Genomic DNA, 576716 nt, shown 5'->3' with positions numbered 1-576716 from the left:
TGGTGAACACTGGATATATCTATTGGGAAGATACTTATCTTCCCTGATATAATTATGAATGGGGTAGCATTTTGAGACTATGAATATCCTGTTTCACAATCACCTTCCATCCAGTGAGTGGTTTTAGCATCCATTGACAATGTTTGCCTGAATCAGTCATAATATGCAGAGCAGCAAAATATTCTTTTCAAGTCCTGTCATTTCTTTTACATTTATAGTTTGGCATTTTCTCACTCTCTCTCTCTCTCTTTTTAGGTATCATTAAGGACTCCTGGATTTTTATTACTTTTTAGTCACATTGTTATCCATTATTACTGTTTAAAGATTTATTTTATTTTATTTTATTTTTAATTTTATTTATTTGACAGTCAGAGATCACAAGTAGGCAGAGAGGTAGGCGGAGAGAGGGGGGAAGCAGGCTCCTCACTGAGCAGAGAGCCCAATGTGGGGCTCAATCCCAGGACCCTGAGATCATGACTGGAACCGAAGGCAGTGGCTTAACCCACTGTGCCACCCAGGCACCCCTAAAGATTTATTTATTCTAGAGAAAGAGAGAGATAGACAGAAACAGAAAGTAGTGCAAGTGAGAGGAGGTGAAGAGGGTGAGGGTGAGAGAGAAGCAGACTCCACACTGAGCCCAGAGCCTGACATGGGACTCTAGCTTACAACCCTGAAATCATGACCTGAGCCAAATCAAGAGTCAGATGCTTAATCAACTAAGCCATCGAAGGGCCCCTACATTATTGTTATTTTTACTTTATACACTCATTTTTTCCTAAATCTGATCTCTAGGAGCCCCTACAAGCTGACTCCTATGAATGATATGTCACTAGGTTAATAGAAAATATTAAATGACATATTAAAAGACATACAAATGGCTATCAGACACATGAAAAAATGTTCATCATCACTAGCCATCAGGGAGATTCAAATTAAAACTACATTGAGATATCACCTTACACCAGTTAGAATGGCCAAAATTAGCAAGACAGGAAACAACATGTGTTGGAGAGGATGTGGAGAAAGAGGAACCCTCTTACACTGTTGGTGGGAATGCAAGTTGGTGCAGCCTCTTTGGAGAACAGTGTGGAGATTCCTCAAGAAATTAAAAATAGAACTTCCTTATGACCCTGCCATTGCACTCCTGGGTATTTACCCCAAAGATAAAGGTGTAGTAAAAAGAAGGGCCATCTGTACCCTAATGTTTATAGCAGCAATGGCAATGGTCACCAAACTGTGGAAAGAACCAAGATGCCCTTCAATGGACGAATGGATAAGGAAGATGTGGTGCATATACACTATGGAGTATTATGCCTCCATCAGAAAGGACGAATACCCAACTTTTGTAGCAACATAGACGGGACTGGAAGAGATTATGCTGAGTGAAATAAGTCAAGCAGAGAGAGTCAATTATCATATGGTTTCACTTATTTGTGGAGCATAACAAAAAACATGGAGGACATGGCGAGTTAGAGCAAAGGGATTTGGGGTAAATTGGAAGGGGAGGTGAATCATGAGAGACTATGGACTCTGAAAAACAATCTGAGGGGTTTGAAGTGGCGGGGGGGTGAGAGGTCAGGGTACCAGGTGGTGGGTATTATAGAGGGCACGGATTGCATGGAGCACTGGATGTGGTGAAAAAATAATGATAGTGTTATGCTGAAAATAAATAAATTTTAAAAAAAGAAAATTTTAAATGGCTATAAAAATAAATGAAAGATTGGTATATATACACAATGGAATACTATGCAGCCATCAAAAGAAATGAAATCTTGCCATTTGCGACAACGTGGATGGAACTAGAGGGTATCATGCTTAACGAAATAAGTCAAGCGTAGAAAGACAACTATCATATGATCTCCCTGATATGAGGAAGTGGTGATGCAACATGGGGGGTTAAGGGGGTAGGAGAAGAATAAATGAAACAAGATGGGATTGGGAGGGAGACAAACCATAAGTGACTCTTAACCTCACAAAATAAACTGAGGGTTGCTGGGGGGAAGGGGGTTGGGAGAAGGGGGGTGGGGTTATGGACACTGGGGAGGGTATGTGCTATGGTGAGTGCTGTGAAGTGTGTAAACCTGGAGATTCACAGACCTATACCCCGGGGATAAAAATATATTATATGTTTATAAAAAATAAAAAAATAAATGAAAATACAGAAATCTATGTACATTATTATGAGAAAAGAACACTGAAAAGGGAGTCTAAATGCTTCTAGATTAAGAAAGAAAGAAAAATAAATCAATGAACAAGAAACCAAATTTTCCATCAAATAATGGGAAATAGACATTTTATCAATAGTATTTGAGGAAAGTTTCTAAGGGAAAGATGATTTGCACTCAAATTCTTTATCTATCCAACTATGAATAAAATATAAAGGAAAAAATAGATATTCAGCACCCAAGATTCAAAAAATTTTTCCTGAAAACACCTTTTTTCAAGAAGCTCTATGGGGTCACATGCCAGCACAATTATAGAGGAAGCCAAAAAGAAAGAAGACGAGATCTGAGAAACAATAGCTCCAATGCTGCAAAGACAAGAAATATCACCATGTCTCTTGTGCCTCCAGCAGGGAGGGCAGTGTTGTCCAGCATGGAGCTGGGAGCTAGAGGCTTCCCATGGGCAGAAATCTAGGGAAAGGGAATGTATCAGTCAGCTGGGGCTGCCCTAACAAAATGCCACAGACTTCGTTCCTTAACCTAAATTTCTTTTCTCATGCTCTGGAGTCTAGATAAACTCGATCAAGCTGCCAGCAAATTTGGCTTCTGGTGAGGGCACCCTTTATGACTTGCAGATAATTGCCTTTTTACTGTAGACCTCATATGGCCTCTTCTCTGTGGGTGCCTGGAGAGAGAAATCTCTATATCTCTTCCTCTTCTTATAAGGAATAATGGCCCCACCCTTATGATCTAATTTAAAGTTCATTACCTCCTTATAGGCCTTATCTCAAAATACATCACATTGGAAGTTAGGGCTTCAATAAATGATTTTGGACGGGGGGGGGGGGGACACACACAATTTAGCCCAGAATAGAGAGATTTTTAAGATTTGATCCTCTCTGAGCAAGGTTTTAATAATAATAACCAACTAAAAATATTAAGAGTATCATGCATGCCAGATACTGAACTAATAGCTATATAAACATTAACGCACTCGTTCCTATGAAGTCAGTGACTACTGTCATTACTATATTCATTTTACAAATAAGTGAGAAATAAAAAGTTAAACAAATAGCCCAAAGTTACATAGGTAATATCTGGTAAAGCTGAAAGTTTAACCCAGTCATCTTGATTCCTGTGTGCTCTTAATGCTGTTATACTGAACGACCTCTCAAACCTATCAGAATGTAGTAAAGGCAGATAATACAAAATCAATTAGAAAATCCTCCCAAAAGAAAGCTTCCCCCCAAAACGTAATAATAATACATTTTCTAGTTCCACAGTGAATAACATGTATACGATCATCATAATAAAAATACTGTTTATGGAATTTCAAATTTTGGAGTGAAGTGATAGACATAACATGGAAGGCTTAAATATGTTTATAGAACAGGGTATAAATTTGATCACCCTTGGCAATTTAAAAGCAGCATACAGAGCACAGATGGTGAGATATGGAAGGTTTAGATCAGTTTAAGAGAAAGACAGGGATGTTAATAATGTCATCTTGGACTGGAATGTCCAGAGAGAATTTCTAATCCTGATGGAATGGGAAATAAAGATATGATCATTGTTAAAGAGTTGAATCATGTCTCCCCTCACCACCCTCAGGACCTTAGAATGTGACCTTATTTGGAGGTAGGGTTTTTACAGAGATAATTAAATTAAAATGAGACCATTGGGGTGGGCCTAATCCAATATGACCAGTGTCCTTATAAAAAGGGGTTATTTCAACTCAAAGACAGATATGCATAGAAGGAAGATAATGTGAAAAACACAGGGAGAAGAAGGCCATCTCTAAGCCGAAGAGTCATGCCTGGAACAGACCTTTTTTTCACAGTCTTCAGGAGGAACCAGCCCTGCCAACATCCTGGTTTTGGACTTCTAATCTCTAGAACTCCAGGCAATATATTGCTGTTGCTTAAGTCAGACAGTTTGTAGTACTTTGCTATGGCAGTCCTAGTAAATTAATGCAACTATACTGCTTAAAATTATACAATCATCCAACCGAGACTGGGAATAATTCCATCCCTACACTGGGGAAAGGAAGGAGGAGAGAGTGCTTCACACTCACTCATCCTTTTTCTCAAAGCAAAAAGCAAAGAGCAAACTTCTAAAATTGATAAAGAAGCAGCATTAAACACATATATAGAAATGGGAGTAACTTTCTCAGTTATCAGAAACAGACTCTTAATTTGCTTTGGAGACAGAACTGGGGATGGGAAAGAATGGGGCAGGGTATGGTTGCTTTTCATCAAAAGTCTTTCTACATGAAAATCATGGCATGCATTCTTTAATTTTTTAAAACAAATAAAAAACAATAGTCATTTCAGGGTCTTAGGTCATTTTAAGCTCTTTAACATGGACAGTGAGTATTATGATGGAATGTTTTAGATATAGTGAATCATAGTAAACAGAACTAAACCCGAGCTCATAATAGGGTGGAGCTCTAGGGGCCGAATAGAATAAAATAATCTTGAGAGACGTGCATTGGTCTTAGATGTAGTATTCTATAAGGTAAGGTGACATAAGGAGCCAACTTCATTTTATCCCATTCTACAATTTAATCATACATAATTCAACATCCCACCCACAGTAAGAGTGCGGCTTGAAGGATTAATGGGGTCAGTGTTCAGAGATTAATGGAACCATGTCAAAAGGACACAGGAATTGGCTGGCAGGGGCTCTCACTGGCCAAATGGAGGAATAGATGAGCATCAAAAAGAATGACAGTGATGGATTACAACACACGAAATTTTTAAAAATCCATGAGTCCATTGTTATAATCAGAAAGAGAGAGGGTAGAGAGAGAAAGGGAGAAGAATGTTTTTCTTTACAAAAGAATATGAAAAGGCCTGTCTTGCTCTTTCACAGGAAGACTCAGTATTTATAAAGATGTCAACTCTGCAAATCATTATTTTAATCTATGAAAAGAATGGGATTCAATACAAATAGCTATGTGAATTCATAACGGATTTAGGAACATGGTAGTGAGGTTTATTGAGAAAACTAAGCTGATAAGAATAACTTGAAGAAATCCAAAAAGTGAGAGAGTAAGGCGGTACCTGGTACTAGTCTTCATTGAAATGAATCAGAAAGCTACAGAAATTAGAATTTAGATTTTCTTTAAGATTTTGTTTATTTATTTGAGAGAGAGAGAGAGAGACGGTGAAAGAGAGAGCAGGAGCAGAGGGAGAGGCAGGCTTCCCACTGAGCAGGGAGCCTGGTGTGGGGCTTGATCCCAGGACCCTGACATCATGACCCAGGCCGAAAGCAGAAGCTTAACCCACTGAGCCACCCAGGCGCCCCATAAAATTTAGATATTTTTACAAGAATACACAGAGCAATCAGCAAAACAGAATTGAATATAGAAGCACAGCTGGGACTTTATATGTTTAAATTTGTATTTAAAATCAGTTGGAAAAAAATAGAATGGTAAGGGGAGCTGGGACAATGTCTAGCTATTTAAGATTTTAAAAAGGAGAAAAGGAAGTTATATTCCATACCTTATTTGTCATTTCCAAATAAGCTCCAAGTCATTCTAAGATTTAAAAGTTTAAAAAGTAAGAAAATAAATCATAAAAATAATGGAATAAAGTATCAGTACAAATTTCAAAAGCAGGAGTAGAGAAATTTACTGACCATTTTTTGCAAGTAATAGGCAATAACTGGTCAACTGAAGCAATAAGACCTGCGAAAACCTAGAATCACTGGTGTAAGCTAAAGAAAAGGGTTTGGAAAATGAACAAGAGCAAAGAAAGAGCCGGCAGACGAAGCACAGCCTCATTCACTCTACGTAATCAGTCTACTTGATCACCATGGCCACCACCCTGAATCTCACCATGCTGCAGGCACAGAGCATGGCCACCCCCATGGGCATCCCTGCCACAAGGGCTCTGGACAAAAATGTTACTAAGGCCGCTGCTTCCCCAGATTTATGCGTTTTGTTCACTGGAGTCTGATGCAAAATCCTGGGCCAATGGCTCAAATTAACTGAACCTATATTAAGGTGATGCCTTGAGGATAGCTTCATAGGTCATTTTCAACTTCAGTTCCCCTCCTAAACCCAACTTGCAACTTTCCATAAAGGAGACACCCTTGTGAAAAGCCAAAACCCCAGGGCGGTGGGGGGAAGCTGAGCGCCCCACCCCCACTACCAATGTAGAAAAGGACTGCATTAGAAGGGTAAGAGGACCCATTTCATGTTGATTCTGCTGCGGATGAGAAATGAAAGCAATTCATCCTCTGAGGCAGCACTCACCCAGGAGGCTGATAGGAGCCTGGCTAAGTGCCAGAAGGTGATTAACATGCCCTGTGCCAAAGGTGAAAATCAAATGCCTTCTGAGCTATGCAAGAGGGACTATGAAATACAGGCACCTGCAAAATACAACACAGGTCTGAGAGAGCTGGGAATCGAACAGTGAGTGGACTGATTCCAGACTGGAAAAAACAGGATCTTGAAACTGAATTTTTCCAGGAAATTATGTCCCCTCAGTGTTTTATTGCCGCGTTAGAATAGGTGTAAACAAATGGAGATCTGTAAGCTAATTGAAAATCATATTGCTCAACACTTCTCTGACTTGTGAAGACTGTGATCCTGACACTTCTTCTCCATCCCATTTGGCCCTTTTATTCTTGCTTCTCCCTGGAGTCGTGGCCATCTTCCTTCCTGTAAACAGGGCATGATCTTGTTTCACCTCGTGTCTCTATTACCATGCCTTACCTAGAGTTTTTTCCTAGGATGTATCTTCTGAGTGCATAGATAACACTATGCAACATAGTGCATATGTGCAACATAACAAGGCCAAAGTCCTTCTCCATGTACGCATATTCGTACAAGAGTTGACTCAAAGGTAGGGAATCAAGTCTCCACTCACTGCCAGGACTGATTTGGCTAGTTGAGCTGACCTGAGAGGATTTTGTCTCTCTTCCTCACTATTTATACACTGGAAAGCTGCTCTTCACTTAAAAAAAAAAAAAAAAAAAAGACTCCTCAGTTGAAGAAGTATTCCTCAATTGAGGATGTGAGTGAATTCATTCCCCTAGAATTTCTAAAATCATTAGATTTTTAAAGCAAGTATAACTTGGAATTAGAGTAAGTCTTTTACATAAAGTTTGATTAAATCAACACCTCATTAGTTGTTGCAAATCTTATCAATGTGATTATGAAATACCTAAAGTGTTAGTTATGATGACCATAAATGAATGCCTTCTCTGTAATCTGTTGAATCAAACTCATGTCCTCATGATTCACCAGCCAGATGACAATTGCTGTAAGCCAAATTTTGCTTTGGCCTTGATAAGAGATAATTATAATTTAGTAAAAACATCTGATAATTTAAACAAGCTGAACACCAAGGCAAACACATGAGACCCTAGTGCATGGTCCTTTTTTCCAAAACATCAGATTGAGAAGATGATAAATATTAGAGGATACAATACAAAATACTTTATCATGTAGCTTACAGATGTGTATCACATAACCCACATTTACAAACAGCCCACAGAAAACCTTTTCTATGTCCTGCATTATTAAGAGAGCTTTCAAAAAATACTTTTAGAATACATTAGAAACAGAAGAATTCTAAACAGAGTCCAAATACCAATAGATTCCAGCTGCTTTATTTTGATGGCTAATATATCAGTGGTAGTAAGTTCCAACGGTTACAGCAGGATTCTGAATTCCGACTTGGGTTATATGCCAAGTCATTCCTTTGATCTGGAGTGTCATCTGGGGCAAGTCACTCACCTCTCATGGGTTTCATTATTATTTAAAGATTTCTGATGTTTACTAGCATCTTGATGATGTTAGAACTACAAGGAAGTCTTTCACAGTCCTGGAGAGGAGCCCTTCCCCTGCTTTGTGTATTGGCTCTTTCTCATACAACTTTTATTGGACACCATGTTTAATGAATGCTGGGTTGTTAGAACAGGAAGAGGTTTTGGAGATAAGAAAGTCCAGGACAGTCATGTTACAGACTACAGAATTCTTCTAGTAAAAGAAAGAAGTGAAGTGAAAAGATTAAGTATGCTAGAGGCAGGGAGCCTAAAGAAGAAACCAGGTTCCCTAACTCTTTCCAATATATCCCCATGCATCTCTGAATTGGCAGAGAGTGTATATTAAGATTGGAATAGAGTTATAAGCTGCCCACTCCCTTCATATGCCTGGTAGAGTAGTTGACTTAGAGCCAACTGGTCAGCTCAATCAGGTGAAATAAAATCTGTATCTACTACATGGTTATCTTGGAATCCTAGACAATCATTTAAGCTCACTGAATTTAAGTGCCCTCCTTTACAAAGTAGTTATGACAGTGCTTAATTCACATAAATACGGTGAAATGAGTTCATGCATATTAGAAGATTCACTGAAATATGACAGGAGGGGAGAAAGAATTCATGCCATTATTTTTTTTTCTCTTTCTCTCTTTGTAACCCACCATCCCTTCCTGCCTCTAAACACTTTTCTCTGTTTTTCCCAAATCCTCTTGTCAGTAAGGCTCCAAAAGGTTGCACTGACATAGAATTTTCTTTCATGACTACCTCCACTCTCTCTCCTTGTTAGTTCGACGGAGGTGTTCATTGAAAGTTGGCAATTGAGCGCCGGGGAAGTAAGGTCAGTATTTGAGAAAAACGGTTCCAAAAAGATCATGAAACAGGTGTGAATCAGGAGCCAGAGTATGCCCCAAAGATTCCTGGACAGATGGAATGATGAACTCAAGGAGCAGCAGGACAAGAGAGTTACTGGCAAGGTCATCTGCTTGAATCCCAGAGAAAGAGAGCTCACTGCAAGTGCAGCTGACCTCCATTTAAAGGGGCAAGATCAAAGTAGAGTAAACTGAAAGACCTTTGAAGGTCAGAACTCCGTGTACCTTATTAACCTTGCCCACTGTATGTATTCACGAAGGTGAACTGCACAAAATGTAAAGACTGCTTAATACACTGGATTTGCAAGAACCCTGTTTCCTTTTTCTCTACCCCTTCATCCACTCCTTCAACAAACATTCATTATGATGTGCCAGCATATAATTTGAAGGACTAAAAGTGACGCGGAAAAAACAGACAACAGAGATCCCTTTCTTCCTAACCTTATTTTTAATGTATTAATTCCATTTTTTTTCCTAATCTTTTTATGCATGCCTTGAATTGCCAGAAAAGATGATCTTGTGGTTGCTGGTGGACATGCCCTGCTGGCATACGTATGAGGATAGGATTCCAAGTTGGGGGGTACAATGAAAACCACAAAATCCAGGGATGTGGAAACCAGCTGTTACGATAAGGCCTAAGATGACACAGGACAAATCCAGCCTGATTCTGACCATTCAGAGGTATAGTTTCCCAGACTCCCTGTTGACTGGGTGGCATATCACTGGAATTATACTTTGGGAGCCTCTGGGAACAAATGGGTAAAAACAAAACAAAACAAAACAAAACAGGACATTCTTCCAGAAGCTAATGTGTACCCACGTAGCTGAAGACTTAGACAACTATGGCCCCCCTTTTTTTTTTCTTTTAAAGACCATTTTTTTACTGCAGCTCATGTCTTAGCTCTCAACTGAGTGGAAGGACCTCCTCTCGTGTTCACTCTACTGCATGGATCTTCTCTGGAAAGTGTAACTTCAGCTCCTATTCCTGAGGAAGTCTTCCTCCTGGATCATTCTGCTCTATAGTGATCCCATGCTCACCTAAACTCCTACAACACTTATTTAGTTTATGTGTCTTAAGTGACAATAGCTAATGTTTTTGAGTGCCTACTATGAGCGGCTGCATTTTGTATTCCATACACCTCACCTTCTCTAATTTTCAAAACACCACGACTATGAAGCTGACACCGTTTTCACCCTCACTTTACAGATTAGGAAGCTCCACAGCCCATATGCTGTCGCTAAGTATACGCTGCACTGCCTTTCACTAAAAGAAAATTTAAGAAAAACCCTACTGACCTGCAGGCCAAATACTCATAGTCTTAATAATGCAGACAATTGCTTTCCAGTTTGGATATGCTTTTTTGTTTTCTCTTTATATACAGGCAGACCATTAAATTCCCACATGCTACACTTAGCTGTGCAGAGAAAAAGTATTTTTATTTCATAGAACTGTGCTGATTTCTTTCAGTAGTCCCCAGCCCACTGAACAATAAAAAATTTAGTCTTGCCACTGTGTAGTATTTCAATGTCCTCTGGCTAATGTGTGTCTCTCTTTCAGTCTTTTCCCCGGTCCTCTCCAAATGATGTCTGGCTTGTGCAGGAGGTAGGGTAAAGGTTATATGTGGTAGGGAGTGATAGGCAGAACTAGATCTTGCTCCCACTGACCTTCTCTGGATCCCTTCTGAAGGGTATTGTGCAGCTGCTGGTCTAGCTTGTTCTCTGGGATGGTGAGCACTGGGAGGTAACTGGTCGGGACTGGCCTTTGAGATCTTTTCTGGTGGCCACTGATGGATTCCGTGGTCCTGGCCAATTGATTGTCCACTTGCAAATTCTTAGAAGTGGAAACTTCTTTGTTCTTAACCTAGGCTCTTACTGGTCTGCAGTCTATAGTTCTCTGCACCTTCTCACCAGGGAGTCAGTAAATTCTAAGTTCCATGACTTCTCTGCATAGGCCAGAAAGAAATCAGTAGCACTGTCTCAGGCTCGGAGGCAACCACTTCCTGCCACCAACTCTGAATTAGTTCCTGTTCCATATTGTACATGGCCATTAGGGGCTTCTCCTGGGGGCATTATTTAATTGTTAGACTTTTCTGCCCTTCCTCTGGCTTTCTTCTTACATGATGTCCAAGAAAAGGGTTGAATTTTCCCCATCTTGCCTCTAGTCTGACAGGGACTTTTCCTACTCTTAATTATAGACAGGGTACTGACAGAGAAAAATACTCAGGAACACAAACTGGGAGACATTTTAAATGCAAAATTGAAATCATACTACTGCGCATGCGATCTCTAACATTCATTTGGCATCTATTATAATGGATTATACTTTTTGGAATTCACTGAGCACATAATCTGGACATGAATTTATTAGATGGGATTTGTCAAAAGATTTTATTATTCAGAATCCAAGATAAGGAGTGTTTGGGGCTTTTCATTTAGTTCTTTTAACTTGATCCCTAAAATTCATATCAGCAATGTTAACTCAACATGAAAAAAAATGAAACAAAGAGCTGATCATGATATTTAGATGTGATCCTTAATTTTAAAATATAGGCTTGGATAGCTTTTAAAAAGAAAAGTGACAGGGAAGGGATAGAGGAGCTGATTGCCTATAACCCAAGTAACTATTCCCTGACCAAAAAACATATATAATTTCCAAACAATGTCTTGAGGCAGTTATCTAGTCTAATGTGAAAGAAGATTGCCAAAAGGAAAATATGAGTAGAAAATAAGGGAATTCTGTTCCTCTCATATGAGATTTCTGATGGAAAGCACAAAGAATCCAACTGTTATGATTTAGAGATGTTGCTACAAATAGGCTCTGGCCAGGCATAAGTGTCAGTGGTGATGTATAGCATCTGACCACTACCAATGAGATATATCAAATAATGGAAGGTTACCAAGGAAGTTTCCTGTCTCTGTAGGCCAATATAAAACTTGAACTCTGTTAAACTTTTTTCTAAAAACAAAACATTTATAAAGGTCCTTCATGATACTCCACAAGCTTTGGTTAGCTATTAATATCAAATATAATTTTGCTCAAAATAAATGCCCTTATTCTTAAGTCTAATGGTTCCACCTGTGATCTGCCAGGACCCTCTCAACCTTAAAACCACACTCTCTTTCAGGAATTCTTCATGTTCAGCCCCACTATTTGCTGAGGAGGTACATGGAGGTATTTGTGAACATCTAGTAAGTTAATTTGACCTTTGAGGGGATACTGAATAGTAACTGTTCTAAATGCTGCATTCAGTGGCAATTGGTCATTAGCAGCAGTTGGCTATATTGGAAACTCATCTTCAGTTGAGCTTTCATCAGGAAAATTCACAAAAGCCTTTTTTTGCTTTAGAAGCTGTCAGATAAAGAAGGGGATCAGAAAGTTAGAGAAATGTTTCCCCTTCTTCTGAAACTGAAGGAAGATTCAAAAGTGTCAAGTCAGTGCAGAGAGAAAATAATCAAGGAATATGTTTTAAACAAGGATTCCATTCAAAACCTACCTATTGATTAATGCTTTGTGGTTGTTCTTCATTATTTCCTTAGTTCATTTTAAATTATTGGATTAATCCAAGACAGGAATAAAAATGTTGATTTCAATTGGACTAGACTGAAAATTGATATGGTTCATCTACAATATTCCTTCTTTTACTTTCCAGAAAATTCTCCCTTTAAGCAACGATTCTTTTTTCTTGCTTTTTCCCCCATTTTTAAATGGAATCATATGGTAAGTTGGGTGGAGCACATTCAACTTTGTTCTTTATCTTTAAGGTTTTTTTGCCTATGTAGATCCTTTGGAATTATATAAAATTTTAAAAATCAATATATTAATTTCTACAAGGGCTGCTGAAATTTTTTTTGGAATTATGTTGAATCAAACTGACACTGTTGCAATATTTAGCTCTTCATTAATTTCTCTCAGTAATATTTTATCATTTCCAGTGTAAAAATGTAACATCTCTCATTGTATTTTTCCTAGAATCTGATTTTTTTTTTGCTATAGTAAATATTTTTGTATCCAAACTTTCATTTTCTAGTTGGTTATTGATGATATATAGAAACACCTGTTTTCTATTGAACTTGTAGCCTAGAACCTTGTGAACTTCACTTATTATAGTGTTTTGTTAGAGAATTACTTTTGACAATTTCATACATAAACAACTATGTAGTCTGCAAATAAATACAATTTTATTTCATCCTCTTTAATTTCTCTACCTATTATCTATTTTCTTTATTAAACTGGCTTATACCACTAGCCCAATCCTAACACAACCAGTGAAAGTAGAAACATTTGACTTGTTCAAGATTTTAGGGAAAAACATTTTCAGTATTTCCATATTAAGTGTGATACTATCTGTGGGTTTTATAGGTACACCTTATCAGCAAGGATGTTCCCATGTATTTACACTGTACTGGGAATTTTTCATCATAAATGGGTGTTATAATTTATCAAATATCTTTTGCATTTATTAAACTGAACATTTATCCTCATTTATTCTGGTGTGTGTGGGAGTATGTGTGTATTGTGATTTGAACCAAATGATGTGGGAATGTTAAAAAGAAGTATCTTGCAAAAAAACAAAACAACAAAAAAATCATTCATGGATGGATTAAATTTCACTTGTTCATAAAGCAGTATCCTTTTTATATGTTGCTGGATTTTTAAGGGATTTTTACATCTATGATCATAGACCTGTAATGTTCTTTTCTTATATATTCTACTTGGGTTTTAGTGTCAGAGTTATTTTGGTCTCACAGATAAAAAGTATTTCCATTTCTATCTCTGAAAATGTTTATTTTTTATTTTTTTTTCTTTAAATGGTAGTAGAGACTTCCCTAACAAGGTTACCTGGACCTGGAAAAGAGATTCAGTGAATGATTTGTTCTTCTGACATATAACTCTGTTTAAAGTTCCCATTAATTTTAGTGTTAGATTGATAAAACGTGTCCAAAGAGTTTTCTCATTTAACCCAAGCATTGAAGTTATTGTCGTGAAGTTGTTCATAATCACTCATTATCCTTTAAAACTCTGGATCATCTATAATCGTTCTTCCATTCTACAAAATGGTATTTATATAATTTCTCATTCTCTCCCCCTCTTTCTCTTGATCACTTTTACGGAAGGTTTATCAATACTATTCATCTTTTCAAAGACTCAGCTTTGGTTTTTATTTTTTCTATTCTTGTTTTTAATTTTCTCTATTGTTCATCTCTATTTTTATTTAAGCATAATGTTTTTTGCTCTTATTATTTTCTTCTTTCTACTTATTTGCATTAATTTCTTCTTTCTACTTATTTGCATTTATTTTCTTCTTTCTACTTATTTGCATTTAACTTGTTTTTTTTCTAGACCCTTGAAGTAGAAGCACAGGTCACTGATTTTGGATTTATAGTCTTTTCTAATATATGTACTTAAAGTTACAAGCTTTTTACCAAGCACTGATTTAACCATATGCAACAAATTATAAAATGTTGTGTTTTCATTATCATCTTTCTAAAATTGTTTTTCTAATTCTTCTTAAGATTTCCTCTTTGACCCATGGATTATTTAGAAGTGTGGTTTTTAATTTCCAAGTATTTGGAACTTTATATTTCTTTTCTTGTTGCTGATTTTTAATTTAACTTCATTGGTCCCAGAATACATTTCTGCATGTTTCAATTCTTTGATATTTGAGATCTGCTTTTTGACCCAGCATAAGTTGACTTTGGTGAATGTTCCATGAGTGACTGAAAAGACTGTGGATTCTGGATGTCAAGTATTCTACTAATGTCAATTAGGTCAACTTGGCTAAAATTGTTATTTGACCAAGATTTTCTTGCCTGCCTATTATTGAGTTTTGAGTGTTTAAAGTAGGACTGTGAATTTGCATATTTCTTCTTTAGTTCTACCAAATATTGATTTATTTATTATAAAAATGTGTGGTTAGATTCATACAGGCTTAGAATGCTTGTATTTTTTTAATGTATTTTTCCCTTTTGTCATTATGGAAGTTACTTTTTATGACAGTATTGCTTATTCAAAGTCTATTTTGCCTAATACTAAAAAGACTTTCTTATGATTAGTGCTTCCATGGTTTATCTTTTTCCATAATTTACCTTTAATGTGAATGTCTTTACATATAAAATGTTCCTGTTATAAAGAGCATATTTCTGGGTATTTTAAAATCCACCCCCCAAATCTATGCCTTCTAATTGGAGTGCTTGTTCATTTACATTCCATGTGTTCTTCACCTTACAGTGCATTTATTCATTATCTTTCACACTTATTCTCAGTTTCTTTCTTCTTCCAACCCCTTTGATATAAAGATTAGTCATGTATTTGTTTGTATTATTGGTTTTCTTTGCTTTATTGGTTGCGCTAATTTTAATGAGTTTTCTACAAATTGCAGTATGCATCTTACATTATCACATTCTACCCAAATTATAACACCTGTGTATTATTTAAGACCTTCAGAACAGTATCTTTTCCTTGACTCCCTTCATTCTTTCTGCCAGCACTGTCCTATATTTTATTTCTATACCTTTTTAAAACTCCACAGCACTTTATTATTTTACCTTTAAACCATCAGTGGTCTATTTTATTTTTCTTTTTTTTTAAGATTTTATTTATTTATTTGACAGGCAGAGATCACAAGCAAGCAGAGAAGCAGATAGAGAGGGGGGGGAGGCAGGCTTCCCGCTGAGCAGAGAGCCCGATGTGGGGCTCGATCCCAGGACTCCAAGATCATGACCTGGGCTGAAGGCAGAGGCTTTAACCCACCGAGCCACCCAGGCGCCCCAATTTTAAAAGTTTAACTATTTACCAACATATTCACCATTTCTGGAGCTCTTCATTTCTTCCTGGAGATCTAGGTTTTCTTCTGATGCTATATACTTTTATTCTAGTTAGCTTCCTTTAGCATTTCTTGTAATGCACATCTCCTGGTAAGAAATTGTTTTGTTTTGTTTTGTTTTGTTTTAGTGTGAAAATGTTTCTATTTTACTTACCTTCACTGGATGAAGAATTATGGGCTAACGATTTTTTTCTATGTACTGTTTTCTGACTTCCATTGTTTCCTGTCAGAAGCCAGCTAACATTCTTATTGTAGTTTATCTAGATAGGATGTCACTTCCTATTGTAGATTATTTTATGATTTTTCTCTTTTTCTTCATTTTTTAGGAGTTTTGCTTTGATGTGGCTAGTTGTTGTCTTTCTATACTTATTCTGACTTTCTGACCTGTCTCTAAGTTTCTGTTTTTCCTTTCTGCTGTCCAGAATCATATTAAATTCTAATAAATTCTTCCTTTCATAGATTTTAATTTTCAGTTATTGACTTTCCACTTGTTTGAATATTAAAGTTTCTATTTCTCTGCTAAAATTATCTTTCTATGCATTCATATTATCCATCTTTCCTATAAATGTTTTAACTACTTCATAATAATTATTTTTAAAGTCATTATCTGTTTATTCCAAAATCAAGATAATCCACAAACCTGCCCCGGTTGATTGGCTTTTGTCTTGATTATGTGTAAATCTTATAATTTTTTTAATTTATTCATATACTTTGTATAAAGGAAGAGTAGAGACTAAAGCAGATAATATATTTTTGTTTTGTTTTGTTTTTCGCAATGAGAATTCACACTCTTCTCTGCCAGACAGCAAGGGTGAAGGCTGATCATCTAGATGTCATCATGAGCCACAACTTTAATTCATTTTAGTTTATATCTGGTTTTAAATGAGATTATACACATCTCTCTTTGCCTTATAGCCCAACTCCTGATTTCTCTGCATTGTCTATAGATGGGCTCCTTTCTTTAATTCTATCAGAGTTTGAGCTAGGAGGAGATGGATTACTTTCAATCCACCTCTAGATTAAATACCAGTCTTGTATGTGATGCAAGATCTCCTTTTCAGTGTTCCCCAAAATGCATATGTTTATCTCATAACCCCTGGTACCTCAAAATGTAACTGTATTTGGAAGAAAGTTTTAAAGATATAGTTAAATTAAAATGAGCTCTTCAGGTGGGTCTTAATCCAATCTGACTGGTGTCTTGTAAGGAAAAATTGGGACATAGAGAGGGAAATGCATCAGAACTGCATGCAGAGAAAGGAAAGTCATGACAAGACACAGCAAAAAAGTGGTACCTGAAAGGCAATGAGAAAAGCCTCAGAAGAAATTAAACCTGCAGATACCTTGATCTTGAACCTTCAGTCTTCTGAACTGTGAGAAACAAAACTCCTGTTGTTCAAGCCACTCAATCTATGGTATTTATAATGGCAGCCCTAGATAACCTAGATAGTATACTAACCAAAAGTAAAAACTATCCTACTTCATTTCAATCCTAAACCATAGGAATTCTCTAATAAAAAGTTCAAGAGCGTTTAAATTAAAAAAAAAAAAAAAAAAACAACCTCTGAAATCCATAATTATCCTTTGACCAGGAAGGGAAACTAATGCCTATTTTTCTCCTGAGAAGATAAAGTCTGTTGGTGATGATAACATGTTAATGAGAATAAGCTTTTAGCCCAGACAGGGTGGCCCCAAGGCTGGGTGAAATAGCCAAAATCATCTTTTAATCACAGGGAGTATGATTTATGCTGGCTTCAGAGCCAAGAACGTAAGAGCATAGTCCTCTTGGAAATGAAAATACTAGTTATAGGCCAACAGGGATTGAGTGTGGCTTTATACTTTCTACCATTGTTTACATGAACTAAGGACGAAATGTGTTTGTTCGGTATAAGTCAGAGCTGTCCTACAGTTATAATTCAGTCATGCAAATAAAATTATATGTTATCTAATGTGTGACCAGTCCTGTTTCATAATTTCTGCTACAATCGTAACTTGTTTTAAAAGATTTTATTTTATTTATTTTTATAATTATTTTCAAAGTTTGAAGGAAAGGAAATCTATCTAGATTCTTCTGTAAGTAGTCAGGAGATAATACTTGGATACCTCAATTCAGTTACAGATGGTGTAAGAAAACACCATCCAAAAAATTATATTATTTAGCTTAAGAGGGCCAAGGTTGCTTTTTTGTTTTTGTTTTTGTTTTTGTTTTTAAAAAGGCTTAAATTTTTGTAACCTAAATAGGACTTTGAGGTTTAATTTTGATTTACCTATCAAGAAATTCCTTTCATACTGAAACTTACATCCCCTTTTGGTATCCAGTGTTTTAAGATTCAAGTAATATATAGTATCAATATAAAGTTTAAAATATATCTACCTTTAATGTTTGTATTCCTGCATTTTGACCACTTATCTTACTAAAAAGAAGGGGGGAAAAGTCTTCATTATTTTGCCTTTTACCCATACCAAATAGTCAATGAAGACTCACTAATTTATTCAGTTAAATGAATGCTTTTGTTTTTAAGTGGCTTACTCTACTGTTTTCTCTCCAGTTTTAAGGACATGGCTTCAACTACATAACAAGGGATTTGTTTCCACTGTTGGGGAACATATCCCACTACCAGGTATCGTGTGGAACTTATACTGCACAGTAAAATTTCACTTCCTTCTATCCAGGACAATTTCAAGGTATCGTGGAATTAACACAAACTGGAGACTCATAAACCTAAGTTTCAATCACCCCCTTATCCTGCACCAGCTAAAAAAGACCTCAAGTAAGCTACTTTACTTCTCTGAATTTGTTTCCCCACTTTTAAGAGGGAAATGGCAATATTTACAAGGTTGTTTGACATTCTCCATGATGATCAGCACATAGTTTTTACCCCATAAACATATTCTCTTCCTAATTCCTTACAACCTGGAGATCAGCCAGCTACATGACCGTTTGGCCTTTTTTTATGTTCTTAATCCATTTTTAAATTACTTAGATTGAAACAATTCTCATGGGTCTTTGAGAACTAAGTCAACACACACATGCCAACTTAGACCTGCACCTCCAGGTATAGAATACAATTTGTCCTCCAAAACTACAACAACATCAACAGCAACATTTTTATTTTTTTCCTGAAATAAACTTCTCTCTTAGGTTAGGCATCTGTTTACTCTCTCTTTTTAATGTATACAACATTGATTTTCACCATAAAAAGGTGAAATGTTAGACCCTTGAAGAGATAAAGACATAGGATAGGATTATAATAAGGCATCACCAAGAAACTGATCTCAAAGTAATATAAGACATGGTGTCACTGCTCTGAAGATAGCACTTCTTATGGCAATTTGAAGCCAGGAAACTTAGCAGGATGAGGCTTCTCCAGAGAGAGAGAGAAAAACGTAATAGATTAATATTTAGCTCCAAGAGACAGAAGACAAGGAAAGCTTGACAATTACACTCCCTGCTCATAAATTACATCTAGAACAACTGCAGATATCATTGTGCACAAAATCCAATAATGATGAAAGCTTCAGCTTGGATTTCCCTATTAAATAATATGTTAAATATACATATATTCTTACTTTTATTATTTCTATTATCAGTCAATATCAAACTTAAAGAAAAATGGAAGTATAATGCAAAGATTTTTTTCCCCTGAATTATGAAGAAAAAAGTTGCTGACCTGATGTCAATCACTTTCAAATACTTACGTATGTATTTCCTACAAACTAGGATACTCTGTTGTATTATGACAATACCGCCATCAAAATCAGGAAATTAATACCAGTAAAACGTAATCCTGATTCACGTTTGACCACTTATTCTGTTAAAGTAACTTATAACAAATGGATCCAGTCCAGATCCAGTAATAGTTTTACATTTAGTTGCCACATATTTACAATAGTTTCTCAGTTTTACCTTTATTTTCATGTTCTTGGCACTCTTCAAGATTACAGGATAGTTATTTTGTAGAACAGTGTTCAATTTCACTTTATTAGATTCTCAACTGATATTAGATTCAGAGTATTAGAAAAATGACATGGTGTTTTCTTATTGCATCTGGTTTCTGCTTGTTCCATTACCGATGCTGGCCATGCAAATATTTTTGCTCCCTAAATTCTCATTACAGTAACAATGCCCTAAATCTTAAGGTACAAAGGCGGGAGAACAAATTAAAGACAATGGCAACAACTGGAAGCTTGGAAACCATCATGCATGTGGTATCTGATTTGACAGACCCAAGGAATGAATAATGGTGAGCTGAGATAGAATAATTCTTGAAAAGAAGATGAATAGACTCACTAGGACTCCTGGGACTGGGTTGAAGAGTGAGGACTGAGATGAGGAGAATTAGTGAGAACCTCTTCAGAGTTAGTCAGACCCTACCTCATCCCCCATGAGTACACACACTCACACATCTTCCTTTCTACACTTTCAACAAAACCTGGAAGTTTGTTTTGGAGAGAAAGTAAAACTGAGAGACTTGTTGGGGGTTCCAAGTACAGTGTAGAGCACAGTTTTCAGAAAGGAAAAAAACAGAAGAATGAAGAAGTGGATTCCATAATGAATATCTAATGCTGAAATCCTTGGCCCTTCATCTTCACTGGGCTCTGGTATATTTGGCAGACAAACCCTTATCTTTCGTGTAGGAATCTGACCATCCCCACAGATGGTTTACTGGGATCCCCTTCCGGGAAATCTAAAGTAGATAAATGCTATCACAGAGTCAACTTTTCAGTTTGCTATTTAATCATAAGCAGACAACCTTTGCCACTGGATAAAAAGAAAACAAAACAGAGAAGAAACCTGAAGGAAACTGGCATTATCTATGGTGAAGAAAACATAGTAAAAGGTATTTATGAACATATACAGAGCAGTAAGAGAAGAGATTACATTACATTCATGAAACAAGAATAGGATGCTGTAAAATAGGACATCTAGAAAACTCTGAATGATTCTTAAAAATTAAAACATGACAAGAAATTTTTTAAGCCACCTATTTTAAAAAGTCTACAAAATATGTTGAGAAACTCTCCCAGAAAGCAAAGCAGGGAAGGGGGCGCAGAAAGGTGGACATAGAACAGATAGAAAATTAGAGGAGCAATCCAAGATACCAAATATCTGAGAAATAGGTGTTCTAGAAAGAAAGAACCCAAAAAGTTAAAGGGCAAATATACCAATTAAAAATTTAAGAACATTTATAATGGGATTTGAAAAGCCAGTTGGAAATGAGACAGCATGATCAAATGAAATTTATCCACATAAAAGAACACAGTTGTGAAATTTCAGGTTGGCAGGGACAGATAGTTCTATGATCTTCTAGAGAAGAAAACAAAAAATCAAGTTATACAAAGGATCAGGAACTCAAAAACCATTCTCAGTAGTAATGAAAGAACAAGACAATAGAACAAGGCTTTTACAGTATCAAAAAAAAATTAATCCCAATTTCATATTTTATCTTTGAGCTATCTACCACCTGCCAGAGTAGATTAAAAGATATTTTCTTAATTCAAGTTCTCAAAAATTTACCTCCAATGCCCCCTTTCTAAAGGAGCTATTGGTTTCTATCTTAAGAATGGAGCAGACCAATAAAAGAGATGATGGGAGATTGAGAACAGAGGAGGGAAAAAATGAGTGCCCTCAAGGTAAACATGGAGGGAATTCTTAAGGAAACAACTATGACCCTGAAATTGACATCACTGGTGCAGTGTGAGGCGGGAATTAAGTACGGCAGCTCTGTGTCCTCTGCAGGGATGCCACCTTTCCCGATGGGACTCCTGGAGAATGAGCTCTACCACAAGTTAGTGAACCAAGGAAAGGAAAGGTATGACATTTAGAAAACAGATGGTCCAACTCCAGATTAGTAAATTCCAAGGACCATAGCTCAGAGAAGTAACCTGACAGCAATGTACAACAGACCTGGGGCAAAACAGCCTGGAGATGACAGTGAAGTGTCCAGGTTCTCCAGGAGATCCTGCGATTCATGAAAAAAGAAAAGTCTGAAAGATTCATTGATATCATTGACCACATGGAATGGAACTATTAGAAGGTTGGAAGAATTGTTGTTAATACAGAGATAGCATACTAAATGAAAAACAAAACAAAGCAAAAACAACAACAAAAGCAACAATTTAAATTTTAAGAGAAACAGAAAGAAGGAAAAACACCATAATTCACTACAATGCTCAACTGTGAATAATATTTGCAAAGACATAAAAGAAACACTGAATATCCATTTAACTAAAAATTAAGATATAATTCTATTAGAGAAGCAGGGGGATGGCCGTGGAAAAGAGCTAAACCCTCATCTAACATAAGAAGTAAGCAATATGAGACTCACATGTGCAAATGATCTAAAATACATATATTTGTAAATTTCAGGAAAAGAAACTAGAAGAGAGGGTCTTGAAGTGAGGAATGAGAAAAAGAATTGCTTCTGATATCCAGGAGTTAGTGGGTGTGATGTTGTCTAATTGAATGTAGCTTCCCATAACATCAATGTCAGATAAAGTTGTTGGTGCCCATGGGGGATCAAGACAAAAAAAAAAAAAAAAAAAAAAGACTCCCCTCCATAATCAATCTTAACCATAGACAGAACATGAGGCCTGGAGAATATGGGTGGCTGGTACTTCTTTACAATTACAGCTTTAGCCTCACTGTAGGCATCCCTTCTTCAAGAAAAAAAATCATTAAGATAGGAAATTATAAAATTGCCCCTGCTTGTAACAGCAACCAATCCAGAACAAAGACCCAACTTCCTTAAACTTTTCCTCAAATCACCTAACAATTTCAAATGCTATGGGTTTTACTAATCCCCCTTCACAGAGACTTACCACAGTTCTCCATGGTGTGTGGTCTCTCTCCATGCAAGAAATAATAAGCCACCTCCTTCAACCATAGGTGTGTTTCTGGTGGCCTTTGGCTGGAGGGAATTTATTTGCAGGAAGCATGGGGAGGGAAACCATTGGGTTTTGCCAACATTGTTTTAGTTACCTTTGGGACATGTTGATATATATATACACATATCATTATGATAAAATACAAAATAACTTTAAAAAATTAATTTTTAGAAAACGTATTATATATAATGTACCATAGTAGGAAAGTGTATGTACACTCTGACTCATTTGGGGTTTTTCCCATCATTGTTTTAAGAGGTGTCATCTTAAGGAGCAAGTCCAATAACTTGCAGTGAATGCAGAAAATAAATGGAACAATAACATTCCCCCTCTGGTCCATGAAAGGTAATAGTTTCAGGGCTGGGTGTAGTCAGCAGCAACAGGAAGGGGTTAACTTGCAGAACTGAAACTAAATCCCTTTCTCTTGTTTTACTTTGCAAAAGACCAAATGTTAAGGGGAAAGAATAAATGAGTAGAATTATTCTGCAAAATTTGGATTGCTGCTCAAAATAATCTCTTGCACATATTTATTCATTAGCGACCCATGAAAATAAAGTACTCACTTTAAAAGCCTAATCTAAAACGTCAAGCATTGGATGCACAAAAATGGATACATTTTAAAAATCTAGTATGTGGCAATTTGGTTGATGTCAAAATCAAACTTGTTTCTAAAAATCAATCTACTTCTGTGGCTAATCCTAATGGTTTCTTTTAATTACAGATTCTGATTCCTGGATGTAATTAAAATAGCCAATAACATTTTAGCTGCCATTAAACCCTGTCTTAAATTACGGAGGGGAAATGGAGCCACCCATCAACATAATCACTATCCAAATAATTCCTTAAAAGGCTTTGCAATACAGAGGCCCATGAGTCAAATAGAAAGTCACAATTTTAGGGTCTGCCAGGATGTCATAAACAGATTTGGGGGGAAGGGAGGATTTCAAACATCGATTTCAATCATCCCATTTTAATAACTTTCAACATATTGTCAGTCCTGTTTTATTTATACTCCCACCCACTTCCCTACCTCCCCAGAGTATTTAGAAGCAATTTTGAGACACAGTATCATTTCATCTGTAAATACTTAAGAAACCACCTATGAAAAGATATGAGCACTTTTTTTTAGCATAAATACAGTATCATTTTTTTTTGCACCTGAAATTACTGCCAATAAACCCATAACTTCCTCAAGTACCCAGTGAATGTTCAAATTTTTCCCAAATAGCTCATAAATATTGTCTCATAAATGTTTATACAGTTCACATTTTTCAACTGGGATCCAAAAATTTCCACATATGGCATTTGGTTGATATATCTCAGAAGTCCCTTCAGTTATCATCAGTTTTCTTTTTCCTGCTCTCATTACTATTTTTAAGAAATATTTATATGTCTTATAGAACTACTATATTCTGGATGTCTGGATTTTAGTGTTAGAATCCACGTGGTGTTTTTTTTACCCACCATGTCCTCGCCTCAAACCACCCCACCCCCCGCCAGCCTCTCTTAAATGTTAACTTTGATCAGTGGGGGTGCCTGGGTGGCTCAGTGGGTTAATCATTAGAGTCTTGATTTTTGATTTTGACTCAGGTCATGATCCCAGGGTCCTGGGATCGAGTCCTGCATCGAGCTCCCTGCTCAGCTAGGAGCCTGCCTCTCCCTTTCCCTTTCCCTACTGTTCTGCCTACTTGTGCTCTCTCTCTATCAAAAAAATAAATAAAATCTTTAAAGAAAAAAGAGATCGATCAATGGGTTCAGGTATTATCAGCTTGATTCATCCACTATAAAGATTTCCATCCACTTTTTACCTAATGATTTGGGCAGCCACTCACGGTCATTATCTATAGACATCCATTATTGCATTAGGGGGAGCAAAATGGTTATATCCTAATTCCATTTTTCTGCAATTATCAGATAGAACAATTCTTATAGCCAACACTGTTCCTTTTACTAATTCCATTTATTTTTCAGTTTTCTAAGAGAGTGTGATTATACACTGTCTCTAAAGGTTGTATAGGAAGTTTTTTTTTTTATGTTTTTATAGACTCATGCACATTTTAACATAGGTATTGTATTCCAAACTCTTAAGGTTGTATTTATTTACTTACCTACTTATTTTTATTGAACTATAATGACATATATGCTATATCAGCTTCATTTACAGAACACACTGATTCGCTATTTATAAATATTGCAAAATATTCAGTATATCTAGTTAATATCTATTTCCATGTATAGTACATTTCCCCCCCTCTAGTGAGAAGTTTTAACATCTTGCCTTTATTTATGATGACCAAATATTTCTGTATTTTGCCAGGGAGAACTCTTTCAGGGTTGGCTCCCAATGACTCCTGACACAACCCAGAATCTTTAGCCGTATCCCTTTCATCTGGTATGGAGGAATACTCCTGGCTCATTTTGTCCATTTCATTTCTTAGACCTGAAATCAGTCATTCTCCAAGGTGCTCATATTTCCTCTCGAGAGACAGATGCTTAGAGATCATAACCCAGGTTCTACAGGGTGTTCATTGTTACAGATTGATCATTGTTTCTATGCTTTTGTTTAGTAAACAGAGATAAAGAAAAAAATCATGAGACTACATAAATTCATACTGTTATTTACAATTCACATTTAGGATGAATTCGTTTTTACTTTATTTCTTTGATCTTTTAATATGTTTCTTTTCTCTTATACTGAAAATCTTGGTTTCTAAAGATACTAGCATATTTACTTATTTACTTTGTTGTGTGTATGTGTGTGTTGTATGTGTGTGTGTGTTTCAGATTGTATTCAGGGTAATGTGTTTTAGAAATATTCATATTTACCTATTGAAATATGTTTAAAGATCTGATATATTAGATAACTCAAATACATAATATTAAAAAAAATCTCATTTTATAGAGATTCCAGAAAAGAAGAAACTTCATTTCACAGAAAAGTCATTCAGTAAGAATTTTTTCGTTCAATGAGAAAACATGAAGAGAAAAATCTCAAACTAGATGAAAAAGACAGTCAAACCTCTCCATATCTCAAGCTGGATGACCAACTGATGATCCCTTTCCATATTAAAGTGAGAAAGACTAGGTTAGGATAGTTCACAGTGGAGTTGTTTTAATTTGTTTTGTTCTGTTGTTGTTTTCCACTGTCTTGACAAAGAAGGTAAATGAAGTGGTGAGGGACTATGCTCAGTGATGTCTGAAAATTTCTGAATTAGGGATAGTAGAATGAGTTAGCTAAATAGAAAGAAATAGAAAAGAACCTTGTGACTGGAGAATGAGTGATGGCAGTAACATCTAGGACACAACAGTATTAACACAGAACAAAGGATGGTGAAAGGAAAGGTATTGAAGCTAATGAGGTCATAGAAATGAGAATCTGGGTTTGGGTTAGATCATCTGTGTTTATCTCTAGGGTGGGGTATGACCTGTGTTTACCTCTAATTTGGGACATGATCAGTTTAGGAGTAACTTGATGAAGATATAGGAATGCATTATTCGAATTTCTACTTCAGCAGCCTACATCCTATAAACATTTGTTCCTAGTTCACATCATATCACACAGTAGAGTGCATGATACCTTGGGGAAGGACTGATTCACAATAAAAAGGAGACAATCAAAGACTAGAGTTAACTTGATTCTCTGCATCCTCTTTGTAATGGCTAAATAATACTGAGTGTCGTGATTATACTACCATATAGACAACACATTCCTTCTTAAGAGACTATTTGGTTTGCTTTCAGTCTTCACTGTTATAAAAATTCTGAAATAGGGACGCCTGGGTGGCTCAGTTGGTTAAGCAACTGCCTTCAGCTCAGGTCATAATCCTGGAGTCCCAGGATCGAGTCCCGCATCGGGCTCCCTGCTCAGCAGGGATTCTGCTTCTCTCTCTGACCCTCCCCCTTCTCAAGCTCTCTCTCATTCTCATTCTCATTCTCTCTCTCTCAAATAAATAAAATCTTAAAATAAAGGGAAAAAAAATTCTGAAATAAACACTTGTACATAAGTTTTCACAGTTACTCAATGAAGATTAATTCTTAGATACAGAAATGATGGGTCAAAAGTTATGGATCTTCAAAGGCATATTAACCTAGTTGATACACATAATTGGAGAATGTAATTTTATTGCCAAAATATCATTGAAAATGCTATTTGATTTTATATGTCAAGTCATTAATAAAGATGATCAGTGGGAGAAGGCCAGAGAAACAAATTTTATCCATATAAATACTGAAGAATCTGCATTTAGGAAACCAAGAAAAATAAATATATCATGGACTTTTTCCATATTCATGGATTTTTTTCAGGGTTTTGTGTGTCTGTTCTTCATAGAACCTGACTTTTCTGATTTTTAAAAATTTAATTTGTTATATAGACTAATTCATGGGACTCTACTAAGTGGCCAGTTTATGTCTCCAGAATCTTGGAAATTCACGAAGAAGCACAGAAATCAGCCTTTGGCTGCCCTTTCTTTCCTGATAATGTGGAGCCAAGATAGGAAAAAGATAATACCAAGCATACTGTGTCAAACTCACAGTAGCTAACTGATTCCTAAAACAACAACAACAAAAACATCACGGAAAACCCTCAGTCTAGTTTTTATTGTTTTTCCTATTTTACCATTTGTTTTTTGTTTTGTTTTTTTACTATTTAATCCTACTCAGCGTTCTTCAATTTCACTTCATTGTTCCAGTTTCCAAACCTGAAAAAAGCAAACAAGATTTAACTGGAAAATCAATGACATTCAACTGTAATATTAAGTTGACATCTAACAAAATTATCAGAACTGTAGTGTTTCCTATTGAGGAGGAACAATTCCAACCATCCATACAAAAGCAGGAGAATTAGCTTCTGTTTATATCTTTCATTAGGCATGTTCCCTTCTTCCAGACTGACAGCACACAAAGGGAAAGACAGAAATCTGATCATGCAGATGAGAACAGCGGAGTGCTTCTTAAACATATTAACCAAGCCATGGAATTTCCGTGGTCAAAGTCAGACATGGTCCCCAGAGAAGCCATTGCTAGTTGCCATTTTGACTGAAGAGAGTTCTGAAGTCAGTGTCAATGCATGCTGTTTGAAATTTGGGGTTTTGTTTGTTTCTTTTTTATTTGTTTGTTTTTAAATTTCTTAACTGGTTTGCTATTTTTGCTGTTGTCCCAGGTGGCTTTGCCTTCTCCTGTGGAACTTTCTTGAGTAGAGTCTCATTAGACAACATTTCTTCTAATTAGATTTCTTGGCTGTTAGAGATTATTATGCTCGAAAACCCACATTCCTTCCTCCCTCTTTCCTCTTCCGTTACTTCTATCCTGCTCTTGTGTTTTTATTTATGCAAGATGCAAGCCAGATGTTATATTAATAAAAGAGCTGATTTTCCTCAAGGAGCCATTCATCAGCATAGAAGTATTCTGTAGACCATGTTGCAATTTCTGGGAATTCTTTAAATTCTTTCCTCACTTTTTTTTTTTCATTTTAAGTAATGAATTTTGGAAGATACACTGAAAAGCAATATAACTCTAAGTTTAGAATTACTTCTGTTTACTATGAATGTTAATGTACATTAGGAACTTTTACAATTTAAATTTAAAGAAGGAATTAAAAACAAGGACTATATCTAACTATTAATGTAGTAGCATATCATAACTGATGTGTGCAAAGTTTTTGAAAATTTTATTAAAATGGGGAAAGTTGTTTTATTAAAACAATGAAATATCTTACACAATGAAGTTCAGATTCTGTGTGGTTTAAGTTGTAAACTTTCAAACATACAAAATTAGATGATTTTTTCATTTCTGCCCCCAAAGCTCTTTTATAGAATGTATGATATTAAAACCAAGAAATGAAGAATTTCTTATATTCTTCAAATTCATCTTCAAAGCCCAAAAAGATAAAGTAAAAAAAAAAAAAAAGAAACCACAGTTAAATTAATTATGATTCTAAAAATAATCTCTTACAGCAGACACAAGATCCTTAAACTACCAAACATCCCAGTAACACTCAATAAAAGCTTTGGAAGTATTTTTTCGGTGCTCAGAAAACTTAGTTCTGAGTCTTCCCTTCCTGCTGGTTTTGGTTCTGTAGCTTATATTAACTGACTAGACAAAGGAGATACCCTGAAGTCCAAAACCACATGGGCAAGAGTTGAACCTGGGGACTAATGCAGTATTTCTCCCTTTCACCAGGTTGCCTACACCCTCAGAGCCTGTGCCTATAACTTATAAGTTGAAGCACCCCCTTGATTTTTATTTACAGTATATTTTACAATCCAAATGTATGGGTGCCTCAGCAACTATTACCAGCTCCCCTGGCACTGTAGAAACAGGTAAGACTCATTCTTGATTTCACTAACCCAGTTCTAGTAGTAGCTATCTGCCATTAAAAATCAAGTCCTCACAGTCTCAAGAGCTACCAGAATTATTTTCTTATATCTGGCTGTACTGACAGCCATACCATTATCTTTCAGTCATCCTTAAAAACCCCAGTTTCAACCTCATGATGATCCTTTTTTACATACTTTTACTTCCCAAGACTCCACACTCTCTGACATTCTTCCTAACTCACTGACTGCTCTTCTTCCTTGGTCTCCTTGGCTGATTTCTCTTCATTTGCCTGACCTCTTATTGTCGGAGTCGTTCAAGGTTCAAGCCTTGGATGTCTTCCCTAACTACATTACTTTTCTCCAGGCCCATATGCCATCTTTACTTGCTGACTCTGGAGGGAACTGCATACTTGTATCTCCAACTGGCCATTCCACATCACCATGCCAATGTCTAGAGCTTTTTTGATAACATGATCTAAATGCCGCCTGATTGCTCATATACTGCTCGCCTCTCCCCGAATGCCACCTCAGTCGAATCTATGACTACCTCCCTTGCACCTTTACACTAGACTCCTAACAAATCTCCCTGAGGCTCCATTTCCCTCCCTTGACACTATAGTCAAAGATCAAGCATATCACTCATTAATCATCTTCCAATAGCTTCCCAGTTCACTCAGAATGAAGCCCAATACATATCCCCTGACCAAGAAGACCTGACCCCATTCTCTGACCTGAGCTCCTACCACCTTGCCCCTCATGTCACTTCAGTCACACTGACCTCCCTGCCAGAGTCTCTTCCACCCCAACGGCTGTATGCAGGCTTCTTTCTGTCTGAAGTGCTCTTCTACCAATTTCTAGGCAGCTTCAGTCTTATCACCATACTTTCCTACTTTATTTTCTCCAACACATGTATTGCCATGTGGTATATGAGATGTTTAACTCATTTATTTTGTTTGATGTCTACTACCCCACCCCCCACGACTAAAATTGAAACTCCAAAGGGCACTTTGTTGGTCAGTGGTGTTTCTGTGTTCCCTAAAACAGTACCTGCCAATAGAGGGCTTTCTCAATAACTATGTGTTGACTGGATGAATTTTAATAGCCCTGAATATAGCCATTCAGCCTTTCGGCAAACAGGTAACGGTAGCTTACAGCACTCCTGGCTGTGCATTCAATGCTATAGTGGACAAAGATAATGAATAAGAGCTTCAAATAAGTTATAATTTATTTGGGCAGTTTGAGATACTTCTGTGTGGAACCTAAGCAACCTGATGTAACACAGAAAGATGATAAATGAAAAAATACACAAAATTGCTTAAGTCACTGTCATCTTTTGAGACAGGACATTTTTTTTTAAAGCAAATTCCAGGTCTATTCATTTGTCAGGAATAATTTCACATGTCAATATTCAAACATCCAAATATTCATTTATTCAAATATTTATTCAAAAACCAGTTACTTTCATAAGAAACAGTCGCTACCTGAAAGACAGAGGCCCTAATTGTGAATGAGCAGGGCCAGATCTCTTGCATTTTCAGATCTGATCATGATTTACTTGAACTTTGATTTGACTAATGATGGAAAACAGGGAAGTTTTTAATAAACAAACTGTGGAATAACCAAACAATTGAACACTAATAAGTAATAAAAAGGACAAACTCTTGATGAATGCAACAATTCGGATGGGTCTCAAACTTGTTATATTAAGTGGAAAAAAACAAACAAACAAACACAAAAACGGAGGCACCTGGGTGCCTCAGTCAGTTTAGTGTTCAACTTTTGATTTTTGGCTCAGGTCATGCTCTCAGGGTCATGAGATGGAGCCCTGCCTGGCTCCATGCTCCGTGGGAAGTCGGCTTGAGATTTACTTTTTCCCTGTCCCTCTCTCCCTCCCTCTACTCATGTGTGCATTTTCTCTCTCTCTCTCTCTCAAAAAATAAATAAATCTTAAAAAAATAAAATCAAATCAAACACAAAAGTGAATGGTATAATTCCATTTATGTAAATTCTAGAAAATTCAAATGAACTCTTAGGGCCAGAAAGCAGATCAGTCATTACCTGAGACAGGAATGGAGGAAAGGATAAATTGCAAAAGGGTCCAAGGAAAATTTTGAGAGTGATGGAAATATTTGCTATCTTCACTGCAGTGGTGTTCTGAGGGCGTCTACATCCACCAATACTCATCAAGCTGTACTCTCTATGTGCAGTTTCCTTTACACCTCAAGAAAGTTGCAATAAAATAAAAAGATACGTCATGAAATTGAAAAAAAAATTTTTTTTGGAACCTCACCTCACCCCCAGAAAAAGCACTGGGTAAAGCACCTAGTATAGTATTTGGTATGTAATGGGCTGAAAACATCATTGTAAAAAAATATACATTTGTAAATAATAATTAGCTGTTATGTAACATAACAACATCATTTGTTAATTTAATTAAATCAACAGAAAATCCCTACGAGGGAAATTTTTTTAATTAGCAGCCACAGAAAAAAATACTATGGCATGTGTCATGGGTATTGTAGGTTAGGACTGAGAAAAGTCACCGACACCACCCAGTCGGTGACTTGCAGAACAGGCTTCAACACGTGCAGTCTGACTTCAGATGTGTGTGTTTATCCCCTACGGCACACCACGGAAGAAAGAAGGAAAGAAGGAATTCAGAGAAGAGAGACTTCACTTGTGCTTGGTAGTCAGAGAAGTCTTTATAAAAAGATAGGATTTGGGGGGCGCCTGGGTGGCTCAGTGAGTTAAAGCCTCTGCCTTCGGCTCAGGTCATGATCTCAGGATCCTGGGATCACGCCCCGCATCGGGCTCTCTGCTCAGTGAGGAGCCTGCTTCCCTTCCTCTCTCTCTGACTGCCTCTCTGCCTACTTGGGATCGCTATCTGTCAAAGAAATAAATAAAATCTTTAAAAAAAAAAAAAAGATAGGATTTTTTCTAAGCTTTGAAAGGTAGGGAAGCTTTGGAAAAAGAGGAGGGGGAAAAGTGCATCTCAGACAAGACTGACACAGCCAGGCATTTTGGGGCCTAGGAAGGTATTTGTCTAGTCTTTGGTGACATTCTTTACAGGGTGAGTTAGATCAAAACCCACTGACATTTTATCTTATAAATATTGCATGCAGGATATAAATAGCTGGGTGAGTGGGGGAAAAGGACAAGGGGAAGTGGTTTCTCCCCTGGCAGAGGTCCTATGACAGGAAAGGAGCAGAATATGGAACAAGAGCTGACTATTTAATGATTAATAAGGCAATCCTTTTATTTAATGTATTATATGACTGAGAAAAGGGGAGCTGACGAGGCTCAGCTGCTCACAGTGACAGGGAAAAAGAAATATTTCTCTCACAGGGTCATCGCCAATATCAAAATCGGTTGCCAGAATTACTAATTAGTAACAACAAAAATATTCCTCTTGTGATTTGACCATGGTGGTAAAGGCAGTTTTGGCCAGACATCCAGGAGAACAGAAAAGCAGCACATAGATTCACATCTGAAGAAATGAAGAGATATCCCTCATACCAGAGAACAAGATATGAGGAAGGGACAGCCAGATGAGGTGAAGGTCACAGCGGGTTTCTGAAAGAGGCCAAGAGGGAATCAAATCAAATGCAGATCATAAGAAAGCTTACAGGGCAAAAGCAACCACTGTCTGCTTAGCAGAATGACGGTAGGAGAGCAGGCTTGTGGTGGAGGTTTTCTGAACCCAGACTGATACAGAGGATGAAAGAAGAGTGAGATACAGCCTGCTTGAGCAGTCGGCAGTGGGAACGCAATGGGAGACATGCTCGGCTTTATCAACACCCCTATTGCTGCCACCTTTGTGGTTGGGCAAGTTCACGCTCACCTACAACCATGTGTCACAGAGAATTTCTGCCAGCCAAAAACATGTCTCTAGCCCTTATTTCCATGAACCTCCTGAAAACAGCAGGTCCTGGAGGAATTTAACTAATTCAAATATGTGCAGTCATCAAAAATGACCCACCTCAAAAGATATCCAGGCTCTTTACTCAAAGGAAAAGCAATAGGAAATAACTAGTAAATTCTATATTACATGAGAATGGCAAGACTTAAAATCATGACAATTATATCACCGCGAGCTATCAAACCTAAAATAAGTGAATTTCGTGAACGAAATAGTGCCCTAAAGTCAGAGTTTCAAGAGGACACAGAAGACACAGAGAGACATCTAGGAAACAAAGTTCAGCAGAAGCAGCAGAGGAAAATAAACACCACTGAACACCTGGCAAAGAACTTCGTGACATGGGTTCTGAAAAGCAACCATCAAAATGGAATGGGAGTGGACAAAGTCAAAAATAAAAGAGAAAAATTATAGTTATCAAAATAATGTAAAAATATGCTCACAAATGGCAATTTGGTGTCCTTAATGAAGACAACTATAATCCTAAAATATTTTTAAAAGATATCTAAGGGTAATATTCCAAAAAATTGTAGAAATTACCAAAATAAATCTGCATCTATAAGAATTCAAATATGTAGAACACATTTTGGGGTTCATCAAGGCTAAGTGATCAAGCTGCCACCACTAAGAAGAAAAATATCACTCTGACTTGAAACTTCTCCACAGCAATATGAAATCAGACAAGGCAGTGATCAGCATTCGCAAAGTCTTCAAAGAACTCTATACCTGTTCAACCCATCATTCAAGCATAAAAGCAACAAACCACAGGCCTACCTCAGAGATATTACGGTTTCCATTCAAGACCACAACAATAAAGTGAATATCACAACAAAATGAGTCAAATTTTGTTTTTTGGTTCTTTTGTTTTTTTGGTTTGTTTTTGTTTTTTGGTTTTGTTTTTGGTTTTTCAGTGCACATATAAGTTGTATTTACACTATACTGGAGTCTATTAATAATGCAATAGCATTGTGTTTTAAAAAACCCAGTATAGGGGCGCCTGGGAGGCTCAGTGGGTTAAAGCCTCTGCCTTCGGCTCAGGTCATGATCCCAGGGTTCTGGGATAGAGCCCCGCATCGAGCTCTCTGCTCAGCGGGGAGCCTGCTTCCTCCTCTCTCTCTCTGCCTGCCTCTTCGCCTACTTGTGATTTCTGTCTGTCAAATAAATAAATAAAATCTTAAAAAAAAAAACAGTACACACCTTAATTAAAAAATACTTTATTGCTATAAAATATTAACCATCCTCTGAGCTCTCTACAAACCCTTTCTGCTGGTGGAGGGTCTTGTCCAGGTGTTGATGGCTGATGATGATGAGCATGGTGGTTGCCAAAGGGTAGAGTGAGACTGGCCATTTCTTCAAATAAGACAATACAGTTTGCCTCATCAATGGACTCTTCCTTTCATGAAAGAAAGGAAGCATGTGACACTGTTTGTGAGCATTTCACTCATGGATCTTCTTTCAAAATTGGAGTCAGCCCTCTCCAACCCCGCCACTGCTTTCTCCACTACATTTCTGTCATATTCTCAATGCTTTGTCATCCTTTCAACAAACTTCACAATGTCTTCACCAGGAGAAGAGTCAATCTCAAGAAACCACTTCAGCAACAATTAATCTGCTAAAATTTTATTATGAGACATCAGCAGTTCAAATATAATAATAATGGAAAAGTTTGAAGTATTTTAAGAATTACCAAAATGTGAAACAAAGCCATAAAGACAACTGCAAGTGCTGTTGGAAAAATGGTACCAATAGATTTGCTGGACACAGGGTTGCCACAAACCTTCCATTTGTAAGAAGTACAATAAAGCAAAGCACAAAAAGGTACACCTGCACTATGTTTCAGACATAAACAAGAAATATGGTTTTCGAGTCTCTCATAAAGAAACTGAGGGACCATCTTCAACCACCTAAAAGATAAACAGAAATGTTATTAAAACCACTTAACCTTGAACAAGACTAAAGTAAAATAAATGTAAGTACTATGATTAATGATAAAATAATAATGAAAAGGTAATATTTATTATTTACTAAGTACCGGGCAGTGTTCGACAGCCACATAAAATTTCTGTGAGGTAGGGAATGTAACTTATTATTATTTGTTATTATTGTCAATTATGTCACTTAAGTTCTGTTTGTATATATAAGTAGGCTTATATGTATTTACGTATGAATGTATGTATATATACACCCTCAGAGCTTTGAGCTTATGTAACAGTATAGAACACAGTTTTCTTCTACTTAGATAATGTAAAAGTAACATATTTAAAAAGACTTAGAGAAGACAGTGAGAGAAGTTGCTGATATCCTCATCTTAACTATAGAGGAAAGAAATGATTTTAAATTGATAAATAAACTAATATCATTATGATTCTGGTTAAAGGTATAAAGGAAATCACTAAGATAAAGAATATAATTTACTAGACTCAATCAGCTGAGGAAAAATGGAGAATAATCAGATATATAATTATTCCAATGATTATATAAAATAAAACTACATGAAATAACATTAAAGAGAATAAATGAAATAGAAATGGTATTTTAAGACAAAGTAATATATTGATTATAACTATGCAGAATGCTTATATATACATAGTAAAGATAAATTATTAAGAATAGTAAAAGTGGTTTAACAATAAAAAGAAATAGTTATTCTTATGACTGATTATAATAGGTTACTTTTATTTTAATTATGAAAATTATTACAAAAACAAAAACTCTCCAAATTATCAGAAGAAATACATGTACATGAAAAAAAAGAAAAAAAGAAATACATGTACATGAACCAAATCACAGACCACACACACCACATAGAGTGATATAAGAACTAAAAATGCAATTGAAATGGAACACATAGAATAAAATGTATTTCTATGAAAAAATAAGTTGGTAATATAGATGTAAGATGGTTAAACTCATATCTCACATATCTAAGTAAATAAAACATCTGATTGAATCATAAAATTAAACTATTTTATCTACAAAAAGAATCAGTGTTATATTCAATACTATGTTATACACAACAAGCATACAAATCATAAAACAAAACAAAATTACAAAAAAAAATATTGAAGAAAAAAGGTCTTCAAAATAATTCCTGGAAATGCAAGGCCAAAGAAAACAAGAGTAATAATTATCATAACCAAACAAAGTTTGGTTTGTTTGGTTTTAAGAGACTCTTAATCTCACAAAACAAACTGAGGGTTGTTGGGGTGGGTGGTAGGGAGAGGGTGGTTGGATTATGACATTGGGAGGGTATGTGCTATGCTGAGTGCTGTGAAGTGAGTAAACCTGGCAATTCACAGACCTGTACCCCTGGGGCTAATAATACATTATATGTTAATAATAATAATAATAATAATAATAATAATAATAATAATAAAATGCAAACAATTTTTAAAAAATAAAGGGAATTAATGAATTAAAGAATATTTCAGAGCCATAAAGGTTACATTCCATAAATACATCTAATAGTCATGATTATCTAGCAACCAAATAACATATACAGTTGACAATTGAACAACATGAGGATTGGGGTGCTGATTCCCCACACAGTCAAAAATCCACATACAACTTTTGACTCAAAAACGTAGCTACCAACATCCTACAGTTGATCAGAAGCCATGATAAAAATCATAAGGAAAAGAAAATACATTTACAGTGTTGTTTTTACAAAAAAAAAGAAAAAAATCCATGTATAAGTGGACCCACACAGTTCAAACCTGATTTTGTAATCAAACTTCAGAAACAAAGAGGATAAAAAATACAGAGTAAAGGGAAGTTTTAGTTATCCCTTCTGTTTAAAGAAAGACTGATCACGGGAGAAAGATAAACAAAGATATAGGAGTTATAAATGCAAGTTAATCATGTACATCAAGCTAATATGCATTTTAAGAACTATATTTCACAATTAGAGACTACAGGTATTTTTCAAGAACCCTTGAAACATTCAAACTATCTTAGGGCATAAAGAAAACTTCAATCAATACTGAATTATAAACATAATTATTTTTAAAAGTTGTCACATAAAGTCATAAAATTATAACTTCATATAAAAACTAGAGGAAAAAACTTAACTGTCTGAACTTTAAAAAAAAATACTTAATTCTTAGGTCAAAAACTAAAAACTGAATTTCAGTATACTTAGAAAACAAAAATAATAAAATTATCCGGAGGAAAAGATAAAAGGAGCATCCAGATGCAAAAATATACATAAAGAAATCAAGATTCATTCAGGCTGACCAATACAGACATGAAATACAAGCAGAAAGAAAAGCAGATATGGGGAAGTAATGATGAGCTGAGATTGTTCCATGTGGAATCCTACCAAGCCCTAATTAAGCAGTAATTACAGTGCTCCTTAAATTATTAGAGAGCAGTGGTCTATAGAATTTTTCTGTAAAGGGCCAGAGAGTACGTGTCTTTGCTTTGTGGGTGATATCCATTCTCTGTGGCATCTACACACCTCTGTCCACAGAGTGAAAATAGCCAGAGAAAATATATGAATGAATGAGTGTTGTTAGTTGTGTTCCAATAAAACTTTATAAAGTCAGTCAGTTGGCAGTGGTTTGTCAACCCCTCCTGTAGAATATAGAGCAAAAAATCTTTCAAATTATTTTTATACAAGTAATAGAACATTGACAACAAAACACAATGAACCATAACAATAATATTAGCTCTTTCTCATGAAGGTCTGCAAAAATTCTCAACAGAATATTAGTAAATGAGGTTCAGAAGCAAATTAAGAGTATAATAATATAAAATAATTTACTGGTCTTCTTTATTCTATTAATGTGTAATTAGTATTAAGAATATATTAACATAATTTACTGTATTAATAGTTCAAAAGCTAAAATTTCAACTTCCATTATTTATGAGAAAAAACTTTTAAACATAGCAATAGAAGGATAAGGCTTTAATATGTCTTTATCAAACAGCCTGAATTATACTAAATGAGAAACAGTGGAAAATTTCTTCCTAAACACTAGGATGATGGCTATCAGTTGAAAAAGAAAGGAGGTATAAAAATTGGAAAAGATGAGGATACAGGTATCATTGTTTACAGATGATATGATCATTTACTCAGAAAACTCAATTAGAAAACCATTGCAAGTAATTTTTAAAGATCAGTAAAATGGCTATGTCTATATTTATGTATCTGTAAGGTATATATATTATATATTATATACAATTCATATTATATATATATCAACCTCACTCTTCTATTTCATTGATTCTTGTTATTCTTTTTATTTTTTTCCTTCTATTCTGAGCTTACTTTTCTTTCCTTTTTTTAGCTTCTTGAGTATAACTTTACATTAGTAATTTTAGGCTTTTCTCATTTTCTAAAGTAAACATTTCAAACTCTAAATTTCCCTCTAACTACATCTATAAATCCCTTTTTATATTGTGTTTTTGTTATCATTCAATTCAAAATATTTTATTTTCTCATGAAATATCTTCCTCAACACATGGTCTTTATAGATGTGTGCCACATAATTTCAAATACTGAGGCTTTATAGATCTCACTGTTAACTGGTTTTTACTCTGTAATCTGTCCATCTTTCAAATTTTATGGAGACTTCTTTTATAACTCTGGATATGGTCCATCTTGATGAATGTACTATGTGTCTTTGAAACGAATGCTTTGGGTATTCTGCTAGAAAAATATCAGCTGGATTGTTTTTGATTAATAGGATTGTTAAGATTGTTTATGCTCTTACTGATGTTTTGTCTAGCTTTTCTACCAATTACAATTACTGAGAGAGAGGCATTAAAATCTCCAACTATAATGATAGATTTGTACATAAAAACAGAAAAATTTGATTTTGTTTATTTTCATTCTCTTAATATTTACTTCACAAATGTTGAAACTCTACTGTTAGACACATACGCATTCATGATGATCATAGACTGCTGATGACTTACCATTTTCAGTATAAAATATCTCATTTTCGGGATGCCTGGGTGGCTCAGTGGGTTAAGCCACTGCCTTCGGCTCAGGTCATGATCTCAGGGTCCTGGGATCGAGTCCCACATCGGGCTCTCTGCTCAGCGGGGAGCCTGCTTCCCCCTCTCTCTCTGCCTGCCTCTCTGCCTACTTGTGATCTCTGTCTGTCAAATAAATAAATAAAATCTTAAAAAAAAAAAAAAAAGTTAAAATATCTCATTTTCTTTGAAAAAAAGTAAAGGCAGTAAGTCTACTTTATCCAGAATTAATAAAGACATTCCAGATTCCTATTATTAGCATTTGCAGGTGTATCTTTTTTGCCTATTTACAGTCTGTTTCTTGATAAAGCATGCTTCTTGTGGACCACATATAGTTGCTGCATGTTTTTTTTTTTTTTTTAAAGATTTTATTTATTTATTTGACAGAGAGAGCTCACAGTAGACAGAGAGGCAGGCAGAGAGAGAGAGAGAAGCAGGCTCCCTGCTGAGCAGAGATCCCGATGCGGGACTCGATCCCAGGATCCTGAGATCATGACCTGAGCCGAAGGCAGCGGCTTAACCCACTGAGCCACCCAGGCGCCCAGTTGCTGCATGTTTTAAAAAAAAAAATTCAGTTTGACAATCTCTGTTTTTTAACTGAAGTGTTTAGTTCATTTGCATTTCATGTTATTGTTGAAATAATTGGATAAAGGTCTTTTTGCTATTTTGCTATTTTTTCTGTTTGTCTTATCTGAACCTCCTTTTTGTTCTCTGTCTTCTGTCTTCTTTTGGCTTAACTGAATCTTAGACTTCTGTTTAAATGTGTTTATTAGATTTTGTACATTATTTTAGTGGTTAATTGAGGAATTATATTTTTCCTAAATTTTTGCAATCCATTTACAGTTACTATCACAACATGTCAAATGAAATGTATGTATCCTACGCATATACAGTTCCATATATATCCTGATCCTTTATGCTGTATGTAGTTGTCAGATATATTACATTTATATATGTTAAATATTCCAAAAACAATCCAAATTTTTTTCTTTTAAAGAGCCATTGGGGGAAAAAAAAGAAAAAGTAAAAAGAGCCATTTAATTTTAAATAATTTTTAAAAGGTTTTATTTATTTATTTGACACAGAGAGTGACAGAGGAAACAAAATAGGGGGACTGGGAGAGGCAGAACCAGACTCCCCACTGAGCAGGGAGCCCGATGTGGGGTTCGATCCCAGGACTCTGGGATCATGACCTGAGATGAAGGCAGACACTTAATGACTGACCCACCCAGGCTCCCTGGATTTTAAAAAAATTAAGAGAAAAATAGTTTTAAAAATATGTATGCATATATTTATCATTTCTGGTGCTTTTCACTCCTTCCTGAAGATATGTGCTATCATTTCTCTCTAGCTGAAAGAACTTCCTTTAGCATTCTTTATAAAGCAGGCAATAAATTCTACCTAAAAAATGTCTCTATTATACCTTAATTCATGAAGGACATTTTTTGCTGCATATATTATTCTAAATTGACAGTTTTATTTTTTTCCTTTTAGCGTTTAAGAGATGTCTTCCCACTGACTTCTACGCCCATTATTGCTATAGGAACAATAATTCTTACCATTTTGTACCATTGTTTCCTTATATGGAATGTGTGGTTTTCTCTGCTTGCTTTTCACATTGATTTTCTCTTTATTTCTGCTTTTCAAAATTTGGAATAAAATGTGTCTAGATGTGATTTTCTTTGTACTAATTCTGCCACATTTAGGATGTGATTCATGTAACTTTGTTCTTCAGCAAATCTTGGAAAATTTCAGGTATTATTTCTTCAATTGATTTTTGCTCCATTCTCCCTCTCTTTCCTCTCCTTTTTGGAGGTAAGTTCACGTTGATGTCATTTTGATTCCTCCACAAAAGCAGATCACATTATGGAATTAGATAGTCAAAGTGGTTTACTGGGGGAAAATGCCTGTGAAGAATGAAGGGGAGAAGGAAGTCTACTCAAAAGTATCCTTGGAAGTCTACTGAAAACAACAAAAACAAGAAGACCGGTGCTTGGGGAAATAGCTGGGTTTCTAGAAGGCACAAGAGGAAGGGAAACCTTTCACTGCATACTGCTTTGTGTCTTTAGAATGTCGTGCCATCTCATGTATTATGTCACCTGTTACCTATTGAAAATATTAACTAAATCCTCTTTATAAAATAATGTGTATTTAGTGTTTCATGCAAGACATGGTTTATCACAATCCTGTTTGTAGTGGAAGTGTTCATGCAAAGAGAAAATGGCCAGTTGTTTACACATAGGCAAAAAGGGAAGGCTTGGAGCAAATGACTGTTAACATCATTCTTAACTGCTCCCCACACTGAAACCCAGTAGCACGCAGCCAAACACAGAGCACAGGCTAGAGTAGACAGTAGGTAAACACTGCCCAGATGCCAGAAAGTTCTGTGAAGTTGGGCACATGAACTCCCTTAACCCCTAGGTTGACATCTTGGGTTTTCCTTTTTCTCTTTGTACTCATCTTCTGCCTTTCTTTGTCTCTATAATATTCATTTAAATGTCATTTCCTACGTTGTAAACTTCAAATTGTTTTTGAGTAAAAGATACAATGCTTATAGTTAGCATATGCAAACACGGATTTCTAAATGCCTATTTACCACAGTATCTCCATAAAATGGAGCAAGAGAAATGTGTTGCTCTCACCAGGCATCAACATTGAGGCGGTCCATTCAACTTGATGAAATCGCTCACCTATTAATAGTCTGTAATTTGCTATTTCTACCAGAGCATTTTGTTTGTTTCCAGTGTTTGTGAAGTAGTAAATCCCTTCGTTTCCCTGAATGTGAACTAAGCTAAACGATCCACCAGTGTGCTCCTTAAAGTTTAATTTGGAAATGATAATCGCCTTCTAAAACCATCACAAAATAACAAGATCCTGCCTTAATGCAAAGGCTGAAACGTAATGAAAGATTTGTGGTACTATTTGTGAATTGCTTGAGCATCTGCTGCCAGCCTGAGTCTCATGCATTCACAGACTGCTGAATTATGTCTTCGTAGGCACCGAGAAAGCACGCCAAACATTTTTTACGTGGGGGAGATTAAACCTTGTTTGTGAGCTCTGCTGTGAGTGAGACTGAGCTCAGTACTTGTTTATGGCCCCTGAGATTGTTCACCAAGCCTGCAATGTATCAAATAATTATATGGTAGACGTGGAAGGTGGAATGACGTTGTGTGTGCCTTGGGCTCAAGTCTATTACAACTTCTTTTAAACTGCCCTATCAACATCTGCTAATTGTAGCATATATCTCCATGACAGAAAGGAAGCTCATCTTTCATTTACATTGTACTTTTTTTTCCAAAGCCTAAAGATAGAAATTCTGCCCAGACTCATAATGAATACCCATCCCCTTGGAATAATGACTGAGAAACCCATGGATCTCCGCTTTTCTCTCTCTTCATTAAAAGGGAGTCTTGTCATTCAACTAAATTGAATTTGTCTTTCATTTTCCATGGATGAGTTTACTTTATATCTCAAACACGTCTGAGTTTTTGCCGATCTGGCTACTCAAGGCAGCACTGTGGTTTTGTCAACCAAGAGAAAGCTTTGGAATCAGTCTGGGACAGACTTATTATATGTGGAGATTTATAATTTTCACATTGTCTTTACCCTCCTTCCTGACCACCAGGACACTTATTCCCAGACCCATTCAGACTCTGGATCATCTACATACATCATTCCCTACCTGTTAAAATTTGCCTTGTTTCTCGCTTTCTCAGGTTTGCTATATACCAGCAACTCATTTCAAGCTGGACAAGGCTAGAGAAGTGAACAGCTTCTGGACAATAGCAATAACTACAGAAAGGGCTAGGACTTGCTTTTTAGCAGCACGAGTATGGCAACCAGTTATGCATTAGAATTATTGTATTCTGAAGATGGAAAAGACCTGAGCGATTGCGTAATTTCCATAGTTTAGGAGATGGGTGCTCCAAGAGGCAACTGCATGTTACAGAGCTAGTTCATTAAGGAGCTAGAACCACGGAGTGTGTGGGTGGTATAGTCGGATAAGCAACTAATTCTTGATTTTGGCTCAGGGTATAATCTCAAGGTCATGAGATCAAGCTCTGTGGAGAGCCATCCAGCAGATGCAAGGAGTCACGTAGACGAAAATGCCTGAAGATTGTGGAAGTGAGAATGATTGGCTAGGTAGGGTATGGGTGCGCTCGTGGCTGATACATGAACAGCACCAGGAGCCAAGAGAGAAACATTATTACTGCTTGAGAACAATAGAGCCCTATGTGGTTACATAAGGGTCCACAAGGACACTGCGTGCACGGCGTTATGATTGGCCAAATAGGGGGGCGAGTATGGGTGAACTTTGTGCATAAAGATTGCTGAAAGTGCTTGGTTTGCTGCTGCAGCCACCATTAATAAAAGAAGCTTGCCACTCACCTCGTCTGCGGGTCGTTCTTGCGGGCCGAGAGCGACAAAGCTCCACAGTAGCTCTTGCTCAGTGCGGAACCTGTTTTAACTCTCTCCTTCTCCCTCTGCCTCTCCTCCTTGCTCATATTCTCTGTCTCTAAAATAAATAAATTCTTAGGGGAAAAAAAGAAAAGAAAAAAAGAACTGGAACTAGAACTCAGGTCTCCTTTTTTTCTAAACTAATATGCCGACCTCAAATCTTCAACAGCTTTGAAACTTTGAAATGCAAGATAATCCAGAAGAGAATCATAGCTATTGGAGTCTCTTGCATATATTTATCAGATAAAAAAAGCACAGGAGAGTAAGAGAAAATATATCTATGCCAATATCTATAATCTATATAAATTTCTACAACAGAATGATAGAAGGTATCTCTCAGATAATGAAGAACATTGGCCACGGAGCATAAGGTAAAAATTGCCATGTGTCTTCTTGTGGGAGAAGAGAACTGGTAGGAAGTAGAGCCCTTCTCCAGTGTGGTGAGTTCCATAAAATATTTACATTGTGGATCATCCTCTTACATTTTAATCAGGTAAAATTGGGTAAAAACACAAACATGTTTGTGGCAAAAGAGTTTGTTGCTTTCTCTAAGTTTCAACATTAGGTGTTCATTCAACTCTGTGAAATCTTTTACCTATAATAGTCTGAGATGTGCATTTTTACAAGGGTATACTAGAGGAGGAAATGTCACAAAATGTCTAGCTGTCTTGTAAGGACAGCAAAAAAGTGTCAGTTGGAGAACACAGACTTTAGCATTAAATAGACCTGATTTAGATTCCCAGTTGCACCAGTTACTAACTAAACCATCTTTAGATTTACCTTTTCTAGGTGTCAGTTTCATCATGGTGAAAAGGTCATCATAGTAAAAACCATCCTGAAAATGAAAGCACTTCACTCTATGCCAACTCATTGTAAACCCTTAGTGAATACAACACGTTACAACCAAAGGGAAGGTAGGGATGGAGACAGGCTATTCCAGCTTTGTTTTGGCGATAAGCACTGTTGGAGAAAAGAAGTTTTAAATAGAGTTTGTATAAGAAAGGACAAAGCGGGGGGGGGGGGGGCTCTAGAATGCCATATTTAAGGTTAACAATGGATGAGTCACTTCCAAAGTCACCCTGAGTGCTCTCTTCCTAAGCTCCAGTCATTTAACATGGTTTCTCCTCAGTGCTTTCCCCACAACTGTCCTGACTCCCTGAAATGACTTCCATCCCGACTCTCTTGGTAAGGTTAGATGTCCACCCTCCATTCATTCTCCCATATGTCTCTGTGGCAACACTCACCAATTTATAGTGTTATTTTCTGTTTCCCTGGCCATCTTGTCAGTGAACTGAGCTCTTTAAGAGAACAGACTATAACAATTATAGATATTTTAATGTTATTCATTTTCTTCATTCCTAGGACTTAGAAGAATGCCCAACATATAATAGTTGTCCAAACAGCATTTAATGAATAAATTGAAACCATTCTGCTGATGTCTTACTCCAGGGCAAAGAGCTGTTCAGTTTGCTTTTGAATGGGTGACCAAACATCGGGTATTCTTAGCCTCTGTTGTTTTGTTTTGTTTTCCAACAAGCTTGCCTCCTTTCCCCCAAAAAAATAAAAGAAAAAAATGGATGGTCACTTCTTTTCACTTAGGTATGAGCAAGTGTATTCTAAGAAACAGCCCTTTGCAGTATATATATTATCAAAGAAAAAAAGAGATTTGGTGCCCAACCATTTTCAAGGATTAATTTTACTCAGTTTCCAGAATTCACTTGTTTGCCTAGGTTAACTGTGCATTATATAATATTACTACAGCAATGTCAAATTTCTTGGATATAATAATGTCCTTCATCTTCCAATACACTCATAGCCATAGGAGTCTCTTCCTAGAAACTTCTTTACTATCTTTGAGTAAGTTCCTTGTCTACCTCAGGATTCAATGTTCTTAGCTATAAAATGGAGATAATAGTTGGACCTACTTTATAGGAAGGCTTTAAGGAATAAATGAGTGATACAAGTAAGACATTCAAACAACACCTTTTAACAATGAACTATTAATAAAAGTCAAATATTATACTTATATTAAAATATTTTACAATAATTTAGGGGATTTTAGAGTTACAAGCAAATAGATAACAAATTTGTAAGTATATGACTCTTGTAGTATTGGAAAATTCCTCTAAGAACTGAAGAAATTTGCTTTAAAAATAACATTGTATATAGTGTATTGACGACATTTCCTCATGTTCTTTGAGTGATGTATCAGCAAGTGCACTCTCTAAATTAAGATTGTGACTATATCCATCTTCCTGTCGCCTAATACCTTACTCTTTCTGTCCTTCTCCTATCTTTTATTTTTTCTCTTCTTAAATTCCCGCCACACATACTCTGTCAGAATTGAAATCCCATTTGATCAAGAACATAATAAAATGCTTCAGTCTGAGACTCCTACATGCTGTACTTGATGAAACATCCCTCTCCCTTCCGCTCTCCCTCTGGTTTCTCCACCTCTCCCACCCCATAGTGGAATTGTTCCCTGATCCGCAGCTGCCACCTTGACAAACACTGAAAGTCAGAGCCTAGCATGTAGACCTAGAATTTGCTATTTATTCTTCCATCTCAGCAGGGTGCTTCCTGTTGCCAAGGATTTCCCACTTTGAAATGTAAGATGAAATAGACACCTGCAGGATTCTCTCACCACCAGCCCCTCATCCTGGTGAAGAGCCTGAATAGGGCAGCGGAAAAGGCTTAAGGGTTGATAGGGGAAAAATATTCAGTGCTAGAAACAACTCCTGAAGTGAATGCCAAGATGATTGTTTTGTTCAAAGGGCAGTCCTGTCTGCAGGAGAAAGCAAGGAGACCTAGTTCTTCTAAGGGGCGGGGGGTGGGGGGGGAGAAGATTTTACTTTGGGATCCTTTTTTTTCTTTCTTCCTTTTTTTCTTTTTTTCCAGTTTATTTGGCCAGGTCACATTCTTCCATTTTTTATTTTATTTTTTTTTCCTGAGAGATCCTGTTGACTTAGGATGACAAGACATTAAGTATACAATTTGAGGTTCAAGTTGGTACAGAAATGAAATTCAGGTTTTCACAGGATCCAACCTCAGAATCATATGACTTTTCACTTAAAGTTTTCTGAGATGGTAACCATCTGCTTCACCTTTAGAACTTCAATCCCTTTCTTTTTTGTTCATTTCTTTTTCTTTTTCTTTCTTTCTTTTTTTTTTTTTTTTCGATTGAGCCACTCAGTGGCTTGTATATTTTTTTAATTATTTTTTTATTATGGCATTTATGTTTGTCACTATACAGTACATCATTAATTTTTGATGTACTATTCTAAGATTCATTGTTTACATATAACACCCAGTGCTCTAGGCAATACGTGCCCTCCTTAATACCCATCAGGGGGCTAACCCATTCCCCACCGCCCTCCCTTCTAAAAACTTCAGTTTGTTTCTTGGACGTCAGTCCCTTTCAGACCCCGCCACAACTGGTCTTGATTTGTGCCCTGAAGTTTGCAATCAGGGGACCAGAGTGCGTTCTTTTATTTTAGCACAGGGAAATTTTTCTCCAGGCTCAGCAACAGGTAGGAAATGCACCAAATGACATCAAAACATAGCATATTATGCCACAAGCATTACTAAGGCAGACCATCTATCCACCAAGAAAGTTGTTGTTATACCATAGTTTTGCCTCAAGAACTGAAAAATATTTCCCAAGGGAATGTGTTTTGTCATGTATAACACCAGCAGTCTCCTCAAAGATATCATGCACTTGTTAACCTCATTTCCTTCCATCCCTGTGTTTTCCCATGCCTTCATTTCTGGCGGTTTTTTCACACCTGTTACAGAATACAAAAACAGAAATATTCTGCACCCACTCGGTTCAGAAGGCAGGCAAGAGAGAAAGGACACCAGCATGAGGCACATACAATTTTATTCATTTTTTTTTTCATTCAGCAAATGTTTATGGAGGGTCTACTATGCCAAGTGTGGTCACAGGGACTGGTTTATAACAAAGGAAAAAAAAACAGACAGAATTCCTGCTTTATGAAATATCTATTCATCAGCAGAGGGAAACCAACAATAAACAAATGAATACACATAAACACCAGATTTTAGATTATAGATTATCACTGACAATAACAAGCCCTCTGAAGAAAATAAGACAGAGTTCTGCGAGTTACTGGAGGAAGGAGAGGAACTTTCAGTTGGGATAATTTCCTACTGAGATGATGTGTAGCTGAGACATGAAGGTTAAGAAGAAGCCAAATGTGCAAGATCTGGGAACAAAGTGTTCCCAGTGGAAAGGACAGGGAGTGAAAAGGTCTGAGGAAAGAAAGATCTTGGCCACCGTATCTGGAGCAGAGCCAGCAAGGGGGAGTGGTGTGGGAAGAATTCTGAGAGGTAGCCAGGGGCCAAATTGCAGAGCCCAAAGGAAGAATATGGCTATAACTTTTTCTGTTTGTGAAAGGGTAAGCAGAAAATCTAGCATGGGGAGGTGATGGGGGGGGGGCGGACGTAACAGTCTAAAGGCTCGTAAAGGCTGTGCAACCAAAGGGAAAATGAGGTCATCAGATACAACTCCCACTTTGAATTTATCTCTAAAAATAGGACATTGCCACCTTGAGCAAAGTCATTTTGCAAACCCTCCCTCCGAGAGACAAAATGCCAGCCTCTCTAGGCATTAGTGTACTAGAAAGACAGTATCCTACAATACTGTTTGAAAATAATATGTTCACTGTAGTTATAATGAGCACAAAGAACACAAACACACATGTCCAGAGCAAAGACTGGAAGAGAATGTGCAAAATAAAATATTTCATTTAGATGGTATGATAAGGAAATATTTGGTTTTCTTCATTATTGTTGACTTTTAGCGTATGAAAACACACATTTGCAGCTAGGAATAAAAGCTTTCAACACATAAATAATAAAAAGTAACTTTGTTTTCATTTATTTTTATTTATTTCATTTGATCCAGGTAAAAGCGCTGTGAGATATGATTGTTTGTAATTTGAATAAATAGGTTATAGTGTTATGGAAGTCTAAGAGATTTCATGGAAGGAGGCAGGTTTAAATGAAAATCCAGATATCCTTCAGTCAATTGAGTTCTCGAAATAGTCGGTAAGTGTTAGATACTATTACAAAGATTCTCAGTATAAACCAGTTACAAGGAAATAGCACATAAGATCTCTGCTTTATGAATTTTGAGTTCAACTTGTTTTTCATCTGAATTATGTTCCATAGGAGATAAGTTGTTCCCTAAATAATTAAGCACTTACATCTTTAATGTGGTTTTGCAATCTGGCCTAATGAAGTGACAGAGAGAATGGACAAAGTGTCATATGGCCTATGGATACGAAAATTTCCCCAGTGATCTTCTGTCCTTCTGTCATAACTGTTCCAAATTGTTTATCAAGTTGTGTGTTTTCTATACCAGACTTTGGAACTCTGAATATGCTTAGATATTTTCAGAAATATTTTTATCAAGAGTATAGGACGTCTTCAGGGACATAAATCTTTGTATAATGATTTCTTAGATATGACATCAAAAAGATAAGCAACAAAAGGAACAATAGATAAATTGGACTTCACTAAAATTAAATTTTTTGTATACTTCAAAGGACATAATTTCCAAAGTAAAAAGACTGGGAGAAAAGATCTGCAAATCATGCCAACCAGTATAGAACTTAATCTGGAATATGTGATGTACTCTTGTAGCTCAAAAACAGGAAGAAAAATGACCCTATTTAAAAATGAGCAGAGTCCGGATAGATACTTCTCTGAAGAAGGTATACAGATGGCCAATAGCCACATGAAAATATTCTTAACATTACTGACCATCAAGGAAATTAAAATCAAAACCACAAGATGCCTCTTTACACTCATTAGGTGACCACAGTGAAAAAGACAAACAATAACAAATATTGTCAAGGATGTGGAGAATCCGGAACCCCCAAACACTGCTGGTGGGAATGGGAAATGAAGCAGCCTCTTTGGAAATAGTCTGGTAGATCCTTAAAAAGTTAAGCATAGAGTTATGGTATGGTTTAGCAATTTTAATCCTAGATATCTAAGAGGAAATAAAACAAACACATCCAAAAAAACACGTACATGAATGCTCATATCAATATTGTTCATAATAACCAAACAAAAAAAACAATCCTAATGGCCATCAATGAATGAATTTATAAATAAAATGTGATACATCTGTATAATTGAATATATTGTTTGGCAATAAAAAAGAATGAAATGCTGATTCATGCTACAATATGCATACACCTTGAAAAATCATGCTAAATGAAAGAAGACGGTTACAAGAGACCACATATTGTGTGATGCCATTTATATAAAATACCTACAACAAATCCATAGATACCAAAACCAGATTATTCATTGCCTAGGAATGGGATGGGGGCATGTGAAGGCAAAAGGGAAATGACTGCTAATGGGTATGAATTTTCTTTGTGGGATGATGACATACTCTAAAATTGAGTGTGGTGGTGGTTATACAACTCTGTGAATATATTTAAAACCAATGAATTTACATTTTCCAAGGGTGAATTATATGATTATGTGGTATATGAATTATATCTCAATAAAACTGTTTTTTTTTTAATTAAAGGTTCTTAACAGAGGTTATTGCAGTATATGATTTCTACCTCTGCACATTTCCTCCCCAAATGGAAGAATTCCACATACTAAGAAAGAAAAGTTCAAGTAATAAGATTAGAATTAACTGATACCTCATTGAACTCATATGCTGCTAAGTAAGCCCTCAGCATGGATGTGGACTCTAAAGGAGGCAAAAATTAAGTAATTTTCCAAAATATACAATGGTGTCCAAAATGAAATTTACTCTTGTTGTATATTAACTCAATTACTGTATTTATGAAGGCTTTAGAATTATTGCTTCAGAAGGCACCCAGGTAATCACCTAGTCCAAACTCCACATTGTAAAATAAAGAAACAGAGGCCCAGAAAAGTTAAACATTGTGCCCCCAGGTCACAGAATAAATGATAGACTGAGCAAGGAACAAAAGCTAGATCTCCTGAATTCCACTCTAGTAGAAAGACAATTAGAGAAACTATTTCTTTAACATATAAGGATCTTAAATAACAGGTCCAACCATTCTTTTAAAAAGAAAAAAAAGAAAGTATTTCTTCCTTAAAGTAGTGATTTATCTTAATGACAAACACTAGATTTAGCACATAGAATCTATTAAATTTAGTACACAATATTAAAAGAAGAGCAAGAATTTCTTTCTACAGGGAGTGGTCAAGAATGTTGTCCTGGTGAATTCTGGCATATGGGATTAAAGCCAAGAACAAAACCTTCTGTCTCCATATATGTGTAAAACCCATATTTTGTCATCTGTTTTCTAAGGGAAAAGACATGGATTTTGATAATTCCTAGGGACGGTTCTTTTATGTCTTGAGCCAATCAACATTGTGATCCTTTCATGTTCTGTTATACCTTCCATCCCCAGGTTCACAGGAAACCTCAGGACAGCATTAATATCAATGAAGCCAGGGGCAGGAAAGGTACAAAGAAAAAAAGATGTTGATGAAGAAGAAAATTGCTCTTTTGCTTACTTTGTTGTTGGGCTACGGGCTGAGAAATAGTGATCATGGATGAGCTTCCAGGTTGTCTTGTCTCCAACGTTCTAGATCATTAATTAAAGTAGGGACCAGCATCACTTTGAAGATGTCAACTCACCTCATTCCAGACCATTCAAAATCTACATTTTCACAGGATTCTCAGATGGTGGGTATGCACATTAAAATTTGAAAGTTGTTTCTCTGGAGCACTGTGCAGGGGTCTGCATCTTGGGGATTATGCTGTCAAGGAGACTTAAACAACTGGATAGCACCTCTACATTTTTTTTTAGGATCTCTCATTTCTGGTTTCACAAGAAAGTCATTCACCTGGCTCCAAACAGAAAAGAAGTTGTGCCAGTAGTAAGATGTTAAATCAGCTTCCTTAGGAACTCAACTTCCAGTCCCAAGTTAATTTTCCAGTTTCTCCCTTTCTATGTCGACCTTTAAATGGCCCTAATGAGTTCCTACAGCATCTCTATGAATGCCTTTTCACCACATTTCTGTGCTTTCATCCATGTAAAATAAGGAGGTTCTCCTTTCTCAGAAATTAATGTCATATCTCCAGTCAAGCTCTTCATTTTCACAAGTTCAAACTAATTATGGCTGCAGATGGTACCACTAAATAAAGTTCACTATTGTGGACACTTAATCAAATCAGTATTCCTGACCGAAATGTCTGTCTTGTGGTAGAAACCTGTTGCTGTGGGTTAGCTGAGATTTTAAAGTTATGTTGAGGAGGCTCTTTATCCTACTTTTACTCCAAGGCAAAGATTGCTATGGAAACTTATGTGCAGGCTTAGAAATATCTCATTAGGGTTTCTTTTGTATAAATAGTAAAGAAAATGCTGGCACCGCATTAGCATTTAAATACTGCACAGCTTGTGCAGAGAAGCAAAGAGAAGAATGGATAAAATCACATCCAAGTTCAGCTGACCAGTCATTGGATGCTCACTTTCCCCATCCACAGTTAATCTAGAACTCTTCTTCCAACCATGAAGTGGCCTTGTGATAATCTCTTTACCTCCCAGCATCTCCCCCAGAAGGTAAGTGGCTCAGAGAATGGGGGAAAGAAATGAATAACAAAACAAAATAAAACCAGCTACAGGGGTACCTTGGTGGTTCACTCAGTTGAGCATCTGACTCTTGGTTTTGGCTCAGATCATGATCATATGGGTTGTGAGATTGAGCCCCAAGTGGGACTCTGTGCTCAGTGGTGAGTCTGCTTCAAGATTATCTCCCTCTTCCCCTCCTCCCCTCTCAAATAAATAAAGAAATCTTAAAAACAAAAATAAAAACAAAACAAAACAATCAGTTACAGTTCTTTGTGAAGGAGTGCATTTCTGAGTAATGTTTTACTGTAAAGGTTAAAATCAAGGGCTAAAATGTTTCTTTGGGTGGTCACAGATTCTCAATTGTTCTTTCTTTCCTCTCATTATCCACCTAGATAATAAACATCTGTGTTCGATGGCTTAAAGAAATTAGCATCAATGGCACTGAATTGTAACATATTTCAGGGAAAGACACTAAAAACTTGGTTTTAGCATTATATTTTAGTGCCTTGTGATGAACCCAGAGAGAAGGGAAACTCTGCACCAGTTAGCAGCTCTGTGTGAGAAAAGAAAATGTCCGAAGTTTTCAGTATAGTCAACAAAGACAGAATTTCCAGATTCAGAATTTACTAGTTTTTTCAGGCCCTTATTTTCAATGGAATGGATTTAGATGACCTGAAAGATAGGTGGTAATTTATAGCTCAGATGGGGCCCACCTCTAGCCAATATAAAGATCCCTACTATGAGCAATGACTAAATGTGTTCTTCGTCTCACTTAAGTGACTCACCTTTGGTGTCATTTTTGTCAGAGCCACATTCATCCACTATGCTCTCCCCAAGAGTTCCAAACCTCTAGCGGTGCCCTTAGACATTCTTACACTCCAAAGGATGGCCATGAGCCTGCAAGAGATGTGAATGTGGTAAATCCAAGCAGTTTTTATTTTATTCCTATTTATCTTCTTGTTTTCTCCCTAGTAGTTAACTAGAAAAACCAGTGTTGTGCACCACAGAGTCTGTATGGAGAATTAATTCTATCTCATTTATTGAGATATTAACTTATTTGAGACTTAATTAATTTACTGATATTTAATTGAAAATTAATTCTCATAGTTATTGAGAATTAATTTTATCTCAATAAATGAGATACATACAGTGTATGAGACTCTCTTTACTGAGAATAAAGCACACTGACTTCTACTTCCATCTCTAGCACTTTTTCATTAGTTGAATTTTTAGAAAGCACTCATTTTGGGGGGCTTCAATTTCCTGTTCTGAAATATGGTGCCAAGCATTGTGATACAAGGAGTTCTGCCAACATTTGAAGACAGATACTCCATCAGGTTTCTGGACATATCTGCCCCTGGTATCAGCTCTGGTCATAGCACCAAAACTCTATGTATTTACACTATGATATAAAATAACTATTATGTTTATGTAAAATATTTACCATGTTATTTCATGTGCAATGGTTGTTCCCATATGTCAGATGCTGTACATGTATTTCATTTTAAGTGAGCCTACAATTTCTGTGCCTTCAGTAGACTATGCAGGTAGTTTGTCTTTAATCGTGGACCTAAGTTTGAAAAACAGAAATGGACTGACTTTCACTTATGTTCATACAGAAGAATAAAATGTTTGTTGTACAACAAAGATTATAAACCCACACAGAGAAGTATCTACCTCACATCTTATCTTGATCTCCTTTCCCTCCCTACCTCTGCCTCCATCTCTGTCTCTATAAACTCTATCTCTCACTAAACTTCTTTGGAACATGCAGATCATGCTTTCCATCTACATGTTTCTTTTTCTGATGAAAAGTCTACCTGGAAAATCAATCTTTAAGAATGTAGAAAACACTTAGGTAGAAGCATTTTTCACTGCTATTAAACTGGTCCCAAGAAAAAGCCTTGACAAGAATTATAATTACTGGGGCATCTGGGTGGCTCAGTGGGTTAAGGCCTCTGCCTTCAGCTCAGGTCATGATCCCGGGGTCCTGGGATCGAGCCCCACATCGTGCTGTCTGCTCAGCAGGGAGCCTGCTTCCCCCTCTCTCTCTGCCTGCCTCCCTGCCAACTTGTGATCTCTGACTGTTAAATAAATAAATAAATAAAATCTTAAAAAAAAAGAATTATAATTACCAACATTTTCCATTTAACTTGAGATGTATCTCCTACCTGCCTGAATATAACGAGATTACTGATCATTTATAATTGAGTTGAAACTCTTAATTTTTCTGAGAATATTGTTTTTGTTTTCCGAGCTTCACTAACTGACCAGTTCCTGAATGTTAATTACCAAGATGAGATGATTAGGTTTAACACACATGCCTGTAGACACACATCTGGACACAGACATATACAGCAAAGGTTTCAACTTAAAAGAACACTGGAACAATATCAGAAAAGCAGTATTTTCATGGATAGGTATTACAGAATGAATCATGTACCACCCCCCCCCACACACAAAATTCGTATGTTGAAACCCTAACCCCCAATGTGACTGTATTTTGTCTTTTAAAGAGTTAATTAGGATTAAGAGAGATCATAAAGGTGGTGTCTTAATCCAATTTGACCAGTGCCTTTATAGAAGAGGAAGAGATACCATTGATATGTATGGACGGTCTTTCTTCTGTAAGGACACAATGGAAAAAACAGCCACCTACAAGCTAAGGAGAGAAGCTGTAGGAGAAACCAACCCTGCCAGCAGCTTAATCTTGAACTTCCAGACCCCAGAACTATAAGAAAAATAATTTCTGTGGTTTTAGCCTCACAGTCTGGGGTATTTTGTTATGGCAGCCCTAGCAGACTAATACAATAGGTTAGGATCAACATGGAGTAGACAGAAGTGGAAATGGGGAGTCCTTCATTCTGGTATAGACTCAGGGAAAAACTGTTTTGTGACCTTAAGCAAATTTCATGTACATATCAAAAATTTACAAAATAGGTTAAGAAAACTCTGGTATTTTTGCTCTTATGTTGCTTTGTCCAAAAGTAATCATAATGATAATAAGAAGGAACATTTGTCTGAAGCACTCTATGAACATGACATTTTTCTATCAGTGCACTGGGACACAAGGATGCTGAAACCAGCATCTTCTTCAGCAGTCCCAGGCTCCAAGGGAAAAGTTGTGTGCTGATCATCAGGATGCTCTAAGCATATTGAAGAAAGTAGAATGCCCATTGCTCTGATTCTATCAGCTCTGCAAGATCTGTTTACATTGTGTTAGAATCTCTGCAGATTTACAATGACACATTATTTACATGATTTTAGTTCTTCCTTTCAAGATGTCTAATCATCTACCCTTCAAAGAATACCCAAAGAGTCTGAATGTTGTCATGTCATGATTTTAAATCTCCTAAGTTCTCACCTATACACACATACATACTCGCTCACATTGTGTAAACATACTTTTGTGTTATATATTTTGAAAAAATAGCCTAAACCTATTCATATCATTAATAGCTGATATTTTATATACTGGAATTTTGTCAAGCAATTTACATGCATCATCAGCTTTCAGTTTTTGTTTTTTCAATTTTCCTGACAGTGCCATGAGGCAGGGAGTATCAACTTCATTTTAAGTAAGAAAAAACAATTCTTAACTAAAACAATCCAAGGGAAATTAAGCCAGCAAAGGCAGAGCAAGAACCTGAACCCAGACAGTCTACTTCCAAAGCATGCATGGCCTAATATATTATGCAATTCTGCTTCTCTGGAAAACTCCTAATTTCTGTGCTAAACCACTTGCAGTTAATATGTAGAAACAAACTTTCAACAACAATAAAACTATGAAACAATAAATTCCATTCCAAAAGTTATCTCTTCCAAAAGAATGTTTAAGCTTTTCCAAGCTTTGACAGTTATCAGTTAAGGCTCTAACAGAAGTTCACACGTAGTTCTTTCTACATCCTCTGTGTGCAAAACCAAGCTCGTTTTGCTCTTATTTTCAACAAAACCTCAAGCTGACAGTTGCATTTAGCACTTCATCCCCATCCAAATAATGTAGGTCTTGCTGGAACTTCTAGTGAAACCAGGTCCAGATCTTGCCATGGGAAACAGAAATCACCCTTCTTTATTCAGCCCTATGAACAACCAGCCAAGACCATGTTTGGGGTAAAACTGACCCCTGAAAAATTATATTACCTTAGCCCCATTGTCCTTGATTTCTTTTTAAAGTAACACTCGAGCAATACTTTAAAAATCAAACGGTATTGAGGCACCTGGGGAGTTCAGTCAGTTAAGTGTACAATTCTTGATTTTAGCTCAGGTCATAATCCCAGGGTTGTGAGATCAAGCCCCGTGTCGGGCTCTGTGCTGAGCCTAGAGCCTGCTTAAGATTCTCTTTTTTCAGGGTTCCTGGGTGGCTCAGTTGTTAAAGCATTTGCTTTTGGCTCAGGTTATGGTCCCAGGGTCTTGGGATTAAGCCCTGCTTTGGGATCCTTGCTCAGTGGGGATCCTGCTTCTCCCTCTCCCACTCCTTCTGCTTGTGTTCCCTCTCTTGCTGTGTCTTTCCCTGTCAAACAAATAAATAAAAACTTTAGAAGAAAACAAAAAAGATTCTATTTTTCCCTCTGTTCCTCCCCCACTCCTCCCCTCTATAAAAAAAACAAACAAAAAAAATCAAATAGTATTAAAAGGCTTATAAGGTAAATAGTAGTATCTTATCATACATCATTTTATTCTTACTTTGCACTCTAAGGAAATCAATCATACATGGCATCTAGCAATCTCTTCTAAATAACATTTTCATATTCTTAATAATTCCTTAATATTTTTACTATAAGATGTTATGTAGGATTTTCTGTTGTTAAGTCATCATCATCATTACCATAACCATTTAAGGCCAAGAGCAATGTTTTCCACAGTCACCTCTCCTATCCTATATGGTTCAGGCTAGAGCTTGCCATCACTTGAGATGTGGAAATCAGAAATGTACCAGAATTCATTACCCTGGGGAGGTAGAGTGCTCAGATGTGTGTGCAGACATGAGCTGCACACTGGCTTCCTCATGTGTTTATAAAAGTTTTCAGGGATCACATGATTGCTTCAGACAGATCTTGTCACAGCACCCACCATCCTTCTTTAGTTGCCCCATAAATTTTGTTACCAGCTTTACTGCTGGTTGTTCTCCTCTCCGGGGAGGGCAATTCAGCTCTCCCAAAAGTACCACAACTTCCTGATTCTACATAAACTTTTATGTCCAGAATTCAGAGAGTTGTTTCAGCTTCCCTGACCAAACCCAGACTGATAACAGTTCTTAGTAATGAAGTTGACTTCAGAGAAATAAAGCCTTAAGGTTGAGAATCTAGATGGGGTTCTCTGATATGGCTAGATTCAAAAGTAAAAGTAATATTGACCCACATCCAATGGCAAATGGGAAATCCTATGATGTGCCAAGGCAAAACAATAGCTAAACTATCACTTCTAGTCACCTAAAATGAAGTGCCTATTAGAAGATATGTCTTTGAAAGATAGAACAGCTAACTCTGTAGACTACTAGAGTAGTACTTAAGTCTGAGGTCGGTTGATTGCTTCTGAGCCAACCAGCAAATGGAGAATTAAGAAAGCATGAGCTCAGGGCTGGAAATTTTCAGGCTGAGCTTCAGAGAAAAAAAAACCCACAGCTCTTCTGTGATTTCTTTGAACAGATTCCTTACCTCCATAGCCTTAAGGTCAAGATTTCTAAACAGCAAACTAAAAATATGATCCTACCATTGAATAAATTAAATTTAGAATCTGCTGGCATCTGTGTATTGAGGGTAGGGCTTTGATTAGAAAGGAATGAGATTTTGAAAATTAGTTTGAGATACATGTAGGTGAAGGACCTGAGCCCATAAATCCACCATTCCACCCTTGCTGATGGGTGCAGCCCTTTCTTTCTTGGCCAAGAGCACTAGCCTTCTTGTCTTAAGTGTTTGTACTAAATTATCAATTATCTTGATGTAGCTGACTGGCAGGGAAAATAACAATCCTTCTCAAGACTGACTCTTACCACCACAAATTGCTTCTGGGCTTAATGAGACTCAAATCCCAAAAAGCTCTAGCAGGACAAGAACAATGTAGGAGCTCATACACATAAAAATAATTTAAAATTTTGCTAATGTATATTGGGAATAATGTGGATAATATGTATGGGAATGGGCCCTAAAGATGATGGGCTATAGTGAAAAAAAAATGAAAATAATGGATGGGGCTGAATTTATTGATATGTTGCACAATCCAGATAGTCTAAATTCAGTGATATAGTTTGAGTGGCAGAGAGTGTCTCCAACAGTTTTCTTGAATACAGCAGTGGCCGGTACTAAAAGAAGTTGTAATGTTATAAATTTCTTGATATACTCTGTCTAGAGGAAAAGATTCCTAAGGCTTTAGCAAGATATCTAAATGCTTAGGGGAATAAGACCATTGGGCTGATATTATTACCTACCTACTCACACTTAACCAGGAGATACCCCATTACTGGAGATTTGAGAAATATATTTATGAGAGGAGCACCAGAATCCATGAATCCATGAAAAGCTTTTTAGTGGATTGGTGTCATTAAGCTAGGAGATATTGCTACAAAAATGATATTTCTGAATCTCATGGGATTGATAGCATTCTAGAATGGCAGAAGCCAAGTTATGTGACTTAAGATGGGCCTGGTTCAATGGGTAGCAGGACTAAAGCAGCAATCCAAAGAGTTTGACTTGCAAAATTACTGGTGTTGCCTCTAGGACTGAAATATATGGGCAGTGTGCTGAAATCTTACTTGACTTCTACAAGTGATGAACTCTTAAGTCTTGTGAAGAGAAAACTGATTTGATTCACCACAAGAGAATCAAGATGCCTTAGCATATTTCTGGACATGGCCCAGTTCACTGACTCAGAGTCCACCGAATGAAAGCCTGGCTTCCCTTAAAGAAATCTTCTGATAAAATGCCAAAAATATATACTGCATATTTTCTTATTAGCCTTCTCCAATGGGACCTTGAATCACTTAACAGGGAAGTAAATTGAATAAAAGCAAATACTCAGAATTCCGGGGGATTACTCGACACTGACTTAACTGAGTAGACTTAATTACTAGACTTAACTGATGATAATTCTTAGGGACTCAAACAAGATTAAAGTCCATCAGTCAGAGTCGGGGCTATGAACTTCAGGTGATTAATGGACTTTGCCTTTGATCTAGCTCACAATGGGTCTCTTGGGTTGCTAAATCCACTGTACGATTGTTTTTTCAGTCTTGGAAAACATAACTGGAAAAGATACACTCAGCAACTGGCAGAATCCCCATATTGTTTTCCTGCCCTACAGTGTGAGGGCTATTGTAGTAGAAAAAGCCAAGTGGTTGCCTCTAGAACTGCCTCTGCCTGTCAAAATAGTGAATCAAAATCAATACTGCCTTTCTGGAAGTATTGCAGAGATCCCAACCACATCCCCATTCAATTACTCTACTTAGCATCTGTGCAAAGAGATGGCTCTTGAGGAATAAAATGGATTATTTTAAGTTTAATTTGGTGGCGGCTTAAACTGAAGATGATGTTCTGGATGCAGTTACTTAGCTGGAGCCAATCAACCCGGTTTCTACCACCAGAACACAGCTGTCAGTGCACAGCTATAGTGCCTTTTCCCTATCTATCTATTAACAGAAATAGCTTGCTTTCACCTGACAAAGACATCAATGCCCTTTCACTGAACTGCTTTGGGGATACATCAAATCTATACTCCTCTGTTATAACTTAGTCCAGAGAAACCTTCATCATCTCACGCTCCACAAGACATTATGCTGATCCATCACACTGATGATGGCATGTTGACTGAACGGGTAAAGAGGAAGTAAAATCATCTTGGCAAAACACCCACATGTCAGAGAATAGAAATAAATCCCAAATCTGAGCAGCCTGCTACCTCAGTGGAATCTCTGGGGCTTAAGAAAGCCGAAGCAAATTTAAACATATCCCCCAGAGTGAAGGGCAAGTTGTTGCATCAAGGCCCTTCTTCCACTACGTAAGGAGCACAGGGCCTGGAAGTTCTGTCTGAGTTCTGGAGGGAACATATACGTATATATGTTGAGTAAGAAGCAAATCATTTATCAAATATTCTGTAAGGCTGCCAGTTTAGAATGTCTGAGTGGGGCCCAGAGCAGAAGTTGTCTCTGGAACAGGTCCCTACAATTGTGCAAGCTGCTCTGCCATTTGTACCATATGACCCAGCAGATGTAACAGTCCTTGCAATACATATGGCAGATAGGGACGTTCCAGTCTTTTCAATCAGTGCCTTTTAATTCCTTTACTTTCCTTTTAGTGGACTCTTTGAGGGCCAGGGAAGAGAACATGTGTCCAGTCTGTCCTGTGTGAGTATGACTTCCTACCATAGCGTTTTAGAAGAGATGATCTTGTGAGATTTCAGGGTTAAGTAATAAAATGCATTTATCTATATTTATTTTTACAGTTCTTATAACCTTCTATAACAAATATTTGATGACTTCGACAGTTCAAAATCAGGCAGTGGATTCAGTGCTAATTCAACCGCCTACAACTGTGCTTGTGACAAGTGCAATACTTGCTACCTTTTCTAAGTGGAACTCTACTGGCTTAACTCAAATTTTGGAACCTGAGTAGAGTTGGTCTCAGGTTTGACCTATAAGGTCTGCTATTTCTTTATTATAGGACCTTGGAGAAATCACTTGAATTCTCTGTAAACCTCAAGTTTCTCTAAGTGGAGTACTCATCATTGCAAAGGTGACTTGAGAATTACTATAAGATAATGCACAGGAAACTTTCTTTACATACTAGGCCCTCAAGTTGGTAAAATTTAGGGGGCTTGTGGAATAAATGGGAAATGGCCAACAGAACCATTGAGATGGTGCCTAAGAGAGAAATTCTTAGATGGCTACCTCCACCTCCTGGAAAATACTTAATAGAGACCTAGGATGTGCAAAGTGCTCTATTAGTTACTATTAATTCTTTGAATGAGAACATTAGCAGTAACAAGCGATCCAGCAATAATCCCCAGATGACACACAATGGGAAACCAAATAAGAACAAGGACTCAACCCTTCTTGGCATACAAATAACTACAGCTAACAGTGGTGGATGCTGAAAAGGGAGATGTGTTTTGGAATCAAAATTTCAGAAGCCTGCCAACAAATGGAATTTTATTTTTTGAAAATGAAATATTAAATATTCACCAAAAAAATCTCTCGGCTCTGATACTGTACTTAAAGAGAACAAAAAAATTCACTGCCAAATTTGATATTACAGAAGAAGTTGTAGGAAAGGCTCATGAACATATTTTTGGCAAATTTCAAAACTTTTCTAAAGTGGAAAATGAAAGAAGGCTAATCCATTAAAATCTATTGTTAGAAAAAACAGCTGCTGACAATTTGATAAATTATTCATCCAAGAGTTTCAATAATCTAAAACAACTTCTCCCACATATGTTGACAGGGGAAGAACTATCTAGCAACAATGATGAAACAGAATAATTTTAGGATATTTCTTAAATTATTATAAAACCTGTTTGTCATCTAAAGACTTGTTTGCTTTTAATTTTAAACTAAAATTTCTGACAAGGACTTGATGTAACTTAAAAAAATTTGTTATACACAAAAATAATATTTTAGCAGTAAATTAGAATTTAACATATATCACAGTGATTTTTTTTTTTTTGTAGCAGAAATAGAAAATCTAGAAGACAAAACAGAATGTGATTATGACATTGTCTCAACCAAGGTTTTGGTAAAAAGAAAATGCAGAGACAATGGACACAGAAAGTAGGGTTTCCTGCAAGGAGGGACATCCTGTCAGCTGCTTCAGGGATTCCCTCAGCTGCAGAAAGACACTGGGCCCCAGGCATACCCTTTGCACTGGCTCAGGGCCAATGGCTGACTCATTAAAAGGGGTCAGAAAGGCTAGGCCATTTCACCCCAATATGGGACAACTCTGAGAGGTCTGTTAACCTCAAAGCTCTCTGCTGGAGATTGGCTGAGGTTACCATAGGGTATATGTATGTATATATATACATATATATATGTATATATATATCCTAACTCAGCTCTCCCTGGGTCCAATCCTACTTATCCGCCAATCCAACTAATAAACATCCTTTACGTTAAATTCCATATCAAAATCTGCTTCCCAAGCAAAAAATCTGCAACAAGGAGCAAATAGCAGAAGTTAAAAAATCAACTTTCCATGATTCATTCATTGACTCAACAAGCACTAATTGGATGCCAATTATACAGCAAATTGAACTGTGAGTGTTTGCAAGGATTGAAATGGAGTCCCTACCCCAAACACCTCACAACCCAATGAGGAAGACTGTGAACTGCACCGGGAAACTGTGACTCACAATAAAATAAGTGCTGAAAAGTCCATATGAAAAAACCTCCAAAGAAGCTGAAGTACATGTAGAAAGACCCCCCTAAAGACCTCTAAAGAATGGATGGAACTCAAGAACATTACACTGAGTGAGAGAAGCCTAACGCAAAAGACGGTGGTATATATGATCCATTTATATGAAATGTCTAGAAAAGGCAAATCTCCAAAACCAGAGTAGATTAGTGGTTGCCTGGGACTGGAGGTAGAAATAGGAAATGATTGTAAATAGGATCTGGGGTGTTTCAGGGATGACAGATATGTTCGAAAATTGATTATAATGATGTTTGCACAAGTGTATATATTTACTAAAATTCATTAAATTGTTCACTTCAAGTGGGTGCATTTTATTGTATATAATTTACAATTCAATAAAGTTGTTAATAAAGATCTTTGACATTCTTTTTCTTCAACACTGTGCAAGAAGTCAGATGACTGACAATTTCTTAGTGCCCTCACCCTAGTCCTCAAAATTACTGGAAGAAAAGCATATTTCTTCCAAAGAACGATCTGATATAGTCATGATCTGGGTCATCTAACAAGAAAAATTGCAAGAATTACAAACTAAATCTGAAAAGTCCTTTTGCCTCAAAACTGAGCATGTAATTTACAGACAGCTAATTCTCAATTAGCAGAAAAGACAGCTTTAACATGGTCCAAACATAAAAATGGTCATGCTGTCTTGCTAGATTAGTTCTTCAACAGAGAGTGTTGTTTGTTCATTAATCTCAGCTCCATTTCTTTCAGCATCTCATTTAAGACCGAGCTGTACAAAGAATCCATTCTCTCCATGAGGAAGTTTTAAATGAGAAAATTAAACCTGAAGTATTAATTCATCCTACTAGTAATTATTCAGGATGGCCTCTGTGCTCATCATTTTAATCCAATGATAGCTCAAAGAGAAAGAGCATCCCTATATATTTAGCTGTCAGACATTTTGTTATCAGATTTGCAAATAACTTCAGGGACATGAGGACATATTTCAACTCATCAGAAAAGAAGTGTTGGTAATATTACCTAGAATGTGGTTTTATCTGATACTCTCTCTTTCTCTCCTGCTCTCTCATAAATAACACTTGACAGACGACCACTGTTATAGGAATTTTTGCTGAACTCGTACTATATGGGAGGTGATGTCACTTAATACAGAACAGTTAAAATGATATCTCTGACTTTAAGAAATTTTCAATTTAATGACTCAATTTTTAACCCAAATACTCCTAGAGAATGCATGCATAATAGATCAATTTATAATGTATGTCCTTTGGACAGGGATAACTGATTTTTCATGTTATTGTATTCTTAGGAAAATTCCAAGTTGTATGTATCTATGGATATCTTTTATTAAAAAAGTATTTTGATTTTGTTGTGTATTGACATCATCATTAACAAAATTGGACATCTGTTAGATTTTTCATTTTTCAAGGGGATTTAATGACATTCTGCACAAGGCATTATTGTTTAAGTGCACTTTTCAGATGAAGAAACTGAGGCTTTAGGAATTAGTCTCATCCAATGACTCTTGTTCTCTTCACTATTACATATGCTCCCTGACATCCTCACTCTCAGTTGATGACATGAAAAATTTAAGCAATCATTTAAGCAATTGGGAAAGAATGTTAACAGATTCCACTACCACAGTGGATGCTTTTCAGCATCTGTACTCATGAACTCACCATCCTTGTGTTATTAGACATGAACTAAGTACCCATACACTACCCAACTCAAATCTCTCCACTCATGCATTCCATTTCATCCCCCCCGTCATCCCAAGAGCACTTTCCTAGAAATCAATCCTTCACTTTTCTGTGGTGTCCATGCTCTCTTTGCTACTGGAAAATTCCAATGGCATACAAACATGGTACCATTTTCCCATCATTAAGGAAGAAATATTTCAATCTAACTTCTCTTTCGATCTATTGCCCTTCGACCTGCCCCCTTACACAGCAAAACTCCTATAGATGTTCATATACTTAAGTCTGATTTCTTTACACTATTTCCCTCTGAAACTGACCCCAAAAGGCTTTTATCTGCACAACTCCACAAAGTTATTTTCACCAAGGTCAACAATGACTTTTTGTTGCTTAATCAACAACTGATTCTTAGTTCACATCCTATTTGACATTTTACACAATTGATAAACAATCTTCAAAGCACTTTATTTACTACCTCACTGACCATTCCTTCTAGGTTCCCTTTGCCCCGATCCTTCCTGACAGAGTCTTCCAGGGTTTGGAGTGTTCTCTGAACTCACTCTTTGGTGGTTATTTGGGCCCCAGTTCTCATTTTCAAGCTACTCTTTCATACTCTGCTTTTGATACTGGACTTGGGATTCTGCAAACCACAGTCCACCTCTGTAGGTGGCCCCAGTTAACTTCTGCCAATAGGGGACACATCAGGTCAATCAGAAGACTAGAAAAGGAATGACATTGAATGACAATGACTCATCACCCTAAGACACCTGATTCTAGTGGAAGCACTTTGTCCGGGTTGGTAGGGTCCGAACCCACCCCCCCCCACATGTCACCAGAATCAGTCCTCTCTGAAATACCAGGCAAATGATGTCACATCCTTGGAGGTCTTAGTCCCATGGCCTGTGTTCCATTCCTTCACATTTTATTAATCCCTACTTCTTCCTTTTGTTTCCCCAGCCAAGGAATGGTAACTGCTTCTGGAAGTAGGGTCTTCTTGCTGCCTTTTCATGTCTGTCTCCAACACTTAGTTAACATCTTAATATTTCATCTTCCAGTTCAGACACTTGATATGGCTTCTGGTTCCTGATTAGATCCTAGCCGAAAAAGTGATCTGATCTAATCTGGTTACATAGTTTGGGGTTCTGCCTTTATGCTGATGGTTTCCAGCCCTTTCTTCTAAACTCTGGACTTGTATCAGGTTGAATGATACAAAATTGCCATTTTTATAGTCATACAGGGTGAACTATCAGCAACTGCATATGATTCGATGCTAATAGAAAACAAATAGGCACTCAGATGTAACAATTCCCTACCAGAATTCCACCCCACCAACTTTTTTAACTCCCCCATCTCAGTGTGATGGTGCATTAATATCTTTCTGTTGCTCAGGCCAGATACCTCAAAGTCTTCCTTGACTCCTCTCTTTGCCTATACCCTGAATTCAATTTGTAAGTAAGTATCATACCATTGGCCCTTCTCTCAAAATATATACAAAATCTTGTCATTTACCACCGTCTCCACCACTAGTCCAGACCGAGTCACTGTCAATTCCCATCTTGATTGTTTTGATAACCTCCTAACTAGTCTTCCTATGCCTACTCCCATAGCTCTTCTCTTCAAAGCAGTCTGAAAAATCATTTTAAATTAAGCATGCTACTCTGCTCAAACACGACATTACTTTGACTTTACTTGGAACAAAAGGTCCTCCACTAGTGGTCTCCCAGATATGACATGGATTCTGGTTTTACAAGTTTTTATGGTGGAATTAGTGGATGTTCTTCCTTGATAGATCTGCCTGGATAATCTCCTCACTTCTTTCAAGACTTCGTGAACTCACATTCTCAAGGGGGCTTACAGTAACCACTCTAATTAAAATTGCAACCACCCTACACCTTGGCATCCCATGCCCTCTTACTTTGCTCAATTTTTTAGCTTATTTGCTTGTTTATCTTTCTCCTTGCAACTAATACTTCCAAATATACCATATATTTATTTTACTCAGGACAAACTGGACTGTAGTACAAATAAAGTCAAAAGTATCGAAGAGCCAAACACAGTAAGTTTTGCCATGCATAAAACAACCCAAAGCAGTATTCCTAGTAAACAGCTTCTTTTTTTTTTTAATTTAGGATTGGCTTCTTCCATTTTGTGACTCCATCATCCATTAGAGACATGTGATTGTATTGTCAATAGAAGATAAAATAGAGAAGGATATAGAGGTCCATATGAGTCTTGGCCAGGAAAGGGCACACATTCCTTCCTATCACACTGGTGAGAACTAAGTCATATGCTCACACCTCATTGCTAAAGGCACCTGAGGAACACAACCTAGCTGTGTGTCCACAAAAGGGGAAATGAAATTCCAGCGAATAGCTAAAATCTCTGTCGTGATAGCTAGCTAATTTCTTAAGTGTATTGTGCAACATTTTTTCCCTTAATAAAAGGGAATCTCCATGCAGGTGGGAGATTTTGTAGCTTTTGTTCATTGATTTATCCCATGACCTGGATTACTGCCTGACACAAAGTAGTCATTTAAAAATACTTGCACAATAAATGAATGAACACCAGATGTTTTGTTGGATAGAATATAAAGAGAAAAGATTATCCATAAATTTGAAAAATTTGTTCTCTTTTTAAGGGGACAAAACATTCTTATAAGTATACAACTACAAATATGAAAAGCATAAGTTGACAAGTGGTAACGGGGCACATTGTGTACATAAGTGTTGAGAGAATTCACAGCCAAGGGAAAAGTCCAACTTTGGTTTAGGTCAGAAAACGAGTGTTGGATTTGGTTTCGATTAGCTGAAAAATATAAATGCTATCTTGTGGTTTTCAAATTGCTCCGAGGAACTCTAGGGCTCTTTGGAGCTATTTTATAAGTTCTCAAAAATAACACAATATTTCTATAAAAATTTATTTTAAAAGCTTCTCTTTTGAGTGATTCTTATGCAGGGAATAGTGTTAAATAATTTTTATACATCATCTAATCCTTAAAACAATCCCATAAAATTATTTTATTTATTTCCATTTTAACAAAGAATTAAAAAGACATTTGATTTCAACAATTAAATTTCTGCAATTTGGGGCGCCTGGGTGGCTGAGTTGGTTAAGTGTCTGCCTTAGGCTCAGATCATGATCTTAGCGTCCTGGGATGGAACCACACATGTCCTGTTGGGTTCACTGCTCAGCAGAGAGTCTGTTTCTCCCTCTTTTTCTGCCCCTCCCTTCTCCCCCAATCCCAAACTTACCTGCTCTCTCTCTCCCCATCTCAAATAAATAAGTAAAATCTTTCAAATTAAAAAAAAAATTTCTGGGACACCTGGGTGACTCAGTGGGTTAAAGCCTCTGCCTTCAGCTCAGGTCATGATCCCAGGGTCCTGAGATTGAGCCCCACATCGAGCTCTCTGTCAGCAGGGAGCCTGCTTCCCCCTCTCTCTCTGCCTGCCTCTGCCTGCTTGTAATCTCTGTCTGTCAAATTAAAAAAAAAAAAAAATCTAAAAAAATTTTTTTCTGTAATTTTTCTCGATGGAGATTTCTAGGGAGTTGTTGCTAGATACCTCTTTCTTTTGTTGCTATTGTAAATTACATCTTTTTGTACTTTAGTTACATTTTTAATTTAGCTACATAGCTAAAGAGTATATATGCATTCTTCATATGTATGCCAATCTTGTATCCAGAAATCTTCTATCCCAGGTTACGTATTATATTAATTTGGCAATATATTATCTAATATTTTTCATGCAGATGATAATGTGGCCAAAAAATGTATATGTAACATTTTTGTCTCTTTCTAGCCAATCTTTACATTTTGTTTCAAGTTTTTTTTTTTTTTCCCATTTCATTTCAAGTACCTGTTGAGGCTATTTGTGTCAAATAATTAAAATATTAAAATGTTTAATATAAGTGAGAAGAGCTGGCTAGTATGCTTAATTAGTTGCTAAATATAAAAGAACATTTTTTAAGATATTTCAGGTTTTGGAGGATTGACTTTATCATGTTAATTTCCTTTCCCTTTCTCATTTTTTTAAAGTGGTTTTTATTGCTATTGCTTTCACTGGGAACTGACTGTTGAATTTCATCCATTGTTTTTACTGTAACTATTGAATTGATTTCACATTTTCCCTTTTATGTGTCAACACCGCAGGCTGCACCCGAGCCATTATTCCAGGTCTGCCTTACTAAGAAAAAATTGATTTTGTTCAAGTATATGGAGGTTATGTAGTTCATGGGCTGGATGGCTCTGTAGTGCCTAGGGTGAATTTTGATTAGTCTAAACAAACTATAGTAATTCCATTATCTCTCTCCGTGGTTGGTTTAAATGTGGATGAGTGACATGACCCTGGCCAATGACATATAAAGTATATTCTGTTTGGCAGACTGGGAGAAGGACAGGGCAGGGAACCATTCTTTTTTAAAATGTTGCATTTCTACTACCATCTTGCAACCAGGCAGGGAATCACCCACACAGTGAACATTGTAGAGAGAAAGATGCATGGGCCCTGGTTCCTTGATAACACAGTGGTGCCCTGGAAATAACCCTGAACCACCCCATCTCTGGGCTTCTAGCTTTATAGAATAATTCATGCTCCTTTTTTATGGCTCCTGTCTTACATGAAGTCGAAGGCATCTTAACACGTGGTGAGCTACCTTTGTATGTTTCCTGTTAAACCCTTTTTGGATCCCAGGACACACCCTATCTGATCCTGATGTGTTTCATTTATTTTAAATCTTTCAGGATTCAGGTTTGGTCAAATTTCATTTTGACATGTGAATCTACATTCAGTAGTGAGATAACCTTATGATTTTTCTTTTCACCATGTCAATGTCCAAAGTCAGGATAACGTCATAAAATGAGATGGAAAAATTTCTCACTTGTTTTATTTTTTGGAGAAGTTGGTGTCAAATTTGAATTGCTTGTTCCTGGAACATTTGCCATAAACCAAGTTAACTGTGTGGGGCTTCTGTTCCTTTTGTTTGTTATGTTAGTTTATGCCTGTATTTGTGTGTATGCATTTTGCAGATGGGGGGGGTAGGTACTGCTTTGACTGTTTTGACTACTAACTGAAAGTTTCAAAAAGATGTATCTATTTATTTTAGAGAAAGAAAGCACAGGAGCGGGGGTGTGGGCAGTGAGGGAAGAAAAGGGAGAGAGGAAGCAGACAACCTCCTGAGCAGGGAGTCCCACTCAGGACCTGGAGATCAGGACCAGAGCTGAAATCAAGAGCCAAAATTAAAAGTCAGATGCTTAGCCAACTAAGCCAGACAGACACCTTACCAATAGGATTTTTAAAGGGTTATGAGATAATTAGATTTTCTATGTTCTCCTAGATCATTTGTGGAAATACATGTCTTGATTTTTTTTTATCTTTTCATCTTCTTTTATTGGTTAAAATCTTTAAGAAAATGATGAATAACAAAGATAACCAAAGTCACTTTCATCTCCTTGATTCTAACGGGAATGCTTCTGAGTTCCAACATTCAACACAATGTTCGTTGTTTTAGGTAAATGACAACTGTTTTCAGTAAGTGTCATTCTATCAACTTTTGTTAAGAGATTCTTTTCACTTGGGAATTAATTTAGAATTTGTTTAGATTGCTCTGTTCTAGGCACTAGAGATGCAAATGCTAACTCATTTGAGAAAAGTTGTCTACTCTTTGTTGCCTTTGAGTGTGACAATTTTACCTATTTCCATTTTCCTAGTAGATTCTGACTTTTTTTTTCCCCTCAGGCAACATTTTATTTTATTTTTTTTAAATTTTTTCAATTTATTTATTTTCAGAAAAACAGTATTTATTATTTTTTCACCACACCCAGTGCTCCATGCAATCCGTGCCCTCTATAATACCCACCACCTGGTACCCCAACCTCCCACCGCCCCGCCACTTCAAACCCCTCAGATTGTTTTTCAGAGTCTACATCATTTGTGGTAATACATGTCTTGATTTTTTAAAGAAAATTATTGATTCCTTCCAAATTTCAAATGTGTTAGTATAGAATGATTTACTATATCCTTATAATATTACAGTGCTTCTATATTACCTCTAGTAATGCCCCTTACATTCCTAATATTTTTCCTGACCTCTTTCCCAGATCAATCTTAGCAGATATTTGTGTATTTCATTCATATTTGTAATGCATTTGCTTCGAGCTTTGTTGATCCTTTCTATTGTTTCTTCACTGTTATTTCATTAATATTTGCTCTTATTTGTATGATGACTTGTTTCCTTTTTCCATAGCTTTGCTTTGTTATTTTTTGACTTGGATTTATCTATCATTAATTTTTAGTCTTCTTTTCAAAAACATAAATTGGAGACTACATATGTGTGCCTGCACGGCACCTTCACTGTGTCCCCCTTGATCTGCTAAGCAATGTTTATACTCACATTCATTTCCAAGTATTTTCCACTTTCCATAGTGATCTCTACCTTGAATAACAAATAATTTACAAGTTCAATTTGTTGTTGTTGTTAATATTGGAATATTGTTGTTAATATACAGTCAGGATTTGGACCCAGGTTTTCTGGCCTAGAGTCTGTGACCTTAACCAGCAGATACCCTTCCTCTTTACCATCCTGGATTCGTATTTCCTCTTTGTCTATAGAATGTGGAACCATTCTTTTCTTTCCTTGAGACCAGATTTGCCCATATTTTATGGTTTACCAAAAATTTACGCCATACTTTCATATATGTGTGGTAAGAGACAGGTTTCTGTTAACTCAGTCACTGTATGGCAGAAACTAGAACTTTCTCCCAACTTATATTTCACATGCCAACTCTTTTATGGCTAGTAAAACCTAGTATAATTCTAGGTGATCAAATATTGACATTCTTTGATGCTATTGTCTTGAGATAAATTGGGTGGACTCGATGAAAATCTAGTGGGAAACCTGAAGACACTGAATATTCTATGATTTCCTTTTTATTTAGTTCCCTTGGAACTAAATAAAATTCCCTTGGAATTTAGGTTAGTTTTTTGTAGGATGATGTTCATATCTGCTTACCCTAGGATGGTTGAAAGTCAAAAAAGAAGGATGACCCAGGTAAGTGTGGGTAGGCTTGATGCCAATTTTTCAGGTCAAATAGAAAGTATTAGATCCACTAGCTTTTAAAAAATATCCATAAAATCGATTTCAGATGAACATTCTTTTCCTCCAGGAAATTAAAAACACATCCACAAACCATCTCATTTCCCTTCAGAATTTCTCTTGTAAGCAAACACTGCAAGGACTTTACTTTTCCCAGTATTTCTAGGGAATCTGAAGCTCAGAAGCCCATTCCCTGATGAAGAATCCAGGGTGCTATTTGAAATATAGCTTAATGTACAGGAAATATCACTCCAATATTGGATTTTCTTTATGAAACAAGACATTCTTTAGAAATGCATATGTAAAGAGGCTGCGTATTTTAGGATCAAAACTTGAGCCTCCTTTGGGTTTTATTCCTTCTTCAAATAAGATGCAGATTTAAAGCAAGGCTAGAAAAATGTTGTCACATTCTTTCATCCCAGTCTGCATCATATCTTGATATAAGTCATTTTAAATGACATTGTTGGTAGCCACACAGACAGAATGTAGAATGGTTGGATAGATATTTTTTCTTTAAAATTGTTTTCTTCCATTTTTACTGTGAAAACGATACCGTCTTCAGCAATAAAGAGAAGCAATCTCTTAGAGAAAGTGAAGTAATGGCTTAAAATCATTTTTAGCAGAGTAAAACCTCATTTATTTGGCCTATAAATAATTAGAGAATTTGATGAATAGACAGTGTTCAGCCTGGTGTTTCTTATTCCCTATAGATCAGGAATAATTAACCTAAGTGACTGTAACATGCAAACCATATGTGAGGATAATATTTTAAATCTGTTGGAAAGCACATTACTTTCAAATGTTTAATATGTAAATAATCAATACTCTAATTGTTAATAAGTCTATCTATTCAAAATGTATTCTTTCAGAACAATAGTAGTCTGGATTCGATTTAGTGGCTGTATCTAGAAGCAAATAATCGAGAATGTGTTGAAATAGATTATCCTTCGGATGTTAGAAATGTAAACCAACTCCAAGATTGTAAGCTTACATTGTATTAACAGACATTTACCATATACCTGCACCTCAGTTTCTGTGAGAAATGGCCGTTCACTAATTTCTTGTTATAACTCAAGAACTCTCCGTAGGGAAGCTAAAGAAAGCCTAGGCCCTTACCCATGATCTTTCTCTAGCTTCTCCCACTATCTGCTTGACGTAGAATTCAATATCAATACCTAATTAGATCGGTCAAGTCGGTGCATTGCAAACACATTATTTCTGCCTTCCTGCATCAAAAAGACTCTTAAGTGTTGCATAAAAAATCAAACCATCATTTTCTCTATTACTTTAAGGACGTGGTCCTGAAAAATCAATCTATATTACTAAAGGCTTTACACACATTTCTCTTTTAATTACCTCTGGAAGGTGTAAGTACCCTTAAAAATGATCTAAATGCTTTGCTCAGAGTGTGTGTGCCCGCTACATCTCATCCTACTTCTTTTTGGCAGGGATCTTTGGATTTTCAATAGAATCTCACATAAAGAACAGTTTTAAAATATGAACCATTTGCAGGCTTTTCAAAGGATTTTACAAGCTACAGATTTTGTGGGCTTTGGGGGTGATATTTTATGATATAAGAAAATAGCAGAGCTTTTCATGCGAGGATAGTATTTGGACACATGGCTGGTGCCAGGTGGTACAGAATAAATAAAACAAGGCTGTTGACAAGAAAGATTATTATAACTCAAATTTTGCACTGGTGGAACCGCCATAGGTTCCATGGTAGGTTTAGTCTCCTCGGTAACATTGCTAATGTCCATATTTCAGTCAAAATGAATAATATCTCTGTATCCTCAACCACTCTTGCAGGGATTACAGAAGAAACAGTTACTGGCTACATTTAGTGATCTGCTTCGCTGACTCATTAGGAAGCCCTTTATAAGACCTCCATGGGGACCAACACACCCTTTGTCTTCTATTCATCCGCATTCTATTTATCTGCTTGAGATTTTTGAAATGAAGTAACTGATGTGGCTTTGGAATATAGGTGAGGTTTGGTGAGATGGGATCTGGAGCCATCGACCAAGAAAGAATTCTTGAGACATCCTTGGTGTGAAATGGTGGTTTATTAAGCACGGGGACAAGACTCAGGAGCAGAAATGCTGCCCCGGGGTCTTGAGGAGTGGCTGATTATATACTTGGGAGTTGGGGGAAGTAAGGTAAAGGGAGGTTTGAAAGAACTTTTATATGCTAAAGAGGACTGACCTACAAGATACTTATAAGATACCAGAGGTCCTACCGTTGTCAAGTTAAGGTTGTTTTCCCCTCTAACAAGATATTAACATTAAGATAGTTGGGAGATTCCTGGAAGAATGTCTCACACATCCCACCCAGGAGTGGGGGGTGGAGGGATTCACAGGGTATCACCCTGTGCTTTGTCTTCAGCAGCCTTCTGCTCCCTCATCATAACTATAGCCTGGTCTTCATAAATCTTTCCCCTCTTAAGATACCCTTCTCTGTTTCTTATTTCTGTAGGGTTTACATTTTCATAGCTAAGGAAGAATCTGATAAGACTTGTGTCGCTCCATCATGGGTATTGCAAAATAAGTAAAAAAATAAAACCCAACTTGACTTATTCATCTAGCCAATGTGAAGGCTGCAATTTTCTTGCAAGTGTCTATCCAGTGTCTGGACTGGATTGATTTCATGTGGCATTTTTAGCATAACAATAGTCACAGGTAGATTCAGTTATATACCTGTGGAAGAAACAAGAAATAAAAACATCTTATGTTCATTGTATTGTAACACAGAGAGTCAGTATTTTCTGTGTGACCTCAGCTGAATCTGATAGTTTCTCTAATTCTTTTTCTTACAATGACTCCCCTGTCTCTCACTCATTCCTGAACATGCCCCTGACTCAGGGACAATGCACCTTCTCCCCACAGCATCCAATGTCCATCACACAGAGAGCCCCTTGCTCCCCATGCTTTGTTTTGTTTTTTCAGTCTCTGTTCAGATCTCACCTAGCCTGTCTAAAATAGCACCTCTCACTGTTTCCCATATTCTGAATTATTATTTTTCTCGTAACATTATACACTTACTTGGATTGCCTGTTTCCTTCACTAAAACACAGCTCCCATGGGACATGGATTTGCTGTATTCATTGCTGGAACACCACCCCTGCGTTGGGTAAATATTTGTGGAATAAATGAATGAAAGGCTAATAGATGGAGGGACGAATGAATGGGAAGAGTGTCGTGGGAGAGGGGAGGGTAAATTCACGGAAGCCTGCAGAAGTCAAACCAGACAGGCTGCACACCCTGGGTTAAGGAATTTGACCTTGATCTCCAAAAAAGGAGGGAAGCAATCTCCAAGGGTTGCTGTGAAGATTAAGTAGCAGAGGGGAAACAATTTAGCCCAGAATCAAAAACATCTTTACTCAATGCATGTCAATTACCATGTATTATTAACGAATGACCCAAGGAATCTATTGTACAATGGGATCACTATTCAGGTGTTTGTAGAAGATGCCACTTCCCTTCCCAGAACCTTAGAGTTTACATAAGAAAATAGAACATGAAATCCTCAGGTCAGTTACCATTCACAACCATTATCTATATTCAGCCTCTTAGACCAGCTAATTGGAATGATGGCCTTTATAAAATCTGACCTTCAGGGTGCCTAAAACCTCATATGTTTGGGTCAATTAAAAGAAGATTTTTGACATGAACAGATTGTCACTTTATTCTCTTTTCCTTGATAAGCCAGAGTCTAGTAGGTTAAGTGACTGTTTCCAGTGGCCTGTCATGCTTGGCTCATTGACTAAGTGCCAGGCACTGTGTTAAGCATTTATAAATGGTATTTGATCAATGAACATAATCCTCACAAAGACCATATGAGGTCAGCACTGGTTTTATCTCCACGATATAAATGAGTAACCAGAGGACCAGAAGTCTCAATGAAACAATTTGTGCAAAGTGCCGCCATTGGCCACAGTAAGTGGCAGAACCAAGCTTCAAAGGCAGACGGACAGGTTCTCACGCCAGCTCCCTTGAGCCCTCTATCATCCTGCTTTTTTCTCAGAGGAAAAATGAGGATCAGAGAAGGTAAGCAAATCGTGGAAACCCACAGCAGTGAAGAGATTCAGCCTGGACTCAAGCCTGAGTATGCAACACCGAAGCCCCTGGTACCAAATTGCCTCCTGACTACTCCTTGTTCTTTATCAATCTCTAACAGTTTAGATACACGGGCAATCCCTCCCCATTTTGATATAAGTCAAGATGTATTCCAGAGTTGCATTCAGTGAGAAGTGGTCTACAGATGGCCTCAGGGGTCAGAAAGATTACAGATAAACTTTTGATTTGTAAAATCTAGCAAGATTTCCCGTTTTCATCTCCTTTCACAGGATATAATGTTTGCACATGCATTTGCAAGTAATTAGGCTTATTGGTTCTTCTTAAAGCGGCATTTCTGCCTTGAATATGATAATTGCAATTAATCCTCAGCACTTTCGTCTTAAACGGGGCCAATAGAGCACAAAAGAAGAGAAGAAAATGCCAATGCTGGGTGACAGAAACTATTATTCAAGTAATTTTTTTTTTACTTCCGAAATGAGAAAATTTGAACCTGAGAGACTTATTCAAATGAGCTATGTAACAGCATTTCTGACTTAAGAATCTGGGACGGGATGTTCATTTGGAACTTATCTGGTAAAAAAAAAAAAAAGGAGAAATAGCAAGGATCCAATTTCTCCAAGAAATTACTTAATGTGAGAATCGGCTCAAAAACATGATAATTGTGGTTCTCTCTTTTCAAGCCAACAGAAATGGCTTATAATCTTAGTATCAGCTTCCCAAACACATGTGTTTTCAGCTTGCTTTACCAAGACCCATCTGGTCCTTATTGCTATAAGGTATATCCAGTCGCTACTGTTAAGCATCTTGGAGTTAGGAAAGGTAGAAAAATTATAAACTCAGAGAAAGAATGTAACTTTCTAAGTCCCATCAAAGCTTGTGAAGCCATCATCAAACCAAGCCAACCCCTCAGCATTTCCCAGCCATACGCTAATAATTAGGAATGAGGTCTCTCTTCACAAACAACTGCCATTACCTCATCCTTGTCCTAAATAGAACACTGTCTCTTCCTTTGATGAGAATAGTGCCAAGTATCTTAGTCCAGCAGATAACATTGTCTTTTCACTCTATCAGTTGAGATAACTCTCATTAAAAAGGGTCTACTTCAGATTCACAAAACTTTAACAAATAGAGCTGCCATTGAACCACAAAGCCAAGACGCCATTTTATTATATATTGAGCAAGGGAAACACTTTTATCAAGAGTAGTCAAACCACTCAAAGTTTCAGTTCTCTCCCTTACGATCCTCAATGTTCTGGGAGCCTTATAGCTGCAGAATGTGGAGGCATCTTCATGTGTGTAAGTTCATGCTTTACTTTTTTGCGAACAGATCTCTCCACACTCTGAAAAAGAGGAATGCAGGCAAGAAGTTGGGCTCTAATTTTTCTTTTTTGGAAAAATCTGGAATTTGGTACTGTTCTTAAGGAACGGGCATTCCATCAGCCCTAATTACTCTTGGAAATGATTCTGTTGGAATTCATTGGTAATTCAATACAGAATTTCTCTCCAGACCACCAGTTCAGAATTGGCCCCAATGAGAAAGTATTCTGAGTTATTATCAGATGGCGTCTGCCTGCCAGAATGAGAGGTTAGAAGAATTGACCATTCTCCATGTAGGGGTGCAGGGCCATGTAAGTCAAATGTTGTTAGTATCAACGCTTCATCACTCACCCCACCCCTCCACCTCCTACTGCCGTCAGCAGCACGAAAGCCAAGAAATTGGTTGAGATGAAGACTAAATCATTATTTTTGTTCCATGTGTGGTCCTATCTTTCAGAGATATGTTCAAGTCCAAGAGAACTAGTGTTAACAGTTATCATTGATATGTAAGTCCCAAGAATTTACTTCTGCCAAGCCAGTGTGTTGCTATATGCAAGATCAGATGCTTAGGTCTCTAGATTTTCAGAGAATCTAAAACTGAAAAAGTTTGCAGTGCCACCCACACACCTATCAATCAAAATGAAAGCAGACATAACCATGAAACAAGTATAGGAAACATAGCAAAATACACAACTGAAAACCTTTTAATAAAGTACCTACTTCCAAATATTTTTCTAATTTATAGAGGACTCCTGCTTTGCTGATGCCCCAAAAATGTGCATAGGCTGCATGTTGAACATCACAAGTGAAGATATAAAGCTCAGCATATTGAAAACATTTTGAATTTGGAGGACAGATACCTGTGCTCAAGGTTTGACTATCAGTCAGGAGATAGGGACCTTGGGCAAGCTGGTGAAATTTTTGGCACTTCCATTTTCCCATCCCTAAACCACTGATAATAATTACCCTTTGAGTTGTTGGGAGTGTGATGTGAACTGCCATAAGGCACATACCATAAATGGTATGATACCATTTACAAAGAGAATATATAATAAATACATGGTGTCTTGGCTTTGTGGTTCAGTGGTGGCTATATTTGTCAAAGTTTTGACAAATGGTATAGTACCACTTAAAAATGTTAGGTCTTAACATTTTAGTTAGAATTTATGTTGTTCTCTGTATCATATTTTGCAAAAATGTAGAGATTTCTTTCTGGGTTTTTTTTTCCAGCTTGTTTAAATACAAGTTTATAAAATTTCAAATAGTGCTCAGTCATTTTATCAGTAAATTTTTGTCAAATTCATTTTAATATGTAATCATATTCAATTTAATATGTAATATGTAATTTTAATATGTAATATTATCAATTAATGTATATCAATTTAATATATGTTCTTACTAATGATAAATACTGAGAGCTAGCCATGTGCCAGGAAGTATTCTCACTTCATTACTTGTAATAACTGATGTTACTCTAATAACAACCCTACAAGGTAGGTATTATTATCATACCCATTATTTTTAATAGAGAAAACCAAGATTCAGGGGTGAATCTAGGATTTTACAGGATTATACAGCTAGTGAGTGGCAGAGCTGGAATTTGAACTCAAACTATTTGCTTTAGAATGTATATTGATTACTCAATTTTACTGACTTCCCATAAGATATGATTTTTAAGAAAAAAGAGGGATATAACTTTAATGTTTTCATTCATTTGCTCAATCTTGCATTATGCTGAGCAAACACAGCCACGCTGCTGTCTCTGCTGGGAAGTACATATAAGAAATAAAGAAAACAGATGAGAAAAAACCAAAGAGATATGTGCTACTAGGAGAATGAATCCAATGATACAGCAGAGAGTGATTAGTTGGGGAAGATGTCTTCAAGAAAATGATATTTGAAACAAGGTTGAAACATCAAGAATAAGTCCACTATGTGACATTATGGGTATTCCAGTTAGACCCGCACAGCCAAGAACTTGATTTGGGATTTAGCCTGGGAAATAATTCCCAATGTAGGTAGAAGTAGGTTCGTGCTATAGATTAAGTATTTGTATCCCCCCACAATTCTTATGTTGAAAATGTGATCCCCAGTGTGATGACACTCTGGGGTGGGGCCTTTGGAAGGTGAACAGGGCATGAGATCTCATGAACAAGTTTCTAGAGAGTTCTGTCCTTCTTCCACACATGAGGTTACATTGAGAAGATGCTGTCAGTGAGGTAGCTGACCTTCGCCAGACACTAAATCTGACATCCTCCAGAAATGTGAGAGAGAAATTCCTGTAGTTCATAAGCCACATTTATGGCATTTTGTTTCAGCAGCCTGCATGGACTAAGACAGTAGGTAAAAGAGAAGAGTAGGGGAGATAAGGAAGAAGCATTTTAAGGAATGAAAAGACGGTCAGTATGATTGAAGAGCAAGGATGAGAAGAAGCTACAAGGTCAAGCTGAGGCACACAGGCAAGGAAGGCCATGGTTAGCACCAAAGAACATTGACAGACAAAATAATGTTTACTGCAATTGGGTGACATAACCAGGTATGTCTGACATGTTTTGAAAACTTAACTCTGTCTGCAAGACAGGTAAGCAAGTGGAAATCATGAGAATAAGAGAAAATATAGTCAGGGACTATATTGCAAACAGCACAGGCAGGAGATGGTTGCCTGGGTTCCTTGACTAGGGCGCTGGTGATGGATATAGTGAAATGTGGGTGGGTTTAAGTTATATTTTGGATGTAAAATTGATGGAACTTGGCAGGAATGAAAAAGAAGGAGGTATGAAGGCTGACTTCTAGTTTCTAGTTTCTAGTTTTTCTTACAGAATGAATATATCATTCTCCAAATGCACTAAATTTGGTTCAAAAATCATGAGTTTTACTGTGGACCTTTGAAATCAAGAACTGTATACTAATGAAGGACAAAAACTAAAATATCTAGTAATAGTTCAATTAATATTTATTGAAAATGATTAAAATAATTTCTTCTTCATTTGTCTGACCATGTATACCTAGTAACCTCATACACACAACCAAAATTTTGACACTGGAAATGGTATGGACTGAATGTTTATGTCCCCTTCATATAATTCATATGTTGAAGACTTAAGCCCAAACATGATGATATTTGGAGGTGGGGACTTTGGGGGATAATTAAGGTTAAATAAGTTCATGAAGTTGGGGTCCTCATGATGGAATTAGTGCATCATAAGAAAAAATACCAGAGTTCATGCTCTCTTTTCTCTCCCTCTCTGCACACACACAAACATGAGGTCAGATGAGAGTGCACAAGCATGATATGATGATGGCTGTCTACAAACCAAGGGAAGAGACCTCAGAATAAAACCTCTCTTTCAGGCACCTTGATCTTGGTCTTCCAGCACCCAGAATCTTAAGAAACAAATTTTTGTTGTTTAAACCACCCTGTTTATGGTATTTTGTTATGTTAGTCCAAGCTGACTAAGACATGAAGCTTACTGGTAAAGCAGGATTTAATAAATTGAGAAATTCCAGATGCAATTTCAGTTCTGATTCATCCCCAGATGATGTTATTAGAGATCTCATCTGAAACCTCGTGGAAGGATCTTTATAACCTCTGAACATGGTAATAGTCCCAGCCCATTCCTACCTCCTTTCAACTATTAATCTTTACTTCTGGAAATGTCTCAGAACAAACTTAGTCTGTGAGACGGGAGACAGAGAAAGGATGAATATTTACCTCAATAAATTAATCTTGTTTATCCAGAAAAAATCTAGTTTACCTGTAAAATATAGCCTGATGTCCATTACTGTCTAGAGAATCAGTTGATCAGATTAATTATCTGCCTCCTCCTAGCCCTATCTACTGGTTAGAGATTACCCAATTGAACAAGAAAATCTAATAGAAAAGCAGTCAGCAAACTCTTTCTGTATAGAACCAGATGGTAAATATCTACAGCTTTGCAGGCCAAATGGTCCCTGTTGTTAAAGAGTGAAATTAGCCATAGACCATACGGGAATGGGCATTGGTGTGTTGCGATACAACTTGACTTACAAAAGGAGGCAGCAGCCAGATTTGGCCCACAGGTTACAGTCTGCTGTCCTCTTTACTAGAACATTACTTCAGTCACATATTATGTTGTCAGATAATTTCACAATTACCTCATACATATCGTACATAGGGCAACAGCTGAAATCACATATGTCCTGCAATTATTACAGGATATAACCTATATATGTAAATATATGCTGTCTGTGAATATCATCCCCAGAGAATTGTTTGTCATTCTCCTGGTAAAAGTCCCCCAATCTGCTTTGGGAAATCACTCCTTCCCATTACATGGATTCTGGTATAGTTCCCATAGTTTGACTTCCAATACTACAGTGGCCTACATAACCTAATCAAGGTATTGCAATTCTACCCGTAGGAAAAAAAATAAATAAATAAGATCAATGACAAGACCAAGCTACAAAACTTTGATTATGTATGCATACTGAGAGCAATAACTTTGTTCTTCTTCTAAAATGGGAGGCCAGGGGCACCTGGGTGGCTCAGTGGGTTAAAGCCTCTGCTGTCGACTCAGGTCATGATCTCAGGGTCCTGGGATTAAGCCCCACATTGGGCTCTCTGCTGAGCAGGGAGCCTGCTTCCCCCCTCTCTCTGCCTGTCTCTCTGCCTACTTGTGATCTCTGTCAAATAAATAAATAAAATCTTAAAATCAAATAAAATAAAATGGGAGGCCACAAAAATTATGTAACTTGGGATTCTTCAGAATCATCTTCCAAGGTTACATGAATGAAGTCATCTGTAGTATCAGCAAATGAGATCAACGAAATAAAAGAACAGGAAGAACGTTCAACACAGCGATGACAGAATCTGAAGCCCAAGATCAAGCCATCAGTTACAAAAACAATAAACTTCTCTTTTTAATCTAGTTGAAGGTGAATGTCTAATACTTGTAAACAAAGGAGTTTGGAACAGTAAAATTTCACTGCAGATATAATAAAATCCCAATGAAATCAGACAATTTCAAAAAGTAAGACATACCATTATCATAATTAGGCTGATGGTTGATTCGATTAAGGAGGAAATAAGGAGCAATTTGAGGCATAAAGCTTGTCAGAAAAATTAAAGAATGCCAGGCTACTAGGAAGAAGTTTCAGTATGTCATGACATCACATCTGAATTAATATTTTAAAAGTGCAGAATACTTCACAGACACAATGAATCATAGGCAAATGTATCATCCCCTAGTGTAGCAGAACTCCATGGACAGTCCGAGAATGAAGGCTTTTGAACGATTTGGGAAGTACACAAAAAGTAAAGAGAAACCATAGTGCAAATACATTTCAAGATTACAGAATGGTCCTCAGATATCAAAGACTTAAATGGAGCCTGATTAGCTTTATTGACATGTCTAAAAACAGAATGTTTTAAACAGTGGGAGTATAAAATGAGCCATGGAGGCAGGGTAAATGAGAGTTGCAAGGGGAAACACTGCCAGCTTCCACTCAAGCACAGCACAAGGAGAAGGAGGATTTAATCTCATATTTTCTATTTTCTAGTCCTTTTGGCAAGCATTGCTAATATTGGGATGCTGACAAGGAATTCTAACCTAATGGACAGTACAAAACCACTGCTATTATGAGCCGAGAAGATGAGGTAAAGCCTCATTGTACATTCAGCTCATCTAGTTCATTCCATCCAATCACACATTTTTGTTTTTGTTTTTTTCCAGCTTACTAAGGAGACTTTAAGTTATGCCCTAAATTGCTGGGAGAAAGACTTTGCCAACAATAACAAAAAAATCTTCTGATCGTTACTGTTTTTGAGTATTCCAATTCCAGTGACAGTGATTTCTCATCATAAATTCAGACTTCTCATTTTATGTATCAATCAAATGGGTTTGGCTAATGGCTAATGTAAGTCTACCCTTGGAAAATGAAACTCTTCTCCATCAGCCCAGCAAGTTTAGTCTGTGAGCCTCTGGAAGGGCTGTAAAGCATGGTGAATCCTCTGAGTCAATAAGCATCTTCTTTCCACAGTCCCGGGTCTTTGCCTGAGAGGGAGCCTGCCTAGACCAGGTAGAAACTTTCCCAACACAAACACACAGAGCTCTGCGTCTATTCCTGTGTCTCTTGGCTCTGGCCTCTGAGATCTTAGTTCCAACGCTCTGGGTCATCTGTCTTTGCCTTGAAAAATAGCCTGTACTTGAAGGGAGTGTTTTTCTCCTCCTATTTCCTGCCTGTGGAAGTACAAGTGTCAAACACCTCTTTCATTCTGTATTCTCTATTTCTTTTAGCTTAAGTCGGTGATATTTCTGCCAGTATAATTTCTTTAAAACTTTTTGGGGTTTTTATTAATTGTTTTTGTTCCACTCCATTCAAAAAAGTTAACATCCATAAATCTCTTTGAGATAGCCAGAGCCCCTCATGAGGCTGCTATGAGATAAGGTCCTTAGACTCTTAAAAGCCCCATTGTTTAACAGACAGAGTACGTGAGGTATAACCTTTAGATGTTTAGAGGGTCTTTGCCCATTTAAAAGGACCACCAAGGCACCATCTTTTGTCTTTTTTACAGTTTACAAAGGTATCACAATTTTACCATTGGTTTCATCTTTACCCTGAAACTACATTTTCCTGACAGTGCTCTGGATTTGATATTTTCCCCAAGGTCTTTCTTACTTTGAGAATCTTTTGCCATCTGGAGAGGCTATGAATGAGAATCAATTAAGTTTTCCAACTCACAAAGTCACGGTTTCTCTGTATTTCTACTAAATTTTGCTCAAAAACTAAGCATCTCCTTTTTTATCTCATCTTTCTCTGTTTCTCTTTCTTATAATGAATGACTAAAAGAAGCAAGTTGGCACTTTGACTATTCTGCTTGAAATTTTCATTAGGAAACCCACCAACTCATTAGGCTTATTTTCTGTTTTCTACATCACCACACGTGACTGTGTCATCAAACTTTTTCACAATCTCCCATAATAATATTTTTACTGACTTTCCAGCCTTCACCCATAGCCTCCTTAAAGACATTTAAACTTTTCCTAACAGAAGCTTCAAAACACTTCCATTTTCCACTTGTACATTAATCATAAAGACAATGACACATAGTTTAAATTTTTGGTAGAGGAATACCATGCTCCTGGTATCAAATTCTATTATAATGATCTATTGCTATATTAAAACTACCCATAAAACCTTGTGTCATTAAGTAACAACCACTTAATAGACTCATGAATTGTGTGGGTCAGGGATGTAGGAAGAGCACAACAAGGATGGTTCTTCACTTCTCATGCCCTTTGGGCCACAGCTGAGAATATTCAATTGGCTTGGAGCGACTTAAACAGCAAGGCAGAGAAATCATTTGGAGACCACTTTAATTGTATGTCTGATACCTACACAGGGGTGAGGTTGAGCCCAGTTGGGACTATTTACTGAATACCTGTGCATGGTTTCTTTATGGAGCTGGAGCTTCTTACAACTTAGAAGCTAGATTTCAAGAGGAAGCATTGGGAAAGGAGACATTTCAAGAGACCTAGACAGAAGCTCTAAGATTTTTCTGACCGAATCTTCGAGGTCATGCAGTCTTAACTCCCACCACATCTTATTTTCCATTTTAATCTTAGCTCTTATGTATTTTATTGATTTTTAAATGTATTATTATTATTACTTTATAAATGGATTCAAAGTAAGGATCTGAGTCCAGCCCTGTTTCAAGGGGAGAGAAACCAGAATCCACCCACTAATGTGAAAGTAGGAAGGCCACGTCACCAAAGAGGTCAGATGGAGATATTATTTGACCATCTTTGGAAATACATCATAGGCTATTGAATTAAACTACTGAACAGGAGAAAATATGAGAAAAATAAAAGCCATAAGCTATGAAGAGAAGAAAAGCTACAATAGAAACTAAAAGAATAAAGCTAAGTATTTTTAGAGACTCACATTCCCTATGTCTTGCCACAATTTTTCATCTTTAGAGACTAGAAGACAATAACGTCTAGGGTCACCATAGAATAATATTCAACATTCTATATCCCACAACACTCGGCAAATTTAGCCTTCAGCAAGTGATAAAGGAATATACATTGAGCTGAAGTAGAACAACCTCTGTTTTCTTTCCTGCTGCTGGAGTGATAAAAGGAGGCTGGTTTGTCCTTCATTCAAATGGTGTGTCACACTTTTTAAGACCCAAGTAAGATCAGGCTGAAGTTGTTGGGAAATAGGAAAATAAAGGTGTTTGATCAGTTGTGGGTCTGGTCAAGATCCTGTGGAATAAAAACAAAACTGTGTCGGGGATTAGGGAAGTGCTGAGGATGATCATCCATCATGACAACAACCAGATCACAAATTATGTGACACATTAACACTTTGGTTTAACATTGCCCAAAGTGGGAGCTCCTGGGTGGTACAGTTAGTTAGGAGTCCTATTCTTGATTTCTCCTCAGGTCATAATCTCAGACTCATTGAGACACCTAGGAAACCGACTTAGTGTAAGTCACACCATTTTTATAAAAAGCGGGCATTTCATAACACAGTCATTACTATGCCTGTGTTATTGCAACCTTAACAAAAAAACTGCAAAATACTCCAGACATAACAATTTCAGAAAATGTATCCCTACCCTAAATATCTGCTTAACCTAGCATTTTTGCTTCTGTACTATGCTTGGCAATTTTTAGAAATTGACAACAGAATGTGGTTTATGCCTTTATAAGCCTACGCCTGAGCTCATTTGGGGCTGCGAGATTTTGGAGTGCATGAGCCCCCTTGCAGCCATTACCTTCTTCATAAAGACTCCTCAATTTGGCCTACTGAATGTGGTGTCCATCTGTATAACTCGCTGCTCTAGATTTAACCTTATGAGATTTAACCACATCAGTCTCTCTGCTCAGCAGAGTCTGCTTGAGGATTGATTCTCCCTCCTCTTCTATTTCTCTCCATAACTCCCAAAATAAATAAATAAATCTAAAAAACAAAAAACAAAAAACATTGCCTAAAGTGTCTTATTGTTTGATGCTTATTTATTTATTTGACAGATCACAAGTAGGCAGAGAGGCAGGCAGAGAGAGAGAGAGGAGGAAGCAGGCTCCCTGCTGAGCAGAGAGCCTGATGTGGGGCTCGATCCCAGGATCCTGGAATCATGACCTGAGCCGAAGGCAGAGGCCTTAACCCACTGAGCCACCCAGATGCCCCTTGTTTGATGCTTTTAAACTTTTAAGAACGGATAGCAATTGAATGCAGTGGAGAGGCAAAGGAATTCTAAGATGAGAGAACTTTGTTTGCCTAAATGTGACTTTTGTAATTGTAGTACATCTTTAATTACTCAATTGTTCTCTCAAGTTTCCCAACTTGATGTTTCCATTGAACACAAATGATAAAAACTGGGTTATGCTATAGAGATCAAATGATTTCTCTCAATCTAGAGCCACATTATATCTGAGGAAGAAAGCTTAACCTTTCTTTCAGTCTTCACATTTTGTGCTTAGTAACTGGCTAATGTCTGACTTCAAACTCATGGGACTCACTCTTAGGCCCATGTGGTCAGACCTTCTTATCAGTAACTCTTTTCTTTGCTAGTTATCTTCCAAGATAGTTCTCACTCTATTCTTTATACTGAGAAGCTGATGATGATGATCAGAGGAAAGCACAGGTGAATGAGAACTTGGCCATTGAAATTGGAGATATGTTTTGCCTTTTGTGGATGTTTGTTTCTGTAACAAGAGTCCCAAAGTCCTTGTTGGCCACAATACTCTGTTTCTTTTTCCATGGAGCCTTACATCTTTGAGATTACAATTGGATTCTTGTTTGATCCTGATGCCAAATCTGAAATCTTTACAAAAGAGCCATGCAAAGTATGCTAGATAGATAAGTTAGCTGAGTTCAGAAGTTCAAGCAGCACATAAACATGACTATGCCAAAGAAGATGGTTAAAAAATATAGTACCCCCAAAAGCTATTTTCTCATAAATGTGTATAGTAGATCAAAAGCATTGCTACCAATAAACTAGTTGTAAATAATCTATTCTCCCCCTAATGAAGGAAGGAAGTGTTTTGCTTCTAACAGCATCAAATAATCATCAAAAATTTTATTAAGGAGATGATTATTACTTCCATCAGTTATTCATCAGTATTTTTAGAATGCACGTGCTCCCGTGTGAACACCAGTGTTCTTTAGAGTAGGTGCACATGGAAAAAGGAAAGAAGAAATTGCTGATCCCTGTAGCTGCTATAAAGGTCACAGCACTGGCTGCATGTGATACTAGGTCTGTAAAGCCATGTGGATATAGATATGGGCTGGTGAACAGCATTTTTTTCCAAGTCCCACTATCAATAGCTGGTTTATGAGTGCTGCCCTCCGCAATTCCACCTCTATTTTTCCCGAACCAAAAAATAGTCTTGAATGAATGTTTTAATTACATATATTTTCCCAAGGATAGGCCTTGGGAGACCAAGGGTAGAAGTGGAGGAATCTGCAGGGACCTGATGGAAAATCCAGGAGATAAGATAGAATCAATAAGCTTTGCTCATGCATTTTATGTACGCATCAGAGAAAGAGGAACCGAGGATGACTCCAAAGCTTTTAGTCTTGGCAAATAGCAGGATGGAAGTACCAGCAACGGTGCAAGGAGCGACAAGGATAGGACAGGTGTGAGGGAGACAGAAACCAGGAATTGAGTTGAGGGCATGCTGAGTTCCATAAGCTCATTAACAACCAAGTGTGGGTAGACTGACATCCAGTAAATTTGGGTCTTACTGTATTTTCTCCTTTCAGAGTTGCCTCAGTGCCCAGAAATCATAGTTCAAAATATCTAACAATACTTAAATTTCTTCAGGAATAAGGAAACAATCTACTTAGATTGCACTCTTATTGCTAAACAAAAGCACTGGGTAATTCTAAGCAATAGAAATGTCATAATGATGACATTGGTACTTCAAGAATAATAACCATGACTTTGAAAGCATGTGCTGAGTGTATTGCACAGACATCATGTTGAATTCAACAGCTCCTCAAGAAAGTATTAAGATGCAGAAAATAAGGGGTGCCTGGGTGGCTCAGTGGGTTAAAGCCTCTGCCTTCAGCTCAGGTCATGATCCCAGGGTCCTGGGATCGAACGTTGGACTCTGCTCTGCAGGGAGCCTGCTACCTTTCCTCTCTCTCCACCTGCCTACCTCTCTGCCTACTTGTGATCTCTGCCTGTCAAATAAATAAATAAATAAATCTTTTTTTTTAAAAAAATGCAGAAAATAAGTTACTAATCTTATCTAAAGATACAAAACCATAAAACAAATCAAAACAAAACCAACAACCACAATAAAAAACCAAGACACAATGTTGAATGAATGGTCAAGCAATATTTGAACACAAATCTGTCCCATGTTGTCCAAAGTCCCCATTCTTATTCAAAGCGGTGCTGAAATGCAATTTGGAGACCCAAGTCCTAGGCCAAAATCATCCATCACTTACTTGAGAGGCCTCAGCCAAAGTGACTTTTTAGGAACTGTAGTCTAAACACTCTGCAAGAAATATAAGCACACCTAGTTCATCGGTTTTCTATATACATTAAGACAATCCAAAGTGCATTGAATTTCTTTTAGCACTACACATATTTAAACCATATTCACTGAATTCATTGACCTAATAAACATTGCCCTTGGCGATGCCAATAGCAAGATACTTTTCAGACAAAACGTCTGTGTCTGCTACCACAAGAACTTTGTGTTGTAAAGAAAAGAAACTTCAGAATAGCTAGATCCTTTTGTCTTATTGGACAGAAGAGTGCAATTACATATATTATTTATAAAATATATATTATGTGTGTATGTATACACACACACACACACATACATACATACATACACATGCTTAGCAGAAAGAAGAAAACTGGCTGATTGAGGCATAAAATTAAAAATAAAGTAATAATAATTATTTCAAGAAAAATACATTTATTTTCAGAGAAAGAGTTAAACCAATTTTTTAAATGAGCAAAGGAAATGTTCGTGCTACTGATGATTTATAAATTAAAGAAAACTGGAAGCCAAGTGTGGTAAAGTTAACATTCTCTCTTCTATTACTTATGGTAGAATACCCAAGAGCACTCTTAAGCCTGGGGAACCAATAATTCAAAAGGAAGTTTTTAAAAATACATGAAAATAAGTACAAAAAGAGGTCCTTAGCTTTAAAAAGACTGTCTATGCCAGGCAGCTGTTTCAGCTGACAACGGTGCTGATGATGGGCCATGGTGCTGAGCTGGGAACCTGAGCTCTGGCTTTGCCTCCTGGTATGTCCTAAGGAAGTCACTCACTCCTCCAATGACACAGTCCTTTCGTCACTAAGGTGAGGCATGGAGACTGACCCTGTGGCTCTTGGTTGGTGGTTGGTGGCAGTACATCGCCCCTAGGTTGTACTTTGTGAGGCTGTAGTATTGTTTTGCTTTGTTTTTTGCTTTTTGTTTTTTCATCCTGAAGTATGGTTATTTCCCAGCAGTTATATGTAGAAAGATATAATATATGAGTTATTTTCCAATTATGCCTATTTCAAAGTATAGTTAGGACATGGTATTGATGCTTGGAATTATGTATGTGTATAAGTAGCTTATACAATCTATTATTTTAATTGAGGAGAGTAAAGGATTGTTCTCAAAAAATGTGTTTTAAAACAGGGAGTTTTTGGACTAGCAGCTAGAGAACAAGGTGACTTCTGTAGGGAAAACACAAACCTTACAGCTTACTACTTTTTTTGCAAGGTCTCCTCAGCCTGGCTTCATGGTCCTTACTGCAAATTCTCAGACCAGACACATCCATGTGCAAAAACAAATGCTTACATGTCTTCCAAACACAGACACCAGCACTGCCCCGGGGGAGTTATAACTCTGGGTGGTGGCCCTGGCCTTTGTGCTGCTTCTGGAAGCAGATCTGTCAAGACACAAGGGCCATGTCACAGGAGAAGGAGGGAGAAGGCGACAGCAGGACAACTGGGCTGGCTAATGGTGAAATCCTGCATGATATCACAACAGCCCCTTCTCCAATCTAGATCCACATCCACATTCTCCCTCCACCACTTAAAGCCATTGTTTGCTCTGAACTTCAACCACCATTGGCGTGTGCATCACCTCTTTATATTTTTTATATTCATATTCCTGGCTTTTTTTTGGATAGAGTAAAAATTTTTGCCTTTCTCCAATCTATTCTAAAGAATAATCTATTCTAATAATAAATCGATTCTAATAATCTAATCTACTCTAAAGAATAGATTGGAGGAAGGACGTTCTTTCTTGACTGTAATGACTGTAATTGCCAGAATGTTCTTTCTTGACTATAAATCTCATTTTATCACTTTTTCAAAACCTTTTTCATGCCCCCCATAGCTGGGGTAAATTCCAGTTTTACTTAGACAGCAGCAAGTCCTGCCAAACTTTCTGGATGTGACGTCCTGGTGTCAGATGTGAAGCCAAGCAGACTTCAAAGTCCATAGTTACTTGTAATGTGGAACACACTCCACATAGTTTTCTATAAGCAAAGGAGGTTGTGTTCATTTAGCTAGCTATAATTCCTCTGGTGGTGACATACCCTGTGTAAGTCCCCCACCCCTCCTTTGGTCCCACACCCCTCTCTGAAAAGCCAGTGGTAACAATGCAGACTAATCAGAGATTTATATTCCTTTTTTTTGGCTCCCAGAGGGTGCTCATAAACTGTGAAATCACCTGAGGATAAGACACTGAGGAAAAACACAAAAACAAAAACAAAACATCTTATGGATCTGCCCCACATAGATTACCAGCCATATACTGATTACAAATATGATCTATATACTCTTGGACTGTCCTGAAGTAGTGGTATTGAATATCACTTGAAAATGCGTGCTTGCAGCTGGGACTGAAGTTTGCTTGTCAGGAGACATTCCCATTAGCATGGTACTGACTTGCGGTGATTTGATTTGTGCTGTGTGTGAACAGGATTCTTGGTCATGGGAATTGCTTGATAAAGACTTGTTGGCTATTGACTGAGATGAAGTAGATAAAGTGTCTCGTGCAAGAAGAGGTCCTTTCTCAAAACAACCCCCCCAACCGATGCTATATCTGAAACATCTTAATGAACACCATTTATCACATATCTAATACTTAATGGTTGAAAATAAAGACTAGGTGGTATAAAGCTCTTATCCTTCAGAAACGCCAAATGTAGAGTCAAATGTATTATTTCATTTTTGTCTGCCTAGAATCTTTTCGTCTGGGAACCGTCCTCCTCCTGACTCTCATGGTGGGGCTGTCAAACAAATGACCCCAGGAGTAGTCTTTCTTGACACACAGCTAGTTCTGAGACCCAGTCAGTTCTTCCCTAGAACTAGATCCATCGCTCATTTTAACTAGCAGCATGTATAATGGGTCTACCTGAGAATGAAGTCAACCCAGAGAAAATCAAAAGAGAGTAGGACAAAGAGAAAGAGAAATTGTTGCTATTATTTGACCTTTGGTTTCTGGCCTTACCTGAAGCCCACAACCTTTTTTTAAATTTTATTTAAGCTCGTTTTACTTGAGCTTCTATCATGTGCAATCAAAAGTAATATTAACTAATGAATATGGATTCAATACTAGCTAACAGTGATGGAGAAATAACATTTAATTTGAATCACTCTCATTTCCAGTCTCTATTCTGTTATGATATGAAAAGGGCTTACCATAGAAGAGGCATGGACTGAAGCATTGAAATGTATTGATTAGTCCTTAATATATATTATCTGGATACTACTATTACCTGATACATAGAGATTTACTGAACTGCACAATCTCACCCAACTAGGCATTTTCAGAACTGTGATTCTTTCTTGTTCTTCACCATTATGCAAATTTGCCTTCCTGAATGCCATCCAAACACTGACCTCTTTCCAGAAGGTCAGCATTTAGGGCTCACTGGCAAAAATTTTCCAACCATGCTATACCCAATTTTCACAAATACATCCCTGTAGGAATGTGTGCTCTCCAGAGTTTGTTGTATCCGGGTTGAAGTTCTAACTTTGAACTTTAGAAATTTTATAACTTGAAGCCTTATCTCATTTTCTTTTTCTGAGAAAACATGCCATAAGACCAGCACCTTCCTCAAAGCGTTTTTCTAAGTTTCAAGTGAGGTAATGTGCATGAAGCATAGTGCATACAGCATCAAACACACAACAAGTGCTCAGCAAATGGCACTATCAGGACTAAGACCACTCATTTTGCCTATAGAGCCCATCCCTCTGGTACCATCTACACCACTAGCTCATGTTTTAGATACTATTACTAGTTATTCTGGACCAGCATAAAGTTACTCCTTCCAGAAGCTTCCTAGTCCATTTTTTCTCATTTCAGTCAGACATCACAAAAAACTTTAGTCACCGTACTTGCCAGAAGAATGCCCTGGAAGCCTACCCTCACATCTGTCATGTCCATCGTGACCACTCAGAGCTGTTAAAACAAGGAGTTTGCAGATGGAGAACTCTTCTTGCTGTGCTTTATCTGAGATGCTGTTTCCCTTTTGCCCCTCTGACTTAGAAGCATGCCGGGAGAGGTCACAGAGGCCAAACTCTTTCAAGAAGGGAGAGCTTAATAGGGTTTTCCAATTCTCATTCAGTTGCTAAGACCATTGTAAGGTAGGTCAGACCCAGCCTCATCAGTTCCTTCAAGTGTAGATCATGGAAACTAGATGGGGCTATTTTTCTAAGGGCACATAAAGTTCTAAAGTGCCCTCCTCTGTGTTTTAAGTGCAGGATACTACAGGAAAAAATGAAACTAAAGAAAAAATTAGTCAGAATAAAATGATACAACCACAGCTGGATCTGTAACAGCCTGGTAGATATACAAGGAAGGGACATCAGTCTCTAGCCTTCATCTTCCCAAGCTATAGCTATCCCTACCACGTTCACAGATCTCTCTCCCACTGCCTCCTACGTGAGTTATTTACGGTTCACAGACTTTGCTCACTTAATTATTCTGTTTAATGCATCTTTGCAAAGGCATTAAAAGAGTGCTTCTGACAGCTCAGGGAGCACCTGCTTCTATAACTGTAATACCTCTGCTGCAGCGTCTGCAAACTTCCTCCCTCCCCCCACCCAGTGGCTTCTGGGATTGATGACCCACTTCCCTTGGCCTCAGCCACTTCAATTCCCAGGACCATGCTGTGTGCTGAGGTTTAATAGACATTGGCCCATCATGAAAGTTATTTATTCTTGTTCTGATTCATATTAATGCATCTAGAGTTTGAAGGCTAACTTGCATTAAATCTGTGAAGAAAAACTAGGGGCATCTGGCTGGCACAGTCAGTGGAGCATGCAACTCCATCTCACGAGTTGGAGCCCCACATTAGGTTTACAGATTACTTAAAATAATGTAAAAAAATATATATAATGTAAAAATAAATATAATGTAATATAATAAATATGTAAAAAAACAAAACAAAGAGCTCAGACTAAAAATAAAGAACTTGTGTTTTGAAAAAATATCAATTTTATTATATTAAAATTGTATTATATTATTAAATTAATAGACAACTACATATTGATAGAACACAATTATAAATCAATTATGTAATATAATTAAAATATGAAATAATTATTCTATTATTAAATATTTTATTATATTACATAGAGTAATTTTGCAAGAAATAATTTTAAAAATACATTTAGCAATATTTCTAAAAATAATTTAAATCTTACTGTCTATTAATTTCTGTAATTGATACCAAGATCAGTGACATATTGAAGACTTCTAAAAAATTTTTCTCTTGCAACTCTTAATCTCACAAAACAAACTGAGGGTTGCTGGGGGGAGGGGGGTAGGGAGAGGGAGGTGGAGTTATGGACATTGGGGAAGGTATGTGCTATGATGAGTGCTGTGAAGTGTGTAAACCTGGCGATTCACAGACCGTACCCCTGGGGCTAATAATACATTATATGTTTATAAAAAAATTTTTTTAAATTATAAAATGAAGACAAATTTTTTTTTCTCTTGGGTTGTCTGGATGGCTCAATCGGTTAAGCGACTGACTCCTGACTTCAGCTAAGGTCATGATCTCAGGGTTGTAGGATTAAATCCACATTGGACTCCATGCTGACAACTGACAGAATGGGAGAAGATATTTGCAAACAACATATCAGATAAAGGACTAGTGTCCAAAATCTATAAAGAACTTAGCAAACTCAACACCCAAAGAACAAATAATCCAATCAAGAAATGGGCAGAGGACATGAACAGACATTTCTGCAAAGAAGACATCCAGATGGCCAACAGACACATGAAAAAGTGCTCCATATCACTCGGCATCAGGGAAATACAAATCAAAACCACAATGAGATATCACCTCACACCAGTCAGAATGGCTAAAATAAACAAGTCAGGAAATGACAGATGCTGGCGAGGATGCGGAGAAAGGGGAACCCTCCTACACTGTTGGTGGGAATGCAAGCTGGTGCAGCCACTCTGGAAAACAGCATGGAGGTTCCTCAAAATGTTGAAAATAGAACTGCCCTATGACCCAGCAATTGCACTATTGGGTATTTACCCTAAAGGTACAAATGTAGTGATCCAAAGGGGCATGTGCACCCGAATGTTTATAGCAGCAATGTCCACAATAGCCAAACTATGGAAAGAACCTAGATGTCCATCAACAGATGAATGGATCAAGAAGATGTGGTATATATACACCATGGAATACTATGCAGCCATCAAAAGAAATGAAATCTTGCCATTTGCGACAACATGGATGGAACTAGAGCATATCATGCTTAGCGAAATAAGTCAAGCAGAGAGAGACAACTATCATATGATCTCCCTGATATGAGGAAGTGGTGATGCAACATGGGGGCTTAAGTGGGTAGGAGAAGAATAAATGAAGCAAGATGGGATTGGGAGGGAGACAAACCATAAGTAACTCTTAATCTCACAAAACAAACTGAGGGTTGCTGGGGGGAGGGGGTTTGGGAGAAGGGGGTGGGATTATGGACATTGGGGAGGGTATGTGCTTTGGTGAGTGCTGTGAAGTGTGTAAACCTGGTGATTCACAGACCTGTACCCCTGGGGATAAAAATATATGTTTATAAAAAATAAAAAATTAAAAAATTTTAAAAAAAAAGATTCTTTCTCTCCTTCTCTCTCTGCCCTCCCCTAGCTCATGCTCTAAACAAATAAATAAGTTTTTTAAAAATATAAAATAAAAATATTTCTCTGTACCTCCAAATGCTTTTAATGCAGTCCAGCAATGGACCTTGGTGCTATTGACATTGATAATGAATTTTGTTAGTTTATTATGCTGACATAAAGTATTTGTGTATAAAGTAGATGTTGAAAGATTTATGGATGTGAGTTAATGAGCAAACAAGTGAACTAATGGCCAGCTAAATGGATAAACAAATCAGTGAAGAGGGTGTCATCCCAATTGTGGCCCACACCACATGCCAGTTGCTGCATTAATGACTTACATGGATATTATCTCCCTCATTCCTCACAGGAACCTTATGAGTTAGAAAAATGTAATTGGGTCTCAATTTACAAATAAAAGAACAGAGCCCAGTTCATTTAATTGCTAGCAATATGTCACTTAGCTTGAAAATGGACTTTGCCCACGAGATTTATCCAGCTTGAGAAGTCTTATTTTTTTCTACCACTTTAGTGTTTTTCCCAATGTCAAACCAATCCCCCACACCCCACCCTACACTTCCACACCAACAGAGAGTGACTGCATGTCCCTGGAGGCACTGGGAGTATAGCACAAAGCAGCCAGTGTCAGGGTCAATTTCCTTCAAAGTCTTGTATTTTACTTAAAAATCCAAATAAATTTGCCTTGTATTCCAAAGCATGGATGCATTTTATTACTATCAAGGGAATGTGGTCTTGCAGTTGCTGTTGGTATTTTCCCCCCAGATGTTCTAATAAAAATCAAAGCCCCCCTTAAAAAGAACCACATTTACATAGTGGTCCTACATATCCCACTCACACCAATGAGATGCACTCCTGGTTGCAAAGCATGTGGAGCCCTTGACAGGTACATCTGGATAAGGGTCAAGGAACATGGTAGCATTTCCCAGGGGTAACTGGCCCCTATAGAGTTCCACATTCAGGGTCTCTGTATATCTGAGACACAGCCCCAAAACCCTGAGATCCTCCAAAAAGACGAAACAGCACAAAAATAGGCATTGAAAATGAAATTGGAGATGAGTATAAAGTGTAGGACAAAAGAGAGGTTTTGTTGTTGCTGTTTATTTGCTTTGCTGGTGGTGAAGGGTGAGTTCAGGGTGAGTGTGGGAGTCACTGTCCTCCTCCCAATGCCTGATGGGTCCTTCCATGTGGCGGGGCTCCATTAATGTAATCTTCCCACCTTTCTCCTTCCCCAGGAGAGAAACACTCTTACTGATAAGGTCAAGAGAGGAACTGGACATGTATAGTTCTGCTACTTCCCTTCCCTTTGCTCTCTAGAGTTACTGTGCCCAGGAAACATGGCTCCTGGTCTATCCCACCTGGTATAAGTGCTACAGTAATACATCTACCTGTGTAAAGATGCCTATAATGGTCCAGTCTTGCTGAGACTGGTGGATATATTGGTCTAATTCTGGGGTTCAGTTCAACAAAGCATATTTGTCTCCAGACATATGCTACCTTCTCCAAAATCAGCATCATTAGTCATTAAGATAGCATTTTGTTCTGCTTTGATTTTATTTCCTAGTTGATTCAGAACTCAGATGAAAGAAAGAGGTATTGGTCATTGGGCATCTTTCAAGGCCCAGATTTTTTATGCAGGGGCGGAAACCTTGAGAAAGAAAAAAATGGAATCTTTCTATCTAAATAGAACAGAGAGATGTAGGTGAGCTCAAGGCATATGGCTTTGGTTCCTGAACTTCAGTATGTAATATATGAGCAACATGTTTAGATATTGCAGTTTGAGAGAGTCATATTAGCCACCTGGGTTAACAGGAACTTTTACTCCAGAGACCTGGTGAATAGGTTTAGGCTTAGTTGAAAATCTCAGTTGAAATTCTCACCCTGGCAGATCACTGAGGCTGGATGGTGGCTCTATTCAGAGACAAGTAGGTATCTTGATAGAGTTAATGCCATGCACATTAGGCCTAAAAGAAGTTCCTTGCAAGTTTTACCTGCTTTAAGAAAATTCAGCAGAGGCTCAGGTGTCAGGGATCAACCCAGATGCTAAGCAGTAAGGTGGCCTTCGCAAGGAATAGGCTACTGCCTGACTCAGAAATATATGCAAGCCTTTCTTCTGCTTTTCTTAAGATAGTACAGCTGAGGCAAAGATCCATTATAGGAAAGAGTATCTTTCCATATACGGACCTTTTCAGGCAACAGAAAAGTACATGCCATTTTCAAGAGGCAAGCCTGCCGAAGTCTCCATGATCTATGAAGCACTACTGAGAATCAAGCTTAAACTTTTAGATTGGAGGAATCCAGTGCTGCCATAGTTGCCCCAAATTCTATTCCGCTTTTAGAGTCAAGGAAGAAAACATAACAAGACCAGTCTTGGATTTGTGTGCCTTCTCCACAAGCTGAGGAGTTGGGAAACACTTCAAATCAAAGGAAGTATGTAAGAAAAAACAAGGTGTTCATTTCAGCAAACATCTGTTTTAGAGAAGGGAGACCACCTTCCCAACCATCAATTTAAATTATTACCATTTCATCTGGATTGCTCTGAAGGAAGTAGAGAAAGAACAAAAGGAAAACAACATTAAAGGCACCTCCCTCTACTGCACAAGAGATGTAGAGACAGAAGAATAATAGCAAGGCCTGGGGAACATGTGACCACGAGGCTGTGAATTTCAGAAGCACTAAGGATCACTTTGAGTTCAGGAATCAGAAAAGAGCATTCCCCAGATGAAACACATGTGAAATTGAGAGCACTCTTCCCTGAGAGGTAGTTTTTACAGGCCTATTCTACGTCACAGCAAGAGGACTGAAGATGTCCACCAGTATGTGTTAAATTGCATCTCCCCTCGTATTCATATGTTGAAGTTTTAATCCATGGTATCTCAGAATGGGACCGAACTTCGAGATAGGGCTTTTACAGAGGTAATCAAGGTAAAATGAAGTCATTAGGATGGGGTCCTAATCTAGTATAACTGGTGAGTTCACAGAAAGAGGAAATTTAAAGACAGACAGGTATCTTGGAGAACACCATGTGAACATGAAGATAGCCATCTACAAGCTGAGGAGAGTGGCCTGGAACATATCCTTCCCTCACAGCCCTGAGGACATTACCAACATTTTGATTTGAGATTCCTAGCCTCCAGACCCTGAAACAATAAGTTTCTGCTGTGCTGGCACCCAGTTTGTGGTACTTTGTTACAATAATCCTGTCAAAGTAATACTCCACTCACAAACATGTATCGACATTGTCCACCTTCCATCCAGTCTGAACTTTTCAAAAAGGTAACACTTTTCAGTGCAGCCCTGTGAGTATGTTTGTGTAAAGAGAGCTCCTAGTAGATACAGTAAGGGCAGACAATACCTAGGTTAACTTCCTGCTAAGGAAGTTCTCTCATTTCAGTTTAAGTTCACAGCTCAAGCTTGGCTGGTCACTAGTTTAGATGGAAAACCATTGTAGAAAAGCTAAAAACCAAGATTGTCTCCTTCTATCCTCGTTTTGAATTTCTATTATTATTATTATTATTATGTACTTTACTTGTAAGGTAATTTAAAGTTTTCATAGCAAATTAACAACAGAAAAGGATTTATATTCCAGTTTGAAGCATCTAATGCTGACATTTTAATATTAAAATACACTTAAAATGCAAACTCTTTGGCAGGAGTAATCTACAGCCATCCCCAGGAGCAGGGGATGGTATTGGAAAGGAGACTCACTGATCAGTCTCACTTTTCAGGCCACACAGCACCAGGAGCAATCCAACCTCTCTAGATTACTCAGAAGGCACTATTTAAGAAGCCAGAAATGAATTCCATTAAGAAGAGACTGTCTTCAAGTGACTCTATTACTGAGAGACAATTAGATTAGACATGCTTCTCTGATCCTCTCCATAAAGCAATGGTAACACTCTTCCCAAGAAGCTAAATTGCCTCTGTCACCCTCCTATGTGGGCAGCAGCTGCTTAAATTCAAAGCCAGCTTTTAAAGAAGAGTTATAAGATACTCAGAATCGCCTGTGATCGATAAAAGTGGAGATGAGCCACATCTCTGGAATTGCTGTGCCCAAATTGAAGCACACCTCAAGAAACATACAAAAACATCTTTTATTGCAAAGTCTTCACAACTCACTGAACCTATTTGCTTCTGGTTACAAGTGTTCATCTCAAGGAGACATGCTGAAGTCAGCAGGACCTCTGCTTGTTGAATCTGAAAAATTCTATTTGCACCACTGGCTGACAAAGGAGGAGTGACAATCCACCTGAAATGAGAAATGACTTATAACTGTCCCCGGATCCATATTTGGCTATTATTGCTCATCTGAGCTGTCAGGGGACCCATGTAAAATGCTCATAAAAAGCTGTCTGTCCCTTTGTTGGACCACTCTCCATGGAAATGGCCAAAGCTTACTAGAGAAGCATTTCAATAGCATCATTCCTAGTGCAGGTCAGAACAGAACTTGCATCTCAGAAACACACCAAGTGTGGGCGCTTTTGTGTCTGAACATTTGGTGAGGTTGAACACACACATAAAGAAAAATGGAAGAATACAAAGCGACCATCAGCTTCCAGAATGGCCAACCCAAACCCCATCCTTTGCAATGAAAACAAACACATTTGCAGGAAAAGATTACATTTCAAAAATGAGTCCGTGAAAAGTTGCAAGTTTGAATAATTCAATAATGACAGTATAACAGTATAAAATAATGACAGTATAACAGTATAAAATAAATGAGGCAAGTAAATCCTTATTTGCCAGAAATTGGAATGGTTGTGCCAAGCTGATTCTTCAGTTGTGATCCAGAGACAGTCTAATCACCTAAAAAGAAATCAAATAATGATTTCGCTAACTGAATCCTGATTTGAATTCTCTTCCAAGCATTTTAACCATCTCATGGAGAGAAAGGTCCAACAAATTGCTCTTTTTAAACTTTAAATGAGAAACACTGTAAAGTAAAATTGAAAGTGTTTGATGGTCGTGGGGAAATACACATCATCACTCATGGTTTTGCTTTTTATTTACCATTATATCATCAGCATTTTTCAATAGTGTTCTCCTAGCCATCATCTTCCAAGGATAATATAGCATTCCTTTCAGAGTCATTATTTAATTCCCTTCCATATCATATGAAATAGTTACTTTTTATTTCCTTATTGCTTTCTCAACATGTACATACTGATTAGAATATGAGAAGCACTGTTCTAAGTACTTACATGTATTACCTCACTTAATTGAAGGGAAGGATCTTGTGAACCAGGTGCCTTTTATCTCCATTTTACAGCAGAGAATCACAGGAACAAAGAATTCACCTAGCTCCTGGCACAGAACAGAGCTTCCAACCCAGGCAATCTGGCTCCTGAGTCCATGCTTTTGATCATTACCTGGGTCCTGACTATATCCGGACATAAATTTTTTCTTCTTTTTTTCTTGCTTCTTTAAGATTGTTTTTATCAAGATACATTTTTTTGAGAAGTAGAACAAGTAGACCAGAATATATGAAAATTTCGAAAATTCCCAAAATATAATTGCTGAATTGCTTCCTCAACTGTTACAAATATTGTACAGATCATTTGCTCCTAATCTATACATTGTGAAGCCATGTATTCTGTTCATAAAGATTCAAGACTATCCTGTCTTTTACTGTGTTTTGCTTTGACCAATAGAACATGACTCTCCATTTTTTCTATTAAATATTTTTCAAATAATTAACTTCATTGTGTCCAGCCTTAATACTATTAACTTAAGTTAGTTTGAGTCTTTTGTTGTTGCTTTGTGGGGGATTTTAATATTTGCTTATTTTATATTTGTTCATTCTTTTACTTTAACCTGCCTATGTCTTTCTGTTTTCAGTGTATCTCATCAGACAATTGTTGAATCGATTTTAGAAATCCAATATGGTTTCATTTACTTGTGGAGCATAAGGAATAACATGGAGGAAATTAGGAGAAGGAAAGGAAAAGTGAATTGGGGGAGGGGGAGAGGGGGAGAACTATGGAAGACTGAACCATGAGAGACTGTGGACTCTGAGAAACAAACTGAGGGTTTTGGAGAGGAGGGGGATGTGGGGTTATGTGAGCCTGGTGGTGACTACTCAGGAGGGCATGTACTCCATGGAGCAGTGGGTGTGGTGCATAAACAATGAATCTTGGAACACTGAAAAAATAAAATTAAATTTTAAAAAAGTCCAATGAGTTCACATTGTTTTCCCATCTCTGATATCATTCAGGATATTATATATATATATATATGTTGTAATTTAAAATAGATCTACAAATTGGTTAATTTTCTTTTAATCATCATTTTGGATTCCTGACTCTTAATTACTTCTTAAATATAATTTGAGACTTTTTCAGATTTTCTAGGTTCTGACATAGTTTAAATAGCATGAGACTATTCAACTCATTGAATATCTTAAAGAACTCAAAGTAAAATTTTCTGGACCGAGAGAGGGGAGAGGAGGAGAAAACAACATTTTTTAATAAAGATGTTCGATTTTTTTCATAGTTGCAGATTAATTCAGATTTTAAAAATTCTTCTTGAAGAAATTTTACAAATATGTATTTGCAATAAATTGCCTACTCCACTGTGATTTAAACACATATTAACATAAATTTTAAAGTTTTCTTTCATAGTTAAATAAAGCTAATTAAATAAAACTCATATCTGTGATTCTTTTTTCAAATTTCTAATGCAGTGTGTCTATGGTTACAAATTCTCTCAGATGTAAGGCCACTTTATTGGGTTTCTCAGAGCACTGGGACTAAAAATGGTTCATATATTTCAATATTGCTTGTCTTTTATTTATTTATATACCTCATTAGTTTAGGCATTGATCTTTGCGGATGTTTTCTTTTCTCCATGGGAATTCTCTCTTGAAAAATTTCTTTCTTTCCTTTTGTTCTTCTTCATTCTTTCTGGTTAAATAGTAAAAGCTTTAATCCATTCTGCAAACACTGATATGTAAAACAGCTCATTTATGGATAGTTTAAAACAGTTTAACATGGTGCTTTAAAATAGGCTCACAAATGTTGTGACACTCCCTTAAAAGATGGGTCTAATTTACCTCTTCTTAGTTAAGGGCTATTCTCAGTGAGCCACTTAGAATGAATAGAATAAGGTAGAAGGGTCAGGAAGTAACGTCTGAGATAGATCTGAAAAATGTTAAGGTAGGTCCTTTCTCTCTTGGATCACTCCCCTTGGGAGAAACCAGCTGCCATATTGTAAGCAGCCCTTTGAAGGGGTCCGGTGGCAAGGAACTAACACCTTCTGCCAACAGCCATATCAGCCCACCATGATAGAAATGGATCTTCCAGTTCCAGTCAAGCTTCAAATGACAAGTCAGTATTCTTGGCTCCCATCTTAACTGTAGCCTAATGAGAAATCCTGAGCTAGAACCACCCCCACTAGACTGCTTCTGAATTCTGACCCAAAGAAACCATGAAATAATAAATGTGTATTGTTTTAAGTCTCCAAAATTTGTATTCTATAATAGTAGATACATCAAAAACCACAATTTTTTAAAACATTCCTTCTTTACATAGATTTGAGTTCCTTTGATTCTACAGCATTGTAATGGTTCTTATTATAATTCTTCTCTAAGACTTTTTGATCAGAATGTAGAGCCCATACAAATTCACCTATTTAGGATTTATCAAGATTTTATGCCTTAGTAAATAATCAAATTTTTGAATACTGCGTGGATGCTGATAAAAGTGGTATGTCATTATGTTTATTGAATTAATCAGAATATATCTTTCAAACCTTAAATAAACTCATTATATTTTATGTACCTCATTTTCCACAACAGAGCATCATGATAAAATCTCTCCTGCTTGTGGTATGTTAGTCCATTCCATCTTGACTTTGAACAAATTTTATGTATATATGTGAAAATAACTTTTTGTGAAAAAGTTTATTAGTCATATGCTCATTGTACATTTAATTACTCAATATTTTAAGAGGATCTTTTGAAAAATTAGTTTAGTACAATTTTCCCATTGATCAATTTATATTTATTGAGTTCCTAATATTAATATTATAGTATTCTACTTTCTTTTGTTCTACATTTTCCTAATACAACTTTCTTCCCTTTTCATCTAACCTCTCAGTCTGCTATAAATTTGTTTTTTATAAGAAGCACTTAATTGCTACACTTTGATCTGAAAACCTTTGACTTTAAATTGGGGGATGTAATCAATTTGTTTTTGTTACTGTAATCATTTGGTTCTAAGCTTTCTTCTTTTCCTTTAACTGTTAATTGATCTTTTTTCTTTTTCTCTGACTTTTACTATGTGAATTTTTTGTTGTTGTTTTTGTTGTTGGTTTGTTGCTTAAATTAATCAGTACTTTTGAAAGTCTATAGGTTAGTAACAATTTGAATAGTTCCCTTTAAGTTTTTCAGAAGCACTTCTTAACTTACATTTATCTAAATATCAAAGACCAAAATGAAATGTTCACTTTTGGTCTTCTTTATATGAGATGAATAGTTTAGTACACTTTTACTCTCCTTCATCTATTAATCTATTTGAAGTTTTAGATCAAGAATATTATATTTGTTTCATGACATGGAACCAGGCTGTGCCATGAGATAAAGTTTTAAAAAGTTTTTTTAGCCTACATTTTTCTTCCTTATAGTGGATATCATGTCCTCTTATAATCTAACTAACAGTCTCTGTTTTTTCAGAGTTGTTATTTTATTTTTCCTATATCATCAAGGATATGCTAAGAGAAATTAAGAAAATCTGCATTGGAGGCTGCTAGTTTGAGTCCATATCCCATTTCAAACTAGATCTTTACTTAAGACTACTTCAGACCTCTTCTATGTTTCTCAGAATTCCTCTTCTACCACATCCTATTCATTCTCAGCACATAAACTCATCTCTTATGTCACAGAGAAAGGAGAAATCATCATACAGGAATGCCTGCTATTTCCAGAAACCACATTGATCTTTTTGGTTTTTATATGGTTCTTTCTTATTTTACCTTTGTAATAAAGTAGTGTTTTGCTTACATTTATCTTCTGTAAAACATAAAGTGAATTCCTACTACTATATACATTATATATATATATATATATATATATATATAATATGTGAAACATATAATGAATGTGATATAATGTTATATATATACATATATAAAACAAAACAATAAATTTTAACATCCATTCCCAAATAAAATAACTTTAGTACATTTGGTACTTCTGACTTGGGTCTATATGATCCTATCATCTTTAAAATGAAAAATAAATAATTGTTTATATATTAGATAAGGTTAAAGACTATTTTGTGTGAGGGGGTGTGAGAGGTGTGGTTATGCTATTGCAATTATGTTTGCCTTAAAAGTCCTTATCCTTTTAGATACACATATCAAAATAATTATTAATAAAATATATGGTTTGGGATTGGCATCTACATATTATGGTGCTGGAGAATGAGTGTTGGGAAAAGTGGTTTGGAACATAGAAGAAACAGAAGTGTACATGGGTTGATAATTATTGAAGATGAGTGATGGGTATATGGGAATCCATTATTCCATTTTCTCTTCTTTAGGAAATAGTTGATATTTTCCATTATAATAGATTAAAAATAATCATTAATAGCATTTTAAAGTATTATGTTTCTACAATTATATAAACACATATGAAACAGACTTTAACAACTGTACCAGTCCCCTTCTCCTTCCCTAAATTTCTAGTAATCTGCTAAACAAGTTTACCTCTTCTGAAAATCCTTTCCAGGAATTACCTGGTCTACCTAGTATCTTTTCAGAGAAGCTAAATATGAGCTATTTATAAGAGCTAAAATGCATCCATACATCCATTAGTCCATTCACTTATTCAAACAAGTTCATTGTAGCTCACTCTACACAATGTGCTCAGCTTAGGGATACCCTCCATTCCTACCTTCATGGAATTTCTGTCTCAGTGCTAAACACCTAACCTGAGATCAAGAGGAAATTGGGGTCTCTTCCCTCACATGTCCAGAGAAGGAGAAATCCCATGCCTTCTCTCGCTGTGGCTCCCTGTTTAAGAATAGCGAAATGACTTAGACCAATCACTTTTGAAATAAATTTATGGACCATTTGGGGATTTTAGGAGGTTCATGTAGCCAATTAGTATTTTCATTATTCTCCCTGGGAGACAACCTATCCGCAGATTTCTTTGAAGTCTCAAACTAAACCATGATATTAAAGAGATTAAGACTGCCTTGCTGGACTATGTTTGTAATGCATGGCTAAAAATGATTCATAATGGTGGTATAACAATTTCTCTTATCCATATTTCATGGGGGAATTCTGGGAGATTGCTGATGCATTTTAGTAGCAGAATACAAGGAAAGCTATTTAGAATGATGGGTGGTTTGGTAAGACAAGGATTTATAATTAGTCTTTCCTCCATATAGCTCATTTTCTTCTGAGGTTTGCAGTTAATTAATAGAATGATTGATACTCATAAAAAGAGATTATGTTTATTTTTTAAAAAGCAAGAGAGTTCTTTTGTTTAAAATGTCAATAGTCTGGATTTAGTACTATTTCCCCGAGGATAATGGTTTAGAGTTTTCTTTTTCTCAAGTTTAATACAGAACATTTATTTGATACTTATTAATCTTAGATCTGTAGCTATAATGTTTTGGCACTATATAAAGTATTCTTTTTATTATAATTTTTTATTATGTTATGTTAGTCACCATACAATACATCAGTAGTTTTTGATGTAGTGTTCCATGATTCATTGTTCACATATAACACCCAGTGCTCCACTCAATATGTGCCCCTCTTAATACCCATCACCAGGATCACCCATCCACCACTCCCTTCCCCTCTAAAACCCTCAGTTTGATTCCCTGAGTCCATAGTCTCTCATGGTTCATCTCCCCCTCCAATTTCCCCTCCCTCCTTCTCGTAATGTCCTCCAGGCTATTCCCTATGTTCCACAAATAAGTGAAACCATATGACAATTGTCTTTCTCTGTTTGACTTATTTCACTTAGCATAATCACCTCCAGTTCCATCCATGTTAGTGCAAATGTTGGATATTCATCCTTTCTGATAACTGAATAATATTCCATTGTATATATGTGCCAACTCCTGATGGCACACAGGAGAAGAATGAGGCACAAGCAAGTCAGCTGCAAGAGAATGGGAGCAGGGGCAGCCCTGGAAAAAAGACAACTCCTCAGTCTCACATTTATTAGAAAGTGAGTAACAACCAACAAAGAAGCCAGAGGAGATTACACATTGACCATGAGTCTTGCAGATACATAAGAAGAAAAGCAAAATATGTCTGATCACATAGTACATGACCCATAGAGAGCAAGCCCAAATGAAAGGATTGTCTGATTAACTGCTGATGCTCTCCGGGAAAGAGGAGATAATGGAAAAATGAAACAGGCAGTGTTCCTTGCTGAGCGAGCTGGGCATCCCCAGCTGCTTGGCTTCAAGGACGTATATCATCCTCTCCCCCAGAGGCCTGTTGCCAGTGATTGTTTTTCTTAAGGCTATATCTAAGCATGCATAGTAACTAGTATAATTTCTCATACGTTATATTTTAAGGAGTACATTATTCTGAGGGATGCTTACATAATTCTTTACTGTATCTTGGGGTAAATACCCAGTAGTGCAATTGCTGGGTCCTAGGATAGTCCTATTTTTAACTTTTGTACCAACTTGCATTCCCACCAACAGTATAAGAGGATTCCCCTTTCTCCACAACCTCCCCAACATTTGTTGTTTCTTGTCTTGTCAGTGTATGTCAATCTAATTGGTGTAAGATTGTATCTTAATGTAGTTTTGATTTGAATTTCCCTGATGGCTAATGATGTTGAACATTTTTTCATGTCTCTGTTAGCCATTTGTATGTCTTCTTTGGATAAAAGTCTATTCATGTTTTCTGCCCATGTTTTGACTTTGTTATTTATTTTTTGGGTTGACTTTGAGAAGTTCTTTTTGAATCTTGGATACCAGCCCTTTGTCTATAGTGTCATTTGCAAATATCTTCCCCCATTCCATCTATGAAAAGCCAACAGTGAATATCATTCTCAGTGGGGAAAAGCTGGGAGACTTTCTCTTAAGATCAGGAACACAACAAGGATGCCTACTCTTGCCACTGTTGTTCAACATAGTACTAGAAGTCCTAGCAACAGCAATCAGACAACAAAAAGAAAAGAAAAGGTATTCAAATTGGCAAAGAAGGAGTCAAACTCTCTTTCTCTTTGCAGATGACATAACATTATATGTAGTAAACCCAAAAGACCCCACTCCCAAATTACTAGAACTCATACAGCAATCCAAGAATGTGGCATGATACTGAATCAATGCACAAAAATCCATTCTCCTATACACTAACAGTTTAACTGTACTAAGAGAAATTAGGGAATCAGTTCCATTCACAATAGCACCAAAAACCTTAAGATACCTTGGAAAAAAGAGGTAAAGAATCTATACTCTAGAAACTACAGACCATTTATGAAGGAAATTGAAGAAGACATAAAAAAAGATTCCATGCCAAAAAAACATTCCATGCTCATGGGTCAGAAGAATAAACATTGTTAAAATATCTATGCTGCCCAGAGCAATCTATACTTTCAATGCCATCCTGATCAATATAACAATGGCATTTTTCAAAATCCTGGAACAAACAACCATAAAATTTATATGGAAACAGAAAAGATCCTGAATTGCCAAGGAAATGTTGAACAAGAAAAACAAAGTTTGGGGCATCACATTGTCTGATTTCAAGCTATATTACAAAACTGTGATCATCAAGATGGCATGGTGCTGGCACAAAAACAGACACATAGATCAATGGAACAGAATAGAAACCCCAGATATGTACCCTCAGCTCTATGGTAAACTAATCTTCAACAAAATAGGAAAAAATATCCAATGTAAAAAAGACAGTCTCTTCAATGATGGTGTTGAGAAAATTGGACAGCTATATGCAGAAAAATGAAACTCAACTGTTCTCTTACACCATACAAAAAGATAAACTCTACAGATTTTAATGGATGAAAGACCTCAATGAAAGATAGGAATCTATCAAAATCCTAGAGGAGAACACAAGCAATAACCACTTCAACACTGGCCACAGCAACTTCTTTCAAAACACATCTCCAAAGGCAAGGGAAACAAAGTGAAAATGAACATTTGGGACTTCATTAAGATAAAAAGCTTCTGCATAGCAAAGGAAACAGTATACAAGTTGTTCTTAATAATATAGTAGAAGTAAAAAAAAAAAAATCTTCACAAATTGAAATGTGATGCCCCAACTCCAGAAATTTTAATAGTCACAAATTTGTTTTTAAAGTAAATATTAAATGCATGTTTGGCACTATAAATTTTGTGTAATGTGAATACCATAAAACATGTAAACTATGTTATTCAGATATGAAAAAAGTATATAAACAATATTATGCATCATTTAACAGCCCTATTATATGAAATACCACAAATGAAATATGCACATATTGACTTAGAAATCTTAGTTTTAAGCCCCCAAAGTACCTTTGAAATATCATTATTTTACTATAAATAAAAAATCACAGTATATAATTGAAAAATTTTTTGAAAATACCATCTTCCCTGTGTTGGACTGCAACTCAAAGCATAAAATAAACATTCAAAAGTCCATACAAATATAAATAAATTGCATAAATAAATAAATAAATGAGGGAAGAGAGATGAATCTCCCATGAAGGAGAATTTCAAATAATTTATCTGGATACTCTTCCATCAAGGAGAGGAGCAAAACCAGTCACTCAAGTGTGGGCTCTACAGAGTGCTTTCCTTCCAAAGTAGGTAGAGTGAAAAGAGAACATAAAAGAGTGACCTTACATTGGAGCAAGCTGAGCCCCCAAAACCCATAACCAAACCCAAGACCTCAGGGCAGTCATGAGAAAAACATCAGATAAATCTGAGTGGAGTCAAAAACACCTCACCAGTACTCCTCAAAATTGTAAACATCCTCAAAATCAAGGCAAGTCTGAGAAATTGTCACAGCCAAGAGAATCTGAAGGAGATATAATGACTAAATATCATGGGAAATCCTGAATGGGATCCAAGACTCACAAAAGGACATCAGGTAAAAATTAAGGAAATCTAAATAAGGTATGGATTAGTTAATAATAATGCATCAATATTGTTTTATTAACTGTGACAAATGTAACAAACTAAGACGTTAGTGATGGGAAAACTAGGTGCACGGTGTATGGTACATTCTCAGTTTTTCTGCAAATCTAACACTGTTCTAAAAACTAAAATTTATTTTTTTTAGAATGTCCTCTGCCTAAATATTTTGGATAAAGGAAATGTAAAAAATTTTGGACCATCTACAAAAATGACATATTATTAGTTTCTAGCAGTACTTTCTGCAGAGTCAGCAAGGTTTTTAATTTGCCAATAACATTACCTACCTTCCAGATCTCTTCCCAAATATCAAATCATTATTCATCAAGTAATATTAAGTTTTATAAGATAAAATATTTTTAAGAAGTATATAAGCATTTCATCCTCCATATACATAATTTGCTAAAATCCTTCAAACCAGAGTCTAGATAGCAATTCCATTACTGTGCATACCAACCCCACATTGGCTTTCAGGCCCTACTGTCAGTCCAGCCAACTCTGTTGGTCAACCCCACCTTTCCAATCTCCAACCTCAACACCACTGGAAATTTATGTCAATGATCTGTCAGGTGTATGCACAAAATCACAAAACAGGGATACTTCCTGAGCAACAACAAATACCCCACAGAATAAATAATCATGGAATTGATTTAAATTATGCCATTTCCAAATAGATTTTTCCAGAAAGAACAGAGTAAGTAGAGAATTCAGATTGTTAAAAGTCAAAAAGTAGCTGTGGGAAGAGTTAGAAATCCCAGCTGATACTATTACTAGAATTTCCAGTTGGGAGCTTTACTATATTCATTTAGAGGACTACCTTTGTTTCAAGAACATCATTTTATGCTTAGCTGAGCAATGGTAGAAGAGAAAAGTAATGTCGTCATTCCTGGAAGGCAACTTCATAGTAGGGTAATTTACTGCTATTTTAAGATGCTTAAAGATTTACATGACTTAGTTTAAACCTAACTGGAAAGCCTTCATAATCTATGGCCAAATCTCATGGAAAGGAATAGCTTTTGATATTCTTCTTACTCATTTTCCTGGAGGTAACAAATTCTTTTTAAGGAACCATAGAGGTCATTCTCATAAGAGTTTGTAAGACCTGCATCCATTATTAACTATTAATAACTTATTTCCTTTTGCTTGTTAATAAGGCTGTAGGGTGTAGACATCTAATCTGAGTTTCTCCATTAGCAAAAGCTAAAGATATGCTCATAAACATGATTGATTTGGCCTCTTGTCATCATGTATTCTAAGTCACTTAAAAGATAGTCGTCTCATTTGTTATTTATTTTACAAAAGCAACCTCAGGTGTGCAATGTTATTTTCCTGTTGGAAGAAGAATCTGTCTCCCCAACATATTGAATCATTAAGCCAAAATAAAATCTTGTGTTGTGCCCAAATTTCAAGACCCCCCAAAGACGACCACCAGAGTCCAGAGTCAAAGCCAAACAACAAGGGTCGTTTATTACAAGTTCGAACCTGGATCTCCGCACACTCATTGCCAGTGACACTAAGAGATCCCAAGCTCAGGATCACAATACTTTTTATACACTATTTTTGGGGAGGCAGGGACTTAGCATACATCATAGTATCTTGTAACAAATCGCCACATACCGCCGGAAAATCAAAAAGGAACTCTATAATAGGACTGGCGCGCTACAGAGTGGGAAAAGTCTGGGAACAGATTATTGGTTAAGGCAAAGGGCTCTTCAAACAAAGGGTCATTCTTCAAACTGCTGAGTTGGTGCTGCTAGGGTATGTGTCACCTCAGGATTGACCGGGGTCTTCCTGTCAAGCCACAGGGCACCAGACGGTTGTTATCTCTTGGCCCAGAGCCAGATTGGGGGGTCTGGAAGCAGTCATTCTGTTACGTCCAATTTTGGGTGGGGGTTTCTCTGGCATCAGATGGCTGTTATCTCTTGGGCCAGAGCCAGAGGAGGGGTCCGGGGGCAGCCATTCTGTCAGGTTCAATTCTGGGAGGGGGATGTGTGGTTACAGAGTGTCTATAGAAAGTCTGCTGGCATTTTTCCATCTCCTCATGGGTTAGCAAGTGAAGGTACAGAAGCAGAAATAGCGGTAATGGTTATAATTTAGGCATCTCACTTGTTTTCACACAATTAGGGAATGTGAGTTAAGAGAGTCTATCAGGAGATGAACTGCTCAGTTCCCCCAACTCTCTGAGTGAGTTTCACTTCAATTTTTTCTCCATTAACCATGAAGAGAGGTGGGGGAAGGAAGAGAAAGGATCAGGAGGTAAAGAGAGGAAGAAAAAGATGGGGTGGGGAATGTAAGGGAGGGAAGAGGGAAGACCTGGTAGAGTGTGACAAGAAGGGGGAAGCCTAGAATATGGAAAGTAAGAAGGGAGGAAGAAATCATTCTGCAACCATTGTACAACCAAATTCTTTGCAAAGCTATTCAAACCAAAAACAAATGTCATTAAGAATTGATCCATTTCAGCTTTAGGAATCAACATGGTTTCATTTACTCACATAGCATACATTCATTTAAAAAGGTGATCTTACAATATTCTGCATTCAGGTTTCAGATTCAAATACTTCAGATTTCAAATACTTCAGATTTCAAACACTTCAGATTTCAAATACTGTACCACAGTATGACCACTTATTTAATCTCTATTTGAAAATATATGCCCACCATATATCATATATATAACATATATATAACAACCCTTTTAGGCAGAATGTGGGAAGAAAATCCTTGCCTTAAAACAAACCAACAAAAACCCTTTATAATTTACAGTACTTAACTAAGTAACAGATGATAAAATGTCAAATAAATGTTCATCAGAGATCCCATAAAATCTTTTAAGTCCCCTTTCTTTAAAATTTCCACCAATGAACTTGGTCATAAAACCCTGTCCTCAGGGGCGACTGGATGGCTCAGTCAGTTAAGCATTTGCCTCAGCTGAAGTCATGATCTCAGGGTCCTGGGATGGAGCCCCTCACAGGGGCTCCCTGCTTACTGGGGAGTCTGCTTGTCCCTCTGCCCCTCCCTCCTGCTTATGCTCTCTCTCAAATAAACAAATAAAATCTTAAAAAAAAAAAAAAGAAATAGACATGATATTCATATGTACCTGGGTGCCTATAAACTGTTGCCAACAGGAAAGAACAAAGAATATATCCTGTTCTAAATAATCCTTCATGCAGGCAGGTCTGGTCTCTTCTTTCATAATGTCTTCTGATACGTAATAACCCTCCATGAACTAGAAATTCTTTCTCAGATGGTTGTACTGAGAGAAAATCAAATTTGTGCAAACAGAACCATCTTTTAAGTGCTTTGGGTACAGACTTAATAAGGTTAAAGGAGGAGTTCGAGAATATTTAAATAATGATAATAACACCTTACCAAAACAGAGTCATTGTTCCAAATATTTGCATAGAGACAATATGGCTTTCCTGCTCAGGAGTTTTTGGTGTGAAACAGCAGCAATTGATTCCATCCAAATGTGGCACAGCATCAGATTTCCTAGGACCTGTTTCCCCTTCTGCTTCACCAATAGCACTTTTCATTGTCCGGAATTGTGTTAAGGCACAAGTAGCCCACCTAATGACTCTATTTTCTTGTGCCCTCCCTCAGAGCTAAGAGTGGTCATGTGACTAAATTCTCAAAAATCAAATGCAAGAAAAAATTATCCCTGCAACTTCTACATCCTTTTCTTAAAAAGAAATTGCTAGCCCACCATTTCTCTCTTCCCCCTTCCACAGGGTGGAATGTAGATCTGGTGTTGGTGATCCAGTTTCAGATAGAAAGACCAGAACAACCTAGAAATTTAAGCATCACGACAGAAGGAATCTGATTTCCTGCAAGGAGCTGGGAAGACAAGTTGCCTGACAGTTCTGAATTATATTCATCTAAACTTCTACATGACAGGAAAATAATTCTATGTGTGAGAGTCTTTGCTACAATAGTTGAGTTTGTACTGTGACTGGATTTATTGGAATTTTATTGGGTAGGTCACAAAATGATTAGTAATGTTCAAAACCAGGCTTGGAAAATAGTCAGTGACCAAGAATACAGGACACAGCCAAAATCCTACCACAGGCTGCTGATGTTATCCCTCTTCTCTGAAGGCTTAAGTCTGCAATGATCAACCACAAATCCTCCCTCATATCCTCAGTTTTTAAATCATTCTTTAATGGTTCAAGGTTTAGAGACTGGCCAGACACTATTGGCAAATGTCTTCCATGATCTACCTTTGGACATGGAATAGTCCTACATATTATTTTCCTTGTTCTTATGCTTTAAAAAAAAAATAGAGAGAAAGAATGTCCCACCAGAATTCAGCTATCACTCATGCAGCTGAAAATTTACTTGCCTTCCTCTGAAGGAGACAGTCATGAAGCTTCATGGATGCTTGTGTCCTGCATAAAGTCCAGCATCTCCTTCTTGTCTGAGGTCATGTCCATTCTTTTCTACTAAAGAGGCAATTCCATGGTATCATGTACTCTGAACAAAATAGTAGCATTACTCATGAGAAAATCCAGTGTTAGTTGCAAGGAAGAAAGAGTCAAACAAAAGGAATATTAGTTAAATGCATAAATATATACTTAACACAGTAAGGAAGGAAAAACAAGTGAATGTTCTAGTTTCCATATTTGGAACTAGCATAAGGCCACAGTTGGTTATAAAAATGTCCATTCTTCAGTGTGCATTCTGCACTCCCTTTGTCTTGAAGCATACTTCGGCTGGTTAAGATACTGACTTGGGACAAAGCCAGATGGTTACCCAACCCCAAGAAAAGGAAGAAAAGGTAGTGATTCATATTGCTATCCCCGGAAGCTGCTCTTTATCAGCACAGAAAAAAAATATGAAATCAATAGTTATATGCCGGGTCCCAAGGGCTCTAGTGATTTGCTCTAATAAGGAGACCACATATGGAGCAACAGCTTTAATTGGTGTCATCCCCTGATTAAACTACAATTACTAATGGGCTCTGTATACCCAATCCATCTTCCCCACTGGTTAAGCTGGAAAGTTAAATGGACACATCATTGTAATTACCACCCATCAAGCTTTCAAGTCTTGCACTGTGGGGCTTCCCTAAACATCTATTTCATAATACTTTCTTTTTACATTGAACATGTTTGATTTTTATTCTGTTTTTGATATAATTTTAAACTTCTGTAAAAATTGCAAGAATAACATAAAAATCCTCTGATGCCCTTCAGCCAGAGTCACTTTATCCTTTATCTTTCTGTTTCTTCTCCATTATCCCTCTCCCTTCTTCTTTCTCCTTCTCGTTATTAACTCCCTCGTTATTTTTTCTTGATCATTTAATAACAATTTACTGACATGATGCCTCTTTTCCCCCAAATACTATAGTATACATTTTCTTAAAACATAGAATTTCCATAAATATCTATAGGATAATTATCAAAATCAAGAAATTAACATGGGTAATATATTATCTAATTCCACAGACCACATTCAGATGTTGCAAGTTCTATAGTAATACCCATCACAGTGAAAATGACAAGAGATCAGTAGAACAATTAATTATTTCATAAACTGTCCCTCAGTTTGTTCAATGGTTCCTGATGGTTAGCTTCAAGTTACACCTTGTTGGAAAGAATGCAATAGAAATGACAATGCTTCCTTAGTGCATAATATCAGGAGGCACATGCTATTGATTGATAGAATAACTGGCAATGCTAATTTTGACCACGTGGTAATCACATATGATCTGTCCTGGAGAATGTTCTACGTGCATTTGGGGAAAATGTTTATTCTGCTGCAGTTCAATGGACTGATTTATAAATGTCCATATTATAATGTCCACCTCATCTAACACGCAGTTTAGGTGGTATCCACTGGTTTAATTTAGGTTGGTTTCTACTGTGGAGAAGAGCTTTCCCTTCTCCATTATTTGTCGATTTAATTGTTTTTCATATTTAAGAATCTTTATGTTTTGTGCAGGTAGTAATTTCTGTATTTATACCAATTTATTCTCCTCATTCTGTATTTTCTAACACCTATTACTTTGTCAGTTTAAATGGTATCATAAATTCCTACCTACTACTTATAAAAAAAAATTAATGTTTTCATTCAAAATTCCTCTTTCCCTTAGCCTTGTTTCCCATCTCTTAGCTGCCCTAATTCAGTTTTGTTAGAACATGCAAATGGAACATATAACATATACCATATAACATAGTATTGTTCTCCCTTTTTTTCTAATGTGTGTGCTAGTCTAATTTCAACAATTATTTACTCAAAATCTAACATTTTGCTGAAGTTTTCAAATTACCTCTCTTTTTTAATGTGTGTGGTTACCAGTTTTTGTGTCTCCTCTTCCATTTCTAATTGTATTTATTTGAATACTCTCTCTTTTTTTCTTGGTAAGTCTAGCTAAAAACTTGTCTATTTTACTTATATTTTCAAGAAACAGCTCTTAGCTTTGCTAATCTTTTCTATTGTCTCTCTAGCCTCTATTTCCTCTATTTCTGCTCTGATCTTTGTTATTTTCTTCCTTCTACCAACTTTGGGTTTCATTGGTTCTCCTTCTTCTAGTTACTTGAGGTGTAAAGTTATACTGCTCATTTGTGCTCTTTTGTCTTAATATAATAAGCATTTATCATTAATGAACTTCCTTTTGTTTTTGCTGCATCCTGAAAGTGTTGGTATATTGTATTTCTATTTTTAGTTGACTAAAGATATTATTTTATTCCTTTTTTGGCTATCTATTTGACCCATTCGTTATTCGGTAGCATCTTGTTTAATCTCCATATATTCGAGAATTTTCTGGTTTTGTTCTTGTCATTGATTTCTAGTTTCATACCATTGTGGTCAGAAAGATGCTCAATATGTTTTAAATCTTAATTTGATTGAGACTTGTTTAAAACCTATGATTAATCCTGGAGAATGTTCCATGTGTGCTTGAGAAGAATGTATATTCTGTTGCTGTTGGATAGAATGCTATGTAAATGTCTGTTAGTTCATCTGGTCTAATTTGTAATTTAAGCCCACTTTCTTTTCCTTATTTACTTTCCATCTGGAAAATCTATCCACTGTTGAAAGGGGATATTGAAGTCCTCTATTATTATTGTATTATTATATATTTCTCCCTTCAGATTCTGTTAATATTTGCTCTCTCTATATAGGTAATCTTATATTGGGTACGTAAATATTTACAAATGCTATACCCTCTTGTTGGATTGACCTCTTTATCATGTTATGACCTTCTTAGTCTCTCAGAGTCATTGGTTATTTTGCCTGGACATAAAATATACAGCTATCCCCACTTTCTTTTGGTTTTCATTTGCATGAAGTATCTTTTCTCATCCCTTTACTTTCAGCCTATGTCTCTTTTAATGCATTGCAAGCATTTTTTTTCTTTTCCATCACTGAGAATACTTACATTTGTTTCTTTAAAACATTTGTCTGCTAATTCTAAAATCTGCATTATCTCAACTTTAGTCTCTATTGATTTTTTTTTTTTCCTCTTGAGAATAGGTTCCATTTTCCTTGTTCTTCCTATGTCAGATAATTTTGTATTGAATCCTAAACATTACTGTTGAGAAGATTCTGGATTCAGTTATTTTTTGCTGATGAGCCTTGGTTTTTAGGTTTGAGGGTTTTGCTTGTTTCGTTTTCGCAGGTATTTAACTTGGTTGGACTTGAACTGCAAATGCATTCCTGGGAATTAGCTCCAATCTCAAATAATAGCTTTTGTTTTCTTAGCTTAGTTATCTTGAGCCTGCTCCAACCATTCTGGGTTCTTAAATTATCCAGATATGGGAACGAACATAAGTTAAATACTTTTTCTCTGGCTCTTTCTCATTGTGAAATATCTCTGCCTTCCCATGAACTGTTTGTGCCAATCTAAATCCTGGCCAAAAAGATTGTAAAACCACCCGTACCCCTAACAAATGCATTGCCCTAATCTAAAAAAACAAACATATAGACCGCATGCTCTATATCTCTTGCTTCCAAGCATGGACGTCATAAAACCTGCCTGCTTCTATTCTCTTCCCAGTAACTAACTTTTGTATTTTTTTTTTAAATCTTATGGTTGTCTGCAAAAGAGTTTGTCTTGGAGTTCCTTAGTCATTCCTGAAATGGAAATAACAAATTATATTTTAAAATGCTATTTCTGGGTCATGTGGGTGACTCTTGATTTCAGGTCAATTCACGATCTCAGGGTTGTGAGATTAAGCCTCACATTGGGCTCTGCAGTCAGTGAGGAGTCTGTTTGAGCTTCTCTCCCTTCCTCTTCTTCTGCCCCTTCCCCTGCTTACTCCGTCTCTTAAATATTAAATTAATTAATTAAATCTTTAAAATACTCTTTTTCTTCCACTGTTATTATTTTAAACCCCTTTTTAGGACCCCAATCACATATATGTTTTTTCTTCTTTGCTTGTCTTATTGTTTCAACCAATTTCTTTCTGACCCTTTTACTGTTTTCTATATCTAATTCTTATTATCTTCTCTGTTTTCCAATTTTTCTTAAATACTCCCTTATTTGTTTTCCATTTTATTTATTCTTTCTTAGGAAACTTATAATTTCATCTTCATTTCTGATATGTTTTGTGTTTATTAAAATTTCTTCTTGAGTTCAATAAACTCTTGTTTCATTGGAAGAATGTTCATTTGTTGAATTGTTCAGGGTTTGACTTTTTAGTTTTTTGTTTGTTTGTTTGTTTTTTGTTTTGTTTTCAGTGCTTATAGATAGGTAGGTAGATAGATCATTTGTGCCTCTCTAAATTCTATGGCTTTGCCTGGTGTTTGGGTGGTTTATGAGATTCCAGATTTAAAAGCATATCTTCAGTCATTGTAACAAAGAATTATTTCTTTACTGATTTGGAGGAGGGAACAGTGAGAGAAAAGATATGGGAAATTTTGTTTATTTTTATTTTTATTTTTTAATTTTGAAAGAGACTGTTTTTTCTCCTCTTGATTATTTTTCCCTTTTCTGCTCAGCTTCCAAAAAGCGCCCCTCCATTCTCTCTAATCCACTTTTTCCCTTGAAACATCATTTTCTCAAGATGGACTCCACAGGTTTCGAATGCACTTTAATATTTTTCCTGTAGGCAGGGTTCTGTGTTCTTTTGCATCTGTGTGGACTCTCTTTTTGGTATGGTTTTTCAATCAATTTTAGGCTTGCTACAAACTCCCCTATGCTCTCTTCAATGCCCTTTTCCAGAATTGTCTAAATCATCCAAATAGTGTAGTAGGAAAAGTAAGAAATAGCTTGCTAGGATTTGGTGTGTATTTTTCTACTTACATGTAATTTGAAATTAAGATGCTCTCTGTTTCCTAGTTATGCTGTGGACATGGGTTCTATGTAGTTTGTTGTTTGTTTATTTGTTTCCAAAATTAAGAATTATGGATCTGTGTGCCCTATACTGCTTCCACCACTGAAGATTTTTTAATTAACTATATTGGTAAGAAATGAGAGCCTTTGTTAAAAATACAGTACTTACTCTGTGGATCAGAAAACTGGTGTGAGGATTCTCATTGTTGCTAAATATATGTATATCTGCATTTAGCAATTAGGAAAATAACTTTAGGATGAGCTCAGAGGTGGACCTACTATGAGGCAGACTCACATTAAATTTCCATTGATGACTTGTCCCCTTAAATTCTAATGTGACTGAAGTTTCTTTCTGGTCTTTCTGAGACTGTAATAAATAATCCCCAATCCTCTGAATATTATTCTGTTAAATGGCTATAAGTCCTTTTAAGAAAGACGGAGTGAAGATTCACTTTACAGGCACACATGCTATTTGTGAAATTCTTATATAAGCGTTTCTAGGCATCTACTTTACTGAGGTTTTGGGTCTGTGACCTGACTCTTATCTGGGAATTTAATAAGGAGCTTGACTCTCAAGGAGATCTCATATTTTTTCTTTGTATTTTGCCTAAGTTATACTAACCAAATAGCCGCTCGGTGTGCCACCGTAATTTTAGTCCCTGGTACTTCATGATCAGAAGGTCATAATCAAACTCACTCTGAATCAAGACATTTAGTTAACAGCCATGTTTCTAATGTGCAAGTGCCTTTACACTGTGCTTCTAGTCATCTGATGCCAGTCTTATAGTGTACATACTTTCATAGCATTGACATCAGAAAGCCCATTTCAACTGCATTGCCTTCCACCAGCATTATCCATTTACACAGTACTGCTAACATATTTTTCAGAAATGTTAGTGCTTTCCTCACAAATGACTTTTTAAGGCCTTAGGAAGGACATGTCTTCTCTGCTTTCTTATGAACTGTAGACAGAATGTGAGTGGCACGTGGATGACACAAAATAAATCTACCCAGCACATCTCCTTCTTTATTATACAGAAGAATTTATGGTATCTCAAATTACAGTCTAAACAACTTCCACTGTTTTGGCATATTGAATCCAGAACCTCTTGTACTTTCCAGATTTTAAAATAAATTAGTCTGATATATTTTTATATTCTTCCTTATTTGTTCTAGCATCCTTGGAATCCATTTCCACATGTACTGCTCAGATTTTTTTTCCTGATACGAATTAACCAAAGAACTGTGTGTGAGACTTCCTTAGACCCTTTCAGTGTGCTTCAATCTGACTCTACCCACTAGGTCTTGACAAAAGGAGAGATGAGAGAAAAGGAAATGGGGAAAATTGAGGTCCTTTGTAGTATAGGCAAGGGAGACAGGATGTCTTTAAGCCAAGCTGGAACAGTCTCTTTATATTAAAAAAAAATGAGCATTTTTCAGGTGTCAAGGCAGGCTTAGCAGGCTTAAGAAACCCAGGGAGCTCTAGTTCTTCCAAACACTACCATATGAGTAACTGCTGCAATTCTCAGACGCTTATTCTTTCTCAGTCAATGCCTTAAGATATTTGGAAACGTTGCATATTTAACCAATGTTGTAACTGGACAAAGCACAGAATCCTTTCATATTTTCTTTTCAGTTCACCACCTCAGTACTGAAGGTATAACATGTTTAAAATAGCTTATTTTAACTGCCATAGAAAGTTCTTGGTTTTCATCTTCTGCCCTCAGATAAGAATAGAGCTATATGAGTTTATTATTTTTTAAAATTATTCATATGTGATATCATTAAGTATTATCAGATGTGAATATCCTGTCCTGCATTCTTTGAATAACGCATTGTCCTTTATTATATTCTATAGTAGGAGTCCCTAAATTGACTTCAACGGGTACTTCATTACAGGTCACAACACGCAATAATTTCACAAATCATGTTGCAACTATATAGCATAGGCTGCAAAATTCCTATCCTTTAGTCCACTGGAAGACACTGGATTTTTCACTGCCTTCAGTTCTATGCAGGCTGGATTACAATCTAATATTCTCCTAAATTCTATAGAGAAACACAGCTCGCTCCCTTAATAAGCTCTATACTATGTATCAAAGTTCTTTGTTACCAAAAAAAAAAATAGAAATAAGTACAAATTTAAGACTTTTGTTGGAAGGAGGTTGAGGAACATGTATGTGTTCAATCCTTTAATGTCCTCAATTCTTCACCCTTCCCTCTAGGCACAGCCTTGGCCTTTGCAGTGTCCTCTGCCTGTGACTTTGCAATGTCTTCCATAGGAGATGTTATATACTTCTCCTCTCCATTGCTGTTGGGCTTAACAGCAATAACAACCTTAACAGGCTTTGTCCAATAAGATGTTAACAAATACTTGCTAAATGCTTGCTTAGTTGGGCCTGTTGCACATTCTTGCTTTTTACCCTCAGAAGGATATGTTTCTAATAGCTGCTGATCCATGGAAAATGAGGAGCAGACCCAGGCTTAACCATAGCTTGGAGCCAAGCCCCATTAAATCCAGCCTAGAATGGCCAATCTCACATCAACCTGCCTTCATAGTAGTTTGAAACAAATATTCACATTTAAACACCACTGAGCTTTTCTCGGATGAGGAATTGTCATACAAAATTATTGTGTATATAGCTGATAGATACGTCATAATATCATTCAAACAGCTACTGAACCAAGACTCGAAGGAAGCTAGAAATAGCCAATACTCCACCACAGAAATAGTTTATTTAAGATGCTACGATGGATGTCACTACTGCTGGAGACTGGCTACTATCCCATCAATTCCACATTCCCCCGACACACAAAAGAATTCCCTATACCTGCATTTCTATTACAGCCCCAGAAAGTAATCTTTAGTAACCTCTGTTCTCATTTACCACTGTTCCGTAATCAGATCCCCATATGGAGCATTTTTTAAAGGTGGGGATGGGCAGAGGGAGAGAGAGAATCTCAAGTAGATTTCCTGTTGAACATGGGGCCTGACATGGCACATGATGTCACAACCCTGAGATCATAATCTGAACTAAAACCAAAAGTCAGATACTTAACCAACTGAGCCACTTAGGTGCCCCCTCAGTCTGGAACATTCTAATCAGCCAGCCAAAGTCACCTATCTTCACTCTAACACCAAAAATTGGGAGGACAATCTGCCTTCCCATGCCTTGTACCAATCTTTGATCCTGCCAAATATAAAAGGTTTTGAAATCCTGGGCAGCCAATAAAAGGGGGAAAAAAAAAAAGGTCCACTACATGTCTTTTTGCCTGAGGAGCAGTGGAAATGCCATGGAACCCACAGTCCTACCTTCAAGCCAGACCATATCTAAACATAACTGCTACAATAACTAAGGTGTTAACTAGATGCCAAACACTATGCTAAAAACATGATCTAAACTTTCATTATAGAGCAAAATGCCCTCTATAGAAATATGAAAAAATGATGTTTTAGAAGGTTAAGTAACTTTTTCAAATTTACATAGCTCACAAATGTGGTAAATGCAAGATATAAGCCAGGCTGGGGAGATTATAGAGTCCTTACTCTTAAACACCAGGGTGCACTATTTCTCAAGTAGTAAAAAGTCATTTCCAGGAAATAATGAGGGGTCTTATTTTATTTTTTTAACTAATAAGAATTTTAACTAATAACTAATAAGAATTTTTTAACTAATAAGAACTAATAAGAATTGGTGACTTCCTGAGCATCATCAATATCCCTAATCTTAAGTCCACAGCTCATTATTAGTTTTTAATTTCCTTTATGCTATATTTTAAGCCAAGTTCCTTTTTCTCTCATTGCAGAGGAAGGAGGAAATAACTGGTCTCTCCTAAGTATTCAAAAACCTATTATTAAGCTTTCTACATGCTTCTCCCATCCATATCCTCATAACTCTTCTCCATCTTAAAATAGGTATACTGGGTGGTTTTTTTCTTTTTCTTTTTCTTACTCCATTTGATGCATTAGGTCTCCAAAGTTTTTCTAGACAGATAATTTTTTTTTTTCCATTTTCTGTAAGTCCTGTAAGCCCCGTGGAAGATTCTTGAGCTTGGCACTGTGTGTGTTTGTGTATAGGCCTGCTCGTGCATGTCTGTGGCAAACCCTATTGTTACTATCACTGTTGTTCATAGAATTTCTGAGAGTTAAATGTTTTCTCTACTGGTGCCTTGACAATCTACAAAAATGGGTGCCATATATAAATGAGGGTGGAGGAAACCGCACAGTGGACTAGATCTTTGTGGTTGAAATGATTGCTTGGACCTTAACTAGCTGTGTGTCATTTGCAATGCACTCCAATTATCTGAATTTTTACTCTGTTATTTACACAACAAGATAAAAAAGAGGCTTGTCTGGATAACTCAGTTGGTCGAGTGACCAACTCTTGATTTGGGCTCAGGGTTGTGAGACTGAGCCCTCTGTAGGGATCCGTACTGGGCTTTGAGCCTGCTTAAGATTCTCTTGCTCCCTTTTCCTCTGCCTCTCCCTCTGCTCCCACACATGCTCTCTCTCATCCTCTCTCTCTCTCTCTCAAAAAAAAAAAAAAAAAAAAGATAAAACAGAAATAATACTGCACACAGCTCAAAGCTTAATGTGAAGTGGGTGCTCAATGGTAGCAACCATCATCAGTATGGCTGTTGGTTCAATGTGTTGTCATTGTTGTTCTTGTAATGATAGTGAAAAAAGCCTGTGACTCTTCCAGCCATATTCACTGGAGTCTGCTTCTTGGAATTTCTTTTCCTGAACAACCAGCAATAATAATATGAATAATTAAAATAATTACCACTCTTTTCAAGTAGTTAAGATTTTTACTGAAGAATAGTGGTAGGATTTATTCCTGAATTTGCAATGTATTTTCTTATGAAATCTTTCTCAAACACACTTTAGCAATTGGAGAGACATTAATGCAAGCCTTATTTGAGTTATCCATGCTATAGTTTTCATGTTACTCCCAACTAACTGAGTTGGTTATCACCACTAGTAACTCACATGCAATTAGTGACAGGGTTAAAGCATTTCTCCTCATGTTCTCCCTACTTGGATTGCTTTCCTAATGTTTCCTATTTTGAAAGATTTCTTGTAATGTAACCACTGAACCATGGCCCAGATGAGGCAGAAATGAATTCATAACAGTTAGGCTAAAATATTTGAGGGGAAATCAGTGAGAAAATGACCAGAACTATTTCCATAAGTATTATTTTGATTTTCTTTAGCACCTGAAGCATAAAAATGTTGGGTGGCTTCAGGACTTGAAGTCAATGTGTTTCCAACAACTTTATAAATTATCTTTCAGACAACACATCACATTAAATAATAGATTACTGAGTAAATAAGGATCTAGATGACTCAAAGTGTTTTATAGTTGAAGGAATATCATGTCATATCATAGCAGTATAGAAAGTCCACTTTATGTAAGTTTAGAATTTCTCTCTTTAAGGTATCACCTTACACTTTGAATGCCAAGTCTCAAAGAGGGAGGGAATTACTGCTGTCAGTTTGAAGAACTAGGGAATGATTTTCCTCTGGATTTCATCACCCCCTCATCAGTTGCACAAGCAGGAAGTGAAATAATTTGTACTTATGGAAAGAGACAGGATTCTATGTCATAGACAGGGGGAAGAATTACCATGTTCTTGTTACAGTTATAAAGGTATACTAGATGCCTTGAGCCCTTTTAGAAATAAGTAAGAGATAGACCATTAGTATTATAAGAAACAATATATATTTGGTACCAGAGCTAAGCAATAAGTAACTAAGTAATACTAAAGTGTTTGGGTAAGACTACAAAAAGATAATTTTATTATTGAATCAGAAATGAGCTAATTAGCTAAAGAACTTCACAAAGGGTCTCAGTGGTTCATGCTTAGGACCAAAAATAACCAGAGAGAATTGTAAATAAAATACATTCTTTTATCCTGGATACCATTTTCACTTCCACCTAGCTAATAACTATATATCTTCTAGTTTTATTTTTAATATAAAGTGTTATACAGTAGAAAGGATGCTGTAATCCCATTTGTTTGTTTTCCTCTGTAATATAAGTAACAGACCACAATTTGTGCACCAAACAAAATAAAGTTATTTTCCTCCAACACACATTCCATTAGACATCTGGAAAACATTTGAGGCCACACTTCATGATCCACAGATGAAAGAATTGATATGAATGAGAAATGATGGTGTTCCTCCAAGGAATGAAAAGATTTGAAAATGAGTTTTTATCTTCTTTCCTATATGCATTTTCCAGTCCTTGTTGAAGGCCAGCAAAATGGGCTCAGGATTCAACAGCAGAATCCACACATAAATGAGCAGGGCTTGTGCTTCTGCAATTGATTGATCACACTTTACCAGATACCTCAAAAGAATGTCCTTAATGCTCACCTTACTCTCGGGATTTTATGCCCAGTTCTTGGGTATTACCTAATCAGAAGCAATTTTGATACTTCCCTCACCAGCTGGAATTACAGGCTCAACTGTTAATGACCTAACAGCTAACAGCCCATTCTCCTATGATGAGAGATATCATTCAAGTGTTCCATCACACATGGAGCAAGATGAGGCTGGGGCAGAATTGTCCATGCCCACCCATCACTGACTATTTCTTGCATAATTACTAATGGTCAGTTATGAACTCTGAGTTGTCCATGGATGGAATTACATTAATTCTTTTTTTTTTAAAGATTTTATTTATTTATTTGACAGAGAGAGATGACAAGCAGACAGAGAGGCAGGCAGAGAGAGAGGAGGAAGCAAGCTCCCTGCTGAGCAGAGAGCCTGATGCGGGACTCGATCCCAGGACCCTGAGATCATGACCTAAGCCGAAGGCAGTGGCTTAACCCACTGAGCCACCCAGGCGCCCCAGAATTAGATTAATTCTGATGGTGAAAGTGAAACATATATTTTTTTGTTAATTTCTGTTTGAAATATAACAATTCCTTTAATTTTATTTTTATCCTTAAAATATTATAGTAGAAATTTCAGAAAACGAATTACGGTCTTCTACCCCATTTTAATTTTTTATTTTTTTCTATATTCTCTCTTCCTTTCTCTTCATTTTTAAGTCATATAATTTCAGTCAAACTGGGGGAACCCGGCCAATTATGAACTCAGTTCTCTCCTGCATTCTCCAAGACAAATGAAATTCCAAAGCTTCAGAGTTATATTCATTTTAAAGGACTTTCAGTGTAAAGTCTCTTGTTGATTAACTAAAATAAGAACATGATACTGTGAACTTGTCTTTGACTAAACTCTATCCAAATATTGATCAGCACATGATTATGTATAGGATATACTGAAATGCACTATAGAGGTTTGCATCACCAGTATCATAACATGTGACTGAACTATTTGGTTGAAAAGAACTACTGAGGACAGAATTGCCTGGTAATTGGACAGTTACACTGTACAAGAGTCTATAGAAGAAACTGGAATCATGGGTTTCAGAGGGGCATATTTTGAAGATACTGTACAAAATGTACTAAATGTACTAAAAATTATTCTGAGACCATGTCAGTAGGATTCACCAAGCTCCCAAAGGAGTCTGTGGAACAAAAAAAAATTAAGAATTCTTGCTCTAAATCACAAACGGTGGTTTGTCCTTTGTTTCTTTGGGAAGATAATGGAAGTGCTAGGGAGACATACCTGGAGCAGGCCCAATATCATAGATATGTGGCCAGTGCTGTTGCACAGGATCCATGTTCAAAAGGGGATCTAGTGCTTGGGATTTATACTCTGCAAGCACCATCTTAAAATTGTTAATAATTCTATTTTTGAATTTTTGTAAATAAAGTCCACTGGGAGAATGGAGCATGCCCCAAGGGCATGTTGTCTTGGCTTATGCTGGGTCCATTTTCTACCATTTCTTTGTTTTCCTGCCTCCCTTAGACAGGTTCTTTTTCAACCATCCTGCCAAAACTGCCTGATTTTTGAACAAGGGGTACCACAATTTTTAAAAATATATATATTTTTTAATTTAGAGTAGTTTTATATTTGAGGAAAACTGTGAAGGTGGTATAGATACGTCTCACATATCCAAAATCTGATAAATGTATAGTGAAATTGGGATTTGAACGCAAGCATGTGGGGTCCCAAGACTCACATTCATGTAAGTTGATGGAACCATCATTATTTTTCCTGGCCAGGGATTTTGGAAGTTGTAGATGGTCTAGTTCTCATTGAGGTTCCCATAACTCAGTTTCTTCCTCCACCTAATGTCATTTAACATCACTCTCTCTTCTTTCATTTCTACCTTTGGAGGTGTTTTTTGTTTGTTTGTGTTGTTTCATTTTGTTGTTATTTTTGTTGTTTTGTTCTTGTTTTTGTTTTTTCTTTCCATAGTTACCTCATGACAGCACAAGATTCTAAAAATATGCAGTGGGTAAGTCTCTAAAAATGTGATTAACAGACATTGAATCTAAAGGTAGGGGTTAAATTCCCTAATTTCACTTTTTGGAAATTCAGAAATCTCCAGTATCTCATCAGAGAAAAAATGTGACAAGTCACTTCAAAGCAGGACCAGATAATGTTCTATCTCTGGGTAAACTCTCACAGAGAAATGATCCAGCAGATTCCTGCCAACATCTCATTCTTTCAATCAAGCTGGCTTTCTGTGGCAGAAAATTCTTTTTCAGCTCTCCTAAGTGTTCACACTATCATTTATTTTATCACCTATAACAATAGTGTTTGTCATCAGACTAATATTTGTGCCTAATTGACATCATTTCAATTTAAAAATCAAGTCCAGACTCAATATAGTTGACTTCTCCTGAGTCCCATCAATGATCAGGAGTGAGAAACACGAAAGAAAAAAAAAAAAAAAAAAAAAAAAAGGAGGGGGAAGTAAAAAAACATGAACAAAGCTGCCCATAGAAGCCTACCAGCTTTGCCTGGCACCTACCTACCTCAAGCTTGCAGAAGCCCCAACCTCACCACACTGCATCACTGCCACATGAAGACAACAATGATTAAACAATATGACTGAAGCTCAGCCTGTCATCCATCTGCATCCAGTATAGAAAAATAGACATTAACCATGTCCTAGCTCTAGGTGAAGGTAAGGTTAAAAAAAATTAAATTAAAAAAAAAGTGTAACAGTGGAAAGTGTTCTTCTATGTTAACTATTCATTTTTCACCTGCTTCTGTGGTTGAGTAAGCCTGACTTCTTTCATGATTAGAAAAGTAACCAAGAGAGCTCAAGATGTGAAGCTGAGCATTTTTTCCTGTGGGTTTGCTTTGAAGTTTTTCTAGGATTTCATTATCCACCAGGGTCTCTGCTGTTTCTTGAAACTACACTGAACCTGGAATCCTTTACATATTCTGTTTTTTTTTTAATTTGGTGGAAAATCATTTAATAACAGGTAGTATTCAAAATAAAACCATGTTTTCTAAGTCTGACATACCAGAAAAAAGCAAAGGTGTATAATCAAGCAAAGATATTTTGATTAAATACCATTCTCAGACTCATCCCAATTTTTTCCCTTTTAAATGTTTCCAAATCATTTCTTTTCCATCCTTCATACATATCTTGCTAGGAGAGATATGGCTGAAGTGATGTCATTCCTGGGAAAGAAAAGGAGACATAAAATGTGGAACTCACACTTGGTAACCTTGGAGTAAGGACCAAAGAAGCTTCAAAAATGAGTTCTTTGGAATAAAATATTTGCTTTGCTTTGTTGTTTCCACAGGATACATGTGGCTGGAACTACAGGATAATGACAAGAGTGGAAACCACCATAGGTCATACATTATTCTTAGTTCAGTGAGAGAAAAGTATAAAGTCAAGACAGTATTTAAAAATAAGAAAAAATCCTTATATTATTCTTATCCAAATATTTCTGTCCTTTCAACAACTCAAACACATATTCAAAACTCAAAAATAATGTATTCTATGAGTTATGTTAACACAGAGTTTGCTAATATTGAGACAAATGTCTAGTAAAAATTTGTTAATTATTTATCTAATATTTTCTTTTTGAAAATGTTCCAAGAGTGGCAAGAAAAAATGAAAGTGTCAAGGTGATATTCAAGATCCATCATTGAAGAAACTTGATAAAATTGGCAATTCTGAAACATACTGTAAGTAGAAGTGCTGCCAGACTCAGTGAAGATCAAGGAGAGGCATGGCTGGGTGAAGACCCTCAAGGCAGAAGAGCCACAACAGCACAGTTCTTCAAAGCAATTGACAAACCCAAAACTCAGCAAAGCACAGAGTGGCACTGGAGCTTCCTTGAAGCTTATGGCATAAAGTTTTGAGAAACAGAGAGAGTAGATAGTAATGAAAAATCAATTGGGAAGGCAAATAATCCCAAGACCTCCAGCTCAAAAGTAAGTGGAAGAAAGAGACAGTGTCTGACCCCTTCTTAATAGAAGAGGCAGAGGAATGAATAGATTATATAGAAGAGAAAATTATGGAAAACAATTAAGCTGAAAAGAAGAGGGAAAGAAAACTCTTAGATCATGAATAGACTTAGGGAATTCAGCAATTCCATGAAGTGCAATAATATCCATTTCATAGGAGTCCTAGAAGAAACAGTGGGAGAGGGGGCAGGAGGTCTATTTGAACAAATTATAGATGAGAACTTCCCTAATTTGGGAAAGGAAACAGGCATTAAAGTCCAAGAGGAACAGAAAAATCCCTTCAAAATCAGCAAAAACAGGTCAACACCACGACATATAATACAGAAACTTCAAAAATACAAAGATAAAGAAAGAAATCTAAGAGCCGCTAGGGACAAAAGTCCTTAACCTACAAAGGTAGACACATAAGGTTAGCAACAGATTTGTCCACAGAAACATGGCAGGCCAGAAAAGTGTGGCATGATGTATTCTGCATGCTGAATAGCTAAAAAAAAGCAGTCAAGAATACTGTATCCAGCAAGGTTCTCATTCAGAATAGAAGAGATCAAGAGTTTCCAAGACAAGCAAAAACTGAGAGAGTTCATGAACACTAAACCAGCTCTGCAAGAAATAGTAAGGGGACTATTTGAGTGGGAAAGAGAGACCAAAAGCAAAAAAGACTAGAAAGGAACAATCTATAGGAACAGCAACTTTACAGGTAATACAATGACACTAAATTCATGTATTTTAATAATTACTCTGCATGTAAATGGATTAAGTGTTCCAGTCAAAAGACATAGGGGATCAGAGTGGTTAAAAAAGAAAAACAAGACCCATTGAATGCTGTTTACAAAACATTCACTTTAGACCTAAAGACACCTCCAGATTGAAAGTGAGGGGATGAATAAGCATCTATCATGTTAACGGACACCAAAAGAAAGCTGGAGTAGCCACATTTATATCAGACAAATTAGATTTCAAATGAAAGACTGTAATAAGCATTGAAGAAGGGCTCTATATCATAATAAAGTATTCTATCAAACAAGGCCTAACAATTACAAGTATTTATGACCCCCAACTTGGAAACAGCCAGATATGTAAATTAATTAAAACAAACTTAAAGGAACTTATTGATAATAATACAATAATGGTAGGGAACTTTAACACTTCACTCCCAACAAAGGACAGATCATATAAGCAGAAGATCAACAAGGAAACAATGGTTTTGAATGACACTGGACCAGATGTATTTAATAGATATATTCAAAGCATTTCATGCTAAAGCAGCACAGTACACATTCTTTTTGAGTGCACATGGAACATACTCAAGAATAGATTACTTACTGGTTCACAAATCAGACCTCAATCAGTACAAAAAGATTATAATAATACCATGCTTATTTTCAGATCACAACACAATGAAACTTAAGGACAACCACAAGAAAATTTGGAAATACATGGAGGTTAAAGAACATCCTATTAAAGAATGAATGGGTTAACCAGGAAATTAAAGAAGAAATAAAAAAATAGATGGAAGCAAATTAAAATGAAAACATGACATTACAAAACATTTGGGACACAGCAAATGTGGTCATAAGTGGGAAATGCATAGCAATACAAGTTATATGCCTAAGGGTGCTGGGAAAAGAACAGCAAGTTAAGCCTAAAACCAGCAGAAGAAGGTAAATAATTAGGATTAGAGCAGAAATCAATGATACAGAATCAAAAAGCAGCAGAAAAGATCAACAAAACTAGGAACTGGTTCTTTGAAAGAATTTTAAAAATTGATAAACCCATAGCCAGACTTATCAAAAAGAGAAGAAAAAGGACCCAAATAAATAAAATCATGAATGAAAGAGGAGAGATCACAACCAACACCACAGGAATATAAACAATTATAAGAAAATTTTATGAGCAATTTTATGTCAACAAATTGGGCAATCTGAAAGAAATCGATAAATTCCCAGAAACATATAAACTACCAAAACTAAAGAAGAAGAAATAGAAAATTTGAGCAGACCCCTAACCAGCAAAACAATTGAATCAATAATCAATAATCTTCCAACAAACAGGAGTCCAGAGCCTAATGGCTTCCCAGGGGAATTCTGCCAAGTACTTAGAGAAGAATTAATACCTATTCTTCTGAAACCATTCAAAAAATAGAAATGGAAGGAAAACTTCCAAACTCATTCTACTTCTAAACTCTTCCAATCAGCATTACCTTGATTCCAAAACCAGGCAAAGATCCCTCCACAAAGGAGAATCATAGACCAATATCCCTATTGAACATGGATGCAAAAATTCTCAACAAGATACTAACTAATCTAATCCAACAGTGCATTAAAAGGATTATTTACCATGATCAAGTGGGATTTGTTCCTGGGCTTCAGGGGTGGTTCAATATCTGTGTAACAATCAATGTGATACATCACATTAATAAAAGAAATGATAAAAAAAAAAAACATATGATCCTCTTAAGAGATGCAGAAAAACATTTGATAAAATATTGATTTTTTTCTTGATAAAACCCTCAAGAAAGTAAGGATAGAAGAAACATATCTGAACATAATAAAGGCCATATACAAAAGAACCAGAGCAAATATCATTCTCAACAGGAAAAAACTGAGAGCTTTCCCCTAAGGTCAAGAAAATGACAGAAATGTCTCTCACCACTTTTGTTCAACATAGTATTGGAAATCCTAGCCTCAGCAATCAGAAGACAAAAAGAAATAAAAGGAATCCAAATTGGTAAGGAAGAAGTCAAACTTTTATTCTTCACAAATGACTCCATGTAATTGATACTCCATGTAGAAAACCGAAAAGACTCCACCAAAAAATTCCTAGAGCTCATTCATGAATTCTCCAAAGTTGCAGAATATAAAATCAATGTACAAAATCTATTGCATTTCTATACACCAATAATGAAGCACAGAAAGATAAATCAAAGAATCCCATTAACAATTGCATTTAAAATCATAACCAGGAATAAATCCAACCAAAGAGTTAAAAGATCTGTATGCTGTAAACTACTGAACACTTATAAAAGAAATTAAAGAAGACACAAGGAAATGGAAAAACATTCTATGCTCACGGACTAAAAGAACAAATATTGTTAAAATTTCTATACCATCCAAAGAACTCTATACATTCATTGCAGTCCTGATCAAAATAACACCAGCATTTTTCACAGTGCTAGAACAAACAATCCTAAAATTTGTATGGAATCAGAAAACACCTGGATGGCCAAAGGAACGTTGAAAAAGAAAAGCGAAGTGGGAAGCACCACAACCCCAGACTTCAAGCTGTATTACAAAACTGTAATCATCAAGACAGTGTGAATACTGGCACAAAAACAGACACATAGATCAATGGAACAGAATAAAGAACCCAGGAATGAATCCACAATTATATGGTCAATGAATCTTTGACAAAGCAGGAAAGAATATCCAATGGTAAAAAGACAGTCTCTTCAATAAATAGTGTTGGAAAAACTGGACAGTGACTTGCAGAAGAATAAAACTGGACCACTTTCTTATACCATACACAAAAATAAACTCAAAGTGAATGAAACCTAAATGTAAGACAGGAAACCATCAAAAGCATAGAGGAGAATACAGGTAGCAACCTCTTTGACCTTGGCTGCAGCAACTTCTTACTAGCTGTCTCAAGAAGCAAGGGAAATAAAAGAAAAAAATGAACTATTGGGACTTCATCAAATTAAAAAGCTTCTGCACAGTGAAGGAAACAGTCAACAGAACTAAAAGTCAGCCTTGGGAGTGGGAGAAGATATTTGCAAATGATAATGGATAAAGGTCTGGTATCCAGAATCTTAAAAGAACTCATCAAAATCGACACCCAAAAGATAAATAATTCAGTTTAAAAATGGTCAGAAGACAGGAACAGACATTTTTCCAAAGAAGATATACAAATGGCCAACAGACACATGAAAAAATGTTCAACATCATTCACCATCAGGAAAATACAAATCAAAATCACAATGAGATGTCACCTCACACCTGTCAGGATGGTTAAAATTAACAACTCAGGAAACAACAGATATTGGCAAAGATGCGGAGAAAGGGGAGCCCTCTTACACTGTTGGCAGGAATGCAAACTGGTGCAGCCACTCTGGAAAACAGTATGGAGTTTCCTTAAAAAGTTAAATATAAAACTACCCTGCAACACAGTAATTGAACTACTATCCTTTATCTAAAGGATAAAAAAAAGTGCTGATTCAAAAGGGCATATGCACCTCAATGGTTATAGCAGCATTATTAACAATAGCCAAGTTATGGAATGATCCCAATTGTCCATTGAGTGATGGATGGATAAATAAGATATGACAAATACATAATGGAATATTACTCAGCCATCAAAAGAATGAAATCTTGTCATTTGCAACAACATGGAGGGAACTGGACCATATTATGCAAAGCAAAATAAGTTAGAGAAAGACAAATAGCCTATTATTTCACTCACATTTGTAATTTAACAAAACAGATGAACATAAGGGATGGGAAGCAAAAATAAGATAAGGAAAGAGAGGGTGCAAATCATAAGAGACTATATAGTTAAGAGAACAGACAAGGTTTGCTGGAGAGGAGGTGGGTGGGGGAATGGGATAAATGGGTGATGGGTACCGAAGAGTACATGTGTTGAGATGAGCACTGTGTGTTATATGTAAGTGGTGAATTACTAAATTCTACCCCTTAAATCCCTCCCCAAAAGTTAATAGCGTCAGTCAAATCTGAGTAATCATGATATGATCATTACTACTATGAATCTCATATTAACACATATAGCTCATACTATGTGCCAGGCAACATAAATATACATATGTTTAATCCTCATAACAAACCTGTAAGTTGGCTTCTCCTATTATCCTCATTTGACAGATGAAAAAACTGAAGCACAGGGAAGTTAAATAATCTAGTGGAGTTAATAAATTGCCCAAGGTCATGGGACTACACAGTGGTAGTCAGCATTTAGACCCAGGCCATCTGGTCCCAGATTCCATGCTCTTAATCACTAAACCAACAGATCTCCAAATTTTTGGTCTGAGGACCTTATCACACTTTGAAATTTATTGAGGTTCCCCAGAAGCTTTGTTTTTATGGGCTATTTATCTATTATATTTACCATCTTATCAAAAAAAATGAAGAGATTTTTTAACATTAGAATTAGTTTAAAATTAACCATAATAAACCCATTGAATTTTAACATGAATACGAAGTTTTTAATGAAATATATTTTCAAAAAAAAAATAATAAGTGTGATAATCAGTGAGAAGAGTGTCAGTCTTTTACATTTTTTAAATCTTTTAATATCTGGCTTAATTTAAAAAAGCTATATTCTAATATCTACTTTTGCATTTTATCTGTTGAGATATGTAGTTTTAGTTAGTATATATGCAGACAATCTGAACTTACACAATATGTACTTGGAAAAAGAGCAGAATTTTATTATATGCCTTTTCAAATAATTGTAGATTCTTCTTTAATATTAAAAACTTTGAAATGTTGTAGTTTCTTAAAGGACATTTATAGAAACAATGAAATTTTCTTACTGGATTACATTAAAATCCATTAATCTAACTCGCATTTTGAATGATTCTTTTTCCCATGCATAACTTTGCAACATCACACATTAGTCATTTGGTGCACTGAGTAATGCAGATCTTTTAAATGTTGACACATTTTATTGTGCAATATTGAGAAATCATACTGTTAACATCACTACTGAACTCATCAGAAAAGTCATAAGTGTTGGAAAGATGTTAAGCTTAGAATGGCAAATGAAATTTTTCTAAAATTCTAAATTTTGCTCAAAAGTTTGATATTTTCCATTGGCAACAAATATTGCCACTCATCTTTCTTGATGTGACAGCTCACTTGATTCATTTTTGAGAAAAATCTGCCAAACATTCAATTCTGAATAAGCTTGTGTTTTCTGTCATTTATTCTTCCATGTGAAGATGGTGTTCCAGGAAAAAGGAACTCGTCATACTTTTGTGTTTAGCAGAAGGGCTCTGTGTGTAATTCCCATTTCATTCTGCAGAATATTATAAAGCCATGTATTGAAGGGATACGGCTTCATTAAATTAACAATTATTTCTGTTTTATTCATAACATTGTTAGAGCAAACTGGAGCTGGGAATTTTTTTAAACTGTAATCTTCCGGCTGTGAAAACTACAATGATCCACCAGTACGTTTCAGTGTTACTGCCTTGATTCACGCTCAGGCATGAGTAATTTCAACCACCACTGCTTTTGGTAAAAATGTCAAAAAAATGTCAAAATGTCAAAACAATGAAAGAGCAAGTAAGATTTCAGTGTAGTGATCAAAATAGTTTTGACCTTGTAGACTGTAAGGACCTATTTTAGCCAGAGCACTTCGATCCTGGTTGAATAATAACCTTGTTGTTTAACCCTTAAACTGTCCCTGCCCCCCTTCCCCCAGGGGACTTACTCAAAAACAAGTCTGAAACCAGTCCCAAGTAACAAAGCCCAAATACAAGGGTGGGTCAGGCCAGGTGGAGACCTCCGATCAGTGGGGGGGTTGCATACTGTCTCCCTAGTTACCAAGGCCCCACCCTTTGGGAGCCTTTGGGTGCCAATTCTGACCAAGGTGATAGGCTAATTCAAATATCTATTAGGGTAAATTGTAATTCAATTGGTCACCTAGCATGACTGTGCAGCTTTCTCAGTGTGTTATAATTTCATTCACTACCTGTGCATGGCCAGGTCCAACCACATGGCCTTTCCCCTTAAAAGCTAGTCTGTAAAACAGAGAAGGGCTGCCCTCTCTGTAAGAGGCACGGCCCTGGCGGGTCAGTTTGATTCTTGATGCTTGGGGTGAAATAAAGTTTTGCTTGACTTTCACTTTGTATCAGTCTCACTCCTTTAATCACGGACCCATTATTGTGGGACCTAACACAGACCACCTTAAAAATTTTCAGAGATGACCAAGATTTTACAAACCACACTATGAGAAACACTGAGACACATTATACTCTCCATAAAGTGAAAAAGTGAACAGGTACAGTATATTTACAAAGATATTACAGAAGAAAAGAAAGAAAGTATTATGGACTAAATGTGCCCCCCCACCCTAAAGTCATATGTTGAGACCTTTGTCCCCAGTGTGATAGTATTTCAAGATGGGACCTTTGGAAGGTAATTAGGGTTAGATTAGGTCATGGTGTTAGAGCCCTCATGGTGGGATTAGTGCCTTTATAAGAAAAGATAGCCAAGCATTCTCTCCCTCTCATGCTTTCCAATGTGAGGACACAGTGAGAAGATGGCTGGCTATCTGTAAGCCATGAAGAGAGCTCTCACCAGAACCTCACCATGCCAACACCCTGATCTCGGACTTCCAACCTCCAGAACTATGAGAAAATCGATTTCTCTTGTTTAAGCCTTCCCAGTGTAACAAATTTTGTTATGGCAGCTTGAGCTGACTAAAACAAAAAAGAACATAAAAAAATAGCATATGAATATAGACTTATCAGAATTATGTTGCCAAGCAGCAGATCAAAATTATAACCAAACACATTGCTATGAACTTAAAAAAAAAAAAAATGAAAAACTTTAGCTGTGACCTCTATAAAACAAGATCTCAAAGCTGTGATTAAAAAGTTTAGGGAAAATATAGAAAGACCAAAAAATATATATACATGATTCAAAACTCAAGAAAAAGAGGCAAAAGAACAAAACTAAGCCTAGAAAGAAGTCCTTTCTAGAGCAACATTAAGAAAAATACAATAAAACATGGAGAACACAAAACTGAGGGGAGGAAAAAAGCAAACAAAATTAAAATGGATACCAAGTTTAAAAATTTTAATTGAGGCCCCCAGGGAAAATCATTATGACAAAAGAGAAAAACAATGTTAAGATATATTTAAAGAAAATTTTCCCCAAGTCAAAGAAAATACATTTCTACAGATTGAAGGCATATGATCTGCCCAAGTAAATACTGAAATAGAAAGCAACATTGACTCTTAGAGTATTGAGGACAAATTACTTATCTTTGCAATAAATAAACATTTAGGCAGCCAAGAAAATATAAAATCGCCATAAGAGAGGAAATTTGATTGGCTATGTAGCATCCTACTATTCCACATCATGTCTAGAAGATAATCAGTATAAGAAGGCAGTTGAGTACTCTGAAAAATGCTCAAAGCATGAAAGCATTAAACACAAGTTTTATAACAAGACATTCTACCCTTCAAGAGTTAAAGTAACACAAATTCTGCACATGTAAGAACTCAGAGAGTAAAATTCTCATTAGTTCTTTAATTTTTTTCCCTTGTTTAAAAAAAAAAAAGGCAAAAAATGATTTGAAGGGAAAAGGATTCAAGGTGAACTTTAAATAGACCAAACAAGAGGACTTTGCCAAAGACAAATTACAGGTCTAGAACAATCTTCATGAATAATAAGCCTCAACAATACAGAATTGAAATTATTACACAAAAGCCAAGAAATGAAGTTGGAGAGAAGGGAGTGAAGATTATATGAATACAGTGCCTTCCAATTGTTTTACAGCTTGTGGTCAAAAAAGAGTATTTAAAACCAATAAATCAAGTAATAGAAATAAAAGTAGAGATTTAAAGGTATGAAGACAAACAGAAAAAAGTAATATATTCAATTAAAATTGGTGGTGAAGGGGAAAGAGGAGGAAGAAATAAATATTGACAAATTTCATTATTATTCAAAATAAGCAATAGATGAATTATGTGTCACAAAATAGAGAATTAAGTATACTAGATAATATTACATTAATAAGGCAGCCAAGAGAAGAAAAATCTCATTGCAAAAAACCTCATCACAAAAAATATACAAAAATACAACAACAAAAGAAATCAAACAAGCTGATATATTGTATATCTAATAGCATTTTATTTTATTTTTTGAAAGATTTCGTATATTTATTTGAGAGAGAGACAGCAAAAGCTCACACAAGAGTGAGAAAGAGAAGCAGACTCCCCACTGATCAGGGAGCCCTACTCAGGATTCAATCCTAGGACCCGATTCCAGAATCGCCAGAATCATGACCTGAGTTGATGGCAGATGCTTAGCCAACTATACCCCTCAGGGCACCCCCACCTGATAGCATTTTAAATCAGTAGGAAAGACCTGGATTTAGAATGAAAGGTCAAATAGTGGCCATACAGAAAAAATTAAAATAGATCTTTACCTGTTATGTAACCTATCCCCAAAACGATGTCTAATATGTACAAAAAATATGTACAAAACATGTACCCAAAAAAAGTGTTAAAAACATGGGAAATTTTTAATTATTATTTTCTTACTTTTTTATAATTTCTTACTATTTTCTTATAATTTTTTCTTATTATTTTGGCTCAGGATGACACTGCAGGGAAAAATTGGGGGCTATTAATGCACTGACCTCCCCCTCTCTGGTCCTCCAATCTCTGGCCAATGTTGCCTAACAGCTGAAACCAGATGGTGCCAGAGGGCAAAGGAACTAGAAAGATACAATACATCAGTGGCTGGAGAGTGGATTAGGAGAGGAAATAGTCTTCAACAAATGTGCCCAGAATACAGAATGAGGAAAGGGTAGTCTCTTCAACAAATGGTGTTGGCTAAACTCTATATCCACATACAAAAGGATGAAATTAAACCCTTACACCCTACACAAAAACAACTCCAAGCAGATTAAAGACTTAAATGGAAGAACCGAAAATGTAAAACTCCTAGAAGAAAACATAGAGAAAGAGCTTCATAATATTGGCCTTGGCAATGATTTCATGGATACAAAACTAAAAGCACAGGCAACAAAAACAAAAATAAATAAGTAAGCGTAAGCAAACGAGCAATCAACAGTGTGAAAAGGCAACCTACAGGATGGGAAAAAAATGTGCAAACCATATATCTAAAAAGGGGTTAGTCTCCAAAATACATGAGAAACTCCTACAACTCAATGAAGGTTCTTAAAAATAGTTTCTCTAAACAGTATCTCAGATGGATGGAGGTTTCCAAGCAATTTTATTTTTTTTTTTGCATTTACCACTAGCACACTTGATCCAAATATTAAGCACACATTTAATAAAGTGTTCAAAAGATTTTTGGTATTAACTTACACATCCATTTTCCTTTCCCTTATTTATTCACATATTTTTATGTGATGAAGATACATATTTTGTATGAGATATAGATACTTTGAAACTTTTTGGAAAAAGAGTAATATGTAAATAAATATGAAAAATGAATTTCACTTTGTATGGACAGTTGTCTCCACACTAAGTCAGCACAAACTCTGGAACCAGACTACCTGGGTTCAAATCCTAGCCCTGCCACTTAGGATCTGTGATACTTTGGATCTGACATAAAAATTTCCTGGGTGCCATTCTCCCCATCCCTAAGCAGAAGTAAATAAGTAATAGTGTTCCCCCTAAGATTACAGTGAAGAGTAGATTAGTTATTATACAGACACAGAACTGTATCTAGCATACTATTAGCGATACACATATGCAACTTAGTATTAATGTTGAACTTCCATGTCACACTGTGAAGTACATGGCTTAGGTTTAGAAATGGTGTCCAGGGAGCCCCACAGTTGGGAAGAGCAGAGGGTTAGTATAGAATAACAAATGATCTGCAATTCTAGGTAGTTTAGACATTCTAGAGGATGGCTTATTGCTTTATCTGTGAGAAATCAAATCCTGAGGTCCCAAAGGATTAAATGGCTTACCCAGATCACCCTTCATCTAGATGGCAGGACACATCAGTGAGGGTCCACAGGCAGACTTACCAATATAAGAAACAGGAGTCTAGACTGTGGAAAGAATGCTGGATTCCCAGACCTAACCTTATCACTCGCCCAGGGGTTAATGTCTTTGGACTTCTCTAGGTCTCCATCTGGAGGGAAAAAGTGTCAAACCATCTTCTAAGACCTCTTACATTTCTCACAACTTATGATTCTAGTCATTACAGTACTGTCTGGGCTCATGCCTGTAACTAAACTGGAAACATTTGCAATGTGGTAGAAACAGGGCTTCAAAAGTCAGAACGGAAGATTTAATGTTTCCTACATCCAGGCTTTGACCCTCGTCTGTACTCCTGCCCAGTCCTTCCCATGAAGAAATCCCTTTGAAGTCATTCTGACTCTGTTGATTAAGGAATCAGTTCTTCTAATCCACCAGATTTTGATCCCCACACAACCCAGATAGTTTCAAACAGATGAAACCACTGCTCCACAATCACCAACCATGGTCTAAAGAAGCCAGCAAAGATGCTGCCCCCCAGCCAAGCCACTGATGCCTAGTGAAATGAGTGGTGAACCTCAGGGAGGTGGTCCAAGACCACAGTCCTCACTACTCTAAAGCCAAGTCATTAATTCATTCAGAAACTATTTATGGGTCCCATTTAAGTGACAGGCATTGTGATAAGCACTTAGGGAACTTATGATTTGGGGAGAATAGACAGCCATTACTCACAGAGTCACACCAAGGAAAGCACAAGTACAACTAGGACAAGTGGTTGGAAGAAAATACGTACAGTGCCATGCAAATAGCATGCAGTGCAGGACTTCTGATCACTCCTTTAAAGGTAAAGAAGTACTATCTATGTCACAGGGGACGAGTTTAGGACTGGAGGACTGAGGACAGAGAGTTAGTACTGCTCTAGATAGAGGGAACAATATATGCAAAGGCCACTAAAACTAGGTGACCAGCACACTGAGGTATAGAGCACAACAGGACTCTGAGTCAGCTAATCATGGTTTGTTTGGGTTTTTTTAAGATTATTTATTTATTTATTTATTTATTTGACAGAGAGAGAGAGATCACAAGTAGGCAGAGAGGCAGGCAGAGGGCAGGGGGGAAGCAGACTCCCCACTCAGCAGAGAGCCTGATGTGGGGCTCGATCCCAGGACCCTGAGATCATGACCTGAGCTGAAGGCAGAGGCTTACCCCACTGAGCCACCCAGGCGCCCCTCATCATGGGTTTATTTAAAGATAACTCTAAGAAACAGTTTTCTTGGTTATACTGATGCTCAAGCCTCTCTCTGTCCCTCTTCCTGCACTTTATCTAGCACACAGAAATAGCTACAGTGGTCTTGGTTCAATCTCTTACTTTGAAATTCATGGAGCAGTTACCAGGAATTTTCACCAAAGGCTATCCGTGATGGTTCTTTCCAAATGCTCTTGCATTTTATACTACAAAACTACTTTGATGATGCAGTTACCATCATCATTAACCTAGAATAACACAATCATACTAACATGCATTCCCACAATTTTATTTTTCCAGATGGCATATTTTCCAGTAGAAATGGCTTTGTGTACTACCTGCTGTTCATGAGCATCTCAGACCTTATTGTGTCTTCTGGGAAGAATTTTCACCAGAGAAAGCAACATTGCATTTATATTTCTCTTTCCAAAAATTAAAGAGTTAAAGAGCAACAGAAGTAATTCTTAAGTGAGGCATATATATATATATATATATATATATATAGAGAGAGAGAGAGAGAGAGAGAGAGAGAGAGTGAGAGACATAACATGTTCATTAGCATACATGAAGAAAATCTTGGAAGGAACAATATCTCCCTAATTACATCAACATGAGAAAGTTGCTCTTGACACCATGATATATCGAGATGACTACTTCCTTTCTTCTCTATTATAAACATGTTTTCTTAGATCACGAATTGAAGTTACAGGGGGAATGCCACTAAATAAAGCCCAAGCTGTGATATCTCCCCTGGAAATAACAATCTGGTGGTGAATATCAACATCCTCTTTTAAAATTGGGAAATCAGATATAAAGTAATGAAGAGATAATACTAAAGAACAGCAGTGTATTCTCAGGCTTATTTGTATAAAAATGCTGATGGCAGATAGACATAATAGTTCTTGAAAATTATAGGGTGTTAAAAACTGAACAATAATTATGATACAATGGCCTCCATTTTTAGTAAAGTCATGAAAATTAGTGTTATACCATTCAAGGTTCATTGGAGTAAGTAGTATGTTTGATTAAATGGGAGTGCACGAAATGACACATTTGTAATCATAAAAGAATCTGGGAAACAAAGACCCCATTGTTAAGATCCAACTATGCTCAGTACAATTTCAGTACTTTTCTTTTTCTTTTTGTGTATTCTACTTATTTGGATAGTCACACTAGACACTGCAGCCCTTGGTTCTCGATGGATTCTGCATTTCCACTATCAAACTTCCCAGATGAGAAATGAAACATTTTAAGAAAGAATAAAAATGATGGTGTACATTAGAAACATCTTAAGGTCAATTATTTAAAGATCACCTCTACACTACATACTAAGAATAAATGGGGCATCTTGATTCTCCATCTAGCTTTGTGGAAAGTGGGAGAAATTATTTAATCTAAGTCTCAACATTTTCATCTGAAAAAAATTTCAATGTGGTATTAAAATAAGCAAAAGATGCCCAAGACACTGCTAGATCTTTCTTCTCAATCTTCGGTTCCTGCAGATTAAAGCTTTGAAGTGGGCTCCAAGATATATTTATTTTACTAAGAAGACAGGTGCTGGCCTGATAGGAGTGGTTTAAGAGAGAGCCAGGTGACAAGACCATCTCTGTGACTTATCTGGAATGGGTATGCCCTGTGCCAGGCACTGGGTCAAGAGCCTCTACCACCTGAAAGGCTGGATAAGACATGCAGACTCAGGAGTCAGACTGCCTCTCCAGGATGGTGACATTTAGCAAATACCTCTCTAAACTTAACTTCCAACAACTGCAAAATAAGAAGAATAATATTTCCCTCTGCATATGCATTTTGTGAAACATACAATTAGAAAATGACAGTAAAAATCTTAAATCCAGATACATGGTAAACAATAAATGTTCATTTCTATTTTTATCTCATTTAAATCTCACATGATTCAGGCTCAAGGTTCAGATTTCAAATGTGCATGGAAGGAAAGGAAGACTGACGTTTATTTTTTTCTGGACCAGGGAAATACATTTAGAAACCAAAGCAGTGATCAAAAAGAGCCACCAAAATCATCCAGGGGAAGCTAAGCACTTTAGTTTCATGAAAATGAGCCTCTCTGGGGAAGAACCATACCCAGGGCTCACTGAGAGCACAAGCATTGAAAGGAAGGCTTTGAAAAGTCACTAGAGGCTGGTCCAACCACAGCTCCCAGACAGAGGTACTAGGTTTTCAAAACTGAGCTGAACCTGAGAATGAGGTAATCTGATCCACTGGAAAATTTGGGGATCCAGCTTGGGAGTCCCAAAAGTCAGAGTATTGGGCTGTTGCAGTGATGGAGTGACTCAGGAATGTCCTTGGAGCATGTAGGTAAATCACAAGCTTTGAGATGAGCAGGTCTTGAGGTCAAATCTAGCTTTGCTTCCCGCCCCCCAGCTTTGCTTCTTATGGGATTCAGCCAACTTCCTTAAGATTTTCCAAAATCAACTCTTCATCCATAATGAGAGGATAATAATTCTGACCACATAAGTTTCTGTGAAGATTAAATAAACTGATGTATGTGAAGGGTCTTGTACCTCACATACGATCAAAATTATTAGTTCCTATTATTTCCATTCCTTCAAATCTTCCTTCTCTCTTTACCATCCTTAGGCCATGTCTTTGGTGGAGTCCACAGAGCAGCCAATGGACAGTGTTGAGCATGAATGAGATAACTTGTTAATCTTGCACCTAACCATCTCTCCAGAAATATATTCAGAAAGAACCTGCAAACATGCTTTCCTTAGTTCCTTTTCTGGGATACTCTGGACCTAAAAAGGAAAGGCTGGAACATATGAACTTCAAATCCCATATCTTAGTGCTTAAGTATCTTCTCCAACAACTACCAAAAAAGACTATATTATAGTGTTATTTGAATTTGCCTAAAAACAAAGAGAAACTTTTGTAATACAAAACTACAAAGTTGAGAGGAATTGCAAGGTTCATTTAGTTTTTCAGAGAAAAGGAGAAAGAAAACATGTCTTGAGTTCTCTGATGGTAGCCCATTGTGGAGAAAAAAGCAATTTATAAAAAGGCAACTTGAATCATAATATCACAAAGTCTGACCTTTAAAAGAAAGAACTGAATAATCAGTCTGGAAAATAATTTTTAGGAATAAATTCTTTTTGGTTTGCTGGCCAGGCAAATTCTTGTATGGGCTTATCTTAACAGAGAGACCCTGACGCTGCTTTTGAAATGCTGGGGAATGCTGTTCCTCCACAATGAGGCAAAGGGATCTGATTCTTCAACATGGTACAGAGCACATGCTCGCAAGACAACGCGAGACATAACCGCAGGACAAGAACAGCAGATGTGGAAAAGCACCACACTCCTTGTGTTACTGGCAAATCCCAAATTCTGGCCTTCAAAGACTTCTTCTGTTTGTGATGTGGGGATTTGGATTGGATCATATTGAGATGCCTGGAAGACACCAATTCCCAATGAAAAGCACAAAGTGCTCCATGGAGCAATTGTGGGCATTGGCTTAGACCAAGGTTGTCCCAGCCTGGAAAACTTGGCCTAAAAGTTGCCTAATATTGTCACATACAGGAAGAGGTGTCCTGCCTGCTTCAAACTTATTTATTTATTTATTTAAGTTCTCAAGCTGCCTTTCCCTCACAACCTCATTGCCCTCAGCAGACAACCAAAGCTGGTGATTACCAGACAAGACATAATAATAGGAGATGCAAAAGGGCTGAGTTCAGGGAATTTCATCTCCTTGAAATGCGTATGTATTTAAGAACCATGCTAACTTTATTTCACAAGGAAATTCAACAAATTTAAATGAAAATACACTTCAAAAGACTGTCTGCTATGTCCTTGATAATCCAACCACAATCCTGGCTGGCCAAGAGAAACCAAACCCAGACAAAGAGGGCTTCCCACAGGGGCAAGAGCAGAAAAAGTGCTGAATTTGGAGTTAAACCATCAGTAGTGAAACCGCCAAGTCATGAGCTCTGAAGCACATCTCAGTGTTACACCTGCCTTATGGTTTGGGGCTGAAATATGTCCTCTACCCAAACTCATATGTTGAAGGCTTACTCCCCAGTATCTCAGAACGTGACCTTATTTGGAAATAGCGTAATTGCAGGTAAATTTAGATAAAATGAAAACCTAATCCAGTATGATCAATGTCCTCATAAAGGGAGGAAATTTGGAGACAAACAGACACACAAACACACACACAGGAGAAGGTCATGTGAACATAGAAACGGAGAGCAAGACCGTGGTGCAGAAGACAAGGAATACCAAAGATGGCCAGGAATTCATCAAAAGGCACAGAACTGATCTCCGCTCATAGCCTCCGGAGGAATGAATCTTACCAACACCTCAATCTTGGTCTCCTAGCTTCCAAAGCTGGGAGGTCACTATTGTTTAACCCATCTAGTTTATTATGAGCAGCCCTAGAAAACTCATATACTCACATACCTGATGGAGTTGTAATCAGGTTCACCACTTTATTCATTAAATAAGCATTTCCACATGTGTCTGTCCCTGAGATAGACTCAGATGCACAGAGGATCAGACCACAGTGCCCACCCTCTGAGACCCTGCAGAGACATAAGTAGCACAATTCAGAGTGGCTATTGAGCACTCGACATGCTGTAGCTTATAAAATACATACCAAATATTGAAGACTGTATGGCAAGAATATGAAATATCTCGGGGTGCCTGGGTGGTTCAGGGAGTTAAGCCTCTGCCTTCTGCTCAGGTCATGATCTCAGGGTCCTGGGATCGAGCCCCACATCAGGTTCTCTGCTCAGCAGAGAGCCTGCCTCCCCCTCCTCTCTCTGCCTACTTGTGATCTCTCTGTCAAATAAATAAAATCTTTAAAAAAAAAAAAAAAGAATGTGAAATATCTCATTCATGCATTTTATAGCAGTTATGTGTTACAGTAGTAGTTTAAATATTTTGGTTAAAGTATATTATTAAAATTATTTTCTCCTCTTTCTTTAAATTTTTTTAATTTGACTAATAGAAAATTTTAAATTACACATGTGGCCAGCAGTATTGATCTATGGGACAGCATTGCTCCAGAAGCTCTCAGATCAGGGGTGAGGAAGACATAGAAGCAGTAATGGCCATATGTCAGGGTCATAGTGGTTTTTCACAAGTCTGTAGGAGCCTGGAAGAAGGAACTACATCTACAAAGAAGGGAGGATTTGACATAGGAGCAGGGCATTCCAAAGCTCACAGTCCAGCCCTTTTGTGGAATTACAAAGAACATTGTAGGCTACCCAACAGCTTCCTGTGAAGGAGTGAGAAGCGAAAATGAAAACCCCAAAGAGCAACATGAACTGAATATTCGTGAGATCTCGATTCTGGGCTAAGTACTTCATTTATATTCACTCATTTACTTTTCATTGCAGTTCTATCAGTCAGACACCTATTATTCTCACTTTACAGATGAGGAAACTGAGATGTTAAATTCTTTGCCCAAGATGTTAAGTTCTTTGCCCAGGGCAACACCGAGAAAGGTTTAAATGTGAGTCTGGAATAACAGGTGAGAGCCAGCTTGAGAAGGACCTTGTTTATCATACCAACATATAAAATTAAAGAGTGGAGGGAGGGAATGAGGACAGCCATTAGTTTCTCTTGTAGAGAATGAAGAGGCCATGGAAATTCTAAGTAAAACTCTGGCATAATCAAATTAGAGTTTTAGAAAAATTAGAGCCTTGGCCATGAAGAATGGTGGAGCTGGAGGTTCTGTGTTCAGATAAGAAGTCATTCTCGTCCCTTGCCCAGAAATAGAAGAATAATCCAGAGAACTTCCTGTTACTATGGCTTTTGAGGGCTCTCAGGAGTCCTTTGTAGACCAAAGACGGATGTCACTGGAAGTCCAGAAGTGATCTGAGGCCACAGAGCTGGTCTGACTGAAACCAAATTGTGGATGACACAGGACTCTTTCCCCCTTTCTTTAGGAACCGCTGTTCTTTGACACTTCCGGCCTTGGGAAAGGCTTGGATCAGCGGCTGAACTGAAATAGCAGAAGAAATAAACAAGACTTCTGCCTCAGAGGTTTGTCCTGGGAATGAGGGAGGGGACACATTTTGCCTTCAGGTTCTGAGGTTTTCTGGCAACCCTCAAGTCACCCAGAATGAATCTTTCTTCCATTCTCAGACTGCCTAATGTGTGGGATGCCTCACTCTTTTTCTTCAAGAGTCATGGAAGAGAAATGACTCTAAAGAAACAATGATTTTGATTCTTTAAGATACAGTTTCTCATAGAATAGCACTTGGAATCTGATGACTTAAAGCTCACACCTGTTGCAATTCTGAACCTAAAAGTTAGGCAACTTAAGAGGGCTCTTCCCCAAATGTGATCTCAAGAGCTATTTTGAGAAGGTCAGTGGTAGGCCTCACATGCCTTCTTTTGGTTTATGAAACATGAGGTAGAGTGAAAATAGTGAGAAGTTTCCAGTGTTTGCTATTTCATGAGTCTGAAAAAAATACATTGAGAAAAAGAATATGGGTATAATTCAAGACTGCTATGAAAAAGTTTATGCGTGTGAAAGAAGTTTCTACCCTGATAGAAAAATTATCTACCTTCTAGGACAATCATCATGAAAAGCAAATTCTTCTTGGCTGACGGATTGCAAAAAGGTGCTCTTCCTTGGGAAGAGCATGGGCTGGGTCCAGGGCTGCCCCCATGGTCTCTCTGTCATGTCCTCTTGGGCAGGGCATGAACTCCATTCTGCACGCAGAGACCCTGCAAGCTTCATACCCCATCCGTGCAGAGCCAACATAATGATCACATTGTGGTGGAACACTACAAATCATAAACACATTCATGGATCTAAAAAGCAAAATGTAAAACTTTAAGTACAAACCAGGCCACTAAACATAATTGGTTATAACTGACTTGTTACATAATCTTGGTGAGTCACTGAGTTTTGTAAGGTGATCCACAATAATGTAGAGTCTTCATAATGTAAGCAAAAATAATAATAATAATAATAATGAGTAGCAAACAGAAAATCATTAAGGCTTGATGATCAGAAAATAATTTCAATTTCAATTATTTTAACAGCAATATTTCTATGAGAAACAGGAAGAGTTTAGTTTTTGGAAGGAGTTATGCTAATAAGATCAAAGAGTTATACTAACTGAAGGTAAAGATGTATATGATGAGTAAAAGAGGAATTTTATTACTTCCAAGGACACTAAGTCCTAGAGTTGCATTAACCATCTGTTGCTTAGTGGAGAACCCACTTTAATAAACAAAGAATAATGGCTTGAAACCAGCACATCAAAGCCTCAATTTCAGCTGTACCAGCCTCTACTTGTGCTGAAATTACACCATGCCCAGTAAATTGTTATTGTAATATGTGGAGGCTGTTTTTCCCAAGCAGGCAAACACTTCCAATAATGTTATTCATCCTATTTATTTTGCTTATTAAAAATAAACATAAAACTTGAGCTTTTCAAGCCTAAAACCACCAACTCCTAATTAGTTTTATCTAAATTAATGAGGTTTTACTGTACTAGTTCCTAAAAGTGCAGTACTGAATTCTAGGAAAAGCTGTTGCAATTAAAATGGAGAAAGCCAACAAGAATTTGGCAAAAGACTAAAAGGTCTAATTCCATCCTAAGCCCCCCAATTAAAATCATCTTCTACCCATAATATCATCGTCCTGAAGATAATCCAATTACAAACACAGCATTTATCATTAGATTTTATTTTCTGTGTAAAATTGGAATCAGAAACAGTAGTTCACATCTGTGATCAATCTTGGTTTTGGTTGATCTCAAATTTACATTAAAAGGTGACCCAGAATGGAGTCCTTCCTTGGCTCTTTCTTGCAAGTGGGTGTTTCCTTAAAAGTTTCTTTTAGGCTTTGCCCCCAAAGAACAAAGAATGTTCTGGGATGGCAACGAGAATCAAATGACAGGTTTGAAATCAAGTAGGTCCTACTTGGCATCATGTTTTATTTTACAATACTCATAATAATTTTTTAAATGGCTAAAACTTGGTCTAATACATATGTTTAGATAAAGGGATGTACATTTTTTTATTAAGAAAGTAGTTGTTAAGAGACCTTATAGACATGAAAGTATTGATAATTATTGGTAATGTATTATGAAGGGCTTAAAAATATGTAATACTTCAGTAATTCCATTTTCAGATCATCTCAGTACCTTCTTAGAGTAGCTTCCAAGCTAAGCTGTTGAAAACTTAGTAGGAACTTAATAATGTTTTTAAATAAAAATCATAGTTCTCCTAAGCACAAACCATTCAGATTATTTTTAAATAACCAATTTTGGGTGCCTAAGCAAAACCTAAAATAATCTTACTAGGACATTCCAAAAGAAACATTCTCCCCAAATCTCATTGTGAATGTCAGCTTTGGTCAAATGTGCAAGACTATGTCCTGGGTTTGTTTAAAAAAATATATATATCGTAGTTTATTTGTGAATGTCCAATATAAGATGGATTAGATTTTTCTTCCTCTTAGCAATTTGCTCTTACTCATGCTGTTGTTTTTCTTTCTAAGCTTGGGATTTATGCACCATACATAGTTCTCCTTTGGTACCTATTATCAGCTGGTACCTCTGTAAAAGCAGCAGCCAGAGTTCTTAAGTTGTGTCCCATAAAATTGCTCTAAAAGCCAAATCTTGGTATCTAAAAAGAAAGTTTCTGAAGATCAATCAGAATTTGGCAATTAAAGGAAACTTCACCTTCACCCCAATTGAGTTGAGGGTATATCAAGGAGATGAAAAGATATATTGCACATTTCTTGGAATGCTTAAGAAATAGTAAGCTATGATGAATTGAACTGTCATCATGTCCCATCTAGCTGAAAAATATTAACAAGCACGATTTAGGATAATCTGAAGCGTTTGACCGTATCATCAAAGTTTGCATCAATGGATCATGAACTAAAACATGATCAAGGATTCAGAGCACATATGCTCTTCCTGCTCACATCAGAGATGGTCTGGAATGGTGTCATGTAAACAATTAAATATTAAAGTTGAAAAGGATGGAAGGAAAGGGGGGGAGTGGGAAAAGGCAAAAGAGAGGGCAAAGGAAAAATGTTTTAGAAGTACAAATTTGGGGGGGGGATCAGTTATACTCATATGCTTCCTATTGTCAGAAAAATAAAAACGACTTCCCCTAATACCCATCCTCTTTGTTTCCAGCAACAGGAATAAACAGAAACAAGTGTAGGACAAGAACTCTGTAATCTATGACTAGAGATGAAATGTGACCAAAAGGTAGAAAATTCCCATCTTAATGACACACCCCAGAGTTAAACAGATACTTAGATAATATATATACATGCATATATATACTTACATAATCATACAAATAAAGATAGAATTGAAAATGCAATGAATGGCTGAAGAGAAATTACAGGGTTCTCTAGAATTCTGTAGCAGAATTCTAGAACTCAGAGTTTTAACACGTCCTGAGAAAAACAAAATAAACCATGCGTCTGGTTCTGTAGGGGTGGAAAAAGTATTTTGTCCGCTGACCACAGCCAATAAAATACTTAAGTAAAATCTCAAATAAAGTTATTTGTACTCAAATAAAACTTCTTGGACCTTTGTTTTTAAAACTTTTCTATTGCTATCAAAAAATACTTGGAAACGAATAGCATGTAAGTTTTTTATTTATAGTGGTGTAGAATGCTCATTTAAAATAAGCTAGAGGAGGGGCGCCTGGGTGGCTCAGTCAGTTAGGAGTCAGGCTCTTGGTTTCGGCTCAGGTCATGATCTCAGGGCCATGAGATGGAACCCCCCCAAGAGGCCCTATGCTCAGCATGGAGTCTGCTTGAGATTCTTTCCCTCTCCCTCTCCCCTTGCTCAGTCTGTCTCTCTCTTTCTCAAATAAATAAATAAAATCTTAAAATAAAATAAGCTAGAGGATTTAAGGAGACTAGAAATAAAAAATCCCAGGAAGTGGATCTTGTCTAAACAGAGCAATAGCCTGGACCAGAAGTCAGAGGGTTCGAAGTTTCCGTAAAACACATCCTAGCTGTGCAGCTTTTAGCCAACTTTTGTGACCTCTCTGAATCTGAGTTTCTTCATCTCTAAAGTAATTGCCAAACCTTCTGGGGGAACATATGAGTTAATGTACATGAAAGTGCTTTGTGACCACCAGTATGGGACATATAGTACAAAAAGGGAGAAAACAAAGCATTAAAAAAAAAACAATGCAAGTCTGATTCACCCCTCTGAAGGGAATTAATCCTGCCTGTCCCCAAAGACTTCATTAGCTATTTGAAAGATGTCGTTGCGTATTTATCTTTAAATTGCTTACTAATCATCTCGAGCAAAAGCTCATGGCAATATTATCAGAGCCAATTACTTAGCATGTCACACTCAGTATCCTGAAAAAAATACCAGCAAATGCTTTCTGCAATAAATAACCATATGTGCCCTTGGGATTTAACTTTTACTGTGAGGGGAAAGTGGTGTTGCTTTGAAATATATGCTGGCTGGGTCCTTCCTTTCTTTTTTTCTTTTTATATTTTCCTCCCTCTTAGAAGCATATTCAAGGACAAGGTAGTGAAATTGAAATTGAGGAACAGTTAATGAGGGAAAATGCCATTTGAATCGGAGAAGATGGGCGGTAATTCTTAATTGAGTGTGCCTCTTCAGTAGGCTCTCATATTTTCACTTCAGGAGGCTTTGTGTTGGTTACTGAGTCCATGAAGGGCACTGCTCAAGATGCACGTGCTCCATGGCCCCCGCCTTGCTAGATTAATGGGGTCGTTCTGAGAAATCATGGTCTGCAGGAAACATTTTTAACCAGTGCTATCAGAGGGAATCACTCCATGTTTACCTTCCAGGATTTTGGCACAGGTTCTTCCAAGATGGAACACAAGAGTTTATAAATTGCGATCATTTGCAAAACGTTCAGGAAGACTCTCCTCAGAAATAAGTCCATCACACCAAAAAAATATTTCAATGGTTGACACGATACCATCTCAGTGAATTAAATATAAAATGAGCATTGGAAAATACAACAAGATTTATTTAAATGCAATCAAGGAGTGGTTTATTTATGACCCAGCAGGAATGTTTTTCAGAAAGAATTCCCTCTTTACTCAACCTGATCTATTCCGTCCTTTGGGTTTTCATTACTTAAAAAAGGAAAGACATATAAAGTATGAAAGTCCTCAGCTTTATTAATGCAAACATATTTTTATTAAAGAATGAATGCATTTATGCTAAAGAATAGTTTACATGTGTTGTAGAGCAGCAAGCAATATCCAAGAGGTGAGTTCTTCTCAATATGACTCCATGCTCATTCTACATGCCTTAACACTGGACCCACACACGGGGGCACACGTACACACACACAAATGCATACAGGAACACACAGATACACAGACCAAAACGCTGACACCATTACTCTCTGGATGTGATGAGCTCTTATTTAAGGCTTCTGTAAGGTGTCCCAGTGCCCCTAACATTACCGGGATTAAAAACAGACTTCAGTCAAGGAGCAGAATTACCTGGAAAACTAGCCATCTGCTCCTAGCCTTAAATCTATGCATTTGAACCAACACTTTCAGTTTCATTCAGTGTTGACTCTGTGTTGATGATATTAAAGATCCGTGAAACTGAGCCGTCTCAGACTCTCTTAGCGATATTTCTCATTAGAAACAGTGGATAAACCGGCAACTCCGCCCCTAAGATATCACCAATTGTAAGATAATGGGGTCAGATTTCCCTTTGGGACACAGTTTCTCTAGACAAACCAAGTGTATATAGCACATTCCCTATTTGAGTACAATGTTGAGTGATTGAGGCAAGCCTTCCTTTGTGATGCCCAATCAGATCTGAAGCTTGCCGCGAAGGATTCATCAGACAGGACCATCAACTAAATAAGTAACCATAAATCAGAACTGATCAAAGGATAGCCTATGAGGAGTTTGCTCGCTTGCTGATAACTCATTCCCTTTTTCCAAGGTTTCTGTGATTGTGGTGGTTGTTTGAAACTCCTACTTTGTTTATTTCCCCTGCTTGGTTCTTTTCTTCCCTTTTTGTGTCCTGCAGTGTATGCTGAGAATCCATCCCTTAGGGACATTCGCTGGGTTGGAAAGAGAAAGAGGGTGGATGAGGAGGGATGAGGAAAGCAGCTATTAGTAGTCGCAAGTATTCTAAGAAAATAGATGAAGTGAATACAATAAGAGGGTACTACTTGATATATTTACGTAAATAAAAGCATTATCTTTAACTGTGAATTAACTGCCAACTATCAGCTTGTTAGTTGTAAAGCTCAATAAAGGCTGTGCTGGTTTGCTTACTTAGGAGAGAATCTGAAACATGCCAGGGAGAGGGGCTCTCAGGATATGCCTGAGGTGTTCCTTTAGCTCTGCGGCCTCCCACCTGCACCTGCACCTCCCACCCACCCACACACCCTCTCCCCATGACTAGGGATCCTACAGGTGCATCTAACATTCTTGTTGGATATCATAAGGCAGATTGGAATGGTCCATCAAATAACAGCCGCAGTGGATTTGCCTGAGAGTGATGATAACTGGCATGGGGTCTCCTACAGGGAGGCATGGGGAAATGAGGGGGGGTGGGGAAAGAAGAGAGTCTAGAACTTTCCTCCCCGTCCGCACACCCACCCTCCTCACAGTCACAGCAGCAGCAGATTTCAATGTAACGTAATTACTTTAATAATACATTTCTTTAGATTTAGAATTGCTCTTCTGAATTTAAAAAGCTTGGTCGGCCAATAGTTTGGCAGTCTTTTCTTCCCAAATTTGAATCATTGCTTATTCATCTATCATCTTGAATTCCTTGACCAATGCTGCCTTGCTGAAGCATCCTAAGTCCATTCAGCCATCATCGGATTCCAATTCCTGGGAAACTTCTTCCGATGAGCTGTTCCTATGGATCCGACCGTCGCTCTTCATACTGTGGAAAGTCTTCTTGAAGGCCTCCATCATGGCATGGGCCAGCTTCTTGGCCTCGAGCTTGCTCTCACACTCTACAGCGTGGCAGTCCATCTGGTAGGACAGGTCATCATTGATCTCCCTATAAACCCAGGCGAAGATGTTGGGGCTCACGTTGTGGTCGGCAGTGCAGTAGGCAATGCGTGCCACCTGGAAGGTATCCATGTGGACTGTGGCTTCACCTTTGTGGTCGAGGTGATGAAGCCACACTTGGAATGGTCGGATTTCCAGAAGGGCATTGGCTGGAAAGACATCTTCTCGGGCTAGCGTGTGCTTCTTCCAGAGCTCGATGACAGGCTTTTCTGTGCAGCCTGACAGAAACTGCATGCCTGTGGTGGGGACTTTACCCAGATAGGTAACCTGCAGAGAGACGAGAGGAAGAAAAAAGGAAAGGTCAACATTAGGCTCTTCATTCTAGTTGTTCATTTAGATGCTCTCGGTCACACTGTCACTCTGGGCAGGTAGAGAGACATCGTTCCAGCTCCCAAACAAACAAAGTTGTCATCAGAATTTCTACCTTTTCTCCCTCACAAGTGGTATTGAAATGCCTTAAGTAGCGTTGGATTTTTTAAAAACCTAATTTCTAGAGACCCATTCTCCCTCTCATCTCCTACCCCCTTTTAAAATTCAAATTATAGCAACAATATGATCTTTTTACATAATTTGGCATTTCTTTAAAATCATAAAGCCATTTGAAGTTTCCTTTCAACCAAACACATACAGAATTTAATGACAGGAGGAAGTCAAAAGGATGCCGCATCTGAAAAAAAATTTTTTATTAAACTTGTCTACTTATCACTTTACAATTCTCTCACAGTGTTTGATTTCACCTAAGCTTTTGCTTCTAGCAAATGCCAAGGACACAAAAACATTGTGGATTAAAACATGATTGTTATCCCTACCCCACCCCCCACTATAAGCAAGGTAATTTTTTTAATATGGCAATACTCAGTTGTTTTTCAGCCTAAATAAGCTTTAAACTGATGAGCATCTGGTTATAGTGATAATAAAAGAAAGATCGAAAGATGGGTCAACACTGGAATTCTGGCTAGCTAGACGGGCAGTATGAAAACAAAGGCAAAGAATTCCAAGTGACTCAAATAGTATCTTTTTTTTAAGATTTTATTTATTTATTTGAGAGACAGAGTACAGGCCTATGTGCATGAGCAGGGGGAGGGGTAGAAAGAGACGGGGAAGCAGACATTTTGCTGAGAGCGAGCCCTGGGCAGGGCTCAATCCCAGCACCCTTTCCCCATGATGACCTAAGCTGAAGGCAGAGGTTTAACCCACTGAGCCACCCAGGCATCCCTCAGATAGTGTCTTTTAAAACATTTGTTTATTATCCTACTAAGAAGGATTTTCATTTTTTCTTTTTTTTTTTTTTTTCATTCATCAAAATTCATGGAACTGCCACCATTGGAAAACCGGCATTATGGAAATGTGTAAAACTGAAGAAATCATTTAAGAAATAACATAAGATAGTATATAATTAGGTTCAAAATCAGTGACACAGATGTAAATACTGTCAATTAGAGGAAGATGAGATCAGAAAAAAAAGTCCACGGAAATGATGAGGAAGGAGATTTGGGAACAACGATTGCAATCAATGTCTGTGTTTCGCGGGGCTATAAAGGTCACACACACAAAGATGCAGAACACAGAAGTTAAGTACTATTGCATTTTTTTCATGGTTTGTTTACCTCTTAAACAAGAGTTAATTAGACATTCCCTTTAAAAAAATAACTTATTTATAAAGAGGCACAGTGCTGTACATTCTAGGAATACTTACTGGGAACCTATTATACACATCGGCAAAGAGCCAGGGGAGATGAAGAACGGGGAGGGGGAAGATGGAGAGGTCCAAATCAATAGGAAGGAGGTCATTGGTATTTGCTCACAGCACAGTCTTTGAAGCAAACAAAGTCGAGATTTACATCCTAGTTCCACAGTTCACAAGGTGGGTGGTTCTGGGCCATGCGTTAACCCTCTACCGTGAAGGATACAGGCAAAGGACCCTAAGGATTCAGAGGAGGGAGAAATGGCATCCTGCTGATGCAAGGCCTCAGGGTAGAGAGTCACTAGATTTCAAGATATGGGGTCTCAAAAGCCAGGTAGGAGAAGCACGTGAAGGTAGCAAGAGGAGGGATCAGGAGGGAAAGGGATTGCAGTGGGAAAAGCTCTCTTCCACACAACTTGGGCAGCAGGCCACTTAGGCCTGACCAGATAGGAGGTGGGGACAGAGGGCAGCCCTGGAGAAGAGACAGGATGTAAGATGTCACTGGATGAAAGCAGGCAGAAGGCCCTACACGCAGCCTAGGGAGTAAGGACATCCCTGCTCTGGAGGGAATGCCATAGAAGGTCTACAGTCCCAGAAGTGCCCGGATCTGAGCAAGGTTGTGAACTTGGAAGACTTGCCAGGAAGAACAGATGGGAAAGTCTGGGCAGTAGCAGAATGCTCAGACAGCACAGCCAAGAGGCAAGAGGACCCAGACCGGGAGTGGAGTTCATGGAGGTGACGAGAAAAGACAGATGGAGCCTGATGGGACGACATTACAGAAGTGGGACTGACAACAGGTGGTGGGAGACGGAAGGGGAGAATGACACAGACAGACAAGCAAGTGCCTCACCTCCACAAGGAGAGCCATAGGCTGGATGGCTCCTGTTCTCTCCACGTTGGAGTAAATGCAATAAAGAGGTCTTGACTTATATATTTCCTGCAAATGTGCTTTCTGTATATGGTACTTTATGATACCTTTTACTCCTTTTTTAACAGCTTTATTACATTTTTATAGAGGTGAAATTCACATCCCATAAAATTAACCATCTTAAAGTGTGTGATTCAGTGGTATTTAGTATCAAAATGTTGTACAACTGTCAGCTCTGTCCAGTCCCAAAATGTTTTCACTGTCCCCAAGGGTGATGTCATCCCCATGAAGCTGTCACTCTCTATCGTCCCCTCCCACCAGCCCCTGTCAACCTCTAATCTGCTTTCTGTCTGTATGGATTTATTATTCTGGATTTTTGTATAATACGCAACCCTTTGTATCTGGCTTCTTTCATTGAGCATAATGTTTTCAAGGTTCTTGCAAGAGGGACCATGTAGCAGTAGCTCATTCTTTTCTAGGACATCTTTACCTCAAGAAATTCAAAAGAAAATGGGGAAACTAACCTCAGTGCTTGAAGTAAAAGTGCATTCTTTCTTACTATCCACTGAAACTAGAAATAACCATGTTTATATTTGACAGAAACAGCCTTCAAAGGGAGGAAATGTCCTTCAATTTGCTCTAAGATCTCTCTCTCTCTCTCTCTCTCTCACACACACACACACACACACTTTTAAAAATTAAAAAGTTATCTAGCCAATGCCTTCTAACATGATATAATTAAGGGATGAGCTTCAAAACTTTATTAGAGGTTGTAGAAAATTCACTCCAATCAAAAGCAATTTCATAGAAGTAAATATGTGTAACTCAGAAAAATGTATTCCTTTCATAAATATTTATGACTTGAAAACTGAAGATTTTAAGGAAATGAAGTTTTATTTTGGAAGTGTGCTTGATAGAAGGATGGGGCAGAGATGAGGAGCCCAAAGAGCTTACTAAAATAATAACAAAAGCTACTTTTACTATGTAGACATATATAAAAACAATTTTAAAGCTCTGAGATAGAACAGAAGACATAGGTGTAACCTCTGGGTATTAAACTTAAGAAAGTAATCTTCATTCAGTGGCCCAGTTTCACCAAGGTTACCTAGATGGCACACTGCACATCGAGCATGAGGTTCTAAATCGTCATTTATATATATATCACCACCGAATAAAGTAGTACCTAATATTTGCACCACACTTTAGGCAAAAGGCTATTTGTGTCTACCAGCTTCATTGACAGACCTGTGGATTCATGAATCAGGACGGAAAATGATTCCGATTAGCCCATTTTCAGAGGTAAGAACCCTAGGTCAGGGACTGGCACTGGGACATGCACTCTGTTCTGCAAGGTGCTAGGCTTTCTGGAACATTCTGATGATTCGTGAGGAAAACGGCATGGAAAAGTCACCCTAAAAATATGTGTTGAATTCCTGAGCCACTTTGCTATTAGAAAAGAGCTGTTTCCATTGGAGTCCACTTACTAGACACTTGTTCATTTCCCCCATCTTTTGACTATAAGAGAGATTTTGGACTTCTATGAGCACCCTAGATACAGCAGGTCCTCCCAAAGAGTGGACAGCATTCTTGCATGGGGTGCTTTCGTAAATGACACTCTCTCCCATGCCATGAGGGGCCTAAGCCTTGATTTACAACTTTATTCCTTATTGTATAATTACAGAAAGTAAGACTCAGAAACCTCTTAAAATTCCCAGGTGAAATGGAGCACAAATAACAAAATTTTATATATATACATATACATATATATGTATATGTATTTATATATATATAAATACAATATAAATATTAATATATTTAATATCTATATAAAGTATAGGTTTTCTAAAACTCAAGAAAATATAGTCTACTTAAAACAAAATCAAAGAAAACAAACTGTTTCATCTTAAGAACTGAAGACTTTCGGCATCTTCCCAAGAGTATTCTGTGAAAAGAGAAGCATAAAAGTGTTCTACTAAAACTAATCCTAAATATTCCATTAGCTTCATCTTGCAAAGTACTACTCAGCCTGCAGAGGGTGGAGAGCTAAAAGTGGTTAAGGGGAGGACTCCTCTCCATTGTGATACTGACAGCGGCCTCCAAGCACACCAAATGTTCACTGGGCCTTGCACAATTTATGTTTGCTCTCAACTGGGATTTTCCATGGAGATTACAGAGGCTGCAGTGGACAGACTGGACAGACAAGCCCTTAGTATAAGCACAGAATTAGCAAATATTCCCCTGACATGCCAGAAAATGGCTGATTGTCTAGATAAGCAGCTCCAGTCCTGCTGCTTGATAGGACCAGGATCTGCTTCCCTTCGGCCTTGGTAAGACTCTCAGCTGGGACTTCTCTGTAATTAAATGAGCTAACCCTGTCCAAGCCCTTCTAGGCAGTCCCAGTAATGGAACTCTCTGGTTCCTATAGGATCTAGTCAACATAAAACATGAGTTAAAGGGTCTAATCTGATGTCACTGGGTGAACCTCAGGAAGTCAATGGAACCTCTGTTTTATTGCCTTTGTGGAGGTGATCATGTCAGAAATCCCAAGAGATAACATAAATACAAAAAAACAATGCTAGGTTGGCATTCCTTAGAGAGACATGGAAAAAGAATTATCTAAATGGAGTTTCCCTAAAAATGGAATGTAAAATGATGACATGATGTTCCAAGCAGTTTCCCCTCCACATAACCCCTTTAAATCAGCCCTGTTATCACCCATAATGGCCTGTGTTCTGGAATCCTCACTTGGTGCACTTTCCCCTCATAAGTCAACTATCTACTACCTGCCTATGCATTTGCAAACCCCCCTGTAAGTTCTCCAAAGTCTGTCATTAACCCATGATTCTAAGTCACTGGAGACAACAGCAACAATTCTTCAGGCTTTAATTTTTTTTTTAAATGTTAATTTCTCTCTTTAATTTTTGATATATAGTGTAATAAAAATATACCTATGGCTCTGTTTCTCAAGGGAAAACTTAAAGTAAAACCTTAAAAAAAAAAAAAATCAACCGTCTCAAAATTCCAAAGTTTCATCATGCTGTGCATTCAGCCATTTCCTCTACCAACATGAAGCCACAGGACCCACGTGTGTCAATAAACAGAAACTCTCCCAATACAGTGTGTTATCTTTGTAGCCATCTACGTCAACACTGTGGTGGGGATTTACTCTCTCCATAGAGAGATCGCTTCTTGCCACAATCTCCTGAGGGCAGGGAGACTTTCTTTCACACCCCTCTGTGGGCACCTCCTCCCTAGAAGTAAAAACACAGGACTCAATGTGCAAGGAGGCTTCAGGAAGTTCTGCTGCCAACATAGGTCTGGTGAAGGAGAATCTTGTTATTCCTGCCCATCTATGAAAGAGGTGATGTTTTCTAGATGAATACGTCCTTCTGAGCCTCATCCTTATGGGCTGCTATCTTCCAGAGCCACAGAATTGACGAGAACCCTTGAGTCACTAAACAGGTCACTAAATGCCCAAAATAATAGACAGATTTCTTTCTTTTTCTTTTTTCCTTTTTTTTTTTTTTTTTTTTTTTTTTAAGTTGTTGCCTCCCAGAGTGTAGGAACAAAGGAACTCAGAAGAGGACAGAAAGAGTCTTCCGGGGGAGTAACAACCAGTTGGAAATAAGCAGTAAACACTAACATCTTTTCTATGGTTGCAGGAACAGGCATTGGGCAAGAAACTTATTAAGAATGAATCATTCAGAGAGAAATAAACAAGCCGAGCAAAAAAATGAAAGTTTTTCCCCATGTGTCATTCAATGGCATACGCTGATGCCTCAGACACAGACGGTTGCAATATGTGTGAATGGGCTTTGCCCAATCCTGACTGAAAAAATTATTGGAGAATATTCACAGCGTGTGAAAATCCATAGAGGCCATGAAGCTGAGGGGCCTGCCAGAGCGTCTGCCGCATTCCAGTGCCAGTCAGGAGAGACTGGTGTCCTCAGAAGCTCTCCTTCCCACCCAGGACTTTTCCAACAGCTCATCCAGTTCTCCATTCATGAATCACCATTCTTTCTTCATCTGTGGCAAAACAAACTCTGCGTGCCTGACATGGAGCCTTCTGGCCAACTGAGCCATCACCGTCTCTTCCTTTTGATGGCCAGTCAATATTTCATTCTGGCCTGAAAACCCCTTGTTTAGGATCCTGACCTGTCTCATCCTAGACGAGACAGTGGGATGGAAAGGCTAATGACAGGAGCCCCAAAATAAAGAGATGGGACAGAGTGGATGATCACATAAGAATCCAAGCACCTGGATTCCTGGAGATCTTGGACCTTCCAAACTGGACAAACCCAACTGCACAACCACAGGAGCCCAGCTTTGGTTCAGTTTACTGTGAGGCTTCTTCAGGATGGCACATCCTGATCAAAGATTCTCCAAGACGCATTTCTTGCGATATAAAAATCCTTGGTGTTCTTTCATTGTCTGTAGGAGACTTCCTGACCTCAGCTGACATAAAATAACATGATATGAATTCAAGAAGGAGAATACTTGACTGGGAATTCTAATAGCCTTTGGGTTATAAGGCAGAAGATAAGAAAAAGAAGAGCCAACCCTGAGCCAAAAGCAGAGTCAGGTTCTTCTCTTCTGACATTAATTTCTGCTGCACTTTGTGGAGAACATTGAGATTCATAATCCCAGCTTGAATTGTCTCCTTCCTTGCTAGCCACAGAGAAGCAAGCAACCACTACACATTCTGAAGAGAACGGATGGATCCACATCCCAAGTACCTAACAATCCCCAATGCAAAGACAGACATAATACTAATTATGACCTTGAATCTGTATTACATGTTGTAAACCATGAAAGAGGTATTAAAGAATAAATGCTGTTTGCAGGAAGCCTATGAAGTCATTGAGAAAAAAAAAGTACTTAGCTTGGGGCTTAAAAATTAAATTTTTTTAAAAATGAATTTTCTTAACGGCACATTCATTTGATAAGTATGTATTGAGCACCTATAGAGAGCAGGTATATTAGTGAACAGAATCAATACACTCTCTACCCTCTTGGGTCTTATATTCCTAGTACACAGCAAAGGTTACCGGACTCAGCATGACACGGGCAAGGCTGGCCTTAGTGAGAAGCATACACACATGCCTCTGTGAGCATTTTCAATAAATCTGGAAAACTTCTCTTAGGTTCAAAAAGGTCTTTCATATAGCACAATGGGGACAAAAAAAAAAAAATCCCCATTTAGAGTCTGTTCCTTGGATCAACTGTGTCCCATGAAAGCTCATTATTTTTACGTTCACCATGGTTTGGGTTCCTGAAACGTGGCTGTGGTAGAAGGTCAGGCAGGAAAGAAGCATCAGGGAGAAGGGAAGGTGGGTAGGAGCTAGGAAGATACAAAGGTAGAAGACCAATGCAGACTTTGTCTCCCAGACAAAATGGCCTAGCAATTAGATCGCCATTGGTGACTTGACACTTGCCCTAGACAGAAGGGGTTCCTAGCCTTCCTTGACATCTATGTCTTCCCTCTCAGGATGTTCCAGATACATCAAACCGACTTGCCTTTATTGAATTATTAGAGTAAAACTATGCATTGTTTTAGGCTACTCAGCATCTCTTCTACTTTTCTTAGATTTCTCCTTTCTTCACTTTGGAGATCCAAATAAGTGTTCCCAGTGTTTAACCCCAAAGTATGGATAATTATATTGCAATAAATTCCTGATGATTCAAAGGTGTATCATCCACATTCTCTGTCTTCAGTGCTCAGTGGGGCTGTTCATACCTGCCTAACACCATCCCTTCGTTGCAGAGATGGTGATTCTGATAACCTGTCTTACATCGCCCAGCTGGTCCCTGAAAACAAAACAAGATGTGGGACATAGTGTTTCCACCCCAAGGACCAGGTTTTTCCCTCTACCCCAATCTTCCTGAATAGGATCTGGATCCTTTTTTAATTTTTTTCTTTTCATTCTTATGTCATCCATCTTCTCTCTGGCCACTTCTTCAAGTGTCCACATTAAGACCCGGTCAGGAACATGGAAGGGTGACAGACACTCTGCCAGGCTTTGTTTAACATTCAAAAAGGAACTTGCAATCAGTTAAACTGTCCTTAACCTGAGGTGTGTTTGCATAACTCCGGGATTTAAATGATGATGCTAGCTAGCATCAATAATTGAAGGAAGGAGACAAGAATGCAGACTTAATATGCAGATATCCTATTCCTAAAGAATTTTGAAATGGTGTTTAACAAAGCAAACAATCCCTATTTCAAAGAACAATTTCAAAGAGCAAATACTAACATGTGCTGTGTTGGCTCCAACCCTGCCCTTGTGGGTGGTGTACCAACAAGCCAGACAGCATGTGATGCGGAAATTGCTCTGGGAGCCACACACATGGTGAGCAGGGCTTTACAGAGCACTCAGCAAAGGTGGGAGAACCTCGAAAGACCAACCTGAGAGGCCAGGGCTCAGCTCTCCATAGACCTGGGAATCCCTTCTGGTTACCCTCCAAGGTCCTATACTCCTCACCCTTCAAACTTCTGTGGTTCATCCCTAAGAAGCCCAGAAAATTCTGGATCAAAACGAGGATTTTCTTCTCTGAAGTGAATACTGGGTACCACTCTGGGGCCTGTTTTTCGGCAGACCTCTTTAGGAGTAGACCCAGCTGTCCTTTGGCTAGACAGGGATGAGGAGGAATTGTTGCCATTTCCCTTAAGGCTATGCTTTGAAGTCTTTGCCTTATATCTGTTTGGCCAGGCTAAGTGGGCTGACCCAGAAGCAGAGGATGAGCCTGGTGGCCGAAGGTAAGTCTGTCTCAAACAGCACATTTTTGTTACCCCGAAAGGGGATGGTAATGACCCGAAAAGGCTCCCAGACTTAATTTTCTTCTTAGCAACAAGGCTGGCAGTACAAATGAGGTTTTCCAAAGTGCATATCCTCTGGTGCACATTTATGCATATTCCTTTGTTTAGTGATATTTATTTATTTCGGTAACTTTCCCAAGGTCATAAATATTAAGAATACTTTTCTTACTGTTTAACAAGTCTTTCCAAATACTTGCATATGTTATGTTGACAGAACCTGTAAAAATATTAATAGAAATTTTACTGGGAGATATATTTTCCTTTTATTATGTAAATGTACATCACAGGGGGAAAAAGCAAATTTACTAAGATCCAATATCAAAAAATAATTAAGTCCTATTTTTGCACTCTAATAAAGAGACGAACATTTTTTCAGCTGTTAAATACAGCTTCTGTCTCACAATTAAGAGTTTAAGTGATAGACTGGTTTCAATGATTCATATTATTATAACTTTGTTCCAAAGACGTAGAGTGATTTGAGATGCTCTGCCCCATCTTGTGCTTATCAAGCATTTCCAATGCGCAATTTGTCCTGTCAATTGTCTCTTAGATGTGTGAAGTTGGAAATATTGCCATTGTCACTGTCAAAGACAGAAGCGATTTATCTGGGAGGCACTGAAGTGTGCCCCTGAAGACAAAGTCACTTAATAAAAGTGACACCACATTGAAACATACATCCTCTCATCGGGCCCCTTCTGTTGAGCCGGCTCAAGGATGGTCAAACCTGCCACTGTTCCACTTGGCGGGATGAGAGCAATTTACTTCATGACAAGCCTGCCATCTCCCCTTCTGCTTTCTATTCAGGAGAGGATCCTGGAAAGGGACAGACATTCAGCAGAGCTCTGCAGGCCCCAAAATGTTCACAGTGAGAAGATTCTCTAAACGATAAATCAATATGAAGCCCACGGCTTGAGAAGTATCCTGACAAATGGATTGGAGGGACAAGCACAGCGGCAGGTGAAAAATGTCACCAATTTTAGTCCTTGAAGCACTTTATCAATTCATTTTGCTTAGTGCACAATTCATTAGAAATGGACCAGAGGAGGCATTGAACAGTCTAAGAATCATATTGAGACAACATTCGGTTGGAGGTAATAAACACACCAATCTCTGGGTTGCGGGTTTAGAGCTCTGCATCAAAGGCCAGTGAAGGTTTGCAACAAGAGGGACACTGAGGTGAATAAAACATGGAATTACTATGTGTTCCAGAAAAATGAACGCTTATGTTCAGACAAAAACCTCTACATGAATGTTCCCAGTTTTACTGGCAATAGCCAAAAAATTGAATCAGTCCAGGTGTCTTCCAACAGGATGGTGCTTCAGTAAATGGCGGCACAGCTCTACCATGGAGTGAACATTTGACACCTGCAACGACCCAGATGAATTTCCAAGGAATTCTGCTGGGTGAAAATAAACAATCCCGAAAAGTGACATACTGTAGATTCTGTTTGTGTATCACTTTAGAGATGGGGAACAGATCGGTGGCTGCCTGGGCTAGGAGTGCAGTAAGGGTGTGGTTAAAGAAGACCAACAGGGGAGGACTCACTATTATTAGGAACGTGTTTAGAATCTTCACTGTGGGACTGGAAACATGCCTACACTCATGCAAGGAACTAAATACATACACGCATCATGAGAAAATTTTGGAGAAGCTGAATGAGATGGGTGGAGGGTGACTGCAGTATTACATGACAGTTTTGCAAAGTGTTTCCCTTGGAGAAAAGTGGGTAATGAGTGTTGGGGAACTCTCTGGATTATTTCTTAACAACTGCATGTGAATCAAATATCCCAATGAAAATATCATTTAAAAAAGTTATCTCATCCATCTTATTAAGAGTTGTATTTCTAATAAAGCTATCTTTTATTCATAAGGACTTATCAACATTTGTAACACATTTATGCTGTTCTGATCAATGCATATGCATATTAATTGTATGGCTAACTCAAACCAGAGGATATTTAAATTTAAAGACGTATGATCAAAAAATAGTTTTTTTAAAAATTTCTGTTATTTACATACTTTCCTTGCAGAAGAAATATGACAGGGTGGGAAATAAACGATTAAACAACATTCTGAAATCCACGCTCTCCCTTTATGGGGGAAAGGGAGAGTGACCTGAGAAAAGAAAGAAATGGTCTGGTTTAATCTCCTTGTCAGCTTGTTAATGACAGACCTTGTGCCATTTGCTAGCAGGCAAGACCTTATCTATGGAATGCTGTTTGCAGGGTGTACCTGTTTGCCTAGAATTGTTTGTGGCAAACCAACCTGAAATCTGTACAGTTACAGCACATGGCTTCCAGGAAAACGTCTCTTAAGCTACTGTACCTAAGTATAAAGTGGAAATGTCTCAAGGTTTAAAGTGCTCTCCTCCAGGGATGCCTGGGTGGCTCAGTCAGTTAAGCATCTGCCTTAGTCTTGGGTCATGATCCTAGGGTCCTTGGATCAAGTCCCACATCGGGCTCCCTGCTCAGTGAGGAGCCTGCTTCTCCCTCTGCCTGCTCTGCCTGCTGCCTCCCCTGCTTGTGCTCTCTCTGACAAATAAATAAGTAAAATCTTTAAGATAAAATAAGAAAGCGCTCTACTCCATGTACTATAACTACATACAATATTAGGTATTTTCTGTGGTATCTGTGCTAGACCATCTATGTTCCAGCAAGAAGGGATTGAGAGAGACTTATTGATGGTTCCAGATCTCAACTTGCTTCACTTGGGATGATTGTTTCCTTGAAATTATTAGCAAAGTTTGGTACTGGATGAAATTTCTGATCTGAATATCCAATTCTCTGTGTATCTCAGAGGGTGATCAATAGCCTTTCAAGCAGACCATAATATTATTTTAGGATGACATTCAGTGGGGTTGCAAGTGCTGCTGGAGGGCACAGGAAGACTCTAAGAGACCAGGTAGGAAAAGCATTGCTGCAGAATTTATGATGGTTAAAGAAGAGCTATTGTAAGTAATGCCTGTGGGCATGGGGGTATGGATATCTTTTCCAGTTAGTGTTTTCATTTTTTTTTTTATATATATATATTCCCAGAGGTGGAATTGCTGGATTACATGGTAGTTCTTTTTTTTTTTCTTTTTCAGTAGGCTTCATGCCCAGTGTGGAGCCCAATGTCCGACTTGAATTCACGACCCTGCGATCAAGACCTTACCTGAGATCGAGTCGGACACTAAACCAACTGAGCCACTCAGGCACCCACTAGTAGCTCTATTTTTAATTTTTTGGGGTCCCCCATTCTGTTTTCCATACTGTGGCTGTATCAACTTAAAATCCACCAAGAGTGCACAAGGCTTTTCTTTTCTTCACATCCATGCCACTTGTTCTCTCTTATCTTCTTGATTGTGGACATTTTAATAGGCATGGGGTGATAGATCACGGTGGTTTTAACTTACATTTCCCTAAAGACTAGTGATGTTGGGCATCTTTTCATATACTTGTTGGCCTTTTTAGATTTTCTTTGGGAAGATGTCTATTCAAGACCTTTGTCCATTTTTTAAATTGTGTATTTGTTGTTGTTTGTTTGTTTTTTCTATTGAGTTATATGAGTTCTTATATATTTGGAGTATAAACCCTTTATGTGGTTATGCAAATGATATATGGTTTGACATTTTCTTCCCTTTTCATCAATTGCATTTTGATGGTTTCTTTTGCTGAGCAGAAGCTTTTTAGTGTAATGAAATCCCACTTACTTATTTTTTATTTTGTTGCTTGTCTTTTAGGTGTCACATCCAAAACATCATTACCAAGACCCAGTAGCCAAGACATAGAAACAACCTAAGTTTCTACTGATTGATGAATGGATAAATAAGTTGTGATATATACATATATACTATTCAGCCATAAAAAACTGAGGAAGTCTTACCACTTACAACAACATAGATGGGGCTTGAAGGCATTATGCTAAGTGAAATAAGTCAGACAGAAAGATGAATACTGTAGGATCTTACTTCTATGAGGAATCTAAAAACAAACAAACACTCCCCCAAAAAACAACAACAAAAATAAACAACTCACAGACAGAAAAATCAGACTTGTGGTTACTAGAGGCAGGAGTGTGAGGAAGGGTAATTTGAAAGATTGTGGTCAGAAAGCACAAACGTCTAGATATCAGATAAATAAGTGTCAGCCATGTAAGGTACAACATGATGACTATAGTTAACATTGCTGTGTGATATACAAAGGGGCTGTTAAGAGAGTAAATCCTCTATGTTCTCATCACAAGGATAAAATTCCTTTTTTTTTTCTTTTTACTGTATCTTTGTTAGGAAATGAGTGCCGCTATACCTGTTATGATACTCATTTCATGATATATGGTAATCAAACTATTAGGTCATATGCCTTAAACTTATACGATGATGTACATCAATGATTTCTCAATGAAACTGGAAAAAAATAGTGCCTGGCATACAAGTGTACTAGCACAAGTTGAAAGGAAAAAAAAAAGAGAGAGAAAGAGAGAGAGAGAGAGATGCTAGTTTGGTACATAGGTTATATTGACTACATTTAAAGAGCCAATTTTATTTAAAATCACACTATTTTAGGGGCACCTGCATGGCTCAGTCTGTGACGTGTCTGCCTTTGGCTCAGGTTATGATCCCAGGGTCCTGTTGGGCTCCCTGCTCAGCAACCCTTTCCCTCTACCCCTCCCCCCCATTCATGCTCTCTCTATCTCTCTCTCTCTCTTGCTGGCTTTCACTCTCTCGCTGGCTCTCACTCTCTCCCTCTCTCAAATAAATAAATAAAATTTTTAAAAAATAAAAATAAATAAAATTACAGTGTTCTAAATATGATAGAAATTATATCCTTTGAAAATGTTTAAATGTACAATGGAGATATTCACTGTGTAACTTAAAAAGGTATAATCAACTAGAATACTGACATATTCTGTGGAAAACTGAATGAAACCCCTATAATATGTCTTACCTGACTGATTATGACTTAAAAGATCTACTCATAATTAGAGAAATGCTAACTAAAACTACACTGAGATGTCTTTCTCACTTACCAGACTGGTAAAAATAAAAGGTATGGCACACATTGTATTATATTAGGCTATGAAGAAACAGATACTGCCATGTAGATTGGGGTACAAAGTGACATAACCTTTTTGGAAGGGAATTGGTAATACAGAACAAATCTACACAAGGATCAATTAATATCTGGCTGGGTGCTAATTTAAATGGAAAATAAAAATATTTTTATAAGCTTATATAGTTGAATAAACAATCTTGAAGGTTTAGATTTAATTTAATTTTAGATACATGGAGCCAAGGATCTGTTTTTGATCAAAATCACTCCATCATGCTGATAGGATCAACCTATTTTGGTGATAGGTGACAAATCCTATTTTAATTGTCTTGGTACATGTGTATGTGTGTGTGTGTGTGTGTGTGTGTGTGTGTGTGTGTGTGTATTAAATTATATCTTTGAAACAGAATCTGTAATCACTCAATAGTTTTCCTGCTTTTCCCTTCTGTTTCCAAATAGAACCCAATGCATGATGTGAACATAATTTTTAATGACTAGCCCCATCATGTTTTTATATTGTTAGTGAAAATTCACCTTGGAAACATAACTTTCTTGCTATTTAACTATTCTGCTCTGCTCAAGGAAATACAGTGAATACTGTTACTATTCACCTCCATAACAGAGTTATCACACTGAAAACAGTTCTAAAGAATTCCTCGACTAGATTTCTTTGCATGAAAAGTGAATGATATCAAATATTTAGAAATCCAGGAGCAAGGACTTACAGAGGCTTAAGTTGTAGCTTTGAAGAGTGTCTGGTTAAAGTCATTGTTAATGAGTGTGTTCTTAAGAGAAGAAAAAAGAAAGAAGTTTCTCTTTCAGCATTGGGAAAATTAGATTAAGGAATGAAGCCAACTCACAGGAATCTTTCAAGATGAATGACCACTTCAACAAATACAATTATTTTTAGTAGGAGTGCACTTGCACTGGAGCAAAGGTTTCAAATTTTGATGGATTAAGGAAAAGCAAGAAGCTCTTCTGTTATTTTTCAAAAAGAAACACCTGCTCAGCAGTCAGAAGTCTTACTTGCTTCCACAGTAGAGTAATACCAGCAGTGCAAAGTGTATGATTACTGCCCAGTAGACAAACTCCTAATTGTTTCCCTCTGGTTGGCTCAGCAGAGGTAAAGAGCCTTGGAGACCATCAGCCCAAGTAAGTAAAAAACTCAAAGGCAAATGGAGGAGGAGACCTGTGAACAGCACCAGAAGGAAAGTCCATGTGGCCAAAAGGGAAGAATAAGAAAAATATCTAGTCTATCTTAAATGGGTCTGATTTTCTAGGTTCTGAAAACTCCACACACGTAAAGCAAAGATAAAGACAAATAGCACAACTTCTAGATCCAAGCCTGGAAAGCAGTTCTCTCTTTTTAGAAGAATTTTATTTTCATTGTTTTAGGAAATGTCTCTTTATAACATGTTCTTAAGTTCCCCATAAATGCACTGGATTTCCCATAGTCTTTATGTATTGACTTTTTTGAACTCTCTCAACATGCTTCTGATGAGTTTCCATGTGTTTCCATGTTCTCACTCTCTCTCCATCACCAGCCTCACTGGGATGCAGAGATGCTTGGTGTGATAAGGACCTAAGCGACAGTAATAGGCAGATCTACAGGAGCACAAAGTTCTGTCACAGACACCACCAGTGCTGGTTCTGTTCATCCCTCCTTGTTCACCAGAAGGGGAATGTAACAGTTAATTTTCTGTGTCATCTTGACTGGGCCATGTAGTTACCTAACCAAACATTATCCTGGGTGTGTCTATAAGGATGTTTCTGGAGGAGACAAATATTTGAATCCTTAGATTGAACCGGATTGCCTTCCCCGGTATGGGTGGGTCCCATGCAATCCCTTGAGAACCTGAATAGAATAAAAGGTGGAATAAGGGAGAATTTGCTCTCTTTCCCTGTCTTCAAGCTGGGGCATTGATTTTCTCCCGCCTTTGGACTTGAACTCAGGTTGGAGCCAGACCATTGGCTGTCCTGGGACTCCAGCTGCCAATTGCAATTCTTGGGACTTTTCAGCCTCCATAATCACATAAGCCAATTCTCTTCAATAGAATCCTTTATTATGCACTATATATAGTACATATGTAAAAACAAATCTCTTTACACACACACACCCCTATTGGTTCTGTTTTTCTGGAGAACCCTAACGCAGATGGGATCTACCACTTCACCACTACCTCCCCCACTGCACAGCCCATAGTCCTCTTCCTCACTACCCCTTCTCCTTTTGTTAGAGATAGCTCAAATGTTCCTCAGTTACTCTCAGCTCTTAACCTCTATAACTGTGATTCTATAATAGTGACTCTATACCAAATCCAAGTTGTGAAGTCTCTGAAGGAAAGTAGACTAAGAAAGTCAGGCTTAATTTTTCTTCAACAATGAGTTATACTTGGGAAAAGAGTAAAGATGAGTGTTTGTGTTCATCATTTCCAGAGGAAACAAGCCATCTTGGCCTAACATAGAAAGTGCACTTGCTCAACCTTTGGGGACTTTAGGGCAGAGAGGATATGCCTTCAAGAGGCCCTGGCTTCTCTCTTCTTTGGCCTCCCTCTACAGATGGCCTCGCTCTACCCAAGTCCCAGGCATCTCTTTGCGCTTCTTGTGAGTTCCCTCCATTTTGCTTTCTATAAACATATCTGGGACTTCACAGTAACAGCCCATGTTAGAGTGTAGACTCCAAGAATACAAGTATAGGTGCCATATTAACAGCATATGACACACCATGTAAGCCCCACAATAAGAGAAAGAAAAAAAAAAATCAGCTAACTCTCCTTAACTTTCAACATTTTAATGATAACATACTCAGCATTACCATTTTTAAACTTAAAAATTCAGGCTAGTTTCATATGAGAAGTTTATTCCCTTTTGGATGTTGGTCTATTTGTAATGGTGAATGAATGATAACAAGGTAATAATGATTGCTAATAACAATAATCATCTCAATTAATAAAACAAATGACTGGTATGCTGAGAAAATAAAGATATCAAGAAATCTGTAATATAACCAACCTGATATTCAAAGGTGTTTTAACATTAATTCTCCTCACTGGTTGATAAAAAGAACAGGAACAGGCTGGTGGTCGTCAGTTTGTTTAGTCAGTTTGTTTGCTCAAGGTTTCTCTACCATCAGGTCTCTGCTACCTCAGGTGGCAGTGATGTCTTATTTGTTGGGTCAGTACTTTTCATAAAACCACAAATGAGCTCAGAAGGTAATGAGTGGGCACCAGTATTCCCAGATAGGCTATGCAAGAAATGGACAGGTAGGGGCCAGAATTTGGGATGGAAGTGAGATGATATTAAAACCTTCCTTTCCTGGCCCCAACTATGATGAGAAGTTTCCAGAACCTGGAAGGACACTTCCATTAAACAGCAAATGTCTTAAGCCCAAGCCAAAAAGCCTTCCTTGTCTACCCTTCACACCCCCTCTTGGATTGGCTCTTCTCGGCCATCTCTCATAGCCTTCGGTCAGTCACAGACTCTGCATCTCAGGTCAAGGGTGCTGGGGCGGGGGCTGTCTTTGTACTGTCACTAAATGTTCCTTGTTCCTTGAATTTGTGCAATCCAGAATTGGCAGATGGGGCTCTCTCTGTGACAGCAAGGCCTCCATTGCCTGCTTCAAGTGCCAATGGCCCAAATTAAATTTGACATTGCCCATTTCTGTCCACTATCATTCTGCTCTGCCTGGTCGCAATTCAATCTGGGGGTTAAAAGGGAAAATGGTCTTTGGAATTTCTTACTGATTCCATCAAAGAACCCACTCATCCTACCAAGAGTCATGCTGCAGCAGGGCAATATATTCCTTCCACCGAACAGATAGATTCAGTTAAAAAAAAATAAACAAGCTGGGAGGGAGGCCATAATTTTTCACCAAACCTTAGTATTAATACAGACATACACACTCCACCCAACTTCCTGAAATTCCCTCCTTGCAGAGCTTGTTGTGTATGCATGCTAAGAGAAAAGTTAACATCTCCAAATTGGAAATATGTGATGTGTGTGTGCACACATGCATGTGTGCAATGTCTGCACATGCAAGTGAAAGAAAAAGAGACAGGAAAATGTTCTTTGTGGTCCGAGGAAACAAGCCCAAGCTCTTCTTCTTGTAGAGGTATATGGTGGGAAAATTAATATATCTGCTGAAAACTTATGGAAAACAAATTCTAATTTTTTCTCCTTAATTTTCAGGAAAAAATACAAAATAAAACATAATTCAGCCCAAAGTAATGAAAAATTCTCTCCAACCTAACTAAACTCACCACCTACTCCTAATAATCCTCCAAAAGCAGAAAACAAGGGAGATTTTTATTCTTCTACCTAGAAGCTTAGATTCAAAGAATTACTCCAAACAGAGTCACTTCCCCAAAATATTTGATTCCCTGTTAGATTTTGGTTGGACAAAAAAATTTTAAGTTGATGAATCCATCTTGCTTTCAAAATGTATAGGAAATTCACTGATTTAAACCTTCTGACGTACAGTTCAATGTCTAGTCACTATTGCCCTTACATGAGACTTAAATCTTCCAATAAAAAGACAAACTCAGCTTCTATTGCCCAAATTAATGTGGCAAGAACTCCTACCATCTTGATTGCTACAAAAGAGTCCCCAATAAAAGAACAGTTAGTTATTTTGGGGTACCCAGGAAAATTCTCCTGTGCCCCCACAGAGCTTACAATCGCCATAGGCTTCTAGAACCATGGAGAGTTTGAATCAACCTGGAAAAGGGCTTCCGTCCCAACTCTGAGCCACTTGCTCAACTGGAGCTACACAGCTACCTTTTGCATTCAGAGTGGTTCCATTTTTCTTGATTCAACTCCTCACTCTTCTAGAAAAAGAAATTGAAATTCAGGCCCAAGATCTACTTTGCAAGTAGACATCACAAGAGCTTCCTTCACTTCCTTCCTGACCAACACGCCCAAGGCAAGCTTCTCCACGGAGCTCCTGTCCCAAACTGGAAACCCTTAGACACCAGGGGTGGGCAGGCAGAGAAGTGATTTTTGTACTAATCAATTCTGAGTCCCAGCTTAGTCAGGTATGGATGACTTACTGACCCCACAATAAGAGAAAAGCAAAACAAAGCATAATCCTCTTTATTTAAAGCCAATACTACACAAAGTGATGATCTGTTTAGGGGGGAAAAAAAGGAATGAAAACAAAATGAGATTTTTAAAAATGACAATATTCAGTTTTATGTCACCAGGAAATTAAATTTTTAAAAAATACTTAATATTTCTAATTATTTTATTTTATTTTATTTATGGGCCTCATCCCAAATACAAAGATAATAGTACTTAATATTATAGAATGATAACTCTCAGGCACTGTTTTATGTACCCAATATACGAATTCACTACTTCTCACATAGCCTTGGGAGATAAGCATTGTTATCATTCTCAGTTTATATAGGAAGAACTGAGGCACACAGAGGTTAAGGCACTTGGCAGAGGGCATACGAGAAGTTTGATTTCAGAGTCCAGTTCTTAGGTGTGTCTCATGTCACTTTTTAAAATCAAGATGGTATCTGTATTCAGACACTCCCTCTTTGCCCAAGTACCTTCATACTAAGACTGGGGATGTAATGAAATCAAAACATCTTCTTGTGATATATACTGTTACTTAAAAATATTTTGCTTTTTAGGGTGATTCCTAAAGTGCCAGATTACTTCTCAATACCTTCTGTATATGGTAGCAGGAGTTACCATTTTATGACTCAAATAATGTCTTTCTGAGTGTGGACAAATGATTTGAAGCCACTTGCTATAGTATCTAGCAGTTTTTTATCATCCAAAAGACCCTCCTAACTGACCTAACTTAATGGAGACTCATATAACTTAAGAGTCCCTTTTGGAATTGCACTATCAAACAGAACTCAGCCCTCTTTATTACCAAGTTTGTTCTACCCACATCCTCTAGCTAATCCTTACTCTCTAAAAAAATTTTTAGTAAAGCCTGCCTGATGGGAGGGTTCCCTAAAAGGGACAGTTTCTCTGTTGCAAGAGAGTTGGGCTGACCTTTGTCTATTCTTTAATAATACTTCTACTCTTCCATAGGAAAAAAGGAACAAAGCAAAATTTGAAACTTCAGGTTATTGGCCAGAGTAGCAGGGTTGGTCTAAAGACCTGTCCTAAAAGCTTCACTTAGGGGTGCTAACCAAGGTAGGAAGGGGCTATGATGTGGCAGAAGTCAAAGGGAAAATCAGAAGCAGTGGCCAATACTGTACATTAAAATGATAATGTATGCTATGCTATGTTTTTTATAAATGCAAGATTGTACTTTATGCTTTATTTTTAGAATTTTATACATGAAATATATTAAGTATGGACTTTCACAGATTTTATTTTATGAATTCTTCACAATTTTTTAAGTAACAGTAGCTGGGGTGTTGTGTAAAATTTATATTGCAGTATAGGGTACTGTTATTTTGCTAGAGTTTGGCAATCACCACATGACCCAAGAAATTAAATGCAAACTTGATTGTGCATTAGCATTTTTCTAAGAAAGGAGTCATTGCATTAATCAGTAAAGGGATTAGCAATGCAAAAGAAGAAAAGACATATTGCCTATACTAAATTCCTAGAAGTAGAACTATGGCAGCAATGAATATGAACATTTTTTTTAATTTGATATTTATTTTAAAAGTGCCTCTCAGAAACATTTTGCCAATTTTTATTCCCAGTAGATATGTATGAGACATTTTCCATACAGACTCTTCTCAACAATGGTGACCATTACCTTTAGCATCTTTCCAATTTGACAGATGAAAAAAGTTACCCTGTTATTTTTTGATTGTTCATAAGATTAAATTTTTTCATATGTTTGTTGGTGATCTTTATTTCTCCCTTGGTGAATGACCTGTTCAATTTCTTTGCCCTTTTTTGTCTCTACAGAGGGTTCTTTATCTCCTTTCTAGTACTTTATCTCACTTCATTTTACATCGCACTCCTTTGGCCAATATGTCCACAACAATAATTGACAATACTGGTGATAATGGCAATCCCCATCTATAGCCTGAATGTATTTGAAAACAGGACAGCTCGAGAACATCAGAAATGCACCCGTGAGCAAATGTAAGTAGCCAAATGGATTTCAACAAATTCTCTGTTACCTAGTGATTATCAGTAGCTCAGATAACTGATAACCAGGAGCTCAAAAGACAATACAAGAGGCCCATTCCAATTTCTTTCCCGAGTTTAGCAGCTCTGAAATCCTGACATTATTTTTCTAACACTCAGAAGATCATAAAAGATCTGCTGACTGCATTCATGAGGTTTAAAAAATTCAGAGGAGGAAAATCAGAAAGAAAAGTCATCTACAAAAAACACATGTAACTCTGAAACAACCGTGTGCATTATGTAGACACATCAGACTTTCCCTAAGGCATCTAATTCTCTAACAACTTAGTTTATCACAATCTTGGGGAAAAAATTTACACACCAAGAAATGTACATAAATGTATTTATATATACACATTCACATGTACATGTACACATTCATGTGTAATTAACCTTACACAGGCAAATTCTCTAAATTTTGACTATGGAAGAGGAAAACTGGAAAATTGGAAAAAAACTAAGGAAAACTGTGGAAACTAATAAATCATTTGACTATAGAGCTTTCCTAGATGACAGCTTCTGTTTCTTGAGGTTTTTTTTTTTTTTTTTTTTTTTTTTTTTGTGAATCTCTAAAGAAGTGCCTTCCCTGAAGCAAGACAAGAGACTAACTCACAGCCATACAAAAGGCACTGCCGCCATCGCGCTGAACTCCCCGCTTCGAGCATGCAACTCTGAGTTTCTCATCTCCCTCACGTATTACAATGCGGAATGAGGGCCATGACTGATGAAGACCTTGGAGATTTCTCTAGCTGTCAAAATGTATGGCCTCACCACGGAGTTCTAAAATTGCCTCAATTCTAAGTTGGGAAATCAAGCGCCCAGGCAGCAAATCCATTATTCTGAGGTGAGACAGGCTCTCTACATCCAGAGAGTGTTTGTTTGTTTGTTTGTTTGTTTTAGGCTATGTGGAATAGGCTCATTGGTCATTAAGATCTCCTTTCTAAAAGTCCATCTTTCACCAATATGTAGATAAATAAAAACTAAAAATCTGCCTTTGCAAATATTTACATTAGGTGTACCCTCAGTTCACAGCATGTTAACTGCCAAGTAATGGTGGCTTTGGAAATGTCCCCGGAAACCATGGTCACTCTGCATCGGGATGTGTGGATGCTGGTGTGTGCATGTGTATGGGACACTTACAGAGACACACCAGTCCTGCCAGCAGCCGGCGAGCCATTCGGTGTCCCATCTCAAACAAGCAGGGAAGCTGGGTACATATCACTGCAGGCTCTCTGATGGCTAAGCCATGACACCATTCCCAGCCTGGCTGTGGCCTCAAGCTTTATTTAAGTAATTGAAGGGGGAAAAAAAATCATACATTTAATGCCAACCAGTGTTCTTTAAATGATAACTTTTTTAAGCATCTCCTACCATTTTCTATGAAGAAAATAACCATTTGGCACCCCCAGATTAGAAACCCATCAGTCCTGCAATGCTTGTACAGAAAATTTGGAGAGAAAAGCTTGTACAGAAATTTGGCAGGAGGGCCAGTCCATAAAGCAGTCTGACTCCAGTGTCCCTGAGCATCTAATTGCCTTGTAGGGTTCTCTATACATTCCCAGCTATGGCCACAAATCCTGGGATCCCCACAAACTCTACTTCTGCTTGATGACCATTTCATGTGCAAACCCCTCTTCCTTTCTTTTCTCCTGCTGCATGGATGAAAAAAACTTAAACTGTCCAGTTTTATAAAAAGGAATGGAACAAAAAAGAAAAGAAAACTTTTTTTATCCATTTAAACAGACAAATATGCAAAAAATGACAGCTCTGGGAGCTTAAGATAACCCAAATCCTTATCATTAACTGAATGGAAGATTTGATCCCGAGTAGCTAAACTGATTCACTGCTGCCTGGTCTTGGACAAATTACTGGATCTTCACTTCCTCAGCCACACAATGCGAATTCATTCAACAAATGTTTGAGTGTCTCTGCTCTGCCAGACTCTGAGAACATAACAGTGGGGGAAACAAGACAATTGAAGCGAACAGTCTATTATGCCATACAAGTAAACAACATCTACGGTATCAGTTGTTACAGGGAGGAAATTAAATGAGGGGGATGTGAATAAAGGTCCACACACTGTAAAGTCTCCCAGTACAACACAGCGGGGCTCGAGGTGTTGCCTTCATGACGGTTACAAACTGACATGGCTTGGCTTGCTGGCCCAGCTTAGATTCTTCTCCTCTAGTTCCCAAATCCTTTCTTCCTGCCTCCTAGGCCATCTGGTGGATAACACTTTCCTGCTGTAGCATTGGACTAAATCCTTCCAGTTTTCTCTGCTGACAGACCTAGACCAACTAACTCTCTTCAGAAAAGCTCTAGCCCCCTAACAAGAGGTCAGGTGCACCCTCTAGTCTCCAGCTCACCTCAAGGACAGAGAAACGTGAGTTCTCAGAATCCCACAGAGGCCTGGAGTTTCCCCAGCTCAGGCGGTCAGTGCAGGACACCGGTTAGTTCCCATCCTCACTTCCATGAGCAAAGAATGATTTTACTAAAGCAGTTTCACGATATTGTAATGCCAAACTATTCAGATTTGGGGACTCGTAATTTATTTATATTAGCACCTGTGTGTCCAAAGGTTACAATGGCCCAGAAGAACATACAAACAGGAAGTCATCTTCTCGAAGTTACTGGAAAAATATCACGCAGAAATACCCATATGTGTGTGAGGGGGCTCGTGTATGAGTGTTCCTGTCTTAGACTTCTTTATAATGCTCGCTGTGAGGAGAAACTGTCGTGATACATTTTCTCTTTTCAAGACAGTTCTATTTTCACTATTATGTTTAGTAATAAGTTTCCATAATAAGTTTCTACTCCTCTGCAGAGCTGATGGACCATTTCTACCTGCTACCAAGGGCCTTCTTATCTAACTTCTGGGATTTGCCTCAGAGGCCACCTTTTTTCAACTAGGGATCGATAAAGCACTTGCTGCTTTGAAGACAGATTTATGTGTCTGGCCATTCTCTCCTCCAGAAGCCGTTACACATGAAATAAATTTCCTTGGTTATCCATTGTCTAATTTGGCCTGTGGGAAATGTTCCTTTCAAACAAGAAGAAAAAAATTGAACTGCAAACTACCTGAAGGCTACCTGGCATTTCATTGAGATGAGGGATAAAGCATTTGACAGTAATTCCAGGCAGTTCCAAGTGAACACTGATGGCAGACAAAGGGAAAAAAAAAAAAAACAACAGAATTTTACTTTATGGTAATTGTGAGTCTTCTTTATAAGCAGGAACTGTATTTAATAAAGGGTTCTAACATTAAAACACATCTTTGTTTCAAACAATTTTTATTCCTTACTGTGTGCCAAATGTAATTTTTGTGAAAACTATATTTCAATGAATAAATGATTTTAAGTGATATTTTAGTCAGCTATGATAAAGAGCAAGGTAAGTCTCTACCCCAAATATCTAATAGAGCATTAGTAAACATCAATGTAACAGAACCACTTCTAGGTAGAAGACACATTTCTATCAATTAAAACATCTGTGAGGCAGAGAAATGTGTATCAATATGTAATACACATGGGCCATATTTTGGTTCAAATGGTATTAACGTCTCCTTTTCTTGACAGGACATTTCTCATAAAACTAGAATTCTGGTCTGAGTTTTGAAACATATTATGGGAAACAGTTTAATTGAACACCACCAAAATAGGATTTTAAAAAACTGTAAACTGAAACTATAAATACCTTACAGTGATTAGAGAATGAAAAACAAGAATTTGTTCATCCAAAACAAATATTTTCTGGCATATTTAAGATATGCCAGACACTGCTGTAGGCATGTGGAGACAGAAGTGAATAAAACAGACAAAAATCCTGCCTTCATGAAGGAAGAGAAAATCGTATCTTCTTATCTGCTGTCATCCAAACTAGAGCTGGTGATACCTACCATTCTCAAGGCTCCATCAACCTTAAAGGCAGGTCTTCTACAGACCCAGACAGTAAAGCCTCAGGTACACCCTCTCATCATGCACAGAGTTCAAATTCACTTCATTTTATACCAACTAAGTCTAACTTTTCACCTTCTAAATTGGATGGTTGCTTGTGGACATAATACAAAATGGAAGTTTGTGGTTTATCATTACCTTGAACAATTACTCTGAAGGGGCTTAACAATGAAATATCAAGTGACCATCTGCTCCCAAGAAATGCATTCTTTCTAAAGTTAAACCAGTAGTAACAACCCAAGAAATTGGTCGGGGCAGACCCATGATCCATGTTTTAGAGTATCCTGGCAAATGTTACAGGATTAAGATTCAGAAGAAACTTATTAAATCTTGGAACAATTTCAAGAAATGAGAAGTTTCTCCACTCCTCCCCATTCATTCAATTATTTTTTTAATCAGTAACCAAGAACAGGATAATTACAGATCAATAACCATAGAATGGGTGGTTTTATATGCTCATAGTGGCGATGGACACTTTTTCAAAAAAAAGAAGAGTTTGCAATCAGGTTGGAATCGGTAAACATGAAGTGATCCCCCAACAATAAGAAATAGCAGATAACTAAGTGATGGGTAGTATGGTATAATCCGTAAACCCAACATGATGTCCTAAGAGGTGAGGTTTAACAAGATTAAGATGAACTTGCGTTGAACAAGGGGGTGAACAGGTTAAAAAGGACAGATTGCTCATAAGGGTTGGCTGAGGAATTAATCATACGCACATGTGGAAGGAAGAAGATCATCTGATTGGAGTTAGGTTGTGTTTGGAGAGAGGTAGCATGTGATGCTGGCAACAGAAGAGATTATGAAAGAACCTGATGACTTTTAAGAGTTCCGATTAAACAGAATCAATAACAGGAAGGATGCTTTGGTGGGGTGAATCAGATGATAAAAGTAGTATTTCTTTTAAGTAATTCCTATTCCCAACGTGGGGCTTGAATTCATGACCCTGAGATCAAGAGTCAACTCTGAAATCAAGGGTCAACCGCAAGATCAAGAGTCATGTACTCTACTCACCCAGCCAGCCAAGTGGCCAAGTAAGAGCAGTATTTATGAAAGTTTAAGCTGGTGGAGGTGGCCAAAGTCAACAACAGTTTGACTTGCCATTCACAAAGGAAATTGTGCCTCGATGGAAAACTATGCATTCATTGTCTAGACTCTAGGGAGCAGCCCTCTGAATTATCGGTTCCTGGCTCTACGGGAGCCCAGTACAAATAAGTGATAGCAATGCAAAATAATTCTTATGTATGGATGTGCAAGTCTGTCTGTCCAGAAGCAGTTAGAGTGACTTTCCATCCCCCCAAACCTCCCTTATCTCCAAACAGGAAATAACAATGTTGCTTCCATGTATACAGTCATTTCAATATTCCTGATCTTATCAATGAACCTATCCTTCAGATTCTCTTTTGAATGGGCTCTAACATCTGCCTGCTTCCCTCATTGACTGGTGAGTAAAATAAAATCCAAACACATGTTTGTTTTATGTCTACCTGAAAGTCAGGATTTCGCCTTATGCAGAAATTTCTTCTGAAGGATAAAGTCATAATGCAGGCCTGCATGCCTTGTCAGAGATGTCGGTGTTGATAGAAACGAGGAGAAGGGAATAAACCAGAGTCTTTATAAAGATAATGTTGGGTGGGGCGCCTGGGTGGCTCAGTGGGTTAGGCCTCTGCCTTTGGCTCGGGTCACGATCTCCGGGTCCTAGTATCGAGCTCCGCATCGGGGTCTCTGCTCAGCAGGGAGCCTGCTTCCTTTCCTCTCTCTCTGCCTGCCTCTCTGCCTACTTGTGATCTCTCTCTGTCAAATAAATAAATAAAATCTAAAAAAAAAAAAAAACAGATAATGTTGGGCAAGACATGGTGACTGAATGAGTCCCCTGAATAATTGCAAAGTCGCCATCGTGGTCTTTTATGCTTCTCGTTCATGACTAGTGTTCAAATTTGCAAAATTTACAAATCTTCAATCAACTCAGAGAAAGGTGCCTGACTGGAGGAGAGAGGCAGAGAAGTTCAAGCAACTTAGCTTCCTGACGTGTGTTCCTTTTGAAACCCTTTCCTGCTCCTCACGCACAGGTGACCACCTAAGATTAATGCCAAATACCAGTCTCTACCTGTGACATCTCTCAGGTTCAACCTTTCCTAAGAAGGAAGAGGGTAATAAAGACAAGAGTAATTTAACATGTGTAAAAGGCTTTCCTTGTGTCGCACTAGCCACAGCTTAAGAGAGGGAATTTAAAAATAAGCACAGGAGGGGGTTGCCTGGATGGCTCAGTCAACTGAGTGTCCAGCTCTCAGGTCACAATTTCAGTGTTGTGTGAGATCAAGCCCCAGGACAGTTTCTGTGCTCAGTGTGGAGCCTGTTTAGGATTCTCTCTCTCCCCCTCCGGCCCTGCCCCTGCTTTCCCACCCTCTCTTTAAAAAAAACAAAACAAAACAAAAAAACAAAAACAAAAAAAGAAAAAGAAGAAGAAGAAGAAGAAAATCTTGTCAGGAAAAAGATAAAAATGTAGAGTTGTCTCAGATACATCCATCCCTATTGGATTAATTTATATGCAGATAATAATTAGAAATTGACAGTAACTACAGAGCCTGGGTGGTTCAGTCAGTTGAACATCTGACTCTTGCTTTCGGCTCAGGTCAAAATCTCAAGGTCACGAGATCGAGCCTTCCCACCTTAGGCTCCATTCTCAGTGGATAGTCGGCTTCCCGTCTCTCCTCTCTCTGCCCCTCTCCCTGCTTGTGCTCTCTCTCTCTTTCTAAAATAAATAAGTCTGTAAGAAGAAAAGAAATTGACAATGACTATGGTTGCTACTAATCATAGAATCGAACTAAAAGAAATCCAAACATTGGTGTCTTGTAAGTTATCTGTATTCATAAGGCATTTTTTGGTTCCATACAAAAATATATCATGTGAAAAGCTGAAGACAACATTATGCTCATATCTAAACGAACTTACCAATATATCTATCAATTTTGTTCTAAAAACCAGGATAGGGCCTAAGGATATAGACACAGCTATATCCTGGATTTGAACATTTACAGGCATACAGCCTGTTTTCAATAATGACAAGTCTTTTGTAGCACTTTAAGTTTTCAATGCATCTCCACAGAGGGCACTATTCTCAACTCTGACCTTATGAGTAAGGCTCCCATTTCACCTACCAGCAAGCTGAGGCTGAGAGGTTGGATCGCTTGCCCAAGTGGACAGTGGTTGTTAAGAACTAGATTCAAGGGATGTTTGGGTGGCTTAGTCAGTTAAATGGCTGCCTACGGCCCAGGTCGCAATCCCAGGGTCCCGGGTCCAAGCCCTCATTGGGCTCTTTGCTCAGCAGAGAGCCTACTTCTCCCTCTGCCTGTTTCTGCCTGTCGCTCCCCCTGCTTGTGTGCTTAATTTCTCTCTCTCTCTGACAAATAAAGGGTCTTCAAAAAAGAAGAAGAACAGGGAGAATGAAAAGAATTGGATTCAAATCCTGAAGAATTTCAAATTCCAGTGAACTCCTAATGAACTAGACAGGGCAGGTTATTTTTGTACCATACACAGTCTGGTTATTTTGAGTGGCAAACCTCATAGAGTTCTTATTCTCAGATGAAATCTCCATGGCTGCTGTTAGAAATTCTTTTCAAAGCTCCTGGATCTAGATCAGCTACAGAATGTTATGGAGGTATGAAAGCCACAGGGAAAGATTCCCTGGGGGAGGCTGATGGGTTCATGGCCCCAACCAAGGGCCAAAGTCTCTGCCACATATGTCCACAGAATTGCCACACAAACAGCCACTGAGTTTCAGGATGACTTGTTATGCAACAATATGGCGGCCACAGAAATCAGATACATGCTCCCTTTTGTTAGGCAACTACCTATCTTTGACCTCGGAGCATATCTCTCTGAGAAGAAGTGATATGGATGATTACCTGATTTCTCTTTAGGAAACTGGACTCTGATATGCTAAATGGAGCACATTAACAAGGCCTCAGCAAGATAAAATACAAACAAATCCCTTAAAAAATAAAAATTTAACCACAGCCCAGAATCTAATTACTTATTTTCACCTGATTTGCTTGTTTTTTCTTCCTTCCCTATACAACCAACAAGCAATCTGATAGTCAAAAGATGTTCACACATTTCTTGTTAAAATCAATTTCCAAAGTAATAAGTGGCACCACCAGCATGATTAAAATAAATTCACATCAGTGTCCTTAGCGGTCCATCCTCAAATATACTCTAATATTAAAGACCTCTATTTCCCGAATGTTCATGAGCTGAATTGAAAAAGAGAAGTAGAATTGTCTGCTCCCTATAGCAGAAGAAGAGCTTTTCCTTCCTTTGCAGGAAGAAAATACAAAGTCATCTATTGAGTCAAAGGATTGCTGGCTTCATTCCACACGGTGTTTTTCCAAGACTTTTTTTTTTTTCCACATGGAAAGTAATAACCACAACTTTAACGTAACAGACAGAAATTACTACTTTTGCTGACCTCAAGATGTGCAGAATGCCTCTGTGGCAACACAGAAACAGACAAACAAAAACAAACCGAAAAAACACAAAAGTTAATAAAAACATGCATTTTTTTCATCTTTGGTTCTGTCTAGTGCTCCTTCCTCCCGCAAAACAACCCCTTTTATTTATTTATTTATCATTTTTTTATTTTGCTTTATATAAATAAAGGTAAATATTACAAACAGAATAAAATATGAGGAAGAAAATATTTTATACCAAGATAGCTAAGGCTATCTATGAAAAAAAAAATCAGAATTTAGTAAGTAGATTAACTAAATACTGTATTAGAAGTATCAGCAATGAATGAACCTGCTTAAAATCATACTGCAGATTCTGTTAGTTGGTAGAACTGGTTAGCCTTAAGCCCTATGTTTGGGCCTTTGTTTCAATTTTCCAGAGAGAGGCTGAGAAGACATTTGGAAATTCACACATCAAGTAGTGCTCTTTTCAAAATTACCATTGCATAGAGAATGGTCACAGCTTTTTCCACCCACACTCACTGAAGGCTGGACAGGAGTAGAAGGTACTTAAAATCAGTATTCAGTATGCCTCAGAAATGGGACAAAGATATTTTGCTGACCTAAATGTTTACAAAAGAATTAAAAGACAATTAGATATGCAAAGCGTTTCTTCCTCTGAGGCAGGATGCAATTAGTAAGGTCAATTACGCCTCCATGAATGGCTATGTGTACCCTTGGTAAAGAGTAACCAGAGTAAATACACGTCCCATGGGGCTTGTAAGGGCCACTTCTCGGCATGAACACCTGAACACTAGAAACCTGTTTCCCAATCCTACTCCTCATTACATCATCACAGGATGAATGCACATAGACTATTGTTAAAAGTCTCCTTAGGACATCAATAAAAACACATCCAGCTTCTTTACGTTTGAAGTGTTCTATTTCTTTAATGGAAAATACCACATTCTGAAAACGAGAATAAGAGATGAGTTCACAGCAGAAACTCTCCAAGGGTCTTCTTTTGTTTGTTTGTTTGTTTTGGTTTCTGGTGATATCTATTTGTGTTTGGAGCAGAGAAGGCCCCGGTGGATGGCCACTGATTATAACTCAGTGAGTGCTAGTGTGGAGGAAAAGGTTCTCTTCTGGTTAAATGAATGTTCAAATTTATGACCTGGTTATACAGTGAAGATGCCCATAGGATAGATGCTCCTTCTGACACATCCTCTGGAACTCTTTTGGTTGTTCTTTCAAGGGCAAAGCTTAGAATTAAACCAGCTACTCATCTTCATTCAACCGGAGTGTCACATACTTTCAAAGACTTGGTAAGCATGCAAGTCAAGAGATGTACTTTTAATCACCTTCATTAAATTAACTAAATTGAGAGTCAGTTTAAAAAAACAAAAAACAAAAGAGCTCCTTGAAGGCAGAGACTGAATTTGTTTTTTTCCTACCGTTGATTGTATCATGTCCTAAAGACACATTTGTCAACCATGAACTCTGCCTACAGAGAAAAAAGCTCCATGGCCACTGCTTCAAAAATCCATGGAAAGTGTTGTAGCTAAAAAGAAAAAACAAGACGTGTGATAATGCTTCAAAAGGAGACACGTGTGAAATTACCTGGAAGGGTAAGGACACGAGTGTCTTTCTTTAGTGTCAATATAATTTTTTAAATATAAATTTGACATTATTCCAGAAACTTTTAGCTCAAAACCAACAAAACAAAGCGAACTTAGAAACAGGGCCATTCCTCTTCTTGAAGCTAAACCATGAATTTTCTATAGAATAAGATACAAAGAGAGAAATGAAAAATAGATCACAAACAAGATAGAATTGATGAAAATGCTGCATGTGTGTGTTTGGTTAGACTGGTTAGAGTTGTATTAGTAGTTTTTAAAGTAAAATGAAGACACTGAGACAGGACTGGTAAATTATGTCACACACAGTGGCTTGATTTCATATAATTAACACCAAACCATCTTGACCAATATGAAATAGCAGTATTTCTTAGCTCTCACAATGAGAATGCATGAAACTATCATTTATTGAGTACCTACTATGTGCTAGGCATCAGGTCAGGCATTTGCACATGTGATTACATGTGTAAATTTCAGGATTATTATTTAACAGAGGAGGAAATGGAGTCTCAGAATAATCAATTGATGTGCCCAGTTCCACAAATTAAGGGATATTGCCAGGGCTTGACCTGAAGCATTTCCTGAATCCAATTAGAGTGTGCTTGCCAATCATGCTAAAGTACTGAGGAACCAAACAAGAAATTAAAGTAAATGGTCTCAGCTACGAAATTGACCACATGAGGGCCATGATGCCTTCACTTCACACGGGGATTCTAGCAACTATAATTGGATAAAGCAACTGCAAAATTTATTGAATGACATTTATCTCACCTTGTAAAATCCCCCCAGAGTGAAATTCCCTTCATTTAACAGACATTTACTGAGTAGGTACTATGTGCCAGGCATTTTTCCTAGGTGCTAGGGAGGTAACAGGGAGCATAGTCCCTAGTTCCATGGAGTTTCCAGTCCAGAGGATGATACAGAGATCTGAACATACCGTTATAATCAGTGTGTTAAGTGCTGTGTTAGATAGAGGAAACACTGAGTGCCATGGGGCTCAGAGGAGAGTCCCAAGCCCAAACTCGGGAAAACAGGGAGGCATCCCCCAAAAAGAGATTCAAAGCAGAGAGGTATCAGGAAATGAAAGGCATGGAGGGGTCATGCCCAGTCTGCAAAAGGAATTTGCATCTCTCCTGAACTCAGTGGGGCAGTCATTCATGAGTTTCAAACAGGCAAATAGAATTCATTGATCTTCTTATTTGAGAACGATCCCTCTGACTGCCGTGGGGTGAGTGGGCTGGGGATTCACAGCAGGCAGAGGCAAGGGAAGAAGCAACCAGAGCAGATGGAGTAGAAGAGAGAAGTGGTATGAATGTCCAAGGCAGGGGATGATAAGGTAGTGGGAAGGAAAATCAAGCTGATTCAAGACTGACTGGATGGAGGTTGGTGCATGGGTGGGCATGGGAGGAGGTATCCTCTAGGGCACTTACTGAGTTGGGCCGGGGCTATTGCCACTCAAAGAAAAAAGAACAACCTGGAAAAGGAAATGACGAATTAAACTTTGGATTAGCTGACTTTGTGTATCTACCAGGTAATCTGGAGGATGGGGGATGCTCTGAGCTGCATATCAATTATGCTTTTCAAGAAACCTTTTTGAATGGCAGTAAGCACTGAACTTTCTTTCAACTTCCTCAAAACATGTGCAACTGCCTCAGGATTAATTCTTTAAATCTGTAAATCCTCTAATTTTTGACAAAGAAAAGTTGCGATGTCAGAGGAGGGGATTAAAAAAAGGCTTGCTTGTTTGGTGTTTTTGAAAAGCCAAACAGTAACCGCCTACGACCCTGAATGGCTTAAAATTATTTAAACTGTAGTCATTCTCTGAAGAGACCTTTCGAAAAGCTGCGGGACACGGTGATCATACTAAAATCTTCTACACTCACTTTTTACTTCTTGGAGTCGAACCGTAATTAAAGAGAAACAAAATTGTACTTTACTCGGATGCTGATTCCAAAAAGAGCCCATATAATAACGAAGCCTTTATAAAGCCAGCATAATGGAAAATGTGCAGGACTCACGGAAAGGTGTGGCAATTCCATGCAGTGAACAGATGGTGGTCATGAAAGCGGTGAAATGTAACGAGTCTGGAGTAGCCTTTTAAGTGAGCCAGGTTCCAGAGAGCATAACCAGATGCCAATCACTGGCCCCAAACTGGTAGTTTACTTTTTACCTTAACAGCTTGCACAGATGAACAGTACATTCTCAAGGTGTTGGCAAAGACAGACCTTGGCTGAGCAGGAAGTTTCTGGACTCTCAGAAACATTGCTTTTAATTTAAACTACTCATCCAAGGGACGACTAGGTGGTTCAGTCGGTTAAGTGTCTGCCTTCGGCTTAGGTTAAGATCCCAGGGTCCTGGAATTGAACCTCTCATCAAGCTCCAAGCTCAGTGGGGAGGACTGATTCTCATTCTCCCTCTGCTATTCCCACTACTTGTGCTCTCTCTCCTAATGTCTGTCAAATAAATAAATAAAATATTTAAATAAACAAATACAATAATCTGCTCATCTGAGTACTGTGAAGGGAATACTTCTTTTGACTGCTAGCAAGATTCCAAGATTCTTGGGGCAGCTGGGTGGCTTAGTGGATTAAGCCTCTGCCTTCCGCTCAGGTCATGGTTTCAGAGTCCTGGGATCGAGCCCCACACTGGGCTCTCTGCTCAGTGGGGAGTCTGCTTCTCCCTCTTTCTCTCTGCCTACTTGTGATCTCTCTCTCTCTCTCTGTCAAATAAATAAAATCTTAAAAAAAAAAAAAAAAAAAGATTCCAAGATTCTTGAGTTGCCTTCTGTTGACAAAAAGTAAGTTCTAGTCTAGTCCTTAGGAAAAAGAAAAAAAAATCCTTTCTCCAAAACAGAGTTGATAGAACATCCATGATAAGCAATGTTGGCAATTGTTTTTCTCACTTTTGTGATCAATTCTTGCAAAAAGATTCTGGAGAAAGTAGAAATACATGGCTTTGTTGTGTTTTGGAAGTCTCTGTTGTCAGAAGGACTATTAATGCCTTTTGTGTTACAATGTCTTAAATCCCTCCCCACTTTACACCCGCATCCAAGTAAAGCACCAACACACACACACATGCAATGCACACACAGACACACACGTGCGTGGCAATTTTCAAATCAAAAGGATTAAAGCCATATGGAGTCTTTCCCAAGGTTTACTGAGGTCACAGTTTCCTCTTGAGAAAAGATTATTTTTCATTGTATGTCTTTTTATAGAGTTACCAATGGGACTTTTGAGATTTTAAAAAAAGAAACAGCAAAAGTGAGAAAAATCAGAGAGCACTGTGGAAGGCATTCACCTGGCTGATAAATTCAGCAGACTGTGTTACCATGTTGACCACCTCCTACCTTCTCCCACCCTGTTTCCGATGGCCCTGCTCCAGCGGTCATGTGGATTCACCAGTGGCTGATGTAAGTAATTGGTCTGTTTGACAGTAAACTATGAATATAAGCACAGGCTCCAACTAAAATATTTTATGAATACAAAAACAGTATAATTTGTACTTTTTCATGTGACCTAAGAATTTACAAACAGCCTTACGAACTCACTCCACTGCTGTGGAAGGAAACCAGGCATTACAGAACTATGTTTTAAGACAAACACACACACACACACACACACACACACACACACACACTCACACACACACCCCAAAAGGAGGGAAAAAAAGAAAAGAAAACCAGAACTAGATTATCAAAATGAGCACAAAAGGAGCTGGTATAGAGTAGAATCCAAGATACTCTGCATTCATTCATTTACCGAATGCCTAATGCATGCCAGGCACTGTCTAGGTGTTGGAAGCACACAAATCAAACAGTCCCTACTTTCAAAGACCTCATGGTCTATCAAGCAGACAGGCCAATTCCAATTCGATTTGCCAAGTGTTATGTGACAGAGGAGAAATGTTTCAGTGGGACCAGAGAGGTCAAAGAACCTCCCTCAAAGACGGTAACACCTGGGCTGAAACCTGAGATATACACAGGAACTAGCCAAGGACTTAGAACAGTCACATCCTGAGAGCCATTCTTGTTTTTATATATAAAAATAGAGGTCTAAACACTGGCAAAACAGCAGTGGCCTTCGTATCCTGGCTGATGTGTGAGGCACCATGGCTGCTTCACTAGGCCGAGTCCTTTCCATAAAGTGGGATGCCACATGGGCTGGATTTGAACATGTTCAGAATGTTCCACCCCTGATCCTCTGGCCCTTTAGAGACAGACATTTGAAAAAGAGCAAGTTTCTATTTTGGGGCTACATGACATGCGAACTCAAGCCTCCTTCTGAATATTAAACTCTAATCCCTTCTCCATGAAGTCATCCAATGGCTCCAGTTTCATCACGGCAAGCCAGTGGGAAAAATTACTGTCCTCATCCTTGTGTGCCTTGCCTGACCCACCCACATTCAGCCCATGGACGCCCACACCGCACCTGTCTAGAAGTTTTCTTCTAACTCCATAGGAACTGATTATAACTGAATTTTTAAATATGTACCATAATTATCTTTAAATAACTCTTTCTTTTTTCTCTTTCTTTAGTTTAAAGTCATTATAGGGATGATGGGCTTATACAAGACGTTCAAGAGATTTAATAGGACGTGTCAGGTCACGGGAGGAAAGTCAACTTCAGACTTGGTTCAGACTTGGGTGTTCTTCATTTGTGACACTGAGGCTACTGACTTCCTGCCACGGGAGCATGTGCAGTCCTGTCTGCTCCCATTGTCCTGCTCCAGATCCTCAGTGTCCCTCATGTGGAGGACGGCAGTTGTTTGCTAGCTATCATGGGTCACGCTGCCTCCTTCCACCCCAACCCCCTTCCCAAATCCATCGTCCACGAAGTCACCCATGAAATGCCTCCTGCCCACAGGATGAAGTCTAATCTCTGTGGCCTGGAAGATAGGACCTTCCCTGACCCATCCATAACCTTCGCCATTCCTCTCTAAGCTGTGGCCTCACACTGAGCTCTGCGACACTCTCACCCCTCACCTCCAACTCCACGCGTGCGCTGTACAGAGCATTTGTATGTCAAGGTCTGGGCCTCTTCAAATGTAAAGTCTTTTGCTGTGATGGCCACATTGTCATGTGTATTTGTAGAGCCCAGCCAAGTTCCCTGACCTTGAGAAGGGGCGTAACACTGGGGAGGACTATCAGGGAAGACATGAGCATGACCTAGGGAGGTACAGTGTGTCAGAACACCATCTTCATGGTGTTAGGATCTAGACGGCTGCAGGGCTGGTCTCTAATGTTTTCAGTGTGAGGTTTGTCTCCATCCCCCCCTTTATTCATCAGCATGGCTTGCAGCAAACCCCAACATATTCCACAAAATTATACTGTCCACCTGTACTGAATGCAGCCACTTGTCTTTGACTCAAGATGACATCCTCTGGAAGGCAAGTATCCTTTACAAAAATTGTTAAGTAATTAAATCAGGATGATGTGGAGCTTCCTTTCTACTATGTTATTCTGTCAACTATAGGTATTTAGAGCAAATTTATTGTTTCTCTTTCCTTCATGGAGGAACTGAGTAACAGAGTTTTGTGACTTCGTTGAGATCAAAAGTGTGTCTGGGTCTGAACATGAGCTAGCCTCCATGACATCTGGTGCTGGAGGGGTGCTGGTGTGTTTCATGGACATGGGGACCTGCTCTAATGGAGGGATTATTGGCAGAGCATCAGCTGTGAGCACTGGGGTCCATTTCTTCCTCACAACAACCCTGCAGGTGAAAATCAGTGTCTCCATTGTGTAGATGAAGAGAAAGAGACCCTCCCCTCAACAGGGGTTAAGTAACTTGCCGACAGAAGGGCCTGCTGCTTTCACTAAAGTCAAGTCTAGGATTTCAACCAAGGACAGACTGTCTGGTTCCAAAGTCTACACAGCCCACACCAGCACCTCCCTCTCGGAATGCCTAGAAACTCTGCCTGGAACTCCCCTCCTGCCTTCTGTCCTTTTCCTCTTCAAGGCAGAACATCTCTCACACTAACCATCCCCAGCTCCAGTCTTAAAATGTCTTTTAAATTTTAGTCTCTAAATAACCATAATCAAAATGTTTTCCCTTTCTTTAATGAGAAGACTTTAGATGAGAGGAGGTGGAAAGCAGAGTCAGGTAGGAAAACTACATATTCTTCTCCTATAGTCCGTCATTTTGAAAACAAAGGATTTCCAGGTAGGTTTATTAGAAAAAAAATAAATAAATAAGCAGCTGAATACATTTCAAAGATCTTCCTTCCAATAAGCTTAGGGTTTTAAGATCTCAACTCCAGATAGAAAGGAAGAATGGCAGAAGTCATGCTTGATGTGATGTTGATGACAGTGAATGAGTCACAGTTCTAGAATTTACTCTCTATGAAGCTCTAGGCAGTGGAGAAAATAGTCCTGCCTTACTGTAGGGACCAGAGTTGATAAGCATAAAGCAGACGGAACCACATGGTATCTGGTGGCCATGTCTCCAAGGTATAATCTATGCATTTTAGACATAGTTTCATAGTTATTTAACAACTTAATGAACATTTACTGAGAAATGCCCAGGTGTGAAGGTCTGTAAGTGCAGTAAATGATGCAGAATTCTGTAAGATGTTAGCTTTGTATTCTTAGGGTTCACCATCCAGATGGTCAATCATAGATACATATAATCAGGTATAATTCCAGCGCCTATAATACAAATTACCACGGAAGTGCCAAGCCCTAAAATATCATTACTGTTTTATCAGTAAAATGACATATTCCTTTAAGTATGTAATTAAAAAAAAAAATTCTCCTCCATTATTCCAATTGATTTTTCTGAGAGCATTTCACCCACAAGCACAAATCAATAATTTGACAAGAGAACTCAAGAGGAAAAAAAACAACAACAGAAGACAGAAAGCACTCATATCTAAATACTGGCATATTATTTCACTTTAAGAAACATTTGTCAGTTGCCTGCTAGGCACAGGACCAGTGTCTGCTTGGGAGAAAGGAGCCCTGTTCTCGTGCATGAGAATTGGCTCTAGACCACCATATTGTATACAGCTTCGGATGTGTGCTATAACCTCTTTTTTTAATATGTGAGGGCTGAAAAGAGGAAGACAAAGATTATTTCCTCAATTAAATGCTTTATAAAGACTGTATGGTAGGTTTATACGAACGGAAAGGCAACGGAGCAGAGAGGTACTGAACCCACGCCACCTGGATTCAAATCCCACCTTGGCCATTTACTACTTATGTGGCATTGAAACTGTAATTTAATCTTTCTGGGTCTCTGTTTGTCCCTGAAAATAGGACATTACAGATCAAATGGCAGTTGTGGGAGTACAGGAAATAACCCACGTAAAGGCTTAATATAATACTTATTAGAAAGTAAGGACTTTATTGTTATCACTGTTACTTCCTTCTGACAATATTTAGAACAGGCAAATACATCTAAAATGCAGACAAGAAGCTCTGATAGTGAACTTTATATCCAGTATTATTGTGGCCACTCCATGGGATGAGGCTAGACCTCCACCCCAAATTTGTTCTGAATATTGAGACTGGTGACAACCCTCCCACACACACATAGACCAAGAAGGTAAAAAATGTAGGGAGGGGAAGGCAGACATCAAAATGACAACTTGAGAGAGGAGGGAAAGGCAACTGGCTTGAGGTTTTCGTTATAGTTAGGGGCTGGGACAGGGTGAGGACCCCGAATGTGGGTGCCCACGGCACCAGAGGACGGAGCATCTGGGCTTCCTTATCAGCTTCCCCAGATGCAGGCGGGAGACTCATACACTGTCAGCAGTCAAACATCAAAAATTGGAGTCAGACTCTTCATTACAAGTGTGTACAAACCTTCCCAAACAATTTATATATGGCTCAGGGAGAGGATTTTGGCAGGCTGGTATGTGTTTCATATGTTGCAATGCTCAGAAATCCACATCTACATTTAGACATCAATTCCGCAAAGGGACGTCAACACATGTATTCATGTTTAATTTCCTTTGGTTCTTTAAAAAAAAACAAAAAAACAAATAAAGCAAATAAATATTACCAAAACTAAAGAAGAGTAGAAAATTATGTTCTTTAGGGTGCCTGGGTGGCTCAGTGGGTTAAGCCGCTGCCTTCGGCTCAGGTCATGATCTCAGGGTCCTGGGATCGAGTCCCGCATCGGGTTCTCTGCTCAGCAGGGAGCCTGCTTCCCTCTCTCTCTCTCTGCCTGCCTCTCCATCTACTTATGATTTCTGTCTGTCAAATAAATAAATAAAATCTTTAAAAAAAAAAAAAAAGAAAAGAAAATTATGTTCTTTCAATGCATTTTCACTATAATTTTTTTTTAAAAAAAAGCAAAAAAAGAAAACAACAAAAACAGTGAAAAACCTTGAAACAAGAGGCACCTCTGAGTTGCAGGATTTCATCCATGGGCTACCAGATGGACTATTTCTAAAGGGACCCCAGGGGAGAAGTTATAATTCCCACCTTCAACCGTCCATTCTAGCACTTTAGAATCCCCGAAGCTACACACCATGTTAGTGAGTATAACACACTGGACGCAAGTGAGGCTCGTTCTCATTGAGGCTCCGGTGTAGTTGTTGCCATTGCTTTTATGCAGATACTGCTGAATATTTTCTGAGTTCTACATAAGCATCAGACCCTCTGTTGAGGAGTTCACATTCACTATGTCATTTAATAACAACTCTGTGAGTGTCATTTAATAACAACTCTATGAGGTAGATACTATTATTATCCCATTTTACAGATGGGGAAAAATGGAGAACAGATGGAGTCCAGCTGGCCATAGCCATTCCTTCATATATACAGTGATGTTTTGTCTTGTTTTTTCAAACAGCTTTCTGCCGTGCATGGAACTATAGACATGCCAAACTACTGATATGATTAAATCCCCCAGGAGGAAATTATAATTCTGACTCAGAAATAATTTAGGTAGGAAAGAAGAGGCTATTGAGGAAAAGCCACAGTCAGAGAAAACTCTTCAGCATCTCCTAGTTTATAAGCATAGACAACTTTTTGAAACCATTGCCATCTATGGGCTGAAAGATGTTTATGGTGAATAAATTATGGCCCCAAGAATTCTCCATCTCATTTCTAAACACTATTTTTCGATGGATGAAAACATTTTTCACACAGTCCAGTAAAAAGTAATTTAATTTCTGTAACAGCCATAATATTGAAATTTTTCATGTGATATTCTCAATCTTGGATCATTCTTTACCAGTTCTGAACACCCATGGGATCATATACAAATCGACACAAATAATGATTATGTTCTCTTGTCAGCTGCATTTGCATTTTCTAAGGCATAATATGACTGAGTGCATCCGTCTAGCACTAGGCATGTCAAAAAATCAAATAGAGCAACTCACTATTTCATGATGAGCCAAGTATTCTTCTATACTTTTTAAAAGTTCACAAACAGTGGGGTGCCTGGGTGGCTCAGTGGGTTAAAGCCTCTGCCTTTGGCTCAGGTCATGATCCCAGGGTCCTGGGATGGAGCCCTGCATCAGGCTCTCTGCTCAGCAGGGAGCCAGCTTCTTCCTCTCTCTCTCTGCCTGCCTCTCTGCCTGCTTATGATCTCTAATTGTCAAATGAATAAATAAAATCTTTTTAAAAAATTAAAAAAAAATAAAAGTTCACAAACAGTAATAGGATAAGAGATGATAATATATAATTGGAAACGGAATATCTAAAAATCCTTACAAGTTTAACTATTATAATTTTTTTAAAAGATTTTATTTAATTATTTGACAGACAGAGATCTCAAGTAGGCAGAGAGGCAGGCAGAGAGAGAGGAGGAAGCAGGCTCCATGCTGAGCAGCAAGCCCGATGCTGGGCTCCATCCCGGGACCCTGGGATCATGACCTGAGCCGAAGGCAGAGGCTTTAACCCACTGAGTCACCCAGGCACCCCTAACTATTATAATTTTAATTGTCCAGATGTCTACTAACTTTATACGAAACTATAAATGTTTGCTCAAATCTAGTAATAGACTTTCAAGTTCATGGGCATTTTAGCTGTGGCTTTCTTCTAGAGTTGCCACATTAAAAACTTTTATGGATTTGGCAGTTTTGTTCCTGCTATTTTCAAGCCAATGGACTCCCCAAACTTGATGTTGGCTCTGCAGCTACTGTGAACACAGAGACAGGACTTTCATCAGGTGGGAAGGATCCTAACTGGGTGCAAAAAGATCTTTGGGGAAAATAAGGAGCTTCTAAAAGGTATCAGAGAGCTTGCAAAATTGGAATCTAAGCTTCAAAGACCTCTCTATTACACCAGTGCTGTAATACAGACAGCACTACTCTGCAAGGGGCTTACACTGAATTGCAGGACCTAAAATGGTGTTATCTTCACAAATTGGGTAATTGCTGCCATCTTTAAGCTGGCATTTGACCAAATAACTATAGGCAGCTTAAAAGACAATTTATTGCAAAAAGTAAGCTTTATCTGAAAATGGGAGGATTAGGTTGGGGCTTCATGCCTTGCCCTGTTCTGTATTGCTGGAGGTTGAAATAAACATGTCTTCTGACAAGACCAATAGTCTCCTGTCTTTAATGGAGCCAATGCCATCCCCTTATGTTAGAGACCTTGCCCTGGACTACCTTATAAACATTCACTAGGAAGTCTAGACATCACGGAGTGCAAGAAAACTGAAATCACCTCTTAGAGAAATCAACAAACACTACAGCAGATCCAAATGAGCCTCTGTCTACTGGATTTCAGCAAAATTGAAGTCAGCATAACTTGCCCTAAGTTGGTGAATATATGTTTATCATTTAAGGCAATTTTGGAGGAAGCCAGAATCTTTGGGTTCCTAAACACTCCGGCTATTAGAAATACAGCTGAAAAGAAAATAAGTTTATATCAAACCTTAATTTCTTATTTTAGAAGCTAGAAAAATGATCCAGGGAAATCAGAGCATGTAAGTCCATATAAACAGTATCATTTGCACACGATTAAGAAAATATGCATTCTCTTTCATGGGGCTCTATCATCTCCCTGCAGCATCCAAATTAAATGTGCTGTTGTTACAATATCTCTGAAATAGAAATCATTAAAACATAAATCAGTCGTTACAAACAAATAAACTAAAATTTACATTTAGGTCTTGCGGGGCTTATAAATGGTAACTCTGATAGTAAAACCTGTTTATGGAAACAGTACAAGAAGTTTCATCAATGCTACAGCCTGCTCAGTTAATGATGTGGAAGATATTTGATTTCTATCAACAGCTTCTCACTCGTCTAGGTTTTCTGGGACATGGACACATCCCTGAAAATCGGAGCAAATCACAGCTCAGAAGATAATTTGGAAGAAAAACAGTAACAAAAGAAGGGTGAGAGCAGCAACAGAGGGAATTTAAATTGGAGACCAGTGGAAAATGGGGGAAAGAGAGGAAGGAGGGGAGGCAGAGAGGGTGAGAAGCAAGCACGACAGCAGGACCAAGCAGGAGGGCTTTTTCCAGTATCTTTGCAACAGTATTATTTCGTAGCAAAACTGGTGCACGTTTGTACAGAGAACTAGTGAATTTAGGAGATAATAATTTCCTGCATTAAATGCAATCTCAGAGGGCGCCTAGGTGGCCAGTCGGTTAAGCGTCTCACTCTTGATTTCAGCTCAGGTCATGACCTCAGGGTCCTGAGATGGAGCTCCCACACTGGGCTCTGTGCTCAGCAGGGAATCTGCATAAGATCCTCTCCTCCCTGTCCCCCTGCCATGCCCCCTGTTCAATCTCTCTCTCAAAAAAATTAATTAACTTAAAAATTATTTAAATAGAATTTTTAAAAAAAATAAAAATAAATACAATCTCATGATTCTTCATAATTCTCCAATGAAGAGGGACTCGAAAGAACCCAAGCATCAGAAGGCATTTACCTCTTTTTAATTAATTAGGGTAGAAGTGGCTGGATTACCCCAGTCTAAAACATGTCAAGGATATCAAATAGCTTTCGGAAATACAATTGTGATGATAAACGATGTAAATGAATTATGAAACAAAAAACAATGAACAACCCTGTTTTCTATAAATGACCAACAGTCTGTAAATGGATGGCAACATACACACAGAGATTTCAAGGTGATCTGAGCTTGCTGTGGAGGAAATCTAAGAAAAAAAACAGGCACAGGGCGCCTGGGTGGCTCAGTGGGTTAAGCCGCTGCCTTCAGCTCAGGTCATGATCTCAGGGTCCTGGGATCGAGTCCCGCGTTGTGCTCTCTGCTCAGCAGGGAGCCTGCTTCCATCTCTCTCTCTCTCTCTCTCTGCCTGCCTCTCCATCTACTTGTGATCTCTCTCTATCAAATAAATAAATAAAATCTTTAAAAAAAAACTGTTATATAAAAAAAAAAAACAGGCACTAAACTTTGTTCAATGACTATGTGTTCTTTTTTAATTTTTTCCATCCGTGCACTAAAAGTGCAGAATTTGTGATTATGTAATACACACACCAGGAGATTTTATCTTTAGTATTCTAGTAAAACAGACTACGTAACGTGTAGTCTCTTTCCTGTTTTTCACAAAGGCCAGGCCCATCTGTCACGCCTACCATGTGTCCATGAACATAGAAGGATTGCTTTTAAAGGAAAAGATATCCATTAATTTTTAAATGAACTCTGAAGTATAACCATAATGAAACCCTAAAAAGTGACTTGAATCACATCTGTAACCAAGATAGCCATGTGTGTTGAGAAATGTACATACACAACTCTAGGAAAATACATTCATGAATTCCTCAAGGTGTTACTCCTGAATAACTCCCCCCGACACAGTCTACCGTGCTGAGTGCCACCAGTTACCCGAAGAGCTTAGACCTTGTCCTTGAAGGTCTAGGACCAATTCAGACAGCATGCTAGGAGCTGCAGAAGCAAAATAGATAGGGACCCAGCCAAAACTCCTTATTTCTGTTACATAATATGAAATGTGCTGATATGGAGTCTGTTTTTCCAGGGAGGTAAAACTAGAAAAACCCATCTTATTGGCTAATTACCAGGTTAAATGCACATTCACATCATGTCAAAATGACTTTTTTATTCTTATTCCCCCATTTTTAAAAATTATTTATTTATTTGCTTACTTATTACTTTTACAAAGAGAAGAATACCACTTTGCTGAAAATAATGAGGAAAATGCTGAGGTGAGTAAGAGTAGTTTAAATAAAAATGCTTTCATACCATCACTAAACAAAAGTCCTGTTATGTTTCCAATGCAGAACTGTTTATAATACCAAGTGCTTGTGGGAGCAGCAGTTTAAAATATAAAGAGACAAAATAAATTGAAAATTACAAAAAGGAGTTTATGTAAAGGACCTACTTCTGGTTGTTGTTGCTGTTGTGGTTTCCAAGTTATCATAAATCAGAAGTCGAAGCACGTTTATAAGTCAAAGCCCACGGTGAGTGTGAGCCTAAGTGAGGAGCTACGGAGGACGGGCTCTGGAATTCTCCTTTAGCCTCAGCAAAGTCTCTTGGGGACATTTCGTATTTGTCATGACTGCTATAAGGCTTGTTTCACTCAAAATAGTTATTCATTATCTCTATTTTCCCAATTTCACAAGATTTTCCAAGGATGGAGCATGTGTTTTACTATATGTATTTTACTACATATACATAAAACGGTTTTTCAACTTGCCAAGAATATATCCTCTGAGGAGCAAAAGATACAAGAGCTCTAAAGAGGTTTCGTAAAAGTACCTCCTTTGAAGCGCTTTCCTCCTGCTTCGATCGTATCAGTCATTTTCTCTATTCTGCTTCCAGCTTCGTTTTTATCACTGGTTCCCCAACTTCCTCCATGCAAGTGCCCATGATACTCAAGTCATGTGGCAGACAATGGGGTGGTAGAGGGTTTCTTAGGGATTTTCAGCTTCTCAGTTTGTTCCGCTTAAGAGATAAATAGTGGCATGGAAAGAAAGAAGAGAAGACAATCTTTCCTTTCTGTGTTCTTTCAAGAATTAGTAAATCTGGAAGTTGAAAGAACAGACCGTAGGCCAAGTGACTAAAATCGATCAAGTGTTTATGGTTTCCCCAGGGGACTGTGGAGGAAGAAAAGAGGGTTTTGAAGCAGACACTGCATCAGATATTCCAGAGCAGGGCAACGTGGCTGAAGCTACAGGAGGCACAGAGGAAGGAGATGGATAAGGAGCAGTGGGCATGGAAGCTGTGAGTCAGGGCCCAGCAGGATTCTCCCTCTCCAGAGGGAGTGAGAGAGCTCAGCCCCGGGCAGTTGGGCAACCCTAAACAAGGATTGGGGCGGGGGCGGTTCGTAGTGAGGCAGGCCCAGTTTCCACCAGCCATGACCACTCTTCCCTGCACTCCCTCCAGCCCTCCTCCCGGGCCACACTGCAGGGCCACCAAAGAGCACAGATGCAGGCAGCCAGCTGCCAGGCCAGCATTCAGGCAAACCGTCCTCTTCCCATGCTCATGCGAAAGAATCAAGGAAGAAGGATAAACTATTAATCTCATCACACGTTACTTCCCGAAAAGCCTTTCATGGCCACTCAGGGTCTACTGTACAAAACTCAAGGCATTTGAGGCTTCCTGTAATCTGGCTTCAGCCTACCCTTGCAGCCTTATTTTTGCAACTGGCTCTCAGGTTCTAATAAATTGAGCCCATTGGCCTTGATGGCACATCCCCTTACATACATCTATGCTTGCACACATCTGTGTTCTTGGCCCAGAATGGCCCTCCCATCCCCCATTCTGTTGCAATGACTCACTCTACGAATGCCCCCTCATCCCAAGATACTGTCCAAATGTCACCTCCTCCAAGTTACCTACCCAGTCTTCCCCTAGCCCACCAGGTGGAATAGGGTGCTTCGACCTCTGTGCTCACACCTCACGCACACCTCACTTAGAGCTCTCGTCATGGAACAAGGGAGCCCACGTCTTTCTCCAGGAACTCAGGATCTTCTCAAGGCCAGACGTCGCATCCTGTTCGCCTCTCATCTTTCAGCCATTGGCAGAGTGTGGGACCACAGTAGGGACTCAATACATATTTATTAAATGATCTCTTAATAGGCGTGTTCAAGTCAGTTTAGCCAATGCTTTCTGAGTACTTAGGCATGGCGGGCTGATAGAAACCCCGAGGTGACAAAGGGAGGTAAGGTACAGTGACTGTGTTTCAGAAGCTTGGGATCTCACAGGGAAGAGCAAACAATTACAATGCAACATACGATGTACGCTCCTAAGATAGAGAATAGATTCAGAGGCAGTACGAGAGAAAACACTGAGAGATAAGCTGGTTGTAGTCGAGGTTTTAATCTAGGAAACAGCAAGAACTAGAGCTGGCCAGAAGTCTTGGGGATGATTTAGCAGCCGACGACGAGCCACTGACAAGCTGGGGAGAGCAACGGCGTCTTGATGCACATGGTATTTTAGGAAGGACCTCTTGGCAGCAGCAGGATGAAATCACGGCAGCAGGGAGAAGGTGCCATATGGGGTCCCCTAAGCTTCCTGGCCCTGAATTACAAAATAAAACTTCTAGTTTATAAAGCCACTTCAGTTCCTGCCCTGAAAGGTGTTTATTTCATCCAGGGAAGGCAAGCAGTGCATGCTGCGTCAAGTTAAATGCCGGACAGACGACAGGTGGCAGGATGGTCTATGCAGAGAATGACGGCTGTCGCGACGGACAGGGCAATGCAGCCAAAAGCAGAAGCGCTTGCAACTAGCTCAGGAGAAATACCACAGAATTCTCAAGGCCAGGAGAGTTTACGGAGACCGCAGCACACATGGATACAGGGACACACTTTCCTACTAGGACTCATCTAGTGGGAATCTCAACGGTAATTAATCAAATGAGGAAAACTCAAAATTGTTAGCGTAATCCACATGAACATGGGGGCATGCAGCCTTGGCTTCTCTGAGAGATCCCACAATGATATTTCCAAGTCCAGAGCTGCTACAGAGTCAAGACCAGAGGTTCCTAAAATGGTCACCATAAAAAGGCATAACTGCTCGAGTCAGCTCGTGATTCGGAGCCTTTTAGACTCTGGAAGGAAGTGGCTGAAAAGTGGACTGGGGTGCTGACAAGGAGGCACGACATGATGTGGAGGAAAGTACAGTGCTAAATATTCCGAAGGATCAACCTTCCCTGCAGTTAATCTGGTGCGAATGCCACCCCACCCCACCCCTGCCCACCGCAGCCATAAGCAGAAGGCTAATTCTCAGAGGGACCCCCGACTTCACTCCCCAATGCTGCCCCAGCCATTATGTTACTTTGCAGGGCAAAGGGGATTTTACCAGCGTTATTAAGGTTACTAACTAGGTGACCTGAAGAAAGGGAAATCATCCAGACGGGTTTAATCACATGAGCCCTTTGACAGAGAAGGTTCTCTCACAGCAACAAAGGGGAAAGTCAGAGAAATTTGCAGCATGAGAAGGATTCCAGCACTACCCCTGGTCTGAAGATGGGCAAGGTTCTGTGAGAAGGCGTACAGGTGGCCTCTGGGGCAGAGAGGGACCCTGGCTGATATCCAGAGAGGAACAAGAACCTCAGTCCTCCCACTACAAGGGACTGAACTTTGCCAACAACTTGAACGACCCTGAAGTGGATTCTTTCCAAGTTCTTCCACATGAGATTGCAGCTCAGCCAACAAGCTTGATCGCAAGCTTATCAAACCCTAAGCCAAGGGCCCACCCAAGCCCACCAGAGCTTCTTACCTCTAAGACTGTGTAATAATTAATGGGTGTGGTTTTAAGCCACAGAGTTTGCAATAATTTATTAAAGCAGCAATAGAAAATGAGCAGGCACTCCAAAAATTCTTTATGAAATTGACACCTATACGTTGATAGACAAGAAGGTTTTGAAACTGAACCCTGCAAATGCAATTTCATAAAACAGGGAAATGGTACAACCAATAAAAACCACGAAATAAGATAAGGAAAGAGCACTAAGGGTGGCATATTTGGGACAGGCTCACTGGAGGAAATGGGGCCCCATTGCGCAATCTCTGCCCTGCTGTTCCAAAAACCCATTACTTTCCATGGTCCCACTGAATCTTATTCTCTGATAACATGGGCCCCAGCCAGTTAATCATTTACTCATCCAATATCCAATATTCATCCAATAATCAATTATTCATCCACTAGCAAGTGGTAGAGTGCCCACCTCACCCACACAGAGAGCACAAGGTCAGGAAACATTCCTCAGCTACATGACAATCCATCGCTGCCCAGACTGGGTGAAGAAAAATGAGATCCGAGGTTACCAGCAAATAGTATGTTAAATTAGATAAGGAAAGGGGGTCTTGGAGTCTCTGCCCAAAAGCTGAATCAAGGTTGGCATCAACACGAGCATGAAGGTAGACAACTTGATGCAATCAAAATTAAAATGAAGGACAAAGGTCATCATTTTAAATAAGAGAGGGGGCACCTGGGTGGTTCAGCGCCTTAAGTGTCTGCCTTCTGCTCAGGTCATGATCCCAGACAGAGTCCCACATTGGGATCCCTGCTCATCGGGGATTCTGCTTCTCCCTCTGCCCCTCTCCCACTTTCTCTCTCTCTCTCAAATAAATAAAATCTTTGAAAAAATAAAATAAAATATAAGTGAGAAGCATGACACCAATACTTGATCCAGAACCATCTCTTTGGGGAAGCAGTCAAAATACGTGGGTATTTTGTTATCCCTTGGTGATTATCAGAAATGATTCTGCTATGAGAAGATCTCTGGTCCAGCGAAAGTGAACTTGACCCATGGAAGCTGTTGAGACCGAAAGGTTATCTGTTCAGAGCAAATGTATGATCTCTGCCTATGAAGCCAAGCAAGCAATCTAAGGAAATTCAGGTTGCTACAACCCTCCATTACGTGCATTAATTCAAAAACGCCAGCACCACATGGGACCTGCTAGGGGGCAACCATCATGACAGCAAGATGTGAAAGCTGGCGGGATATTGAAAAAGTAGCCAAGGCATTCCCTGGCTGCCAGATTTCTACATTCTTCGTGTTACTTTAGCCCAGGCAGTGAAGTTCAGTAACCTACCACATGCTGCCTATATAATAGGAAACATTTACATCAGTGAATGATTATAAACAAAAGGCTCTTGAAACCGCTCACTGCCAATCAGATCCTTTAAATATTTACATTCTGCTGGCTGACACAGCCCCAGTGTTTATTACTACAGTAATAGCTTACTACACAAGCTCCAAACGAGATCTCCCCAAGACGAAGGTGTCTGGCCTCCCTTGTCATGCCACTGGCTATCTCGGGGATAAGAGGGTACAAGGTCAGACCTGAATACTTGGCTTCCTGCTACCAACCACCTCCTGTGTTATTTGCTCTCCTTACTCTTTATTCCACACCCACATGGCCATCATTGCAAAGGAAGTAAAACTACTCTCTTGGCATATCCATCTGGGGGCATTTTGGCTTGTTCATCATGCCAGGGAGTGGGGGGAAAAAATCTTTCCTTTCTAACTGGTAACGGTGTTGACAAGTCTCCATTTTGCCTCCGGGTTAACCTGAAATGATTGAGCTGGCAGTAATGATTTGATTCAGCTGGAAGGTCGACAGCCCTATGATTCGGGACTCTCTCATCCTGGTCTGCCATGATAAATGATTTCTTTTCCTTGCTCCAAATATAATTATGTTCCTGATTAATAACAAATGTAGAGGAGACTCAGGCCCTGAAGCAAAGCTCAGGCAACCCATTCTCAACCACCAGCACATTTGTTTCATATCCGTTAAAAAGAAAAAGGGAAAAAAAAAAGGATTCACTGAACTCAGAGCAGAGATGGCAAACCTTTTGAGAACAAAGAACAACATGGGGACCCAGTGGCCAACTCCAACATGACATGGTATGTCAGATGAATGCAGAACATTAACTCTAGAGTCATTTCAGACAAGCACACATTCACATTCCCTAGTGCCTTAAAGCTGCATAATTCAGAGCTAGTGAGCAGCTCATTTCTCTCTTCGGATATGGCCCAAGAAAAATATTGCTTTATTTTCCTTAGTAGTTCAAAGGAGATGGTTCATGCCAGTAGGAAATCAAGTCACTTCTTTTTAAAAAGATGTTTTCTTCTTCTACTTGTTTCTGGGCTTTGAATCTCTCTCTCTCTCTCTCTCTCTCTCTCTCTCTTTAAACAACCTCAGACAAAGCTCCGTAGCAAGTAAAATTAAATTTAAAAATGTACCGTGTTTTTCTGCAAATAAATCATGATAATTGCATCTGGTTTAATATGATTATTTTCCTGATACAGATAACTAAAAAAAAAATAATAAGCCTCTTGCATACACATCTCTCCCATCCTCACACTACATACCCTCATGAAAACAAAGAGCAAGCATTGTCTTCATGCAAAAGGGGAAAACAATCACACGATTTTGATGTGACTTCCGCAGTCTTTCAGGAAGTTCATGAAAAGATGTTTGAAAAGATTGATTCTAGATTTCTCTGACCTCTATGAAAATGCAAGTCTTTATTTTTTTAAAAGATTTTTATTTATTTGAGAAAGAGCATGAGTGGGGGAGGGACAGAAGAAAAGGGAGCAGCAGACTCCCCACTGAGTGGGGAGCCCGACATGAGGTCCATCCCAGGACCCCAGGATCATGACCTGAGCCAAAGGCAGATGCATAACCGACGGAGCCGCCGAGGCGCCCTGAGAGCATGATTCTTTAAAGCCAAGAGAGCAATTGAATTCACTCTTGTAGTCCCTGCCTTATTTATTTGACAGAGATCACAAGTAGGCAGAGAAACAGGCAGAGAAAGAGGGGGAAGCAGGCTCCCTGCTGGGCAGAGAGCCCGATGTAGGGCTTGATCCCAGGACCCTGAGATCATGACCAGAGCCAAAGGCAGAGGCTTAACCCACTGAGCCACCCAGGCACCCCCTGAAACATTTTAGAAGCTTTAGCGTCATTTGACTGGCTCTGGTGGAAACGTCAGCCCAACGGCAGTTCGAAGATATCCATAAAGAAACATTGCTTAAAAACACGTATCTGTAACATCTCAATAACACTCATAACATGTGACGTACATGGAAAAGCAAATTCTACCAGTCAAGCATACTCCTCTGTCCTTCAGTTAGTCATGAGATATGTGGCTTATCACACCACACAATTCATTTCAATTCTACTGGATCTGTCTTATACAAAACCATATTAATCTTTATGTTAGTGTAAATCAGGCAAACTTGAAATTAGCGAGAACATGAGGAGGCTTTCACAAAAGACCTGATTGTAGCTTCTAAAAAAATCAATTCAAGAAAAATTGTCTTTTATTTCAAAAACAGACAATTACATTCAGATCAATGACATTAAAGTAAGAGCCAATATTTTATAGACTATAATCCACATACTTTTTGAGCTGTTTATTTACATGTAAATTCGAAACCTATTCAAAAATACAGTGGACCAGGGAAAAAAATAACATGTTTTATTTTTAAAAGATAAGTTGTGTTCAATGATTTCTTCTTTGCACTTTCTATAAGCTTAAGTTTGTACTGTTTTTAAATGTTTCGTAAAAGTACAACAGAGGGGGGCGCCTGGGTGGCTCAGTGGGTTAAGCCTCTGCCTTTGGCTCAGGTCATGATACCCCTGGGATCGAGCCCCACATCGGGCTCTCTGCCCAGCAGGGAGCCTGCTTCCATTCCTCTCTCTCTCTCTCTCTGCCTGCCTCTCTGCCTACTTGTGATCTCTGTCAAATAAATAAATAAAATCTTTAAAAAAAAAAAAAAGTACAACAGAGAGAATTTAAATGACAAAATTGCTAACGCAAAGGAAACATACTTCACCTCTGCAAAAAACTTAGCTGAGGCCTTACTGACTGAAACAAGAGTGTAGGTAATAAGTACAAATAGTGTACTAGCTAAAGAGGCCAATTCGAGCCTCCTGGTGTGGGTAGCGAGACAGAGACCGTGATTTATACATAGCGTTTGAAAGGATTACTCTTCTAAACAGAAAGACCATCTTTCAGGGTTGTGAGCTTTGAATCTGCAGACCATCTGCATGTACATGACATTCTTTCCATCCCAGCACAATGATGCACGCATGTACGAGTGAGCTCTTTCTCCCTCTCTCTCTCTCTCTCTCTCTCTCTCTCTCTCTCTCTCTCACACATACACACACACACACATGCCCGCACACACGCACACCGAGACGGCAGCCAACGACCACCATGCAACCTCCAACCACAAACTGCCGTCAGAATGAACACTACATTTTAGCTTTTCAAATAACTAGAAGGAATAGCAGGGAAGTCAAGGAGACAGCTGGAGTACTTAAGGTTTCACACTTGGAGACACACACATCGCCCTCAACGTTGATCAAATACACTAGATGACGGGCCTATCAGATTACATTAGGTGTTTTCTCCCTGTGGGAACAGTCCGAGATCGTGTTATGATTATCACACCAGATATCTGTTACCAAAAACAAAAACAAAAATCAATCATGATCTACAGAATAGATGCATTCTTCACCTGGGGTGTGGCGGGCCCTGCATAATTTGAAGTCCCTGTTAAGGACATGATGCTAAATAAAAGGAACCAGGCATAAAAGACTATTTGCTATGAAATTCCATTTCTATGTAGTTTGAAACCAGCAAAACCAATCTAAGCTGTTAAAAATCAAAATAGTGCCTACACTCTCAGGATGGAGTGACTGATAGTGACAGGAAGGGGCATGGAAGGACTCTTGCAAAGGTCATAAGGTTCTATTTCTTGATCCCAGGACCGGTTGCATGAGTAGGTTGGTTTTGTGGAAATCCACGGGTCAGGACGCTTGTGATTTCTATCCTTTTCAGTATGAATGTCATCCATCAATAAAAATTTGTTCAGAAACACTCACCATTGAGTAACCAAGTCTACTGTCTCTCAAGTTTCTCTTTCTCCTTAAAACACACACACATACATACACATACCATCTGTACATTCTCTGAGCAAAAACTAAAGAAAGTGAATGCAAAAGGGTTTTGTCCTTTACGCCCTGCTTCTCGGTCTGTCGTGACCTAAAATATTTACAACAGAGATACATTCAAAAGCCAAGTTTTCAGTCCTTACTTAAATATTTAAAACGTCATTAACAATAGTTCTGCGGCCACAGAAGACAGACTCTGTGAAGCTAGAAAAATTGCCACGGCCTCACCGCCAAGAAGACGATGAGGATTTGGATCTCAGATGTTTCTGACTCAAAGCTGTCTGCTTTATAGCATTTTTCTTGACAGCCCACTGGCCACAGAAAGCGACAGTCAGGCATGCACACAGTGTCCTGCCCTGGGCCCAAATCCCATCCATGAGGTCTCCGACCACGGCCAAGTGTAAAAACTAACCCCCCAGAGCAGAGCCGAGCTCTTTTCACTAACAGCTTCTTGCAAATAAACTTGGGAGCCTCTAAACTGCCTATCTTTTCTACAGGTTACAAAGATTCTTAATGGAACAGGTGGGTACCTAGGAGAACCAAGGTATCAGGGCCAGGTTGGCAAGGTTTTCTTTTTTCTCCCGTTCATGTCTTCATTTGAAAACATGTCTTGAGCAATTCTCATGTGCCAGGCCCAGAGGGCACTGTGATGAAGGAGACAACACTCCCAGCAATGAGGGAGAGGACGGTAAAGAAATAAGACAATGGGGGTCCTTGTGATGAAATAAAAGTGTGGGCAGAATATGTCTCACTCATAGACGCAGGAGCCCCTGAACAATAAGAAACAGTCTCTTGTTCTCAAAACTTCCCATCATTAGGGGCACCTGGGTGGCTCAGTTGGTTAAGCAACTGCCTCAGCTTAGGTCATGATCCCAGGGTCCTGGGATCAAGCCCCATGTCAGGCTCCGTACTCTGCAGGGAGCCTGGTTCTCCCTCTCCTTCTACCTGCTACTCCACCTGCTTGTGCTCTCTCTCTCTCCCTGTCAAAATAAATAAATAAAATTTAAAAAACTAAACAAAACAAAAAAACAACTTCCCATCATTCAAGAAAGGAAGTTGGTACCACAGAGATGAGCCTAAAAACATACCATCGGTGCCTCAATACGTAAGAATTTTACTGTGATTTTTCGAAATCACACCAAGCCCTTCACTCTAATTGCATCCTGTTGTCACAAACAGAAGTAAAAATTGAGGGAGCCTCATGCGCCCACCCTCCTGGGTAACTGCCGAAAGCCGGGTCACCCTTTCCAGGGAACCCTGCCTGAAATCGACCATTTTCTTGTCTTTACAGGAATTCATCTTTGTCCCGGTCCTCTTCTGTTTATCTTTATAAACTTGGCCCAGCTTATAATATTAGAGGCACCAGAATACATCCCTTTGCCTTTCTGTACTCAAAGTACTGCTGGCAGGGTGGACTTCCATACTTTTCTCAGGAGATTCTTCATCTTTTCATCTTGAAAGTCTGTCTGAGAGGCACCTGGGTGGCTCAGTGGGTTAAAGCCTCTGCCTTCGGCTCAGGCCAAATCCTGGGATGGAGCCCCTTATCTGGTTCTCTGCTCAGGGGGAGAATCTGCCTGCCTCTCTGCCTACTTGTGATCTCTGACTGTCAAATAAATAAATAAAATCTTTAAAAAAAAAAAAGTCTGTCTGATAACTCAATTCCAACTTCAGATTGGCATATCAGATAGTAAAAAGAGCTCTGATTCGCATACTGTTAGATATTCAGAAGGAAAACAAAGGAATGGGAGTGAGAAAAGATTTCTTAGAGGCTCATTCTTTTTTGTTCTATCAGTAGCCATTGCAGGCCATCTGTGACTCCCTCTTGCTGCTTGTTTTCGGCTATAACTTGACTCATACCAGCACAGCTTTATGAATTTAATAATGGCTCAAAGCACCGGCCTATTTGTAAACGTTGAAAGGCACTGGTTAAAATGCATTTGGTATTTCCCGTTCCTCAGAGTTACATTTAGCTCTCAATCGTGCAAGCCCTGTGGGTTTAGTCTTCTACGAATATTTTAGCTGTGTCAACCTTCAATAGACTGGACTCCTTTAGAAAGAAAAGGTAATGATCAAGCCATCGGAATAATCTTCTTCCTTAGACTCTGGCGTTTTTCCCGTGAGTGAGCAATTCTTATCGTCACACTAATTAACTAAAACCATAAAGGCTTTCCCAATGCTTTTCACAAGGGAACACTTCTCGCAGATTTTATTTTATGAAATCTGTAAAATGCTAGGAGGCATATTAATTAATAGCTAAACATACATGGAATACAGAATTACTTACCAAATATGATACCCTTAATACCTGAAAATACTAAAGAGCCAATTTTCAGTAATTTGACTAGGAAAAGAGTTTTTATTCCTAAAGAAAGGTGATTTAGATTTGAGACTCCAGAGGTGAATTTGGTTTTGCTGGCTGAAAATGTCAGTTATCAGTAACTAACAGGTATATTTCTCTGCAAATCGCAGTAAAGCACTCTACCGTGGATAAATGGGGGCACGGGGATAAGAAAAAGAGAAATAAATGAGAGAGGGAGACTGAAATTGATTTTGATTGCGGCCTGTGGTTCTCTAAGTAACTAAAAGACCCATTGGGTCAAAACGGTTTTTTGGCCCAAATATGTAACACCCTGAGCAGTTCCTACCGCTATTTCCTGGTCAGAGGCTATTATTTAATTTATCCCAGTTAAATCTGATCTCAACTGTAATTACCGAGCAAACTCAATCCAGACAGTTCAGTTCAAACCTCCCTAAAATAAAGACAATGACCTCCAAACAATTTTCCCACGTGGTCCTTAGTCAGAACACCTGAATGTTACCCTATGACTAATGAATTCCTTGTTGTTATTTTAGGTCCAATCAAATAAGTTAATCAACTTAGAGAAGAAATAATGAGATCTACAATAAACATTCCAGCAAGACAAACCCGGAATCTGCAGAATATCAGACAAATTCATTTTCACCAACTTCTATTGAAGATCTGCATGCATACAAGGCACTGAGTCAGGCACGGATGTGAATTACATCCTACAACTCACTACCCTCATGACACATGGAAGGCAGGTGGAGATCGTTGTCCTGCTGCTTTGGCTGGGTCTCCTTGCCAGGTCACAAGAGGCAGGTGGTTATCAAGGAGCAGCCAGGACACTGGCCTGTAGCTTTCAGCATCCCCATCCCAGCTCGGAGAGTTCCCGAACTCCATAGTACAAGTGGCCTGCTGAGTCCTACCAGTTGGTACCAGTTGGTACCAATACCAGCTGGTACTGGGATTAAATCCCTTTCTGCTTGAAATACTTGGTGCTTTTCCTACCATAAATCCCAGCTGATGCACAAGGGTCCTACTGCAGTAAAGTAGGGTTGAGAGGGAAGTCAGGCAAGAAACAAGGGAGGGAAGAGTTGGGGATGAGCTGCCATGATTCATGCACTCACGCACGTGTTCATTCCATGATTCCTCCATGCAGACACCTGCTGGGTTGAACTATGTGCCTGGTGCTGTGTCAACAGCTTTGACCTCTTAAGGAACCAGGGTGATGATGGTCATAAAAAGAGAGAGGGGTGGGAGCATCCACAGTATGGATAGCAAACCCTCTGTTGTATGCACCATTTGAAAGCCCTGAGGATGAGCTGGTGTGCCTTTATCTCTATATCTTTTATCCTTCTCACTGTTATCTACTAAGTTTCTTTGTTGTTCACTTAAAGCCCCATGTAGGACTTCATAAAGAGATATTTGTCTTCTACAATGAGTATCTATTAATAATTACTATACTATATATCTTAAAATATAAAACCAAACACACTCCTGTTTAGACACAGTTAATGTGACATTACTTCCCATTAGGGATAAGATCTCTTCTTTTATTCTAGAAATATGAGTTAACTCATTCTCTGAAAATATGTGCACTAAAATCCACATAAATGATTATGAACATAAGGGGCATGCAATTCCCTTTAAAAACAGCAAGATGTTTAGGTTGACATGAAATAAGTAACAGAGAATCTATTCAAAGTAAGGATCATAACAACTCCCTCTGGTTAAAAAAAAAAAAAGCTGATGAGTTATCGAATTTTTAGGAAATACCAATACACTCTCCAAAATTTATCAGATGGTTAAAATTAATCAGCCTTAAACATGAGCCTTGATAGTCACAGTAAGTGACAATGGTAACACTCTGGCTGCAATCCACTTGGGTTTTCCATTGGAACCTGTGAGTAACAAGTGTCTGTTGCCCATAAATGACCCTTATCTTGATGAAGTGTTCTGTCCTTTGTGAACCTATTCCTCCTGATATAAACAAATACTGAAGGTGTATTATGCCCCACTGCCCAACTAGCAGCTAGCTTGAAAGCCCCACACATATCCAGCCATAGCCAACTGTCTAGGGTGACACTGATCTCTTGTCATTTTCAATGCCTACTGCATTTCTAGATAGATCCAATGAGTTTACGGACAAGTTATTTTCTACTCGTGGAAAGGATAGGTTTACAATCTCCTCAAACTCACACTTTAATAGTTAACCTTCGATTTACTGCCTAGTCCTCTAAAAGTCTCCACTACAAGCTGATGGTTCAAGGATGGAAAGACAGAGTACCATGACTTAAGAAGGGTACAGTCTAGTAAAGGGAGTCAGACAGCCCAGCACAGAGAGAAGCTGACCAAAACAAATGAAAAACAAGGATGAGAGGGACTTAGGTGATTCAACGAACTCCCTAACCCTCACATGTTCATCCTGAAAAAGAGAAAACAGAGGGAAATCAGAGATGGGATAAAATGAGTTAAAGGGAAAAGAGAGCACCACGGGGTCAGATGACCTTCCTTGAGAAGCGCCACAGACCCTCTCTCTCCAGGTGCTGGGGAAGAGTGGCAAACTCGTCACAGGCCAGGCTGAGAGGTGGTACAGCCAAATTCCCACTCAACTAAACTATCAGGAGCCACTTGCAATGGGTTAGACCCATGTATGTTGTCAGTTAAGTAATAGTTCAAACTTTTCTCTCTCCTCCCGGTGCTGATTGGGAGATCCTGAAGTCACAACCACCTTTGGTCCATGTATTTGGGACTATCATGGTCCCCATATGCTTTTGGAGACACCTGGAAAACCAAATCACTTAGGCCCCTGCCTAAACATGTCCTTGGGTAAATAAAAATCAATTGCTCACGACACCGTTTCATTTCTTAGTAACAGCTCTTGGTCTACATATCTTTCTGAAACTTCTTCTTCCTTACCCAACCTCTAGGTAAGAACAGCTTACACATCCCATTTAAATTGACTCATCACTTGTTCCCTCTCTTAAAACCTGACTTTTGCTCCAATTCCAGGGCTCAACTCCACCGAAATGTTTTCTATCAAGGTTAAAGGGATGCCCAAGTAACAGCCTGTAGGTCCTTTTTCCATTATCAAGCCTCTTCTCTTGGTTTGTGATATTGTCTCTTCCCTGGTTCTCCTTTTCAAAATACTGTTTCTTCCTCTGCGTCTTTGGTCTTTTTTTTCTCCTCCCTTCATGTATCAGTCCATTTTGCTGTGTAACAAAAACGTCAGAAGCTCCAGTGAGCTGCAATAAGAAATACTTATTTGTCACCTGTCTGCCCATAGAGGTTTAGCTGGGGATCCATAAATCTCAGTGGAGCTTGTTCAAGTCTCTGGTGTATTGGTTGGGGACTGTGTTCTAGGCTGGGCTTGACTCAGGCACCTAAGCTAGATGGATTTTGTCTTGTTTCTCTTCCTGTTCATGGGACCAGTGGGCTAGTTCAGTCCTGTCCTTCTCTTTGAGATCACAGTGGTGTGTGTGGGGAAGGGAAAACATGCACATTCTCATAAGCTGAGGAGCTAAACTGGCAACCATCAACCCCTCCTCATAGTGGTGGCCTGAGCAAGTCACACAGAGGAGCCAGAGTCAGAGGGCAAGAGAGCAGACTGTCTCTCTTGTGGGAGAAACTGTCAAGTTACACGGTAGAGGGCAGGGAAGAGGAATCGGAGATGAAGGCTCCCATTATGCAATCTACCCACTTTCCTCCCCAATAATTTATATGTGTGTGTGTATATGTTTATGTATATGTATATGTACATGCCCACATACACAAACACATCCATGAATGCATATACATATGCATACATACACCCCCCCACACACACACACCCCTACACATACACAGAGCAGCAGATTTCAACCCAGGGCAAATCTGCCCTCCTCCACTGGGGGATAATTTTGGTTGTCATGACATGACATCAGCAATGGTACCCAATGTGTTTTATTTCCCCATTAGGAGACTATTTAGGATGCTGCTAAATATCCTACAATCATAGGACAGCCTTCCTAACAAAGAATGTTCCAGGCCAGGATGTCCCTAGTAGAGTGGTTGAGAAACCCTGAAACGTGTATGCACACAAACTCACATACACAAAGAAAGACAGAGAGTGAGAGAGACTGTCCCAAGTCTCGCCGTGAAGCTACTGCTTCAGCCATTAGGATCATTGGTCTAGGACGGTCCCCAAATCCACATCTCTCAGAGCTGATCCAGCTGCCATCTATCTGATCCCATATGATGGATCCTCAAGTCTATCAGGAAAACTAACCTCAGGCGAATTTATCTCCAAACCCAGCTGGGATCCTGATGTTACAGGCATTATCTGATCAAATCCCCAGGGCGCTCTGATGATAGCATCCTATAGGTGAAATCAATAATGATTAAGTAATTAAGTAACCAGCCAAAGCCACAGGGTGGCCAGTGAGGCAGAGTTATGATTCCCTTCCCTTTCCCACCTCAAAGGACAGGGACGCTATGTTTCCTGTGTCATTCTCTAACCCCCAAACCATACAAACACAGGGCCTCTCAGAGACACAAAAATAGAAAACATAAAGATTAAGTTGTTGAGATTTGGTATCTCCCTCAAGATTTTGCCAATTCAAAGCTCGGGGGAGGGAAAAATGCTTGACACAAAGAGAGAAAACTTTAAATTCTGTGAGGCGGAATGCGAAGCTCACTAAAAGTCACATGTTGTAGTAGATAAGCCCCCCTCAATTTATGACATTTAGGGTAAATTGACCTTTTTTTTGTATTTTTGGACAAAGGCTACATGTTTTCATTTTTTTATTCCATGAATTTGGAGTCATCTCTGATTAATGAATTACTTTTAAATTGTTTTCTCTGCATGTTCCTTCAGAAACCCAATTACGATTCCATTATTGGGGGGAGTGAACATATCAACAGATTTCTTTGCATTGATAAGCAAATTTCTTTTCCTATCAGAAACTGTTCATACAAAGATGCTCGTTATAGACATTAGAATTTCAATACATCACATACTGCATACTCACGCCACACCTGACATTTGCCCAACTCCATATAGACTCATCAGTCCTTTACTAAAGGCTATGGAATGAAAAATGTTTCTTCTGGGTGTAGGTAGACTCAGAAAAAGTCTTTGACTTATAGCCTTAAAGTTACCACTCACCCATATTTATTATGGGATTTTTAAAAAATCTATTTGGTTCTACTTTGTTTGATTTCCAGTTCTGAGGTTGAAAAGAATGACATCTTTGCATCAGTCTAGTGAAAAGGAAAGTAAGTTATAACAGTTTCATTTCATATGTGAATTTTAATACATGGGAATTTATAAGTATGTCAAATGGTGCTGGAGAGTACTTATCTAGTAATACAGAAAGTCTAAAAGCAATTCTATCATTTTATCAATAAGAAAAACTGTGTATAACCCATGTTTGTATTAGAATTACTCTTAAAATTTTAAGACTTTTATTTAGAGGCGGGATCTAGGGAAGTATGCTTTTCCTTTACTTTAGAAAAACTATGATGACTTTGAATTAAAAAAGGAAATCACAATGCCAGCAATTGCTAACATATTCCTATATATTCTAATTTTATTGAGTAAGGAGCATGGCATTTTTTGGACAGTGTCAGCATTAGTCTAAATAATTTGTTTTGGAGGCAATATCCCTGCTAAATGGAGTGAAGATAATTTGTAATCTTCACTCAAAAGACTCTTTACACAGCAATTTTGCCTTAACATATCATCAATAAAGACATCTCCGTTTCACCCACTTAAGGTTCCTGCCATGGGGTAATTTCACTAAAAGTCGACCACATGACATAAAGAAGACAGCCCTACGATAACACATTCTGACTCATGATGGCATTATAGTTCTTGACTCCAGCTTTAGAATTCTTATCTTTCTCATCTAGGGGTTCAGCTGGAAGATAATGATGTGAGGCTGTCTCGAGGGCATCAGATGGGTAATACCAAAAGCACCAGAGTCCTAACTGCTCAAAGCTTTCAGAAATTGAAGTCTGGGTTATATCTCCACGGGAGGAAAACACCATGCCTATGTTTGGTCAGAAAAGAAAATAATTTCAGAACCGTGTCTCTTAACCCCTCACTAAGGATCCCTGTAATGTACCCTTAGACTAATAACCCCACAGTTGAATCTCAAGAAGAGAGTCTTGCTTACAAAAAGGCATTCAGATGTGTCATGAAAAACAAACAAGTCAGGAGTGGAGAGCAAAGTAAGAACATATGAAACACACCGTAAATCTCCAGCACTGGGAACTCAGCTGTGAAAATAGCTTGTTAAAATCACCCTATGTTTGATTAAAAAATAAAACATTTCTACAAAAACACCCACTTTGAAGTCCACCACTGCTACAAGATAAAATGAAGTCTTTAAGGAACTTTCGAGATAGAAATATGTGAAGTGTTTATGAAAACAAAGTTCTGTTGACCTTTTATGTGAAATCTCACTTTACATGGGTACACAGTGCCTTGCTGAAAACCTCGAGTTGAGGAAGTTTAATTTGGTGGGAGAACACCACGGAAGGAAAAGATGCTGCCCCATGACCCAGTCTTATACTTTGCCCAGTGTTCTCCATTACAATGGGAATGCTAAGCTTTGAATGTACTGAAAAAAGTCCAACTAGATAGAAATCAGGTTCTGGAACATTCTGATTGAAAACTTGAACATTCTTGGGAAATCATTGCTAATGTAGCTGTCTCAGGTGGCCTTTGCAGTTATGAGAGAAAATATATGCCTTTAGTTAGAAGTCACTAAGTATCTTTCTTTTCCAGTCACCTCCACATAAAGCATGAGAATCCAATATTATTTGAACACTGCAGCTATTCTGCTGCAAAGAATTCATTTAGTTGACAATGTCAAATACTGTTCTTTGGAAAAACAGAATGGTGTCTTAAAAAGGGAGGCACGAAAAGGAGTGGACTCCAATTAATCATTATAGGTACTTAGATAATATCAAATTGTTCTTCAGAAGCGCGTTCTAACCACCATTTCCCCCCTCAAGTAACATTTATAAATGCTTCTTTCTTTTCTTAACCTAACAAGCCTAAAGCTTTCCTCTTTATCCTTTTTGAAGAGTTAAGAAACGGATCTTGCATTGAAACCGTAATGGTCTGATTCTACCTACCGAAAAGAGAAGCAGTGGAAGTCCTCAGAAGAACTGCTTTCAATATGCAAAAATGCTGCTGCAAGTTACGTGGAACATAAGATTTATCTGGATCATTCTGGAATGTGAGCCAGGAATTCTGTGAGGTCAGGCTCTTGTTCTATTGCCAGGATTTCTTGAGTTTCTTACCACAGGCATGAGCTTTGGGTCCAACAAGTCTTGCTAAGCATAAAATCGTCCTTCAGGGGCCCACTGAAACATAAGCCTATGCTGTAGGATATCCAAAAAGGGGTCCTATTGGGGGTCAAGACTCGTTATCAGTCTCAGAGGCCAACAGCTAGCAATGGCTGTGTTCTGTGCAAAACACGAGAATTCTGGTCCATTTCCTCATTTGTAAAATGAGAGAGATAGACAAGTCTTCCTTCTAAATTTGTTTCACCAACCACTGCCTCTATAAAAAGTGAAAGATAAAAGGAGGAAAAGGGGATATCATGGTTAAGCAAATTTGGAAAATGTTGTAAAGGGGGATAATGTTTTTAGGACAGGACTTTCAGAGCCTTTAAGCAAAGTTTTTCATTTGTCCATGTACTCATACCTAAACCACATTAAAACATTCTTAAGTAGTTTCCACTTGTTAAAGTTCTAAGTACCCCACTATGTGTCCCTGATTTTCTACGTCTCTCAGAAAACTTTCTTCCTCTTGGTTAAAACATATAGAGAATGCTCTTTCCTGAGACTGGTGGAGAAGAAACCAGGATAATAATATATCCCATGTAATATTTAATATGCAAAGATGAAGTTCCTGTCTCCAATCTACAGCCCATCCTGATCTCAGAATTCTTCCCCTTTCTGAGATCAGGCTCACTCAACCTTTCCAAAGCTCTACCCCTCATTCGGTCTCTCCAGCGATGTGCACCACAGGTTTTCCTATTCAAAGCGAGTTAGGAGTTAATAGACTATTTTCTTTGGCAGCCTGGAGCAATTTGCTCTCACCGTGTTCATGCTTTTTTCCAGTTTTCTTTATTCCTTTTCCTGGCTCAGTCTCCATCATCATTTTTTGGCTTTCTGCTCCACTGCATTTCTCTGATGCTAAAGCAATGCTGAGGACTTTCTTTCCCTCTGCCAGAGCAAACAGCCAGAGGACCAGGTCCTGCCTGGTGCACTGTGGCCACAGTGGGGAAGTTGGCCGACGCCTGGGAACTTTCAGGAACCAGAATTATTTCTCAACAATGTTTGCATCATTCAACCATGGACCTGTTTTAAAAGATCAATCTCCTTCCCACCCCACCAGCTCCCCAAACCTTGCACTATAGAATCAGTAAGTCAAAAACCAGTTGAAAAATTCTTAGAATATGGGTCTACAAGAGAAGGAAAAAAACCTAATTTTAATTCAAAGAGAAGTCAAGGACTAGGTTGGGTGGGGGGTAGAAACATGGGGGAGGGGGGTAGAAATATCCTACTTTAATCTCTACTTTACACATACATGGCAGCAGATGTGAGTTTCATTAATCACTTCACATGGGCAGATGTATACCCACTGGCTTTAACATGGACCATTTTGAGGCAGGAAATTCAATATCAAAGGCAGGCACCAATAGCTTAACTTATTGCAGGATTCCATGAATACTGAACTGAACATGTATAAAGAAAGATACATAAGGACTTCAGAGAAATGAGGGGCACCTGGGTGGCCCAGTCGGTTAAGCATCTGACTCTTGATTTCAGCTCAGGTCATGGTCTCAGGGTCATGAGATTGAGCCCTGCATTGGGCTCCCCACTCAGTCAGGGTTCTGCTTGAGATTCTCTCTCTCCTTCTCCCCCTCCCTCTGTTCCTCCCTCCACTTGTGTGTGTATTTAAAAAAAATTTTTGTGGTTGAAATGTAAGACTGCACTTAGTTAGAAATTTGGAGTTAGCACATTAAGGTAAATTTAAATCCCATTTTCAAACAATATCCTGACTGAACGTGACTATCCAACTGGGAGCTAAAATTCCTCCTGAGAGGGGCACCTGGGTGGCTCAGTTAGTTAAGTGCTTGCCTTTGGCTCAAGTCATGATCTCAGGGTCCTGGGATGGAGCCCTGCATCAGGCTCCTTGCTCAGTGGGGAGTCTGCTTCTCCCTCTCCCTCTGCCCCTCCTCCGCTCATGCTCGCTCTCTCTCTCTTTCTCAAATAAATAAAATCTTTAAAAAAAAAAAAACAGTAAAACAAAATTCATCCTGAGAGGAGAGGACACTGAGGGCCACATCATTCCACCAGAGCTTGAAATTTGGAGTTCCTTTCTGGACGACCTGTCTCTTAGTCAAGAAATGCTCTCATTGTCTCAAAGGATGAGACTGAAAGTATAAAATGATTCTGTGCAAAACTCTTCATTGATCTCCTTCACTTCTGAAAGTGTATAATCATCCCCTCTGTTCTTCATAGAAGTTTGTCTTCCTACATTATAAAACTAGAACATCACACCCGGATATTTATTTTAGTCTCCAAACTTCATTTCAGCAGAATTGTGATAGTCTACAATAAGGTCGTATATGCTAACAATTTCATGAAATCCTTACATGTACTAGTTTACAATTTGAAATAGGTTCTTTTAATCACATCAAACAACATTTCGAGTAAAGGGAATTAGAAGACCACAAAGGAAATAATGACTCCCTAATGATCCAGTGCATTTTTTTTCCAGAAGATAAAAACAGGGCTTCTCACCTACATACAACAGTGCTACTCAGGTTGGGGGCATATATATATATATATATATATATATATATATATATATATATAAAATCTTTGCTTCTGGCACAAGCAACAATTTTCTAGCATTTACAGACATACAGATACATACCAGATTTCTTCCTTTTCCAGTAACAACTAGAGAATTTAAAGAAGTCATCCTCTACGCCTACTCATAAAGAGGTAGATCTATGATCCTTTGACTCTCCAAGGTGGTTTCATCCTCTAAACGTCCTGGTGCTTGGACTTAACCCCAAGCCCACTGCGGTGATGAACAACTATTAAAATCAAATGCAGAGTTGGGGCCCCTCCACGAGGGATGATCAGCAGCAAAAGGTTTTAAGTCAGAAGCCCTTCCCTACACCCCCCAGCTCCTTGGCAAGCCAGACGCTCAGTGAAATTCAACATCACAGAACAAGGTCTGGAGCTGTACAGACAAGCAGACCCACTGTAACAGCTCAGGCATGTGCAGAAACTGAGCCACAAAGGACAGAGCCATGCCCTGGGTGATCAACGACAATAATTCAGTAAGTACTGGCAGCTGGTATATTAGCTCTAACTGTGGCCCAAATGCTGGCCACTGTGTTTGCAGGCATTATTTTATTTAAAAGTACCATGACTCTATGAGGGCAATCCTATTATCATGTTCATTTTATGGTTCAAGGAAGCTAGAGTTTGCCCAAAGTTGTGAAGATAGTAATTTACGAAGGCAGGGAATCCCAGACCCTCTACTGGGAGAGACTATGCTCTCCATCCCTTGCTTCAAATGCCCCCCTCTTAGTCTCAGCTGAAACTGGTGCTCTAAGACCATGAGCAGGGCAGGTTGCAGAGCCTGTGGGAAGCGGAATAACCACCTCCCAAAGATGTCTACACCTCACCCTCTGGAAACTTTACTTCCATTGGTTAATTCCTCTCTATCATGTAATGTAACAGATTCACAGGTTCTGGATTCAGAGGCTGCTAGTCGATCACCCTTAAAACAGGAAGATTACCCTGCATTGTTCGCGTGGGCCTGTCATGATCATTGGGCTTCTCGCAAGTGGACAAGGAGGGCAGAAGAGGGAGTGAGTATCAGATCGATGCGCAGGGAGAGACTTGGTCGGCCATGGCTGGCTCTGAAGACAGAGGAAGGGGACACACACCAAGGAACACAGATATCCTCAAGAAGCCAGAAGAGACAGGGATATGCCCCCCCCCTCCCGCCCCCGCATCCTCCAGAAGGAACACAGCCATGCCAACATCCTGATTAGGTCGGCAAGGGCTGTTCCAGGTCTCTGACCTACAGCACTGTACTACAATATATGGGTCATTTTAAGCCATCACATCTGTGGCACTTTGTTATAAAGGCAATGGGAATAATAGCACTGAGCCAGAGACTCAGTAATTAGAGTCTTGAAGCAAAAAGAGGACGGAAGAATGACATAGGCCTACAGGTAAGGAGAAGGGTAAGACGGAGTAGAGACAATTCCTCCCCAAACTAGTCCAAAGTCTGCTCCTGTTCCTCAGGGAAGAGAAACCAAAGGTGGATGTGAGGAATGACAGTGCATTGTTTCTGGTGCTGACTCTAATTAGGCAGGGAGATGCCTGTGTTCCCCTTACAAACTGCGGGCTCAGTCATGCTCATCAAATGTCTCTGCCATCTCAACAGAATCCACAGGAAAAGAATCCTCTAGGTATTGTTATATAGAGAGTCCGTCCTGGGAGGCCTCCACCTGACAATTAGAGTCAAAACTGCCACGCAGAGTGGGCAAAACCAGGCCCAGAACATTCTGGACATGTTCACACCAGTAAAACCAATCTCGACTTGCCACGCAGCCTGCAACACAGGACAGTTTCTGTATGGCCTTCCATCATGGACCACAGAAAATGCCATCTCACAGGGAACTGGAGCCTCTGAGTTCCTCGGGGTTTTAGTAGAGATTTTGTCCAGTCTCTCAGAACCAAGGACCTGGACGAAGAGGGGTTACTCCAGTTCACACCTGAGAGCTGACAGGCAGGTAGAATAAAGTCAGTTCATCAGGCATCAAATGCCAACAGAGCACAACCTCTATAGGGCTAAGATTTCTCACTTGAGCCATTAAATGGAGCCATAGTGCGTGTCCCAGAGATGACAGATTTCTAGTTTTAAAACCATGCTAGACGTGGGAGAGACTTCCAGTGCCCACCAACATCACGGTCCCCTCTTGGACGGATGCACTCTGCTGGATGACAGCTGTCAGCCCCCCGCAGCAAGGGGGTTTGTGGCACTTCCAATGGGCTGGGGGCAGAGCTGATGTAGGTCACCTTTAGGAAGAGGCATACGGTCCATACTCCTTCTCTCTTTGTCAGCTGAACGCAGAGGATCCAGGTGCCTGGGCCTGGAGTGACCAGAGCTGAGACCCTAGACCCTAGAGAAGAGCAAATCAGACTTTGCTGGGTGTAAGAAATAAAGACTCATTCTGTTAAGCTACTGGGGTTTCAAGGCCACCAGTTACAGAAACAGCCCGGATGAGTACGCTGGATTTTATACACCAAGGACGTGCCCAAGTTTGATGACTCAGCAGTTGCGGAAACCACTGCCTGCTCTTTGATCATCAAAGAAGCAGGGTGCTCTGCTGTATCAGCTGCTATTTCTTATTAGCTAAGGCAACTGTACCTCAACTGGCTTACTGATCTTTTGTAAGACTCTATGAGCTCTGGGAAGTAGCTCTCTACTTCGCCCTGTCTTCCTCCTCTGAAGCAATACTAGCAAAGGAGACGGACTCAAGGAATGATGAGTGAATGAATGAATGTGCCCCTCCTGCCCACTACTTGGTGACTTGGTTCAGCCTTCTTAGACACTGGTTCAAGTGAACCAGCCGCTGCATGGTCCCCGCACCAGCTGCTGTGGGACAGCTACTAATTAGCCTGACAAAGCAACACGGTAAATGTAAATGTTTTCAAGAAATGTTTAATGTGAGCAGCCTGTGCAACAATGCAACTAAAAATAGACTAGGAATTGACTTCCTGGCAGAAAATGGAGGGGGCTGTGAAGCAGTGATTAGCCAACTATATGTTTTATCTTATTTTAAAAAATGCATTAGACTCAAATTAGTCTGAATGCATATGGCAATTATTGACTGTGTCACTCATTAGGAATTAATTATAGACTATCTTATGGCATCTCCCCTGTTGCTTTGAACCCATAGTAAATTGTTAATTATAACAGTGAGCTTCCAGCTTACATAACCCTAGTACATACAGGAGGTGCTCACTTGGAAATGCCCTGCTGGGATGCTCAGGGTCTCATCTTGTCTCTGTTGCTTCCTGGAGGAGGAACCTTGGAGAAGTGACTTACTCTCTGAGTTGACCCATCCAGTGGGCATAGAATATTGGATGGGATCCCCCGCGTGAAGCATTTTTTAGCCCCTGGCTGGGGAGGTCATCCACAAAGCTGACTGTCCATGACTGGGACATGGTGTGGGGCAGATCCGCACCTCTTTGAGCTTTAACTGCTTCACCTAGAAAAACGGAGGCCCGGACACCACAGAACCAAGGACCCTGCTCTGACAAAGTACCCAAGCAGTAAACAGAATATGTGCCAAGCCAGACAGGTGACCACGAACACCCCATGATGTGGTTATGTCCTGGGTGCATTTATAAAATAAAGTTTTGGGGGATTGGGGTTTTTTTGTTTTGGTTTGGCTTTCCTTTTTTCTTTTCTTTTTTTTTTTTTAATATTTTATTTATTTATTTGAGAGAGAGAGAGAGATCATAGGTAGACAGAGAGGAAACAGGCTCCCTGCTGAGCAGAGAGCCCCATGCAGGGCTCCATCCCAGGACCCTGAGCTCATGACCTGAGCCGAAGGCAGAGGCTTAACCCACTGAGCCACCCAGGCGCCCCTCTTTTCCTTTCTTTTCTTTTTTTGGTTTTGGTTTTTGGCCAGTGGACTTTTGAGATATCTTTGGGTAGCGTGTTACTGATTAATTTAGCTCCATTTGCGAATAATAGAAAGGATTTCCATAAACCAGGGAGATGGCAGCACTTCCTTTAGCCCAGGCTCCTATCTGATCATCTGATGGGGGCTCATTTCCCTCCAGAAGCACCAGGTGGAGAGGCAGCTGCCCGCCCTCCAGAGGGTAGATTCAATCAGCAAGGGAGGGTGTCCTTCCAGCTGCAGGCAGTTAAAAGCTGAATAACCAATTCAGCCACACTAAACCCAAACTCTCCCCTCAGGACAGAGGAAATAGTCCATTTGAACATGGATTAGGCCAAATCTCTTGGGATCTCTTATGTAGAAAGGAAAATAAATAAATAAATAAATAAAAAGAGTCCCTCTGTCCACTTAAGGGAGAAAAGGGCCAAGGAGTGTGAGCTCTGGGGATGTGTGTCCTCTCCAGCAATTGTAATTGTTCAAATGGCACTAGTGACTTCAACTTCCACAAGCGTGGCCGGCTGCCCGAGTCACCCTCAGCCACACGCAGAACGCCCGGGGTGCGGGGGTGAGAGCAGACCCGAGCTACGTGCATGTGTCCATCATTTACATCAGGCCTCACAGAAGCCTGGCCATGTACACGGCAACCAGTCGCAGACAAGGAAACAGAGCCCCAGAGAATGCTAATAAGCAGATGGGGCTGGCTCTTGCGTCTAGTGAGGATTATTTCCAAAAACACCCTCTGTCCATTATCCATCCAGCCTGGCACAAAGGTAGTGCTCAGTAAACATCAGTTTCAGGAGGGAAAAAATGAAAAGAGGCTCCTAAGCGTAGCCTTCCCTACATATTTTGATGAAATTATCGAAAGCTGAAAGCTCTTCCCTTCTTTTGGCATTTGTATCTTACATTTCATTACATATATCATATTTTGTTATCAGCAACATTGCAAAGTTGTTCTAGCCAGTAGCCTCAAACTTTGCCATAGTGAGGTGTGGGAAGGTGATTTGCTTAGGACACACTGGTCTGATTCTTGGTCTCTCCATGGGAACCAGATGGGAGCTCGGCAAGCAAGCCCAGACTGGGCTGGATCCCAGACCAAGTGAAACTGAATCACCATGGGTGGTGGCCAGAGATTGATAAAGAAATATACCACATTAATCATTTTGATCACATGTTGAAACAAAAATATTTGGAATATATTGGGTTCAATAAAATATATTACTAAAATTATTTGCACCTGTTTCTTTTCACTTTTTAGCAAGGTTACCCAAGAATCTAAAATTGCCAGTGTGGTTCATATTATATTTCTATTGAATAGAGCTGCCTTAGGGCAAGTCTTTTATTTTCTCATTTAACCATCCCATGCAGCCTATACCATGGAGACTCCAATAGCCCCATTTGACAGATGAGATAACTGAGCAAGGCAGCGGGAAGTACTTTGTCCAAAGCCACAGAGTTGGTGAGAAGCTGAGGCTGGATATGCCTTAGGCAGACAGAGCCCAATCTCCTCTTCAACACCACTCTGTACAAGGCATTGTCTCTTTTTCTGTGCAATGGAGTTTGTGTGGTTGGACACATAGGGAAGTAACTAAAGAAATCAAGGGCTGTCCTGTATTTCGCTAAAGGATCTACAACCTACACATAAATTCAAGTTCATAGGTTAAGAGCAAATAACTTGAAACCCCAAAGTAGCATGTTTTCTTCAGGGATGGGATATTTCCACAGCAATAAGTCTGGCATAAGATACATAGTCTCATCTTTAAAGGCAGACATTTAAAATCATTTTATTCTGGTTCAGCCCTCATTCCCTACCAATGAATAAATTGTATATTCCTTTTTGTGGACAATTAGAGTCTTGGAAACCTATCTATGCAGAGATACTGATTTCTGGAAAATTTGGTTTCAACTGATTCCAGATCGTCAGATGAAGCCTAAAATAACACTATAGCACAGCTCAATTCTGTGGGATGGCCGTGGCCAAGTAGGGCTCAATATATGAAGATACAGTGAACCATCCGAAAAGACATGAAGCACTTTGCCCTCCACGAATCTTCCAGTAGCTGCTTCTTAACTCATTTGTTAACTAGCTATCTCTTTGAAAGATAAGACCAAATTCCCTACCTAACGGCAAACAGCCAAAGAATTTCTTCCCATCTTGCAGAGACTTTACAGAAATGATTCAATTAAGAATGAACTTTATATCCACTATCCTGCCCTGCTGTGAAACTAGCTAGCCAAACAGATAAGTAGTCAAATACAAAACTTACACTGTACAAGGAGGCACATCATACTTTGTCCAACCGGCTGAAAACTGAAAAGCTATGAATTTTTGATCCACTCATTGATCTTTTCTAACTGCCTTAGAAGTACCTTACCCTCATGGTAATCGGCGTTGCCTTCTAAATTCTTATTTGAATAATAAATGAACTGTTGTTCAAGACTTACAGACAATAGCAATCCATGTTCTTGAAAAATGCCTTAGTATTTTCTGAAATGAGCTGGGGTGCTTAGTATATTCTGAAATGAGCTGAAATTTTCTGAAATGAGCTGGTGGATCAGTAGATAACTAGATGGACAACTAGATAGGTTTCAACCAGTGGTCAGAAAGGGAGGAGAAAAAAGAATAAAGGGGCTGGTACAGCAGTAGAGAAATAGATAAAAAAGAAGAAATAAAGACCAACTATTTGTAAGAAAATTTCTTTTAAGTGACAAATCAGTAATATCATTCAATAATGGATATGTCATAATCGCAAAGATAAAACGAAAAATTTTTAAGTCTTTACACAGGTTTTGCGTTATGTAAAAATCGAATACTTGTCCATTGTTGTTTTCCTAATTCTCATTCAGGTTACTTGGAGGGCTGGGAAGATGGTGTAGACACCCTCTTAATCCCCCTCCTCTGACACACCAGGTACAAAGCACCTCCCATCTGTTCTGTACATACTAGGGCGTTTGCATCAATCATGGGATGCCTGGGATTCACAGTGGAATCAAGGAACCAGATACAGTGCATCAAATACTCACCCCCAAACACGTACCAGGCCCAACCCCTCCTGGTACCTGTGAATGTGATCTTACTCGGAAATAGGGTCTTTTAGATGTTATTACAGGTCATCCTGGATTTAGGGTATATCCTAAATCCAAGGACTGTCATCCTTAGGTGTGGGAGGGAAATCTGAAACCCAGGGAGGCACTGGGGGTCGGGGGGCAGGGGGTCATGTGACCTGTGAGGAGGAAGGCAGAGACCATGGTGATTCAGTCATAAGCCAAGGAATTCCAGGAGCTGCCAAAAGCTGGAAGAAGCAAAGGATTCTCTCCTGAAGGCTTCAGAGGGAACATGGCTATGTGGCCCTGGCGCGCTACTCACACCTTAGTCTCAACTGCTAGCTTCCAGAACCGTGAGAGAATAAATCTAGTATTGAAAGCCTCTCAATTTGGGGAGCTGTTACACAGAACCTTGGGATCTAATGCACAGGCGTTTTCTGGAGCCAGTGAGAAAGGCTGCCTCAAAGATACAAAGATATCCTACTCAATGGAAATGGGAGCAACACATCATTTTGAAGAATCCATGAACTGACCAGCTACTCTGAGCAAAGTTTTACTTAAGAGATGGTGACGCATGCCTCCTTTTGCTCTAGATCTGACCTCCAGGAACAAGAGCTCAAAAGGAGTCAGGACAGCACCTATCTTGTTCATCGGACATTAGCTTGCCCAGACTTCAAAATATCCTACATAAGACAGACAAACAGGGGCACCTGGGTGGCTCAGTGGGTTAAAGCCTCTGCTTTCGGCTCAGGTCATGATCCCAGGGTCCTGGGATTGAGCCCCGCATGAGGCTCTCTGCTCAGCAGGGAGCCTGCTTCCTCCTCTCTCTCTGCCTGCCTCTCTGCCTACTTGTGATCTCTGTCTGTCAAATAAATAAATAAATAAATAAAATATTAAAAAAAAAAAAAGACAAACAATTGGAGTTTTGCTCAAGTTTCTTATAATCAAGTCAACCAACTGTGGTGCTTTTTCATCTGGGCATATTGAAACAGAAGGAAACAATTTTGCTTTCAAAGTCTCACAGGATAGAAATATAGACCCACCATCTGAACACTCCTGCCTCTCTGCTCTAGATGTGGTCTGTGGACAGGGCGCACAGACATCCCCAGCAGCTTCTCAGAAATGCACAGTCACGGGCCTCTCTCCAGCTGCACTGAATCAGAATCTGCGTTCCTGAGAGCCCCAGGTGTCTGGCTGGCACATGAAAATCTGACACATTCTCCTTCAGAGTATTCACTTGACAACTTTTTCAATGGTTACAAAAGTATGTCCTCTCAAACCAACAATGAATGACCAGGAATTCATGAAGCATGTACACACACACACACACACACACACACACACACACATACAAATGCTTTAAAACCTTTCTCAGCTCTTTTGATTCTGGCAAGAACTGTACATAGTCTTGATTTTTTTTTTAAAGGAAAAAATGAAAAGGAATATTTTATGTGTTCCACTGTATTTACTGAATGCAGTATTTTCTAACTGGGTTAACAAACTCCTAGGAAAGAGTTAGACCCAGAAATCTAAGGGATCAGAAGCAGTATGTTTTTAAATTTTTTAAATCATCATTGTGGCTTTGATCAACAATTACCTCAATTTATTAGAAGAGCCCAAGCATGCTCCCATGGTAGCTCAGCTTTGGCGATCACCCTTTGCAGCACCTTGGTGAGCACACTGCACTGGGTGACAGATGACACAGACACAACAGTGAGCACACAGTGACTTCCACCCTGCCCAAGGAAAGGAGACAGGAACACTATCTCGTTCTGCATGGGAAGGCAAGTGCCCTAACAGAGGGAAGCCTGCTGAAATCGGGGGGTGGTGGGGGGAGGATGGGGCGGGGAACACTTCCTAGAGGAAAGGGTGTCTATGCAAAGTCTTAAAGAATACATTGGAAGAGTCTTGGAAAAGAAGGTAGAGAAAGGCAGTCTAGCAGGAGGGAACAGCATAAACAAAGGCACAGAGGCATTAAAAAAAATGAGATTCTGGCAACTGTGGAACACAAAGTAGGAGTCAGAGAGTGACGAAATGAAGCCAGAGGGGCAGGTAGAGGCCAGTCCATAGGGACAGCCAAGGAGTTCAGACATTGTTGTCTGAATGACAGGCACTTCCTCTTCCTGCTGCTGGTGATCGGAAATAAAAAGCCTGAAGTCTCCCTTTCTGGAGCATCTCACAAATCAGGCTCAAAACAGAGTAAAGAAACTGTAAAAATTCTTAATATGACATTAGCAAAAATTAGGACACTTCTAAAAAGGACACTTCAATCAATTAGATTTTATGATGACAAAGCATAAAACACAGGAAATGTTTAGGTCATATCACATGGTTAATTTAGTGCAATAATAATAATAATTCAGTGATATAAAATATTACAAGAGAAAGCTCACTAATACCAAGACTTGTAGGGATTTTATAGGAATAAAATAGTGGATTTCAATCTTGAAAAACATTTTCTGCTGAAAAAAAGTCATCATGAAAATCATCATGGTAATCTGCAGCTGAGTCACCTAAGGAAATTTTTTGAATCTTCTTTAAGATAAGGCAATGGCAGTCTTTGGAGGCTGTGCAAACTCAGTTTCTTCGGGCTATAGAAAACCCAGAGTTCTGACACAGTCTGTATTTGTGTGTTCGTGGCAAAGAGTCAGAAAAACAACATGGAATTTTCCAGGCAATTAGGGAAGTAGAAAAGCCTGTGTGTCAGCTACACACTGGTTGGCATGGTAATGTATGGAGGGCTGTGGCACTGAATCCCACGTGGGCTGGTCCACAGACACAAATTGCATCATTACCTCCCACCAGCTGCCTTGCAGACGCATGACCCCCACCATACAAGGCATCGGGCAAGAGGTGATGGATGAGTTAGGACCTTTGTCAGTGTTGCCTCCCAAAATCACCACTGTGCGTGAGTTCCTGAAGATGGGCCAGTGGAATAACCGTTATGAACAGAAAACTCAAGTATGATCTGTTCTTGTTTTAATTATCTGGCATAATCATATTTTATACCTTTAATTAGCACACACGAGTCCAAAGGACACAGATGTAATACCTGGAGTCTAATAGAGCACGGCAAGGCTTGGTGTCCTAGGTGGGTTAAGGGATGAGAAAGCAAACCCAATGGATCAGTGTCTCGTGAACAAACAGCGGGTGCACATGCCAGGTAAACAGGGCTGCCGGGCATCCGGGACACGGATTCCATCACTGCGGCTGTCCTATGTCATAAACCAACTTTTTTTCCTTTTAATCCCCAAGCTGCTTAAGGTACCCCGGCTCATCACATGGGAAATATTTACGATGACTCCTGTTGGTTGCCCTGTAACTAGACGAGTCTCTCCACCTGCTTGTGCTTCCTGGAAGGATCTACGGGAATGTCTACCTCATCTGCTGGGCAGATGCCTAGGTTCTTGGGCTGAAAGACAACCTCAGATCCAAGTACCTTGCATCCCAGCACCTTCGGGCCCTGGGGGAGGATCTGAAGTCAGCTGGGCTGGAGATCCTGGAGCCAGAGCTGGGTGTGGGCGTGGCCACAGCTCACTCACTGCTGGGAAAAAATGAGCTCCCAGGAACCAAACCCTAGAGAGGTTAGGACAAGGATGAGATCCCTGTCTAACAGGAAGGGTCTGCATGGACATACCACAAGATTCAGTGAGAGGGGAGGCAGGAGAGGTTCCCTGACACAATGGAAGTCAAGCCAAGGAGCAGTTCCTGGGGTAGAACAGAAGGCATGTTATCACAGGGCAGAGCCACGTAGGAACAGAGAAAGTTCCTAAGACCTGAAATCATATAATGGCAAACTTTTTTTTTTTTTTTTTAACTAGAGATGACAACTGAGGCGGGTGTAAACCATTAACTGCATAGGATAAATAAGGAAACATAAATCTCTGAATGAAAATGATTATGTAATTATTATAAACAATACATGGTGATATACTACATAAATAAAACATTAAACATAAGGCCTAATATTGAGATCAATCATTCCTAAAGGGTTAAACTTTTCAAAAACTGTCATAACTATTGTATCTTGTTTATTTTCCCTGGGAGTTAGAAGAAAACCCTTAAATACATTGTAGCCTATCACACCTTACGAATGGTGTCGTCCTTGCTGGGATGAGAAAAGTCATATGTAGGGCAGTAAGGATGGGTCCCCCTCTGTCTTTCTCCCCGCCCAGCTCCCCAACAACTCACCTGGACATTCAAGAGGGACCCCAAGACAGCAAGGGAAGATGGGTGAGCAGCAGATGCCACTGCAATTTTAGTCTCAAAAATTAAATTATAAGAGGATGTAATAATAGAGTAGTACTTTCTGACCCAGAAATCTTCAAAGTTGTATATTTACTTGAAATCAGCCTTTTAAAAAACAAAAAAGGATGGATGAAAGATATGGGATTAAGGCAAAGGAACTCAAACAAGGCCACTTTTGACCTCCCACAACCCAATTTAAGCAACAGAAAATGAATTATTTTTCTTATTTTTTTTCTGCACAGACTGAATTCTCCATGTGGACCAAACAACAGAAACACTGTTCCAAAATGAGCCAGAAGCTTAAACATTTTAATGGACTTTTAAAATCTTTTTAAGCCTTTTAATAAAGAATATATTGACTGAGAGGCAAACTAGATTTAAAACAGCCTATCCAAGAGGCAGCACTGAGCCTCAAGTCCTGATTATATGATAAATTAAATGACATCAAAATAAGAATGAAAGTAATTTGAAATAACTTGGAAATGATCTTTCAAAAATTGTCTTGAAATGTCAGAGACAAAATCCTAGCAAGCTTAGCAAGAAAAGAGAAAAGGTGGCCAAACTCTTCAGAGAGGAATATCATGTTCCAATTTCTGTAATTGAGCAAAGAGATTAGTGTCTAAGGGTCCTAAAATCTTTAGAGCTGGATAACAGCAAATAAGGCATTAACTTCAACTACTGGAGGGCATGGAGTAACTAATTTGAAAATGTTCAGAGCTCCTCATCTATGATTTCACTGCTAAGCCTATTTCATCCATACAAGGCTCTCAGCCTACATCAGTCCACATACACTTTTGACAAAGCAAAGCCAAACAAAATCTCGCCAGAGACAGGTGGGCAATATTACACAGAAGGGACAACAACGAAAAGATTTGAGCCTATTAGAAATTTTACTAGTTTCTCTGATAACAAGAAAATGCTTCTGATGGTTAGTTTTTCTATCACAACTAAAACCACGAAGACTCCCTATCAATATTCTCAGCTTATCAATGCGCTTTCTTTCCATCTAGAAATGCTTTTCTGAAATGGAAGAGGTGAGGTGTTTCTAACATGTTTTTCAGAAAAATGAGACATTCTATCTATCTCTGAAAGTCTCATACCTGCAGGGAAACAATGGAACCCTAATATTAGCTCACAGATGCCACTACTGTCAGAAAGCCCTCTTCCCCAGAATCAGTTGATTCTGCCCGGTAACATGAACCATATTTCTCTTTTTTCTGTAGTCATGGAAGATTCTATTTCCTTAACAAGGATCTCTACCCAACAAAAATCCAATAGTGTATGCTAATACCTGAATTTCCAACAGAACATAAAGGCCTTTTACATAGGAAAGCTTCCTAGCAAGTTTCAAACATGATTTAAGCTATAGGGATCTGATTTAGCACACTTTGGCGGGAAAAAAAAAATCCGTTATGGACCATGGCATCCTAAAATGAGAGCACTGGGGTCACCATTTCTATGGATTAAGCAGGTCACCCTACTTCTTTATTCATACAAGAATGTGTTGGTGTAAATGCCAAGATGGATCTAAAATTCTAGAATTTCAAAATAATTTACACAACATCCATTCTTAACTCCACAGCAAGAAAGAATAAATGTATTTTGTTCCAGCCTAGAATGGATCTTAGATGGTATCAAGTCCATGTCATAATCCAATGCATGAGGAAGCTGGGAGAAGACCCAGAAATTGAAAGTAATTTGTCTAAGACCTTTAGTTACTATGGTCAATTTTACCTGCCAACTTGGCTGGGCCATGGTAGCCAGATGTTTATCCAAATATTATTCTGGATGTCTCTGTGAAGGTATTTTTTTATATAATTTTTTTATTATGTTAGGTTAGTCACCACACAGTATATCATTAGTTTTTGATGTAGTATTCCATGATTAATTGTGAAGGTATTTTTAAGGTGAGGTCAACATTTAAATCAGTAGACTCTGAATAAAACAAATTGCCTTCCATAATGTGGCTGGGCCTTGTTCAATCAGTTGAAGGCCTTCACAGGGAAGGACTGACCTCTCTTGAGCAGGAGGAACTTCACTAGGAGACTGCCAGTGAACTCAAACTGCAACATTACCTCTTCCCTGAATCTCCAGTCTACCAGCCCACCCTGCAGATTTTGGACTTCCCAACATCCACAATCATGTCAGCCAATCCATTTAAATAAATTTCTCTCTCTTCTCTGGAGAACCCTAATACATTTCCGGCATTGAAATTAGAAGACAGATTTTTTTTTTCCCCTCACTCTTTTGGGATGCTTCTGAGGGAGGGGTCCAGCATCTTTTCGCTGCTCATTTTCTTGTAGTTGCCTCTGTTCAGGACCTGGACCACTATAATAGTATCTTTTTCAATCCCCTCTTTCCAAATCTGCTCTAACCGGGCCACAGATGACCTCCTGTTATGAATAAATTACCTATCAAGCAACTGCTTGAAATTCTTCAACAGTCCTTAACTTGGTTTGCATGTCCTTGAGAATCTGGGCCCTCCTTACCTTCACACACCCCCTCCATTCTACTAGAGGCAATGCCAAATGACCCCATCCTCCGGGTCCTTACTCCTTACCTTGATGACTCAGTGGGACTCAATTCACATAGCTACATCCTCTGAACACTTCCCTATACCATTTCATGTTTTTCCTCTGATTTCTGAAAATGCATGTTGTAATAGAAATTCATAATTATTTATACACAGTCATCTTCCCGTATTGGACTATAAGCTCTCTCAAATCAGGACTTACATCTCATGAATCTCTAGGAACGGGCACAATGGATTTTCTATAAATTTTTGTTGGATCCATAAAAACCAAGTACCTGGCTCTTAACCAATGATAGACCTAATTTAACTTGAAAGGTAAAGTTGTTTATGCCCTTCTGTCTTATTTTTCACATAATATTATTGACAGATAAAAAGATAGGAGTTTAGATTTGCAACCATCTGAATTGTTTGCAAGTTAAATAGACTATCTGGAATTTATAACCAACTGAGAATCTGGTGGCTTATTTTGTGTTGCTCTTTTATATGAAAAACTCAACCAGTCAACCAAAACAAGCAGGTACACTCTTTATTCAGCTGTGTACTACTTAAGAATTAAAGGTGGTTCTCTAAACCCAAGGAAAAATTAGAGCATGTTTAAAAAATTTACTGCAAACTGCACATTTCAAAGCAGAATTTAGAGAGAGGAAATACAGGAGTCCTTCCTAATCTGTATTTTAAAAATCTTTCCCCTAAATCTTATTCTTTAGACTCTTCCCTATTCAGAATCCAGACTCAAATGTCTATGAGGAAACCATGGGAACATTGGTTCACAATAACGACACCACAGACAAGCCCCACATCCTCCAGTAATACCGGAAAGGCTATTTTCAACGTTTTGTTTTGCCAAGGTCTTCAACATAACAATCCAAAGACAGCATTTATAAAAAGTCACTACATGGGTTTTCTACTGGCCCCCCAAACCAGAGGCGAGTCACCTGTGTGCAGTTTCTCATTGCTTCATGTTTTCGTTCTACTTTCCCACTAGTTCCTAAGTGAAATTCAACATAAATAAATAAATAATCTTAATTATTAGAAATTCTCTACATCTTAGTAATGAGCCATTGAGTTATTTAGAGAAAAATCAGATCCTAAGACTTTCCATTTCAGGGTTTGGTCCAGTGTAAGTTGGGTTATCTGCTATCCTGTTGGTACCATATTCCCCCACAACCCCCTTGCCCCAAGCAGCATCACACACATCTCCCTGTGCCTTCCACAACATCACATTCTCCTGGGTTTTCACCCACCATTCCAGTTACTTGTTCTCAGTTTCCTCTAAGACTCTCTCCTCCTGATACATAAATATGGCCTCCGAAGGTGATTTCCTATAATGTACATTTTAACAGACAGAACAGCTATTTCTTGGGGGCATGGCCTAGGCCCTCTTCTCTCACCTGCTTTTTCTCTTTGATGACCTCATCTTCCCACATGGTTTTATACACCAACTCTAAGTGGACTGCTTAGATACATCTAACGGCCGCCCACTTCTCTATCCTGAGCCCTGGATCAATGTGAGAATTGACACCTCTATTATAATTGCCTAACTTAGCAGGTCCAAAAGATGACTGTTTATTACTGCCCCGTCAAAAAAACAAAAAAACAAAAAACAAAAACTTGTTCTTCTTTCAGTCATCCATTCACCAGTAAAGGGAGTCATGTCATTCCACCAATTCCCCATGCCACAATGCAAGCGTCTATCACCAAAAGCTTCCCTTCCCTGGGACCCTACTTCCTTTCAAGTCGTCCTTTTCAAAAGGGTTCAGATCCATCATGATTCCCTCCCCTACCACCTCCCCAGTCAAAACTAACATTATTGCTCACCTTGATTACTGCAAACATCTCCTAAGAGATCTCTTAGGCAGCCCTGCCTTTCTCTGCCCTTCCTTTCCCTGCAGCCAGAGTTTGGACACTCCTGCCTACTCAGAGCATTTTAATAATTTCCCACTGCTCTGCACAGAGGTCAAAATCACCAACACTCTTCCAAGACTAAGACCAAAGATCATCAGGGGCTCTTAACTGCTTACCTCCATAATCTCTTTCCACTTGCTTTCTGCCTTCAACCTCTGTATCTTGGATATGACAAGATTCTTGCTGCCTCAGGATCTTTGCTTGTACTCATCTTTGCCTGGACTCTTTCCACCATCCCTGCCACTACTCAGATTTCTAGCCTTAGCTAATGCACACTCCTTCAGGAGACTTCCTGACCTCATATTCTCAGTTCAGAAGCCCTATTATAGGGGTTCGGGCACCCTGTCCTTTTCTTTGAAGCATCTCCCCTCACTGCTATCACAGATACAAAGCAGTTAAACGAGACACTGCCTGCCTGCCTCTCTCAACAGACTGGAAGTTCCATGAGACTACAGTAGTTCTTATTTTCTTTACTCCTGTATCTTCACTGACTAAGATAGAGCCCGGCACTAAAAAATGCCTGATGAGTAAGTCAATAAACTTATGGGCCCATTAGAAGTAATGCAATTTGTTCAATTTCTTTTCTGCTTCTTTCTGCATTCAAACCATCCACCTCTTTTTGTCTACCCGATACAGACACAGATTAACAAAAGAAAAAGGAAAGTGGTGGCTTCTCTGGAAAGTCTCCCCCACTCAGGACTGGGGGTAAAAACCATATTATTTTAGAGGAGCACTAGAATATTTTCTCCATTTCCCCAGGCTTCATAAAGGATTCCTTGTTTCTACTTATTCACATGCCTATGTGTCAGAAGAATACCAAGAGGATGTTATTACTCTTATAAGCTCTGAGATGAGGGGTAAATCACTCAATAGCTCTACACCCCAATCTTTCTCCTATGAAGGGGTAAGGCAAGCCTACGGATATCATATTTTGAGACGCTATAAGGCAATGTATCATAATAGCAAAAGATGCAAATGAGAAAGCAATCATATTCTCAAATGAAAAACCACATATGTGTTTGCTGGTCTATTCAAACAAAGTTAAAATGACATTTCTTTGGGGAAAAATATGAGAAGTAAAAATAATAATAATAATAATAAAGTAAAATACATCCAGAAGGCACAATAGGTTAATCCTGTGGAGAAGGGCAGGATATTTGCCCGTGAAATTCTACTTTTCTAAGTCAGTAAAAAACCAAGATCTTGACCAGTGTAAATAAGACAAGAAATCTGGTACATCCCAGCAGCAAAAAAGTCTTGAACACAGGTAGTTGTCACATTTTATGAAACTGCACTTACCTACTAACAAAATCCAACTGGGCAAACTGTTTCTCAAGCTGCTTTCTAACTTATTACACATAATTGGTTTTCTTTACCTGAGCCACCCTTTCCACACCAGAGGGAATATTATTTGCAGAGTTTCAGCTACTAAGGTATGACTTGGGACAGGAAGCATGGGGAACTCATGCAGTCACTTTCTAAAGAAATAAAATGACCCTAAGAACCCACGCAGTGACAGCAGTGACATTATTTGCATGCCGTCTTCTATAACAAAGCACTTTCACGTATATGACCTCATTTAATTTTCAGTAGCCTATAAAGTATTTTCTCCATTTTACAATCAAGGAACGAGGGCTTAAGGAAATCAATTACTTTGTCTAAAATTAGACTCTAGTACTTGGGAAGACCATGACGCCCACCAAAGTCTGTGTACTTTTTATTGTACCATTCATCCCTATAAGAGTATTGTACTACTTTATCAGGACAATGCCTGGAGAGTTTAACACCCTAATATAGCACCTAAAATAGTAATGGTTAGTGGATGAAAATATTTCAAATGTTTACCTTCATGTTTTGTATTCCTTATTTAAAGCTCTCATCACTGGGGTGCCTGGGTGGCCCAGTGGGTTAAAGCCTCTGCCTTTGGCTTGGATCATGATCCCAGGGTCCTCCGACCGAGCCCCGCATCGGGCTCTCTGCTCAGCAGGGAGACTGCTTCCCCTACCCCCCAATCCTTCCTCTGCCTGCCTCTCTGCCTACTTACAATCTCTGCCTGTCAAATAAATAAAATCTTTAAAAATAAAAATAAAGCTCTCATCACTAATGAGAGCCATTCTTTTTTTTTTAATCGTTTTTTAAATTGCCTTTGTTTTTCTTTTTTTTTTTTTTTTGGTTTTCTGGTTTTTTTTGGTTTTCTGTTGTTTTTTGTTTTTTGTTTTTTAATGAAAGCCATTCTTGCCTCCAAAGAGTATGATGTACTTTTCTTTTGGTTTAGCAAAATACCTAGAAAGACCACTTGGGAATAAGACAAAGTAACAAAGGGACAGCATACAGGAGAAAAGGTAATGAACTGGACTACTTAAAGTAGGATACAGCACCTCTCCCTACACCCACAAACCCGTGAAGAGAGTACCATGTGGGAGATGGACGTCACAGCCGATTATTTTCAAATCTCCACGGAGCAAGTTTCCCCTGCTGACATTTGGGTTGTAATGGTAATACCATATAACCTTCATGGTTAGTAAATGTAGAAGGGCTAAACGTTCCAATGTAACTTTAGTGTTTTTCTCCACATTCTAATGTGAGAACCACACACCTAGGAATGACATCATCTGAGGGATAGTCTTCCTTCTGTCACTCACTTTTGTGGTGACCAAGGGAAAGTCCCTTTGCCACCTGGACCCTCAGTCTCCTCATCAGGAAAGGGACCTGAATGAGAAGACCCTCTCAAACTTTGACATTCTTTCTCCCTTTGTCTGTGTGATACTAGGTGTCTGGAAGCTGGGTCATGAGTAGTTACAACAGAGAAATGAGCTTACTCACTTGCTACATGCTCTGTGGGGCTCTTCTCTCTTCTCTCAAACTGTATTTTGGAGAGAGGAGGAGAGGGGGGTATATTTATTTATTTATTTATTTATTCAATAAATATTTATTGAGTACCCACAAGAATCCAGACACTGATCTTGATGATAGGACAGAAGAGCAAACAAGATTAGCAGAGTCCTGCCTAATGAGGATTACATTCTATTCAGGAGATAAACAATAAAGACATAAATATGACACAAAACAGGGGCGATTGCGGCTATAGAGAAAAAACAGTGAAGGGCAAAGAGATAGGGAGTAATAAGGTTTGTGACAGGTTGATCAGGGTAGGACTCTATAAAAGGTCCCAACTGAGCAGATACTTGCATGAACACAGAGAATGGGCTATTCAAACAGCTGGACTGTTATTCCTAATAAAATGCAATTTTCATAAACATTTCTAGGAAAATCAGTATTTACTTTCTGTAGTTTACAGTAAATCCTCATTGATATAATGAAGAGTTTCAGTAGCTAAAAAGTTAATGGAAAAATTTACATGATTTACAACAATTCAACTTTCCTTTGCATAAAATAGAAGAGAGATGGTTTCTACACAATTATTAATTAGTGCAAAAAATTTACTCTGTGCCTACAATATTTAAATAAATGTAGCTCATACACTATTAGGCTGAATGGCTTGAACAGTCCTATCCACGTGTGGTTCAGCTAGCAATAAGTCCAGCGGCACCGCAGAGAGGGTACAATGACTGACACACGGAGATGACTGAATGGTTTTCCATTGAAATCCCAAACAGGAAGTCACTCCCTTCTCTAAAAGGGCTTTGCAACTCCTTTCCCCAAGGCCACCATACCTGGGCATTCTGATTGATTAGGGAAGTGTGCGTGACCCTATAGTAAACCAAGACTCAGACCAAGGGCACAGAGATTAGATAAAGCTCTAGATAGCTCCAGCATCACACACCCAGCAGATTCATTGGTCAAACTGGCAGCCAGCGTTTGCAGAGCACACTGAAGGCAAGCGAGTCTATCAGAATAATGAATGGGTTTCAGTTCTGAAGGAGGAAATGAGGTATCTCAGTATAGATGGTGAGGAATGGAATCGGGGAGAGGGGTTGGGATCACTGGAACAGTGAAGGTTATTACTAGTTCCCTAGGTGACTTGGAACCAGAAATTGGAACCCACTGTACAGCACTATAAACTACTGAGCCAGAAAACTTACCACGCAGGGTTATATTTCAGTATTCGAGCTGGATATAAAATCTACCTTACTTAAAAAAAAAAAAAAGAAAAGGAAAAGAAAGAAAGGAATAAGAAGAGGGGGAGGAAGTGGCAGAGGAAGAGGAAGAGAAGAGAAGGGGAAGAAAGAGGGAAGAGAAGGAGAGGAAGAGGAAGAAGAAAGAGGAGGAGACGATGAAGAAGAGCCTTATTAAGATATAATTCACATAACATATCATTCACTTATCTGAAGTATACAATTCAGTGGTTTTTAGTATAGTCACAGAACCATCACCATCACCACATCCATCACCACAATCTAATTTTAGGACATTTTTATCACTCCATCAAGAGTGTAGCCATTACCAGTCACTCCCCACTCCCCACCCACCATGCCCAATCCCAGGCAAATACTGATCTACTATCTCTCCCTACAGACTTGACCATTCAGTACATTTCATATAAGCAGAATCATGGCAGACATGGTCTTTGGTAGCTGGCTTCTTTCCCTTCGCATCATGTTTTCAAGGTTCATCCATGTTGTAGCTAGCATGTGTCATTGTTTCATTTCTTCGTATGGCCAAATAATTTTCCATTTTATGGATGTATTATATTTTACTAATCCATTCATCAGCTGGATGTTTGGGTTTTTTGAATTTTTTGCTGTCATGAATAATGCTACTCAATATTTGTGCACAAGTTTTGTTTTGTTAAAGATTTTATTTATTTATTTGACAGAGACAGATCACAAGTAGACAGAGAGGCAGGCAGAGGGAGAGAGGGAAGAAAGCTCCCCGCTGAGCAGAGAGCCCGATGCGGGACTCGATCCCCGGACCCTGAGATCATGACCTCAGCCAAAGGCAGGGGCTTAACCCACTGAGCCACCCAGGTGCCCTGTGCACAAGTTTTTGCAGGGACATATGTTTTCACTTCCTTAGGGATACTTCCTCGTGGGTATATATGCCTAGAAGTAGAATTTCTGTGTTATACAATAACCCTAGCTTAACTTTTTAAGGAACTGCCAGAGTATTTTCCAAAATGGCTGTCCCATTTGACATTCATTCCCACCAGCAGCGTGTGACATTCTTACCTTCCCCAATCCTCACCAACATCTGTGATTATCTTTTTTATTCCAGCCATCCTCGTGGGTGTGAAGTGGTATCTTACAGAAGTTGTGATTTGCATCTCCCTTGTATTGAAAGACTCTGAGTGTCTTTTCATGTACCTGTTGACCACTTGCATATTTTCTTGGGAGAAATGTCTCCTTAAATTACTTGCCATTTTTAAGATTGGGTATTTGTTCTATTACTGAGTTGTTAGATTTCCTTTTTTTTTTTTTAATTTAACTTTATTTTTTCAGTGTTCCAAGGTTCATGTGCTCCATGCAATATGTGCCCTCCTTAATACCCCCAACCAGGCTCACTCAACCTCCCACCCACTTCCCTTCTGAAACCTCAGTTTGTTTCTCAGAGTCCACAGTCCCTCATGGTTGGTCTCCCCCTCTGATTTCTTTATACATTCCGAACACAAATCTTTTATCAGTTATATGATTTGCAAATATTTTCTTCAAGATAAGTGGACAAAGTAGACCAATACCAGGTAATGAACTTCCCTTAAGGGGAAGCTGCCCCGGTAGGTCAGATTTCTGTCCGGCTCAGCTACATGTTAAATAAAACACAGCAAGACTTGATGGTAGCATGAGAGATTTTCTCTGTATGTGGTTTGATAAATTAAAACCTGGGGCAAAGACGAAGTAAAATGAAACGTTTGCTCTTCAACAGCCATGCTGAGTGAATTTTATTATTTTCTTCTTGAGTTAATGAGGAGTTTCAGAAGTCTGAAGTTTTGGTTTTGCTGGTGGCTACATTAGATGGATATTAGCCTTATCATAATGAATCCATCTGTCCTGGCTCCCCACAACTGAGGATGGCTTCATTTTATTGCTGTGGTCTTCCTTTTCAGCTTCTCCCAGGCAACTGGCATCTTACTTATTTTGAGCAAAGGAAATTTTTTAAAAAATAATGGTATCAAAAAGAGGAAAAGAAAAATATGAGATTATCTCAATGTCATAAACAGCTACAAACAGCAGTAAATTCTGATAGCACCACCTTTAATTCTCTATAATTACATGTTTAAAGTATTTTTTCTTGGGGTGCTAGTTCAGTCAGTGGAGCATCTGACTCTTGATCATGGGGTCATGGGTTCAAGACCTACTCTGAGTGTAGAGATTACTTAAAAGTAAGAAAAAAAAATAAATCTTAAAAACATGTAAAAAGTATTTTTCTCATGCTTCCTATTTGCCTTTCATCTATTCAACAGACCTTGAAAATGAGATTCAGTGAGTATGTCTCATATCTGTGGCCATAATTCTCACTGATATTTGACCTGCTATTTAAAAAGAAGAGAAAGTTAAAAGAAAAATCAAAATTTAGTCTGAGCCCTATTTTTTTTTTTTAAATGAGGTGGCAAAATTAACACTCTCAATTCAGAAATTGTGTTGCAATAGTTCCTGACTGAGCATGGGGTGGAAGAGAGGCCCCCAAAACAAAATGCCTTTCCAGTACCTGTTGGCTAAAAATTCCTGCACTTAAGAGAAGATCTAACTCTTTGAGTATCTTCTACTCTGAGCTATATTTCTAAAATTTCCCATAATGAATCTTTGGTTTCCATTGGGGGCCAACTTTATGATTGGGCTTAGGGTTAAATATGTGTGCGAGCATATATGTCTGTTGGGGTAGGAGAGTGAAGTCAATATTTCTACTCTTTACTGATACCCAGTTTCTATTTCTGGTATTCAGAACAATCACACTTCCCTGTGTTTCCAAAGTTAGCTTTGGCTCCAAGATTTGCTCTTGCCAATAAAAGTGAGCAATAGTGATGTGTGTCCCTTTTCTGCTGAAGCATTATAGAGCCCATCTGTGGTTCTCCATGCTGTGTTCCCTGTTTCTGTGTAAAATCCTTATAATGCACCTCCACCAGCTTGGGTCTCAGAGTAAAGATGACATTAATCAGAGTTAAGTAAGTAAGTAAGTAAAAAATACACTTGCCTTAATGTTTGTTTTCACTTAATGACACTTAGAGAATGTTTGTTACAGCAGCATAACATTCCATTCTGTCTAATAAAGGGAGCAGAAAATAAAATAAAATAAAATAAAAATTGCTGCCTTCTTTTTCGGTCCAATTCTTCCTCAACACATTTGAAAATTCTCTATTAATTATTCAGGCAACTGGCAACCCACATCACACTTGATCTGACCATACTGCAAAACCTGCCTCTTGGAACATGAGGGGAAAAAAACCAAGAAAAAAAAAACAAAACAGAGCAAGATAATACAAAAAAACAAACAAAAAACAAGAAAAAAATGCTTAGAATATAGGCTCTCCAATACTGAAGCGTATAGCAATAAGCGGCCCTCCCTTTCCTTCCCCTCCCAGGCCCTACAAACATTCACTGGAAAAATCTAATCCATGAAAATGAAATAATTTTAATAAGATAATTTTGCTGAACATCACTCCATTCCTTAAATATTTAAATATGGGACACTGAGTGTTGACTATACTTGGCATGTATACTCCGTGCACACTTCCCCCCGTGCATTGTAGTCTGTGGGAGGCGGATCTCCACGCAAGCAGCTGGTATACCACTGAAGCCTTTCTCTGCCAAAGTATACTGAGCATACTGAACAAAATTTGAACCTTCCATTTCTCAGCAACAAAGCCCCTGCGAGGTCCTGAAATGGTTATGGACTGCACATTCTTTGGTGGCTATTAAGGGAGCAATAGAGGATAATCCATTTCTAATGTGTTTACCAGGTCAATTTTCTACATAGTTACAAAGCTTAATTTCTCCGTAAAGCCATCCCACAAAGATCTTAAAATGGGACTACATCATAAGTTTGAAGGACTCGCAAAAAGAGCCACACACCTGCCAGATGTGATGGCAAATGTCTTTCGAAAAAAGAAAGAAAGAAAAGAAAAGAAACACAGAAAAACAAAAAGTTTTCATAAAAAGATGTTCCTGCCCGAAGTTTCTATGAAATAATGATGATGCAGCCCCAAAGGAGGTAGGATTTTGGAGAGAGAAGAATAAAAGAGAAACACATTTGGAGCCAAAGCACTGAGTTTTTCCCATTGTGCTACATGAAAAAGATGGGTCTGGAGGCAATTTAACAAGTTTAAATTACAACTTGGAAAGTAATAAGCTTTGGCTCCTGAGATGCACAACCGACTGGGAATGGTCTGGCAAAAAAACCCTCATATTCCACATTTCTCAGCTAAATCCCAGACTCACATGCAATGCTTAGCATTGAGGGGATAATATGTGAATTTATGAATCTTCGTGCAGAGTATAAGAACCTGAAATTACTAAAATGACTGCCTGAGACATAAATAAGCTTTTGCCTATCATGCAAAATACCAATAAAGGAAGTTTGATGAATACTTTGATTTTAAAACGTGATTCAGAAGAGAACATGTGTAAATGTAAACACTGGCATATTCAGAAGAATCATTAATTCAGTACCTTTGCATAGTTGGTAGAGGTGAAATTTTCCATGTAGTGACAGATGGATGGCCACAGGTCAAGTGTCCCCCACATGTTTGCACATGTCTGTTTCATTTTTTTATTAGAGTGGGCTAAATACTTCCTTAATAACCAACATCTTAGTGATTTAACAAAATAAAGGCTTATTTTTGCTTCTGTAACAATCTAAGGGTAAGCTTCTTCAATGCAACTGGTCAAGAACCAAGGCTCCCAGCTTGTGGCTTCCCCCTCCCCTTGAAACTTGGAACCTTCTCCATGTGGATGGTAGGAGGAGAAGGAGAATCAAAGATCTTCTGCACATTTAATGGGCTGGGCTTGGACAAGGAATATGGTATGTCTGTCCACATTTCAGTGGTCAGGGCTCAGTTATAGGGGACACCTACCTGCCAGGGGTACTGGGAGATGTAATCTAGCTATGGGTCCAGAAGATATGGAGAAAAGAACTGGTGACTTCTTTGCTTGGTGAGACACAACCTCTCTGTTTTCTCTCAGAATTGTATCTATTTATTATTGCACAGAAATTGTATCTATTTATTATTATTCCTGCTCCATTTTTCCCCCATGGATTCAAATTACTCAGACTCAGAATTGACTTGAATTTTAAGAGACTTATGAATGAGCAAAATTTTCAGTTTATCTCTGTTGGAGGCTGGAATTTACTATTTACCAAATAAGACAAACTTGTTATGTGTCCCTCAAAATTCATATGCTAAAACCCTCAACATAATGATATGTGGAGCTGAGGCTATCGAGGAGTAATTAGATCATGAAGTCGGAGCCCTAATAAATAGGATTAGTGCCCTTATAAGAAGAGGCCAGAGAGCTAGCTTGCTCTTTCCACCAAGTGAGGACACAGGAAGAAGACAGCCATCTGCAACCAGAAAAAGAGCTCTCATCAGATACCAAATTGCCCAGCACCCTGATCTTGGATTTCTCAGCCTCCAGAACTACAGTACATTTCTGTTGTGGATAAGCCACCCAGTTAATGGTATTTTGTCACAGCAGTCTAAGCTAACTTTTTATTTTATTTTTATTTTTCAGTGTTCCAGAATTCATTGTTTATGCACCACACACAGTGCTCCATGCAATACGTGTCCTCCATAATACCCACCACCAGGCTCACCCAACCTCCCACCCCCACTCCACTCCAAAACCCACAGTTGGTTTCTCAGAGTCCACAGTCTCTCATGGTTTGTTTCTCCCTCTGATTTCCCCCAACTCCCTCTCCTCTCTATCTCCCAATGTCCTCCATGTTATTCCTTATGCTCCACAAGTAAGTGCAACCATATGATAATTGACTCTCTCTGCCTGATTGATTTCACTCAGCATAATCTCTTCCATTCCTGTCCATGTTGCTACAAAAGTTGGGTATTCATCCTTTCTGATGGAGGCACAATACTGCATAGTGTATATGGACCACATCTTCCTCATCCATTCATCCATTGAAGGGCATCTTGGTTCTTTCCGCAGTTTGGCAACTGTGGCCATTGCTGCTATGAGCACTGGGATACAGATGGCCCTTCTTTTCACTATTATCAGTATCTTTGGGGTAAATACCCAGTAGTGCAATTGCAGGGTCATAGGGAAGCTCTATTTTTAATTTCTTAAGGAATCTCCACACTGTTTTCCAAAGTGGATGCACCAACTTGCATTCCCACCAAAAGTCTAAGAGGGTTCCCCTTTCTCCACACCCTCTCCAACACATGTTGTTTACTGTCCTGTTGATTTTGGCCATTCCAACTGGTGTAGGGTGGTATCTCAATGTGGTTTTGATTTGAATCTCCCTGATGGCTAATGATGATGAACATTTTTTCATGTGTCTGTTAGCCATTTGTAAAGACAGCCCCTTTCTTAAGTCAAGGCATCTAAAATGCAAAATAAGCCATCAGAAGATGACATTCTGAGCAGGGGGTAAGAAAAAAGGACATGGGCCAGTCTGAAGATGTGTCTATTTCTAGACCAGGTGACCAGGGGTGTTCAAGTTAGGCACTATTGACATCTCAGGCTACATGGTTCTTTGTTGCAGAGCTAGTCCATGAACTAAAGGATGTTTAGGAACATCTCTGGCCTCCACCCACTAGATGCCATTAATACCTCCCCAATAGTGAAAACCAAAAACGTGTCCAGACATTGCCAAATGTCCCCCAGAGGACTAAAACACACCCCTCATCTTTGAGAACCAGAGTTCTAGATCATAAAAAGGTACAATGAACTAACACAATCCACTATGTGATCATAAAACTCTTACAGGCCAGAGACAGAGTATGTCTCTCTGTCTGTCTTTCTGTTTCTCTGTATCTATCTCTATCTCTGGAACAGCATGGGAAACCACTGCCATGTCCCTGCTCTTTGGCTCCTCTTTGTCTGGCCTCCATGGGGCTCATCTTCCTCTGAGGACTCAGGCTTCCTTCGGATGCATTGTTGATGTTGATGGGACTACCTGTCCTTCCTATACAGTGAGAGATGTCAGGGGCTCTGTCTGTGTCTCCCATTCCCTAGGCATCCATGTCACACATTTGTTAGGGAGTAAACCACGAATCAAGTTCCCCACAAAAGGTAAATAGATTAAAACATTAACACCAGAGTCCCCCAGACTTCACATATTCTCAACAACCAAAGGTGTTTCCAAGGAAGCAGTAAAGACACTTAACATTTGTGAGCTCATCCCAGAGCACTTATTCAAAGCCTAATCCAGCTTAGGAAAATTCATTCTCTTTAAACTCCCTCTAAAAACTCAAATAGAAAAATATTTTAAAATCTTGGTCCAAAATGCAGTGCTGCATTTTATCCCGCTAACTAGCTGTTGCATTTCAGCAATTACGGAAAGGCTCTCTGATGTTAGTGTAACTATACCAAGTTCCAAGTATTTCAAGTTGAAATGTGCAAAGAGACTTATTTATTACTTCCCATTGCTGAAAGGAGAATCTTTGATAAGGGGGGGAAAAAAAACTGTTCAAAGCCAAAGAATCCTTCTTTTTGAATATAGTGGTCTGACTTCATGATGACCCAAGCTATTTAATGAATTCTACACCAACACTGCATTCAGAACGTGAGCTTCTCTTCCTTACCATTTATTTCTAAACTGAAAACTAACTAGGACTACTACTACTAATAATTACCACCATGCTTTGAGTATCTACTATTTCCCAGGTCACTTACATTCATTATTTCTAATGCTCACAAATACCCTCTAAATATTTACATCATATTTTTAAAAGATGAAAAAATGGAGGCGTAGAAAAGGCATCTGATTTACCTAGGAATGCAAACTGAGTAAGTACAGAGATGGGGCTTGATCCCAAATGCTCCGAACTCCAAAGCCCGCCATATTTGGGTTATTTCCACCAAGCTATGATGGCTCTTAATTTATTGAAAATTCCATATTGGCCATTTCAGGCACTTCTACATACCAAAATCGAACTGTCATTATGGTAGGAGGCATTTAAATTTTCATTTCATTGCCTGGCAGTTCTCCTCAACTGGCTCAAGTACTGGGTTCTGTGTAAGTGTATTAAGTCAAATTCAGCTATCCAGAAAGCATTTATTCATTCCCACTTTGAAAGAGTAGCTTATGCAAACAGCACTATGAAGAAGCATATTTCTAAAAACAATCTGATTTGTCTTTATCCCCCAAGTGGGTCATGGTCTCTGCTCCACCAGTCTGAGCAGAAGGAACAGAAGAAAAGGCCATGTTTCTCTTTCTCATCTCACCCTGTGTGGTGACCATCCACACTTAACCGGGGAGGTGGCTCCTCAGAAGAGGAGCACCCATGGCTGGGCTGTGGTGTTCACACTAATTACAATGAAAATCTGTCTGCCCAGTGGACTCAAGTAACCATGGCAACCTACCAGCTACAGCGCTCACACGATTACAGCAAAGAAGCTGCGAAGGGCTCCACCCGGAGACTGAAGCGCTCGCACAAAGAAGGAAATATTTCTCAAGGACACTTCGCTCTCAAGTAGCCACTGGCAACCTTGCATCGATTCAGCTTTATCACCAAAATAAATGTCAGTTTTACCAACTGGTTTTAAAAGTTGTTAAACATAACACCCTTGAACTTTCATTATAAAGGAACTGTGAATCAAAGCTCTGAATAAGTACGTCATGAAGGGCGGGCTAGGAGTCATTTCAAGGGCTTTATAGCCCTCAGCCCATCTGGAATCCTGCAGACGCACACGTGCCCCCACATTTCTGCGATTGCCCCACTAAAGGTGCGAGTCCCAGCAAAGCCTCCGATCGGGGAGAAGTGTGGGGCCCCCTGGAAAGGGGGGAGGTGACCCTGTGTGAGGCTGACGGCAAGGAAAGGAAACTGCCCTTTTGGAAAGTTCCTGTTTTCTTTTTTTAAAGAAAAAAAAAAACAAAACAAAACCCCAAAAAGTCTTTAAAAAAAAAAAAAAGAAACCATCTTTAAGAAATATCCCACGAGCAGGAGTAGAACGTCATTGGTTGGATGGAAATGAGGACAGTGATGATTTTCATAGTCACTGTGGAATGAATTTGAGCAAGATAATTAGGGAGCTAGCAGGTTTCTTAGGTGACTTCATGGGTCTATCTCAAGTTGGCGACTCTGAACGTAGGGAGACATCAAACTTCCTGGATCACTTCTGTCCACCTCTCCCACAAGGCTGAGTTCCTAGGAAACTTAATCCAGCTTGTGTCATTGGCATCCAGCTCTGCTTCCGGCATGAAGTAAGTGCTCATAAATGTTAGTGGAACTCAACTGGAAACACCAACGTCGGTAATGTCTGACATACTGGTTTCCATAATGATGAACCATGAACTAAGGGGCTTCAACAACAGAAGGGTATTGTCCCACGGTTCAAAAGGCTGCAAGTCTGCAGTTAAGGTGTCTGAGGGCCATGGTGGGGACCTGTTCCAGGTCTTTCTCCTAGCTCTTGGAATTTCCTTGGCTTGAGGCGGCATAACTCCCCCATGGTCACAAGGCATTTTCACTGTGTTATGTCTATGCTCAAATGTCCCCTGTTTTTATGGACACCAGCTCTATTTGATTAAAGGCCTTCCTGACTCCAAGACAACCTCATCGTAAACTAATTACACTTACACAACCCTGTATCCAAATAAAGCCACATTCTGAGGGACAGGACTTCAATATACACATTTGGGTGGGGATATAATTCAACCCATAACACATGAGCATAAGTAAATTTTAAGTAAATACTAGACACTTTTACACACCACACACACACCATGAAGAGTAAAGAAACCCCATTCACACAGAAAAATTACCATGCCCGTCATGTTTTAAGAGTGATTTATCTCCCACAAAATAATAAGCTCAAGCAAATTGTCCATTCTACCAAAAGGTACCACAAAATACCCATGCCAGACATGTCTTTCACTAATTAATCTTATTTAGCAATTAAAAGCCAGGGTCATGGGGCACCTGGATGGCTCAGTGGGTTAAGCTTCTGCCTTTGGCTCAGGGTCCTGGGATTGATCCCCACATCGGGCTCTCTGCTCTATGGGGAGCCTGCTTCCTCCTCTCTCTCTCTCTCTGCCTGCCTCTCTCCCTACTTGTGATTTCTCTCTCTCTCTATCAAAAATAAATAAATACTAATAAAAGCCAGGGTCTTACAAGTCAACAGAGCTCTGAATAAATCACACAGGTCAATTGGGCAAAATTCAGTTCTTAAAGAGCCTCCACTTTTTCTGAAAAAGGCAACGAGACTTGGGAAAAAGGAAGGTCTCATAAGGTTCTGGTTCCTCCACGTTCGTGTGAGAGGCAGTCACCGTTCCAGAGAAATCAAGTAAACAGTCAAAGTTCTAAAAGTTCTTTTGAACCCACAAGTCAGTATAAATAAATAAACGCATGAAATCCAGCTTTTCCAGCCCTTAGCGCTGCAAGTTTTCCTGGACTTGGAAATTGTCACAAACCCTCATGTTTATTATTGGCAGATATTGCTAAAATTTTGAACCAAAATGCTAGAAACCGTTCCTCTGTCTGCAATACACACCATTTTGAATTTCATATAAGTGGGTTTTAGATTCAGGTTACAAATTTATCCAAGCTCATTATGTAATTAAATGTTTGATTAGGAGCAAGAATTAACATATTACACAGAAGCATATAATTTTATGAGACAAATTATTTAATCCCAATAAAGAGATTCACCATAGTAATTATCTGACCCATCCCATTCAACATGTAATTCAAAATGGTTTTTCAAGTTATCTAGAAATGTAGTTATTAAGTAGATATATCAAAATGTATGCACTGCCCTATAGAGTTTTTAAAGAAATACTTGGGGAAAAGATGAGGGCACTTTAAATGGGCATTTAAAAATATAAAGAGAGGGAAGTGATGGCTTAGTCGGTTGAACATCCAATGAATGCTTGATCTCAGCTCAGGTCTTGATCTCAGGGTCATGAGTTCAAGACTTGTGTTGCGCTCCATGCTGGGTGTGAAACCTACTTAAAAGAGAAAGAAAAGAAAAAGAAAAAGGGGAAAATAAAAAGGAAAGAAAGAAGGGAGGGAGGGAAGGAGGGAGGGAGGAAGAAAATAGAAATATACAGAGAGGAAAGATCAGGGATGGAATTCTGAGGAAAGGATAAAATATTGACAGTTTTGTCATGGCAAACACTAGGTGCTTTAATTTCTTTCTTTTTTTTAACTTGGTGACAAGTTAAAAAAAGAAATTTGTGACAATTTCCAAGTCCAGGAAAACCTGCTGGTGACATATTGAATGCATTTATATATTTATTTTATTTGAGACAGAGAGAGAGAGAGAGAGAGGGTGCAAGCAGGGAGGAGGTCAGATAGAGAGGGAGAAGCTCTCTGCTGAGCCGGGAGACAGAATTTGGGCTCGATCCCAGGACCCTGAGATCATGACCAGAGCCTAAGGCAGACGCTTAACCGACTGAGCCACCCAGGTGCCCTTGAATGCATTTTTAATCTTTCTGGTTATCTTGGCAAAATGGGACTGGCTGGCAGCACTCAAACGGGAGATGGATTTGTTTTAACTGCCAGATACAATCTCTGTTAATCAACCCGAGGTCTTCAAGTACAATTTAGCTTGCTACTTCAGGAGCTGGATGGTACGCAATTGTTCACAGCTGTTTCTAATTACACCTTGATCCAATAATAACTAAATATTGTTTAACACTGTGGCAGTAACTACTTAAGAAAATGTGTGAGATCGATAATGGAAAGTAACACTTTCAGGCATAAACCTGCATAAATAGAACCTGGGGAAAACCCAAACACAATTCAGTAGGTGGCACTCTTCCCTCAGCCAGAATTTTCTTCATTCCACAGGACTGGAGTACTCTCTCTCGGACAATTACCTCTATTCATTAACCCATGGAATTTTGTGTCCTAAGTCAGTATCAACACATTAGCCTCAAATATATGCCTGGCTTCTTCTCTTTGAGATACATGGCCCGGATTTAAAAAAAAAAAAAAAAAATGCTGATAACAGGTGAAACAGTAGAAAAAGAGCATGATTTCACCTGAAGTCCTTAGATAATGAGGTCAGTGTAGTGTTATTTGAAGTAAATTAATTCTTTAAGATTTTTTTTTTTAAAGATTTTATTTATTTATTTGTCAGAGAGAGAGCGAGCACAGGCAGACAGAGTGGAAGGCAGAGTCAGAGGGAGAAGCAGGCTCATGTCATGATCCCAGCGTCCTGGGATCGAGTCCCACATCGGGCTGAAGTAAATTAATTCTTTATACCCATTAAAAACAACCCAAGTGATCTGACCTCTTCCACTGATATTCTCCAATGAGCTAATTTAAAATATTTAAACTAGCCACTGAACATGTTTCTCATCCTCGGGTGCCATGGACTTTGGGGCTGGAGAATTTGTTGGTGAAGGGCGGGGTATGTTACAGGATGCTCAGCAGCAGCCCTGGTCTCTATCCCCAAATGCCAGTCACACCTCCCACTTGTGACAGCCCAAAATGTCCCCAGACATTGTCAAATGTTCCTGGGGACAAAATCATCTCATTCGAGATACATCAATCAACCCTTTACAATGAGGACCTCTCTCTGCTTTCATGGTCATGGACTGAGTTTTTCTACTTTCAATAACAGTGTTTTTTTTTTTTTTAATCCTATTTCCCTGATTCCAAAGGTTGATGCATGTGTTGAAAATTTTGAAGCTATTAATAAGCACAAACAGGAAAATTAAAAGCCACTGGTAATTGTCCCATACTATGATAATGAATGTTAAAATTTTAAGTGCATCCTTTTATTTTCCTCTGCATAAAGATGCACATAGAGTACACGTAATATTATTTGATTCATTACCATCTATTTTAAACCTATTAGACCATTAAAACCTATTGCACCACTATTTTGTAAAAAGGTCTTTTATCTCTAAAGATATACTCTGTCATTAAATATTCAATTAAGCATGATTTGTGTGTGTGTGTGTGTGGCTACAGAGTCTTTCCAAGACATATATCATTTTTTTAAACCAAGCTCTTATATTGGGCCTTTTATATGATCTCAAAGGTTAATGTCAATCACTTTGACTATGTTCACTTGGGATAAATCCCCAGCAATCGAAATTCCGAGTACTAACCTATTTTCGTTCTGCCTTTGCACAGAGAGAAGAAAAGAGGGAATGATGAAACAAAGAAGGAAAAAGTGCAGAGAGAGGAATAAAGAATGGAAGGAAGGGAGAGAGTAGGTAGTAAACGAGAAGGGATGAGTTTACTGTGGTGAGGAGGTACTAGGGAGGGAGCCACAGAGGGAAGGAGACGAGGTCGAAGAAAAGAGAAGCAGTTTCGGTAGAAGTTGATTTAGAAATGAACTTGGCTGTCTTCTCTCCCACTTTTATTCTCAGTCTTTAGGTGGTTGGTGTGGTTCATCCTCCTACAAAAATGATACCATCCCTGCCCTCCATTCAGAGAGCATACTCTTTGAATTATTCTTCCTCATTCAATTCTTCCTGTAACTAGCAGACATCAGTAAAATGGTACATGAAATAAAAGTGAGAAACCTTGAAAATATTATGCTAACTATAAGAAGCCAGACAAGAAAGGTCACGTATTGTATGATTTCATTTATATGAGATATCCATAAAAAGCAAATTCATTGAGACAGTAAGTAGATTAGCAGTTGCCAGGGGCTGGGGGCGGGGGTAGGAAATGGAGAGTGACTGCTTAATTGGTATGAGATTCAATAACTCCTTTTGGAGTAATGAAGACATTCTAGAAGCGGTGTGGCTGCACAACATCATCAATGTGCTGAACCCACTGGATGATACACTTTAAAATGGTTCAAATGGTCAATTCCATGATGTCCTTTTAAAAATTCAGGAATCATGGGTTCCCGGGATTGCTCAGTGGGTTAAACCCTCTGCCTTCGGCTCAGGTCATGATCCCAGGGTCCTGGGATCCAGCCCCACATCCTGCTCTCTGCTCCATGGGGAGCCTGCTTCCCCCTCTCTCTCTGCCTGCCTCTCTGCCTACTTGTGATCTCTGCCTGTCAAATAAATAAATAAAATCTTTAAAAAAAAATTCATGAATCAAACAAATTATAAAGGGATGTCCTTATAAAAAGCATTTGGGTTGAGCATAAAGGACTTAAAAATAAATAAAAAGAAAAGCAAGAGAAGTAATAGCTATCCTCTTGAGCACCACTGCCTAGCCCTGTCTCATCTCGTCTTCGTGACAACTTTCACAAATGACTATTATTCCCATTTTACAGATAACATAAAAGAGAGACCAAAAGTTAAGTCACTCAAGGAGAGGCAAGTACTAGGCAGAATTAGCACTGGCTTCTAATTGAAAACCTTGTTCACAGAATAAAACCAGGCTAACTAGGTGGATAAAATCCTTCACTGTGGTCTCACATATGCGGTAGCCTCATGAGTTAACTAGCCACAGACCATCCACACAGTTATTTAGGAAAGAAGAAAAGTCCTCATACCAGCTAGCTGTTTGAAATTTTCCAGCTCAAAGGAGGCACTATTGTTCAGCAGGAAAGGAAACATAGCACACGACTCTAAATCCTTCAGCCACATCCATCTCATGAGCTAAGTAAAGACTTAATCTCCCACTTTTGCCAAATGACACATGATCAACCAAATTAACTAGCTAGGTCATTGAAACTGGGAGGGAACATTGTGAAAAAAGCAGAAAGCTTTATGCTTATAGGTCCAACTTCAGAAATCACCTTTCTCTCTTTTATTTCCCCCAGCTTTATTTAATTGACATTTACAGTGTAAATTTAAGGCATACAATGTAGTCATTTAATACATGTATAAACTGAAAAATGTTTACCACAGGACAGTTAATCAACATAACCTTACATAATTAACATTTTTGTTTTTGTCATGGTGAGAACATTTAAGATCTACTATCCTAACCACTTTCAAGAGTACAATACAGTATTGATAACTGTAATCACCACGCTGTACATTAGGTCCCTGGAACTTATTCACCTTATAAGTTTATACAACTAAAAGTTTGTACCCTTCGTTGAAACCTTCCCCATGTCCTCCACCCTCACCCCCAGCCCCAGGGAACGATATCGGCTTTCCGAGTTCATTTTTGTTTTTAGATTCCACGTATAAATGGAATCTTACAGTACTTGTATTTTTCTGCCTAACTCATTGTATTTAGCATGATGCCCTCAAGGTCCATCTGTGTCATCACAAATGGCAGGACTTCCTCCCTCTTCATGGCCAAATAATTTTCCACTGAATATATACACACCACAAGGTCTTCATCCATTCATCTGTCAATGAACACTTAAGTTGTTTCTACATCTTAGCTATCGTGAATTATAAGCTTCAGTGAACGTGGGGGTGCCAATATCTCTTCACGATGGTAAAAAAAAAAAAAAAAAAAAAAAAATGTTCTCATGATGTTCGTGCCCAGACAGTGAACAGACAGGAGTAGCTGATAACATTAAAGCATCCCAGGTCAAGACCTGAAGCTGAGGATGGGGGTTTAAAGAGGGAGAAGCACAATCATGTGAAATACAAAACTCAGATTATTCAACTCTGAGCACCAAGTTCGATGCGTGCTTGTTGGTTAACTAATGAAAAGAGGTCTGAAAAAGCAGTCAGTGGACAGGGTAGGCAGTGTATATATTCAGGCCCTTGTACAATCCTCTCCCCTTGAGTGTGTGCTGGTCCTGCACTTTCTAAGATGTTACTTCCAAGTTTAAGTTACAAAAAGACTCTGTCTTCTATCTCGCTTATCCTGTCTTGCTTTCTCACTTGCTGGTCCTGATGGGGGTCAGCTGATCTATGAAGAGGCTATTGTGGCAAAGAACTGATGTCCTTGGGAGACAGGAACCGCCGCTCTCAGCCCAACCACCTGCAGAGAACTGAATCCCACCAGCCGCCAACTGAGTGAGCTTGCACGGGAACCTCTCTCAGTTGAGCTTTTGAATAAGGCTGCAGTCCTGGCCAATGGCCCGATGGCAACCCCAGGAGAGACCCTGATGCAGAGACAGTCAGCTGAGCTGCACTCAGATTACCAATCCACAGAAACTGTAAGATAATAAATGACTGCGGCCATAGGTACTAATTTGGGGGTAATTTTTATGCAGCAATAGATAACTAGTGTAAAAGAGTTATCCGAGGGGGGGGGGCATTTTTTTCAACTTAAAAGAGTTTTCTGATGTTTCACGGATCAATAAAGAGAATTGTTTCAGAAATTTAATATTCCTTCCTCTTGGACTTAGCCATATATTAATGCCCCCGAAACAAAATTCCCATATGAAAATAGCTTTATTCTGTCTCTTTTTGTGAATAAAGGCTAACAGGTTATTTACCTTCCATTAAAAAATCAATAAGGAACCGGCCCTTTCTCTCTCTGATTTAAATCTATTGGCTGGCTATCCTGACCTTCAGGGACATAAATTGACTAAAGAAACTCTGAGCCCTATTTGACCCCCTAAGAAAATTCAGACAAATATTCCCTCAAAATTCTCAGCCCTACCTTAACCCAAACTATCCCCTGCAGCCATGGAGAAGAGCAATGATGAAAACATTAAGTAGCAGGCTCATAGATCTTATTCCAGAACTTACCACATATCTTTATGTTTCTCTTGTAGAAATGAGCCATACTAAAGTCTCTGCAGGAGAAAAAATTAACTCCCTAAGGCAAGGTATTTCCTACTACTAAGCTTTACTTTGCTCAAAACAGTGGGGAGAAAATGCAAAAGGAAGATGAAGGATTTTTTTTTTTTTTTTTTTTACATTTAAGGGCTTTAATAAATTAAGTTCATGGTCTTTCTTTAATCACAGACTTTTGCATATGTCACCAATTTCAAGTAAAATAAACTACACAAGGCAATGCCCTTTTCTGATTCCTCATAAGCAGCTGCTCTATTTAATACATTTGCGGAAGTCCCAGGAACAAAAGAGCAGAGAGAATAGAAAAATTTCTGTCAAATATGCTATGCAAATTCGTATGGGGAAGTAGCTTGTGACATATGTGTTTCAATGAAAAGAACTGGGGGCCTTGCGTGCAGAAAATAATGCATCACCATTCATTCTTTTATCATTCTTTACCATAAAACACATTTAAGTTAATTTCTAACAGTAAAGATGACATTCATCTCTTACCAGAGGACTAAATTAAATCAAGGACACTAAATTCAGTCTGAGGTTTCCAATTAGATGTTAATGGTTTAAATACAATAGCTCCTGAATGAAGGAAGAGGACTGAACAAAGGTTTGAACTCAATATACTGTAAGTTCAATCAATCTTCAAGTGCTGAAAGGCAAAAATAAACACAGTAACAACAAGACAAGCAGACACTTCTCTGTGGGGTTGAATGGAATAGGTGCACTTAGGTCAAATGCACCTGCAGCAATTACGCAGGTAATTGAAGCTCATACCCAGCACGGAGTTATGCCTTCTACTGAGAAAGCACTTTGCTAAGCTCACCTATAAATATAGATACATTGAGGCATTACAAGCTGCACTGGCTGTACTCTGCATTTTTCTGTTTGAGAAACCAGAATAAAGCAAGGGAGAGACTTTGCTGGAACACAAGGAAATGTATCAGCTATTCTACATGTAAAGCAAAGTTTTCCTTCGTGCATCGGTCTGGAGGGCCAAATGCAAACAAAGAGCATAGGTTCTCCCTAATGAGAATGCGGGACCTCAGCTAGACTTGAGAAACCACGTGCCTGGAGCAAGACCCACAAGTTCTCAGGGCCCTGGAGGATAACCGACAGCAAACGGTCTTTGCCTCCATTATCAAATCGGAGCTGAAAACAGCCTCTGCCCTCTTCCCCTGGGCCTTTGGAAGGTGGGAGGAGACATGATGTTCACAACCGCAGGTGTGCAAAGACTCGCACGACTGGTGTGCAAGATTTCTTCTAAAAGACCATCATGCTCATCAACTATTTTTTTAGCTTTGTTCAGGCATAATCGACAAATGAAAATTGTATACATTCAAGGCATAAAATTTGATGCTTTGGTGCATGTATGCATCATAAAAGGCTCACCACGACAATGCTAATTAACATAGGTATCACCTCCCATGGGTTATCTCTCATGCGTGTGGTGAGAACACCAAAGAACGGCCCTCCAAGCAAATACCAAGTATACAATATTGTTAACCATCATCACTATGCTACAAGTCAGATCCCCAGGACTTACTCGTTCTGCACAACTGAAACTTTATAACTTTGACCAACATCTCTCCACTTTCGCCACCCACCCCCAGCCCCTGGCAGCCACCGTTCTGCTCTCTGTTTCAAAATGTGACTGTTTTAGATTCCACAGGTAAGTGAGCTTATGTGGTCTCTCTTTTTGTGACTGGCTTGTTTGCATAATGTCCTCCGGCTCCATCCATGTTGTCAGAAGCTTCTCAGGATTTCTCAGGCAGTCTTTCTCCTCTATCTGGCCATCCCCAGAACTCAATTGGAATCCCCACTCTTCAAAAAGGGTTCCAAGAGCCTCCTGCGGAGACCACCCCCCCCAACCCCCTGACAAATCCTCTCAGCCTTCCCTAAAAAATACCCATTTGACTGCTGAGGGATCGCGGAAGCCAAACCAAAGAGGAAACATGACACCCTCGGCCCCCAGGGTTCTCCATCACGATCTCACAGTGTCTAACTGTATACACTGATTTCCTTCTCAGAAAAACAAGGGGACTATTTACAGTAGACATTTGTTTCTACTGTTGTGCAGCGTCTGTTTCTCCCCCACAACGGTCACAACATATCTGTTTTTCCTGTGGGAACCCGGGTGGGTCTGAGCAGCTCCTCACAGGAGACATGTCCAGGCTAATAAACTCCTCCCTGGGCCACAGAGATGTGTTGGGTCTGTGCAGGTGACCTGAGCCTGTCCATGCAGAGGATCTGTGTGGGGACAGGAATGGAAGCAGGAAGTGGGCAGGGACAACGGGAAAGGATCGGAAAGAAAAAGGATGGGAGGAAAAAGCACTGAGATTAAAGAGAAGGACCAGGACGGGGAAAAGAAGGGGCAAGGAAACATACAGCTTCCTCACACCAAACCCGGCCTTACAATACATGCATTCTTAATCTTGCTTCAACAACATCGTCACAGCACTTAGCCCATCTTTAGTCAAGCTTAAAGCAAAGAAGGAAAGGGGCGCCTGGGTGGCTCAGTCGGTTTAGCTCCTGATTTCCGCTCAGGTCATGATCTCAGTGCTGTGAAGTCGAGTCCTACATCAGGCTCCATGCTCAGCAGGGGACCACTTGAGATTCTCTCCCTCTATCCGCCCATCTTTTTCTCTCTCAAAATAAATAAATAAATCTTTTTTTTTTTTTTTGAAGATTTTATTTGACAGACAGAGACCACAAGTAGGCAGAGAGGCAGGCAGAGAGAGAGAGAGAGGAGGAAGCAGGCTCCCTGCTGAGCAGAGAGCCCGATGCGGGGCTCCATCCCAGGACCCTGGGATCGTGACCTGAGCTGAAGGCAGAGGCTTTAACCCACCGAGCCACCCAGGTGCCCCATAAATAAATAAATCTTAAAAAGAGAGAGAGAGAGAAGAAAAAAGAAAAGGATATAGTGTCCCAAATGCCACCTTCTTCACAGTGATGATGTAATCATCAGTTAGAAAGTGATGGAGCCTGAAGACAAATGACTGCAGATTAACAAGCTGAGTAAAGAATCTGTTTATCTTTCAAATACAATGAAATAAATTTTACTCCTTTGATAGTACCTAGAACTTTCCATATTTTGTATAATGCTGATCTTCGTATTTTTCCCTTCCAGGAAGCTGTGCTATGACTTACTGAACAAGATATTAAAAAAGAAAATGAAATTCCTAAGTCTAAGCGGGAACCCCCAACGTTGGGAAACTCTTTTCTACTTGCTACAAAGGAACCTTGATTTATAAATGTGGAGTTTGCCCCTGCTCTAATGAACCATCTCAGCTATCATGGACGGCTGCTGGTTGCCAATAAATCTCAGAGTCTGGCCAAAGCTGGACGAGCTGCACTTCATTTTGATGTCTTTAGCAGCTACACAAGGGATTATGAATTCTTTTCTTATCTCTTCCACCATACAGGAAGGAGGAGCACTGTCACCAGAGGACTGGTCCACAAATGATGAAAGAGACATGAGAATTCTGCTTTTCCATCCACTTGTTAACAGGATCATCCAGTCTGACAGGTCTTGGCTTTCTTACCTACCAGGACTCCAAGAGAGGAATCTGGTCTGGATCTCGATATCTGACACCAGCCCATCACTTCGTCTGCCCAGAACAATGAGGCAGACGTCAACGAATGACCTTGGCATGCTTTTCCACATATCAGGGGCAGCCTCGATGTCTGCAGCACCATAGACAAGGTTCTCTGTTTCCAGAATAAGCTATCGACACCCCAGTAGGTATGCGATTGAATCGCCTTGGCTGGGGATACAATACACTAGAATTTCTAGGCACGGTTATTTTTATCTTCAAAAATATGAAATAAATTCAGCACGAATATAGAGTTGGACACCAGCACCAGCTGGTCCACATATCAGATGTGGAGCTAGAAGTCTCCTACAGGTGAGAATTCTGTGGTGAAAAGGAGAGGAGCCTGGATGGCTCAGCTGGTTAAGCCTCTGCCTTGGGCTCAGGTCGTGATCCCAGGGTCCTGGGATTGAGGCCAGTGTTAGGCTTCCCGCTCAGCTGGGGAGTCTGGTTCTCCCTCTCCCTCTGCCCTCCTCCTCCCCCCTGCTCTTGCTCCTGATTTCTCTCTCATTCTCTCTGTCTCTCTCTCAAATAGATAAATAAAATATTTTTAAAAAGAGAGAGAGAGAATGAAAAAGAGAAGAACTTGATGAGGACACCTCACTCACATGATCTCTCGGGTCATTATAGCTCATATTTGCCCATCTCAGTGGATTTATGAGTCCTATTATCTGGTTTTAACAAAAACCCAGCTGAGGTTCCTGCACACAAATGGCAGATTTTAGATATAAAAAGAATGCACCATAAGCAGACAACAAGAAAACGACAGAGCTGATACACACCCCTGCCCTCTCCTCTTGGTACATCATCTTTTCCATCTCATTCTGGGGTGAAACTGATGATCTCATTGGATCCAACAAGATTAGCTGAAAACCCTGACATCATCAAAGCCATGTGAGATTTGGTTTGACATCGCTATTACTAAAGAAGAGCCTTGCCTAAGTTAATAGTAATCATCACAATGAAGAGAGATATACGATACCATGTATTTCAGATTTAGCTCATTCTCCTAAGATTTCCATTCTGTATCTTTTTAAAAATACACATCGTGTGTGAGTAACAAGTACATAGATTTAACCTATATATTCATACATTTATAGAGATCATTAACGAATATTTATTTTGTTTAAACATATGATTTTAAAAAGAAAAACTGGGTAAAGTCCATAGCAGTGGATTTTAGTGAGTGAATAAACTAATGAGTGAATAAACTAATTGTTTCTTTGTTGCAATGGTCTCCAAATTCCTTCCTTTGGCTCTTTTTCTCAATGACTGTAGCATACATATGACAGAATGACTTCTCTTCCTCCCCACTCTCTTTGCTGAGACGTGACTCTTAAAAAGGAGAAATGAAATCAGATTCTATTGGCATAAGAATGACAGATGCAGCAGGTTTTTGTCATAGAAAAGAGTTCATTTTTGTCATAAAGTTTGTCTTACAGAAGATTTATGTGCAGGGCCCTAAAGCCCTCTGGAGCCCCTGCCCCTAAGTCAAATGCTCCTGAAGGGCCTGGACTCTTGGGAGAGTGTAGATGGGGATGCAAGGGAGGGACAAAGAATAAAAGGGCTTTTGGAAACTTCTGGAATGAGAATAAGCAGGAGAGGACAGAGGAGAGAGGTTTTTATACATAACCGAGATGGGCTCTGAAGGAGCTAGTGAGCTAACCAAGCAGAAAAGCAAACACGTGTTTTGTACCATCCCATGAAGAGACTATCAGTAATGTCTTTGTGATGATGAACGTCTTTTCTGCCCTAACGAGTATTATGGGATAGCCAGATGGTGACATGTAAAAATTCCAGCACTACTCATAAGTGACAAGACACAAGTTTTAAAGAGAATGCATTTACCCATCAACGTGGGGAGAAACTAATTTCAGTTGGATCTTTAGTTCACAAAGTAGCTTTCCTGTGTCCCAGGATGATATACTTTATTTATCCCCATTACTTCCTGAGCAAATTAATTTTTAATTCCTGGGTATGGTTTATGAAGATGGCTGGTGACTCATAAACGCCCATGTGACTAATGTCTCATTTAGAGATCTCAGTATGCACAGAAGCCCTGACATCATTTCTCTTGCCAAGAAATGAAGGTGTCATATTTTCAGGAAAAACAAAGAAATGACAGCCAGCACACCAAGGAACACAGCTGCACCTGTTGTCACAGTGGTTTTTATCATTTACTCGCTAGGTAATCAGGGGTTGAAATACTCAGAGATACAATAAGAAATATCTATACAAATTTAAGAGCATAGTTTATGACCTTTTTTTATGATCTGGCTTATTTATTACCACTTTCACATCTATCTCTTTTGCTACCATGATATCTGTAGTTTATTGACCTTACCATTCAAACAAAGGGGAGCTATATCTGAATAGCAATGGTATTTTATTGACACAGCTCTACTCTTATGAAAAGCTGTAAGTAATTCATGAATATTTCTCTCAACTTGAAAGTAAGTTAAGGATCACTGTTTACATCTTAGATGAAGATATAAAACAAGAGAAGTTCAAACCACTATTGGCAATGAAAGGACCAAACAACTGAGAGGGTAAAGATGGCAAGTTGACCTTAGACATCCATGTCTTCTCCAAACCCTGCTAAACTGTCATAATGAACATTTTTAAGTGAGAAGCACAAAAGGACAAAAATGAATGACAGAAGAGAAACAACTTATTAGAGCTTCCAACAGAGATCTGGAAACTTTAGGAAACCCAGTGAGTCTACACAGACACATGCTCCAAACCAGGTATTATAAAACTGCTGTACCATGAAACTATGAAACTATGTATCTATGTATGTATCATGTAACTATGAAACTCATGTATCATGTTTCTTATTTCTCAAATGGCTCCACAACTGAGAAGGAAAGTAGAAATTTTATTTAAAATTTACTTAAAATTTTACTCAGTACAAAATACTAAGAAATAAGAGTGTCCAAGTTGAAAAGATACACAATTTCCCAACTATAGGAATGAGGGGGGTAGAATTCACATCAAGGCACCTAGTCATGAAATTTCAGAGCACAAAGAACATAAAGAAAATCCCCAAACTTTTCAGAGAGTAGAGAAGGAAGAAAGTCACATGTAAAGGAACATCACTATCTGGATCAAATGGGATCAGATCCCTCAAGAGTAGAGGGTATAGTAGAGATCAATGAACACCACCTCCATAGCTTTAAGTAGAAATTATTTCCAATCTTCATTTCTATACCCAAACTTTCAAAAAGTACGGCTAGAATAAAGAAATTTCAGACATACAAGGCACACGATTTTTACTTCTTGAACGCATGCTCCAGCATAACAAAGAAGGAAATCAAAAAAGAGAGGAAGCTATCAGAGGAATATCCACCTCAAGGGAGAGAAGTCCCCAAGTCACAGCAATGAGAAGGGCCTAATGGCCAGTAATCTGTCAGGTTACTGATACTGATTACTGAGCACAACAGACTCTGAAAGAAGCTCAGGAGAATGTGATAAAGAATATGCTATCTCCACAAGTGAGTGGTTATGCTACACATGGATGGGTATATGCCAAATCAGAAAGTACATTTGAGGAAAATTAAGTATAAGTATTTATAAAATAATGTCAAATCTAAAAATAGTAAGACTATGGATTCAAAAAATATTGTGCAAGAAAGGAAATAAAATCATGGTATCTTGATCCACTCTTCAGTTATCACACAGATAGTAACTAAAATTTCAGAAGTAACTATGTTAGGAATATGGAGGAAGGCAAGTGGGTAGAGTTATTATGGAGCTAAACCTTTACCAAACTAGCCAAAAGAGAGTAACTAAAATGGTAATAGTATAGCACTTGAAATTGGAAGACAAGCATAAGAAGAAACAGCTAAAATAATTACAGTTGGAACAGGACTGGGGTGTGAGAGAGATGCAGGGGACACGTAAACAGTTTATGTTTCATTTTTCATTACTATTTGATAGAGGTTTTTTGGTGTTGTTTTGTTTTGTTTTGTTTTGTTTTGTTTATTGGTAAATCCCTGCGGGTATTCCTTTGATATAGTTTTAAAACTTAAGACAGAAAAAAAATCACTTGCAAAGAAAGTCTAGGCTTATATGAGGTTATATTCAGTCTATATCTCCTGATGTTTCCATATTTAATGAACAGTTTCCATTTAACAAACAATAAATTAAACCAGTCCTTCCAGTAGCAGATAGATGCACCCATGATGTAATATGAAAATTCCTTTAGTGTAAAAAGTAAATAGAACACTAAAAAAAAAATTACTTGACCAAAAATATGCAGAAAATATAAACTTGAAAATGTCTCTTAAACGTTACCTTCTTACATTTACGCACCAGATTTTAGCTTTAAGTCACCTTAACCTTGTAACCATTTCAAGCAAGCTGTACAGTCTCTGCTGGAACCATAAAGTATATTATTAATGAGTTTTTACCAACTTAATTGGTTTTCTGTGTGGTGTTTCTATAGGTTGGCCCACAAATGAAGTCTACCACAGAGGAACTATATTTTATCCAAGGAATTAATCCAGGAAAAGTTGTAAAATAATTAACATATTTCCCAAATAAATGAACCCTAAATCCAGATAATGATTCAACTAAATTTTCAGAACTAAACCAACAAATTGTTTCAAAGACAAATGATCTAAACAGGAAGTCATGAGGGGAAAATAATTTCGTAATGAGAAAGTTCGCACAGACACACACATTATACTCATGATATTTTCCATATCATTTTCAAAATTATCCTTAAAGCTTTACTGAGGGAGGGGAGGCAAAACATTATTCCCCTTCCCTGTGGTAGAACTGTGGAATTTTTTACAAACGTGTTCATCTACTTTTTTTTTTAATGTTATGTTAGTCACCACGCAGTATGTCATTAGTTTTTGATGTAGTGTTCCAAGATTCATTGCTTGCGTATTACACCCAGTGCTCCATGCAGTACATGCCCTCCTTATATGCAGGTGGAGTCCCACAACCAGGTGGGATTTATCCCTGGGATACAAGGGTGGTTCAACATTCGCAAATCAATCAATGTGATAGAACAAATTAATAAGAGAAGAGAGAAAAACCACCTGGTCCTCTCAATTGATGCAGAAAAAGCATTTGACAAAATACAGCATCCTTTCCTGATTAAAACTCTTCAGAGTATAGGGACAGAGGGAACACTCCTCAATTTCAAACATACTCATCTAACATGTCAACTATAAACTGTCAGGACTTAAACCTGTGATTCCATTCAAAATTTTATAACAGCTCTTCCTTTTCAGAAATTTTGATAAAGTAAAATAAAACAACAAAAAAAATTTGGCTCAACATAGGATCAAGATACTTTCACAGACCAATGCTCCTCATTTTTCTGTATTTTAAAATGGCTTTTTGAATTCCAATGAAAGCATTTTCTTGGGCTTAAGAAATAACATAACCTAGGGGCGCCTGGGTGGCTCAGTGGGTTAAGCCTCTGCCTTCGGCTCAGGTCATGATCTCAGGGTCCTGGGATCGAGTCCCGCATCGGGCTCTCTGCTCAGCAGGGAGCCTGCTTCCTCCTCTCTCTCTGCCTGCCTCTCTGCCTACTTGTATTCTCTTTCTGTCAAATAAATAAATAAATAAAATCTTAAAAAAAAAAAAAAGAAATAACATAACCTAAACAACTGATTTACTGGGACCGTTATATTTCTTTTTGCTTAGGAATTTTGGCATCTCTAGAATTCCTCTTTTTTTTTTTTTTTTTTTTTTTTAATATGGAAAGCTTCAAGAATTTGTGTGTCATCCTTGCGCAGGGGCCATGCTAACCTTCTCTGAATTGTTCCAATTTTAGTATATTTGCTGCTGAAGCAAGCACTAGAGTCCCTCATTTATAAAGAAACTATCTGTAATGGGCCAAGTAAGACCACCCCAAAATAGTAAGTCTTCTTCCCTGGAAGGTGACATATTACCTTATAAGGAAAAGGGTCTTTGCTGATTTGATTAAAAATCTTGAGCTGGGGAGACTATTCTGGATTATCACAGGGGCACAAAATCCAACCACAAGTGGGACGCCTGGGTGGCTCAGTGGGTTAAGCTCATGACCCGCCTTCAGCTCAGGTCATGATCTCAGGGTCCTGGGATGGAGCCCCTCATTGGGCTCTCTGCTCAGCAGGAAGCCTGCTTCCCCCATCTCTTTCTCTGCCTGCCTCTCTACTTGTGATCTCTGTCCATCAAATACATAAATAAAATCTTAAATAAATAAACAAACAAATAAATAAATCCAACCACAAGTTTCCTTACAAGAGAAAGGCAAAGGGGGGTAGAAATGGGTAGAAGAGGAGGGGGTAGTGTGATTACACAGGCAGACACTGCAGTGATATGGTCACAAGCCAAGGGCTGCCTGCAGCACCGTAAACTTCAAGAGGCAAGGAGCCGATTTTCTTCTACCACCTCCAGAGAAGTTCCTGGACACCTGACTCTTGCCAGGGATACCTATCTTGGACTTCTGGCCCCTAAATGTATAGAGAATAAACTTCCATTTTAACCACTGAGGTTACCACTAAGCAGCCTGCAGCATCATCCCTGCAAATACATTTGAGTAGGTTCACAATTATTAGACGGACACACCAGACCATACGATACCGACCATGTCGCAAGCTAAACAGGAAAATGTCACTTTCCCTGAAGCTATGGAAATTCTGATTTGGGTGAAGAGAAGAAACAAAAGTCTAAGTCAGGGTGACTTAGAAGAAGCTGTTTTCAAAAGGATCCAACTAGAATGGAGTTTCTTCATGTAAACTTTCGTCCAAAGAAATATTTCCTCTTTAAAATGTATTATTAAAAACAAATTACCAATGTAGTATCTATTCATTGTTGACAAGAAAATGCAAAAAAGAAAAAGACAATAACAAGTTTAACCCATAATCCTGCTATTCAGGGATCACTTCAGCTCATATTTCAGTATTTCACAAAAATAAAATCCTACTAGCATTTTGCAACCAGGTTTTTATTTCATTTAATATGTGATGAACATTTTCCACACCAGTATAATTTCCACAACATAATTTTTAATGACTGCATGTTTTCATAGTGCTGTGGAGCCAAAATATTATAATATCTCTTCTAGGCACTTAGATTATTTTCCCCATTTTTCACTAATGAATCTTTGCTGATCTCCCAAGAGTTTCTGAAGACAAGAAGTAAAATAGACAGTGACATTTGGAGATGCAGGAAGACAGAGTCTTTGACATGAGTCCAAAGGTTAAGCTTTAAAGCCATAACTGGTTCCCTAAAGTGCCCATTTTTCAGGCATAGCCCTCAGTATAGGGCACCAGGAAACAAATAGTTTGAAGGTGTCAAAGATCCCCAGAGAATACCTCAATGAGGCCAACAGCTCTACTGCCCCCACTGCAGGGTAGAGCGACCCCATAAAGAAGCCTACCATCCCACTCAACAAGCACTTAGGCAAAAGGATGATCTATACTCTAAACACGTCGATCGGCTGAAGTGAAAACAATCCCTCATATGAAAAGATGTTAGTCGTCAAATAACAAAAGTGAGCTCATGAAGGGTGAAAAGCTTTGCTGAAGCCACCACAGCTGTCAGTGGGAAGACCAAAGGACAGAATTCAAAGTCCTAAGTGGAGGCTTGCAGCCAAAAAGTTTACAACCACAGAGTATCCTCCCATGCTAGGCACCACAGCTTTGGCATAAGCAGTGTATATGTCAAAATATATACAAAGACCATTCCAGAACAACATACGAGGGCTTCAGCCATCCCAGAGTGGTTTCCATTTTCTCCCCTCAACACTTCCGAGACCAGAACAGGGTGGCCAGGAGAGTGGGCACCATGTGTAGGATGAAATGACAGGAACAAGACGGAGGACAGTTTCAGTGTCTGGTGGGAAGGACCCTCCTTGGGCTCTCATAATGTTCCTTTTCTTGTGATTCTCCTTTCTGTGGTCCTCAAACATTAGAAGTGGGTACACACGTCCATGTGTAAGTGGGTGTGCCTACCTCGCTCCTTCCTCTTCTCGCAGCCCCAATATCCTCGAGGGACAAGACCTCTATGAAATTCTACCTCCATATAACAAGGTACCCGTTGGGTGTCGCCCACTGGTGGTCTCATAGAAACTTCAAATTTCATAAGCTTGAACTCATGACTTCTGAAATCCCACTTCTCTCTCTCTACCTTGAAGAATGGGTTGCCCAATTAGAAACCTGGAACAAAAGCCTGAAAAGGGAGGCTCGAGATTTCTTCAATGAATGAGAACATTCCCCCCAACCTCACCCACCAGGAAGACGAAAGCCCCTCCGTGCAGAAGGCCAAACCACTGCTAGCTGATGGTCACTCAGGACTGTCTACACGGGGCCCTAGAGAGTAGCCGATTCTCAAACTGAGGCTTATCTCATCTGTGCCAGAATATCTCCCGTATATATTCAAGAAGCGGAGCTGGGCTGTAACACAGAAGGAAAGTACACCTCCCCTCCTCCCATCCCCCCACCACTCTGCAACCTGAGGCTTTGCATTTATTTCTACTGCCACTGCTCTTCCTACAGAAGGTATTTGTCCGCCCTTAGGTCGTTAAGCTTTTTTTTTTTGGAGTGGACACCTTTGCTGCCTCTCTAGCCTCTCCTTCCCTCTTCCCTCCGGTTGGAATTTGCCCACTCCAAAGCAAATACATTTCAATGACTTAAGTCAATTCCAGTTAGATTTTCTGTTATTTCAACCCAAAGGATCCCAAACCATTGTCTACCTTTGTGCCCCTACTACCATCTGGGAAATCCTGAGAGCCCGCAGTGTATTCCTGCAGATGAAGAAAGAAATGAGAGAAGCAAGTTTAGGAGGAAGGGAGGGAAGGGGAAATTGACGAAGGAGTAAGAACTGCAGAAAAATAAAAGCTTGTCTCTGAAACAACAGATGTTAGCTCACACCGACTTTGACCTTTCGAGTCAATGTGCTTTGCTTTGTTTACAGGGAAGTCTGAGAAAGAATAAAGAGAAAATGGATTAGAATTAGACACCATTTACTCCAAATCTAGAGATTTACACTTTGGTTTGAACCAAAAGGTTTAAAGGGCGGATGAGGACTCCATGCTTGACTCTTCACTTCATATGTTATTAGTCTTTATTTGTATTCTGTCTCATATCGAAAGCAGAAATGGATTTTGCAAGGAGAGAGTCTGCACAGTTAGCAGAACTGGACTCATGCCATGCCCAAATCACCTACACCAAGAAAAGGCCGCAAAATGCATTCGATGAGGATGACGACACGGTATAATCAATGTTTCTCCCTCATGTGAGTGGGTAAAAGCAGGGACCTTTGGCTAAAATGAAAAAAATAAAAATAAAAAACATGACTACATAAGCTGATCCAATAAGCACAAAAATATGTGTGAAATAGCTACATGTGATGCTAATTTTAAATACATTGAAATTCAAGTAAGAGCCCTCATCCTAAGTAGGGCTGCTGGAATTCACTTTTAAGACTGGCCATCCTACATGGGGGTAAAATGGTAGGATCTGAAGACAGCCTGCAAAGCCTTCATTCAGCTCAGGAACCTCTCCATCTCGTGCAACTGGGATTCAGCTGCTATCCTTCCTGAGAGCTAGTGACTACTGCAATTCTGAATGCACGAACCTCAAGAAGAGTAATAGGAAAATCATCCTGCTGTCTGAATCACAAGTCCCTTCTTGAGAATTAGATTGTTTGATGGCTTCTGCCCTCACAAGGGGAACAGACAGTGAGCGTCTTAGATGGGACTTCACATGATGTAAAACCAGGTCGCCTCTCTTGGGGGAAGGAGAGATTTGGAAGATGGGACGTTCTGTAGGAGAGGAAGCCTAGGTGAGGCCCTGGTGGGGCCCGAGATGAAGCATGAGGGGGCAGAGGCAACTTGATGCCCACCAACCTGCAGAATGAACACAAGGGCCCTTTCATCCTGAGAGATGAGAGAACCAGGAATGGGGGAGAGGGTGGGGTACGGGAAGAAATATTATATGCTCAGTTAGCACTCTTCTCTAGCAACTCCCAAAGCCTGTCTGGTGGTCGAAAAGAGCCAGACCTGGAGACCTGGAGACCAATCTCAGGACGCTAGCTGTCCCCAGCTGAGCAGGTGCAGAGGAGAGACAGCCAGGTAAACCAGAGCCATGGCAGGCAGACTCAGATCCAAACAGGAGACCTATATCAGCAACTGCCAATTTTCCTGCCTTTCCTTCTTGCTTCTTTCCCCTCTTGTCTTCCCAGGTATGTGTCCTCCATGTCATCTTTGTCTTCAACTCATCAGCGTATTTACACTCAAACTACCACCATTCACAAACTTTGTGAATGTTTTAAATAAAAGATAAATGTTACAGCATGTGTTAGATCCCAATTATGTGTCAGCATCTTTGTTCCAGCGTTGCTACTATTTATTTTGGTTCTAAATTATAAATGCCGTAAAGCTGGGGACTATCTCTGTGGAACAGAACATGGGCATCTAGGAGCTCAATGGACATTTCGGGTTTCATTTCCTATGCATGTTTTATAAGGAATGTGACTTTTCATTATGGACTCTCTCTCTCTCTCTCTGTTTTTCAAAAACCAAATTGGAAAGCCTGAGAGGTATATTAGGGGTAAAATTATATGATAATTTTATTTATTTTTTTTTTCAGTGTTCCAAAATTCCTTGTTTACAATACTTTTAGTGCATGATCCCCAATCATTTCTGGGTTTTGTGAACCAAGACAAAATTTGAGTCCAATTGAATCAAGTAAATTTGAGCCTTGGACCTTTAGATGAGAGAATGCCTGAGATACAGTGATCTTAGTTCTAGCTGAACGAAGACGAAGAAACTGAGGCTCGCAGAAGCAAAATGACTTGCTACAATCACATGACAGAGCCAGTTTTAAGAACTATCTTAGGACAGACATGGGAGTCACTCGAGGTCATGAAGAGGGGCTGGAATCTGATGGGGAGGAGCAGAGGCTACGGAGACAGACTGATAAAGTTCAAATGCAGGCTTTGTCAGTTACTCTCTGGATAATCTGGTACAGGAAAGAACCTCTCTATGCCTCAACTAACTCACCTGTGAAATGGGGCCAGAGATGGCCTTTGAACCACTGGATGGTCATGAGGACCCAGTGTTTCTATACCATGAAAAGGGCAAGGAGAGTGCTTAATGCATTCCTAAACATCAGCTCTTCATCATCACCATCATTTCTGTATTATTAGTATTTTATCACTAATTATTATTATCATCAACATTACCACCATTTCACAAAGTCTTTGAGAACTATGGCAATTAGGCCCAGAAATAAGTCAAGTCAACGAAGAACAGCGCCCCCTGTAGGACAAGGTGGCACTTATAGGCGCTGTAGGTAGAGGGCACATGGGATGCACAAATTACCCAGCCCAGTTCTTTCTTGGACATCAGCCTCCTGGTCAGCTACGGCAAACCCATTCTAGTTCCATCCTCCACGGCCCTGGCCGATCTCCCGCCTCCCCAGGCGTGACTCCACTTAGGTCACTTACGTGGCTCTTCTCACACATCACTCTGCAGCTCAGGTCCTCAAGCTCCAGGCACTGCCTGGGCCCCACGGTCATGTAAATTGCAATCTAGTTTTTAAGTGCAGATTCTTTTCTGCCTGCTAAGCTGAGTGCCTGCATCAAAATCTCTGGAAAGAAGGTCCGGAAACCTGCCCCCTAGGGTTTTCTGATACACACAGGAGTTTCAGCAGCCCTGGAGATTTATGGATTCAGGCGCTCGTCTATGCCTTCGACTTGCCTACAAATTGCATTACCTGCAACGTCTGCCTTGATGCCTCTCTCCACAATTCCATGTACACAGAAGGTCTGCCATGACTATGAATTAAATAAATGTTTGCTAACAAGTCAAAGCCACCTAGGATTCTGTGGTGCAAGGCAGGAGAAGCCAGGTATGATCAACCATGGTTGTTGCTGCTGCAAAATCAGAAACAGCATCGGATACTCTGAAAATCTCCAACAAGAGCACGGGCAGGGGCGTCCTAATGGTATGCACTGGGTTTTGCAGTGAAATAACTCCACTCCAGGAAAAAAAAAGGGGGGGGGGGAACGTGGCAGCAGTAGAGGAAAACACACACAAAGACCCAGCTGCCCACAAATGAATAGCCTGGCAGGGCAACCCCATCAGGACCCACAGAGAATACAGATCAGAGGGAAAGGCGAAATCTGACATGAACCAGAGCCTCGATGGTACTAACCATAACCCACTTTCAACTCCCTTTTCCTTTACTCTGCTCCCTCCTGACTCTCTCCCTCCCCCAAACCCACAGTTATGCAGGCAGGACTAGAAAGCTGTTTAGGGAAAAAGACCTAGCAGTGTGTGCAGATGAAGGGTCCTGGTCTGCGGGGCCGCAGCTGGGCCTGGGCTACATTGTGCTCAGTATTCCTGGCAGGCGTGAGCCCGAGAGAGAGCTCCTCCTTCTGCAGCTGGCATTTTGTGAACCAAGTTACTCCTGAGAATCAGAGAGGAAGCATTGCATTTTGTTTCTGTGGATGGTGGGGGGACCAAATGGGGAGGTCAGGACATTCTAAACAGAAATGTCAAGGCTCAAACATGGAACTTTTTTGTTGTTTCTTATCGAAAGAATGTGACTCTGAACACAAACATGAGATTGTCATTGAGAATTAAAGAATGTAACTCCAGTGCGTTTAAGTTAAAATATAACGGTATAAAGGGCATTATAGTATACAAGTTGAAGAAGGATACAATTGGATGTTTTCTTCCTTCAAAGAGAATCTTAAAACTGGAGTTGGCTCAGATCCCTGATTCCAGTTCATGATTATCCACACCTGGAATATCATCTTCAAGGTTTCTAGGGATGGCGAGTTCACAAACTTTCTATAGCCCAATGGACTGCGTTTTACACCTTGAATGCCAAAGTTCTTCCCTGTGTCCCGGTGAAATCACTGATGATCTCCCTTTGTCTAGCTAGACCCACTGATGCCAGGGCAAACTCACTCTCTTTTGTGTGCTCTTCTGAATTCCTTCTGCTCTTTCCAACATCCTTTTAGAGGTAAAAGAAGCAAACACAACCTAATGCAATACACACAGAAAAATTACTCCATGAATCTCAAACCTTATGCTCCTTTTAAGGAAAACGATAGGTTTTTATTCTCCTAGCAGTATTTCTTTCTCTCTAGCAAATATGTCTCTCTCTCTCTGTGTGTGTGTGTGTGTGACACACACACACACACACAATTTCTTCCATATCCTGATTGGATTGCTGGGTCTTTTATTCTGTAACTGCATTTCCCCGCCCCCCCCATTTAAACACACTCCGCAGCCTTTATCCAACGAACCTCTCCTCCTTTCACTTGTCCCTAATGACTTCATCTTGCTTTTGAGGGACCATTTCCCCCAACAGGAACAGAATTCAAAAGGACTCTAGGAAATCTCTAAAGTATGTATAACACAATTTGATCTCATATCACTTTCAAATTTAATGAGTATTTTTATAATTCTTTGTATCATCAATTCACCAAAAGCCTCGCGCACACGGGGACCGAAGGCCAGCTGCATGGATCCCCTGTCTCCTGTTGGAACAGAGCCTCTGGCAAGTGCTCTCTGGAAGCTGAAAATTCACCTTAGTGTACTTACCATTTAAAATCACTTTTTTTTTTTTTTTGATGGAGTCATATAACTAACTCTCTTGCCCAAATCTGACAGTTCCCCACAGTAATTAGAAGAAAGTCAAAACTCTTTGCCACTGCAATGACAAGACTCATCCTATACCCAGACTCTTGCCTGACTGTACCACGGAACACAATTTTCTCAACTTCTGGGTTCTACTGCCCATCCCTCTCCATTACAAAGCACACACAGACTATCTCCACCTCTGAGAATTAACACTCCCTGTCTCTTCTGCCTGATTCTTCCACAAGTTATTCCTGACTGGTTTTCTCAAGAGCCAATGCTTGTTTACCTGTACTCTCTCCTCCCTCTCCCCAGCTAGAAGTTAAACCCTACAAAGATGCTGGTGGGTATTGTTCCCACTGTCCCCAGTGCTGGGTAGACACTGAGCACCCACTGGGTATTTGTGGGATGGATGAACACATGTGGAATTCTGTGTACACACCCATCACTCAAGATTTCTGTAGGCTCCAATCTGACCATAGCAATGCAAGAATGGGAAAGGGGATGGAACATTCTGGCAAGAAAGACTTCCCTAACCTAGAAACGCAAGAAGGAGTCTGTCTACAAGATTATAACAGAAACCCACATGCAAAACATTTGTTTTATTTTATTTTCACTACTCAAAACAAATTTCTGCCCCTTAATTTTTTACTCCTCAAAAAAAAAAGCTAATGACAAAATATGCATAAACATATTTTCTTTGTTATTCCTGAACTGATTGCTTTATTCATCAATTCATGTAAAAAAGAATATCATGCAAGAAAGAACCCAAAAGCCTACCAAAATTATACATTCCATTTCTAGGTTTTCTTTAATGTCAGCATTACAGTTTACATAGATGAGAAGAAATGTTTTTTAATGGATTCTGAGGCATGGATATCAGTATCAATTCTGAGAGCTGAAGCCAAACAAAAATGCAAAATAACCCCCAATGGAGAAGTACACTGTTGAGAAACTTGTTTTTTATTCTTTAAGATGTGTTTTATTTGGAGTGCAAATACAAAGGGAGGAAATATCACTAAGGATAGAACTTTTCTGGGGAGCCCCAAAGTTCCACAGGGTTACAGCAAATATAAGTGAGAAGACTATTTTATTCACACATCCTAGAACTTATGACTTTACCTAGAAACAGTGGAGAGTGGTTGGATTGCTAAAAATACAGCAGATATGAGTTCATCCCACCGCCACTCAACGAAGCTCATCAGTCATGTTACATTTTCATTCCTTTCAAAAGTCACCACTGGGAAACAAGTGTCCTAAGGCTACATGTCCTTTGGTTTGTCCCACCAAAAGAGTCCCTGCTAGCCACATGCCACATACCTTACAGCCACTGTGAGTCCTGGTCTTCATCAGGGGTGTGGTGGTGCACAGCTCGATGGCCTCGGGCTCATGGAAGATGACTGCTGGTAGGGGCTCCTTTTTCAGTGTCAGGACATTCAGCTTGGACTTCAGCATGGTCTGAAAGTGCTGAGAAGCAAGATAAATACATAAATAAGCAAGCCAACTACAGTTAAAGTTTTGGGCATTATACATGGCACAATTGTACATCAAACCCAGGAGGAAAATCTTTGTTTTATGAACTCTGTTTTATGAGGAGAGGTCAAGAGATACTTCAGAAAATGCAGGAAAAAGACTGTCAGGACAGCACTAATGTGACACTATGGGAGACGGCCAACCCCCACCATGAGACCACGGAAATATAGGGTAGCAGAAGAATCACCTAGGACCTTGCTCTGAGAAGTTCTTTAAAGTGATTTATAGAGATAGAATCCTAGAGATTGCACCAGGCCCATTTCAGCCAAATAAGGGAAGATGTTCAGGAGAGAATGTTAAAAGAGCAATTGGGGGGTGGTGGGGGTGGAGTGGGATGCAGTCTAGAGCTAACAGAAAGGAAGACCCAGTGAAAAAGAACACAAGACTCCTGCTCTCCTTCCCCAGTTCTGCCATGCATTGGCTGAAGAACTTTAGAAATTTCACTACTTCCCAATAGACCATTTCATCTGCTGGACTCTAGGTAAATATCAATTTTATACCCAGCTCCCATTGTCACTAGTTGTAAAATATGCCCAGAATCCAACTATATTTAATCACTGCTGCGTATACACCCAGTCCAGGCCCCATCATTGTTTGGTCTACCATAGCGTCTGGTCCAACCACTTCCAACTTTGTCCCAATGCAGATTATTATCACAGCACAGCCAAAGGGAGATTCAATCAATGCATTTCGCCCCTTGTTTAAGATCCTCCCAAGCCTTCCCTTTTTCTCTCAGAAAAATTCCAAGTCCCTTTCATGGCTCATGCACCATGCAGGGACCTCTGCTTCTCTAACCTCATCTCCCACCCTTTACCCTCTCACTTGGATCCAGCCACCATGGCCTCTTTATTCTTCTGAGAATAAGGCAAAGACTCATGTGTCTTGGAACCTCTGAACACGCTACTCCTGCCCTAGTAACTGCCTGCCTGGTTTCCTGATCTTCTTGAGGACCTTGATCAAATGTCACCTTATGGGACAGTCCTTCTTGATCAACATTATGTAAAATAGCATATGTGTGCACACATTCACACAGACACGCACAGACGGCTTCATGGGCAAGCAACCTGTTCCGTCACAACAGTGTCCCATGCTCAGGAAGCTCCACACTCGCTTTAATGCTCTTGGGTTAAAGTCAAAATCTTGAAATCCCTCATAACTGTACCTTTGAGCTTGCATTTCATAAGCAAAGTCCAATGAGATGGCAGTGTGCGTACATGAATAGAGGAAATATACACAGTATGAGCATCTCCTGATGCCTAAAAATTCAATGGGATGCCAAGTGAGCACAAGGTAAAGGTGTTAAGCCTACGGCTCAGTAAGCAGAGCACTGACAGCCCCAAGAGTCCATGCTTAGAAGTAGAACTTGCTTCAAGTGCACAAAGAAGTCAGTTGTATCCTAATTAACATGAGTGCTCAAGGAACTCTAGCATATCCCTTTTATCTGCATGACTTTTCCTGTAGTAGGCAACCACTTATACTAAAAATGACAGCAGGGAAGGAAAGGGACAGGCAGGACAACCACAGCTCCTCCTCCTCCCATCCATCCCTCCTCAGGAATCCTCAAACCAAAGGTAAAGTGTGGGGAGAACGTGCATGTCTTAGAGATGAAAGAAAAACAGATGAGCTGGGTTCATAGTGTGTTTTCACTGCTCTGGCAAGCACAACATTGAGACACACCCATGAACTAAGAAATGCAGATCGTGTGACTTCAGTGATTCCACTTCTATATTTGCATTGAAAATGGGCATTGCACAACCTAATGAGGAATGGCAGATTTGTGTTAATAATCTAAATTCTGAATTTTTCTTTGCTTACAACAGATAAAATAGCAAAAGCCAAACAGAAAGAAAAAAAAAATCACTCTGACTATCGCAGAGAGAAATTCAAGGAAGAAAGGAAAAAGTTTTATGTTTCAGTATTTTTGGTGGCAATTTTTTCGATTTTTTGAAGAGAGACACTGCATATTCACTGTGCCCTGCGCCTCACAAATTGTGGGGCCAGATCTGCCCATGTACATACTTCTCACTGTGTAGTCCCTTCCTCCGCTTTATTATTCTCATCACTACTTATAACCACTACAAAATTATGTATTTTATTTATCTTATTTTCTGTCATCTTCCATTAGAATAAAAATGCCATAAGAGCAGAAACTGTTTCAGTCAGTGAAGGATCCCAAGGGCCTAAAACAGTTTCATGGGTTCACAGAGAATCTACAAGAACTCCCATCTGACCACACTGATTGTCCGTTTTATAAGCCACCTTCACTCAACTAAACATGAATCCAGGAGTTGCTGCGAAGGTACTTTGTAGGTATTATTTTAAGTCCATAATCATTTGAGTGCAGACATAGCCTCGATAATCTGGGTGGACTGGAGTCAACCCACTGAGAAGACCTTACCAGGTGAGATGAGGCTTCCCTGAGGAGGAAGAACTTCTACCTGTGGACGGCAGCTTCAGTCTGTGCCAAGAGTTCCAGCCGACCCTTCCCGACAGCCTGCCCCAGGGATCTCAGACTTGCCTCGCCAGCGTCCGCAACAGCATAAGCCAGTTCCCTGCATAAATCTTGCTGCATAAATCTTATGCTGCATAAATCTCACTAGTTCCATCTCTCTGATCCAACCCTGACTCATACTGCTACCTTCTAGGTGATAAAGTTGCCACGCCGGTATTTCTTCAAATAGGAGAAATAGTTACCCTAATATTTCCCTGTGAGTCCTGATTTGTAATTTTTAAAAACAGAGAGGCAAGTTTTCATATGAATCTGGAAGCTTCTGTCTTTGGTCTTAATTGGTTCTCGTCCAACACTGGGGGTAACAAAGGTGTCTGAGCGGAGCACCACAGACACCTAAGAGTGAGAGGCAAAGCTGGTTGCCCTGGCGGGACAGCAGCTGAGGTCATACAATGAAGAGGGTAAAGGGGAGAACGCTCAGAAGACAAGGTGACGAGCAAGTGGGGACACCGTACCCCGTCTGCCATTTTGCTGGAGCTCAATGAGAAGTACATGGCTCAACTCAGCCTGACTCCTGCCACACAGTATGTTCCTAAAGATGGCCCCAGAGGTGACTCTACTGTCATGAAGGCTGGACCACCTCACTGCCCAGAAGCTCTGAGACTGCCCCCCGGCCCCCATTGTGGGACCAATGTCACGGCTCTCAGTCCTGTCGTTGAGCACCAAGAGAGACGGGAAGCTGCAGACTGGCACAAACACACACACAGCCGGACAGCCAAGTAAAAGAATGAAAGAAACATTTTAAAAACCCAAAACTGGGGACAGTGTGCCAACTTCAACACACAGTCTGCATAACTCGAGCTACATAACTCTTCAGAGCCTTGGCACCTCCCGCCAGACAAGGTGCGTGCCCCACGTTAGCTCACCGGGCCATCGGGTGCACCTTCCCTGAACACCTGCACTCAGCCAGACACCGTGGCAGACGCAGCTGGAACGGAAATCAAATGTTAGCCTCTGCCTGAAAGGGGTTCTCCCGGTAGCTGGAGACTGGGAAATCAAATGACAGCTGCAAATCGTGTGAGTTTATCAGACTAGCTCAATGGAGATGCTAGGGCAGTATCTGAACGTGAAATTGAGAAATGACTCCTTTAAAAAACATGGCAGGGCGGTTAGGGCCCCTGGGTGGCTCAGTCGGTTAAGCATCTGCCTTCAGCTCAGGTCATGATCCCAGGGTGCTGGGATCGAGTCCCACGGGTTCTCTCCTCAGGAAGTCTGCTTCTCCCTCTCCCTCTGCTTGCTGCTCTGCCTACTTGTGCTGTCTCTCTCTCTGTCTCTATCAAATGAATAAATAAAATCTTTAAAAAAATTTTTTTAATTTTTTTTTCTTTAATGGCTTTGTCCTTTTTGCCAACAATCAAAGTGTGAGGGTAAAGAGGGAAATACACTGTGAATTATCTGATGAGTCATTGAGTCTACAATAATATGTCTTCTTATGGAAAATTAACATTTTTATGTAACTCTGAGTGGCTCTTGTAAATCTTCAAGTGGTGGCTTTAGCCATTTGTGATAAAAACACTCTTGTGCCCTCTTCGAGAAAATGCCTCCACTGCTATCTAGCTGCTCTTTGGACTGGGGCTGTCCCTGTCCCCTGACCCTGGGAAGAATATGGGACATAGGCTGACCACCTGAGTACCGCGTGTCCCTGGCTAAAGGCACTGGTTTAGAGGAAACTCAAGACTGGCTGAACAGACTCTTCCAGAAGGGCTTCTTCCAGAAGCGACCAAGTTGCCCACGCCAGGGTGATGAGAGTACAAAGCTGCTGTTGACCTGCTCACCCGCCAAGGTCAGCCTGAGAATGAGATTGCACAGAGACAAAGAGGACCGGGATACGGAGGGTCACCGACTTGACATTGCTGAGCCCTGGACCCAGCCTCATCTGACTCAGATCCATCCACGGATTTACAGAGACTATGAACCAATCCATCTCCGTGATGCTTCAGCGAGCTCGGGTTAGGAGTCTGACCCTGGCAACCAAGAGTCTCGCTAACACAAATGACTTCTCGATGAAAAGAAAAATCGTCTGAAACAATAAAATGGAGCCACTAACAAAATTCAACAAGGACTTCATAAATGTTAAACTGCAGAAGCCAACAGCAACATTGTATTTAAAAAAAAAAGACAGTGAATCTTGCATTTTGTTACCTGAATAGGTTGAGCCTTAATGATAAAACACCAATAATAATTGAAACGAGGTATTACAGTCCTTAGGTTATCCATGTTTGCAATACAGTCCTCTGAGCTCCAGCAGAAATGAGATGAATTCTAAGTCTCCAGAGATAGCCAAAGGACATATGATGACATCCGTTCATGTGACAAATTCCCTTGCTGGGTAGCAAAGATGGAGATGGGACAACCAGCTCTATCAGAACTGCAAGGCTTGTACTTCCCAGGTCTTCACTTTCCCATCTGTCAAGTGGAAAGGGCTACGTTATGTCATGTCAAAAAGGGTATTGCTTGTTCTTTGCGGTGGTAGACAAATGCAACGAAGACAATGCAATTTACCATCATCTAGGAGCATTACAAAAAGGCAACAAAAGAGGAATCTAGTAGAGGAGTTTGGAAATGCGATTGCTCCCAAATGAAAGACGCACAGAGTTCCATAAAGAAAATGTGTTATTCATTCTTAAAGGAGGGAAGTGAATAGTGTTGTAGAAAATTAGGGCACTGCCCCGGACACATTAAACAAAGCTCGGCTTTCTGCATTGGGTGCTTTCTGTGCAACCCTAAAATAGAGCCTCTAAATCAAGCCCCATTATGCGAATGGGGTAACCGCCATGCCCTGTATAATTTTACAGTTGGCGCTTCCTACTCCTATTCAGACATTAATCTCTGACAGTTCAGCAGGCAAGGATTTACATATTTTACCAATTCAAATCGGGTGTATCTCACCTTTGTATTGACTCTCTATCCAAAATATAAAGCATCTTTTGAAGGCAAATCCCGCTTCCTCTTTTTCTAAGATAACTGGAACACTATCCTCCCTCAAATTAAAGAAAAGGCATTAAGGTTTTAATCCCTGGTTCATCCTTGCATTGTGAAGGCTGGCTAAAATGGTCAGTTTTAACTTGCAAATTACTGATTCAGTAAGGCCTTAATCAAGCTTCAGAAATATTGCAAATGTTCTCCTGAAGAGAATGACAAGGAATCAGTGGGTGAACCAAATAAATGGAGAACTTCAGTTCCCCAAACAAATGTTAATTTGTACCAGGCGCAAAAAAATCTGTAGGGCTTTCACATTCTGTTCATAACCACACTGCATTTTATTCCTTGGGGGGTATGTAAGAATTAATTAAACTTTGTTGTGGTTACCTTACATTTTATACCATTTATTTTTTAAAAAAGTAGATTCAAGCCCCAAGCATCAGAAAAGAAACCATTGCAATACTCCACCTTGACTTTCCAGAAGATCTCACTTATCACTTTTAATGAAAAATTCTTAGATTTCTGTTTTTAAATATTTATTCTGGCATTTTTACAAAACAAAAAGATAACATAAAAGCAAGAAAAAAATACTTTCCTGTTAAAGAAACCACAAATGATCAGCTATACAATTAAGAGCAATCCCATGAATGAGTAAAAGAAAAATTTCACGTACATCCAATTTTCACGTGAGTATGTTTTAATACAAAAGATGTTTTTCACTTTTGTCCTTTTTTAAAAGGAAAAGAGAGTTGGAAACTCTCCCCCCAAAGTCAGCAAGCATATTCAAAATTGCACTCTTTCACTTTGAAGATTAATGCATTTTATGTCGATCTGGTATTTCAAGAAAAGAAAGACCTACAGCAGTCTGGCATCTTCCTTCTTGCTGCAAAGTGTCCTAGTAGCTGCCTTATTGCAAAAAGTTCCAACTTAATTTTAAAGGCCTACCTCCAGACACTCCTAAATTTAAAAGGTTGTCTATATCTGTTAAAGTGATCGCTATTATTAAACTAACTGAAAATACTCATGTTCACACACCCGTATTTATTCATGCAGTTTTAATTATGGAAGCGTTTCTTTTGCACATCACAGATTCTCTCAAGAGATTATGTGGGAGAGGCACAAAAATAACTCAATGCCCACAGAGCCCGCAGAAAGCCCTCAAGGCTCGAGAAGAGCTCACTGTGGAGGAGGAAGATTTCAGCACACGTACACAGGAGTATAACAGTCGGAAAAGGTGAAGTGGAAATATGGTATTGGTTGTGTACTATCACCCGAACGCAGTAAGTTAAAGGTGTAGGCCAGGGGCGCCTACGTGGCTTGGTGGGTTAAGCCTCTGCCTTCCGCTCAGGTCATGTTCTCAGGGTCCTGGGATTGACCTCGGTGTGGGGCTCTCTGCTCAGCAGAGAACTTGCTTCTCCCTCTCTCTCTCTCTGCCACTCCCCCTGCTTATGCTCTCTCTCTCTCTATCTGTCAAATAAATGAATAAAATCTTTAATAAATAAATAAATAAATAAAGGTGTATGCTACAAACCATAAAGCAAAGACTGATATAACAAGCCCAAGAGTTAGAAAAGATAAAACAGAATCATAAAAAAAGAAGGCCAAAGGAGATGGGAAAGGTAACAACAATAAAAATCCAGATGAGACAAAGAGAAAATAAATCATAAAGTGAAAGATTTAAAAATCTATAAAATTGATGCCCCTAGTAAAAAAGAAGGCAGATTTAGTGAGATTTTGATGAGGGAGGCCTGATTCTATATTGCCTAGAGAAATTTGCTCAAAATATAAAGAAGCAAATACTACTGGTAGGACCACAAAGGATAAATAAACATCAACTACAAATAGGGTTGGAGATTTCAACCCTGCCCTCTCCCAAATGGGTAAAATACATAAAAAAGTGGCAAGGATCTCTCAAGTTTGAATAACACCACCAACCAACGTGATATAATTGACATTTATAGACGGCTCCACCCAAAAACAACAGAATTCAAGGGTACAGAATACACTTCACCAAAACAGACCAAATTCTGGACCATAAAAAACAATTAAAAAAAATAAAATAAAAAACACCTCAGTAAATTCTACAAAGGAAAATCAACAGAAAGATCTCGGTAAAATTTTCAAATACATGGAAACTAGTACAGTTCCAAATAACCCCTAAAATCAAAGAATAAATCAAAAGACAAGGCAGAACATACTTCGAACTGAATGGAAATGAAAACATAACACATCGAAAAATCTGAGATGCCACTAAAACATACGTAAGGGTAACGGTACTTTTATAGCACAAAATGCCAATATTAGAAAAGAAGAAAATTCTTTCTTCAATAAACTCAGCTTACTGAGCTTCAACCTTCAAAAAGAAAAAAAAAAAAAGGAAGACTAAACAGAGTAAATGAAACCCAAAGTGAGTAGAAGAAACCAAATAATAAATCAAGATTGGAGGAGGAAAATCAACCAATAAATGTAAAACACAGAAAATCAATAATCAATATGATGGCCTATCTCCACGTTCAATAACTCTTCCTTTGCATCTGCTGAGTCTACTGATGAGCTCATTAAAGGCCGTCTTCATCTCCGTTAACTCTGTTGTTGTCTTCCTTCTCATTTTTGTTTTTCTTAGCACTTTTGTGCAATTATTTCTTTGCTGAAATACCCCATGCTTGCTCTTCACTTTTTTCACTGAAGCCTTTAAATATTTATCAGTTATTTTAAATTCCCTATCAGAGTCATCTCTGGGCCTGGTTCTGTTAATGGCTTTGTCTTCTCACTACAGATTGTTTTCCTCCTGGCTTTTTGTGCCTCTCCTATTTTTCTGCTGGATTCTGGACATCATGTGCAATAGAGTCCCAGGGAAATAACGCTTAAACCTGAAACTGATCACATCCCTTCTGCTCGGGCATCAGTGTGGTGTCGGACATCAGTCTCGTCTGAAACTGGTCTAGCTTGGGTTTTATTGCTGCACCACAGTTTTCGATTCCTCTAGAATGACATTGTCTTTAGGCTGGGGTCTGCGTCACTGGGAGGTGTATCTCAATGTTCCTGTTCCCTCTTGCAGACTTCTCTGTACCCTTAGGACTCACAGCATCTCCCCCACCCCTGCTTCCCCTGCCCCCACAGGTTAACTGCAACTGCTTGATACTAGGTGCTTTCTAGCCGGGGAGTGTGCTGGGGGAGTGCAAGGAAGTATTCTTCCCTCTTGCTCCACCTCAGCCTTAGGCAGATCCTGTGTCCTCTGGTCTTGGAAGTCAGGCTTTCTCAGTGATCTTGTCTCTGTCCCCGCTGTTTAGAGACCACTACTTGTCTGGATCCAGGGTGGCTCCCTGCCTTTCTTCCAGATGCAGAAGACTTTTTTCTTTTCCTCTCCACATGTTACAATAAGTCTTCACCTAAGCCCTCAAAGCACAGGATGTTTCCCCCTTCCCCAGCTGTGCAGTCTCGTGTTCCTTAGAAGACATGAGTCCGGGTACCTGACCTTAACCATGACAGCCACCCCTCCCCCAGGCCTAGACCATCAAAGAAGGCATGCTTTGGCCTCCAGCCTCGCTGTCAGAAGATCTCATGAGTCCCGGTGGTGCTCTGTTTGGAAAGGCCTATGAGTTGATGCAAATTCCCTTTGGGTGAAGAGTAACCATGAGCTCTTCACACCAGTACTAGGCAACAATCAACCCTTAAAAATGAGTGAAGAAAGTTAGCTTAGTATTTCCTACCCCTTTGCCTTGCAAGCCATCTTCCACCATTCTCCACTACAAGTGAGCTGTAACTCATATAGTGCTTTTTTTTTTTTTTTTTGGAAGTCTTGTTTTCTATATATTTCGGGCCAGTTGGATGTACTATGACCCTGGCTTTTTTTTTTTTTTTTTTTTTTTGACCCTGGCTCTTTGATGGATTCGAGAGGTTTGATTCTATAAATTAGCTGTTTTTTTCTCATTAACAGGATGGAAAGTGATGCTCTTCTTCCTTCTAGGCAGAAGCCAGAGTCAAATTTATATTTTTAATCAACCAAAACTAAACGCACTGAAGATTGCTTTGTATTTGGAAAGATAGCCATAAAATGTTATAAAATATATATTAGTACTATCCTTAAGTTCCAAAGGTCCTTTCCCCTCAAGCCCTGTTTCCGTCCAGCTCAGATATTTATGGGTTCGTGGATGCTAACTACTATCTGGTTGTGGTCGGCTTCTTCCCTCCCTTCTCAGACACATCCTCTCCTGCTTTGGAAATGTGGACACAGGAACCCTGAAACTCTGTCTAGGAGGAATTACAACCCAGAAATGCAGAACGTCGAGAAGAGGAGCAACCTTCCAGATGACCTAGACCAACTCCCTCATTTCACAGATGAAGAAACTGTAATGACTGGCCTGGTTCAGTCAACCGGCATACCAGCCCAGATCACTGCACCCGTCCAGAGTCGATAAGCTTGCTGCTGTATCATCTCTTAAAACTGCATAATAGGTGCACCTGGGTGGCTCAGTCGGTTAAGCATCTGCCTTCCAGTCAGGTCGTGGTCTCACAGTCTTGGGATTGAGCCCCGCTTTGGGGGTCCCTTCTCAGGGGGCAGTTCACTTCCTCTCTCCCTCTCCTGCTCCTTCTTGTGCTCTCTCGTTTGTTCTCTCCCTCTCTCAAAAGTACACAAATAAAATCTTCTCACCACGACCAAGTGGGATTTATTCCAGGGCTGCAAGGTTGGTTCAACATCCGCAAATCAGTCAATGTGATACAACACATCAATAAAAGAAAGAACAAGAACCATATGATACTCTCAATAGATGCTGAAAAAGCATTTGACAAAGTACAGCATCCCTTCCTGATCAAAACTCTTCAAAGTGTAGGGATAGAGGGCACATACCTCAATATCATCAAAGCCATCTATGAAAAACCCACCGCAAATATCATTCTCAATGGAGAAAAACTGAAAGCTTTTCCGCTAAGGTCAGGAACACGGCAGGGATGTCCATTATCACCACTGCTATTCAGCATAGTACTAGAGGTCCTAGCCTCAGCAATCAGACAACGAAAGGAAATTAAAGGCATCCAAATCGGCAAAGAAGAAGTCAAATTATCACTCTTCGCAGATGATATGATACTATATGTGGAAAACCCAAAAGACTCCACTCCAAAACTGCTAGAACTTATACAGGAATTCAGTAAAGTGTCAGGATATAAAATCAATGCACAAAAATAAGTAAATAAAACTGCATAATAGATATCATTCTGTAATCAATAGTATAAGGCACGGAATGAAATGAAAGGTTTTAGAATCAGAAAATCCTAGGTTCAGTCATGAGTCTCAGTATATGACTCACCATACTGCAGGAGCAGCAAGTGATACAAATGTGCGCATGAGAGAGAGAGAGAGAGAGAGGTAGAGGTGGATCCACACTTCCCATCAAGTGACAAAGGCACTTGACAAGGATTATCTCACTTACCTTCCAATACCATTCTGAATAAAGCAGAGCGGATTTGCTCTAAGGCGCTCTGACGTCAAGGTCCTGAGTCTCTAATAAATTCTGCGGTATTACCCCCGACAATGTACATCAAATACCTAGAGGAATAACTGTACACACGTGCGTGCGTGCGCACACACACACACACACACACAAATTGTCCTTATTTTTTTCCCTCCCTATGTTCTGCCATTTAATTGGCTCAGCCAATTAAATGTCCGACTCTTGATTTCAGCTCAGTTCATGATCTCAGGGTTGTGGGATCGAACCCCATGTCAGGCTCTGTGCTGAACTTGGAGTCTGCTTAAGAGTCTCCCTCTTCCCCTGTCTCTCCCCCATCTGCTACACAAACGCATGGCTCTCACTCTCTCTCTCTGAAAAAACAAAACAAAACTCTAGAAGCACATATACAAAAGCATAAATAGTATTGTTTCCGGGCTATTGAATTATATCTAATTTTTTTCACTTTTTTCCTTTGCTCTCTTTCCTCTTGCTAATTTATATTTTCAATCATGCTGAAAGCCAACTGCTACTAATTTTCTGTAAACTTTACTGTCATCTATCTGCAATTTTCTAGTAGCTGGCCTTGATCAGGTAGCTCCCTAACCATGTCCTTCTCAGATGCACACGTGAGCATGAGTGAAACACAAGGTGAGCCTTTAAAACCCAGATCAAGGCAAGTACATGACAAGAAACACCCCAAGAACTTGTTCTCCTCCAAAGCAATAAATGAGGGCACAGAGCAGAGAATAAAAACAAAACAGCATAAACAACCTTTTAGAAGACTGAAGTCAGACCAAACAAGGTAAGATTTGGACCAAACCAAATTTAAGAGTTTAAGATTCCACAGGGGATGGGCATTTAGGAGGGCACGTGTTGTGATGAGCACTGGGTGTTACACATAACCAATGAATCATGGAACACTACATCAAAAACTAATGATGTACTATATGGTGGCTAATGGAACATAATTTTTTTAAAAAAATGTTCTTTCTCCTATTTCCCCAAAGGACTTCATTCAGTTCCTGGGTACAGCCCCAGGGACACCTTTATGTTCCAATTGGAAATGCCTGCTTTGTGGTGTCAGGAAATCCTCTGCCCACGGGGACACAGCACGCCCGTGTTAGGAACACGTCCATCCCTGCTCATTCGGTTTTATTTTCACTTCATTTTCACTGGGCAAAATTCCTCTGCAGGACTGTATTTTGGTGGATACACGACTGAACATTATCTTGGCAGGTTGGAAAGAAAGTAAAAATAATGTTGTCCCCAGGCTTCAAATGGTCTGGAAGATAGCATGCCAGAGACTGGGCAAGCCAGAGTCTGCTTTGAGGAGGGTGCTATGGACAGCACGGGGCTGCAGTCATCCGCAGAGGATGGAGAATTCATTGGCTGTACATGATACCTTCAGAAGAGAGGTTTTTGGTTTTGTTTTAAGTGTAAAATGTTGTCCATATCAAGGAATACAGCTCTTCTATTCTGGTGGTGTTCCTCAGTTATGACATCTATAAAGGCTTTCCTGAAACTCCCTCCATGCCAGCCCAGGTAAAAGTTACCTTTCTGCCTGACCTGCACTGTGGACAATAATCAGGACTTTCATGCTACCTGTCACATCCGGATGTACTGCTTCCCTCCTGTCTCTTTGTCACTAGCTAAGCACTTGACACAGAGCAGCTGTGAGATAAATGCTTAATGCAGAAACAAATAATTAAGAGAAGAAAAACATTATTGGAATAATTTAAAAAAAAAAAAAAAAAGCACCTTTAAACCAAACACGTGCCTGAATCACACTGTGCTCATTGTAGCCGATTCCCTTCCCTTCCATGATTTCATACCACTTCCCGCAACCATCAGCCAGACTGTTCCTCTCTGAAGATCACCTTGGCAATGAGCTCCAGTCCAGGTCCACAACCAGACAAACATCCCACCTCCCTGGCAGGAAGCCAGCAACTCTCAGCCACAAGAACCATGATTAATGGCCCCACGTGGGTCCCCTGAAATCAGGTAAATCCATTAAGTTTCCTTGGAAAGGAAGGGATCTGTGCCTACAGCCCTAAGAGGAGTCACATGTAAAAGAGGCCATCTGCTAGGCCCGTCCCACGGCACTCCAACAGGAAAGGCTCATTCCCACCCAGTCCTGGTAGAGATGGCAAACCATTTCAATGGGAAAAATGACCCCCTTTTGAGCTACAGCCAAAAGGCCCAGACATCTGAAGAAGAGCCTCTCTTTTGTCTTCCAAGTGGCTTAGGAATGGAATGTCCTTCCTAAAGCAAGGGACCCTGCAGGCAAGTATCAACTATTAATTGCTGTAGCATATATAAGAAAGCAAGCAAAGAGGAAGAAGAAGAAAGGAAAGGGACAACTATTTGGAAAAGTCTTAGTCAAAAAAAAAAAAAAAGCAGGGGGGGAGAAAAAGAAAAGAAAGGGTACTACTTTCCTAGGCTGCTGTAACCAAGTACCAAAAACTGGTAGCTTGAAACAACAAAAATTTATTGTCTTACTGTTTTGGAGTCTAGAACTCCAAAAGCAAGATGTCTGCAGGGTCACACTCTCTTTGACAGCTCTAGGATAAAGTCCTTCCTTTCCTTCTCTGGCTTCTGGTCCTGCTGGCAATCCCTAGAATCCCCTGGCATTCCTTGGCTTGTCGCTACATCCCCTGTAGATAGGCATGGCTACCCTGTCTTTCTGTTTCATATCACCTTCTCTCTACGTGTGTCTGCTTCCAAGTCCAAATTTCTAAGGACACCGTATTAGATTAGGTCCCACACTAATGACCTCATTTTAACTTCACCTCTGCAAAGACCTTATTTCTAAGTAAGGTCACATTCTGAGGGACTGAGGGTTGGGACTCCAAAATATCTTTTTTTTTTTTTGGTGGGGGAGGAAGGGAGAGGAACCCATGATGGAAAGGAAAGGTATACACTAAGTCAATTCTCCAAGATCACAAGCTCATCGAGCCACAGTCATTTCACTGGCCAGTCAACATTACTTGTTTTCATTGCTCCTGAACTTAATATGGTAAATTCCTCAGGACAAGACACCCAGGTAAGTGCATAGGACGTGGCCTTGGCCTGTCCGAGTTCAGTGGGCCTGAATATGACCCTTGACCGCTCAGTCACAAAAATGCCAGTGGTTCAGTAAGCAGCCCAGGCCACCCCCAGGAACGGATCTCCCTTGTAGCTCGTCTGTCTGTTCCTAAGAGTTCTTGAAGGCGAATTGCACCTGACACTTGTCAGCTTCCATTACCAGTTTGTGCCTTACCTGCTCTGACCTCCTTTGAACTGGAACACAATAAAGAACGTACCTCTTAAACCCTAGTGCTGGTTTAGTCAACCATTTATTCATTAATCCTCTACTTGGCTGAGTCAGGGACTCTGCAGAGCACACAGTATTGAAGAAGACTGGTGTGTTTCCTGTCTTCACATGGCTGAACTTCAACCAGGGAAACTGACAACGAGAAAGTCCGAGTTCCCCATTCCAAGCAAAAACCTCTCATCACCTCTCCTCTGACTAGTTCAGGGCTTCAGGGCTAAGGAAGCCTCCAGCTTATACTCTCGCTGCTCTGCGTTTGCCCTCAGCCTTCCCGCTTCCGACTTCCACTAGCAGGGCCTGCTTCTCTCTGCCTGGGGCTTGTCCCAGAAGCCAAGCGCAGCCCATTGACAAGCCTGGGAGTCTTCAGTCAACGAATGGCGGAGAGTGAGAGTGTAAATCCTGCCGCTCCTCAGCTCCACAAGTGGTCTGACTCTGAGCTCTGAAGCTTTTTTGTTTGGGTTTAGTTTTGGTTTTGACTTTTTACATTTCTGAGCATATCCCCCACAGGACTGAGCACTGGTCACACGGCAGCTGGCTTGACAGCATTCCCTTCACGGGCTTCCTCTCCTTCCCTGTCCCACCTCCCTGCACCACCCCCCCTCCCCAGCATTTCCTTCACTTTCCAAGAGGCTACTACTTGATGCTTTAATCCTTACCTCAGGGACTATTTCTGGAAGAACCCAAACCAAGATAAAACCTAATTCCCTTAGTCCATTTTAATTCAACTCACTAAATACGGATTATAGGCATACTGCAGGTACATGGTATTACGTATCTAGGAAGCTCTTGGTCAAATAAGAGAGAAAAAGGCATCACCGACCAGCTTAAATACACTGCAGACATATGAATAAAATGTCTATAAGTATATGAAAACGAACAATTAACTTTGCCGGGATTGGATTGGGATAGGTTTTATGGAAGAGAAGTTAACACATCTGGCCTAGAAGTAAAGCAGTGTTTCTCAAAGTTTTTTTTACCTTCTCTCTCCCCCTAAGGAGGCTTCTTAGACTTTTTTTTCCTAATTGCCTCCCTCACCCCCATGAAATTTTAATACCACAGGTATGTTGTGTATCTGTTTATGTTCTATGGTATAGATTGTCTCACTGTAATATCTAAGATCCTCCTCCCTTCAAGAACTAACTTTTGCCTTCTCTGAAAAATACATGAAAAAAAGGTCGGGGGTTGGGGAGGACAGTTCAGGGAAAGAAGTACCCTGAGAGATGTCAAAAGATACGAAAGTGAACAGCTTATAGAGGCAAAGATAAGTGGTCTGATTCAGTCCAGGGTAGATTAAAGATGGTTTCAAATTCTTTGACACTCCTCACCTCAAGAGCAGACCTCGGCTCAGGTCTAGGTCATCTCTAGTCAACTTCTAGCAGACTGGCAGCCTCCAGCGGCTGTTCTTACAACACTAAATCTCAGAATCCAGCTGCTCTGCTATGAAGAAGCTTGAATGGCCCCAAGGAGAGGTGCTTGTGGAGAACAGGACAACCCCCCTCAGCTCCTAGCTGACACCCAGCACCAACTTGCCAGCCACAGGAAGAAGCCATCTTGAAGTGGCCTCTTAGCCCCAGCAGAGCTGCCTCAGCTGAGCACCCTCCCCCCACCAGAGTCCTGTCCAAATTGCAGATTTGTGAGCAAAACAGATGACCATTACTATTTTACACAGCAAATGTTTGAGGTGATTTGTTACAGTGCAATATATAACCAGAACATCATGCTTATAGACACGATTTAAAGTTACCAAAATCTCACAGAAGTCGTTAAAATTCAACCCCACCGCAGTCTTAGCCAGGCTTCCCTCACGGCTCAGTGTGTTTCATAATAAGAAATGCAAGCAAACATTGGATTAAACAAAGAGCTCGAGTGAGTGATTCATTATTAGGGTCCCAGGCCATACTTCCCTTGTTAAATATAATTTTTTTTATTATTTCAAGCTGTTCTTGTTTATCAATTAGCTTGTCAATAAAAACTATCATGGGTCTCTGTGAACAACATTACTGCATTTCCCAGCAGCAAGATGACACTTAATAAATGGGGCGCCTGGATGGCGCAGTCGCTAAGTGTCTGCCTTCGGCTCAGGTCATGATCCCAGGGTCCTGAGATCAAGCTCCACATCTGGCTCCCTGTTCCGCGGAGAGCCTGCTTCTCCCTCTCCCTCTCCCCCTGCTTGTGTTCCCTCTCTCACTGTGTCTCTCTCTCTCTCAAATAAATTTTTTTTAAAAAGACACTTAATAAAAACTTTCAAACACTAAACAACAACAACAACCAAACAAAAGCAGCCAGCCCTAAAAGAGTGGTTTAGGGCAGAATCAAGTGGAAAGAATTTTCAAATGCACATGGCGGGCAAACTGTTCCCACTCCCGTCCTGCAGGACAATGTAAGGAAGGACAATGGAAGGGAGTAAGCGAGTGATTCTAATATAATCCCACCCTCACACCACACACATCCTTCTCGGAGAACCACTGGTCTTAAATTTTCTTTTGATTTAAAACAAGTAAGACCATTCCTTTATTTGTTTTTTTTTTAAAGACTTTATGTATTTATTTGTCAGAGAGAGAGATCAACAGAGCACAAACAAGGGGAGTGCTTGCAGAGGGACAAGCAGGCAGCCGCTTAACCGACTGAGCCACCCAGGCGCCCGGGTAAGATCATTTTTTATCATAGCCTCTGCTCGCCACCTTCAGTTATCGACCTAAACATAAGCCACTCAACATTATGGTTTAGAGTTACTTGAAAAGATATTTTTACAGCATGAACATGAATAATCATGGTATTACAACTGCATGATACATGTGACACGCATTCCATTCATTTCCTCTCTCAGGAAACAGATCCAGATGGACTTTGCTATATCTGCAGCCACAAAGGTAAGTTTGGGAGGGCTGGGTGCAATTTCTCCATACAGCCTTCTACTGATGCCAAACAGGGACTTCTGGAGGCGGCAGGGGAACTCTGTAATTACTGGAGATGGATTTCGCTATCCTCATGCCCGCCACCTCCTATTGCCTGCCTCAAGTACAACACAGGCTCCCTGTGCCTATTCTAAAAAGTGACATCTTTCAAGGCTACAAATTCAAAACAGGTGCATAGTCCGTGTGTAAATTTAGAACAACTTTATATTTCCTTCTTTGCATTCAACATGCTCATAAAATCTGAATTTTTGCAGTTTCAGCCAAAGTTCCTACAACCTTTTTTTTCCTTAAAGACAATTAGCAAATTAAATTACAAACAAGAAGGATAAAGAAACGTGACTCTCCACCAGCAAATAGGCTTGGTAAACAACCTCAGGTCCATGTCCAAGTGTACCTTAATTGGTTCCATTTGGCTCCGAGCTTCCCTGCCTTGCCTCAACTCACAGTCACATAGCCAGCAGACTTTGCCCAGGTGGCCCATGATTTTTAGTTCCTGGATTCAGCACGTATTCCCAACACAACTTGTGCTATATGTTCTTTCTATTAGGTAACTAGGCCCTGAAATTCAAAAGCCTGTATCTCAGCAAGTTTCAAAAACTCTTGTTGGAACAGATAACGCTAATGATACTTAATAATACAAGGTCTTTTCCTGTAACATACAGTGTACACATCAGCCAAACCTAAGTTCAATGATGCTCGATGGACGTCCTCTTCTGTGCCACCTGCTGCTCTTAATGTTTTCTCAACCCTCTCACGTAAAACAGAAGATGCATGACTTTGGGAGTTCACTTAACCTCCCCAACTTCCACATCCCCTAGGCGAGTTTGCTCATCTAGGATGGGGACAGAGACAGTGTCTACACTTCACAGAGCTACATAGGATTAACAGAGTAAGACAGGCAGAGTGGCTAGCATCACAGGTCCTCACACGGGCTAGAGCTGGGGATGTTGGCCACTATTGTAAAGCGGATCATTACTCCAAAGCCAATGACATTCAACACTAGGACTGCTCTTTTCTTCCCTTGGTTTTTGTTCTGTTTTGTCGTGTTTTTATTTTTCGCTTTCCTCAATCCTTCCTCATTATACTAGATTTCAACATTTATTCCTTTCAACTCTCTGAAACACCAAGTGACCTATTTCCACTGGTGACCTATTCGTTGATGGGTGAATTCCAAAGACGGCTGTTTTGGGCTTCTGATAAGAAAAGGATTCATATGAAAGATATTAAAATGCCCAAGTCAAAATGCCTAAAACTAGGCTACTTGTCTTCTCCAGGCCCCCTCCCTGGGAACTGTCTCCTCGCTCCAGCATGCCCATTTCAGCCCCAGCATTGGTGCAGAGGTCAAAGTCAGAGACCAGGGCTGGGTTTCTACTATTCCCTCTTTCTAAAACTGCATATCCACTGAATCCAAATATGGGGCCAATTCTCTTTATCGAATCCCTCCACTACTATGCTTTTATATTATCAGAAGCTAAAGGAAATAGAACTTCTACTTGAGGTGGTCGTGAATTGACGTTGTGATCCACACCCCCCACCACTTGGGGCTCTCCATCCTCAGGACAGTGACCACAGCAGACCCACAACATCACTAAGGGTAAGCCAGCCCACGGCTGAGCATGCTGGTCTACATCTTGAGTATGGCAGTCATTAGTCCTTAGTACCCCAAACCCACAATCTGACAACCTCAAGGTATCTTGATTAAATAGTGGCCATTAAGGGTTTTGTTTCATTTTCTTCAATCAGTTTTCTTAAAGAAAAAAAATAATACAGGTAACGATTTTTTCATTACTGTTGTTCTATATTCTCATCCTTAATTTTTACTGTATAACCATCTTTCTCAGCTACTCAAGCCCTCCTCGAAATTGTGCCCTAAACTGCATGGTTCATTACCTATAATTGGTCAGGATAAAAACATCCTGTTCCTTTATTGTGTATATTTATTCATTATATTCAATTAAATGTATTTTATTATTTACAAAGGCACTGTGACTTGCCCAAATGGAAATTAATTTTTACCAGTTCCATTTCAAATATATAGAGCCACACTACGTGCAGGGAGACTATGCGTGTCTAAGCACTGTAGGAGGGAAGGATCTTCTGATGCTTTGAGGGCATCAGAAAAAGATGTGAAAGGAAGGTAGGCCATGTCTATGCACTGGGATAGAGCCAGGAAAGGCTGAGATGGCAGGGCACGTGCACAGACTGTATAAAGAATCCATCAGCTCAGGGTGGGGCTCAACTTGACTTTATATAGAAACTAAGACCAATGCTAGGTCCCCTTTGTAAAGGTCAGAGGTGAACACTCTGTCCAAAGAAACTGCACATAATTCCTTCAACTGCTGGCTCATTTGCCCCCTCTTTCCTCTGGTTCGCATGTGTTTGGAACAAGAGGGTGAAAATTCACTCGCCTTGGGCCCACGGCAGCTCTCGAGGGCTCCTGAGCTGAAGGCTGCCTCTCCCTAGCCTAAGGCGGGTGCCCTACCCTATCCACGCGGGGCAGGTTTGCAAATCCTGGGTTTCCCACATAGATAGAAGAGCGGGGAACTGACCAGAAACTGGCTGGTCCATGAAAACCAGCCTGCAGACAGACGGGGGACCCTCATGGCTCCTATCAGCCCCCACCAGCCCTTCAGATATGGAACTAATTCACTTCCATCTAAGTGAATCCATCACTTTGTGAATTCCATCACTTCCTTCTAAGACATTAGCAAGCGTCTGCGCTCCTCAAGCTGCTTCTCTTATGCCCCATGAAGAAAATGCTTCTCCCAGAGCCAGAAAGCCAGACTGTTAACATGGAGTGATGAATAGGGAACACCAAAGAGAGAGAGAAGCTGGGGGAGAAAAATGCAAAAGGAAGTGTTAAGAAAAAATGCCCTTAAATTTTAACACCATTTATACACGGGGATGGCGTCCCTTTTTTAAAAAAATGAACCATTCTCATTACTAACCTATTGGCAATTGTAGTTTCCCTTTAATGCAACATTATTATAAAACTCAATCATGCAAGATTCCCAGATTTAAAAAAAAAAAACTCTCCTAAAAGCAAAGGTCACTAGATACAAAGTAAATGCCAGATTTTATCTGGCTACACAAGAACACAGTCTGCTGAGCTGATTTAAGCAAAGGCAGCTGTGTGTAGGTCATTTGTTTGTCCTGGACTTAGCTGTGCATGGGGAGGCACAAAGCCACAAAAGAGGCTGGACCCTTCTTGACCAGAAGGACCTTTGCTCAGAACCAATCCCCTCTGTCTGGACTCACCTTATCCCTCTTCTCGACAAAGCCCCTCACAAGACATGCCTGCCCCCCCGCAATACCCAGCACAAGCCCAAATCTGCACCAAACACAAGCGCCAGGTCCAAAGGACTAGATAAGTCTCCTGTAGTTCTAATAAATGCCAATAATTCCACCCATATGCATTCTGTAAACGTGTTCCAAATCCAAAGTCTCCCTTGTTTTTTAAATCTCTGCTTTATCAACATTCATGAAAAGTTCAAATGACCTAATTTTATCTAGCATACCATAAAATTGGAATTGACATTTAGAATAATACACCTTAGGCAACGCATAGAACAGAGGTACCTCTTGACTCATCCGAGATTAAATTATGTTCAATAAAATCTCAGGTGTTGCAAATATTGTAGTTGATTGGAAATCAGTAATCCTTCCAATGTACATAATCTGTATGCATAGAAAAGGCATGGGATAAATCATTATTGCTTAATAACTAGCATTAATATTATGCTTGGCATGAGAATGAAGTTCAAGGCAGGGAAAAAAGTCTCCAAAATGTCAACGTAAGCAAAAACATTTCAGCTTTTAGCACAAGTTCTTGAAGTGTGGCCTTGGGACTTCCAGTATCCGTATCACCTGGGAACTCATTGGAAGGGCAGGTTCTCAGGCTTTCCTACCCCCCCAGATCTATTGAATTGGAAATTCTGGGGATGAGACTGAGTCATCTCCCTTCTCCCAGCCCCTCAGGTGATTCTGATTCACACTGATATTTGAGAATCACAAGACAAAAGGGAAGCCTGATACACAAGGAAGCCTCCGATCAGGGCCTTGAAGGTGCCATGGGAGAACAGGATGTTAATAGGACAAGGCCAAAGACAAGAAGAGGCATAACCCAGCAGAAAAAAGGAGACCTTGTATTTGGGAACCAGCAGGTAGTCTAGTTTGGCCAAAATACGTGGTACAAAAAGGTGAACACAGAAGATGATGCTGGAAAAAACAGATATGGGTCAGGTCAGAAAAAAACAGCCTTGTATTCTGTGGGCCAGGAGAAGTCCATGAGAATTTGGCGGAAGAGTCTGGCAAGATCTCATGATCTGTCAGTAAATATATTCGGGAATCAGATCCACTACCACATTACAAATAATAAAAGATGACAGTGAAGCCACCAAGTCCCACTAATGCTTTATCCCGAAATATTTTTACAATGAAAGCATCTCCACTGATAATCAGAGGATTCCAGTTCATAATTATGATAGCCTTAGCAACTTACTTTTACATTTCTAAGTCATGAACCACTGAATTGCAATCAAACTGCTCAGAAATGAAATTCTACTTTATTTCTCTTTGTAAACATGGCCAGAGATGTCTCTCACTTAGGTGATGAAGGCAAGAGATAGAGCAAGCACCGTTGGTGTGAACAGATTACTTTTTTGTTATGAAAATTAATAACCGTCTGAATTTGAGTAGGGCAAGGAGATGAAATGCCATAATCAGATATAATGCAAGAATCTCCCTAAAACAATAGCAGAGTGGTTTTAGGAAATTTATTTAAAATCTTTGATTCTCAGAGGCTACTGTCCAGGCTCCATCTTAAACATCCAAGTCTCTGGCTAAGATCTCATAGCCTCAGCTCACTCCAGTGAATACCTGGGACTCCCACCATCTTCAACCGGGCAGGGACCTCAACCCATTCATCCACCACCTGTTTCCTGTGATCTACCCCTCTCCTACCCAGCTCCATATCTGAGGTCGATTACTCCCAACAACCTCTTTTCACCCACCTATAATGCCCACCTCATCCAACTCCCTTGGAAAACAACCCTGGCAAAACCAACCTTCCGCTCCAGTCAAGGCTGCATGCACAGAGATGCATCTGGCTGGATCTTTCCAAAAGATCAAGCTGGCTGCTCTTTTATGAAGTTCATGACCATAAACCCAAGCAGACACATCAGGCTTCTCACCATCCTCTCTGTACTCTGTCAATCACTTACCCTCACACAATCTCACTTGATTATTTTACACCTTCTCTTCCCCATCCTCATTCTCCACTGTGGGTCTTGGTCCCTGTTATGGGTTGGATTTTGTCCTCCTCCCACCCCCAAAAAGATATGTTTGAAGTCGTCACCTCAGGAACCTGTGGATATGATCTTATTTGGAAATAGGGTGTTTGTAGGCATAAGCAGGTAAAAGTAAGTTTATATGGATTAGGGTGCATCCTAACCCAATGACTGGTGTCCTCCTAAGAAGAGGGAAGTTCAGACCCAGACACACACGGGAGCGTGCCACGTGACAACAGAATCAGTGCTTGGAATTATACGTCTATAAGCCAAGAAATGCCAAGGATTTCCAGCAACCACCAGAAGCTAGGGAAAAAAGAGGCAAGGAATAGATGCTCCTTCAGAACCACCAAGAAGAACAAAATCTGCCAACACCTGGATTTCAGGCTTCAAGCCTCCAAAAATGTGAGGGAACAAATTATTGTTTTTTTTTGTTTTGTTTTGTTTGTTTGTTTGTTTTTAAAGATTTTATTTGTTTATTTGACAGAGAGAGATCACAAGTAGGCAGAGAGGCAGGCAGAGAGAGAGAGAGGGAAGCAGGCTCCCTGCTGAGCAGAGAGCCTGATGTGGGACTCGATCCCAGGCCCCTGAGACCATGACCTGAGCCGAAGGCAGCGGCTTAACCCACTGAGCCAACCAGGCACCCAACAAATTATTGTTTTAAGCCACTTATGGTGGTTCTTTTTATGTGTCAACTTGACTGGGCTGTGACGTGCCCAGATATTTGGCCAAACATGATTCTGTGTGTGTCTGTGAGGAGTTTTCCAGATGCAGTTATCATTTAAATCACATCAGCTGAGTAAACTGGATCATTCTCTCCAATGTGTGTCGGCCTTACCCAATCAGCTGAAGACTTCAGTAGAACAAAAAGACCTTACCTCCTCAGGTAAGAGAGAATTCTTCCTGTCTGACTGTCTCAAGCTAGCCATCAATCTTTCCTTATCTCTGGACCCTAACCCAAACAGCAGCTCTTCTCGGATTTTGAGCCTGCCTGCTTTCTGACTAGAATTTACACCCTTGGCTTTCCTGATTCTCAGACCATCAGACTCAGACTGGAACGACACCATCAGCTCCCCTGGGTCTCTATCTTGCCCGCCAATATCTTAGGACTTCCCAGCCTTTCTTAATTCATGAGACAATTCCTTCTAATAAATAAATATACATTAGCATCTCGTTTGTGTTACCTTGTTACAGCAGCCCTAGGAGACTAATACACTTCCAGTTTCTCTAAGGAAGTTGGTGTCCCACCAAAAAGAACCCCTCTAAGCATACAGTCCTCAGGATTTTCCTGGGAGTCTTGCCTCATGTTTCTCCAGATGCAGCACCTTCGCCCCTAGGCATCACTGATGGATCCACTCGCACACAGACTCCATCCTCTCCTGCCCACTCAGAGACACCTTTCCAGCAATTCTCCACCCTCCCAGCTTTTATGTTCCCCTCTCTACAGGCTCAGGTCCATAAGCACGAGATATGCTACAATTTTCTTTGGCTAAAACAAAATCCTCTCTTGAGCCCACCCCCTACAGCTATTTTTCTCATCTCCCTCATCTCTTCCATAGCAACACTGAGTTTCCTAAGTTTGTTTGCCTTCTCGCCCAGTTCCACTCCGCTGCTCTCACCAGGCATTTACTCCGTCACACCACTGAAGTGGCCCAAAAACTATGTGCTGAATGGCAAACTAGTCCTGTTCCTACTCCTCCTTTCTCCGTTGCCTTTTAAAACCATAGCACCTCATCAGTCATGACACACGCCACAAATTACATGTCACCAAACACACACAATTGTGGCCACAAAAGCATGTGACTGAGTGAAGTCATTCGTTCTCCCCAGGTTTCTTCATCTTGAAAACAGAGATGTTAGGCATCGACCCAGAACCCTCCCTGCTTTAACTCATAAAGTGGTCTTTCATAAGCCCGCTTTCACAGAGCCGCTGTTCTGTGCCAGGCACGGTGTGTGGGACTAGACACACAACGAAAAAGAAGACATTTTCACTTCCTGTGGACAGCTTCCGTTCATTCTCTGGTGGTCACGACGGTCGACCAGCACTCCCACCCAAGAGGAAGACAGCTGCATGACTTGGGGTACATCTACTGCTTTCCTGAAAGAGGAAGGGAGGGAAGGGGGAAGGGAAGGACGAATTGGGGAGGAAAGTGAGGAGAGAAGGAAATGCCAGAAGGAGGGGAAGGAAGGTGGCACCACTCAGAACTCCGTTTGGCTAAAGAAATGTTGACTTTTATATCCTTATCGCACCACAAGGGATGATTATATGAAATAATTACTCCTTAAATCCTCCTGGTCTTCCATAAGCCTGCTTTTAAATATTTATGTAAAGTCTATTTTTCTTCCGTATGAGATTGCTCTCAATGACAACTACTGGTAAGTGCTCCTCAGAACAAAGAGGATGCTTCTGAGGAATATCTGAGAAGCACAAGTTCCTCCTTATTTATTCATCTGCATCTCCTTTCCCTTCTACAGAGCAGCAGCGTGCGGTTCGGTGCGCTGCCCTTGCACACCTCAGCCGATGGCAGGTGGAGGCCTCCCTTCCCCCCACCAAGCTCTGCTCACCCCGCGCATGCCCACGGACCTGCGCTCGGCCCTCATTCGGAGCAGCGCCCCCTGTGGATTACCTGGGACGACGCACCCTGAGAGCACATCCTTGGACCTTGCTAGTTAGAAGTAAACCATGAGCCGCTGCTCTGTGCCGGGCCCGGTGCTTGGGACTAGACACACAATGAAAAAGAAGAAATTTGAAATAGTTACAGTTCACTACTGAGGCGACCACATGGGATGGGCCATTCAGGGGCAGAAAAGGCAGGGACATAACATTGACTGGGCTGAGCCCAACAAATGTTTCCCAAAATATAAGAAAGACCCTTGGGGTACAGGAGACGATTTTAGGACGCGGAGAAAGCATTACGTAGTATTGAATCACCTCGGGTGAAAGTCATGCCCACTTCAATTCCCTTTCAAATCATATCAAGGTGACAGTCTGGTTTGGTACCGGTTTCCTGAACACCTTTCTTACATGTAAATCTTCTTTTTTAGCCCAGAGTAACAGCTCCAAGCTCAGAGCCCTCAGAGAACAATATCTGGTCAACTATTTTATTTTTTTCCTACTTTACTTTGGTCATTTCCTTCTATTTATGGCAGTGAGATGAGGTTCCCATGAAAGCAATGACAAAGATATTCCTTTTTAAATAAAGGTATTACCTAATAAGATGGGTCGATTTAATGACACTGGGGAGTAAATGCTCTGGTTAGCATCCAGGTATGTAAAAATAGTGGAGAATATCAAAGTGCTGTTGGTTGTATTATGTGACTAGAGAGAGCTGGGCCACATTGGGCTACACCACAGGCTGCAGTGGGACAGGCCCACATCTGTCTGCCTGGGGGCCACCCCAGTGTTGGGTACATTGCTAAATATTGAATAGACATCACTGAAGACTGTCAAAATGAATTAACAAAACAGAGATGCCCACTCATGGACCAACCAGAAGGGAGATGGGCAGGTAGAGATAGGACCTGATCCATGAATTCCTACCTGTAGATTGTATGGAGAGAGAACTGGGGGGCTTTTGTGCCTGTTGAGGGGCAGGAGAAAGAGAAAGTGAGAACCTATTCCATCCACCCACCTGCAACTTACAGTTGACTACTGATGGTACTGCATGAGACAGACAGTTTGCTTCCAAGCACTCTCGTTAATTTCCTAGGCATACTGACTTTTCCCATTTTCTTGTTTGGTTTGGTTTGGTTTCTGTTCTGTCCTATTCAAGGATTATTTGTGAAATGGGTTCTTTCCAAGCCTCTCTATTCTCATGCTTCTCATGGGAGCATGTACTCTCGTTGGGGGCTGTATGGCCCCATGGAGGCAAATGGGTTTGGAGGGGGGGCTGAATAAGCCTTACTCTTTCTATATATGAATCACAGATATAACTTCAATACAGAAACCATTATATAGTATCATATAGTAAAATTCACTGGGATGGGTATTATTAGGAAAAAACATCTTAAGTGAAGCAATAATGAAAAAAACATTTGGACCCCAAAAATCTTTGTTGTGGGGTTTTTCTGGCATGACTGGTTGTTTAGAAGCATCCCTGGTCCCTACCCAGTAGATAACAGTTGTATCTCTCAGTTGTCTCTAAGCATTGCCAAATAACTCCTGGGAGGAAGGCAGAGTGGCCCCCATTAGCAATGGCAGGGCTAGACAAAACTGTTCACAGGTATCAAGCAAAGGGACCCAGCATCTCAGCCACATGGCTCAGTGGTCTGGGAACAGGGTGTTTCCAAGGCCACAAACATACACCAGTTATGAGGATGGAAGGGAATTCTTATATAACTGGGTTCCTCTTCCAGGGCTCATTTGACACAGTGCAAAGGCCAGTTCCATCTATAAAGGAAGTCCCACTAAACACACAAAATGATACATGCACCAGTGCCTCAAAGAGATCTTCACCATGAGCAAATGTGAATTCAGCAGCTAATTTGTGCCCTGCAACTAAGACCTAAAAGGCTTAGGGGTATTTTTCAATCCACTCAGCAAGTTCATTCATGAGCTTATATTTAGACACTCTTAATACTTCCCCCAAAATTAATAAGTTCAGAGCACCAGGGAATGCCATGCAATATGTGAATCAGAGCTCTTAAATTGGATTAGGGCTTTTAAAAGAATTGGTAAGTCAAATGTAAGTAAAATAAATCTTGCCAACCAAAAAGCAGGCTTAGGAGAGATAGTGAGGCATAGCGTCAGAAATAGGGATTTAGAAGGATTCAGAATCCAGTTCTACCTTCTACGAGTCACGTAGCTTTAGGAAACCCAATCGGTCTAAAAAATTCAAATGTTAAAAGCTTTAAAATGTAAACCTGGAAAAACAGATGTTCTATGCTAATAGCACAGGGTGCTAGCACCCAGTAGAATGCCTGACTAATTAAAGGCACCCCAAGAATGTTAGTGGTATTCCTGGTGTCCTCCCCTCTTTTCTTCCTTCCTTCCATGAGGATGAGCACACATTATATAAAGAAGAGCATAGAAAGAAAGAAAAATTATTAGAAGAAAATAGGGAGTATTAAAAAAATACAAAAAATAGGGATAATTTTTTTAACTAATAATTAAGATGAAGAAATCATTCTTTCTATGCACAAGACCATTCACTAACTGGCCTTGGAGTACCTTTTCTACCCTCTCTGCCAAGATCCATCTCTATGGACTGGGCGTCAGCTGCTTTAGTCTGTTTCTGTTTGGAAGGTGTGCCTGACACTTTTGAGGGTGACCTCCTTAGCACATGCCCAAAGACCGAAAAAAGGACCTTTTGACGTTTCTGGCTCTTTCTCTTGTCCCCACACATCAATAGCAGCAGAATCAAGTGCACTGAACACAATATGGTCTCTCTACAAGACTAATTTTGAACTACTTTATAACTATGAAATGTATTTTGGTTCAATAAAAAAAGAAATTATTCTTGAACCAGCATAAATAGGAAGCCGTAATTCACAAGCCACAGTTTGAAGGATCTAAGAAACAGCATATGGAAGACTAGAGGTTAAAAGATGTATTTTAGGGGCACCTGGGCGGCTCAGTTGGTTAAGTGACTGCCTTCAGCTCAGGTCGTGATGCTGGAGTCCCGGGATCAAGTCCCACATCAGGCTCCCTGCTCAGCAGGGAGTCTGCTTCTCCCTCAGACCTCTCTCCTCTCTTGCTGTCTCTCTCCCATCCTCTCTCTCTCCCAAATAAATAAATAAAATCTTTAAAAAATAAATAAAAGATGTACTTTATAGAACATATATAAGCAGCTTCCTGATTTATATAAGCTTATTTGCCCATCTGTAAACATACAAAATCATAATAACACCTGTGATATACAGGGTTGGTGTGGGGATTAAAGTAGATAATGCATGGAAACCCAGGAGACATGGCTGGAAAGGCTGAGTTCAAGTTGGCTACAACCCTTGCACATGGCTTCCCCAAGATGGGCTCCGGGTCGTCAGGCTCTCTTAGCTGGCGGCTCAGTGCTCCCAGAGACCATGTTCTAAAAGACGTGGCAGAAGCTGTTGCTATAACACTGCTCCTGACTCGGCATCAGGAATCTGAGAAAGTTCTGCCATATCTTATTGGACAAGTCATAAAGTGAAGCCAGATTCAGAGCGAGTGGAATTAGACTCCATCTTCCAAGGGGAGAAGTAGCAACAAATGTGCAGTCATTGTTAGTCTACCACACAGACCACGAGTAAACAGAAATGATACTATCACTGCTCTTGTGGGTCAGGTCTCTGGAGAATTACAGAAAAGGGCTGCATTTTGTTATTTGTCAAGTCCTGTGTGAGTGTGTGTGTGTGTGTGTGTGTGTGTGTGTGTGTGAAGAATTTAATTACCGTGTAATAAATACTATGCACTTAATAAAATTATATTGTAGTCCTATTGGAAAATGACCTTTCAGAGTCACTTTTCCAGAAATAAAAACAAGTAGAATTAATGTCAAGTACAATTTGCTCCCAGCCAAATTAAACACTGGTTTCAGAAAATGAAAAAGAAGCCATATGTTATTTTCAAAATGGCTTCCCAAGAGGGCAAGCAATATTGTGAAGAGGTATTGAAGTTGCGGAATGGAAAGACACTGTCAAAGACAACTTATTACCTCCATGCATAACAAGAATAATCTCCAGTCCCTTGCCACTGAGCTATGGTCCAGAAAACCTAATGAAAATTCTAGGAGGGAATTAAATTTAATTTGTTGTTCTGGGCTTAGAGCAGACCCACAGCTATTCCAAGGGAATACTGAAACTTCTGAGTTTTCAAAAAATAATTTCAAAATGTCTATTTAATCTCGAGTTCAGAAGAGGAAAAAAATGACACATACACACAAAAACTAAATAATTGGTTTAAAGCCCTGGAAGACAAAAATTTATTACTACCTCAATCTTTATGAATTAAGGCATTTCTCTTACAAAGAGAAGTAACAACACAGAGCCTTTGAAAAAATGTAACAAGAGAAAGAAAATATCATTATAAAAACTTATATGAAAAAGCAAGCCTTCATGTATTATTTATATATGAATTTGAAGAAACTTTTAGAAAGCCATTTTTGCAAATTCAATAGCATATAAGATGACATTACCTCTGAGAAACAAATTTTAAGAACTAAGGAGAATGTGAATTGAAATAATAGCAGGAATACACTAAATACAAAGATATTTCCAAATCAAATTTAGGATACAAGGTTCATATGTAATTCTTGATTATGTATACTTACTAAAATTTTTGTTCATTGATAACATTCACATAATTACTAATTTGCTTTATTTTATAATGTATATAGAATATATATAATAGAATATTGATAGCCTACTATCTACCTTTCAGTATATGTGAGTGTGAGTATATAACCACACAGGATATTGTAAAGGAATAATAGAGGGAAAAATATTGTACAGTATTAGAATAAAACAATGATTAGGTATACATGTATTATGAATATATGCATATACATATATACCTTGCATTTATACATGCATATATTATACACATGTAGAGAGAAACATACATACTCAGCTCAGAAAAATGATGCCAGTTTCATTACTATAAAGAGATTAGTAAAGCAAATTATTGCTAAAAGCATTTTCAGATATCTTTGCACACTTGGGACTTTGTTTTTAGGTTAAATCTCACTAGTAAATGACAGTCAGATGAATTCTTTTCTATGAGGCTAAATCGTCAAGTTGATACAGAGTTGCTTTCATTGTTTAAATATTGCTTTCAGTTTTTACAGACTAAACATTTCATTTTGCTTCAATTTTATCTAAAATTAGGTAAATTACTGCAAAATTTTGCTATATTTATAAAATTCTAGTTTCTATCCCCAGCACCTCTACTCTGTCTTTTCCTTCTTCCATAGTAACTGCCATTTTTAGTTCTTTAGTTTATCATGTTATTAACTACCACTACACACACAGACACACACACACACACCCATGTATTTCTTCTTTCCTTCCTTAAACAATAAGATACCATACACAACCTTTCCCACCTAGCTTTTTTTAAGCTTATCAATATGTCCCAGAGATAATTCTTAATTTCTTTTCATAACTGCATATTACTCAGAGCAGGGGTTTTGATAAAAACAATGAAGAAACAACCCAAGAGGTCATTTATATGGAATTATTTAAAATACATTTCACACACATTTCTTTCTCTTCTTATAAATGTAGTGAAAGATGGGAAGTGAGAAAAGTATCAAAATTAAGAATCCAAGTGTAGGAAAAGTATAACAATAGGAGGATTGATCACTAAATTAAATTATTTTACATCACAATTAAACATCAAAGTGAATCTAAAAAATTACTAATATATAAATATAATATCCTGAAGATAAAACTCAAAAACTATTTCTTGAAAGTGAAGATGCATAATGCAAAAATAAGTCAACAATAATAGCCTGGGTATAAAACCTTAGGTTATATTCTCAAAGACTGGAAAATAGAGCAGAGGAAAATAAAAGTTTGTTGAATTCCTTTTTATACTTAGAGGAAGTAAAAACAATTTCATTGTTAACATGAAAATAAATACAGGTTGGGTTTTTCAAAAACATTTTTCAAATATAAATAAAGAATCTGTACCTTCAAAAATAAAAAAATATCTATCCTTTCCAGATTATTGGAGAAAACAGAATTAAGTATAATTAAAATGTATAAAGTATAAACAAACATGGAAAAAACAAAGCTCAAAATAAGATGACCCAAAGGGTTACCAGTACATCAGTTGTAACAACAAATATAAATGGGTCAAATTATCTTGTTAAACTTTCTCAGATTGGGTTACACACAACTCAAATCAAACTACATATAGAACTTCCTTCAGAGACAATGCAGAGCAGACTTCAAGGTCAGACAGACCCAGCTTAAAACCCCAGCTTCACCATTATTAATTATTTAATCCTAAAAAAAGTTATGTTTATGCTTTGGGTCTCACTTCCTTTAACCATATAGTAGTAGAGCACCCAAGTGGCTCAGTCATTAAGCATCTGCTTTCAGCTTGGGTCATGATCTCAGGGTCCTGGGATTGAGCCCTTCATCAGTCTCTCTGCTCAGCAAGAAGCCTGCTTCTCCTTCTTGTGTTCCACCTTGCTCTTGTTCCCTCTCTGGCTCTGGCTCTCTCTGTCAAATAAATAAATAAAATCTTTAAAAGAAACCAACCAAACAACAACAAAACCATATAGTGCAATATCTACCTCCCAAAGTTTTTGTATGGATTATTAAAAATGTATATTATGTGCTTTGCCTAGGGCTGACATAAATCTTTTATTGAATTTTTGGGGCACCTGGGTGGCTCAGTGGCTTAAGCTTCTGCCTTCGGCTCAGGTCATGATCTCAAGGTTCTGGGATCGAGTCCCACATTGGGCTCTCTGCTCGGCAGGGAGCCTGCTTCCTCCTCTCTCTTTCTCTATGCTTGCCTCTCTGCCTACTTGTGATCTCTCTCTGTCAAATAAATAAATAAAATCTTTAAAAAATATATTTTACTGAATTTTTACTAGTAAAATGTTATAGTAAGTAACACTGACAGTACTACATAAGTGAGTTAAAAATAAAAGGATGGCAAATAGACAAAATGTTAAGAGAACAATTATTGAATATAAGACAAAAACATTTATTATTGTATGCTATGAGCAAAATTTTCAATTAAACAGCAATGATTGTGCATCTTTATGTGTCAAATAATGGACAATCAAAAGATATAACACAAAATATGTTCAAATTTCAAAAGAAAAATGGCAGGTATTACTATGAGACACTAAGAAACCACTTTCAGAAACTGAAGAATCAACTATAAAAAAGACATGCAAAGAATGTCAATTATATAAGGAATAATGTTGATTTAACTGATATAAATGAAAATTGGTAGCCCCCAATAGTACATGGAAACCTGTAAAAAAAATTATAACAAAATGACTGGGGAAAATAAAAAGCTTCTTGAACACTATCATTGTCATTTTAAAGCACTGGAAATTACACCCAATAACCAGTGAAAAGTCATCAGATACTAATATACTAATTAGATTCTATCAAACTCAAAAAGAAAAGGTACACTGTAATAATATGAAATCACTTAAGAATAGTAAATGATTATGCTTTACCTACCTTATGTAATTGTATACTATATATTCATATATTTCTTTTTTTTCCATATTTTTAATTTTTTATTTCTTTTCAGCGTAACAGTATTAATTGTTTTTTGCACCACACCCAGTGCTCCATTGCTTATGGCACAGGTTGACCACCATAGATGTCAAATACAAAATAATTAAAATTATAGAAACAATGCACAACTTAGTGTTAAACATATTGTGTTGGATGATAAATGATTACAATGTGGTACCATAACAAGATTAAAATTTCTTCCCATAACAAAGGACAAGTAATATAATTTATCTTGCTTTTATTTTTAAGATTCTTGAACTAGGAGGATGAGGGCACCACGGTCTTGTCTATACTGCACACTTTCTTGGTAATTCTTCAAATAATGGAATCTTACTATTTATTAAATAATTGTTTTTCTTTTATTGCTGTTTTCAAATGCATTTCATTTTTTGTTGTTGTTGTTAAGATTTTATTTATTTGACAGAGAGAGAGAGAGCGCACAGGCATGGGGAGTGGCAGACAGAGAGAGGGAGAAGCAGGCTCCCAGCTGAACAGAGAGCCTAACCTGGGGCTGTACCTTCAGACCTTGGAATCATGACCTGAGCAGAAGGCAGACCTTTAACTGACTGAGCCACCCAGCAGCCCTGCATTTCATTTCTCTGAAAAACTCAATCGATTCAAAATCTAGTTTTCTGGTTTAAAAATCCAAGGTTTTAAAGCTGTGATACCAATGAACAACTGAAATGAGATTTTTCTGAGTTCTTGATGAAAATTCAACCAATTTCAAATAAAATCCTGATAGCCTTCAGGTTTAAAGTAACATAAAGCTATAAATATGGGCATACTGAGAAAGCATTGTTAACAAGACAAATATTTCTTGGAAACTATATGCACAAATCTTCCCCAAATTTATTATCCTTCCCATCGTACTAGAAAGATACAAAATAGAACACATGAAATTTTTGCATGTTTTCAAAATTTATCAGGGTTTATATATGCATCATAAATAGCTTTCAAGCATTTACAAGGTGTAAAACAATAATATGTTCTCAACATCTGTCCTGAGCAGCTGTGGATGTGGTAATAAACCATTTCAAGGTCTAGCATAGGAGTAACCATCAAAGGAGCTCTGTTCTCGGACCACCTCTCTGTCCACACTCTATCCCAGGTAATGTCATTCTGTTCTATAGCTTTCAATCCCAGCTATATTGTAGTAACTCTCAAACACATATACCTAGATAAGACTTCTCATCTGGGATATGGATTAGTACATTTGACTTCTTGACTTCTCAGTATCTTTACTTTGAATCTGAGCAAGTATGTCAAAATTAATGCTGCCAAAACAGAATACACAGATCTTTCTCTAAAAATATGCCAGGGCACCTTGGGTGGCTCAGTGGGTTAAAATAAAGCCTCTGCCTTCAGCTCAGGTCATGATCCCAGGGTCCTGGGATTGAGCCCCACATGGGGCTCTTGCTCTGCAGGGAGACTCCTTCCTTCTCTCTCTCTCTCTCTCTCTCTCTCTCTCTCTCCCTCCCTCCCTCCCTCCCTCTGCCTACCTGTGATCTCTGTCTGTCAAATAAATAAAATCTTAAAAACATGCCATCCTCTCTTTGGAGTCCTTTCAATCTCAGTAAATGGTACCATCATTCGTGTATTTGCTTGAATTAAAATCCCAGGAAACACTCTTGATCTCTCTTTCTCTGAGAGTCCATTTCTTATCTATGGATAATTCTATTGGATCTATATTCAAAATAGATCCCATATCCAACCACTGCTCACCACCTCCCCTGTTAGAGCAACATCTCTCCTGTAGGTTTAGTTCAACAGCCCCATAACTAGCCTCCCTGCCTCTACTTTCGTTTGCCAATCCATCCTCGAAAACAACGGACACACAATGCTCTTTCTGAAAGAATAGATCATAGGCCAACCCTCCAGTGAAAACTCTCTAACAGCTCTCATCACTCATGGCATAAAATCCCAAACACCCTACTATGGCTGACAAGGTCTAACTCCTGATTACTTTTCCAACCTCTTCCTCTTCTGTCCTGTTTCCTATGAATGTCCTAGTCACCGTGACCAAGCTTGTTCCTGACCTAAAGCCCTTGCAGATGCCGGCCCTTCTGCCTACAATGTACCTTTCCTAAATATTCAGGAGACAACTGCCTTTTCATTATTCAAGTTTCAAAGAATGCCTTTTCAGAGAGCCCTTGCTTTGCCTGAGCTAATCAAGTATAATGTTACCTCATTTTATCTTCTATACAGTTTCAATTATTGATGGTATATTTGCTGCAGGTCTTCCAACGTGGGAGCATCAACCCTGGAGAGCAAGAATTCTCTCGTTCTCCATTATGATTGTATTGGTGCCATTGTTCTGGTACCCAGAACAGTACATGGCTCATAGCAGACTTCTAACAAACATGCATTTTTTTTGCGGTTGACTATAAAACAACAACGTTATATTTTTCAGATAACAAGGACACAGATAATGAAGTAAAAAGTAAGGTTAATTAGAGTACACTTCCTTAAGCAGACAGGTTTGGGATTTATGAAGTCTATAACTCTATGACTGAATTTTTTTAAAAGCTCCTTAATGTTCCAAAGAAGATAACTCTTTAAAATAAATGTGAAATTTCTAGTTAAAAATTAATAGGAAAAATAAGAATATTTTTCCATCAAAGCCAATCAATAATAATATTTCAACAGTATTTCAATATGCTACAAGTCAGAATGTGCATAGGTAATGAAACACGTATTATATATCAAAGAAATTTAATTTTTAAATCAAATAACAAAATGTTCCTACATGTGCTACACACACACACACACACACACACACACATAATTTAGGGAACTATTGTTATCAACACTTTCAAGAGGTCAACTTAAAACTCAGTCTCACTTCTCTTTGTTCTGGCAGGAGGTTCAGATTCCCCCACAAGGGAGAAGTGAGAGAAGGAAATTTGAGATCGTTTGTGAAGCTATTTAACCAAGGGGTCACTCTGTTGTTTCTCTTCTCCAGCTTATCCTAGATCCAGCAGGAAGGGAGGCACTGGCCATCTATGAACTGATTATATTCCTTCCCAGGTAAGCATATCTGCCTGCACTTCCCTTATTGACAGGACCAAAAAAAAATCAAGTGAGAATATATTAAGAGCTATTTGGGAGTCATTTATCCCAAAGTCTTTTATTTTTTTTCCTTTATACTTTAGACACTGAGAAAATAATTGATGACTTAATCAGCATCAATATGGACCCAATACCATATAGACATTAAAAAGGAATTCTTTCTTTCCAAGGCCTGATATCTGCTGAGCTCACTGTTGAGAAGCTGATCCAAATCTCTATGTATTATATATTTCACCAAAGCTGTGAGTGTGTCTGCCTCCCCCACTATTACCAGCAGATCCTCTGGGGAAATAAAAAGGGTTTTTTAACCCAGTACTACCAGTAATTTAGACACTGCTAAACACATGGTAGGCACTCAAGACTTGTCAAGCAAATATGAACATTTCAGAACCAGACCCTCTGACAAGGCTCAGCATCCAAGAAGAACACAAGGTCTCTGCAAAGTCTCTTGCCCCCAAACTTCCCATGTTTATCAGCTGCCACTGATTCTACCTCTGCCAGCAGTGTGAGATCCAGTGTCCACTCCAGTGCTATGTGTCTGTCTCTGTATTCTTGCATTTCAACCACGTTGTCTTTCTTTTCATAACTAAATTTACCTCCATCATTAGAAAGACATGATGGTCACCAAAACATCTAACAATCTCTTAAATTTATTCCTAGCCATTAAAAGTGCAAATAGAGAACAAATCACATAATTCTGGAACTATGTCAAATGACATATTAACCCAAATGAGCAGGTCACAAGGCAGAGTGGATTGCTTATATATATATGAATGTAGAATATATACCAAAACATTAAGTACAGTCTTAATAAGTTTTTATATCTTTTTCATACCTTTCTATACCATGAAATCTCTTACTATGAAAATACCACTATTTTCAAAACAAAAAAACTAAGACTATTTCAACTGTTTGGACAAAAAGGCATCTCAAACCTGGTAGAAATATCAGGTTCAAAAAGAGAAATAAATGAATCTGGCTTTGATTTCTACTCCACATGTTAGCCAACACCTTTCACAGAGGGACATTGAACAAATAAATGTCTGTTAAATACAGGCAGTAACTATTTCCCTAGGTTGAATGCTCCACACCCGAAGACATCCTTGGTGGCAGACCCCAGCTTGACCTCAATCTCTGTACTCTGCATTCTCATTTCTGAAAGACCTCTGGCCCTCAAGGGACAAAGAATTAAGAAAGACATTTTATTTTTTTTTTTAAAGATTTTATTTATTTATCAGAGAGAGATGGGGGGAGAGAGCAAGCACAGGCAGACAGAAAGGCAGGCAGAGGCAGAGGGAGAAGCAGGCTCCCTGCCGAGCAAGGAGCCCGATGTGGGACTCGATCCCAGGACGCTGAGATCATGACCTGAGCCGAAGGCAGCTGCTTAACCAACTGAGCCACCCAGGCGTCCCAAGAAAGACATTTTAAAAAAATGTGTGAAAACACCTTTAAATCATTTTCTTTTTCTTTCAATGTTTTTATTGTAAGAAAATGCACATAAACATAAAATTTATCATCTGAACTATTTTTAACTGTACAATTCAGTAGTATTAAGTACATTTTCCCTCCATCACCAGAACTCTTTCTACCCTTAAAACTGAAACTCTGTCCCCCTTAAACAATGGCTCCTCATTTTTCCCTCTCCCCAGTCGCTGACAACCACCATTCTACTTCGTCGTTATGATTTGGACTATCCTAAGTACCTTAGATAAGTAGGATCCTACAGCATTTGTCTTTTGTGACTGAATGACTTCACTTAGCTTAATAATGTCCTCAAGGTCAATCCTTACTGCAGCATGTGTCAGAATTGCCTTACTTTTTAAGGATGAGTTACATTCCATATGTCAATGCCAGAACTTTGTGCTTCCATCCATCCAACAACAGATGTGAACTGCTTCCACATTTTAGCTACTGTGAATGATGCTGTAATAAAAATGAGCACACAAACACCTCTTCAAGACCCTGTTTTCAATTATTTGGGGTATTATACCCAGAAATGGAACTCCTGGCTAATATAGCAATTCTATTTTTAACTTCTTGAGGAATTGCCATACTGTTTTCCACAGCGGCTGTCCATTTTACATTCCCACCAATGCACGTAAGACTTCTCTTTCTCCACATCTTCTCCAACACCTGTTATTTTCTGGGTTTTCTTTTTGTTAGCTGCCATCCTAATAGGTGTGAAGTAGATATCTACTACTTGTAGTTTTGATTTGTATTTTCTTAACGATATATCACATTCAGTTTTGCTTCAATGGTATTTTTTTCCTGCCTCTGAAGATGAAAAACTTTCACTGCCTTAGCCAGCGAAAGCCATATTACTGCAGCTCCCACAGTGTTTTTAAGGCTGCACTTCCTCCCTGTGTCCTGCTATTATGTGAAGAGACATGGAAATGAAGCTAGCACTTAAATTATTTGTCTCTTCACTCACAGAGAGGACCCTGACAATTCCAAGGAACAATTGTCAAATATTTCTTAAAGAGGAAACATACCCAATTCCTAAAGGAACACTACCTATTAATTTGACTGTCTAGAAGCACAGAAAATATGTGTGAAGACTATGAGGTTCTTATCACTACTCTGCAAAAAAGTCCTCATTACCAAGAAGTTTTCGAGAACTGACAAGGCTACAAATCCAGGGCAGGCATCAACTTGGTTTTTGTTCGTTTCTCTCTTTGAACCTCAAAGCAGAATTGTTCTTGGAATTCGAGTCGATTACTTTGATAACATGATTATTTCATCTCTCCTAGCACTGTGCCTGCTCTGAGTTATTAACGCCTTCTTCCCATTCTATTTCTATGAAAATGAATGACAGATGAGGAGTTTGGCATAAAATCAAAACTTCCAGGGATATTGGGCTGGGATAGCTAATTGCCTGAAAGGGTTTCAAGTTGCCTGTTCTAGTATAAGAACATAAAATATCTGCACATTCCAGCACATCTGGCTCAGGTAAGGTAAAAGTAACGTACTCCCGCATTTATAACATAAACTTAATCTTTCTGTAAATGTCACCTGGTCATCAACTGGTATTGCCTTTTAAGTGCTATTTAAAAAGAACATAAAATAGTGTTCCAAAAGTAGTGCATTTTTAGTTTGAAAGTAAAAATGGTTTATTCTAATAGTATTCCGATTACAATATGACTTCATCTCACTGCCTGTGAATTCAATCCATTTACCTCCCAAGCTCAAAAAAGTAACAGTATGGTTACAATTAATGTCCTCCACTCCAGCCACAAGAACAGTGGCTCATAAACTCTTGCTGGATTTCAGACCCCTCTAAGATCTTAAACAAAACTGTGGATCCTGTCCCTAGAGAAAGAAACAGAATCCAAATTCAGGAAAAGTTCCAGAAGTTTGTGGTCATTCCTCTATAAAGCCCGTGTACAGAACCCATTCTAACTCAGAATCATTTCGAAAAGCTGGTCACAATAGAAGATTCCTGAGAAGGAGAAAGGTATCTCCATTTTTAACAAAACCTCCCAGTGATTCTAATAAACACCAGGACTTGAAAGAGTCCTGGAGGATGACAGTCCTTGAGGTCAACAGAGCCAGGTGAAAAACCCCTGATGCAAAAGGTAGGGCTACAGGGTAATAGGATAGGTTTTTAGCTCTCTGCAGAATCAATCTTATTACAATTACATCTATGGAGGGAACAGGGAAAGAAATCCTAAAGCCAAAATACATGAATATAAGAAAAATAAATAGTATAACTATGTACACATTCTATACTATATACAGTATGCCACTGCAGTATACACATGCATAAAGTATACCACTGTACTTTATATATAGTAGTATATTACTATAATCTAGCATTTCTGGTAGAGCACTCTTACCTTGAAATATGTAGTACGCTAAGGTTCAATGGACACAAATGTGAGCAAGAGAATACGAAGGCGCTGTGCGCACAGGTTAATCCTAATCACAGTCTACGCATGAGTGGACGTACCACTCCTTGAGCATCCTGCCTAGACCTCATCCACCTCATCCCCAAGCATGGAGAAGATTACCTTGTTCACGATTGATGCTGAACACATATCCTCTGGATTTAATTTTAGTTTGTCTCTGCTAACAACTCTAGTCCAAATTGAACCATCTGCTTAATGACCTTACTGAGGTTCGCTACAAAATTAAAATGAAAGAACCAAACTTACCTGTACTCAGTCCCTTCTCAGATGGTGAAATGTAGAATGGTCAGAAGAAGTCAAGGCTATATATGTTGCTTATTGAAGAACTGCCAGTTAAGAGCGGAGTAAAATCTCCATAGGGTCTGACTCAAGAGAAATGAGATCACCTTGGAAGTATGTAGGAAGATCAGTTTCCTAACTTCAGAATTATATTGCTCTACAACATGATGATGATAAAAAAGAACATACGTCAAGCTACTCCAGTATGATTAGACATGCACTGAGTTAATAACTTAATATATGGACAAATGATCCTTTGGAAGATCATGAACCTCTTGAAGAATCAGACACAACCCAAGGAGCAGAGATCTATACAAGATTTTCATATCATGTCAAGGAGTTCTCTGATCCCTGGAAGGCCATCTGTGCCCAGCCATTTTTTTTTTTTCCCCAACAGCATTCAGCAAGTCTATCCACCTACTGGAACTAAGTGATGGTAATACAGAAAGGGGAAAGGGACACGAAGGGTGAGGTCACATGGGCTTTCATCCTGTGATATTCCACAATGGAAAGAACATGCGGTCTAGACACAAAAGGTTCTGATTTGAGGCTTGACTCCATGACTTTATAGTCACAAAACAACTAGGAGTATTGTGAGAACCAAGTGAATTAATTGTTGTGGGTCCTTTCTGCCAGGTAAATACGGATGTCACTTTCATTAAGTAACTATTATACATTTTTTTCTGATTATATAGAAGCCTAGTTATTAATATTCTTTAGGTCATATTTGTAGTATGAAACTTCCCAGATTATAATTAAAAATTTATATAAAGTTACTTTGCTATTTAAGTTATTAAGAGCCTTTGAATGTAAGTCAAGAAAAACTCAACCAACTAATTCTATCCCAAAGCCAAAAAAAAGGAAAAATAAATTAATCTTTTTTATATAAATAGAATAACATTTAAGCTCAAATTTCTTCTCAAGAGAAAGCCAAAATCATCATTCATAAAAAGGTGAATGTTTAAAAAGTAGCTAAAATACACATCATTAAATTACATCATAAACATTTACACGGCAGGTTTTACACACACACACAGACACACACACTCGCACACATCTACACATATCTATTCTATATGCAAACATATACACACACATTTTTACATCAATCTGTATGCGCGCATATGAAATCACTATATAATCTTGACTTATTTGTCATTGTTTGGGCTCCACCTAGTAATAAGTGACTTTTATCTACCAATTAAAATCTACTGTAAATCCCTATAGTCCACACATTCACATGCACTTCAAGAAAGTTTGATTACGTTTTACCATAATCTGGTGGGGAGAACAAGGGCAGAGCCAGATTTTGCTAAATGAGAGGTTTAACTAGATTATTATTTTCTCAATCTTTTACAAAACCAAATTCGATGCAATCCTGAAAAGAAAATATTTTTCTCCAAATTATATCGAGAAAATTCCGAGTTACAAGGTCTGCAATAACAAGCAAAGGATTTGGTGAGGTAAACGCCGCCATTTCAAATTCCAAAGCCAATTCACAGTAGCGATTTAAGAGATGCAAAAGGCCTGGCAAGAGTATTTATTTCCTCCAAGAATCCTCTGCAAGCAAACTGTCCATTCAGCAGTTCTGCAGGCTACTGTTTCACCATGCGACAGGCCCACTTATTCATAAACAAATCATTAACATTCTTGACATAAATCCATAGTGGACCATTAATCCCAGCTATGATAATGTTGTAGTACATTTGCTCTGCCCATCGTGAATGGGAGTGTTGTTTCTCAGAACCCATCCCTGACAAATAAGAGACAAATTATGCCCCGTGAGAAAACTTGGAGAATGAACGGCTTACACACCAATTACTGTCTCATTATCAGGCTGATGCCGAAATAGATCCTGTGTGCTTTGGGTGAAATTTAGAATTTTCTTACCCAGACCAAAAAATACAAGTATATATAAAATCCTTTGCCAAGGTGGTTTTTGTTGCTCAGATTCATCTGCAAACCACACTCTGGGGATAAGCCTCATGAAAGCAAATTAAAAGTTACTACTTAAGGAAATAATTATTGCTAGTAAGTTATTGCTTGTATAACTACAAAAAATACCAAAATCCTACCAACCATAATGACTAATGATTATTATGGCTTTTTAGCATTTCTGTGTTCATCATATTCTGCCCAAGAGTTATCAGGAAAGGGATATGAGTAAGAGAAAAGCAATAATCAGGGCAGAAAAAACTTATTCTGACAACGTGGATGGAACTAGAGGGTATTATGCTGACTGAAATAAGTCAATCAGAGAAAAACGATTATCATATGATCTCCCTGATATGAGGAAGTTGAGAAGCAATGTGAGAGGTTTGGAGGGTAGGAAAGGAATAAATGAAACAAGATGGGATCTGGAGGGAGACAAACCGTAAGAGACTCTTAATCTCACAAAACAAACTGAGGGTTGTAGGGGGGTGGTTGGGGGGAGTGGGCTTATAGACATTGGGGAAGGTATGTGCTATGGTGAGTGCTGTGAAGTGTGTAAACCTGGCAATTCACAGAGCTATACCTCTGGGGCTAATAATACATTATATGTTAATAAAAAACAAAGAAATTATTTTCACTTATTTGTGGAGCATAACAAATAGTATGGAGGACAAGGGGTGATGGAGAGGAGAAGGCAGTTGAAGGAAACTGGAAGGGGAGGTGCACCATGAGAGACTATGGACTCTGAAGAACAATCTGAGAGTTTTGAAGGGGCGGGGGTGGGAGGTTGGGGGAACTAGGTGGTGGGTATTAGAGAGGGCACAGATTGCATGGAGCACTGGGTGCAAAAACAATGAATACTGTTACTCTGAAAAGAAAAAATTTAAAAAAAATTATTAAAAAAAAAAAGAATTTAAAAAAAAAAAGAAAAAACTTATTCAAGTTTAGTTGACTCTATGACCTGACTCAAATTCAGTGTATAAATTCTCCCAGCAGAACTTCAAAAATAAACATCTTCATGCCCAGAAAGCATTGGATACACACTCATCCAGAAAAAGTGCTCTGTTACATGTTTTTGTTTTTGTTTTTATGATCCAAGGTAAATGGATTCAATTGTAGCTCCTTAACCCTGACATCATAAGTTAAACAAATAACACTAAATCTACAAAAGTAACTAAATCAAACACTGTACTTTTTAGGTAAACCAGTTCAATCTAGGAACCATCTGCTGGGCTAAACCTCAACCTCGTGCTCTGTCAACCATCACTTCACACATGAGCATTGGCAGGGAAAAGACCATGAGCCTATTTATGTCTCCAGAAGGTATCTGGGCTTCCAACATCCGTTGGGTAGTGCAGTGCTTCTCAAACTTTGTTGAATACAGTTATTACCTGGGGATTTTGTTGAAATGCAGATTCTGGGTCGACAGATGTGTGGTGGCACCAAAGAGTATTCATTTCTTTCAAACTGACCTTGATACTCCTTGCCAAATACTTTAACAAACAAGGTGGTTGAGGACCCCGTTTTGATTATGGTTTAGCAGATTAATAGTTGGTTTTCTTCAGGCATGAAAGAGAATCTCTCTTTAATTTTGCTTTCCCTAATGCTAACATAATTAATAATTTAAATCAATAGATATAAAATTTAAAGCCATGTTTTACATGACTCTTAATGTAGAGGAGGATTTAAAGTACAGACGTCCAGAGACATACTTGCATGGGATTGGCATTGGGGTCACCCTACCAATGAGTTGGATTTGAATTTTATTCTACTCTTCCATTAAACAAATCCATGGGACCATACATGTGGTTCAGAACTTCTCTTGGAAGAGCTGTTTCATACAATAGGTCTGAGATGGAACTTTAGAATCTGTATTACTAAATACCTCCTGAGTGGTCCTAACAGTGAGGACTGGAAACCACTGCCTTCATCTTTATAGCCACAGATACCTTGAGTATGGCAGATGTCCAACCACTTGCCACCTGGGCTTTTGCAACAGGGCTTAGGATGCAGCAAACTCTTTCCAGACACAAGACTGTGTGTCCTTGCTGCCTTCATCTATAGGCTCAAGGATGAACTCACAATGACTCCCTTAGTTGTGGGCACCACTTCCCTTAACGTGTCCATTTTATAACTCTGGCCATATCTGGATCAACAGCAATTGCAAGCTCCAGGCCCTGAGGTTTTTCTCTTTTAATCACCACCACAGCTGGATCATGATGGAGGCAGCTCAGTGAGTCCTCCTACCTGTAATATCCGTGAGCAAAACTCTGCCCAGTGACCTCCAGACTCTGGCTTCCTCTAACACTTCTCTGCAAGAGAGAAGAATGAGTGCCACACCACTAACCAATCACGCGGTGCATCTCCGGGGCAGGCTTCACAAATCCCCATGACCAGACTGGTCGGTCAGAAGGAAAGTACTTTGTCTCAGGTCACCGCTGTCTGGTCTCTTATTGTCCCCCATCGGTGTATATAATCAGTCCTCGCAACAATGGCCACTAAAAGAAATGATCTACTCTTACACTCTGGTTTTAGAGGCTAAAGATCCCATTTCCAATTACAAATCTTAGACAGGACAGAATAGGGCTTATAGAACATGTTTACGCAGAATGCAGCTAGGTGTTCATGCAGAGATCTAGAAGTTTTTTCAAAAGCCCAGAATGCATTCCCTTTGCTCTTTCCTTCATTCCACTCCCTCTCGCTCCCTTTACGTCTTGCCTTCTTTCCTTCTTTCTAACAGCATTCACAAGCCTACAAGCTCAGGGAAACCTTTCCTAACCAACCAGAATATTATTTCTTAGAGCGAAGTTACAGATGAGAGTCTCCTTTGGTATAATGAGAGAGAGAGAAAGAGGGAACGGGAGGGAGGGAGAGAGGGAGAGCAGAGAGAGAGAGCAGGGCTGGGAATCGGTATTCTCATTTCCAACACTGGAGTCCTGCATTAGTTAGAGGAGCAGGCCTGGAATAAGGCGGAAAGTGGAAACAGAGGCTTGGCCTGCTCGGGGGTGACAGAGAGTGGCCAAAACCATAGCAAACAAAAAAGCCCCTGGCCTCTGTACGGGTAGAGCTCAAGACAACTCCAGACAAGAGTGGCAAGCAAGAATATGAAATAAACACCACCAGCAAGTCAAATTTTCCAACAGAAGCCAGAAGGCCAGATAGTTATAAGAAATCTCCTGATCTTTTGGTGTTTGCTCCAGCTCTAAATCCTGTGCGGCCAAAAGAAACAGACCAGCAGGGCCATTATGCCTTGCTGGCTAACCACTTGCAAACTTTCACCTAGATTTTCTCTGTGGCAGGGATGCTCGCTGCTCACCAGAATCGGTTCCCCCTGCTTCTTGGGCATTCAGCAGGACTACAATTCACCACCTTCCCGGAAATGAGGTATGAACAGATGACTGAGTTCTAGCCAACAGAATGTGAGCAGAAAGGACATGTGTCTCTAATGAGGAAAGACTTGAAATAAGCAGCTGTTCTTCCTTAGGCTATCTCTCCACCTATATGAGCCCAGAGGAGGAGTAGAACCACAGCAAGAAAGAGGGCTGTGTCCCCAAATCACCACATGGAAGAGAGTCACCCACTGCCCAGGAGTACAGTGTTGGATGGTAACTTGGAAAAACACATGTATAGTGTTTTACACGTTTTATATTTTAGGGTCCATTACTTATGGCTCATTGAATACAGCCTCCAGGATCTCTCACCTTTGGCTTTGAAAAATAATAACCCTTCACCATTCTTTTTTTTTTTTTTTTTTAAGATTTATTTATTTATTTATTTGACAGAGAGATCACAAGTAGACAGAGAGGCAGGCAGAGAGAAAGAGAGAGACAGAGAGAGAGAGAGAGAGAGAAGCAGACTCCCTGCTGAGCAGAGAGCCTGACGTGGGACTCGATCCCAGGACCCGAAGATCATGACCTGAGCCAAAGGCAGCGGCTTAACCCACTGAGCCACCCAGGCGCCCCACCCTTCACCATTCTTGAGATGCCCTTTCTTCAAATGCGAGTGGAATGCTTTCATTTTTCTTACCAGACATGTTTATCTTTATTTCTGGTTACACAGGGTCCCCCGTGCCTATTCAGATATGTTTGGCTAATTTATTAATCAATTGCTTAAAGGCAGAAATTATGATTTCCCAGAGCACTCAGAAAGGTACTTAGGATCAGACTCAGAACCAGGATTATCACATTTCTATTAAGGAAATGTCATTACAGAGGAAAATCTACAAACATTTGAAAAATCCTCTCACATAATCATCAAACAAACAAACAAACCACAAACTATCTCCCAAGAATAAGATGGTCACTTTTTATAGAGACCCCTTCCTTAAATGTTTGCTTACTGCCTTTTCTTTCTACCTATGATGAGCTCCCAGAAAGTTTCGTATCAGACAAGAAAAAAAAAAAAAATGAACTTAAAAAAAGTGTTTAACATATGGAAAGACATTGAGAAGATTGGCGTGTTCCAGATTGGATTCCTTCCACAAAAGGGAATTTTGCCACAAAATCCGAGAGTGGGAGAAGTCAGAAGATTTCAAGGCACTTTTCCCAACACCTTTTGCTATATAAGCAAAGATAAAAATTCAAAGAGCATAGTTTGTTGACTTATAATTTTATTTCTTTATGTGCAGTTAGTTTGCTGGAAAATTAAGAAAAGGAGCTGAATGCCATGTGCCAATATGGCACGAGAAGTCAACAGTGAACCATGGCAGATGAGAAAACAAGAACCATCCCTCCAGACAGACTCCTGTACCTGCCAGCAGCAGCAGGTCCCTCCAAGCAGGGCACCTAAAAGCTTGGTGAAAACAATTAAAGAGGGTTAATAACTTTTTCCATTTACTTTCAGCCAATAGGATTTAATTAAGTATACTTTAATTAAAATTTAATCATGCTTTCTTGTGGCTACAGACAGCCTCTGCTGAAAATTTCATTAACTAGTATTTTCTAAAACCGCTTCCCAAATAAAGCTGCCTTACGATGAAAAAATATGTATGATGATGACATTGTATTCTTTCCTCAAAAATGGGAAGAGATGGGGGGATGCAGTGAAACCCTTACATAAAAGACATTATACAACAAAATGTAGGAGGCTGGTTTGGGGGAATAAGTTCTCCGTAAATCAGGGACTTGAGCAAAAAAGTATTTGTTAGATTCAAAATACAGTAACTCTTTATTCAAGTACCAAGAAATGAGGTGTTCTACATAACCTAACATCTATATTCTGTAGGTCATTTTCTTACTCATTTATACATTTACAGGCCGGTACTGTTCTGAGGACAGTGGTCTAAATCTAAGTGCCAAATCTTTCACTGACCTGGATGAATGAAAAATCTTTATTTGCATACTTGGGATTTTCTTAAGCAGAGTGTATGAGGAAAATGGAGCTGTTTATTGATCACGTTTACTATGGATGTGAACATAAATTGTATTACTGGGCTTAAAAGGAGAATTGTTCCCATGGGCCACTGAGGAATATGTGATTCTCTACAGAAATGTGGATTTCCCTAAGCCAAACTGTACCATGTTACATCTTCGAAATGTATTTCTGAGCTCTGTATTTCTGATGCTTGGGCATTGTGGTAGCTGTTTAAGGGCCAAGGGTTTTTCTCACCTGCTTGTGGACAGACTCGGGTTGTGTTCTGGATGGATGAGGTTGTCAGAAAAGTAATTTCTCAAGAAACAAAGCACCATAATGCAACATTATCGGTACTATCCAATGGCAACACACAGTGAAATGGTTACCACTATTACCAAGTTTCTATTAATCAGCATTTTAAAAAAATTCTTAGGGGCACCTCGGCGGCTCAGTGCGTTAAAGCCTCTGCCTTCGGCTCAGATCATGATCCCAGGGTCCTGGGATCGAGCCCAGAATCAGGCTTTCTGCTCAGCAGGGGGAAAGCAGGAGGCCTGCTTCCTCCAATCTCTGCCTGCCTCTCTGCCTACTTGTGATCTCTCTCTGTCAAATAAATAAATAAAATCTTAAAACAAAATTCTTAGTCAGCTTGAAGTTAAATGCAATTCTGAAAATAACTGAAGATTTCTCTAATAAATAAGAAACTTAGTGGGTCTCAAGGTCACTACCAGAAATCAATTTTAATTGTACAGTTTCTCAAATATAAAAAGTTTGAGACTATCTTACTGTGTAACAACCCCAGAGAACCCCAAATCACACCCTGCGTTTGTGTTTTACAGTTAGGCCTTTATACTGGCCTCTTAGAATTTGTGTCTGGGTTGTTTTTTTGTTTTTGTTTTTGTTTTTTGTGGAAAAAATAAATAGAAACAAAGAAGATAAAACTGGCTAAGAGTTTTGCCTGTTTGTGTGCTTGTTGTCCCTCTAACAATATGCTTCCTCAGCGAAGTTTAAAATACATTTGTCCTCAAAGCCTTTAAATCAGGTGTCCAGAGATGCCTGGGTGGCTCAGTCAGTTAAGCATCTGCCTTCTGCTTGGGTCTTGATCCCAGGGTCCTGGGATCGAGTCCCACACTGGGCTCCTTGCTTGGCAGGAAGTCTGCTTCTCCTTCTGCACTTTCCCCCAGCTCACGTGCGCACGTGCTTGCGCACATGCTCTCTCTCTCTCTTTCTAACAAATAAATAAAATCTTTTAAATAAATAAATAAATCAGGTGTCCAAAAGTTTCTTTGAGAAAAATTTATAATTCCCTTTCAAAGGATAACTTTTTAAAGTTCACCCAGAGATGAAGAAATAAGTCATCACAGAGAGGGCTCTATAGCTGTTACCTAGTATGAGACTTCTTAATTTTTCCCTCCTCTGTCAAAAGAAACACAAGCCCAGGTTTCGTTATAGCAGAGGACACTTCTATGAGAAGGTCACTAAGAACTGACAATAAATCCTCAACCGTATTCAGCAGTTCTTGATCTTGTACCTAGAGCTGGGAGGGGGCTAAGTGTGGAGAAGTGTCTGTCTGGTGTGCTATTTTAAATCTATTTCCATACAAAAAGATCCTTGCAAAAGTACTAACAGGAATCAGCCACCAAGATAGACCAGAGGGTTTCTTTGGCAAGGGTTGGGCCTCATGGTCATGGCAGCCATCAGAAGGTTTATAAAGCAACGTTGGCGCACATAGTTTCAGGCACAAGCTACAAACTGCCATTTACTTTTCACATCAATCCTCCCAGAAAGGTAGAATTATTTCCATTTTACATACCAAAACCAAACAAACAATATTTATTCCAAAACACAGCAAGGCAAGTGGGAGAGACAGAATCAGAAGGCAGGATGGCGAAGCCCCGGGTTAGTCATTTCCTTCTCCTCCTCTCAGCGGACCCACACTTTAGTACACAATCCTGAGCTCCTTTTCCAAACTCACTCTCCAAACTAATCCTTTGTAACCAACAAGACAAATTAGGGACACCAAGGGAAGGAATTAGCATGCACTCTGGTTCATGAAAAAAAAACAAAGTAACCAGGAGTAGAGGGAGAAAGAAAAAGATACATCCCTTAAGGAATAGGTCAGACCAGGGCTCCATTCAATCCAGTCTCTGTGAACTAGGAAATTTGTAACTTTGGGCAAGTAAATTAACCCTTCTAAGCCTCCACTCTTCAAAATGCCCAACTTCCAGGGTGTCTGTGAGAATAAAGTAAGATAAATCTGACAAATTCAGGAACCCAGGACACAGGGCAGCCCCCGCCCAACACCTCACCCAATCAGAGTGAGTTCAACTCCTCAGGTTCTCCAGCCACTGAGTGTCATTTCTCTCAAGGGACACTCTGTCCACACCATCAGTTGTCTGAAGATCTGGCTTTTTTCAAGTAGGAAAATAAAATTCAGAGGGTCTGAGCCAGACACAAAGGAAAAACTTAGACTCCAGAAAGGCAGAGAAAGTACATATTCAGGGAAGAACAATTTCCACACCTTAAGTTCTAGGACCCCCTTGCAAGAATAATGAATTGTTCACAATTTTCCTCCAACCACCTTCTCAATCAACAACATTTTGATTGACACAGTCGTTTTATGGGTGGCTCCTCCCTCCAAATTCTAAAGTCATATGTCCCTGTGCATCTCGTGGGTAGACATTATACCTTCCATCTATTCTTAAATACTTGACATTATAAGATACAGAATGTGTATGATTTTTGTCAACGGGAAGAAACAAACAAACAAACATGAATCATGTAATATGTTGTCTTCATTAAGCTAGCCAAGGGGCCTTGATAAAAAACAAGCCAGAATTAAATTCACCATCAAACATGATAAACAGCCATACAGAACCTTAGGCCATGGAGGACTTAATAAAGAGTACGCCGGAAATAGAGTAGTAAATCATTAATTTTGAACCAGACGAGGCATTCCATTTTACCTTGAATGTCTTAAATTAAAAGTAAGAAAACTGAAACACTGAGGTGAGGTGGGTGTGCCTATCAAAATAAAATGAAAGAATAAATTATGATGCTACTCAGATTAATTTCTGGACTCCCTTCTACGTGTTTTGTAAGTAGTACAACTTTTCATTCCTACAACCCACTGCAGTTGGTGTTCCAACTAGCCCCACTTTACAGATCCAAACAGAAGTTGAAAGAGGCTAAAAAAATCTTCCCAAAGGCATATCTCTAGCAAGTAATAGAGCCAATGCTACATGACCTGTAAGTCCACTTTCTGATTTCCCCACCAGGGAATAACCTGCTGTTCTTAAATCGTGGCCAGTCCTCCCATCAGGAGTCTAGGGAGCTGTCTGGGCAAGTCAATCTAAAGGTCATTACTTCTTAAGAAGTATATCTGAAGTCAATTGAAGCTCTGTTCAATTAAGAACAAATCTACAAGTATTTAGGATACAAATAACTAGAATTCTAGAATCAGCTATGGGGAGGGTGAAGGCATTATTAAAGAATGGGGAAAATGGAGGGCTTTTTCATTAAATAGTTTTCCTATCACTCAAGATCCATATGCTTGGCATAAAAAGGGAAATTGAATTAACACAGAAGGGCATATACTGAAATACAGAGGACCCCTCATTATTCTCTGAATTTCAGTGTCAAATTCCAGAGTCCATCACCATTAGCAGGTTTTTGTTGTTGTTCGGTTTGATTTTTCTTTTTCTTTTGCATCTCTTTCCAGAACTTTTCAATGCAGTTATGAGCATAAAGAGATCTTCTATTTCCTTTTTTTATACAAATGTGATCACACTAAATTACTATATTATAGCTTCCTTTTTTCTTACAATATATTGAACATTTTCCCCTAATAGCCAGCACACAGCACATCTTATCTCCCCCTCCCCTTCTTCTCTCTTTCTCCCTCCTCCTCTCCCCCTCTCCCTTCGTCCTCTGTCACTCTCTTTCGTTTAAGCTCTGTAGTATTGTCTTAAATCCTGGCACCATAATTTCATTAGTCATATACGGATATGACTAGGAGCTCGACTATACTGTTGTTTTTCATACAAACAATACAGAAAAGTACAAGAATTGGGGCAACTGTAAAATAAATTTACAGAAGGGAAACTGCCTTGCCAAGAGAATGTGCCTTATTTTTCTTAGCACATATTGCCCAAACCCTCCAAAAAAGTATCAGAGCAATTTATACTCCCACAAAAAAACAATGAAAGTATCTATGATGCCTGGCTCCCATAGCACTGGGCTTCATTTCACTTCATAAGCACTACCTACCTGACAGATAGGGTTAAAAGATGCCTACTACTGCTACATTTTCCAGCTCTTTCACTGAATAAGGTTGAACATCTTTTTGTTTGTTTATTAAAAATGTATTCTTTCCTTCTATTACTCTTATGTATGAATTTTTTGCCCATTTTTCTACTGGATTGTTTGTCATTTTCCCATTGACTGTGAAAGTACTTTAAATATCCACAAAATAGACCCTTTTTGGTCAAATGTTTGCACTATATCTTTCCCCAAAACGAACCCTGTAGAGCTAACTTCAAATCAGGGATATGGGTTACCATAAGTCCAAATATGGACATAACATGACAGGAGAAATTTTACTATAAAATCAGAAAAAATTAAATTAAAAAGATGAACTTATAATCACAGTCTCCAGTTAATGTATCGGTGGTCTCCAACATGTTAGAACAGAATCAGTCATATAGTTGGTCACCTGTGATGCCTTGTTATTACAGTCTCTAAGTAGTGAAAATGTATTTTAAAATATAATTCAAATCAAAATAAATTGTGGGACATCTGCATCACCTCTGCCAAACATGGCTTGGAAATCAATGAACACCAGGATGAAGCCAACAGAACATAACTTTTCCTATAGAACAGAATGTGTCAGTCTTTTTTCAGTTTTGACATGTGGCTTTAAGAAGAGCTATTCTCAGAAGGTGAAGTCTTTAAAACGTGGCCTTGTGACCATGATCAAAAAATACTAGGCACCAGCAGAACAAAATCTAAACATTGTTCTTAAAAACAGCAAATGGCAAATATGCTGCCTGTCATATGGGTCTCCTCAATTTTCCCAGGAGCCATGCTCATACTGGGTTGAGTAGGAGAAGAAGACACATAAGTTCATCTGAAGGTTTCTCCTCCAAGTTCAGAATATGATACTGCCAGTCTGCTTCTCAGCCCCAGCACCCATCACCCTTGTGCTTCATGGGTTCTTGTGGCTTTAGCTCCCAAAATGATGGGATCAGAAAGAAACACAGGGACTCAAGAAAGAAGAATATCCCACCATCAGGATGGCCAGCATATAAATAATCCCACGACCCAAAGAAAAGATCAGTAAACTGATGACGATGCTAAGACTGAATAATCAGTAGATTTGGGCCTTGGATTTTGATCCTTCAAAAAATATGCAGGTAATCCTCAAGCTGTCCAACTCTTAAAAAGTAAATAACTGTAACACTTGGATGCTTTTGACACATTAAAATAGTTCTTACAAAGTACTTTTTAAGTAATATTCCACTATGAAGGAAAATAAACCAGACACAAGACCCAGAAATAAAATAAAAACAGTAGCATGCCACTTTGCAGAATGAGGACACCTAAACACAGAAAGAAGTAACTGACCCAAAGCCACAAATGACATTATTATTACTGTTATTGTCTATCTAGTTTGCAAAGTCCTTTCCTGAAAAGGCACCTATAAGTTGTCATATTTTTAAGGTTTTTTAAAAATAAACAACTTTTTTTTCACTTAGAATTTTTACTGAGTTACAACTTACATACTGTGATATGCACACATCCAACTTTTGTTGTCTCAATCCACTTTTTAAATAGATCAAAACCCTACACAACCACAGCTCAGAGGTACATATTCCAGTCTCCTGGGGCGGGCTGGCCACAAGTGTCCTCGACTTTCTGTTAGCCTCTCTGCTGCTGCAGCCTCCTGCAGACAGAGCCCATTTCTATCTAGGACCTATAAAGGCAAAACCCATCGGCGCTCTAGGATACTCCAGAAAACTACATCCCAGATAATAAAGCAAAGCATGGGACACTCCATCAAAATGAATGTCCACACTAGGTAAGCTCCAAATTTAATTTCTTTTATGCTGATGAGGTTTATGGGTCTTCGAAAATATGAAGCTCAGCTGTTTGGGATTTGCTTTGTTTGTTTTGCTTTAATTAATGATAGTGCCTTTCTGGAAAGAAAACAGCCCTGAGAAGAAATGCAGTCAGAAATGATCTATTCAAAGCCTCTCATTTGGCCCTGGCTCTGAAGTAAACACGATTCCTTAATCTCACTCCAAGTCAGAGAATGGGGAAGGGGGAGGCAACAAGTGCCTCTACCTGAAAACAGAGACTTCAAAGAAAAGATGAGACTCTGCCCAAGTGCCAGGACAGTGGAGAAGGGCAAGATATGGTTGGATATTGTGGAGAGGAACCAGGATTGGTGGCTTCAAATAATACCATGATACCCAGCACACACTACCAAGAGTTGTTTCCCAAACCCCTCACAGTTACAGTGCATTAATTTAGACCTAACTCATTCAGATTTCGTGGTAATTACCTGTCATCACCCATCGCCTTATCCTAGCATTCCCAGGTACTTCTGAACACAGTCCCAGTTCTGTCTTTACATCTTTGTATTCCAATTCCAATCATAGACCCTCTAGTCACCCCAAAATTTCTTCACTCTTCCACGCCCTTGTGTTGTCTCCTTTACCTAGCATGTCCCCAAGATTGAGCCCGAATGTCACTCCCTCTGGGAATACTCCCTAACTCCCACTGCAGACTATGGGTTGTCTCCTCCACTGCACACCCCAAAACTTTTGTCTGTACTCTGTATAATAGCCCTTTATTTTCAGTACCTGATTATTATTCTCCACTATATTCTCCACTCAGTGGTCAAAAGGGGTCCAGAGACAGCAGGTGCTTGAAAAACAAATACTAATACAAACATCATGACACAAACTGGCACGGATTATCTCATGAAATGATTATACTTGAAATGAACTTGCCCACAGTTTTGCTTCCTGAGCAAAAGTCATGACAACAAAAGAAATATAAAAAAGAAAAATCAATGACCCTCTTCTCATATTTCATTTTCTCTTATTCCCATTCATATCATGTCCACACACTGACAAGTTGTACAAGCTGCATTCACAGGGGTAACTCTTCCCGCACATGCTTTGGGAATCAGTCATAGAGCAAAAAAGGATCTGATGCAGTGACAGAACAACACAGAGGAGAGGGCTGATCAGGGTCAGCAACAACGTGAAGGGCCAAAATGTTGACCAAAGGCAGGATGGGGCAGACAGGTGTCAGAGGGAGAGCAGACAGACTGGGCATCCAGGATCTAAAACAAAGCATATGGGCCCAGTAGGGATGTGAGTGCCATATACAGAAGAAAGGTTTGGAGTCCCGGGACTCAGGGGAAAAGAGTGGAGTGGACAGACTGCTAAGGTCCAAAGGCACAGGCCAGATTCAGAAGTGGGGGAGAAGGAGCTACACTTACAAGTGGAAAGATGAGTAGCAGGGACGAAGACCAATATGCCCAAATTTTGCCCAGAATATTGATTGGTGCAACAGAACCTCTCTATGGATCTTCATAGAGTCAGATTAATGTATCTTGGCCCACTCTCCTTTCATTGTAGTCTAGGTTCCTAAAGTCTTCCTCAACTGAATTCTCATTTTCAAATATCAGGATGTGTTAAACTGAAACCTCATAAAGTCAGTCTCTCTTATCACTACACGAATACACAATTATTCATTTCAGTCCAAACTTTAAACAGCACTAGAGAAAATCCCTTATTCAAGAATCAAATGGGATCACAGAGATCATTTAGGTCAGGGCCTTTTTTTTTTTTTTTTTTTTTTGTAGATAAAATGGAAGAGAGAGACTTGCCTAGAATCACGTGGCTAGTAAGCATTGGGCCACAACTAATAATACCTCACAAAAATGTGGGTCAGACTCTGCACAGATCACTCCATATATGTGATCAACTTTAAACCCCAAAACATCTTGAAACCTCTTTTAACAAAAATAATGAAGCCCCGAAACATCAGGCAACCTGTACTGAACTTGCACATGGAAAGTAGCTAAGTGAAAGAGCTACTTTTTGTACTAGCTGTACAACTAGTGAGGAAAACGAGTCACAGAAAGCCAAAATGGACCACACTCTCCAGTGAACCTACAGGCAGTGAGGCTGGGGAACCCAATGGGTGGAGGAGGGATCTGCAACTCCCAGTCCCAGCAGGAGGCAACAGTCAGGCCCAGCCTGGCAAATAAGGATTCTGTAAGTATAGTTGGCTCCCCTAGATGAATTGAGTCTTTTTGAGGACCAATGGTCTATTAGCACTCAGGGTCTTTAAACTCAGTGCTCTCATGTATCACACAACATACCATTTTCCCATTAATGCAAATTAATGAGGTGTTGTTATAGGTTTTTTAGTCGCCTTGGTGTAAAATTAAAACTAAATAAATAAAACAGTAATTGGAAAACTCAAATAAGGAAGCCATTTAGTTTAAAACTGTCAATGTTTACACCAGTGCTTTACTTCCTACGATTTTACTGTGCCACTCTGACTTGGTTTTTTTAACTAAAAATTAAAAAGAAAAACAACTTATTTTTTCCCAAAATTTCACCAGATTGCTTCAACCCAAAAATATTTTCAAAAATATTCCCAAACCCTCCATCCCACTAAATTGGCAGCTGGGCATAGGCTTGTTTCCTTGTGTTGCTACTTAACAGCATTATGTACATACATCTGGTATCCTCACACAGATTTAATCTCACTTAAAGAGCAGATATTTTAGTTTACACATTTTTGAGAAGAGCGACTAACTCATCCTGGTTGGCCCAGGACTTTCCCGACTGGGGCACTGAGCAGTCTGCATCCTGAGAATGCCCCAAGTCCCAGGCAAACTGGGACAGTTGGATGTTCTATCTTTGAGGTTCTTCAAGTCTGAAACAATTTGGCGTCATCCCCTCCCTTGAGTTTCTCACCCCACAGTCATGTGGACTCTGTCCCCTCTCCTCACTCCATGCTCCACCAGAACTGTATCATCCACAATCCAATGACCCAACCAAAGTCCTTCTATGGGGCTCCTACCTTCTGGACCTGCAGTCCTGGTCAGCTCTCCTGTCTACTCCTTCCTTCTTAAGACTCTTTCTTCACTCTTTTTCCACATTTGCCTCTAACTTTTTCATCAATTCCTCTTCACAACCATCTCTAACCTTGGACTTTCCCAGGGTTCTGGCCCCTGTTGACCCTTTTTCTCCTAAGACAAATGTTCCCTGGGCATCCTCCAACCTTTCAACTTCATCTACACACATAAGCCAACACACCCAACCATCCACCATTCCCTCCCACCGAATGACAAGACCGTATTCCAGCTGTCTATGGAAGGCACTATGGAATGCTTCACAACAACTGTACTCTCAACACATTCAAAATGGAGTCCTCTCTGCCAGTCCCTCTAATGGCGTCCTGTCCAGGCTCAGAAAGCAGCCATCCTCCTCTCTTCTCCCTTCCACACTCCTACCCCCAAGTACTTGGCATGTGCTGGTGATTCCACTTTCCTTATTTCTCTGGGGTTTCTCCCTCTACCACCCCCATCCCCACCCTGCCAGGCACCATGGTGACTCTCACTACCCCAGCGTGGTACTGCCCTGCCTGCTGTTCTGAAACCCTCGAGCTGTCAGAGCTCCCCAAACACAAATTTGGTTATGACAACTGCAGAGGCTTTCCAATGCCTCTAAGGACAGAGTTCAGCTCTTTTTTTTTTTTTAAAGATTTTATTCTTATTTATTTGACAGAGATCACAAGTAGGCAGAGAGGCAGGCAGAGAGAGAGAGAGAGAAGGAAGCAGGCTCCCTGCTGAGCAAAGAGCCCGATGTGGGGCTTGATCCTGGGATCATGACCTGAACCGAAGGCAGAGGCTTTAACCCACTGAGCCACCCAGGCTCCCTGGAGTTCAAACTCTTTAAGACAGTATCTAAAACTTTTCCTGACTTGGCTTCACTGTACCTATTCAACCTGATCTTGGGATTCTTCTCTTCACACACTCAGAACTCCACAAGCCAAAGCCACAAACACGTACAGGTGCACAGTCTGAGGAGAGACATTGGCCTCCCTATCATGTCATGTCCATTATTTTTATTTTTTTATATTTACTTTCAGTATGAATCCATATGTGGACTTTCCAGCAGTTAAAGGCACAGTATAAATATAATTTTCACTCCTTTTTCAACTGAGATCATTAGTATCCTTATATTACCTTATAGCTTCCTTAATTAATCTAATGGCTATACAAACACATAATTTACTGAATCATTTCCCTGTGGTGGGACCTTTAGGTGGCTTCCAATTTTTTACTATGATAAACATTACTGCAATGAATATTTTCTTACACATAGCTTTCATTGTCTTTTTAATAATTGCCTCAGTATAAAGTCCCAGGAGTGGGATTGCTGGGTCAAAGGGTGTGGAAATTTTATGATTTGTTATAATTATTGCCAAATTGCTTTTCCTAAGAGGCTCTAGAAATTCCACTGCCACCACAACAACGACCTCACAATTATCCTCGCTTCAGTCTTAAAAAACAAACAAGAAAACGATTATTCATTGGAAACATGTAAAATACCATCTCGTTATTATTTTAATTTGCATTTCTCTTATTATTAATAAGCTTAAATTTTCAAATTTGTTTACAAAGCATATTCTAATGTTTATGTGTACTCCTCGTCCATTTATCTGCATGGTGTTTCTTATGCATCAGTTAAAATACTTGATATAAAGCTTAACTCTTTGACTCGTATTTCATGCAAATATGGCCCTCGTTTGTTTTCCTGTTGGCTTTTAGCTACATGATTGTTCATTTGGGGGAACTCTAACAGGTTTTCCAGAAAAGAAACTGCTAATCTCTTACATCATGGTGTCCTAATGGGCAGGATGAAGATGACCCTAAGACCTCTGATGGCTGACTGTGCTGAATTTGGAATCAGAAACAATGAGCGCCCTCACCCCCCATCCACTAAGCTGCACCATCAACTCCCACAGGCTGCGCCAAGACAGGTTTCTGGGCCTTGGTTTCTCATCTGAGAAATAGGGAATAACATTTTTACAGACCCTACATTGGATCTGCCATCCAGTAAGCATTCCACCCAACAAGACCAGCCCCATAGATCACACCATCTCCTACTCATCTCTCCCTAAGTTATGCCTTCAGATCAAACTCTGGAGCCTAGCTGGAATTAATTTTGGTACTTGGTGAACCATATGAATTTTAAACTTTTTTTTAAGAAATTGATATTATTTTCCTTCCTCTGATTTTAGATTCACATGTTATTTATCCATTTATTTTATGATGCACCATCACTGTGGGCTTTTCAATATGGACAAAATAAAATAGTGACTCATAATATTTAAACAGAATATGTATATAAGATGTTTGTTTTATTGTTTTCTGACTTAATTTAATTAAACTGTCCTGTTGCCAGCATTTCTAATTAACAACATAGTATATTTGCCTCACTAATGGATTCAGAAATTTTTTAAAAAGGCTGTATTCAAATGCCAGCTCTAAGATATTATTTTATGGCATGTCATTTGGCCTAAACCTTTGCTATCTTTCATTAGTAAAATGAGAATAATAACACCTAACCTTTTTAACTCCCAAGAATATTATAAGGGTCAAGTGAAATGATGTCTAGAAATATAAGGCAGAGACATTCTTCCCATTATTACGATTATGATGGTTCCATAAGACTTGGTTTCCCTATTTTTTCAACTTCTGTTACATCTCCGTAACCCCTCTCCTAGCAGAGAAATTAAGAGCCAGGAGGTCAGCGTCCGACCACAGCCTGTGCTCGTGACTTGGTCACTGACCAAGTGTTAGATTCAGGGAAATCTGCATGAGCTCCCTAAGCTCAGTCTTCTTCTGAGTGAAATGGAGACCATCCTAAGGACAGAGTTAACAAGCGTGTGTGTTAGTGCTTGGAAGCTTATATGCACATAGAAGCATGGAACAAATTACGTAACATGTTGGTTATTCTGATTGACCCTCAAGAGCTGTTCTCTACCCTCTGTGGATTGTATTCTTCACTTTCCCAGGATTTTCACAGTGGATCCTCTCTTTTACTTATGGGCACAGCTCACCTGGCAACCTCTCTTCTGAGGCAGGGGCTCCACTGGGCCCTTCTCAGGACTAAAGGCATCTCACTGATGCTGGCATCTGCTGCTTCATTACCTCCTGTGCAGGCCCTTAACTCTGACCTACTCACACTTCAATAGACAGTTTGTTCTTCAAGTGACCTCAGTTAATCCTTTGAGTATGCCATCTTTTTTTAGGATGCAGATGGCTCTCAACACTTCAAGGGCTTAGAGGTCTGACAGGTGGGTGGCAATGTCCACATCCCCCCAGGTCTGTGGCCCAGTCAAAAGGTAATCACTTCTCACACTTCCCAACTTTCTGGAATTAGTTTAACACTTGCTTTTAAGAATTTCACATCCTAGAATTTCATTACTTGTGTTCTCAAAGTCACAGAAAGCAAAGGATGCATTGTTGTTGATCCTCAAAGTAATAAGAACCTGCTAATGTGGAGGATAAATAGAATTGCTGCTGTCACATCTCCTGACAAAACTGAGCACTGATGACACTTCCCCAATCCAAGTGACCCCACCCGAGATTCTAGACCCCATGATCCAGTGATGGTTCCTATTAGCACATTTGAGGTCTGCACTCTTCCAGCTTGGACAAGTTCATCCCATCAGAGCTTTGGCCAAAGAGCACTGCCAGAATGTTCACCAACACCCACAAGTACAAGGAAATCAGAACAGGGAGGACTCCTAATACTGAAAAATTCCCTGGTCTTCTATGATCCTTCTTTCTCATGAAACTTGCCAGTTAATTAAATCCAAAAGAAACTCACACATTTCAAAATTTTGGACCATTTCGGGCTGGGAGGAGACATCTGCAGTTCATACATAGCAGACAACAGGAGTTCAACTGTTAGAATGACCTTCTTTAGGGATCCTTTTTTTTCCACAGTCACAGCAATAGTGCTGATGTAGACAAAAATAGGGTGTTTTGAATTTTATTTTTTTTTAATTTGCAGTGGTGTCATATTTTTTTAATGATAAAAGAGCAATCTCCAGAACAGAAATTTTCCTACAAAGAAATCCATGCTTGGACAGAGAAACTGATCTTTGGGCTAACTTAATGAAGCAAAAACAAACACATAAATACACAATAAAGACCTACACATGAGGAAAACAACCATTTTTATAAAATCACACTTACCACAAAAGGACTTGATCTTTCAAAGGTCAACACTGCTCCTCAAAAATTACTGAAATAGGTTTAATGTTCAAAGTCATGTTTCCCAGCATGGTAGGCACTAACTTAGTCACATATGACTATCTACATCTAAATTCATCAAAATTAAACACATCTGGGGCACCGGGGAGCCTCAGTTGATTGTCTGATTCTTCGTTTCAGCTCAAGTCATGATCTCAGGGTTGTTGGATTGAGCCCCACATTGGGCTCACGCAGGGTGTGAAGTCTGCTTGAAATTCTCTCTCTCCCTCCCCCTCTACCTCCCCCACCCCCGACTGGCTCGTGCACTTGTGCACGTGTGCACTCTCTCTCTAAAATAAATAAATATTTTTTAAAAACTTTAAAACTTAAAAAGAAAAAATAAAAGTAAACATGTTTGATAAATCAGTTCCTCTGTCACAATAGCCACAGGGCTCAGTCGTCACGTGTGGCCAGTAACTACGGTACTGGACAACACACGTGACTGGACATTTTCATCATCACAGAAAGTTCTGTGGGACAACCTTGGGTCAACCTACTTCATCCAATACGCAATGCACGTCTACATCCTCACTGATGGTAGCTGGGTAGCAGCAGTTACAAGTCATAATGTTGCAAACCCTGTTGGTGGCAGTGAGTATGCACTTCCCTTTACCCTCCACTCTCCTCTTTAGAAGCCAAAAATGGTAGACAGCCTTGGTAGGCTTGTGACACAATGCCCCACCATGAGATATAAGTGAAACTCTTATTTCTGGGGAACCTTTTATTTTCCTCATAAAGGTAGTGCACCTTTTGCCTTCTTCATCTTTGACCATCAGCATGACGACTTGGGGTTGTAGCACCCATCTTTCAACCAAAAGGCAAACATATGAGGATGAAAGTCAACACACCAAGACTAGAAAGACAGAAAGAACCTGCATTTTTGACAGCATAGTTGAGGAGCTATCAAACCAATACCAGCAATCACTCATGCCTACACTTTTCACATGAGCAGTTGTATTTCTCCTGTTAAAGCCACTATTAGAATCATTTCCACTAGAGGAGCCTGGGTGGCTCAGTGGGTTAAAGCCTCTGCCTTTGGCTCAGGTCATGATCCCAGGGTCCTGATCGAGCCCCGTGTTGGGCTCTCTGCTCAGCAGGGAGCCTGCTTTCTCCTCTCTCTTTCTCTGCCTGTCACTCTGCCTACTTGTGATCTCTGTCTGTCAAACAAATAAATAAAATCTTAAAAAAAAAAAAAAAACATTTCCACTAGAAGCAGTCCTAGTCCTGTTACCATCCTTATCTATAATGGTGAGGGTCTGTGTGTTGAATATTCCAAGATCTAAGATCATCCAAATCATTGTAATAATTTAGTCCAGAACAATCCAACTGTTAATAGCAATTTATGTCTATGTTTACTTACATTCCATGGTTCATTTATTTAAACAAATAACATAGTCACAAAAAAATTTGATTAGATTTTATAATTACTATTTAAAATGTGCATATATATAACAAATATAAAAACTTTTTTTTTTTTAAGATTTTTTAATTTATTTATCTGACAGATCACAAGTAGGCAGAGAGGCAGGCAAAGAGAGAGAGAGGAGGAAGCAGGCTCTCCGCAGAGCAGAGAGCCCGATGTGGGGCTCGATCCCAGGACCCTGGGATCATGACCTGAGCCGAAGGCAGAGGCTTTAACCCACTGAGCCACCCAGGTGCCCCTATAAAAACTTTTTTTAAAGTATGATGATAGGGGTGACTGGGTAAGCTCAGTCAGTCCGTTAAGCGTCCAATTCTTGATTTCAGCTCAGGTCATGATCTCAGGGTCCTGAGATCAATTCCTGCCTTGGGCTCCACACTCAGTGAGGAGTCTGCTGAGACAGATTCTTTCTGTCTCTCTACCCTTCCCCCTGCTTACAGGAGCGCTAGCACACAGTCTCTCTCTCTCTCTCTCTAAATAAGGAAAAAGAACCTTTTTTGAAATATGATGACAGGGGCGCCTGGGTGGCTCAGTGGGTTAATAAGCCTCTGCCTTTGGCTCAGGTCATGATCCCGGGGTCCTGGGATCAAGCCCCACATCGGGCTCTCCACTAAGTGGGGAGCATGCTTCCCTCTTTCTCTCTGCCTGTCTCTCTGCCTACTTGTGATCTCTGTCTGTCAAATAAATAAACAAAAAAATCTTAAATAAATAAATAAATAAATAAATATGATGGTAAATTATAGAACTAATGGCAATACACTGAGGAGTTTTAAAAAATGTCTTTGCGTATGACTATCCGGATAAATTTTCTGCTTTAAAGATGACCTTTAATGAGAACATACTCCTTTTGTGTGTCTCTATATGCAATTTATAAACATCCAGGAAACATATGTGGATAGAGATTCTCACACTCTTTCATATTTAAACAAAAAAGTATTTGTTAAAACCATGTTGATAGTCATTTTCCTAAAATAATCTTAGAGATTTATGGTTAAGATCCTTTTATACACAGGAATATAATTTGTTAATGCCTGAAATTTTACCATGAGAAATATCTTAGGCTTATGCAAAACAGGAATTTTGAAGCCTGTTAAAAATATAATTCTGGAGGAGAGAACTTATCCCTTGTTGGTCCTTTACATTATAAATTACTTAAGAAATACACCTTATCTCAGAGAAACACCAGCACTCTGGAGGCTAATGGCTGGAGTCTCATCAAAGTGGAATAGCGGAGAAATGGTCTGCTAACTTCCCTTTTCAACATAGTCTCAATGTCATCTAGTATAGCTTAAGGCCATCATTAATTTTCTGTGTTTAGGAAAATATGTGACTCACAGCGGAAGCTGAATGAATGAATGAATGAATGAACGAATGGTCAGCAATGAAATCCACCTTTGCTCTGGAACACATCCTTTCTCCACCAATCCCCCCTCACCTTGAAATCCTGCCAACAAGCTAACCTTGAGGCCACTATAGTCTCCTAGACTTCACACTGCATTGTGTTTTTTGTAGCCATGCATCACATTTATTATTACCCCAACTTGCAAGGTGATTGGCTGTCTCTGCATTGTGCCATTCAAAGGGAATGTTTCAAAGCAATGTTATGGTCAGTGTGCAGTGACAAATCAATTGTTATGTATCTTTCTTCATATCAAATGTTTTACCAGTCAACCTCAAATGTAGGATATCCACAGATTTTCAGGTGGGTATCTCTTTTTTCTTCCTTGTTAATATTTTATTTATTTATTTGACAGGCAGAGATCACAAGTAGGCAGAGACACAGACAGAGAGAGAGAGGAGGAAGCAGGCCCTCCGCTCAGAGAGCCTGATGTGGGGCTCGATCCCAGGACCCTGGGATCATGACCTGAGCTGAAAGCAGAAGCTTTGACCCACTGAGCCACCCAGGCGCCCCCAGGTGGGCATCTCTTATTTACGACCTGACTTCTTCCATATGTTCCTCTTTTTTGGGCAGAGCTTGAGTTCACCTTCAAAATTTCAAAAATAAACCCTCATTGTTTCATGTAGTCTCTATCATGACATGTTGAACCTACAAAGAACGCATCTGAACTTGGCTTAAAGCAGATGTCTTATTCAATAATCTCACCCAGGTGATCTATCAAGTTTTATTTAGCTCTTCTACTTACACTTATGGTACATGTTAAGACTTTTATAAAAGACACAAGGCATGCTGGGAGAGGGACCCATGAATTTACGAAGTGAAACAGCTCTCTGAGTGCACCAAATTATTTGCTGTTTTTAACATTTTAGTTCATGGCTTATAGACTTCTCTGAGTAATTGCAATGTTTAACCTTGGCCAATCTAAACTAAAATAATCATGTCTAATACAGGTCAAGGAGTTTTACATCTGTCTGCGGGAAAGAAAGGTGTTTAGAATTGTAATGTGATACCAAAAGCAGATACCATATTGCACTTACTGTTAGGAAGAAAAAAGAAGGTAGGTGGGAGGAAGGTAGGAATTAAGGAGGGAGGGAGGGAGAGAACGAAAGAAGGTAGACTAAAATAATAAACCTCGATCAGTGAAATAGAGACCACTGGGATTTGAAAGTACTGAAATTCTTTAGTAAGCCCCACATTTTGCCATATGAACCCTTCCTGGCCTTCACCGCATACTCAGATTAACCACCACTCAGATCCAAAGCTTGTTTATCTTTAACAATTGGAAGTTTCTCTGAAAATAACTTCTATAAGCCCCTTTGGTATAAAGCCCCCTTAAGTTATCTGGTTTGTCAGCCATACGACTTCAACATTTGTTTCGCAAGCTTGGACCCTAATTGGATTTAAATCAATAAGAGGAATTTATTGCTGCCCTTGGGGCTTTGTAATATCTGCTTGTGAAGCTTTATGTGAGTTACTGGGGATGAAAAAAGTTCATTTCTTCACTTTCTATATCGAATTGCAGTCTGCTTTTCAAAAATACAGCACACTGTAATTTCCAAAGGAATACATTTCATACACACAAACATAAACTCTCTAGAAATGTAAATAAATGTATATATGTATACCTTCCTGTACATATACACATAGGCTTAAATATGCTATCATTTCTCTTGATTTGTTTCTCTTAATAACCCCTAGCAAGGTTTATTAAATAAATGTCTCATCAGGACCTCCTCATAAGACAGTCATGGAAATCACTAAATTCCTCTTCTCTTAACGAGGGCTGCCCAGCAATGGGGGACCACAGCCCTGTGATGCACTGAGTTTTTGCCCCACACAGTGTGCCAGCAGAAACCCAACAACCAAGGGTCAGGAACAATATACAACATCCATACCTCAGCCCACCTGTCTGGCTGGACAGCGGGTTACAGGACCAGGGGAGTCCCTGTGGACTCTCAGTCCACTGGTAACCAATGAGGCCAAAGCAGAGTGCTCAGCTCAAGTGAAGCTCACAGCCCCTAACCCAGCAGACTCATACTCATCCTTTTGGTCTATGGAAAATTCTCCTCCAAGCCCCAAATTTGGCCTTTTTGTGTAATTCACCCATTTGGATACCCCCCTCCTCTTGGGGATATAACATCACATGAGTATGTCACCTAAGCCTTCGAGACAAAACTATGGTCTACCAATTACTTAATACCTACCATGTCCTACCATGTCCCAGGTATTTAACATGCACGCTCTTTTTTATTTTTTTTAAGACTTTTATTTATTTATTTATTTGAGAGAGAGAGAGATCACAAGTAGGCAGAGAGGCAGGCAGAGAGAGAGAGGGGGAAGTAGGCTCCCCGCTGAGCAGAGACCCTGATGCAGGGCTCGATCCCAGGACCCTGAGATCACGACCTGAGCTGAAGGCAGAGGCTTAACCCACTGAGCCACCGAGGCGCGCCACCAGTCAAGTATTATCAGCCCCGTTTCCTGGATGAAGACAATGGTGCTGATGCCATCTGAGAAATCAGCCCAAGGTTGATCAAGTAACAGAGCCAGAAACAAACCCAAATGTGTGTGGCTCTGAAGCAGCATGTTTTCAGCTGTACCAGAGCTTCCAAACCTGGGTCAGTTCTCCCCCATATGCATGGTTTTATAATGTCTGTTGTCACCAATACGTCTCAACATTCCAGATGCGGGGCGCCATTTTCTACGACCCACTTCCCATGACTCTCTTAATAGGAGTCCCATGACTCCCATGACTCTCAGCTTCCTCACCTGTGGACACAGAGATAGAAGCCAGACGCTGTGCCTCCTAATCTCTCCCACCCATTCCAACCTCACCCACCTACATTCCACCAAAATATATAAATGGGCAGACATATAGTTCGCCTGTCTGTGTGTCTATCTACTCACACTCATAAGTAAGAAACTGCTGGAAAAAAGTACATGAAGTATGAAATGCAGACTAAAGTGGCAAAAAAAAGCACTCTGAATTGAGACTGAGGATATGTTTATTAAATCTGCTTTCTGATATCATAATATGGTCCCTGAAACAAATGTGCGTTCCGTTTACCAACACAGCTGAGCTGTAAGTGTTCAGACGGGAAATGCCAAGAATCTCGCATGAACAGGAAGGGCAAAGAGAGAAGACAGTGGATTTCCTCACAAACCATAAATCTCTCTCTTTAAAATAAGATCTTTGTTACAAAACAAAAACCCAAAGCGGTCAAAACTGTCTATCAGTTTTTCATTCTATAATGTAAATTATTCTAATCAGATTACTCGCTCAAAGCTGGAATAAGAGATTTTAGATGAGCAGGAAGAGCAAGAGGGTGAGAATCATAGCTTTTGTAATACGAGCCAGCTGGCAGGCTATCACAGGGCGTTTCGAACCACTTACTAATTCTAGATGTACATGAGCAGGGTGGGTGTGGGGGTGACAGAGTTGGGAACCAAGATGAGTGAGAGAATTATAGATATGGAAGTTCTGGGGCGCCTGGGTGGCTCTGTCAGTTAAGCGACTTACTCTTGGTTTCCACTCAAGTCGCAGTCTCAGGGTCGTGAGATCCAGCCCTGCACTGGGCTCCAAGCTCAGCCAGGAGTTTGCTTGTCCCTCTCTCTCTTCTTCTGCCCCTCTCCAGCTCACACACACACACACACACACACACACAGAGAGAGAGAGAGTCTTTCTCTCTCTCAAATAAATAAGAAAGTTAAAAAAAAAATAGAAAGAAAAGAAATGAGAAGTCTGAAAGTCCCTGATGGCCAAAAGTACCCAGTATGCTAGCTTTTTGATGATTCCTGTACAGTGAGGAAACCTCTCCCACCAAGCATATGCCTCATTTATTTCTATAGAATCACTTTTATTTTTTTAAAGATTTTACTGATTTGTTTGATAGAGAGATAGCGAGAGAGGGAACACAGGGAGGCGGAGTGAGGGAGGGAGAAGCAGACTCCCCACTGAGCAGGGAGCCCGATGCAGGGCTCAATCCCAGGACCTGGGATCATGACCCAGGCCAAATGCAGACACTTAATGAGTAAGCCACCCGGGCGTCCCAGAATCACTTTGAGTTAGTCATTCAGCAAACATTCACTGAATATTCACTATTATACATTGTGCTGAGAGATTTTACTCTCAAGAAGCACATACCTGAGAGGGTAAGTCTTATGTGAGAAAGTTCCAGAAAATAATGTATGATGCCCAATAAATAAGTTGAATGCTATGTGTCGAAGATGAGAAATGCATGAGGAGAAATGGGTACTTTGGCCAGAGATCCCATTGCTTCATGGAAAAAGTGACTTGAATTTACCTTTGAAAGGTGAGGAAGAATTTGGGACATTAAGGAAACATAAGTTATCAAGGCAAAGAATAGCACAAGGGCAGAAAGCCTAGGGGGACCCAGAAAGAAACATAGCAGGGAGACTGGCTAGACATCAAATACAGGATCCAAAGTTGGACAGATGAGCTTTCACTGCTGGATCTGGAAGCTGGACTTAAAGTTTGCAGGAGGGACAGAGGAGAGCCACTGCAGTCTTTGAGCAAAGCAGAATGAATCACCCAGTAGCACTGCACAAAGTGAATCAGAAGCAAAGCCATGTTTGTCAGGTAACACTTTCCCTTCTGCCACATCTCTCTGACTCCAGCCAGAGAAGGTCCTCTGCTTTTAAGGGTTCAGTGAGCCCCATCCAGATGATCCAGGATAATCAACCTATTTTAAGGTTCATAACCTTAATTATATCTGTGAAGTTCCTTTTGCCATATAATGTGGTAGGCAATATAATGCTTCCCCACCAAAGATATCCACATCCTAATCCCAAGAACCTACGGCTATGTTATATTACAATGCAAGGGAGAGTTAACGTGGTTAATCAGCTGACTTTAAAGGAAAGAAATTATCCTGGAGTACCCAGATAAACTCAATGTCATTGCAAGGCTCTTTGGCATGTGAAGGAAAGAGGAAGAAGAGTCAGTGTCAGTCATGCAGCGTGAAAAAGAAGAAAGATCTGACCAGCATTGAACATAGAAAGGAACCACGATCCAAAGGATGCAAGAGATCTCTAGGAGCTGGAACAGGCAAGGAAACAGACTCTCCCTTTGAGCCTGCAAAGGAAGTCTACACTATGAACACCTTAATCTAAGCCCAACAAAACCCATTTTGGACTTCTGATCACCAGAACAGTAAGACAGCTCTGTGTTGTTTCAAGTCACTAAATATGAGCTACTTTATTACAGCAGCGGGAGGAAACTAACACATAAACACATTCAAGTCTGGGGTTTTAGGGTGTGGACATTGCAGGGGCGGGGGGGAGGCGCGTGGGGACATTCAGCCTGCTACCTGTGTGTGCTCACCTCTCACTGAACAGCAAACTAACAGGACCGAACAAGCAAGCCTGGACATTTCTGACGCCCATTTTACTGTCAAACAAAGACCTATTTTGAAAAACCATTATTACAACAGATTGGATTTTCCAAATACTAGCATAGTGTCTGACATGTAACAACCCTTAACAAATATTAACTGTTATTCTGACGTAAGAGACGGCAAGTCCAGTTTCCCGTATCCTGGTCACCCAATATGCCATGCATTATTTTAAGAACTAAAATGCCAGTTATGATGCTGTTATTTCATACTCTGACCTCTGCAACTTCCTTCCTCCTCCTCCCACGACCCTCCCTCGCCCTAAGCATCCTCTGCTCCTCTCTTAACCACTCTGCTCCCACAGATGCAGGCTCCACCCCAACCTTTCATCATGAATAGGTGGACGCCAGTGGCAGGGGGAGCCCTCAGAAGCAGTGAGTCTTTCCACAGGAGAAGATCAAAGGTAAGACTGAATTCAGGAGGAGAAATAAATCAGAACCGCCACCAGCCTCCTGGAAGCAGCAAGGAGAGGAGAGGAGCTGCCCAAAGGTTGTGGTTCTGAAAGTTGCACTCAGGGCAGCAAAACTGCAGGAAGTCCAGAGGTCCGCTGACCGGGCGATCAGAAAGCGGCAGCTTCTGGGGAGACATGGCAGGAAGGAAGGATGCAGCAGCCGCCAGATGGGTATTTTCTAATATGTTTATAATTTTCTTCCATTTGAAATTTAAGATTTATTTTCACTGATTTTTTTCTTGACTTTTTTTTTTTTTTAATGTTGGTTCTCATCCATGACATAGACCTTGGAACAGTGGCATTGTTGCTTCCCTCCAATGTTGCAATAACTGACCATTACCGTCATTGTGCTTCAGTAAGTGGATACACGACAGTGACCCTGTAAGCCTATGAGGTACTTCAATTAGATGGGCTTCGAGGGATGAGAGATTAAAATCATTTGGGGAAAGTGGTTAAGAGCCACCGCAGTTTGAAGCAAGGAAGCCCAGACTAGAAGGGTTTCCATGAAAAAAGAGTCAATGTGATGGCTTCCAGGCATCCAGAGGGCAAGAGAACAAGGGTCTCATGGCTGGTTGCACATAAGAAGCAGTTTGTGGCCAAGTCCATTCTTCAATGGAGTGAAAAACCAAAGCGTGTATTTCGGAGAAAAAGATCTGAATATCATCCCGCAACAAGACTCCATGAGAGCTGATGATAGCCTATCATCCCACACAGAACCTGAACAAGACTGTAAACAATTTATTCTATGAACAAATTAGTAATATGTGTCAGCTTTTAAGAAAACCATGTACGTGTAGACAGTCACTGAAGGGGTCAATTTAGGTATAAACTTCTAAGAATGAGGCCCTCTTTTAAGAACAGAGGTCTCCCTAACATAATCCTACCCCCAAAAAAGACAGGTAACAAAAGGAACAGGAGGAAGAAGCAGGAGACATCTTAGAAAGGTAGGTCCCAAAACTCCTAAGGGATTCAGAGGGGCAGAAAGACACCATTTGCAGATACAGCGGCCAGTTGGAGCTTCATGGAGATGGTTCTCTCACAAACCCTGCTGTGTTCAGGAGCACAACCGCTGCTTCTCCCCTCAACAAGGAACAGCCTCCTTTATCTGAAAAGATCACCTTTTACTCCTGGTCATGCAACTTCAGGAGGGACTTTCCAGGAGATGTAAAGGAGGAAGGAAAAGCCCAGTGCAGATGGTCAACCAAAAGTATAAAACCTTGGTCATCGGTGGGAAGTGGAGGCTACTGTCAGGTCACTTTCATGTCTTCCGAGCAGCATTCTCCCTGAACAGATACGACAGCATATGGGGGTCGAGGGGCATCTTGAGCAAAGATAGGGAAGAAGGAAAGCACATGTTCTTCTTGCAGTAGAAGGAATGGGCCAACAGGCTAAACTGCCGGGGGAAAAGTTAGAGAGGACAGATACATCAGCAGCCCAGAACAAATCAACCCACGATATGTTGTTACATATAAAGTTTTATTGAAACCCAACCGTGTCCTTTTTTGTATGTACTGTCTATGGTTGTTTTCACACAACCTCAGAATAGTTACAACAGAGTATGTTCTACAAAACCTGAAATAATGCCCTGCCCTTTGCAAACACACACACACACACACACACACACACAATCACTGAGCCCTGATACAGATCACAGTGCATGTGTTTTTGAAATACTATGAAATCTCACCCTAATACTAGCATATTAATACAAACAGAACTTGGTGGTAGGTCCTGTGGAAGAAAATTATCCGGTGTGTGGATGTAAAGAAATCCCTTTACATCCAGAGAACAATAATAGAAACCAATTCTAAACTTTTACTCATTCTGTGAATACATTAAAGGATTTAGGAGAAAATATCCAGTCACCAGCATTTGTCAGTTTTGCAGAGCAAGTAGTCAAGCCTAAAAAGAGCACTACTGTTCTGAATGACTGGGTGAAAAAGAAAAAAAGGAAACACATGATATATGAACATTTCCACTTACCATTTTTACCCCTAAAAATACTGCCATGCAAAACTGCCCTAACAAACATTATTCTCTAAGTAGTACATGGTCTTGATTGGAGGTGGAGAAATAATTTGCAAGAACACACTTTGTGCAACAGGAAAAAAAAAAAAAAAGAGCACTTCTTTGAATCTCAGGCAAGTACAAAGCTGTTTCCACCTGTGTGTGGTTTAAGAGCGGAAGGAAGAAATCTACCTAGGTGCTGTGGGAGAGAAGGGAGAAACTTTCATCATTCTGAATAGGTATTTTGCTTAAAACTAAAGGCTACCCTAACATAAAGAAGCATTTGAAGTATAAATGCATTTCTCTTTTTATTTTATTTTATTTTATTTTATTTTATTTTATTTGACAGAGAGAGAGATCACAAGTAGGCAGAGAGGCAGGGGGTGGGGGAGCTGGCTCTCCGCTGAGCAGAGAGCCTGATGTGGGGCTCGATCCCAGGACCCTGAGATCATGACCTGAGCTGAAAGCAGAGGCTTAACCCACTGAGCCACCCAAGTGCCCCTGAAGTGTAAGTGACATTTCTTAAGTATCTCTACATTCGTATGTCCTTTACTCCACCTTCACCCGCCCTCCACCCCCCACACAAAGGCTTTTCTGGACCCTTAGGAATGTCTGATAAACTCTCCATTACTGAAGCATACCATGGAAAGGAGGTCTATGGAATTATTAACAGTGGAGTTAATTTATATTGACATTGGAATTAATTTTTTCTGACTTACACAAAACAAAATTAATCATTCCAATTTTAATTAATGCCCTTCTTTTAGACTCTGCTACTAAATAGAAGGTACATGGTGGAGGGGTGGGGTTAACGTCAAATTAATTAGTAACTTTGAAGGTTCATTTGTGTTCTTGCTTTTGTGTTAAAAAATGGTGATATTAAATTTCAATTTGGAGAGCCCTTTTCTCTCCATTTAATACAGCTTGTCTTCCTTCTTTAAAACATTCTACTTCCTTATTGGTCAAGAAAACAAAACTATCTTGGAGGTAAAATAAATCCCTCAATTACCAGGAATGGAATTTGCAAGGCTGCCTCTAATCATCTAATAAAGTTTTTTTAGAAAGGGGGAACATGACTCAGTAGGATAAGGACTTCATTCGAGCATTAATTGCTTTCAAAATCATCCAGCTTGATACCGTATTAACTGTTTAAAATGCCAAACCACATCATTGCTCAGTTGATCTTGGAAAGCTTCAAAAACCACAAACTAAGGCCCAAAGATAAAAGGTCAGTGAATTGGTTACTTCCAGAATGAGATCAACTTTTGAAAGAAAACAGACTATAAGAATGTGTTTGCCGCATTCACTCAACTTAATCAAAATAGCTCTGGATATTAATCTGGGGGAGGGGGCAAATCACAAATGTGGGAGAGGGGGCAAATCACAAATGAGTAAGTAAGACATGAGAATTCTGAAACAACATGAACTTTGGCTCCACTTCTTGCATTTACGAATAGGTCTCCAGCCTCGCTGGGAGATACGGCTGGGACAGGGGGAAAGAGGCATTGCCCAAAGCCTCAGACAGCATTACCAAGTGGGTCATGACATTGTTGTGCTAGTCTGCCCAGCATCATAATCCTGGCTGTCCTACTGAACACCTCAGCCTTGGCCAACTTCTTCTCTAAACCTGTATCTTCACTATAAAACAGCAGTCGTATCAGTACTGGCCTCAGGAATATTGTAATAATGAGTGGAGATAAGGCAGGCAAAGGGCTTGGCCCACAAAAAAATATGCTGTAAATATTAGTTTCTATTGTTTCCTTATTATTACTACCATTTAGTGTTATTCTTATTACTTAAAGTATTTCATTGGGTTTGAAAGGAACTCCTCCAACACTTCACCACTACCACCACCAAGAATCCTTGGGTTCTGCTTTAATTTTGTTGTTGACTAACCAGCAGGACAGAAAAGCTATGTCAAAATGTTTGCTTAATGTAGAATTGTGGTTCTCAAATGTAAGCAAGGCTCAGAGTCACTAGGAGAACTTGTGAAAACATGAATGGCTGGGCCCCCCCTTCAGGGTGTCAAATTCAGTACATCCCTGGGAGGGCCAATACCTTGTATTTCTACCAGGTTTCCATGTGATTGATACTAAAGATCTGGAGATCACCAATTAGAGAACCACTGCCCTAGAAGTTTATTCTGTACTTAGGCATCTTTGATTTAGAGGGAAAAGAGACTGAGACTGACTCATTTCTGGAGAAAACAAGAGAGAGAACAGGAGATGAATTTGCCTCAACTCCTTAACAGCCACAAGCAAGAGGACAAACACAAACCCTTCTGTCAACCAATGTCAATGCAATGGGAGACACTCAGCGTGGTCCATGGTAGGGTTCAAAGTCAACCACGGAAAGGGGATATGTTAGACAACCATGGAAAGGGGATATGTTAGACAAGAACTGGACTGAAAAATAAGAGAGGAAAACAAGCAACAAATTCAAAACAAACCTTGTAAATGATGATCTCTTTAGGTCCATTTGCAAATATATTCAAAGAGAAGGTCATGTTGCTCTGTAGCAATGAAACCTAAGTCACTTGATCCTTCAATGAATTATTTCAAGAAGCTGAAACTTCATTTGAACTAGATGGCTTACAACATTTATAATGTGGTTCTGACTGCCTTTATACAAATTGCATTTTTGTAGCATTAGTTTACAACATGTAATGATCAAACTGCACGCAGGGCATAGGTAAGCACTCAAGACAGAGACACAAAAGGTAGCAATTGCATTACAATCCAACTCAACCTATATTCCTGGCACTACTGTACTCCTAAAATATGCTCTGGGAACTCTAGGTGGGAGTTCTATTTTCATCTAGACTAAAGAGGCAACACTGAACAATTTAGCCCTGCTGGACAGTATTTCACCTGGCAACAACCCAAAGCCATTCAACCTAAAAATATGTTATTAGAAGGAAAAAAATGCAAGGTAGGTAAGACTTCACATTTTCATTACTATAGATACAGATAAACTGCCAATTATTTCCCCAAATCACTTAATCCCAAAGACATCCTGGAATAAAAATGAATAGTAAGTAATATCAAATTCCATTCCTGAAATTTCCTAATTCCAGAAACATTTTATAAATAAAGCTATGTCCCTAAGACATCCTGTGAACAAATGATGTACGGTATTAAAAAAAAAAAAAAAAGCCTAGAAATTGGTGAATGTGATATCCTTTTCATAGAACTTCTCAATTTACTGAGTAGTAAAGTACAGAACTGTTTAATTTTATTCAGCTCAAAGGTTCACAAATTATTAGTAAGAAGAAAATCAGAAAATCCTGTTTTCATATTCATGGTATATCTCCCCCAGATATAAGTTCTGGGTTGACAGATTACTCTTTTCTTTCAATACTTAAAAAAAGTCATTGCCACAATCTCCTTCACTCCATTATTTCTGATAAGAAGTCAGTGATCATTTATAGTCCATTATTTATGTAATGGACTGCTTTTCTGTAATTGTTTTCATGATCATTCTCATGATTTTGGTTTTCAGGACTTTGACTCTGATTTACCTAAGTGTAGTTCCCTTTGGGCTTCTCTACCTGGGATTTGCTAAGTTTCTTGGAACTGTAAATTTGATATTTTTCAGGGGCACCTGGGTGGCTCAGTCAGGTAAGCATCGGACTCCTGATTTCAGCTCAGGTCATGAACTCAGGGTTGTGAGATTGAGCCCCGCATTGGGCTCTGTGCTTGGCTTGAAGCCTGCTTAAGACTCTCTCTCTCTCTAGTCCTCTCCCTCTGACATTCTCCCCCCCAACTCTACCCATCACCCCCCTACTCATACACTCTCTCTTAAAAAAAAAAAAAAGATATTTTTCACTAAATTTGGGAAATTTTATGATTTGTTGAATTTTCCTGCTCTAGTCTTTTTCTTGCCTTCTTGGAACTACAATTACACATGTATCCTGTACTGTTGATGTGTCCTAGAAGTTGCTGATGTTCTGTTGAGGTTTCTTAATCTAAACAGATTGATACCTACTGGTGTGTTTTCCAGTTCACTGACTGACCCTTTCTTCTTCCTTCTTCTATCTGTGGTTAAGTCCATAGAGCAAAATTTTCCATTTTAGATATTTCACTTTTTAGTTCTACAGTTTCCATTTGGTTCTATGTACAGTTGCCATTTCCCTATTGAGATTCTCTATTGTTCACTCCTTATAACAAAAACTTTCATTTTTTAAGCATATTTGTAGTAGCTACTTTAAAGTGCTTTCTACTAGTCCAACATTTGTGTCCTCTTAGGGTCTGTTTTTATTGATTCCTTCTTCTCTTGGCTATATATTACATTTTCCTGCCAGATTTTTTCCTTTTACACTGAACATGTTAGATGACACATTTTAGGACTCTGGATTTTGCTGTCATTCTCTGGAATCAGGAATACTGATTTTTTTGCTTTAAAAAGCTGGTAAGTTACTGAGTAATCACCTTGAACATGCGGAGGCTTGGTTTTTATTCTTTGGTAGGATGGATCTATTTCAGATTTCCCCTCAGTCAAGGAAAAACAATTTATTTTATCCAGAAATAAGGCCTACAAAATACTGCTTACCTAGCCACAGAAAATATGAATTTTGTGCAAATAAAACAGAAAGAAAATCATTATTTACATGAGCACAGATTTTCAAGATGTCCAGTTCTTCCAGTATAATTCTGAAAGATATTCAAACTATATTTATTTTGAGGAGTTGGTGAGCTTTTAAGGAATAAAAAATTCATAGCATGTATACGTCAAGTTTTATTTTTCTCAGATGGGCAGAAAAGTTTTAATAACTGAGCTAAATGTCCAAATCAAAACCAAACCACCTTACAATGTATCTGCTGCCATTAAAACAGAATCTTTTCCTATTTTTTCCAATAATTTTCTCATAAGGGTTATAATTTTTCAAAAATCAAATATAAGAATATGTTTGCATGTAATACAGACCTGGTTTGAGTCCATCTTTTGGCAAACTCTTACCTCTATAATGATCTCTTTCCTTGACTATAAAATATCTGTAACAACAGGTATCTTCTTAGCACAATAGCAGGTACAGAGTTAGTGTTCAGTAAATAGTTATTTTTAAATAACTCTGCCTTTAGATCATGAGGTAGGAAAAAATCTAATCCAACACCTAAAATATAGTTTTCCTGTTCTGCCTAATTAGAGGCCGGCTAAAATCAAAACTCACACCACTTGCTGTGACTCATATATTTCACATAACAACCAGAACTGATGCCCACAAGCAAAAACAGTTACAGGTCTGAAAGGACAGCTCGTGATTCTGCCCCCACCCTATCCCACTGCCACCTGAAATATGCCCCTTCTATTACAGATCCCAGCAGCCTCCATATGTAACGTGATGCTCCACTCAGCCGCCCAGACTGGAAACCTCAATATCATGCTTCACATTCTCTTTCCTCCCTAACCTGCTGTCAATCCATTCTGTCGCTTAACTGTCACTCACACCTCTGCCAACTCCTACCCCCAAAAGTCACTGTTTGGCATGATATCTTCATCCTTTTTTTTTCTGCACCATCTCCCATAGCCTCCTCACTTCGCTGCTTTTAATTCATCTTCTGTGTCACTGCAAGAATAATATTCATAAAACCAATACATCTGTAACCTTTGTCTCCTGTTAGCTGCCCAGGAGGGTTCCCAATGCTTAAAAGATGGAGCCCACGCTCAGAAATAGCCCATATGAGATCCTGCCTTCCCAGTCAAGCCTCAGCTACCTGTTAGCTTCCACATTCCTTCACCCCTGTCACACCCCTTCCACCCCGCCACCCTCACATGGTGTGCTCACTCTTGTCTGGACAAGCCCAAATCCCCAGCTCTGCATATGTTCTTACCTATGCCTAGGGGGAACTTCTCTACCTATCCAATGTCTATTCTTCCTTAAAAAGCTTAGATCCCCTTCTCTATGAAGCGTTCCCCTCTAGGACAAAATCACGACTGCCCCTCTCTATTCGATTACAGTACCATTGCACTGTACTTTAATTACATGTTCTTATGTCTATTATGTTCTCAAGACTATGAGCTTCCAGAAGACAATTACAATGCCCAGCATAATATTTGGCTCATAGAAGGTGCTCGATAAACATTTATTGAATGAATAAATGAATATTGCCTTTACATTTCTTTTTTTTTTTTTAAGTGAGGAGGAGAAGGAATATTTCCCAGCTCATTCTATTTTTTTTTTTAAGATTTTATTTATTTATTTGACAGAGATCACAAGTAGGTAGATAGGCAGGCAGAGAGATTTGTAAATTTTGCAAATTTGAGCACCAGTCATGAACGGGAAGCATAAAAGACCATGATGGCGACTTTGGAATTATTCAGGGGACTCATTCCGTCACCATGTCTTGCCCAACATTATCTTCTTTTTTTTTTTTAAGATTTTATTTATTTATTTGACGGAGAGAGATCACAAGTAGGCAGAGAGGCAGGCAGAGAGAGAGGAAGGGAAGCAGGCTCCCTGCTGAGCAGAGAGCCCGATGTGGGGCTCAATCCCAGGACCCTGAGATCATGACCTGAGCTGAAGGCAGAGGCTTTAACCCACTGAGCCACCAAGGCTCCCCTCTACATTACATTTATATTACATTCCCTCCCTTTTACATTTCTGTGGATAACTTTCTACAGATACGCAGTATTTGGATTTTAAAGCCCAGAAATTAAAAACAAGAATGGAACAAAATATTGGCCTCAGTGCAAACTCCATCCCCCCAAGGACAACAATCAAACAAGGAGACTCCATATTAATCATAATTATAATCACCTTTATTTGCATTCCTCCAATATCAAGAGAACTGAAAATCTTTTCTCTTTACAAGATCAAGGTCAAAGCCCAATTCAGCAACTCTCAACTTTTCCTAGGTCCTGCATTTTAGCTATAACGGTTTTTTTTCAGATCATATAGTTTTTAAAAAATTAATTTGGTTTTGTCAAGCAAAGATTAATATTGGATACTTTAATCACAAAACTCATGTTTGGCACTGGGTTTTGGCAGAAAGCCCCACGTGTATTTTCTCTGAAACTAAATTACTCACTTCTAATACAAACATAAGAATAAAGCAAAAACCAGCATTGTGTAAACAAAGTATGTTACTTTCTAGTTCTCAACAGAAAATGAGTGTAACCTCATTTAACCACCAGATCCGTGAGACTTGGGATCTTGGTGTGAGGCAGAGAAACTAGGGATCCTTGTCAAGCATTCATCACAATCCAAAAAAACCCTCTACTCAGTAGTCTTTTTCCACTCAAACTTTTTTCTTCCCAATCAAACTTCTAAACACTGGTTTTTTTTTTTTCAAATACAAAACCAAATATCCCTGATTCTTATCGTCACCCAAACAATTGCAACCAGCTGTGCAAACTGGCACTGGAATCAAACCTGTCTGGAGGGCGTCCCCTCAAAGCTACCAAGCGTGATCATTTTCATCAACAAATATCCGTGACCCTCTTTCCCAAAATTCTGACTCTGCAGACCACCCTCACACACACAAAAAAAAGATTCAATCCTTCAAAATCCTTTCTTCATTTTTAACTCAGTCAAAATTATGCAACCTCTCCCCAAAAAACTGATTATCTTTTCTCCCATCAATCTGTATTTCGTTGCCCAAATAATGCCGTTACTACAGATACGGAATATCTTTTTCCAGCCCTGTAATCTCCACACATCGTCTAATCAGCAAAAGTCATTCTCCACTCTTCTCAAAGTAAAACTACATCCTCTTTCCTTCTCCACTTCCTCCTCAGAACCTCATTTCCCAGACTCTGATCTCTAAATTCCCACCAGAAGCCTCCTACAAAATCCTCCCCAATCCGTGTTTTGCTTCTGGCAATGTCAGGTCTGACATCTGTCACGGTATTAGCCACTTTGGTGCGTACAGAGGTAGGGAAACCATCCTGGAGAACTTCAAAATTGCATGACCAGGAGCTTCAGGTACTAAAGACGGAATGTTACCTGTTTTTCAATTGTCTAAGGTCAAAATCCCCGATAGTCGTGTAACAAATTCCATCTCTGCCAGGAGACATAGTTTTCTTTACACTTAAAAGAGCTGTCCAAACTAATTATGGCATTTGCTTCTCCTCCTTGACAACACTCTCAAAAACCCACCTGTGGTTTGAAACTCTTCTGCATGACTAAGTCTTTCGCACTGCTTTTCCTCTGCATTCAGTATGGAACACACGACTTCATAAAGCTTCTCCCCTGGACACACGCCTCTCTATCCCAAGCAGGGCCATGATGGAAATGAGGCTTCTTGTAACACTCCCAGCTTCCTGGTAAATGGCACAGGTGTCTGTATACACTCACGAACAAGGGAGAAAGGACATTTGTTTTGCTTTGCCTAAATTCTCTCTCAAACCTTCTCTCAAACAGTAATAATCCTGAAGGTATGGAAGTGTAATTCATTTTAACCAGCTATTTTTGTGGATCCTACAGATCGTCAGACAAATTCTTAACAATTCCCGAGAGCGCAAAACTGCGGTGATTCCTACCAGGAAAAATCAGCACTGGAGGCCAGGGAGAGGACAATACCACTCCTTTAATTAGCTGACTGTTAAGTAATACTTGAACCTATTTTCCAGTTTACAAAAAACCTTTTTCTTTTCCTAGACTATGTAAACTCTAGTATTAGACTCACTTTACTGAATGAAGAAACTGAGGCTCAGAAGTTTGTGTGACTTGCCTAAGGTCGTAGTGAAACCACCTAGTGGGGCTGAAACTTCCATGAAACTCACACGAAAACATCCTGATTCCCAGGCTCTTCGCCTTCCTCTTCACACCAGGCTCACCTGGGCTCAGGGAATATTTAAGTTCTTCTTATCATGCATCCCTTAGCATTTTGGTTCCAGTTTCTCTGGTTGTTGGTTTTCTTTGGTGTTTCATTTGGTGTGTTTTGCTGACAGTACTGTGACAGGGACTTCATCAGGTAGGTGACCCTGGACAAATAAGGGATTTATTCTCTTTTTTGAGGAATGCCATCAAAATTTGCATAGGACAGGCTAATTGGAGTTTAGAGAGCTGGAAGACCTCACCCAAGGCAATTCCAAATATAATCCTTTACATTCAAGTGACAAAGAAGCATCTGTCTGACTCCCATTAGCCAGAGCACCAATAGCCCATACAGCCCACAGGGAGGAAGTTATCCTCTGTACTCCAGAGCCTCCAGACCATGAAATAACATGACCAGGGGAACTAGGCAAGCCAATACAATCTTCATTCATGTCGCATCTAAAAAATAAGTCCTTTAGACATTGCGGAGGGTATGTGATATGGTGAGTGGTGTGAAGTGTATAAACCTGGTGATTCACAGACCTGTGCCCCTGGGGCTAATAATACATTATATGTTTACAAAACTTTTTTTTTTTTTAAATAAGTCCTTTAAAGGAAACAACTGGACATCGTACATGATGTCTACAGGGTCCATTTTCAAGTTCCTGGGTCCTACTGCACGGAAACACACACACATAATTGAAGAGTTCAGCTCTGCTGCTTACATACCAGTCTAACAATAAACAAGCTGAGAGTCAGTTCCTCTATTTATGTTGTGCTGTGGGCACCCACACCCATTTATTATCTGTGGGTCCCAACACACCACAAACCTTAGTGGCAATAAATAGTTCCAAAGGAAGAACCATCCGCTGAACAAGTAAAAACAGGAGTGGATTCCAAAAAGTACAAAGTTTTGCTACACAAAACTCACCAGGCAGAAGGAGCCCTTTTAAAACCTGCTCCGAATCCTTCAACTGAAGCAAAATGGTTTTGGCAACTGGAAATCGTTAAAATTGCCTATTTTCTGATTATCGCAAGTGCTTACCTCTGCACATCCGGTCTCCAGCTGGGTCTGTCAGAACAAGAAATCTCCTAAGGAAAGCCAGCTCTCACCACCTTTTCAGACCAATTTAGCAATTTGCAAAATGGAGAAGGTTTGCCATGGCAGAGGAGAAAGGAGGGTGTCCTCAGCACGTGAAGTCCCCCAAACCAGAGACATGAACACACCAACTCAAGGACAGAAACAGAATCCCACTCAGAATAAGAAAACGTCTACCCTGGGAAAACAGAAGGGAAAAGAAGAAGGAGGAGAAAAAAGGCCAGAGAATTTCTGCAGTCCATGTGTATGTTCATGACAAGCAGAATACAGAGCTCCGCAGAGGAGCAACAATTCAAGGTGAGGATTCTTAGAGAACACGGTGTATCCTGTAGGATTAGCTTCAGTGGTGAATGAAGGAAACAGCAAAATAGCAGCGCTTTAAAGAAGACAGATGTTTATTTCTCTCACACATCAATGAAGTCTGGGGCAGGCAGCCGGAAGCTAGTCTGGGATCTCCCAAGCATCGAGGTCCCAGCTGCCTGGCCTCCTGTACCCCGTCCTTAGCACAGGGCTCCCCCAAGATGATGGTCTCCACCTTCAACCATCACATTCACATTCCCACCAGAAAAGAGCAAGAAGGGGCCGAGAAGCCCTCCCTTTCAGACTCCTGCTGACATCCCTCCGGCTACCACGAACTTGTCACGTGGCCGTATTTAGCTGCAAGGGAACCTGAAAATGGTCAAATAGGCACTCCTGACTGACATTTGCAACGGTGCAAAGATCAGTAGTCCACAGCTCAAGAGACTTCAAGGCCCTGCAGCCACGGGTCCGTCAAACAAATATTTTCAGACTGCCTCCTCTGGCCAGGCCCTGGGCTCTGCACTGGGCGCGTGCTGAGGAACAGAACAGAACAGCCCCTGCCCTCAGGCTCCAGACAGTTCAGTGACCACCATCTCCCAAACCAGGAGAAATGGCCTTTGCAAGCACGTCTGTGTAATGTGTTTTTGTTGAGCATTTAATTTATTTTAGCATTTATTTAATGCTGAAATAATCTCAGGTTTACCCAAACATAGCAAAAATAGTTCTCCCCTTTACCAGATCGATCAGCCATCAACACAGGACAACGTTCCCTTTACCATATATTCTCACTCTCAGTCATTCTCTCTCTCCCACCTTCCCTTCTCCTTTCCCCTTCCTCCCCACTCCCGTCTCTCTCCTTCTCTCCTCCTCCCTCCTCCCTCCTCCGTCTCCCTCCCCCTCCCCACTGACCCCTCATTCCCGCCTCCTCGCCTTCTCACTCCTCCCCTCCCTCTCCCTCCCCCTTTCTCCTCTCTCCTTCCCTCACATGCATTTGAGACAAAGACACAGGTGTCACCCCCCACACACACACCTAAAATGTTCGGTTATATATTTCTCAAGAACAAGGACACCCTCCTGCATAACTGTCGCAAGAGCATGTCACCAGCCGTGTCAATGAAGTCCTTGACAGCTATTATTTTCCTGGCCCAGAATCCACTTCAAGATCACGCACTACATTTAGCTGTCCTGTCTGGAACAGTGTCTTGGCCTTTCTTTGTCTTTCGTGGCATTGATATTTTTTAAGAGCACGAGCCAGTTATTTGGTAGAATACATGCTCCCAAAACAGCAATACCATTCAGGTATTACTCCTGGTACTGTCTGGGAGACTTCTGATAATGGTATGCCCAATTTGGGTGAAACTAACTTTGATTATTTGTTTAAGGTGATGTGCACTTCATTCTTCACTGAAAAGTCCCTTTTTTTAATTGATAATTTGTGAAGACATCCTTTGAAATTATATGAACATCCCTCCACCGGTTCTAGTGTTCACTAAGGATCCTTGCCAGGACCAATTCCTATGATCGTTGCAAAATGGTGAGTTTCTAGTTCCATCATTCTTGTCTTCTTCATCAGTTGGCATTATGTCATAAAGAAGAGCTTTCCTTCCTCACCTGTTTGTTTACATCAGTTTCTATCAGTATAACCTCCTGGATTTTTACTTTATTCAATGGGCTACAATGCACAACAGCTATCATTTATTTTGAGGGTCAGTGTGTACCCTATTTGGTCAGTGGAAATCAAGCTGGCTTCTGTTTCCTTTTGAAATAATTTTCTTTGGAGAATTTCCTCATTTTAGAGCACAACAGATAATGTATTTAGCAATCCTGGAGGTCTCCAGGTTTCTTAAAGATGCTCAACTAGAGAAAACTTCATCTTACATAAGCAAAAGCAACCTAAACATGTCTCCCATCTAAAACGCAACCATTACCAAGAAACAGCTGCAACCCTAAACAAAACAGATTCTACATTTTATATTTTAATTAATTATTGTTTTTATGAATAGCTCTGGGTGTTGACATCTCTCGCATTACCGAACTTAAATATAACAGATAATACCCCTACAGTAAGCAGGCAATAACAGTAAGCAGCTACAAGATAAATACAAGATAAGATATTTTGACTTAAATGTCAAGGAGATCCAGGATATCTTCTAAAGAACGTATACAGACTCAGAGAATTGTGTGCTTTCCCATTAAAAGTTGGCTGTAAAGACAAACACAGTGTCTCTCTCTCTCTCTCTCTCTCTCTCCCCTTCCCTCCACCCTCCCACCTCCCCTGCACCTTAATGCCAAAGTCAAACTCCACTCAGCATCCTCACTGATCTATAATGACGCATATACCACCCTACCTCTCTGTCCTTTCCTTCCAAAGAAATTAAGAGATGGCAAATACATTTTAAAAACACCATGAATTCACCGAACACTACAGAAATAAATATATTCATTGGGCTTGCATTGTGCTCCTAGCTTTATACCCCAAATATTATGCCAGGTGCAAAGGACATACAAGGAGGAATAAAGACCCGATCCCCAACCCTTAGGGCTCAGAGGCTTTGAGGACACATGGAAGTCCACAAGTAATTCTAATAAAGAGAAAAACTAGAATAAGCTAAGCAGGATCATTGCATCTTAAGAACTGTGGACACTTTTAAAAAAATAAAGGTCTGATTCACTGCACTTGGAGTTAAGTCATAAGGGGAGAAGAAGGGTAATTTCATCTGCTGTGGGAGAAGTATGGTCCTCTCGGCAGAGCATCCAAGTGATGATATTTCAAACTAAGGAAACATTAACAAATGTATCAAACATAAAAACACACAAAATGTGGGAAATGGTCCAGGAGGCACTAAAAGATGTAGAGAGATGAAGATGGTACATGACTTTGAACCCAAGCATCAAAGCAACTCTTGAGCATCTGATAAGGACAGATCTTTACAAATACTGGCCACGGAAGGGAGGAAAGGAAATCTGCCTAATCACCAACATTTTCATTCATTTGGCCTCATTCCATACAATCTTCTCACATCCAATGTGCAAAAGACAGCAGAAAGAGGAGAAGAAAGAACAAGCAGTATCAACTAAATAACATTTTCCCAAATAAATTAGCCAAATAGCATCTGTCCAAACAAACATAAAAATTCTAAACTTCTGAACACTTAGAAGAGACCTTTTTTTTTTAAATCACAGAGAAAGTCCCCCTTTCTCAGTAATCCTGGCACTTTTCAACACATGCCATTGCACAACATGATCTTATTGAAAGATGGGCTGGAAGACCATCTGAGACTGTGTGGAACCAGCGTCAAAGGACGGTTCATGTCCGAGGACCATGTCAATTAGAACATCTGCTCTCAGGGCGCCTGGGTGGCTCAGTCGGTTAAGTGTCTGCCTTCAGCTCCGGTCAGGAGCTCAGGGTCCTGAGAGAGAGCCCCACGGTGGGCTCCCTGCTCAGCGGGGAGTCTGCTTCTCCCTCTCCTTCTGCCTCTCCCACCACCGCTCGAGCTCTCAGTCAAATAAATAAATAAAATATGTAAAAAATATATCTGTTCTCCAGACCAATATATGGCCACACATAGTCCTCATCCCTGAGACGACAGCATCCCCCTGGGGAGAACCTGAAGGGAAGCTTTCGTGTTCGGAACAAAATGGGACGGATTACAAAGGCTCTTCTCTTTTGCCCTCCTCAGTCTTGTGATGGAAGGCTCCTCCATTAACAACAATCTACTTTCTACTTAACTGACTGAAACCTCGAACACAGGAACCACTTCTGTAGACCCACTTTATAATCCAGTTTGGCTCCTCACCTAAAAATAAAAGACCCATAACATTTGCTGAAAGTAAAGCCTGCAAGACAGCGACAGGAGGGGAAGCTGACCCACATCTAGTACTTGAAAATATGCATAAAGTCCAAAAGTCACTATGAATCAATAATTATTTAAATAAATATTTCTTTCAATAAAGCACACAAGGTTTGAAAAGTACTTGATATATTTGCAAGGTATGTATTTTTGGCCTCTAGGAAATGCACATAGGGTTCACAGATGTCTTTTTTTTTTTAAGATTTTATTTAATGATTTGAGAGCAAGAGAAAGAAAGCACAAGCAGGAGGGAGGAGAAGAGGCAGAGGGGGAAGCAGACTCCCCACTGAGCAGGGAAGCCCACATGGGGCTCAATCCCAGGACCCGGAGGTCATGACCCGAGCCAAAGGCAGACAGACACTTAACCAACTGAGCCACCCAGGCGCCCCAGAGGTCACAGATGTCTTAGAAAAAATTCCATGACCCTCTCAAGTTCCGAGATGTATAGGTCAAGAAGTATTAATCCATAATAAGAGCAATTTTATCTGAATCTACTGCATTGTCAGTAGACTACCCCAAACCCCAAGATGTGAGTTGTAACAGAGCCATGACTTTGCCTTCTGCTCTGGCCAACTTGAATCTAGCTTTAAATTTCTGAAGCAGACTTCTTCTCCTATTTATAATGTGAAGTTTAAAAAAACATGCTAACACTTATGAAATTGTTATGCTACATAAAAATTCCCCTGAGTCTGAGATGCCCATAAGAAATGCAAGAGACGAAAAATAATTTGCTCTATCACGCATTTTCTTATTTACCAGCAGGCATTAATAGCTTCAAATCAAAGTTAAATTTCCTATTTAGAGGGGCCAATGATTGAAATAAAAAAGATAAACAGCGTCGGTTTCTTAACATAACGAAAGCAGGCATCTGCTAAGCTCCAAGAAAGACTTTTTAAGTGCATTTTACAAGCAATCAACAGTCTATCAATTTCTTCCAGGACTTGGATCAAAATGAATCCATTTGTCTTCTTCATCTACAACCCAAGAAATGAGTTCTGATGACCATCTAAGGCACAGATTATGTACTCTGAGCCAAAAGCCAAATCAAAAAGAGAAGTGAGAAGAAAGAATTTTTTTTTTTAAACAATCCCCCAAAACAATGACTTTGATGTCAAACTTGTTTTTGTCCAATTTAGCTGTGACTTCCAGTCCACCAAAGAGCCTGGTGCCACTGAAAAGGAAGACGGGAGAAAGGAGAGGTGGCCATCACCCCCTGGGAGAGCTACTAAAAAATGTCTGAAACATACAGCAGTGAGCAAGAGAGCTCAGAGAAATGCAGGAGTGGAAAGAGCTTCACTCCCATTAGTTGCAAGGAAAGCAGGAGGAGAAAAGCAAGAAAAGGAGGTAGTCCACACAAAATGGAGAAAACACAGATATGGCTCCAAATCACAGAGCAAGACTACCTTATGAGTAGAGATCCCTGCAAATTAGGTTTTATTTCCAAAAGACTCCCTCCAAGTTTTTGCTGAATGCTTGCCCTGCTCCAAGGGACCCTGCCAGCACACGTCCCCTCCTGTTCAGAGCGCGCACAGCCTCTGTCCAACAAGGGCATTAAATTACGTTATGAAGAAAAACGCCAGTTCTCTGGGCCAAGGAGTAAAAAGATCAGCATTGAGTCTGTGCTATTTACGATGAACACAACAGAGAGAAGGAAACACCAATTAGTACGTTTTTTTATACTCCTTATTCTTCCTTCTCTAGACCACCTTACTTCCAGAAAACCACCAAGCTGTATCATTCAAACAGTCTGTCAACATCCTAAAACAGATATTGGCTGTATTCTATACGTGAACATTTCGGTATAATTTCAATTTCCCCAAGAGGATTCCCACAGGGGGAATACTAATTTGAATTTTCTTTGGTTGTACAACGCTCTCCCAAATTTGCACTTTTGCAAAGCCATTCATTTTCTACAAAGCATCAAGCCCTTAGAGAAAAGACAAGGGGGTGGGGTGGGGAAGGGGGGGGCAGGGGGGGCGCCCGAGCTAACTGATGCCAGATGAACTTTCCTGGATTCAGAGAGCTTTGTTTTGAAGATTTCCGCCTGGTATTAAATCAAAGTGGCAAAGCAGGTCTTGAAGACTAGTGAACTACATTCTCTACCCAGAAGGTCAGGACTGCCAGAGTTGGATGTATTTAACTTTCTGGGCTGAAGAGCCCACACTGTCCTAGAGTGAACTTAAGGAGCCATTCACATTTTCAACCAACAGCTACAGATGTTTCTCGAGCACTGAGACTCAGAGAGCCTGAGGCTGGAACTCTTTGGCTATTTTGGCCAAAACAGCCATTTGCACTGCCCACCACCATTTCTACCCCAGACTCAGAGACCAGAGGGATTCATCTGATACTGTGGACCAAAATTACTTGATTTGTTTTGGACGTCGTAAAAGCATCATTACTTAAAATCATAGGCCGCTTTTTCAGTACAGAGATTTGGCAGAAAGGTGAGAGTGATATCCAAGTTATAAAAAAAAAACCTTAAGATTTATAGCAGATGCCGAGCTATAGCCTTATAAACAACAAGGACAAAAGTCATCCTCCAGCAGTGGGCCAGAACATGGAAGCTGTGGGCCAGGACTATAAGATAAGGGGGATTCTTCTTGTTCAGTGGCACTTACTCAAGTAAGTCTAGGTGCGAGACAAATTCTAGGCAGAGAAAGGTCTGTACCTTTTCTCCACTTCCCAGTGGAGCAAGCACACTTTTGATGAGGAAAGGGTACCCTTAAGGAAGGAGAGGTGTGTGTGCGTGACCTTCTGGTTGGGATCTCGGAGACCCTTCAAGCATGGCAGTCTCGCTTTTCTCCACATGCCAGCTCTGCTCCACACAGAACACTGGCGGACACAGAATTTGAAGGCTGGCCATCAGTGGGTTCAAGGAAAATTCTTCCTGTGTATCAGTCTGAGTCTGCAATCAGAGTTGGCAGAAGTTGCAAGCAGTAAACACCAACTCCAGCTCACTGGAGAAGAAACAAATTCATTATCAGAGTGATACCAGATTGAAAGGCGATCCAGAAGGACCAAGCTCAGGAAGGATAGGGATCAAGAAGCTGCTGGGGGTCTACACAGCAGGACTACAGATCTCGGTGGGCAGAATAATTGGTTTGGGCGATTTCCAGCCTTTTTGCCACCCTGCTCGGGATCCCAGTTTTGGGAGAAAGTGTCTGATTAACGTAGATACCAGGAGCACACACGGATGCCACAGCTAGAGGAGGGCACACTGACAGCCCCCCTCCTTGAAATAAATGGAGTCCCCCACACACAGGAGAGGGACCAAAAGTGAGATCAGGGTGCTGTGACCAGAAGATGGGAAATGAAGTTGGGCACGAAAAACCCACGGATGTCCACTTGTACTGCTACATAAACAGTCTTAGCATTCCTACTTAATTGTTTATTTTTTTCAACTTCCACAGACATCTTTGTCAAAAACTACAATTAATATTATCACCCAAGAGTTTGTGCTATGACATGCCATATAAAGAACCACATGGTAATTTCTAGGATTTTCAATTTAGGAAAACATTTGGGGCTCCAGTTGGCTTGATGGAGATTCTACTATTAGATAATGAGAGCTAAGTAATTCATCAAGTTTCCCTTCTTCCTTAGGCCACTGGGAAGCTCAGAGCTGGAGGTTTCAGGTTCAGTTATAGTCTTATCCTAGGTTTTTAGGTACAACCAAATCCTTCATTATATGACCAGTATTTGACCATGAGACTAAGCTAGTCTCATTTTAATATGTCAGTGGCATTTCTATCTTTTACTGAAAAATACTTCAAAAGCATTTGAATTTCTTTACGAACCAAAAACCAATCTTTACAGAACTATATAAGGATCTAATACATAACTGTATTTTCTGAGCTTTCAGATTGACCAAAAGCTTTATGTTCGGCAGCGAGCATTCTCTCTTTCCTTTTCTGCTACGGCTGAGTCAATTCTGTGCAGCAGAAACTGTTTCAGATGAATTTTTGGTTTTGAAAGTGCTGTAGGCAGGCACCCAGGTGGCTCAGTCAGTTAGGTGTCTGACTCTTGATTTCATCTCCAGTCATGATCCCAGAGTCCTGAGATCAACCCCTGCAATGAGCCTCAGTGTGGAGTCAGCTTAAGATTCTCTCTCTCCCTCTCCCTGTGCTCTTCCACTATTCATACTCTCTTACTATCACTCTCTCTTTAAAAAACAAATAAGTAAAAATAAAAGGTGCTGTAGGAAAACAGGTTTAGATTAACTTAGATTAGTTAAGAAGGAAAGATAAATAATAACCCAACTCTGAGTCTGATTATAGTGTCAATAATTTGCAAAGTAGTTATCAATACGGTCATAAACTTTTATTGGAAGGGGGTCCAACAGAGGAGCAATAGGTTTCCAACCTAACTAGATGGTCTAACTCAGAGGCACCAGGACGTACGCAATGTTCGCGCCTTCAGGAACCAAACACAGGTTGAGAGTGAGAGGTCTAATTCATTGGTTTCTAGCTTAAGCTACTTTCTGTTTAACTCCATGTACTTGTAATGCTGAAAATAATCAGATCCCATAATTTTGCAGGAATGGGCAGAGCTAAGGAGACCAACAGCATATCTGGGAAGGTACGTACAGTAAGCTTCAGATCTTCTCCCAAGAGGATCAGAAAGCATCTACAGAATGCTTTTATTGGTTTTGGGGGGTTGTTTTCTTTCTTATTTTTTGTTTTGTTTGGTTTGGTTTGGTTTAGTTTGGTTTGTTTCATGTGTGTTTTTTTGTTGGAAACAGATTCTTAAATATGAAGGTGTTGTCACCATTGAAGATGTCTTTCAGTTTAGGTTTCCTGAAATAACATTTGAGCATTTCCTCATTGGCTGAAAATCTGTGAGGAAAATGCCGAAAGCCATTAAATTAAAAACTACTCTCCATCCTCTGAATCTCCCCCCCTTTTGGAGACAATCTGTGCGAATGTTTGGCAGTCAAAATGCCCCCAAATGAGCCAATATTATAACAATGAGAAATTTCTACTTGCCTGGCATGGGCTATGCAGGAAACAGTAGTGTGGATTCAGTGAAAAGTCAGAAGAGCCTCCCACTTCTGCCTGGAAACCCTCCCCTGCTCAAGATTAGCACACGGCAAGTGCACCACAAGGCCGCTTATGGTTCCCATGCTTCTACGTGCCCTGCAGAGACGGAGTGATGACAAGGCTTTGCTCCAATCACACAGACTCCGGCCCACAGCTCCCTAGGAGGGGAGAAGAGCTGGCCCCAGCACCTGAAGGTGGGCTCCCAGAGCTGTGCCTACAGAGGAAAGAATAATGCTAAGCCAATAAACACAGTCACACAATCTTCTATTGCCTTGGCTTTGAAAGTCAGAAGACCAAGAATCCCGTCCCGATTCCAAGGACACCATGAACTTTGGATTTAGTTTTCCCACCAGCCAAAGGAAGGAGCTCAACTGGACCAGGAGTCTCCACCCAAGGGCCCCAGGCCCATCAGCTTCTGGGACTTAGTGACACCTGCTCTGTAAGGCCTGGGACAAGTGGGAAGCCACTTCCGATCCACATGGATCAGCGTCGGCTGAGGGTCACTGGGTCAGAACCCACGGTGGCTTGACGCTCCCATTTTCTAAGAGAACCAGAAAGTCCAGATTTCCTTATAAACTCCTCTAATTTTTCAATCCTGGAAACTAATTTGTCAAGTTTTTATAGACACTGGAGGTGCCAAAGGAAATATTTGTGTAAGCTAGAGCCAAGCCTCAGGCCCAGTTTGTCAACTTAAACAAGTTCAAGTTCTGAAGCCCTCTGGACTGCAGGACTGTTCTTCACAAAGGGCTGGCTTCTCCTCTCCCTCACGTGGAAATTCACGGGGCACTGGCATCTCAAAGGCTGCAAGAATTCCTGCAGTAAACCAGACTCACTTCGTTTCACCCACTGCGTCCCAGTCCTACTTAAAGAAAGAATCCTCAGTAGCAAGACTCATATGAGTAGCTTGCTCTGTGGAACACAGTTTGAGAAACGTCAAAATTCTATTATCCATCTAGCCCTAAGATGCTGCGCAGCTATTCCTAATTCATCCTTTGGAACTGGAAGGAATGAGGTTTACTGACTTGCTGTAACTGCCAGTTACCATGCTAAGTTCTTTGTAGTCTCTACCTCAATGAGTAGTCAAGAGCTAAATGTTATTACCCCCATTTTAAAGTCGAAAAAAATGCAGATCAGAGACCCTGAAGTAACTTCTAGTGAGTGAGGCAGCCAAGATTTATATCCATGAACCTGATTAAAAACCCCACAGTCTCTCCCCTCTTCAACAGCCAATATGGGTCAAAGGGAGCCAGATTCGTAGCCTAAAGAAATATCCTCTATTCACTTCCACATTCTCTATTTCCACTTCTGCCAAGCTGCCCATCCTTTGGCTTTGGAACTCCTTTTTTTTTTTTTCCTCTCAAAGTTTTCTAGCTTTTCATCTGAAAAAAACCTTATTTTTCCAAAACAGCCAGAAAATCCACCAAAGCATTCAGCACCGCTGAGCACGGGTGAACCTCTGACCCCTTTGCTCAAAAGAATAATGTTTCCATAGGCCAACAGCTACACGGAACGGGTGACCGCTACCTTTTGGGGAGCACCATACGTTCCGTACCAGGGTTGGTCTAGGTGCCTACGTGACTTCCTCCACCTTCCACTTCTTCCTCTGTTTTATGTACACATTCCTCACCCCCCACGCCCATCTCCCCAATGTCTCCTCTCCCTGGCTTTTCTGCCTACCTGCTGTATTATCCTGCCCATCTCACGTATTTCATTTCTTTCCTTCACTCCCAAAGTGAAACAGTGAGGAACAGGAGTCTAACATTTTACCTACCATTTTTAGGGGTGACCATAAAGCTTGTTTTGCCAGGGGACTCTGGTTTATGCCTGCTATTCCAGTGAATTACTAATAGTGTCCCCATCACCTCAGCAGGACCTCAGCTGGACAATATACCACATGGTCCCCTTAGATACTTAGTGAACAAAGTCTTACATTCTTTGCCCTTCAAAAGAGATTGAGTCAAGTGCCTCCTTGAGGAGAAAAAAAAAAATGTTTTTAAAACTAGATTAACGTTATTTTTGTGACTGCTTCTCGACAGCATTCTGCTAAGGTTCAATGGCCGTTGGTAAAGTCGCTTTGTGCTAGCTAAAGCTTTGAGTTACTATACTCATGGGAAAAAGAACTATTTCATAATTAATCCAGGCCCTACACCTCTGCTAGGCACGTCACATTCACAAACTGGAATCCAGACCCATTCGTGGCTTTTCATGATATATACTCTGTTTTCCACTGCAGGAGGTGAATATCAAGAAGATGGTCCAGCCAGCCATGGGGTCACAACCCTGGAAAGTCACCCACTCAACAGCACAATCTCCGGAGTCCACTGGCAACTAGGGTTGACCTAGGCCTCAGAGGACTAAGCCATCTGGACAGGTTGGAAAGAAGTCAGAAACAAGCCCCCAGGAGCAAGAACAGGGAAGGGGGCAAAATGACAGAAGGAACAACGAGGCACCAACTGGAACCGTCTACCCTTTGGGTGGGATTTCTTCTTTCTGCTCAACTACTAGTTTCCCTTAGGACCTTCAAGCAAATTGCCGTTGATGAAACATGTCATTTCAAGGACTAAATAAAGGAATGCTTTAAAAGGAGTGAATGGAACTCTAAGAAAAAAAATAGATAGTTATTTATATGCTAGGTTAGGATTTTAATTTCCAGTTAAAAGAACATGAAAGCTACTAAGAATTCACAGAAGTGAGGGTAGGAACCATGTTAATCCCCCAACACCTAACACAGTGCCTGACATACAATGACTCCTTCACATCTCCTTTTTTAAACAGTTATCTAGAAATATATCCAAAACGTAATATACTACGCAATTTCCAAGTTTTGACATCTAGATAAGCCCATCAAACCATCACTATAATCAAGATGTTGAGCCTATCCATCACTCCCAAACACGTACTCAAGCCCTTTTCAAATTTTTTCCTCCCATCCGATCCTCAGATCCACTAATCTGCCTTCCAGTAAGAGCCCCAGTTCATCCACATCCTTGCTGGTGTGTGGTGTGGTTGAAGTCTCTTTAATTTGAGCTATTCTGGAGTTAGGTAGTGATATCTCACTGTGGTTATAATTTGCATTTTCTCCCTGATTCATGATGTTTAACAGCCTTGTGCTTATTTCCTGTCCACACAACTTTTTTGTTCAAATTGTTTGTTGTTTGTTTGTTTGTTTTCCAATTGGGTTGTTCAGCTTCTTATTATGAGAGTCCTCTCGATATCCCGGATACAAGTCCTTTCTTACAGATATAGGATTTGCAAGTGTTTTCTCCCAGTCTATGTCTTACCTATTCATTCTCTTGTCAAAATAGCTTAAAGAGCAGGTTTTCATTTTGATAAAATCCCATTTAGTCACATTTTCCTTTTATTGATCACATTTTTGTGATCCTTCTAAGAAATCTGGGCCTGATCCAGAGTAACTTTGGGGCGTGATGGCCCTGGTCACTGTCTTGATGTTAGGAATGTTTATACGAATGTACAAAAAGCTACGAAGATTTTCTACTATCTTTGTCTGGAAGTTCCACGGTTTTAAGGTTTTGCATTTAGGCCTGTGATGAATTGTGAGTGAGTTTTTATATGCCAGATATATGAAGGAAGGATTACAGTTTGGAGTTGGTTATCTTGCATGGGGATATCCCATTATTCCAGCATCATTTGCTGAAAAGACTATACTTTCTCCAGCAAACTGTGTTCTTTGCACCTTTGCCAGAATTGCACACACTTCTGATCAGAAAGAATTCTCACAGAAGGCCTTCTTTAACAGCTGCTAAAACATAAAAGATGCATACTCCTAGATGTAGCAATCCCAGTGCTACCACTCCCATCTAAAGAAATAGAAACACAAGTACGTAAGGACATGCCCGGGGAGTTATAACAGTATTACCTACAGGCAGGAGAACAACAATAGAACACAGACTTGCCCCAGATACGCTCTGATAGAGGAACTCCTGAATAAATTGTGGTCCCACTCTATCGCAAATTCTATAGAGGGACTAAAAGGAATAAGTTGGAGCTAAGTTAGAGTAGTCCCCCCCTTAATGAGGAATATGTTCCAACCCCCAGTGGATGTCTGAAACCATTAGCAAACTCTATGCATGTTCTGTTTTTACCTATACATACATACCTGTGATAAACTTTAATTTAGTTAGACACAATAAGAGATTAACAGTAACTGATAATAAAATACAAAAGTTATAATAATATACCATCACAAAAGTTCAGTGAATGTGGTCTCTCTCTGTCTCTCAAAATATCATATTATACTCATCTTTCTGCTTGTAATAAGGTAAAGGATGTAGGTGTTGTCATGTAAATGATCTGTCAGAAGAAGGGTCATATGTTTTTGGATGGTAGTTGACCGCAAGTAATTGAAACCATGGAAAGCAGAATCATGGAAAGGGGATCACTGTACTGACCAGAAGAGATACCTAAGAAACACTTTGTAAAGTGAAAAAGCAAATGCATAGCAATACATATACAATATGATTTTATTATCGAAATATATGAGAAAGACCTAAATGTGCATCTCTATATCTGTATATGTTTGCACAGACCTGGACAAAACTGTGGAAAATCACGATCATGAGTTTCCTATATGAGTTTCCTTCACAAGTAGAATTGGGAACTGAGAAAGGGACAAGCTTCTGAACATACTTCCCAGCTGATGGATTTGTTACCTTGTCACCCTAAGCAGCTATTATTTCATCATTTCTCAGTCGAATCAAGTATAAAATAGTAGTCATGACACAAAGCAGATATGCCATTCCATTTCACATCCTTACTACCATTTGGGGTGGGGAGTTCCCATTGTTTTTGTTTTTGTTTTTGTTTTTGTTTTTTTGCGTGGTTGGTTCAAGTAGGGAGAAATATACTGGTGCATGGAGAATACTCAAAAGAAAATTCTAAAGTAAGTGTTATAGACTGAACTATGTCTCTCCCAAAATTCATATGCTAAAATCCTAAACCCCAATACCTCAGAATGTACCTTACTTAGAAACAGGCTCATCGCAGATGTCATTAGCTAAGGTGGGATAGGACGAGAGGAGGTTGGGCCCCTGATCCAAGATGGCGGAGGTTGGACCCCTGATCCAAGATGGCGGGTGTCCCTCTAAAAAGACTCACCCAGGGAGAGCTCCGTCTGCAGACTGGCAATGCTGCCACAAGCCAAGGGACAGCTAAGATTTCTAGAAAACCACCGGGAGCGAGGAGGAAGGCATGGAACAGATTCTCCCTCATGGCCTCCAAAGAAACCAACCCTGCCTCTTGGCTTGATTTCAGACCTGTGGCCTCCAGATCTGTGAGACAACAAGTTTCTGTTGCCGACGACGCCCAGCCTGTGGTGCTCTGTGATGGCAGTGCTAGGAAGCGAAGGCCGGAAGCTACAGAGATTTTAGGCCCGACAAAAACCAGCCTCCCAACAGCACCAGGGCCCCATGGTTCCAGGGGAATATCCACAGGACACTCAGAAAGGAAATGGTGGGCTCTACAATTCCCCATGGAGGGGGGCCTGTACCCCAGGACATCCCACACACCTGGGAAAAAGCCAGGGGTTCCTGACAGAAAGGCATGAAAGCATGCAGTGGGAAGATAGGGTGATGCCATCTGTGGGTTTATCCTCAGACCCACAACTACGAAGAAGCTGTGAGGAAAGGATCCTTCACAAAGGGATCGTAATGGAGCTGTTCTCACAGAAGAATGACAATCAAGGAGCCACTTGCTCCTGGCAGATCTGCTCTCCCAGCCCTCCCCATCCCCACAGGCCATATTCACTCCTTCCTGAGGAAGACAATGAAAGGTGAGATGGCCTTTTAAAAGGACACAGGCTCTTCCCTAGAAGAGGTGGAAGACCCCAGGGCTGCCTTGCATAGATTCAGGCTCCTTGCTCCCCCCACACCTCCCCTGCTGTGGGGAGAAGAGCAGTTGGCCCAGGAAAGCAAGTGTGACGACTATGACATTCACTTTTTGTCTCCAAAGTGAGTTCCACAATAGAAAGAGGTTCTTCATTAAGATAATTTATACCGTTACCAAGTAAAAAACAAAAACAAACCAAAATATCCAACCAGATGCAAATAATCAACCAGACCATCATCTGGGGCTGCCATGAATAGAATCTCAAGTCAACCCACCGTCATCCCTGTTGGGGAGAGGCGGTCACTGGCGGGTCTGCTACCCAGAGACCCTGCCCAGACTCTGACAAGCGGGACTGTTTTGAGGATAAAACCCCAGCCTTCCCTCAGTCTCCGCCTGCCTGGAAAAGTATCGCTGAGATCCGCCTTAAAGCAAACTATCTTTCACATCCCATAATTTTAATGACCAAAGTTAACTACCTCTTGAAGCACATTTACTATATTTTCCAGAGGCACTCCCTTTAGCAACACAAAACCCGTTTGCCGCCCTTCCTAGGACGTTGACCAGAAGCAGATGAGGGAGAAAGAAGCAGTAATTTAGTTGTTTTATAATGTCTGTTTTCATTTTCTCTGAATCTACTGTAAATAAATTCACACATTCAGTACAAAAAGAGCACACTATAGAGACATGTTCATTTTGTCCCAGTTTATGAAAGTCAGGCATACCTAGGCTTCCAGAAACACAGAGAACGTGATCAAAAGCAATATGGTTTCATGAGCGCATTAGTTTTCTGTGGCTGCTGTGACAAATTACCACACACGGGGCGGCTTAAAAGAATAGAAATGTATTCTCTCAGAGTTCTGGAGGCTGGAAGTCCCAAATCAAGATGCGGGCAGGGCCACTCTCCCCGCAAAGGCTCAAGGAAGACCCCTCCCTTGATTCTTTCTTCTGGCTTCTGGTGGCTGCCAGCAACCCCTGGCATTCCTTGGCTTGTGGAGAAGCCTAACTTCATTCTCTGACTCTGTCTTCACAAGGCTTTCCTTCCTGTGCCTCCTCTGTGCCTTCAAATCGCTCCTTAGAAGGACACCCATAGGGGCACCTGTGGGTGGCTCAGTGGGTTAAGCCTCTGACTTCGGCTCAGGTCATGATCTCAGGGTCCTGGGATCGAGCCCCACATTGGGCTCTCTGCTCAGCAGGGAGCCTGCCTCCCCCCCTCTCTCTGCCTGCCTCTCTGCCTACTTGTGATCTCTGTCAAATAAATAAAATCTTTAAAAAAAAAATAAAAATAAAAAAAAGAAGGACACCCGTCACAGGATTTAGAACTCCCCTAGTCCAGAGTGACTCAACTCGATGACCTCCGCACAGACCCTATTTTCAAACAAGGCAAACGTTCCCAGGTAGCAGGGTTAGGACTTCAGCATATATCTGGGGAGTAAGGGAACATGTTGACCCAACTCAACCCAAACAATGAGTAAGACATGGAGACCAGGGTTTGAGTCTGAACCTGGGTCCCTCAGTAACTGTGTCAGTTAGGAAGTTAGGAAGGCCAAGGGGGCAAGTAAGGAAAGACCTGACGAGAGCTTCAACAAGCAGAAGGAGGTAGTGTTCTCGCTGCTGGAATCTCCCTTATCAAGGCAAGACCTCAGTGGCAGCCACTGATGGAAAAGGAAGAAGCTCCTGGCAATCAGGCGTGGGAGAGAAGACCTCAGCAAGATGAGGACCCCAAGGGACACCAGCATGAGGGGAACGAGCTCCCTGAGGCTTTGGAAGCATTGAAATAGGCCAAAGGCACAAAGCCAGTCTGTGTCTGGTTCCTGACGCTGTCCTTTTCCAGTTCGTGGCCTGAGGGCTTGGACCTGGGTAATATGGGGATGCTGTATCACTGGTTGGCAGCTAAACTGGGATCAAAACTGCTTTTTAAGTTAACATAAGATGATAGTGACTAATTCCGCTAGACTCCAAGGAGGTCTTTAGACAACGACCTCAACTATGTCTTCGTGCTGTACTTACACAAAGTCTCCGTTGAGATTTGGGCCCAGTGGGAGGGGCGGGGCGGAGGGGGGGGAGAGGTTTGCTGACTGAAACACACTGCAGTGTTAAGAGCATTTCTGTACTACTTTTGTTTGCTGACCACTAAGGACTCCCGGCACTGTTGCTACTCGCTATTTGTGGCATCGAACAGCCCCGTGGAACAGAGCCTGATTCCCCAGTCTGTCCCGGATGGACTCTTCCAGGACCCAGTAGTCAGGATTAATGTAAACAGTAAGGATGGGAATCCCTGCAAAGGGAGGTGGGAGGGCAGAGCCAATCTGGAACATCAAACAAAATGCAAATGTTGCCTAACATCCCAAGATAACCCAGTACAGTCAACATTAAACAGCCCAATTAGGCAATGGATAACCAGGGGGCAGAGTTGTTTCCAAGGCTGGCATTTTGCAAGTCTCTTGGTGGAGATTTCACTGACAAACTGAGAGAAAGATTCAATGATGTAAGATAGCATTCTGCTTCTGAAAGACTTCAAAGTCGTGATCACTCCGAGTGTTTTATAAACGCTAAAGTCCAAGGCTTTGTACTTACTCATCCAAGAGGAATGAAAAGAATGGTAAAAGCTAGAATCGATTTGGTGAGAAACCTTTGCCTCACTAAGAGTACCTACCACTAATTTCCAAGCAATTGCTCCTGAACTCCCCAACCTCCTTCCTCCCTTCCCCCCAATTTTGGTTCAAATGTGAAAGGACTGCAGACAAGATCAGGCTTGATTACCAGCCTTCAAGGTCTCCCGTTTCGATAAATGTCACGTGCTCCAGATGAAGAGACTCCACCGTCAATGGCAACGGGGAATTTCAGCTAAAGTACGACACAGCAGCTTACTTCCCCCAGAGGTGCAAGCCACCCAAAGAGGGTAGCCCTCGTCGGCACAGGCAACCATCCGCTTTCACAAGAAAGACGACAGGCGCCTCTCTGAGCCCCTGGGACCACCCCTGCTATAATTCTAGTTCTTAGGAACCAGAGCGCCAGCATGTGTACAGCATCGTCTTCTCCTTTTGCACTACAGACAAGGGGCTAAGAAGTAAGCTCTGAAGACAGACCACCTGGTTCTGATTCCAGCTCCGCTCATTTCTAGCTCTCCAACCCTGACCAAATCATTTAATGTCTTTGGCTTTCAGGCTTTTTGTTTTGTTTTGTTTTGTTTTCACTATGAAATGGTGATAAAAATGGCCATGAAAGATAAATGAGCAAGATAATTCAAATAAAACCCCTTAGCACAGTGCCACACACACACACACAGCCAGTGCTCCGTAAAAATGGGCTGCTGTCATGACCTTCCTTAATCTGTGTTCCTTTTGCCAATTTGGTCAGCCTGGAAAAGTGTCCTACTTGCCAAAGTCTTCCCTCTGCCTGGCGGGCCTAGTCTAATGGTCTCCGGCTGACATTCTAAAGGGTTCTTCCATCACTTCTCAGGGGTAAATTGCAAGGGGCATAATCATAGGAAAATAAGTCAAAAACGATCCGCAAGCCACGTCAGGGTGAAATCTACCAGCTAAGCATGGCAGAGAAAGGGCAAGGTGATCCTGGCAGATGAAGTACTCTCACCTAAAATCTCCCAAGTTTTCTCTCCAGTCAAACTTCAGTTTTGTTGACTTGAACCTTTTTGCCAGCCCAGAGCTTCACCAGAAACCAAAGAAAGCAGGATCTGGTTTTCTGGTCTGGGTTCAGGTCATGAGCTCAGGCCCTGCAATGGGCTCTGTACTCAGCAGAGTCTGCTAGAGATTCTCTCCCTCTGCCTCTCCTGCTCATTCTCACTCTCTCCCACCCTCTCCCTCAAATAAATAATAAATATTTTTTAAAAAAAACCTCCTAAGAAAACAGTTACACATTGACTCCACAATTACAATTTTCTAGAACTCGCTTCTCATCCACCTTCCTACTATCACGTTCCACGCCATCCTTGTAAGAACTACACCGCAGGCAAGGATCTGTGGGCCTCCTTTGTCTCAGATTCAGCCTCCATTCATTTTTCGTTTGCTCTCCTCCTTTCCTGGCCTGCAGAAAAATGCATCTGGGAGCTCACTGAAGACATGCTCTGGGGAGATACACGTTGCTATAGCTAACGTCTCCTCACTCCTGTATGGATGAGTCTGCCATTTCTAATGGATTCTCCTCTGCCCGAGAATTAAGACAATTAGGAAACCCATGCAATTTTTAAAATACCCAGGCCAGAAGTAATCTCACCCCTATGTTAAAAAACAAAAACAACAACAACAACAAAAAATACAGTGCATAGCCCTTTTCTACTGAAAAGTCCCTTTTAGTTTTCTGAGAAGAGCCTGTTTCAAATCTGCTTCTTGAAAAATTTATAACTCTCCTGAGTCCCTCCAAGAAAAAAGAAAAAAAAAAAGTCTACTGTGTAGTACAGAAGGTGAAAAGGGAAGAACTCATATTTATTCATTTTTAAAAGTTGGGGTGGTAATTTAAATCTTCACATCCCTTTTGATCCTATTATATTTTTAATGGCAGAAGCTCCCAAACAGGGCTCGAGTGGGACGCAACAGAAGTTTTAACATTCAGGGGAGCAGATGAACTTGCCGCAGGGTGTGTGACTGAATGAGAAATGATCCAGCTCAGCCCTGCTCGAGGGCAACAGGTCCCTTCGCCCGTGCTGGATTTGGGTCAAGCAGCTATATCTCAAATCGGGAAACATCAGCATCATTTTGTTTGGCAAACAAGTGAGTATTGATAGCGATACTCAAACCCGATCAAAGATGTCATTTCCTGAGCAAAAAAGGCTGGTTGCCAACCCCAAATTAGCTAGAGAGTGACTGTCTGACCTGAGCAAGTTTCTGCCACGCTCCCAGGGCCACAGAACCTTTGAAGGGGCATCATCTAGCAGGAACTCATGAAATCGATTAAGAAAAGATGTCACTCTTTTCTTCCCTCGCCTCTTTTGTTTCCAGGTATTTGTCCAATAAATTGGCTCCTGAGTCCGTAGTCCTATTAGGAAGCTCTGGGAATGCTTCCTTGAAGGATTTGCTGCACTCCAGCTCATCTAAATTGAAGTCTTACATTAAAAATTAATGAAGAAAAAAATTAATGAGGTTGTAGGAGAAGGTTAGGATTTGTGTGGGAAGGGTGGGGCTGTAACTTCATTCATGAGGGAAGTTATCATTTCTTTCCCCCTTTGAACACAATTTTCATCACCATCTCCTGGGCCACAAAATCAGGGCAAGATAAAGCATCCCATGGACCAAGGATTGGGAAACCAACGTTCCTATATGGTGATGCCCTGAGGGCAAAAAGGGGAAGAAAAAAATCCCAGACAGCAAACAGAGACTGTGACAAACATAACCACAAGGAATGTAAATAAAATATTATTACACACAGCTCACTCACCACCTCACCCTCAACAACTCCCTCCCCCAGAAACAAGAAGTAAAACCATACAAATTGTGTGTTTTGAAAGAAGAGTCAAGCTGCTCTTTGGAAAGAAGCCGTGACTATGAAGATTTTTTTTCATTTGGCTCCCTTCTATAATTGCAAGGCTTGAGCCGAACCTTTAAAAGAGAACCGGCTTGTGGACTAACTTAAATGGGGGGGGGGGGGGGTAGGGAGCATGAAATTGAGCCTTGTGTTGGGAGGAACCTTCCAACAGGGATTTGATCTTGTCAGTGATAAGACATGTTTACTTGAGCTTTCAAAAGCCCAAAGCCCGGCTCTTTCAACATGACACTTCAAAATGAAAGAAAGGCATTGCAAGCGCAAACTGTAATAAACCAGACTCGTGCGCAACGCACATGTGTACATTTCACAGGAGAGCCAGGAGGACATTTCTAGTAAAGGAACGATTGCCATGCGGAACGCAAGCCAAAGCTCTCGCCTGCCAAGGGTCACGTGCTCTGCAGCACACAGAAGTCCTTAAATGAAACAGGCCGGGAGAAATAACTCCAAGAGACAAAATCCACAAACTTTGCAGAGGCACAGAGCCCCAGGCCAGAAAAGCCACCTCCAGGAACTCTGGTCTCATCTCTCTAAGGACTTCTGTGAGCTAACCTCCTCATTTGATGCGGGAACCCTCCACCCTGCTCAGTCACCCCTTCCTTTAGAATAGAAGCCATGCCCTGAGCAGAAGGAGGGATTCAAATGCACAACTGGTAACTGGTGTCACTACCAAAATACATTAACTTACCTTTGGCCAGTCATTCAGAGCTTGATGTGATGTTCTCTTACTAGGACCAGGAGGTCAGAGGTTGGTCACCCACCACCTTGTCCCCAAGGCTAGAAGTCCCTATTCTTGTTAGACTAGTCTGTTTGAGACCCTGGGGGGACTGGCCTGGTCTCTCAGGTTCTGTTAATATGAACCCACTCCCTCCAAATCCACAGGCCCAGGGAGGCTAGAAATGGGATTGGGGAGGGGGGTGTCTGTTTCTGCTAAATGCAATGCCTTCTGCAGGTAAATCCTCAGGATGAGAACTCCCAGGCAAAGGTTCACCTCTCCCAACATCTAAGGGACAGTCAGCATTCTCCATTGGGAGCTTTCCATTTTCACTGAGAAACCTCCCAAGCCAGCCAGGGCTCCTGGCCTCCACTGTTCTAAGTCTTCAGATCCACTCAGCTTCCAATGGTACTATATTTTACCACTTAAACATTTCTTCAAAGTTTACTATGAAACAATGTGGTTCTGAGCCTGCCAAAAGTTTCACTGCAGGATTCAGGGGATTTTATCCAGCAGAGTAGCTGCCCTCTCTCTTGAGAATGTTTGGGAGCAAAAGACAGTCATCAAACCTTGCAGTCTGGGCAATTCCAGGGTCCCAAGCATCACTGAAGGAGCTCCTTCCCATAAACATCCCTCTTTCTCATTTTGACCCCCTTCCCCACACCCCAGCTTCAGAATCCAAATTAAAGGCAGTCTGTCATTTCAGTAGACAGCACTGAAAAACTTTTGATGGCATGACCCAGAGCCTAAGTATTATTCCTGGCTGAACTTAACTTTTGATTTTCAAAATATGTAGGGGAGCTGAAGTTCAGGGAATATGAAAGGAGAGCATCAACAAATAGGAAAAAAATAAGTAAAGTAAAGTAAAATAAAAGGCATATCATGACCAAGCCAAAGCAAGTTTGATATTTTCAAATCATACTGGCAAATGGATGCTTTCACAAATCATTTCCTCTGTCTTTCCTGGGGACAAAAAAAAAAAAAAAAGAAGAAGAAAAAAAAAAATCTGGATGCGAAAAACCCTAACCCCAAACCAGTAAATCGTGTCAGTGGAATGCGATCGAGAATTGCTGGTCAGGAAGTGCAACCTTACATCTAGCAACACGCACACAAACACCCCACGCCAGAAGTTGTAACGCCCGAAGCGGCGCATTTGTCCATTCATCAGCCCTTCGCCCCCGTCGGGTGCCCGGCGCTGGGGTAAGCTGACAGCATCATGTTCCTACCCACGCGTCTCACACGACCGCTCTGGGTAAATCCCCGACAAGTGGGCAGAGGCGCCCCCTGGGCTCCTCCGGCCGGGGCACCTCTTCCTCCAGGCTGGCCCCCGGCTGTGCGTGGGCCCCTTACCTGCAGGCGCTCGGTGGCCGGCTGCCACATCTTCCAGCCCGGGGTTTGGCAGAGGAGACGTTGGCCAGACTCTGGATCGCGCCAGGGGGTAGAGGGGGCGAGGGGCTCCGGTGCCGCTTTACATCTGGGGTCGGCGTCCACAGGAGGTGCGACCCCGAGCCGGCCGCCGCCGCGGGGTGGGAGCTGGGGGCGCGAGCGGAGGAGGCGGCGCCGCGCTCAGCTGCCGGCAACTTGTGGGCACGGCCGCGCGCCGGCTGTCCTGGCGCAGCAGCGAGAGGACTGCGCAGCTCCGCCCGGGCCCGCGAGCGCACGGCGGCGGCGGCGGCGGCGACCGCTCCCTCCTCCTCCCCCGCCGCCGCCGCCGCCGCCCGGACCTGCGCGCTCTGAGCATGCCCGGGGCTGGCGCCCCCCCCGAAACCCGAGAGCCGGCACCCCAAGCTCCCACCCGATAGCCAGCACCCCCAAGCCCCTAGATCCCGGCACCAGAGAGGGGAGGCCAGAGCCGCGGCCCTAACCCCCAACCCCACCCCGCGGGAGCCCTGGACCGGATGGGGTCCGGGAGAGGGGACAGACTGGCTGGGGAAGGCAGAGCCTGGAAGGGGGCGGAGGGGGGGGGGTGTCTCTGGTTGAACAGCGGGGAACTCTGAATTGCCTGTGACCTGCCAGGCGCAGACTTTCCATTCATTCTTCCAGGCCGAGTTAACTGAGCAGCTATTATGTTCCAGCCCAAAGCTGAGTTCTGAGGCGCAGAATACAAGACCAGAGAATGTTCCCCCCTCCTCATAAACTTTCATTCCAGTTGGGACGCCAGTCAATGACCCAGAAGATAGGTGAAAGGGTACTGGGTCAGGTGACAACAAATATTAGGAAGAAAACAAAGCAGGCCTGATGAGGGAAGAAGGGGAGAGAAGAGCTTCTTTAGATTGCGACCCTGGGAATGTCTGGAGTAAGACCCAAAAATGGACACGGTGAGGGATGACATGCTGGGCAGAGGACATGTTCATGGGTGAGGAGGGTAGCACAAGGCCGCCACAAGGTCTTCCTCTCTCCTGAGATCTGCCAGGGACTGCAGGAGGCTGGAAGAACCCAAAGCTAGGGGCCTCTGTGAGCTCCCAGGCCTGGAGGCTCACAAGCTAGTGTTTCCATCATGAAATAACTACTTTCCTACTTTCTGGCCATCCTCTTGACAACTAGGCCAATTAAGTATTAACGTATTCCCATTGTATGGATTAGATAACTGAGGCTTGCAGGGTTTGGGTCACTGTCCAGGCGATACAACCAGTGAGTGGAGTATGCACACTCAGATGACTTCTAGGCAGGAGTTCTTGACTTGTACCTCTAACTCCTCTGACCATGAAATACCTGGAAGGTAGAGCAGCCATCTGGGCCTGGGGACACCAGGAACTTGTCAGGATGGAGAAGCTAAGCTGAGCCTAGAGGGCTGCAGGAGTGTGGGCAGAGAGCATGGTGGGAAATGCTGAGGGACAGGAGGAACAGAGAGAGAGAGAGGAAGAGGAACACAGTATATATGGGGGCACAAAGCTCCTGAGAGGCAGGGTCCAGGGAGTAGCGGGACTGGCAGGGGAAGGCTTCTGATAACATGCGACACTGGGACACATGCACAGTCTGAGTCCTGAGCCACCTGCACACTATCAAAATTAACACCCCCTGTCCAGAAGGATCTGTGCTATCTCGTGATAGGTAGTATGATTTCCAGACATCAGAGCACTCTGGAATCCAGCCCTCAGCTTATCGCATTCTCCTAGTATATCTCCCAAGGCTTGGGAAACACAAAATTCATAGAATCACCCAGAGGGGAGCCGTACAGTGATGATTTCAGATCCTGGGCCCTGGCTCCCCACGGAGTCCTTTACCAGGGTCCCAGACAGGTCTTTCCAGACCATGAAGTTGTGGGTCAGCATCAACTGTCTGGCCCCGGCAAGTTCAAGACCCTTGGTGCCCTAGGAGCCAGACAGATGCTTCTTAGAGGCTGGTTTCTGTCTTCCCAGATGAACTCAGCACCCCTGCCCACCCCCCACCAGCTTCTACGTTAAAAGCCCAAGGACTCACTTTCTCAGCCACTTTCCTAGGCCCTGATACTTTTTTGGCCCTATCAATAAATCCCTTATGCTGAGGTATGGGCGGTCTGCCCCCATGGATATACATCTCTGATGTTTGCTCATGTGTTCTGTTTTGAGATGCTATTTTTAGTTCTCCCTTAACTCATCCTGCATACCTCCCACACCTAGAAAACTCCTGATGAGAATAATAGACCTTCCTGGCCTCCTAGTTCTCTTTTGTCAAATCCCAAAGCAGAAAGCGATGCACTTCATTGCGAAAATCTAGAAAATCCAAATGTGCATATTAAACCTCTCAGAAAGCTAAAACGGGAATGTTCAGTTGCCAGAGATGCCTTCAGACTCAAGCTTTGAAACCATCCTCAGTTGCAGATGCTTCCGTGGAGAAGTGATTCTGTTTTAAATAGCAGCGGGATGAGATACCGGCCTAAATTCAAATCACATTAGAGCGTTAAATCCTGTCTTCTCACCTCCGAGTGTAATTAATTGTTATGACTCAGTAATACAGCTTTTTCGTTCAGCGTTTGGTGCTATTTAAAGAGAACAGGCTTCGGTTCTGTAGAGATTGCTTTCAGTTACTAGTTCACTTTGCAAACAGATCTGGTAGAGAATGTGTTTAACTGACACTCCTGTTTCAGTTACCTTTATGCCACTAACCATTAAACGGAGGGTGGGAGGGTGTGTAAGGTGGAGGCTGGTGGAAGGTGGCAAAGGGCTGGGACAACCTCTCACCCATCAGTTTGGCTCCCAAGCCTTCCCATTCAGGAGGAACCTGCAACAGCGGGTGAATGAAATAGAGACATCTACTGGCTAGAGCCGGCACTGCATCCAGATCTCTCTCTTGTTCAGTTCTGGGACAAGGCAACCTCGCCCTCCCGCTGGGTTGGAAAGTGCTGTTTTACAATGTAAACAGATTTGTTCTGAGCAGGGATTCATTCTTGCAATAACCGAGAGGTGTTGTGGTGCAATGAGGAGAAATATTAGGTACATAAATATGTGCCTTAGTTCATGCTTAATCCTCAATAATGATCTAAATAAATACCATTTCAAGAAAAATGACCAGGAAAAAAAAAAAAAAAGATTGATAAGGCCCAGATGAGTTATAAACATAACTTTTTCTCCAGGAAAAGAATTACCACCATCCCAAGAAGGCTTTGTAAGCCATGTTTAATCTAGTTCATGATTCTGAGGCCTAAGGTAGACAACCTCAATATCCACATCACTACAGCAGTAAATTAAATTATGAATTAAATAATGGCTCAGAATATAAAAAAAAATTAAAACATTATGCTATTATTAAAGAGGATAGGTACGAAGCAGGGTTGCAACTGAAAAAAAATGCTTATGGCATTATAACAGCTTTTTTTTTAAGTAGGCTAAGATGTATACAATTTGAATACATGTTTAAAATATATATCAGTCACAATGGAAAGATTCAGGCTGAATCCCAGCCTTCAAAATATCCAAATGATGCCTTTCTGCAAGTCATTTTCATTGCTGATCCTCAGATTTTTCATCTCCAAAAAGGGTGATAATATTATTTAAGGTTATTAAGAGCCATAACTGAGTGAATTCATTCAACATGCCTGGCACATAATAGGTGTACAGAAAACAGTTTTTCATCTCGTTATTTTTCTCGCCCTTTTTATTATTAAAATGATCAAATTCTCAGAAAGGTCCCATGTTCAAATGATCAAATATTGCCTGTAGCCAAGCCATTTGCATGTGGAATGTCTGTAGATTCTTTATTGTATTTAGTTTCTTAAAAGTGAGAAGACATATTGAAGCCCATTTATGTTTCTAATTCAGTAAGATATCCAGCAAACTTTATTATAGCTGTATGTTTACCAGGGCATGCATTGGAAAAGTCTTTCTTAGGGTAGCGTTAACTTTATTTCAAAATCACCAAAACAGCTGTGGATGAGCAGTAGAGAAGTCTGAAAATTCATTAAACCTTAGAACCTCCCTATAGTGATGGAGCCTCTGGCTCTTGTTCTTCTATAGTGATAGGTATTTATTGGGGTGTTAAGATACCCCTTTTCCTCCCTTAAAAGGACATCTTCTTATCTTTGCTTCTCTTTGCAAACTTGGTTAAAAGGCAAATGATAGAACTGGTTAATACCCAGGATATCCATTCTCATTCTTTACTTCCTCATACCGTCATCCCCAGCTTCAGAAACATGGCAGATTGTTTTTAAAAATGGTCACATTCATCCCTCTCCCTGCCCCTCCCCCAAAGCCCTTTGCACCGTGTCTTGCCTGTTTCTCTCATGATGAGGCGGAATTTATCTGCCCCCCTTGGATCTATGCTGAATGTTGTTGGTTCATGAACTTGGCGCCCATCCAGACAGAGCAAAGAGAGACCAAAGAAAGAGTCAGAACACTCCAGATTGAGAAGTGGCATTTTTAATAAGCAAGGCAACTTATAGGGCTTGTCTCGGGTGGCCAGGAGACAAATGGAGCTCCACACCAGCTGGCCAGAATAACGGTGCTGTAATATATGCCATCCAGATGGTCTCAACCACACCTTACTCTCTCGGGGTTGCATCCTTGAGAATAGTCCCCAAAGTGGGGATGGTGAGCAGAGTACATTCCAAGGACAGGGGAGGGGATTTCTAGCCCAAAGGTCAGCCTGCAGTCAGGTGTCTCTCGGTGACCCCCGTCAGTAGACATGGGACTTGCTTTGATCAACATAAGGGTGCAGATGTGACATCCTGGACTTTCCAAGCCTGAACCATGAAAGACCTTGCAGCTTCTACTGTCACCCTCTCGGAACCTGAGATCATGGCAAATAGAAGCCTAAACCAGTCTCCTTAAGATGAGAACCATGTGAAAGGCAGCCAAGCCAACAACATGAGAGAGGTCAGCTTAGAACACCCAGGTCAGTCACACCGCTCAAGGACAGCAGCCACGTGGGTGACCCTAGTGAGCCCACCAGAAAAAGTGCTCAGCTGAGACCAGCCCAAATGGTGACCCACAAAATCGTAAGCAAATAACATAGGTTTTTTTTTAAACCCTGTGTTTTGGGGTGACTTGTTAAGTAATTGTAGATAATGAATACAGAAAATGAGTACGGGTTAAACTCTCCCACTAAACCTTGAATCCTTCTTAATAGTTCCTGACAGATTTATCAAAGTTCCACCAACGTGAAACCCCATTGTCCAACATGAAGCCTTATGTCCTGTTTGTGTTCTGCTCTTGCTCTCTCTCCTTCTTCTCTCATGCACACCTCTGTCCCAGCCTCAGATTGTACTAGACCATGTGCCACGTCACGCCTGCTCACTTTTCTAGTAGGTGCTTCTGACCGAAAGATGGGACGCGGGCTCTGCTACAGGCATACAATGATCTCTTCTAGTGCAATTTGCTACAAACTTGAACATATCGGCTTTTCCACAGTCCTTGTCAATGTCTCTGAGGTACCGCCCATGTCGGTAATGTGCTCCCGCCCACTTTGGGACAGGTGAGTACAGCTCCTATTCCAGCCAGAACCTGGGAGAGTGGACAGGAATCGGGGCTGGGGCTCAGATCTGCCTTTCCCACATTTAGCACAGACAGGGGCATGTGTGTGCTACCATGTTCTTCACAGACTGGCTTCTCAGGGTCCTAGTTGCCCTCTCCCATAGTCCTCGCTCACCGATGAGCCATGTGGTCCCAAACACATTCCCAGCCGGGCTCGTGTGAAGCCACACCTTATGCTCTCTTCCCACCTCCCCACTTCTCCATCTGAGCCAACTTCACACAAAACCAGGCTCTTGTTTTTTCTTCATTTCTATTTTTTTCTCTATTTCTTCCCACTTCCATCATCAAAGCCAAGAATTACTTATCTTAAACCCTATGGAAAATGTGTTGGACATAACTTGTAGAAAGGAGTCCTGGAAAGAGCATCCGTGGTAAGAAAGCGTCTCGGTCTACACTGGCCCTGCTGGTCTCAATGTCTCTGGGTACAACGGTGTGATGCAAAAACCTGCTCTGCTGGACAGACTGGCCCTTTCTTCGGAGATTCCCGGGACTGTTCCAGTAAAACCATGAGGGAGAGGCATACAGTGGGTGGCCTTCTGGATGGAGAACTAGAGAAAGGAGGAGAAAACGGAAACTTCGTCTTGAACAAACCACCTAGGGTTGTAAGTGGATTAGTGCCAAGACTGTGTCTCTGTGTTCCGTGTCCCATTTTTACTGGCCATAGTTCAGTGATGGAGAAAAGGAGGTCGGCACCATCAATGACCTCCCTGAAGAGCAGTCAGCATTCAGAAATTACTGATGAGTAACGTCATAGTGGATGTTGTAATGTGCTGTCCAGATACGCCCCTCGGGATCACTGCTCTCCCTGCCTCAGCAGCCAGGCGTGTTGGCCAGTGTTGGGATTGTGAGCTTTTGGCCCCCACAGGCGAGTCCCTCCCTGGTCATCGTCTTCAGCCAAAGGAAGCGGACTTGCCTCGCCCGAGGTTATGCTCCCTCCATGGGAGCAGCCCACTTCCAAGACCAGTCGATATAGAGGTGAAAATGAGGATGGGGCTGATTATATGGAGCTTATTGTATGGGGATGGGGATGATCGTGGGATTGTAGAGGGTCATTCCCGCTCTAGAGCCTCCTACTGGATCGGCCAAAGCCTTGCAGGCAGCTGCCTCCCAGTTCCCCTTCTCTTCTTGTTCAGAGCTGCCTCCTTCACTTGCTTAAGGACTCTACATGGGGGTGTGGGAGACGGACCACCTACCAGATGGCAATGGACAGGACACTGATCATCTCTAAAGCACTGTAACAGGATGATTGTTACAACTTTCCCTGGCAGTGAACTGAAATGGGATACAAATGGAAAGGAATGTGCTGATGGGTGCAATGTCTCAGGCATTAGAAAGGTTTAGGGAAGCAGTAATTATAAGGATTATGGAATCAGATGACTGGTACTGAACACTGTGGCTCCATTAGGGTAAGATAAAGATACACAGCTGCTGATTACAGCAAGGTGTGAAAGCCTGGGTGCCCCCTTCCCAGAATAAAGAGAGGCTCACGTCACCTGCATCTACATGGGGGAGAAAGCAGAGTATCGGGCCAGGAATCAGTTATACATAGAGGGGAGCTCCAGAGGAGATTGAATTCTCCACTCCAGAAAGTTCTGTGCCAAGGTCAGCACCCTGTTTGGGAAGGAGCAAGACTCTGAGGCTTGGGCTGGCAACACAGATCGATGCCTTTGGAAATCTTGAATTCCCAGATTCTGTGATTCCTCTGAACCAGGAGAAGTGCTGCTCTCCTTGCTCGAGATGTACTGAGCTCTGGTTTGCAAAGTAACTATTTTAATACAATCGATTTTTTTATTCTGCATGTGAGAAAAGCAGAATACACATTCTTCTTAAGTGAACATGAGTATTAGCCCATATAGACTCTACGCTGCTCCATAACCCAAACCTCGGCAACTTGAAAAGAACTGAAATCATAGACAGTGTATTCTCCGACCTCAACAGAAATAGCTCAGAAGGAAATAACAGAGAAATGCCTGGAAAAGTGCACAAATATTTGGGAAGTAAACAACACACTGTCAGATAACCTGTGAATCAAAGAAGAAGTCACAAAGGAAATTGTAAAATATTTTAAATTAAGTAATAGTAAACATCAGTTTATCAGAATTGTTACCCGCTGCTAAAGCAGCCTTTACAGAGGTATTTATAGTTTTAAAGGCTTATATTTAGGGGCACCTGGGTGGCTTGGTTGGTTAGGCATCTGACTCTTGGTTTCCGGTCAGGTCATGATCTCATGGATGGTGGGATCCATCTCCTGGGTTGTGGGATCGAGCCCCAAGTCAGACTCTGTGCTCATCTGGGGGTCTGTTTGAAGATTCTCTCTCTCCACTCCTCCCTCGCCTCCCCCAGCTTGTGGGCGTGTGCTCACTATCTCTCTGAAATAAATAAATCTTTTTAAAAAATAAAAATAAATGCTTATATTCAAAAATTATCTGAAGTTTCCACCTCAAGAATCTAGGGGAAAATTCTGGAGCAACCAGTATTCTTCAGCGTTGCTGCTTGGGGTATAAAATGGCACAACCATTTCATAAAACAGTCTGTCAGTTTCTTATAAAGTCAAACCTACTCCTCACACAACCCAGCAATTGCACTTCTAGATACATACCCAAGAAAACTGAGAGCATAGGGACACACAAAGTTTTGTACATGAGTGTTTATAGCAGCTTTATGGATCATTAGAGAAACTGAAAACAACCCAAATATCAATCAACAGGTAAATAGTTACCCATACAGACTTATCCTTTCAGCAAGACACTACTTCTCAACAGGAACAAGGAATAAAGTGCTAGAATAAACAACACTATGGATGGATCTTAATAACATTCAGAAGCAAGGCACAAAAGACTATAGACTGTATAGTTCCATTTGTGTCAAATTCTAGAAAAGGCAGAGCTTATCTGCAGACATGTACTGACAGAAAGAAAATAGGTGGTTTCTTAGTGTTGGGGGCGGCGGAGCGGGGGTGGGGCACGGAACGGGGGGCGCGGTGGTGGAGTCAGTAATTAGAAACAAATGGATCTGAGAACTTTCTAGCATGATGGAAATATTTTACTTCTTCTTAAGGTGGTGATGAATCAAAACTCCTCAAACTGGCTTTTCCTCTGCCCAGTCCTGCTTCTGCCCCTTCCAGGTATGGTTCCCTATAGAACTCCTCAACAAACCCTTGTTCATCAATCTCTGCTTAGCGTCTGTCTCCCAGAGAACTTGACCTGAGAGATCAGGCAGCCTTAAAGTTACAAAAGGGTATAAAATGGGGATTTAGTGAGGTTGATTTCCGCTAACTCAGGGCGCACGCATTATAGCTGCTCTGCTGGGGTAGAACCAACAAGTCCTTTCCTAGACAGAACAATTACGTCTGCTTCTGGCCCCCTTTCTGCACATACCAAACAGCACCCAGGGCCCATTTCAACATTTCACAGAGGATATTTCTAGAAGCTTCTAGAAATTTAAATTTTAAAAAGATGTGCTGCTGACATTGTGTTTTTTGTTTTCAAAAACATATATACCATTTGTTTGTTGTTTGTTTCCTACAACAGGAAACAGGAATCCTTTAATTACAGTGAAATGCATTGATGGCCAAAGTCTTTCATGGAAGCAGTAAAAGGAATGGAAAACAAGGGGTCCAATCCCTAGTTGGTGCTTTGTGGGGATAATCACTATGTCATGGGAATACATCTGCACGCACATGTAATTATGTAGACTCCAGTTATGAAAAGAGAATCTTGGGGTGCCTGGGTGGCTCAGTGGGTTAAGTGTCTCCCTTTGGCTCGGGTCATGATCTCAGGGTCCTGGGATGGAGCCCCACATCGGGCTCCCTGCTCATGCTCTGCTTCTCCCTCACCCTCTGCCCCCATCCCTGCTTATGCTCTCTCGCTCTCTCTCTCAAATAAATTACAAGAAAAAAAAATTTTAACAAAAGAACCTTTCTGGTGCTCGCTCCCGAGATAAGCAGAGAAATAGTGAGAATGCTGTCCAATCACACCAAGAAATCACCAAAATCCAACTGTTTCTGGAACTAACTCATGGGCCCTCGTGGAGGCCTGGTGGCAGCAACGTCCTCAGGTCACATGACCCTTTGTGAATGCAGAGGCCTGGGCTGTAGTTGCCACCCCTCAACCTGTCACTGATACAGACTTACAGAAAAATTAAGAGACAATTTTATAGGCATTTAATAGTTTACAAAACCACAAGGGCGCTGAAGCGTGAACACCTCAAAAGTCATTAGAGGAGAAAAAAAAACTTGTTTTTTGCTTTTGATTACACAAAGGAATACTTGCAGAATTTTTAATAGTTGGAAAGTACAAGTTGAAAATGATTCGCATAAATATTTGTATTTTAGATTCGAGTACATACGTAATTTTAGACCTTGCCTTTTTCCCTTACTGCTATCCGCTGTGCTTGAGTAGATCCTCTTTGACTGAAGAACCATGGGAGTGAGCGTGCACAGGTAAATTGAACGGCCACTCCATGCTTACGGAACTCAGGGAACTCACCGGGGTGCGATTACAATTCTATTCTGGGCCCTTCAGGTGACTTCTGTACTCACTGGTCCAGAGGGGCAAACACAGTGCTGGAATTTTAACTTATAATAATATTTTCTTAATATTATTCCACCTATTTTTCCCAAAATATTTGTGTTCACTTCCCCTAACTAAAGCTAAATTCACACTCAACATTAAAAAAAATGGAAACACCCAAATCGAGCATTCCTCTGGTGCTCCAGTAAGGTCAGAACTGCAGCCCCGCGCTGGTTGCTGAGGGATCTCTTCGCCCTCCGCCCCTGCTCTTCAGAAAAGACACACGTGAAAGGACAGTGTGCCCTTGCACCACCATTTCCCATCTGGGCACTCCAGTTCCTCTACTCCGAACTCAGGGCTTTCAACCCGCCTTTCATCAGTTGTGAAATCAGCTTGCACATTCATCATTGCAAAAAAATAAGTACATGCAATAAGAAAGAGAAGAACAGAAAAGACCAGAATGCGCCACCCATAATAAAGGCAAGTTTTGCTTCCTGAAACGTTCGTTGGGCTCTGTGTGTGTACACATGTGCACACCTGGCTGTGTGCATACGTAACATCACGAGGCCAAACATATTCCTACAGCGCTTCACCCAGAATTCCCTAACATCTTTCCCCCATAGTCTGCACAATGGTTGAAAAGCATCTTGTCCAGGGGTGCCTGGGTGGCTAAGTCAGTTAAGTGTCTGCCTTTAGCTCAGGTCATGAGTCAAGTCAAGTCCAGTGGGCTCCCTGCTCAGTGGGGAGTCCACTTCCCTCTCTCTCCCTCTCCCCACTCATGCATGTGTGTGCTCTCTCTCTCTCTCAAATAAATAAATTAAATTAAATCTTTTTTAAAGTGGAGGGGACAAAAAGCATCACTTTCAAAAAAGTATTCTCACTGTCAAAGATTCCTGTCATTCCCAGGTCCTGCGTTTACCCCACAAACAACACACACACACACACACATACACACACGTACCTAGTCTGCCTATCTCTATCCCCCAGGTTTATTTCTATCTTTGATCTGCAAAAAATTACACAGGAATAGAGATAAGGATGGGCATAGAGATAGAAGCTCAGATGGAAAAAAAAAAAATTTAAGGCAAGGGGAAAATAACCAAAGGAACAAATCTACCCCATTACCCATTATTGATAATGGCTATCTCTAGATGATGGTTTTACAGGTGATTTTTAATTGTCTTTCACTTGACCTGCAATGTTCTCAACCTTCTCTATCGGGGGAGAGCTCAGACGCCAGAGTCAGATAGACCTGGGTTCAATCATGATTCCAGGAAATCGTCAATGACAAAAACTGTAAAACTATTCCCACTATCTCTGTAAATAAACACAAGTCAATGTAAATGCACACAAAAGGTCTGTATTTTTATAATCTTGAATATTTTTACGTAAGGTCACATTCTTTCCGGCTGACAATACACAAGCTTTGAGCTCTCCATTTACCTTCCCACTGAGATTGTCACAGTCAGCAGATGGTCACTCTTGCCTGTCTTGGGCTACCTGCGGTGAGTCAACTTTTTCATCTTTCCTTCCCTGATATCTACTCTTCCAATGCAGCCAAAAATCAGATGAGAGAACACGGCGTGGAATTAAGAGACACAGTGGCAATGTTTAGGCAGTTTTAGTCTCTGAAGAGTTACTGAGTTTTTCAATATTAAGCTTCAGGGCGGATATCCATCATTCAACAATTTTAAGATATTTTTCCCCAAAAGACTCATTAATGATGGTAAAAAAAAAAAAAAAAGAATAACAACAGAGCCCCCGCTTTTTTTCTATGACATATTTTACATGAGCTCATAAATTTTATAAGCATCTCTTGCTCTTTCAATAATCCAGACACTGGACAGTCATCGTGAAATGTAGGGGAATACTTCTGGTCTTCAGGAATCCCTAAGGATCCCCATGAATGTTGAGCCCAAGACTGGGTGCTAACATCAGCACCACCCCTGTATGACTTGCAGAAAGTCACTTCACTCCTCATTTCTCTCATTGGTAAAATAATTTATTTGGATTAGTTTACCTCTAAGCTTTGTTCCAGCTTTAAAATTTTATTTTTCTCTTCTTTGGCTAATGATCCCATTAAAAGTGTATAATGTGGCACATCAATAACACTAATGGAATCCTTTAATACCTATGCCTGTTTTGAAGTCTTTGGCCATCATTCAAATCTATTTTTAGAGCAGGGACTAGCTGTGTGATTTGCCCTTCAGGGATCCCTAACACTTAATGTGGTGGGTAAAGGTGGACAGGCTGGGGAGGATTGGAGGAGTGGGGTTTGAAGTTATTTTGTGTTCTAATGTTAGCATAAGGCAGAGGAGGTCTTGAAATAGGAAACTTCGTCCCATAAAATAATGATTCTTCAGGGGCGCCTGGGTAGCTCAGTGGATTAAAGCCTCTGTCTTTGGCTCCAGTCATGGTCTCAGGGTCCTGGGACTGAGCCCCGCATCGGGCATTCTGCTCAGCGGGGAGCCTGCTCCCCCCCCCCCACCTGCCTCTCTGTCTACTTGTAATCTCTCTCTCTGTGTCAAATAAATAAATAAAATCTTTAAAAAAAGAATAATAATGATTCTTCAGTTGGTAGAAGCCAGTGCTGCATCACGGGTGGTGGAGCTCCGTAGAACTCTGTAGAACCGCCTGATTCCAAACACAAGACCCCACTGTAACAGATTTCAACTGATAATGTTAATTAGTGAATCCATTTCCATTCATTCTCTAGTAGTTCCCAGAGGATATTATTATGTTTGAACTTCACTGACACCCAACATCCTTAACCTCCTCCTCCAGTACCATGAATGATCTGGAAGAACACTAACTTCATTTTCTGAGGCCCCAAATCAAAACACACCAGCATTAGTCAGAAATTTAAACCCACCTGTTAGCTGGAAATTCAACCATAAAATACTTGAATTCTCTCCAGAAAACATAGTTTAGTGTGGACAATGGGTAGACTATTTGAAATTAGAATGCTTACTATATATCTAATGTCTCCGCCAATGCCAGAAAACCGTAACAGAATCGAAACATGCTAGAATCATTGCAATAGCTACTTTCTGTTGAATGCTTACATTTGCCAGCCACTCTGTTGCGTGACTTGAACCCACCGTCTCCTGGACTCCTTCCAAGAATCTTATGAGGTAGGAACTCTTGCTAGCCCCATTTTACAAATGATGGAACTGAGTCACAGGTTAAATATTATGCCCCAAATCACATTGCTAGAAATGGACATAGCTGGGTTTCATACCTCAGTGTATCTGGCTCTAATAGTTTTAGCCCTTTGACGCGAGGCTGTACAGGACTGTCTCATAAATAGATCTCTAAGGCTGGAAGCACCTGAGAGATATCTAATCTAGCACAGCTCTCTGAGAGATTAACTAATATATCTGGACTCATCCAACCAGCAATCAATATATTGGGACCTGGTCTCCCAAGTCTCCAGCAGATGAATCACAACTAGTAAAAGCCAAGGTTTAGTTCATGATCAAAACGTGTCATGCGCTGGATACATCTGATGTGTCCTAGTTTCTTAGTGCTGTCAACAACTTCAGGCACTATTTTTATCTCTACTTTATAAGAAAAAATTGAGCACAGTAAGTTTACACAGAGTACACAGCTAATTGTCCAAGTGAATGATCATGACTACCACCTAGCAAGTCCCCAGAAAGGAAGTAGATCCATTGTGGTCATTCCAAAGACTTCTGTACTCCTGGGACTCCGCATACCATGTGCTGGAGCTGGATCTTGGCAATACCCTTCCTTTCATCATGGTCTGATCTCACCCTCTTTCTGTGGTTTGGCATTGACCACAGACTATCCTCTGAGCCAGTTCCTGAGGGACTGTCCAGAATCCCTTTTCCACTTAAGAATTTCCCCAAACAACCTTGACATAAATGCAGCAAAGAGTGTAAGAATAATCATCCCCTAGTTTCCCAATATGTTTTAACCTTAGAAAATATTCCCTGACTGAGGAGTATTCAGAAGATATGAGGGCTTTTCTGAGTCTTGGTACATACTGCCAAACTGTCTCCAGAAAGAATTGTGAAAGTATACAGTCAGCAATAAAGTATGAAAATACCACATCATTAGCATTGGGTATTTTCGATAAAATCTTTTTCTTAACAAGTTAAAAAACCAACCAAACAAAAAAGCTGTCTTTATGATTTTAGTTTGCATTCCTTTAGTTATAAGTAAAGTTGATCATTTTTCTGTTTTTAAAGCATTGTAGTTCCTCTTTTGTAAGTTATCTGTTCATAATCTTTTTCCATGTAATTGCTTTGTATACATTTTGAAATTTATTTGACTATATTGTAGTTTATCTCAAATCTATAACCTTTATGTGCTGTTCCTTTCCAAATTCTTTTACATGTTCCATAAATCCTTATTAGGAATGCTCTTCACAATGCTACAAAAACGTAAATTTATCATTTTGGTTTCCAAGTCATCAGAAGATTTAAAGTTCATATTATTTGGGATGACTGGGTGGCTCAGTCGTTAAGCATCTGCCTTCGGCTCAGGCCATGATCCCAGAGTCCTGGGATCGAGCCCCACGTCAACCCCCACATTGAGCCCCACATCGGGCTCCCTGCTCGGTAGGAAGCATGCTTCTCCCTCTCCCATTCCCTCCCTGCTTGTGTTCCCTCTCTCACTGTGTCTCTCTCTGTCAAATAAATCAACAAAATCTTTTTTAAAAAAAAGAAGAAGAAAGTTCATATTATTTGTTTCTTTTTTTATTTTGTTAAAATCTGACAATATTATAATGTGTATTATTCATTATTGTTCTATTTATGTGTGAATAAATTGGCCTATTTCAAAAATGTTCCATTTCATATATTTGAAAAGAAATATATTCTTGCTTTTGGGAGTACAATGTTTAATCTTGCATTATCATTATTCAACTTCTGTGTGTCCTTATTTTATCTTCCAGAGTGACTTTTATAATTAAAATATCCCACTTCATCCATGTTCATATTATAAACAACTTACAAGTCATGAGTCTGTTGCTATATTATTTGTCACATAGAGTTTCAATACCATAATGCTTTACTATTTATTCTAAATTTATCAATTTAAAAAAATTCTCAGTCAAATTAGATAGCTGGTTATCACATTCCGAAGGAGTTCCTTTGAATAGTCCTCCAGGTTGCATCGCATGGGGAAAAAAATAAAAAGTCTATCCACAGCTTTCAAATTTGCACATGAAATGGTATGGAAAAAGCATAAAGTATTTGAGCATAAAGGAAAAAGTAGCAAGCTCTGATTTGGTAGATGCCAAAGACTATCTAGGGCATCCCAAGGCAGAGCAAGGGCAGACCAGTGCTCTGCTTTTATTCTTGTGATCTACCTTCCAGATGGCATGTGCCAGTGAGGAAGGACACTTATCCCTTCGATCACGGTTGAGCAAGGTAGATTTTGCAAGTGCCTCTGGGGAGACCTCCCCCATTTGTTTTCCAACGAGCAGATGAGTCTGGCTGAACTCAACATTCCTAAATTGAACTTAACAGTTATTTTGAAAAGTGAACTTCCCATCCCAAGTGAAAAAGCCAAGTAAGAACAGAAGATGTCAGTCCCTTCCTTGGCCAAATCCTCCATGGATGTCATGGGCCTGGGCGGACATGTGACCGAGAATGTGAATGATGAGCTACCTGGAGAGGAGGACTCTCTGTACCTCAGACACTGGGGTGGGGAGGTGACATCATTATGTGTTGACATCGCTATGCGTTTTCTCTCTTTTGAAAAAGGATACAACGTCGCTGAATTTCCCTCCTATTTCACTTACTCTTATTTCACTACACTTACTGTAGCTTTTCCTAAATCTCTGTTTCATGCTGCAGAGACCTTGAGTTTATTTAGGAAACTAGAGGCGAGTATGCTTCACATCTTCTGTTTCATCATCCCAAAGGTCAGTATTTCACGCGTGTCATTCTTCTACTTCAGACACCAGTCATGCGTCTACTACATTCCATTTTCTAGAATTAGCGGCAATTTACATGGGATTTGTCTTGCTGAAATACAGGCTGGCTGTGTGCTTTCCTTTGATTCAAATCACAGCAATTTGTTTCCCTTAAGAAGCGTATTTTTCTTTTTTCAATATTTTCCTTCATTACACTGGAGAAATACTGGTTAAAAGAATATTTAAGAGTGATTTGAAGCCACTCTGCCCAGGCGGATGTGCTGACAGACAGACTGCTCTCTCTGATGAGGACTCCTGTGTTTCAGGCTCCCAGGACCCAGAAGAAAGCAGGGCGCTGGCAGAAAGCCCCAGCAGCAAGGCAGTGATAGGTGTGTGGGGGGAGGGGAAGAGGATGGGGGGAAGGGGGTAAGACAGGAGCAGGGACAGGAGGTGTCCAAACAAAGCCTCCAGGACAAGGAAAGGACGTCCCACCTGGTGTCTAGCAAATGCTTCTGGCCTTCCGTCTTCACCTCAACTACATCAAGGTCCACTCACCCAGTAGCCTTTAAACCCCTGTCCCGTCGCACCCAAGACGGGAGCTGGCATCACCTTAGAGTCACTGAAAAACCGGAAGCGGCAGGAGGCAGGGACAGAATTTGGAGACTATAGATTCCTCGCTGTTGGGTTTCATGCAGAGGGTGAAATCAGCCATAAATTTTAGCAAGCCTAGCTTGCTAAAACGTAACACAGAGGCCACTGAGGGTGAAGGAAGGTTTTGGAGAAGGGCGTAGGCCTTTGGAATGCTGAGGCCCCCGTGAGCTCTGGGCTGTAGGAATGCCCGCCCCGCCCCCTCTCCCAGAGTTGCCTTCCCGGGAAGCTTTCTTAGCCCAAACTGCCGCCCTAGGATCTAAGACATGTACGCATTGTCCCCTAGGCTATGTTTCGCAGAACTTGCAGAACAGGCAGGTTATCCTATAGTATCTTTCCAGTAAACAGATCCTCTGAGTTCCAGTAAGACCCCTTGGCACACATCACGTGCTTGAGAAACAGTGGTTAAGAGTCATGATTATCCTGAAGGACTAAGAAAGGCGGGAGCAGAGAAGAGCAAAGGGTCTTTGTCTCTGAGCATTGATCTCTGCTCAGAGACTCTCTCTGCTTGACTTATTTCACTTGACTTATTTCACTTTCTCCTCTCCTGCACAGCAAAGTTTAGAGTTACCTTGCATTCCTCGGTATAGGGATCGCTGGCTATTCCCAGCACCTCACAATGAACAAACCTATTTGGCGAGATGCCCTTCCTACCAGCTCAAGGAAGGATCTGAGAAAGCCGTGGTAGATGAAACACGTGATGGGGTGAGAAAGAGGCTGGCCTCCTAGCCTTGGGGCCAACTTCACCCTCAGACCTCAATCCCCCCATCAATAAAAGTGAAAGGAGTAGATGAAATCACTTTTCAGCAATTTTTAAAAAGATTTTATTTATTTATTTGACAGAGATCACAAGTAGGCAGAGAGAGAAGAGGAAACACACTCCCTGCTGAGCAGAGAGCCAGGTGTGGGGCTCCATCCCAGGACTCTGGGATCATGACCTGAGCCAAAGGCAGAGGCTTTAACCCACTGAGCCACACAGGTGCCCCTGTGAAGGTCATTTTTATGTGCCTGTTCCTCAAGGAACAGTTGTATGAAAATACTTTTACCACCAAAGAGCTGCTTATAAAATAATAATTCTGTTTTCTTCTCATTTCTTAACTAAAAGATGTATGTAACTGCTAATCAGAGCCTCCAATCAGCGCAAGAGATGAGCAAGGTGAGCACATCGGGCTGATGAAATTCTTGCCAGAAGTAAATAAGCAAATTTCAGTTAGCCTGCATGATCTTATCATAGTAAAATATATAGTTTCTATTAAGTTCTTAGAAAAACTGAAATAAGCTTGGGTATTCTTATTACTATCTAGGCAGACTCTAAAGTTGGGATACATTGGATCGTGTTTCTGCACCAGTGGTGATTTCTGTAGTTCTCTGATTCTTCTATTCATGCCAAATTAAACAAGATAAACAAATGGAGACTTGAAAAGGACACCATAGTGGAAAGAGATGTAAAGAACTACGTTAAACCATGCCCTTCTTCTAATGGCCAGAAGAATAATTCATATTCTCTATTGCCTACCAAACATTTACTTTTTTGTAGAAAGACTGTCACTAAAAATAAGCTTTGTTTTTTTTTAATTAATTTATTTATTTTCAGAAAAACAGTATTCATTATTTTTTCACCACACCCAGTGCTCCATGCAATCTGTGCCCTCTATAATACCCACCACCTGGTACCCCAACCTCCCACCCCCCCGCCACTTCAAACCCCTCAGATTGTTTTTCAGAGTCCATAGTCTCTCATGATTCACCTCCCTTTCCAATTTACCCCAACTCCCTTCTCATCTCTAACACCACTTGTCCTCCATGATATTTGTTATGCTCCACAAATAAGTGAAACCATATGATAATTGGCTCTCTCTGCTTGACTTATTTCACTCAGCATAATCTCTAAGCTTTGTTTTAATACGTTTTATTGTACCTTTTTTTCTTTTAAAAACCAAAAAACAACTCAAAGGACAACTAGCTCTAGATACCATTTGAACTCACCCTTGACATTACAGCCAGTCATCAAAAATAACATGTCAACATAGTATATTCATACCAGATAGAGTGCTGCGTCAACTAGAGCTTTAAGATCTCTCACCTGCTGAAGCTTTTAAGCCAAAACGAATAGAGTAGCCTTCTTGTTTTTAGGGATGCGGAAAGGGCAGAGGGAGAGGGAAAAAGAGAATCTCAAGCAGCCCCTGTATAGAGCCTTGACATGGGGCTTGATCTCACAACCCTGAGATCATGACCTGAGCTGAAATCAAGTCAGATGCCTAACAGACTGACCTACCGAGGCCCCCCTGGATGGACTTTTTGAACAAAAAACTTCCATGCTACTTTGGAAAACAGTATGGAGTTTCCTCAAAAAGTTAGAATAGAGCTACCCTATGACCCAGCCATTGCACTACTAGGTATTTACCCCAAAGATACAGATGTAGTGAAAAGAATGGGACCATGTATTCCAATGCTCATAGCAGCAATGGCCACAGGAGCCAAACTATGGAAAGAGCCAAGGTGCCTTTCAACAGATGAATGGATAAAGAAGATGTGGTATATATACACAATGGAATACTATACAGCCATCAAAAGAAATGAAATCTTGCCATTTGCGACAACATGGATGGAACTAGAGCGTATCATGCTTAGCGAAATAAGTCAAGCAGAGAAAGACAACTATCATATGATCTCCCTGATATGAGGAAGTGGTGATGCAACATGGGGGCTTAAGTGGGTAGAAGAAGAATCAATGAAACAAGATGGAATTGGGAGGGAGACAAACCATAAGTGACTCTTAATCTCACAAAACAAACTGAGGGTTGCTGGGGGGAGGGGGGTTAGGAGAAGGGGGTGGTATTATGGACATTGGGGAGGGTGTGTGCTTTGGTGAGTGCTGTGAAGTGTGTAAACCTGGTGATTCACAGACCTGTACCCCTGGGGATAAAAATATATGTTTATAAAAAATAAAAAATTAAAAAAAAAAAAGAAGATGTGGTACATAAACAATGAATCTTGGAACACTGGGAAAATAAAATTTAAAAAAAAGAAGATGTGGTTCATATGCACAATGGAATATTACTCCGCCATCAGAAAGGATGAATACACACTGTTTGCACTGACATGGATGAAACTGGAGAGGATTAAGCTGAGTGAAGTAAGTCAAGCAGAGAGAGTCAGTTATCATATGGTTTCACTCATATGTGGAACATAAGGAATAGCACGGAGGACTTTAGGAGAAGGAAGGGAAAAATGTAGGGATGGAAATCAGAAAGGGAGACAAACCATGAGAGACTATGGACTCTAGGAAACAAACTGAGGGTTTCAGAGGGAAGGGAGGTGGAGGAAGTGGGTAGCAGGGTGATAGGCATTAAGGAGGGCACATGTTGTGGTGAGCATTAGGTATTATACGCAACGAATGTATCATTGAGCACTACATCAAAAACTAGTGATCTAATATATGGGGCTAACTGAACATAATTAAACAAATAAACAAACAAACATACAAAAAAAAAAAAAAACCCTTCCATGCTGTTGGTTCACCCTGTCACATCCCCAATGACCGCAACAATTAAGACAAAATCCAAAGTTGATGTGTCAGTCAAAGCTCCATAACCTAGCTTCAATCTACAGTTTCAATTCTCTCTCTCTTGCTGTTCAGTTCAACTGAGCAAATATTCATGAGAACCTTCATACCTCATAATGGACAATAGAGATACAAAGAAAAAAATAAAACACGTCCTGCCAGTGAGATGTTCACAGCCTCTTATCTGAGGAGGGAGGCTACCGACACAGATTTACAGAAAACACGATAGTGCTTGCCTTGCTGGATTGTTGATGAAATTAAACAAGATAACATTTTTTTTTTTTAAAAAAAAAGCTTAGCATGGAGCCCAGCAGAGCAACAGCTGGTGAAAATGGTGTGGTCAGATGCGCCGGGTCTCTCATGGGTGGTCTTGGCTTCTAAACCCACTCCCCTAGCCCCATCTCACACACACAATCATAGCACCATAAGATCAACAACCCACTGCCCCATCTTCCAAACATAGCCAGCCACACAGTAGGGGTTTTGTTTGTTTGTTTGTTTGTTTGTTTGTGGCAAAGTCATTTAGATTAGATTCTCTTGAAAATTTCACGAAGATATGGGGAAGAGAATTAGAAATAAAATGTAATAAAATCTCCACGAAACACTTGCAGGCTACCTTTGAATATTTCCTCTCTAAGTGCTCCCACTTTGTTTTGTTACCCACTCCCTTCATCATCACCCCAGGCAAAACCCCCTCTAGTGCTCTGAATTCTGGCCCTTTCCTACGCAGGGAGGAAAAACAGCCTTAGAGTTTGGGGCCTCTGTCCCTCAGTGATCCCTGAGACTTCCTTTTTATTACAGAAGCATGCCCCCTTTGCTATTGTTCTTGTGGGGAGTGGTTGTGGAAGGGCTTCTCTCCCTTATCAAATTTTTCACCCAACAAAAAGCAAATCTGTTATTAGCAAGGGGGGCTGATATCGCCCTTCTAAGAAAAAAAGATTTCCTCCACACTTTCAGACTCAAAACTAATAAGCACCAAATTTGCTTGGAACTGAAAAATCTTGCCAGACAATCTCTGTCATTAAATGTCAACCAAGCTCCCAGGGGCAGAGAAAGTGCTGGGCAATAAGGCATTTCCCTTCCTGGATTTCCATCCCTGAATTTTGCTTTGGACAATGTTTCTAGGAGCAGAACCCAGTCTTTCTAGCTTGCCCAGAACTTTGTGCTCTGATCTGTACTAGCTGCTCAGATCCTCCCTGAATACACTTCTGCTGTCCATGTCCATTCCCATTGTTTGGGTTTGCTGGTACCACCAAACAGAGCTATGTTGCTTACAGCAGAAAAGCTCATGGTCTCCTTAGAGGCACCCTATGATCTTCTCCTGCTTCTAGGTGCTCTATCATCCCTCCCCATCTATCCCATGGAAGCAGAAGTTACCTAGGCGCTACAAGAAATTCCAAGCAACATCTTCCTCTGCCATATACCCTCATTTCCATGACTCCAGCCATGAAGCTCTTGGTTCCATTCACAAACTTTCTCAGTGGACCAAAGGTTAAACCAATTACCACTTTGAGTGTTATGTCTTTGCTTCATACTATTGTATTCAATATAACTGCTCTTCTTCGAGTGTTGGATACTTTAAATATCATGCAACAGCCCAATAACTAAGAAGATGTCATTTTGCTATGCTTGACTAGATTTTGTGATCAGTTCATTCATAATAGGAAAGGTCACTTTTGGTGACTTTGCATGACTCTCACTCCCAGGTGGATCTCCCTCCATTTGTCCCCCAACTCTCTGGACCTTTGGGGTACCAGAAAGAAGAGACCCAAATGGGCTCCTGCCTCTAGAGCCAAGAAAGTCTGAAATATTCTGCCTCATGAACACACATTCTCATTTGGAAGCCTCAGAAGGACAGAACGTGGCCCTTGGGAATTTTACAGACACAGTAAGCTTAAGGAAAAAGCTTACTTTGTCCTAAAGCTCATAGATCCACGTTCTAACACCTAGAACCTCCCAGGCCTCTGCCACCTGCTAGGAAATGCTACCAAAATGCCTAAGTAAGGAACAGCTCTCCAACATGTCTGGCAGCTCGGAGCTCCAGGTCTGCTCCACACAGCTGCTGCACTTGGCACCCAACCAGAACTGGTTCCTCTTTCTCTCATGCTATCAAGATGTTCCTCATTTCCGATGATGACTATTAATAATCATATTTACATGAACGAGCTTTTCGTGGTGCCAAAAGATCTCAGCGTGCTTTAGAACAAGTATGCCATAAATTCAGGGCCAGATGTACTGAGATGGAGCATCCGGAGTAGTCCCTGAGAGCAGCCAATGGACCCCCTTATAGAGAGAACGTGACAGAAGGGACACTTTCTGTCCATAAGAAGCACCTAGGAGCTCTGCTCACTGAAGTATACCCAAAGCACAGAGGTGATGCTCAAATGCAACTCACCCTGGTCAAGAAGCTTGGGGTGGATGTCTGTTGCCATCTGGCTGTCACTCTTCCTCTCCCCTGCCTTTGACATTACATCATGATTTGGGGCGGAAGATGCTCTCTACCTCATTGCACAAGTGGGATGGAACTGTTACTCAGCGTACCTTGCCCTTTCCAACCAAAGAGGGAGCAGAGAACCCATACACTCAGGGGCCCAGAACCTTCCTAGACTAGAAACGTATAAGGGTCTTGAAGACACTGAGGCCAGTTGAAGCTGATTAAATCCAGCCACAATGCCTGACAAAACTCCCGCTGCTCCTGCTACCAAAACTCTTCAAGAGTTGCCTGTTCTCTCTCTCTCTCTTTTTTTTGGGGGGGGGGGCTGGTTCTTTAATTGTAAGTTGTCAGTGTTGTTTTGCTTTTTGCTTTTGTTTTTTTGTGGGATTTTGTTGTTTGCTTGTTTAGTCTTGTAACCTCCCCTAGATACAGAGATAGAGATAGGGATAGATAGATAGAGATAGATAGAGGTAGAGATAGAGATAGAGAGAGAGAGAGAGAGAGAGAGATAGAGATAGAGATAGATAGAGATGTAATTTTTTTGCTGAATTTAGCCTGAATATATTTTTGGAACCAGCATCAAAATGCTCTGATAAAGGAGAATTAAGTGCTTTCAGAAACATGTGGGAGACCTCTTTATCTTACATATTCTGGATGGTATTGGTATAATACAACATGCAGTTAAAATTTAAGATGAGTGTGGGCTGGGTAGAGTGAGCAGTGAGCAGTTGCAGAAGTGCAGGTCACTTGCCTTAGATGACTACATGCTGGAGATGGTGCCTGGTTTCAACAAACCCACAAACGTTGACAGCTGCAAAGAAACCTCCTAGGGCTTCATTCTCCTTGAGACACATTCTAAGTTGAAATAAAAATCAGAGACCAAATAATAATAATAATAATAATAATTTCAGTTTCCTTGGAGTACAGCTGAACTCCAACATAGCATCTGAACACTTGAAGGCCATGGAGACCCAAAGAACTAAAGCAGCAGTTTGGTGCTCTGATGTCCGGATGCTGGATGCTCCCCCACTGTCCTGTTCATGCCTGCAGGCCACCCTGAAAGCTGGCGATGGGACTTCTCCGTCATTCTGAACCCAGACATTTCACACAGTGGACTCTCTAGATAGTGAAAGTGCTAAGCAGAAGGCTGCCTGGTTTCACAAGTACGTGTGGTAAACTGTAAAACAAGGAAAGCTGGTGCTAATCTTACTAATGTTACTAAGAGCAAACTTTCACTGCTCCAAACAAGGAACTTTCATTCTTCTTCATGAAAGGATATGTGTAGAGGTAGAATTGGAGGTTTGTTTCATTGATAAATAAACATCCTTTTTTTTAAATTTTATGTATTTATTTGAGAGAGAGTGTGTGTGTGAAAGCATGAGTGGGGGGGAGGGGCAAAAGGAGAGGGAGAAGCAGACCTCCCACTGAGCAGCGAGCCCAACAAGGGACTCAATCCCAGGACCCTGGGATCATGACCCGAGCCAAAACCAACAGTCGGGCGCTTAACCGACTGAGCCACCCAGGTGCCCTTGGAAAACACACATCTTAATCACTGCCATATAATCTTCCATCTATATTCTTTAGAGGGGAAATAAAATTTCTAGTCCAAAATTTTAGTCCATCCTGGGTATGGAAATTCAGCTTGCTCTAATTTGTTGCTTACTAATCATAACCCAACATATCCTAATTTATGGATAAGACCAATCAACAGCTGATATGGGTAGAGTATTAGTTTGCTGACACTCATTGCATGCTAGGTTGGTTGCAAACTAGGTGGCTTGAACAACAGGAATTTATCTTCTCACATTTAGAAGTCCAAGATCAATGTGTTGGAAGGTTTGGTTTCTTCTAAGACCTGCAAAAACATTTCTCACTCTGCACTCACATGATCTTTCCTCTGTGCTCATAGGTCCCTGGTGTTTCACTGTGTCCTAATTTCTTCTTCTTATAAGGACACCCATCAGATTGGATTAGGGCCTACCCTAACTCATTTTGACTTCATTACCTCTCTGAAGGCTCTATCTCCAAATACAGGCACATTTGAGATACTAGAGGTTAAGACTGCAACATATGAATTTGAGGAAACCACACAATTAAACTTAAAACATCATATGAGATGTTGAAATAATTCAGTATCATGAACTAAAATCTAGGACACTGAAACTCAAACAGACTTTAGTGCAAAAAAAAAAAAGTTTGAATTATCATTCATGGGTCAACTGCATTGATACATTGTTTGATTGTAATAAAAAATCAAGTGGTCTGCATGAGAAATTGTGTGAATCTTGTCATTTGTGATTGACTCACCTGTTCAGTTCTGCCAATGTCCAGAGAATCTTTAGGTCATTATGAAAATTAAATGCAACGTGTTCATTTTTTAAGTGAGCCTAGAGTTTTGTATACATAAACTCTTCTCTGCCTGAGACTGAACATTTAAACTATGACCTTTACAGACACTTATAAGCTGTTCAGGCTCTGTAATCCTTATTTTGAAGAGTTGAAAGACATTTTTGAAAAGGCATTTCAATTAGTTTCCATTTGGATGGAGTTTCCTCTGTTTAGCTTAAGTAAAATAACAACCCTGTGATTTTTCCAACACCATTGATGGCTCTTCGTTGAAGAATTTATGTAACATGACTTAACAATTATTTTTAGTCATTGACTAATGCCACCTCCCGCTCCCGATTTTGCCTTCTAGAATCATGCCTGATTCAGTATCTGGAGAAGGATCTGAACTAAGAAAAACAAAGAAACAACAACAATAGTAAAAAACAGATAAATAAAAAACTTACCTTTCCTAATAAAAGAATGAAAGAAGTAGAAAATGTATGTTTTCTGAGTGAAATGAACTGGACAATCAGAGATCCTACTCCCAGGAGATAAAAATCAGAGAGGGAAACAAAAACATATTTGGGGAAGGAAATTTTCAAACTCAATGGATTGTAATTTATCCAATCTTAAAGGTCATGGCAACAGAGAAGGAAAGAAAATAAAAAGCAAAACTCAAGTTATATGTTTCTTAAATTTTTGTAAAAGGTATACCACACCAATTTTGGAAGTTACATTCTATATATTTAACTTTTAGTTGTTAACAGAGACATACACGTATATTTATCATATTAGTAAATACCCAAACATGGGGAAACTGGAATTCTGACATAGGGTTTGGTAGTGCCTCAAATAGCAGTGATGGAGATATCACTGAGGTCAAATGGTGCCTATAAGAGAGTTTTGTGACAAACCTCCCAATTTCTACAAGGAAACCCACTAAAGAATTACAGATTGACAAATAAACATAATCATGGTGGTATCTGCATCATTTAGGCTTTCTTACTTCTCCTGGTAAGAAGTCAGAAATAGCGTCCTCGAAGGTAGACCACGAGTAGTGTGGTATGGACCTTCAGTATGCATCAACTTAAGCCAAATGTAGTTCATTCTCTCCACCCTTTGTTCCACATGCTATGTCCATGACCCACATGGCTCATAAATGCACTGAAGCAAACATGCCCAAGACATCTTTGGTTAGTTTTTACTCTAGCCGAAAACCCAGGTTTGCAGTAATCTGCTCTTCCACATTTTTTCATTTGATTTGGCTGCTGAGAGACCTGTGAGTGACTTTTCTCAGAGAAAGTCTTTTGCATCATGTTTTAATGATAAAATTGCTGTGGCCTTAACCAATTCTCCTGAAGTTTTGAAGAATGTCAGTGAAGAAAGAGGAGTATCGTTTCCTATTCTTGTGTCATCATGAACTTTGGAAGAAGCAAAGTCAGAGTTACTGCTATGGGTGTCGTCTCTCCATCTTCACTACAGCACCGGAGCACACCCGGGGACTCTACCAGATTCCTCTCCTCAATGTGCTTTTAGGAAAACAAATGGGAATAAATTGATCCTTGGAGAACTCCTGACTGATTAATGATGGTTGCAATATGTAACAGTGAAATCAGAGAATTAAGCATGATGATTCTCGGGCATTTTGGTGAGGGGAAGGGGAAGCATAGCAAATTGGCAAACCAGTATGTGCCTGGAAAAGGCACTGGGTGAGTCATTTAGCCACAGAAATTACACCTAATTCTAATGCTTTATCTCCCATAGATTCTTGTTTGTGACATTCAACTCAGCAGAGATGGGTTTAGCCAGAGTCTTTGTTGCTGGGGGAGAAAAAATAGAAAGCAACTTTTTAAGCACAAAAATTTGCAGAACTTAAAAAATACATAATTTTTTGCAACCTTTACCCCCAGGGATCATGAGAGCAGCAGAGCTGTAAATGCCAATAGGGAAGTAAACTGGAGAACTGGCTTTCTTCCCCCACCAAAAAGAGAAATGACCAGATTACTCAAATGCAGTCAGATTCCCTGTCTCACCTCCAAGTGTTCTAGCAGTTTCCGAGTCCATCCTGAAATTCAATGATCACACTGTATAAGGTCAGAAGAATACTGAGTAAAGTTGGCATTAGGGTTCTAAACTAATAGTGGGAATGGAGATAAGCAAACCAAATGCTTCTATAGACCAAGTCTACAGACCCATAGCAATCAATGTACAAGGTTTTGGCCAACTGCACTATCAGATTAATGGAGGAAAGTAAGCAAAATGTCAGAAGGTAACAATCATAGAGGTTCTTGGGTCTGATGCATGCACTGATGGAGCCATGAGGTGTGGCCTGCTCTGCACTCCGCATGGTGGTCATCGATGAGTACAGATTTATAGAGCAAAAACTCAATAACTATGTATTGAATGCATAAAGCAGAAATGCAATTAGATACTAGGCAATAGGATAAAAAAAGAATTAAGCCTCAAAGTCAGTAACAATTTTAGCAAAAAAGCAAAATAGTCTTTTGACACACATTGACTATTTTAAAAAGCACAATTTTCATATAGTAAACACTAAAAATATCTTATTTCTTTATAATCGGAACTTTTGGGCCCAGGGATAGAGAGGCATAGAAAGGAAAAGTGGGGGAATGGACAAAAGTAGGATACCTTCTCACTAGCTATGCCCATTCTTTGCTATCTCACCTCATCCTAAACATGGTTTTGGGTTCTAAGAGACAGAGGAGAGAAAATAACAGATGAGCTCCAAAGAGAAGCATAAAATGGAAAAAAAAAAAAAAAAGGAGAGGGTAGAAATAAATGTGGGAGGGCAATTTTACCAACCAATGTTTGGGGAAGAAAAATGTGAAGTATTCACAACCAACAGTTGCTTGATTTTTTTCCTCCTTCTTCTGAACCTTCAGCATGGGCATTCCTTCTTAATTAGGACAATCTCCCAGAGAATACTGTTGCAATGTGCATTTTTTTCTTTTGGCTTCCTAATCTTGATTTCTCCATTCCTTCTTCCCCAGAGCAGCTTGATTTAGGGTCCCCATGGTTTAAATAAAGACAAAACAAGGGATTGAACAGGTGAGTCAACGTCTAGGTAACTTATTGCATTTCCCTGGCCTCTTTGAGGATAGACAGGTGATCTAGGTCATCCAGCAAGAGTATTACCAGGGCTTTTGCTGGGAATTTTTAAGAAATAACTTAAAAGCCATCTTGGAACTTCAAGGATCCATCTCCTCCCTAAGGTAATGTCGCTTGGCTCAAGCTTCCAGCAAGAGAAAAATTCAAAGGACTGGCATGATACATTCTTTTAAACATCAAACTATAGTGGTCCCTCCACTTATCCCTTATCCACAGTTTCACTTTTAGCAATTTCACTTGCCAGTGGTCAATCACAGTCTGGAAGCAAATGGTTCTCCTTCTGAGCATATAGTCAGAAGGTCAATAGTCACACTAAGTCACAATGCCTACACCATTCACCTCACACCATCTCATGACACGGGCACTTTATCATCTCCCATCATCATCATCAGAAGGATAAATACAGTGCAATCAAACATTTTGAGAGACCACATTCACAAAACTTTCATTAGAGGACATTGTTACAGTCATTCCATTTCATTTACTAGTTATAGTTGTTAATTTCTTACTGTGCCTAATTTTTAGATAAAACTTTATCATAAGTTTGTCGGTAGAGGAAAAAGCATAGTATATGCAGGATTGAGTATTGTTCTTGGGGTCAGGCATCCACTGGGGGTCTTGGAAGGCATCCCCCACAGATAAGCAGGGACTACTGTAATTTCAGTCTCATGTAATTCATGTGCCTTGTCCTAAAGTTTTCCCTCAGAGAAACATGGAACAAGTCTGTTCTACCTTCCACCCTCAGGTTAGTATTCTCTTTCTGAGCTATACCCAGATCCCCCAAAGTTTCCACATGTGACATGATTTCCAGAACCCTCATCAATTGGGACGTTATCTTGCTTCGAGGTACACCCTCGTTAATATGCAAATCCCTCAAAATATTTTTGTTAGTGCCTAATACTGACAAACAGTGGTTAGGATTCTATAATTCCATTGTTAGTATGTGTTTTGAGCAGTCCCTGTTTGTGGTAGCTCATGCCTCGGTTCAGGCATGATGTCATTGAGCCCAGTCAAATAAGGTTGCAAAGACAGTGGTGTGAATTCAGAAAATATAAAGCCTGGTCCCCAAATCCAAAGCAAAAAGATGGAGAGAGGAAGAAAGACTGAGACAGAAAGAAGAGAAAGTGGGATGAGAAAATGAAATGAAGATGGGAGGAAGAACAAGAAGATATACAGGAGGATCTGTAGGGATTTTCCCCCATCAGAAAGACATTTTCTTTACGAATCTTCCATTTATCCCTCTAATGACATTTTATCTGCCCATACATAAACAACGCACATACAGCCTTCCCTCATCTAACACTTTGCCCCCATTTAGCTACTATCATTCTCTTTCCCTTATTCCAGGGTGCATGTGATTCTCCCCATCTCCATTTCTCCAAACCACTTCCCTTTCAACTATTGGCAATTAGCCTTTTCCTCCATTTCTCTTCCTAGAAGCTTCTGCTGCCAGTGCCATTGGTGATCCAAACTTTGCTAAGTCCAATAGAAATATTTTAGCTCTTTTATCCTTTTGGACATCTTGGCTGTGCTTAGCACTGTTGATCAATCCCTTCACCTGAAAATTGTTCAGAGCTTTGCCATCTGGGACACCCTCTCCCGGTCTACGTCCCACCATTCTAGCTGTCCTTTTCTCCATTTCTTCTGCAGTCTTCTTTAGTCTAACCACAACTCTGGTTTCCCTCCAACCTCAGTTTTGGGCTCCCTTCATTTACTCTGCACCTGCCTCCTTGGAGGTCATAATCACACCGTTGGCTTCAACTTCAACCTAGCTGATTGCTTTCATGCTTTGAACCTAAAACTATATTTCCAGCCAGTCTATGGGAGGAAAGAGCTTGAAGTGCATTCAATTGTGTATCAAACTTAGAAGTTCTGTACTGCACACTAAAGACCAGGATAAAGGACAATTATTAAAGCAGGGGGTTTGCTGAGTTCCATAGCGTCAACTACCATGAAGATCCAAATGGGCAGGTGTTGAGCAGCTGATTCAGGGACACAGCCAAAGAGAGACTGAGATCAGAGCCATGGAATCTGGGATTCAATTACTATGAACATTGTGTATAAGTAAGAATTGCAATAATAACCTCAGGGCTAGTCCAAAAGCATGGCTGGAAATACTAATAAAAACTTCCTTATATTCTCAATTCAGGCCAGGGAAATAAAGGGGCACGCAAGTGGGCAAAATGGCAGAGACCACGTGGATTCTGTAGTCAGGGTTAGAGGCTGCGGGGTCAGAAATTTGGGCAGGTCATTAACATTCTATATCCATGAAGTTCTAAGTATAGAATTTTACACTTGTCCTTGTTAAATTTTATCTCATTGGTTTCCGCCTTGAGTTCTAGATGTCAAAATAGTTTTGAATCTCAATTCACGCATCTGTCATATGAGCTCTTTCTGTCACTCAGCTTTGTATCATCTGCAAAATTTCATGTGGCCTTCTATGTCCTGAGCCAAGCAATTGACGAAATGGTGAAGTCAGCCGGGAGCTGAGCCATGTGACCCTTCTCCGCAACATTTCAGCCAGTGGACATCAACCTAATAATGAACACTTTTTTGGAGGTTATTCTTTAAACAGCCACAATTTCACCTGACTATCCCGACGTTTAAATAACAGCTCATGACTGTGTTCTCCAAATGATAATGAGAGTCTTTGGCAAGTGCTCTTTTGAAATCAAGGAAGGCTCTTCTAAAGGTGTCCCCCCATTTTTCCTGTTCCATCAATCGAGGAGCATGATAAAAAAGAGCATGATTATGAGCTTGGCATGACTTCTCCTAGTGAGTCACTGCTTCCTCTTCTCCGTGTTCACACGCCATCTGTTTAATATTCTATTTTAGAAGCCTTCCCTGGAATAAAATCAGATTTGCCAGTGTGGAGTTTGCAGAATTCCTTTTTTCAAAACTGGAAGAGCATTTGTTCTTCACTAATCCCTTGGCCCCACTTCCATTCTCCAGGGTCAGATGGTTCCCAGATTCCTGACAGTGACTCAGCTCACACACAGGTTTGTTCATTTTGGTCCTTATAAAATGAAGTCATCTGAAGTTGTTAGATGTTCTTAATACTTCTCTACCTCTCTTCCATTTTTCTTCCCATCTTATGGCGAGAGTACGAAACAAACAGTTTTATTACCATTCTTCTTTTTGGAGAAGATAGAAACAAAAGTTTCTCCCCCTTTGTTAGCAGTTGGAATCCCATCACCTGTCCTAAGTCATTGGGTTCTGAACATAACATATACACCCCCTATCCTTATTCGTTTACCCAGACCTCAGCTGACTCTTGAGTTTTAATCTCCTTACCATGTCTTGATTGCTCCAACTATTTCTCAGACAAGTCCTTTCGAGTATGATTTCCTTCCAGGACTTCCTGTGTAGTCACACCAATCTACACTCCCCAACTCTTCTGAATGCCACAAATCCCTCTTTGGAGATCTCTTTGTCCCTAAAATAACACGACAGCACTGATCTAATACCCATGGCCATGTTTAATCCTCTCGGGTCCTCTTCCATCCAAAGAGAATCCCAGACAAGCCAGGAATCCACTGGGCTTAGTTGCACTGATGGGTGACAGGATAAATAGCAGTCACATACCATGTGCAAGAGGCTCTAGAGTAAAAAGGAGTATCTCTTTCATTCCCAACCCAAACCCTTCACCATGTTGGTTTCTTTTCTCTCAAATCCATTCCACATTCACCCCAAATCCTGTCTCTAAAGTGGAAACTTGCAAGATTGCTGTTTTATTCCTAACTACTTCATGAGTCTTTTTCAGTGGCTCTACTCGGTATAAATCATTAGCCTGAGAAGAGAGTGCTTTACCCAGCAAGAAAGAATGATTCTGACATTGTCTGTTTCCTAGTTGAGATCTCTGATCACTTGTTCTGACTCCAACTAAGTTCCTGGCTTGCTATATGCTCTGATCTCAGGAACATAGAAACTTGACAGTCTCTCTCTTTATCTTCCTGTGTCTCCACATACTTCACTGACCCACACATGTTCTTCCAAATCTGTAAAATTAGGACACTCTGTTTCTTCTGTCTCTGCAGAATATTCACAAGTTTTATATAGACGTATCAACTTAGCTTTATAAGCCCCCTCCAGCCAAATAAATTTTATATAGATATTTCCAACCATTTCCTTCATTCCGTTTGGTAGATTTTTCTTTTGTCAATACTACCTTTCATATCAAGTTGGAGCAGATTTTAAGGTCGGAGACAGTATATTTTCTAGAATGTTATTTTTAAGCAAATAATCTTTTTTTCCCTAAAAACTATGTGATATCTGATTGTAAATAGTTGCCTTTGCACTTATTTTCTATAAGCTACTGCATTTGACTGTGGGGAAATGAAGGCTTATAAACTGACTTTCAGCTCTAGCTCCACTGGCCTGCCCTATGGATTTTGGATTTGCCAGCCCCCCACTGTATATTTGTAAACACACAAACAGACACACACATCCAGACACAACCTCCTATTGGTTCTGTTTCTCCAGAGAACCCTGATTTTTACATAACCATAGCTCTAGATAGCTCTAGATCCTTGCTGTCAATGAAAAGGATCAATCCCTAAAGAATCAAACTATGTCTTAGTTTCTATTAAAAGATGCTCCGAAACTACACACAAACACTGACGTGCATACTCGCTGGGAACTCCAAAGACTGAATGAGAGACACAAGAGTAGCCACCAGGAGAGAAAGGCCAGCAGGTTGTGAAAATGTCCCTTTAAGTAGGGTTGGTGTCCATCTGGGGCATTAAGAAAGGAAGTGGTAGGATTCCCAAAATGCATCCTAGTAAAGATTGGGAGATCCATACAAGGCTGGGTAAGAGCCTTGGAAACCAAGTCTACTTATGAGAAATGACTCATAGAGATGATTTGAGGGAGGGCAGTACAAGGCTTTGTTCAGGGTTGGAGTAGAAAAGAACCAAAGCCACAGGGATAGGAAGTGACTCCAGGGCATACTGTCTTCCATAGTGGGAAACAGGTAAGAAACCGGAAGCCTTGAGCTAGTGTAGGATCATAACACAGGAGAGGAGACTACTTTCAAATTTATAGACACTGTCCTAACCCTTACTCTACTACCTCATCCCTTAATAAAGGAGACACTAACACCATACAAACCAGACCCTCTGGATCAGACTGGGCAGAACCAAGCCTGCTGAGAGCAGGTTGCTTTAGCTGGAGGTGGGCACAGCTGGGGCAAGAGCTGAAGGAGCTAGGGGTTGCTTCTGATCCTGCACATTCAGTCCAAATTTCCAGTTTGTGAGGGACAGAGCTATTTGAGGTAGCATGTTTTGAGAAATATCTTCAAAATCAAAATGATAATAAAGTCAAAATAATGAAAATTAGCTTTTTGGCCTTGAATAGACTGTTGAATTATTGTGCTTATAATTCTGCTTACTCAAGCTTTCCCATTGTCATTGGAAAAACATTACAAACACAGTTAAAATTTTGCACCCTGCTTCCTCCTTTTAAAACAAGACTAACACATATTCCAATTTTCTTGGGTCTTCCTTGCATTAATAACTTTTTTCTCGTTCACATGTTTATTTATTTATTTGCAAGACATCTGTGAACTACCTACTGGTTTGAGACACTGCATCAGGTCCTGAGAGTGACTTGCACAAAATTGCAAACATCATCCCTCCGTAACAAAGTAAATGTCCTTTACATATCTTTCCCCAGTCTTCTTATTAAATGTATTTTAAAAGGCATTACTCTTTAGTCCTTAGGAAATGTGAGTATCAGCTGCCTTTGAATTGGATTATCCCTACAGTTATATAAACACATTTTTTTTTAATGTCCAGCAAAGATGCACTTAACCAGTTGGTACCACAAGCGTACAGCTCTGTTGAAACTGCTTTGACCACATTCTAGAGTCATACTTGACAAAGTTTCAGAAACTCTCCATTCTCTTCATCGTTCTTTCAACCCTTTAAGCATTTGAATTTTGTGTTAGCCTTAAAGGGCCTTTCTTACGCCTTGATGTCTTTAACATTTTTTACCACTTTCCTCTCCCAAATTATCCCAGATTGAATTGTATTCAATGTGTCTCTCCATCACTCTTGAATGTAAAGCTGTATTTCATTTTTGATAACATTGCGTGGGACAGTCCGCATTGCTGTTCAGGATACCTACTGCCTCCTGCTGGTGATTATACTGGACTATACGGGAGACCTGGCTTTTCACTGATAGGACCCCAGTTTCTTTTCTCAACCCTCCAAGTCTAAAGCCAGACTCACAAACATAGTTGTTTGTTCACCCACCTGCACCTTGACCCCCAAGTTGCCTGCTCCTGGGAAGAACTTTCTCTCCATCCAGCTGATGAGACCACAGGGCAACCCTAAACCCTTGTGGCACCTCCCATAGTCCCCTAAACAAGGTCCCCAAACAGCCTGCCTCTCTCCATTTATTTATTCATTCAGTGGGCCTTGTGCTTCATTCTGCCAGCCAGCCTTCTGGTTTAAGGGCAATAAATACTCACAAATATTTTTCTAGTCAAAATTCACTGTAGTTAAAGAGCCTATACTTTTTCCCTAAATAAAGTGGGCGATATGTATTTTACTACAGATTTTGTCCTTGATCCTTTTTCCCAAATTTCATTAAATCTGCTTAACAGGGCCAGTTTAACCCTCCTGGGAGCCTTCATCACACCTGGCAATAAGCCCATCTGGTCCAGAAGCAAGTTGTCTTCCGCAGCTCTCTCCCGCCAGCTAGCTGCTGATTCCCGGTAAACCCTTCATTTCTTCTGACATCAGAAATACTTAAAGGGACCCCAAAGAATTCCCCATACTTTTCTGGGTCCCCTTCTCTGAGAAACGTTGCAGGTCTTATTTCTTATTTTTATTGTGAGGTGATCTTGAAGTCCATTTTTTATCCTCAATTGTTTTAACCACATTTTTATGCTCTATCTCTTGACATGTTCTTGTAGATCTATAGGTAGAACTTCCGTGAGTGATTACAGAGGATCATGGATGTGAGAGAACTTTCAGACCACAGCTGGGCTGAAAATTTGGTTATTGATGTCATCAGATGGTGGAATTCTAGGGAGGAATCTTGAAGATCAGTTACATGGGAGTCTTTTCATTTTTCATGTGAGATACGTGTTATTCTATGTATTTTTTAACCTTGGTTACTTATGCAATTTCCTGTACGCTAAAAAATACTTTATTTAATGCCTCTTTTCAGTTCTTTAGCATCATTCTTTTCTCAATGATCCTACCTTGTTTCTATTCTTTTTCTATTTTTCTTTTTTAACCCAGGGTTTGAACTCATAATCCTGAGATCAAGACCTGAGCTGAGATCAAGAGTCAGATACTTAACCAACTCAGCCACCCAGACACTCATATGCTGTTTCTATTCTTTATTGTCTTCTTCATCATTATGACATGCAGGCTTTTCCAGCCATGTTCCTGGAAGTGAATCCTAGCTCTGACTCTTTTTCTTACCAGCTTGCAACCTGGGGTGACTTCCGGGCTTCTTGCCTTTCTCATCTGTAAAATGGGATCACTTTAGTACCTACCTCAGATAGAGCCTTTAAGGATATGAAAGGAATTAGTATGCATAAAAATGCTTGAAACGGGACATTGACCATGTTCAATAATGTCAGTAATATGGTTACTCTTTTCAATATCGCTTATAACGTCTAGATGCCCTAAAAGCTAATACATTTCCATACTCTTATTTAACTGACTTTTAGTTATTATTTCATGTACTAAACATGCTCTCCGTTTTTCTGAAACCCCCAAAAATATTCCAAAGAAAAAATAATAATTGATATTACACCATGGGAAGATACAGTTTCTTTCTTTACATTTCATAAATAAGGTCAACACAGCCATGCAATAGCATCCTTCTCTGTCTATCTTTATGTAAGTAATTATACAAGCACTTTAATCAAGTATTACCTAAATCTTTGTATAAGCAGATAGAGTTGCCATCAATATTGGAGACAATAAGAACTGAAGAAGGTGAAGCTCTAACCCTGTGGGCTGACCTCAAGAGGAATCTCGTGGAACCCAAGAACGCATCCTCTGTCCCACTGTGAGAGACAGGATGCCGACATGACTGTGGGCTGAATCCAGATAGGCAGCCCTAGTGTTCTCAGTCCACATGACTATGTCTTATGAAAAAAGAGGGCTTCATTGCTGCTTCCTTTTGTAAATCATCCTAATATTTAAAATCATCAGCAGGTTTGTAACCTCCTCCCATCGTTCCTTATATAACTATCCACTGCCTTCACTTGAACTTGAAGATAAAAACCCACTTCCACTATAATCTCTTTCTCCATTTCATTTTGCAGGTCTGTTTTCCAAGTTCATATTCTGTACCCTCCACTTGACATCTGATACCAGGTGTCTTCCAGCTTCAGTTCTCAAGATTTCACACATCTTTTGTATGTGAGAGAAAACACAGAAGATGGAAGACTTACGTATCCAATTTCTTGTTACTTTTTAGATCAGGTTTGGTTTGGTTTATTGTTGTTGTTGTTGAACTTGAGAATCCACTGTGGGGCTTGTTCATGTAGATTCTCGATCCTACTGGCAGCCCAGGAACCTGCCATCTCTATTCCACCTGCAGATGAATCTGATGCGGGTGATTCATTACCACGACCTTGACAAATTGTGTCTTAGGTAAGTAGTCTGATCTGCCAAATACTCATGGATATTATGTATTTTGTATTCTAAAGGCCAAATGATGACCCTTCCTCAGAGCTACACACTTGTCTCTCTTCAGTTATGTTGCCCACAAACAGCCAAACACAGTGAGTTTGCTGCTGAACTCACCACCTCTCCCACAAACCAGCTCTTCTATGTTCTCCATCTCAGCTGGGGTCAGGACCATGTTTGGTCACCAGGTAAACATCCAAAAGTCATCCACGCTTCTTTCTCCAAGTCCCTGACCCTCAAATGTCAAGTCAACCACCTGGTGCTATTATTAATTTTAGCTCCTGAAATTCTCTTGAATCAGTCTTCTCCAGGTCTGAATCATTCTTTCTGATTTATTGCAATAGACAGATGAGGGCTCTCAACTCCTCAAATAAAATTTTCCCACAGAGGCCAAAATGATCTTCCTATAATCCAAATGTGATCCTATAATCTGAATTGCTTTCAGGTAGTCTAAAGTCTGTAAAATGGAACTAAGGATCTTTTAGGAGCTCCTTACTCCAAACCTCCTTCTCCTAATGGTCCCACCAGTTCTTCCCAAAGACTCCTTATTAAAACCTTCACCTTTAGTTTTTTTGTTTGTTTGTATATATATACATATAGTGCAATTTTGATTTTTGGAGTAGAATTCAGTGATTCATCACTACATACAATCCTCAGTGCTCATCAGAACAAGTGCTCTCCTTAATCCCCATCACCACCTAGCCCATCTCCCTCCATTTCTCTATTGTTAAGTGTCTGTGATGGTTTGTTTCTCTCTCTCCTTTTTTTTTTTCTCCTTCCCTTATGTTCACATTTTCTTTCTTAAATTCCACATTATCAGTGAGATCATATGGTATTTGTCTTTCTCTGATTGACTCATTTCACTTAGCTTAATACATTCAAGCTCCATCCATGTATTGAAAACCATCACCTTTGAAACCAGGCAGACATTTGGAACTACCCTAAGGAAGGAAGAGTGCCAGAAACAGGAAATATATAGATAAATAAGAATACATTTTTCTCATTTTTAAGTTCTTTAAAAAGTAATTCATTGCTTAAATGAAAAAAAGTATACGTTTAAACATATGTAGAGGGAAAATTCATGACAACAGCACAAAGCATAGGAGAGGAAACAAGAAATGCACTGTTGCAAGTGTTTTTCATGAAATTAAGTGAGAGAACATATTTGAAGGTAGATATGATTCTTAAAAAGATATACAGTGAGCTTTTAAATTAAACAGACATGTATAAGTCAATAGAGGACATTAAATGGAATACAAAAAAAAGAGGTCAGGAAAAAGGAAAAAGAACAAATTAGAAAAGTATAAAACAAACAGCAAGGTGGTAAATATTAATACAAACTTATTGATAATTACACTGAATATGAATGATTGAACATACTCCAACTAAGTGATTAATTGTCATAACAGATAAAAAAGCAAGATCCAAATAGAAAGACCCAATATGTTGTCTAGAATTTTATTTAAACTATAACTACACAGATAAGTAAAAATAAAAGGATGAAAATACATATATAATGAAAACACTAATAAAAAGAAAGCTAGATGGGCACCTGGGTGGCTCAGTGAGTTAAGCCTCTGCCTATGGCTCAGGTCATGGTCTCAGGGTTCTCAGATCAAGCCCAGCATTGGGCTCTCTGCTCAGCAGGGAGCCTGCTTCCCCACCCCCTCAGCCTGCCTCTCTGCCTGCTTGTGATCTCTCTCTCTCTGTAAATTAAATAAATAAAATCTAAAAATGGAAAGAAAGCTAGAGTGATGATACCAATAGTGAACAGAGTAGGTTATAGAATGAAAAAAACAAGAGAAAGAACTTTTTCATAATGACAAACTGAATCAATTTGTCAAACAGACATAATAATCCTAACAGTGTATACACTTTAATATAAATGAAACAAAAACTAACATAAAAGGAGAACTAAATTCACAATTACATTTGGAGATTACAGTACTGCTCTCTCAGTAATTGAAAGAAAATCAGTAAGCACAATCTTATCAAGCAGCTTGACCTAACTGACACAGAACATTCTATCCAACAATAACAGAATGCACATTCTTTCCAACTGCCTGAGGAAAATTAATCAATACAGGCCATATGCTGAACCATTAGAAAATTCTGAATAAATTTAAAAGAAATGAAATCATAAGGATTATATTAGATGACCACAAAGGACTAAAATTAGAAACCAAATAACTGAAAGATTTCTGGAAAACTAATCTCAAAATATATGAAAAATTAAACTTACCAGGGCCAAAGAAGAAATAACACATGAGCTTAGAATATATTTTGGATTAAATAAAAATGCAAATAATCATATCAAATGTTATGGAATATAGTTAAAGCAGTGCTTAGCAAGAAATTTATGGTTTTAAGTGTTTACATTGGAAAGAAACAGAAGTCCAAAATCAATTAACTTAGCTTACACCTTAAGAAGATAGAAAAAGAAGTACAAATTAAACACAAGTAGAAAGAAAGAAAGAAAGATAGATAGATAGATAGATTAGAGCAGAATAGAAAGTGAACAAATGATAGGGAAATTCAATTAAGCCAAAATATTTTTAAAATCAATGAAATTCATAAGCTTCTTTCTAAAGCAGCAGCTTCTAAACATAATGTGTATTAGAATCACCAGGAATTCTTATTAAAATGGATTGTTGGACTTTGACTCCAGAGTTTCTAATTCAATAGGTCTGGAGTAGGGCCCAAGAATGTTCATTTCTAATAAGTTTCCAAGTGATTCTTATGTTTCCATGGGTTACATTTTAAGAAGCAGGAAAGTAGACGGGTAAAGAAAAAAACAAAAAAAGGAGGGGGGGAGAAAATACAAGTTGTTAAAATATCAGTAATAAAAACAAAGGAACATTCCTATAAAGTCCATAAATATTAAGAGGATAATAAGGGCTAATAATAAAAATAATAGTATTATGAACAAATATGTACCAGAAAATTGTCAATTTAAATTACATTGCAACATGATTATGGAGATAGAAAATTTGAACAAATCTTCAAGAACGCCCCTAGAACTAATAAGCAAGTTCAGCGAAGATGCAGCATGAAAGTGTACATAAAAATCATTTCTCTTTTTGTATAATCACAACAAATAATTGGAAAATAAAACTCAGAACATACAGAAATTATCAAAATATGAAGTAACTACAGACAAATTTAATTAAACATATAGAAGTTCTGTACTCTGAAAACTACATAATACTGTTGAACAAAATTAAAGAAAACCTTTAAAAAATATCATGTCCATGGATATGAAAACTCACTATTGCTAAGATTCCATTTCTCCCCAAATTGTTCTATATATTTAATGCAATCCCAATAAAAAATTTATCTATATATTTAATGCAACCCCAATTAAAAAACAGCTTTTGTTTTTAGAAATTTACAACATGGCTCTAAAGCACATAGAAAAATAAAATGTCCTAAGGAACTAGAATTGCATTCATAACATAATATTCATAACAAAATTGAAGGAAAGGGACAGAGTTATAGCCTACACTATCTGCTTTCAAAATGACATTAAACGACTGTGATAAAGACAGTGTGGTAAAGGTGGACATGTACTTCAACGGAACAGAATACAGTCCAGAAAGAAACTCACTCACTATAGTTAACTGATTTTTTTTTAACTTAGGTATATAAATTAGGGAAACAATGGCATTTATAAATGCATCATAAAGAATAAAATATCTAAAAATAAATTTAACCAAGGAGACAGAAGACCTGTACACTGAAAAGTATAAAAGATATCAATGGTCAACTGATTTTTGACAAAGATATCAGGGCTATTCAAAAGCATTTTCTTTCTAAAAACGGGTACTGTATATCCATTAAAGAAAAATAACAATTCTTGGCTCTTACCCCACACTCTTTGCAGAAGTTAAACCAATCATGAAAATGTAAAGGCTAATCTAGAAACACATAGAAAGAAACTCAGGAGAAAATCTTCATGATTTGGGAATAGTCGGTCATTTCTTACATAGAAAACATAACACAAAAATTATAAAAGAAAAAACTTATAATTGAACTACATCAAAAATAAAAGCTTCCTCTCTTCAAGATGGCACAAGGTAGTATAAAGAAAATGGAAAGGTGGGCCACAGACTGGAAAAAAAATCTGCAAAACAGGTAAAAGGCAAAGGACTTGTGCTCAGAATACATAAATTCCGCTTGTACTAATTAAAAGATAAGCAACCCAAAAAAGTCAATCAGACTTTTCACAAAACAGTACATAAAAAAGACCAAGAAATAGGAAAAGATGGTTAATATCATTAAGCAAATTAAAATAATAATGAGATGGCACAGGTGCGTAGCCAATAGAGTGGCTGCAATGAAAAGGACTGGCCATATCAGATTTTGGTGAGGTTATTGAACAACTGTAATTTCTATGTGCCTTTTATGGGAATGTAAAATTGTGCAATCTCTTTGGAAGATAGTTTGGCAGTTTCTCATGAAGACAAATACACACTGAGCCTACAACACAACAATTCTACTTCTACGTATTTACTCAAGAGAAATAAAAGCATATTTCTTTCTTTCTTTTTTTTAAAGATTTTATTTATTTATTTATTTGACAGAGAGGGGTCTCAAGTAGGCAGAGAGGCAGGCAGAGAGAGAGAGAGGAAGAGAGAGAGAGAGGAAAGCAGGCCCTCCACTGTGGAGAGAGCCCGACGCGGGACTTGATCCCAGGACCCCAAGTCATGACCTGAGCCGAAGGAAGCGGCTTAACCCACTGAGCCACCCAGGTGCCCTAAAAGCATATTTCTACACAAAGTCTTGTACACATATGTTCACTGTATCCTTTGTAATAGTCAAAAAAAGAGAAACTCAAATGTTCATTTGCAGGTGAAAGTTATATTTAAGCTGAGGTATATCTTTTCAATGAAATTAAATCTCACTGATAGATTTATAGACACTAAGAATACATCTGACTAATCTCATTTGTACAGTACAGAAAAGGTAAATTCAAACCAGAATGGCCTAAAGCAGATCAATAATTGCCTAGAGACAGAGGTGGGGATGTCACTGCAGAAGGGCATGAGGGAAATTTTGGGGTGATTCTATATCTTGATAGTGTTGGTTAATTGGGTTCATACTTTTGTTAAAACTCACTCAATTGTATTCCTAAAATGAATACATCTTATTGTACTATATGTACATTGTACCTCATAAAAACTGAAGAAAAAGATGGTTATGAATTGGCAAAGAGCGTCTTAAGGAAAGATGGTCAAACAATATGGAGAAGGGTCAGGAAATTCTAAAAAATTCAACCAATGAGAAATTCCCACGATACGACAACAAGCCCTTTAAAGATAGGACCATACAATATTAGATTATGCACCCTTTAATTGTAAAACCCCAGTCCATGTACTTTCATTAAAATCAGTTGTCCCGGGACGCCTGGGTGGCTCAGTTGGTTAAGCGGCTGCCTTCGGCTCGGGTCGTGATCCCAGCGTCCTGGGATCGAGTCCCACATCGGGCTCCTTGCTCCGTGGGGAGCCTGCTTCTCCCTCTGACTCTTCCTTCCACTCTGTCTGCCTGTGCTCGCTCTCATTCACTCTCTCTCTGACAAATAAATAAATAAAATCTTTAAAAAAAAAAAAAATCAGTTGTCCCTACATTTGCTTAATAGAAATAGCTGATTGTCAGCTTGCATGTACCTGTGGCCACGTGACGTTTGACAGCCAATTATCTGTTCTGACATAATTCGTTCCTGGTCTTCATACCATTGTTCTTTCATATGACCCCAACTGGTGTGAAATATTTGTAGAAAAAGGATGAGTTCCATATCTGGGTCAGAGTGGAGCAGAGGAAGGAAAAGCTGTAGAAAATGAGACATTTGTTTTCTAGTGAGTTTGACATCCGTCAAATTCTCAGCCAGAAGGGACCGTGAATCTATGAAACCCTGAAAATGGACAGAAAGTTTAGAGAAGGCATTGGTTGTCCCTTATTCATAAGCTTGGGGACTGGCATCCATTTTTTTTAATAAGGTTTATATATATTTTTTTTAAAGATCATTTATTTATTTATTTATTTGTCAGAGAGCGAGAGAGAGATCACAAGTAGGCAGAGAGGCAGGCAGAGAGAAAGGGGGAAGCAGGCTCCCCGCTAAGCAGAGAGCCCAATGTGGGGCTCGTTCCCAGAACCCTGAGACCATGACCTGGGCCTAAGGCAGAGGCCTAACCCACTGAGCCACCCAGGCTCCCTGACTGGCATCCATTTTATTTAAATACCAAAGACTACTGATATGTGAGCAACACCTTCACTGATCCCATGAGCTATGAAGTCACACTTTGTTTCTAGAGCTTCTGTGCCTGATACAGCCCCTTGGGGTTAAAGCTATTACACTGAATGAACTGGGCATGTCAGAGACAGTCCCTGGACAAGGCAGTGAACTTTTGGTCTAATCTTCATATCCTCACTACCTTGCAGAGGACATGGCATGGAGAAGTCAAATAATGTTGCTGTAAGTGTCCTGCTCAATAAGGGACCATCCTGATGTTTGACAATGTTTGCTCTTAGAGGAAGAGACTTGGCTGAAACTTCTTCTCTATTAAGTGAGCCCAGAGTCTTCTCCAAGCTCTCATTTTGGCTATTTCCATACAGAAGTTCATCTCTACTCCCCAGAAGAAAGATAACCTTGGTGCAAATTGAACAAATGTCAGGCCAACTTGGAGTCCATTTCCACAGGACTCCAACCCACCTGCTATCGTACTGGCCAGTTCCAGAATGGCATCAGCTCCTGCTTCCTGCTTATGGTATCCTCTTACCAAAAGGGAATCAATTCTTGGCATGTGCTTTGCTGCGTATTGGAAGATGTCTGCTATAATTTTCATGGATGTTTCTGGGGAGGATGTGTTTTTGACCATAAACTCCTTTAGTATCTCCTTTTGGGTCGTCCAGTACATTTCTTTTTCGGTACACCTTGTTCTCCTCCAGTTACTATAAAAGTTGCAAGAACAACAATCATGTCTTGGTTCTTCATAAAACAAAGACTCCCATCATTGATCATGTCCCATCATTGATTCAACCATCATCGGTACCAGATCAGGGTTCATTTCAATGCTTCCTCCTTCTGGCTTCCTCATTTCTTTATTTTTTCACTTACAGATGGTTCTGTGGTTTCACTTCCTATTTGGTGTCTGAACTCTAGGCACGAGACTTGGACGCACGGATACTTCTCACTCAGCTTTTGTAACCTTCCCTGGGGCTGGTAAGAACAATGCTGACACTGCAGAATTGTTGTGTGGCACATGGCTCCATGGCAGCCTTGCTGAGAGCTGCTATCCTGTGGAATATTCTGGCCCATGGCAGGGCAAATCAAATGACTTGGGTTACAAGTGCCATGTGTGAACCGTGGCCCTATCTCTTAGCTATTGTGAGAACATGGGCAAATCATTGTATTTTGCAGATGCTGTGAGAACTTGGGCAAATCATCTGCATCCTGCATTTTCCTTTTTTTTTTTTTTATAGATTTGGTTTTTTTGACACACACACAGAGAGAGAGAGGGCACACAAGCAGGGGGAATAGCAGGCAGAGGGAGAGGGAGAAGCAGGCTTCCCACAGAACAGGGAGCCCAATGTGGGATTCAAACTCAGGACCCTGGGATCACGACCCAAGCAGAAGGCAGATGCTCAACCCACTGAGCCAAGGAGGTGCCCCCACCACCCTGCATCTTCTGATGGACTCTTGCCCTGTCTCCTCAGTAGCTCAGAGGCCACTAGTGACCCCAGGCTCATCCTCAGCCTCTCCAGATTGTGTAAGTCCTACTTTTTTGTGCCTTATCTCAGAAGAAGGCTAGAATCCAAGCCAGGCTGATTCAGAAAAATAAACATGGTATTTCTATACCTGAGTGTGGAGGATAAAGTCATCCTTATCACACTGAAGTCCATGAGAACTGTGGGCTGACCCTCCTCTAGAGAGCTTGCTTTTCTCTCTCTCCATGAAACTCCTCAACCACATGTTCCCTCTGCAGGTGAGGGCCCCCTCCTGCTCTCCCTGTGGGCCTGATCATGGTCTACCTTAATGAGAGTCCCATCCCCACACCGGAAGCTCTTCCCAGCACCAGCACGTTCGTGTCCTGGACCTTGACACAGAAAAAACAGGCAATGCTCACTGGTCATCACCACCTTCTTTTCAGTGCCACCAGCATGCCTGCCCCCTAGGCATTGCCAGCTCCCAACACAAAGTGGGTAGGGTAGCGTGGCAGGACTCAGGTGTCCCCACTGTAGCTTCCTGCCGGCTTGTCCCTGTCTCATTTTAATTAGAAGCTTTGCTCTCTAACACCTGAGCCTCCAAAGAGGCCTCGTTTTCACCCTCTCTCAAGCTCTAGTCTTCTTAAAAGGCAAGTTCAGTCAGAGAGGGAAGTGTTTGCCTATGTACAGGATGGGAAAACTCCATACCCATACTCTCAGAGGGGCCCATACTCTCAGAGGGGCAGCAGAGGACACTAAATGCCTATCCAACTTATGGTTTTTTGTTATTTTTTTTTATTGGTGCTGACTGGTTTGTGATTATTTTTAAATGAGTCAGATTCATTTCAAGAAGTAAATGGAAAATGGTTCCCATGTTGTCGTCGGCACCATGCCAAGCATTTCAGACGCTTCCGAATGTCATTAGATAATTATCATATTTACTGTCAATAGCACTCATTAATCTTGTGTGCAGGGAGAGGAGTCCTTCAGAGCATAATTGCTGCAAGCTGGAGCGTCTCTTCCCAGCATGAAGCAGTTTTCTCTACTCTGCCCCTCCGGAGTGGTGGCAAGACAACCCCATAGCCTTCTTGGGCACCGTCCTCCATAGCCCCACCCACCCCAAGTTTATAACACCGCTGCCTTCCCCATGAGCAACGGAAGGTCTCATTTGATTATGTTGAACCAACTTGACTAAGCCCCTTCTGTGTACCAAATACTGTGGTCGAGATAGATAAGACATGTTCCCTTGAGTCAAAGGAGTTTACTGTTAAGGGTGCCATTAGACAAGCAGATACTGTTGACTTGGGTGGTGTGCACAATAGTTGAAAGATGTCCAGATGTGATTCAGGAAAGGGAAGGAAGAGCTCTCTCGGAGGATTAAGAGAGGTCACAGAGACAGCATCACCTGGGTTTTGATTAGAAGTTGAACATGCCGATGTACTGGAGAAAAAGTATTGCTACAGGGTAATCTATTGCCTCTCTTCCTCCTCAGCGCAGCCCCTGCTTTGGTAGGAAACCTGGGGTATTCAGCAGGTATAAAATAGCAAAAGAGAGTGGCTGATGGACTCTGTTTTAGAAAGAGAGGGTCCTATTAGCTGTTGGGAAGAGTGCTGGAGGGAGGTGAAATGGATGATAATAAGAGTAAACACAGACGAGCCCTCACTAGGTGCCAGGCATGATTCCGGGTACTTTACATGTAGTAACTCATGTGAACTTTGTCCCTATTTTACAGCTGTGGGAAAAGGCTAAGGAACTTACCAGAAACACACAGCTACGAATGAGAAGGTGGAGATTGGACACAGGCGGACTGGCTCCCCAGTCCACAAACTGTAAAAACCACAAAGTCAAGGGATTAGTTGGCCAAGTTTGGGAAATGTTTTCACTGGGAACTGGGACTGAAAAGATAGAGATGGAATCCAAGTGAAAGATACGAAGAGTGATGCGAGTACCAGGAAGGGATTTTAAAGAAACATGCCTATTTATCTTTGTCCCCTCCCCCACCCCATCACACTCAGCTTTGGGTATTTTATAAAATACAAAGATGAAACCTGCCTCTCGTGATTTTGTTGCCTGCTAGGCTCCTTTTTTCTTTAAATGTGATGTTACTTGCTGGGGGTGGGGGTGTCCAAGTATTATGAGGATAACAGAAAACTTTCGGACAGAGGTGGCCAGACTGGGGCGGGGGGGGGGGGGGTGGGCAACTGACAAAAAGGAAGGAGCCGGGTAGGGACATGGGAACAGCCTGGTGTCAGGGGAACTCACTTGTAAGACGTGAGGACTGAACTGATTTCACTCTTCCAGATTTGGATCAGCGACTCTACATCCCTGCAAAACCCTACCAGATACGCTCATGGCGAAGAGCTAGCAGATGTCCCCAGTGACACTTTCTCCATTTGATACCTCTTTTCTCTACACAAACACTTGAGTCACATAACGGCAAGGAAATATTAGTTTCCACACTTTAGAAAGCATGGCTTATTCCCAGGCAATTAACCAGAAGACAACAGACATTTATTTACTTTGTTGGGGGGGGGGGGAATACAACTTTTTGATACTAAAAGAGCCTTGAGGTTTAAATGAAGAATGCTCAGATCATAAACGATGGGGTAAAAATAAATGCTGCAGAATCAGAGAGAATAGTGGCTCTCAATGTGGGGGTCCATGTGGTTTTTCAAGTGTCAACAGACTGGTCATTCCTAGGATCTGTGTTCCTTCTGCAGTTGTGTTTACACTTTGGTTTCTGGCCAGGGTGAAGTGTTTGCATATGACCTTAGTAAATGCAGACATCACTTCACTGGGTCTCATCAAAAGCAGAACTTGTCCTCCCATTCATCTTTGTCAGACCAGCAGGAGCAGCCAGACTAGGTCACCCAGGGCCACAATTTTTCTCCCAATGGAGGCCAAGCTTTCATCCTCTGCTAATTAGACCCAGGCACACTTTAACTCTGGGAGCTGGTGACACTCCATTAATCCCTAGCCATCCCTTTGGATGGTTTCTCACTGGGCTCAGGGAATCCTACTAGCCATTGGGGTAAATCTAGAGTTGGCTTTCATGGGGCTCAAAAGAGACAGTCCCAGGGTCCTTGCATAGTAGTTCATTTTCTGTCTAGATACCCCTCTTCTCCTTTAAATGGGAAGCTCCTGCCAGAGACTCGGACTCACAGATTTTCTGATCCCACATTGTGGCCCTATCTCCAGTGTGCGCAGCCTCCCCATAGGATGGTTTGCAGGACGTTGAAATGTGGAGCGAGAGTGTCCAGTGGGGCTCTTGCTAGTCTGCAAGTCAAAGGAGAACTGTTTATCCTAGGAGCAAAACCAACAGAGCCTTGCTTCGTTCTCCACTGAACATTCTTCCCAAGGCACTGAGCAGGCTAGAACAGACTGCTTTGGAAACTGCTAGAAGAAGGGATCTGTTCAACATTATTTACAATTCCAGAAACCATAGCATTTCCCTGGTCTAGCCAGTTTCCTAACCGACCAGACCAAACTCTGCAAAGCTTCTCTACCACTCAGCAAATATGGCCAGCTCATGGAAGGGCTGACTGTTCTCCATCTCAGCCTCTGAGCCCTGGTACACGGCCACCGTGGCCCTGAGTGACATGCAGACACAGGCAGTCACACTCAGTCCTGGTACTGTGGGGATGTGCAGACACACGATGGTGTTTGAGAACTTGAGCCAATGCAAGTCAGAGAAAAAGCCAAACATGCATGCGGCAGACTCAGGTCCCTCCTGCCTTTCGTCGTTTGCAGAGAAACAGCACAGGTGGTAGAAGCTTGCTTGGATTAAAATAACACGTTACCACAAACACTATATAAACTGAACCCTACAAACATAGTTTCCAAAAAAAATTTAATTTCACTCATCGTAGTTGTGACACTTTTCTCAACCCAGAGTTGTCTGAAGCGGTGCTTCACAAAATTGCCAGTGTATTCTGAACACCTAAGAGGCTTGTTGAACAACAGATTTCAACTGGGAGGTCTGGGGTAAGGCCTGAGCATCTGCATTTCAACCAACTCCCAGTGATGAGCTACAATGAGTCTAGCAAATGGAATCATCTCCCTCGATCCCCAACCCACCCACCCTCTCCCTCTGATTATTGTCCAGCCTAGGTTATCCTATAATCTGCTTTCTTCACCAGCTATAAACAATGAGCATCCTTCCAGATCAATACCAAAAAAAAAAAAAAAAGTAATTCATTGTTTTTACTACTTACACAGAATTCCACAATGCTATGATCTACTCACCTTGCCTCACATCAATGAAGTCTCGGGGTGTTTCTAAGTTTGGGGCCATTTTTTAAGTCTGTTGCTGTTCATCTTCTCTGTTACTGAGCCAGCAGGAGACCAGAGTCAGTAGCAAGTTCAAGGGTGCCTAACACCGAATTCTGTATTTCTGTAGGTGCGGAGGGGTCGTAGTGATGTCTCGATGACATCAGCGAACCAACCCCATGGCACACAGGGGCATGACCCCTGGGGGTGCTCCCTGTAGGATATCTTGCCCATGAGCCAGGAGGCCCACGACATTGCAGGGTAAACAGAGTCTGCCTTCCTTTGCTGGCAATCTTCCGTTGAATGCTATAGAGGAAAAACTTCTCATTATTTTTGTCTTAAGACACATAAACGTCTAATGAAGAGGAAAACACAAAATTCATGGGGATTTTGAAGGTTAAATCATGAGAGGAGAGCTCAAAAATGTTTTCTTGCTTGTGGCCGGTGGCTTTAGCCCCTTCAGGATACATACAGGTCCTGCTTCTCTGCACGTAGGAGGGATCTGATGGATAATGAGGAGGATCAGGTGTTAACCCTCTTCCATGCCCCCATTCACAGCTGAGTGCATTGAGGCTCAGCGTGGTTGACTAGCCTTTAGTATTAAATTAAGTAAAGCAGACTATTAAAGGAATCTAGAGCATTGAGATGAAAAGAAAAATGTGTGAAGCTTTGCAATGCTAAGAACAGTTTGATTTTTTAAAGATTTGTTTATTTATTTTAGAGAGAGAGAGGGCATGTGAGAGGGGAAAGCACGAGTGGTGGGGTGGGGCAGAGGGAGAAGGACAACCCTGCAAAGCTGAGAACAGTTCACAACCGTGGCGATCACCCCTTTCTGTGTATTAAAACCGGTAGAGAAGCCGTTACAATCTCCTATGTTCAGGCCTAATCAAAATCAACTAAATTAGAATTTTGGGGGGTGAGACCCAGACATCAGTATTTTCCAAAACTTCCAGATGATTCCTGCATTAAACCAACAATTTCTGGGTCTAGCAAATAAAGTCCAGGAAGGCCCAGTGAAATTTGAATACCAGAAAACAAATACAGTTTTTAGTATAAGTATGTCCCAATATTGCATAAGACATACTTCCACTGAAGAGTTGTTCCTTGCTTATTTGAATTTAAATTTGACTGGGCATCCTTAATTTCATCTGTCCCCTCTAGTGCGGACAAGTTTGAGGAGGAGGCTTACGGGAAAATCTCTGTAGGGACTCCGTTCAAGGTCAAGGTGCCAAGCTGTGTGCACGTATTGGTAACCTTTAATCCCAAACATGCCCAGTCTCAGACAGGCTTCAGGAGCAAGGGAGGTGACATCTTTTGCATCATCAAGTCCCCGGGCCTGACATTTATGACTTCTGTTGTCAAACTGAAGAGAGCAACAAGATGTTTTTTTATTGGAAGTCAAGTGAAGCAGGTGCGAGGTATGCTCTGCTTCCGGTTTACCAGGGTCCTTCCATCCGAACCCACACACATATCCACGGAGTGAAGTAGGACCCCCGCCCAGACCCTGACAAGGTCTTCCACGCTCCCAGCAGGAGCAAATTCCTGCCCGTAAACACTGATTTCCTTCACCTGGGCCCAGGAACAGCTGTCAGAGCATCTTCTGAAAGTGATTTGTAGGTTCTTGCTGTAACCCCACTTCCTTCCACCAGCTTCCGGCCTCCCAGACCTGGTGAACAGGGAGCCAAGAAACCCTGTCTACCTCAGGGTTTAAAATATACCTAAACCAGCAAGAAACAAGATAACCTGTGTCCTAGCCAGAGCGGCAAACACCAATATGAAAAGAGAAAGGCCCGCCTGGGGGCCCATTTCTTCCTGAAACAGAAGACGGGTATGCTAGGTAAAACGCTAAATTAAAGGAAAAAAAAAATCTCTAGTGGTGATATATGCCATTAAACATTTGTCTAAACTCACAGAATGTGCAATATCAAGAGCAAATTCTAACATAAACAATGGACTTTGGGTGACAATGATGTGTCAACGTACGTAGGTTTATCAGTTGTAACAAGGCACCCCTCTGGTGGGGAAGTTAATCACAGGGGAGGCTGGGTGTTCGTGGGGGCAAAGGGCATGCAAGACATTTCTGTATCTGTATCTTCTTTTTTTTTTTTTTTAATTTTTTTTATAAAGATTTTTATTTATTTATTTGACAGAGAGAAATCACAAGTAGATGGAGAGGCAGGCAGAGAGAGAGAGAGGGAAACAGGCTCTCCACTGAGCAGAGAGCCCGACGCAGGACTCGATCCCAGGACCCTGAGACCATGACCTGAGCCGAAGGCAGCGGCTTAACCCACTGAGCCACCCAGGCGCCCCTGTATCTGTATCTTCTTCTTAATTTTTCTGTGAACCAAAACTGCTCTGAAAAATAAATATATTTTTAAAACTAAAAAAAAAAAAAAAAAAAAAAAAAATGCTGCCAAGTGGCCATGGGAAGCTTTTGGAGCCAGTAGCCACCAGTTGATGGCTGGATTGGAGCCAGGGCCATGCAGGAATGGTCTAAGGGAGTCCTCTGATAGACTTAACCTCCCAGAGCTCAGGAACTTCTAGACTCATTTATAATTTGTAAACTATGAATTTTTTATACAGAATGATTCCTATAAGCCGACCTCTTTGCAGAAGTGCTAACTAACATCCTATAACCCCACCCCACAGTTCCACAAACAGGCCTTCCCCACGCACATTTTCTTATTTTGCTCCTCATGGTCATGGTCAGTGGTTCCCATGGAAAGTAGGGGGCTCTGCTCTGGGTGTTCAGACCAAGATGAACTTCCATTCAAACAGATTCCAAATCCAAGACAAGCAATGTGTGGGCAACAGGGGAAAAAAGCAATGACTGGGACTTTCGGCAGAGCTCATGGGAAGGAAGTGGGAAGGAACGCTGGCTTTCTCCTGCTCAGCATCCCAGGCTCCTAGCCCAGGAGCGAGAGGCTACTTTGCCAACCCTGGGTTTCCTGCCAGTGTCCAGAGATCTCAGCCTCCCACCAGATACACACATAACCAATTAGCCCCTGTCTTCCTCTCTTCTGGAGCTCCAGATGGCCTCTGTCAGGACGCAACTGTGGTCTTGCTCCAAACACGATCAGTTACAGCCCAGAAAACTCTTGAAGACATTTGTCGCCTCTGAGGTTAAGACTGTGAAATCCCATTTCTTCACTAAGGTCCCCTCTGATCCTCAGAATCCACAAAATGCTTCCTAAGGCAAAGAGCCCATTTCATTAGGCTGCCTGAGCTCCCGGCTGTTCTCAGTAGCCATGATGACTCGTGTGGCAGCCGTCCACCCACAGGCCCCCATGGGCGATGCCACCTGGCCACCTTGGCCCCGGTCCCTGGAGGGCTTAGGAGAAAGGCACCCAGTCCCCTGGGGCACAAATACCCCTCTGGCTACTTAGTTGGTTATTCATCAAACATCTCTTGAGATTCTGATATATTCTAGACCTGATGCCACACACTGGGAGCACCAAATGCCTCATACAGAGTCTCTGCCTTAAGAGATAAGGACCTTGGGGCACCTGGGTGGCTCTGTCATTAAGCATCTGCCTTCAGCTCAGGTCATGGTCCCAGAGTCCTGGGATCAAACCCCGAGTCGGACTCCTTGCTCAGCAGGAAGCCTGCTTCTCCCTCTCCGCTCCCCCTGCTTGTATTTCCTCTCTCACTATGTCTCTCTCTGCCAAATAAATAAAAAAAATCTTTAGAAAGAGAGAGAGAGAGAGAGAAAGAGATAAGACTCTCCCAAGAGCCTTCAAATTCTTTCCCACAAGGCTACCTCCAGGGAAGAAAGTCCTCAGTGAAACTGGTTAAGATTTATATACAGCGACGGTCATTGGAGTTTCACTGACAAAAGTGAAAAGCTGGAAATCCTTTGTCCAATAATAAACATACGAGTCACATTTTAGAGAGTATCCGGTTGGTAGGCTTTTATGTGGCCTGCATTCGTTCATGGAGTCATTCAACAAATACTCATGGGTCAGAAGATCCCGGCTAGAGGAAACAGGTGTGAGCAAAAAAGAGGAGGGTCTCACCTTCCCACAGCTGATAGTGTAGCAGGATGTAGAGGCTGATTGTCTATTTGGGGGTGATTAGGAAGAGGAGAAAACTAAGTGGGAAGGGCGTTTAGGGAGTGGCGGGGGCTTCCCTGTAACACAGGTCATGGCTGGTCTCCCTCAGAAAGAAATGCTTGAACAGAGACATTAAAAACCACTCTTTGTGGGACGCCTGGGTGGCTGAGTTGCTTAAGCCCCTGCCTTCGGCTCAGGTCATGACCCCAGGGTTTTGGGATTGAGTTCCACATCGGGCAGGGAGTTGCTTCTCTTGCTGCCTCTGCCTGCCTCTCTGCCTGTGTGTACTCTCTCTCTCTCTCTCCAACAAATAAATAAATAAAATCTTTAAAAATAAATAAATAAATAAAAACCACTCTTTGAGAGGAGTCCCAGGTGTTGTAGGGAAGTGCTGCATTGCTATATGGTACATCTGCCACGAATATTACTCCGTACACCAGCTCAATGGAATAAAATGAAAATAAAAATAAAAATTAAAAAAAAATTGGAGAGGCAGAGTGGGGAGTTTGAGGGGTAAGGAAGGAAAAAAATGAAACAAGATGGGATCGGGAGGGAGACAAACCATAAGAGATTCTTTTTTTTTTTTAAAGATTGTATTTATTTATTTGACAGACAGAGATCCCAAGCAGGCAGAGAAGCAGGCAAAGAAAGGAGGAAGCAGGCTCCCTGCTGAGCAGAAAGCCGGATGCATGCGGGGCTTGATCCCAGGACCACCTGAGTCAAAGACAGAGGCTTTAACCCACTGAGCCACCCAGGCGTCCCAACCATAAGAGATTCTTAATCTCACAAAACAAACTGAGGGTTGGGGGGTAGTAGGTGTGGAGAGGGTGGCTGGGTGATGGACACTGGGGAGGGTATGTGCTATGGTGACCGCTGTGAATTGTGTAAACCTGACAATTCACAGACCTGTACCTTTGGGGCAAATAATACATTATATGTTAATAAAAATAATAAATAAAAAAAGAAAAGGAAAAGAAAACTTAAAAAAAAAAGTTATGCTTAAGGGAAAATGCTCCCAGAAGTATGTTAAATAGGAAAAAAAAAAGGTTTAAAAAAGAGTAATCAATACAATTGCACGTTTTGTTTAAAGTACGTATATCCCCCCACACGTACACAGATGTACACGGGCATATACGGTGTGCATACACTCACATGCACTGAACCAAAGCCGGGGTGAGTGATGTGTTCCATTCCACACAATCATCCATCTGGCTCCCCAGTCGTCAAAGCCATCCCTTGGTTTCCCCACAGAAATCACACCCTCCCGGAGGCCTTCTCTGCTCCCCTTACATCTGGCTCTAAGTTTGGCTTTTATGGCTCGACCAGGCAGAGACCCCACCCTTATGCCCTGGACACATGACCACCCAAGGGATGACCCACGTGTCTCCCCACAGAGTGCCCTAGGATGGCTTTCTTCTTTTGGGGGGCCAGGGGGATCCAAGTGCCTCCTCTCCTCATTGATCTTTAAGCCAGCTGATCAATGTCTTCCGCTCAGTCCTTGTTAGTTTCCCAAAGTCCCTTCCCCCTCCTCCTCTTTCTCTCCATCAACCTGAGTCCTTCCTACCGGGAGGTTTTAGGGCAGCTGCTGTACCCATGTCTGGGAGAGAGTGGACTTTACAGCTCTAAGACGTCACTGAGATGTCACTGTGGTTTCTTGTATTTTGCTATTTTCATAAGAGAAAACTGACATTTCATTATTTTACTTTCATTTCATTACTGGTGAATTTGAATTTTTTTCTTTTCTCTCTCTCTCTCTTTTTTTTTTTAACATATGTACTTCTATAAATCATCTGTGTCCTTTCCTACTTCGTCGAATTTCAGGACATTACATACTGACTTTGTAAGCTTCAGATATAGTAAGAATATTATTGGTGTTCTAAGAACATTCGAGAGGACGGACAATGGAGGAAGGCACCAAGAAATAGAAGAATTATTCGTGTAAAACATAAAATTTTCTGTATCCTATAGAAAAATCACCTAACACTTAAAATGCAAATACATTTGGAAACTATATTTGTTGGAAGCAATTCTTGTGAACTACTCATGCACCAACTTGCAATGGCAGGAAATTTCTGGACGTTTTGGAAAATAAACAGAAAGTAAGTCCTAGAGCTCAAGGTCCAGGAAGACTCGAAGAGCTGCTTCCTTCTCCAGAGAAGGAATCTGAGCATCAGGGAGACAGCGTGCCCTGTGCTCTGCCACCTGCCAGGAAGTGAGTTGGTACAACCAATTGTTACCTCTCCTTGCTGAACAAAATGACTTAGGCAAAGGGGCCAGTGGCCTAATAGGAGCTTCTGCCTTCTGTGTGGTCTACAAAACCTCAGAACAGATGCTCACGAAAACACCAGCCTGTCCTCAGTAGCTTCAAGTGCCTGTGTTATTGCCAGGGTGGAAATCCAAAGTGGGGAAAAGCCTGGCAACCTTACATTAGCCAAGCAGAGCGGACCTTTCCAGACACATAGCAGTTACAGACCACTATTGGAAGCAGACTGACGGTCCCGCAGAAGGGTGTTTGGTGGAGGATTAAGTACAGAACAGAAGCTCTCATCAACGCCGCTCAGACAAATTTCAAGTTCTGGGTATGGTGAAAGGCCTCAATGTTTTGACTTTGGAGAAGGCGGCCTTTTGTAAATATACTAACATAGCTGGATAATATAAATGTGAGACAGAAGGTAAATTCCTTAAAGAATAAAGAATATAGTTAGTTGGACAAGTTAGAACTTGCTGGTTAACCAGAGGAAAATGGCACTCTGGAAGTTACCCCTGCTTGGAGGTGTTCTCCAGGGACTGCTGAATGCTGGGGGGATCCTTCTGAGTGGACAGAACACGTCCATTTCTCATTGCTGTTCAGAAAGGAGGAGACTTTCTCTTGAATGTTAAGAACAAACAAAATGCTTGTCTGTGGCACAAAGGCAAGAAGGGGAAAAAATGGCCTTCCGTGACTTTTATTCAATGAGTAGCTTAAAAACCAACTCGTTTAAAAAACAATAACAGGGGCGCCTGGGTGGCTCAGTGGGTTAAGCCGCTGCCTTCGGCTCAGGTCATGATCTCAGGGTCCTGGGATCGAGTCCCGCATCGGGCTCTCTGCTCAGCAGGGAGCCTGCGTCCTCCTCTCTCTCTCTCTGCCTGCCTCTCTGCCTCCTTGTGATCTCTCTCTGTCAAATAAATAAATAAAATCTTAAAAAAAAATAAACTTAAAAAACAATAACAAAAAACAATAATGACAGGGGTGCCTGGGTGGCTCAGTGGGTTAAAGCCTCTGCCTTCCCCTCAGGTCCTGATCCCAGAGTCCTGGGATCGAGCCTGAGCCGCATCAGGCTCTCTGCTCAGCAGGGAGCCTGCTTCCCTTCCTCTCTCTCTCTCTCTCTGCCTGCCTCTCTGCCTACTTGTGATCTCTCTCTGTCAAATAAATAAATAAAATCTTAAAAAAAAAAAAAAAACAATAACAACAACAACAAACCAGAAAAAACTAACCCACTTCGGGTGCAAGACTCAGAGAAACCAAGCAGAGCAGAGACCAGAGGCTCACCTCATTGCCAGGCCCTTCCCCACTCTAACCTCCTGTCCCTGGGTGGAGCAGCTCCGGTCACCTGTCAGGCACCTCCAAAGCCTGGGAGAAGCAAAAGCTACCAAGCAGCCTCACATCTGCCAACTTCCCCAGGCCCATTTCCTTTGCCACAGGGGGATCTGAAATTAGTGATTTCAGTCTGACAGTGTTTTGAGCAGAAAGATCTATTTTTAAATACAAATAAATTAAATGGAAAACTTACAGATTAAAATTCTGAGGTCCTTGGAAACTGGGAGATCAGGGCTATTTTTTGTCACAACCGAGTGTCAAATGTCCAACCGTGCTGAAATAATTCTCCATTTAGTTGAACCCAATCCTTGGCATTTGCAAGTTCATTGCTAGTGAGAAACGGCCTCTGAAAACTCCCAGAGGGCCCCAGCCCCAAGGGTAAATTGCTCAGCATGAATTCTGGTGCCAGTCATTGGACAATAGCCAAATTAATGCATAGGGTTTGAAAAGGAGAGTCAGGGCTGGAGCAAAAATAACCAGCAATCATTTATCCCTCTCTCCCACAAGACAGAAGTCTCTCTACTCTGAGCTGACCCGCAGGTAATGCCCAGGCAGCAGGCCCAGTCTTGAGCACGTAGAGAGCCGGGTCTGGCTCTTCAACATTCTATATCTTCTGCCCACCTCCTACCCAAAGCTTTCAGCACACCCTCCTCCCCAACTGCCCTTCCTTGAGGACCATCAGCTTGAGTCGGCATTGTTCACTCTAAGTTATTAGAACATCGCCCCAAGCAGGCCTAGAACAGATGTTTGTTGGATCACTCTACTGAAGAAGGTGGTGGAGTCCATTATTCTCATCTGCATGCCACTGATTCTTATCATTGGGCAAGTTCAGGAAGTTCTGATTTGACACAAACACATTCTCTGGAATAATGGAAATAAAGGAATCAGATAAGGGAGCATTAGGGTCTGGGAAGGTTCACTGGTATTCCTCAGCCACCCCAGATAAGAAGGGGTAGGAGAGACACAGGAGGGTGTATGCAAGGATACCCATTCTACAAAGAGTGGCTACCTTTGATGAGTGGGACAAGAGAAAAGATGGAGTTCCACCCACAGGCTTCATACAATCTAGCTGAGTAAATGTCTAAATGAAACAGAAGAGGCTGAATGCAAAGCCGTTTAGTGCCCTGGAAACAATGAATCTGAGAATGAGTCTTCTGGGAAAGAAAGTAGCCAGAAATGGATCCTGTCCATGTCAAGTGGTGACTGCCTTCCGAAGTACCACGAGGAATGGCACGGAGATCACCCACCCCTTGCGGAGAGAATCTTCAGTGCTAGTAGCCTTTCGAGAGGTCGAGCCTGCTGAACCCTGAAAATCAGAACTCAAAAAGCAGCTGGCCCTATTGTACAAGAACCATCAGCCACAGGCCTCAGGCTTACCCACCGCCTCCAAACTGGACAGTTCCACATTTAAAACTGATTGAATTACACTTTTTCTTCAGTTTCATAAGTAGTTCTCATCACTAGCACGTGAGATGATGTGAGAATTAAGGGTAGTCCGCTTGTAATGCACCTTAAAATTCATTCAAAGAGCAAAGCCCATGAGTCATGTCCCCAGCTGCCTGATTTGAGGGAAGGAAGCCTCACGCCACATGAATATTATCTGTCCTGAAAGCCTTCCACACTTCATCCCCTGAGTTCACAGCCGAAGCAGTCGCCAGCCCTCTGGAAATTGAGTTGGACTAAAGTGTTCATGTGGTCAATCAGCAAAGTTACATGAAGTAATTTCCCCTGAAGCCAGTTCCTTTTTTCTCTACATCTTACTCCTTGGTCTTCTGTGTACACGGTGGGCCTCGGGATAGCCAATGCAGACAAGAGCCCATTAGGAAGAATAATGAGTTACTATTTATTGTGTGCCATGTGCCAGGAACTGTGCTGCTCATCCTTCCAGCTCCATGAACCCATCTTTTGTTTCTTAATAGCAGCGGTATCCCACTAACCTTGGGAAAGTCATCTACAACTCTTCCGGGGTCTCCCTCAGCTCCCCTGTAGAGTGAGGGTTGAACAGAATAATTTACTCTGTTGAATGTGTGTGTGTGTGTGTGTGTGTGTACATGGGTGTGTATCTGTTGGAGTAGATCTGTCTAAAACTCAGCCTGATCTGAGGACCACTTTGCGTGTTAATTATACCCATAGGTCTCTAAGGGAGTTACGTGCGTCTCCATGGAAGTCTGAAAGACTGTGAGAGTGGCTTGACTCCAGGATAAGGAAACCGTAATATAAGAATTTTAAATTGTTACGGGGTATTTTGACTTGGGAAAATAGGAAATTGCCTTATTAAAAAATAATTTCTCCATGGAATATTTTCCACATGGACTAATCTAATAATAAGAGGATTTCAATTTTGTGAACATCTTCTTGAACAATGTGGTAATTTTCCAATAAGCCAACAGAAGGATGACAATTGGTTGTCTGTCCCTTTTCTACTGCCACACAGCAGTCTGGGAATGTGTTTGTGGGTTAAATTTTAATCCGTGGATTAGAAAATTTTAATAACTAGCAGAAAAATTCATCCTAGCAAAATCAACGTTACCAATTCATGGAGCTGCTGACTCAGTCCAGAGGCTGAGGTTTCTATTTTTTTTTTTTAAGAGTTTATTTATTTATTTGACAGACAGAGATCACAAGTAGGCAGAGAGGCAAGCAGAGGGGGCAGGGGGTGGGGGGGAGGCAGGATCCCTGCTGAGCAGAAAGCCGGATGCGGGGCTCCATCCCAGGACCCTGATATCATGACCTGAGCCAAAGGCAGAGGCTTTAAACCCACTGAGCCACCCAGGCACCCCTCTTGCATGTTTTTTAAATGATCTTATTGTTTTTAAAACGTCATTGATTTTTTAAAAATTATATACTGTAAAACACAGTGTATAGTCTGATGACTTTTGTCAAATGTAGACTCGCTTGTGACCACCACTCAAATCAAGATACGATTTCCATATTCCAGAAAAGTCCTTCTGGGCCTTTCCAATCATTCTGCTGCTCTCTGCACCCAGAGGCCACCAGGGCTTAGATTTCTACCACCATGAATTTGCTCTGCCCAATCTGGAATCTCACAGAAATGGAAATCATGCTTTATATCTTCTGCTGTGTCTGACCTCTTTGGCTCAACACCCACGTCTGCAAGATTCATATGTGTTGCTGCATATTTCAGTACCTCTTTCTGTTTTTTTTTTTTTTAATGGTTTTCTAGTATATTGGGGACTGTTATGGAAAAGTTGCTATAAAGGTTCTTGTTGAAGACTTGTCTTATCTGTGTTTTGGCTGCTCTTGAACATTTACCTAGGAGAGAACTTGCTGGGTCATGGAGTGAGACATGCTCACCTTGACTTTGCACGCGACGCTCCAGCCTGACTCAGTTTTTGGAGTTTCTCAGAAGTACCCATTTTCTCTCTTCAAGGCTCCACATCACCTTCCTCTCCCTTCACCTGGGTAATTCCTACCCATCCTTCAAGTCCTAACTTAGATATTCCATGTCAAAGAGCCCTCCCAGCAAAGGCCATGCTGAGTGCTCCATTAACACCTGCTGGGCAGGTGGATGGACTGGTGGATTGGGGAATGAAGAGTTTTGGGAATCAATTAGCTGGTCCAGTGTTTTTCAGATTGCCTTCTGCGGAACTCCTATCATGCCTCCATCCCCTCAGAGAGCCCTGCAGGGGGGCAAAATGGGCTGACACCAGGTTGAATCAGATCATCTTAGCACATTCCCACCGGTATTACTACGGAAAACAGTACAGAGTTTCCTCAAGGAACTAAAATGGGCCCCTGTTGAGCAGGGTCAGAAAGGGTGAGCCAGGGCCCACAGGTGCCAGCCCGTGCTGAGCAGAGCCGGACTGTGTTGGACACACACGTCCATGAGACCAGCTCTCAATGGTTACAATCACCTGGAAATAATTTCTCTGCATGTGCCATTTCCTTGCAAGAATTAAGAACTATGTAAACACTACAGAATGAGCTGGAACACTTCCGAGGGCGGGGGTTCCTGTTGTGACGTAAAGTTGTCTCACCTTCTGAAAACCTGGTGTTAGAAAAGGGCTAATTCCAACTCCCCTGTGGTACGAGTCAAGCCCCCGGGGGGCCATTTATTGGGGCTCATCAAATGCTGTTTTCACAAATTGTGCCAAGTAACCATTTCAAGTGAGAGAGTGTTGCACACACTCAAGAGAAGGGGCGCCATGCTTTCGGGGGACTCCTGACCCATCCACCGTCCCCAGCGCCCTGGCTATAGATCACAAGGCACAGTCCGCAGAGTGAGCGACCGATGACTGTGGATACGGTCTCTATCCAACGTTAACACGGCAAAAACAGCAAGAGCTAACGTGCTGCGTGAGTAATGTGAGCTAGAGGTGAGCTGAGTGATTTACATGCATTCTGGAACTATCTCTGTCCCCATTTTCCAAATAAGGAAGCCCAGAGCTCCTGCCTGAGTCGTTAGCAGGGCAACAGCGGAAGCAGGATTCCAGTCCACTCTGCTCAAACCTGCTGCCACATGGCAGTTAACCTTTCCTTGACCTCCACCGGGCTCTCAGAAGTGGGGGTCTGCATTTATTTGTTTGGGGATTAGATGAGGTGCTGGTTGTGAAGAAACTGTGACCTACGGTCCCTTCCTGAGACTCCTTTTGTCATCATCTGCCTGACGCAGAGCGAATGCTCAGTGAGATGTCTTCTTACTGAATGTGTGATGTCGGCCCTCAGACTATCCAAAGGCAGGTGAGCCAACATGACCTGAATAAGTAGGCTCTCTCTTCATTTGCTTTAAAAAGACAAATGACGATCAAGATTGACACACGATTTCCAAACAAGTGCTTCAAGGGGCATCACCAAGAACTTGGAGGGTTGCGAGGGTGGGATGGAACAGCCTCCAGAGGAAGAGACAGGAGCATGGACATTGTCCTTGAACATGGGGGGCTGGGGGGAGTCAAGGGGAAAATGGATGAACTCCCACCTATGTTCCTAGGCCCTCTCCTGTGGATGGAGGGGTCTGTGTGCCACGCCACCAACGGTCTCCCCGAGGAGATGGAAATAAGCACGATCTGTGATGTTCCCACGAATGCTCAGACGGCCGTGTTCATATTTTATTCTAAATGTGCTTCCAAGTGCTTATGCAAACTAAAAATATTAACATACTGCAAGCTATCATTTAATAATCAAGAGTGTGGGTGTGTTGCTATGTCGTTTGTAGGATTGGGGACAGGTGTTTGAGGGAAGAGAGGGAAAGGATTGCATCATAAATCCTTCCTTTTGCCTGAAAAACCTCCCTGGCACCTGGTTTCAGGGCCTTTTTCCTGGCCTTACCAAATGACCAAATGTTGCCATGTGTAGACAAAATGAATTTAAAAAAAAGAAGAAGAAGAAGAAAAAAAAAAGACCGAGACTTTGGTGTATTTAGATGCAAAATAGAATTGAATATGTAGTGGCTTCGAGCTAAGAACCAAATTGCTGTTTGCTAAGGCAATTTCACTTGACCTCCACTGGACACCAGCCTATATGAGATAGTTCCTGAGGCTGCAGGTGCCCTGCACATCGCTGACAGGCTCTGAAGTAAGGGCTAAAAAGGAGAATTCTTGAGGGCACCTGGGTGGCTCAGTGGGTTAAGCATCTGCCTTCGGCTCGGGTCATGATCCTGGGATCGAGCCCCGTTTTGGGCTCCCTGCTCAGTGGGGACTGTTTCCCCCTCCCTCCACCCCTCCCTTCTCCTCGTGTGCATGCACAAGCTCTCCCTCTCTCCAAATAAATAAAATCTTAAGTAAAAAAAAATGTTTTTAAAGGAGAATTCTTGTTATTTTTCTTCCCCGTCTCTCATGTTTAAAGGAAGGGAGGGAGTGCCTGGGTGGATCAGATGGTTCAGCAACTGCCCTCAGCTCAAGGCATGATCCCAGGGTCCAGGGATCGAGTCCTACGTCAGGCTCCCTACTCAGCAGGGAGCCTGCTTCTCCCTCTGCCTCTCTCTGTCTGTGTTTCTCAGGAAAAAAAATAAAATCTTAAAAAAAAAAAATAAGGAAGGTAAGGATGGTTTCCTGGCAATTAGGAGATCAGGAGGACCAGGAGGGCAAAGGGAGAGGCTCCTTGGCATAGTTAAAATGTGAAAAACAGTGAGACTGACCAGCAGTAGCAAACCCAAAATGTGTTCTATGATTTTAAAAGAACGAGAGACAAGTGCATCCTGGACTTGGTACATTTATTCAATATTCTGTGAAATTAGCAAGAATCAGAAGAAGCACATATCAATGCAATACAGCCACAGACGTGTCCTGGATATAAATAAAGATGCACTATGAGAAGTACTCACTACGGAACTAGGACTCTCTTATATTGACTACCTCTTAGCAACAAACAACGCCAATGCAAATTTAACTTACTCACAATAGAAAAACCTTGACTCCTAAAAGGAAATATAGATTCGGTGCGATTGTAATTTGCCTCACGAGGCCCTCTCGCTGCACGATTTCAAGGCCTGGCTTGACGACTGTTACGAAAATGACAAGAACGAACTCAAGAGAACATTTCCGCAAGGTTCAACGAAACAGTGCAGAAATAAGTTACTTACCCATGCACAGAATAAGGCAAAGGCTAATTTCAATCGGGTTAGGAATAGTAAATGCAACTAGTCTCTGGTTCACAAAACAAACATTTCAGACTTTGTTTAGGTTAACGGGTATACTGTTATATGGGTCATACTCTACATGTGTTTCCTAACTACTCAGAAAGCCGGCACTCACACGTCACATGGAAACTTCTCCTCAATTAGACTATTCTCTGCAACAGCCACAGAAAGCCAGCTGCGTTTCCTGATGGCATCTACCATGGGGACAGCACACACTAGTCAAAGCATACAGTTTAAAGAGCTGAAAGTACATTAAAACGTAGTCTATGGGTTTCACAAATTTCGTGTTTTTAAAATATTTTTTCCAAACTAAAAGCTGCAGAAAATTAGTTCCTCGATATTCTCCCGAAAACTTTTGCGCAGCTACCATTTCAAATTTCTTAAGCTTTTTATTTTCTTAAAAATATTTAAATGAGGGTAGTATCCTATCTTTTTGAAAAATAACCCCCCAAAAAAGATTACAAATCTTTCGTTTTGATCAGTGTGACCAGGGGTTTGTCGTCGGGGCTGTAGTCCTCGTAGGCGATGGGGGTCACATCATACATCGCAGGCCGGGATTTCTTTCCAAACCTGAAACCAGAGGGGAGAGAGGACCCCAGTTAGAGGAACAGTGGATCTCAAGTCCTGTGAAAGGCACATAGCGAGAATAACTTAAACGGGCGCCTGGGTGGCTCAGTGGGTTAAGCCGCTGCCTTCAGCTCAGGTCATGATCTCAGAGTCCTGGGATCGAGTCCCGTATCGGGCTCTCTGCTCAGCAGGGAGCCTGCTTCCTCCTCTCTCTCTGCCTGCCTCTCCATCTACTTGTGATTTCTCTCTGTCAAATAAATAAATAAAATCTTAAAAAAAAAAAAAAAGAATAACAATAAAAATACCCTAAGAAAAACATTCTCTTGCAAGCACAGAAATTTAAGAGATCTGGATATCACCACTGAACGAGTACACGTGTTAGTCTCCAGTGCAGGGAGTAAAAAAAGGATTTCATGAGACGTGGAGTCCAAATGAATGTTGAAGCTTCTAGGCTAAATCCTGGCAAAGCAGCCTGGCCTGACAGCTCTACGGTAGGTTTTAAGACACATATCTGTCTTTTCCTTCTGAGAGCCATTAACTATCTGGAGATAGTTACATCCATTCTAGGGCCTGGGGACTTATAGGAAGGCTAGGAATGCTCAGAGGTCATTTGAGGTCCCAACATGAGAAGAAGGGCAGAGAGAGGAAAGGACTTCAGAGAAGATGTTTGTCCATGATACTCAACACCCATCATCCAACGCCATCCACCTGTTCTTCCCCACACCCCATGCACACACAAGCCATTGTTGTTTTTTGGTCTTTGGCTTTTTTCCTCTGAGCTCAAGCCATTGTCCCAAAAGATCTGTGTATGCCTAAATCCTCTTAGCAGCAGGACTGATGCCCGGAAGCCAGGGGTGTCAAAATCCATTTTCAGAACTTCCTGCCAAACCAGTCTGAAGATGGAAGATTTTTAACATAAATTCAACCTCTGGGTGGTCTCTTCCCATGGAAGGCCTCACCTTCCCTCAAGTCCCTGGGGTACCATATCATTTAAACAATCTTCCACATTTACCTACTACGCCTCCTCCTTGGAGAGACCACATTTTTTAACCGTTTTAAGTCCAATGAGGTTCAAAAAAGAAACATGTAAGGAACCTTACATTTTAAAAAGCCTGGTAGGATGCACCCCAAAGACTTCAAAGGGCTTATTTACTATGGCTTTCAGCCTACCTCCCCAGCCCCCACTCCTTTTCCCTCTGCTATCTTGGAAAGCCAGTCTTCCACAGAATGAGAAGTACAACAGAATGAGAAAGGAGGAAATGCAGTCTCCATTGGATCTTTTGTTTTTTTTTTAAACATTCATCAATCCTTTGTTCTGATTCACTCAAGATTTACTGGTCTTCGGGGGCACCAAGGCACAAACTGTGCCAGGTGCGTACCAGGCAAAATGCAGACTTACAGAGTTAATGCATTCTGCCACCAAGAAAACCAAGGATAGTACCATAAGATGAAAAAGCCTTCAATGCAATCATGTCTGAAACATGCACCCTCGCTGGTGCGTGCTTGCATCGAGCTGGAGTCCAGCCTATGGTCTGTGTATCTAAATGGAGCAGGGCCAGCATCATCTGAGATTGGGGAAAGGGAAAGTGCAAAGCCACCTGGATCCTAACACATTCTCTCTAGGCCGAAACTTTTGGAAGTTACTTTAAGGGGCAAATATTTTGACAATCTCTTTCTCATAAAACAGCTAGATTCGTTGGTAACAATACACCACCAATAATATGATTCATCTCAAAAGTCAGGCAATCCCAGGGAAAATCCCTCTGGATCCTCACAAAGGTGTCATGGGACAGTTTCCTGGGGGAACTCGGACGGGAGGGTTAGCAAATCACAGATTGCCTTCTAATCAGTCGGTTGGCCAAGAGGAAAATTTTTAAGTAACTTGATAGGCTGACTGTGTGTTTAAAATATCCATTTTATTTTTATATGACTTCACAGTTTGAAGAAGAATCTGTGTCTCCAAAACCTAGAAGGTTAAATGCCTCCATGTTACGCAATCTGCCAACCAACTATCATTCAAAGGGCTGTCCTCTTAAATTGTCAGCACGGGGCTGAATATTGACAAGGCAGGTTTGAGGACAGGTGTTTCAGACCCACTGAGCATGACGAGGCAAGTGCTGAAACCAGTCGCGAGGAGACACGTGGCCACCATACTTGCACGGAGTCAAACAAAGAACGAGAACCTTGTTTCGTGTTTAGGCAAGTCACGGGCTGTGTGCATGGTGCTAATGAGATCAGCTCCAAACCAGTACGGGTCACAAGGTATAATGCTCGTTACAAAGGTAACCTGGTTTTAAAGCACTACCTTGGAGCTGGAATCCCTGTGCTATGACTTAACTAGCTCCTTACATGTTTATTCAACCAAATTCCTTAGGTGACACACAGACTTCCACACACAGTGCAGTATCCACCGCTTAGAAGAAAAATGGCTTTTAAAACACAATAAAACAAGGGGTGCCTGGGTGGCTCAGTCGGTTAAACATCCAACTCATGGTTTTGGCTCAGGTCATGATCTCAGGGTCCTGAGATCAAGGCCAGTGCCAGGCTCTGAGCTCAGTGTGCAGTCTGCTTGTCCCCCTGCCTCTGCTCCTCCCCCTGTTCAATCTCCTTCTCTCTCATTCATGAATAAATAAAATCTTTAAAACACAATAAGATGAAACAGGACTTTCCTTGAATCTCCTACACCTAACACAGGAACAAGCTCATATCTAGTAAAAAAAAAATAAATAAATAAAATGTATTCCTACTTAAATTTTTAATCCCAACAGCTTTTTATATTCTTTTAGCGTCTCAAAATTGGGTGGATGTTAAGAAATAAGCTAATTCCCATAGAATTCCATTTAAACTTTCAGGCATCAAACCAATGTAAGAGCTTACCTGTGTCATGGCCTGAGTATTTATTTATTCCTTCAAATAAGACACAGGGTTTTTTTTTTTTTTTTCTTATCACAAAGATACGTTTTAAATGTAAAGAGCAAATTTGGAAAATAGAGAAAATTATCATGGAGACCAGGGGTTAACAAAGTATAGAGCCTGTAAGCCAATTATAGCCTCTTGCCTGTTTTTAAATAAAGTTTTATTGGAACGCAGTTGAGCCCCCTTCAAAATGCATCTCTGCTACTTTGATACTCCAAAGGCAGAGCTAAGTAGTCATAGAGACCCAGGCAATGTAAGGTCTGTAAATTCTAAGAGATTTGGCAGGCCCTCGATGAAGATTGGAAGACTCGCCCATGGTCCCTCTCTCCAAAGGATTTAGCCTAGTGTCCAGCGGTGGCGACCAAAACTGGACGCCGTAATTCAAGTGCTGGCAATAGCAGCATTCCTGTCACTGACATCTCAAACATACCCAATGACAAGTCTTGTACACCGTATCTCACTACAAGGTACTGCAAACCAGTTGTGAGGCAGATCAAAGAACTTGCATTCTTCTAGTTCATACTGTCCTGGAAGTCAAGAGATAAAACACCACGCAGGGAACGCAGATGGACCTGACCTTGAGAAAGGCCCAAACTCCAAGGTGCTATTTGAGAAAACAAGACTGGGTCCTTTCACAGCTGTTCTGTTGTTGTGTTCTGCGATCAGACACTTAGAGCTGGGGGAGCAAAGAGTAACCTCCCGGAGATGGGACCTCGCTCCAGGGTGTGAAAGAACTATCCACTCCCGCTGCTCATTTGCAAACTCTCTCCAGCCTGAGCAAAGCAGCCACAGGACAGGGGACTCTTGACGAGAGAGAGAAAAGGGAGCACAGGTGTCAACCAAGCGCTGGCGTCAGAATCGCCAGACCCTTCCTCAGTCCCTCGGGTATGTCACAGGCGACCCACTCGGATTCGTCCCGTGTGGCAGCTAAGCCGCAGTCATTCCGGTCCAGTGTCACCCCCGGGCCAGCAGCTGGGAGACAGGCTGTGAAAGGGGCCTTAGCTCTAGGTCACTGCTAGAAACCAGGGAGGAGGTAATATCTTTTTCTTTTTTTTTTTTTAATATTTTATTTTTATTTATTTGACCGAGAGAGAGCTCAAGTAGGCAGAGAGGCAGGCAGAGAGAGGAAGGGAAGCAGGCTCCCTGCTGAGCAAAGAGCCCGATGCGGGGCTCGATCCCAGGAACCTGAGATCATGACCCGAGCCGAAGGCAGAGGCTTTAACCCACTGAGCCACTCAGGTGCCCCGGTAATATCTTTTTCAATGCCTTTCTAGGGTTTCCAGGATAAGGGAGTGGAAAGGCACCAGAGACCCAGCCAGGACCTCGCGGGAGCCATGCTGTAGAAACCACAGGTCATAGCTGAATAAACATTTATAAGGGAATGTTCCAGATATCTGGGAAGGTATTGTATTGACTTCAATGGTTTTATCTGCAGTCACTGGTGCATGGAGGAGCTTTTCGGTTGGGAATTCTGCAGAAAATATTTTTGATAAAAATCGGCACCAAATAAGAACCAGGTTTGTAAATGCTTTCAAGTTTATTCTTTCTTTCCAAGACTATGCAGTTAAACATCCTCCGAGCAGGCTATGTAAGCAGGAAGCTCAGAGAAATCTATCTTAAACTATTCTGGGGCTGAAATAAAATACTCCTCTTGAACACAAAGAATCTTAGCCAGAGGTCCCTCTGGGGTCCCAATGCATCCCAGTATAATGCCCCCAATTCTGCTCCTTCCTGGTGAACTCAGCACCCTGGGGAATGGAGAGAGAAGGCTCTTGAGCAACAGAGAAGCTTGTCTTCTCTCCTCTCCTTTTTCCATCTCCCGTCCGGGCCCCTTACGAGACTGCCGCCTTAGAATGAAGCCACCTGTCAGGCATGTCAAGACACCATACACCAACCCCGAACAGAGACTGTCCTTCAAAAGACAGACCTCAAATTCAAGTAAGCCAAGCCCACTATGTGCTGGACCCTGAGGAAAGGCCCTTTATGTACTGGTCAAGGTAGGAGTCAAATCAACAAGGCTGGCAGGGATTGGTCTCTGGGCTTCCCGGAGGCCGTGTTGGCAAGCTTGCCCTGGAGAGTCAAGGAGCCGCCACCGCATGGGTCCCGACTTGGAAGGAGATGCACCTTCCCCTTCTCTTTCACAGTTCTAGAAGTAAGGTGGGTGCAGCTCTCAGAAAAAAAGGTACCCTTGTCCCACCTGGCATTGGGGCAGCTGCCCCATGCCTCGCAATCTCTCTCCCTCCAGTGGCTCCTCTCCCTGAAGAATAAGGCTGGACTTTTGCTTCCACCAAGGTGGCAAGATTCCAGTCAGATGGGAGTCTTGGGTTTGGAGATTTCTCACGAAGAAGGCAAACTTTCTGAACCTCTCAGTTTCTATGCTATTCGGATGGATTTTGGATCTGCGTATGTTTTGAGCAAGACTAGTATACCATGTCTCAGCCAAGGTCATGCAGCTACTGGTTCTTGTGAGCCCCAATCTTAAGCCACCAAGTTCATCCCACTCTTGCCTACTGCCCAGACTTTCTGAATTGTTTGCTTTACATTGTTCTAGCAATTGAAAGAAGAGATAGCTGTCCTTTAACAAACACTGTCGTGATTGTTCAGGTAGTAACTGTCCTTTCCAGAAGTCAACAAAATGTTAGATTAGCTGATTTTTTTAGTGTTATAATAGAGAAATAAATATGGTGTTATTGGCTTGTATAATTTAATTTGATTGCCTTAACCCTCTAAGCAGGGGGACTTATGTCTTTTTTTCAGTTGAGGGAACCATGTTTGTGGAGGCTTGACTGGTCTGTGTGAAAGCGAGTCAGGTAATGGGGTAGCTGGAACTCACGCTGTGGTACCACACTCCCTTCTTGTCTCTCTAGCAGTCCTTCCTCCAGAAAAGGACACCATGTTATAGGATATGAACACTGACAGCAGAATGACAGCTGTTTGTCTCTCCTGAAGAAAGCCCCTAAATCAAAGGTTATTTCTATCCAGGCTGTTTGAAGAACGTAGCTAGAGACATTCCAAAAAGCAGCCATCAAAAAAATGTTTCCTACACCATGATTAAGAATCGGCTATTTCCAGCGCAGATAAACACAAATTAAATGAATGAATGCATCCAATAAAAACAGAAAGCTAGCAGCAAATGCAAAGAGGCTGCTTACAAAGCAGCTTCATTGTCCTCCCCCCAGGCGAAACCTCTGCTTTCGTCTGTCAAATCTTCTTTGCAGGTGCGCAGTCCTGTTCACAACATCACCCCATCCCGGGAATGCACAGGTGGAAGTGGGATCTCCCTCAGCCCTGATCCCCCTACGCCCCCTCCCCCCGCAGCCCACCTGGCATGCCGGATGGAGGCGATGGCGTTGCTGAACTCGCTGTCAATGCTGCGACAGTTATAGAACTCCTCGTAGGCTGGCCTGGAGGAGCCCTGGTACTCGATGCGGCTGATGCGGCAAATGCCCACGATGAGGATGATCAGCATCAGGATGAAGGCCACGCAGAGGGCCCCGATGATGATGTACAGGGAGTGCCGGGGCATGTTGGTGAGACTTTCCGCCATGTGGCCCGACTTCCACTGGAGATCTGAGGCAAAAATAAGCAAACGACTGAATGTGAGCCATGACCTTTGGAATGGGGAGGTCTTCGCTGTCCTTGCTTTGGCAACCCAAGATGTAAGGGCTGTCCAAACTGGGAAGAATTCTTTTCCATGCATAACCCAGATCAAAGGCTAATGCCCTTAACATATAAAGGCATCTTATAAATCATTAAGAAAAACCAAAAACACACCATAGGAAAATGGGCAAAGCTTATAAAAAAGAATCCACCAAAAAATAAAAGTAGAAGAGTATTCAGTTTCATAGTTCTCCAAGAAGGCAATTCCTCTATCAGTTCCCAAATATTATCTCAGATTTTTGAGAACCACAGTTGACATGGGCACAGACGTGAGGACGTGTGAATCAATACAAGGCCCCCTGCGCAGACTTCATGGAGTATCTTTTGATCCAGAAATTCCAATTTCTAGAATGTGTACTAGGGAAATGATCCTATAAATGCATAAAGCTCTATGTACAAGGATGTTCATCTCAGCATCCCAATTTTTGAAATGTTAAATGCTCAGTTATTACACATTTCAAAACAGTTCATTAAGTAAGCATGACCCCCAAGTATTCACCACTCAAAGTTAATACTGTTCAAAGCTAATAAAGTTCATGTTGAACCCTTTTTACTTTACATTTTTTCAAGTTGTTTTTTTTTTTTTTAAAGAAAGAAAATGTTACAGCTTCTAGCCAGAGGTCCAATCCCATACCCTCTCCACACCCCACAAGCCCAAAAACAATTTATAAAGGTCAAAAAATGGGAAGGCACCTAAATAGTCAGTTCTCAGTGAGCTGGAGAGATGATTTCGTTCTAACAAAATTATAAAAGCAGTGGACCGAACAGGACCTAGCCATAGGGTACAGTCACACGTGAGCTCTGTCTATCCACACACTGAAAAGATCAAGACAGGATGAGAGGACTGATGAATATTTGGTGTCTTCCTACTATGTTAAGTCTTTGAAAACATCACACTTAATCATTATGACTGGGGCACGTAGGTGGCTCAGTGGGTTAAAGCCTCTGCCTTCAGCTCGGGTCATGATCTCAGGGTCCTGGAATCGAGCCCCGCATCGGGCTCTCTGCTCGGCGGGGAGTCTGCTTCCTCCTCCTCTCTCTCTCTGCCTGCCTCTCTGCCTACTTGTGATCTCTGTCGGTCAAATAAATAAATAAGTAATTTTTAAAAAATTATTATGACCAACTGAAGATGCATTATTTTCTCTCTCTCCACTTGACGGGAAATTGGTATCACTAGCTGGATGAGTTCAAGTCCAGATCCAAATCCTTAGCGTCTGCCCCACACAGCCACACGTGAAGAACAGAGATCATTGGGAGGCAGGGTTATAAGCCATTGTTACTTCCTTCATTCCACTTCTCAGTCTTTTCCAGCTTTTTTCAAAGGAATAACATAGTCCTTTTATAAGAATATTTTATAAAAAATCAATAAGTTATTGGAAGAAAACATCCATGGAATTATCTTCCAGCGCAATAGTAGAAGTGTGGGCCTTAGGACCACACCAGCCTTGCTGTCAGTCCCTGCTGTGACATTTACCCAACCTCCCTGAGACTTGGTTTCTTCATTTACAGGATGAAAATAGCAACAGGTACCCCTGTCTTTCAGCACTGTCCTCTGAAGCTTATGCTGTGAGCTCGGGATTACTGAGCACAGCCTTGCGCCCTTTCAAAAAGCACCAGTCTGTGGGCACCTGGGTGGCTCAGTGCGTTAAGCCTCTGCCTTCGGCTCAGGTCATGATCTCAGGGTCTTGGGATTGAGTCCCGCATTGGGCTTTCTGCTTGGCAGGGAGCCTGCTTCCCCCTTCTCTCTCTGCCTGCCTCTCTGCCTACTTGTGATCTCTCTCTGTCCAATAAATAAATAAAAATCTAAAAAAAAAAATATTTAAAAAAAAAAGCACCAGTCTGTCTGAGTAGGAAAATAAATGGAAGAAGGCAACATAATCTCCCGCCCGGAAGAGGTCAAGAGTGCCCAGTTATGTCTGTCCTGTTTGTGGGCCTGCACACACGTGGAATGTTCTGGATGATGTGAACAGGCCTGGAAGTTTTGGCAATAAAAAGGGCTAGATAAGACCAGAGAGAAGTGAAACTCATGTGGGAAGAGGAGGCTGTCTCTATGTGACTCACAGCTGCACCAGCCTCATGCCATTATTCACACATTAGGACCCCAGGTGCCCGGAAATGGGATTCAGAGGTGGGTGTGGAAGGGCCTGTCTTCCCACAAAATGCTCAGACTCTTCTCACCAAGCCATGCACTGTGAGAGTTTTGCAATCTCCGGGTACTCAGATCCTCCTCTTAGCTACATCCTCAGTGGCCACGGACCCCAAGAACCAGCTCTTCTTTACCTTGAAAAGTGACAGTCGGAGGAAGAGCACGGGCAGATCCCCAAGCAAAGGCCAAGTGTGCAGAGCCCTTTCCTAGAAGCCTAATGGGAAGAGGGCCCTGATGGCTCCTGGAAGTTTGAGAAGAATGAGATGAATGAAGTGTGTTTGCCTCCAGATCTTTCGACTCCTGAGTTTTTACCAAGACCCCTGAGGTCTGGTTTGGCCACCCGAGGCTGCCTGCCCAAGCTCACGAAGCCCATACCGCTGAGAGGCTGACTATTAGAGCATTCACTGCTCCAGCCGAATGACCTCACAGATGGGCATATGGACCGGCATAAATCACGGCAAGGGAATGATCACCGTGGATGGGAGAAGGTGTTTTGTGAGCTCGAACTAAGCCTCCATCGCAGGTCACAGCCCCTTCATTTGGCAACACCTGGTGCACATGGAGAGAGACGCTCATTTTTCTGGCTGGAAGAGGAGCATGACTCACTTGGTTTCCCTGTATTTCAACATTCTATGAAAAATTCAGTTGTAGGCTGCAGTCCAATGCTCAGAGTACGCTCTGACACCCATCTAGCGTCAACACAGCCAAGCCAGCCCTGTTTCCCCTCCGGCTGGGTAGAGGGCTCCACTCCGATCCCCGTGGCAGGGCCACACGAGTTCTCAATGAGCCCTCATAGTTGACGCCTGCCTTCATGTAAATAGCCCCACATGGTGTCAACCCTATATCCACAGCGAGTGCACAACCTCTTGGCCACTAAAGACGATGACACCGGGTTACACGCTCTGCACAGTGTCCCAGGCCTGAGCTGCCCACACTGCTTGCATTTCTGATCAACCGTTCTACTTCCCCAAACTCTCCTTCCAGGCTGCTGGAACTTTTGGGAGAACTTTCTCGAAATGCCTCCAAAAAGCTCTGCTTCCCCCCTCCCTAACCCCTGCTCCTTTTTTTTTTTTTTTCTCCCCCTACCTTACTGTCAGCTAACACTTTTCTGATAGAAGTGAGTGTGGCTGCTGAACACACTAACCAGGCTGGAACTGGGCTGGATCTGATTCCTGGGTCTGGAAGCCGAGAGTGAATCTGCACCAGGTGGCTGCGGCTGCGGCTGCCGCCTCCGGTCCCAACAGAAGTCCGAAGACCCTCGTGAGCCTAGTGCTTTGCTGCGTCCCAGGAGTTCGGTCGCATGAATCCCTTACTACAGGCCAGCTCCAGCGCAGCCCAGGGAGGAACGGTGCACCAGAGTGTGCTGGCTGGATTCATCCCATCGGCTCAAGCAGGTGCATGACTTAGAACACACAGACTGTTCTGGGAAAAATGTCATGCTATGGTCTGCTGGACCAGTTGTATTTACTTTTCAACTAAATTCATTTCTGGGTTTTGTATTTTTCAATGTGTTTTTGCATGAACACTTCAATCGGCCCTAAACAAAGCACCCTGAGCAAAGTAGAGAAGCTGGGCTTGGAGCAGCTGCTCAAGGGGATAGAGGCCTTTTGGGGCCAGGCTGAGGATAAAACCAGACCAACCTCCACTCCACCAAAAGGGTTGTCAAGAGACTTGAAAATTTCACTCTAAAACATACTGCCTGTATCTGGTTTTTAATTTACCTACATGAATGTAGCCAGTGTAGTTGATGTGTTCACCTGTGTTACATAGAAAGAGAGAGTGTATGCTGTGTAGACATCAGACAGCCAGATGATTTTGAGACCATCTGCTGCTAGATTCCTTGAGAGGAGCAATTTCAAATTACCTTCTGTTTTCTATACCTAAAAGTTATCTGGACAAGCAAGGCAGCCAATGAGATTGGAAAATATTAACAGCTCTCATTAGTCTTCAGAAGAGGAAGACGTAGGAAAGGAATAGAAAGAAGAGCTCACCTCCTTTATAGGATCCGTTTGCTGAACAACCATTAATTTGGCACCTACTATGTACTAGGCATCATGCTGGGTTCCAGGATATAGAGTGAGGGAAAGTAGACAGTTGGCTTTAGAAGCCCCCGGTCTTTTGAGGGGTACAGGAACAAAAAAAAAATGGTCACAAAGTAGCGGCAGACGTACAAGTGTGCCAAGCCAATGAAGGACCACCTCTGCAGTGCTACTGGCAAGGACAAGAGGAAATGCCATCTCACCAGGGAGTCAGGAGAGCTCCAGGGGTGAGGGTCTGCAGGAAGCTGGGCTCCACGGGTATGCAGGTATCAGTGAGGGACAGGGGAGAGCAGAGGGAACAGGGTGCCAGGCCAAGACCTGGGAGGAGGTGGGGAACAGGACAAGAGAGTGGAAGGGGAACAGAGTGGCCACTGGCGGGAGCAAGCCAGAGGCTGTTGGAGCAAGGAAGGAATCTCCCTCGCGGGTCCCACAGGCCCCAGTGTGGCCTTCAGTCTTTACTCTTCAAGACAAGCTTGGCACTGGCAGGGATGGAAGCAGTGGTGGGAAGGAGGGTCTCAGTGTTCAGATTTGTGCTTGGAAAAGACACCCCTCCACTTGCAGCCCCGTGGAGGAAGCCGAGGACATGATGCGAAGGGAAACAGTTCAGATCCAGAAGGATAAATACCGCATGAGCTCACCTATACGTGGAATCTAACGAGAAAAGCCACCTGAATTCATAGTAACAGAGAGCACAACGGTGGTTGCCAGAGGCTGGGGGATGAGGCAAAGGGGAGATTAAAAAACAGCAAGAAAGGAGCTAGAATAGTGATTGCCAGGGGCTGCGGGAAGGGGTCACGGGGAGTTATCGTTTAATGGGGTCAGAGTTTCGGCTTTTCAAGATGAAAAGAGTTACGGAGATGGATGATGGGGAGGGTAGCACACAGGTTGGATGTACTCAGTCCCACGGAACTATACACTTAAAAGGATCAAGATGGTTAATTTTACGTTATGTGTATTTTGCCACAATAAAAAGAACTGAACAATTTTTAAAAAGGAAAGAGGCTATGTATTTTTAGAAAACTAAAAGAAAATAAAAGATGCCTCTGGCTGCATATAAAGAAAGGGTTAGAGGCTAGACGGGGGGCCACATGGGGTTACCCCAGTGAGGGAGATCTGCCTAAGCCAACATGGATACACATTCTATATATCATTCAGCAGAAAAACGAGATGCTAAACAGGATGTATAGAACGGTCCCATTGGTGTAGGAGGGAATGAGGACTTACAAAATTGACTGGATACATCTGGAAATAGACCCAAAAAATGGCTAATGACTGTTACCTTGGGGGAGCGAAGAGGAGGTCTGGAGGAGGTGGAAGATTAATTCATTTTATTTTTAAAGTATCCTGGTTTATACGAAAATGAGAACCAGAGAACCCAACCAATTTGTATGATAAGGACTTTCCGTGTAACATAAGCATTTCATGGGTATCTTCAACCATTACGAAATTCCATGCATTCTGGGGAGGAGAGTCCCAAGATGTCCATGTAGACTCCTTCTGGGCCCCTTCCCTGGGTTCCTAGAGCAGCCTGAAGAAAACCTACAGCGACCCCACCCCATATCGTGACTCCCCCACATCCCCCCCGCCACCATGGATTATTTATTATTTATTATTTATTATTTATTTATTTTGCTACATTAATCTTTACCTCCTGGGCCTAGTGTTCAATATTTAATAGTAGGAGGCCCTTGATTATTGGTTGGCCTATTCACCTATTTGTCAACTGCAGAACACCATTAATTTAATAGTTTAACCATAGATTCAACTCTTCATTGTCCTTTACTGTCCAGCTGTTCTTGGTCAGCAAGACTGACTGCAACTCTAACTGTATAAACCTCACAGCTCCTACACAGATGATACAAAACAGCACTACAGAAACATATATAGGAATTGTGTTAGATCTTGACTCTAGGAAGGTAAAATTTTTATTGAAACCCAAAAACAAAATTGTTGTCAGTCCCAAGTTGGTAAGAATGGATGGCAGATCATGAAAATTCTCCCTAGCTGTTTTGTTACTTTCCAGGACTTGGGGTTTGCATTTGTTTCAGAGTAATGATGAAACACTAGAGCTATTTAAATGATCCTTTTAGATAGTTCTGGATCAATTTTCTGGGTGGCTTTGGTAAATCGATATGGTCAGCTAGATTTTTGCTCCTTATTACCGATCAGGGAACAGTTTGCCTCTAAAAGGGCAAATTTCTAGGAAACATTCACTATTGGGTTAGTCAATGTGCAGAGGAGACAGCTGTGCTTAAATCTAAAAACTCCAGACACAGGGCAGTGCACAGGCAAAAGCCCTGAAGGCAGGAACAAACTTGACCTGTCCACAGAAGAGAAAACAGGACAATGTTTTGGCTGAAACAGACTAAGCAAGAGAGGGAGGCAGACAATGTGGCCTCTGGAGGAAGAGGTCAGACTGATCAGAGGTTACTTTACCACTGTTTTGACAACTCTGAAGGCATTTGTGCTATGTAGCTATGTGGGTTACAGTTCTCCCTCTTCTCTGTGCACGTCAGAGCCTTCCCACTGGGATCTACCCACCTGACCTTGGACCTCCCAGGCACTCTCCTCTCCTGGTCCTTGGGTCCATCCCATTTGATTCAGATCCAGTTCTCTAGATGCTGGCCACCAGTTGCAGTTACATGTCATTACATATCATGGCAGACCTCAGCTGCACATTCTCCATTCTTACACTCAGGTCAAGGGTGGAAGCATCCAACACCCAGACCTCGCAGAGCTTAATCTGTGATGACGTTGATTTTAGCACCTTTAACTGCCCGGCTAGCTCAGTCGGTAGAGCATGAGACTCTTGATTTTAGCACCTTTGGTCTAATGGAGAGGTGCAACTGAGATCACCAAATGGAAAGTGCTCTTCTGGGCAAACAGAGAGCCCTCGTGTGGACCAAGAGGTGTGATGGGCCCCCTCACACCTGGCCACTCAGTGTGACCCACGCCCTGGGCATGCATCATCTAAAAAGACAGCTGTCAAAGGTAGGTCCTTCCAAGGTGGAGCTCATGGTATATGAGCCACAGCAAATTGCATTTATTTAGTGCCTACTGCATAGCAGAAGTCTGTACATATTCACCTCACAGTATCTTCCCATCACCATCTTATAAGTGAGAATGACAAGGCCCCAAGAGGTACATTTTCTTTGTCCAGGTCACATGATGGAGCTAGAATTTGAAGCCAACTTTTACCCTTTCAATTATTCCATCTTTGTGTATCTTTTGCCTATATCATCATCATTGGAGAAATAAAATTTCAATTTTTTACAATTATGTTGCCTTGCTTAAAAACTTTTTAAGGGCCTCTTGTGTATTCCTGACTTTTTATCCATACCCTCCTATCCATTTATTTTCATAATTAAGATTTAAAAGTTATAAATAGGTATTACTCTGCCCCAAGGCACAATCTTTATCATTTCCAACAGCATTGCCAAATTTCAGAATGAAAACTGGTCCCATTTTATGGGTAAACAAACTGAGGCGTGGCATAATTCAATGCAGCCACACAATGAGTGTCCTGCTAGGGAAAGAACCACAGTCCTGCTGATCCAAGTCTGAGATGCTTTCCAACAACAGATTCCACCCAACTGGACTTAACATCCTACACCAGCTTGTAGCCATTGGCCTTCTGACCATAGAATCCCTTTCTGTGTCCTTCTTCAACAAGACAGGACTTCCCGCCCATCTTCAGCAAAGCCATTTTGGTCCTACGACCACTCTTTCCAGGGGTGCTTAGGAAAGTCAATGATGGGAAGACCAGAAAACAATGACTTTTTTCCCTCTGAAGCTCTGAGACAAAGAGTAAGCAGGGAGGAGCCCAGAGAGCGTTACTGGTCAAACTGGTTTTGGAGAATGTGGCCCCTACCTCAGGCCCATACTGGGAAGGAGATAGGCCCAAGTAGGTGCTGCTGGACCACCCACGGGAGGTCGTTCTTGAAACACAGAACAGAGGCGAGGCCACAGCAGGCCAGCTCCAGAAGGAGACAGATGGACAGACAGACAGGGGTATGCATATGTTTTTGCCTCCTCCCAAACTCGCAGAGCAGAGAGCCATCTCTACCCGAAGAAAAGGGCGGGGGTGCCGAGAGAGGCCAGGAGCGGGACCTAATGGAAGATTCACAGCCCTGATGAATTTCAGTGAGAAGAAAACCCCTTCCAGGGTTGAATTTTTCAGTTTCGCAAATAGCTGGAAAACCGAACTCCACAGAGCTTCTCGTGTTCCCCTCTATCCTATAGATCTCCCTCCATCTCCTCAGATCCATTCATTTAATACATGAAATCTTGATTATGACATTTTCAAGCTTCGGTGGGCTTATCTTTAAGAGAGAATCTTCACTCTCTGCAGCTTGAAACATTTTTCCGATTTCCTTTTACCCTCATCCTTGCTGGACTGTTCTCCAGGCAATGGATGGAACCTAACACGTTTGAAGATGCTTGAAGACATAAATGCAGAGTGAGTTTCTATTCTGTGTGTTTTTGCATGTTTTTAACACAAAGACTCTTTTTTGTGATACGATTCTAATGCTCCTCTGTTCGGCACATTTTTGGCTGTCTTAGGAGCCGTGAACTCTGGATGACATCTGCACATTCCCATCCCAGCAGAAAGGCTGGATTCAGACTCAGGAAGGAGGGGGAAGGGCACAGAACAACAAGCAAAGGTACTCCTCTGGGACTCGCGGGGGCACGGGTGACTCAGGTTAGCTCTCTGGCTCACCGCCCATCTGTTGCTGACAGGGGCCACCTGGGTATGCTCAGCATCCTCTTCTCATTGAATGAATATTCGAGGTTAAATACCAGCAAAAATACTTACGGATCTCGCAGTTTGCACCCACCCAGCCGTGGGGGCAGTGGCAGGTGTAACCATTGGGCTGGTCCAGGCAGGTGCCGGCGTGATGGCAGGGGTTACTGTCACATTCATTTATGTCGATGTCACACTCGTCACCTAGAGAGATAAAGAAACACGGTGATGACAGCTGCCTGCCCCAGCGGCACTGTCACCCATCACTGCTCCGGCCAAGCGGCGATCTGAAGCCAGGGTGATGGTCTCTAGCAATGGAGCCCAGTTGGCTGTGTACATAGAGTGTGACACTCTCCCCAAAATGCCAGACAAGGGACCTTTTGCCTAAGCAAACTAAAAAAGAAAAAAAAAAAGGTACTCATCAAAACAATCTCCTTTAGTCAAGTCAAATAGTTAACTGAGGCTGATTCTTATGTCTGAATAAACCTTTTGAGGTTGATGGGAAAAGCGAACTGGGGTTCCTGATTTTTTTTTTAACTCGATTTTATTTTGAATGTCATCTGCTAAACCTTCTTATTTATTTTTCTGAAACTCCAGAAAGCCAAAGACTCACAATTTGTGATATTTTTTTGTGGCCAAGTGTTTGAGTGTGTGAGCCTGGATATTTGACTATTTTCTGGATAGTTCTAGGGCACAGCTGTATGCCTCGCCAGAGTCAATTATGAACATTTGCTTCATTTTCCAAATGCCTGGCTATGTTTCTGGGAAAGATGAAAATGCAAAGGAAAAGCATCGGCGCCCCCTCATCCCCCCACCCTGCAAAGAAAAGACAGTTCTGAGATCCAGGGTTAGCCCAGCCCTGACTCAGCTTCCCCTGGGAAGCTCACGTTCACTCCAGCCGGTCTCTCCCCCATGATGAAGAAATGGAGCTCTTGACCTTATCTAGAACCAACATTCTAGGGCACCTCTGCCCACATCAGAGAGACTGGTTTAAACTAACAAACCAGACCATAGGCTGAAGTCATGGTGGTCCAAACACCAACTTACAGGAAACAGTTTGTTCTCACAAGTTACACAAACAAAGCCACTTTACCAAGTTTAAGCCATACTACGAGTTAATACAAGATGGGTATGTGTCTCGAATCGCAAGGCGTCTCATCAAATGAATGGACCAGGACACTTCAAATTGAGGCAATCTCTCTTAAGAGTTTGAAAAACGAGAGAAAGAAACTTTAAAAATATATCTCTGTTTGCTTAGAGACATGTAAAAAGTGATACTCAAAAAACAGAACAAACCAACCTCCCCTCCCCAGCACTGCTACAATCCTTGACTAAAGCCAAGGGCAAAATCAAGTATTTTGTCAGTTTTCAAAGGCAATGTTTCTGTGTACATGTGGAGAGTCACTTCTAGGCTTACTTAATTAGTATTAAAGTACTTTCCTCTCTGCTTGTGGTTTACCTCACATTTATAAAACCACCATATGTCACTCCCAGCCCATTTTAGAGCAGGAATCTCACGCTGATATATTTCGTGTCTGTTTCATTTCACGCTTGTTTCTTACCTGGCATCTGACTATTTTATTTTTAACTAAGTGAAATCTGTCGAATAAAACATTTACTACTTTGAGGCTCTCCTAGGTTGATTGTAATTCAGTAGTGTCTAAGTGAGTGTTTCCCACAATAAATATAGTCATTTACATCAATGGGAAAGACATGAAATTGATTGCCTCTCACTAACCTATTCCGAAGGTTGTCTTGCTATTAATGGGGCGATCGCTTTGAGCGTGAAAGGGCACAGACTAACCAATTACAGTCGGCATTCCGTGGCAGACTGGTTGAGGAGACATATAAACAAGAACGTGCTGAGAAACATGAAAAGGACTAAGTCAAAGGCCTTGACAAATATATATACACCAGTACTATTTTCCAACCATTTGTGAAGACAAGCTTAATTGAAGTATTTATTAGGCAATCGCTGTCTTGAGCTGGGCATCTGAAAACTCCACTTTCTTCAAGAAGATGCCCTGTTACTTTTGTAGCCACAGCTGCAGAAACAGCCTGACTTTTCCGTGACTCCACTTCCTGGCAAAACTCAAAAGCTCCCCTCTGCTCCACAAGTCCAATGTCAGCGTCAAACCCTTCTGATCCCCTAAATTCCGGGCAGTCCTAGAGCTAGTCCAGCCCATCTGTTCCTGCTCTGGTCCAGAGCTTTTTGGACCAGCGAGGTAAATGCCCAACCCAGGGTCCAGACTAACGCTAATGCATGTACTGGTTCTTGGATCTCCAAGGTGCGCTAATGTAGTTGGGAGAAGTCCGCAGTCTGTAAGTTAGTCTCCTCCTAGGCGCCCCCCAACTCCAAACTGGAAGGATTTGACAGAGATAGAGAATGATGGGGAAAATGGAATGAACCCATAGGTATGGATGAAATATCTAAAACCTGGGATCCAAAGGGCTGGGGTACCAGAGAGAGTCCCAAGCCTATCCTTGTCTGGATTTCTTCATCACTGGGCTCTTAGGGCCACACTAGGGATGGATTAAATGAAACCAGTTAATGATACAAACTCCATGCCAGTCTGAGATGCAAACAGCCAGCAGCTACTTCCACAGCACAGGTGCTCTGGCCAACCCCTGGGGAGACGCATGGTGCATGGCATAGGGATATGGATGGGGTGACTCGTGAGGCAAATTTTCAACCAAAAGACTCCCAAACATGACCGCTCTTCTCTGCCTTACAGGGATCATGCTTTCTGACATCAGTCTTACACAAGGTATTTGAAGATTTATTATAAGCCATGGAGAGTGACTCTGTTATATGTATATTCATTTGTATGTAAATTCATTTCAAGTTCCCCATAGTATGAGTATTACGTTTTTCTGTGCACCCTACCATTCCACTCAATCAATATGCATTCTGGCTTATTTTAGAAGAGTTCCTGGTGTATTATATCACCTTGCCTTACTCAGAGTTGACTTAATAAATCTTTATGCTTTTGCTGGCTTGAGCCAGATGACTTTTTTTGTTGACTCGCTTACTTTCTTTTTAATTCGAGTCAGGAAAAAAAATCAATTACTTTTAAATCACTGTTGTGCTTGAGTAACATTTGTAAAGAGAATACATAATGAAATTTCTACTTGACTAAGGCTGGAAATCGGAGTCTGAGCTTTAAATCTTTTACAATTGCTTTTCAATCTACTACTTTCTAAGAAGCAGTGTGTAGAGTAGGCATCAAAATTTGATAGTGTTTATGCAAATTTACACATGTGCTCTTTAATTCTGTATGCTTTACTCAGATCCATTAAAGTGAAAAAAAAAACTAAAAAATCACGGCTGTGAGTAAACCCTTTGATTAATACAGCCTACAATGAATGATATCAATGAAAATCATAATCAGAATACCGAGCATTAAATATAGAGCTACTGTGTGCCAGGTACGGGAATGGATACATTAACTATATCTCCTTCCTGCTTCCAGATACTTTATTCCAGATGAAATGAATGCTAAAAATTATCTGGAACTTCTTCCGCTGTGATGGAGTGACAGAAAGCTCTCTCTTGGCCTACCACAGTAAAGCAGATGAAATATATATTTAAAGAAAAACACTTTTAAGACATTAGGCAACAGGTAGTGCACCCAAGAGAAGGAAAACAGAACAGCTGAGTACCGTGATCGTCCTGGCTTCCTGCCTGCAGCCAACTGAGAGAGAACACAGTGTTTCCCTGAACCAAGGACAACTGGACTTTGTGGGAGACGAGGTAGCTGCAAGGTGTGGGACAGCGTCCCAAAGAAGAGAGAGCCAGTCAGAAAAAGAGCATTAGAGATGTCCTGCATCCCCTTGAGTTTGTTGCTGAATTCTGTGTGTGAGTACACTGGAACTCCATAGCCTTGGCAAACACCGTGATGCATGAGCAGTTCCCTAAGCTCGTAGAGGCCTGTGTTCAAAGTCTCCCAAGTCAAAAAACAGATATTTCATTGGTCACCCAGCGCTTCAGTGGAAAAAAGCAGCACCTCAGCCCTAGGGCATCTCTATCCTAGAGGAAAGGCGACCACAGACCCATTCCCCCCAAATAGAGAAACAAACCTTGAAAGGATCACTTATGCCAGCAAGTAACTTACATACCTGCCGGGGGGACAAAGGGGAGAAGGTGGGAAGGCCAGCACTTAAAAAAAGAAACACAAAAAACCCAAACACTCCATAACTCCCAAGGACCATCCATCCATCCACACAAGGCCTGTTAGCTGGGCAAAGAAAGAGGAATATGTAATCCATAACCGAAAGAAGTATCAGTCCAAAGACACAAGTTCAGAAATCATGGATGATGTTGAGTAAACAAGGAATTTGCTCAAAATGTGAAGGAAACCATGAACAAAATGAGGATAGAAATGAAAGATATAGAAAAGAACCAATGGAACATCGAGATGTGAAAAATACAGTGTCTGAAATTAAAGACAATGCTGGATGACTTTCACAGCAGACTAGATTCTGCAGAATAAATTAGTAAACTTGACAACAGTAATAGGAGCTAAATACACTGAGTCTCAGGGAAAAAAAAATTTTATTTTACACTCAGTAGAAACTCAGTGACCTGTTGTACAATTTTAAGTAGTCTAACAGATGTGATTAGAGTCCCAGGAAAGGGAAGTAGGGCATAAAATAATATTTGGTGGAATAATGGCTAAAAATTTTCCAAATCTGATGAAATTATAAAACCACAGATCCAAGAATTACACCAAATCCCAAGCAGGATAAACACCAACAAAATCACAGCAAGGAACATTGTGATTAATTTGTTAAAAGTCAGTAATCAAGGAAAAATCCTAAAAGCAGCCAGAATGAGATTTCTGCTTCCAAAACTGTGAGACAGAAATATTTTTCCTACTCTTCCAACAAGCAAAAACTCTCGACCTTATACAGAAAACAAACATGAGGGGCGCCTGGGTGGCTCAGTGGGTTAAAGCCTCTGCCTTTGCCTCAGGTCTTGATCCCAGGGTCCTGGGATAGAACCACACCATTGGGCTCACTGCTCAGGGGGGAACCTGCTTCTCCCTCTCCCTGCCACTCTGCCTACTTGTGCTCTCTATCTCTCTATCAAAAAAATAAATAAAATCTTTAAAAAAGAAAAGAAAAGAAAACAAACACGAGAAGACTCTGAGAGGTCAGGAAGAGACAGACTGGCAGGGAAACTCGGGACCCACGAAACAACGTGGCGGTGAACTCCTGAGTTTTCTTATGGCTTCTTATGTTCCAGACCAGATGTTGGAGAAGCCAGCAACTCAGGAGTGCCCAAAAGTCCATGGGGGGGGGGGGGGGGAACAAGGCCCAGCTACATAATATACTTACAAATACTCCATAGATCAAAGAGAAAATCTAAAGGGACCTAAACAAAACTGAATGAAAATGAAAATATGACATAAAATCTGTGGGACAGAGCCAAATAATATTTTTCTTTAAGATTTTATTTATTTACTTTAGAGAGAGAGAGAGTGAGAGAGAATCCCAAGCGGGTTCCATGATGAATGCAGAAGCTGAGATGGGGCTCGATCCCAGGACCCTAAGATCATCACTTGAGCCAAAAATCAAGAGCCACCCAGGTGCCCCCACAGCCAAAGAAGTGTTGAAGGGTGAATTTATGGCCCCAAATTATACACATGAGAAATAAGGAAGAGCCTCAAATCAATAATCTAATGTCTCCCCTAAACACCCTGGAAGAAAAGCAAAATAAACCCAAGCTGAAAAAGCCAATCTCATAAGGTAAATGTGCCGTTGGATTGAGTGTCTAATTATGTAACAATGATTGGTCTAATTCACTTCACTTAGTCAATTAGGGGGCTTTTGAGTACTTAATAGTGGAACAAGAGTCAGTTTTGCCAACTCTCAGTTAAAATAAAAATATTTGGTGCCAGGGTAGCAATTCAAAGAGGATAGGCAGCATCACTCCTGACGTGGTGGAAGGGAGTATTTTACCACCAGACTCTTCCATGCATGTTAACTCTCAAGATACTCTAGGTTCTTCTTAAAGGGGAAGAAAGGTTCTATGATCAAAAATATTTGGAAAATAAAACAAAGGCAAATTAAATTCCTTACTGTACGACCTCTCAGAGCCTGTAGTTCCCAGACATCCTTTATGAATATCCACATGGTATCATGTCCCAAATTCATTCAGCCACAGAGGCTTTTTCCAAGAAGCATCTCATGGGACCAGTGTTCTGTAAAGGATATTAACAGCACAGCTCTCCAAACAACTTTGGGAACTGTTCTGTGGTCCTCTGCAGCCAGAACAGTCACCAGGGCTGAAGGGAAATAGACATTTGTTGTTTTCAAAGACCAGTTTAGAGTGAGGTCAGAACCCGCTTCACGGAGGAGTCCGACCACTCCCTCTGATCAAGGTGAGTACCACGGAGAGATGCCTGGGGGCAGGGAGGGGGAGCAGAGGGGACCAGGAGGCAAGGACACTTATGCTTGTCCTGGAGGGAAGGACACTACTGAGAAGATCCTGACTCGGGGTGTTCAGGAACCAGCCAGGGCAAGACTGGAAATGCTGGATAGGGCCAGACCACTAGGGTCTGGACAACCACCTAAGGGCTTTGATCTTTTTCTTAAAAACAATGAATGTCAATAAGCAACATTTAAGTAGGAAGCAACAGGATTAGAGATCAGTTCATAAGGTCTCCACGGTGTGGGGAGTGCATTAGGGATGAAGGCAGAGGGGTGTGGGGAGACCGGTTAGAGGGGCTGCACTAATGTGGGCAGAAGAGGAAGGCGGCCCGGTGTTGGTTCCAGGAAGTGAGAGGGTCTAAGAGGTTCTAGGATTCTTTGGTGGTTGGATGCAGGTAAGGAAGAAGAGGACGAAAGGACAAAATGTGCCCCTGGTTTCTGCCCAGAAAAACCCAACATGCTGGTAATACCATTTATTGAGCTAGCAAACCCGCATGAAGAAAGGGAGTGGGGGGGACACCTGGCTGGCTTCGTCAGTTGAGTATCCCACTCTTAGTTCCAGCTCAGGCCATGATCTCAGGGTCCTGGGATCAAGCCCCAAGGAGTGCTCTGGGCTCATCAGGGAGTCTGCTTGAGATTTTTTCCCTCTCCCTCTGTCCCTCCTCACCCTCTCTCTTGCTCTCTAAAATAAATGAATAAATCTTTTAAAAAATGGAAGGGAGAAGAAATTCTATAGCTCAATGTATCTTTGAGGGATATCTAAGAGCGAATATAGATTAGGAAATTCAAGATTTGGTAAGTGTTCTGGAGAAAAGATTGCATTTTATCTCCCATAAGATACCAAGATAAATTTCAAATGGATTAAAGATTTGTATGCACAAAAATTAACTCATGTTATTAGGGTAATATAGGAGAGTGTTTATAAAATCTTGATGTGTAGGGTCTTTCTAGCATGAAACTACAAGAAAAGGAAGCAAAAGAAAATATCAAGATTTAATAATACAAAAATAAAATATAATATAGGAAAATAAAACATCTTATACATTTAAAAAGCAAATAGCAATAGAAAAATATTTGTAACCTATGGAATATAAAATGTCATATGCCTATTAAAAAGGGCTTTTTCAAGTCAAGAATAAAGATTAACCTAAGTGTTAGCTAACTGGAATTAAAATAAAAATTTAAAGTAAAAGAAAGAAAGGAAGGGAGGAGGGTTGGTTAACATAAATGGTAGAAAAGCAAAGAAAGGATATGAATACGGAGTTTATAAAAGAAGAGACACAAATGACCATGCATATATTTTGAAAGTATACAATCTTATTATGAATCAGAGACCTACAAACAAAAACGCTTAAAGGGCGTTTTTGGCCACCAAATGACAATTCTCAGTATCTGTATGAAGTTAGGAGAATAGATGTCCCTGTATACTCTTGGTAGAAGTAAATTTGGTACAGTGTTCTTTCTCAAGAGCAGTATGGAAATATGTACATATTTTTCTGGACCCTGAGAAGCCAGGAAATTAGCTCAAAGAAATAATCAGACAAGTCCACAAAGATGTACATCCGAGAATACTCATATCAATGTTGTTTATAATAGGGAAAAGTTCTCAACCCCCAAAAAGTTAAATGGGCGATGTGTTAAAAAAAAAAAAATTTTTTTTTATAGAATGAGCTATAGGGCAGCCAGCAAAAATGGTAAAACAGAAGGCTATTTCTTCAGGTAGAACCACATTTATGATATACATGTATTTTTAAGTGAGAAGTAGGTTACAATATAGTAGGATAAATATGATTCTCTTTTATCCAAATATAAATGCATATACACTAAATGCTCTATGTCATACACACGGACCTTCAGGAAGATCTCTGGACATATGTATCAAGATATGAATGGCTACCTCCAAGCTGTCGGGTTTCTTCCTATAGCCATATATCTTCTAATCTTCTCCCAAGCTTTTTATGATTTGTGAGATAAAAATGTCTGAGGAAAAAAGACCCAGAATGCTTCCCCAATATTATTTTTGCATCCATTGATGAGTATAAATGTCTGTGTGTGTTTATAAACCAGTCAGCAAAACAAAACCATCTGCGAATCATTTTCTGGAATGAGCCCACTTCTCAGTCTCAGGAAAACCTAAAAGGAAAACACAGGATGTGACACAGATAAATAGAAGGAAGATCAGAAGTCGCTTCTCCCACATCTTGACCGCTGGCATCTTCTCCAGAGGCACAAAAGAGGGTCCCCAGAGATGGACCAGGAGACCGTGCTCTATGAAACCCCCCAGGCCGTGCTGCTCAGCTGAAGAGAGGCGAGCACCCCGAGCTGCTCTCCAGGCCGAGCTAACACAGGCTTTCCTGCAGCTGAAGACCCCACCTTGTTCTGTGGGCACTTCAAATGTCAACCTTTCCCAACTTGCAAACCAGAGTGACCTGGATGTTTTTGTTGGTTTAGCAACCTCTGAATACCTAGATTTGTCCTATACTCTCCATTCCAGAATTCTTGGGTTCTGATGCGAAAGCAAAGGATGGAGCCTTCTCTACTCCAATAGTTCAGAGTTCCTTCTGGGACTGTGAGGAAAATGTGAGCCTCCTCTCAACAGATACCCATACATGAGATGTTTCACTGAAATCCAATTTCAGGGATTCAAGGCCTCCCTGAAGCCCATAGGGTAGGCAGTGATTTAGAAGGATCCCTAGTCTAGAAATGACTCCTCCCACTCAGAGCTCAGCGGCCACCAACGTTTCTCCAGCACCCAGCCCTGTCCCCTGCCCTCCCAGTCTCCTTCGCTCTCGGACCTTTTCTCTACCTATTCTCTACACCTCGAGCATCTGTACTTCCCTAACAATCAACACCGTAGCTGAAGTCTGTGCCTCTCTCTGCCCACCACCACCACCGCCACCTCCCCTTATTGTTCAAAATCCCGCCACTGTTGCATCTTTCAGTAAAAATAAATGCGGTCACCAAACGCAATTTCTAGAAAAGACGCATTCGATCCTTCCTTTCCCCTTCATCCGTGAACACTTGAACTTTCTCAGCTGTTGGTGTAATGGCTCATTTCTCATGTTTCCCAGCTACGGCTCTGGAAACGTACAGCAATGGCAATGTCAGCAAGCCTTCCGTGCCAGACGCTGCGTTCAGAAGAACCTCATTTAATGACAACACAGCCAATTGTTTTAAAATAGATCTTTGTCCAAGCAATGCCTAGTTGCATTTTGCAAAGGTATTCATATTTTGCGATAATATATGCATGGAGATTTCTCAGTTGGTTTTTGGTTTTTGGGTTTTTTGTTGTTGTTGTTGTTTTTAACAGCTGCCACCTTTGGGATTTGGGGATAGATTTAAAACTCAGTTCCCGGATCACTTGCCTGTAAACCCGGGTGCACAGACACAGGTGCCATTTAGACCCTCACTGTCACAGGTGCCTCCGTTCAGACAGCTGACGTTAGCGCAGGGGTCCTTGTACGACTCACAGTGTATTCCTGTGGAGAGACAGACACACAAGGGGTCACTCATTAAGGGATCTATAGCCCCCGTGGTCTTTAAAAGCAAAGCGTTGGAATAGCCCAGAACTCCAAGAAGGCAGATTCCCAGAGGCCCACGTGTGTGTGTGCACATGGGTGTGCATGTGTGTAAGCATGCACACCCATGTGCCCACTCTTGACCATCGTGAAGACTCGCCCATGAGGACACAACAAATCCATTCTCTGCCTTGAGGTCCCACCGTCGTCGTGCATCTGTACTTTCTCTGACGACCTGTATCAAAGTCTGGGAAATAGCAAGTTAGAGCCCTGAAAGACAACATTTACCAGAATGTTTTGTAAGTCTCCAAAAGAAAAAGAGCCAGACATCCTTTATAAGATATTGATATAATTAATAAACAGCCTCGTGATGAGGAAGATGTGGAGTCAGATATTGAAATGAACTCTGGTTCTACTTTGGGGAACTAGAGAACAGAAAGGGAGCCCTGGGGTCCTTGGACTTTATTTTAAAAGACTAAATCCAATTACCACGTACCAAAGATCACCTCTGTTGTCCACTGGCTCTGTCCCCGCACCGGGCATCTCACTGGATCCTGGCAACAACGCTAGGAGACAAATAGCCTTACTCCCCAAGCTAGGATTTTGAAACCCCCAGTGATCCGAATCTGAGCCTGTCCTTGCTAACTAGTCTGCAAGAGTGAGCTCAGACTGGCCTTGGAAACATACAAAATTCTACAGAGCTCAGAGCACCCATTTCACAAAAAAGCAGACATCTTAAAAATCTTTACAGCAAAAGCAGTTTCCCATGGGTGTAAAAAAAAAGTTTATGTGTGGATGCGAAAATAGGACTGAAGGACTGAATTATTTTGTCTTTCACATCAGGGATTTCTATATTGGTGGAATTTTTCTTTTCAGGGAGTCATTAGTGCTTTATAATTTTATTAAAAACTTTAAAAATTCAACGCTATTTGAAAGGTAAGATTTCTGCTGTTGTCTCACCAGAAGGCCAAGATCGATGAATGGATTAATCTCTCTCTCCCTCATCCCTTGCCCTTTGGAGGGGAAGAGAGATTACATTATATTCCATATAAGAATGTAGAGAATGATGTGTTTGCCCTTCCTGACAGGCTCGCGACAAATAAGCAGAAAGCAAATAGGAACAGGATGGTATTTACTCAATTTGCTCTCCACTTCATCACTGAGCTCATATTGTGCAAAGGACTGCCACACCCAGTGACTCATCACTTAGTCACTGAAATTACTCTCGAGATTTTTGTCTATCGTTTGTTTTTTTTTTTTCAGTGTCTTCAGAATTGGGCTCACGAAAGACAAAACAGTGTAAGAGGAAGGAGAAACAGAACTGCCTATCTGTGTTCATACTAACAACTTCTTTGAGCCTGGCAAATTTGGAATAGATGGCTTTTCATTCCATTTTATCCTTTGCCCCTCATGCCCAACCCATGAATAATATTCTGCCAGATATTTTCCTAAAGTGCCTTTCAGATCCTTGCCTGGCTTTTCTCCCTGCACCGACCAGCCCAATCCCACTGCCTGGGGCCTGGTGGGCCTCAAACCCTGGAAGCCCCATCCTAGCTCCCTCCCTGTCTCCAGTGACTGGAATGAGCCTTGGTGACTTCCACTGACTTTAACCAACCCAGGCAATCCAAGCGATGTGCAAGATCAAACAAATGTAAAAATGTGCATGAAACCGGTCATTTTTTTCTCACCTGGGTATGTACAGCCTTTTCACCCAGAAGCTTCTGTTTTCTCACTGATTCCCGAGTAGCATGGGCTCAATTAAATGAATAAAATGCAAAGCAGCCTTTTCTGCTCCAAAGTGTTTATCAAAAAGCAAAGAGCTTCATATTTTCAAGCTCCCACGGGGCTGATCAATGGAAAACAGGTGACAGAAAATGCTTTCAAATGCAATGGGAAATACAGTTAGAGCCAAAGTTCAGAGATGCCTGGCATCTGGCATCTAAAAATATGTCCATTCTATCTAAAGAAAGAATGACCAAGGATGATCTTTACTGGGTTTCTAATAATACATTAGCCAGTCGAGCCTGCATAATATTAATACAATGAACACATGAGCATGCACAGGACCAGGTTTTTCAAATGAGGCAGAAAAGCAAATTGTAAGCTAAATATTTGAACATCTCAACCTTAAAAGACTTCAGTAAGATAGATTCAATGAAAACACCCAAGATAATAGTAATTTCAATCTTTTGGGTTTTTTTTTTTTTTAATTTTTGGCAATAATTTTATCCCTCGTTACTTCTCTTTTTCAAAAGATACTGGGTCACTTGAGATTGAGAGTTTCCTGGCATCTCATCTTCATGGAAACACGATGGCTCTGAAGCGAGATGGGCTTAAAGTCCCCAGCAAGCCCTTGGTTTCTATACTCTAAACCTTGCTAATCCCTTTATAAGAAACATTTGTCATATTGCTCAGCTTATCTTAAGACCTGAACAACCATGTGCTGGAAACCTTGAAGACAGAGACCAGAGAGTCATGAACACCACCGATGTGCCAAAGAGACTCCACCGAAACCCTCCTTCGCAGGCCCCCCTGCCCCAGGGGCCCTGAGTGCCAGTACCACACTGTGCGGGCCGCCCATTTCCTCTGACCTGAATGCCTTCCTTTCCCTCTGCCCGGTTGGTCTTCACCTGGCACATTCCATCTGTCAAAACCTAACTCCAATGCTCTTTCTCTAGAGAGCTGAACCTGAGTCTCTGGAGACAGAGCTCCATTTTTCCGCCATTGTGCACTGAAAGCACTGAGATTCGCAGTATGATGAAGTTTACTGGGTTAAAGCATGACTTATCTGTTCTCCTGTCTGATCCCTTCACCCCTCAACAAATCTCTGAGGGCCTTCAGAGCAGAGGCCATGATCTAACGCATGGAAGACATTCTGGACGTACCACCAGAATCCCATCCTTTCAGGAGGGGCGATGGTCAGTGTACTTTGGCTGACACACAGGTAGGACTGCCAGAGGAGTGAGAAGCCATTCCAAATCTGCCTCAAAAACACCCTATTTTGTCAGGGAAAACCAGGTCCACACTTCAAATTAAGTCTGTGGAACGACACATGCATCACCCATTGGCAGCGGACATAGCACGCACTATTACGAAACTTATGTTTAGTCTCAAGCAAAAATAAACTGTAATTCAGTCAAAACTAATAAAAATTCATACTTTTCATATTAAGGGAGAGAGAGGCAATGTTTCTGAAAAGATCTCTATTCCAACAGGGCTCTGTATAGAAGTTAATTTTAGAATTAAAATGACCGAAAATTCAAAGAGCAGCACACCAATGGCAAGTCTTCATTGCCGTCGCAATTTGGTCATGATTGATATTTTGAAAACTGAAAGTCACTATTTTAGGTAATAAAACCAGATAAAAAAAATTAACTCTAAGTGTCCTTTGAATTTAATATTTGTTCTAAGACATCGTCTTATTTTATTCAGACTTATTTCCTCCACAAAAAATGTCCCAGTGCTTCAACCATCACAGAGGCCAACCTCTTCTAAACGATTTCAGAAATTATAATTGACATCTTGACCTTGGCCTCATTATTTCTTGTGTGTGCGCCAGCCTCAGTCTGCTCCTCTGGCTAAATATTAGCCTAAAAAAGGAAGGAATCCTGACTTAGCCATTTTGGTATCTATCCCACTATTTGAGAAGGCCTACGTACACAAAACACCCAAAAATTCTTGTTCATTGGTTACACAGAAAAAAGTAACTGGGGCAAACAAGATGTTCTCACCTTTTCAATTACAAATTTCTGTAGACTTTTAAAAAATGAACAATTAGGTACAATGGGATTGAACGTATAACCCAATGATGTCGTTTTTGAAGCCCAATCCCAACCCCGCCAAACTCAGAAAGTATAAAAATTATATGCATAAAGATGTTCATTTCAAAATCGTTTATAAAAGCCTCACATCAGATGCCACAAGGGAACAGATAAACATTCCCCTGTGGGAATATTACATAGCCATCTAATATAGAATTAGTAAGACTTCTAGCAATATCTAAATGAAACATTCTACAAAAGGAAAGCAAGGGCAGAACAATATAAAAATTGTATGTATATTCCATTGTAACCATGAAAACACGGAAATTTAAATGGACAGAAACAACAGAGATGCATACTGCTCTTGTATTCTGTTATAAAGCTATGAACTATCTCAAATTTTCCTTTTTCCAAAATTTGATTATTGTTGTTACATCATTTTCATACTTAAAAGCCGAAATATTTAAAGTTACAAATTGAGATGGTATCTACAGTAATCTAGGGAACCTTGCTCATAAAATAAAGAGCAAGAGAGGGGGAAGTAAGTCAAGGAGGACAGCAAGTCATTGAAAAGGGATTTTTTTTCCAATTTGTGTGCAATGCATAAAAACATTTCTTCTTCTGCATAGCAGACCAGTTTCTCCAATACCTTTTATGAAAAAAACAAAACACAACAATTCCTTCCCATTTATACCACTTCCTCCTTAAGGGTCAGACACTATTACAGACACTGGGCAATTATTCAGTTTTGGTTAGCTCTCCGTTCTCACACCCCTAACACATGAATGTAGTAACAACAAACAAATAATAATAAAACACTGGCAGAAGTTCCCCCTCCTTGCTTTCTGTTTTCAAAATGTTCTTAGCCACACTTTGCTGAGCTCCTATTACATGTTTTCTTTATAGAAAGTCATGTTCATCTGAGTTCTATTTTAACATAAAATAGTAAAGAATACCACTTAAAAATGCATATGTACAGTAAGAGGTTGAAGTCCCAACCCCCTCCCCGCAACATACCATCAACCTAAGTTCTAACTAACCCCAGAGGTAAGTTCTAACCCCAGAGGTGCTGCCCACCTGTCCTCTAGTTTCCTGAGTTTATGCACACGTCCTATATGTAAGTATGTTTGGAGAAATGCTTCCGAGGGACTGATGTCCATCCCCCAAGGAGAGAAAGACACAGGATCTTGTGAATCACTTTTCCCGTGGACTGGAGGCCATGACTTACCCCCCTCACCTCTCTCTTAGTTCCTCTATCACCCACCACCCCAGCTCCACAACTCCTACTTTAGAAGTTCGACCATTTACGCTGCTAGGCTTTGCCTTAAAAAGACTTATTTTAAATCTAAACCTAAAGGTCTCTACACATATACCCAGATTACATGACCACTTTACCTGCCCACTGGGATGAGATCTTTAACATGCATGTATGTCTTCCAACCCTTCCCTCCCCATTCCCTTCAACTCAGGGATTTAGTTAAAATGATAGCAAACTTGAATGCAGTCATTTCAATTTTTCCTGAAGAATGGGTCTAATGGAGACATCCTATGTGGATCCTCAATGAGTCACACCCTTCTCTTGTGTGTGAGCTTTGGACCAAGAGCCAAAGTTAAGTGATTTTGAAGATACAGTTAAGGTCCCTAATCAGTTCACTTTTTGTTGATCTTAGGTGGGCCTGACCTAATCAGGTGAGATCTTCAGAGAGTATAGGCTCCTTTGCTGAAGTGAGAGACATGAAAGAGCACAAGCTCTCTTTCATCTCCTTTTCACTGCAAGTTGCCATGACTTCTGCAACCACAAGGATATGAATTCTGTAAAACAACCAGAGGGAACACAGAGGTTGACCCTTTCCTATTCAAGCTTCAGACGGGAACTCAGTACAGCCAACATCTTGATTCCAGCCTTGTGGGAGCCCAAGCAGGGAGTCCCCAAAGACATGCCTGGACCAATGGGACTGTTGGCAACTAAAAGGGTGTCATTTCAAACTGCTACTTCGTAGTGACTTGTTAAACAGCAGAACTAATTGGTAAAACAAGTACATCTATTGTCTTCAAAAGACTCTTCTTCCCCATTAAACTACCAGCCACAAGCACTTTAATATCATCTATTTTGGTTTATCCCTGCATTTAAAGAGTCTGTTCAACTCTCTCCTTCCTGTTCTCTGTCTTCCCCTATCTAGTTTATTTGTTCTGATATAGTTCCAACTGAGTGAGAATACTTTTTTAAAATAATTCTCTTAGAAAGGGGACACAGTGTTATGTTTTCTGTACCCTTAAATGGGCGAAATGTCTTTCTTTTGTCCTCAAACGTAAAGGACCCTTGACCACCCACCCTTTGCACTGGGCAGCCAGTAACATTTCTCCACTATTGCTAGTTTCATTACAGAGAGAAGCAGGTCAGTGCAGATTTGATTCTCTCTTTTGTATATAACCTGTACGCCCTCTGAAGACTCTTACAGAAAAAAAAGATTTCTCTTCATCATTAGATTCGGAAATTTTACCAGGAAATCTCAAATTGTGTTCATCTCCTTCATTAATCCCTCCGGCACCCTGCAAACCCATTCATTCTATCTGAAAACTCCAGTTTTCTCCAGCTCATACATTCCTCCTTCTAGTAATTAGTAGATTCTGGTTTTATTTCCAAATGTCCTTTCTTCCTCTGGACCATCCACCATCTAGACGGAAACAGACCGCCTGGGTCTTCTCTCCACATTTCCTTTCTTGTCAGTCAGGATTTCCCTTTCCTCATGTTTTCACTTCTATCATGAAATAGTTCCTCCTTTGGCTCTTCCAGATCCAGATTCAAGTGTGAGTAATATACATTACTCGTTTCACTTCCTCTCCTGAGTGGCTGCAGTTGGTGGTGCTTGCTGCAACTCATTTTTATTTTCTAGGTTATTTGCCCTTTCTGAGTTGCACGGGGACAGACTCCCCGTGCTGGCCAGGGTGAAGGTTGCCAACATCAGGCAGAGATAGAAGCCCTTGGAGACTCCCCTCCAGTGCTAGACAGGCTGGCCAACTGGTAGCCTTGTCTACTAAGGGGCAGGATGGAGGCCTCCCAGTTTGGGAGGCTCAGGGCTCTCCATGAATGAAGAGAGACCATTTTCTCTCAGCCATACAGGAAATAAAGGACCAGTTCAGTCCAACGGTCCAAATGTTTTAGAGGTCAGCCAGTCTCCATGAGATCTGTAGAGCCCATTAAGTCACATGGAACACATTCACAGCACGTACTTCCTCTTCGTAAACTAAGGATCCTTGGAGCCCTGCCAGCCGTTGATGCAGTTTTCCCCTAACCCTGTTGTGCACAAAAGCTCCCCAAATCCACCTTCTTTTCTTGAAAACCCAAATCCTCCAAAATGTCGGGCTATCCTCTGGGGTCATTTTCCTTCTTGGATCATCCCTCACAGAGAGCCAGTCCCAGAAAGATAAAAGGGATAGAATTGAGAGCATATAGAGAAGGATCAACATATGTATCTGTGGCCCATCATGTGTAATTGTATTTGTTACTGCTTAGGATAAGAGCATGGACAATGCCTCAAAGATAGGACATTTGTACCATCAACAGTAGAATTTGGAATTTTTAATTTTGGAAGCACATCCATGACTAATTTTGTCATTGAAGAATTTCAAAATGTCAGTACGTATCACTGCCCTTACTCTGTATTGACAATATAAAGACCAGTCAGCTTCAGAGATTACTGTTGGCTCAGTAGGAAGCCAGCAGCATGATTAGGATGCGCTGCTTAGGTCTCCTGACTCACTGCTCCTTTATTCTTCTTTCCAGAATCGAGTAGACTCCCTATTTCTCAATACCCCAAAAACCCTGGAATGAAATGCACGTGAATGAAGCCAGCACATCTGTCCTGGTGGAAGTGGTGGACTTTGGCTCTCAACAGGCATCACGCTCGGAGAGAAGCATCAGATCTCCTGAACATAAAGCAAACGCTTGGCCCCACCTCATCCCTACCAGCCAGAGAGACCAGATCAAGTTCATCCATGTGGCCTACACACCCTCAAGGCCCACCAGAAAGACCACTAAATAAGGGTAAGTCCACCCAGTGGGAAGAGACAGTAGCCACAAGGCCAGGTCACCAGGCAGATGGATGGTATCAAGTGAGCAGGGCTGGGGGCAAGAGGTTCAATGAAATGGCTATAAATAGAGCCCACGGAGGCATTGCAAAAATCTAAACCCAGCTCTGAAGTTGTGGCTCAGAGAACTGTGTGTGGCAGCTGATAAACAGGACTTCCTGGCACGGTGCCGTCCAAGGGCATCTGGGCTTGAATGGAGCCACACCACTGAGCCCACAAGGGAGGCAGAAGAAAAGGCACTAGGGACACGCTGGTTGGGCTCTGAGGGACACCACTGCCACCTCACAGGATTATTGGGAGGATTGTGTGGGTTCATGCACACGGGGGCTTAGAACGAGGTCTGCACATTATAACCACTGTCAATGTCGGCTGTTTTTCCAGAGTGACTTTGACACGTGTCCACTCAAATGAGCTAATAACGGTTCCCTTGCAACTGACTCATTTAATAAGGATTAACTTTCCTGCCAACATGTGAGATTTCACGTGCGTCCTACACTGACAGACGGCACAGCTTCCTGCCTCTGCCCAGCGAGCCCCGCAGAACAGCACCCGTCCCTCCCCCACGGTCTCCACAGCCCTGTCCGCCCATCTGTGTCTGATGGTGCACTTAGGCTCACTTCTTACCGTTGGCTTTGCACACATTTAACAGAGAAAAGAGCAAGGAGACAAGAAGAAGGAAAGGGCAGGAGAGAGATTTTTTTCAGCTTATCAGGAGGAAACCCTGGGCGGGCTGATCGCTCTCTCCGGTCCCATAAATCATCCCATCTCCAGCATTTGGTTTTTATTGTGAATAACGTCATGCTCCGATTCGAGGTTCATGCATCTGGGTTGAGAAATCCATGACGTCATGCAGGCCACTCGGGCACAAGAAGGCCAAGCGGGGCTCACCTTTGTATTCAGCCAGACACACGCACTCATAGCCGTTAACCAGGTCCCTGCAGGTGGCGGCGTTCAGGCAAGGGGCAGAGAGGCACTCGTTATATTCTTCCTCACAGTAGAGGCCGTGGTAACCTGAAGGGCAGAGAAAAAGCCTGCGGTCAAAGGGTTCCACTTAAACCCACGCTGGACCAGCCTTGCAAGGAAGGCAGCCGGGTCGGCCACGGTAGCAGGGCACGGACAGAGGGGACTTAGGGAGCTGGGTCCCCTGGGGGCTAGTTGCAATGTGGCTTTCTGGGAAGGCTGGGAAGAGTCCGTTCTCATCAGCCTTTGTAGGATCCCAAGTATAAAAGGAGTGATCCCATTTATCCACCAGATGGTCTCATTACTACACCATGTCCAACAACACTAGTGACCCAGAGACCAGGATCTGAGTGCATCAGCATGGCCACAGGAGACAGGGATAATCAGCGCGGGGCTGACAGCATGGGAGGAAGAGCTCCTTTCAAGGATGTGTACCACTCCTCCTCCAATCAGAAAGCGGTATCTAGCAAGTAAGGATGGTTTAATTAAAAGAGAAAGGAATCCATATATTTCCTTTGCTCTTAAGCAGAAAGTCAGCTAAAAAGGCTTCACAGACACTCCTGATAAAACATGGGGTAATTCTGGGGTCTTGGGTGGCTCAGTAGGTTAAAGCCTCTGCCTTTGGCTCAGGTCATGATCTCAGGGTCCTGGGATTGATCCCCGCATCCCCTGCTTCCCCACTCTCTACTTGTGATCTCTCTCTGTGTCAATTTTTTTTTAATTGTTTAAAAAAAAAAGTGAAGTAATTCTTTTTAATTTAAAATTGTGATTCGCTTGGGACATGTGGGTGGCTCAGTTGGTTGAGTGGCTGACTTCAGCTCAGGTCATGATCTCAGGGTCCTGGGTTCGAGCCCCATGTCGGGCTCTGTGCTCAGAAGGAAATTTGCTTCTCCCTCTCCCTCTATTCTCTCTCTCAAAGAAAGAAATGAAATCTTAAAAAAAATAAGAGAACTATTATCTCAATTATAATATTTTGTACTTTAAAAATAAAATAAGAGCAATGAAGAAAAAGAAACTACCAGTTTCTCAATAAAGATGACTTTTATTCCATTTGCAGCACAGGTGTTTATGCTGAAGGACAAAAAGACAACATTCTTTGAGATTCACTCATGAATGTTATACTGTTTTTAACTTTCAAAAACATGCGTTAGTGCCAATTTGCAGTGAAACCAAGCCATTTTTTTTTCCTGGCCTGTCCAAACAATGAGAAACACGTGAGTGCTTTCAAAAATCACCCTGCCTGTGTTGGTTCTGAATTCAGATAAGCAGAAAAAATAAACCCTTCCTCAAATGAGAACTAGAACTACTAGTTTTTTCCCCCCAGCTTTCCAACTCATAGCCAACCCTCAGACTCAGAAAGTTACATTAGGACATGCTCATGTGTTAAAGTGTTTTGTTTCTCATGCCTATTGCAAAAGTAGATTAAGCTCCTATCTGTATAGTATTATTAACAAAGCAGTTTTCAAATTTGTTGCCATTTCGGCTGTTTTTGAACTGCTCTCCCAAATGAGGCAGTGACACCGGCCCCTTTGAGACCTTGACCTACCTGAGACAAACAGGCCATGGTTTTCATTTCTTCCATCTTCCCCTACTTTTTGTAATTTTAGGGAAATATTTCTTATTACTTTTCATCAGTATTTTGATCAGCTAGATCAGAGTTTCTCAATGGACAATGATTTTGCCCCCAGAATTTGGCAATGCTTGGAGGGGCTTTTGGTTGTCGCGACTAGGGTGGAGGGGAAGGAGGCTGCCACTGCTATCTAGTGTCAGGATCCTACTAAACATCCTAGGAGGCACAGGACAGCCCTCCATGACCAACCTCCCCCCAAAAAGAAAAAAAATCCAGCTAAAATGCTAACAGCGCCAGATGCAGAGAACCCTGCTCTACACTAAAGGTCAGCAAACTCTGGCTCACAGGCCAAATGCATCCCAGTCTGGTTTTATAAATAAAGTTTTATTGAAACACAGCCGCATTCATCCCTTTATGCATTGTCTACGGCTGTGTTCCCATTACAAAGGCAGCCTGAGTAGTTGCAACAAAGTCTCTATAGTCTGCGAAGCCACAAATCCTTATTAGCTGGCCTCTTGGAGGACAAGTTTGCTGACTCCTGATCTGGGTTCAGCAGAAAACCTTTCTTTTTGTAAGAGTTTTGGATATTAACTTCTTATCAAATAGAGAGTTTGCAAGCATTTTCTCCCATTCCGTAGTTGGCTTTTACTCAGTTGATTGCTTCCTTTGCTGTATTGCTTTTTAATTTGATAGAACCTCACTTCTCTATTTTTGCTTTTGTTGTCTGTACTTCTGGTGTCATAGCCAAGAAATCATTGCCAAGACCAATATTTTGAAGGTTTTCCCCTATGTTTTCTTCTAGGAGTGTTATAGTTTCAGGTCTTACATTTAGGTCTTTAATCCATTTTGAGTTGGTTTTTGTGGAATGTGTAAGAGAATACAAATTAGCCAACAGGTTACACAAAAAGATGCTCAACATAAATTGCAAATCAAAACCATAATGAGTTAGTGCATCCCACCTATTAGAACCACCATTATAAATACACACACACACACACACACACACACACACACACACAGAAAATAGAAAGTGTTGGCAAGGATATGGAGAAATTAGAACCCCTGTATACTGCTGATGGAAATGTGAAATGGTGCAGCCACTATGGAAAACAATAGAGAGAATCCCCCAAATTAAAAATAGAACTATCATATGAATTATAATCCCATTTCCAGGATTTATCCAAAATAACCCAACACAGGATCTCAAAGAGATATTTGCATTCCCATATTCACTATAGCATTATTCACAACAGCCTAGAGATAGAATCAACCAAAATGTCAGTCAAGGGATGAATGGATAAAGAAAATGCAGTTCATACATACAATGGAATATTATTCAGCCCTTAAAAAGGAAAGACCTCTTGTCATATGCTATAACATGGATGAACCTTGAGACTATAAGCTAAGTGAGATCAGCCAGTCACTGAAGGACAAATATTTCCTGATTCTACTTTTATGAGACATCTTAAGTTGTGAAACTCAGAGAAGCAGAGTAGAATGGTGGCTGCCAGGGGCTCGGGGGAGGGGAAAATGGGGAATTGCTTGTCAATGGATATAGAGTTTCAGTTTTGCAAATTCAGTTTTGCTATTCGACAATGTACATATCATTAACAAAATTGCACTGTACCCTTAAAAATGTGTTAATAGGGTAGATTTCATGCTATGTGATTTTTCTCACAATTAAAGAAATATAACACGTAACCTACATAACAAGTTCATTGTCTTTTGGCTTCTCAGTGTGGACCGACCGTAGCAAGGAACAGCTTTTCAATCGTATTTGCTCTGCTAACAGATCTTTTGAAAAAACAGCTTGGAAGAACAACAGATAACCCTACAAGCATTTTTGACCTCCCAATTGAAGTGTTATTTACATACACAAAAATCAAAAGCAAATTTCATGAAATCACCCGTAATTGGTTTCATTCTTCACAAGCTGTATCATTCTCCTCTGCCACTAGGAACATGAAAAGCAAATGAGGACGTTATTTTACAAAGATAATTAAGCTGATGATGTTTTTCTTCCTTGCGGGAAAAGAAAAAGATAGAGGTTTCATTTTCTGAAACCATTTCTTCGGGGATGGTAACATCTCAACATCTTTATGGAAATGTCAAGGCACTCCTTACACTGAGTACCCAAGAACCTAAGTCGGACTTTTTGAATAGGCATTCCTTCCAAAAGAGATGGCTTCTGTGAAAATGAGGCTGCCACCCCCCCCCTCAGAGTAATTAATTCGGGCAAACAAATTAGCTCAGGGCAGTATGCCCAGGGTCTAGGAAAAATAGGCTAGTCGAAAGAACTTTTTTAAATTAAAAAAGATCAGAAGGGTGAGATCAGAGTGGCCCTTTCCAGGGCAGCTATCTTCATCACCACCACTCCCATCTTTGCATGACTTGCTCCTGAATATTCGACTGCAATATTCCTTAAATTGACAGAACATAGCGATCAGCTGGACGTGAGCAGTGAGCATGGTCACTGTGGCCGCTGCGTTTAGGCTGAGTGAGTGGATGATGTTGCCATGAACACAACCAAAGGAATATCAGGGCTTTGAGAAAGTTGACCAGTTGGATTTTGTTTAACTTAGGGTTGGCTTAGGGAGGTCCAGGTCGCAGATGGAAAAATAGGCTTAAATAGTGTAGAAACAACATCTTGGGGATTAGTAGCCTTGAAGTGGTGTTGAAGTTTCATCAAAGAAAAACTCTTGAGAGAAAAAAAGAAGGGACTGAGGTCAGATCTACACGGACGGGCAGGTGGAGAAGGAGAAACCAGATCAGGACACTGGGCAGGGAGAAGACAAAGGAGAGGAGTAAAAGCCAAGGACAGTAATGTCATGGGAGCCAGGGGAAGAAAGGAAATCTAGGAAGGCGGCTCAAAGAGTCTAAAGACTGAAAAATGGCAACTGGATTAGAAGATTATAAAGCCACTGGAGGGGCACCTGGGTGGCTCAGTTGGTTAAGTGTCTGCCTTCAGATCAGGCCATGATCTCAGGGTCCTGGGATCGAGCCCTGCATCAGGCTCTGCACTCAGCAGAGAGTCTGCTTGTCCCTCTGCCCCTCCCCTGCTTGTGCTCTTTCTCTCTCAAATAAATAAACAAAATCTTTAAAAAAAAAATCATAACTCTCAATGGGAGGTAAACTGCCTTATGGAGGTTATTTTGAAAGTTGTAGGAGGGGAGGGATGGCTTATCACACTGATTGGAGGATTCAACTGGAATTTAGTGGGCAGAGACCAGAGATAGTAACCATCTTGTAATGTCTAGGACAATGCTCACAACAAGGATACTCTGGTGTCCCTCAGGACTTCAGTCTGTCCATCAGAAATTCATGGAGGTGAAAACCCTGTTCCATGAGCTTCCAGGCATAGAACCTAATAGTTTTACATGCACACTGACAGGTACAGTTTTTAAGACATGCTGAGTTTTCCTGGAGTGTAACTGCTGGGTAAATCCAGAGAAGACAGTACCTAGAGTTGTTCGCCACTTGGGAAAACCCCTTCACAAGAGCAACAGGTCTTGAAGGACTTAAATCACCGACAGAGCACACCTGCATCAATAGACAAAACAAGGCAAAAACCCCTTCTCTGGATCATTTTCTGACAACACTGTCTAAAGCTTCTCCCACCAGTTATTCATCCTAATACTTAGCTGATTTCGTGGCAATACTTACAACTGTCTGAAATCATATTTCAATTCCTATTCTAGATTATTATTTCTCTTCTTCCTCTAGAATACTAGCTGGAAGACAGATTGCACTGTTCACAGACACTGTATTCACTGTCTGGCGCAGAAAAGATACTCAAAATAGTTGTTGGATCAGCACCCACAGTGCCATTGATTAAACCAAAACACATTTAAGGTGTGCCCAGAATGTGCCAGGAGCTTGCAGTTACTGTGGATACAAAGCTCAATGGCAGGTCTCTACCTGCAAGAAGCTCACAATCTAATAGCACTTGAGTGGCATCTGCTTTCCCAGCCTCTTCCCATGTGCTAACTGGCTTAATCCTCATGACAGCCCAAAATGATGGGCATGGCTAGTCCCAGTGTATAGATGAGGAAAGACAGTCAACCCTGTGTTCTTCCATGAGGAATTGAGGGTCAAAGAGATAAAGAAACTTGCCCAAGGACACACAGTCAACCCTGTGTTCTCCCTACTCTCCCGAGAATGTCCCCAGAATGCATTACCTAGCATACCAGTCTGCTAGGGCCGTGGTAACAGAACGCCACAGGCTGGGGGATTAAACAACAGAAATTTATTTTCTCACAGTTCTGGAAGCTGGAAATCTCCCTGCCTTGGTTTCTCTCCTCGCCTTGTGGATGGCCACTTTCTCCCTGAGTCTTGTCTCCGTGTGGCCTTGCCTCTGTAGGCACACCCCCCTTGGTGGTTTCAGACAGTTATGGGGAACCAGTCATACTGGTTTATAGTCCCATCCTAAAGGCCTCATTGAACCTTAATTCCTTCTTAGAAGGCACTTTCTTTACAGTCACACTGGGGTGGTTGGGGAGGGGGGATTAGGACTTCAACATATGAAATTGAGAGACAAAATTCAGTCTTTAACACCCAAAATCAGGGTTTCTCGACCACGACGGTACTGAAATTTTGGATCAGATCATTCCTGATGGCTGGGAGCTGTACGGTACATTGTAGGATGCTGGGCGGCATTGCTGGTCTCTACCCACTACATGCCAGCAGCCCACCTCTCCCCAGTCGTGACAACCAAAAAGGTCTCCAGACATGGCCATATGGCTCCGGGAGAACATAAACCCCTTTGAGAACCAACGTCCTAGATCCTTTTTAGAACATGAGAACAACTTGAGGACATTTCAGCATGTGTAGGTTTGGATTTTTCATGGTGAAGAGAGTACATTCATTGAGAAAAGGGATTTTAGGGGCAGAACTGAGGGGTCCATCTGTGACTATGGGTTTAATATAATACCTGGGTGACTTCCTCCCACAGGGAGAGAATATGGACACTCGGTTCATCTGGGGCTAGCCAGATTCAAATACCAAATGAATGGAATAAAGAGAGGAGAGAAGAGTAGGAGGTACAGACTTCCGGTTACGGACTGAGCAAGTCACGGGCATGAGAGTGACAGCAGGAAGAATATAGTCAATGACATCGTAATAGGGTTACATGGGGACCGATGACAGTTCTACTGGTGGTCTGCACAGCGTAACATATAGACTTGTCGAATCACGATGTTGTGCACCTGAAATTAATATGAATTGTATGTCAACTACAGTTCAATAAAAAGAAATAAGTAAACAGATAGAGAGAGAGACAGAGAGATGACAGGCAGACAGAAAGGAGAGAGGAGAGAAGCCCCACCTGGTGACTGATTATTGGAGCTACTGAGAATCCTGCTGAAAGTTCTGCCATTAGGTTTTAATTCCTCTGTGTCCTCCCTGGAAGACCAAAGTCCCACACTACTGACTGGCTTAGCAAAGGCACAGTGAGCCAGGATTTGACTCCCCCGGGGTCTGAAGGGTTCTAGAATACCATGGCCATCTCCGGGTTTTGTTCTGTCCATTGAAAGCCAAGGCTTTTTGCTGCCATTTCCTTTTCTGCTCTCTCAACGTTGTCCCAAGACAACATCACTTAAATATTCATCTTAACAGAAGAGAGGCTCTGGCCCCATGCTGTCTACTCCACAGCTTTTTTCTCCCCTTACCCCCCGCAGCTCACTCTAAAAATCCCAAACTAGGGGGACTCCGGTTGTAGCCAGATGGCTTCCACACTCTGTGTAACAAATTGGGGTAACACCCACAGCCACCACCTCTGCTGGGCTACCTCTGCTCCCCACTGCCTCAGAAAAAGCAAAGAGCTCCTTCAAAACCCAACAGCGATGTGGCAATGCGTTCAAAACACAGGGAAGCCACAAGGCTCACTCCTCCAGCACAGTCCAAATTCAAGGTGAGAGCAAATTTGAAGCGTCTGGGGTTTTGTTTGTTTTTTTGTGTTGTTGTTGTTTTTGTTTTACTTTAAGGTCAGACTGAAGTGAGTGGGGGAGAAGGAGGTGGTTCCTTTAAGGGCTTGTAGCAACTCAGAGGATGTTTCCTCTCATTTCACATTGAATGATAAAATGTGGAAGCCCCAGACTCCCTGATTCAAGTCTAGACCACTTCCTGAAACATCAAACCCTCCAAACATTCTCTCACATGAGTTAAAAATGTGGGCAAAAGCCTGTTACATTAGTATGGCTGTGAGCTTTCAAATTGTCGCTAAACTTGCTGATTGCCCTATAGACCCTTTGGGACCACGGAGTGATGGGCAGGGCAATCATTCTACTGGGCTGAGAGCTTGGATTCAGGGAGAGAGAGTGTGTGTGATCTTGTGTGTGCACGCGTGCAGGTGCACAATATCACTCTCTCTGCTGATATGATCACAATAGGAATTTTTGTAAGAACAGGAAAGAAATAAAGTAGGTATGAATCCCTGTTCACATTAATCTCAACGAGGGCTCCAATGTTCTGTTCTAAACAGATATGCTGATGTTCCTATCTGTACAGACTTCCATGCAGCAATTACATCCCTGTCTCTCTCTCTCACACACACACACACATGCACACACACGAAAAAGGAAAACATCTATAAATGGGAGGCAGTTGGGTAAGGAGACAGAGCCTCGCTGGCGCGTGGAGCACAGTGGTTGCCGAGGCTGCTTCTTTCTTTACTCCCTAATTTCTCATCCTTTCGTTGCTGGAGGCACCGGAAACCAGAGAGAAAATAGATGTGAGAAGAACCAAATCAATCAATGTTTCCCTGGCTGTGTTTCTCAGAAACATTAAATTGGAAGGACCATACATAGAGGCTAAATTAAAGTTTTAGACTCTCCAGGCTCCTTAGTATTTATATGCTGCTGAGCCGTCTACAGATTTGCACGTCCCTCGCTGGGCTTCCGAGAAAGACAGATGATGGAGAGCCGGTTGTAAGTCATATCCTAACAGTTCATGCAATGAGTTTGTCTTCCCAGCCCTGCAGGCTGCCGCTGCCTTCCACAGTCATTGGGTGAAGGCTGGCCACATTCCGGTCTCCTGTCTGCATCTTCGACTGATTCACTCTTTAATGCAACATACAATTATTAAGTGCCTCCTATGTGTGAAAATAGATGTAATACCTCTACTGGGCCATTTAAAAGAGACAGACAGAAACAATCATCCAAATACATGTGAAATCGTAACTGGGTGAGTGTGAGCAAGGGGGTGGTCCCCAAGGCAGGGTGCCAGGGGGAAGGAGAAGTGGGAGAATTGGCCTTGGCTGAGCTCCAGGGAGACAGCCCCAAGGAAGGGACAGTGAGCTGAGAGGTGGGTTGTGTATAGGCAGCAACGGGGCGGTGGGGGGTGGGGGTGGGGGATGCCGGGAAATTCAAGACAGGAGAGGAAGGGTGGACAGAAGTCCGATGGTAGGAAGGCCAGGCTGCTCCGTCTCCTTGCAGAGATGGGCTGAGGTCCGCAGAAGAGCAGAGGGCAGAGAACAAACTAGACGCTGGCAGCCACCCAGGTGATACCTTCAACGGAGGCGGGGGGTGGGGGGGGACAGAGAGTGAGAGATCAAGTGCGCCTCTCAGGAAGATCACTGTTCTGGTGAATGGGGGAAAGCCCCATAAGAATCAATGCAGAGAAATCAGTGAAGACGTATGGCAGTTGTCCCAGGGAAAACACGAGCGGGATGAGTGTGGTGGCAGGGCCAGCCAGAGAGGAAATATCAAGAGCCATTTAAAAAGGAAAACAGCAACACTTGTAAGAAATGAGATGTGGAGCTTGAGAAAGGGCGAGGACATAGGTGAGTCCCAGCTTCCTGGCTTGGCTTACCCAGAGAGGCTGCAACGCCTTCCGGAAGGAAGGAGGAAACGGACATTTATCGAACGCCCTTCCAGGGGTCAGTTTCTGTTCTAGGCACTTTTCCATACAACAGCATCTCATTCACATGGGGCGGGGCGGGGGAGGCTGCATCAGGGATTGGGATGGAAAGCCAGAAAGCTGGTAAAACCACTTTCTAGAAGTAGATCTTAATCGAACAAAGCAAGCTGATAATTTCTCCCAGGGAAGCCATATGAAGAAAAAACATCAGCTCGTTTCAATGACCATCTGACCAATTCTGACCACACTGACCAGGAGTGAGCTTGGCACTGAGGGGAGCTACAGAATGGTAGCCGAAAAAAGAAAGGTTTGGGGTCAGACGCAAGAAGTTGGGGGAGGGAGGAAGCAGAGAGAGGGAGACAGAAAGACAAGGAGTAGGGGGAAGGAGAGAGAGTGGGAGAGGGTAGAGGCAGGGACCCGGAATATCAAGGGGGAGATGGAGGAAAGAGGCACAGGCAAAGAACTCCTAAAAGGACAGAAAAGGATGGAGAGGAGATGGAATGACTCCAGAAGTCGTGGGTCCCCTGTGGAGCGACACCGCCCCCTGGTGTAACCACCAACCGATGACCAAAGGAATGTGAGCGCCGTTTGCAAGAGTCACCAAGACAGTGGGGCACTGGGGGGTGCGGGGGGGAGTGATTTGAACATTTGAGTGAAGAAAGTCTTGCCTCTCGAGTTATCTGTTATGCCAATAAAATGGATTTGAACCCCTTTCCTTCCACGAACCTCTTTCTGTAACCCAGGGTTAAGTGTTTACAGGTGGGAAGCTCTGGCCACCCAGGTGTCACCATCTCAAGGGCCAGCACGTGGCATCTTCCATCTGGGTAGTTCAGGGGCGCTTGTTGCAACAGAAGCTGCTAAGTCCTTATCAAAGGAGGGCCCCTGCCCCACCCCTAGGAGGATACACACTTGACATTTCACTTGAAGTGGCCACACCATCCAGCAGGGGGCCCGGCATATGATAGCCACCAAACACATAACAAATGAGGCATGTGTCCCCCTGGTCTGCTGACCACTGCACCCATCTGATTTTCAAGGACAATGAAGGTACTAGAATTCTGAAAAGAAGTGCCTGCCTTGAATACACCACGAGAGCACTAAAACGCCACAGCCCGGAAGAGCACCTATGTCCCAGGGCCACTGCCTCCCGTCGGCAGGGAAGCCTGCTTTCTGGAAAAACAAAAACGGGACCAGCTCTGCAATGCCACAACCTGTGAGCCCAGATTTCCCAGGCAGACGCTCAGATACCTGGATTCTTCTAATATGAAACGGAGTCTGTTTACATTTGGCTTTTTTTAAAAAAACCTACCCTTTCGCCTTCCCTCTCAGCGCTCATCCCCTGAGACGCTCCTCTGTGCCGGATCTGGTTTCCTGCCAGGCACTAAAGTCTTGACTCACAGCTCAAACTCTGATCCCAAATTCTGTATTTTCTCTTTAACAACAGGTCCGTTCTCTTCTCCCTTCCTTAGCACACAGGTTGGTGAATATAGATGACGCTCAGTCACAGTGAGTGAACTGAATTTGCTAGGAAGATAGAATCCCAGTGCAAAATAATCTTTGCATACATAATTACAGAGGGAGTTCTTTTCTTTGCAAACGTCTGATTCGGACAAATCATGAAAATGCCTGGGAGTAGGTCTCCTGAAATTGACAGTTTTTGTCAGGCAGGGAAATCAAAGGATTCATTTTTATATTTATATTTTAAGTGCACAGATTCAAATTTCTAACTCCCCACATTGAAAATGGGTTACTTGTGTGACACAGTAAGAAAAATATCAAAGATGCTTTAACAGGTGTTTCACTTGCTGGTTAGCGAGGGAAACAATACCTGTGCTGTGTCTACAGTTGTTTGGGCAAAAGGATAGCTGGTAACATTAAGAAAAGGCTGACTCTCTTCTACCTAGGTGGAGGGGTGTACGGGGGGAAGAAAAGATTCAGTCTTATTAGAAGAGAAGACTTTTTAAGACATGAGAACAGCCATCACAATAAGATGCCTTGTTAATGAAGAAAAACTTCTTTTTAAAGGAGAATTGCATCTTTTTACACATAAAAAAGAAAATCTTTGGAGATGTTAAAAATTCTGAAACCTCTCTGGGTTTATTAATAGAGTGTAAATCATCATTAATTCACGTGCGAATGGGAAAAAAAAAAGCCTTAAGTATATGGTCGAAAAGCAAACCACCCCTGGCCTGAGTTCCATCCTCACAAACAGCATTCTCCTCCAAACACATTTAGGGACAAATGAAAGAATACACTGTAGATAACCCAGCTGGATCGTGATGACGTTCAACAAACTCAACAGCGAGCCTTCCCAGACAGCAGCCCCTAAAAACCAAGGCTTAAGCCTGTCCATCATCTTGGGGACTTTTCTCTGTTGTGTAAGTGTTTCTAGAAGTCTCCTCCTGGATTCACTTTCGGAACTAGGTCACAAACTAGTCAGATGCAAAAATCAACCTCTTCCTCATTTTTTAGCTTTCTCTTTATAGTCTTTTTTTTTTTCTCATGATGCTTTTGGCCACTAGAGGGTGGTTTCTACCTATGATCTATGCCAACTGAAAGAAGAGGGGGAAAAGGTTACTCAGGAGCTTAACAAAGGAGGAACGACATAAAGAAATGTTTTTACAAAAGGGAAATGAATGTACAAGGGGAAGCAAATATGTAAGGAAGAAATATGTTTCCTTTACTAAGAAAGCTTAACATTCATATATTCCTCTGCAGCTTACATATTCGCCAGTATGTCCTCTCAACATACGGGTAGCTACAGTTCAACCTACCCATTATAAAGTAGCCTGTTTTTCTTACTAATGCCCTATAGAAAGTAATTTTTTAAATACAAATTCTTCTTACACTATGATTAAAGCACTAAAATTGAAGATTAAATGTAATGACAAGATAATATTTTACAACTTTGATTTAAAGATCACTGTGGTACGTTTCCTTATAAACAACAAATAAATTTTTTTTTTCTGTTTCTTGGGTTTGGGGGTTTTTTAAAGATTTTATTTATTTAGAGAGGGAGCAGGAGCGAGAGAGAGAGAGAGAGAACCAACTAAGGGGTGGTGGGGGATGCAGAGAGGGAGAAGCAGACTCTCCACTGAGCAGGGAGCCCGACGCAGGACTCTATCAAGGCCCCCAGAAACATGATGTGCGCCAAAGGCAGACGCTTAACCGACTGAGCCACCCAGGCACCACGCAAATAAAATGTCTTAAGGACATATTCCCATCACCGCATCTGACTAGCATGTTTATAAATACACATAAAAAATGGTGTGGTTTATACTTGAGATGAGGAGAATAATGTAGAGATTTGGAAAAGAAAGGGTAGGTTCAAAGCCCTCGCATTCTACAGGTGGTTCAATACAGAAGGCACCCAGGCGGGCACAGGACCCTACATGGGGGGAATCAAAGATTAAGGTTCTATGACAGCCCTTTGGAGAGAAAATAAATCTTCGATGATTATTTTCATGCAAGTGTGTTGACGAACAAAGAAGAATTTCTAAAGATGATAGTCCAGGAAAGTTTTTTAAACGTCTCGTCCCATTTATTTCACAAACTTGCTTAAATTTGATTTTAATTTACTGACTCAGTCATCAACAAATATTCTTTGGAGGTGTTTGCTCTCAAAAGGGCTTGTGTCTGTTCATCACACAGACACTGTAACTGTGGTTCTTTCCATGAGGCCCCAAGGCCAGCAGCATCAACATTACCTGGAAACTCCCTGGAAATGCAAGTTCTCGGGCCCCACCCAAAGCCTGCTGACTCCAGAACTCTGGGTGGAGCCCAGAGCTCTGATTTCATAAGCCTCTGTGTGATTCTAATGCACAGTGAAGTCTGAGAGCCACTGAGCTACAAAGTACACACCTCGCCCAGCTTCTGATTCTCAAAAGGACAAGAAGTGGGAGGAGTTACCTGTGACAGGTGCCAGATATGGCATGGTAATATTTTTTAATATCTATGGCTTCCCATCAGCACATGAAAAAAAAAAAAAACCCAGCACAATACACATAGTCAGAACATGTACCAGTCACAGGCACGTAAATAAACCAATAGTGAAATGTGGTCCAATGACCTACCAACCATAGATGCATAGACTGAATGAAACTGTACTCCTCCCTGATTTGCTTCAGGGAAGAAAGCAATGCAAAGGAATCCCAAACAGACAGCAAACACCAAATTTGGGGGAGGCAATGTAAAATGAGGGAATAATAAGGGTATAGAAGTAGGCAAACATTTATTTCTCCCTGTAGGACTGGGAGTTATATATACCTAATCAGAATGGTGGAAAAACAAGTTTAGATTTAGATTAGTGAGTGCAGTTTTCCCCACATCTCTGATCCAGCTTCCTAAACCCAGGGAAATAACATTTTAGGTAAAGGAATACCATCAGAAAACAGTGGACAGAATTCATAGAAACAGAGAGCAGAAAGGTGGTTTCCTGGAGCTAGGGAGATGTGGGCTAACGGGTGCAAACTTCCAGTTAACACATTCTGGGGATCTAATGTACAGTATGGTTATTATTTAATAATACTGCGTTACATACTTGAAAGTTGCTCAGAAAGCAACTTTTTTATACAAAAAAATTACTGGTAATTTGGTGACATGATTGTGTAAACTATGCAATGGGGGTAATCGCTTTGCAACATGTAAATGTATCAAATAAACACATTTTACATCTAAATTTACACAACATTATATGTCAATTATATTTCAGTAAGTCTGGGGACATTTTTGTAATTAAAAAGAAAAACAAAAATGGCAGACAATCTACAATAAAAATTTTTTAAAGCCAAAACTTGAGAAACATGATCTGATAAAGTTACACTGTTTCTGGTGATAAGAGGGGGCCTCATACATAGTTCAGTACCAAAGTGGTTGTGATGGAAAACAAAACACTGTGATCAAGACTATTCCAGAAAATGCTGGTGCATAGAATCCACAATGCAGAGGTAGATTTTTCTCCAGGTGTATTTGCTTTTCCTCTCCTATTCCTGAGGATGAGGACATTCAAAGACACAATACAAAGCAAACCTCTAACCTCCCCCCTTAGTCACTGTCATTCTCAAGTACATATGCTGCATCCTTGCTAAATTGCTAAACACCAAGGAAATTTATCATAGTCATTCATAAACATTTTTAGAAGCACACACTTCCCACTAGGCCAGCACCCCTATGGGCTATACATTCATAAGAGCTGAAGCTGACTCTTACAGTCATGATTCAGCTAAAGAACTTTATGGAAATATCTTATTGTGGTTTTGATTTGCATTTCCCTGATAATCAGTGATGCTGAGCATCTTTTCATGTGTCTGTTGGACATCTGTACATCTTCTTTGAGAAAATGTCTATTCATCCATTTTTTTAATTGGATTATTCATTTTGGGGTGTTGAGTTTTTTATACATTTTGGACACAAACCCTTTATCAGATATTTCATTTGCAAATATCTTCTCCCTTTCAATAGATTACTTTTTAGTTTTGTTGATTGTTTCCTTCACTGTGCAGAAGGTTTTTATTTTGATGAAGTCCCCATAGCTTATTTTTGCTTTTGCTTCCACTGCCTCAGAAGACATAGTTATAAAGAAATTGCTATGGCCGATGTCAAAGAAGTTACTGCTTATGTTCTTCTCTAGGATTTTTATGGTTTCACGTCTCACACTAAGGTCTTTAATTCACTTTGAATTTATCTTTGTGTGTGGTGTAAGAAAGTGGTCCAGTTTCATTCTTTTCCATGTTTTCCCAACACCATTTGGTAAAGAGACTGTCTTTTTCCCATTGCAAATTCTTTTATTACAATAAGAAATCACCTCTCACCTGTCCAAATGGCTAAAATCAACAACACAAGAAACAACAGGTGTTGGTGAGGATGTGGAGAAAGGAGAACTCACTCACACTGTTAATAGGAAGGCAAACTGAAGCAGCCACTCTGGAAAAGAGTTTGCGGGCTCCTCAAAAAGTTAAAAATAGAACTACTGTACAATCCAGCCATTGCTGGATTGTATTTACCCAAAAAATGCAAAGATATGAACTCAAAGAGATGCATGTATCCTGATGTTGAGAACAGCATTACCTAAAATAGTCAAACTATGGAACCCAAGTGTCCATCAACTGATGATTGGATAAAGAAGATGTGGTGTATGTGTGTGTGTATTTATATAAATATGAATATAAATATATATATACACACACACACATATAATGGAATATTACTCAGCCATTAAAAAGAGTGATATCTTGCCATTTGCAACAACATAGATGGAGTTAGAGAGTTATGCTAAATGAAATAAGTCAGAGAAAGACGAATGCCATATGATTTCACTCATATGTGGGATTTAAGAAACAGGAAAAAGAAAGTAAAGGGAAAAAAGAGAAAGGCAAACTGAGAAACAGACTCTTAACTATAAAGAACAAACTGATGGTTACCAATGGGGAGGTGGGGGGAGGGATGGGTTAAATACATGGTCGGGATTAAGGAGCTCACTTGCTGTAATGAGATCAGGTGATGTAGGGAAGTTGAATCACTCTGCTGTACACCTGAAACTAATATTACACTGTGTGTTAACTAACTGGAATTTAAATGAAAACCTTAAAAAGAATATGTAATGACTACACGGTTCTGTATATTATCCCTTGTAGTTTCTCACATTAAAAATTCAAAATGAGGGGCGCCTGGGTGGCTCAGTGGGTTAAGCCGCTGCCTTCAGCTCGGGTCATGATCTCAGGGTCCTGGGATCGAGTCCCGCATCGGGCTCTCTGCTCAGCAGGGAGCCTGCTTCCCTCTCTCTCTCTCTGCCTGCCTCTCCGTCTACTTGTGATTTCTCTCTGTCAAATAAATAAATAAAAACTTAAAAAAAAAAATTCAAAATGAGAAACAGACACACATAAAATAGTTATTATGGAGGAAAAAAAAGAACTTCATGGAGAAAAGGAACCACCAGAACTGTACCTTGAGGCAACTGGATTGTGAATTTCTCAACGCAAATGATCTAGAATCAGAACTCAATTATTTGAGTCCATCCTGAGTTCTGTCCCTATTGCCTCTACTAAGTGATCATTAAGGATGCTTAAAAATAGGGCACTTATTCACATAAGAGGTTATAAAGCAGTGAAAAATCAAAAGGGCAGATCCTAGTAGACTATGAATACAAATAATCAAAAGTAGAAAATAGAATTTCCTTGACATAAAGCAAAGACCAGGCTCCGTCTATACAGACTTGTGAAGAAATTCCAAAGTAAGGAAAGCAACAGTCTCCCAGATATTCCTTATCCCTTGGGTCGGCAAGTTTTGTGGGACCCCGTCTTTCACTCAAACCATCATAACAGCACACTGTTTCTATTTTTCAACTCTCCTCCTCAAAGCTATTCTTATAAATATATTAAACTCATTCACATTCCTCACATATGTAGGTTTAAGATATAATAGATTACAAAGGGGAAAAAAAACAGTCACAAAGTCTCTCTATAGCTCTTCACATTGAGAAAAGGAATCTGCGGACTTGGCCAATTTTATGCTCCTGCCAGTGAGACATTAGCAAACAACAGAAGAAACCGTAAAGAATATTTGTGCATTGGGCCTGTCCGCCCTGGCTGATTTTGGAACCCAGCTGCCCTGTGAAGAAGACCCGACTGGTCTGCTGGATGGCGAACACCATGCCGGCCAGAGGCCACTGTCATTCCAGCCAAGTGCCAGACACATGCTGAGGTCCTGCAGGACTGGCCAAGCCCCAGCTGACGAACCGGCTGACCACAAAGGATGAGTGAGCACCGAACAGCATGTGGCTGGAGAAGAGACACCCCAGCTAGCCCTGCCCAAATTATCAACCACAGATCCATAAATAATGATAGATTGTATTAAGCTACCAAATTTTGAAACAGTTTGTTACGCAGCAGTAACTAACGAATACGGGGGTTTACATTGCCTCACTTAAAAGAATAAAACCACAGGCATAAACTTTTAGCAAACTATTAGCAAAGGCATTTTTAGGGGGTAAAAGATGAAGGGAAGTTGTCCCCAAATCAGACCACCCAACAATATATATTCCTGAGTCCACACTGACTTTCAGTCCGGCTTATCCCATCTAAAAGACATACTTTTACTAATGAATTAAGCCTTGGACATTCACTCTCATCTGTATCATCAGAAACCATCTAGTATTGAAAAAAATGAAACATTAGCCTGATAACTATCAACATATCATTAAGCTTTCTGTCCAAACAGCTAATGATCTCTCCAGCCAAATCCTCTAATGCCAAATGGGGTTTTAAATGGAGCACTGTGGCATTGCATAAGGAAGCACCTGGCGAGACTGGAGAGGACACGCTGCTCCACAAAATCAGTAAGGACTTTTGAGCTGACAATGTGCTGGAATTTAAAAAAAAAAAAAAAAGAGGTCATGTATCACTGCTGCAGGCACACCCAGGGGCTCAGAATCGTCATTAAAACTGAGGCAATTTTATAAAAGCACTCAGCATATGCAGCAACTTTCATCCTGTGCCCTTAAATGGAAAATTAATGACGATGATAGAAAACCAGCAAACAGACACAGGGCATTGTCTGCAGGTTTTTAGACAAATCCAAATCAATAAAGAATTTTAAAGCACAGTGAAGACTAAAAGGCCAGGAAAGAAAGAAAAAAAAAAAGTAGAACATGCAAACAAGTCTCCTCTTGGATTGTCTATTTGGGACTCGGGATGCAGCCGGCTATCGGTCACCCTATAACTCGGACCATCCCCTACAACAGCACACTGTCATAGAGGCTCCAACCCTGGGGGCTCCGGAGCCCAGCTACACCTCCACTATGGACACTGACAACAGAACAATGCCCCTGAGCCACTCCCGTAGGAAGAAGTGACACTGGAAGCTAGGACATCCAAGCTCTCTCCAGGCAAAGAACAAAAAAACAAAAGCCAACTGTGAAGAGGAAAGAACATTTCAGGGACATTCTCAGAGTCAAGTGAAAAGAAACAGCATCAAAGGTGTCGGGTCATACAATAGTCAACGCCGGAGACTTGCAGATTCCAGTGCTAAGAAAAAAAGGTCGTATTGCTTCTGGGCACTGGGGCTCCCAGGAGTGAGAATCACCACCCCACAAGGGAGACTACCTCAGTGGAAGGGTGACAAATCTGTCATGTGGCCACATCTGTATCTCTCATTTGAACCACAGGACAGCAGTTTCTCTAAAGAGGTATAAGCAGCAGCCGTCAGGTGAGATGAAGCCCTAAGTTCTGGGCCCAGGTAGCCCCCAGCAACCATTTCGAAGGAGCTGAATCTGTAGTGTAACAAAAGCTGAAGAACCCTCACCCCCCGACCCGCCACCCCCTCCACCCAGCAGCTCAATCCCTTTGCAAGTCAGAACTGTGCTTCTCTGGGCTGGGAAGGAAGGAACTATTGGTCATGTCTAGCCACTCGCTAGACCACAACCAAGGCTGCTTTTCAAGCCTCATTTCAGGAGCTGTGCTGAGACAAGAGGAGTCTAGAAGCTTCTCCTGTGATTGGCTCAAACGTAAGTGAGAGCCCAGGTTGATGCGTAACTTGGGGGAAGGGGCACAAGCAGGCTTCTGCTGAGAGTCTGCCTATGGGTCAAGGTCTTCAGTTCTAGACAAACCCAGCCCAATTTGGGGCTCTGTCACCCCCGCCTCCTGCTGTTTATACCCTCATTGTCTCAGTTTCTCCATCCTTGAGTTAGGAAAATAGGAGTACTACAGCCTGGGGTTAAGGAAGAGAGAATTTTGTCAGGTCACTGGCACAGAGTCTGGATGTTGGCAGTTGTCATAGACGCGAGCTACTGAGGCAAAGCTGCCTGGACAAAGAGAGTTACCCAGATCAATATGGCTGAAGCGATATCCCAATGAACCCCAACTTCATGTGTCCTTCTGAGGTAGCTATTAAGACAACTACTGCTTGGGAAATCTGAAATCTGGTCAGTCCTTTACTCATCACTAGTGAGTCAGTCACAGTTTCCCCCTATTTCCTGTTTACTCTGAGCTAACAGAGGCTCTGGGTTCCAAACACCCAGGGTTTGATCCTGGCTTCATCCTCTACTAGCTCTGTAGTCTTGGGCCCAGAAAGGGCAACAATCATGGTCACGACTTAAGGACTGTGAGGATCTGAGTAGCCATTTCACTTAAAGAGCTCTGCCCTGCACCGGGCACTTAAATATTTAATCACGGAAGCCACCGAGAGCCCACACAGCAAGCAATCACTTAGTCCTGCAAGAAGGTGCACCTGTACTCACTATGGCCATGAAGATGGATCCCTCCTCTACTCCAGCTCTAGCCTTGAACCTCACGTGAAAAGAATCCAGGCACAGATTTAATCATTCCTCGCCAATCTTCCCCAGCGAAAGGCATAGCTGACATTTGCACAACTGCTTCGTTGTTTTATAGATTTCAAAATACAAGACAGTATGCATCATTTCATTTGAGCTTAATGGTTTATCCCCATTTCATAGAAGAGGAAATTAAGGCAGCCAGAGACCAACTATGCAGCTGCTCAGTGACAAAGCTGAGACTTGAACTGGGCTCGGCTCAGTTCTCGGCCAGGCCCCTTTCCATCACAGCTGGGAAGAGAGGCAAGAATGCTGACTCTCAGTTCTCAATTCCAGCTGCCCAGACTTTCAGCAAGCAAGAAAACATTAGCGATCAGATCATAATTAACTCCCAACCACCAAACAAAGTAAGAGTCAATGTCTTAGTTATACAAGAGTTTCAAATACGTCCCCATCTGATCTTCATGGCCAAACTTCATGAGAAGTTCCCGCAATCTTGGGCTGGCAAAGTGTTCCCGGATATGCACGGCTTAGCGCCCCAAGTTATTATCAGCTGCCATTCCCAGTTTGCAGGTAAGGTGCAGGTAAGGTGATGTCCATGTTTTGCGCTGTCCTCACAGACTATTCTAAAACCTATAGTCAGTAGGTAAACCCCATTCCTTTTCAACAAGAGTTCAGCCACGAATGAGCTCTCAACTCTTTGAATTTTAGTGGAGTAGTGGGAGAAGAAGGAACAGAAATCCTCCGGAATTAAAGGCTGTCTCATCAACACTTGCATACGTACGGATTAGCCATTTAAAGCGAGGTTAAAAAGCAGCCTTGTGAATAGATTTTGAATGTCAAGAATCTCATAAACATTCCATATGCTCCAACGGCAATGCCCTTCACTCATTTCTGGCATCCTTTCTCCCCTTCTAGTAACCCGCAGGTCACTAGCCTAAAGAAGGCAATATCACTAATTCTCCCCGAATGCCCCCCAAATGAGAATAAAAACGAAATGGAGAAAAGTATGGCCGTGCCAGCAGCTGTCGACACCACAGGGGCCAACTCCTCAGCGTCCCCTGGCGTGGTGGGGGGTTGGGAGCGCTTAAGGCTGCTTCTGCACATCCTCCTGTTTCTCTGAGTTTCCCAAGTTAAAGCTGGAGACAGACCTTGAGCTCCAGTCCGACCTTCGTTCCCTGCATTCAGCTGACAACTCTGACGATTCCACCTGTCGATTAGATTTTAGGTCCGACCTTTCATTCCCACTGCCACAAGTCCAAGCCCTCCCTTCCACCTGCCTGAGCTTCCTGACTGCTCTGCTGTCTTACCATCTCTTCTTGACGGTAAATCTACCTGTAATATCTAATTCTACCAGAATGTGTTTTCTTCCCCATTCTTCCTCGAATCACTCATTCTCCCTAGAAATCTCCCAATCCTATCAGAACCATCGTTCTAAAACAGGGATCAGTTCCCAGACAATGCAAAAGGTCCCCAAGTCTTCATTTTCCCAACTCAGCATCTAGAGTCTCCCCAGTGTGCCCCAGCGAGCCTTTCAGCCTTACCACCCATTACCGCACCCAGGGCATCTTATTTGGCAGCCAAATGCATCTCCTGTTCTCTGAATCTCCCCTCTCCTCCCCCTCCCACCCTCACCCAGGACTTTTGTTCCATAGCATCCTCCTACTATGTTTAAATCCAGAGCATTTCCCTGTCCAACTCGTTGGAAATCCTGATTGGGCTGTTAACACAAAACTTCAATTGATTGAAATTTCAGTATTTTGAGCATTTCAATCAGTTAAGTCCAGTCAATGCAACAAGGGGGAACACATCATGGGAACCAGGGGGTGTCTCAATACAAGGGGGTTAGATGCTAGTTAGAGGATTTGAACTCCAGCTGGATGATCTGGGGAGGACTCACTCTAGGGTGGAGTCAGAAAGCAGAAGCAGCTCTATGCTCGAGTATCTCAATATATCTGATCTATAGCAAAGGCAAGCTAGCTCAAGGCTAAAGCTGTGGTTGGTGAAGAAGCAGCTAGCCCTCCACTTATTTGTGAGAGAAAGAGAAGTGTGGTATTACGTGGACTGCATGGTGATCTTGGTTTTGTCTGTACTTAAAATTATGAAATGGTCTTGTTTGTCTCACTTTATCATGGCCTCGGAATGACCATGTCTGGTGTCAGTTTCTGTGAGATTACTTATGTCCCTGTGTCCAATAGGAGACACAATGGCCCAGCAAGGAGCATGAGGCCAGCTTCTAACACCTTCAAGGCCTATATATAATTATCCAACAAGCTCTCATATAGAGTTCTTACTATCATCATGATGTCAAGAGAGATTTAAATTTCTTTCTTAGGTAAATACAGATTAAGAAGAATTATTACAGCTGTTCGCTAGGTAGACAAGGCTCTATTTGGGGTCCCCATGGGGAGGACAGATATCATGTTTTGAAATGTAACAAAAGAAGGATATGGTAGCAGTGCTGGGATGTAAGGAAAGGAGACAATATATTGCAGGCAATCTACAATTCTTAGGAATGATACGTAGATCAGGAACCCCCTTAGAGCTTGTGAAACACAAGAACTGTCTCCCTCTTAGTGAACCTAGTGAAGAAAGTTTTCTGGTTCATAAAAGATGAAAGCTGTCCACTGTACTTATCCAAGAATCTAAATGCAATTAAGCATTCGTTAGCAAGACATAAATGTCTTCATATCTTGTAGGTGTGCTTTTTTCTTTATGGTTGTTGAATTGTTATTAAAATCCTAAGCAGTAAGTCTTACCTTAGACTGTGTTTCCAGAAGACTATCAGAATGCCGATATTGCCAAGTCTGAGTTTGAAGGAAGCAATGCCAGCTGCCCTTCAGGACTCAGAGACCATAGGTGCAGCTCACGCAGAAGGCATATGTAAAAAATACCTGAAATTACTACAGTTTCCTTTAAAAAAAAAAAACTTATTTGGAAAAAGTCTTAAACTTCCTTAACTTAATGCACATTCTATAAAGGCATGGTTAATTCAATTCAACAAACAAGGTCAGAGTAATGACTCAGTTGCATTAGGCCGGGGCCAAGATCAGTGAACTCGGGCAAACCGTCTCCAGCCAGGGATTCCTTCCAGTGTTGGTCATCATCCAAACGGCATCTGCAGATGCCTCCATTGTACTGAGGGCGCGTGAAACACCATGGCTCCCACCTGCCAGCATGTCCACCCCACCCCCAGCAAGCTCCTCGCACTGTGACACCCACCCCTACAATGCTTACTTACGAGGGTCCATGTTCTCCATTTCTCTAGTCTTGGGGAGACTTCAACTTGCCATGTTGGGGGGAGTATTTATAGCCTATCACTTAACACTGTCACTGAAAGATAATATTTCAGTGATTACTCAGTGCTGACATTTTATTATTTAATTTTAAAATCCCATCAGAAATCCCTAGCCTGATAAGCTAAAAATGAGGTTTGAAAATAAAGCACCTGGCAAATCTGATTTGCAGTGATCCAAATGGCATTTTGTCAGACGGGAACTAATTACCAACCTGACATGATTTCAATCTGCTGTCATTTTATGAAATAGGATCTGTTTGCTCTCCATAGAGACGATCAGCCTTGCCGCTCTGCCACTAGACACCCAATTTCACCGACTCTCGTGAGATTCTTCTATTATGCAAACTGGTGGGAAAGCAATTACGTACTCCAAAAGATTAAGACTAAAAATTTCATGTTCAGAGCATTGTCATTTCACCTCTTAAAATGTAAATTCTTCCCAGATGTTAAGATGCCTTTTTTATTTCACACAATGTCACTTAATGATCTGAGGACGCAACCCCTTCGGAAAGCAATTTATCTCCCAAGTTCAAAGACAGAACTCTGACAAGAACTCCAAGGCTCTGCCCCAGAGAGAGACCACCCTTAAGAGATGAAGGACTGATGGAAGGGAATCCATGCCTCTCCAGGCTTTTCAAGGCTACTTAGTGGCTGGATTGTTGGAACACAACCTGCATCCTTACCGATGGGACCGGGGTCATGTCGTGTCTTGGGAGAAAGCTCCAAGAAGAGGAGGACAGGAGTTCTGCTGGGACTGATGCCCAGAATAAACATGAAAGGATGCATGTTGTAATTTCATGTCCCCTCTAAGATACATTGTATTGATTACAATGGAAAGTCATTAAGTCTGCTTTTCTATCCATTAATAAGTTGTTATTGCTCACATGTAAGCACACGATTACTCTGCATGTAACCATATCCTGTAGAAATCCAGATCTTAAGAGTATATAAGCACTGTATTAATTCAATAAAGCATCTACTGATCGTCAGTCAGTAGTCCCCTCATCATTTCGGCTCCAATCACCAGGTTCCTCACCTCCCGCAGGGGACACTGGACATTTGACTATTACCAAGCCAAATGCTCCAGCTGGCCAGGAAGGAAGTTTGAGTAGAGACCAGCAGGAGGTGAAAGTGCTATTTAAACAAGAGATACTTTACCCTTCTTCACCTTATGAAGAAATGCTTGGGGTACGCCTGGGTGGCTGAGTCGGTTAAGCATCTGCCTTCAGCTCAGGTTATGATCCCAGGGTCCTGGGATGGAGCCCCACGTTGGGCTCCCTGCTGAGCAAGTGAGTCTTCTTCTCCCTCTCCCTCTTCCCCCAAACCCCCTGCTCAGGCCCGATCTCTCTCAAATATATAAATAAAATCTTTAAATAAATAAATAAATAAATAAATAAATAAATAAATGCTGGAATGTCCATTGACAGAAAGAAAGGGCAATACCTCTCATGACTCCACGCCAGGAAACGTGCCACATTTAACACTCTCACACAGCAGACCACGGTCAGCAACTTGTCCCAGTCTAGGCTGTGACACCAACTGTCACTGAATGGACAAGAATCTAAGATGTTCTTCATAAAAATCCAAAAATGTCCAGAGAAGTCCTGTTAAGTTTCCTATGAGGACAGTCAGCGGGAGGGGATCTCCCAGGTCAGTTCTCACCTCCCAGTGTGGAAAGAGAAAGAACAGGAAATATACTTTCTATGCAGGACCCAGGTAAGCCTGCCCATACCTGTCGATAAACTCAGTGTTAAACAACATTTTCATAATTGTCAGCCACACAAAGTAACATTTATCTTTAAATAACTACATTCCACTTAAAGGTTTAAAAGTTAAAAACTAAATAATAAACAAAGAAAGAAAGAAACTTTTAAGAGTAGGCCAACTAAATAGAAAGAAAAAGTTAGTATGATCGAGAAAGGAAGTCTGAGGAGAAAAGGAGGAGAAAAGAGGGCTCCCTTCTGGTCTTGACATACCTGATTTCTCTTTGGGTGGGGCTTCCCGGACAGAAGCAACACTCTCTGAGACACCACGCGTGAGACTACATGGAGCGTGGGGAGCAGCGCCCTAGGGAGCCCCAATGTGAGTGAGACCGTGTCCTCCCCAGCACCACTGCAGCTTGCTTCATGTGCAAATACAGCGGTTTTCATGCCCCACATTCCCAACAGGCAAGGGGGCCGCCCCGCACTGCCCCCTCCTCAGTAGGACCAGCTCCATCGCACACGTAGGGCCCAGCACACGGAAGAAAACTGGGCTTCCGGTGAGGAAGCCATTCCCATTTCCACCATGGCTCTGACAGGAGAGGACAGAGGGAGTCAGGGGGAGGCAAGGGAAAGTATCTCAGGGCAGATGGAGAGGTGGAGAAACTTCTTCACCTCGAGGTCTAATGGGAAACCCAAAAATGCTACTGTGAGCCTTAATTCCATGTGTTAACTCGGCTAAGCCACGGCACCCAAACGCTGGTCTAGATGTTGCTGGGAAGGTACTTTTTAGATGAGATAAGTTTTTAAAGCAGTAGGCTTTGAGTAAAGTGATTACCCTCCAAAACATGGGCGGGCCTCATCCAATCCGGTGAAGGCCTAAGAGCAAAGAGTGAGGTTTCTGAAGAAGGAATTCAGGCTCAAAACTGTAACAAGGAAACCCTGCCTGAGTTTCCAGCCTGATGTCTGGCACTACAGATTGAGAACTTGCCCGTTCTCACAGTTATGTGAGCCAATTCCTTAAAATCAATCCCTTCCAATATTTCTCTCTTTTTCTCTTCATATATATTTTGGCGAGGGGGTGGGGGGAATTTTTATTTATTTATTTGAGAAAGAACAAGAGTGTGGGCCGGGGAGGGACAGAAGGAGAGGGACAAGCAGACTCTGTACTGAGCCACAGACCTTCACATGGGGCTCGATCTCACAACCCTGAGATCATGACCTGAGCTGAAGTCAAGAGTCAGATGCTTAACTGGCTGAGCCACCTAGGCTCCCCTCCATGAAAAAGTTTTTCAATACCCCTCAATGCTTAGTTGGATTTCCTACTAATTCCTTCACTGATTCATGAGTATGAGATGTGCCCCTTGAAAGTTCTGGGCAGTGGAACCATGGCACCTGGGTCAGCCTCTGCACTCAGCCCCCTCTGAGTCACAGGCACATGACTAAAGCAAGTATGACACAGTTCATAAATGTGGCTCAGTGAGATGTAGCTTGCAGGGAGGGACCACAGATGTGAAGCACCCAGCTCAAAACCTAGACAGAATGGTGGTTTGGAGCTATTATGGTTACACAAAGGTTACTAATAAAATACACTTCCTCCTACCCCCAGTGGGGAGAAAGACAATTAATATAATGCTTTAAAGACCAAGCAAGTGATATCAAGGGTGACTGCTAGAATTCAGCACAGGGAAAGTGTATGGGGCCCAGAAGGAGAAGTCTGCAGGTGAAAATGGAGTAACAGGGGACCAGGCATCAGGTGGAAGGCACTGCACCAGCAGACCTGAGGCTTCAGCAAAACGAGGGAACTGGCCTCCACGTGGGTGGGTCAGACACACGTGTGAGGAACCGCGCTTCCTCTGCATTCTGAAGGGCTAGCTAGCTCCTACAAGGAAGAAGACAGGGAGGCAAAACAGAAACAACCAGAAAGAGTCGCCCATGTGTGCGTTCTTTTCAGGACCACACAGGTAGGTTATGCAGACACAATTTTGGCTAGAAATCACTGTGACTTCGGAGTCTCAAAATTTACACAATAAAAAAAAAAAAATCAGTACAAGGCAGAAGATCTTTGGAAAAGAAACTTTTGGAACTTCTGAATATTTGCAGAGGGCACCACAGGTCCGATAACACATACAGGGCCCAGAGTAAGAATGCTAATAAATGAGAAAATTCTAAATAGATTGCGTCTTGCTTTTTATGCCCATTAAAAAAGAAAAACATATTCCATTAACCTAAGAACATGGTATTAAAAGATATGCAATCCAGTAAAAGCTGGGGAATGACCTCTAGTAAATCTTTAAAAAATAATTAAGCTGTTCAGAGATCAAGCCTATTTTTAATTTTCTTATTTTGCTTACTTGTCTTTTCATATTTTGTCATGACTGTGACCTGCTCATGGAGAGGGGACATCGTGTTTTTAAAACCCTGCCAAGAGTAAGTCTAAAGAGAAAGTGAGTAGGGGACGTGTCTATGGACAAGTGAACACATCCGGGGAGCCAACATCTGCCCAGACGCACTAGAGAAGGTAAAAGTCTAAGACTGGAGAGAGCAAGGATTCGCATTCCATGATGGTACCGACCTGGGTCACAAAGGCATTTATAGCTGGTGCCCACGCTGTGGCAGGTGCCGTGCGCGCAGGGGCTGAGCGCGCAGAAGTCCACGAGCTGGGCGCACGCTGGCCCCGTGAAGCCCGCGCTGCAGCTGCAGCTGAAACGCAGGCCGTCCGCATGGCAGGTCCCATTGTTCTGGCACGGGGACGAGGCGCACGGGTCCACCTTGTCCTCGCAGGCCGCGCCGAAGTATCCTGCCAGAAAACGCAGACAGGGGAATGGGTAAAAAATAAATGAAACTGTGTTCACACATCATATCTGATAAGCTGGGTGCAGGTGGCACCTGCGTGGCTCAGACCTTAAGCCTCTGTCTTCGGCTTATGTCATGACCCTGGAGTCCCAGGATCCAGCCCCACATTGGTCTCTCTGCTCAGCGGGGAGTTTGCTTCTCACTCTCCCTCTGTGTTCTTCCTCGTTCTCTCAAATAAATAAAATCTTTAAAAACTAAATAAACAATCTGGGTCCATTCCTAAATTTCCCCATGGTGAAGTGATTAACTCATTTAACAGTTTCCAGATACCGACAACCCAACCGTAGGGGGAAGGCAGGTCTTCTTAGCTTTGGGAATGGGGGGTTAAAGTATTAAGCCCTGGGCTTCCAATTTGTTCAAATGTAAGATATATGACCGCTCAGATGTTCAGACACCCAGGGACGTGAATATATTTACAGGTGTACATGGGCATATGTATGTGTGAATAATTAGTCTAGAAAGATGCCAAAAAAAATTAATGGTGATTACCTTCAGGAAGGTGGGACTGGGGTCAGTGGAAGACTCTGTCCTCTTATTTCATACACTTTTCTGGGGGAAAGGGATTCCTTACCTTTGCTTCAAAAAGATGTAATCCTGAATTTTAAAAAATAAACCCATATAAAATAGTAATCAATGAAAAGATATCTCTCTCATATCCCTTCCACCCCATTCTTCTCTTTTGAAGAGTCACTGTTAGCAGCTTCTTGAATATATACTTTTTTTAAAAGATTTTATTTATTTGACAGACAGAGATCACAAGTAGGCAGAGAGGCAGGCAGAGAGAGAGGGAAGCAGGCTCCCTGCCAAGCAGAGAGCCCAATGCAGGGCTTGATTCCAGGACCCGGGGACCATGACCTGAACCGAAAGCAGAGGCTTTAACCCACTGAGCCACCCAGGCACCCCTTGAATATATACTTTTTAAATTTGGTTACTGTAATAGATAAACTCTGGTGGCCATATAACAAAATACTACACAGCAGTAAAAAGGATCTATGGTCTCACTTGTGCTACAATGTGGATGCATCCCAAAAAATTATTTTAGCTGAAAGAAAACAATTAAAACACAACACATATTGTGTGATTCCACTTCTAAGAAATGTCCAGAAAAAGCAAATCTGTAGATAAAGAAAAAAGACTGGTGCTTGTCTGGGACCAGGTATGACCTTGAATGGCCATCAGCTGTCTTTGGGGTTGATGTAAATGGTCTAATATCGCATTGTGGTGATACATTCACTAAAATGCACTGAGTTATGTACCTAAAATAAATGAAATTTTTATCTAAATTTTACCTCAGGAAAGCATTAAATTCTTTAAAAATATTAAATGTGCTAATTGTAGAGGCTATTTCTTTTTGTTTCCTGTATATGTGTTTCAGTATTCCTCAATTTTAAAAAGTGTACATATGTATGTGTGGGTCTGTAGGTTTGTGTATCCATGCAGGGATTTCAAATGCTTTAGTAAAACCTATTCACAGTATAGCAGCAGCTTGAAAATTAAATGAAGATGGTTCAAATTTTAGAAACAAAGTTAAATAATTTTACTAATAGTTTTTATTCCAATATTCTCTTCAACTTTTCTTGTCTATATTTTTCTAAAAGATTTTATTTATTTGTTCGTTTGAGAGAGAGAAAGCGCAAGTGGGGGTGGGGGGTGCAGAGAGAGAAGGAGAAGCAGACTCCCCACTGAGAAGGGAGCCTGATATGGGACTCGATCCCAGGACACCAGGATCATGACCTGAGTGAAAGCAGACACTTAACTGACTGCGCCACCCAGACGTCCCCTCCTTGTCTACATTTAAGTTTGTATTTACCCATATTCACACAGAACTCCTGGCAATACTGGCAATATCTGTTGTTGCTGCTAAGGACCTAGTGAATACATAAAACAAACAAAAATAGCTCCCAGACTTAATTATCTGAAGCATCCCTCATAAATTGGCATAATCAACTTGGTGTTTTTCTTTCCAAAAATAGAAAACCTTTTCAAAATCCAATGCTTTTCAACATTTTAAAAAGTTTCCCGGTAGTTTTTAAATTTTAGAAACTGTACTAAAAATATCCCACATTGGCTTTAATAACACTTGAATTCTCCAAAGAGTCCCTTCACAGCCTGGAATGGAATCTAATTCCATCTTTCATGAGATGCGTTCCATTTTACTCTGAATGAAAAGGAGATGTTAAGTACTTATTACCATGGGACGAACAATGACCAAGGCGAGCCCCGACCTCTCTAATCTGCTGCCTCATCCAGAAAAGAGCTCAAATTATTTTCTTTACAATGTCATTGTGGGTTCTAAAAAGATATGTAGCAAAATTCCTGAAAGAGCACCTGATCCAATGCTGAGTAAATGAATTAAATAAGAATGGTAAGACTAAGAGCCAGAGTGGACATCTCCTAGGGGCTGGCGTGCACCAGATGATTTTAACCCTTTCCATGCATTATTTCTCTGAACCCCACTATAACTGTATGATAAAAGAACCCTTAGTGCCTCTACTGAACAGATGGGACAGTGGTGACACAGAAACATATGTAAAGTAGCCTGTTGGAGTCTATGTAGCTAGTGGATGGCACAGTGGGGGTACTAAGCCCAAGCTCTTGCTACTCTGCAGTATGACACAGAAAGAAATCAGTGATGGGCCATCTAAGGAGTTAAGGTGTATAAACACAACTGGGACTCATGTTTCTATCCTGTTTGTATCTGAATGGAAAAAGAAATAGAAGACTCATCCATCAAGTCAAAATTGAAAAAAAATTACAAATTTTAGAAAGGCAATCACTCTAGATTCATGTTGGTAGACTCCATTATAAATATTCACATAATCTGCATAGGATATTCCAAGCAGAGCAAAAGATGAGTAAATATGCAAGGAGAAGTGAAGGGTCATGACTGGGGAGAGCCCACATTTCAGTAAGGTCTCGGGGAGGGTGAGAAGTGAACATAAATGAGGTCCCCGGTCAGAGGTCCGATCGCCAACAGTCTTGCACACCTCCATAAGCAGTCTGCATTTCCTTCTGAAGCTCCTAGACATCACCTATTCTTGTTTTTTTGATATCCCTAATTGCAAGCAGTGTGGAGAGTGAATTAGTGACAATCAAGACTGGAAGCAGGAAACCAGGTGTTTACTAGTGTAATTGGGGTGAGAGGTTAGGAGGAACAATTTGTAGCGCTAGGGATGAAGAATGTGAGACAGTAAATGATTTCACAAGCAACACTGTCAGTTCAAGGACCAATTAGATGGTGCAAGAATGAAAGAGAGGGGAAAGCCTAGGGACACAAGGTTGCAGAAGCCTTAAACTCCAATGACAGCAGGAGTCAGGCTGGCAGCACTGACGACAGAAGCGGGCCAGCAGTAAGACAGCAGGGAGTGGTGGGGACTGCGCCAGACCAGAGATAGCATGCCCCCTTGAGTATGTTCCAATGGGGGTGGCTGCAGCTCACCTGTAGCTCTCTACTACCATTTGAGAGGTGGAGCCCATTGCCAGATCCTCTGAATTTTCAAGAAATATCTGAGATCTGGATTCTTGTTGGAACCCATCCTAGTTGAAAACAGTGATAGGTCATTTCTCTGGGAGCTAAAACACATCTATGGACCCTGTGTACGTGCCTTCTGTGTGTGACTTAATGTGAACCATGAGCTTTGGAGCCAACGTGGGAGATACTGCCCATGAGCAACTGCAAGACCTTGAGCAGGTCCTTGATCCTCTTGACCTCATGTGTCTGCGTTCACAGAATTGGGCATAGTGATGCTGACAGCACACGGTTTTTACGAAGCTGGAATGAAAACTTCTGGAAAACATTTGGCACGGTGACTGGCAAATAACAGGCATTCGGTAAGAAGCAGCTACACGTGTGTTTTTCCAGATTGGGGTACAATGTGGACGGTGGTGTTACCAATCGCAATGGCCAACAGAGGAGGAGATTCCCAGGGTGTAATGATGAGCTCAGCTTTGCACTTGTTGGCTTGAGGTACTTTTGTGTTTATTACAGTCAGTTAACTATGCAGACCTGGTGCTCAGGAAAGAGATATAAGGGAGAAGACATGGACTGGGGGTCAGACACATATGGATAGGAATCAAATTCATAGGTGTGGATGCTAATATTTGAGGACTGGAAGACAGTCCTCACTAGAACTGCCCAGGCTGGTACCCCCATCACAGGTTTCTCTGCCTCCATTCCTGTGAGAAATCAGTGTCTCTTGTTTAAGCCAACCACCGATGGTATTCTGTCATGGAAGCCCAAAGCTAAGACACGACAGCTGTGACCAGCAACTTCTCTTTTTCCATCACCCAAGCAATTGTTATCCTCTGATTAATGGGACATCCTTTGTAAATGACTCACACCTTTCATAGCCACCCCTTAAATGGCTTCCAGAGAGAGAAAGGGACAAAGTTTTATAACACAAAGAAGGCAGGGCCAGAAAACTAAAGTAGGGTTGGGCTCTTCTTCCTAGCTTTGCGACCTTGAGTGAAGTACTTAATCATTTTGTGCTTTAATTTTCTTGCATATAAAACGAGGATGACCCCTGCTGTGTCAGATGAAACAAAATGGCAGGCAGTGCTCAATAAATGTTGGAGGCTCCTTCCTTTAAGCAGGGCTTCTAGGGAAATCCCAGGTTGTAGGTACACCCAGAGTTTGGGGTTAGGGCAATGGGAGAGAGGTGGGCTTGTCAGCCAATCTCTGGGATGTCATCAAATTTCACATGAACATGAATCCTTGGGGGGAAGAGGGGTCCCAGGAGCTATCCAAGAGGGAGTGTTTTGGAATTAGGTGGTTCTCACACAGTGTTCTCTAAACATATTGGGCCACCCAGAGAGGCTGACAAATGGAGCTGGGGTCCCAGAGCAAGCCATGGTGGGAAGAGGTGGTAGGCAGGGGGCATCTCTAACAGCATTTCTGCGCAGGTTCAAAAGGACAAGCTGCTGAAACAGTGTCTTTTAATGGCAAACACTTGTCCGTACTGGGTACCGTTCCAAGCGGTTGGGCTATATTAACTCACTGAACCCTGGTCTCAGTTCTATGAGCTAAGTACTATTATTTCCTTTTCAGATGGGTAAACAGAGGCACAGGAAGGTCAAGTAACTTGCCCAAGGTTACACAGCTAGTAAATGGCAGGAATGGAGTTTGAACACCGGGAGTCTGACTCCCAAATCCAAGCTTCTAGCCAGTGCTTTTTGCTGTAACACTTGATGTCTGGGGTGTAGCAGAAGGACCAAGAATGTGAAAACAGGTAATCCAGGACCTGTCAGACTCCTCTGTCACTTGCTGGCTATGTGTAGCAGAAAGGGCTTGCCCTCGCTGATATCTGCCTCCTCTGCTTTCACAGCAATAGGACAGCTGGTCACCCGGCTGCCCAGAATAATGGCTACATTGGCTGTCTTTGCTTTAGTCAGATGGAAATGACAACACTCTGGGTAATGGGATATAAATGGAAATCTCTTGAGGTTGCTTCTGAGAAACTTCCTTAAAAGAGAGTTGGCATGCACACTTTGCCCTGTTTTATTTTATCCCTTCATTCATTCTATTGTCTGTAGCATAGAGATGATGGAGCATAGAGATTGCCCTACTTTGGTAGAAAATCACCCATACACAGTAATGCTCAGTTAACCCCAGGAAGGATAAATTCAAAGAAAACAAACAAGGACCTCATAGTCAAATTACTGGGCACCCAAAACTAGGGAAAAAATATTAAAAGAATCCAGAAGAAAAAATCAAAATACATATATTGAACAATGAAAAGAATTACAGGTGACTTTTCATTAGGATCCATGGAGGCAAAAGACAATAAAATTACCTTTTTAAGGTACTGAAAGAATGAACCTATCTCCAAGAACTCTATTTCCAGAGAAAATAACTTTAAATAAAAATGAGGCTAAATTGGGGCGCCTGGGTGGCTCAGTGGTTTAAGCCACGGCCTTCGGCTCAGGTCATGATCTCGGGGTGCTGGGATCGAGTCCCGCATCGGGCTCTCTGCTCAGCGGAGAGCCTGCTTCCCTCTGTCTCTCTCTGTCTGCCTCTCCATCTACTTGTGATTTCTGTCAAATAAATAAATAAAATCTTTAAAAAAAAATGAGGCTAAATTAAGACATTTTCTGATAAAGAACAACCAAGAGAATGTTGTTGCCAACATACCTACCTTACTACAAAAACATTAAGGAGTCTTATTCAAGCAGAATATGAATGATAATATAGATGGAAATGCAAGTTTGTAGGAAGAAATGAAGAAGACTGAAAATGGTACATTTGGGAATAAGTTCTTTTTCCTTTTCTTTATTTAACAACAGTTAGCTATTTAAAGATTTTATTTATTGAGAGAAAGTACACATGTGAGTGGGGGGGAGAGTGGGAGAGGAGAGGGAATCTCAAGCAGACTCCCCACTGAGTGTGCAGCCCAAAGTGGGGCTGGATCTCACGACCCTGAGGTCATGAAATCAAGAGTCAGGGGTCTAAATGACTGAGCCCCTTAAACAACTGAGTATTTGAAGCAAAATTAACAATATTGAATCATAATGTTATAACATACTTAGAAAATACGTGACAACAATAGAACAAAGAATGAGGGGGGTGGTTGATAGCATTATACCGTCATTGGATACTGTAATGCCCAGAGCAACCACTAAAGGACAACAAAAAATTAAGAACCAAAACAATAGCAGAAGATAAAGATATCGCTAAAAAACCAACTGAAGAGAAAAAAATTTTCTAAGTATTCAATTTTCCCAAAAGAATGAAGGAAAGGAAGAATAAAATAAAGAACATGGTAGATGAACAGAAAGCAGCAACCAGTCCTATCCATAATCGCACTGAATGCAAATGCCTAACAATGCAGAGATTGTCAGACAGAAAAAAAAAAAGGAGAACCAAATTACATGTTCTCTAAGAGAAACCCATTTTAAATAAAAAGACATAAAGATTGACGTGAAAAGATGGGAGAAGATACATTAGGGGGAAATTAGCGTAAGAAACCTAGTGTGGCGATATTATATCAGCAAAGGTGGGCTTTAATGCTAGAAGTATTATCAGAGAGAAGGAGGGCCATTTAACTTGGCTGTCTATCAAAAAGATATAACAACCCTAAATGTGCCGAGACCTAATAAGAGAATTTCAAAATATACAAAAGAAAAACCTGCCAGAGGGAGAAACAGACTCCATCAGAGAAGGACCTCTTTCTTATTACCCAAAAGAATAAATTGAGCATGAGCTCATGTCTACAATATTTCAAAATACTATTGAACCATCCTGACCTAATTAATATTAGTATAAAACCACACTCAAAGACTCAGAACACAAATTCTTTACACACGCACATTCAACAAGTCAGTTATTTCAACAAATGTGAGAAAACCGTTTGACAAAAATCAATATTCATTCATTATTTTTAAAGGGGGGGGGGTATTATCAGCAAACTAAAACAAGAGTCCACTTCCTCCATCAGACAGGGCAAAAAACAAAAACTTACAGGTAACTTCACATTTAATGGTGAAATAATGGGTAGCCTCCTCTAAGATAAAGAATAAGCCTAAGGAAATGATTTGGTTTTTTTTTATGGTACAAATTCACAAGGTGACGCCATAATTTATATCGACATGCAAGGCACACAGAAAACCTAAAACAATGTTGAAAAAAGAAAAAAAAAAAGGCTTAATATTAAAAGATTTGGAGACTTACCCTAGCTGACTTCTTTTTTTTTTTTTTTTTTAATTTTATTTATTTGAAAGACAGAGAACGCACACACAAGTGATAGGGAAGGACAGAGGAAGAGGGGTCAGGGGCAGAGGGAGAAGGAGGGGCAGGCTCTCTGATCCAGGACCCTGGGATTCTGACCTGAGCTGAAGGCAGCCACTTAACCAACTGAGCCACCCAAGCACCCCTATGTTAGCTGACTTCTAAACTTGGTATAAAGCTACAGTTATTTACAGTGTCTATTGTTTGAAACTAAACCAAATTCTGATCGATAAACCATGCCAGTGAAATCCAATAACTAGCTCTTCTTTGAGGTCTTAGTTTCCTCGTTTGTTAAAAATAGAGATGATAAGACAGCTGTATAAATCAAATAGTTACACTAATAGAGGAAAAAGAAGAGGAATCAATGTTAACACTAACAGCAAATACTGAGTTCTTATGCCAGACACTAGACCAAGCAATTGGCTTCTATCGCTTTGATTTATCACAACCACTGGCCCAGTTAGAGTCTACTATTATCCCCTTTTACCAAAGAAGGCTTAGAGACTAGATATTGGAGAACTGATCCAGGGACATCAACTGGTAAGTAAGAAAAGCAAAAATCAAAATGAGGTCTCTGTTCTTAAGCCCCGTGCTAGGCTCCTACACAAGAGTTTGTCTCAAGGCACTTGAAAAGTTGAAGGTACCATGCTAGCCAAAGAAATGACAACCAGATTAAACCCATCAGTATCCTAAATTCTTTAATTGAAGATAGCTTTAGGACATGGAGACCCCTTAGCAAGTATAAATTTTGAACTCTGCGCATTGGAAATGCCCTGGGCCTCGCTGGCTCTCAGCATCTCCAGGGTCATGTGGAGGATAATTTTAAAGAATACGATGATGAAACTTGAGTTCTAAGGAATCAGCCTATCACATGAACTATCAACTCCTTACAAAACCAAAAGTCATTTTTAAAATAAGCCAAATACCGGATTTGGAGTCAAGGTGCCAACCAAGGCAGGCCTGACCTCCCCATCTGCCTGCCGATCAAGGCCAGATGTTGGCTAGTTTATGGCTCTTGCCATAATACGTGTTCCATGGGTGTGAATGTCTAAGTTCTTGAAATTTTAACTCAAAACTCGCCTGCAAACATGATGCTGATGACAGAGAGCTTGAATGTTACTGCAGTGGAAGTGTCAAAAACTAAACTCCAGCCCAGGGAAGAAACAATGTATACTCAATTTCTAGATCTATCCATGAGTATATGTAAGTGATCCCCCAAACAGATGTCGTGCTATAGGAGTCTGATTTCTCTGTTTCAAAATATACAAGTCTATGACTCAAAGCTAAGGCAAAGATTACTTTCAGGTGCACTCCTATGTGAATCTACACAGTGAGCACCGTTCTGGGAGTGCTGGGAAAAAAGGGATCTTACACCACAAGGTAGGAAAGGACTTGGGGTCATCTGTACCTGAGACTCGGCCAGCACAGATTTCATCTTTCCAGAAACATTCCAAAAATGAACCAAGATTTTCATTGTCCTGTTTTCTCCTCTGTGTCTCCCTCCCCACTTCGTCCCCCTTTCCCTCAACCATGCATTACATACAAAGAATTTCAAACTCCACATTCAATCCTAGGAACCTCTAGGCTTGTTCCTGTTCCTGCATCCCACTGTAACTCTAAAAGCAATTATTTTAGATAGCCTTTGGTAAAGTTTCGCTTTCTATTAACGTAACTCTTTCAGACCTTTGACAAGTCAATCTATCAGTAATGATCTCTTAAGGTAAATGTTCTGGAAAATTCCTCTTGCAGAATATGCAAACCAAATTAGTTACGGTGGCCAAGGCAAGAGGACTGGAAAACAAAATTTAACGTTCTTGAATTCAACCACATTCACGGACACATTCAGAAAAGACAAAACACTGCTTTGTGGGATATCATACTGTAAGTAATAAAAATAAGAATAATAGGGTTTCTGAACTGACTAAAAGACTAACAGATTAACTATACTGGAGAAATAATATGTGGTCCCATCTGGAACCTAAAGAGCAAATACATTTGAATTTATGATCCTACTTGAAGGACAGAAAATTAAAAAATTATTTAATAATGTTAATCAAAATGTGCAGATGGAGTAAGGAAGATAGTAATGTTTTTTGTTTGCCACGGTCTCTTCCAAGTCCTACAAACTTCATATGATAGACATTAGAAAATGTTGGAAAGAAAACACAATAGCCCCAGAGAACAATGGAAACCCGTGGAAACAATGCCAGCAGTCAAGACAGTTAAAGCAACTCTACTGCAACAAGGGAAAAGTTTAGAGAAGGATGAAAGCTTAAAGGATTAAAATGGAAAGCAAACAAGACAGAACTAGGCAAGAAATCTAAGGAAAGAGGGGCTAATGCAAAACTATAATTTAGCTAGTTGACTATTGCTTCGAATTCTGTCTTTGAGCCAATATTTTTATGTCTATGCCTGCCAAGCATTTGTTATGTAAATAAAAAAATCAACACCCTTCAGATAGACACATTGTGGCAATCAGACCTTTGCAACCAAAAGAAAATGTTCCTGGATCATTTTAAGTTGCAAGACCAAGAAGTCACTCTGCCTAGGAAGCTATGGAGAGGTGAGCGGTCTCTGCAAGGGGAAAGACAGAATGCAGGGGTACCTGAACCTCAACTCGTGATTTCACCGGCTTGGCAAAGGGTTCACGGACAAGACTGCCTCCTCTCCTCTAAGCCCACGTCTCACAAATCAGTGGATATTAATAGATTCTATCTTCAAAATACTTCCTGACCCCAAACACTGTTTGATCTCTGCTGCCACCACTCCGAGTCAAAGACACAATTATCTCTCTCCTTGTCTTGACAACAGTTTTCTCTGAGGAGATCCCCAATTCTGTTTTACCCCTACAACCAGTTTTCCAAGCCGTAATAGGAATATTTTCTTTCGATGTGAATATTAGCCTCGCTTTCCATTGCTCTTAGAATAAAACATGTGCTTCCCACCCATGGACAGCAAGCCCTGTGCGCTATGACAGTGTGACACTGACTCGATGACCCCTCTTTCTCTGGCAGCTGGCCCCACTGACCTCCCTTCAGTTCCCAGAAATGACCAGCTGTTCCCCACCTACAGCCTCGCCACATACCGTTTCCGGTGCCTGGAAGTTGCTGCTCCTACTTGCTTACACTGGATGATTTAGTTCCTGGCTTGCTTTTTTTTTTTTTTTTAAAGATTTTATTTATTTACTTGAGAGAGAGAGAGAACACAAGTAGTGAGGGGCAGAGGGAGAGAAGGACAGATTGTCAGGCAGACTCCACACTGAGCGCAGAGCCCAACACAGAGCTTGATCCCAGGACTCTGAGATCATGACCTGAGTCGAAGTCAGATGCTTAAGACACCTAGACACCCGGTTTCTGGTTTAAAGTTCAATAGGCAGGACTCCCCTGATCACCCTATTCTGGGTACATACACCTTTTTTATTCTGTATCACGGTGCCTGGTTCACTATCTCCATGGCACCCCTCTGAATTTCTAACGACGAGGTCGCGTCAGTTTACTTGTCTATAATGTGTCTCCCACCCCCAAGTTATGTTGGTTCCTCATGTTGGTTCCTCAGCCTTGGGCCTTGATACCCAGTAAAAACTTATGGAATAAATGAACGGATGAATGGGGACATGAGTGACAGAGGACGTATTCTAACAGATTTGTTACAAGGCAATGTGGAAGGATAAGTGTTAGTCATTAGCTGTTTTGATTACAGATACCTAAGTAGGTAATCACTGAATCAGGAGGAAGGCATGAGGGGCTCCTGGGTGGCTCAGTCAGTGAGGCCTCCCAACCCTTGGTTTCTGCTCAGGACATGATCTCAGGGTTGTGGGATCAAATCCCATGTCAGGTTCTGAGCTCGGTGTAGAGTTGGCTTCTGCCTCTCCCTCTGCCTACCCCTGCCCCCGAGTATATAGGCACACACACTCTCTCTGTCTCTCTCTCTCAAATAAACACATAAAATCTGAAAAAAAAAAAAGGTGAGGGGATGAAATTTGGTTCATCTAAGTGCCTTGACAAGCAGCAATGGGAAGTGAGGAGAAGGAACCATCTTGACTCTCCAAGAGCTTATTCTTCCTGAAGAGACGAGAAAGACACATGTAGAACATTGAGGAAACAACCAGAGGCTGCCTTTTCTTTGCACAAGCACTGACAGAATGGTTCCAGCCTGGTGTGACTTTGGAGGGACTGGCCCAGGCTGTCTACCTGGGGTCAATGTGCGACACAGGCTCTAGGAGCAGCAACAATTCAAAAGAAGGAGGGATCATCTCAGGGGTAGGCCGGCCAACAAAACCTCATGGGAGAGCTGGATTTTGCACGAGGCCTCAAAGCAAGCCCAAGATTTGGCTGGGCAGACAAGGAAGAGGAGTGATATTAGAATCAGAGAGGAGGTTTTGGCTGATGTTTATGGAAAACGTAATTGGGACCACATTTCTCCTCATTCTAAGAAAGCAGACAGTTAGTTAGGAGAGATAAAGAGGAAAAGGGAGAACATCTAGAAAAAGCAATTACAAAGCCCTAAGATGTAACAGACCCAAGATGATTGCATTTACAAGGCGACTTTTAATTTTTAAGAAAATCCATCCCTGAGAGTAAAAATCACCTTAAAAACTTTTTCTTTAGCAGAACAAAAAGACAAATTAGATCTAAGAGGGGAAAATGAAAAATAACTAGGAAATAGAGGAATATTAAATCAACTTTTCCTCAGCTTAGACTCAACAGATAAAAGACAAAAGAGACAATCCTTACAGTGCATGGGTTATACGAGCAAAAGTAATTGGCTATTAATAATGGAAATTTCGGGGTTTAGCCAGAAAGCTTTGTGTTTTCTTTGGGCACTCATTTATCTGATCTATACAAATAGAGACCAACCATGTATCAGGCACTGCTTTGGACCTTAGATTTTAGTGAGGGAGATAGACACTAGAAAGATAAGTAAACCGATACCATTAACTCAAGCTACATGTTACTGATGTGGGTGAGAGGTAGAGCACACTCGGGGCTGCCTTAAGTAGGATGGTCAGGGAGACGTGAATGGCCTGAGGGAATGATCCATAGTCAAGTCTGAAGCAAGACTTCCAGCAAAGGCCGCATCAGGAGCAAACACCCCAAGGAGCGTTGTGTTCGGAAATGAATGGCGCCCCCTGGAGGACATTTCTCAAGCCCTCGCTGTGGTTGAAGAACAGCAGGGGGCCAGCCCCTAGAGAGAAGAGGGAACAGAGTAGTAAGAAAAAAGGTGCAGGAGGCAGGCAGGGATACGGAGGGGAAATCACCTGAGGTTTAAGAGGCTTGGAGTGAAAACACGGGATTTACCTGTTAGAAAGTTCGCGTTGCCCATTGTGTGGAGAATAGACCAGAGAGGACAAGAGTGAATCAGAAGTCTAGAAGCTACCATAGGAGTCCAGAGAGGAACCAGGAAGCCCACAAGAGGTCAGGAAGCCTGTGCAAACCACATAACCATCGTCTCTGACACAAACAACAAGAAATTTGCAATGTGAGATAGCCAGAGGATCGCCTTACACACAAGAAAAATAATGTTTCAATTCTTTGTAGGAATTTTGAGTCTGGAAAAACACGAAAGAGGAAAAAAACCAAAAAACAAAAAGACAAAAGAACTAAGAAATGGGACATGGAAGGGAGACACAGGTACTGAATTCCTGCCTACCACCTCCCAGCTCCATGAGGTATGTGTTACCTTTTACATATTTTGAAAGTGAAGCCCATAGGGTTAATTAATTTGACCAAAGCCATCTGGTAATCGACAGAGTGTCCCATGGGTTCATTAAATTTGTATTCCAAATGGAACTTCCCATCCTCTCCCCTCAAAGATGCTCACTGCCCCGCAGCACCCCCATACGTGCAGTTGCCTAAAGCTTTCTGAAGGCTGGCTTGTCCTCCATGGTCCCCCTCCCCCTCCTCTTACAGCCAGTCCATCCCCTTCTATCTCCATTGTCCCTGACTCGGTCCACCATTATTGACCACCTAAATTACTGTCACAGGTTCCAAACAGAGTTCTCCAACTTTCGTCGTCCTCCAATCCATTATTCCTCCTCCGGCTGTAGTAATTTCTCTTAAATGCTAAATTTCTGCCCCTTCTCTGCTAAAACGAATCATGGTGCCCTCCCCCACATTCTCGGATGGAGCCCAATCCCCTTGTCATGGTGTTGAAGGGCCTGCCAAGCTGCTTTCTACTTCAGTCAGTGGTCCATACTGTCTCCATCACATTGTGCATTACAGTTCTGCTGAGCTCCCCTTTGTTCCTCAAACATGGCACACTCTCTCTCCTATACCTTCACACATGGTGTCCATGTTCTCTTCCTGGGAGACTCAGTCTTCTGCCCACAGCTTTAACTTACTCATCTTGGTACCGCTTCCCCTTTGGGTCTCCATTAAAACATTACTTCCCTTGGAACATTTCCTGGATTTCCTTTCAGCCCCCAGTCCTGGGGGGGGAGTCCCCTCTTCAACCACTAAACCACCCCAGTAGAGCCCAGTCATATGTGTGGCCATAATGTCTACACTGTTTCTCTTACCCACTACCCCACAAGATCCATGAGCGAGAGTCCCACTTGTCTTGTTCGCTCCTAGATCCCTTGTCATTAGCGCAGTAACTGCCACAAAGTAGGTAATCAATAAATAGTATGAGGATGATTAAGTCTTTCATTAAATACATTATTTCATATTCACATGATGGAATAAAATGCAGCCATTAATAACAATGCTTTGGGAAAATAATGATACAGGAGAACATTTGGAACACATTGTTCAGTTTAAGAAGCTCATTACAAAAGAGAATGCACAGTAAGATCCAATTTTAGTTTTCTAAAATACACATTAAAGAAAGAGACTTCAGGGGCACCTGGGTGGCTCAGTCAGTTAAGCATCTGTCTTCAGCTCAGGTCATGATCGCTGGGTCCTGTGACTGAGCCCCACCTCAGGCTCTCTGCTCAGAGGGGAGTCTGCTTCTCCCTGTCCCTCTGTCCCTATACCTGCTCGCTCTCTCTCTCTCTAATACATAAATTAAAATCTTTTTTAAAAATTAAATTAAAAAGAGACTTCAAAGATTTGCCTAAAATTCAAAGTTTCTCTCTTGGTGGATGCACTTACAGGTGGGTTTTTTTTCTCCTTGAGCTGATCTGAGCATAGGTTTCTCTAATTGTGAAGGTAAAATAATAAAATTATTTAAAGTGTTATTTAAAGTCCTAGACTGCAACACAGCAGAGTGTAATGGTCAAGTGCAGTGAGAAGGGACAGGGGTGAGATCAGTCCACGTGCACGCCCTGGTGTACTGGGACCAGACGCATCACTAAGTGTAGACTATTTGGAAATTGAAAGCAAGGAAGGGACAAGGTTCTTCATATGAATTACAATTAAATATAACTGGGTCAATTAGAAAGTAGAGCAGTGGGAAATGCTTCAAGAAGGGGAAGCCTAAGCATCTACCTTTGGTGGCCTTTTATCAGTATGACATCAGATCTTAGAGATGAGAACTCCATTGGAAAAACTCGTCAAAGAAAAGCTTATTGAACCAAAAACAGAATATGATAAAGTCATTAACCGACATTCTTCTACATGCACAGCTGCGTGTGTGGTCAGCTCTCTTAGGCCTATCTCTGTCCAACCCACCTTCAAATGTTCCCAGGACTCAGAGCCCAGATCTAAACTGTTCAAATTAAGAGCCAGGATCACATAACATGGTGCTCTGGTCCAAGTCAGACAAAAATGTCCTTCTAGCCTCCTCCGGCTATCTAAAACAGGGACTATATACATAGAGACACATATATATGGAGATAAATTCTGCTGCAGGGAGGCAGAAAGAATTGTACTTACTTTTAGGATATTTGTATTTCTATTATCAATAATCTTTGTTGCTCCTAAAGACCATGATATGGGTATTCTGCTTCCAACATGGCAAAGTAAGCTTTCTTTTAACAGATTATCCAACAAATACCAACTGTGAACTCCAGACCAAATAACCTTCAACTAACTATGTGGCTCTGGAAAGTAAGCAAAAGCAGACAGGTTTTGGAGGAAGGTCAAAACGTAGAGGCAGCAGCAAGCACTCTCTCTGCCCACAGGGACCCCGGGAGGAGCCTGGCACAGAAGAAGAGAACCAGAGAAGGGATCCCCAAATATGGTATATGAAATCTGCCCAAGTCTCCTATGACCCCTAAACCGCGCTGAACAGGATACGGGATGAGATATGATCTCCTCCTCACTGCTGGAGCCTAACCAACGAGAGTCACCTAGTTATATTAGCGTGACTAATATTGGTTATATTGGTTCATTCATCTTGGCTCCAGTTTCCTCCCATATGAAATGACAGTGTTGCAAAAGTTTTGAGATATTCACTCCCTCCGACATTCAGCAAAAGGCCCATAGGTATTTAAGTGCCAGGTGTGCTAAGGAATACAAAGGAAAATTTAACATCACTGCCCTCAACAAGCCTGGACTCTTATGAAGGCGAGCAAATGTGCACCCAACTAGCTAGATGTCACACGAAGTTGAGCTTGACCAGAGAAGGAGCTCAGTACAGCAGAGAGAACATGAACTCCAGAATCAGACAAACTTGACTTATCTCCTGGGGCCATCGGGATCCTCTTGTACAGCTGTTGTGGGCACTAAGCAACCACACTTAACATGAATCACTTAGCCCACTGTTCTGAGTACTGTAGACCAACTTAATCCTTACAACAACCTCATTAAGTTGGCACTAATACTGCCTTCACTCTACAGATGCAGAACACGTGCCATAGAGAATTTGGGGTTGTCTGCCAAGGTCACCAAGTAATATGTGATCAGACACAGATTCCAACTCAAGCAGCAAAGTCTACCCACCTCTCAGCCACTAACTGCCAACTTATCTTAAATAATAACTTTTCAGATGCTAAACACAGAGTAGGCACTCAACCAACAGCAATTATCTTCATTGTTACAGTTACCGCTGAGGCTGTGGCGATTCCTGAAGCCACAAGAGAGATAAGGGATAAAGATAATGAAATTCAGGACGTGATACCCAAATGTTCAAAGTCAAAAGGTTTTAAGAACACTAACTAATGTTCATGGATAAATCTGGACACATGCCTTAAGAAATCGGAATTCCTATTTACATATAAGCTATCCCTTACCTCTTCTTAAAAAGAAAAGCAGCAAGCTACCATGATTTAGGTCTTCCTCCGTTTGTCACAATGGAACTTCTAGCTGTCACCTGCCAACACTGACCTTGGCATCAGAATGGTTCCCCAAGGTAAAACAGAGCTAAAAATGACAAAAACCTGGTGACATATCAAAGTGACTGCTTTGTCCCACCGCTGATTTGAGAAGCAGCGGACAAAATCCCTTGCAGATTTAAACAATCTCAGAGAGATAGCAAAAAATGTTTCGATCTTTAAAAATAAATAAATAAATAATCTCAGAGAAACTGTGCTATGTGGGAGTTAAAAAAAAAAAAAAAAGAAAGAGAAAAAGATGAGAAATATGAACTCAACTGAAAATCAAAAATTAATCCGCATGCACCAAACATAGAAATTAAGTTTTACTCACACTTGATAAATCTGAAAACCTGCTTTGTTTCCAAAAGGTGAAACCATGGATTCTTGGGAGTCCAAGGATCTCAGCTGCTCCAATTCTTAAATGAACTGGTGATTTAGGGATGATGCCAAATTTTAAAAGAATAAGAATAGTATTTTACTCAGGCCTGCTAATTTTATGAGGACGGGCTGCACATTTCTTATGGAAATACATGTAGTTTAATAAGGTCCTCAGAGAGTGTTTTCTCCAAAGCTCTACGTATCAGGATACTGGGGGAAAACAACCAAATCCCAGGACTGTGTAACTCCTAAATCCTTCCTGGGTAACATGCCCAGTTTCTGAACAATACACATTATCTCAGAGATAATTTTTATGACATGTGTGGCTATTGCCTGTAAATCCCTTTAAGATGAAAAGCATTACCACTGACATTTGAGTTGGACAAAAGGATTTATATGGCTTGATTACTCAAGGCTATAAAATGTAGAAAAACAAAAATAGTTTGGATAAACCCTTGGAGCTTGTTGCAGGGATTTAACCTACGGGGCCTCTAGGCCAACATTAAGTTTTAGGGAGTCGTTTAGAGGTTATGAAACTTTTCTTCGCAAACATTACTTGAAACAACAAGCTGGATTTATTGACTCAGCAAGGGGCTCTTACACAGATAGAGTTGAATCAAAGGCTTTTCGGAATAGGGTCCCTTAAAGGTAAAAGTCAATCCTTATCATTTTGCAATAAGAAAACAACGGCTGGAAGAGATAAAATTTATGACTAACCCAAAGTGATATGACTAAAGCCCCCACCAGCATCGTCATTAACATCACTGCTAATATTATTTGGTATTTACTATTTCCCAAGCACAGAGCTAGGGCCTTTTCTGTTCTTCACACCAACTTATAAAGGATATCCTAACATCATCCTCATTTTCTAAGTGAGAAAAATGAGCCTCTGAGAAGCAGAGAGCTGTGAGGGGGGTAGGTCCAGAATTCAAACACAAGCCATGTGACCCTAATGCTCCACATTGGTGACCAGCCCACCCCCCCCCCCGCCTCCTCACTGGCCCAACTCAGGTGTCCAGACCTCCGGGTCAGAGAAGGACTCCAACCGTCCGTGGCTCCAGAGCTTTCCAGGTTATAAGATCTGCATGTCGGACAGTGGAACCCAGGGTGATGTTCTAACAGTTCAAGGACTGAAGGAAGCGGATTCCCCCACCCCTTGTTTGCAATAATCGCACTCAGGACTATGGTACGAAGAGCTGTTAAGACAAATTCTGTCTGTAATCCCATCAGAAGGCATCACACCAGAAAATATCTTTAATGTTTGTAAAGTATATCAGATAAAATAATATCTTCTCAAAATAGCACCTGAAGCACCATATTCTCACTCTGGTCTCTGGTTGAGCACATCCAGGGAAATGCCAGAAGAGTGATCAGATTCGATGCAATGCGACCCAAGTCCATGCACGGTGCAAATCATCACACTTCTGGAACCCACAAATGGGCTTTCCCGCCGAATGTTCTCACCTCTATTAAGTTCTTTGTTATTCCCTCTCAGTCTGTGGGGTATCCTGCCTCAAACTCTGAGGCAGAAAGAAAATAAAAATTGAGATGCTGAAGCAGAGAAGATGGCTAGATATGTATTTAAATATATTCATCTATTTAAATTTACACATTTAAATATCAATAGGCAGCGATGGTAAGTATATATAATTAGACGTCTTCAGAATTGTAATGCATTTAATCTAAAATTTAAGGATCTCAGAGTCCTAAACCAAACATAAAGACAATATCAGCACACAGAGTAAATAAAGTAGGCAAAAAATCAGCTTCTAATTGCTTCTCTGTGCTGTTGTCGTTCAATAAGGTACAGATAATGTCACACTCGTGACATTTTTACTTTTGTATCTTAGCACCTCCACCTATAATGTCCCTATAATCTGAAACGGCACTTTACAGATGGGGACCCAGTGAAAGTTAAGTAGAAATTCAGAGAAAAGACAGAACCTGTTGATGAAGGATAAAACTCTTAAGTGTGGGAAGAAAGCACACACCTTCCAGAAGGAGCGCTTAAATGATCATCACTGCACACAACGTCCCGAGGGCCTGACTTTGAACTTTCCGAAAGAGGTTAAAAAGAAGGCGAAGAGTCAAAGAGACAGATACCCAGGAGGGACTCCAACCTCAGAGGACTTGGTCCAGATTGGAGGGAGAAGGATCCTTGCAGGAAACGGAATGCGGATGAAAAGGATGGAAAAGAGCCAACGTATGAGCACGCAGAGTTGAAAGAACTATCCAGAGGGAAAACCCAGTTTTAACAGCTTTCTGGACTGGAAGGAAACTGCTGTAAAAGGATCTCGCTGGACTTGCAAAAAAGGGAATTTATATATATATAATTTAAATATATATATATATATATATGAAAAAAAAATTTTTTCTAGCTTTTCCCAGACTTGAGAATTTTTAGCAGGGTCATTTAGAAGTTTTAGAACCCAACAGAATTTTCATTTATTTTACTCATGACTCTGATTACAAAGATCATCTTTTAAGATAAACAGGATGTGGTGGGGGGGGTCGGGACCTGGGTGGTTCAGTTGGTGAAGCATCTGCCTTCCGCTCAGGTCATGATCTCAGGGTCCTGGGACCCAGTCCCACATCGGGCTCCCTGCTCGGTGGGGAGTCTTCTTGACCCTCAGTCTCTGCCCCTCTTGCTCATGCTCTCTCTCTCTTAAATAAATAAAATCTTTAAAAATAAATAAACAGGATGGAACTTATTTTAAAGGATGTATTTAGAGACAGTATAAGACAGTGGATAAGAAGGCCAGAGTCAAGTTGCCTGGGTTTAAATTTCTAGCTATGTGATTGTAGGCTGGCTATTTAATCTCTTGTGCCTTGGTTTCCCAATCTGTTAAATGGAAATATTAACAGCATCTGCTTCATTGGATTGCTGTGAGAGTCAGATGAGCTGCGAGACATTGAGAGTGATATCTAAGTGATGACTTCTATAATTAGTTTAACACATTTTTATGAATCTCTTACTAACATAAAATATGGAGCTAAATGCTCCATAGGTAGGGTATTTCCCACCCTTACAAGATAACATGGGGAAGCAGGGCAGACGGAATTAATGCATATGAAGAAGTAGATGAAGAAAGGGCACACAGCATACAATATTAGGAAATCATTAGTAGTTTTCTTAGGTGTGATCATTTTCCAGATGCTCAGTAATATATGAAGGAGAAGGTCCGGATCCTCAGAAAACACAAACCAATTTATTTGGGGATGAAGAGGCATGATGTCTGTCATTACTTTCTAATTGCTTTGCAAAGACCCAGACCATATACGTAAACGCAGACATGACAAAATGTTCATCACTGGAGATAAAAAGAAAAAGAGGAAAGAAAGAAAGAGAAGAAGGCAGCAAGGGTCCAGTGCTGGCTCAGAATCCAGAACATTCTGTGCACTTGAGACACTTTCCAAACTTGTCTTCACAATGTGGCTGATATGAGAAGGATCCCGGAGACATGGGCTTTTTAAAGTAAAGTGCTCTATAAACATTCTTTTCTACGATCAGCACCCAAAGAGCAAGCCAGTGGGAGGGGCTGCTTTAGAAATGCCAGCCCAGCCTCCGCCCCCACTAAGAGGCTCTGAAACACGGCAATGCAACCCTCAGAACCATAATTTAAGCCCCTTTTTCCTGGTCCGTCTTCAGGGAAGGTAAACCTCTGAACAAAAGTCTTCATGCAAAGACTGCAGGGAAATCTGTCTCCATCCTTTTAATTCCAGATCATCACTTTTCCTCTAGGCTTTATCTAGATGCCATGGAGAGCTGACAGGCCACTGGATAAAAAAAGAAGGTTCCCTAGACAATCCCCCAATGCCCAGCTTTCAACTGACATCCGTGGGCTAATGTGTCTGTTTGGACTTGGCCTAGACTTCTGCCCCAACCTTCGGACTCACATAGAACTGCACAAATAACATCTCTGTTTGGATGCCGCAAAGGCCCCTCAAACTCAACACATCCAAAATAGAACACCCCTCTGCATTTCCTTTTCTCCACGAAGGGCACAACCAACCGTAGAGTGAGATGGCACAAACATGCCCTCTTCTTCCCTGCCCCCCCCAACCCACCCAACTTGGGTGCCCCTCATTTGACCTCTCATGTTATATACCCTTCCCTTTCCACCAGTCCACATCTACTCCCTGGACTTCTGCAACAACCCCCAAGCCTCTCTCCCTATTCCCACTCTTGTCCTCCTCCAATCTACATCTACCCACAGTTTAACAGTCACCGTTACTAGGAAAACGATCACGACGAAGCAGCTAACGTGGAGTAAGCCATAGCCAGGCACTGTGCCAAGGCCCTTACCTGCCTCATCTCCTTAATCCTCGTTGTCCCTCGTAAGTGGGCAGCATCCCCAATGTACAGACCAGGAAACTGAGACCGACGGGCATGAGCTCAGTCAGCCACAAGAGGGGGCTGGTGAGTAAGTGGCTGAGTCAGACTCCAGACCGCAGCCCCTGGCTCTCCCTCAGGATGAAAATGCAGTGCTCTGCCCAGGCCCACAGAGCCCCCTGAAGCCCTACACACCCCAGCCTCCCCCACTTTCTTCCTCTTTGTCTTCCCTCATCAGTGATGCCATCAACTCCGCCCTCCTCCTCACTGTCCTCACTCAGGGTCTCTCCCCATGCGGGCAGCACTCCCAGCTCCCCAAGGCTGAGCAGCTTCCGTTTGTACCTCTTCAAGGCCCCAGTCCTGCTGTCATTACCTACTAATCTGCGCAGCACGTGCCACGGGAGGGGCCGTCCCCACTTTACTAACCCTGATGTCCCAGCACCCAGCACAGTGCCTGATGCACAGGAAGTGTTCAGCCACCTTTATCCACTAGAAAAATGGAGAAAAAGTAAAATTCCTGGGTCCTACTTCAAGGGCCATCCCTTATTACAGACGTAATTTTTTTAAATACTCGGATTTTTTAAACTTTTTTAAAAAATTATTTGTTTTAGAGAGGAAGAAAGAAACAGAGGAGGAGGGAGAGAGAGAATCTCAAGCATGCTCTGGGCTGAGCGTGGAGCACGACACAGGGCTCGATCTCACAACCCTGAGATCATGACCTGAGCCGGATTAAAGAGTCAGACACTTAATTGAGCCATCCAGGCACCCCACTGTTTTTTCTAAGTTATTACCTTTAGGAGCCTCTGCAGCTTCATTTTAACTTTCTGGTGGCAATCAAAACAATTAAAAATAAGCAATTTGGAGTTTTCAAAGCTCTTTAAAAATCCTATTTGTACGCAGCATGGCCTGTGAAGTCCGCAGGATCACCATAGCCCAAGTTTAGGAGGATCAGGGAGGGGGGTAATGATTTGCCATGCTAGATCAGCTCGTGACTCTGAAGCCCGTCCTTGACCACAAGCACAGCCCACAACCACCTAGGTAGCGACTGATGAACCCAGGGCTTGATGACATTGGGAACATCTGCAATGCCCTCTATCTGCAAGTGACATGGTGCTGCTTGCTCAGCCCTAGACTTCAAACGTTTCCAAATTTTCCCATTTGCTTCAGAGACTCAAGGGGAGGGTCAAAGGCCAGGCTCATAAAACACACTGAACTCCATCGTCATGGTAACCAGTAGGTGGGCCACAGCCTCCAGCTCCTACCCCTGCGCAGGTGAGCAGAAGCTGGGGACAGGATTCACTTCTTTAGTTCATGTCTTCAAAACATTAAAGAGTAGAAGGGGCTACAGATCGCAAGTGCTACTCCTGGGCACCCCGAGCCCTCAGGTCACCTGGGAGGTCAGTCCCTTTCAGCAACAGCCCGCTGGCCCCCTGCAGCCTCTCAGCTAGGGGCAGGAGAGGCTAATGTGGCCGACAGAGATTTTCCTGATGCTCAGACTCTGCACTTAATCTTTGTACTTCATGTAGTTGTCAACGCCCCTTCTGTGGCTCAGGAGCTCACATGCTGTTTTAAGGGGAAAAAACTCTCTAATAGTGGGTTATTCTTACAGTCTTAAAGTTTAAGGTAATAATTTCCATAACATCCCCACACAGAAATGAGAACTTCCTCCAAGACTAAAGTCATTCCTTGCAACTGGATAGCTATGATTATCTGTCTGCTCCTTCTGATCAAACCACTCTCAAAGCAAAGCTTTGTTAAAGTAAAAGTAGCTCAAAAGATGGGGTTTTCCAGCTAAATTGAAGTTTCTAAGATGGTATGAAGTTGATTTACAAATAAAAGCAGGTGAACTTTATGTTGAAATATTTTTTATGTGGGACGCCTGGATGGCTCAGTCGGTTAAGCGTCCGCCTTTGGCTCAGGTCATGATCTCAGTGTCCTGGGATGGAGTCCTTCATTGGGCTCCCTGCTCAGTGGGGAGCCCACTTCTCCCTCTCCCTCTGCTTGCTCCCCCTTGCTTCTTCATGCACGCGCGTGCTCTCTCTCTCTCTGACAAATAAATAAAAGTTAAAAAAAAGAAATATTTTTTATGTGAACTGGTATCAAAAATAAGTAAAATTTTGAAAACTTTAACACGTGAAATTTAGGAAAAAACATATTTATTCATTGTATTGCATTTATTATTTTTCAATGTATAAATAAAAATCACAGAAATTCCTGGATTATGTCTATTATTCAAACATTTTGTAAATAAAATAAGAAGTACTCTTGTATGGATTTTTCCAGAAATTTAAAGCTGATCAAAGTAGTTTATGATTTAAAATGAAAACAAAAGGGACTCCTAGGCAATAATATTTACCTTCTGGACACTGGCAGGTGAATCCACTGAGATTAGAAACACACGTCGCTCCATTTCTGCATGGGTCTAGGATACAATAATCAATCTTGGATTGGCAAAGCTCTCCAGTATAACCTGAGTAAAATAAGAGAGACATTTTATAAAATGTGTCATTTCAAGACCACAGTGAAGTGCCCCAGGAATTGATGGAGCCCACTGGTAACCACCCACCAAAAGCACAGTTTTGAGCTGAAGAATCCCCTGGAACCTCCTTGATCTACTCTGGTTTCGCAACAAGAAACGATCATCACCGTTTAGAATTGCAGTTCAAAAATAATTTCTTTTACAAAAGTCTTTATTGCAAAGACTTTTCTTCAGCATTAGCTCTGCATTTTATTTTGAAATACTAGTCAGAAGCTTCAGAAATGGAGGGATCCCAGGTTCTTCCTGACACAGGGCAAAACACAATCTACAATGTTCTGCTGGCCTAGCCAAGGAGGCCACTTTCCTTAGGTCATCCCAATACCTATCTTTTAGGTAAAAAATGGGTATTTTTCCTAGCATATTTTCCTAGCATTAGAAAAAATGGTAGGTGTTAAAATTTTGTTAATGTACATTTTACAGCTGGAAGAACACTTCTGTGTTAATGTCATGCCCTATCCCCCCATTTTAAAGATAAAGAGATTGTTGGTGTGATAGAACAAATCAATAAGAGGAGAAGTGAGATGGGGGAAATCAGAGAGGGAGACAAATCATGAGACTCTGAGAAACAAACTGAGGGTTTTGGAGGGGAGGGGAGTGGAGGGTTGGGTGAGGCCGGTGGTGGGTATTAAGGAGAGCACAGATTGCATGGAGCACTGGGTCTGACACATAAACAATGAATCTTGGAACACTGAAAAAAATAAAATAAAATAATAAAGATAAAGAGATTGGGGCACTTATAACGTTAAGCACATTAATGTATTATTCTTAATTTTATTTGAATCACATCAAATTCACTAAATTCTCTGTGAAGCAAGACTCCAGTGGTGATTTCATTGGATAGTAACATAACCACACATGTGTGGTGAGGAAATCAGGACTTCCATTGATCAGAACACAATCAAAATGCTTTTAAAAAAATTCTGAATTCTTTATTAACTTTGAAAACAAAGCCCTCCAGAGAGGCAAGTCTGAAAGAACAATATGCCAACATGTTTCTCTGAAAGTGGAAAACGGTTATGCAGGAAAACCTGGAAAAAATAAGATGTGAAGTGCAAAGAGGAGTTGCCCTTAGTTCTCCTATTTGAGTGACAGAACTCTTAGTAATTTGGAGATAATTCTTACCACAAATTTTTTTTAAAGATTTTATTTATTTGACAGAGAGAGAGAGAGAGAGATCACAAGTAGGCAGAGAGGCAGAGAGAGAGGGATACAGGTCCCCTGCTGAGCAGAGCGCCCTATGTGGGACTCGATCCCAGGACCCTGGGATCATGACCTGAGCCAAAGGCAAGGGCTTAACCCACTGAGCCACCCAGGCACCCCTCTTACCAGAAATTTTTATGCACAGGTATTTTCTACACAATTATTATACTGTAACATTTTATACCTTCCTAGGATGTAGATTAAGTACATAAAAACTCATCTCTCTGAATTATTAGTTTTCAAAGACTGTCATTAGCACTTGAATCTGAGATTTGCTAAAATAAATCAAAGATATTAGAAGAGAGATGATTTGCTGGAGCTTCAATTACCTGCCAAACTAGAATGAACTACAGATTGTCAATGTGGAAGCATTTATTTGCAACCCAACTCTTCCTTCCATGCTTTAAAACAGTCCAGGAAATTCTAGCTAATTAGTGAGTATGATAAGATGAGTAAAATATTTGTATAAACTAAAAATCCAAACACCAAGATAAAATGCTACTTCAAAATTGCAGAACAGGGGCATCTGGGTGGCTCAGTGGATTAAAGCCTCCGCTTTTGGCTCAGGTCATGATCCCAGGGTCCTGGGATCAAGCCCCATATCGGGCTCTCTGCTCAGTAGGGAGCCTGCTTCCTCCTCTCTCTCTCTGCCTGCCTCTCTGCCTACTTGTGATCTCTGCCTGTCAAATAAATAAATAAAATCTTTTTTAAAAATTGCAGAACAGAAGGGCACCTGGGTGGCTCAGTCGGTTGACCATCTGACTTGATTTCAGCTCAGGTCATGATATCAGAGATCAAACCCTACATCAGGCTCCGTGCCCTGCAGGGAGTCTGCTCGAGATTGTCTCTCCCTCTTTGTCTGCCTCTCCCCCAATCTGGCTCTCTAAAATAAATACTTAAATTTTTATTTTTTAATTGCAGGACAGAATATCTTAATAGGATTATATTATGTTAATATGTCTTCAGATGGCAGCTCTAAACTCAGAATGAGGGAGAGCAAACTCTTTTTAAGAGTGCTACAGGGTGCTTGGGTTTAGTCCATTAAGCATCTGCCTTTTCAGCTCAGGTCATGATCCCAGGGCCCTAAGATCAAGTCCACACTGGGCTTCCTGCTCTGTGGAGAGCCTTGCCTCTCCCACTGTCCCTCCTCCCACTTGTTCTCTCAATCTCTCTCTGTCAAATAAATAAGTAAAATCTTTTAAAGAAAAGAGTGTTACAAATAACTTTCTGACTAAATATAGTAGCTGGTTTTTAGTAGAACACTTCCTTCTTTTTCTATACATTAACCCCTCTTCACTGCAAACTCTGAAATTAGTATCATAATCACGTCCATTTTACAAATGAGGAAACTGAGGACTAGAAACTTGATTTTCACAAAGCCACACATGGAGTCAAACTCCTGAGCCCAAACATGTCAATGGATCATCATGCCTGAGGCAACATGCATCACGTCCTCAACAAACATGTGTCTAACATGAAGGGGAAATAACAGAAAATGTTGATATAGACAGACACAGAGGCAAATGTAAAGTAAACACCACGGTTATTCTTGGGTTTACCATGTATTGTGTGTGTGTGTGTGTGTGTGTGTGTGTGAACAATTACAAATGATGGCTTCCTAGAGGCAGGTGTGCCCACAAGACACAGAGTCATGAATCCTGCCCTCAGGAAAAAATTAAAACTGTGACCACAGAATCACACAAAAGCATGAAAAATAGCCAGAAGCCAAATTAGGTTTCATCTGTAAGGGGTGTATGTGTCTCTACCAGACAGAAGAACATGACCAGAATTCAGGATTCTGTGAGCTCCCAAGTTCTTGAGAGAAAATACAAACAAATCCCTGTATTTTGAACTTTTGACTTAAGAATTTTAAACATACTTAAACATAGAAAGACTACTATATAACCCTCACTTATCTACCACCTAACTTCAACAATTATTAACATTCTGTCCATTTAATTTCATCTAGTTCCCTCATATTTTTATACTTTCCCCGCTGGGGCATCTCCAAGCAAATTTCATTTTACCTGTCAAGCCATCAACACGGAGCTGGTTTTTTATTTTGGGGGGTTTTTTTTGTTTGTTAAAGAACACTTTTAACAATGCTTGGTCCCATTTATAAATTTAATTTATAAATTTATAAATTTAATTAAACACTTCAAATGATATTTAGTAATTTCAACAATTTCCTTTTAAGAGCCACTGTTGTCAAATAACGCAAAAATCTTCCCATGAATTTAATTCACTATTATCTAATAGAGCTAATAAATTAAAACTATAAGCAAGGTGAACCTTAAGTGCTGTTAAGTGCTCCAATATTTACATATGCAAGTTTAGTAAAATTTCAACCCCAGAGGCCAATCCACACTTATAGTGTGTGGGGTGTTTGGGATTGTCATAAATGGTTTGGGGGGTCCCACTGGTCCTTAGTGGTGGAGAGTCTAAAAAGTCTTCACTCCCTGATATGATTCAGTACCAGACAGTTGTTAGTCAAACGCCAGCAGTGGGCTCCAACAAGGAACCCAGGTCGGAGACCAGTCACTATATCATTGCTTTTGGTTCGTGAGCTTTAAGTGTTCTATTAAATATTTTTTTAAATATGGAAAACATGGAAATACAAAGAAAAAGACTGTGTGTAACTAACTAGACCTTTAACACATGTGTATTTTAATGTCTCTGGGTCCAGTATAAACGAAAATGAAAAGCAACAAAGGAGTGAGGCAAGAACAGGAGAGGGAGGCAAGGCCGAGATTACAGGATTACAAGCATCCTTAGCGGTAGGTGACCAGTTGGCCGGCTATAGGCAATAACCAGCCCATGGGTCTGCTGGGCTGTAAATCAGGACCTCACACTTGTCCACACCTGGCCAGGTATTACTGTGGCCTCAACGCTGGTGCTAGTTGGAAGGTCCAAGGGTACCATGATTGACTGCATTGATCCTACAGGGCAACTGAAGCCAGAGCTGGGAAAGGACAGGTAGAGGACAGGGAACAATGAGTGTCCTATAAATGGTTTAAGGGAACCTTAAACACCACTGAGTCATTTCTTAGACCCTCAGAGAGCAGAAATTTACCTACAGTTGTCAGACAAATCCCTCATATTAATCTCTATATAACACTCTGAACTGCCTATCTAAGGCATACACAAATGACTTTTCCTGTGTCTGTGTTTTTCTTTGATACCACAACTGAGGTGTCAAAACTAACTGAGTAAATGGTAGGAAATTTAAATTTTATAAGACCATTAAGGCTTTGCCTGGGTTCTCTCTTCTCTATGGAGAATTTGCTCTAACACACACACACACACACACACACACACACAAAATGGATATTTCAGGGCTTAAAGATCGATGCTTTAAGTTCCCGGGGGGGAATGTTGTCAAGGCACAAAGAAAAACCCATGTAAAGGCCCAGAACTATGCGGGAAAGGCATGAATGCCAGTTAGACATTCCTAAAAGTCCACAACAGAGACAAACACCCTCAGGTCCCTGAAAGACAAAAGTTTGTAATAAACTACCAAGGCAAGAATCGGCAACTGTCTTCATTTCTTTCCCGGGAACTAGGGACACAGCTCCTTCTTAGCGAAATCCTAAGCATTCACGGATCCCCTTCCAAATTAGTGTCACAACTGAGGGAGGCTTCCACCTTGTCTGGTTCCAGGCATCGCTGCCCCTCATCAGGACTTAAGCCAGGCTTCCCTGAGCCCGCCTCCTCAACCCTACTCCAGCTTCCCTCCAACCCATCCCACAATCCACCAGGGAGCAGCCAGAGAGAGCTTTTCAAGCCGTAACTTAGATCCTATTGCTCTTGTACTTAAAGACCCGCGGGCTTTATAAAGGACGTGGCCCAAAACCGGAAAACTTGATTCCAGGGCTTAAAGGCACCACGTGATCTGGCCCTGCCCCCTGCAGCCCCACCTGCTCTTCGCATCCACCATTGCCCTGCAAGCCGCCCGGGGCGGGGCCTTCGGCACCTCAATCACCAAGCTCCTTCTCACAGTCTTAGCTGGTGTCTTCATGCTGTGGCCTCAGGACCACACGAAGATGGAAGAGGGAGACGGTGCACCAGAGCAGTTGTGGTCCAGCCCTCGAAAGAAAAGCGTGGCACGAACTTGAACTTGAAACTCATGTAATGAGAAGCTCGGAAGAAAATTAGCAACAAATTGAGCGAGGAGAGGGGGGCCCACAGGAGATGCCATGCGCTTTCATCTGCAAAAGCAGGAAGTGAAGGTGAGAGAGTTAAAACTGACCTACAGGAAGGAGCAGACTATGCACTCAAGTCTCCTGCCCTCAGCAGGGAGACCTGAACTCCAGCTACACAGGGAGGGAAGTCCGCTACAAACTCAAGGGGGATGACAAATGAAATCAAAACAGGGCGCCTAGGTGGCTCAGCCAGGTAAGCGCCCGCCTTCAGCTCAGGTCCTGACCTCAGGGTCCTGGGATCGAGCCTGCATCAGACTCCCTGCTCAGCGGGGAGTTTGCTTTTTTCTCTCCCTCTGCCCCTCCCTGCCCTGCGCGTGTCCCTCTCCAAATAAACAAATAAAATCTTTTAAAAATAAATAAAAATAAAAACAGGCTATGTTGTCTCTTGAACCCCGATGATCGTGCTCTGTGAAATCAACCCCATTTGGAGAGTATAGGCTGCCGTTTAGTGCCACTGGAGGCAATAAAGGCGGAGGGTGGCCCTAGAGTGTTCCTGACCGACCTGAGATTTGCCCTGGATGCCCAGGCGTGGGGAGACAGCCAACAATCTTATTACCAGAAACAACTTTGGTCCCCTGAGTGCAAGCTCTAATTCATCTGGGTCAGGAACTGCAATGAGCCGAGGCTCATGCAGCTCCACCCTTCATGGTCTGAGTCTTGTAGCCCAGAAAGAGGTAGAGCCACACACACAGATGGTGACGATGTCAGAGATCCAGCCCCGTTGTCAGCCCTCGGTGTTTGGTTTGGCTAATCTGCGTGTACAGGTGTGCAGAGAACATGCCATGACTAGGACCCTGGGATGCGTAAGAGAGGCTGTCAGACTTCCTGATTCCAATTACAACATTCAGCTGAATAACTGAATAACCGATTTTTGATGGGTGAATTTAATTGAAAGATCAGGGTAAGCCAATCAATACACGTTGAGATGTTTCAGGGAGCTTGAGAATCACTATAATTTATGTTTATTTAATTCTTGCAAGGGAACAAACACAAAAGATAATTTCAGATAGTCTTCCCTGTGCCTGAAAGCCACTCTAGACGATCAAAAACTGGGAGTCCTGGGTGGCTCAATGGGTTAAAGCCTCTGCCTTCGGCTCAGGTCATGATCCCAGGGTCCTGGGATTGAGCCCCACGTCGGGTTCCCTGCTCATCGAGGAGCCTGCTTCCTTCTCTCTCTTTGCCTGCCTTTCTGCCTACTTGTGATCTCTGCTTGTCAAATAAATAATAAAATCTTTAAAAAAACAAACAAGCAAACAGGGAGTCCCAGCATCACCTTGCATGGTATGTTCCCTCTGACTCTATGCCCTTCCATGGCCACCCCTCCCATCATTTGGGTCTCTGCCCAGAAATCACCTGCTCAGACCTCAGAACTCAAGTCCTTCTTTCCTCTTCATCTAGTGCTTACCTCTGCTTGACATAGACTTGTTACCTCTCCAGTAGAAGGTGAGCCATGGGAACAGGACTTTGTCCTAGAGTCTCCTGTGCCCCCCCACAGAGTTCCTTCAGGCTCCCGTACATTATAGTTATTACCTGAAATGCTTTCCTTGCTTGGCTTCCCTTTGAGAACAAATTCCCTAGGAATCGGGACTTTGTCCTATTAATCTCTGAATCCCCAACACTTAAACATTTCCTAACACAAAAGAATCAACTTGCTTAAAGCTTTTGACCTCAAATCAACTATACCTTGCAAGTTAATGTTAGCCTTTCCTTGTGTAATAATACCAGAACAGCTTGGGTAAAACATGCTGGTTACTTTTTTCCCTAATGCACATTGAAATAAATATATAGCTATTAAAATAAACATGTATTCTCACAAAAATGTGCTATCTAAAATCACTTTGTAGGGTAGCTCTATTTTTAACCTCTTGAAGAACCCCCATGCTGTTTTCCAGAGTGGCTGCACTAGCTTACATTCCCACCAACAGAGTAAGAGTGTTCCCCTTTCTCCATATCCTCGCCATCCTCTGTTGTTTGATGTCTCGTTAATTTTTGCCATTCTAACTTGTATGAGGTTGTATCTTGTTGTGGTTTTGATCTGTATTTCCCTGATGGCTAGTGATATTGAACATTGTTTCACATGTCTGTTGGCCATTTGTATGTCTTCTTTGGAGAAGTGTCAGTTCATGTCTTCTGCCCATTTCTGGACTGGATTATTTGTTTTTTGGGTGTTGAGTTTGAAAAAGTGCTAAGGAGGGTACGTCTTGTGATTAGCACTGGGTGTTACAGGCAACTAATGAATCGTTGAACACTACATCAAAAACAAATGATGTACAATATGTTGGCTAATGGAATATAATAAATTTTTAAAAATTTAAATAAATAAATAAAATCACCTTGCGTTCTACAATGAGTACTTCCAATTTGGGAGATAGCACAATGGAACAATGGCTCTGCTAAAGTGCCTGTCCCCCTGCCCCACTGTTGGCCAGACTGGGATGGATGGAAAGTTACAGCGATCCTCTTCTGAACTTCAGTCTTGCTTCTCCAGGAAATGTTCAGCGCCTTCAACAGGTGCCTGTGACACGGCAAATCAACAGACCTAAAACAGGTTTCTTGCCCCTGCCACAGCCCCTGGCAGGATTTAATCCCCTACATCAGTGGTTCTCCACCAGGGTGAGTCTCCCATCACATTTGGTAATGTCTGGAGACATTGTCCACTGTCACATCTATGGAACTACTGACATCTACAACACATGGGATAGTCCCCTACAACAAAGTATGATCCAGCCCTAATTATTCATCTTGCCAGGGGGGAGAAACCCTAGTTTAAGTCAATGAGACCTTGGTCTTTTAAGACCAAAAACACTTGTTTTCATCCTAACGCTTCTTATCTTCCCTTAAACAGAAACCAATCCTTTCAAAGCAGGGAAACAGAACCTTCAGCACGTTTTTAAAAAATCAGAATCATGGGGCACCTGGGTGGCTCAGTGGATTAAAGCCTCTGCCTTCAGCTCGGGTCATGATCCCAGAGTCCTGGGATCGAGCCCCACATCGGGTTCTTTGCTGGGTGGGTACTGCTTCCCTTCCTCTCTCTCTGCCTGCCTCTCTACCTACTTGTGATTTCTGTCTGTCAAATAAATAAATAAAATCTTTAAAAAAAATCAGAATCGCTAGGAATATTTATAACCTCTAACGAGTTCAAGACCATTTTAAAATAAACTACTTCAGTCTGAAAGCTTCATTACTGAGGAATGAATAATTGTGACATTCAATGAATAAATAAAATAATTGGTTCATGAACAGGCGATTACCGGAAATACTGATCTCTCCTTTTAGGGAACCACAGAAGTTTTACTATCTCTTTGGAGAACATTCTACTTCAACAAAGAAGATAGAAGAAAGTTACGCCTTGGGATATGTAATAAGGATGCCTTTCAAGGACATATGGGACGATTGGCAAAGCTCTAAACTCTAAATGGAAGCTTAGTGCTTTTAAGGCACCTAACCGTGAGAAACGATGTCGGGTGAAATCAATTGCGTGTACGAGTGAAGGCTGGCAGATGGCAAAGACGACCAGGCACCTTTAAGGAAACACATTGAACCCGATAATCCATTCAGTGGATGCATTCCCAGATCACATTTGGTCTAATGTACACTTGCAGCATTTAATTTTATACTATTTCGGATTTAAGTAGAAAATATAATTTAAAATTTATTGGTGTACAGAGAAAAATTGGTTAAGTTTTCCTGTGAATATCCAGATGGTTTGGAAAAAACCACATCCTGCCAGTGTCTTTTGATTGCCAGCAACATAACCCAAACCCTGCACCCCTCAGCACCCCCAAATCACAGTCTATGCTGACTGTACTCTTGAAATGAAGGAAAGCCTTCTAGAGTTCACTGATAGATTACAAGGAAGCATCGTTGGCCAAATGAATCAGGCTATTTAAAAAGTAAGGCAATCAATCAGATGTTTTTCTAAACCTCCTCCCTCCCCCTGCAACTGTTTTTGAACATGATGTTTACTTCATGATTCCTCTGCTGAAATAAAAATATACCTCTGTGTGGCTCTGACTCCCTGAGATAGAATCTAATTGTTTCTTTGGAGAGCTGTCCTGAAAGCTTCCAAGGTGGGAATGGTGGTGGGAACTATTTTTATCATCCCTGGTCTTTTAATAGCCCAGCTGTGCAGCAAGGCAAAGCTGTTAGATTTGTACTGAAAGCCTAATGCTCCAGCGAGAACCCACCAGCCTCAGCTCGTGCCCTGGGGGGATCAGAGCAGCTGGGCTGGGACTTCAGCCCCTGCCGCAGAGAGGGAGTGCCTAATATTAGCACACTGAAGCAGGAAATAAATAGCAGGAATCTGTGGGCCATCTAGACATTCAATCTGGGAGGCATCCAATTTCAAAGTCAGAAGGCAGGAATTATTTAACAGGAAAAAAGTAAGATCTGCTGGCAGGGGAAAAACAAACACACCCGAACAAATGCAAACATGATTTAAAAACCAAAGGCAAAGAAAGGAAGACAGAGGAGGCCCATCTGTGAAAGGCAATCAATAAAATATAATTAAAATTGGAATGTGCAATAGGAAAACATGGAAGGATGTGGACATTCTGCAAAATTAAGAAAATTCATCTCAAGGTGAGAAAGTAACCACATCTAATAAGCACATAGGCCAGAGGCACAGTGGAAAGGAGAGTCAGAAGTCCCGGAGGGCAATAAAAGATCTGCTGAATAGCACATCAAGGACTGACTTTGACCTTCACGTCCCCCCTGGGTGAAATATGGAGAATTGACAATACCCGACCTCCAGGACAATTGTCATGACCCAGTGAGACCCTCCCCAAGAAGCAGGAGCCATTTCTATCAATTGCATAGTCTTGCATCATGCCTGGTACATCGCAGATGGTTCAATATTTTTGAATGAATGGAAAATTTACGGATTTTAACTCTGCCAAACCATATGCCAATATTTTTGGATCTCTTGGTTTTTATCAGGCAGCTTAGATCAGCAGTGCTCCAAGTGTGGTCCATGCACAAGCATCATCCCAGACCTGCAGAGTCAAAGACCCCTGGGAGTGGGTAGGGAGGAGTACAGGCTGCAATCTGAGTTTTCAGAAGGCTTCCAGGTGATTCTGACACAAGGTACATGCTAAAGGCTGAGAACTACTGATCTGGAAAAGTAACAGCAGCTTTTTAAAATATCAAATGTTAATATTATCCATTTAAGAGTTGTACATATGACACAGATTACAAAAGAAGAAGATCAAAAAGTGAAAGTCAAATATTCTCTTAAAAAGCCTTTCCCGACTATACTGTTGCCATGGGTTTTTTTTCTTTTTGTGATTGGGAGCCCCCAGGCTGAATGACTGTGCCTGTCACTGCGTTGTTTCTGGATCGGCTTTCCTAGTATTTAAGAGCAGGTATTGCTGATTTTTTCCCCCCAGCCCCTAGCATAGAGCCAGGGACTCTGGAGGCTCTCATTATAAAGTAATTAATGACTATGTAAGCACCATGCATGGCTATTTCTAAAATAATCTCTTTCATTCCATTTTCCTAGAACCCAAATAAGAAATCATAAGATTGATATAGGCCAAGCGACGTGTGACACCAACAGATCCTAATCTGGTGATTACAAAGGGGGAGATATTTCTCAAAAGTTCCTTTCTTTAAGGGCACCAGGGTAGCTTAGTCATTAAGCATCTGCAGGTCATGATCCTGGGGTCCTGGATCAAGTCCCAGGTCTGGCTCCCCAGTCAGCGGGGAGTCTCCTTCTCCCTCCCTGCCCCACCCGACTCATGCTCACACTTTCTCTCTCTCTCTCTCTCTCTCTAATAAATAAAACAATCTTTAAAAAAAAAAAAAGTTCCTTCCTTTAAATATGTTCTGACGACCCCCCAAGAGAAACTGAAACCAAAAGGGAGAAAACATTAAATTCAGAATTTATTCCAGGAGACCTACCAGTTAAGGGACTGACTTAAAGACATTTATCAATTAAATTCTAAGTTTGTATAATAAGCCAAACTATAGAGAAGGTATTCCTTCCTCAAGAAAGCATTTTGTGGTGTGCCTGGGTGGCTCAGTGGGTTAAAGCCTCTGCCTTCGGCTCAGGTCATGATCCCAGAGTCCTGGGATCGAGCCCCGCATTGGGCTCTCTGCTCAGGAGGGAGCCTGCTTCTCTCTCTCTCTCTCTGCGTGCCTCTCTGTCTACTTGTGATCTCTGTCTGTCAAATAAATAAAATTAAAAAAAAAAAAAAAAAGCATTTTGCGTGAGTGAAAAATTCACAGTCAGAGGGACTAAAAGATACTTAGATGCAGCCCCTGTCTGCAGGGAGCTCCCACTCCGGAAAAGGAGCGAAGACGCGTTCCTAGGAAACAAACACATGGGGTGGGCTAAAGCAGGGACACAGTGCCAAATCAGACCCATTCAGATGCACTGACTAGGGGTAGGGGACGAAGACGGGGCTGGGGTTTCCAATCCACACACCGAGGAGCTGGGGTTCCCAATGGGGCATCTTTGAAGGTTTCTGAACAGAGGGCAGACGTGGGGAAGGGGTGTCACAGGCTGGTCACCTCCTGTCCTCATTCGCTTCAATCTGGGGGGAGAGCTTTACTCTCCTCCCTTCTTCTTCAGCATAGGTGCTGTGGTGGAGACAAAAATGGGGGACTCCAGAGGGACATGGGGAGCGTGGGCACAGCGTCTAGGGAGAGAGTGAGAATGGCAGTGCCCGTCCCTCCCAACTCTTACTAGCATTTGCAGGTTGCAAAAGGTGTCCTTTGTGAGTGAATCCCCCATTCTGGGCCTCTGTGTGTGTGTGTGTGTGTCTGTGTCTGTGTGTCTGTGTGTCTGTGTGTCTGTGTGTTTGTACTGTATGTGCATATGGGTATGTTCTCTTTAACTCCTACAAGGCCGAGACTTGTTCCATTTCACAGGTGGAAGAACTTGGGGCTCAAGGGAACAAGGTAGTGTCAGTGAGCAGCTCAGCCTGGAATCAAACCCAGGACCATAGATCCAACCCCCACATTTCTTTACTTCTCGTGTATGTTTTATTTCCTTTTCATGAGGCTTGTTTGAAAGCACTGAGATCCAGTGCACCTGGGTGGCTCAGTGGGGTAAAGCCTCTGCCTTCAGGTCGGGTCATGATCCCAGGGTCCTGGGATCGAGCCCCACATCGGGCTCTCTGCTCAGCAGGGAGCCCGCTTCCCTCTCTCTCTGCCTGCCTCTCTGCCTACTTGTGATCTGTCTGTCAAATAAATAAATAAAATATTTTAAAAAAGAAAAAAGAAAGAAAGAAAGAAAACACCGAGAGCCAAGCAAGGCTAGCCCGGAGGCAGGAAGGGTGGGCAGGGTGTAAGTCTTAGCAGAATGGAAAAGGATGCTTTGAGGGTCCCACGGGATCCACGCTGGTTCACCAGACAGGGACAGTGCAGAGGAGCTAAGGCCAAACCACCTGCAGGGGAAGCAGTGGCTGCGCACCGCGTAGGGCCTCCATTCCTGGCTTATATCCAGGAACAGCAGCGGGCATTTGGGCCAGTCACGTTTCTGAAACCTCAGCCTCAAGGCGTCATTGCCCTGAAGTCCCAGGGAGAATGAGGAGTGGGGGAGCAGGCTGGGCACTCGGGCCTTCTGACCTCTCAGTCCTGCTCAGCATCGCCAGCCCGGGGCTTCTGGAATGCAGCGCCACCGCTGGAAGCGAGGCGGACCATGGAGAGGGTGGGCAGGCTTATCACAGTCACTCCAGCAGCAGGTGACAACAGCCCAGACTGGGGACCGGCGGAGGCATGGGGGAGAGTTGGGGCACATGGGAAATCACCCTCAAGAGAGCAAACCTGGGGACCGTCCAGAGATAAATAAGATGAGGGAGTGGGTCGTGAGGCCTGAGCTCCCAGCCTGAGCTCCCAGCCTGAGCATCAAGGGTGGTGATAGGAAGGCGGATAGAAACCAGAACCCTCGAAAGAAGTCAGGCTTGAAGGTATGTGTGGGAGGCCGAGGGAGGAGGACCCTGTTGCATCTGTGGATGGGCTGAGGCATTAGCAGGGCATCAGGGCCAAGTCCATGAAAGTGCTGGAACTGAGGTGACAGGAGGGAAGCAAGGATCTGAAACCCAGACACTGAGAGGTGACAGCTCAGCACGAGTGACTGCTGTCAAGGCAGAGGGAGGCAGCAGGACAGGGTAAACGAGGAGGAGTTCCTGAGAGAGAAGAGGGACAGCAAAGAGAGGAGGAGGGCCGGGCTAGCCTGAGGAGAGCAGACAACATGCAGTGTTCTGTAAGCCAGGCGGGAAGAGCTTCGAAGAGACAAGGACAAAGAAAGACTTGGAAATTGGTGGGAAGGACACCACCAGTGACCTCGGAGAAGTTCCACGATACACAGAGAAGGGAAGTGTAAGTAAATGGGAAGGAAATCCCAGTCTGGAGCAAAACCAGTGTGTGGCAGTGATGAGAAGACGAGGGAGGGGGACAGGGGCAGGCGAGAAGGAGGGGGAGGGGGAGACCCCCGTACGGAGGCAGCGGCAAGGACTTACTAAATTTTTGTTTATTAGGGACTTGATTTAAGATGAGACCTTGGAGGGGCGCCTGGGTGGCTCAGGGGGTTAAGCCGCTGCCTTCCGCTCAGGTCATGATCTCAGGGTCCTGGGATCGAGTCCCGCATCAGGCTCACTGCTCAGTGGGGAGCCTGCTTTACCCCCTCTCTCTCTGCCTGACTCTCAGCCTACTTGTGATCTCTGTCTGTCAAATAAAGAAATAAAATCTTAAAAAAAAAAAAAAAAGACAAGACCTTGGAATCCCTGCTGATGAGAAGCCAGGGATGAAGGGGAAGACGGAGGACGGCAGAGAGACCGAGGAAGACGGGAGAGGCTGGAAGCATGCGGCCGGGGAGGAGGAGGAGGAGGAGGAGAAAGGCGAGCATACCCAGGGCGGGGTTCACAGACGTGCTGTCCACAGCAGCCCAAAGGTGGGAACAACCCAACTGTGCCTCAGTGGACAAACAAATGAACAAGATGGTGTCTCCACACAATGGGATGTTACTCAGCCATAAAAAGCCACAAAGCCCTGGTGACGCACTACAACATGGAGGAACCTTGAAAATGTGACGCCACGTGAAAAAAGCCAGACACAAAAGGCCACATATTGAATAATTCACCTTATGTGAAATGTCTGAATAGGACCTTCCACTCTGAACTTCTGAACTAAGCCACTAGCCAAAAAAACACATTCGCCTGCTCACACGTGGACTTCCTGAGGTGAGTAAGGCTGGGAGTGAGCAGGGACAGCCTAGCCTACTCAGGATGTGTCCCCAGGAGGAGGTGACTCCAGGAGGAGGTGACTCCAGGAGGAGGTGACCCGCTGCTAACTCACTGTTCAGAGGGATCTGGCCACATCCCTGAGCAACACTCAGTGTTTAAGGGTAGAGCTGAGACGGAAACACACGCTATGCTCTCTGTGCCTCAGAAATGACAAATTTGGGTTTTTGTTTTGTTTTTTTTTTTTATAATGGGCTGAAATCACCAATAAGTTGGAACAGTGAAGTGCTCTGAAGGTGAAAAATGCTTTGCTTGATGCTAATAACATTTTGGCAATGACAGTTTTGAAGATGTATCACAGCTCTTTTCAGAAAAAGTAATAGCTCCTTTGAGGAAAAACTATATTCTCAACATTAGAAGGCTTTTATAAACTGAATCCTGATTAAAGAAACTACATTTCAATGTAATCATGTATTCTGTGTCTATGACTGTGGGAGGCCCAGGGCTGGGCACTGACAGGGGCAGAGAAGTAAAAAGGAATAGAATGTAACAGTTGCTGCCCTCAACCAGCCAAGTGTGATGTGGGAGGTAAAAACACACAATGTGTGCTACAGGGAGGAGCCCAGAGAGGAGAGGCCGAGTGCTGAAGGGTACACATCTGTGCACCTTGTTAAAATTTCTTCTCCCTCTGCTCATTCTTTTATTAGTCAGCAGACATTTACTGAGCACCTACTATGTGCCAGGCACTGGGCTAGATACTGGAGATGGGTGAGAAACAGACCAGGCGCTTGGTTCTCACATGACATTCCTAATTCACGATGAGGGCTGCTGGAATCTTGCAGAAGCAAAGAAGCAGGCCCAGAGAGGTTGTGTAACTCACTCGAGGAGCTGGACTAGAAAACAGGAAGGACATAGCAGCGTGAAAACTGCTGGTTCTAGAGGCTGTGGTCAAGTGGGGACAGGCAGTGTCTACACCACAGGGCAGATGGGTCAGGGTCTAGACCACGAGGCTGACTCTAGCACGTGGGACTCACGGAACCTCAGGCAACAAAGCAGGCTGTCCAGGAAGCTTTTTCTGGACCAAACAGTATGACGCTGGAGCTGGATGGGAAACAAACAGGAGAAACAGCCCATGTTCAAGGTCTGGTTGGTTGGGATTGAGATCTGGGCGCTCTGTCTCCAGAACCTGTGCTCTTAAATACTATGCTGTAATTTTAAAAATAAGAGACCCTTCTGACTCTGTCCCTCACATTCGTTTGCCACTAAACTTGTCTTTATTAAGTCTCACGGGTGGCCCCAACCTGTTCACCTCATCACGCCTAACCAGTGTCCCTGGGGAGTTCACGGCTTCTTGTCACCTGAAAACCAAGTGGCTACAACGATTTCAAATACGATGCCATCCTTCAGAGTGTCTGCAACTTCTAGCACCTTCAGAGTGTCTGCAACTTCTAGCACCTTGCTTCTGTCCCTGCATGTGGTCTCTTAGAGAGGTCTCAGAGCTTCCAGTGTCATGCATATCCTTCCTCAGACTATGATATGACAGGAAATAACTTTTTCTTGGGAGCCACTGAGGTTTGGTGATTGACATATTATTCCAGTACAGTCAAGTGTTACCCTAAATATTCTTGGCCAAGCATGTACTGATTGCAGTGAGCAGCTTATTGAGAGGCGGAGCTAGACGCTAGAAGGGGGTGGGGCTTGTCCCACAGGGAAGGAGAATGGAGACGGTAGAGCCCTGCTTAAGAGAACAGCTGGGCAAAGTCCAAAACTAGATGAGCAAAGAGCGAGGGTACCAGGGTAACCTTTCTTATATCTCTTCTAGCTCAGAATTAGGATCTGTTCTAGAACATGAGGATGAATGGAGGCCATGGGGAAGGGAAGCACACAGACCCAGCTCTGTGAAAGGCAAGGAAGGAAAGCTGCTGGGAGTCGGGGAGACCCTGACAGAGGCTGGATGGTGGAGAGACCCCAGCCCAGGCAAGGCCACCTCAGGAAACAGAAGGCAAGTACTGCAGGTTCAAGGACAGCAGGAGACACTGAGGAAAACTGTGGTTCTATGACTGCTTTACACTTTTATGAAATGAGAAAGGACTCCTGGATAGATGGATTTTCTCACAAGTGGCGAACTCCAAGCAAACCACATGCTGTTCAAGTACCTCAGGGAACTCTGTGATCAAATGTCAGTGCAGATTATGTATATTATTTTTTAAAGTTGTTTAAACTGTGACCAATGCACAAAGGTATCTATACCTTTTTTCTAAAGATTGGAAGTTTTAAATGTGTGATATTCAGGATATAGGACAACCATTAGAAATAGCTTATTAGAACCATAATTTGCTATTATTTACAAATGTGGTATTATCAGATAGCTTTGTTCTTGTAATAGAAGAAATAAAAGATGATCACTTTGTAAATCAAGATCAATTTGCCTGCTGTCTCCTGGGTTCTTGATGAGTTTACTGGCAATCACCAAACCATCTCTGAGTCTAAGTAGAATTATCAAAATTCATATTCTTGCAATACAACTCTCTGGCCCTGATGCCAACTGAGAGTCAAAGTATTTTTTATTGTTATTGGTATTATTAGAAGTCCCAAGGAATATCCTATATACACATATGCGCCACCTAGCCAGGATGTGCTATTGATGTGGGAGATGTTAAGTCATCTTAAATGATAAAGGTGAAGTTCTTTTCCCCACTAGAAGCAAAAATCTTAACATTTCAAATCAATGGCTAAACCTTGACAGTGAAGAAATGCCTGAGAGTCCGTTAAAAGTGTATTAGGCATCCAGTTATTTCTACTTCTGTTGGAGGTATAAGGAGGTATAAGGCATAAGGTATATGGAGGTATAAGGTATAATATTCCATATTGATGCAAATGGGGTACTTTCAAAGAAGAAGAAAAATAAAATTATAGTAAAAGATGAAATCAGATCCCTTTCTCAACACATACAAAAATAAATTTCATTTTAATTAAAGGTTGGCAAAAACCAAATTTTGAAATGCTGGGTGGAAAATATAGATTAATGTCTTTTAACTTTTCAAGCAAAAAAATATTTTCTTAAACGGGATAAAAATGTAGTAACTAGAGAAGTAAACTTTGCAAAACATAGTAAGAATGTCCGCACATCCAAAGACCCTGCAAAGTGAAAAGACTACATACAAACTTGGAGAAAATACTTGCAATTCATTCAGCTGACAAATGGTTAGTATCAAAAAGAAACAAAGGACTTCTACCAACAAACAAGGACACAGACACAGGAGCAAGAGATAGAAAGATAGCATTCCATAGGAAAGACACACACAGGTAATAAAAACATGAAGAGGGGCTCAGTGTCATTAGTGAACCACAAAATACAGAAACCACCCTGAGATACCTTTTCATACCATCCCATTAGCAAAAATTAAAACTTCTGACATTATAAAACATTGAAAAGGATATGAATTCACAAAACCAATTATGCATCACATGTCCAAGTACTTATTAGCACAACCACTTGGGAAAAGAGTGTGGTGTGACCTCCTGTAAGTGATCAGTTACATAGCCTATGTTCCAACAATTCCGCTCTGAGGTGGATACCTGAAACAGTTGTGAATACGTACATGACAGGAGACACGTACACAGATGTGCATCATTCCCTGTCCACGGGCAAATAGATGAATGAAACTTTCCATAGCAGCCCAAAAGAATGAACTCGTTAAACACCAGAGAATTACATGCACAACACCATAACAGCATTCACACATGGTGCTGTTTTTATAAATGGAAAACAATTAAAGCAAAACTAATTCTTTCTATAAAAATTTGTAAATATTAAAACTTCATAAAAAGGGAAACAAAGGACTAATCCACTCAAGGTTCAGAATGATCAGGACCCCTAGATAGAAAGGGGAAGTCAGGGAAGGGCTAGTGAGGAGACTATATGATTAGTTACAGGGTTGAACTTCTGGTTTGGAAGTTGATTTCACCAGTGATTGTTACATTATTAAAAGAGCTAAGTAAATATATAAAAAAAGCAGGCTATGGACAAGATGAGAGAACGTCACCAACCCTGCCTTATGACCCTTCTGATTCAGTGCACATGAGTTCCTTTCATAAAATGGAGACATGCCCTTTAAGAACAGACTTGGGTAAAATATCAAACTGAAATCATTTCAGTCCAAACAGTGACAAGCTCCACCTACCCACCCGACTGAGACCATTTATAGAAGGTTCCTTATTTGTTCTGACATTACTTATAAAAGAGAAATTGAAAACATCTTAAATATCCATCACTAGAGGAATGGTTTTAAACATGAGGTCATGCCCCTATGCTTCCATTAATTCACCTTATCAACACCTTGATTGAGCGCCCGTGATTTGTCAGACCCTGTGGGATACAGTGATGAGCTAGATTGATTCAGGCCTCACTCCCATGAGGTTAACACTGGTGGAGAAGACAGGCAGTCATCAAAAGGTCACACGTGTAAATGAACACTGAAAACAGATGAAGGCTGTCAAGGCAAGGACCACACGGTTATGAAAGGAGAAAAGGGAGGGAACCTAGCTTGAAACGCTTAGTGAGGCTTCCCTAGGACAGGTGGCATTTCACAGAGGACTGAAACAAAAACCTGGGAGTAGTTACCCAGGTCAAAGGGAGGCAGGAGGAAGAGCCATCCAGGCACAAAGAGGAGAGGTGGGCCCACAGCTTAAGGAGCAAGCTCGGGCTGTCAGGGACAGGAATGGCCAAGATGGTCAGGCCCAGAGCAAGGTGGGCAGTGGGGTGAGGTGGGGCTGGAAAGGGGGGCGAGGGACAGATCATGGACCGAAGAGCAATGGGAAGAAGGGATTGAAGTAGGAAGGCAATCACACCAGATCTGCAGAGGAAAATGATCACCTGCCACCAGGTGGAGAAGAGAGGATATGGGGACAAAAGGGGGGCTCCCTTTGGCACAATCACGCTGGTTCAGCATGTAGCACAGTCAGGAGTGTATGGACAAGCAGTGGGAGATGACCTCAGCAGCACAGACAAGGGGCAGAGGCAGCTTGCCTGGGGGTGGTGGTCGTGGGGCTGTGGAGAGGGTTCTGGATTTGCGAGGTCTCCAGATGGTCAAATGGAGAACACTTGGAGGTAGCAGGGGTGTGGACAAAGGGAGAGGGAGGCACCTCAAATGACTTGCAGATGTCTGTCTTATAGAACTAGAACACTAGAAGCTGAGCAGGTGGGAGGGGGGCGTGATGAGCTTGGTTTTGTAAATGGCGTAGGTTAAGGTGGCCAGGGACATCCAAAGGCAGATGTCAGGTAACCAGTAGGTGAGCTTGGAGGGAGGCTGATCTGGAGATACAAGTTTAGGAGACACACTGAAACAGTTAAAAATGAATGAGGCAGGGACGCCTGGGTGGCTCAGTTGGTTGAGCAGCTGCCTTCGGCTCAGGTCATGATCCCAGGGTCCTGGGATCGGGTCCCACATCGGGCTCCTTGCTCAGCAGGGAGCCTGCTTCTCCCTCTGCCTCTGCCTGACTCTTTGTCTGCCTGTGCTCTCTCACTCTCTCTCCCTCTGTCTCTGGCAAATAAATAAATAAAAATCTTAAAAAAAAAAAAATGAATGAGGCAAATCTGCACATACTGACATGGAAGGTTCTCTACGATCTACTATAAATGTAATATAGATGGAATAAAGCAAGTTATAGAACAATTATGTATACTATAACCATGTTTTTTAAAAAGCATATAGAAAAATACTTAATTATCTGGTGTGCAAGAGAAATACACACACTCGCCCAGAGATACACACACACACAGGTTTGGAAAGAATATACCAGATTACTAACCTACCCCAGTGACTGACTGATGCTTTGGATTGGGAGAGATGAGTGAAGAACTTTCAATTTTTGTCTATAAACTTTTGCACCTCTGTATCCTGTTTCTTAAAATAAAGACTTCATCACTCCAACTGTCCCTTTACTCCATCCCTCTGGCTTTCCCCAACTCCTACAGCATCAGGCAGATGTTGGCAACCAGAGATGAAACAGAAAAAGGAATGGTGATGCCAGTTTTGCATGCTATTTAATGGTTAAAAAAAAAAAAAGGAGGAATTTGGTATTTGCTTTTAAGCTGTATCAAAATAGCCATATCAGAATGTTCATTGGGAAATGCCATTCCTGCTCCTTGAGTGTTAACAATCGAGTTGGCTAAGCAATAAGTCAATTAAGATGACTGCAGAGCACAGAAATCTGGGGGCACTGGCTTGTGCTCTCCTACTGGTTGCCCATTGGTCTCCAAGTAATGCCCACCAATCCTCCATACTGATCAAGGAACACTGAAGACCTCCCACACTGAGGAGAACAGTGTACTTGGCCTAATGAACATACACGAACAAAAGGAAATTAACATCAATGGGAAGATGAGGTGGCTTGACACAGCAACCTGCACAGATTGTCCTGGAATTTTCTTGTTACTGAGCGTCATCACCCACACAGTCCCAGTCCACACTTGGTACATATTTGCAGAACTGTTTCTGAAATGTCCAGACCTCTCTTTGACCAAACATATCATTTCCCAAGATAAAAATGGTGGACCGCGAAGACAGAAGCATCCCGGTGTCAGAAAGCCAGCCAAGGAACAGGATGTCTATCCCCATGTGAATTTCACTCTTCCATTCCCAAGCCTGTGAAGCACAGCCTGAGACAATCTGTAAAAATTTAGAGTTGCCTTATCTAGCAGCTGGACAATATGTCACTTAGCCACCCTTAATAAGTGTACCTTCTACAGAGAGATCGATAATAACTCATCTATGGATATCATACCAGCAAGGCAGACGCAGGTAAAATTGCTCCCATCTTGCTTCTCATTTGCATCCACACAGCTGGCGTTATTCTGACACGGCTTCCGCTGGCAAGCATCAAATTCTTCACAGAAGGTACCCACGTACTGATCCTCACAGGTACAGGAAAAAGTTGCCTAAAACACAAGCATACCATACATGTTACATGAGACCTCTAAAATGTACGCTCTGGCTGGGAATCCCAAAGTTCAAAAGCCTCGCTCCCCCTTTTTTTTTTTTTAAGATTTTATTTATTTATTTGACAGAGAGAGAGATCACAAGTAGGCGGAGAGTCAGGCAGAGAGAGAAGGGGAAGCAGGCTCCCTGCTCACCAGAGAGCCTGATGCAGGGCTCCATCCCAGGACACTGAGATCATGTCCTGAGCCGAAGGCAGTGGCTTAATCCACTGAGCCACCCAGGCACCCCGCCTCGCTCCTTTTTGTAATTATACCAATACTGAATGCTGGAATCATGTCATTTATATTTTGATCTGATCAAAATCATAGCTTTGAGAGAAATGGTGTGTATTTCCTTACATTTTTTTTAAAGATTTTATTTATTTATTTGACAGACAGAGAGATCACAAGTAGGCAGAGAGGCAGGCAGAGAGAGAAGGGGAAGCAGGCTGCCTGCTGAGCAGAGAGCCTGATGCGGGGCTCCATCCCAAGACCCTGAGATCATGACCTGAGGCGAAGGCAGTAGCCTAACCCACTGAGTCACCCAGGTGCCCCTTGTCTTACATTTTAATTTCATACATGTATTTTTCTCATTCTTTCTTTATTGACATTTACCCCGACCATTTTCTGTCTTGCTAGAGCGGATGGATTACTCTCCAGCCATGAAACAAGATGTCAGCCAACCAGCTCAGCTCCTGTAGCATCCACAGCACTTGTAACAAACACCTCCTCAGATCTCCCGCCCTGACCACCTTCCAGAGCACGCAGGGAATTTACTGAATCACTTTCTAAGTTACCTTCAGCATCAACACACAGCTATACAGACAAACTGAGTGCAAGGGAAGATTAAAAAGATTATAATTCTAGTAAATGTCTTCTTTGGTTTATGGCGTTCCTGCTATCTTAGTGAAAGACCATAACTCAGACCCAGAGCACTGCATTTGGTTGGAACCTTCATTCCTGAGATAGTTGTAAAATCCAAATAAAACAGAGCCTTCCTGATCTTTTCTTCATACTTAATGCCTGGGGGTGGTGACCATCTGAAACAAACAAACAAACAAACAACCACTAATGGGGCTCCAAACCCTGGGTGAAGCAATGTAGGTTGTTACTGCAGAGGGCCTGGAAGAAGCAAAGGAGAACGGCATAAACAAAACAGAATACTTAAAAAAATCAAACAAAACAGAAAAACGCATCCTCCCAGCACTCCCCAAGCCTCCACATCAGGCAGGAGTTCAAATCCCTACTGGTCCAAAGCCCCACCCATAACTTCTCCCCAACCCACCCTGCCTCCCACCTCCCCCTCCCCAGCCCCAGTCCCCTGTCTCTAATCTCAGAGAGAGACTCTCCCCTTCTTCTCCAGGTGTTGTTAACTCAAAATCCCCAACCAGGGCCCTGACCCCCCAGGCATGCGCATATATATATATATTTATATATTAAACTTGATTGAAATACATACACACACACACACACAAAATATTTTCCTCATCCTTTTCCTGTAATACCCATCAAACTTGCTAGCAATCATGACTGGTATATAAAATGCTTGAGTTCTATTACTGGTCATCACACTGAGCCCTCAGTTGGTCATGTTTTTACTTGATGCTCTTGGGTTTTCTAGATAAAACAACCCCCCCCCCCCCGCCGCCAAATTGCGTGCCAATTGCAAATAATGGTAACATTCTCCGCCCCCTCCCCCAACCCCGGCCTTTTCCGGCCCTCATGGTTTCATTGCTGGTTCTTCTAGAATAAGCTTGATTTCAAAGGGAGATCTGTAGAATTTATCACTAAGCAGAAAGCTAGAATGAGGAATGAATTTTATCAAATGCCATTTTAGCTTCTTAAAAAACCGTATCTATTTCTTTTTATCTTTGTCTAGCAATATCTGACTGCTTAGATGCCCTAGACCTCACTCAACCTTGCATTCCTGGAAGGAAGGCCCACAGACACATTAAGCAAAATTGTATTACGGACACAATCTATTTGTAGCTATACTTCTAGTGCTTTCCATCTAACTTGCCCCATCCCCAACAGACACCTTTTCTAAGAAAAACTGTCCCTGGCACACTGATATCATAGCTTATACTCTAACAGGATGCCACTTGCCGAAAGTGACTAAGCCAGGAGTGGACAGACCTGTGACCTCAGCAACCAGTCAAGACACCCGTCAAACAATCTTTAGTTCTACCAAATGGCCAGATACTGTGTAGGTGTGTTTCTTTTGTTAACTGAATATTTTTTTGTTAAGGGAACAGGAGAAATCTTTGTAATCTGCATAATCAATTCTTCCTAAGTTTAAGAACACATTCTTCAACTATATCTTAGAAACCAGAACAGGTGGAATAAAAGCAATGGCTTTTCTTCTTCAGTTAGAGTTAAATTTTCTGCCTTCTATTTCCATCCTCTCTTGCACCTCTTTGTGGCAAACGGAAATTCCCTCTGCCAGCTAGCAACAGTTGATTCCCTATCTGCTTTTTCATGATATTGTGAGGTGGGTTTTTTCCCCCCCTTTAGTGTGCATTTGCATGGACTTTGTAGTTTAAAGCTGGGAGAAGCTGCATCGAGGCTATTAAAAAGGCAGCCTTTTAAATAGGAAACTCTTTCTCTAGAACTATCTTTAAAGGAAAAATCTCGTCCTTGCCCAAATGTGCAACAGAGTACACCTTTGATATTTGCAGGGACATGTCTGGAGTCCTCGGTGTACCTGCAGATTCCTGACTGCCTTTGAAATGTAAACACTGTGCGTGCTGGCCACATACAATTCCAAAATGGGCCTCAGGATCTTCATAAATTACTATGTGTCATTATTTTTGGCAGCTGTCCTCTGAAATTTACTTGGTTTGTATCCAGCAGTTCCATATTGCAGATCAATTTCTTTGGCTATTTGGGGGATACATTTTGCATATAATTCATCAGCTTTGTCCCATGGAAAATATGTTGCTTGTGGAAATAAATTATTAAAAACACCAAATCAAATATCTTCAAGTTAGCTTTTATTAAATCTAAAGCTGAAACAGAAGCCACACATTTTGTTTGGCTTTGTTTTAAGCCAGAATGTTGAAAGTAACATTAAGAAACTGTTGAAATAATTGTTTTTGACCAAACAAAACATAGAATTGATTCTTAAACTTTGAATGATGGATAAGGAAGATTAACAAATGTTTACATACCCATGACTATAAAATTCTACTTCAGTTCTTATGTATTCTGTATCATATGGTCCATAAAGTTAGATTTCTTCCTAAGTCTATTTTCTAAGAGCAATGAGCTTTCTTAAAAATATTAAGAGGTTTGTTTTAATATTAAGTTTCAAGACTTGATTTGTAAGAAGCCATGAATATTTACTAGGAAATTATGTTATTAGCATCTTTGTTGTGGGAAACTGTGATCACTGAAAGTTGTAAACTGTTATACCAACCTTAAGAAGATTAACCCACTATGCCAGCACTAATCTAGGTCCAGTTGACTTAACCAGCATAAAAGACAAAATGGACTTCTTATAATTAGTAGCTTAGTGGGGCGGGGTGCCTGGGTGGCTCAGTTGGTTTAGTGAGTCTTGGTTTTGGCTTAAGTTGTGATCTCAGGGTCTAGAGATGGAGACCCACGTTAGGCTATCTGCTCAGCACACAGTTGGCTCTGCCCTTCTCTCCACTCAGAAATAAAATTAATAGCTTAGCTAAATTACAGAAAGCTATTTCCTTGCAAAATCATTGTATATTTACATGTAAAAGTTTTTTTTTAAGTAAAATGAGAAGTGACCCTCAGAGATTAATCTTAAAACCCAATGCAGAATCTCAATTTCCCCAACAGCTTGACATCAAATATTCCATTTGTACATTAATGGAAATTTCTCGGTGGTAGGAAGCTCACTTGGAGGTTTAAAAAGTTTTAGTCACACCTGCATTCATTTGTTCACCCACACGACAAATACTGACTGAGCACCTACCATGTGCCAGGCCAGGCACTGTTCTAGGACCCCGAAACACACAAATGAACAAGACTGTCTCTTAGAAACAATAATCTAGTGTAGGTGACTGATGATAAATAAAATGAACAAGTAAAATAATGTAGTAAGTGAGCTGATAAATACCATGGGGGAAATTAAAGTTGGGAAGGGGAAGAGAGGAGCCCTATAAGAAACAAGCCCATTAAGCCTCCTACTGTGTTTACAGTGAGGATGATGGCGAGAACGTTCTTCACCATACATCATTTTGGGCCTCCTTTATAAAGTCTTCCCCAAGAAATTCGCTCAGTTAGGTGCCAGTAAAAGTTTTGCTTCTTATAAGAGCTGATGTTTTGTCCTCAGGAACAATGCAGATCATGTGACTGCCCATTTTTTTCCTCCTTTTTGATTTGGTCACAGCATGCTCAGAGTCAACCAGAAGTTCGACTTGAACAGCTACCTCGAGCTCTGTGACCTCTATGGCTTTGTCCTCTTTCTAACTTGGAGGTTACGTTCTAATTTACATCTTCCCTTAACTTATGTTTTTGTATTTTTTAATACTCCAAAAACCTCATGAAATATGGAGTCAAATGTGTGATAAGAAAGTCCAAATTCCCCAGCATGGCACACAAGGCCCTTGACGATCTGGCCCATCTCACTTTTTCCGTTTCATTCTCTGCACCCGTCACTTCTCAGTAAAGCCTATTCGTCACGAACAAATCATCCCACAGAGACGAGTTTTCTGAGGAGCTTTATTTCTCTTTCTCAGGGTCAGAATTCATCCATTCTATCTTACTCTATCCCTTAAACAAAGTATCCAGAAAATACACTTATCTCTTGTTGGCGTCCCTGTGACATCGGTATGACCACAAAAGCCCCAGCTGACTGGACACGGAATCTCATTGTTTATAGAGCTTGCTGACACTGAATTATCTCCTTAATCTTTACCACCTGTCAGGTGGCTATTATCACATCCATTTTAGGAATTGAGAATACACTCCACAGGGAGGTCAGATACATTTTGGAAGGTGTCCCAGCCGGTGAGTGTAAGGTCAAGGCTTAAATGTGTTATCATCGATTTCAAGCCTTTCCCATGCATAGCTGAATATTGTCCTCTCATCACCGCGTTGGTCTGTGTACCAGAGATGCACATGGGGCGCCCTTCACCCCAACTTTAAAATAACTCCAATAACTGTGGTATTTTGATTCTGGTTCCAGATTGCATAGTTTGTCTACTTCCTCTCTTGCTGTCTGCCTGCCTTCCTTGTCGGCATCACTGACTATCCTTTTGGTTCACTGATTCTAATTTCTTTTAGTCTTAAGAATAATACCAAAGGTGGGCGCCTGGGTGGCTCAGTGGGTTAAGCCGCTGCCTTTGGCTCAGGTCATGATCTCAGGGTCCTGGGATGGAGTCCCGCATCGGGCTCTCTGCTCAGCAGGGAGCCTGCTTCCCTTCCTTTCTCTCTGCCTGTCTCTCTGCCTACTTGTGATCTCTCTCTGTCAAATAAATAAATAAAATCTTAAAAAAAAAAAATACCAAAGGTGTTCAAGTAAGGTTTCAAAATTGAATAAAAATATCCTTCCTGAAGGATGAACATATCTCTTATACGTAAAGTGCCTAATCACTCCTGGGCAGACTCGAAAACTTTGATTAGACGATTTTCCCCCAGGACTGGGGGTCCTTGACATCTGGGACTTAAGTTACACATACATAATAGATGCTCGACTGAATTAAGCTGACTTCATCAGGGGCTGTTTGAAATCATCTTCAAGAAGAGTCCTGCGCAGGTAAGGGGTCCTCTTCCCCCACGTCCTTGTCTATCTCTGAGGATCTCGTGTTTTGCTGAGACAGCACCACAGTCACTTACAGATTCTTTGTCCACACATTCTTACTCAAGGGGATACTGGAATAGAATGTGGAGGGTAATTTCCAAGCCAGAAGGTGAGTAACGGACCCCTCAACTTTTGAGAAGGGAAAGGAGATTTTCTGAGCCACTCCTGGCTAAAGGACCTCCTGGGCCAATTTCCATTTCTTCCAGGGGCCAGCCCGCTTCCAAACAACATCTGGGCTAATTGCAGTTCAACGTATGAACATCGGCAAGGTCTAAACTCTAGCCAATGAACTGGTCATTGTTGGAGATAGGTGACACAGACATGAACGCTTGCCAAATTATTCTCACTTTGGGATAAGCTTGAAATTTTCCACAATAAGGAAGTACATTGTTTTTATTTTAAGGGTCTGGCGAAGTTCCAAGAAAGGAAAGATAAAACTTCAGAAAATGAGAATCACACTCTGCATTCTGTGTCCAGCTCCTCCCTGTGGAGTCTGCTCCTGCCTTTATGGCAGGGATGTTGGAGAGAACCTTGTGTGCATGTCATGGAGCCTCCCTTGATGTTAAGTCCTAGTCCAGAAACTTCTTTCATCTCCAAATGTCAGGAAAAGTTCTGCTTGCCCCAGAGGACTATTTGCTTTCTCCGGTGGGCAACAAGAATCAGGTAAGTCAGCACAGTTGCCTCCAAACAGCAGAGTCTTCTTGAAGTTCAGCCATTTCTGGGCTAGGGAAGGCTTGGCTGCTCTGTTTCCCCAGGAGGCAGAGGCCACAGGCAGGGCACACCGAACCCAGGCCTTAGCAAGGAAAGCAAGGCAGAGCCTGTAGGTAGATATTCAGACTCCTCTAGATGAATTCTCTAGATACAGGATCAAGACGTGGAGTCTGCTTCCTAGTAATAGAAAGCTCTGTCCTCTTCCTGCTCTTTTAATGGGAGAGCTCCAAGTGCAACTGTTCATGAAGACGATGTTCCAAGTAGGGGCCTTCTACAGACCCTTATGCTCAGAGCTTAAGCAGATTTTAGGGAAAGAAGGCCGTGAGTCCCCATTGTCTCATGTAACAATGCAGGATCACTCAGATTCCAGCCTGAGCTATCCCATCACCCCAAGATGTACTGACCCTGGATCTGTGCAGATGGAGGCCGCAGGAGCCTCATCCTGGCAAGGACCTCAGCCAAGGATCTATCATTCCAGCCCCTGGGAACCTGGCTGGGTGGTCATTTGGGTCTGAAATCACATAGCTGATGTTTGGAGCTAGTTGGACAGGTAGGTAGTCAGGGCCAGGGTCCGCATTGAGAAAATATGGAGTCAGGACAGTTAAGATCAAAGAGCACTGACATTCTGTTTTGCAGATTAGACAGAACCACACTGACATTCTGCTGTGTGGCCTTTGCAGAAATGACTTCTGCAAAACGTCCTAAAATAAGACAATTAACCACAAAGCATTTGTCAATATCACGGGCAAGGGGCAGTTAAGACCTAAGTCAAACCCAGGAGCGCAGCTGTCAACCAAAAAAGACCTTCAGCACAGGACATTAACCTAATCGGCAGACAGATATGTGTGACCGAAGCCCTGACTGGCACAACTTGAGCACGCCCTGATTGCTGAAGGTAGTTCCGCAAAAAAAGCTCATAAAAACCCCTAAAGTTAGAAACTCTGGTGGCAACCCTCTCGGGGACCCCTTGCTCTCCGGGAGCTTTACACTCGTGCTCCATAAAATTGGCTTGTTGCCCCCCACTCTCCGTCTTATCTACTCCTCACTCTTTGAAACGACATGACCAAGAACCGGGGACATTAACGGAACAAAAACCCTCTAACACTGATAGATACTAAAACCTAGATAAAAAGCAGTCATCACAGAACACATTTTCATATGACTCAGCATAGGTGAGTTATAACTAATGGGTCATAACTAGCACAGTCTTTTAGGCAGGATTTAGCCTTTTACTGAAAAAAACAGATTTTGTATTTCAAAAGACAGAAAGGATTATTTGGATATAAAATTTAAGACACTATCTGAGAATTCCTATTACGATGTGAAAATCCCTACACATGCCTTTTCCTAAGTCCAGGCCATACAGAGATCCCTGGAGCCCAACCAGAGAGACAAAGTGTTGCCCCCTGCTGGGGACATAGTAAACTACCTCAAAGGAAAACTCACTGATTTACATTTTTAAAATTCTTGTCTGTCTGCTAGGTCTTACTATTCATTTACTACGCATGGAATTTAAACAACATGCTCACATTGCTTATGTTATCTTATTTCCCATTAACCTTAAACACACTATCCCTCTTCTATGTGGATTCATTAATTGCAAACATAGCTGCTTATTAGAAAAAAAAAAGTAAGCTTAGAAAACATGGAGATCATCTAAATATGAAATTCAAAACTTGACATTCAAAAATTCCTAGAATTCATTTCTTTGGCTTAAATGTTAAAAATAGGAACAATAATAAATGAGCCCTGCTCTTTCCTTCCAAAGGACAGCAAAGTTTACTTTATTACTCAAGGGAGAAGAAAGTAAATGTCCTTCAGGAAATTTTGTAAAAGGCTTTCTGTCTCAAAGTGGATGTATGGATTGGCAGAATGGAGACATTCAAAAGCGGTTTCTAACCATATCCTGGCAACTTCTCTGTTCTCAACAGGCTGAGCACTGCCATAATTAGGCCCAAGATTTCCACATAATCAGCCTGGATCTTCAGTTCACCAGTATCTGTGTATCTATTTGATGAAAAGTACTAATCCATTAGCAAAAGTAAAGTTTGACTTAAAAAAAAAAGTCACTGAAAATTCATCTTTTATTGAATTTCCCTATTAAAAAAACCAGCCACATTCTACAAGTAAATGACATGCCATTTTAATTTCTTATTTTAAAATTCCATTTAGTCTTTTAGTTCTTTCCTTTGCTACATGAAAAGAAAATGGTAAAGAAAAAGCTTTAATAAAATAGACACTTTGATGTATAAATTAGTGATGAGAAGAATTCATTGAAGAATAAGGATCTTTCCTACCATTTTCCTCAAGTCACCTCAGATGGAAAACCTACTTTGAGTTACTTTTTTTAAAAAGATTTTATTTATTTATTTGACAGAGAGAGAGAGCATGAGTGGGGAGAAGAGAAACAGGCTCCCTGCTAAGCAGGAAGCCCAATGCGGGGACGCTTAATCCCAGGAGCCCAGGATCATGACCTGAGCTGAAGGCAGACGCTTAACCAACTGAGCCACCAGGTGCCCTTCAGTTACATTTTTAAGTATAAAGCAAAGACGATGAGTGGAAACTTCTTCTAAAGATGGGAACCCAATGGAGACAGGGCAGGGTACCCAACCACCATTTATTGAAGAAAGGCCCAGCATAAGCCAAGCACCATGCTGAAGATCACTTAATCCTCCCAACAGTCTTGCAAGATCAGAATGATTTTTCTGTTTCACAAACAGTAGTTTAAGTAGCTTGTTCCAGGTCACACAGCTGGCCAGAAGCAGTGAGAAGTGGATTTTGTCTCCTTGCAAAGATATCTCTTACAATTTAAGATACTGGAAAATGCAAGGAATTGAGTTACAAAGGTTGAGGGGTGTGGTTCAAACACAAAGTATGAGGGGTGTGGTTCAAACACAATCCTGAGAAGGGGGGTGATGGACGCATGTATGCACTGAGTGAGCACTTGAAGGAGGCTGGCTTCCAGTCTTCTCACAATCTTCGATCTGATGCATCTCGGTTTCAGTACCATGGAAGCCATAAATCCCCATTATCCTTCCCCATCTGCAAGTGACCACATGTCTCCCTGGGGTGCTAACATCTGCCTCACGGGTTTCCTTCTTACTCTCACCACATCCATGTGCTGAGTTGCCATAATGCAGGACCACAAATGGGCAGCTCAAACAGAAATCTACTATCTCACATTTCAGAAAACCGGGAAAATCAAAACTCAGGTGTCAGCAGGGCTGGTTTCTTTGGAAGCTTCTCTCCCTGGCTCATAGATGGCTATTGCTGCCCTGTGTCTCCACAAACCTTTTCCTTTGTGAATGTCTTTGTCATAGTCTCTTCTTCTTGTAAGGGCACCAATCACCATAATGAGGACCCAACTTATATGACCCATACGACCTTGTCTCACCTTGATTGTCTTTTTTAAATTTGATTGATTGACTGATTGATTGACTTAGAGAGGGCATAAGCAGGGGGAAGGGGCAAAGAGAGGGAGATAATCTCAAGCAGACTCTGCACTGGCCACAGAGGCCGACGTGGGGCTTGATCTCATGACCTTGAGATCATGACCTGAGCTGAAATCAAGAGTCAGTCACTTAACAGACTGAGCCACCCAGGCCCCCCTTGACTGTCTTTTTAAAGGTCTAATCTCGGGGCGCCTGGGTGGCTCAGTGGGTTAAGCCTCTGCCTTCAGCTCAGGTCATGACTTCAGGGTCCTGGGATCGAGCCCCGCATCAGGCTCTCTGCTCAGCAGGGAGCCTGCTTCCCCCTCTCTCTCTGCCTACCACCTCTCTGCCTCCTTGTGATCTCTCTGTCAAATAAATAAAATCTTTAAAAAGTAATAATAAATAAAGGTCTAATCTACCACTACAGTCCCATTCTCAGCCACTGGGGTGAGTACTTCAACATGTGAGTTTTGCCAATTCAGCCCAGCACGGACATGCACTCTCTCTGCCTTATTCCTCCAACTATTTTCAGAGCCATCTTCCTCAAATGCCACCTCAGTCCTTCACAAATATTTGATGCTTGCATACAGAAGTCATTATCCTACAGTATACACAACACGCATTGAACAACAGCCCTCTGGAGAGGCTGGCACTGCACGTACAGAGACATTGAAGGCATAGTTCATGTGTTCCGGGAATTGACAAGCTAGTTAGAGAAATAGATCTGTGTCACTGTCATCATCACTATCACCTTTACTGAATACCTCTATTGAACACTCAATAGGTGCTATTAGAAGGGCTTTGAAAAATGCAATTATCCTCTCTGCAGTTGTTATCCCAGTACTGTATTTGGGCGAACTGAGGCAAGGAGAGGCTGAGTCAATTGACCAAGGTCTGCTGGCTAATAATCGAAGAATTGAAATCTGAGCCCAGGAAATCTGATTCTAGGACCTATTGAAAGAAACGACACTGAAAGTAAACCACAGCGCTCGAATACATGGGGAGACCACACAGGAGCTGCCTGCACCAGGCCCATGTTAAAGGGACAGTACCTGCTCCATCAGAGAGAAGCCCCAGCTCCCTGCCCTGACTGTTTCAAACACTCCGATTGCTCTGGGTCTCTTCTTAGGTCAGTCCTGAGTGGCATCTTTTGTCCTTTTAGGATCTCAAGGTCTCAAGACCTTTGTCCCCATTTGACACCCAAAATTCAGAGATGGGGAGACAGTCCAACTGTGTGATGTCCACCTAAATGACAGGTGTCCTAGCGGAAACCCTTGGGTATGAGGTCCCCTTTCTTCTCTCCTTCCCCTTCCCTGTTTTCCCTGTTTCTCCTCATGCCCTTCAGACTCCTTACATGGGTGGTCAATTACATCCACAGGCCACACCACACCAAAGCATGTGCGCCCCAGTTCCAACCTTTACCAGTCTAAGGGTCTTCCTCTGTAGACGTACAACTAACCTGGCTTTATTTTCCCATTGGACCTATAATTCTTCTTTGCCTCCCCCTTCCCATCTGTCTTCCTCCTCTCTAGGTTGTTTTATAGTTTATGTACTTTTGTGGATAGGCTCAAATCCAGTCCAAGAGAGAGGTTGGGACAAATAAGCAAAACACAGAAGAGCTCATGGAAGGATCAGTTCAGCCTTCTGTAAGGAAGGGAAGAGCAATGTTTCAACCCCTTGATTTCCTATTGAAATAAGAATATATTACTCGTAAAGTAAGAGTAATTGTCCTAAACTAAACTCCTAAAGTTTTGCCTTGATTATATAATCCCTGAGACCATAGAATTTGACAAAAACATTTCCTCAGTATTTGGAGAAGGGGAAAAAAAAACCTATTTCTTCATGTTATTGTCAAAGATTTTATTCCGAGTTCCTGATCTAACGAATGCATTTCTTACTTTATTGAATGGACATGGACACAAACTGAAATAAAACCACAAAGGTGGGAAGGCCCTATCATTCATTTTAATTAAATCTTATTTCATTAAACATTGGCTGCTTTCATCATTTTAATCCTGAACAAAAGGCAGGTTATATCTAATAAATGCGTTCCCCAAGATAATTAGAAAAAAATCATTTTAATAATTTCCAGGAAAAGCTCATCAAAATATCTAACTCACAGTGCCAAAAGAATTACTTTAGTTCATAGGCATGACAAATCTTGCTTGCTTTCAGACTATTTTTATAAATCTATAATATTCACATGAAATGATCTCTTCCATGGACTACTTTAATCCTCCAGGTCCGAGTAAGAAAGAAAAGTCTGCACACAGATTTTGACTATAGGAACATGAACACTGCTCATGTCTCCCTTTCAAAATTTCTTGGTCCATGTATTATATTTTAACCTTTTTTGATGCTGATAGTTTCTTTTCCATTGCACGTATGACTCTTAGAATAGGATACTGGATTTAGGGTCTTCAGAAAAAAAAAGAAAATACATACTTAATTTCCCTGAGCCTCAGTATGTCTGTCGTTGGATGGGGTGATGAAATCTCATGTCAGAAGACTGTGGGGTGTGGAAGTCCTTGGGTTAAACATAGATCCATGTAAGTGTTGCACAAAAACATTAAGTTCTTGGGCATCTGGGTGGCTCAGTCAGTTAAGTGTTTGCCTTCAGCTCAGGTCATGACCCTAGGCTTCAGGGATCGAGCCGTGCATTGGGCTCCCTGCTCAGCGGGGAGTCTGCTTCTCCCTATACCCTTCCCTCCTGCTTGTGATCTCTCTCTCTCTCTCTCTCTCTCTCTCTAATAAATAAATAAAAGAAATAAAATCTTTAAAAAAAAAGAAAAGCTTCAAGCTGTCTTCCTCTTTCATGCTCATAGTCTCTGACAAAGGCCAATATACCTTACCATGTGGCTGCCATCCATAGCAGTCCTCAGTATGGGAATCAACCTCAAATAATGTTTCCTAATTATAATTTTTAGATAGTCATGTTGGAAAGGGGAAAAAAAAACCCATTAGCTGGCCCAAATTCCTCTCTTTTCTGAGTAACGCATAAATGGGCTTTTGCTATGGACTAGGGCTCCAAGTCATTTATGTCATCAGATGAGTGTTTCTAGACTTTCTCAAGCTCCCCCAGAATAAAAGTAGTTTAGAGTGTTTGGCATTACATCTGTCTCAGACGACTGGCTCAAATGACGCCAGCCTCCCCTATATCTAAAACTGGGGAAAAATGAAAGCCAAACACAGGGCTCAGATTTGCTAACAAATCTCACCTCCCCGAACCCAGCTCCTTATTCTCATATCCAACACCTAGAATTATCTACTGTTCTCTCTCCTACTAAAACCAACCCCTTACAAAAGTAAGCTACTCCAGTTTTAATGACAGAGAAAAACCTTAGTGTGATACCATTTTAGGGACATTTGCATTTAAATAGGAAATCGGGCCTTTATTACACAGGAATTAAGCTCAAATAACAGGTTTCCAGGCATCCCTCCAGCCTGGTGTGTCAAGAAAATTGGGGATGAAAGGACCTCCCTAGACATCCTTGAATCTTACACCAGCGCAGCAACCCGCCCCTCCTCGCCCCTAGCCCACTCAGGGGCAACTACACTGAACCAATGTCAAGTTACTTTTATTTTTTTAAAAGCATTTTAGAAAAAAAAAATCAAGAATCTTCTGTTCAGAAGTAAAGCCCTTCATAATAAAAATTTCAAAATAAATGTATCTCTTTCACTATCGCTGGCAGATAACCATGGCTTTTTGTATTTTTTAGAAGATTCTTTAAACAAGACTCTCTTTGGGGAACAATTACATATTCATGAGTATTTTGGGCTAAAAGTGATATTTATCAACAGTTTTATTTTTTTAACTGCAAAATTAAAAATTCACGTAACTAAGCCGCACTTCAAAACGACAGGTAAGAAATAAGGCAGTCAACCCATCATCTACTTATTTGTGGCCAACAGCACTCTTGTCATAGCACAGGTCTTAAAAACAAAACAAATCCTGCCCCCAAATGCTAGTGTACAGAGCACATGCTAGTAACTTGGATTCAGAAATTTTAGCATCAACTTTCTCCTAACAATTATCCTTTAAAATTGGGACTCTGAGAAGGAAATTAAACATGAGTCTGGCCCCAAACGATTTCCACTACAGTCAGTCAAAGTCAGTTGTGCAAGCCAGAAGTGTTCCTGGGTAGTTCAAAAGAGGACGAGTGGAGGCAGGAACTTCCAAGGATGAGTGGATCGGAGCACCAAGCGCAACAAGGGTCACAGGAAGGAGGCCGGTGATGGAGGTAACAAGCACCATTTTTTTGGTTGGGTGCCATCTTTCATCTGTAAAGGACTTTACAAAACACTTTCACATAAATGATCTCATGTCAGAGTCCACTGGGATGTGTCCCAGATAAGCCCTGGTCTTGCAGGTGCCTCGACTCTATGACATGGACCCTGTCACCATTCCCATCGTTGGGATAAGGCCCATCTCCTTAACGGCCTCTCGGCTCCCTATAAAAACCCCAAGCTTTCACAGATGCTGATTGTACATCACTGTGATTATAAAGCTCTGGGGAATTAAGCAACTCAGTATCAGTAAGTGCCAGAGTCAGACCTTGACCTCTGATCTGCTGACATGTCCACTGGCTGCCACAGGGCCATGAAGCCTCATACTTCATCAGCATGGTCTATACCAATGTGGAAGTCCACACTGACCTTGTCTGTGCCAAGTTCAGGGAGAGCTCTCCTCAAACACATGAGTATCTGCTGTCGCCTTGAACTCTGTCTCTAGCTAGATGACAAAAATGATGCCATCATATGATCCCTACTGATCAAAATGAAGCTAAATGTTAGTGCCTTTGGAAGTCCTATAAAATGTTGAAACTTCAGCCCTTACTGAAATCATTTAAGTTAATTCCTGAGAGTCTTTATATCTGCATCCAGTAATTTGGGTGAAAAAAATGTCCGCATCACAGGGCTAAGGTCAGTGGAAGATCCTTTCTAATAGGATACAGCAAAGCAACTGATGGTCTACCCTGTGAATTTCAACGAAGCTGCCTTTAATGGGGTATATTTGATTAAATGGTAAAATGAATTGTTCTTTTGGTAAAAATGGAAGTATAATATTATAACTCATCTAAATACGGAAGCCCATACTTCTTCCACTTGTATTTATTTTAGCAACCTGAAAGAGCCCTGTAGGCAAAACTCCTTTAAATCTGGCAGCTGTTTCTGATTTTACATATCACAACATAGTACTTTTTTTTAATCCCCCAAATCTTGCACGTGTAAAGAAATCCTCCAAAATAGAGCAGCAAGCTTGGGTTGAAAAATCAATGAAGGGGCGCCTGGGTAGCTCAGTGGGTTAAAGCCTCTGCCTTCGGCTTAGGTCATGATCTCGTCATGGGATGGAGGCCCGCATTGGGCTCTCTGCTCAGCGGGGAGCCTGCTTCCTCCTCTCTCTCTCTGCCTACTTGTGATCTCTGTCTGTCAAATAAATAAATAAAATCTTTAAAAAAAAAAAAAGAAAGAAAGAAAGAAAAATCAATGAAAATAATTCAAGCTTGGTGAGCAATGATTGGATTCCAGGATGAGTTCCCACAGTCTGTGACCTTGGCTGGTGGGACAGCATTGCCTGTCAGTTAATCCAAGTTCAAGTCAACTACTACCTTTGCCACTCACCTTGCTGAAGGCTCTCTTTCCGTCCCAGACCCCTACAAACTTCCTTCGCAGGTGGCTGCCTCATCACTTCGACTGGTGTTTTCATGACACAGAGCTCATTCTTTCCATATTACAGTTTCCACTAACTTTAATGTCCCTTGTAGCAATTTGCTCGATTTATATGACTTTGTTCAATTCTCTGTCACTGACACCATTTGAGGGTGATTACCTATGATGCTTTTCTCACCAGCTCTTACATATATACCAAATTAAACCAAAACCAGATAATGACAAATAAAAAGGACATAGGCAAAATGTGATGAAAACATGTAAAAGAAATTAAAAATTTAAGAAAAAAAAAGACTAGTAGGAAAGAAAACCCAAAATCATTCTAGTGGAGTTAGGAAAAAAAGCAGTTATTGAATTATAATGAAGAGAGAAAAAGCAAAAATTTTTATGTTTTTCTATAGCTATAGAGCTCAACACTCATGGGTCATTATATATGGAATGTATAAACGGTACTCTGTCAGCTGCTACCAGCATTTGCTGTGTTCATGTGCTTCTTTTTCCCAATGTTTCCTGCCAAAATGTCGTGACTGCAAAAACAAGATGTATAAACGGCAGTTCTGGTGTCCTACATAATTAATGACCTTTCTATTCCGGAAAAATCTGGAACGTTCTACATTTGCCAGGGCCTCTGCACACTCCTGGAAGCCTGTCACACCAGCATGCTCTGTGCCCTTCCGTCCACACTTAAGCCCTAAATGAGATCTCCCTGCATATATCATAGAATCACCTCTAAGTTTAAAACACGGCTTGAACTTTCTGCCCAGAATCACGTGGAAACCAAGTATAGTCATATAGAGTTGGAATCCTTGCCTTCACTGCGATAGCCCCTGGGGGCCTGTGGTAACCTCCTTCCACATATCCGTTTCTGAGCACCTGCCCAGTGCCAGGGAGAGCTTTCTCCTCCCCCTCTGAAGCCAGCTCTTCTGCTCCTGATTGACTTGGAAATACTCTGTTTAACTTCAGAGTTATTAAACTAGAAATTCTCCTCCACTGTAAACTTGGGAAAGAGTAATGTTGGTGGCTCAGTCAAATGCTGATCTTAGTCTCCAATGTTCGTTATGTGAAAGTTGAGTATAGAATGAGTTCACTGATGCTGATGAGTAACAGACATGCGAGTTTGGGCCAGTTTTCTTGGGGTTACTCTTAGACAAAGAAAAGGCAGTCTGCAGGAAGAAACCCACATGATGGCTCAATACGGTCTGACAGTGTTGGGGTGACACCTGTCCTGTCCCTTGGTCATGGAGGTGGTAGCTTTCTGGCCAACTGCCAGTCAAGGCAGTATCAGGGGACCATCTCTTCAGGTAAAGACCAACCTCTTTACTCTACATTCCCTAGAAATAGACCAGGCTGGCAAAGACCACCCTCGGACTGACCAGGTATCCCAGGCCCGATTCTGTCCCGGACAGAATTCCCATATGACCCAGAGACTCCATTCCTTAGGTATACACTCAGAAGAACTGAAAAAAGAGACTCAAATACTCATGATTGTGTGTTCTTGGCTGCAATAGCACAACAGCCAAAAATGGAGAACAAACTGAATGTCCCTCAACAGTAAACAGGTCAACAAACTGGGGCATGGCCATATGATGGAATATTATCCAACCATGAAAGGAAGGAATTATGGACCCTGGGAACGACACAGCTGACCTGGAAGATGCTGTGTGGAGAGAAAGAAGCCTACCCCCAAAGGTCACAGACTGTAGGACTGCATTTGTATGAAATATCAAGAGGAGGTAAATCTCTAGAGATAGAATGCAGACCGGTTGTCACCAGGGGCTGGGGGCAGGAGCAGGGAGTGACGGCCGCACCAGGACAATCTCCTTCAGGAGGAATGAAATGTCCTGAAACTAGATAAATGTGTGCCAACTGAGAAAAGAGGCAGAGCTAAAATAAAACAAAAGCATTTATTGAGGGGGGGCGTCTCAGAATTGCAGTTTGGGCAGTACAGGTTTTTGGTAGCGATCCAAACTGTACAGCCCTCTCCCCACTCCATGGGAATAAAAATCAAGGGTTTGTTGTTGTTGTTTAAATATTTTATTTATTTATTTATTTGACAGAGACAGACGAATCACAAGTAGGCAGAGAAGCAGCAGAGAGAGAGGGGGAAGCAGGCTCCCTGCTGAGCAGAGAGCCTGATGCGGGGCTCGATCCCAGGATCCTGAGATCATGACCTGAGCCGAAGGCAGAGGCTTTAACCCACTAAGCCACCCAGGCACCCCAAAAGTCAAGGGTTTTTAAAGACAAAAGGGAATGCCCATCTGTGTTGTTTATAAAAAAATTTTGATTGATGTTGGCAGAAAACTCATCTAAACAGAGTGTAAGTGGTCTCTAAGGCAACCACTGAGCAAAATCTCTTACTGTGGGAGGGTGCAAGTGTTCGGACTGGGTCCCTGGAAGTTTCACAGTGTGGCCCAGCTTGAAAGCTCCTGCCTCCACTGGTGAGAAAGCGTGACCCACCTCCTTAATGGTCTCCTGGCTCCATCTTAAAGCCCCTGGACATCGGCGACCACATCATTCCACCTTTCGCAAGTGCCAATTCCACAGGACTGTAAGTGGACTAAACACCCCTGAATTGTTGACCTTGCAATGGTTACTTCTGTATCTTGTGAATTTCATCTCAATTTTTTAAAAAATTGCTTTAAAAGTCCCATCACCCCCTGTGCCTGACATCACTTGCCTCAGAAAAGGAAGATTTCCTCCCCTGCTCTGAAGCCCTCTTGGATCTCTCCTGATTCTGACTCCTCCAGGATCTTCGTACATTAATTACGCCCCACCTACCGCCCTGCCTCATCTGCCAGCTTCCTAGCACTGGCCTTGTTAACGCATCAGCGTGATACATCCTAAGCTCTAGAAGTTTGCAAAAACTCCTCCCTTTGATTTGTTTCCCCACTTGGAGCACCGACCCGCTCTCTCCCTCCCTTCCGTGCCAAGTTTGCCAAAAAGGTAAGGCATACTGCTTATCCAAGCTCTTCTTTGCTGCCTGTAACAGCCCCCGCCCCCTACCCTACCCCGCACACACACACCACCACTATCCTCCCTACAACAAGATCCTAGAGTAAAATCTTGCCTCTTCTCCCAGGAAAGCCGTCTGATTTTCTGAAAAGCCATGATTTCTGCTCCATGTTCTTGTAATTGTTTATTACCTAAAGAGCTTGCAATGATGTTTCACAGAAAGGTTGGTTTTAAGCACTTCAGATTTCTATGATTGTCACTGGCCTGCTTTCATTTTATCTTTTTAAAAGGATTTTAGGAAATGCTCTGTTTGTTTTTAATCTAGCTCTTTGCAGAGCCTGGCAAGGAAGGAAGAATGGACAAAGAGGCAAGGAAAGGGAGTCTGCCTTGGAGACCCCTGCGGGCAGTGGGCAGTTGATCTGAAGGTTGGCGTGAGTGTGGGTAGAAATGATCTGAGAACCTGGGGGTCACTGAGGGTCAAGAGGCAGACAAAAACTAGGACTCGTCAAATTGGACTTCGGCATAGTGACCTAGAGCTGTTACAAAGAAGCTATTCAGAGAATAACCCCAAAGAAAAGACAAAAGTTGCAAAGTGGTTTTCAAGGTCAGGAACAGAAAAGCTGACCTTTCAAAACTAACCTGGAGGGGGTCAGAAAAATAGGTTAAAGGTACAGAAAGTAAAGAGAGTCCAGAGAGAAAGGTCCAAGGCCAAGTCTGGACCAGGACGAGGCTTCCCCGTGCTCTGGGAGGAGGGGTCTGAGACCCTTTCAGGGTGTCCACGAAGCCAAAACTATCTTTCAATAATATTAAAATGTGATGTGTCTTTTATACTCTGTTGGAATTCGTACTCAAGATGCAAGACAAAGGTGAGAAAAACTGTTCTTGCCTTCACACAAATCAAAGCACAGACTTCGAGGCAGCAATCAAAGCCTCTTCACTGTCATCAAGCATTTGCAGGGGGTGGGGGGGAATGCCCATTTCACTTAGAATGTCCTTGATGAAGATGTGAAAAATTAAAATTTTATGAAATCTCAAAACCCTTGAGCACACATCTTTTTGACGTTCTCTGTGACAAAGCAGAGCTATGCATAAAGCACTTCCAATGCACCCCCAAGGTCAGGGGCTGACCTCAAGGTAACACAGGGCACAGTTGTTTGAGTCGTGCACTAGCTCACTTTTCATGGAACACCTTTTTTCCTTAAAACAATGACTGACAAACTACAGTTGTTCAGACTTGGCTATTCAGCAGGTATTTTCTCTCAAATGAATGAAGTCACCCTATCATGTCAAGTAAAACAACCAATAGTTTTTGTTATCAGGGATAAAATTTGAACTTCTCAGGAAAAATTCAAATTTTGGAAAACTTCTAACTTCTATTATGTACTTGACCTATTTACAAGACTTCAAGACTTTCCTGGCGAGACTAGTGGTGAAATTAACCACCAATGTGATTTTTTTTTGTTAACGTATAATGAAATGTGTCAGCTTTGGGGAGCTCTGTATTACTCCAGTATTTTCCAAATGGCCAACGTGGGAAGTTATAAAAACCATTCATGGGTAGAAGATCCAAAATGTAAGACATATCAAGGGAAATCTAACAGAACAAGAGTTCATTGATAGGGTGTCAGATTCTTGCATTCAATTAACCTTTAAAAATTTGCCATTTATCAAATGTAAAAGTATTTACAAGAAAAATATCCAAAATTATCTGAAATGGCTATTAAAGCACTCCTCTGTTTTCCAACTAAGTATCTGTTGAGGCTAAATTTTCTTCATACACTTCAACCAAAACAACACATTGCAACAGATTGCATGTAAAAGCAAGTGTGAAAATCCAGCCATCTTCCTTTAAGCCAGATATTAAGGAGATTTGTTAAAATGAAAACAGTGCTTCTCTTCCCACTAAATTCTTTCTGCTTTGAAAAATGTAGTTACAGAAAAAAAAAAAGAAAAGAAAAATGTAGTTACTTTTTGGAGTGCCTGGGTGGCTCAGTCAGTTAACCCTCTGCTTTCAGCTCAGGTCACATTGCTGGGGTCCTGGGATCTAGCTCTGTGTGGGGCTCCCTGCTCAGCGGGGAGTCTGCTTCTCCCTCTCCTTCTGCCCCTCCCTCCCCCCACTTGTGCTCACTCTCTTGCTCCCTCCCTCTTTCCCACAAATACAAAAAAAAAATCTTCAAAAAAAAGAAAAATACAGTAACTTTTTATTTTAAAAGTGTTAATTTATGTTACCATGCAATGATTGATTTACTAATATTAAGTTCCTCAGTTTAAATTTAATGTGATAAATACCAATAGGATATAACCCAATAAACAAAAGCTCTTTAGGGTCTTCAGCATTCTCTATGACTATAAGGGAGCCCCGAGACCAAAAAGTCAAAAACCACTGGGTGAGGTAAAGCCACGCTGTTCTGTAAATAAAGCCACAAACACGCCATCCAGGGGACAAATCCTCCAGTGAGTCTGTAACTCTTTGGCAGGCAGAAAATGGGGCCAACTGCTGAAGAGAAAGCACCAGGAAAGCCAGCAGGGAGCTATTTTTGGACAGAAGGAACCAGGAGATCTCCACTAATACCATGAACACCACCCTCCCAGCTCTTGCCTGCCACGAAGACATTAGTCACACACCCAGGGTCCACTGGCATGTCAGTTTGGTTTGGTGACATTGTACTGTCCTGCCCCCTAACATTGGGCCTTCATTCCGAATCCATCTAATACTCCCACAACTCAGACGGGTAAGCCGCCAACCCAGAACTGATTCTTAAAACCTAAGAGGAAGTCACAGAAGGAACGGGGCAAACCTCAGCATCAAACCAAAGCCCTAATCTCCTCAGACTTCAGGGCAGAAGATGAGTCCATTTATACCAACTCTGTCTTTGGAGCAGCCATGCAGAACGGAAAACCATGGGCAGAAAACAATCAAAGGGAGAGGAAAGCATGCCCACCAAATTCCAGAGTGAGGATTTTCTTCTTGAGGGCATAAAAATCTAGCCAGAACCTTCTTTTTATTATTGTACAAGCAGAAGTTTATCATTCCTATGGATCTAAGATACCGCGTGATGCCTATAGTTAATACAGTATCGTGTATTCAAAAGCGACTAAGAATGTAGATCTTAAAAATTCTCACCACCAGAAAAAAAAAATTGTAACTAAGTGACGTGATGAATGGTAACTAAACTTAGGAGGGTGATCATCTCACAACATACACCTGTATCAAACCTTTACCTTGCACTCTTAAAACTAATGCAATGTTATATGTCAAGTGTATCTCAATAAAAGCAGGGGGGGGGGTAAACTAAAACAAAGAACAGGGACGCCTGGGTGGCTCTGTTGATAGGTATCTGCCTTGCGCTCAGGTCATGCTCCCGGAGTCCAGGGATTGAGTCCTGCATCGGGCTCCCTGCTCAGTGGGGAACCTGCTTCTCCCTCTGCCTGCCACTCCCCCTGCTTGTGCTCTCTCTTTCTCTCTGACAAATCAATAAATAAAATCTTTACCAAAAATAAAATAAAATAAAGCAAACAACAGTGGCCAGGCTATGTGTAAAGGGTCGCAGGGCACACCTATAGGAATTTTTTTTATTATTGTGTTATGTTAGTCACCACAAAAGGGATTTTCTCTTTCCTTGCCTTCCTTGGCTCCCTTGTACTCTGATTTTCTCAAAGTCTTCTCTACAAGAAGAGAGTCCCAGAGAGCTTAGTTCCCCCCCACCACCACCGCATGTAATGTATACCCCAAACCCCAAGTGGAAATTGTCGAATCTTCTAGGTCTCTCTGACTGCTGTTGGGGTCTGGCCTCCACGGCATGGCGCAGTATCACCAGTGTCTCATCTCAGGGCCACCCCCAGACCCACAGGGTCCAGATCCACATTTTAACAAGATCCTCCCAGAATTTATGAGTATGTTATGCCTGAAGAAGGGCTGCCCCCAAAAGTCATAAGGTCAAATCATTTGAAAAGTTTTTGACCTGACAGTGCCTGGTTTTCCTTACAGTGAACAGTGAACACTTACGCAAAGATACTACACAAGCAGTAAGGCTCACTGTCACCGTGAATGTTCTACTAGAAGCAGTGCTGCCCCACGGAAGGAGCCCCCCAACAGAGGGGCAGAAATCTCCCTCCATTCTTGTCTTGCCTTTACCACAATCGAGTTCTTGGGCTGTGGACAAATAGCTTAAAGCTCTCTTAGACCTCTATTTCCTGGTGTTTAAAACAAAATAGGTGGGGAGTCCTTTCAAATTACCTTTCAGGGATTGGAGGCACCTGGGTGGCTCACTGGGTTAAACCTCTGCCTTCAGCTCAGGTCAATATCTCAGGGTCCTGGGATCGAGTCCCCACATCGGCCTCTCTGCTCAGCGGGGAGCCTGCTTCCCCCTACCTCTCTGCCTCCCTCTCTGCCTACTTGTGATCTTTGTCTATCAAATAAATAGATAAAATCTTTTAAAAAAATAAAATTACCTTTCAGAGATGCCTAGGTGGCTCAGTCGGTTAAGCGTCTGCCTTTGGCTCAGGTCATGACCCCAGGGTCCTTGCTCAGTGGGGAGTCTGCCCCTCCCTCTCCCTCTGTTCCTCCTCTCCTGCTCTTGTGTTTTCGCTCTCTTTCAAATAAATAAATAAAATCTTAAAAAAAAAAGTCACCTCTACTCTCAATTCTTTGACCATGGAAATGTCACAAGGGATATAATCCTCACCCCAATATATTTGGGATGCCAACAACAAGGCTTCTGTAACCGTCCACTAGCAGGAGGAAATACAGTTCAACCTTCTGGAAAATGCTGACACCAAACAGAACCATGGTAAGACATCTTTCCTTTGGGACATAAATTTACAATTATTTCTCTAAATAATTTAAAATAGATTCAAATATGCTGTCCTGTTTTTGTGTAGGCAATGATATGATCATCCTGTTTTACAACATGAGAGGCAGCAATGGCTTTTTAAATTTTTAAATTTTTATTTTTTTAAAGATTTTATTCATTCATTTGAGAGAGAGAGCACAAGCATGGGAAGAGCAGAGAGAGGGAGAAGCAGACTCCCCAGCTGAGCAGGAAGCAGGGAGCCCCACTCAGGCCTGGATTCCACAGCCCTGAAATTATGACCTGAGCCGAAGTCAGATGCTTAACTGACTGAGCCACCCAGCTGCCCCAGCAATGGCTTTTTAATTACATTAGTGCCAAGAATTATAATTCAGACACGAGTCAGTGAAATTCTAGACAGGCTTATCCTTGATCACTGAAAACACAACTGGGATGCACTCACATTATGATCTCTGTGTTTAATATATTTCTAATAATTATGATTCTATTTTTATTATCCATAAAAGTACTTTCATCTCAGAGATCCACAAGGCAGTTTCTGCAAGGAAAATCTGCAGGACAGATCGCCCATCCCTTATTAGCAAATAAATGTATCTCAGGCCCGTTCATTTGGGCATTAAGTCCTAAGCATCTATTCTCCAGCTCAAAAATGTTTAATGAGCACTGTTTTGAAGCTATTTATTCAGTCAAGAAAAAGCCCTCCCTCCCTTAGAACAATTTCTTAGAACAAAGTGTCTCTTTTCTCCGTAAAGCCACTAACCACTGCTTCGTCCAGTAGGTTCCATCCACTGTTTCACTCTGACCCTCCCCTGCTGTGGTTTGTTCCCTACTTACGGGGGAGCGCCCCCCACAGTGCTGGCAGCCTGTGGGGACCTGACCCTGCCACGCACTGAACAGAACTAGCAGCAAGCAGCTCCACAGCTTGCTTGCCAGCGGCTGTTTTGATGCCGAGAAGCATACAGCAAATGCCCTTCCTCTGATTCTTTGATGGGCTTCCTTGTCTACCCAATGTCCCTCCCCATTTCTTTCTCAAAAACCTGCCAGGTCACAGGCTTTTTGCAAAGCCTCATTAGGGCCTTTACACTTACACTGACGGTGGTGGGAAAACGAGCTCTCAGAGACGTGATGAGCCAAAGAATATGACATCTTCTTCTACCCCCTGGCACAGTGCTCTTCCTAACCCGAAGAACAGTTTGCTGACAGTTTCCAACCCACAGGAGGATGGCATCAAAGGGGCCACTGGTTCAAATTATTCTAACCGATTTCTTTTTGAAATGAGAAGAAAAGGCTTGGCAACATGGCTTGAAATGTTCCCGTGGGGTTACTACAACGTTCTGGGTCACACCATCTGTGGGAAGGCTTTAGATCAGAGACTAGTTTCCAACTCATTAGTTTATGAAACCAAATTCACCATGTCCTTCCCATGCTCCCGTAACCAAATATATAATTCAAATTATAATATCTAACTCGAAACTCAGAGATTTGATTTTCTGCCCTATTCTTGTTCTTTTATTTATTTTGTTCATTCGACTCATAGGCAGTTTTGGAGCACCCCCCCCCCCACACCACCACCATGCCGAAAGCCCCCTGCTGAGCTGTTACAATGATACAGATGGAACGAACAGGCTCTAAAAGCACGGAGCTCACCATCTGAGACTCCACTGGGAAGCTCTCTATGATCCCATCTCTGAGTCAGGTATTTCTCTGAGCCTCCAAAAGGCATCTGCAGATCCCTCCCATGGCACACATCACCCCACGCTTGAATCCACGATTCATCCAGCACCCTGCGTCTTAGCTGACCAAGTGTGTCCTCGCCAGTGCCTGGCGTGGGACCAGGCACAGGACGGGTAATAACTCTGCAGGCCAGTGCATGCAAATAGTAACACACATAAAGAAATATAAGCAGAAATCAAAGGTCAGGCGTCTCATTAGAAAACTAAAATGTTGCCAGGCTTGAGAGAGGGAGCTTGTAGCAGGAGGTATGGACAGCTTTCCGAAGGAAGAAGGTTTGGGGCTGAACCTGGAATAAAGTTAGGAAGGTGGGCGGGCAGGAGGCACAGGGCTGGAGTAGGGTGGTGTAGCAGCTAAGCATTCCAGATGGTGGGAACAGCATGAGCAAAACCACAGGGAGTTGAGGGAGGAAGCAGGGGGACACTTGGCTAGTGAGGGGAGCCACGGTTCAAGCTGGAAAGGATGTTCACGCACACAGATCAGGGCAGACTCATCCCTTTGCCCTGCGAATGAGATTGGAAACAAGCAAACTTCAGAAATGGGAACTTGCTGGGAGCCCTAATAAAGAGGCACATCTTTGGAAATAGGAAAAAAAAAATAAGGAGGGTGTTGATATAAGGCAGACTGGCTCCTGGAAGGGTAGTGTCCCCTACCCAGGCCACAGGAGCTCTAGAACAAGAACAGAGGGTGTTATCAAACCAGGGACAAAGCGACCAGTTAAGGTCAGTGACTTATTCCCAATAAACCAACCCTAACCAGAAGAACTCGGCTGTGAAAATACTAGGACTTACTAGAGCTTGAGCCTTCGATTCCCAGGAGTAGGGAGGGAGGTAACAGAAGGTTGGGAACTTTCAGGAACCTGACATGTTCCTACTTCTCCCGTGGACAGGCCCACATCTAGAGACAGAATTAAGATTAAGACACAGGCTCCAAAGGGGCTTGGGAATGGCTCTCAGACACAAAGCCAGCTTACCTCTCTCTCAAAACAAAGTCTGAGTAGGTAGCACCTGTATCCAACTCAAACAGCCTCAGGATAATAGATTCCGAAGACAAGAGCTAGAGAGAATCCTGAGGAACCTTCTAAGGATGGAGGCCCGATCCTTATCAATACAGACCTGGGCTAACACACAGGAGAACGCTGAGGTAGGTATGGAAACATTATATCACCTATCAGCATTTCTCTTTATTAATTCCACATGACCTTAAAATTATGAACAATGAAATCCTTGAATAAAAAGATGTTGTATATTGCTTTAGAGAAGCAGCAAAAGCAGGGAGATGGTAAGCTCTGGTCCTGAGACTCCACTTACAGAATGATAGTCTACAATCTACTTCCGCCAAATCACCTGGCTGCCAATGAAGGATGTCATAATCCGAGTGAGGGTCTTGGAATATGACCCTTTTTGTCAGGGCCTCAAGCAAATCTTAGGCAAACTAAAATTTTAAAACTATTCCTTTAACTTTGTGGGCAAGGAACACAAATCGGCAGAAAGGAGGCAACAGTGAATCTAAGAAAAAATAGAATCTCATTGATGATAAATTTAATGTGTCAATTCGGCTGAATCATGGTGCCTAGCTATTTGGTCAAACAATATTCTGGATGCTTCTGTGAGGGTGTTTTTGGATGAGATTTACATTTAAATCCATGGACTTTGAGGAAAGAAGCTTACTCCTGTAGCGAGGGTGCGCCTCACCCAAACAGTTGAAGGCTTAAATAGCATGAGAGGCTGACCTCCCCTGAGCAAGAGAGAACTCTGCAGCAGATGGCCTGCAGACGTCATTCCCCAACATCTGCAGCAGACCCTTTTGCACGAGAGCTGAAGCTCTTTCCTGAGTCTCCTGCTCACTGGCCTCCCATTCAGATGTTGACGACACCAAGACTCCACAATGATGGAGTTATAGTAAGTCAATCCCTTAAACTAAATCTTAATTCAAAAATATATAGGATAGGATAGGTTGTGCTTTGGTTCTGTTTCTCTGGAGAATCCTAATACATAACTCCTGTTCTTGAAAGACAGGGTCCATGAATCCTAAGTGGATCTTAAGAAGGCTTAAGGTCCACACCAGCAAAGCGCCCTGAAACTTACCATTAGGATAATGAGGGAGTCATCAAATAGACAGCAGCCAAATTTGGTGACAAAATTCAAAGAGAAGTAGTGACTACAGTCAACTTTTTATTTTTTATTTTATTTATTTAATTTTTAAAATATTTTGGGGGGGGCAAGGAGAAGAAAAGATCAGAATCAACCCTCATTAATAAAAGCAGTTTTCAAAAAACAGAGCTCCTTCCCGTGTTACCGTAAATATACAAAAAGACTTTCCCAGGGGTGCCTGGATGGCTCAGTCAGTTTAGCATCCCACTCTTGATTTCAGCTCAGGTCAAGATCTCAGGGTAATGGATCGAGCCCACATCAGACTCCATGCTCAGTGGGGAATCTGCTTCACTCTCTCTCTCTGTCTCTTTCTCCACCTCCTTCTTCCTCTCCCCCTGTTTCCACATGTGCGTGCTCTCTCTATTTTTCTCTGAAATAAATAAAGAAATCTTAAAAAAAAAAAAAAAAAGGAGAGAGAGAGAGACTTTCTGAGGACAGCGTGCTCTCTAAGAGCACCAAGGTAGAGCTTTATGGCAAACCACCTGTCAGCTTGGAATTGTAAAATCACCTCTAGCCAAAGTCCATCTGCAAGGAAATACCTCCATGACCCAATGAGAGTAGTATGGGAATCACGGACTTGCTCTTATTTTGACGGATGATCTAATAAAAAGATATAAAAGTAATTAGAAACAATCGCATTAAACCACCAAGTAGAGCTCTTTTTGTTTTGAACTACAACCTGGCTTCTTGCCTTGGCGGAAAGACTGCACTATGTCACTTCTAAGTTGAGGAAACAGTACAAAGAAGGAAACCTGAGAGCGACAGTCTTTTATGGCCACTGAACTGTTTACAAGTCACCGGACAGCCACTGACAACCATCACAAAAAGCGCTGGGACATCCCTTAGACTCGAAAAAGATAAGCCCAATTTCCCTTCCTAATCTTGCCACAGGTAGTACAACTCCTGCCATGTTTTTGTGAATGGGAGGACTGGTTTCCAGATGGTTCTCTCCAAGATAACAATGTGGCGAGTCTGTACTGGGACATGGTAATTGCAGCCTAACCATTCGCTTAGCATCACTGGGGGTAATTATTGTGGCTTGGGTAAGACTACTGGCCACAATTTCCTGCAGTTCACTGAAGGTAAATGCAGGCTTTGAGAGAAGCAACAACAACAGAGGCTTCACACCTGGTGTGGGATGGGGGGGCAGAGGAGGGAGGCGGGGCACTCAGAGCTCTTCAAAAGAGCCAGCACCCAT

At 40.8% G+C, this 576716-nt stretch overlaps 2 protein-coding genes across 2 annotated transcripts in view; both read right to left on the bottom strand.

Moving 5' to 3' along the window:
- Positions 1 to 151254: 151254 nt before the first annotated feature.
- PID1 (phosphotyrosine interaction domain containing 1) lies at positions 151255 to 377591 on the bottom strand. The gene is made up of 3 exons (XM_082690852.1): positions 377222 to 377591; positions 273393 to 273539; positions 151255 to 153400 (listed from the first exon to the last, which is right to left on the bottom strand). Exons 1-3 carry the CDS (start codon positions 377249 to 377251, stop codon positions 152924 to 152926), a joined length of 654 nt encoding a protein of 217 aa, XP_082546978.1. The 5' UTR covers positions 377252 to 377591; the 3' UTR covers positions 151255 to 152923.
- A 62137-nt stretch (positions 377592 to 439728) lies between these two features.
- DNER (delta/notch like EGF repeat containing) overlaps positions 439729 to 576716 on the bottom strand; it is a 311380-nt gene continuing 174392 nt past the window's right edge. The window contains exons 6-13 of the mRNA XM_082690792.1: positions 548091 to 548244; positions 526535 to 526648; positions 502268 to 502492; positions 474935 to 475057; positions 466044 to 466157; positions 456316 to 456447; positions 446978 to 447224; positions 439729 to 440741 (exon numbers count right to left, since the gene is read on the bottom strand). Of these exons, the coding sequence (XP_082546918.1) occupies positions 440630 to 440741; positions 446978 to 447224; positions 456316 to 456447; positions 466044 to 466157; positions 474935 to 475057; positions 502268 to 502492; positions 526535 to 526648; positions 548091 to 548244 (1221 nt within the window). The 3' untranslated portion in view covers positions 439729 to 440629. The remainder of the gene's footprint in view (positions 440742 to 446977; positions 447225 to 456315; positions 456448 to 466043; positions 466158 to 474934; positions 475058 to 502267; positions 502493 to 526534; positions 526649 to 548090; positions 548245 to 576716) is intronic.

The sequence above is a fragment of the Mustela nivalis genome (genome assembly GCF_964662115.1).
Source record: "Mustela nivalis genome assembly, chromosome: 11".
Lineage (NCBI taxonomy): Eukaryota > Metazoa > Chordata > Mammalia > Carnivora > Mustelidae > Mustela > Mustela nivalis.
The sequence above is the reverse complement of the archived record's forward strand: the minus strand, read 5'-3'. Positions and strand labels throughout refer to the sequence as shown.

Bases quoted from the DNA above. Each gene is read 5' to 3' on its own strand.
- PID1 (XM_082690852.1), bottom strand. From the start codon at position 377,251: ATGTGGCAGCCGGCCACCGAGCGCCTGCAG. The intron at 273,540-377,221 runs GTAAGGGGCCCA...CTTGCTTCTCAG, and splicing joins CGGCCACCGAGCGCCTGCAG to CACTTTCAGACCATGCTGAA. The intron at 153,401-273,392 runs GTATGTGGCATG...GTCTCTCTGCAG, and splicing joins GGACTCACAGTGGCTGTAAG to GTTACCTATCTGGGTAAAGT.